We start from the raw sequence: 514,584 nt of genomic DNA, 5'->3' as shown, positions 1-514,584 counted from the left end.
CCACCCCGGCCGGCTCACCTGATTTAAGTCTGTGTGACTTTTGGCTGTGGGATTGTCTGAAAGATGTTGTTGCGTTCAGTGCAGGGCTGTGCAGAGGGTATTTCCCCTCCCCCCTCAGAACATCCCCCCCTCCCATGCTGCTACAGGTACACTTTTAGGTCTGAGTTATTGGAATAGGCCCTCTTCTCACTCTTATCAATATGATTGACTACTTAATTCAATTAATCAGTTAATTAACCTCTCTGGCAGGAATGTGCCATGCTCCTGCCACACCCTCTGGCAGGAAATTCAAATTCAGGACAATGCAACCTCTACTAACCCAAGAAAACGGCGGGAAAGTAGGTCACTTTGGCTACCTCCATTAACCTAAGACATCCGACCGCCACCTCCTCCTAGGGATTGGAGGGAAATTTGAATTTTGGCCACTTGGGCTATCTCTACTAACCTAAGAAAATGGCAGGACAGAAAGGGCACTTGGGATACCTCCACTAACCTAAGTCATCCAACCACCACCTCTTCCTAGGCGCTTTCATCCATTCCATGACGTAATCCAAGACGGTGCCGGAAAATGGAAAGAAACAATGTGATCGCCACAAGGTCTGGGCGTACTACACAGTACCGCCACCAGAGGGCGCTGTCGTCAATTCCGTGACGTAATCCAAGATGTAGGTCTGGTGGTGGAGAGGAAGATTTTCGTAACAGAAATTCAAGGGTATATTCTTTATTTATATATAAAAAAATCAGTTTTTGGGGGTTGGATTTCTCTTGCTCATCATTCTCTGCTGTTTGGAAACATTTAGCTTTTGTAAGAAGTAATTACACGGAGCAAACATGTTGCATAGCCTAATGTTTAGCACTGTACTCTGGGTGTCTTAACATAATGTTCGACCCTTTGTCTGTATGTAACCTATTGTTCTGTTAAGTGGTTTTCCATGTCAACCCCATTTCCTTAAACTATTGTACCGTCTTTAATACCAAATTAAGTAATTAGTCACGTCCTCATACCATTATATGGTACACTTTTCGAATTTCACATGCTTTTGAATGCCGATTTAATGGTAGACTGATGATGCATTCTAGAGAGTGAGAGAGAGGGGGGGGGGGAGTTGCTGCAGGACATTTGACCATTTTTTTCCTGATGTTCCATCAGGATGAATCAGATGTGTAACATAGCCTGCGTTCAACTCGTATACAACCGCTTGTTCTATGTGGGTCTTAGAGCAGTGTCTACTCGCGATCGTTAATAGTAGCCTAAACCTCTCGTTCATCAGAGGAATTCCTTCGCACGTGTGATGAAACGTGACACATTCCTATAAACGAACGAAGATTTATGCGATGTACTCCATTCCCCTGTCGCATCTTAAGTGTAAAATCGATACTACAGCTTCATAACTAAGTTATCGATAGGTGTTTGTGAGATACTGCAAGCCCCTGTGTATACATCTGCTTCACAGATGTGCTGTTTACAAAGTTAGTGGCGGCATGACTTGTAATTTCACATGTCAGACGCCTCTGCTATGCGTTTATCTGATTACGTATAAGAGGTATTCTGCGTTACTAAGGATCATTTTATATTGGACTGGTGTTGGCATAGTATAATTTCTGAACCGTGAGTGGATGTGGACAGTGGACGCTATACATCTATGGAAAGCTATATTGTGTATATATCACACAGAGCCACTGTTTTAAGGAAGTAGATTTCTCGTTTTACGGTTCGATACCATAGTTTATCGTAGAGAAACCTGCAAGAAGGATGTATGTCATGCGCTGGAAATACATTTCTTACACTGGAATATTAACAGCGCAGTATTCCACACGACTGATAGGTCGGAAACTCAAGCGATCTAACGTTATAGCCTGTTTTAAGTATGGGATGGTGTAGCCTTAGGAGTGCGTGTGTTTATGTTCCCTCTTACCTTCCAGGTACTGATCCTAGACTCTGGAACAATACTTTAGAGTTGATAGCGTAGTTGATTTATGTAAAATGCTTTGAACTCCACCCTTCTGGAGTTCCACCATGCATAAAAATCACTCGTATCTTGTTCTTCTTAACTCGCTGCTATTACATTACAACACTTTCAAATCTGTCGCTATACACCGATAAGGGGTGCTAACCTCCTCGACATGGGTGTATCTGGAGAAATCTTGTGTACTTGGATGGGTGAGGAGTTGGCTAGCTGCATTCATTCACGAGACGTGGAATGTGGCGGTCTACTTCTGGTCGGTTGCAGATTAAATCGGTAAATGTTCTGCAGGGCGAATTGGTCAACGACAGTGTGAGGGGTCTTTCAGTCTCTAATTTTACCCTAAGACTGTGAGAATGCTCTGTGAACCCCCATCAGTATAGAGACAGACCGTAAATTAAGCACTATGCTCAAGGTGTTAGAAATATGTAGAGCGCTGTCTGGTATACTTTTATGATGTATGTGTTTGACAATTAACAATAATGGACGTACTGCACAGTCATCTATCTATATTCGCAATGATACTCGCGAAGCAGAGAGGGGGCCGTTTAGCTATGATACTGAAATTGCGAAATATGCTGTCACAGCATTCCTCGGTGTTGAAATTACTGTACAATTGCTAAAATTGTTCGCACTATCAACTGTGATGAATATTATTACAGTACATTGATGGTGTCTTTTCCACCCCATCTCTCCACTGGTACGCTGTTGGTTACCACATAATGATTGACTGACATCTCTTGTTTGAGATGGAGAAAGAGTTTTTGTGGAGGGACAACACCTTCTGGGGATGGATAACACCAGAACAGTGATTGCGTGCATGACTGCAGTGTGAGATCAGTCGAAACGGAACGCAGAGCCATAAGCTATTTCGCCACTGTGACAGATGACTTTAAATGTAGAGGTCGTCAATCACTTTCGGACAGCAGTTTGGAAACTCGGCACAACGCCGCCAAACTCTTTCAGTTTCCTTATGTTGTAACTGTCTGTTATTGAAAATCACCCAGGGTGTGTGGCATGTTATGGTAGGCGCAGTACCAAGATGATTTACAACGTGCAACGTCTAGTTTTCTGCGAGAGGCAATGGATCAGAACGTGTTAATGTCAGTTTAGAGCTTGACACGGACCTCGAAGTCATGGCAGGAAAACAAAATGTACGGCACTGTACAGAGCGCATTACAGCAGAAAAAAAACAGTGTTTGAAACAACGACACGGGGTCACAGGGAGCGTATCTTGCGACTTTCAGTATAGTCTGTGGGATACAGTCATCATATACAGTACAGGTGATGAAACTTTAAACTGATCTGTGCAGTGGATCAGCACCTGTATATTTAAAAGGATCGTCACATGTGCTCGATGCCGGCACACATATGGTATTTGTCTTCGATATATTGGAGGAGAGGGATGCAGTAAAAATCTTACGGAGTTCGCTATCGGATGAAGTTAGTGGAGCTTTTATAGTTCGTAACTTATGTCTGGTGGATGGAACAGAATAACAATGATGGAATGTTGGGGTGATAGACGTGAATGGGTCCTGAGGGACGTGGATCTGTACTACCTGCTTGTAGTATGGAGAAGTACCACAATGCAGTATCAAAATAAGCATCCTACCCCCAGTTCTCGTACTGTATTTTATACTACCTCATGTTGCAGGAGCAGGTTTCGTTTCCGCCGAATGGTCCTAACACAGTTCTGACAGAGTAACTCAGCTTCGCCTGTTTCTACACAGGTTGCACAAGGTGGTAGAAATAGCTTTCCCCGACTTCTACTCAGTTCCGACTTACATTGGAACAATCACACGCCCAAAGCTGTAGGGATGGTAGTGCAGAGTCTGAGGGGTAGTTGCAAGATACATAGGGGCTACCTAAAACCATGTTGGAATTTTACTGTAGCAGATAGGTTCGACAAAGGTGGCTCATTCCGAGGTATGAGAGTGCCAGGAATATGATATGGCATCGAGACATAATGCATTATAAAAACTGGAGAAAAATCTACTGGCGGCGGCGTGAGGGAGTTGCACATACCTGTTTCATACCACGCTCCTTAGCCGAATTACCTTGAAAATTCGATACTTTTATTACAAGGGTGCACTGTCTGCGACATGTAACTGCACTGCTGGTGTGATAATATACACTCCGGCGATCACCGTCTATATTCAGTGTCGTGGCATTTGTCTGGAAACACCACGACTTTCGAAGGTAATACCATACGTGGATTTATAAAGTCGGTATAGCTTTTAAAATGGATATTGGTGTGCACTCGTAGAAAGAAGACCGCTTGTGATGGTAACATGGTTGTGTTTTTTTAACATATTCCAGTTTGTAAGACGATTATGCTTCTCTTTCTAAGACACGATAGTAGCACTCCCAAGAAAAACTTATGAGACTTGTCCACCCATCGTTGATTTTCGGTCAGTATTATTTTGTATCGTCTGCAATCATTTATTGACGAAGTATTATACTTAGTAGTAGGCGGTGCATGATAGGTTCGCCTTGAGCATCAGGCTTATAAAGTATGTGTTTGTGTTCCGACATGTGCAAAGGAAATGACTATGTCCAGTCGTAAGGAAGGTATTGATTTGACGTGCAGTACTGTGACACCAAAGGGAAGACTATGTTAAGTCATATGAATGGTATAGATATTTCTATTTCCAGAGCCACAGTCGTCACCAGGGTGTATTTCCTATACTTCACTCATTGTCGGATGTCATTCAACCGAGATGGTAATCGTAACACTGAGTTGTAAGTAGAATGATAAAACGCATATTCCAGTTTCCTATGACGATTCTGCCTGTTCGTGCTTGGCATGCAGTGTCAGTGACAGGAATGATTCATGTTTCCCATTAACGGTAGAAGCTGTGCAAATGGAGAGGCCTGATGGAGTATAAGAATGTAGCTGATTTAACTGAATTGTCCTCTAGACAGTTGAATAGCGAACTATTACTTAGTATGTGTTGGGCAGCTTTCGTGATCAAGAGGAAATCTGACAAGATTCAACATGGACATCTGTTTGCGTTGGGCCATTATTTCCTCCCATATAAATTGTTGGTTGACTGCTTCTTTGTATTTTACTTCATTATTTAGTTGAGAGAAGATCGATTGAGGTATGTGCGTCTCGCAAATGAATGAATCGTTTGCCAGTTCTCTAGACATGAGAAACACCTTAGTTGACATTGTAAATTATGGGCATGATTTGGACTCTGTTGCATCACCAACATGAGTATTAGCAAAAGGAAATATCATTTTCCTCTATTTGTTTCGAGTTCTCATGTAAAGGTCTTTGTGGGTGGAATAAGTTTCTAATTACTCAGTGGTCTAGAGCACGCCCCACCTCGCTAAAGTTTGAGGATTGTAGAGAAATAATTTCCAGTCTATATTTTCGGAATTATGTTGCACATGTGATCGGTAGGATACTGCTGTGTGCTTGATATGGAGAAACACCGCGAAAATGGTATAGTATTATGGCAAACTTACCGAAAATACACTCCTGGAAATGGAAAAAAGAACACATTGACACCGGTGTGTCAGACCCACCATACTTGCTCCGGACACTGCGAGAGGGCTGTACAAGCAATGATCACACGCACGGCACAGCGGACACACCAGGAACCGCGGTATTGGCCGTCGAATGGCGCTAGCTGCGCAGCATTTGTGCACCGCCGCCGTCAGTGTCAGCCAGTTTGCCGTGGCATACGGAGCTCCATCGCAGTCTTTAACACTGGTAGCATGCCGCGACAGCGTGGACGTGAACCGTATGTGCAGTTGACGGACTTTGAGCGAGGGCGTATAGTGGGCATGCGGGAGGCCGGGTGGACGTACCGCCGAATTGCTCAACACGTGGGGCGTGAGGTCTCCACAGTACATCGATGTTGTCGCCAGTGGTCGGCGGAAGGTGCACGTGCCCGTCGACCTGGGACCGGACCGCAGCGACGCACGGATGCACGCCAAGACCGTAGGATCCTACGCAGTGCCGTAGGGGACCGCACCGCCACTTCCCAGCAAATTAGGGACACTGTTGCGCCTGGGGTACATCCAAACCGTCATCGAACCCATCGTTCTACCATTCCTAGACCGGCCAGGGAACTTGCTGTTCCAACAGGACAATGCACGTCCGCATGTATCCCGTGCCACCCAACGTGCTCTAGAAGGTGTAAGTCAACTACCCTGGCCAGCAAGATCTCCGGATCTGTCCCCCATTGAGCATGTTTGGGACTGGATGAAGCGTCGTCTCACGCGGTCTTCACGTCCAGCACGAACGCTGGTCCAACTGAGGCGCCAGGTGGAAATGGCATGGCAAGCCGTTCCACAGGACTACATCCAGCATCTCTACGATCGTCTCCATGGGAGAATAGCAGCCTGCATTGCTGCGAAAGGTGGATATACACTGTACTAGTGCCGACATTGTGCATGCTCTGTTGCCTGTGTCTATGTGCCTGTGGTTCTGTCAATGTGATTATGTGATGTATCTGACCCCAGGAATGTGTCAATAAAGTTTCCCCTTCCTGGGACAATGACTTCACGGTGTTCTTATTTCAATTTCCAGGAGTGTATATGGGTTCTTGTAATCCCAGAATCTAGAGATGGTTGTAGAAAAGCAAGCAGGTCCTGACCAGAAACAGTAACGCGTTTGGGTCGAGGGGAAACTAGTCCAAATTTGTAGAACAGTTCTGAGAGAGACTTCGGTCTGCTGAGGGCGCTCCCTCGCAGGGAAATATCTAGTGCTGTGAGCGGTATATACAGTGCTGTCTGTTTTCGTGGTATATGTACGAATAATGTAAGAGGACTGATTTTTTATGGTGCAGTATACGAATGTTATGGTTACTACATCGACATGGTGTGTGGTGATATATTGCTGGGTTGGAGATCGGTTTCATACTCTAATATTCAGGCTCCTGGCCTCAGTGTAACTGAGTAAGAGTCTTTCCGTATTTGATGATATGTATGGCACTTTGCAAGGTTTAGTTGTCAGTACACTATGGCGATCAGTGTAAAATATTTTTTTGCCACTGAAAGTCTCGTCAGCAGGAAAAAAGAAAAGGCGGACGTTGCTCCCAAACAGGTGGCTTCAGTAATTCGGTGGGTAAATTCGGTAAGTCCCCCATTCGCTCACAAGACATCCTTTGTGCTAGGATATAGGAGTCTCTACATAGCGGTGAGAACACTTGTGTATGTTGAAAACAGAAAGGGCAACACGTGATGGATGGGATGCTATGTTAGGACCACGAGGAAGAACGAATTCGCATTTTTCTTGTTGTTCTATCGATAGTGATGATGATTACAGTATACCAACTCGCGTCAGTGATGTCTTTCCAAGCATTACGCCTGCGGGTGCGGTATTCATTATCACACATAGTGCTGGACACCTATCCTTCATGGAGGCAGAATTTTATGTGTAAAATTATGTGCACTATAAATACTGAGATTCGTTCCAGAACCACAGCCATCAAGAGGGGAAATTACCCATAGATCGATCGGTGTCAGACTGCAGTAGCAATCATAATATTTAATTATAGCTACACTGGTAATTATGTTCCTTGCTCCAAATATTCTTGTGAGTCTTGTATGTATTTGATGGTCTGTAGACAACTTTTGCAGGGCTTAACTGCCAGTGCAATTTAGTGATCTGTGCAAAATAGTTTTTGCCACTGAACGTCTCGTCTGCAGAAAACAATGGCGAACGGTGCTCCCACACCGGCAGCAGCAGCAGTTTGATGGGCAAATGCAGTGATGAACAGGCTGTGCTGTTAGGATTGTTAGGAATAATGCACCCTATGTTATTCTGGAAAGCATTGCAACACCTCTCGGTGCTGGACCTGCACTTCAGCTATGGGTCATTGTGCCAGCAACGGTGCCTAGGTGAACACATATTTCGACAGAAATTTCTGGGGTGTCAAGTATGAAAGGGTTGCGGCCGCCTCATGCTTGCAGGTCCTGAACAGACACCTGTACGTCGCTGGAAGGCTGACAGCCGCAATGCCACTTCATGAGGCCTGTTAATACACTTGGACTCCGGCATTGGTGTTGGGTGTCAGGTGGCCGGGTGTGTTTTTTATTAGCGATCTTTTGTTTAAACTATATTCCATCGACTTAAGCGACCAATAGCGTGCTGGGAATTAAAAAAAAGTACCCCATACATGTGAAGAGTATCGATGTAATTAATTTGCATAAATTTTTTATATCAACATGGTGTTAGCGCTACAAAAGATATGGGGAGGGTGTGTTTGAGTGGGTGACATGGTGCAGAACAGCAGGTTAAGTGCATAATGCTGGGTAAATTTGCATGATTTTTATGTAAAATGCAGTACAATAGTTTAAGGGGGTGGGTGACAAAACAAACACACCAGAAATGGCATTCAAAAGCATGTGAAATTCGAAAAGTGTACCATATAATGGTATGAGGACGTGACTAATTACTTAATTTGGTATCAAAGGCGGTACAATAGTTTAAGGAAATGGGGTTGACATGGAAAACCACTTAACAGAACAATACGTTACATACAGACAAAGGGTCGAACATTAGGTTAAGACACACAGAGTAGAGTGCTGAACATTAGGTTATGCAACATGTTTGCTCGATGTAATCACTTCTTACAAGACCTACATGTTGAGAAATCCAACCCCCACAAACTGATTTTTTTTTATAAATAAAGGATATACCCTTGAATTTCATGTTATGAGACTCTTCCTCTCCACCACCAGACCGCCATTTTGGATTACGTCACGGAATTGATGATAGCGCCCTCTGGTGGCGGTACTGTGTACTAGGCCCAGACCTTGTGACGATCACATTGTTTCTTTCCATTTTCCCGCATCATCTTGGATTTCTTCATGGAATGGATGAAAGCGCCCTCTGGTGCCAGTACTGTGTACTAGGTTAGTTGGACTCCAAACCTCATGGTTAACATACTGTATGGAGGGACTGCCTCTAATTGTAGAAATAAATAGTGCATGCAAAATAAAGACTTATGTCCATCACAGGTCGAGTCCTCTTCCCACAATTTCGTAGGACTAGGTGGTGGTCAGATGACTTAGGTTAGTGGAGGTATCCTCAGTGCCCTTTCCGTCCTGCAATTTTCTTATGTTAGTAGAGATAGCCCAAGTGGCCAAAATTCTAATTTCCCTCCAATCACTAGGAGGAGGTGGCGGTCGGATGACGTAGTTAGTGGAGGTAGTCAAAGTGACCTACTTTCCCGCCGTTTTCTTAGGTTAGTAGAAGTTGCATTGTCCTGATGGAATTTGAACTTTCTGACAGAGGATGTGACAGGTGTGGCACATTCCTGCCAGAGAGGTTAATTAATTAATTAATTGAATGAAGTAGTCAATCATATTGATAAGAGTGAGAGGAGGGCCTGTTCCAATAACTCAGACCTAAAAGTGTACCTGTAGCAGGGGGGGGGGGGGGTGTTCTGAGAGGGGAGGGGGAATGGGCAGGATAAGTGCCTGTCAATCAAAAGGAAATGGGGGTGACATGGAAAACCACTTAACAGGCCAATAGGTTAAGTATCTGTCAATCAAAGGAGAACAATAGAGTAAGTACCTGACAATCAAAGGTGAACAATAGGTTTGCCCCTGAGTGCATAGCTGCCCCTGAGCTGGGCAACCCGCACTAACAAAATGGACTGACATCGCCCTTTTCCCCCTACTAACGTGATGCGATTTCAATGGAATTAGTATGGGTATGTGACTTGACTGGGAGTATCAGTTCTTCCTACTCTGGAAAACGCAGACTATCTTGTATGAACATATGTAACACAAATAAAAGATGCGAGTGATTTTCAATTGACATTACACTCTTTATTCCTTGAAGAATATGTGATATGATTATGAGGATGTGGTGCGAGGGTTTTGTTACTGGAAAGCTATGGTATGTCCTGCAAAATGTCACCCTGCTGTTGTGAGTGTGGACATACCGTAATTCTTTTTGGAACTATACACCTATAAACGATAATCGCGCTACTTGTCGAGATTGTTATGCTGTTGGAACGTAAAGTTATTGTGATTGGTGTTTTGACATATCACCAGATGTGTGTCGGATGGGCTCAGACTACTATTCCTGTACAAAATTACGTATGTCTAGCCACAGGAGGAGGATAGATTTGACACGGGGAATTGTGATTTCAACGCATTCAGGAGTATATCCGACTTTAAGGTGTGATAGATTCATTTCGTAAATAGCTGCACTATATAACAATGCAAGGGCTCAACTACATCTGCTATAGTGTACAAACAGGGCAGGCAATACAGCTGTAACAAAATGGATACACAAAACGACCTCTCATTGGCTCCCCTAAGCATATCATTACATGTTATTTGTCACACTGTCGGGTACGATGTTTATTATAGTACACTAATCCATGTCAGTGACATCTTTCCAATGCTTTCATCCTTGGGAGTGCTGTTGATTGTCACATAGTGCCAGACGCCGGTTGTTTACAACACTTGTTTGAGAGAGCCTTGACGGGATGCACTATGTTCCAGAACTGCTGATTGAAAATACAGTACCTGCCGTCTATTCCCCAATCTGATAGCCAGGAAAACTTATATGTCGATTAATTTCCTAGTGGTGAGGAGAATCGAGACACCCAGCCATGTGAGTGTGGACATACCATAATTTTTGGATGCTATACACATATAAACGATAACTGCTCTGCTTGTCTGAAATTTGTGTGTACTGGAGTGTAAAGTTTCTGTGGTCAGCGTTCCAGCATGGGCGAAGAAAATGATGTGGGTTGGACTACGACCAGTCGTATGCGAGTTATAAAACTGATCTAGAAAACTGCGATTTCAGTGTACCGATAGCCCTAATGGGGATGAAAGATTTTACATGGGAAATTATGTCTAGTCATAAGAATATAGATTTACGGCGGAAATTTCCTGAGCCAACGTCGTCAGGACGAGGTATTTCCAATACTTCGCTCATTGTCGAATATTTAATTGTAATTATCCTGATAAATATGTGGCTGCTTTCCTAGTACTACTCCGGCTGGTGTTCTGGAGCGTGGCGAAAGAAGCCGGTGACTGGAGTGAACTGACATTTCTTTCTTAAGGCGCATCCGACAGATGAGACTCCCAAACTAGACAGGTAGGGTACAAGGGTTCAGTTGACCTATTTGTGTCGCCCTCTGGGTGGGTGAATAGTGAACTAATACCTGTATGTGTGGGCTGCCTTCGTGATCACGTGTGTTGTGGGTTTTCTTCGATTTTTACGTGGAAGTTTAAGAAGATTCAATATGACGAGAGTTTGGGCTGGACGATGACACCCCCCCCCCCTCCCACTCCCGGCTTCCCATGTAAGTTACCAGTTGACTGCTTGGCTGTTGCAATAAAGGCCTCTGAGCTTGCAGTACAACAGGCAGTGGTCAGGAAAGAGTATTTTCAGGAACCAATGAAATTCAAATTTTGAATGAAATTCGACTGTGAGGTGGTGCAATCCATGATGCCACACTTCTTTGTCAGGGCTCTAGTGAAACAAGTTGTTAGAAGTCTCTCTCTGTCTTTCTGTGTCACCAGTGCAGCAGGTCCGAGACTTCCTAAAGCCTCTTTTTCGACTTTGAGGTGGTGTGATCAGTGATGACACACTTCTTTGTCTGTGCTGTAGTGAGAAAAGTTGTTATAAGTCTGTCTCTGTATCTTTGTCGCCGATCCAGCAGGTCCGAGAATTCCAGAAGCCATTTTTTCGACTGTGAGGTGCTGCGATCAGTGACGTCACATAGCTTTGTCAGGGCTGTAGAGAGACGTGTTGTTACAAGTCTCTCTCTCTCTCTCTCTCTCTCTGTGTGCGTGTGTGTGTGTGTGTGTGTGTGTGTGTGTGTCTCGTAGGTCCGACAGGCCTGAGAGTTCCAGAAGCCCTTGTCCCACTCTGAGGTATATTGCCACTGTACACATTTCCTGTCTTTACTTCGTTGTGAGAACATCGATGGCGATGTGGTGTTTCAATCGGGATGGTGAAACACCGGTGGAAGAGACATTTGCTGGTTCTCTAGAAATGAGAAACGCATGAGTATTGAAACCTTAGTTTTCTTTGTAAAGTATAAGGATGATCTGGAATGTTTTATATCACTGACATCGCTATTCGTTAAAAAATACGAGTGTAACTGCTAGTTTCCTCTGTTTTCGAGTTTTCTCTTAAAAGGCTTCGCAGACGAGATAAGATTCTAGTTACTCAATGGTTTGCAGCGTGTTCCACGCTAAAGTTCCGGCTCTCTAAAGATATGATTTCCATTCTTTATCTCAGGAATTATACTGTGGAAGTGGTTGGTAGCACACTGTTATGTGGTTGACATCGAGAACAGTGGCAAAAATGGTACGATATTCTGGTAAACCATGTGAAAATACATGAAATTTAGGAAATATTCATATGCCAATCAATGGTTTCAGCATAAAAGTGTCCCAAGCATTGTCGTTTTTTGACGTGTAAAATCGGATTTTGCAGCTGATATCGGTTTCGAAATCGGTAAATTAATTCGCGATTGACGCAGCATTTCTTATCGAATGAGCTCAGAAAGTAAATATTTTTGTGATCCCAGTGCCTGGAGAGGATCGCACCTTGTTGCAGGAGCCACAGCAGCAAGCAGGCCAGAGTGGAAACAGTACCTTTAGCAGACACATTTGTGCCAGAGGAACCAGCCCAGCATTAGTACAGCACTTCAGAGAGTGGCTGCTGTCCCCATAGGGTGCTCCGATTGCGCATCAGGCCAGCGAGTTTTGAGGCACTTGCTTCATGAGTGTTGGATGCAGTGGATTACCGACCGATGTCGTGGATGACATCTAGCACTGTGATATTATATAATGCACGTACGTCTGTTTTACGGATCAGTATGTCTTCGTGGGACATGTATGAGTATCTGGTAGTCGATAGCTACATGCAAGATGCAGATGTGATGATTTAGTATGGTGCAGCATACGAATGATGTTTAACTACATACGTTATGGTGGTACAACCGTTTGTGGTGATATAATCTTGACAGTAGCGGAGTCTGCGGCAATAATGTCTGTATTTCATGATCTTTAGATCTCTTTTGCAGGCTTTAAGTGTGAGTGCAATATGATTATTGTATGTTTTTTTTAGTCTGTACAAAAATATATTTCCCGTGAAACACTCGTAATTTGTCCATCTGTAGAAAGTGGCTGACAGTGCTCCCACACCAGCAGCAGCATTTTGGCAGGTAAATTCAAGAGGAACCAATCAGGATGCACCATTCACAGGAAGTTCCATGACGTCAGAGAATCACAAGACATCCTTTGCGGGGAGCATAGGAGTCTCTACAGACTGTTGAAAACAAGACAGGTGGCGGAACAAGTCACCTTGTAACGCCAGAAATAGATGTCCTCCTATTTCCATCTATTGTACTATAAATTTTTCCTTATTTTGTTGCCTGAAGATATGACATTTCTGTGTCTTTATATATTGTAATTGTTTTACTATTTGTGTATATATATATATATATATATATATATATATATATATATATGCATTTATGTCGATGTATAATTGGTTTGTTTTCTAAATATCATTAGTATTTTTAAGCTGGGTCTCGCGTAGGGAAAACTATGCTATCGAACAATTACATCGATAGATCGTGTGGAGAACCAAAGTGCTTAGGATCTTTGGTAGTGTTAACTCTGCCGCGTGGAGCGCGGTCAGAGCGGAGTCTGGCTGAAGTAGGGCAGTGGAGAGGTGTGTTGAGTGACGCTCCCGCGAGTTGCCGCGCTTTCGGGGTTTGGCAGCATGTAATTGCACTCGACTTGCTATGATAGTTTCTGGCATGGTGTTCCGGACAGGAAGCATTAGCTGGCACACATCAAGAGTCCGTTTCGCCTGGTGACTGTGTCGAGAAGAAGGCGCGCCAACATCCAGCTTCTGCAACAGCGACGGCCGACAATAAGTGACTGTCGCCACCTCCTCGATCGACGACTTCAAATCTTCAATCAACCAACAAGGAAGACTGAAAGCACGTAAAGTTTAAGAACTGTATGCCAGACCTCAGCTTTTCAAACTGTTCCATTTGCATCACAAAAATACAACAACTTAGCATGAACCTTTGTTGCTCATTGTCCCAATTGCATTACCAAGCAGGGTCCCTTCCTTTTCCGAAATGAACTCGAGTGTCGTTGAAATTCAAATGCCAGCATTAAAGTAATATCATTCAATTTCACTGCTTTAATTTCAAAGTTCAGTTAAGGTATTCATAGCTGCCTACAATATTTAGTTTACACAAGCACAAATTAAGAGTGTGAGTTTTGTTACAATATTTTAGCTTACCTGTGACTGCAGCTCAGCTTGGTACGTACTAAATTTTACTATTGTTAATTGTTCAGAATCATTTAATTCAAGTTCAAAGTTAAATCTCTTATTTCTAAATTGCGTAGATTCAAGTAGCTTTTGAAATGATTGTTGAGGTAGCCTAAGACTAACCTTATTTTATTGAACTTCGTAGTGATTCAGAAACAAAGTTCACTATTAATTTCAGTCACTAAATTAACTTTCATTTTTCTGGTTTAATTAATTCTTTTGCTAAATTAAGTCAGAGTGTAGCGAAATTTATTACATTCAGTTTTATTACATTCAGTTTTCACACAACACGTGTCAACCTTCAGTTGCCACGCTTTTAGTGCTAATTATATGTGCAATAACTTTTCTTTTTCAGTTATTATAGTAGCTGTCCATAGGACTGGCGACCGTAATTTTCCCCAAATCTCAAATATCTAATTAACGCCAGTTAATTGTTAATGTAACAACTGCACATTTACTTCCTTTATTAACTTTACCCCTTTTCAAAATTAATTTCCACCAGTTTCATTTGCATTTTTCCTTTCATTTAGATGTAACTCTTTCCTCCATCTTTACTGACAGATTAACTTTCATGACGATTGCTTTTCCCAAATTTCCATTATGTACACGCGGTTTAATTTTTACTGTCATTAAGGTCGATAAGTGAGGGGGAGGTTACAACCTATGTAAAGTTCCTTGAAATCAGAGTGCCATGTGATGTCTTCTTTGTTTGAGTGCTCAGAGACAAGTCTGGGCAGATCAGCCTCCTTTGGTTGGGACAGAAGGGATGCTGTCCCCGACCCGCGATTGTGGCTTTAGAGCATCTCCAGACCAGCAGTTGTAGGACATCGGAAATTCACCGAAGACTCCAGCAGTTTTTCTCATCTGTAGGACAGTACTGTGAATTCTAGGAGAATCTTTTAGATTTGTATGAGCTTGTGTTTTTTTTTTTCATGATTTGTTTTTGGTTTCGAAATATGTCATGAACTTTTACTTATTGTTCTGATTTTTCCATTTGTGCTTACACTTCCCACTCTAGAACTGTGCTTCGAAAAGTGAGGAAAATAAAAAATAAGTGTCTTAACATCCCTGACTCCAGCACCTAATATAAACTAAGACAACTCAGCATTACAGAAAAGCGTTAAACAAGTGTGTGTAGTCTGTTTATTAACGCTCCATAATTTCTATACATATATCAGTTTAAGGGGTTGTTTCAGTTATCGTTTTAGACTGAGTCTTTTCTCCATCAATTCATTTATTTCGACTTGTATTTGGAGGTAGCGCTCTATGTAAAGTTACTGTATTTTTCAGGTCTGCCTGCTACTAGTCTGAAGTGGTATTGTGAATTTTTCCCAGTGGAGTAACACCAGTTGTGTATGGCATCTTCAATTTTGAACTGTGTTCTGATTTTTGGGCTTCTTGCATAGCAGTATGCTTTGAGATGTGTAATTAGGACCTATCTTTATGATTAATTATGTAATTGGGACCAATCTTTGCTTCAGCTTCTCACCTAAAATAATTAAAGTACACTAACCCAACCTTCCTCTGCTGTATCTGGGCAGAGATTGACTATTTTCCGCCGTTTCCCAGTGCGGGAGTGGTGGTGGGTGATTGGTGTTGTCATAGGAGTGGGGAAAGTACGTTAGTGGAGGTAGCCAAGTTGCCCTATTTTCCCACCAAATTTGAATTTCTCACCATATTTGAATATCCTGCCATCTTTTATGGCTGGGGGAGTGTTCAGGAAGGGTGGGGTTGGGAGAGGAGGGAATGGGACACGCACAGGTTTCCTTGAGGAGTGGTGGGAGAAGGGGACAAGTGTCATCTGCAGATAGCCCATGTTGCCATCAGGAAGGGTAATTAATTGATCAATTAATTAACTTGAATAATTAGTTTGATATCAATTTGATTTAAAATTCGCCAGAAACCTCTTTACCCAACTATTTCTATATACCACTCCCTAAAAGATTGTGAGGAAAAGATTATATTGACTTAAGCATGCGCAGACACATTCACATGTCATTCTTCCTGTGCTCCATCCATGAATGGAAAAGGAAGAAGCTCTAATAATTGATAAAATGGGTAATAACTGTGCCATATGCTTCGTAGTAGTTTCCAGAGTATGAATGTCCGTGTGGATGAGAGTGTAGATATAGATGTTAATTTAGTAGCTCTTACTGTGTGAGAGTTAACGGAAACAAATTCTATAAATTCTAGAGAGCAGACACCCAGGTGTAAATTGGGGAATGCACTTCAGATATGAGAGGCGGAAGGGAAATAAGAGTACCTACTGCAGATGTACTGTTTGGACAGAGCAGGGTTGTAAGCTGTAATGAAAGCAACTGCTCTAATGGTAGAAAGACCAAACTAATCCTGGTCCTCTGTTATTGGTTATGCATAGGGCCAGCAACCCTATCACAGGATACAGTGGGAGAAAATATGCTGCTAGAAAACAGACTTGCAATGATACTGAGTAACCTAGTTGGGTGACAAACTAACAACTTTTAAAGACCTTGAGTGCAGAAACACATACTACAATAAATTTAAATCGACATGGTTCTCTGATATATGTCAAATGGGAAATTTAAAGGTATAAAATAGAGTCCAAGAAATCACACTGAGGGGTATCAGAAGAATAAAAATAAATACGTGCATCAAAAGAAGTTTTGCATCACCCCGGTTCCCAGAACTCCTGAAGATGGATGTTGACTGTGGATATTGAATCACAGATACAGTCCATTTGACTCTTCAGAGATGTCACTAAACCCACCCAAAGATGTAAACAACCGTGCATTAGAAGCGCCTATTAGACAGGGGGAGAGGGGGGTTCCTACAGCTGATCAGTTCCAGTCATTCCACCAGGAATGTGTTGTCTGTAGTTCAACCATGCCTAGACGGTCAATACTGTGGCTCGATTTCGTCCGCATTGCTACTTTGTGCCAGGAAGGACTCTCAACAAGGATAGTGTACATCAAAGTGATGTTGTTCAGACATGGAGGAGATACAGAGAGAAGGGAACTGTCGATGACAGTAGTGGGACGAATTTCGTGTCACCCCACATTCCATTGTTGCCAACTTTATTCAAGATGGCGGCGATGACGTTTTCCAAGATGGCGAGCTGTCGACTTCACAACAGCATGTGACGTCATCCAAGATGGCGGATTTTGGAGGGAAGTTTTAATTTTGGTGGGAAAATAGGTCAATTGGGCTACCTCCAGTAACCGAACCCTCCAAAAAAATTGGTGGGAAATTCGAATTCCAGCAGGATAATGTGTCACACCACGAAAATGGCGGTAAAAATATACCAATTGGGCTACGTCCACTAACCTAACCCCCAACCCCTATAAAATGGCGACAAGTGTAAATTCCAACACAATAATGCACCACACCGCTCTTATCTCTACTAGGGAAAGAAAATCGCGGGAAAATAGCTCACTTGGCCTGCCTCCACTAACCTAAGTCACCCGACCACCACCTCTTCCTACGAACTACCACCAACTTTTAATTTTTGTGGTAAACAAAATTCAATTCCCATATGTCTACAAAATGGCATAGAAGAAAAGACACTTTACTAACCTCAGTCGCCAGACTGCCACCACCTCCTAAGGATTCATGGGAAAAGGACTTGGACATAAGACTTTATTTAAACAATTCCATGCATGTGTGTTCACCGCAAGGTCAGGACTCCAACTGACTTAGTACACATCGCCATCACCAGAGGGTGCTCTCATCTGTTATGTAATCCATGATGGCGACACCCAGTGTATTCACCACGAGGTCTGGACTCCAACTGACTTACTACACAGTGCCACTGCTAGAGAACTCCACCATGATGTCATCCAAGATGGAGACCGTGACGTCAATCAAGATGGCTGCACCCAGTGTATCATCACGTGGTGTAAGATTGTACACTTGGCCTACCTCCACTAACCTAACCCCCCACCCCCCAGGAAATGGTGGGAAGTTCAAATTCCAAAATGATAATGCGGTGCACCTATGATTCTGGTGGGAAAAACGGACTTGCCTTTATTATTATTTAAACAGTATCATGCAGGTGAGTTCACTACGAGGTCCAGACTCTAACTGGCTTAGTTCATATTCTTGCCAGCTGAGGGTGCACATGCATGAAATTGTTTAAATAAAGTCTTATGTCCAAGTCCTTTTCCCACGATCCTTAGGAAGTGGTGGCAGTCTGGCGATTGAGGTTAGTAAAGTGTCTTTTCTTTTGCACCATTTTGTTACCTTAGTAGACATATGGGAATTGAATTTTGTTTACCACAAAAATTAAAAGTTGGTTACAGTTTGTAGGAAGAAGTGGCGGTCGGGTGACTTAGGTTAGTGGAGGTAGGCCAAGTGAGCTATTTCCTGCGATTTTCTTTCCTTAGTAGAGATAAGATCAGAGTGGTGGATTATTGTGTTGGAATTTAAACTTGTCACCATTTTCTACGGGATAGGGGTTAGGTCAGTGGACATAGCCCAATTGGTCTATTTTACCGCCATTTTCGTGGTGTGATACATTATCCTGCTGGAATTTGAATTTCCCACCAATTTTTTCTGGAGGGTTAGGTTAGTGGAGGTAGCCCAATTGACCTATATTCCCACCAAAATTAAAACTTCCCGCCAAAATCCGCCATCTTGGACGACGTCATGCACTGTTGCCAAGTCTACAGCCCGCCATCTTGAATAACGTCATCGTCGCCATCTTGAATAAATTTGGCAACAATTGAGTGTGGGGTGACATGACCCTTGCCCCAATACTGATGACATCCCTCGCTCAGGCCGCTTACGCCGCCCAAGGCCTACTCCTGCAGTTGATGACCACTACCTACAGATTATGGCTCTGAGGAACCCTGACAGCAACACCAACGTGTTGAATAATGCTTTTCGTGCAGCCACAGGACGTCGTGTTACGACTCAAACTGTTCACAATAGGCTGCATGATGCGCAAATTCACTCACGACTTCCATGGCGAGGTCCATCCTCACAACCACGACACCATTTAGTGCGGTACAGATGGGCCCAACAACATGCCTAATGGACCACTCAGGATTGTCATCACGTTCTCTTCACTGATGAGTGTCGCATATGCCTTCAAACATACAAGCGTCAGAGACGTGTTTGGAGGCAATCCTGTCAGGCTGAATGCCTCAGACACACTGTCCAACGAGGTGGAGGTTTCCTGATGTTTTGCGGTGACATAATGTGGGGCTGTGGTCATGGAAGGCGCAGTAAAGGCTGTACGATATGTGAATACCACCCTCCGACTGATTGTGTAACCATATCAGCAGCATATTGGCGTGTCATTCGTCTTCATGGACGACAATTCGCGTCCGCATCGTGCACATCTTGTGAATGACTTCCTTCAGGATATCGACATCGTTCGACTTGAGGCGCCGGCATGTTCTCCAGACATGAACCCTATTGCACATGCCTGGGATAGATTGAAAAAGACTGTTTATGGAAGACGTGACCCAACAACCACTCTGAGGGTTCTGCACCGAATCGTCGTTGAAGAGTCGGATAATCTGGACCAACAATGCCTTGATGAACTTGTGGATAGAATGTCACGACGAATATAGGCATGCATCAACGCAAGAGGACGTGCTACTGGGTATTAGAAGTACTGTGTTCAAATGGTTCAAATGGCTCTGAGCACTATGGGACTTAACATCTGAGGTCATCAGTCCCCTAGAACTTAGAACTACTTAAACCTAACTAACCTAAGGACATCACACACATCCATGCCCAAGGCAGGATTCGAACCTGCGACCGTAGCAGTCGCGCGGTTCCGGACAGAGGTACTGGGGTGTACTGCAATCTGGACTACCAGCTCTGAAAGTCTCACTGTATGTTGGTACAACATGCAATGTATGGTTTTCGTGAGCAATAAAAAGGGCGGAGATGATGTTTATGTTGATCTCTATTCCAGTTTTCTGTACAGGTTCCAGAACTCTCGGAACCGAGGCGATGCGAAACTTTTTTGATGTGTGTAGTAATACAATTTTATATGGTGGAAATCACACACAAATACATTCTTCAGGGACAGGATACATGAAAACAGTTTCTATTACAAAAAATCAAATGGCTGTGAGCACTATGGGACTTAACATCTGAGGTCATCATGCCCTAGAACTTAGAACTACTTAATCCTAACTAACGTAAGGACATCACACACATCCATGCCCGAGGCAGGATTCGAACCTGCAACGTAGCGGTTGCGCGGTTCCAGACTGAAGCGCCTACAACCGCTCGGCCACACCGGCCGACAGTTTCTATTACAGTTTATTAACAAATTTGAAGCAGTGACTTTTACAACAAAGAGGCAAACTTATACATGCCTTCCCAAATAATTCGATTAAGATAGTATCTGGTGGTATCAATGGAAGACAGATAGAGAGAACCATTATAGACTTACTATTGAGTCACATGGTATACACAAACATAGAAATGAAAATAGGATGAATAAAATTTTGCTGCCTCCAAGGACGTGTTACTCGAAAGCGCATCTTTTACACATAAACATTCACAGATACGTGTTTCAAGAAATGGCAGATCTAAAAAGCTGATCATTGATGTAATAATAAAAAACATAATAAATGTCTACACAATAGAAGTCAAAGGAGAAGAGACTGCTATTCAGACCACATTCCTGTCAAAGCTTAGTTCAAAATTTCTCTCTCAAGAGAAAAGAACAAAATTAATGTTTTCAAGTTTACTATAATGAAATGTAAAGACACCAATATAATCAGCACATCAAAGAGCTGGCAGTTTGAAAACAATATATCTTACAAATAAGTAGTTCAGTGTAGGTACCGATTATACCAAGTAAAATTCTTTGGTTTTATGCCAAGCTTTAATGCTACTGAAAATAGCGTATAAGCAAGAGAAAATTTCTTCAGAAACACGCAAGGAAAGTCATTAAGAAAAATACAAGAGATCACGTTAATCGAAAATCAAACAATATGGAAAACAGGCACAGGTTACAGAGAATTTTCCGAGAGCACCAGCATGTTTAAAACGAGTGATGTAAAATCATTAGGGCATTTCACAACAGGACCGCGTACACCAGCCTAAGGACCACGAAGATAAGACAAATTTGAACTGAGCAGTGTCGTACCGAGGTGACCCTGCACCCTTAGCAGAACTGCCAAGGCTGCGCCCCTCCCTGCACCCCCCCCCCTACCACACACACACACACACACACACACACACACACACACTCATGACAATGTCTTTCTGCAAACTTTTCTACGTAGATTTAGGACGTTTTATAACTTGCAAGGTAGGTTTAATAAAAATTAAGCATTTTGAAAAATTTTATTTAAATGAGTTGTATATGAGGAACAGTCAAATGAAAACGGACAGACTGAAAAAAAGTAAGTAAACTCCTTATTATTTTAAAATGAATCGTCATAACTGTTAACATATTTATGCAACTATCAGAGATTTTGGCGTCCCCATATGTTGCCAATATTGTTTCAACTACGCTGCAGAAGTTTCGCTTGGAAGCCTTTACACATACTCCATACAGACCAAAACTCTTTCCATGTGGTTTCCAAGAGAGACATTCGTGAACGCCGGTTTGCTTCGGATGAAAGGTGCACGCCTGGGTACAATCATGGTTCCGCAGGTAACGCCGAAGATTTTTCTATGAAGCCACTGATCGTCTTGTCTCGCAGTGGAATAAACGTATTAACAGTGATGGTGATTACTTTTGAAATAATAACAGTCAGCTTACTTTTTTCTATCCGTTTCGTTTTCATTTGACTGCCCCTTATATTAACGTCATCAAAAAAGAGACGAGCTGGAAGCTGTAATATGAAAACCGCTGAAGGTACGTTAATATCGTAATGCCACCAGCTACGGAAGAAGTTGTGGTCCCTGTAAGGGTGCTGACGCCCCAAACCCACCACTGGAGGGACACGGGCGCAGACGCACGTAATGACAGAGCGAACACGCGCACGCTTCAGCTGTTCACTCTACTCAATAATGCTGCAAAGGGAAAACGGAGCCTTCAGAGGAAGAATAAATGGGTGTAGTGGGTTTCTTTATAGAGGAAGGAGGGTGCGGAACGGAAATTCATCGAAGAATGGCTTATGTGATCGAAGTGTGCTGCATGTCCGTTGCAAGGGTCAAGGCGTGGCACCATAGAGTAACTCTGTGCGTGGCACAAGCGATTCAAGGAGTAACGGATATCGTTGGCTGATGACGATCTGGAACGTCATCCCGCGTTGCCGATACCATTGTCCAGCAAATGGATGCCCTCGTTATTGAGGAACTACTAGTTACATTGGCTGCCATTACTCCAGAAGTCCGATTTAGCGTCGGAATTGCAAGGAGCAATGAGTGCTCTCTGTATACTTGTACCATTCTGAGATGCATTTTCGGTCCCCACACTCCCTCCGCTGTCAGGAAACGCACTACGTCCCTTTGCTCTTCTTTGGAAGCTTTCATTTCTCTGTTTTCAGCACTACTAAGCGCAGTCGACGGTCGACACGAGCACAAGCTCGCGCTGCCATCACGTGGGTGTTTGCCCACGTCCCTCTAACGGCGAGTTTTGGGCCTCAGCGCTCTTATAGTGACCACAAGTTTTGCCGTAGGCAATGGTGTTACGATCCCTTAAGTGGTTTTCATTTTACGGGTTTTGGCTTGTTTCTTTTCGAATGGCACTAATTGACGAAATTATACAGGAAACCATACCGTAGGTGCAACCACGATGGAGGTGTGTCTGTAAAGAGACCAGACCAACCCGTTGTTCCTGAAGAGGGGCAACAGCGTTTTCAGTAGTTGCAGGAGCTTCAGTCTACGTGAGTCATAGGGAGATGGCGGCATGGGTGCAATTTTGACATCAAGACATCAAATTCACATGCAAAAAATTAAATTGATCGATTAATTACCCCCAATCACGCCCACTTCCACCCCAGATGACGTCATGTGTTTTTCTCAGTCTGCACGTGGGACCCAGACCCCTGCCCCCTCTCCACTGTCCCCCTCCCCCTTACCCTACCGGCAGGAATTTCGAATTTTAGTGGGAATTTCGAATTTTGGTGAAAATTTCTTTGTCCCAGGACTGTGCTGACGTCCCACCCCAACCCCCACCCGGGAATTGGCGAGAAATTAAAAGTGGCGGTGCCCTTTCTGGCACTCGAACCCTGGTCCTCCTGAAGGAAAGCCCAATTTGACTCCCCTAGCACAATTATACCACCAGACGCACTTGAAATTGGCAGTAACCAATAGGAACGCAGCATCCAATCACAACAGGGATACAAGGCAGGCCCAGCAACTCTGCAGCCTCAGTTGAGGCCAATCAGTCAGTCAGTCACTCAGAACAAAGCGCCAGTCGAGATCGACCGACGCCGCCCAACCGCAGCAGCAGCAGAATAGGAAAAAGCACTGGAAGAGTAAGTATCCCTTGCTTAATGTCTGTGTTTTCTGTCGTGTGAGGAAGATGACCTCTTTGTGCTTATATCATCGCTGGTAGCGGTTTTCTTCTTTGTTCATCAGCAAATGTGACATCCTCCAACCTGTCTGCAACAGCGACAGGTCCCAGCCCCTTGGGACCCGCAGCAGCGGCAGCATCCTGGGATCCTGCCCCGTTCCTGGTCAGCCTGAATGAGCGGGACAATTAGCTGTTATTGTCAGTTGAAGACACCCAGCCAGCCCCTGACTTGCCTAAGTGCACTGGGGGTCCTAATCAAAGTGGCTCTGAGCACTATGGGACTTAACATCTGAGGTCACCAGTCCCCTAGAATTACTTAAACCTAACTAACCTAAGGACATCACACACATCCATTCCCGAGGCAGGATTCGAACCTGCGACCGTAGCGGTCGCGCGGTTCCAAACTGAAGCTCCTAGAACCGGTCGGCCACTCTGGCCGGCGGTCCTAATCAGCATGATGCAGGTCGGCAGTGGATTCCATCAGGCGCGCCATCGCAGAATATTTCAGTGATACTGCATGGACAAAGTGAGGATGTAGTGGATGAGAAGATACCAATGAAACCCTGTGCACCACTAATCTTCTCTTCAGTTTATGAATTGACCACTAGTGATTCGAAACGTTTACATATTAGTATAGAGTCAACTGCGGACAGAGACTGGTGTGCTGTGATAGATATCGAAAGTGCAGCTAAAAGTATTAAAATGCAGTTTACGGAAGTGGAATGAGGTGAACTGTGCCGTGAAAAAGCCTGCATCAAGCAGCAGTTGACCGCCGAGTATCATCCGAGCCGTCCTCCTCCAGACATTTACTGTGTTGCTCTAACTTTATCCATTACAACAGTGTACAATGACTCTGCACTCCGTGTGAAATCGGGTGACTCATCCATTTATTTACAGCAGTCCACCGTTAACAACTTGTTCGGTCTACAGATGGTGCTATCCATTGTGTTGGAAAGACTGAACAGACGGGTGCCTTGTGTTAAAGCTATGTATAGAGACATTACAGAGTATCTAAGTATGAACAGTGTGCATGTAGACGACTTCGAAAAGTGGGTCTATATGGTGCCAACGAAAACTAATGTAGCCTGCTACCAATAAGTTTGAGAGAAATACATGTTGAATTCTGTGCTTACAAGAATTCTGTATTTTCTATAATCTGTGCTGGTGTTAAGATAAAGAAAGAACATGTTGATGTAATGCATCCTGTGTATGATTACTGAATAAAAATGTATACACCCATGTATGTATTTTTTATATGTTACCTCTTATGATATTGCAAGTACAAAAGCTATTGCCGCCAGTATTTTCACTGCAAACATGCGACAGCAAAAAATAATGTCATTTGACAAAGCCGATTCCACGCCAGTACATGACATAGTCGGTATCATGGAAGGGCACAGTATTCATTATACACGAAGACAGTAACTTGTTCTCGAAAGAACAGTTACTGTTTCCAGAATGAGATTTTCACTCTGCAGCGGAGTGTGCGCTGATTTGAAACTTCCTGGCAGATTAAAACTGTGTGCCCGACCGAGACTCGAACTCGGGACCTTTGCCTTTCGCGGGCAAGTGCTCTACCAACTGAGATACCGAAGCAGGACTCACGCCCGGTACTCACAGCTTTACTTCTGCCAGTATCTCGTCTCCTACCTTCCAAACTTTACAGAAGCTCTCCTGCGAACCTTGCAGAACTAGCACTCCTGAAAGAAAGGATATTGCGGAGACATGGCTTAGCCACAGCCTGGGGAATGTTTCCAGAATGAGATTTTCACTCTGCGGCGGAGTGTGCGCTGATATGAAACTTCCTGGCTAATTAAAACTGTGTGCCCGACCGAGACTCGAACTCGGGACCTTTGCCTTTCGCAGGCAAGTGCTCTACCAACTGAGCTACCGAAGCATGACTCACGCAATATCCTTTCTTTCAGGAGTGCTAGTTCTGCAAGGTTCGCAGGAGAGCTTCTGTAAAGTTTGGAAGGTAGGAGACGAGATACTGGCAGAAGTAAAGCTGTGAGTACCGGGCGTGAGTCGTGCTTCGGTAGCTCAGTTGGTAGAGCACTTGCCCGCGAAAGACAAAGGTCCCGAGTTCGAGTCTCGGTCGGGCACACAGTTTTAATCTGCCAGGAAGTTTCATAACAGTTACTGTTGATGACCGTGCAGCTTTTCCCTGGAATAAATGATGACTAACTGAAAACCTCAGCTGCCGACAGGTGTTGTTGATATACCTCGATGTGGACAGCTGAAAATGTGTGCACCGACCGGGACTCGAACCCGGGATCGCCTACTTACATGGCAGACGCTCTATCCATCTGCGCCACCGAGGACACAGATGAATAGCGCGACTGCAGGGACTTATCCCTTGCACGCTTGCCGTGAGACTCACATTCCCAACTGTCCACAATTCTACATATGTATTGTACCTTATGGACATTTGCCCACCTACTCATTACTCGCGCACGCTTTGGCGATTCCCGTAAGAGTTTGGGCAACCTGTGCGCATTCGCACAGACGAAGGTCAGTAGCTAGGTAGCCTTTAACTATATACACGAAGACAGTAACTCGGTCGGGGCACACATTTTCAGCTGTGCACATCGAGGTATATCAACACCACCTGTCAGCAGCTGAGGTTTTCAGTTAGTCATCATTTATTCCAGGGAAAAGCTGCACGGTCACCAACAGTAACTGTTGTTTCGAGAACAAGTTACTGTCTTCGTGTGCTGTGATGGTGTGCAAGAAGACCGGAAGAAGAAGAATGGTGTACTCCTTCCCGACAACATACGTGCAATAATTGTAGGTCCAAGCAACTGCGACAAGACAAATGTTCTCATGACGCTGCTAACACATCCAGATAGAGTCCGCTTTGAGCATGTACATGTATTTTCACAAACACTGTTTCAACCCAAATACCAACTATTACAGGAGATATTACGTGTGCAGATGGTGTGGCGTACACGACATTCAGTGAGAGCAGTGATATCCCTCCACCGGAAAAAGTAAAGCCAAACACAGTGTTCATATTTGACGATGTTGCTGTGGAAAACCAAAATCAAATTAGGCGATATTCCTGTTTCGGTCACCATATGGCTGTTGATGTATTTTATCTGAGTCAGCCATATTCCAGAATCCCAAAACAGCTGGTGACGGATAATGCAAACCTAATTATAGCATTCAAACAGGACAATCTGAATTTAAGACACATTTACCAGGCTAATGTAGGAACCGACATGTCGTTCAATGATTTTGTAAAGATACGTGCAGATTGCTGGAATCAATTGATAAAACAAGGAAACTGAATGATGGCAGGTACAGACGGAACTTCCAGGAGTTCCTATATGTGTAGCCATGCGAAGAGGTGAGTACATCAGTATACGCATCACCATGGATAAATTTGCACGAATGCTGGGAGCTCAGTTTGATAGGATGGATGTACATAGACAAAACATTCGCTTGTACACGGACGCGAAAATTCAAACTCTCTAACGTAAAGTTGGAGGCGTACGCAAGGAACTAGAGATGTATTGTCATACGCTTCTGAGACTCAACAATACACCGAATGATCGGGTTAATGCAATCGAGAAGAAAGTTAACGAATTAACTGAAGGGGAAATAGCTGTTATTGAGAACGAGACATTGTCCAAACGGGTTAACACAAGTGAGAAGAAAATAAGCGACTTAACTGAAGGGAAAATAGCTGTCACCGAGAAGAGGGAGCAGCATAAGAAGAAGAAGAGCGGATATATAAAACCTCACGCTGCACGAAGTCCGATTACTATACAAAGAGATGTTGTTGACCAAGCATAAAGTAATCGACGCACGGAAGGCCATTTGCGAAAAGTTACGGTTTCTGAGATTAGGGCATTTGAAGCGGGAGCAGACACTGCAATAAATCTTTAAACCAGTTACTGAATCTTGCGATGAACTCTCAGCAAAATTCCACAGCGACGACGATGGCGGTATTACCGATTTCATAAACCGTCGCAACGACGCTAGGATAGCTAAATATTTGGTTTCAGTGGTGAGAAACCATACATTTGGGCACACAGCCTATAACTTTAAATGAAAAAAAAAACAGTGCAGATCGGCGATAAACAGTTTCAAAGAACACCCGATCTACTGAACGTTATTTTCCTAAGATCACAAAAAATGTAAATTATTCGCCTAAAGATCTGGAAATGTATCCTGAAATATTGCTTTTAACCGATGTGCCTAAGAAAGCAAAAAGCAGAAGCAATGTGAAATCATCATCATCATCATAAGTCGTTGTGCTCACTGCTGAGCGTCGTGACCCCATGAACCAAGCGTTTCCATCCCGGACGGTTGCCAGCTTCTCTTAGTGCCTGTTGAAGAGGTAGACCGGAGAACTTCTTGATTTGATCCATCCATCAGCTCGCTGCTCTTCCTCTTGCTCTCGTGCCCTCGATCTTTCCTTACAAGATTATTTTCTCTAGATTTTCTCAAAAAAAATGGTTCAAATGGCTCTGAGCACTATGGGACTCAACTGCTGAGGTCATTAGTCCCCTAGAACTTAGAACTAGTTAAACCTAACTAACCTAAGGACATCACAAACATCCATGCCCGAGGCAGGATTCGAACCTGCGACCGTAGCGGTCTTGCGGTTCCAGGCTGCAGCGCCTTTAACCGCACGGCCACTTCGGCCGGCTTAGATTTTCTCCATCTGTTGTCACAATATGACAAAAGAACTGGAGAATTTTTTCTGTGACTCGAGAAGAAAGGCGTCTGGAGATATCGAGTTCAGTTGTTCAATAATGGACGCATTTGTTCTTCTTTCGGTCCATTTTATGAGTAGCATTCTACGCCAGCACCAAAGCTCAAACGCATCAATGCGCTGTTTGGCCTTGAGTGTCAATGTTTCGCAACCATAAAAGAAGACAGAAAACACGAGTGTTTCAACTAGCCGGATTTTTGTGCTATTTGTTATTGCTCTGCTCTGCCAGATCTTGGTGATCTTCTTCATAGCCAATCGCCCTAGCGTGATCCGTCTTCTTATCTCATCTTCACAACTTCCGATGCTACAGATGGTTGACCCAAGATAGATGAAAGAATGCACGACATCCAGCTCCTTTAATCGACCTGTGAGCTGGATCTGTTCTTCTCGATCAATTATCATGAGTTTGGACTTGCTGAGATTGATGTCTAATCCATATGCTAGACTAATGCACTTTATTCTTGTTAGTATCTCAGCAAGTTCATCTTCGCTGTTGGCTAAAAGCACAGTGTCATCAGCAAAACGGAGGTTGTTGATAGCTCTCCCATGAATTGAGGTGCCTTTGGTCCAACCATCAAGAGCTTTCCTAATGACATGTTCTGCATAGATGTTGTACAGTTGTGGGGATAAGACACAGCCCTGTCTCACACCTTTTGATACACTGAAGGAATCAGATGGGCGAGCACTTGCCTTTATAACTGCGGAGTGATTATTGTATAGACTTTTGATCAATACTATCAAGTGAGGTGGCACACCGAACTCTGCAAGCACCTGCCACAACTTTTCCCAGACAACACAGCCAAAGGAAGAAGATAAAAACAAGAACACAGAACTCTCGTGATTTTTCTATTATTTGTCTTATGTTGAGGGTCTGTTCACGAGTTACTTTCCCTTCAGCGAAACCTGCTTGTTCTGTGAATAAGTGAGGCTGAATGTACGGCTTCAAACGTTGGTTCAGGATGTAGAGTAAAATTTTGCTTGCGTGAGATATGAGGACAGTAGTTCGGTAGTTGCAGCAGTTCCTGATAGACCCTTTCTTGTGTAAGGGGATGAAGAGAGACTTTGACCAGTCATCCGGCCACGCCCCAGTTTCCCATATTCTTTCACACAATGAGTGCAGCACATCAATACCTTCCTGTCCCATTTCTTTGATCATTTCTCCAGATATACCGTCTACACCAGGGGGTTTATAATTCTTCAGATGTTGAATCGCATTCTCTATTTCACTTCGTAAAATTGTAGGTTCCAAAGTAAGTTGCTCAAATGTTTGATTGTCTGTACTGTTATTAATTCCGTTGTGATGCTGCTGATTTTCTTGAAGAGATCACGTACCTGACTGCGATTACGATGCTGTTCTATTTCATTACAGATACCAGTAATGAAATGTGCTTTGTCCTTTCTACAACTCTGCGCAGGTTCTTGTATCTGTCTTGATCCTGGGTGGTGTGGATACCAGTTTTCTTCAGATGGTTACTCTCTTCAATTAACTGTAGTGTTGACTGCGATATCCAGGGATGTTTCGCACTCAGCGGTTGTTCTGATGTCGGAAGTGACGAGGAAACAACATTCTTCATTCGGTCCCGTATTTGTGATGCTGGTGCTTCCTTATCAAAAATAATCTTATGATACAAATCCATTAAAAATCTATATTGGATGGTGAAAAAAATAGCAATGGTGATGGTACTGACATTCAGTTTAAAAGAGTGAGCAATCGACTCCCGCGGTATATATACTACGACGACCCCAATGAGGTAATAGACCGGCTACGACTGCTCATGGCATCAGCTGCCGCTGGTAATACAGCTCATTCGAATGTATTTGTTTCAATAATTTCTGAGCTTAGAGAGAAAGGTATCATCGAGTAAGTAAGGAGACTGAAGTTCGGGAATTGCACAAACCAGTATGCAAAACATACTCCCGAAGATATATTATGATTAATGGTTTGGATGACCCGGAGCAGGCGGCTCTTATCGACACGAGGGAATACTCATGTGTGAATAACGGATCCAACTATATTTTAATGGTAATTGATACTTATTCCAAATATGCCTGGGCATTACCCGTGAAAGCGAAAACAGGAAAGGACGTCGTGCAGGTGTCTGAGGGATTGCTGCAGACGGGGAAGACTCGAAGCTGAGACAACCTTCAAACAGACCACGGCGGTGAGTTTTACGATGGATATTTCAACACTGTGATGGAGAGGTATGGAATACATCTCTACTCGACGTCCATCCACCTGAAGGTGAGAATCGTGGAACATCTGAACAGGACAGTGTGGATGCAATTCAACCTTTTTGGCTCACACAAATGGATCGATATCGTCCCACAAATAACTGCACAGTATAATCGAACCAAACATCGCACAATAAAAATGAGAGCAATAGATGTTCGTGATAATAGACTTCTATATACAGCATACAATCGTATTAAAATGTAAGATCCGTTTAAATAGCTATTTAATGTAGGTGATTTAGTAAGTATTTAAAAAAATAAGACAGCATTTGAGAAGTCATGCATGCCAAATTGGTCAACCAAGATATTCACAGTTTCCAAAGTGCGGAGAACGAATCCTAGAACCTACCTCTTAAAGGACAGCAGCGGTACTGAGATTGCAGGATGCTTTTACACACAAGAGTTACAGGAGAGCTCGGAACCAGATGTGTATCTCGTAGAGAGGGCCATACGGCGTTGAGGGAAAAGAGCGTTAGTTAAATGGCTTGGTTTCCACACATCACAAAATAGCTGGATTGACGGTGACGATTTGTTATATAACTGGGTGCGCAGACCACAACCACCTCAGTAGCATAAAATTCGTGGTAAGAGACGCATTAGAGGAGGGGTCGGTATTCTCGACGTACTACCAGTCGGATTACACATTCCTAGATATAACTGCTGTGGACCTGGAACAAAACTTCAAAAACGATTGGCACGCCGTGACAAGGGGATAAATCTAATCGACGAAGAGTGTACGGAACACGACATCGCTTAGGCAGCAAATAAAGATCGCTACACCGCCGATCGAAGTTTAGCTGATAAAGCTAAGGCGATACGTGCAAGTAGGAATATTGCTATAAGTGAACGCATTGCAACATTTTAAAAAAACTATGCGTGGTAAAGTTAAGTTGGGCTTGGGTGCGAAGAAGTTCACCCAAGTTATGAGCGTTGCACAAAGGGCGCTAAGGATGGAGATGAAAACCAAAGGGGTACATGAAAAACTGTATCCTGACACCGTTGTATGCAGGTAAAAGCACCCTGAAGCAGAAAGGAGCGAGAAAAAAAAGATCGACTAAACCACCCAGGTTTCTACCAATGTCCACGACGTCGGGTGGAATTATTCCCTTCCTCATTCCCGCCCTAGCCGGCCTCTCAGCGGTGAGTTCGCTGGCTGGAGGTACTGCGGCTAATGCCAAGACAGTCAAGAATGCATAAAACTCTCAGGAGCAACTGCAGGAGGCACGAAGACATAACCGCGTGATGGACGCAGCAGCTGTTCTTGAAACCATACAAGAAAGGACTAGGTCTCTTCACAAAAAAAAGGAGCCCCCTAGCAGTCCTACAAGTCAGGGCGCTTAGAAATACAGATCTGCTTAAGTTTGTTCCGAAGAGATTCAACATTCGGAGATTCCTAGGTGTATGTATGCGGAATAAATTACCGAAAACTATGTGAAAATCAGGAGAATGCGGAATTGTGAATCTGAATGTAGCAGGAGGACCTGGAGCTCACTGGGTAGCATATGTTAAAAAAAGAAATATAAAATGACGTCTACTATTTCGACTCATTTGGTGACCTGCAGCCCCCAGAAGAATTACAACGATACTTGACAGGCAGATGATATGTGTTCTACAACTTTCGACGCTACCAAGGCTTTAATACATTCCTGTGTGGTCATCTATGCATCATGTTCCTCCTGACCTTTACCAATGATATATAAGGACGGGCATTAAGCACCTATTCACCAGTTGATGTTTAGATGAAACGTCGTACACGCTGACATTAAAAGAACCATTGTCTGTACTTCCCACCAGTTGATTTAAGCGTTGGAGATTAGAGCATCGCGCTGTTTGGATTGGAGACATACAACACCATCCCAAATATCACATAGGCTGATAGTAAAACGCATCTGGAAATTAATGGTAGAAACGAAATTGTGGAAATTGAACCTGGTGCATGCGATACTGACGATTTGAACGAAGTTTTAAACAGTCTGGAAAAGGGATTGAGCTCCGTGCAAACATCTGTACACTTAAATCTGAAATAAGGACGGTGAATGCATCGACTGACTTTAAGCAAAAAGGTTCAGTAAGCCCACTAGTGGGTTTTACAAAGGGACAGGTTTTGAAGACGAATCCCAACTAATTTTACAAATCTGACCAGAGAGTGCACTGTCTCCATGTCAGTACATTCTGTGCTCAGTGTAACATTGCAGTGAACTCATATCTCAACGACAGATTGGTTCATTCATTTTACGGATGCTTCCCATCAATTGGAACAGAGTATAAGATTGTTGACTCTCCTACCAACGCTATATACCTTCCAGTGACAGTTCAGACATTGGACTATTTAGAGCTGCGTATTGTGGATCAGAATAACCAACTTTACAATTAGTGTGGCGAGGAAATCATTGTACAATGACATCTAAGACAAGATGAACGTAAAGAATAAAACCAGCGCACACAGCGCACAGCATAGTAGACTGCAGCCGAACCGCAAGGTGATAACACCTGTGAACGACGAGTTTCTTAAATTAGTAGGTTTGAAACCTCCCAATTACGTCGTCGCTCAATATATCTCACCCAGTGGAATGTGATGAGCGAATCGTACGCCAGGAATACTTCTAGCATAAACCTTATGCTTCAACGACATTTAACAAGAACAATGAAATTAGGACTGTCATCCAGCACCAAGACGCTTTAACTCCTCCACACACGTGTTTCGTACATGTGGATGGATACTTTAAGAAAAAGAATGGTAGTAATACAGTGCCATCAAAGCTTACACGTAATGCTTTGGCATTCCTATTCCAGGAAATACATTATGAACTTAATGGGGTAGAGATGGATCACACACTTAACGTTAGCATAGCATCAACCGTTAAAACATATGTCTTATAATCACCCTCGGATTTGAATGGCTTAGAAAATTCAGGATGGTTCATAGATGAGCTTGTGGGCAGAACAGCAGAAGAGTACTGACGATTTACTGCATGCATACCTCTAAAAATGTTTATGGGGTACTTTGAGGACATGCAGCGAATTGTTACGAATGCTAAACAGAAGCTTATTCTGGTTTGGAGCACAACGTATAGCAACTCATACATTCAAGGAGTTCAAGAAGAGACTCCAATCATCATCAATAAAACTATATGGTAAATGCCGCACATCATTCTGGTGGACGAGGAGCGTTTGAAGCTTTTAAAAATTCTGAATACTGGTACATATCTGCCATTAACTTTCCGCTCATAGGACGTTTTAGAGTACCTGGTGCCACTGACAGCGAGCAGACAAATATGGGCTATTAAAACCTCAGTGCAACTGGAAACACCAAGATTTATCATAATTACATTCCAGACCAATAGAAGGGCGAATTTAGCAAATGATTCCACCATATTTGGCAACTGTAATTGAACTAATGCCAGAGACTACTTGAATTCCGAATTCTATCCGTATAACAATTTACTGCTACAGAATGTTTACAGTCTAGCATTTGACATGTATGGAAGGTTCTGTTCTTCTTACTATGAAGCTGTTGAAGAGGAAGGATGGCAATTCAGTCCATGAAAATTCAAGGTACTGGCACCAATCATTGTGAAAGACTGTTCTAAGCAGAATGAGATAATTAAATCAGGACCAATAGATGTACAAATCGAATTTGAATCCTCATAAAATTTCTCAGAACACACTGCAGCATATGCTCTAGTTCTACATGACCATGTGATTAACAATTGCCTACTTACTGCTGTTGTGCAGCGAGGTGTATAAATGGCCAAGTGCTGTGGCATGCCCAGAGCATTTCACAATGACAACTTTCAGTGTGAACGTCATTGCTGGCACTCAAGATTTCTATGATGATGAGTGTAGACATTCATATTTAAAGACGTTGCACTCATAGGATACACAGAAGATGCTGGCATAGTAGAGACATTCACACCAAGAACTGAATCACCAAGGCCTTTCAAGAATGTGAACTGTGCTAACACATGGAGGAGTGCAAAGTAGCTAACACATTTGTTTTATGGACCCCACTGGGACGATCCTGGTATACCTTATAAAGAAATAATGACATCACTTCGAATATTTCATCGTCCTGAAACCATCATCTACATCAAAGGCGAGGAGAAGATCATGTGGATGCAGCGAATCTTCAAGTTTGCATATATTCAAGACCTGGGATTCTACAGGTGTCCTGATATCCATAAACTCAAGAAGAAGAAGATGTATGAAAATAGTGCTATTGCTATGTATACTTATGAAAACAGAAAATACTTTTAAGTTAGATTCATGAAAATAAATGAATTTTTTTACCTCACGTTGTGTGTATTTCTTTCTTTCTACTCAGCTCACTGCATAGTATGTAGGTTTGCCCAGATCCTATGTCTGTGGCTTTGTTCAAGCACAGGAGATATAACTTCAGCCATGTTTGCTATATGTCTTTGGAAGCGGACATGACCATGCACTGCCTGTTCCCAAAAACCTATACGTGCAGCACGATAGGCGAAAACCTATCCAATCATTACGTATATTTTGTTTTCCTCCATCTTAAATGTCGCCTCCCTCATGGTTTAAACTAATATCTTGTACATCTTGGACAGCCTTAATATACATTTATAAGGGTAGGGATTTGTGAAATAACAACAAAAATGTATGATAACGAATAACATTTTTTTTATTCAGATATAAATACTCACTTTAGTAACACATCTTCAAATTTACAAATCTTATTGTTTTTACAATACACAAATTAATACTGCTTTTAAATTCACAGTTCTTGTTACAGTTTGAAATTTTTCTTATTAGAAATTCTTGCTTTTAAAAATCATAGTATTGATTGAAAAATGTTTTTACTTTACATTGCAGTACTGTTTATAACTATTGCAGAGGTATAGTTTTTCTTACACTAATACTATTACTAGTGAAATTCCAGCCAAACAGAAGACTTAATTTATACTTTGAACTGGGTGGTTCTGAACATTTTCCATCTCAAACAGCTAAAATAATAACACAATGAAGTGGATGTATCTAAAATGTTCATCCCAAACGACTGTACTAAAATGAACCAAGTGAAATTCATACTTAAAAATAGTACGCTTGGACAGCTAGCAGTAGGTGAAACTTAAAAACTAATCTATTTACATATGTACTCACACAATCAGACATGCACATGAAGTGCAAAAGCGAGAAATACGGTAAACTATTTTTTTTGTCAGTTTATGATTTGTTAACTTTTTGATTATTTTTAGTATTTTTATATATGATGCACACTTCTTATAATTTTTTATAATTTTTTGCAGCACATACTGCTTATATGTTCAAGTATAGACATTATGCTACTTTCAGAAGAAAATAAACAGAATATATTTACACACAGGAACACATATTTACACAGACATCCTCATTCAAATGCACTCATAGGTATACCCACAGACACACATAAGCACTCACACATGCAGGCACACCATACATCACATGTACAATATTTACACTATGAAGCTTTTGAGTAAACCATGGAAGTTCCTTGCTAAAAATTGTAGTCAAAATCACAAAAATGTCGAGAAAATACGTGAGAAATAATAAAAAAATAAAAAAGAATTGGACATAACCCTTCACAACCACAAAAACTTCTCTACTGTGTACACTAAAGATAATGTGGGATTTTAATCCCAATAAATGTGTTGTATTATTGTGTTTATCATCTAACCTTTCTTTCCTATTAATAATAATGAAACTGTGACAATACAAAATATTTCAATTAATGTAATAAATAACATAACATAATATGTTATTAATACACAATTACTTTTATTGCAGTATTGAATATAAAATAGTGATAATAGATGTAGTTGATATAATAGGATATTTATAGTATTGCAATTAAAGTGACTGAAATAATTCAAAAGCCAAGATCACTTAACTTCTGTTTTTTGGATAACCGGTTTGAGCACACTAAAGGTGCCATCATCAGATCTGAATGTAGATTAGCATTTATAAACCATCCAGTAAACAGTAATGAAGCGATCTTGGCTTTTGAATTATTTCTACAGCAGAGTGATCGCCCCACTACACACAATGTATTCACTGCAATAAAGTAACTGATTATATCACAATAATAACAATATTAATTAAGTAATGTTGTTTCATATATAACATATTAATAATGTAAAATAATTATTGGATTACTATAAATATTTTATTATGTTATAATTTTTTGATTCTCAAAAATAGGTAGCTACAACTTTAGATTATATATGTACAGGATGTCCCATTTATCTTGATCACCCTAAATAACTGTTTGTCCAGATGCAAATTACAAAATGTTTCAAGCAAATGTTCTTTAGCCATCAGGGGACATCAATCATCATAATTGCCTTAGTTGTAGCTTTGTTTTTTACAAAGATATGAACAGCAGTATGACTTTTTTAAATAGCACCCTGTATTTTTTATTCGGTAATTCATTTCCTCTCCTAAAGACCTATTCAAAATGTATCACAGTGTAACATTCACTGAAACACAACATTATGAATTACATAACACAACATTGACATTGATGCTCCCAGCGCTTAGTGCAGGTACTCAGGATAATGGAAAAAAAACTGAGGACAAATGTAAACATAAGTATAATGCACACCCGTTATTTCGTCAACCATTGTCAGTTGAAGAGTTGTGTGAGTACAATGTACACCAACGAAGAGAAGGTAGAAATGCTACTCATCTATGGGGAATGTAAGTTAGCAGAACAGTAATTGCAATACTGTTTTCTTATGTACAGGTACATTTAGTACAGTAGTTTAAATACTGTTGTGTAGAATAGGCATGCAGTAAAGGTTGTCCTTCCTACAAACTGCATTGACAAAATGTTTCTCTTATTGTTGTTATTGTTGTTGTTGTTGAAGGTAGGCGAAATGCTACGCAGGCAGTGGAACTGTACAGAAAGCGATATCCTGGCAAGAAGCCACCTTACCGACGAATGTTTCCTCGTCTTGTTGCAACGCTTCATGAAATGAAAACGCTATAGTCACGGGTTCGAAACCTCCCTCGGGCAAGGGTGAGTGTGTTTGTCCTTAGGATAATTTAGGTTAAGTAGTGTGTAAGCTTAGGGACTGATGACCTTAGCAGTTAAGTCCCATAAGATTTCACACACATTTGAACCTTTTTTTTAAATGGAAAGTTTCAACCCATGACAACGTAATCATTGTAGCACTCGGACAGACAAAGATGCCAAAGTTCTCGCTTCCATTGCTATGAATCCACATGTGAGCACATGACAGCTTGAACACGAACTGGCATTCCTAAAACCAGTGTACATTGTATTCTTACACGTCACCGGTTCCATTCTTACCATGTACACCTACATCAAGAATTGCATGGGAATGATTTTCAGTATCATGTACAATTCTGTCGGCACAGCAGTAAATCCTCGCCAACCCGAACTTCTTCTTCAATGTTCTATTTAGCGATGAATGTTCCTTCTCAAACGAAGGACAGGTAAATACAAGGAACATGCATTATTAGTCCAAGCGACAACCCACTATGGCTTAGACAGGTGGAACATCAGCGTCAATGGAGGGTTAACGTCTGGTGTGGGATGCTTGGCACTACAATTATTAGCCTTTATTTCATCAATGGTTGTCATAATGGCACAGTGTATGCCAACTTCCTCAGACGAATTCTTCCTCCTCTTCTGGATGAAGTGTCGTTAAGAACCAGAATGCTTATGTGATATGAACACGATCGATATCCAACACATAACGCTTTACATGCACGTCGTGTTCTGAACTGAACGTATCCTGCCAGATGGATTGGTCTAGGAGGAGCAGATACTTGGCCTGATAGGCCTCCTGATTTAAATCCTCTGGACTTTTTTTCTTTGGGGATGCAGTAAAGACGTTGTCTCTAGTGATACTCCAACAACTCCAGAGGACAGTCAGGAACACATCATGCTTGCTTGTAATTCTCTTCAGCAGGCAACACTGGAAGCAGTAAATGATTCTTTCATTCAATGGGTGCACCAGTGTATCGATGTCCAGGGTCACCACTATGAGCACCTTTGAATGTTCTGCTCCTGGGCAATGGTACAGGAGAGTCAAAATCAATTTTGTGTTATGTTTTTACTTGGTTTTCAATTCTTTTCTAACAACTCCAGCAAGTGGGCGTGTTTGTGATCCCAGGCTCAAAGTCAGTGTGGTGTTATGTAATTAATAACGTTGTGTTTCAGTGATACTGGGATATATTTTTGAATAGGTCTTTAGGAGAGGAAATTAATTACCGAATAAAAAATACAGGGTGCCATTTAAAAATGTCATACTGCTGTTCATATCTTTGTAAAAAACAAAGCTACAACTAAGGCATTCATGAAGATTTATGTCCCCCTACGGCTAAAGAACATTTGCTTGAAACATTTTGTAATTTGCATCAGGACAAACAGCTATTTAGTTAGTCACGATAAATGGGACACCCTACATATGTACACATAAAGTGTAAACAGTTCTAAAAAAGATAAATAAGACAATACCAAAAATTCTAAAGGAAGATCGAGATACAATTCTATTTAATAATATCATTTCAGCACGTTACTTCAAAGTTAATCAAAAATAATTGAACCTCAAACCCATATGAGTAACAACCTTTGTTAAATGAATAATACCATGTCCAACTACCTTCAATAAAGCACCAGTAAGAATTAGTATATCAGTAATTGGAACCTCTGGATGAGCCTTAGGAAGCCAAAGGTGACCTGAAAACAATGACATTTTAACTAAAAATGGGAAAGTTATTATAAATAAAACAAAAGGGAATAAGAATCAAAATAAAAAAGACAATAAAGAGTATTAGCGAAATCATAAACCGTATATAAAACCAATAACAGAGGTAATCTAGCAACTAAAGCATAAAAAACAGATCAACAGTGGCTTGTAAACACTTATTTTCATAACTGCAACCCAAAACAAAAAGTAAAGTAGGAACTAATCTAGCCTCAAACAAAATATAAATAGGTAATAAGCTAAGGATAGTAAATGAACATTATGACATAATTATTTTAAATAAAATATATTTAAAAAAATAAAATAATGAAAAGATATAAAACTGTACCTCTAGTAAAACTCATCAAAGAACACATTTAATATCTAATAAATACAAAATTATAAAACAAAGCTTAGCAGAAACATCAAAGAATGGGTGAAATAAAAAAGGAACAATACATTTGAAGCTCAACAAAACTGTCAATAGGTATTTACGTTTTGAAGGGAAAACATAAACATCAACAAAATATACCAATAAAGAGGTGAAAATACTAAATCATTAGTTTAGTAGTGCAGCAACATAGGCGTGAATTGGGCAGAAAAGCAAAGCACACGATGTCACTGCAGTTAGGCAGAACTCCCCCCCCCCCCCCCCCCCCCCAGGGAATTTCAAGTCAGTGTTCATAAGATCTGCAGTTTGTAAGGCTTGCGATACAGATGCAAGTATCTATTTGTAACATATTTTTATATCGTGATACCCATGCTGTCTGTGATTTTCTCAATGAGTATGGAGTTGGGGCTGCCTTAGATAAGGAATGTATTCTACATAAAAAATATTTATCTGTGTCTTATGGTTTTCGTGGTACCATCCACGTTTTGTAAGGTGCATTACACCTTTCATTGTGTATATTTGGACTTGTTGCTCATTGATTTGTGTTTCTGTCTTTAATACGACTCCAGCAAAGATAACATTTAAGAAGAAAATAAATAAGGGGCACAGATGCTACAGAACACGTCCGGTTGGAAGTTTACATCCAAAGAATGAGGTTAGGGCAAGCAGCACTGAACAAAGTTCTTCACTGCCAAGTGCTTCCAAGAAGAAGATTGTGAACAGTAATGAAGTGTACAGTGAACCCAGTGACAGTGATATCAGTTTAATACTAGGTTTGAATGTACTAAACCGCTGCTTAATCAAAGTGCATGCTGCAATTTGTGTGGTGGAAGGATAATAGTTTCTGAAAATTCTTCAAAAGAAATGGTTTAGTTCTTAGTTTGGAAGTCTCTTGTTTAAGCTGTCAGAGGAAGGAAGAATTTTGGATAAATGTGAAAAAAGTATGCTTTTTGAGATGAATGTAAGACATTTCTATGGGCTCAGTTGCATCAGTAAAGGCCCTAAGGCTGGAAAAAACTGTTTGCTCTATGAATCTGTCATGCCCCTACAAATGCTTCAAGATACACAGATCCTTTGGGGGAAACAGTAAACATAATTGCAGAGGCATCAATTAAATCTGCAACAGTAGAGGCAATTGAAGAAAATTATGGTAACGACATCTGCATAGCATTTGATGGAACACAGCAGAAAACGGCCCATCAGTCTAATAACTTTTGTGCAGGTGCCATGAATATCGATACTGGGAGGGTGTTCGATGTTGAAGTATTGTCAAAACATTCCCACGGATGCACAAAAGTGGGTACCAATAATGAAAAGAAGCAACTGAATGAACACAACTGTCAGAAAACGAACGAGGGATCCAGTGGAGGAATGGAAAGTGCCTCATCTGTGGAGATCTTACAGCACTCTCAAGAATGACATGGGGTTTGCTATGCTAAATTCATTGGTAAAGGTGATTACAATTAATTCAGATCAATAATTGACAGCAGGCCCTATGCTGACCTAACACCTTAAAAGCTAGAAAGTGTCTATCATATGCAGAAACAAATAGATACCTGATTGTGTAAAATTAGGCAGAACTTTTCTAGCCATAAGCTTGAAGATGGTAAGGCTGTTAGAGAACCTCTGACTGACAAAACAACCTGTCAGCTGGAGAATACTATGACAAAGTTATTAGAAAGAATTCAGACAACTTGGAGGGAATGAGAAAAGCAGTATGGGAAACGTTTTTCCACAAGGCATCAAGTGATGAAAAGCTACTACACAACTTGTGTTCAGTTGATGAGTGTGAATACCGCAAAGCTGAGGCAGCAGGAACTGAGTATACCCATAGAAACACCATACCTGAAGCTATCGGAGTACTAATAAAGCCAGTATATAGGAATCTAGCGTATCCAGACGTTCTGAAGAAATGCCTCACAGGAAACACTAAGAAAGTAAATGAGTCTTTGAACAATGTAATATGGACCAGGAGGCCAAAAAACGTATTTGTGGGCTTGAAAACACTGAATATTTGGATCAATGACGCTCTGATCACCTCCAATAATGGAAATGCAGGCAGAATGAGGGTTCTGAAGCAATTTGGAATTAAGTCTGACCATAATACGGAAGCAATCCTACAAAAACTGGATAGACAGCGAGTCTCCAAGGTGGAAATTATGCTCAAATATACAACAAAAGCAACAATATCCTTCAGACAGAGAAAGAGACAGCATCCCGTTGATCCTCAAGAAGATAAATATTACAGAACTGGAGATTTTTAGGCTTCTCTTCATTCATTAGTGAGTTTTCCTATTCTTCAACTTTCAAATGCGATTTCTGAAAATCTACATTTTTCGAACTGTTTCCCATTATCTCATAAACTACTTAAGCTAAAGCTCTGAAATTTTTACCCCTTATTGACAGCAGTATTATGTGGATCTACAATGTTGGAGATAGCACTCATAGTTTGATCATAATTTTTTTAATTACATAATTTTTTAAGGCCTTCATTAAAAAATTCATATATTGCTTCCTAACAAAGTTGGATAGTTGATACTAGATCGGTGAATGTATAAGATATGACTCTATATCCTGGCAGACATTTATTTTGTTACCTTGGATAGTTCCTGAGAAAGAGGAATATACATATATTAATGCAACATTATCAGAGTAGGGCACTGATTCTCCCCTTAAAGAACTATAACAGTAAAACCAATTTTCTACAGTTATTGCATAGTTTGGCTGAATTATTAGTAGCATTCAGTTACGACATTTACAACATATACAAATAAGGGCACAATAAACTGCTTTGTCTGACCCATGGGACGTGGTCACATAGGTACCGAAAGAACTAAACTGTGAGAGTCTTGAAGTTAGGTGCAAACCATCCTGTGAAAGCATACTTGGAAATTTTCCTGAGCCCACTTCAAGTGATGACTCTAGGAATATACTACAACCCCATACATATCACTCCCATGGGGATAGCAGAAGTAAGATTACACCAATTACAGTGCTAACAGAGTTGTTTAATCAATAATTCTTCCTGTGCTCCATAAGTGAATGGAACGAGAAGGAACCCTAATAACTGGCACAATGGGACGTACTCTCTGCCACACACTTTACAGTGTTTTGCAGACTATAAATGTAGTTTTAGATGTAGATCACAGAAACATTTTGACAAATGATGCCATGATGGTAACGAGAAAAGTTTCGTGAATACATTTCATATGCAGTGCTCATGGTCAAAAACTTGCAAAATTCTTTCAACACTTCGTTACAAAATATCTTTTGAAGATGACAACTATGAAGGGACACAGTACTTTAAGAAAACTTTAAAGACTTTGGAGACATCTGTCAGTTTGTACAAAATGCCCAAGCTTCATTTTTTACATCATGAACATTAACCAGTCAGCAGACCTAATGGTGCTTTGCCCTGAATTACAGGCTTGTGATTAAACGTATGTTGTGTGTACATCTACATCTACTTTTCTACGAGATATATATTTATCAAGTGCATGGACAACTATTTTTATAAATCTGAGCCTCAGTTATTATACATGCTGCTTCACAGCAGCATGTCTTATTGAGACATGGTGCTATTGGTTGAAATGGCTCTGAGCACTATGCGACTTAACTGCTGATGTCATCAGTCGCCTAGAACTTAGAACTAAGTAAACCTAACTAACCTAAGGACATCACACACATCCATGCCCGAGGCAGGATTCGAACCTGCGACCGTAGCGGTCACTCGGTTCCAGACTGTAGCGCCATGGTGCTATTGCCTAGTCACCTAGTTTGCTGAACATATTTCCCCCTCTGCATTTCTTAGTTGCCCTTTGCGTTTAGGTAATATTGGTTGCTAAAATTGTTGCATGTAATGGTCACTAATATGAGCTTCCATGTGGACATCCTCAAAGAGGTCAGATCTGTTTGTAGCTGTTAGATCCAATATATTCCCATTATGAGTGGGCTACTGAACAATCTGCTCTAGGTAGTTCTCAGATAACACATTTAGTAATGTTTCACAGGACATCTTGTCACACCCACCACTTACAAAATTATGTTCTTCCCAACTGATTGTTGGATGATTAAAATCTCCTCTAATTATGAGAATATGTTTCGAGAACTTATGTACTAGTGAACTTAGCTTTTCTATAACGTTTATGATTACATCTAGATGTGAGTCTGGTGACTGATAGAAGGATCCAATCATAAATTTATGCCTACCCTTGATACTGAGTCTTGCTCAGGCAGTCTTGCATGCAATTCAGTGTCTATCTTATTGGATTTGAATTTCTTGTCTTCTGTGACAAATACATCATCTCCATTTACCGTTAGACTATCCTTTAGCCATATGCTTCACATTTATCCAAAAAAATCACTGTTATCAATTATGGTTTTAACAAGCTTTGTATTCATAATATTATGTGAGCCCCACTGCTTTTTAGCAGTGTCTCAGACTTCAGCATTTTGCAGTGAATGATTTCATAGTTAATGACTAGGATTTTAACACTCTCGCCTCTAAGCCACACTTTTTTTCATTTTATACTGATACTTCTGGGTATTTTACAGCTGTCGTTGTTTGGATTAGATGGAGAGCCACACAATCTAAGAAAAACCTTGTGTGCAAACCACATACAGGTAGCTATCTGAGTTGCAGCCTCTGATGAGTAGTGCATACGTGACCCATTTAGAGGGACCATATTGTTCTCAACTCTGTGGTCTAACTCTAGGAAGTTGCTGCCTAGCTTGTTACAGAACCTTCGACGACTCTGTTTCAGTCCTTCCTTTCAGATTGTAACCAGGGGCCAGGATCAATTCTATCGATAATGCTCCAAATCGTGAGCTTCATTGAAATTCCATGTCAAGGCTGGTCATGTCATTCTTCTCTACCAGTCGCTGGATATGTCCAAGTATGATCTTGGAGCTTAGATAACTTCTCTGCCAGACACTGGATTATCCAGGCAAGACACTGGATGACAGGCATTTTTCGTCCAAATGTAGGTTAGAATCTTCGGTTGGTTGCACCCTGTTCCCACAGTGGCTGCCAGAATACGTCTTCAACATGTTGAAAGAGGTCATCATGCATACACACAGAGTGCATCTGATATTCCCCCCTCCCCCCCCCCCCACCCCCCTTGCTGCTGCTTCCCTTTTTTCAATGTACGTTTGAGCTGTCAACAATTAAGAGACCCATTCTTTTTGACCCAGGACACAGAAGGATTCCCTTCAAGTGAAGTCAGCAGCTCAAACCTCTAGGGTAGGGAGATGGGTATAACATCCTGAGTTCTCTCTGGTCGCTGTCTCCCCAGTACTGAACTCCTAGCTCTACCACTGACACTCCGCTCACAGTGAAGTGAACGATCAGTGATAGATCTTGTAGTTCCTGTTGAGGAGTCAGGATCCACAGGAGGGAATAGTACCTGAGGTATTTTGGTAAACCTGGAAGACGACTCTTGGGAGCCCTCCCAACATACCCATTTGCAGCAGATTCCACTCATTTGACAGTATCCACTCAAGAGAATCCTCTCATTTTTGGATCTATGGAACGAAAACTGGATCTAATCTAATCTTTAATCTATGGGCGTCAGCTGTCTCATCCCATGGGCAAGAACAGCATTGACAGTGGGGCTGCATTGTGGCTGGTTCAAAGTTTTATGGAACAGGAAACAAATAACGTTAAAAGACGCTTTGTGATTCTTATTTTAATTTCTGAACTTGTTAAGCTAAAATTATTACCATACCATTTCCCTTAAGAACAGAGGCGTTTAGTATACAAAAAGAGATTTCATGAATCCTTTTTAAGCTCTAAAATAGGGTTAATTTACGATAAATGCAGGCTCTATACACTCCTACTGAAATAGACAATACGTCAAGACACATGTACTAGTTTTGATACAATCAAAATATTTTAAATGTTGCTTCTAGTTTTTGGACTTAAAAAGTTTGCGAGGCGAATTTATCTGACTCACATGATTGTCCTCGGACACAAAAAAATACCGGTATTCAGCTTATATATCAAATGTAATTAAATAAACGTGCGAATTGTACGGATTTTGCAGTAAGTTGGGTCTCGCCTTTCGTGTCAAAGACGAGCACTGCAGCGTATATGCGGGGTTCTCACAAAAACGACGTAAAATATGAATGTAACTTTGAGCTACATAGCGCAAAAACGACGTAAAATGTAGTAGTAGTAGTAGCATTATCTCTTTTTACAAGGATATAGGACATGTCAATATATCTTTGAGCTACGCAGCGCAGTATCTGCGTTCTGCAGTCATCTATGGCCGTATTGACTTTTGGGGTTAAGTTGCAGAGGTAATGTCGATGTGCAGGGGGATGTTACGAGTAGAAGAATTTCTCGAAATTTTCAACTAAATTTATAGAATGGCTGGAGAAGTGGAAAGCGCTAGACAGGCAACGCCTGGTGGCGACACTATTTTTGGCAAAATATTAAGAAAAGAAATTCCGTGTAATTTCATTTATGAAGATGACCAGGTAGGATGATCAGCATTTAGTTTTCTTGTCTGTCACGGAAAAAGGAGTTAATGATATAAGTTTATGATTTCTTTTTCAGTGTGTTGCCTTTCAGGATATTAATCCACAGGCACCTACGCACTTTCTAGTTATTCCACGTAAACCAATACAAAGGCTTTCCGAATCAAGTGATAGTGATGAACAGGTAATATACATATGCTATTCAGTAAAGGTAGCAGTTTGTTCTGTCACCGATCTTACACCTTTTACTGTGCTAATGTTCACTTGATTTGATAAGTGATATATTTTGGTTGTAGCTCGCTGTTGCGGCGAGATGTTTAGTGTGCTATAAAGAAACTTCGACTCTCTTTCAGTTGCTCGGCCACCTCATGAGCACTGCAGCGAAGGTAGCCAAGCAGCAGGGACTGAAAAATGGCTTTAGGCTAGTGGTGAATGATGGACCAGATGGATGTCAGTCAGTTTACCACCTGCATATACATATTCTTGGAGGTCGCCAGATGGGATGGCCACCAGGTTAATTTCTTGAACATACACCACCTGCACACATTAAATGTATTGCAGTTGCTGAATATTAATTAAACTTATGTACGCATATTGAAAATAAAATATTTGGCATTTAATTGTGCTGTGTTGGTAGCTTTGGTTTGCGGTATTACTTTCACATGTTTGTTGCCATAGAACTTGTCAGAAGAGATACTTTTGATATCTGTTAACAGGTCTGTCATAATATTGGGTGGTGTAGTCTTTGTAAAAAAAACCTATACTGTAGTACGGTGTCCTACTACTGCCATTTTCTGCTGGTTGGTTGTGTTATTTTTTTACCAGTTTGTCACATTTAAAGGAGGTATTACTTGGATGAAGTAACTGTAGATGATTAACATATATGGGCCATCTACAGTGATTTTCTTAGGATACTATGGCATGGACCTTAACAAATTGATTTCAGGTTTGGTGGCTGTTGCAGCCGTACTACACAATTTACAACTTTTGGTTGGGCACAGAATCTTTATTCTGTATTTTTCACTAATGGCTCATACTCTCGATTAGTCAATGATACCTTTCCTGTGACATTGGGTTCAATGAGTCAGCTACTAATTGAGCAGTTGTTAAAGAAGAGAAAAAAAATAGATGAACAGTTCTGGACATGAAGGAACAATAACTGGTACTGTGTAGTGCAAACATTTAAAGTACAGGTAGTCATTGTCACACATTGTGAGGAAGATGAAAGTACTAATGATTTTTTTTCAAATGGAGGCCAAGAGCATTCCCTGTGTTTTTTGAGACCAACATTAACAGATAGTGTAAAGTTAGGTAATGTTCTGTATTGTATGTGACGGTTATTGGTTATGTTGTCAGCTAAACGTACTGATACCAGATGTGTGCTTTGTCTAATAACATAATGTGTGACAGTTAAAAGCCATATTGACTGTTGCAAAAAATATGAAAAGGTATTACAAATATTGCTGACACTTTTTTGACAGTGTTTCTAGGTCTGTGTTATTGAAATATAAGTTGTGGTATACTGAGCTGTAGTAGCTTATATATCTTGTCTAGGTTAGGTTTAAAGATGTTTGGTTGTGAGTTGAAGTGGTATAGAATGCTTGAGTTAACACCAGTCCCTCTTGAAACCTATAAATACAGTGACCAGCAACTTGAAAAAGATCTGCAGTTTCTCATTTGGCACACTGCATTTTTCACAATCTGGCTTGTATGAAAACTATTTCAGTGTCTGGTAATACCGAAGATTGATTGGAACATTAACTTTTGTCTTAGACTCCTTGATACACAAAAACTGAAGTCATTGTAAATTAATAGATTGTTTTTATGTTGACTGTGGAATCTGTCATATCGTTCACTTTTTTTGGTGAATTGTTTGTGGGATTAATAAGTAGAATCACAGAATTTTCACTCAAACATTGAAGTTTCCACTGAAAGGTTAAACCCATATGAACAGCTGTTTCATTCAAATTATTAATTTTTGAATCCAAGGTAAACCATATCAGCAATACTAAGAGTACTGACTCTACGGATACATTTGGATGAGGTGATGAGAAAATAAAATTATTGAATTGATATTTGTTGGAGGATTTGAGTTGTGCATCATCAATGAAAAGTTGTTGGCCAGTGTGTTTAACTTCATTGTGGAGAGCATTTAAACCCTTGTGATCTGTTCCAATGCTGGGAATGTGAAGAAAAAATCTGTGTTAAGACCCCACATATGAGTAGCGTAACACGTTCAATATTTTGTGAATCATTTTTAAATATTAGTGGTTGTCAAATCTGAAGTATTTTGTAGATTGACGGATTACAGTGGAAACTCTAAACAGCTGAAAATTGACTGCATTCTGGACAACAGGATGTTGAATTACTTTTCACAATTTACTTCAGGCTTTGCATTTGGTAGACAACAAAAAGTGGAACTTTTGTCACAATGCACACACATTGTTGGCAAATAGTGTTTCAGGCATCTTTTTACAGTGATGACATATTCTAATGCCTCATAACAACGTAAAGCACATGGTATTTCTTCTTTCACATTGGGCACCAAATATAAAATCTGTGATAAGTATGGGCAGAAGTAAAATTCATGGTGTCTTCTGTACAGCAGTAGTTTGAACTTTCATTGTAGACTGCTAGTGATGGTGATATTGGTGTTAGTTTGGTGGTGAAATTTCAGTGATAGATACTGACTGAAGTAGCAAGTGGGTACAGTCCTAATAAATCAGTGAGGTTTGTATTCCTGTCCAGCTATCCATGTTTAGATATTAGATTGTCTGATACCATCTCACAATTCCTAGAATGGTTGCACTAAAAAGTACATGTCAAATCAAACCTTGTTAATCTCTAAAGCATAATTTTCAAAGCAATGTTAGTAATTGACCTTCCTTCCATTTGAAATGCTTGTTAAATAGCATCTATAGTGTATCTCTTAAAGTTATCGTGTGTGGACACATGATACATTAAACATATAAAGGTAACGACATGAGGATTGCAACCAGTTATTCCTATGGGTGATTGTGTGCTATGTATAAGGAACTATGGATAATAGTCAATACCATTTTCATTTTGACAGGATTGTATCACAGTAGAGGAACTATACTGTGTATTTTCAGTTACATGCAACAGTGAATTGTCAGATACGAACAAGACACCTGTCATATTGACAACCAAGAAGCAGATGAGTATATAATAAGTATTAATGGAAAAGTACTGGATAGACCTACAGATGGTAAGCCACTCCGCTGGAAACATGGGCCCTCTGGCAACAGCACTCTGCCTTCAGATAGGTGGTGAAGCTTGAAGTAAAATTTTATTAATTTTTATCATTTCTGTAAGTAAAACTTAGATGGAGGGAGCAGTTTTAGGCTAACATGTTGCTATATGACTGAATGGGTCGACAGAAGCGTCCGATCCCACGCGTCGGCTTTGACACGTGACGTAAGGGTGTTGTCGCGTGTGACGTCATGACGGCGCGGAGTTTGGTTTGAGTGTGGCTGTCTCCAGTTCTGTTTTATCTTATTTTATTTACTTTTCTGATCTGTTTGTTCTATCTCGTGAGATTTTTTAAAATTTAAAAACACTTATTACTTATTTTAATAATCTGTTTCCTCGAATTTCTGTTTTAATTTATTATATTTATCTTTCTGATCTGTTTGTTCTATCCCGTGAGATTTTTTTTAAAAAGACAAAAAACACTAATCAGCTACTGAAGCATCTTTATCTTCTATGGGTTGCAGGGGTTACGACCTCTGGGGAGGTGGGTGGGTATTCATGCATGGCTGTCTTCACTTACACGTTGTAGCTACGCAAGGCATCTAAATTTGTTTATATTTAGTTTCCCCCTCCCAAAACACCCCATTTCCCACACTTGTCCCATTAGTGTCATTAGGCTTCTTGTGGAAAGTGTGTGTGTGTTTATTTTTGTTTCTGCCATATTTGTGACGTCATGGGTCAAAGCAGACGGGTGGGATCGGACGCTTCCGTATTTCCGACTGAATTTGTTACTGTTTAAACACTCCTGAAACATTAACTTAAAATTTAGGTTCATGGGCTAGTGCATTTTGCCTCTTCAGAAGTCTGATGTCAGAAGATTCGTCATATCTTGTGGAGCTTGGTGTTCTGCTGGATATGTGGCAGAAAACCAAAAATCTCAGAATGTGAGCAGATCAGTGGGAAAGCCTGAAGAATTAAAATTCCCCCCCCCCTTTTTTTAACTTGTGAATACAATCTAAGCTGTACCCTGTTTGCAAAACTGTTTAGTTCATGGTCACTCATATGCTTTAAGATTTGTTGAGCATATCTGTCCCAATGAGGTAATTATATAATGACTGTTGTCAGACATACTTCCATTTACCACCAGGTAAGTAGTCCTATATGATTGTTTCATTTGGTAGAGAATTAGAATAATTAGTGCAGTATGATTATAAGTGATAGCTTTTCAGCTTCTGGTTTCTGTAATTCAGTCAAGTGATAGGTCATCTTAATAAACTTGTAGTTATTATGTGCATCCCTTTCTGGAGGATGGCTACAATGTAGTTTTTATTGAAAATCCCAGCCGAATGTTTTATATGAGAGGGAAACTTTTGGATCAGGTACCTGATGGCATACAGAATATCCCTTGCATCTACAATAATACTATGAAAGGGATAGATTGCCTGCCCCCCTCCCCCTCCTCTCTCTCTCTCTCTCTCTCTCTCTCTCTCTCTCTCTCTCTCTCTCTCTCTCATGAATGTGCAATTACATAATTGTTGTGGTCAAATGAGCAACCCTTAGCCAGGTAGTGAATAAGTCATGGTGATTGTAACAGGTGCTGTAAGGTATGTTTTTTCTTCTAAAAGTATTTGAAGCCAGTGAGCAATCTGATACACATTCAGCAGGCTTGTGTGTTAAACTTTGATTTTGCATTGGGCAGTGTAGCATGTCATATTTAGGACATAGATCATTCGGGCAATGGTGATAAAAATTAGCTTATAGAACATGTATACAGTGTGTAACATTTTCTTGATTTCAACATTATTTTATAACCTTATATTATGAAACTACTGTAATGTAGCCTAAGGGAACCCACCTCTCACCTAAATGAAGCTAAACATGACCTAGTTATTGTGTATTGTAATTGAAAGATGTTTAGATTTTTCAGCTGTACAACAAAAAAAGGGTGTACTATTGAAAGTCAACAAGTCCATCAGTAGATTTAATCTATCTATATATTGATAGGGCTATTGATTGTTGCCCTCACTAGTGTAGCCAAGATGAATTACTGTAAATTGTTGGGCTTATTAGAGTTCAGTTGTTGCTTGTTATTAATCAGTTCAGTTCATACTTGCAGTTGAATTACTGTAAGTACTCATGTTTATTGTTGTTGTGATGCGTGCTGTTATGATAGTCCCTAATTATGGATAAGTCTGCATCAAGAAAGAAGAGGAAAACAGTTTGGTTGGTCCACTAGCATTACAATAAGCTAAAAATTGTACGCACTGCTATAATAGCCTAATTACCTATCTAGAGCTGTTTAACAGTAGCACTAGTCGTTATTTGGAGACTTTGAGTTTGCAATAATTCAGTATTTCATAAAGCAATGGAGCAGTAAACAATATTAGAAATAACATTTCATTAAAATTGATGCAGAAAAATACATTTGGACTTACCTGTGTAGCTCAAATATCTTGATCAACAAAAATATTGCCCAAATATTGATGGTTGCATTTCTTTAAAAAATTTGCTAAGAATTCTATCATTAGCAGCCCATTGGCAAAATATTGGGCAAACTGGTCTCTTGGACGGTACTCAATTATGACAATCAGTTCCAATATGGAACAATGTGGATGGGTTTGTGGAGAGTGAAAGGTCTGTGAGATGGCACATACTGTACTTTTTTCATTCCTAAAAGATTCTTTCAATAGTCTGCATTGTCGTCAGGGCTGATTGCACAATGCAACCCCCATTTTGTCCAAAATCCATTTACACTCTTGCAATGCTGTAATAACTGAGCCCAAAATTACCATGCACAGCTAAAGGAAAAAAAATGTATCAGAATTCCTTTTGTTGGGATGCATTTTAGAATGTAAAAGAACCAGCTTTTTTCAAATCTCCAACAACCAGGGTACTGCCACATGCTGAGCTTAGCTAGTAACCCCTGGATTCGGGGAGTGAGGTGATTCAAACCTATCCACCAGCAACCTTGAAATGAGTTTTTCTGGTTTTCATTTTCAATTTAGGCAAATCCCAGTGTTGCTCCCTTGCTGCAGGCCACAGCCGATTCCTTCAGTATTCTTTTCTATTCTGACAGATTCACTTAATGATGGAGCCTCACTACTTAAATGAAAGGAGCTGCATCAATGATGAACAGAATATCTCAGATTCCCGGCACTAAAAGCCAGATGATAAATCAGTATGTATGTGCTAGCATGCACTATGTAATATGTTCCAAAACTCCATGAAGAAAAAAAATCTGTTGGTAATAGAATGGTAGGGACAAGTGTGTTGGATAGCCCTTGGGTTAGGGACCATTTGTATACCTATCAAGAGGATCATCTTAGTGTTACTATCCTACGGTTCAGGGTCAAAATATGAGTTATATACTCTTACTCATACTTAGGCAAATGGATCGCACCGGTTGGTTCTCATTGCATTTGATATTGCTTACAGTGGGTCCAAGGGACTTGGGGAGGCACCATTAATTCATTGCTGGTTCCTTAGAAAATTCCCAACAAATTGTTTCCCATTTTTTGCACAAAAAAATGAGCAGTGCATTCGAAAACGGCAATGCATAGCAAATAGCTGAAATTCTTATGATATATTCCTAAGGTTCTAATCTCAAACAGCCTTGAAAATTTTGTTGATATCTCAATCCATTTCTGTGATATGGAAGTTCAAATTTATTGTACTTGTAGACAAAAAGTATGCACCCAAATCTAATGTCAGGCAAAAGATAGTTTACGATAGTGCAGCACAGGGAAATAGGCTGTAAAGCGTCTCTGTTATCATCAGAATGGTTCTGAGATCCCCATGTAGTTCTACTGAAGCACGTGCAACATTAGTTTTGCGTTAATATCAACTTCACGTAAGTAAACTATCAAAAATTTACTAGCTCATACAGTTGTTTTCATATGAGTGATCCAAAAAGGCAAATATGCTCATGTTTTTGACTTCTGTGAAACACAGTAATATCAGACCTGTTTATTGCAGCAACCCTGTCGACAAGTCATGGTGTCCCAAAAAATTCATGTTGATGCCTGCTTACTTGTTCAACTCAAATCTTCATTGAAAGAAGAGTGTAAAATAACCTTGGAGGGTGAAGGGAGATTAGAGCATGACTGCTTCCTAATGGTTTAAGATACAGCCCTTGAAAGTAACAAGATTATATATCTGCTTGGTGAAAACTCAGATCATTGTCAAAGAAAATGTTTTATCTTTTTTTTCTGGGAAATCCATATTTTAAGGAGCAAAACTGAGAAAATGGACAATAGTGTATTGTGCACTAAAGACAGGAGGGATATGCAGGCTTAAAGTGTAAAGTCATTAAGTATAAAAATCCAAATATGCAATCTGCAGGAATCTACGTCATATAACGTTAAAATATGCCAACAGGCATGAGAGAAACCTGAGGCTGCCTGTTGCAGTGACACGGCATGAATATTGATTCTGTCCATCCCTTGACAAAATCCTAGTGAAATACTTGATCCTATGAATACAACATAACGATAAATGTTGCTGCAAGTCTTGGTGAAGAATCATAAGTGCAACAAAATCTTAAATCTTGAGGGGGGAATAATAACACAGCCAGTAGATAAAGAACTAGTGGTAAGCATTACTAATGTGTAACATTTGTGCATGAAAAAGTCTAACTTCTACTAGTGCTGAAATCGGTTCATCGGATGGGGACATAGAACAGTGGTGTTTCGAAATTGTTTGCAATTAAGAATTAGGATTCATTTGTTATTTAGCTTTGTCATGGAAACAGTATGCCTGTGATTATAAATGACCAAATTTATCTTCATTAAGCATTTAAAAGTCCTCCAGGTTCTCTACAACAGTATACAAGTCAGATCTCTGTATGTTTTTCACTCCCTGTATGACTTAGCTTGAATCATGTACTCGGTGGTAGACCTACAAGGTTATGTAGGCTCATGATGGCAATTAAAACTCATCACATAGGTAGTCAAGCAGACACACACAAAACTGATGGTTGTCCAACAAGGATAATGTAAAAGGGTTCCCAGAAAAAAAAGTTACTGTGACAATCCTTACAAGGGTGTTAGTGTCAAATATTTTATACATGATAGTACTCACTGAAAAAGGAAAAGTCTCACAAATACGGGTCCTGAGACGTGAACACTAGTTAAACATGGTGGCTGTTAATGACACTTTCATAGCAGTTACTCTGCATTTATCCACACTACAGCAGTTATTCATGAAGTAGTGCTCAGACAAGCAAATGATGTATATTCTGCTGTTGCCACTCGTAACACTTTTGTTCCTGGATTTTTGTCCACAAAATGTAGTGCATGTTCCTCATCTCACAAATGTGGAATGGATGTGACCTTGCACTGTTTGCTTTTTGAGTTGTTGCAGACATGGGTCCATTAGACATGAGTCAACTGAACAACTTGTCATGTTACTCTCTGATGTGAATATTTTTTGTGTAGATTGCATGGCCTCAAAGATTAGTTTCATTTCCTGAACTATACCAAAAGGTCCACCACCACAATATAATGTGTGGAGTTGCAGGCTTCTATTACTAACAAGTGATGGAAATGAGAGAAGAAAATGTGCTGAACCATGCTTTCATAAGAAACTCACAATAAGAGTACAGACCAGCATGGAACTCTACCAGTTGCATAGACTCCATGGCACAATAACATGAATGAAACTACAAGGAAACACGAATCAAAGTACACAACTGCTGCAGATTACCTAATGCTCAGCCAGAATACTGTGATGAAGATATAAAACACAACTGTTGATGGGGTGCGAATGGAATGACCATTTGCATATCCACAGCTGTCCAAATGAACACATGGTCGAACCCCAGTAATGATGTTTTTCCATGCTCGTCTGTATTCAACTCATTCTTCTTGTGCTAATGAGTACTACTGTGTCGCAAAATATTCAACATCTTGTATATACACAGAAATTTGGCCATCATGATTATACGAAAGGGAATGTTAAGAGAGGCAAATTTGGGATTGCAGTACATACATTCCAAGATCTTTAAATACATACATCAATGTTTCATATTAATTCCCCATATGATACATGTAGAGAATGAAATAAGTGTATTGCAAGCTGACTCCAAAGTTACTAACTGAAACAGTCATTAAGCTGATCTGAATATACAATTCAGCCTTCTGCATTCATGTATACAACACAGCTGATACCTTTATGAATGTGCCTAGGACAGAACAAAAATAAGTAAAGCCTGTATAATGCCCTGGCTTTCTTAGGTCTGTATGATGATACTGACCTTTATTTCCTTATAATACGGCACAGCTTCCTACCTATTGATGGAGACTGATGTGGTTGAAAAAAGGAGAGGAAAAAAGACAAGTCAGATTATCTGTCCCATGTTGGTGGAAAGTACAGTTATTCAGGACTGATAAAGCATCTTTTTTTTCCTCCCTCTTACTGACTGTGAATTTAAATATTTGTAGCTAAATCTTCAGGCACTTTGATATGGTGCACGAATCAGTCAAGATCCGCAGCTAAGTATGCTTTCTTGTGTAAAGCCAGGGTATATACTCAGTCTGTATGTATCAACTGCACTTGAGAAGATAGATTTTCTGTTACATTACCTGGGTGTATATCATTTACCTGACAGTTGTCCTGCAGTTTATAATTACATCATTTTTCAAGTTATTTGCACAATAAGTACCTGCTTTGGAGAATGACTAAATATATTTTAGTTTCTCTTTACAAAAATCATGAATGATTTACTTTGAATTGTTTAAATTACATAGACACCTTTCCACTGAAACAAACACTTCAAAAGACTCGTGTCCCCTTGTATTAATAATAAACTCAGGTTTGCTTTCCTCAGTAAATATTTACTACTTCAAAACAAACTAAATAATGGCCAGGAATCGGCAGTAAAGCCGCGGGTAATGAGTTTAATGGGCAGGGCCACTATGAATATAATGCGGGACAAGAAGTTGCGAATGTGGGTCTCACGGGAGGCGTGCCAGAGACAAGTCCCTGCAGTTGCACTATCCTCTGTCCCCCCCTCAGTGGCTCAGATGGATAGAGCGTATGCTGTGTAAGCAGGAGATCCCGGATTAGAGTCCTGGTCGGGGCACACATTTTCAACTGTCCCCGTTGTCTTATATCAATGCCTGTGTGCAGCTAAGTGTATTCATTTCATTTCATTGTAATTTCATTCTAACGAGCTATTCTTTCAGAAATGTCTGAAAGAAGAGATACCATATATATATATATATGGTCAAGGTAAGTCTGACATTCTGTTTAGGATTAACCTACACATAATACACTGCCTGACAAAAAGGTGAAGTGCCCAATAAACATGTTTCAGTATGTGTCCATATCCCCTCCTGGGCTCCACTTTTTTTTAAGGTAGTGGTAGAATTGGAGCATTTCAAACCAGCAGCATTTTACTAGAAGTCAAGTACAACTCAGAAGTTGGCCACCACTGCTGACTAGAACATTGCATGCTATGGAGCTAGTATGTTTTGGGCTGTAATTGACTTTTGATATGCTGTTACTGCTATGAAATGCTAAGATTATATTGCATATGTGCATTATCGTATATATTAGTCACAAGTACATGAAACGTATGAATCCTACCTAATCAGTTGTGAAGCAAAAATCCATCCTGCATAAGCTATTCCTTTTTCCCTTCACTGCTGATGGGCCAATTGTGAAACTGATTGAACAATAAAGTTTTTAATAAGGCTGAGAGGTGTTCTTTGAAGTAAGATGTTCCTTAAAGGGAACGACAGGGCGACGGATAAAAATATTGCTCAAATTCAGGTTTTTTTTTCCTCTCTCTCCATACTGGAATGTAGTAGACAGATGGGGTTTGCTGCAATGAATAAAGCATACATTGAAGGTTTTATTGGTATATTTTATTGAAAAATATTAATATATTCACTTTGTAATTGGGATTTTTCTTAGGCAGCTCTGAAAGGAGGTAGATCAATGGTTGTCACTGTAACTCTGTTTATGGTTATCTGAAACATGACATTGACATATCACACTGATCCGTACAGATGTAATTTTAGTTCATTGTAGAGTTTTACAAAAAAATTGCCATTTTTGGACCCCTCGTTTTTGGCAGAGAAATTACTAAATATCAACAAAAAAATCGGCTATGATGAACGTAAGAGAAATGAATTTTCTTGAAGGGAGACCAAAAATCATTAAAATGGTATGAAAACTGTGGCGTGGGCGACGACAACTGTCAGAAAAACATGGTTTTGAGAAAAACCGCGTTTAAAGTTTTAAGTTTTTATCATAACAAAAAGGATCAAAGCTTGAAACTAATAGGATGTCAGCAATGCCTTGTCCCTGACAACTATCGCCCCGGCTAGTGGATGGCCTAGTTGTGCTACTTTGACCTGATATCTCATTTTCGTCCTCAAAGCCCTTTTCGTCACTGAGCGCATTGCCGCTGGCGTTCTGTCTTCACAGAATCGGGACATTTCATCGCTGATTTTGATTTAAGGGCATTTGCCATGTGCGTTAATGCAGTATGGCGTACATTGAATAGACATACGGCCAACTTTGAAACAGTGTTAATTTCGCTTTGGCTGGATGTTATTTTTGGAGCTTATCTCAAAATAAGACTATTGAAACTTTCGTTCAAATTTTGAGTAAATCCGCCCAAACAACGCTTCAGCAAATCAGGTTTACCCAAGTCGGTATAAATAGGGGTGGTGGCATCGATAACGACTTGTAGCAATGGCTTTCCAAGACACCCTTTGCTTTTGCTTCAGACGCTCTCACAATCGTTACTTTTTGGAGTTTGCACATAATATTTTCGGGAATAGATCTTCAATGTATATACATACGAGTTCGGTAATAAAAAACATGTAGAGCTTTTTTTTTTTGACGGTCACCCTGCCGTACCCCCCTTACATTCATGCAAGTCGTGGAGCGCCATGATTCTACAATGTCTTATAGGACTCATATATGAAGAGTTCCTCCAAGTGAAATTTTTGTTATATATATATTTTTTCCCCTTGATAGGGGAGATTAAAGATGAAGTTTGTAGAGAAAATTAATCACAAGTGATAAATTTGTGAACTGCCTAATGAACAACGCACGGTCTTGGGAAGAGAACTGTTAAATGCAGAGAAGTTGGTGGAAATTAGAGATAGCTACTGCATTGAGAATTCTCCAGTTTACTTGATTGCCAGTATTCATAAATGGTCATCAATTTTAATGAGTGGCAATGCCCAACACATCTGTAATTGTCCAAAAGCTACATGTTGCCTCATAGCACTGTTAAATGGTTAGCACATTAAGATATTCATCCAGCTATGGCTGGTAAGTTCAGGCATTTTATGTGGTAGTGAAATGTTGCATGTCATTTGGAGGACATGATTTTTTTGTCCAGGTCACGATAAGGGTAAAAAACTTTTTTTATTTGGCTTGGCAATCGTGAAAATTACCTTACTGGACTGTATAGTTACCAGGCTCTTCCCAAGATCGAAACGATTTAGAATTTTGCTCTTCAGAACACTCCAACACCGTTCTGTATGGAAGCAATAACAAATTTCCAAGATAAAAAGATAGCTTCAAATAAATCGCCCAGTGCATCAAGTCAAAAGAGGATCCTACTTAGTAATGCAACACTGAATATGTCTCAGAATCATTCCTTCATTGAAGTAAAGAAAAAAGAGGAATCATCTTAAAAGTTGTTGGCATTTTATTTACAGAAAGGCTTGCAGTGTTCAGCAGCAAGCCTGAAGTCTGTCAACCATTTGAGAACTTGTACAACTTTGAATGAGACAGTTACTACTTGCGAATCTGAATAAAGTACAAACTGTGTTTGTCATTATCCTAATACTGACAGACTTAGTTAAACACACACACACACACACACACACACACACACACACACACACACACACTCTTCTAGCAAGTGTGTGGTTTCTTGCAAACTTGATGAATAGTGACTGCCTGGAAAAAAAGGGGGCGGGGGGGGGGGGGGGGCGAGGGAAAGATGAGACTGAGTTGAGAGGGTATGTGATGTTATTTCAGTGATTAAAAAATCAGGATACAAAGAACTTAGCTGTGTGAACCCGCTTATTAGTAAGTTGCTGCATTTCCTGGCCTGGATGCATGTGTTAATTCGGTTGGAGAGCTTATCGAAGCTATTGTATCCTCCCCTAAGGCAAACTGGCCTACAACTGTTGTAATTGGTGCATGATGTACTGGCACTGGAACGGAGTTGATATCCAAGACGCTCCCACACGTTCTATCAGGGATCTCGCGGGCCACAGAAGTACCTCAGCATCACTTAGACAGTTCATAGACATATAAGCATGTGCGGACAAACATTATCCTATTGTAAAATGTCATTATGATAGTCACAAGAGAGGTAACACACGAGGACAAGGATGTTTGTGACATACTGTTGTATTGTCAGAGTTCCCTCAATCACTACCACCCATGACTTGAAGTTACACCTGTGGGTCCCACACCATGACACCAGGAACGGCATTGCTGTGCCTCTCCAAAACATCAGAAGAATGGGACCTATCCTCCAGGTTGTCGCCATTCTTCGAGGGTTATCTGGGGTATTGCAGAATCGTGATTTATCGCTGAACATAATGTGACGCTATTTACAGCAGTCCGTTATTCCAAGTCATGGCACAACCCCAAACACAGCCACTTGTGTTTCAAAGTGACAGACAGCTTATGGAGTGGACAGTAATTCTGTAGTCTGGGTGCTAGTCTTCGACCAATGGTGCGGGATGATACGCAATGCTGCAGGGAGTCCGTTACTTGTTTTCGGGTGGCAGGCACAGATGTTAAAATGCGCTTGGTGTGCAATATGCCGACCCTCCCTTGCAGTAGCCAGACATGGGCGACTGGAACCTCGGCGACAAGTATGCCTGCCCTGAAGTTTCCATGTGCTCTAACATCAGGACACTGCCACATCTTATTGCCTCGGAAGTTTTAATATTGCGCGATTCGACCAGCCATCCAAATGGATATCCACAGTGAGGCCTCTTTCAGGAGCTGATAATGTTGTCTCATATGAGTGTGCAGCAACTCGGCGCCCTTGGAAGCAATCATTCAACATCTGATGATGTTCACAGTCCTTATGCCCTGAAGAGCCAAAGAAACTGGTACACCTGTCTAATATCATGTAGGGCACTGCAATCATGCAGAAGTGCTACAACGCGATGTAGCATGGACTCGACTAATGCCTGAAGTGGTGCTAAAAGGAACTGACACCATGAATCCTACAGGGCTGTCCATAAATCCATAAGAGTATGAGGGGGTGGAGATCTCTTTTGAACAGCATGTTGCAATGCATCCCAGATATGCTCAATAATTTACATGTCTGGGGAGTTTGGTGGCTAGCGGAAGTGTTTAAATTAAGAAGAGTGTTTCTAGAGCCACTAAGTAGGGATTCTGGATATGCGGGGTGTTGCTTTGTGCTGCTGGAATTTTCGAACTCCTTCAGAGTACACAATGGACATGAATGGGTGCAGGTGATCAGACAGGATACTTATATACGTGTCACCTCTCAATGTTGTATCTAAACGTATCAGGGGTTCCATTTCACTCCAATTGCACACGCCCCACACCATTACAGAGCCTCCACTAGCTTGAACAGTCCCCTGCTGACATGTAGGGTCCATGGATTCATGAGGTCGTCTCCATACCCGTACACGTCCATCCCCTTGATAAAGAGTTTGAAATGAGACTCGTTCGACCAGGCAACATGTTTCCAGTCATCAACAGTCCAATGTCGGTGTTGACAGACCCAGGTGTGGTGCGAAGCTTTGTGTCGTGCAGTCATCTAGGGTGCACGAGTGGGTCTTCATCTCTAAAAGCGCACATCATGGATGTTTCATTGAGTGGTTCACACGCTGACACTTGGTGATGGCCCAGCATTGAAATCTGCAGCAATTTGCAGAACGGCTGCACTTATGTCACGTTGAACGATTCTCATCAGTCGTCGTTGGTCCCGTTCTTGCAGGATTTTTTTCTGGCCACAGTGAAGTCAGAGATTTGATGTTTTACCGGATTCCTGATATTCATGGTACACTCGTGAAATGATTGTACGGGAAAATCTCCACTTCATCGCTACTTTAGAGATGCTGTGTCCCATCGCTCGTGCGCCGACTATACCACCATGTTCAAGCTCACTTAAATCTTTATAATCTGTCATTGTAGCAGCAGTAATCGATGTAACAACTGCGCCAGATACTTGTCTTATATAGGCGATGCCGACCGCAGCGCCGTATTCTGCCTGTTTGCATATCTCTGTATTTGAATGCACACGTCTATACTGGTTTCTTTGGCACTTCAGTGTATATTCTGCCAGGTCTGGGAATAACATAAAGCATGAACAACACTAATACATTCTCGTGGCCATTCTATCTGTAACAGTCATTTACTGTCTGGCCACAATAAGTCGACGATTGGCGCGTTGGTTGTCGGGAACAGACATGCCCCCGCATTCCGCCTGCAGAGGTTGGAGGAACAGTGAGGGGAAGACAGCATAGGCTGCTTGTAGCAGATTCTAGCACGACTACCCGCGTTTTGTGCTTAACACGAAACTGGAGGAGCCACTCGCGGAAATATTATCCTCTTAAGTGACACTTCCGTCGGATGGGAAACCAATTTGTTGAGATATTCACGCTCGACGGTTTTACTTACAACTTATGTATTTACTTATCGACTGTAATGAAAAATTAAAGTAGATGAATGTACAATTTACAACACTATAAATCGAAAGTTGAAAACTGATTTTTGGAATCTGTTTGCGTGGACGTACGCTAACTGCGTGCACTTCAAGAAGCTCACATGTTAGTGGAAACAGTTTCTTGCATGAGACTTCTGGACAGATTAAAATTATGTACCAGACCGGGTTTCCAGGCTCGAGCCCTGGTCCAGCACATAGTTTTAATTTGTCAGCAAGTTTCAGATCAGCGCACACTCCACTCCACTGCACGGTGAGAATTCGTTCTAGTTTTTTTTTTTTTTTAATCTTCCTGCAAGTACTTACCGAATTTGTAATTTCGTGGAAGTTTTTCTCCAACCTAAAGAAGTTGTGTGTATTCAGTACCAGTGAGAAAATGTAATTGGCACCAACAGTCAAGGAAATGCAAAATAAGTTTACCAATAAATTTGTCTCACAAGAAGAGAAAGTGGAATGGCAGTAAAGGCGCCTTTAAACTTAAGCTATTTTTTTTTTAATGACAACGAGGGACCCAGCGGGAACAAACTTTTTCTTGGTAGGGGAGTGGGTGTGGCGCCACTCCATTGATTGCCGTTTTGTTTCAGGTTCGAAGTGATGAACCCATGTTTCATTGCCTGTAACAATCTTTGACAAGAAATTGTCACCCTCAGCCACATGACGAGCAAGCAATTCCGCACAGATGGTTCTCCTTTGCTCTTTATGGTGTTCAGTTAGACAACGAGGGACCCAGCGGGAACAAACCTTTGAATATCCCAACTGGTGAACAATTGTGACAGCACTACCAACAGAGATGTCAAGTTGAGCACTGAGTTGTTTGATGGTGATCCGTCGATCATCTCGAACGAGTGTGTTCACACGCTCCGCCATTGCAGGAGTCACAGCTGTGCACGGCCGGCCCGCACGCGGGAGATCAGTCTTGCTTGACCTTGCGGCGATGATGACACACGCTTTGCCCAACGACTCACCGTGCTTTTGTCCACTGCCAGATCACCGTAGACATTCTGCAAGCGCCTATGAATATCTGAGATGCCCTGGTTTTCCACCAAAAGAAACTCGATCACTGCCCGTTGTTTGCAACGCACATCCGTTACAGACACAATTTTAACAGCTCCGTACAGCGCTGCCACCTGTCGGAAGTCAATGAAACTATACGAGACGAAGCGGGAATGTTTGAAAATATTCCACAAGAAATTTCCGGTTTTTTCAACCAAAATTGGCCGAGAAAAAAAATGTGTTGCATTACTTATTGAACTGCCCTCGTAGTAATGAACTCTCTCAAACTATTTTCTACTTTTTATATTTCGTCACAATTTTTTTACATTTATAATAATCATAATAATAATAATAATGCAACAACAACAGCGGCGACTACTCTGGTTTTTAAGAAAAAATGAAACGAGCGTATGGCACCGTTGGCTGGGCGGCCCCAAGCGGGGAAGTTCGGCTGCCAAGTGCAAGTCTTATTTAAATCGAAGCCACGTTGGGCGACTTGCGCGCCGGTGATGATGATGACAGCACAGCACCCAATCCCAGAGAGGAGAAAATCTCCAACCTGGCCAGGAATTGAACCTGAGCCCTCTTGCATGGGAGGCAAGCACGTTACCACCCAGCTAAGCAGGCGGACTGTTTTTTAAGAATAACTGCAGTTCTGAAACTAGTACTTGCAACAAATTTCTGAAATAAACTTGCCCCAATGAGATGAAGTCAAAATCAGTAAATTTTTGTTCTAATGTAAAAAAACTCATCAAGTATGTACAGAAGTTACTTGCTACTGAACACACGCCTTTCGTAATACTTCACTTCAAGGAGCAGCTTGGCGTTGGCAGCGCTTGAAGACAAATTAGTATCTTTCAAGTAGTGCCGATTTTCTCCGCTTCTGGCAGCACTATCGAAATCGTCACGTTATCGTGGTCAAGCAGTACATACTGAGCAATGTTGTGCACTTGTATGGAGTTGCATTGACATACAACCATGTCTTTAAGGGCTTCATATTTTGTGTCAGGCATTATAGATGTGTTAGAGATGAAAAAGTATTGTAACAATGTGACAGATTTGAAGAATATAGGGAACAGAGAACTGGAGAATTCAGCTTAATTTATTTTTGTGCAATTCATCTTTGTATATGGAAACTTACAGCCATTCAGTTGTGTTTCATTAATATGCTGTCATTGACTAATCCATTTATCAGTTTTATTGATAGTATTTAATTCACATGATTGGTTTCTAAATTATACAATTTCATCTTGAGGTGTGCTTGCGTCACTCCAGCTCAACTGAAACATTTGAGTATAGAAACTGATTCGAAATACAATCACATCTAAAATCAGTTGTGCTACTGTAAGCATGAAATTGTCTGCTCTTGTGTCCACCTGATACGAAGGCCAAACAAACAGTAACCAAAGTTTCATGTCTGTTTGACAAAAACTTAGTCTGTGTTACTTGAAGTTTTCTGAACAGATTGAATACTCCATCATTTTTCAGGCATGCATCCAGGATATTTTTAATTTTTGTTCCAGTACTTTAGATGACAACCTTTCAGTCATTCTCAAGGTGAATCAAATGTTAATTTTTTATCACTTTACACACTGTAGAGTAAACGTGTGAGTTAACACTGTCAGTAACAAGTGTGTTAGTCATAGATAAAACTGTGTGTCTAACAGTAAAACAAAGCAAGTGCAGAGTCCGCGAGTCCTTAGTGCTTATGAAGTATGTTGTTGATAGTTACGGCTGACATGTGTATAAAAACACTGGCTGAACACCAGTGATACACCCGCCTTCTACAGCCTAATAAATCTGCAGTGGCTGAACATTGTATGTCCACTGGCCATTCCATAGATTGCGAAAAAGTTACGATACTGGCTACACCCTCATTGTTCTGGGATTTAGTGGTCAAGGAAGCTGTGGAAACGCAATTATAAAATAACCTGCTCAACAGAGATGAGGGTTTCCAGCTCGGTAAATCATGGAAACAAGTATTGGCTCATGCAAAATTTTGGCAATGTGTTACAGTATTGCAAAAAGAAGCTGATTGTGTTTCACTATGTTGTCATGATAGGCGTGACTTAATATTGTTCCGATATTAGCTTTACCTAGGGAAACTACGATAAAGTATGTCATTTTATATAAACAACGTACCATGTGGAATAACTTCTGTGAAGACTGGAAGATAGGAGATGAAGCAATGGCGGAAGTGAAGCTGTGAGGATGGATCATGAATTATGCTAGAATCGTTCAGTTGGTAAAGCATTTGCCTGCGAAAGTCAAACGTCCTGTGTTCGAGTCCCAGTGTGGCACACTGTTTTAATCTGCCAGCAAGTTTCATATCAGTGCACACTCCATTGTAGAGTGAAAAATTCATTGTGGAAACATCCTCCCGGCTGTGGCTAAGCTATGTCTCCGCAGTACACTTTCTTCCAGAAGTGTTAGCCCTTCACGTTTTGCAGGAGAACTTCTGTGAAGTTTGGAAGGTAGCCGGTGAAGTACTGGCGATAATAAAGCTGTGAGGACAGCTTGGGTAGCTCATTTGGTAGAACACTTGCACGTGAAAGGCAAAGGCCCTGGGTTCAAGTCCCAGTGAGGCACACAGTTTTAATCTTCCAGGAAGCTTCATATCAGTGCATGCTATACTGCAGAGTGAAAAATTCATTCTGGATCTTGTAGAAATGTTTATGATTTATGTTTTTTTATTGATGCATTAGTATGTCCTAGATCTTTCATTTCCCTTGTACCCAACGCATCACTGTTCCTGATTAAGAAACGTAGAAAGGAAAAGAATGCATTGTGAACATCACACCTGCAGATCAAACTCTTTTCATACTCTCTCATACTACATCTCTTCGTGTACTCGTCTTTTTCATCATCTTTTGACATCCATGGGTAATAATCGTAACTAAATTGAATATATTAATTTTACATATATAAATTGAACTGTTTAAATACATTTAAATTTTATAAGTAACAGTTTAAAATTGCAAGGAATAAAATAAAATGAAGAAAAGATGGCAGCAACGAGAAAGGAAGCCGATCCGACGAACTGCTAGTCAGTGAGCATGGCAACTGCGTCACGGCACCAATATGTCAAGTATTCCTCAATAATTCCTCATACTCTGTTCATAAATTTTTAGGAAGTGTCTTATCTTTTCCTATGCCCCACGGAAGTGAAATATTCAAGATACTGCTTCTAGTCATAAGTTTTGAGGCAAATCGAGGAGCCCACTCCCATGCCCTGCACATAAAAGATTTAAATTTGAAGTGCATCTATGTGACTCCTTAACTATCACTTATCCCTTCAGAGGTTTACTGGAAAAGGGCGTCTTTAGCAGACCACCTAAACTCGCCATACTCTTTGTATAATACACTCCTGGAAATTGAAATAAGAACACCGTGAATTCATTGTCCCAGGAAGGGGAAACTTTATTGACACATTCCTGGGGTCAGATACATCACATGATCACACTGACAGAACCACAGGCACATAGACACAGGCAACAGAGCATGCACAATGTCGGCACTAGTACAGTGTATATCCACCTTTCGCAGCAATGCAGGCTGCTATTCTCCCATGGAGACGATCGTAGAGATGCTGGATGTAGTCCTGTGGAACGGCTTGCCATGCCATTTCCACCTGGCGCCTCAGTTGGACCAGCGTTCGTGCTGGACGTGCAGACCGCGTGAGACGACGCTTCATCCAGTCCCAAACATGCTCAATGGGGGACAGATCCGGAGATCTTGCTGGCCAGGGTAGTTGACTTACACCTTCTAGAGCACGTTGGGTGGCACGGGATACATGCGGACGTGCATTGTCCTGTTGGAACAGCAAGTTCCCTTGCCGGTCTAGGAATGGTAGAACGATGGGTTCGATGACGGTTTGGATGTACCGTGCACTATTCAGTGTCCCCTCGACGATCACCAGTGGTGTACGGCCAGTGTAGGAGATCGCTCCCCACACCATGATGCCGGGTGTTGGCCCTGTGTGCCTCGGTCGTATGCAGTCCTGATTGTGGCGCTCACCTGCACGGCGCCAAACACGCATACGACCATCATTGGCACCAAGGCAGAAGCGACTCTCATCGCTGAAGACGACACGTCTCCATTCGTCCCTCCATTCACGCCTGTCGCGACACCACGGGAGGCGGGCTGCACGATGTTGGGGCGTGAGCGGAAGACGGCCTAACGGTGTGCGGGACCGTAGCCCAGCTTCATGGAGACGGTTGCGAATGGTCCTCGCCGATACCCCAGGAGCAACAGTGTCCCTAATTTGCTGGGAAGTGGCGGTGCGGTCCCCTACGGCACTGCGTAGGATCCTACGGTCTTGGCGTGCATCCGTGCGTCGCTGCGGTCCGGTCCCAGGTCGACGGGCACGTGCACCTTCCGCCGACCACTGGCGACAACATCGATGTACTGTGGAGACCTCACGCCCCACGTGTTGAGCAATTCGGCGGTACGTCCACCCGGCCTCCCGCATGCCCACTATACGCCCTCGCTCAAAGTCCGTCAACTGCACATACGGTTCACGTCCACGCTGTCGCGGCATGCTACCAGTGTTAAAGACTGCGATGGAGCTCCGTATGCCACGGCAAACTGGCTGACACTGACGGCGGCGGTGCACAAATGCTGCGCAGCTAGCGCCATTCGACGGCCAACACCGCGGTTCCTGGTGTGTCCGCTGTGCCGTGCGTGTGATCATTGCTTGTACAGCCCTCTCGCAGTGTCCGGAGTAAGTATGGTGGGTCTGACACACCGGTGTCAATGTGTTCTTTTTTCCATTTCCAGGAGTGTATTTTATATGCAGTTTCAATGAAAATACTGACGTGGTACTGTGACATAGCATCCTTAGTATAGGCAGGGATTACGTCACATTAGAGCATTTACAATCAAAGACAGACAGCTGCACCCCTTCTATGAGTTGATTGTAGCATGGCTGACCATCATTTCAGCACTCAAAACTTGCTTTCCAGTTGTTACAGAGAGAGCGATACAAATTGCGTTTTCGTCTGTTTTATTTGCACCAGAATAAATTTGAAGAGAAATGGTATAGTTGTAGTGCTATTTCTGTCTTGACTTCTGAGAGAAATGACGTAATTTGAGTTTGATATTTACAGTGTGCTCTGGCACATTAGCCCACTATTAGCGGCCGTTGCTGATGGAAAACCCTTATTTCATGGCAACGCTCTCAAAGGAAATATTGTTCTAAGTCTCCACTGCCTGGAATTCCAACATATTCCATGCATAGTAATCAACAACATAGTTTGTAAGCACTGTGGATTCGTTAACTCTGTGCTAGCATTGTTTAACTCTTAGATGCCTTATGTTTTATCTCTGACTATACTAATGCATGCACTTTTACTTCATAACGTGTGAAATGATTTTAAACTTGCAAGTGACTCACCTTGGGAATGGCTGAAAGGTTGTCAACTGAAATATGTGTACAAGAATTAAAAATATTCCGAATGCATGACTGAAAAATGATGGAAGAATAACTAACATAATTTACTTTGGACCACTTTACATACTTCAGTGTTTCGATTGAGATGGTCTACAGCAGGCGCACCTCAAGGTGAAATTATATAATTTAGATATAAATCATTTGTATCAGACATCATCAGTGAAACAACTGAATTTATTTTGATCCTGAGTACTTTGTTGCCTTAGAAGTTTCATCCCTTTTAAGGAGAGAATCTGAGTCTCAGTGGTAAAGTGCCTGACTGTGGACCCAAAGATCATGGGTTCGACGCTTTGTATGTCCTAGGAACTTATATGTCTCTTGTTGCTTTTTTTACCCATGGCAATTTTTGTTACTGTGAGAAATACAGAGTTGCACCATGCTTCAGAGTCTGCGTTAAAACTGTAGGGCCTCCTATAACTGGCTGCATAAGTTAGAAGATGATGATGTACTGCCTCCAATAGGGCTGTGCCTTCTAAAGCGCTGTAGTGTTGAAATCAACCTTTGGGTCAATGACAGATTTACCTTTTAAATAGAGAAGATACAAAATTAACACTGTACTGCACAGGTTCAGGTTTGAAAATAAAACCTCATATGCATTGTCACAAGTCTGTGTAAACTGTACAAGCAATCTATTTTAGAATCAACACTGACTGTCAGCAGTGTAGCAGTTTATGTTATGGACAGGAATTTGAAGACACCAGCAACAGTGCTTTCTTATCTGTGGTGTCATATTACAGCTGAGACAACTGCGCATGTCACGTTTCGCTGACAGCAGCATTAAACCTCCAAGGACATTCCAGGTATCATAGCATTCAGTCATGTTCTAAGGTCAAGGGTGGGGAGGGAAGGGAAGGGACCTCCTGACCCCCTGAAATTTGCTTGAAGCGCCCTACCCTGAGTGTCCTTGCTCTGAAGCCAAATACGGTAAGTATCTGAACTGCTGAAAAATGTGTCAACTATGCTTCCATTACTGACTCCCAAAAATTCGTGTAAGGACTGACCCACCAGTTTCATTGGTAATCCCCCCACACCCCATATGGGTAGGGGGCGTGGGAGGGCTGTCAGTGGTACAGTCAAACCACTACTTGATGGGGAAAAGGGGTGGATTTATAGCTGGTAGGCTAGGTAAATGTCTGGGAAGAGTTTATAATGTGCGAGGGAGAGATGGCTGAAGGTTTTTTTTGGGGGGGGGGGGAGGGAGAGTATGTGGAGCATGTGTGGGTGTAGGGTTGGGTGTTGGTGGGATGTATTTGTAAAGGCATGGCAGCATACAAAGATTGGAAATGAGAGGGGAAACTCTAGGATTATGGGAGTCGCATTTCCAGATGGTTTAGATTGTTTGGAGGTGTTCAATGTGAGTGAGGGGAATTTGATGAGTTAGTAAAGGATCCTCATGGGGGAAGGTAAATGGATGTGGAAAGCGAGGTGGAGTGCATGGTGTTCCAGAATCTGGAGGGACTTATAGAACTTGGGTGGGGCAGAGATCTCTGCAACATTCACATAGGAAAGGATAGGTTGCATCAAGGATTTGTGTGTGTCGTATGTGAGTAGGACAGTGGAGGGGTGCAATCCCAAAGTTCAGTCAATCAGTAGTTGTAGCAGTTTTAGTCTATTGTGGACTTCCTGTTGGACAGTTAGTAGGTGAGGTTTCCAAGTTAATTGGTGGTTGATTGTTAATCCAAGGTCATTTAGTATATTAGTTAGCTGGATAGGACAGTCGTAAATGGTAAAGTGGAAGTTATGGAAACCAAAAGAGCGGGTGGTGTGTCCTATAATTATTGCCTGTGTTTGGAAGGGTTGATCATGAGGTGCCATTGCTTCCACCAATAGGTAAATGGATTGAGGTTGATTTGGAGGGATCGTTGGGATTTTTGGAGTGTAGGATAGAGAGCGAAGAAAGTGGTGTCAGTAGCATACTGAAGGAAGTGGACTGATGGCGGGGGGGGGGGGGGGGGGGAGGGGGTTGGGCATGTCGGCTGTGTAGAGGAGAGGGGAGAGAATCGAGCCTTGGGGCATGCCTGCAGTGGAATAAAGGCACAGGAATTGGTGTTGTTAATGGTGACAAAGGATGGGTGATTGGAGTGGAAGGATGCAGTAAGGTGGACATAATTAACTGGAAGTGTGTAAGTCTGAAGTTTTAAAGGAGACAAGAATGCTATAAGCAGTCATAGGCTTGGTCGAAGGGGGCAAAAAGAATGGATTTATGAGTGTTGAGTTGGTGGGATAGGAGTCTGGTGAGGTGCAGGAGCTGGTCATCAGAAGAGAAGGTGAGATGGAAGCTGCATTAGCTAATGGTAGGGGGGTGGTGTTAGTTCAGGAGTTGATGGATGCATCAGGAGAGGATGGATTCAAAGATCTTGCTAAACACTGAGGTGAGGCATACAGGGCAGTAGGAGGATGTATCAATAGGAGGTTTATGCAGTTTGAGGAAAAGTAGGATTTTAAGGGTTTTCCGCAGTTCAGGATAGTAACATGTGGAGAGGATAGTGGTATAAAGGTTGGCAAGGGTGGCTATAAAGGAGAGGGGGGATTCTTTAAGGTGTTGATAGGTAATGTGGTCATGTTGCAATTCTGTGAAGGGATTGTTTTATATCATGCTGTGATTGGGATGTTTAATTCTGTTTGTGGTATGATGTCCAAGTACTGGAAGCTGGGAGCCAGGGATGGGGCAATATTGTTTGTGTTAGAGAATTAGGATGCAATGTGGTCAGCTTTGCTCAGTTTTTCAGGTAAGGGATGGTTGTTGTGGAGTAGCATGTAGTGTGGGATATAACGATTACCAGTACTAGGAAGAGTTAATGGTTAGTGTAGCATTGAATCTGGCGCCTGTCTCCATGGGTTTTAGCATTTAGTAAGTTCCTGGTGTGTTTCTGTATTTGCCAGTGGCAAATGAGAGTATCCCAGTCATGAGTTCTTCGGAAGGTGTGGTATAAGCGATGGGATCTTGGAGAAGGAGTAGGACTTGTGGTGAGAGTGTGGGGTGATAAGGATATATGGTCTTGGTAGGTATGTGGGTGGATTTTACATCTGACAAGGTCTGCTACAGGAAGGCCATGGGATGGTAGATATCATTGGGTTGGTGAAACGTTATGGATTTGCTTCCAATATGGGTATCTATGGATTTCCTGTAGGCATTTCAATTGGCACAGGAGTAGCAGATAACGTTTGGATGGAAATTGGGATGGGGTGCATAGGGATGAGGTTGTGTGTAGGAGATCAGGTAGGCTGTCACTTCCATTTTGATTGAGGAGTTCTGCAGTGAGGTGTCCAAGAAGAATGAGAGATACTAGGACATCAGCAGTGGTGATGCTTTCAGAAGGGGTGTGCTGTGGGATGGGAACAATGTCACCTTGGAGGGGGTCTGACACCACTGCCAGAGGTCTGCAGAGGAACTACCATGGATGCTGAGGTCAGCAGCAACAACATAGGTGGAAAAGGTATGGTTGATGTGGGTGAGGAAATCATAGGGGATGGAATTATTAGTTTGGATGTGGATAGTATCACAGGTAACAGTTAAGGTTCAAATGGCTCTGAGCACTATGGGACTCAACTGCTGAGGTCATTAGTCCCCTAGAACTTAGAACTAGTTAAACCTAACTAACCTAAGGACATCACAAACATCCATGCCCGAGGCAGGATTCGAACCTGCGACCGTAGTGGTCTTGCGGTTCCAGACTGCAGCGCCTTTAACCGCACGGCCACTTCGGCCGGCGCCAACAGTTAAGGTTTTGAAGAAGAGGCTAAGGATAAAGTGCTCATTGGGATTATTGAGTAAGCATTGTGGCCAAGCAGGGATGTTCTTGTGGTAGCCAATTGCAACTCCACCTCTGGCCAGGCGAAAGGGATTATCTGTGTGTTGGAGGAAATAAGGAGAAATTCGAATGGTTTGATATGGTTGGAGGAATATTTCATTAAGGATGAAGGTATCAACATTGTGTTGGGATAAGGTTTGCATTGAATGGGGCTTTTTGGTTGGTAGGGAATGGATGTTGTGGTATAAGATGCTGTATTGCTGTCACATCATGATGGGAGCCTACGGAATGGTTTGTGTGGGTAAGGGGTTGTAGAGGTTTAAATGAGGGTGTTGAGATTGGTGAAAACGAAATGAACTTGGTTTTGGGAGTAGGTGGCTTCAGTATTAAAGTAGAAAATGGGGTAGGCAGCAAGAGAAATTTTTCTGGAGGGTTTGCAGTTGATGGAAAGGGTGGCTATTTTGGAGCATGAGGGCGAGGAATCTGATGATATCTCCAACTGTGGGAGGTGGGTGGAGAAAATTGCTGGGATAGATAGGATGAACAGTAGGATGAACAGGGACAGGTTAATTCTTGTTTCATGGATGGGGATTTAACTTTGCATTTGGCAGAGTATGTCAGCTGGGTATCATTGCAGGTGTTACAGATGGGAGGAGAGGCGAGTTTTGGACATTGTTTGAGGAAATGGGAGATTTTTCAGTAAGGACAAGGGAGTTGATTTTTACAGTCGGGAGTGAGATGGTGATTATGAACAAGGCATTGTTAACAATGGTAGGACTTGGGGGGATTTGGAGGATTTGACTTTATGATGGTGGTTCTAAATCAGGGCTGCCTCTGTGTGATGTTATCGATGAAGGGGTCAGACTGTGTGAATACTTCAATGAGGAAGGTGGGACCTGAGAGATTGTAGCTACGGTGGGCTGTGCGGATTTTGAGAACAGGATTAAAAATTTAGTTTGGAGACCATGTCCTCTGTTGTGATCTCAGGACCAACCTTCCTTATCACAGCAGTGAGGGTGGGAGGATGGTGAGGATGATGGAGTTGTTTGGAGAGAGAGGCATTGTTGAAGGGAGTGAGGAGGGCATGAAGACCAAAGGTTATACATGGAATTCTTAGGAGGAGGTCTGAGTGGAATTTTAGATTTGTGGATTTGATCAGGATGGAATCTTTGTGGGATACGATTTGCATGACAGGGATGTGAGGAACACATTTCCTGGTTTCAGTTGTGAGGGATTTTGTATTTAGGAATTTGCTGTCAGAGTGGGATAGGAGGAAGGTGTGAATGATCGAGGAAGAAGGTGCAGGGGAGGGGGTGGTCTCCGTATGTACAGTGGCACTGGGTTTTGTTTGGGGTTTTATGGTTACAGTGCCAGGAGTGTGGTCTGCAATAGGGAGAAGGTGGGATATGGCGTGGTGCAGGTCCTTTCAGTAGGTTGTGTTACATGTCAGTGTTTTCAGATGTTGCGACCATAGTCTGATGTGTTATTATTTTGACTGGAGTTACAGTGGAGGTGGTTGGTATGGCAAAAGTTGGAAGTGGGGGATAGGCAAAGGATGTGGTAGAAGACGTGGAAGAGGTCGTGGGAAGGGTAGGGAAGACAAAGGAAGGGACTGCAGGTGATGATGAGACTGTTTTAAGGGGAGGGTGGACATAGGGTGGTGGGTGAGAGAAAGTGCTCCACATAGTGACTGTGTGAGCAGAGTATTTAGTGGTCTAAATGACAGAGGTGTCTGGAATATCCATTTTGGTCAAAGGAAACAGGACAGAAAGTCCTTTCTGTCAGTAGTCCTAGTCTCACAAGGTTTGCAGGAGAGCTTCTGTGAAGTCTGGAAGGTAGGAGATGAGAAACTGGCAGAAGTAAAGCAGTGAGGATGGTTCGTGACTCGTGCAGAGGTCGGTCAGTCAGTAGAGCACATGCTCACAAAAGACAGAGGTCATGAGTGCGAGTCTCTGTTAAGGACACAATTTTAATCTGTTAGGAAGATTCATAACAGTGCAAACTCCACTGCATAGTGAAAATTTCGTTTTGGATAGTTACTGATGGTGGAGTGTTGCTGGGTTGGTGAGGGATGAAAGCAGCGTCGTCTGGTATGCTATGATGATGACAGCAGTGGCGACGAAGATGGAGGTGACGAGTAGACTGTAGCAGTGACGGCGACGGCGGCGATGGGAGACGACTGAAGTGGCAGCAGCTCTGACGTCAGTGAAGCACCGGTGACAATGGCGACGTTGATGGCAGTTGTGCACCAAGATGGAGATGGTGAGAATAAGTGACGACATGCAAGAAGATGATGATGAACACAGATGCACAAACACACGCAGAAGAAAGTCTCGGCGACACAAGCGAACTACAATGTTGAACAGATAACAATTCGAAGTGTGGGAGAGTGGTCCCTTCCAGTCTGTGTGATAGCAACAAGCGAACTAGTGTATTACTAGTCATTACCCCAGCAGATGGATCACATTGGTGACTTTGATTCGAAGCTATGTCATTTGTCACGGAATTTGGAATGGGTAGATAACATATTTCTCTATGACTGATTAAAAATCAACATTTCCTTATAAAATGTAAATAACGAATTAGGAATTCATATTTGTTGACGTGCGTGTTGCCATAAATGCTGTCACACAAGCACAGAAAATGCGAAATAAAAACAAGTCTTGTTTCACACTGCAGTTTCTCCCGTCACCAACAGATGGCTGCACTGAAAAATCGAATGTATTTCGATTATTTTGCCTCACCAATAGATGGCTCCACTACTATAATCGTCCTTAGTTCATTGATTACGCCACGAATAAGTAGTTCCTACTGTTGCCAACAGATTTCCATACAGTAAATAAGAGAAAAAAGTCGTTAATTACTTATTTTACAAATCTAATGCGTTGAAAAACTCAAAATGTATGCAAAATATGTAGGCAGTGGAAAAAGTACGAGAATTATATACACACATCAAAAAAAGTTTTGCGTCAGCCCGGTTCCCAAAACTCTGAACATAGATGTTGACTGTGAATATTGTATCACAGACACAGTCCATTTGACTGTTCAGAGATGTCACGAAACCCGCCCAAAGATGTAAACAACCATGCATGAGCAGTACCTATTAGACGGAGGGGATCCAACAGCCGATCACTTCCAGTCATTCCACCAGGAACAAGGTACATGGCTCACGTTGTCTGTAGTTCAGCCATACCTAGACAGTCAGTACCGCAGTTCGATCGCGTCCGCGTTGTTAGTTTGTGCCAGGAAGAGCTCTCAACAAGGGAAGTGCCCAGGCGTCTCGGAGAGAACCAAAGTGATCATGTTTGGACATGGAAGAGATATAGAGAGACAGGAGCTGTCGATGACATGCATCACTTAGGCCGCCCAAGAGCTACTACTGCAGTGGATGACCACTACCTACGGCTTATAGCTGAGAGGAACCCTAACAGCAATGCCACCATGTTGAATAATGCTTTTAGTGCAGCCACAGGTCGTCGTCTTACGACTCAGACTGTGCACAATCGGCTGCATGATGCGCAACTTCACTCCTGATGTCCCTGGCGAGGTCCATCTTTGCAACCATGACTCCATGCAGCGTGGTACAGATAGGCCTAGATGGAATGGTCAGGATTGGCCTCATGTTCTCTTCATCAATGAGTGTCATATATGCTCTGAACCAGACAATCGTCGGAGACGTGTTTGGAGGCAACCCAGTAGGGCTGAACGCCTTGGACACACTGTCCAGCGAGTGCAGCAAGGTGGAGGTTCCCTGATGTTTTGTGGTGCCATTATCTGGGGCCGACGTACGCCGCTGGTACTCATGGAAGGCGCCGTAACGGCTCTACGATACGTGAATGCCATCCTCCAACCAATAGTGCAACCATATCGGCAGCATATTGGCGAGACCTTCGTCTTCATGAACGACAGTTCGCGCCCCCATCGTACACATCTTGTGAATGACTTCCTTCAGGATAACGACATCGCTCGACTAGAGTGGCTAGCATGTTCTCCAGACATGAATCCTACCGCACATGCCTGGGATGATTGAAAAGGGCTGTTTATGGACCTACCAACCACTCTGAAGGATCTACGCCGAATCGTCGTTGAGGAGTGGGACAATCTGGACCAACAGTGCCTTGATAAACTTGTGGATAGTATGCCACGACGAATACAGGCATGCATCAATGCAAGAGAATATGCTACTGGGTATCAGAGGTACCGGTGTGTACAGCAGTCTGGACCACCAGCCCGGAAGGTCTCACTGTATGGTGGTAAAGCATGCAATGTGTGGTTTTCATGAGCAATAAAAAGGGCTGAAATGATGTTTATGTTGATCTCTATTCCAATTTTCTGTACAGATTCCGGAAACGAGGTGATGCAAAACTTTTTTTGATGTGTGTAACTATTTGACGTTACTACATGAGAAAAACGCTGTAAGACTCAAATCAATTAATAGAGATCACACATGTTTACAATGTAAAACAAAACGCAAGTTAATTTCCAGATATACACATACACAAGCGCTCAAGATTGTGAAGTATGTGCCCCACTGTCAGACTTCAATGTCTAATAACAGTTGACGGGATAGAAGCTAGGCCTAGTAATTCGATGTCATAAAGTTATCCTAACCAGGCTTATAACTGCAGAAAAATATGTGTTAACTAAAAAATAGTATGCCATTGACGCAAATATACACATTGAATGCAACTATTTTGGTCCACTCTTGATGTAAATCACCCACCACACACCATCAAAGTAGATATTCCCACGATCTTAAGAGGAACAAAGATAATTCATCGTATTACTCACTAGAGAAGAGGTAAACGATGCTATTCATTGCCAGTTATTGCTGTTGTTACAAATGATGCAGGCCTACTGGAGGTTTGCGCAGTAACAGCAGTTTGCAGTCAGAAGGCTCGCTAAAGGCCTTATAGCTGTATTTTTCTTATAATATCGCTCACAATACCCTAAAAATACATCAGCAGCGTGACAAGTGCGATGTTCAAGCTGCAGCGGTATCCAAATATGGAAAATACGTGTTCAGTCTGAGAGATGTGTCATTTCTAAAGACAATGTCGGAGTCGATATCTCGAAAAATAAAAGAACTTGCCATATATTGTGAGATGTTTCACTCTTTGCAAGCACACATTAAATACTGCTGCATCTTAATTGTCTATATAACTCATTGAAATACATGTTATTCCTAATGTGAACGAAAACGCTATGAAGAATCAATATCGTATGCCTTGCAAGACAATGGGCTATCAAAATACGCCTAATACATGAAATTGTATGAGCAGACCCCACTGCTATAAGTGCTAAACAAATGCCACAAGACATATTAAAGTAATGCTGTTCTCTATAACCTAAAGATACATAGATGTAGATGTGGAAGCTGTTGTGTTCTGAAATGTAATGGGTCACTACCAGAAAAGACATTAGAGATTCTACCAACCCATGATGCTGCCTCAGCCCTCAAGCACATCGTTATGTTAGGGCTACTAATCAGCAAACTTTAAACAAAATGGCTGTAAGTATTACGAGGTATAGTATCTTAAAACTACAGTGTGACAGCATGGCAGTGCCGCTTTGCAGAGATGAAGACATTGATGTAGTAATACACTGAAAATAGAGATGAAGTAATGTGGTTACACCAGCAATAGCAGTCATGAATTACCAATAACTGCCGAAGTGACATAATTATGTTCTGTTACAGCATAGTTAAAAAGAAAGATACAAGTCAATGTGTACATACCAGTTATCTCTACACAACCTGGATATAGAAGTCTGTCTCTCAGTATAGAACTGCAGCATGTCTGCAGATTCATTCGCTTTGCATCTTCCGCCACGTTGTAGTTTGGCAAACAAATTTCCATTGGTCTGTACATGACAAAGAATTGCAGACTAATGTCTTGTTTTGAACTTTATGTCAATATGTGATATAGTAGGGTGATGTGGGAGCGGCATCGAAAAGTATTTTCTTTTCGTGTTGTAGTGACATTTTCTAGCACCCATGTTGCAGTTTTGCAAGAAATGAAATGTGAGCATCTATGGCTGGCACGATCATACAGTGGAAGTTCAACATCCAGGTAGTGTAGAGATCACTGGTACATACCTAAACATACTTGCACAGGGATCAAACACCCAATCTATTATGTAGTTGTTTCTAGCCTGGTAATACCACGTTCTTCAGCGAAGAAAGACGCATAATTTTCCCATAGCCGCAAGCCTGAACACTTTATAAGATCTCTAAGGTGGTTACCAATAACTATGCTCACTCCTGGGCTTGTGATTTGACTCATAAATATATGATAATAGTTTAATGATCCACACATCTCCTTCTTTAAAAGCACAGGCTGGCCCTTCTCTACTTGCTCCTGACAGTCCAGTTGATCACAGAAATATAATGTCACAGAACTATAATGTTAGTGCGAAACATATCTGTAATGAATGTAAGGGCACTAATAGTCTTACTGCTACGAAACATGCTGTATTTGGTGTAATTTATAGTACTAATATCAGTAACAAGATTGTCCATGTTATCCAGTAATAACCACAAACTAGAGCATACGTCTGTTGGTCTTGTCTTTCTCCCTAATAGGTGAGAGATGTTTAGAACATTGAAGGGAGACAAAGTGATACTTTTCACTTCCACAGAGGACTGCTCAGTTGCGACTATCAAACCTGCTTTTGCATTCTAAAGATAAAATATGATGGTACTTCTGATCACATGATCTTCTACTCATTCCTTCTAAATTTTATTGCACTTACAATCTAATTGTAACTCAAAGCTCAACTGCACTATTGTGTAAGCACATGGGTGAGTTTCTTGTAGGGCTGTCAGGTGTCAGGCATTTGGAGTCGAGCATCAGGCATAAGGAGCCAGCCATCCAGTGTTGGGCATCAGGAGTTGGGAGTCACGGTTCAGGTGTCAAGCATCAGGCGTTAGGCTTCAGGCAATCAGCACACTTGTTGAAATCTGTGTTCTGCTAATGCTATACAGTAAGGCAACACCTCATCCTGTCATGCTGGTACAAGACATTATAACCAATGGTGTAGCATTATAGGCATAAAGCAGGCAGAAAAGCCAGGCATCCAGTGTCACTCACAGGTAGTCAGAACCACCTAAGGAATATAAAGTTAATTATCATATGCTCAGCGTAGTAATAGATGCATTGCATTTTGAAAGTCGAGATACAGATGCAGGCATCATTCTACAATGTTTGTTTATGCCACATTACCCATGCATCCTGTTCTTTTCTCAACAAGTATGACATAGAGAACAGCTGTACCTCAGGATGTTAGTGTACATGGGTAAGCCAACTAACCAGTGCTTTTCAAAACTACCTTAAGTCCACAATCATTTTATCAACATAGTAGTAGATACATTGTAGTTTGTAAGGCTTGAGATATAGATGCAGGCTTCTACATGTAACATATGCTTATGCCACAATACACATGCAGTCTGTAGTTTTCTCGATGAGTTTAGAGTTAAAAGTGCTTTAAAACTCCCTCCATAGCTGCACAGAGGAGTCATTGGAGGCAGCAGAAGCACCTGTGGTGGAACTGTAGGCGAGGATGGATGGTGCAGCTGCAGTGTCAGACCTAACGCAGGAAGAGCCACCTTTCGGATGCTACTCTGAATCATACATGGGTGGACTCATACTAAACATTATAATAGAATTATTTCATAGATGGATCCACACCAAGTATTACGTTGGATTTTGCGCAGGTGGAACTGCCATGAACAGTATCCCCAGATGTACTACATGCTGGATCCACCCCAAACAGTACTCTGTGATGTAGCCCATGACAAATTCAGCTGAAACGATGTACCCAGGCATAGCACTGCCTGATCCACGTTTCGGACGATACCTTGGCTCTTATATGAATGAATACATACAGAATATCATCCAAGCATTTTTCTGTGTAGATGGATCCACCCAACCTTTATCCCAGCCTTTGCACAGGTAGATCCACCCTCAACAGTGTTCCCAATTGTGGTGCATGCTGGATCCAGCCTGAAAAATTTTCGATGTCCTAAATTTTGGATCCAGTCCAAACAGTGGCGGATCAACCTTTCCGTTGCAGCTTTGGAAGCATCATGGGACGCTGCTGCCGCCGCCACCGCCACCTTCGATGGTGCCTCCAACAACAGTGGAGGGTGTCTCAAAGCACTTCCAACTCCATAATCGTTGAGAAAACTACAGACTGCTTGGGTATTGTGGCATAAACATATGTTAGAGATTGATGCCTGCATCTATATCTCGAACCATACAAACTGCAATGCATCTACTGCTACATTGACCTGTGAATGTTACCTTAAGGTTAACTCACAAAGCAGTGGGTAGTTCAGTGACCCATAGACAGTACATAAATTTCTTGAGGTACAGCTACTGTCCTGTCACACTTATTGACAAAAGTACAGACTGCATGGGTATTGTGGTATAAAAATATGTTGCGGATGAATGCCTGCACACGCAAGCACAGGATAGTGGAACTGAGCTAGGAGTTTACAACTAGACTGTAAGTACAAGCAAAAGGAATGAGTGGAAGATCTCTTGAAGAGAATGACCACCATTATATAGCACGACTTGAGTATTTTTCACCGTATTTTTAATGGAACTACAGAGTAATTGTATTTAATTTAGTAATTAAAGTACCTTAAAAATAAATTCATTGCATTTTGTTTAGGCAGACTACTCCCTAGTTTTATTAGTATTAAACAGCACAATTTTATTTTCAGGTTACAATCATTTGTGAAGTTCTGTACAATTATGGAAAAGAAACGAAATGGTTGACAGTGAATGTAGAATTTTTAAAGAGCAGTGGGGATGTCAATATTTCGTGGTGGAGTCAAGCAACAAACCAATGTGTATTATTTGCAAAGAAGCAATATCAGTCTTCAAAGAATACAATATAAAACGTGATTATGAGACTAAGCACTCTCAGAATCACTCCAAGTTTACAGGATGCGAACGATTGGACATGTATGAGTCTCTGAAACGCCAGCTAAAAGCCCAGCAGTCGCTGTTTAAGAAAGTAAATGCTAAACAACATGCAGCAACTCGTGTTAGTTTTCGTGTGGCTCATTTAGTAGCGAAACAGTGTAAGCCATTTACCGACGGTGAATTAATTAAGAACTGCTTTATTGCAACAGAAGAAGAAATGTGTCCAGAAAAAGTTAATTTATTTAAAAATGTAAGTTTGTTGGCAAACACTGTGGCTCGAAGAACAGATGACATTGCACAAAATACACTCCTGGAAATGGAAAAAAGAACACATTGACACCGGTGTGTCAGACCCACCATACTTGCTCCGGACACTGCGAGAGGGCTGTACAAGCAATGATCACACGCACGGCACAGCGGACACACTAGGAACCGCGGTGTTGGCCGTCGAATGGCGCTAGCTGCGCAGCATTTGTGCACCGCCGCCGTCAGTGTCAGCCAGTTTGCCGTGGCATACGGAGCTCCATCGCAGTGTTTAACACTGGTAGCATGCCGCGACAGCTTGGACGTGAACCGTATGTGCAGTTGACGGACTTTGAGCGAGGGCGTATAGTGGGCATGCGGGAGGCCGGGTGGACGTACCGCCGAATTGCTCAACACGTGGGGCGTGAGGTCTCCACAGTACATCGATGTTGTCGCCAGTGGTCGGCGGAAGGTGCACGTGCCCGTCGACCTGGGACCGGACCGCAGCGACGCACGGATGCACGCCAAGACCGTAGGATCCTACGCAGTGCCGTAGGGGAACGCACCGCCACTTCCCAGCAAATTAGGGACACTGTTGCTCCTGGGGTATCGGTGAGGACCATTCGCAACCGTCTCCATGAAGCTGGGCTACGGTCCCGCACACCGTTAGGCCGTCTTCCGCTCACGCCCCAACATCGTGCAGCCCGCCTCCAGTGGTGTCGCGACAGGCGTGAATGGAGGGACGAATGGAGACGTGTCGTCTTCAGCGATGAGAGTCGCTTCTGCCTTGGTGCCAATGATGGTCGTATGCGTGTTTGGCGCCGTGCAGGTGAGCGCCACAATCAGGACTGCATACGACCGAGGCACACAGGGCCAACACCCGGCATCATGGTGTGGGGAGCGATCTCCTACACTGGCCGTACACCACTGGTGAACGTCGAGGAGACACTGAATAGTGCACGGTACATCCAAACCGTCATCGAACCCATCGTTCTACCATTCCTAGACCGGCAAGGGAACTTGGTGTTCCAACAGGACAATGCACGTCCGCATGTATCACGTGCCACCCAACGTGCTCTAGAAGGTGTACGTCAACTACCCTGGCCAGCAAGATCTCCGGATCTGTCCCCCATTGAGCATGTTTGGGACTGGATGAAGCGTCATCTCACGCGGTCTGCACGTCCAGCACGAACGCTGGTCCAACTGAGGCGCCAGGTGGAAATGGCATGGCAAGCCGTTCCACAGGACTACATCCAGCATCTCTACGATCGTCTCCATGGGAGAATAGCAGCCTGCATTGCTGCGAAAGGTGGATATACACTGTACTAGTGCCGACATTGTGCATGCTCTGTTGCCTGTGTCTATGTGCCTGTGGTTCTGTCAGTGTGATCATGTGATGTATCTGACCCCAGGAGTGTGTCAATAAAGTTTCCCCTTCCTGGGACAATGAATTCACGGTGTTCTTATTTCAATTTCCAGGAGTGTATATCAGCTCAACTGCGTGACAAAAATCAAGACAGAGTGGTTCTCTTCGGCCGTGGATGAGTCAACAGATGTAGCAGATACTGCTCAAGTACTACATTTTATTCGAGGGATTGACAACAATTATGAAGTGTATGAAGAGCTCCTTGATGTTCACAGTAGTCACGGGACGACCACTGGCGAAGATATTTTTAAAGGAGTTGAAAAGACAGTTCAGAAAAACAGTCTTCAGTGAAAGAAATTAAAATGTGTTACAGATATATTACAGATATCGATGCAAATTCAAACGACATTAAGATATTTCAGAATCCCTTGGACGTCGATATAGAAGCGTTACCCGCAGAACTTTAGTTTGAAATTATTGATTTGCAATATAGCGACTTTTTTTAAAAGAAAAACATTCAAAGTCAACATTACTGGGATTTTATAAGTGTCTTCCATCCACAAAGTTTCCAAATTTACATAAATTTGCCCATGGATTTTTTTCCGCTTTTGGCACTACTTATTTGTGTGAAAAACTTTCTCCAAAATGAAATATGCAAAAAGTATTTACAGATCAAAATTAAGTGATAAGCATTTGAAGTCGCTGATGATTATCTCTACCAGGAAACTTGATCCACAACTGGAGGTAAATATGAAAGGAAAGTTACAGCTACATAAAAGTCACTAATTATCACTAAGATGTTAAATTTCTTTACGTGAATACACTAACACTGTGAGTTTTCAAGATATAAATTAATTACAGTTATTTTTATTCATCAGTTACAACTAAAATATCCACTATCATTAAGTACACCAAGTATTGTATTTTCTTTAAATTGCCTTTAAAATAAAAATATTTTTACTTGCTATGTGTATTTTAAAACGTAATCAAAAGAAAGTGTAACCTCGATTAAGAAGCACCTTCCATAATGATTGATTACTAAGGCTAGTCGCCAAAGTGATGTCCATTTCAAAGACTTGCACCAGACTCGTGAGTAGAATAAAATGCAAAGAATTTTTTTACGTAAAATGTTTTCGCCAAACTAGTCTGTTAACCGTTATTTTTTTTTTCAAATCGCATGGAGAATGGTCTGTCTGTTTATTGTGGATAGCCACAAGTTTAACCATGACCTTCCGCTTTGTAAAGATAGAGCTCCGACAATGTCGCGGTGTATTGGTCGTGATAGGCCTCGAAACTCAATGGTTGGCAGTATAGGTACCACCTCAAATATTTGGCGGGCCGGATACCGGGGATGTCCGGCCAGCTAACGCGGGCCTGTTTCCGCGGGCCGTTGTTTGGAGACCCCTGCTTTAGAGTGTGAAAAGAGGCTTGATAGTCACAACTGAGCAGTCTTTTGTGGTAGTGAAAAGTATCAACATATCTCCCTCCAATGCGCTAAACATCCCTCGGCTATTAGGGAGGAAGACGAGAGCAACTGACAAACGCTTTGGTTTGTAGTTATTACTGGAGACCCTGGACAATCTTGTTACTGATATTGATAGAATAAATACCACTAAAAGTGGCACGCTTCTTAACAGGGCGAATTTAAGTGTGTTTTAACCTGTTAAAGAGCGATTTTGCGATAATATCACGGCTGTTAATGTCTGTGATCAATTGGACTGTAACGGGCAATTAGGGAAGGGGCAGTCTGTAATGTTACAGAAGGAGATGTGTGGATCTGTAAATTATTATAAACATAGTAAATTATCTCAATTCGTTACAGTGAGATATGGTGTCAAGACAAAGCTACCTTTCCCCTACTCGAGCACAACAATGTGACAGCAAGAGGAATACTGGAAAAATGGGCAAAAAAGCAGTGGAACCATTTTGAGGAAATATAAACATCCTTTGGCTATAGCATATAAAATTGAATAAACTGACGTTAAATTGCATGCTCTAATGAAAGTGCTGCCTGGAAAGATGCAGCAGCTTCGCGTGGACGACTGATACCTTTAGAATTTGGATGTAAAGCAAGTTTCTGCCGGAATTTTTAACAAATTTGGGATATGCGACTACTTAATATCAAACGATGACTTTTGCGTGGAAGGAGACTGCCAAGGAAACAGCAGTGCGATTGTAAACAATGATAAGATAGTTAGGATTGACTTTTTTGAGTAGATCATCTCCAATTGATATATAATAAATATATAGTCAAATCAGAAGCCCAGGTGTTAACAAAGTTTTCGGTAACCATCTTATAAATACTGCAACATGTTTATCCAGCTGACTACGAGAAATGTTTACGTCCACCTTGGATAAAAAACGTGGTATTACCAGGCTGGAGGCTACAATATACAACTACAGAATGGCTCTTATGTTTGACCATGAGTAAGACTGTTCAAATGTATTAAACTTCAACGAACAGTATTTACAGTGTACTCCACCGTTCTCTGTGCCAATTACGTCCATATGGTGTCAGTTAACCAGTAACTTGCAGAGCAGCTACCGTGTGGTGTCTAACAATGTTCTACAGTTTGTCTATCTGGCTAATAAAAAAAAAAAAAAACACGAAAACTGACTGGTGTACAAATAACCCTTTCTGAGTCTCAATATAGAGAAAAACTTATAAATTACGTTTTTTCTGCATACACTTTTAATTATCTACCTGTAAACTATACAGAGATTCTTAGTACTGTCTCCAACGAAGGCAACATACACTGACGAGCCAAAACATTATGACCACCTGCTTAATAGCTTGTTTGTCCATCTCTGGAACGAAACATATAACTGATTTTGGGTGTCAGGGATCTGACAGATTGTTTGTAGGTTTGTGGAGGTATGTGACAGTAGATGTATATACGAAGGCCATGTAATTTGCGTAAATAATGGGTCACTGATTTTAGTACACAGCGATAGCGCCTGATGGCGACCCAGATGGATCACATAGGATTTACATCAGGTGAATTTGGTCGCCAAGACATCCAACGTGAGTTCACTATAATACTCCTCAAACCACTGCAGCACAGTTCTGGTTCCGAGACATGGACAACTATACTGCTGAAAGATGACTTCGCCATCAGGGAAAACATCAAGCATGAAGGGATGCAGGTGGTTCGAAGTTGTCGTCATGTCTTCGATTATTATCACAGCTCCCATGCAAGAGCAGAAGAATGTCTCCCATAACATAATACTGCTCCTACCAGCCTGCATCTGTGGCGTGCTGCACATTTCGAGCTGCTGTTCACTTTGATGATGGCGTTTGTGGAGACGACCATTGATCTATTCTAGCAAAAATGTGATTCACCTGAAGAGCCGACACATTTCCATTGATCAACAGTCGAATACCGATGGTCCCATGCCCACTAAAGTCGTAAATGACGACGTCGTTGGGTCAACATTTGAACACATGGGGGTGGTCTGCTGCGGAGTTCAATGTTCAACAACATAGAATGAATGGTGTGATCCAAAACACTTGTGCGTTCAGCAGCATTGTGCTCTTTCGGCAGAGATGCTACAGATCACCATCTATCCTACTTTACAGAGCAGACAAGCCTCTGAAACCAAAGTTCTGTGAAGAGTCGTGGATGTCCAACTATTTAGCACCCAGTGATAGTTCCACTGTCCTTCTACCTCTTTCCATAGTGCTCACGACAGTAGCACATGAACATTCTACCAACTTCGCCTCTTTCGAGATACTGGTTCACAGGCTCTGCATAATAATAATCTGCCCCGTGTAAAGTCGCTTATGTCAATGGATTTCCCCATTTGCAGCCCATGTCTTCTCTAGAGTGATCCCCATCCATCTCTGCTGCGCTTACATAATTTTCATAGTGCGTCACGTGCCGGCAGCGTCACCAGGCGGCGTCCATCCTCGCAGTGTGATCATAATGTTTTGGCTTATCAGTGTAAGTACTACACAAAGTACAGCATTAAAGCAAGGGGAAAATCTATCTCTCAATTTAGGTCATTGTTCTCCACAATTCCGTCAGATATATAGATATAGCAGAACCAGGACTGGTACCCAAGAGCAATGTTATGCTACAAGTATTAAGAAAAAGTGTAAATGTATCACACCAGTCTTAACCGTTCCCCATCACAGATATTACGCCATTAAGTGCTGTTACTGTGACATACGTACAAAAAAGAAAACTCGAAATGGCAGAGATCGAAGCCAAAAAACGAAAACTGTAGTAGATGGCGAAGACAACTGCCATAAAGAAACAATATAAACTGCAACTTGAAAAAGAAAAAGCTATTGCAGATGTGCATGAAAGGCTTGCATGTTGCTTGAAATACATTTTGCAAGCTGGCCTAAGGTGGCAGCAGTTCTCTGTCAGCCAAACGACTAAAAAGTCGTAACCACCACACCCGAGAGTTGCCATGTTTATCAATAGCGCAAGAAAATCTGACATTCATTAAATAGTGGCCCCTGTGTGTATTACCTAATGAGTTGACTAACTTGACATAAAGTTAATTTTATTCCCTCAAACCCACAACAAAATAAATGACATCGCAGGGAATGAGAATGGGTGTTGTTGCAAAATTAATAACAAGGATCTACGGTATCACAAAGAGATTTATTGACTAATATCAAGGTCAAGAGAGAACAAACATGTAAATAGAAACTCCAACTGTACAAATTTCCTTAACATGAACTCAGGTTGGTTGGCAATAGACTTGGGGAACCTAATTGGAATATATGTGTAGATGAGACTGGCTACTGTAAATGGAAGAATGCCAGTCTAGGCAAACACACTCTGCTTTATCGTTCCACTGCTTGGTCTCTCACGCCAAAGTATAATTAAGCATGGAATGGACCCTGGGAGTGACTTGTGCGCGAGTACAAGGCTGCTATAAAATACGATGGCCATGAAAACCATTCATAAGCTTCTGTAACAGTTGTGTTACTAAATGTGACACTTCTGTCACTCAATGTAACTGGGTTTTCTCTTTTGATGCTGTCAATTGTCAGGATGAGCATTCTAAAGCATTCTGTCAGGGTGAAAATATTAAATAAATTAACTTTTCTCTCTTAACAACATGTGGGCAGGGTGGGTTCTTCCTTGGCTCGGGTATGAGGTCGAATGAAACATCATTTTTACATAAGATAACTTTTATTGAAGATTTGTACAACTGTATCTTACGGGACGTTCTGGTTCGGAGAGCGGCAGCTGTGTCGTTTACGTAGCCTTCTGCTGCGGCAGCGGCGGCGGCGGCGGCGGCGGCGGCGGCGGCGTCTGATTACGCGTAGCGGTGTGTATCTGGTGTCGCCGTCTCGCCCAGCTGACCGGAGACGCGCAGCGCGAGGTGGCCCGTTTAATTATTGCGAGCGACGTCGTGCATCGGATGGTGATACCTTGAATGTGGCGTCCCAGTGTTTCTCTTCTCTAAGCGGCCGCGTGTGTTGTGCGTCGGCCAGCGGAGCGGCGCGGCGGGGGAAGGCCAGTGTCCCGGACTCGAACCACGGACTCCCGCTTGCCAGTCTTCGGCTGTCAGGTCTTCATCCCAGCTCACAGGTGACTGCTGAAGTGAGGCCGTCTCCTTCCCGTCCTCACGAGTCACCCGGGTACGTAAAGATCAGACTTCAAATACCTTTTAACTTCTGTCTTCTGGCGCCGAGGCTGCTGCATGCTATTCCATTACAGCGGCGGACTTGGTGCGTCTGTGCATGATGCAGTCTCTTCTTGCATGACAGTCTTCAGCACCGAAACTGACTTAAAACAACTGCTACTCTTCTTTTCTTCCTTCGTCTCTCGTCTTCGTCTCCGTCCCCGTCTCCGTCTTCGTCTTCGTCCCCGTCTTCATCTGTCGGGCCCACTGCGTCTCGCGTATTTATGCACTTCAGCTTACTGGAGGTGAACGACTTCACGGCCATTGCCTCTTCTGTCACGTTGAAAAGATTCTCGAAGATTCTTCTTAACGTCGGTCATTGGCTCTTGGAATGTAGGCGAGGGCCTTTGCTCACATGCGACAACTGAGAAACACGTGAGCCGGTCATTGCCTCTTCTGTCACGTTGAAAAGCTTCTCGAAGAATCTTCTTAACGTCGGTCATTGGCTCTTGGGATGTAGGCGAGGGCCTTTGCTCACATGCGGCAACTGAGAAACACGTGAGCCGGTCGGGCGATGCCCTGACGGCTGAGTCGACAGCGCCCGCTTATGTGGAACTTGCTGACTTCACGGTCATTGTCTCTTCTGTTCTGCTGTTCGGCCCGTTGAATGCCAGTATGTAACTCTCTAAACTAAACCAAGTTTTTCATTTATATTCTAATTTCTACTTCACTTTGATTTCACTAATTTATTTACTTAAGTATCACTCAACACTTCTGAATTTGCCAAAGCTGCGCAACGTTACCAATAAAGTCAGTGAAAGCCGAGACGTCGCCGTCTGCGTGCGGGCGCTGCCGAAGCTGTGAGATTCGGTGGCGTGTCATACTGTGGGAGATGACCCCCACATCTGCCGGTGATTGTCTCACGTCCACAAAAATATCTAAGTTTCGCCCAGGTGTCATCGAATGGGAGAGCTCTGTCATCTATACTCCGCGACGGTCGAGAAGCAAGTCCTTCCTCTACTGCTGCTCAAAACCTTATGAAAAACAGCCATTCCCTCCGATGTTCTTGAATAAGCCTGTCATGGCCAAACAATGGTTACTGTGCCAGTCAAATTTTCTAGCAAGGAGACCCAATCTTCCTCAACCAATCACTGCAGTGCACTACACATTCTGTTCTCCGAAAAAACAGCACACAATGCCAAGAGGTCCTGCAACCAAACCACCGGCGCATTTCACAAAATGAGGTAAGTTTCCTAGTCAAAACAAGCTCCGTCTCGTCCACAAAACGATTTAGTTGGCGACGTTTCAGCCAGGTTGGGCGGCATCTAAGAAATGTGACATCCGGAGACATTCGTAATCCTGTCTCACAAGGTATGCTGTTCTTGTAATAAACACATCAACCAGGCGCCAGCTCGAAGCTACTTTACCTGGATCCACACACAGGATAACGACACCAGACTCCCACACCAAGTCAATTTGCTAATAATGCGGTTAGGCCGGCGCCAGGATCCCCGGCGCCACCAGTTTCTAAAGAAGGGTCATTTCGCATTCAGCCATGGCGTTGCCCCCTCTCATCCATAAAACGATTTAGTGGGCGCCGTTTTGGCGAGGCGTGGCGGCTTCTAAGAAACGCGAGATCCGGAGACATTAGTCATCCTGTCTCTCAAGGTGCAATGTTCTTGTAATAAACACATTAGCTGGCGCGCCAACCCAACGCCGCTTTACCTGGATCTGCACACTGGATAAGGAGACCAGACTCCCACGCCACATCCACTGACTAGTAAAGCAGTTAGGCCGGCGCCAGGATGCCCAGCGCCTCCAGTTTCTAAAGAAGCTTCATTTCACATTCAACCACGGTGTTCCCATCCTCTTGCTTCGGCATCCAGCGGAACAATGCAGACCGCTAGAATGGCGGCTCATAAACTAATGCCCTGCAGGGCCCATGGTCAGTTTTGGTGACTACAAAGGAAGGCTACTAATGAAAAGGTTCGGAGAACGTGCCTGCTGCTCGTGGAAAGTTCTAAAGCTGCTCATAGTGCAATGGTCACCTCCAGCGACCAAAAATCTGTCTCTGTAGCTGAGTTTAATTCTGCTACTGCTACTTAACTCATGCAAGTACTGTGAGATCAATCAGTGGTTTACCCTAGCCCTAATAGTCCATCAAATTAATATCAATCATGGGAAATTTAGATACAGAAAAAGCCAAATGAAATTGTATGATAATCACCAAAACAAAATGAGAGGGCTAGTGCTTGATGGGTATTACCACAGCAGTGGCCTGCCCAGAAGGCAACACTATCTTTCAAGTGTGTGGCGAAATATAGCTGTGACTGGGGAATATAAAATATCTGTATTTACTATTAATAGCACTCGTAAGTAGCCATATGTTTAGAGTCCTGCCCGAAAATAATGGACTGGAGCATGATTACTACAGTAAAGGAGACACAGAAAATCTGTTTATAAAGCTTCCCACATGGATCTGCTTACAAAGGAAGGTTACATTATATCTAAATGACGTGCTGGATTGGATACTGTGTATCTACCAACAGAACAACTCTTTGCAGACATTAAAAGCAACAGATTAATGACATTTAATGGCTACTCGTTTGCAAAAGTTTCACACATAAAGTTCGTACAGACATTCTACAAGAATGTGCATCAGAAGGCTGGTAGTGTACACCCAGGAAGGTGGGAAGTGTTATAACAATGGTATTATTCAGGAAATAAGAAGGAAAATTAAAACCTCTGAATGCTCTTGCATAGAAGAACTGTTGGAAAGAACAGAGCTAATTGTCAATGCCCCGAAAGGAGATAATTTACAGGAAAAACTTAGATATGTATTGGAATTCGAGAACATACCTTCTTTGTAGCTGTCAAATTACTGGCTGGAGAAAGAATTAGAAGAATCAAATGTAAATTTAAATTGTAAGCTAAAAATTAAGCTGGATGTTATTAAAATTACACCAAATCAAAATAAAGAGAGAGTTCCTTTCTGTGTGTCAATATACATGAAAGAATTGCTAAAGTCTGACAATATATGATGCTTCATTATTTGCAGCCAAGACAAAATCCTACGAAGTCTGCCATTTATAATAATCAATGTGTGTGGATAGTTTTATGACCTTGAACAGTAGTTGAAATTAGGTAGCAGAAAGCATAATGACCCCATATATGGCTTCAAGGTCCTACATTTCCAATTTTATTATCTTTCGTTTATGTAACACATGTGGCACCTAGGGTAATACTATATGAAAAGGCAGTTGGGATTGACTGTTTAATGTGGATGACCTCCAATTGTAGAATAAAACCTATACAATATATTTATGTGTCAATCACAAGCCCAGGAGTGAGCAAAGTTATTGGTAACCACTTTACAGATTTTATAAAGTGTCCAGACTTGCCACTATGGGAAACTTATATGTCATTCTTCGCTGAAGAAGGTGGTATTACCAGGCTAGAGACTACTACATAATGGACTAGGTGTTTGAGCCCTGTGCAAGTATGTTTAGGTACATGCACATTGACTTGTATCTTTCTTTCTAACTATGGTACTCTGTTATGAAATATAATTATGTCACTTAGGCAGGTACTGGTAATTCCTGACTGCTATTGCTGGTGTAACCACATAACTTCATCTCTGTTTCCAGAGTATAATGATGTCGATGTCTTTGTCTCTGCAAAGCAGCACTGTCATGCTGTCATACTGTAGTGTTGAGGCAGTATACCTCATAACACTTACAGCCATTTTGTTTAAGGTTTGCTGATTAGTAGTGCTAACATGAATGAGGTGGTTGAGGGCTGATGCAGCATCTTGGATTGGTAGAATCTCTACTATCATTTCTGGTTGTGACCCATTACATTTTAGAACACAACAGCTTCCACATCTACATCTATGTATCTTTAGGTTATAGAGAACAGCATTATTGTAATATGTCTTGTGGCATTTATTTAGCACTTATAGCAATGGCGTCTGCTCATACAATGTCATGTATTAGGCGTATTTTGATAGCCAATTGTCCTTGAAAGGCAAACGAAATTGAATTTTCGTAGAGAATTTGTTTACATTAGAATTAACATGTATTTTAATGAGTTACATAGGCAATTAGATGCAGCAATATTTAATTTGTGCTAGCAAAGAGTGAGACGTCTCGCAATATATGGTAAGTTATTTTAATTATTTTCCAAGATATCGACTCCAACATTGTCTTTGGAAATGACACATCTCACACCGTTCCTGTATTTGGTCATGTGTTAATCTTAACAGTAGTCTGTGTCTCTCTATAGTGTGATATTTTGGTAATAAACACACCTTATTCCTTCCTTCCCTAATAAGACAATTGTGTTGTGCACGTTTTTGTGGTTGTGTAGTTGATTACAGGCTTTTGTTTTCATGAGCAATTGTTTTCAGAAATGCAACAGTACAGATTGAACCAGTGTGCGATTTGCAGGGGGGGGGGGATGGGGGGGATTTCCCCCCCTCTGCATCAGACGATCCCCTCCTCTGGTTTTAGTTTATGCATCCCAACCTGGGATGTTTATTTCCCACACACTGGAGTAAAACTTTACGTGTAATATAAAGTTGTGGAGCCGAACACTGAAAGTTTTTAATAAGTCTTACTATTAATACTATTAATATGTTTCAGTTTTCTATCATCAGAATAAGTACAACTTTTCACAAATGTGCCTCTACTTTTTTAATTCCCCTCGTATATCTGTACCCGTATGTAGATGATTTTGTAAATCAGCTTTAGCTATAATGTACTTTTAAAGATATAACAAGGGATGGCTTTTCTGTTAGTGCATACACGTCAATAGTGAGTTTCGGCATTAACATTTATTTATAAATAGCTGTTTAACCATGCGTAACGCCATGGTCCAAGCTAGTAACATATATAATTCTACTAACCCCCTAAGACATCCCTCCCACTGGTAAAAGCACAAATCGCACCCTGGATTGAACACATTCCTTAAATATTTGGATGTCACTGCAACTTCAGCATCGCACTTGTCGCACTGCTGACGTATTTTCAGAACAGTGTCAACATTATTATAAGAAAAAATGCAGTTATAAGGCTTCTAGCGAGCCTTCTGACTGCAAACTGCTGTTATTGTGCATAACCTCCAGTAGGCCTACATCATTAGAAACAATAACAATAACTGGCGATTAATAGCATCGTTTACCCCTTTTCTAGTGAATAATATGATGCAATATTTTTGTGTCTCTTAAGATCGTGGGTATATATACTTTGATGATGCGCAGTGATTTACGTCAAGAGTGGATCTAATTAGTTACATTCAGTGTGTGGTGGTAAGTTCCTATGGGACCAATACATTAAGGGAGGATAATTTTACGACATCGAATTATTAGGCCTAGCTTCTATCCTGTCAACTGTTATTAGACATTAAAATCTGACATTGGGGTATATACTTCACAGTTTTGAGCACTAATCACTTGTACATGTGTATATCTGGAGATTAACTCATGTATGGTTTTACATTGTAAATGTATGTGATGTCCATTAATTGACTTGAGTCTAACAGCGTTTTTTTTTTTTTTCATTTCTTAACCTCAACCAGCTATATAAGTCTCGTACTGTTTCCACTGCCTATGTATTTTGCATACATTTTGATGTTTTCAACACATTAGATTTGGTAAATAAGTAATTTGCGATTTTTTGTATTGTTTACTGTAGCGAAATCTGTTGGTAACAGTGAGAACTACCTATTCATGGCGTAATCAATGAACTAATAACGATTTTAGCAGTGTAACCGTCTAGTGATCTGGTGCAGTGATCGAACTACATTTGATTTATCAGTGCAACTATCTGCTGGTGATACGAGTGTAAGTAGGCTGTTTATATTTTCTTATGGGCAACGTTCCGTAGCGCTCTGTATGAAAATCACTGGCTGTGCTGTGTGCAGTCTGTGGCTATTTTGCATTGTTGTCTGCCATTGTAGTGTTGGGCAGCTGGATGTGAACAGCGCGTAGTGTTGCGCAGTTGGAGGTGAGCCGCCAGCAGTGGTGGATGTGGGGAGAGAGATGGCAGAGTTTTGAAATTTGTTATACTGGATATTATGAACTGCTATATATATTATGACTATTAAGGTAAATACATTGTTTGTTCTCTATTAAAATCTTTCATTTGCTAACTATGCCTATCAGTAGTTAGTGCCTTCAGTAGTTTGAATCTTTTATTTAGCTGGCAGTAGTGGCGCTCGCCGTATTGCAGTAGTTCGAGTAACGAAGATTTTTGTGAGGTAAGTGATTTGTGAAAGGTATAGGTTAATGTTAGTCAGGGCCATTCTTTTGTAGGGATTTTTGAAAGTCAGATTGCGTTGCGCTAAAAACATTGTGTGTCAGTTTAAGCACAAAATGGTTCAAATGGCTCTGAGCACTATGGTACTTAACATCTATGGTCATCAGTCCCCTAGAACTTAGAACTACTTAAACCTAACTAACCTAAGGACAGCACAGAACACCCAGCCATCACGAGGCAGAGAAAATCCCTGACCCCGCCGGGAATCGAACCCGGGAACCCGGGCGTGGGAAGTGAGAACGCTACCGCACGACCACGAGATGCGGGCAGTTTAAGCACAGTCTTGTATAAATTATTCAAAGGGGACGCTTCACGAGGAACTGCAATTTGGAACAGGACTTGCTTCTACTTCGCTTTTCTGTGTTTGTGCGATAGTATTTATGGCAAAACTCATGTTCAACAAAAATACACGTTAAACAAATATGAATTCCTAATTTGCTTTCTTTGTTTTACAAAAGGATGTTGCTTTTTAATTATTTATAGAGCTATATCGTCTTTTCAATGCAGTAACCTGCTGGTGACATGAGGAACTGGGATGTGAATCAGCGCCAGATTTTATTTCGCATTTTCAGAGCTTGTGGGACAGCATTGAAGACAAAATTTATTCTCAACAAATAGAAATTCTATTTAGTTTTTTATATTTTATGAGCAAATGTTTGCTTTTAATTATTTGTAGAGAAATATGCTGTCTTCTCGTTCCAGTATTCCATGGGGAATGATATATATATAGCTTCAAATCAAAGTTCCCAATGGGACTGTTGAGCCAGTCCTTAAACGGATTATTGGAAGTCAGTAATGCAAACTTAACTGCCAAATTTTCCTGCAGTTCAGATATTTTGCCATATTTGGCTGCAGACAGGGGGGAAGTTGGGGTGGGAGGCGCTTTGTACTAATTGCAAGAGCACAGTGGCATCGGAGGGCTCTCCACTCCCCTCCCCTCCTCCCACTTTTCCTTTACCTCTGCATGCGGCCAAATGTGATGATTTCTGGAGCGAACTTGGAAATAAGAAAGTCCTGATGTCAGCGAATTATGACATGTGAAATTGTCTCTGCTACACTATGACACTACGTATAAGAATGTGATAATGCTGATATTGGCGAATTCCTGGCCAGAACCTACACTGTTACCTTACTACTGGCAATCGTTGAGGAAAATAAAGCACAGGAAGTCCAAGGAGCGAATTTCAGCATTCTGAAAATAGAAAACAATCCACTACACTAAAAGAACTATCTATATTATGTCTTTTGCTCCTGTAGCCACAAAAGCTTAAATAAGACTGATTTTACAACTCAAACTATACCTGCTGAAGCTGGTACTAATGCACTGTACTGTACCACATAGGATTATTTAAAATTCTTATGGATGTTTACAAAATATACGTTCTTATGTTGAAATGTAGGGAATTAGGGCTACAAGTGATAGGCCAGAGCCAGTGAGTGAGCTCGACAGACAGATGAAATCGCAGTGTATCTCAGACTGCCAGATATAATGCAACAAGGTAGGCATTCATCAGTGCAATGAATTCTCTGACAGGATAAATATTCTTTCGAATAATATGTAATATGTGTATTTAATCACTATGGTGTGAAGTTTTGTAATAGAAGCGCATGTACTGAATTTCACGAGGTTCAAGTGCATTGCTGGGTGTCATTAGAAAAGAATTGATAATTTGATGGAACTGCTGAAAGATAGTCAGATCGTTAGATGAAGACTGAAATTGTATTTTACCAAAACGGTTTGTGGATACACTTAAGTTCTCTGAGTTTGATGAAATACTGTATTTAGTCGATGGATGGAGGAAGGTGTCAGTGATATATATCAAGGAATAAACGAAGATTATAATGATTTTACAATAGCCAGTGATAACAGTTCTGCTATCGAACAAGAACATAATTCAAAGGTAGAACCTCAGGATAACTGTGATGGGGATCTGTCTCTTTCTCAAATAAGATGCTCAACATATTAGTCTTAATCAAATGTATACTGAGTGGTGAAAAGAAAAATGTAGATCCCAACATTGATTGTCAGTTTTGTAGACTTACTTTTTCTCCTTTTCGAATGGAATTTTTATATGCAAATTTAAACTACAGAATTTAGTTTTCTGCAGAAATTTACTTGCATCAGAGACAGTATAATTTTTCAGAACGATCAATTTAGTTCTCTAAGAGTCCATTTACATGTGCTACTTAAAAAAACACGAATGTACATTATTTTGTGTAATAAATAGTATAATGTTGCAGTCTTCATTTAATGCAATAAAATATCAAGGAGAATCTCAACAACACTTAACTAATGTAATTGTAAAAATAAATTTTATATAACATAAATTAAAAGTTTCAAATGTTATGTGCCTTAAATCTTGGCTTAAACATAGTGGTACCAGAGACCTCACTTCATAGTATGTTACAGAAATATCACTTTGTGAGTTGGGTTAACAATCACTATAGGAATCAATGACAACATTTTGAAATTTATTTTGTGGTGAAATCTAAAGTATCAATTTATATCAAGGGTACTTCCGCTGTGTGATTGTACTGTATGAGTCTGTGGATAGAATATACAAACGCATGCTCTTCTTACAACATTATTATTCGAGATAATTCTGTACTTGAGAGCCTTTCTGCATACACTTAGATGATCACAGCTGCACAGTAATTTTGCAGTGGTACACACCAGTACACAGACACACAACTAACAACAGTAAGGACAATATGAAGTGGCAGATGGTTACACAGTGAAAGGAGTGAATGATAAATAGTCAAACAATGTATGTGGTAGTATATTTATTTTTTGTTTGATTGTTATATTGTATATTAGTGATTGTTTGTTTCATGCACATGCCTATGAAAGTGAGTATGTTGCTTGAACCATCCATGAACGGTTTCAACTAGCGAAACATGATCTCTCTTAATTGCTAAACAAGAAACAGATGGGTTCTTGCTTCCACTTTTTGTCACCAGTTTGTTCTGTTTTAAATGTGTTTCCACTCACACTGTCAAATAGTTTTGGTGTTAAATATTCTGGTACAGTTACATGTTGAAAATTATTCTATTAGCGTAGGTAATTCTATATTGTCTTCTACTAGTGTCCACAAAATGTAGGCTGAGTTGAGAATAGTCTTTTGTGTATGATGCAATGTATTGTGATAAAGTGAATTAATCTCTGTGTTTGAACTTGAGTTGTGTGTGTTAGGGAAAGCGCATTGTTTGACATAATTCTATTAATGTTATGTACCCACCATCAGTTTAAGACGACAAACCAACAAACCACATCCATCCAATCAGTGGATGAGATTAATGAAATGTTAGTTTCAGGTTATCATGGATCTTCTAGTGTTAGTGTGATTATAGATGAAAGGGCAAGGTCTGTTGTTACTGATAAAAATTCTTCCAAGTTGCTAAATGACTTAACTGCTCAAGTGAGCAAATTTAATCAGTTAGCTTCATGGGAAGATCAGATGGCCACTCAACACGCTAAGTTACTTACAAAATTGAGGAACTAGCTAGCAAGCAAGACTTAGAGGATATGCAAAGAGAAGTTAAGGAAATTCAAAATTTACAGGCCTCAGTAATTTCTCAATTTCAGAAGCTGTCTACAGATGTAAGTTCTATTCGAAAACATAGAGATGAGGTAGATAGTGCTGCGGGAAATTGAACCAAAAAGGTATATCAAATCAATTTAGGACATCAAGACTTGATTAAAGAAAAGTTTGAGAGATATAGTCAACCCATTTCGATTAAATTAAATGACTGGGTGGATGAAAAGAATAAACAAATATCCACTCAGATTACACAAAGCACACAATCTGCAGTGGATGAACATCCACAGATTCTTCCTTCATCTGACAATTCAGTAAAAAAATACTCTGACATTTTGAAACAACAGATAGGTTATGATTCTTGACGTTGGGAAGGACATATAGCTTAATGGTAGAAAATGTCTCGAAAGGGGTAGATAAGGACAGGGGGCTAATTTATCCCTACTCCCTTTAGCTGCTCTTGCTAGTAGAACACAGACTTCAGATGACAGAGCAGATTTTGTTGTCACATGTAGTCCTGATGTATAGCAAACTGTGATGCAAACGGGACGTGGAGCTATACCATCACAAACTCTATACAACTCTACGCTCATAGAGGAAAAGCTCATAAAGTATCAGCCTTTCCATCCTGACAAGAAAAACGCAAGTCCCGTGGTGTTCATAAAAGGATTCTACAATGTTCTTCTGCATTCATGGTCAGAACAACAGAAGATGAGATATGTATCTAGATACATTCACAGTGAAGACTCATTATGGGAATTGGAGACAATGGAGAACTGTACAACATACAAAGTGTTCGAAATGTCCTTTTTGCCAAATATTGGTGTAAGAGTATCAAGAAAGATAAGCCAAGGAAGTGTCAAATGCAGTCATTCTCATTCTGTAGCGGAATGCTGAGAAGGTATTTCGAGAAATGCTTGAACAAAGCTAAGCACTGGGACGTTACAATGTCATGTGTTGACATAATATGGATACTGAAAGGAAAGTTGCCTGTTGACGCACAAGAAAAATAGTTACACATGGTAGAAGAAAATTTTGAAACATTCCTGTTTGCACTCGATTCTGTTGACTTAATTCAGGAAGCGGTACAGACACAAAATACTGGTTATTATCAATCTCATGGAAATATGAAACAAGGACAAGTAAGTGGAAATAATACGACAGTGTACTGGGAGAATTCGAACTGGCTGCTACACGAAGGTAGCACTGGAGGGATACAACCAACAAACAATTTTAAAACAAATGCCAGTGCGAGTGCATTGTGTGGAAACAATCACAGGCACTCAAATAAATTTTATTGAAGATATCACTCAATTTATCCATGCGATGATAATAATAACAATAACAGGAATAGGAATAATGAAGACATAAGTACACCAAATCAACTTGTAAATGGAACATGAAGACACGGGCCACCAATAACCATGGATGTGACGTCGAATGAAGCACATCGAAATGCTCAGGAACAGTTGAACTGGAAGTGTGCGAGTTTAGACGGAAAATTACAGCCAACATAGTTAAATAGATTTCTTCCGATTCAAAACTGGAGTGTGTATGGAATATTACACAGTACAAGATTTGCATGAGTGTGGGAAGAAATATCTGAAAGTAACTTTATCAGCTGTACAAGTAACTATACGTGGTATCCCCCTAGAGATTACTCTCGATTTGGCACCTATGTGACTGTTCTCACAGAATCTCTGTTTAATCAGTTGTCAACTTGAATAAAGGTACCAGTGTTTCCTGTTAAAAACTGCCAGATAGTCGGAGTTGTGGGCACTCGTTTGAAGAATGTAAGGAGAGTGGAGCGATAAACTGCACATTCCTCATAGTGAAAGATTTGTGGGCGACCTGTATACTGGGCTTGGAGTTTTTCCAGGAGACGGATGTGAGTATCGACTTCTCGGCAGGCCAAGTTACTCTTAATATTTGAGGACTTATAGCAGCAGTTCCACCGTGGCAGTGACTGGGATAAGCCAATCAACACTGTAATATGAAGGAGAATTAAAAGTATGTCCTTTTAACTTTTCATGGTAAATCCAACAGAGACCTCCAAAAATATAATCAGAAGCTAAGTGAGCCTGAACATTTAAATGAATCAGAAAAGAAACGACTCGCAAATTTCCTGTGGCACTATTGGGAAACCAGGAACTATCTGTGATCATCAATACAAGATTGGGGTGTTACCTCATGAAGTGTTATGTCAGCATTTTTATCATGTAGCTTGGTCACAGAAGAAAGCTGTCGAAGAGGAACTTAAACAGATGTAGTGGGGATTAATAGAACCTTCAACCAGTCCACATCGTAGTCCACTGCTTTTAGTGCCTAAGCCTAGTGAAAAAGTGTCCCTTGTAGTGGATGTATCAGAAATCAGTAGGCTCATTATGCCTGTATGGTGTATGCACACCCCCAAATATATAGGCCAACTTATGCAGAGATTTGAGGAAGTGAATCATTTGACGATCATCGATCTCAGATTTCTTACTGGCTTGTGCCCCTCCAGCCTAAATCGCAGAAATACACGGCTTTTATATCCATCAGTCATAGTTACCAATCCACTGTGTTACCCGTTGGATTAAATATAAGTCCTGGCATTTTTACTTCCACATTAGACTTTGCATTAGACCATGAGCTCTGTAGTCAAATCACTCTGTTCTTCATCGCATTTTAATAGTTACTACAACCTGGGCTGAACATATTTCATTGTTAATAAGAGTTTTGGAGGAATTCTGATGAGCCAAAATCTTAGCCAATTTACAAAAATCACATTTTTCATTTAAGAGGATCAGTCTTTTAGGGAATTTGATCGATTCAAAAGGGATTCTTCTGCATAGTGAGAAAATCCATGTGATAGCAAATTTCGAAACCCCACGAACAAGAAAACAATGAAAAGGATTTATTGGGGTGCCCTCTTTAGACAATTCATGCCAGACCAGCCACTAATTGCAGAATCTCAATCGGACTTCATCTGATTGCACTGTGACTGAACTAGAGGCTTTATCTATGAAATGGTCGTTTAAGAAATTACACTAATATTTGTACAGAAAATTCACTACTCTCTTCTGTGACCATCAAGTTTTAATTTTCCTGAAAACCTGCGAGCTATTACATAAAAAGCTATCTCAGTGGACCCTGTTTCTTCAGGAATATCATTTCAAAATTGAATACATCAGTGGGAAGGACAACTTCATCGTGGACATTTTGTAGCGACTTCCTGAAGATCTAAACGTAGGAATGGAATATTATGTGCAGACTACTGAATCTCCAATTTTATTAATCAAAAGCAAAGTACATAGAAAATAATTATTACCTTGACATGTGCAGATATTCAAGAGCCTGATCCCCAATGGAAGGTGTTTAGGGATTAGATCAGAACCGAACCTGAAGATCCACCATACGAATGTTATCATCTAGAACGAGAAGTTGTGTTCTACATTAAAAAAAAAAATCCTCTGATTGAATTTTGATAGGTCTGCAGAACGTGTGAATGTGAGGAACAGCTGATTCTTTATATATATTTTGCGTGGGGATATTTTTGAGTGCTGAAACGTGCTAACAAAATCGTATCTTATTGTTACTTCCTTAATTTGAGAAGGAAAGTATTATAAGGGCTAAAAACATGTGTGGTATGTCAGAAGGCAAAACCTAACAACGGTAGTAGGAAAACCATTTTACATTCAATACTTCCTGACTATCCTTTGGCTTTAGTGTCTATTGATGTGTGTGGGCCGCCACTCGGTTGAAAGGTGGTTGTAAATACACTCCTGGAAATTGAAATAAGAACACCGTGAATTCATTGTTCCAGGAAGGGGAAACTTTATTGACACATTCCTGGGGTCAGATACATCACATGATCACACTGACAGAACCACAGGCACATAGACACAGGCAACAGAGCATGCACAATGTCGGCACTAGTACAGTGTATATCCACCTTTCGCAGCAATGCAGGCTGCTATTCTCCCATGGAGACGATCGTAGAGATGCTGGATGTAGTCCTGTGGAACGGCTTGCCATGCCATTTCCACCTGGCGCCTCAGTTGGACCAGCGTTCGTGCTGGACGTGCAGACCGCGTGAGACGACGCTTCATCCAGTCCCAAACATGCTCAATGGGGGACAGATCCGGAGATCTTGCTGGCCAGGGTAGTTGACTTACACCTTCTAGAGCACGTTGGGTGGCACGGGATACATGCGGACGTGCATTGTCCTGTTGGAACAGCAAGTTCCCTTGCCGGTCTAGGAATGGTAGAACGATGGGTTCGATGACGGTTTGGATGTACCGTGCACTATTCAGTGTCCCCTCGACGATCACCAGTGGTGTACGGCCAGTGTAGTAGATCGCTCCCCACACCATGATGCCGGGTGTTGGCCCTGTGTGCCTCGGTCGTATGCAGTCCTGATTGTGGCGCTCACCTGCACGGCGCCAAACACGCATACGACCATCATTGGCACCAAGGTAGAAGCGACTCTCATCGCTGAAGACGACACGTCTCCATTCGTCCCTGCATTCACGCCTGTCGCGACACCACTGGAGGCGGGCTGCACGATGTTGGGGCGTGAGCGGAAGACGGCCTAACGGTGAGCGGGACCATAGCCCAGCTTCATGGAGACGGTTGCGAATGGTCCTCGCCGATACCCCAGGAGCAACAGTGTCCCTAATTTGCTGGGAAGTGGCGGTGCGGTCCCCTACGGCACTGCGTAGGATCCTACGGTCTTGGCGTGCATCCGTGCGTCGCTGCGGTCCGGTCCCAGGTCGACGGGCACGTGCACCCTCCGCCGACCACTGGCGACAACATCGATGTACTGTGGAGACCTCACGCCCCACGTGTTGAGCAATTCGGCGGTACGTCCACCCGGCCTCCCGCATGCCCACTATACGCCCTCGCTCAAAGTCCGTCAACTGCACATACGGTTCACGTCCACGCTGTCGCGGTATGCTACCAGTGTTAAAGACTGCGATGGAGCTCCGTATGCCACGGCAAACTGGCTGACACTGACGGCGGCGGTGCACAAATGCTGCGCAGCTAGCGCCATTCGACGGCCAACACCGCGGTTCCTGGTGTGTCCGCTGTGCAGTGCGTGTGATCATTGCTTGTACAGCCCTCTCGCAGTGTCCGGAGCAAGTATGGTGGGTCTGACACACGGGTGTCAATGTGTTCTTTTTTCCATTTCCAGGAGTGTACATTGCTGCCTATTGCGGTGTACTTACAAGATATGTCAGATTGTATTCACTAAAATCAGCAACTACTGGGGCTATACTGGCTCGCTTTTAGAAGCAATACATCCCGTAAGTTGGAAAGTCTATAAGCGTAGTGTCGTGTCGCTGACCTATTGATAGTCGTCTTTTTGCGGAAGTAGAGCGCATGGGTGGTCGTAGCTTAGTTACCGGAAGGCGCGGGCCTCATGCAGTGTTGATGCTGTGGCTGCAGCACGTATTTATCAAGTTACTGTAAGAGTTTGTAACTCAAGTTGTACATTTCATAACAGTGTTCACGGCCCAGTATTAATGTTCATCTAAAAGGCGACGATTTTCACTCTCATGTGTCGTGGCGGGAGGTCAAAATCAACCGCATCGGGGTGGTTTCATTAAGATACCATGGACCAGACTGACTGTAATTACAAGTTCCAAGTGAAAGAAATGGGTGTGGTTGGACTGTTTGAATATCATGAATGTAGGTACTTTTCGTTTTGGATAGAGCACACCGACGTTTTGAAACATCTACGTCGCTATTCAGTCACGTGCACGATCATGAAATGAATGAAATAATGTTTAGTACTGACTGGAAGAACTGTGGTTTTCGTCGACTTACAAACCACCTTTCTAACAGTGAATTTCGTTGTTGTTGTGTGTTGCAGACGTCTGAATAGGTTAATATTACTTCGATAATAAGCTTAGTACATCACAACGGATTACATAACTGGAATGCAAATACTGACTATGTCAATTCTGGAATAAACTGTAAACAGCGCAGCCCAACCCAGCGTGTATGATTAACAGAATATACTGAATCATACCAGACTAATTTGGTACTGTTTTTGTGAGTGGCTCAGCACCATTTATACAATAATTATTACAGAATACACTGAATCAGGCAATCAAAGGAGAGAAGAGCAAATGCTGCAGGAAAACCAGGTACATGGAGTTTGCACACATGGTCGGTAAATATCCAGCCCCCATTCCTGCGTTTAGGGGGTAGTTGTGCAGAACATATATACCACATATTCCACTGGGCCCCTTACAAGCCTGATGCTATCATAACAGACAATGTGTCAAATTTTATGTATTTTCGATGGGGGAATGCCTTTGCATTAAATGGAATGAAACAAATCTTTATCTCCAGACATCACCCCAAGAGCAGTCCCATGGAAAGGGTTTTGTAGGAGTTGACTCGATTCGTAAGAAGGTAGTGCTACAACCGTCAGATTCGCTGTATGAACATCTGTAAAATTTAAAAAAATCATGAATCATCTACCACATTCATCAACTAAATACATTCCAGCCAAATGTATGTTATGCTAACCTGAAAGAAATGAACAGATAAATAAGTTTCCAAGAGTCAAGATTGAAGAGCAGTCATAGGAAGAGAAGACACAGAAAGCCAAATTAAAACTACATCTAAGATGAAGGAGACATTTCTGTGTAGATGATTAGCTGGATTTATTTTCAGACTTGACAGTAGGTATATAACCTTCATCAGTTTTTTATACTGAAGTTAAATAATTTTGATATAGCCATAATTTAGGGAGTGGTTTGCATTCAATAGGTAGTGAATATCAATAGGTATAAGTTTTCAGTTCTTGCAGTTATCTTATTAGATTGAAAAGACGTACAACTAGTAGGTTTTCTATTCTAATGAAGGGATTTTTTTTTAAATGTCACTTTATTTTAGAAAAGCACTTTCAACATTTAGTTTACAGATACATGTGGGTGTAAATCCTATGTAATTTTACAGTATTGTATTGTTATGATTAGTCGAATTAAGGCGGGTGATGCTGAGGGAATTAAATTAGGAAATGAGACACTTAAAGTAGTAAAGCAGTTTTGCTATTTCGGAAGCAAAATAACTGATGATGGTCGAAGTAGTGAGGATATAAAATGTAGACTGGCAATGGGAAGGAAAGCGTTTCTGAAGAAGAGAAATTTGTTAACATCGAGTATAGATTTAAGTGTCAGGAAGTCGTTTCTGAAAGTATTTGTGTGGAGTGTGGCCATGTATGGAAGTAAAACATGGACGATAAATAGTTTGGACAAGAAGAAAGTAGAAGCTTTCGAAATGTGGTGCTACAGAAGAATGCTGAAGATTAGATGGGTAGATCACATAACTAATGAGGTGAGAAGAAGGGATCGATGGTAGGACATGTTCTGAGGCATCAAGGGATCACCAATTTAGTATTGGAGGGCAGCGTGGAGGGTAAAAATCGTAGAGGGAGACCAAGAGATGAATAAACTAAACAGATTCAGGCAGGTTGCAGTAGGTACTAGGAGATGAAGAAGCTTGTACAGGATAGAGTAGCATGGAGAACTGCATCAAACCAGTCTCAAGACTGAGGACCACAACAACAACATCATGAGTGAGAAGTCACATACTGTGATGAGCTTGAGGGTTACAAAATCTATTTCTGAATCATGATATACTTTTGATTTGGTCTTATGTGATCATATCATAAACAGAAATAAATCGTTACCAACAACTGTGAAACATGGCTACAGTGTACTCAAAGTGAGAAAACGTATGTTGAATGCTGTAACGAATTAACAATGACACAGAGTTGTGCATCCATGGAACAATCTATGTGCGATTCCAGAATCACAATGGTATGGAAAGACCAAACATACACTAGACAAGAGTATGAAAGGACTTCGTTGGCTTGAGGAACACATTCTGAAACTTAACGGTTTTTTGCTTATACATAGAATTGCAGTGCAAAGAATTCAAAGACTCATTATTGTCATCTGCGTAGGTGAATGAATGTGAGGTCATTCATCATCATGATAGTATTTTCTGGAGTGGGGTAACAGGCCAAAAGATATTGTTCATAACCAACTCAACAGTAATTTGTGGACTTACCTAAAATGATATGGAATAAAACTGTCTACTAAACCATTTCTTTTCAGCTTTGTTACACTATTTGAAATTCCACCTTGATTATATATATGTTTCATGTCTGTAACTCATTCCTGTCAGCCGTCAACAAACAGACACTCCATTTCATGACCATAACCAGCATCCATCCCAAGCAGATCCACTCTATCAAGAACCTACACTGCCATCCTCCTGGTGCTCCAAACCCAATCAACATAAAATCCAACTTGTAAATAACACATCACTGATGCCATGAACAGTCTTCATATTATGTAGAAAGATATTTATCTTATGGATCACTGTTTGATCTAAATGTAAAACTGACTAATTTTTGTCTAATGATAACTGAATAATTCATTTTTCAATTTTTATATGAAGTTCAAATTCTTACGAAAACAGTTTTATGATTTCTATCTTCTGCATTTTCGAATGCAAAATTTCCAGAGATTAATTGCTGTATACCAGGTCTGACTGAGTTTTGACCCTGTTTTTTCGTGGTTTTCTGTCGGGTTCAATGGCGAAATGAATTACTTGGGATAATTGTCATGACCTATGGTAACAATAGTGCTAGCAGTGCTTCAGTCTTGTGTACTAGTAGCTATCTTCAGCCTTGGTTTAGGTTAAGTTAGTTTATAGTTTTGTCTAATCAATATCTTAACTAGCTAAATCAACAGCTAATTTAAGACAATATAATTTTGATTTAAATTTCAATTATTATAATAGTTTTTTATGAGAATTATTGTGTGACCAATGTATGATATCTGACACTTACATGTATGCCACAAGAGTTTTTAAACTGAACATTGGACATCTAGTGAATTGTGCACACATGTGCTATAGTGAAGTGGAAACAATGGCCTCAACTGTAGCAATAACCTGCATATCATGCCAAAGGGGAAATATACTATGTAATGTGCGGTTATTTTTTAAAAAAACATGATTGTTTGCGAACTATACTTTCTTATGTTGAAATGTAGGGAATTAGCTGTGCAGGTGGTAGGTCAGAGCTGATATAGCTAGTGAGCAAATATGACAGACAGATGAAAGTGCAATGGGCCTCAAACAGTCAGAGATAATACCATGAGATAGATGCTCATCAATGCTATGAATTCTCTGACAGGATAATTATTCTTTTGCATTAAATTTAATATGTGTTATGAGTTACTAAATTTTAATCACAGTAGTGTGAAGCTTTATAATAGAAAGACATGTACTGAATTTCAGGAGATTTAAATGCTTTGTTGGGTGACATTAGAAAAGATTTGAAAATTTGATAGAATTGTCAAGACATATTCAACTTGAAGTCAAGTGTATACATTTTAAGGGTCATTAAATGAAGACTTACATAATTATTTTATCCATTTCACCTGACTGCATTAGATACTGTGGTTTTACCGAAATAATAGGGGCGTTTATGCTTTGGTTAAGCGGAAGAGCCTGGAAATAATTACGCAGTCTGAAGTTAAATGTTTAGTTTGAAAGTTTGTTAAAGTTTTCCGTGTATTCGACTCCGCTGCAGCCAAATGACTCATAGTACACACATCAAAAAAGTTTTACATCGGCCCAGTTCTCAGAACTACTGAAGACAGACGTTGACTGTGGATATTGTATCACAGAGACAATCCCTTTGACTGTTCAGAGATGTCATGAAACCCGCCCAAAGATGTAAACAACCACGCACGAGCAGCGCCTATTAGACGGAAGGGGTCAGATAGCCAATCAGTTCCAATCTTTCCAACTGGAAGGAGGTACACAGCTCTTGTTGTCTGTAGTTCAACCAAGCCTAGATGGTCAATACCGCTGTTAGATCGCGTCCGCATTGTTACTTTGTGCCAGGAAGGGCGCTCAATAAGGGAAGTGTCCAGGTGTCTCGGAGTGAACCAAACCGATGTTGTTCGGACATGGAGGAGATACAGAGAGACAGTAACTGTCGATGACATGTCTCGTTCAGGCCGCCCAAGGGCTTCTACTGCAGTGGATGAACGCTGCCTACGGATTATGGCGCGGAGGTACCCTGACAGCAACGCCACCATGTTGAATAATGCTTTTCGTGCAGCCACAGGAAGTCGTGTTACGACTCAAACTGCGTGCAATAGGCTGTGTGATCCACAACTTCTCTCCCAACGTCCATGGCGAGGTCCATCTTTGCAACCACGAGACCACGCAGCGCGGTACAGATGGGTCCAACAACATGCAGAATGGACCGCTCAGGATTGGCATCACGTTATCTTCACTGAAGAGTGTCGCACATGCCTTCAACGAGACAATCTTCGGAAACGTGTTTGGAGGCAATCCAGTCAGGCTGAAGGCCTTTGACACACTGTGCAGCGAGTGCTGCAGGGTGGAGATTCCCTGATGTTATGGGGCGGCACTATGTGGGACCGACGTACGCCGCTGGTGGTCATGGAAGACGCCGTAACGGCTATACGATACGTGAATGACACCCTCTGACCGATAGTGCAACCATACCGGCAGCATATTGGCGACGCATCGTCTTCATGGACGACAATTCGCGCTTCCATCGTGCACATCTTGTGAATGAATTCCTTCAGGATAACGACATCCCTCGACTAGAGTGGCTAACAAGTTCTCCAGACATGAATCCAATCGCACATGCCTGGGATGATTGAAAAGGGCTGTTTATGGACGACGTTACCCACCAACCACTCTGAGGGATCTACGCCGAACCGTGGTTGAGGACTGGGACAATCTGGATCAACAGTGCCTTGATGAACTTGTGGATAGTATGCCATGGCGAATACAGGCATGCATCAATGCAAGAGGACGTGCTACTGGGTATTAGAGGTACCGGTGTGTACAGCAATCTGGACCACCATCTCTGAAGGTCTCGCTGTTTGGTGGTAAAACATGCAATGTGTGGTTTTCATGAGCAATGAAAAGGGCGGAAATGATATTTATGTTGATCTGTATTCCAATTTTCTATACAGGTTGCGGTACTCTCAGAACCCAAGTGATGGAAAACTTTTTTTGATGCGTGTAGTTCGTTATTGCGCTACAACGATCCCTACAGTTTCATGCACTCTGTATGAATAATTATCATAAAGGAAAAGAAATTATAGAACATTCCAGGAATCACTGAAGTTGTAAAAAGGAGAAGTAAACTGATTAATCTACCACAAGTAAGTGATTATCGGTTTGTGTATATGAAAGTGCGACGACCATATTACTAATTCAGACTGATGAATTCCTTAATGATCAAACCTTGGAAGTGAATGTGCAATTACTGTTGTGTTATTGAATCTTTACAGTTTTCATTAACCTCCTGATTGTTATTTACACTGAGGTGACAAAAGTTATGGTGCAGGAATATGCACTCATACAGACGGTGGCAGTATCACATACACAGTGTATAAAAGGGCAGTGCATTTGTGGGAATGACATTTGTACTCAGGTGATTCATGTGAAAAGGTTTCCGACATGATTATAGTGGCACAATGGGAATTAACAGATTTTGAATAGGGATGATTGTTGGAGCTAGATGCATTCGACATTTTGGAAATCGTTAGGGAATTCAGTATTCTGAGTTCACAGTTTCAAGGGTGTGCCAGGACTATCAAATTCCAGGCATTACTCCTCGCCACAGACAACGAAGTGGCCTACGGCCTGCACTAAACGACAGAGACCAGTGGAGTTTGGTAGAGTTGCCAGTGCTAAAAGATAAGCAACATTGCGTGAAATATCAACATGGGACGTACGACGAACGTACCCTTTAGGACAGTACTGCGAAGTTTGGTGATAATGGTTTATGGCAGCAGACGACCGACGATAGTGTATTTGCTAACAGCACGACATTGCCTGTATAGCCGCTTCTGTGCTTGTGACCATATCTGTTGGACCCTAGACGACTGTAAACCCGTTGTCTAGTCATAGAGTTCCAATTTTAGTTAGTAAGAGCTCTCGATAGGGTTCGAGTGTGACTCCAAGAAGCTGTGGACCCAGGTTGTCAACAAGGCACTGTGCAAGCTGGTGGTTGCTCCATAATTGTGTGGGCTGTATTTACATGGAATGGAATGAGTCATTGACTGGAAATGGTTATTTTCGGCTACTTGGAGAGCATTTGCAGCCGTTCATGAATGTCATCTTTCCAAACAACGATGGAACTTTTAGAGATGACAATGCGCACTCTCACCGGGGCACAGTTGTTCGTGATTTGTGTGAAGAACATTCTGGACAATGTGAGCGACTGATTTCGCCACGCAGATCGCCTTTCATGAATCCCACCAAACATTTATAAGACATAATTGGAAGGTCAGTTTGTGCACAAAATTCTGCATCCACAATACATTTGCAATTATGGGCGGCTATGGAGACAATGCGGTTCAGTATTTCTGCAGGGGCCTCCAGCGAGTTGTTGTGTCCATGAAACATGAGGCTGCTGCACTACACCAGGTAAAAGGTGGTCCAAGGCGATATTAGGAGGTATCCTACGACTTTTATCACCTCAGTGTACTTTGCTTGTGTATACTTCATTGCTTTGACAATCACGATAGGAATTAACATCATTCTGAAATTTATTTTGTGGATAAATTATATTTCAGTTTTCAATTGAGTTTATTGCTACGAATTTTAGACCCGTTATCTAGAAAATCCAAACAGTTCGTATATATTTGTGGAGAAATTTTAGACCTGCTATGTAGAAACTCTAAACGTATTGTACATATATGTCGAGAAATCTGAAGTATCACTTTAGATTAAGCGGACTTTGACTGTGTTCTCACTCGACTCCAAGACTGTAAAATATTTCAGCCGTGAGTTTACACCATAGGAAAACCTGTCTGTGTTCGCTCACAACAAAGATGGATGTCCTGGCATTGAACTACAAAAGGAGAGCCGATGGCCAGTGTGTTATGGACCCTCGCCTCTCCTGTAGAAGGCCTTCTGTGAACTGAGTCTAGAGGTGGCAGCTGCATCTACTGTACCTGGCGATCTGTGTGCTTTTTCCACCGTCCAGAATGCTTTCAGCATCCTCTCATTTCTACAAGGCATGCAAATTCGAATCAAGAATAAAAGGAAGGAAGTTTACATTAGCGAGCTACCGATGATCACTAGTACTGGCGTTTACCATATTCCTCAGTGTCAGTTTAAAAACTTCGAAAAAATTGGTCTTTTATTATGATTTTGGGTACGTTGCTGGACTGTTTCCGGAAAAACGACTGCATAAATACAGCAACTACTTCCTGTGGTAGGGTTTTCGCTTTCTGATACTTTCAAGTTAGTCGCGAAGCCAGGTTATAATGTGAATACAAGTGCGAGGTGCCGGGGCTAGCAGTGTATTTAACACTAAATTCTTCTAGAATCTACAAATATAAATGATGCTCTAAGCCCCCCCTATTCTAACTCCGACTTTTGCTGCTGCACATGAATTAAAAAGATACGCGAACTGACTGTAACAAACCCTGCAAGTGGAGTAGAAAAAGAGTTTGGCACCTGCAATAATTTAATTTGATAAATAAGTTAAATAAAGGAAGGTTTTATTAACATAGTGAGGAATGATAGGGTTGCTCTACCGATTAACAGAATGAAAGTTCTGTCCAAAATAACAATATGATTTATTAAGACTAAACATAAAATAATAAACAAAAACACATGAAACATTTACAATACATCAAATTGGCTCAAATTGCATGCTCAAACAAACGCTGTGAATGTGAAGTTGTCCCTAAACTAGATTGTGAGGATTATGACGAAGTGGTATGTAGAGCCAATTCCTTGCAACTCAAATCTTAAGAGAAAACACATAGCCAACCCAACATTAATTGCTGCTACCCAAGACAGAACAAAGTTAGAAAAAGACGAACAGGCGCGCTCTGCTGAGCTCTGATTATCACCTAGGAAAATCCCTGTCTGCCGGTGCTGCGGACATACCTTACCAATCTGTCTTCTTAACTGCAAGAACACGATTTGGCGTACCGGAGGCGATGGCTGGTTGCTTCGACGTCCTCGACCGAAAGGCGAGAGCCGACTACCCCGAGCACCCGTACAGGCCGAACACACAACATTCCCGCCCCCCACGACAGTGGCCGTGGTTAAACGTTCCAATCAGCAACTCGAAAACCGGCGGAAAATTCCCCTCTATTGCCGGAGCACTACCATTCCACCAACGGAGATTCTTGGCGCCAATTTCTGCGCTGATTTTGCTACGTCGCGGAGCTATGCCCTGAGCAAGCCAATCACAGTTACTATTGTGCAGAAAGCGCGGGAATTTTCCCGCCACAACTGCTTGGGTACACAAGTCATTCCCACGCCTCGCTGGTAGCCCGCCAGAAAGTCTTTTTGCTAAGTTTCTGCGAAGTAACGGAACCTCTAGCCCAGCCGCTACTTCAGGCCCCTGCGGGCGTGCCTCTTGACAATGTCGGCATCTGGAAAGCATTCATTCGACTCTCTCACACCCGTCGGCTTACCCTTTCAAAGTCAGCAGAGCCCGCCTGTCACCGGACCACCCGGGTGACGAGAGACGCTGTGTGGGAAGTCCGCGTGTGAAGGAATAGCAACTTTCCACCGCATGCAATTAGAGAGGAGAATCGTAAGATAGAAATATGAGAGGGGGCTCATGTCAACTCTCATAGCCCCTACGCCATTTTAGATTGTAATTGGTGAGCAGTTGGCTCACTTAGGAGCAAGGTAGTGAGTCAATCGCCCAAGAACAATGTCGCAAACTGGCTGCAGATGCTGCACTCTATAAAGAAAATCACTGCAACTGAAAAATGCAGCTCATAGAGGGAGGATTATTTATGATGTAGCCAACTTCACCTTCTTAATATGGAACACTAACACTCACATCACACATCCATACCCAGGGAGCCCCTTCCAAACACCGATTCACACAGACATTCACGCTCTAAATATGGTCCGGGCATGTGAGCCACATATGGAGCAGTTTATTCTTTACAATCAGAGTTGGAGTGCTCCACAATTAAATGCCCAAGATGTTACAACAATTTTAATCATTAAACTAACCTGAACTCACTCACACATGATACTATTTAAGTTAACAATCTCTTTGTGAGCTTTCAGAATCTAATTATACCGAGCGAGGTGGCGCAGTGGTTAGACACTGGACTCGCATTCGGAAGGACGACGGTTCAATCCCGCGTCCGGCCATCCTGATTTAGGTTTTCCGTGATTTCCCTAAATCACTCCAGGCAAATGCCGGGATGGTTCCTCTGAAGGGGCACGGCCGACTTCCTTCCCCATCCTTCCCTAATCCGATGAGACCGATGACCACGCTGTCTGGTCTCCTTCCCCAAACCAGCCAACCAGCCAGCCAATCTAATTACAACCTCCGATTCATTCTGTCTCCCTGCAGCAAGAATAACCTTTACAAAATGTTCCCTGAACTGATGGTCCATTCACAATGACAGTGGTGGTATCTGCTTCAGTTTATGGGGACTTCAGGCACACTGTTTGTATACACACAACAATAAATTCAAAAAAAAAAAACATGGTGTGGATAACAATACAGTAATTTGTAATAAGAATTACAGTGTAAAACACAAACACATACAAGGTATAACATACATTACAAAAACAACACTAAAGAAAGAAATTTAAGAAAAAAAACAAGGTTCATGGGGCATCAAGTTGTGCGTGCACATTGCACAAAGTTCACGACTGTGCTGAGAATGAGGCACTAAATCACATTGTTAGAAATATTCGAAGCACTTCACAAATTCCACAGTACTGACATCACATAGGGCTAAACGTCGGGTGTTGTTACTAATTGTCTTAATTTGGTCGGTACGATTGGGTATAATGGTGCCTGCATGCTCACAGTGGTGTGCTTAGCCTTTTGGCAGTCTTTACACACCGACAGTACCCTCCGAATTCGACGCTCCATGTTTCGAAAGTAACACATGGTCCTTAGCTTGAGATTGCACTTTCGTGGTCCGAAGTGTCCATAGCTGAGGTGAGTATGCCATATAACCTTGTTTATTAGGTATTCAGGGATGCATACCCCCCATTCAGTGTCATTTGCATAATTTCGGTGGAAAATTATGCCTTTCCGCAAGAGGTAGAACTGCCTGATGGTGGCGTGTCTTCTGTCTATCCATTTCTGTTTCAATAACACTAGGGCAGGGTCCTTGTCTTGCTCCTGCTTGATGTCCTGCATACTACAGGTAATAAAATTTTCAAAGGCGACTTTCTGCATATAGAAAAGGCAGTCGTGATTTTCCTCCAGATCTTCTTCAATGTTGTGCTCAAATCCGATCGGTGACCGTGATAAGGCGTCTGCAATAATGTTCTGACTGCCAGGGATATATTCTATAGAAAAGTTGTACTGCTGCAGATATGATGCCCACCTAATGAGCCGCCTGTGATTAAGCTTTGCAGTCATCAAGAACTCGAGTGCCTTGTGGTCTGTGTAGACCCTCGTCTTGCGACCAAACAGAAGTTATCTGAATTTTTCAAACGCCCATACAAAAGCCAGCGCCTCTAACTCGGTTACTGAGTAATTCCTCTCACTCTTGGCTAGTACTCTGCTACCAAACGCAATTGTCTTCCACACCCTGTTTCCTTCATGTACATAGTCTTGGAACACCATAACAGCCAGACCTGAGTATGAACTGTCCGTTACTATGCAAAGCTCTTCTGCTAAATTAGGGTGTGATAGGATGGGTGCTTGTAATAATGCGAATTTTAATGCTTTCCATTCGGATTCGGCCGCCTCATCCCATTCCCAAGGTATCTTCTTTCCTGTAAGTTGATGCAACCTAGGACTGCTCTGAGTTTTGACACGTATAAAGCGGTTGTAAAAATTTATGATCCCCAAGAACCCCCTTAACTGCTTCTTTGTCGTAGGAATGGGAAACTTTTCAATCGCTTCGATCTTTTCGGGATTTGGCGCAATGCCCTCACCCGTGATGATATGTCCTAGAAATTTTACAGAGGACGTTCCAAAATTCGATTTTTCGATATTGATAGTCACTCCGTATTCCTTGAATGTCGCAAGGAGTTCACCGAGGACCGCATTGTGCTCTCCCCAAGATTTCTCCGCGATCAGCAAATCGTCCACATAGCTGGTGACATGACGTTTCAAATTATCGCTTAGTATGCCGTCCAGCCCCCGAATGAATGCGGCAGATGAAACGTTCAAACCAAATGGTAGACGACGAAACCGGTAACATCTTCCAAATGCTAAAAAGGCTGTGTACTGTCTGCAATTTGGATGGAGCTCGATCTGCCAGAAACTCGATTTTAGATCAACTGATGAGAAGATTGATATTCCATGGAAGTTTTGTAAGAGTTCCTCTAATCGTTCCGGTCTGTCTGTTTCGGGTTCTATTATGGTATTAATTTGTCGCGAGTCCAAGACTAAACGAATACTACCATCTGCCTTTTCGACTACTCTTAACGGGTTATTATAGGCTGAAGCCGTAGGTTCTATTATTCCTTCACTCAGCATACGCGTAATTTCTGTCGATATGCCAATGGGGTTGGATAGGGTGGCACACGAAACTGGTTGTGCGGACGTACACGAAATTCATATTGGAAGTTCTTTACTGATCCTGTCTTGGGAAGGAAGACCTCCGCATGTTCTACTAGTAATTTATGAAGTTCTTTGCGGTGGTCGCACCTTATATTCTTTATTGCTTCCACTTTTTCTCCTATTTTCTCCTTTATTTCTCCCATTATTCCGACTTCATTCTCATCCGTGTCCTCTCCCCTACCCGCAACGTCGACCTGTTCTTCCTTTCTGTCTTTCAGACACGCATAGTTTATCCGTACACAGTTAGACGGTAGTTGAGCTGGGATCAGCTGGTCGTCGAACTTAATGTGGACGGGATTCCCTTTCCTCAAAACCACTTCACCTCGTCCTAGATCAATTATCGCTTCATGTTCGTTTAGGAAGTCCGTTCCTATTATCATGTCGATCGCCAGATCTGGCACGATCCGGAAGTTAGACTCTATTTTGTGTCCTTGGCAGGAGAATTCCAGTCTTGTTTGTTGGGTGACCTCCGTACATTTACCCGCTAATGCCCCTTTTATTTTGGTTTTCTTAACCGATAGGACAGGCCAGTCCATCTCCTGAGAGCACCTCTTGTATGCTGCCTCAGATATTGCTGTTATGTAGCTTCCACTATCTATTATCGCATTCATACTCTTTTCAGCTATTACTACTGTGATAAGAGGCTGCCGATCTTGTCGAGGAGTTGCTTTATGTTCCTCGAGCAGGATTTCTGATAAATCTTCGTAATGTATCATCCGTAGTTGGCCAGGTCCGAGATTACGTGAGAAATTCCGGCGGCCTGTGTTCGCACTAGTCTGGTGTCAATCCCTTGTTAAGCTCCCCCTCCTCTGACGTGCATTAGGATTTGCGGGTCTAGTTTCAATCTCCTGGTTCCACTGTTGTCCTTGGTTTCGCTCTCTCCAATTACGGTCGTTTTGCCGTTCCTTATTCCTCCTATCCCAGATTCCTTGTCTAGATTGACCCTGCTCCCTGACGTTCTGGTATCCCTGTCTTTGGTTTCCATAACCTTGAATAGCGTAACCTTGACTTCCGTAACCCTAGTTTCCTAACTGACCAATGCGATTATGCGATCTGTTGTCGTCTTCCCTTGCTGGCCCGTGGTATTTGTTACTTTGCCCCTTCTTCCTGTCCTTTGCGTCTTGTTTATCAAAGACTACTTCGAGTTCGCGCAATAGACTCTTGAATGCTTCTATGTCAGATCCACACTTCCCGACAAGTGTCTGTTGGTACCTAACTGGCAATTTGGAAAAGCAAAATTTAATGATTTCTCCGTTGCTATATGGACTATCTAAAAATTGATTCTTCTTGAGTAAATCATCAAGAAATTTGGTTGGGCTCCTCTGCCCGGACACTTCCAGTTCAGGGCAAAATATTATTTCCTCTTTAATCCTGTCTTGCGTTTCCTTTGACCAGTAGGTCCGCAGGAATGCACCAACAAATTCCTGGTAAGTCCGACACGTCGCTGCCACACCTCGCATCTTTTCCGCGGCTTGGCCTTCGATGTGTCCACACATGAATTCTAATTTTACCTGGGTTGGCCATGATGCCGGTAATGAATTTGTAAACTGCATCACCCAGCTCTTCAGATGCATCGACCCTCCATTTTCTTTGAACTTCTGGAATTTTAGTATTGACAGGAAGTGATTGTGATCAAAATCCTGTCTGAGCCTTGCACTGGTGTTGTCACTCGTTTCCGATACTTGCACGTCTGCTGAGTGTCCTGTTCTATCTTGGTGATAACTGTGATGTGCTACCTCTGTATCACAGTGGAAGTGGCACTCAGAATTCACAAGTGGGCTACAATTATTGGAGCTATTACTCGCTGTTTCTGCGTGTGCATTGTTAGTTCCGCACTCGGTCATTGGGCTAGAGCACGGAGGGCTTTTCCTCGGAGACACAATTCTGTGTACTCCATCATTGGTATCCGAACGCGCAGTGCTCGTGTGCCCGTTTTGCTCTAGTTTTGCTATCCGACTCTCTACTTCTTCCATTCGTTTCGTGTTGTTCGCCACCGCGATATTACCCCGAGTTTTTAAGAACGCTAGGGATTTTGAGTGGGATTGTGTTGTACGTCGCAAGCGCCCTGCGAGTTTAGAAGTTGCTTCCGCGACTTTCATTGCCCCTGTTGCTGCCGTTTTGGCTAGGCCTGCTACTGTTTGTGCTACCAGTGACATTTGTTTTGCTTCTCCACATTCTTTCTTTATTGTTAGTAATTCCCCACGAATTTTCCCTATATGCGAAATTATTACCTGAGTGTCCTTCTTACGCTGTTCGTCAGCTTCTTCCTTCTCCTTCTTACGTTGTTTCTCCTCTTCTTCCTTCTCCCTCTTACGTTGTTTCTCATCTTCTTCCTTCTCCTTCTTGCGTTGTTCGTTAGCTTCTTCTTTCATTGATCGTAGGAAGCTCAGTATTGGGTTTACTTCATCTTTTTGATCCTCTTCAAACGTGGGAGATGTAACTCTGGACACTTGGGCGCTAGAGCTCTGACGTGACCGAGCTAGCCCCTGTCTGCTCTCGTTCGTTTGATTATAAACTTCTGCTACCGTCTCGACCTGTGTGCCTGTCTCTGTTTCATCCTCTACTTCACTATCATAATCACGGCCGCAACGCTGCTCTGAGATCGCGTCCAAATCACCTTCCTCATCAAAGACCCTGGCGTCCTGTCCTGCTAAAAATGTGCCCATCTCATCTCCGAACCTATTCCCATCATTAAACTGCCCCTTACCCATTATGCTATCCTCTTTTGTTTTAGCTTCGCTCGATAATAGTCGTGCCTTACTTCTCGTTATCATTCATGAAAAACAAATTTATCTAAAATGCACAATAAAATTAATCTACTCCATATATTTTTACGCATAGACATAAAATTTCAACAACATCTCTCCAACGCTGTAATTATACGAACGATTTGTTGTGGTACAGAAACCGCACACAAACCCGACTAAGTGTGATGTGATATGGACACACCATCAAAGGAACACGAAAACAATGAACAAAATAATATATACACTGAAAACAAAAACTTTAATCATGCGCCGCTACTTAAAACTAAACGCGGAACTACCAGAAAAAAACTTGGGTATTAATCAATAAAAAAATTAAGCAACAAAAATTCTGAATGTCCCTACTACTAATAATACTAGCTTATCAGCGATTCACAGGAAAGATCCGAGGCTAAGGGTCGCCATTTTATGCCAGGTGCTGGGGCTAGCAGTGTATTTAACACTAAATTCTTCTAGAATCTACAAGTATAAATGATGCTCTAAGCCCCCCCTATTCTAACTCCGACTTTTGCTGCTGCACATGGATTAAAAAGATACGCGAACTGACTGTAACAAACCCTGCAAGTGGAGTAGAAAAAGAGTTTGGCACCTGCAATAATTTAATTTGATAAATAAGTTAAATAAAGGAAGGTTTTATTAACATAGTGAGGAATGATAGGGTTGCTCTACCAATTAACAGAATGAAAGTTCTGTCCAAAATAACAATATGATTTATTAAGACTAAACATAAAATAATAAACAAAAACACATGAAACATTTACAATACATCAAATTGGCTCAAATTGCATACTCAAACAAACGCTGTGAATGTGAAGTTGTCCCTAAACTAGATTGTGAGGATTATGACGAAGTGGTATGTAGAGCCAATTCCTTGCAACTCAAATCTTAAGAGAAAACACATAGCCAACCCAACATTAATTGCTGCTACCCAAGACAGAACAAAGTTAGAAAAAGACGAACAGGCGCGCTCTGCTGAGCTCTGATTATCACCTAGGAAAATCTCTGTCTGCCGGTGCTGCGGACATACCTTACCAATCTGTCTTCTTAACTGCAAGAACACGATTTGGCGTACCGGAGGCGATGGCTGGTTGCTTCGACGTCCTCGACCGAAAGGCGAGAGCCGACTACCCCGAGCACCCGTACAGGCCGAACACACAACATTCCCGCCCCCACGACAGTGGCCGTGGTTAAACGTTCCAATCAGCAACTCGAAAACCGGCGGAAAATTCCCCTCTATTGCCGGAGCACTACCATTCCACCAATGGAGATTCTTGGCGCCAATTTCTGCGCTGATTTTGCTACGTCACGGAGCTATGCCCTGAGCAAGCCAATCACAGTTACTATTTTGCAGAAAGCGCGGGAATTTTCCCGCCACAACTGCCTGGGTACACAAGTCATTCCCACGCCTCGCTGGTAGCCCGCCAGAAAGTCTTTTTGCTAAGTTTCTGTGAAGTAACGGAACCTCTAGCCCAGCTGCTACTTCAGGCCCCTGCGGGCGTGCCTCTTGACAATGTCGGCGTCTGGAAAGCATTCACTCGACTCTCTCACACCCGTCGGCTTACCCTTTCAAAGTCAGCAGAGCCCGCCTGTCACCGGACCACCCGGGTGACGAGAGACGCTGTGTGGGAAGTCCGGGTGTGAAGGAATAGCAACTTTCCACTGCATGCAATTAGAGAGGAGAATCGTAAGATAGAAATATGAGAGGGGGCTCATGCCACCTCTCACAAGAATTTACTTGCAACAAAAATATTGCAAGTACAACATAAACTGGTGACTCAAACGAAAGCCAACACAACTGGAGAGTGCAAGCGAACGATTTTGGGGCAATACATTAACTTAGAATATGCCATATACATATTGGGACTGTACTACTGTGTTCATATAATTTGGACTGATGACCTTGTTTCCTCTTCATGAAGATTACTGACAATTGGGTAGTGCTCTCTTCTGACACATATTTCAGAAATGGCTAAACCCAACAAACTACAATATGCAGCCCAAGATGATGGTATTGCAACAGCTCCCCACCACTCAGGAACTGCTGGTGGCATAGCTCGCCAAACTTGAAGAAGAGAAACAACATTTCCAAGGAAATTTTAATATACCATCGCAACCACTTCTGACTTTCGACTAGAAGATAGAAGTCTAGCTCAACAAAGTCTATAGAATGGAGTAACATTTCGTCAAGTAGAAATAAACAGGGGATGTTGGGCGCAAAGCTTTTCTTCTTTCTAATGCAGAAACTGCAATTTTTTACTTAATTCAAAAGCTGTGTTATGCTGTAGATCTGTTGACTCTTTCATATTCAGAAGGTAAAGATAAGGTAGAATGCTATTCTGATGAGCAAGCGCACTTCACAGCAGCCACACATAAATTTTTCTTGTACTTTAAGAAAACAGATCCAGCTGACAGAGAGTAGATAGCATGAGGGCTAACTAGTGATTCTGTATGAAATGACGAATCCAAAAATTCTTATGGTAATTCCTTAATTTGTGACATACTTACTGTGTACCAGCCCCTTCTTAAGCTAAAGAATTAAACATTCACCCTCTTAGTTTGAGCAATCCATCATTGCAAGTCTGTTAGCCTTTAGTCTGGGCAGCAGATATAATTTGTATCTTCTGACGCAATTTCGAGGAAAATGGAAAAATGTGAAATTTCAAGTAAATATTGTGGAAACTGGTTGAAATGATGCTGAAACAAATGTTTCTTCCTATAATAACAGAAAATCGCAACAAAATATGGTCATTAGAGAAAAGTGAATGAAAATATCTGTTTTCATCCATTTTCATAATTTTTCTCAAGTATTTTGATTGTTTTTTCGAATCCTTTCACTGTTCGTCAAACTTTCTCGCAAGTTTTTTCGAAATTGTTTTTAATTACCAGGTATTTCCCAAAAGTTTTATCAAATTTTCAATCCATTTCCATAATATTTAGTTGAAATTCGTGATTTTTTTCATTTACTTGGAACATACAAACATCTACTCAAGATAATTAGTTAAAACAAGAAAGAGTGAAAATGTTACATGCAAAATAATTTAAATCTATAAACTCATCATCATGAACTTCATTTTAATCAGCTTGTTTTTTTTTCTTCTTTTGTACCTCATTTAATATTTCCATTTTCAAAAATAGAAAGAACCATCCACCTAATAATCTCTAATATTTGGTTGGCAAAATAATTTTAAATTAATTATTGAGCTCCACACAGATTTTTCCACCATATTCTCTGTTGAGGAAATCACTTCAATAATGTTATATAAAAAACAATATTTTCTGTTTACGAAATCGTATCAATAATGTTATATAAAACTTCTACTTCTGGATCATTAATTTTCTTAAACAATTTTGCATAGTTTACACATCAGAGTTTTCTAAGTAGAGATCCATTTATATAGGAAAAATTTATTAATTAGAAGATTCAAATTTATTTATCATCAAAATATAGAAACCATGTTTGATCTAAAAATCTAAATTTATTTTTATTATTAGCCTTTTTTCCACCTAACAATAACAAATTAAAAATTTCAGTTTATTTTACCATCAAATAAAATAGGATATCACTAATGTATGGGATAATTAGAAATTTAATAAATGTATTTTTGTTGAGAGAAGTAATAAATCAAAAGAGAAACGAGTTCAATGTAGTATTTGCAATTATTTTTTTAAATCATCTTCAATTGTAGAAGCTTGAAGCTTGAATAATAATGATGTATTGATTATATTAAAGATACTTATGTAGATGAAGTATCTGAGTGTGAACTTTTTAAATATTAGAGTATTTAGATATTAGATTTTAGATTATAGATATTTGGGAAGAAACTGAAAAATCAAGATCTCTTTTTATGATTGTAATCAAATAGCAGACTATTATTATAATTTACCAATAAATTATAAAACAAAAATATTAAAAGATTTTATTTGTGTTTATATATTACTTTTTAAAAGTTTTTCACTCAATAACCAAAAAAACATTAAACCGAAAATGTTGAGCATCATATGTTAAATTCTTTTTTCCATACATAATTGCATACATTAATTTATCAGCTTGTGTATTAGCATTAAAACTGGGATACAATTCCCCTTGGTTACTTTGTGTTGGCCTAATATTTTTCTACATATCATGATTATGAAGCAGATAATGTAAACTATTATGAAAGTACATGGATCTATATCAACACCTCCTCTTAACTGCGGAACTTGTTTAAAATCACAGAACAAGTGATATGCTTTGAGATAATTATCTGGTGACTCTAAATGTTGCATTTCCTGTACAAATATTTCAATTCCTACATTTTTAAATATAATATATGTAGTTTATTATGATCATATTTTGATGAATCAATCAACAGATTACTTTATGATTAGTGTAAAAAACAACAGAATAAAATAAAGCACATCAGACTCTATTGAGTTATAACAATTTGTTATGTCTATCTCAAAAAACTTCTTAGTAGGTAATCTCTGTAGTCTATAATGCATAAAAAATCGGTATCTCAGGATTTTTGAATATAATTGCTCAGTGTTGAACCTCATAATTTGGTACATATATAACAACTGGCTCTCGGATTTCCATCTTATCAACTAGAGTTTTACCTTCTTTTGGCAATCTGTTTTTTATTTGGACTCCAGAATAATTATAATCAGTCCATCGATAAGTGACATCATTTAAACTCAGATCCCACGTACGAATTACAGTAAGATCTCTTTCCCACATTACTTGCTTTTAGTCTTCAGAAAATCCTTCAAAAATTTAAAGTAGTTATACTAATACTTCGTTCTTTTGCTCCTTATTTTACCATTAATATTTATATGTCGTTCTATACATATGTTATCAGCAAAAGCCGAAGTTAAATGTATGAAAACTGATGGAGAAAAAAATGAATTTTCGATTCTAGAAAGAAACCATTATTTCCTTTCTTTATGTTGACAGTAGCAGATACCTTTCCCATATAGATGTTTAATTATTTATTAGATTTTCCATCTTTTCTTTGACAATTGATTCCCTCAGCTGTAAATGTTTAAGAACTCATATACAATTGAGCATGATTGGATTTAGCCAGCCATTACCAGTATGAAGGGTAATTTCTACTTCTTTATCAGGAATGTTTAGATTAGTTTTATTTTTCTCATTAACAGGGAAAGAATTAAACTGATAGCTCTCACTGACTTATAAAGAATAAATTTTAGTAATACATTTCTAAAAAAATTGGTAAGTTAGTACCATCTTCATCAGTAATATTTGTTTATAAACCGTTGACTTTATTATGAACTGGAAAACATAAAGGATAAATTGGTTTTAGGTACACCACATTTGACATTAGGCTTCAATAACGCAATAAAATTGCTATCACAATGAAAGTAATTATCATTGTTATAAATATTCAATCAGCTTAATTAAAATTAACAATAGTTAATTCGAATGGTAAAATTTTAGGAATATTATTAGTAATAATATTTTGATTTTCCAGAATAATTTGATTATTAAATTCTAACACACTTTGAATACTATCTTTTATTCCCATTCACAATTTAACAGCAGTTTCAATAGTAACTTTATTTAAAATTTCATCTGCTTTAATTTACAAATTTCGTTTCTTTATACTAATAAATTTTTCTACTCTCATTAACTATATTGACCAAGAGGAATTTCTATTGTTTCTCCATCACAGTATATTTTATTATTTTTTGATGTAAAATTTGGAGTTACAAATGTATAAAAAACCAACTAATGCTACATTTGTGTAACTATCGTTTATGGGTACAGTTAACGTTTACTTGATAACTGTTGAGTTGCCACATAATTGAAATAATAAACTCATTTATTACTTATAAATTATTATTAATTAAATGAAAACAGATTGGGATCAGAAAATCAGAATTCAAAAGAGCAAATAAAAAATAAACATGGAAAACTTATACCTAATTCAGTTTGATAACTGATGATTGGACCAGGTGGATCTGGAAAAACAACATTATTGATCGACAATTATAGTTTAACTCCTTAGACTAGAACAAAAACAATCACTCCTATGTTTATTCTAAAAGTTTAGAACAACCAAAGTATCTACAGTTTAAATAAATACATAAAAAATTTGAAGAAACTATTGATACTTTCACTGAAAAAAATGATGAACTTATACCATTGGATGAGTATGAAGATAGTTACATTGTTTCTCTTGATGATTTCATTCTTGGAAATCAGGATATTGTTAAAGAATATTTTACTAGAGGTAGACATTCAGAAATAGACCGTTTTAATTTCTCTCCGACAAAGTCAATACCGAAACAAATAGTCAGAGATAATCTCAATTTTTTAAATATATTTCGAAGAAACGACACATATTTAAATCATATTTGCCACTAGATTGTTGATGACATTTAAATTTTGATATGTTTAAAGAATAATCTATTAGTTGTTGGAATGATTTTTAGCAATAGATATATACGAAAACTTAATGATGGAAAATATGCACCTAAGAGTAAAAGTTTTCAAACTTGCACAAACTTCGTTGCAGAAAACAACTGATTTATTTTTAACTTAATTACATGGACAGTAATAAAATTTAAGAAAAACATCAAACACTATTAACAAACCATGCTGATTGTATTTTACATGGATAAATAAAAAATACAGAAGCTCTTCATTATTAAGATCAATATGAAATATTAGAAAAAAAGCTGATCAACATTAGATAATTTGTCCATGGTCTAATAATGAAGCTGAATGGCAGTGTGGTGCATATGGTATTTTTCTTTGATAAATGTAAAATATTTTATTTAATAATTTTTGTAAATCTATTAATCTAATTTCATTCTGAACATAAAACCAAAACTAAATAATTAATGTTATAAATTATTCAATTTTTAAAAAGAAATATAACCATGTGCATAAATGTTAAAAATGAACATAAACCTTAAACATGGCAATAAAAATTAAATTTAAACACATGTTTAAAAATTAAATTATTAACGTTTTTAATCATAGTAAGTTTTGGCAGAATATGATTATCCTAAAAGTCTAAGAGTGAAATTTACTGCAGTAAGTCCAGAAGTTCTTAAACAAGCTAAATGAAATAGAAAAAAGTTGAAGAATGAAACCATGAATTTAAAGAAATGGTAGGAACAATTGAGAACAGAACATGTGAAAAAAGGTCAGCCTGTTATTGATAGAGCTGAAAAAATTAAGAATGAATTGTTGGTTTAGGTGATGTAATATAAATGTTATGAAGAAGATAGTGAAGTTGAAAAACAATTTATTTCTTATCATCCTCAAATTTAGAAAAATGTCAAGATGTACCACCAATTAAAGAAATGGATTATATATTTACTGAATCATAAATAAAAGATGTATTAAATAAATATGAAGAAGAGACGAACAGTCTAAAAAAACAAAATGTTAAAAAAATAAGTATCGGTGAAGAATGTTGAAATATATTAATCTTAGCGAAAATAAAGTTTTTGGATTATGACTTGTTATACATCGAGATATATTAGCATTTTTCTGAAAAAATTGATGGAGATAAAGTAATCATTGGTCAAAGACAATATGAAGGTACAGACTTGGCAGAAAATCCTAAGAAATTTTGGTCTTATGTCAAAGCGGTAGGTGGATCAAAACAAAATGTCCAGACACATTGTGACCAAAGTGGCACTGAAACAGAGAATGACAGACTAAACGCCGATATACTAAATGTCGTTTTCCAAAGCTGTTTCACATAGGAAGACTGCACGGTAGTTTCTTCTCTAGATTGTCGCACAGATGACAAAATGGTAGGTATTGAAATAGATGACAGAGGGATAGAAAAACAATTTAAATCGCTCAAAATGCCGCTGGACCTGATGGGATACCAGTTCGATTTTACACAAAGTACGGGAAGGAACTTGCCCTCCTTCTTGCAGTGGTGTATCGTAGGTCTCTGGAAGAGACAAGATTGGAAAAGGGCACAGGTCATCCCCGTTTTCAAGAAGGGACGTCGAACAGATGTGCAGAGCTATAGACCTATATCTCAAACGCCGATCAGTTGTAAAGTTTTGGAATATGTATTATGTTCGAGTATAATGACTTTTCCGGAGACTAGAAACCTACTCTGTAGGAATCAGCATGGGTTTCGAAAAAGACGATCATGTGAAACACAGCTAGTGCTATTCATCCATGAGACTCAGATGGCCATAGACACGGGTTCCCAGGTATATGTCGTGTTTCTTGACTTCTGGAAGGCGTTTGATACGGTTCCCCACAGTCGATTAATGAACAAAGTAAGAGCATATGGACTATCAGACCAATTGTGTGATTGGATTGAAGATTTCCTAGATGACAGAACGCAGCATGTCATTCTCGATTAAGACAAGTCTTGTGAAGTAAGAGTGATTTCAGGTGTGCTGCAGGGGAGTGACCAAGAACTATTGCTATTCACAACATATATAAATGACCTTGTGGATAACATCGGAAGTTCACTGAGGCTTTTTGCGGATGATACTGTAGTATATCGAGAGGTTGTAGCAATGGAAAATTGCTCTGAAATGCAGGAGGATCTGCAACGAATTGAAGCATGGTGCAGGGACTGGCAATTGAATCTCAATGTAGACAAGTGTAATGTGCAGCGAATACACAGAAAGAAAGATCCCTTATCATTTAGCTACAATATAGCAGTTCAATAAATTATCTGGGAGTAGGCATTAGGAGTGATTTAAAATGGAATGACCATATAAAATTAAATGTCGGTAAAGCAGATGTCAGATTAAGATTCATTTGAAGAATCCTAAGCTAACAAAGGAAGTAGGTTACAATACGCTTGTTCGCCCACTGCTTGAATACTGCTCACCATTGTGGGATCCGTACCAGATAGGGTTGATAGAAGAGATAGAGAAGATACAATGGAGAGCAGCGTGATTCGTTACAGGATCATTTAGTAATTGCGAAGGCGTTACAGAGATGATAGATAAACTCCAGTGGAAGACTCTGCAAGAGAGACGCTCAGTAGCTCGGTACAGGTTTTTATTGAAGTTTCGAGAACATACCTTCACCAAGGAGTCAAGCAGTATACTGCTCCCTTCTACGTATATCTCGCAAAGAGACCATGAGGATAAAATCAGAGAGATTAGAGGCCACACAGAGGCATACCGCAAATCTTTCTTTCCACGGTCAATACGAGACTGGAATAGAAGGGAAAACCGATAGAGGTACTCAAGGGACCCTCTTCCTCACTCTGTGAGGTGGCTTACGGAGTATGTATGTAGATGTAGATGCATTTATGAATTTTCCATCTGAAGATCATATTACTATAGATGATATATATACAAAATTTGATTCTATCGAATTGCCAAATAATGCAGATGTACAGAGTGTTCATAAAGTCCCTTTACAACTTCAAAATTTTATTACAATTTCAGTTGTTGAAATATTTTAACAACATTCCTTTTATTGTAATCAGAGTTTATAAAAGTGTTTTTGACAGTGTTTAATAAACCTTTATATGGGCACATTTAGTCGCTCAAAGCACATCAAGACGGTACTCGATTTTCTGTCATGTTCGTTGTAGCATAGTGTCATCAATGGTGGCAATGGCATTACAAATCCTTTTCTTCAAGTCAGCAATGTCGCCTATCTGTGTTTGATACAAGATATCTTTCACATACTCCCATAAAAAAAGTCCAAGGGTGTGATATCTGGCGAACGCGGTGGTGAAGGAATTGGCCCATTCCTCCCAATCGATTTGCATGGAAATGTTTCATTGAGGAACCGATGAGCATGCAGTTCTCAATGTGGTGGTACACCTTCTTGCTGGAAAATCGTAGTTGGTTGTAAGTCAATCAGTTGTGGTGCTACATATTCGGTCAGAAGGTCGAGGTAAACATCTGCAGTAACTGTTGACTCGTTGAAGAAAAATGGACCAATTATTCGGTTGCATATGATTTCACACCACACATTCACTTTTGGACTATCGTGGTGAAGCTCCCTGGTCACATGGTGTTGTGCAGATCCCCAGATTTTCACATTGTGTCTGCTTAATGTCCCCAAAACATGAAAAGTTGCCTCATCACTGGAACAAAAGGCGTTCCAGCATGTTGAGTGCGAACTGTTCGTTTTGGCTTGTCACGTGTTTCAAGTGCCTGTAACACTTGTACTTTGTCAGGGTACAACTGTAAGTGGAGGACCTTATGCACAGTTGAAAGTGTTAGTTCCAACTGTCTGGCAGCAGTGCGGATGGACTTCATAAGTAAACGAGTGAAAACGTTTAACACGCGATACATGTTTTCCTAGAATGTTCTTGGTCGCCTGCACCTCCCTTTATCCAACACTGTCCCTGTCTCCATAAATTTTTTGAGATATGCACGGATTGAAGGGCGCAATGGTCGATCTCTTCCATTCTTCGTTGAGTCTGAACATCCGATTTTGTCTCAATAAACCAGACACACATTGTGCCTTCTCTTGAAGAGTTGTCATTTTATAGAGGTTCAGTTCCTTCCATCAAAAGCATATCTGAAACACAAAATTTTGATATATATGAAAACTTTAGTAATCAGTTATTACAATAAATGAAATTTTGATAAAACATTTCAACAACTGCCATTGTAATAAAATTTTATAATTGTAAAGGGACTTTATGGACACCCTGTATTATTAAATACAGAAGCTCTATATTCTGATAAGAACCCAAAGAAAAGAAAATCAATTATTGGAATTAAATAGAGTAATTTGATAAAAGAAATTCTTGAAGTTTATTTTCCGAAATGAAGGCAACCAGTTACAGATTGCTCAGAAGAGTGAGAAAAAGCAGTTGAATATGTTGGAATTGATAATGTTAGAGAGTTCAATGACAGATTCAGGATTAGCTGTAATTCACAGTGAAGAATTACGAGAAAATAAGAAACATCATGATGAAAAAATGCATAATTTGAAGCAAAATTAGCTGCAAAAGCACTTAGAGTAATAAAATATAGAAAAAGGAAATTGTAACTATGATTGGAAAGTGGTGATACTAAATTATTTACATTTTTTAAAATTATGTAAATGAATAATTTCAGCAATGATGATTCTTTTTTACAGACTGGAAAAACTAAAGTTAAATGAATTAAAATTATAATTAGTAATGATCAGTTCCATATTGCTGGTCTTTATTAACTGAGGCTCAAAAAAGGAAGAGAGTCACAAATGAAGTTTCAAGTTTCAAGACCCTATCAGGGCAATAAAAAAGTTGATGGAAACTTGAACGTAACTTTAGATATTCCTGTTATCAAAAGTAAATTGTTGAATATTTAACGAAAAAAAAGAAGGAGCGTGTTTAACAAAACGTGGTGGATGTTTTTAACCGATTTTATTGACAGCATTAGGAGTTACTGGTTCATTAGCTGGTGGAGCAGCAGCTAGTGTTAAATCAGTTAACAATAAACAAAAATATTAAGAATAGCTGAGCAAAAAGACATGAAATATTTTTAGAACGAAAGAGTTTCAGTTTAAAAAAGTGTGCAAAAATTATGAGTGTATTCCCTAATATGTTAAGTAATTTTGATATAGAAAATCTCGTTAAACAACTGAAAATTAAACACATTTTGGTGTTTTTATGATTGATTAATTTTCTAATAAATCAATAAAATTTGAATCTAGAATAGTTAATTTAGATACTTAAAATACTATTGGTAAACACTGGATTGATTCATTTGGTGGTAATATACCGAAGTAAGTAATTAAGAATTTAGGTCAAAATGAATTATATTACAATACTGAAAAAATGCATCGTTACGATGATGCGATATGCGGCTATTTGTGTTTATTTGAGTTAAAACTATTGTCAGATAGTTATAAGTTTAATGGTATCTTAAGTATAATAATGGATGTTTTTGAAAAATATAGTATGCAAACTACCATAAAAGTAAAGTTAAGACCATTAGAAATAATCAAAATTTGGATTAAAAAAGGATTTAATTCAAACATAAAAGAAATTAGTCAAAAAATTTCGTAATGAATTGAGTAACATTTTTCGAGGAAATGAAAATAAAATTGACTTTAATGACACAAGATTGGTAGACATAAATGAGCCAACTGATAAAAAAAGATGTAGCAAGCTAAAGATATTTTAATAATTAACTAAGTAATCGAGTTACAAAATGTGAATAATCATGTATTTTAACATACTTTAAAAACTATGTCACTAATTCAAATCTTAAGGAAATAATTAATGAGCTTCATAGTGATAACTCACATTAATGAAGAAATTATTAATCCAAACAGAGAGTCAGAAAACTGAGCAAAGGATTTCGTTAATGTAAATTTATTGATTGTTGTAAGATCTTATGGGACCAAACTGCTTAGGTCATCGGTCCCTAACCTTACATACTACTTAATCTAACCTAAACTAACTTACACTATGGACAGCACACACACCCATGCCCGAGGGAGGACTCGAACCTCCAATGGGGTTTCACAGACTGCAACAAGACACCCCAGACTGCATGGCTACTCCGTGTGGCTTTTGTTCTTGTTTTATAAAGAAAGATACATGATAAACAAATAATTGGATTTTCATTTATAACAGGATATGAACGACACATGTATAATCTTTTTGATAGTACATTAAGTGTATTTGACAATATGTAAGAAGTAAATAATAATAATCAATAGCAGTGCATAGACAGAATTAAAATTATACCAGTAGATGTAAAAATAATTTTATTTGATGAAATTTAATCTATATAAAGCGACAATTATATGTGGTGTCTTAAGTGAAAAAATTTTACTGAAACTTATCAGCTTACTGAAAGATAAGTAAAAATGGATGAGATAGAAATAACGGAATTTTTATGGTGTATAAAACAAAAAAAACCTATGTTTGCTTCATAAATTTGTAAATATCTCTAACATTAACACAGTGACAAAGTTATTTGTTTATTATATCGGCCCATGAGAAAATTTTTAAAAGGAGAAATATTGTTTTACCCGATATTGAGAATTTATAGCTATCAGGTGTAGTAGAAATGGATTCTGAAAAATTAAAAAGATCTCAAAAATAAATAAGTAATATAAATATTTCTTAACTGTATTTGACGCTTTTTATGAAATTGCTTGGGCTGTTCCAGCTAAAGATAAGAGAGGTAAAAATATTTGGGGAGCTTCTGAAAAAATTAGTCACATATCCAAGAAATTTTCAAAGCGATAATAGGAAAGAATTTGTTCTAAAATTTTACAACAAGGATTTTCATGTACTTATGGAAAAATATAAAGTTGACAATTTCTTAGCCATTAAAGAATGAAGGGCATCAGTTGTTGAAAGAGTGACTAGAACAATGAAGTAAGGAAGTGGAAAAAAATGTCCTTCAACGTAATTACAAGTGGACTTATTTAGTTAAAAAACTTGTTTGTATACAATAATACAAAACATTTGACAATACAAGTGCAATGAATAGACATAAATAAATTTACTTTAAATGTGTCTAAAATTAAATATAATGTTTATAAACCCAAAACAGATTTTGAAGATAAAGTGAGAACAAGCAAATTGCAAGGAATTTTCGAAAAAGGTTATAGTCTACTGGTCAATAGATACTTATGAACTTCAAGATGTTATATTTTCAGATACAGTTTCATGAAAATTGGAAGATGCAAAAGGAGATTTTTATGAGCATGAACTACTAAAAACGTAATTCCCAGATCTACATATTATAAAAAAAAGTTATAAAAAGAAAGATGACAAAGTTCATACGAAATGGATAGGATTTGTTAGTTCACATAATAAATAGGCAAATAAAGATACATTCATTGATTCATTCATTCATTTCGTATAGGTTATCTTTGGACCACGTTATTTCAACTGACTTGCTTTATGCATTCTGATGTTTGCCCAGAGCTCCCGCATCCGTTCTTTGTGTTGCTCCTTCCTCTACTGGGTCCAAGCCTTTCCTGTTTTTAGTTTTGGCTTTTCTTGGAAGCCCTGCCACGCCATAAGTTTCTCCTTGAGTGGGACGTGGTCCAATATGTCATCATGGGTGATTGCCACTTCTTTAAGATCTTTCTCCACTTCTGTGAAACAGGCCCATTTTGTTTTCTTCTGCTGAAAGTAGGTGATCATACGATTGGTGAGTCTTCCAGGGCTCATTGGGGTCTATGTCCATAAAACATAATCCTTCTTTTCCAGATGGTATCGGTTATCTTCTCTATGTGAGAATACAGTTCATGATTATGACGTCTTCTATATTCGCCATTCTGTTTAATGCGACCTAAGATCTTTCTCAAAATCTTCCTTTCCTTTCTCCAGCTTTTCGAATAGGCCTATTTTGTTCATTACTGAGTATTCAGATGTGTACAAGACCTCCGTATGGATAACACTGCAGTAATGCCTTAACTTTGCATTGAATGATACTGATCTTTTCACATAGATGTTTTTGATTAAATGGAATGCCATTTCCATTTTGTTCATGCGTCATATGAAGGCTCATTTCATTGATAAGGTGGCTGTTATCTATTCTCCGAGATATTTAAACGTTTCAACTCGCGTAATTTTGCCTTGACCCACTAAAAACCACCTTGGTGGTCAATTTATGTTCGTTATAAACTCGGTCTTTGCAAATGAAATTTGGAGGCCAGTCCATTGTGCTTGTACGTTAAGCTCATTAATCTGTCTCTCAGCTGTTTCCACAGAATCAGAAAAAATTGCAAGATCATCTGCAAAAGCGAGACAATCGATTTCAAGATATTATTTCTTGTGGCCTGTAACCTCCCCCTCACTTATCGACCTTAATGACAGTGAAAAATTAAACCACGTGTACCTAATGGAAATTTGGAAAAAGCAATCGTCACTGAAGTTAATCTATCGGTAAAGAGGGAGGAAAGGGTTACATTTAAATGAACGGCAAAATGCAAATGAAACTGGTGGAAATTAATTTTAGAAATGGGGTAAAGTTAATAAAGAAAGTAAATGTACGGCCGTTATGTTAACAAATAACTAGTGGTAATTAGATGTTTGAGATATGGTGGAAATTACATTCGCCAGTCCTATGGACAATTACTATAGTAACTGAAAAAGAAAGGTTATTACACATATAATTAGCACTAGAAGCGTGGCAACTGAAGGTTGATACGTGTAGTGTGAAAACTGAAAGTTTGCCAGAAGTAATAAATTTCGCTACACTCTGACTTAATTTAGCAAAAGAATTAATAAAACCGGAAAACTGAAAGTTAATTTAGTGACTGAAATTAATATTGAGCTTTGCTTCTGAAGCACCACGAAATTCAGTAAAATAAGGTAAGTCTTGGGCTACCTCAACAATCATTTCAAAAGCTACTTGAATCTACGCTATTTAGAAATAAGAGATTTAACTTTGAACTTGAATTAAATGATTCTGAACAATTAACAATAGTAAAATTTAGTACGTAGCAAGCTGAGCTGCAGTCACAGGTAAGCTAAAATACGGTAACAAAACTCGAACTCTTAATTTGTGCTTGTGTAATCTAAATATTGTAGCCAGCTATGAATACCTTAACTGAACTTTGAAATTAAAGCAGTGAAATCGAATGATATTACTTTAATGATGGCGTTTGAATTTCAATGACACTTGGGTTCATTCTGGAAAAAGAAGGGACCCGGCTTGGTAATGCAATTGGGACGATGAGCAACAAACGTTCATGCTACGTTGCTGTAATTTAGTGATAAAAATTTTACAGTTTGAAAAGCTGAGGTCTGCCATACAGTTCTAAAACTTTACGTGCTACCAGTCTTCCTTGTTGGTTGATTGAAGGTTTGAAGTCGTCGATCGAGGAGGTGGCGACAGTCACTCATTGTTGGCCGTCGCTGTTGCAGAAGCTGGATGTTGGCGCACCTTCTTCTTGGCACGGTCTCCAGTCGAAACGGGCTCTTGATGTGTGCCAGCTAACGCTCCCGTCCGCGACACCATGTCAGAAACTAACATAGCAAGTCGAGCGCAATTACATGCTGCCCAACCCCGAAAGCGCGGCAACTCGCAGTAGTGTCACACAACACACCTGCTCCACTGCACTACTCCAGCCAGACCCTCCTCTGCCCACGCTCCATGCGGCAGAGTTAACACTACCAAAGATCCTAAACACTTTGGTTCTCCACACAACCTATCGATAGCATAGTTTTCCCTAGGCCAGACCCAGCGTAAAAATACAAATAATATTTACAAAAGAAACCAATTATACATCGACATAGATGCATAAATATATATACAAATAGTAAAACAATTATAATATATAAAGGCACAGAAATGTCATATAAACAGGTAACAAACTAAGGAAAAAAATTTATAGTACAGTAGATGGAAATAGGAGAATATGCATTTCCGGCGTTACAGGCGCAGCCGGACATAATTTTTAATTCCTTGGTTTACCAGTTCTTTGCACCATTCACTTGCACCATTCACAAATCACCTTCTCGAGGATACAGTTGAAGAGCAGAGGTGAGAGCTCTTCTCTTTGCCTCATTCCAGTCTTTATTTCAAAAGCTTATGATGTTCCTCCTCTCAATTTCACTTTTGAGGTTGTCATGGTTAGTGTTTGCTGGATTATGGCTTTGGTCTTCTTGTCTAGGTCAAGTTCTTCTAGAATTCTAGGCAGGGTTTTATGATCAATCGAGTCGTATGCCTTTTTGAAATCCACAATGATCACAATAAAACTTTTATTCCTGACCTTCAGGCATGAAGAGATGGATTTGAGTTTCATTATCTGTTCGATGCATGATCACCCCTTCCTGAAACCTCCTTGATACTCTCCCAAATGAGGGTCTAGCTGTTCTTCTGTCCCAGTTGGCGGAACTTTCGACAGAATCGTATAGGTTGTTGATATGAGACATACCACAATAGTTATTTACATCTGTTCTGTCGCCTTTCTTATGAAGAGGATAAATTTGAGCAGAATTCCAGCTATATGGGAGTCTTTCAATTTCCCAAATCTGGCTGATAATTTCTGTTAGTTTATCTACTGCTTTATCCCCTGTGTACTTCCAAATCTCAGCAATTATAGAATATTCCCCTGGTGCTTTGTTGTTTTTAAGCGAGTGAATAATTAGCTTGATTTCCTCACTCGTGAGCGGTGATGAATTTGGGTGTATTTCTACACAAGCGGTAAAGGGAAATGTGTAATTTGGAGGTGCACAATTCGGAAGAGCTGTAAAGTAATTCGCTAATATCTGTCAGTTGTCTTTATCAATGTGACCTGGGTTCCCATTTGTAACTTTGAAGTGTAGGCTTGGAGGATTGTACTTGGTGAGATTGGGCTTAAAAGTTCAATAGAAGTTTCGTGTATTTCTCTTCTGGAAGTCTTGTTCAATTTGTATCAATTGCATTTCCTCAAATATACACCTCACTCCCGTATGATCTTCACAGCAGCAACCAGGAAGTTAGTTTCGTTAGCTTTATTTTTCTTGGCATTCCATCTCTGCCATGCATGCTGTCTTTGCTTCACTGCTGCCTCACAATCACCGTTCCACTCAGCATGCTTCTACGGTATCAGAAATGGAACAGTTTCTTTGGCAGTCTGACCAGGGCTTGTTGCAATTCATCTCAACAATCTGGATATAGATCAAGTTTGCGGGTGAATTCCCGATTGGAAATCAGCTTCTCCGTGTCAAATCCATCTTCTTTGCGTGTGTTTTCTGGAACTTCTTGGAATTAGCTTAATTTTAATCTTTGAAATGTAGTAATCTGAATCCAGATTCGCATTTCTCAGAACTTTAACATTCTGGGTCTCTGGTTGTGCTTTTTGGGCGATGGCTACGTGATCAATTTGATATTCTCCAAGATTCAGGTTTGGGCATGACCAAGTTTTCTTGTTTCTTTGCAAGTGTCTGAATGCTGTTGATTTCTCGACTAGATTAAAAACTTTACACATTCCACACATATCTCTTCATTGCGGTTGGTTTTTTTTATCTGCTGAGTAATTTCCAAGAATGTCTTGGAATTTTCTCTCCTTGCCAACTTATGCATTCAAATCTCCAACCACCATGATAATTTGTTTGTCTGGGATTTTGGATAGGAGGTCTTCTAGTTCTTCTCAAAATTTGTTTGTTCCTTTCGGATCTCTCTTGTTTTCTGGTTGGTAGGTGCATGAACATTCACAATGCTGTAAACTTCGTTTGTGCTCCGGAAAGAAGTAGTAGATACTCGGCTTTTTGGTGAACTGAGGTCTGTGATGGAATATAGAATTTTCTTGTTGACTATAAATCCTATGCCAAGACGAGGAATAGTTTTTACAATGTATTTGCCAGTTTTGTCTTTAAATATTCTGTATCCCTCTGACTCAAAGGTATGTTCATCTGTGAATCCTGTTTCTTAAATCGCTGCAGTTAGTATCTTATGTTGCTGCAGGGTGTCTGTAAGTTGTTTTAATTTACCAGCCTTCAGAAGTGAGTTGGCATTAAAGATGGAAAAGTAGTTTGGGCGTTTGAGTTTCATCTTTGCAGGAGTCTCTGATACCCCCAAGCATGTTGGTTCAGGCTCCCTAGACTCCAAAGGCCTGCATGCATCGTCCAAGATAATGGTGGAGTGGGTACCACCTGGGGTTGTAGCATTTGCTGAGCTTTCCTCCACGCTTTTGTCAGATGAAAAACGGTTTTTTGGGATCGACGATGTTTTGCACAGAGCAAGAACATGCCTAGGTTGTGGAATTTTTTTATTATATAAATTGATAGACACTCAACAAAGAAAAATTCACTCTCATTTTTCTGTTTTCTATCCTTATCAGACTGATATATGTACATTCGTAAATCAATTGACTGATAGTTGTGTCAATTATTTACTTAATCTACATGGTGGTGAAATATGTATTGTTTATAAATGTTACAAGCGACAGACTAATATATACACTTGATTTCATCCTAAAGCATTTCTTTAGTTAAATTAAATATTTATCTCTTCTTATTTGTTTTATAAAAATTATCATATAAAAGTTTTCAAAATCTCTTCTTATTTTATCGTTGTTAGCATATATTGAGTAACAGTCTTTCATGGGCTGCTTTTTTCTTCTCCACTGAGATGATCTAATATCAGTTACCTTCCTTTTATGTTTAACTGTCAGTTCTTCAGTGGTGATAACAGATTGAATAATTTTGCTGATTAAATGAAACAACAAATTTACTGTTACCAGTCACTATTTATTTATCTCCACTGTCTGTTTCAATGGTTCAAACCCCCATAATCAGGTGGATTTACATTTGTTACTATGATAAGTGTGTGTGTGTGTATATGTTTGTGTGTGTGTGTGTGTATATATGTGTGTGTGTGTGTGTGTGTGTGTGTGTGTGTGTGTGTGTGTGTGTGTGTGTTGGAGGAATCTATGACACTGTCTAGTGGGAAACAAATTTTACTTCAAAACATGGTTTTGGCTTTCTTTTGACAAAAAACTAAACATATATCTAACAGTAAAATTAAAATAAGTAAAATAGAATACCTTTAACGGCCACAGTTTCTTTTCACTGTTGTAACACATGACATTTATGCTATCATGTTTTCTAAACAAATATGGCGTCTGGAAACTATTAGGTGCAGGGATCATTTAGCAGAAGAGAAAAATTATCACAAAGTACAAAGAATATACATTGTAACAACATTATTACACATTATTACAGAATAAGTTGTAAAGTATTTTGGAGATCTTTGATTTGTGGTGTTCAATATATGTGTTGGGATAACTATTTCAGGTGGTATATAAATCCGATTTTGCAACTTAATATATCTTAAACCTCGCATTTCTTTAGCATTAAATTATTTACACCATCAACAAATCAATCTAAATAATATTCAGTGTCATCAAATTTCAAGTTGTGTAAGTCCTTATCATCTTCTATACTGAAATTAGTAAAAAAATATTTTAATTTTGCTTCTATTAGATTATAAGTGATACTTTCATTGATATATAGCAAATAAGTTTAATTAGGTGGATGATCACAAGTTTTACATGTAGATAATCCTGATTTGATTAATTTTCTATGTCAACCATCAACTTTAAACAAATTAAGAACATCTGTTGTAACTATATAGATTAAGCCTTTCAACTCTATTTCAGACATTTATCATTCTTAATTTTTCAGTCTTCTAGTTTTCTTCTTCCAATTCTCTAGAAATCTCTTGTTTTCTCGTCTTCTATATTTAGTTTAATTTCGAAATCTATTGTAAGTTTAATAGTTTTTGAAAAATTGTTCAGAAGAGCATTATCTTTACAGTACTATATCTTATCTCAATAAATACAGTCATGACTACATTTAAGTTGTCTATTTTTATTTTTAGATTACTGGATTCGATCGTCTACGAGATCATGATCAGATCTTACATTCCTTGATGACCACAGGAACTGTTGGTCTGTAGCAGGTCCATTCATGTAGGCATGAAGAACAAGCATGCACAGTTGGACCTCCTCTAGGCCAACAGTTCCAAAAGACATCAAGGAATGTCAGATCTCAAGTTGGTCTCTTGGAAGATCGAAACTAGTCATCTAAGGATAAAAATAAATAACTTAAAAGCAATCATGACTGTGTTTATTGAAATGAGTTATACCATTTCCATTGTTGAGATATGTATTTTGAGGTATATTTTATAAAATCTATTAAAATTTTTCTAGAGTCAAAAAATATTTCTTACTTCCTTAGATTGTTATATATTAAGTGACATTACAGATTATGTAATTTAATAACTCTTAATAAAATTCATTTCTTTGTATAGGATTATTTGGCTTCAACGATTTAGTTTCACTTGGAACATATTCATATTCTTATGCAAGTTGTTCATTCCATTTTATTTCAACCAATGAAATATTATTTTCTCTAATAACATAATGTTTCATATTTTGTTTACAATTTTCATTGGACAAAATGAAAAATGTAAAATCAAATAAAATGATAGATTATTTTTCGCTACCAACACATTTTTTGTTCAAAAACAGGAAACCAAATATCTGTAAAACATGTTCCTAAATTTAACTGACAATTATTATTCTTAAATAATTCATATATATTTATCATATTTGTTGATTCGACTAGGACACTCCATTTATTAGAAAAAAATTAGAAAACTTTCTTCTTTCATGCTATTAATTTCTAGATTCTTCTTTTATGGTTGAAATAACTATGTAACCGTGATTAATTGAAAAATGAATTTATTCGTTTTAATACCTCTATTTTGAAGAAGTTTAAATTTGACCTTAATCTCTTGATTTTAACATTTCCCCTCCTACATCTATCTACATCTACATCCATACTCCGCAAGCTACCTGACAGTGTGTGGCAGAGGGTACCTTGAGTACCTCTATCGGACCACCCTTCTATTCCAGCTTTGTATTGTTTTCTTGGAAAGAAACATTGTTGGTATGCCTCTCTGTGGACTCTAATCTCTCTGATTTTATCCTCATGCTCTCTTCGCGAGATATATGTAGGAGGTAGCAATACACTGCTTGACTCCTCGGTGAAGGTATGTTCTCGAAACTTCAATAAAAGCCTGTACCAAGCTACTGAACATCTCTCTTGCAGAGCCTTCCACCGGAGTTTATCTATCATCTCTATAATGCTTTCGCGATTATTAAATGATCCTGTAATGAAGTGCACTGCTCTCCATTTGATCTTCTCTGTCTCTTCTATCAACCCTATCTGGTACGGATCCCACACCAGTGAGCAGTGTGTACTGTAACCTACTTCCTCTGTTTTCGTACTGCGTTTCCTTAGGATTCTTCCAATGAATCTCAGTCTGGCATCTGCTTTACCAACAATTAATTTTATATGGTCATTTCATTTTAAATCACTCCTAATGCCTACCCCCAGATGATAAAGGATCTTTCTTTCTATGTATTTGTAGCACATTACACTTGTCTACATTGAGATTCTATTGCCAGTCCCTGCACCATGTGTCAATTCGTTGCAGATCCTCTTACACTTCAGTACAATTTGCCATTGATACAACCTTCTGACATACTAAAGCATCATCTGCAAAAAGCCTCAGTGAACTCCTGATGTTATCCACAAGGTCATTTATATATATTGTGAATAGCAATGGTGCTATCACACTCCCCTGCGGCACACCTGAAATCAATCTTACTTCAGAAGACTTCTCTCCATTGAGAATGACAAGCTGCATTCTGTCATCTAGGAACTCTTCAATCAAGTTACATGATTGGTCTGATAGTCCATATGCTCTTACTTTGCTCATTAAACGACTGTGGGGAACTGTATCAAACGCCTTGCAGAAGTCAAGAAACATGGCATCTACCTGGGAACCCGTGTCTATGGCCCTCTGTGTCTCGTGGACGAATAGCGTGAGCTGTGTTTCACATGATCGTCTTTTTCGAATCCCATACTGATTCCTACAGAGTAAGTTTCTAGTCTCCAGAAAAGTAATTATACTCGAACATAATACATGTTCCAAAATTTTACTACTGATTGACGTTGCACATATGTTAGACATCCCTTCTTGAAAACGGAGATGACCTGTGCCCTTTTCCAATCTTTTGGAATGCTACGCTCTTTCAGAGACCTACGGTACATGGCTGAAAGAAGGGGGGCAAGTTCCTTCTCGTGCTCAATATAAAATCGAACTGGTATCCCATCAGGTCCATCGGCCTTTCCTCTTTTGAGCGATTTTAACTGCTTTTCTATCTCTCTGTCATCTATTTCGATATCTCCCATTTTGTCATCTGTGCGACAATCTTGAGACGGAACTACAGTGCAGTCTTCCCGAAAACTGGCACTTGTAATTCATTATGAGTCAAGATATACTACAGGAATTTTACTGAAAACAGTTTTTCAAAGTCATAGAACTACTAGACGAGTAAAGACAATGTTATGTCTATAGACACTGGAAAACTGCGTGAGGTAATTTTATAAGAAGATGGTATATAAATGAAATATAAAAATAAAAATAACTATCTTGTTTCGAACACGGGGTGCAAAATGAAGAAGCGACGACGGTAGCTGGTGTGCCATCATTTGGTCTCAGAATATCGTTGTGGAAATAGGAACATAATGTACCTCGAAATCTTCGACGGTCACTCTTTCCAGAAACGGCAAGCATCCACAGATAATTCGAGAAACGTGTTCGCCTATCTTGACTCCTCTTCCAGTGAGCAAAGTTTCCGGGAAATGGGGTGATGGCACTTGCTGGATTCTGCTTGTCAACTGTGGTGTCTGCAGTGCCTTGAAAACATTGCTTTGGAGACAATGGTTGTATGAAAATTTTTCAGATACCACTGAAGTATTAAACAGATTTGATATTATATTTTAAATATATATAAAAGTAAGTACCTTTACTGTTGTTGTTGGAAATAATACTTGCAGATCATAAGGGTAAAGCAATAAAATATTAAAATGATTTTGGTTACTTGGATGTATCAGAGATTTTAAATAGTCAGATGATTTATTATGTATTCAGAGAAGCATTAGTTATTTTTTAACTTTTAATCTTGAAATAAATAGTGATTTATGTGAAAACACGTTACATTTTAAGAATAGGCCTCCAGGAAGTGTAAACCACTTAATTGATAGCTATCGTACAAGTATGTATAAATAGTATTAAAAAAATTTAAATGGTATTATAAAGGAGCAAATGAAGAATTATTACAAATAGCAAAACCAGCATTTAATCTGAGACAAAAATACATTGATATGGTAGCAATAAACCTGATATTATAATTAAAAATTAAAGACATATACACAAATATGATATTGATAAAAATATTTGGTGTCCAAGACTGTTAGATGCAAAAGGTAACATGTCAGCTCATGCACTCTTCCAGATATTATAATATTCCAGAAGAAATGCATTTGGCATACGATGTGAAATGGTTCATGAAACATGATATGAATATGCCAAAAACTCGAATAAATAGGTTTCAATATACAAATGTTTTGTATCAATTATGTATCCACATTATAATAGAACAAATTTAAATTTATCTCAAGATGACATCAATGACATTCAAAATTCATATAATAAATATCAGTTGAAATAATATAATCATCTGTACCAATAATGACACAGGTTGAACGAATTGAATCACTATGTCAGATTAAGAATTTGACAACTTATTATTTGTGGACAGAATTTAAAACACTTTTTATCACTAATGGATGTATACAGGTGAGGATAAAAAATTTCAAACCACATTTAATAACCGATTAGTTAACATTTATACCAGAAAATTAAAAAAACTGCTGTATGTCAAAGACCAAATGATGAAATTGTTTCATGCATAGATAATATGATAAATTAACATAAATTTCAGTTAATCTCTGGATCTGAAAAGCTGATATCTAATACAAGATTATATTAAATTTTAAATTAAATTGTGAAGTCAACACATATAGAACATTTTTACTTTTTAGTGATTTTTTTCTATGCAGGATTGGCTGAATGTAGCTTTAAATATAAGTATGTGAGATTATAAGTAGACAATTTTCTGGACTGCTCAGGTGAATTAATTCTACATTCAAATACATTAATGGAATCTTGTATTTATTAAGGAAAATATCTTCTATGGGTAAACAGAATTTACAAAAAAGGTAGTAAGAGTTAGTACAACTTCTTTTTCCCTCTTTGGTATAAATTCTGTTAAATCATCTGAATTAATTCCAGAGATAATGAATGTTCTGAAGAAAGTGTTACAAAAACTTGAACATTTTGCTACTGTAAAGTTTTTTGTGCGTTTTTTGTATGAGATGGAGGCGATTGAAACTAAACAATTGTAAACTGGATGAAACTTGGAACTCAATTGTTAATTTCAATTTACAAAATATACGAATGATAATTATGGACAATATATCAATAACGTTTCTATGATTATCTTAAGATCAGTATAATAAACGATCTCTTTGTGTATGTGGGAAAATATTCTTCACATTAATATAATAATTATTTAAAATTAAAGTTAAATCGCGATTATTTGAAGATAAATTTTACAATATTATTATGAATAAAAATTGATGAGGATGAACATCAAACTGGAAGTAATAAGTGTATAAATTAAGAAGAAATTAAAGATTTAGAATCTTCTTGTTTGTATCCAGTATGTAAAGGTATATTTTAAAAGTACACTTAAGAATATAACAAAAATAAAAAAATGTGACAAAAGAATCAGGTTGTACATAACTGAAAATAATCTCAAAATCTTAATGCTAAATTCATCTTTATTTCCCTTTTTAACTTTAAATATATATCTTTCTTGAACTCAATTAAATTTGTTGTTAGCTTGAACTCAAGTACATTTATCATACAATCAGTTAATTTTTTATAATTTCTTAATTCTATTTAGTTTGTGTTTTTTAAATGTTGCCAATATTGTTAAAAATTGGACATTTTACCTTAATTTTTCATCATCACTATGTTTTATTCCCTTTATAAAAATTTTCCTTATAAATGGCGACAAAATAAAGACAGTTTACAAAGATTAAGCTTTGTGAATATTGTAACAGAAGTAAATTTACTGATGTAGTAGATTAAGGAAACATGACTGAATTAATTTTGTAATTAAACATCATAAAATGAAGATAAATATTTGGGAACAGTTGCTTTATTTTGAAATTGAAAATGATGATGAAATTTTTGAAAATGATAGAACTAAACAAATGAATGAAATATTTACATTTTCTATTAATATTTTTGAAAAAATAAAAAGACAGTTAACCAACATTAGTTAATAAAGCATTTCAAATTAAATTGGGATATATAAATTTAGAGAACTGTCTAAACTTGCTTAAGCCAAATTTATTTTTGAATCTATCAGAATCAAAATTATGAAAATACCGAAAGAAATTTAAAATTTCATAATGCATTAAATGTAAATGTTATACTTCTCTGTGATTTTAAGATGAAATCATCAGAAGAACAAAGATATCTAAAGATACAACATATAATTGCACAAAAATAAATGAAAAAATCTGATTAAATATTATAAAAATGTGATAAAAGAGATTATATCGTGAATGCCTGAATTTCAAGCTCGAAGATCTGACTGCAGTCTCGATCAAGCTAGAGGAATACAATTAGAAATACATTTTCATCTTACATCAAATTAGCAGAAAACATAAAAATAAAAAGGTTTGTGTTAAAGTTAATAATAAAGATCAAAAATATTTTTTGTGGTCAATAAAATTAGAATTATATCCTGTAAATAAAGATTCACAAAGGATTAGCAAAAAGAAAAATGTTGGTGTGATACTGATCAAAAAACTGCAACCTTTGAATTCCAGTTGAGATTAATAATACTCCAAAGATCGAGATCACAATTAGTGTACCTACTAATGTTTATTAATTTCACGAATAATATTCGACATATATATATTGAAAATAGTGCAAGGTGAAGAAGACAAGCATACTGATGTCCTTTGTTTCAAGAACAGAAATGACTCACATTCTTGTTGAATAAAAGAGTTAGCTCGACTTATTTCAACTCAAATAACATGGTATACAGCAGGGAAATTTATTTGCAATATGAGTTAAATGCGTTTTCATGGTAAAGAAAACTTAGGGAGTCATATTCCAAATTGTTCAGGACATAACCCTCTAAAAGTCGAATTACCAGATAGAAATCGATACCTACATTTTAAACATTAGCAACATACAATGAAAGTTCAATTTGCTTTTATGCTGATTCTGAAAGTTTGTTTTTGAAAATGGATAATTATCAGCTTGATTCAGGAAAATGATATGCAATGAAATATCAAAAACATGAACCAAGTGGCTTTTGTTATTACATTAAATATTTGAATGGACATTATCAAAATCCAGTTTTATGTAGATGATCGAACTGTCATAAAAGAAGCATCGAATGTATGACAAAAGTAGTTCAAGAAATTGGTAATTTATATTCTGAATCTGAAGAAATGAAGCCATCAGCATGTGAAGAACAATAAAGACACAATCAATCAAAAATATGTTCAAAATAAAGATGTAATTATTCACAAAAACGTAAAATTAATTATCCTGATCATTAAGTAGAAATGTATATAAGTCAAGTTTGTAATAATTATAATTTACAACTAAAACTTCCAAGCTTTGTGCCAATTTATTTACATACTCTCTACAGATAGAATGTGATTTGCTCAGAAAAAAATTCAATTGTAATGAAAGAGATATAAACTTGATACCAGATGCTGAAGATAGACATATTAGTTCTGGAAAATAGACAGATATCTAAAAATGAGATTCATCGATACACTTTAATTCATGGCTTCAAGTCTCGACAAACTTCCATCAAATTTGAAAAAAAGATGAAATGACAAACATAAGAAACATTTCTCCAGAAAATTTAGTTTTTAATAAGGTGTTTATCCTTATGATGATATTGATAGATGGAAAAAATTTGAAGAAACAGGTATTCTATCAAAGCAATAGTTTTATAATAAATTGAATGCATGTGATATTAGTGATGAATACTACAAACATGCAAAATTAGTTGAGGAAAATATTAGGATAAAGAATCTTGGTGAATATCGTGGTTTATACCTCAAAAGTAATGTTTTTGTCGTTATCTGATGTATTTGAAAATTTTAGAAAAATTTATGTAGAAGTTTCTAATTTAAATTCATCTTTGTAGATGTGGCGCCAGGTATAACTTGGGATTCAATGTTAATAATGACTAAAGTTTAATTTCAATTACAAGATGAATATGATATGATATTAATGGTTGAAAAACCTATTAGAATTAGTACATCTAAATGTAATAAATAATTGGAAGAATACAATTCAAATAAGAAACAAATTATTTAACATATTTAGAGGCAAAAAATTTATGATTGGCTGTTAGTCAATATGTGCCACATTATGTATTTGAGTGAGATAATCCAAATAGTTCTTAGAAAAATAGGTGAAATTTTGGAAGCTTCTCAGTTTAGATATAGCTTTGAAGGTGATTTGGAATATCCAGAAGAATTGCATGATTTACATTAATATTTATGATTAGCTCCTGAAAATAAAATTGTGTCTGATAGTAAAGGAGAAAAGTGATTGACTATTTAACGAAAAGCTTGCTGTGATTTATATGAATAAATCTAATCTCACATTTAAGAAGCTGATTTACAGTTGCATGAGTGTACGTGACTTGTAAAATGAGTATGTATGAGTTTCATTATAAACCTATGAAACCAAAATTGGGGAAAAAACTTAAATTTGTTACCAAATAACAGAAGATTTTGATGAAGATATGAGGCAAATGCCTAATAAATAGCATACAAGTGGTTCCTCAAAAAATAATTTTTGCAACATTTCTCAAGTAAATTGAAAACACATCAAGTAAAATGAAAGCTGAATATAATGAAAAAATAATGGAGGAGTTTTGTGGTTTAAGATAAAAAATATATGCTTATAAACTTGTTCATACTGTTGAGAAAAGATCTAAAGTAATTAAAAACTACTTTGTAAAAAATCAAGTAAGATTACAAAATTATAAGGATTGTTTGTTTACAGTAGTAAACAAAATAGATCTATGAATCTAATAAAAAGTAATAAACATGTAATTTATTCTCTTGAGTTTAATAAAAAAATTAGGTCTTTATGATAATAAACTATATGTTTAGTACATTATAATAGATACATTAACATCTGGACATCATAAAATAATTATTTCATAAGATTTACATTTAATATATTTTTAATTTTTATAAAATTCACATTTAATATATTTGTGTTTTCCGTTGAAAAATAGATCAGTTGTATGTTCATTGAGTCCTAAGTTATATTCCCAGTCATAAAAATAATCTTTTAAAGCCATAGCATTACTAACATTAGGAAAAAAGACTCTCATCATAATTCTCAGTATAGGATTTTCATGTGATAATTAACATTTTACAGATTTATCATATAACATCTTTGATGTTTCTTTCAAAAGATATCTAATATTAACATGTACTAACTCTTCAAAAACTTTGAAGAGTCCCATTTACATTGACAAATATTTTCTGATATAATTTTTAAGGACATAAGTGAGCAATAGTAATAAAAATTATTTCTTGTTTTACTGTGTATTTCCGTTTTCTTATCTTTGTTCAAGAAAAAATAGGCATTAATAAGACAATGATTTAATTTTACACTTGTAAGATTTTCGTTGTTTTTTCGTTTATTTAGAGTAAATGAAGTTTGTAGGTGCAGGGGCAATTTCCAAGAAAAAATCTTGAAATTTCAAGCAAATATCACAGAACTTAATTGAAAATTTGACAAAATGATGGCAAAATGATTATTATTAAAGAACAGTTTCTATAAAACTTGTGAAAAACTTGAAAAATAAGGAAAATATTCGAAACACGGTTAAGTCACTACCTAAAAGTGTGTTGCCACAGCATCCACTGATTACCAGCCAAGTTGCATTCTTCCCGCACTGTCCAAGTCCTTAGAATATGTAGTCTGCGACCAGATAACGAATTGCCGAACTAAAAACAATCTTCTACACGAATACCAATCAGGTTTCTGTAAACATAACAGATTAATCTTTGCCTTACTATAGGTAACAGAATATCTGAAGCTTGCCAATGATGCATAAGAGGAGACTATCATTTGCTTCTTAGGCTTCAGCAAAGCCTTTTTTGACACTTTAGACTTCGACATTTTACTTACTAAACTTAGCAGCCTAAGCTGCTTGCAAAGTGCAGTGTAACGTAACTTCCTGGCAGATTAAAACTGTGTGTCGGACCGAGATTAGAAATCGGGACCTTTGCCTTTCACAGGCAAGTGCTCTACCGTCTGAGCTACCCAAGCATGACTTAGGACCCGTCCTCACAGCTTTAATTCCGCCATTACCTTGTCGTATCTCGTCTCCTACCTTCCAAACTTCACAGAAGCTCTATTGCGAACCTGGCACAACTAGCACTCCTGGAAGAAAGGATATTGGGGAGTCATGGCTTAGCCACAGCCTGGGGGATGTTTGAAGAACGAAATTTTCACTCTGCAGCGAAGCGTGCGCTGGTATGAAACTTCCAGGCAGATTATGCGCAAGATACTTTGTAGGATTTTATGCACCATGCTCATAGACATGTCCAATGTTCAGGCAATTCCCTCTGCACTGCATGCTTGAACGCCACTGCTCGACCCTTCCTTTGATGCTGTCCCCACAACTTCGACAGATGTCGATTGAACTGCTTTCCAACCTGAGCAGCGAAAAGAGGAGAAAAGTTTAGGGAGTCGTCATTGCAGGTTCGTGGAGCGGAAGAGTTGTGGTTGACAGGAGAGCCAACACCGTGTTACTAGAGGAGGCCGAAATGCACGCGTTTTAGCTCACGCAGGCTGGCGTGAGGTCTGGAACAGGACAAGGAAATTAGAATTTAGAAAAACGGACGAAGCTGGTGGAATACTTAACTTTAATCCATTAATGATGAACGTCGCTCTTGACGGTACATGATTCACAATATCAATAGTAACTGATAATGGCGCCTTGCTAGGTCGTAGCAAATGACGTAGCTGAAGGCTATGCTAAACTATCGTCTCGGCAAATGAGAACGTAAGTAGAAAGTGAACCATCGCTAGCAAAGTCGGCTGTACAACTGGGGCGAGTGCTAAGAAGTTTCTCTAGACCTGCCGTGTGGCGGCGCTCGGTCTGCAATCACTGATAGTGGCGACACGCGGGTCCGACGTATACTAATGGACCGCGGGCGATTTAAAGGCTACCACCTAGCAAGTGTCGTGTCTGGCGGTGACGCCACAAGAGTCGTCTTGGAGGTCCACAGCAGTCGACGGGCGTCTTCGGCTACAATTTTGCTATTATCTCGCTGAGGCGAATCACCAGTTCTACTCCATTCTGCACTGAGGTTTCACGCTGCTCATTGAGACAGTAGTTCCTTCCTGCTATTCAGTACAACGGGGGATGTCAGTCACTCCACACCTAATCACAGATCGCGAGTACATTATAGGACAGAGTAAGACAGTATAAAGACCAGTATTAATATAGGGAGAACCTGAGATTAGTTATCATTATTCACTTTCTTTAAATTGTTTTTATTATGAATAAATATGTTCAAATCACAGCATTTATCCTTTAGTAGATAGTATTTTCCTGTACCAATTAATCTTGTCTCTTGCGTACATTATATAACTTATTCATCAAAAGGAGGACTTATCCTGACATTCTGTCATATCCATAGGATAAGATTAGGGAATGGGTACATTTCACGTGACTATTTATGTAATTAATGAGAATAACGTACTCCTACTGGGAGACATGTAAGTGTCAGGTCGACTTAATAGCGTTAAAATATCCATTGCGCAAATTATCATTTGAATGTACTCATGGAAAGTCTCCGCCATCAATAGCCAGTAGTAGAAGTGGAGGTACGTTAGAAAATGAATGTTCTGTAGGAGTAGATGACATATCTATCAAGATATTAAAACAATGTGAGGCAGTTACAGCAGATGTTGTGAGTCACATATGTAATGCATCACTGACGCAAGGTATTTTCCCAGATAGGTTAAAAAATGCCATTGTCAAGCATCTCTACAAGAAAGGGGACACCACAGATGTCAATAATTACCAGTCAGTATCTTTGCTTACAGCATTAGTAATTCACAGTTTGGATTTCAAAAATGCTGCCCCACTGAGACATCAATATACAATTTAACTGCCCACATAATAGAGTCTTGAAATAGTAAAATGTCACACATAGGAATTTTCGATGACTTATCCAATGCATTTGACTGTGTGAACCATGACATTATGTTACAGAAATTATAATTCTATGTTATAAATGGAACAGCATATAAGTGGATCACGCCATGTCTACAGAACAGGAAGCAAAAAGTTTCTTTATATGGTTTAAGTGATTTAAAGAAGTTTGCAACTTCATCTAACTGGGGTGAAATTACATTAGGTGTTCCACATAGTTCGATCATGGGTCCCTTCTGGTCTTGATATATGTGAATGACCTCCCTTCTTATCTGAAACAAGAAGCTAAACTGACACTGTTTGCTGATGATACCAACATTATTATTAATCCAGTAAAAGAAACACCAATAGAAAATGATACAAATAATGTCTTTGGAAAAGTTATTAATTTGTTTTCTGCGAATGGGCTTGTTCTGAACTTTGAAAAACCACAGTGCAACCAATAGTCTACTGCAAAGAGTTAAGTTCCTTCAATAAATATAACACATCAATAGAAGTCAGTAGGCTGAGCAGAGCGTACTAAGTTTTTGGGTGTAGATGTATATGAGAATCTTAATTGGAGAATTCATATTTTGGATTTCCTAAAGCCACTAGGTTCAGTAATTTTTGCAATCAGAATAATTGCCAATTTTGAGGATACAGAAATTAGTAAGATAACATACTTTTCATACTTTCACTCTCTGATGTCATACAAAATAATATTTTGCAGTAACTGAACACTTAGGCAAAAAGTATTCACTGCTCAAAAGAAAGTGGTTAGAATCATGTGTGCGGCCCATAATCGCACATCTTGTTGGTATCTGTTTAAAAGATTAGGAATTATTATAACAACCTCACAGTACATTTACTCAGTAGTAAAATTTGTTCTCAACAACATGGACCTGATTAAAAACAACAGTGACATTCATGATTATAATACCAGAAGAAAGAAAAACTTACATTATCCTCTACCAAACCTCTCTTCAGCACAGAATGTAGTAAAATATGCTGCTGTAAAACTTTTCGATAAATTACCAGATAAAATAAAATGTCTGACAGACAGCAGTAATAGTTTCAAAAATAAACTGAAATCATATCTCCTTGACAACACCTTCTACATCATAGATGAATTCTTGAATAGGAATAAATAAATCTATAGGTGTAATATATGCATTTTGTGCCATTTAAGGAAATGGGGTAGTAATAAAAATTTTAAGCTTAAAAAAAAAAGAACGTTCATTCATGTGTGCATTTATTATGCACTTGACGTGTTCCACGTCATAATGGTTACTGTGAGATTGATCAATGGAGCACATAACTATACAAACTAACCCTCAGGCATGTCTGTTGAACTAGACTCGCTTGGTTATTTTGTTTAGTTGAGAACACAGGCTTGCAAGTGGACGCCGTTTCTGTGATAATTTCTCCTAGGGTTTAGATGAGTTTCATGTAAATAATACTTTCATATTAATGAATTTCAGTTGATTCCTCTTGAGCCTTATAGATTTGCTGATGCTTTAAGAACCGCTGAATTAAATTATTTGTGTATGTGGAAGTGTATTCAAAATGTCGACTGCGGTTAAGATGGCGAATTATGCAGAGCCAAAGATGGTGAATTCGTCATCTTACCTACCGCTTTCTGTTACCACGCTTCTAATTCCTTTGTTATTGTATAGCTGTGTCATTCTGATTACATGCTACGCAATAAACATGGGGAAAGTGTATATAAGGAAGACAGACCGACAGAAATAGAGCAAGGAATCAATGAAAGGGGCAACGCAGCATGTAGGAAATAGAAATCCTATTAATGCCTCCTCTCGGAAATTTACGCTCCTTCAAGCTACTTTACGTCTATGTCTAAAAAAATTGGAATCAGTTACTGTGTGTAGAGATAATTTTGCAACTCTCCTCGGTTTTTCAGCTCAAACTGAAACTGTTGGATGTGTCATTTTATGGACATCTGAAGATTGCCCACAGCAGATCTTATACTGACTACCTTAGTAATCATCCAGGCCAAGTGAGGACAGTACAAGATATTGCAAGATTCCTTACAATGGACAAAAACATCAATGAAATTCTGTTCGAAACAGATGCTTTACCTGGTACATCATTAAACCCAACTGCAGAATTTGATTAACTGCAAGAGTCATCATCTAACTCTACAACTACCTCTATTTTACCTCTGTTATCTCAGCAGAACCTCTTTCAGGACCTTGATCAAACCATACCCCACGCAGGACTTGGCGCATTACCAGTACCACCAGCTACCTCTATCTCCACATCTACCTCTGCTTTTCTTCCGTTACCCCAACTTACACCTAAAGGAGATCGAATAACGAAGCAGTAAGTTGCCGTCTCCACACACAAACAGGACACCTTTGAAAATAACTCTGGAAGAAAAGAGGCAGAGAAAAGGTGACAATGAAAAGAAGAAACATGAAAGAAAAATGAAGAGGGATGAAAATTTAAAAGAGTATGTGAGTGCAAAGGCAAAAAAAAGGTCAAAGGGACTAACGTAAACTTGCATTTGGCGGCTTTTGGAACTAAACAAAGAAAAGATCGTACAACAGACTTCTGCGACTCATCTCCAAATTCAGCAATCGAAACTGAGTACGCTGACAGTGATTCCGATTATGTCGATGAAAGAGACTGCTTCCTTTGTGGTGAGGTTGGAAAGACAGAAATGTGGTATAAATGTTCTCGATGCCAAGAGTGAGCTCATCTTCAGTATACTTGACTTTAAAGAGGATATATGAAGTAATAATTTTTCCATAAATAACGTGTTTGACTTCTAAGTAAAGACCAGAAAGACAGAAATGTGGTATAAATGTTCTCGATGCCAAGAGTGAGCTCATCTTCAGTATACTTGACTTTAAAGAGGATATATGAAGTAATAATTTTTCCATAAATAACGTGTTTGACTTCTAAGTAAAGACCAGAAATATCATAATATACCGCAGTGTCGTCAACTTAGGTTAGGTTAGGTTAGGTTAGGTTAGGTTACTTGACTTTCCCTTACTGTGGTAGAGGGGCCATTCCTTGCCATATAACGTTTTGGTAATCATTCATTGGAAGTGATGTCTTGTTGTTGTTGAAGTGTTTTCGACTATTTTCGATTATGCCTTACGAAATAAAGATCGTTCGTGATACAAGCAAATCACCCCTCACTAATGTCAATGCAAACCGCCAGTCTGCTGCAAGTTACCTTCCGCTACCTGCTCGCTGGAACTCGTTTCCGTTGAGTCACATTCGATGAGTACTATCTGGCCGCTATTTAATCGCTCATCCTAACTTCTAAAATGGCAGGGAAGGAAACTGCGATGGGCATGATTACGCAAGTTTAACATTCCATTTCTACTAAAAGTTATTTTAAACTGGTTGGAATTTCGACAGGGATGGTATTAGTTTTCTGACCCAGATACATAGGAAAGACGGAGTAATAAGGTTTCGTAGTTAGTCATCATTCACTGAGTTAGTTTTAAGCCACTCTTCAGAATTTTGGTATTAGCGCCACATCTTCTAACCATTATCACACTAAAACTGCGTATTTATATATTATGATTTTAATACATGAATGTTAATTGTTACTCATTGTGTTGCCAACATTATTTTTGTTGTAATTCATTTTTGCCCCGTGAACGAGATTATAGTTGAGTCAGTTGAGACAGTTGCCTTAAACATTTCTGTGACAACGCTTGGGTGTTATCACAGCTCTACAGACGGTTATTGTTACGCTTGCAGCCGTTTGCGCTTCAGAGCCGAAAGCTGGCATCAGCGCTGTGAGCTGTCAGGAATCTTCTTACGCTCTCTCGACTGTAGTAACAGCGTACACTGCACCTCAATAAAGCAGCTGTTTTCTGTGCCTGAGGTTTCGTTTCCTGCTACCCTCATATTGGATGCCAAACTTATTTGGTGAACACAACATAAATTCATACATATTGGAGAAACAGGGACTTCAAATATGATACAGGACAGACAACACAACACAGAAAAAACTCAGCAAACAGGAGGCACCCCCAGATAAATTCAACAGATCAGGACTATACGAACTCAATACGCAACACTTGCCAATCAGTATACATAGGAAAAACATGCAGGAACTGTAAAACAATATACTCAGAACACCTAAGAGTCCTAAAAAGCAACAGCACCCATAGCACATTTGCTGAGCACCCAGTAGCCCATGACCACCACCCAACTACAACAACAACAGCTTTAAAATATGGAAATCCAACAGCAGCCTATCTCACAAACTAACAACAGAAGAAAACTTCCACATACAGAAGGAAATAGCGGAAGGCAAACAAGTTTTAAATGAATACACTGCACTCTGTGAAAGCTCATTATTTAACACTTAAAGGAACTTCACAGAAAAGGCAACACAAACAGCTAAAGGGACACACACACACACACACACACACACACACACACACAGAGAGAGAGAGAGAGAGAGAGAGAGAGAGTGATAAAGGTAAATAAAATTCAAATTCGGCGTCAAACTCACTCGGGGAACAAATGGACATCAACAGGGTTAGGACACACAACAATATTGTTTTCACAGCGTTTTGCGAAGTGGAAAGGTGTTTGTTAAAACAATACTGTGCAAACCTACATTTAATATATTTGTGAAATGCTATAAGAACGCGAAAGAAGAAGGATCTGTCACAACAAAACTTGGGTAATAACAAATGTATACGCAAAACATTTAGCCACACCAAAATCACGTTTTTTAAAAATCAAGGGATGTATTAAAGCGCTGACAAAGTTTACATTTACAATGTTTGGTTTGCAGATGACAAGTTATCAGTGCGGACATCATGCAGATGGTCCTGCAAAACCGTATAATGTAAAATTAAGGTAAGAACAGAAACGATCGAAAACTGTTTTAGGTCTCATGTTCTTAGATCAGTTAAAACCTAAAATATGTTCACTTTTTGCAGTTTTCCGATAAACAAAACTCACTGATGGTGGCACAGAGATGCAAAAACTAGTTTGGGTAACAAGAAAAAACAGGGTTTTGCATAATATGTGGAACATATATCCAATAAATTTAAACTCGTACCTATTCCTCTCCCTCCTTCCTCCCCTTGGCCCACCCCTGCCATCCGCCTTCCCATATATTTCAGTTTTATAATTGCAAACATGTTTTATGAGCTGCCTCTGACTTTCATGTGAAGTAGTGTCATAATAGAAATTTACTATCACTGTAAACTTTTCGGTTAAGTCCAGTCTAATTAGGCTCAAATTGCTGCTGACATAAAACGACATTTAATGTTCTAATATGGTTCAGGATGGATAGGCCGACCAGAGGCTATACCTTGGCCTGCAATATCACCTGACATCAGTCCTCTGAATTTTTCTGTCTGGGCTCAGCCCAAAAGTGAACTCTACAGCACTCCCCCTGATATAATTCAAGAACTGTAGTAGTTTATTGTACAGTGTTGTCAAGATTTACAAGATTATGCACATATGTTTGAAGGACTGAACTAACAGTAGAGACGAGTTCAGTACTGCATGCAAATCGTAGGAAAACACATGGAACACCTCCTTTAGGTACGGAGCCATATCAGTTCAACGTCCCGTCGACAGCGAGGTCATTAGAGGTGGAGCATGAGCTCGAATTACTTAAGGATGGGGAAGGTAATCGGCTGTGTTCTTTTCAAAGAAACCTTCCCAGCAATAGCTTTAAGTGATGTAGGGAAATAATGGAAAACCTAAATCTGGATCGCTAGACGAGTATTTGATACATCGTCCTCCCAGATAAGGGTCTACTGTGCTAATCACTGCGCCACCTTACTCAGTAGCACCTCCTTTAACAGTTTGACAATACAGTGAATTGTAACATCTAGGTGCTGATGCAGTACTTTATTTCTTCGAAGCTAGGTCATGGGTTAAATCTAAGCCCAGTCAGATAAGAACTTAATCGAAGTTTACAGTATTTCAATAAGTCAGTGAGGGCTCATAACCAGACATTCACAATTATCTCGCAAACTGCTCGCTTGTGGACACATGTTTGATGAAACGATTTTGCTTTCGCCTCCATTACAGTAAACCATAATGATACAATAGACACCTTGGCACCTAACATGCGTTCTTCATTTTGTGCTTTATAGCTCTGGAATCTGATGATTACTTACACCTTCTGATGATTTAAAAAAAAAACCGTGCTCCTCACCAGATCGTTAAGGCTCAAGGGATGTCTACCGGTCGCCGTATCATCCTCTGCCTTGCGGCGTCATGCGGATGCGGATGCGGTATGGACGGGCATATGTCAGCACACCGGTCTCCCGGCCGTTTCGCAGACTTTCCAGGCCGTGGAGCCGCTACTACTCGGGCAGTTAGGTCCTTAATCGGCATCACGGGGGCGAGTGCACCCAATTTTTGCCAGCAAGGGAAAATCATTAGCAGGGAATCGAACCTGGGTCCTCCACATGGCAGCCATTTAGCTGACTAGTCAGCTACAGAAGCGAACATTCCTTCTGAGAGCCGAAGCTGAAATAAAACAGCAGTTACAACTTACACTCTTCTTGTACGACGCTGGGCGTATTTTATGCTTGCCAGTCCCTATTCGGAAGTTCGAAGCTAGGTGCACTAGTTCCGTTAATTTATTTGCTCAGGACAATGGTGGCAAAGGTAGGAAGCAATCTTCAGTGAGACACGCCATAAAAAGATGCGAAAAAGATCAGTTGTGAAAACTAGACATGAGCAATGAACCTGCACCATCCCCCGTCCTTCGCCCATTCAGTCGAGGCGTACACCTACTGAAAGTAAGCCAAGCGTAAAAGCATGCATAAAATGGTTTCTCCCTTATTTTATTGATGAACTGGAAACGAGGATGAACGACCCTAGAACAGCAACATTGTTCGAAAGCCTAAGAAATACCTTGCAAATTACAAAAGTGGATGCAGATAGACCTTCATTTCTGCTGCCGAGATTCAAGGCGACCTTCAAGCAGCTGGCTTGGCACAGAATGCAGAGGATGGCATAGAAAGCTTAGGCTGTCTTCGAATAAGACGGCGCGCAAACAGCAAACAAGTACGAAGAGACAATGCAATCACAGTGTGCTGGTGTTTACCAGACGATGCGCTTAACGCCAAAAAACACAAGATGCGCTCAAGGACTGCAACATGATAAGGACCCTGGCCACCAGGAAGACGACAACTGAAGATAATCATCATGTGTCACAACCTGGTGGTTTCTACAGCGTTTGCCGTGATGGCTGCACAGTCTGTAGCTGCATTGTGTAAATACCCACTGACAGAGACTGCAGACTGATAATCAAGCCTAAAGAAGCAAATATTTAAAAAAATTACATAATAATGAGGACGACAACTGACAGTTTAACAGGTGAAAACATGGATATTCGAACTATCACAACTGTCCATTTCTGCAAACCAGAGCAGACTTACATTTTTGAACGAAGAAAATGGACGTGGTCTCTGCTTTGTGGGAACATATGGAGAAAAGTGAAACCAGAGTTGATCTGTTAGCCAGTACCGCTGAAGTGATCGGATGCTCAAGTGATGGCTTGCAGCTAAAGAACGGATGAAGGACCTCTACATCTAAGTAGATTAATGCTTCAAGTCTCCTCGACAATGATGTTACTGCTGATGAATTATTAACTTAGTTGGAGAAGAATATGGCAAGAGTAAGGCGCACCCACAAATCGTTTGAAATGATTTAACATAACTGTAGGAAACCAAAAAATCAGAATTTAGGGTTAGAGTTCTTTATCCACCCCTCCTCCCCCTCTCGTCTCTCCCCTCTTCCCAACATGAGTCCATACAGCGTCATGACAATGTGAGCAGTTTCAACATATATCACACGTATTGTGGAGATTTTTAACTGTACGTCTAGTTCGCCTTCATGTGAAGCGACGCTGAGGAACTACACTGGAGATAAATGCTGTGATAGTCTATAAAATTATTTTATTAATGTACATAGAGACATTATCAGAATATTAGAACTCAACGGAGGAATAGAAAGTGTTCTGTTGGCAATTAGACGCAATTCTTTTATTATACTGTGATACATAGAATGACAAGGCTCAAATAGTAATTACCATAGTCCAGAACTCGGCAGCAAAACACAAGTTCTTCTGGATCATGAACAAGTAGAAGCCCAGTCCAAATCCAGAGGAAGTAAGCAGCATGCAGGTAATCCAGCCTTAGAATATCCATTAGAAGAACTGGGAAGCACACAAGTCATTGCAAGCAAGAACCGTACAGGCAATAGTTGAGAGTATCAGCGGTGAAAGCTAAACAACTGATGCTCTTGGTTTTTTACTTTATTGCTTTTCATTCACCTGTCGGCGTGAGCTGGAAGCAGCTGTACTTGTTCTTCAGCCCTACGGTTTTGAATGTGACAAAGTAGGAAATAAAAATACTGAAAGATGGTCAAAAGTGTTCCTTTAATTAATTAAAATTGTTGCTATTGATGTGTCGATGATTTATTGTAATGGAATTTGCGTTGCAGTGATGCTAAGGTTGTCGATATTGGAGGTGTTGTGGTTCTGCTGGAGGTTGTCTCCTGGGTCGTGATGACGAGCTCTGGGTAGAAGTATATTCCTGAATTTGTCAGTCTGGGGGCGATATGCAGTGTTGCAGAGATCTGATGATGACAACATAGCTCTGGGTAGAAAGTTGGATGGAATGAATTGTTTGGTGAAGGTGAAAGTGGGATATGAGTAAGGAGCTGATGTGAAGAGTGAGGAGTAATTTCAAGTGAGTTTTGCGAAGGTCAGAGCAATGGAATAGATCTTGGACGTGTTTCTGGTGGGCAGTGGATCCAGTAAAATATGAGATACTTCACAAGTTGGCGCTGAGATTGGAGTTAGACAAGGGTATCTAGGTGGTAGTGAATGAAATGCGAATGGTTCTATGAATATGTGGCGTCGACATTGAGGTGAAACACTCAACAAATAACCAGAGTTACTTATTGGAGGATATGTGTTGGATGTTTTGAATGTCAGTTCTGACAACACAGGTTATATGTTTGGTGGTGGGAGCATGGTATAGGTCTGGACAGACCAAAGTATTGACAGGGTGGATGGTCATGGTTAATACGGGTTTGGTGAGATATGGCTTTGCCTTACACTTGCAGGAGTGGGTGGGATGGGGTAGATACCACTGTTGCTTGAGGGCGAGGGTTCAAGATTCTTATATTATTTCAGAAGGTGATCGCTCTACAGTGAGGCACGTGGAAGAAGTTTTGCAGTCTTGCATGATGTAGTCGTTGTAGGTTATGCATTTTGGGCAACAGTATGAAAGGGCTTGATATCAGATGGGTTCAATGTTGTGTCTGTGGTTTTAAATTTGGACACCATTACTTATAAGGTGATTGATAATTGAAGGGATTCTGAAAATGTGTGGGCTAGAAATTTGGGACGACAGTTGTGACAGATGCAGAGAGCTATGGGAACATGTACTGGTGTTACGCTGACTCGAGCTTATCCGGTATCATCTCAGAATCAAATACTGTGATCAAAGCGATGAATTTCAATGATAACTGCGTGGAAGGCTAAATATTACAACAGGAAGTTTAAATAGCAGGACAGAAATGAATTCAGGGCTTGAAGACTTTATTATGACGGAATGTGTGTCACTATCATGTAACGTAGCTCGATGAAACTTGGAAAATGCATAGATAGAACTGCTACAATTTACTGCAGAACGTAACTGTAAGAAATACGCAGTGAGACGAACAGAAATTATGCTTTTACTCAAAGACACCATATACACTGAAGTCACTGCAGTTTATAGCGGTCCCCTGGACATTACAAAAGGAGGGACATGGTTCTTAATAGGATGTGTGATTACCACAGATGGAAATGCATTCTGCTGGTCACAAGGTTGCTAAGAAGTTATTATAGTAGGGCGTCCCATTCCTCCACCAGTCTGGTTGACAGCTGCTCGATGTTTGTTCGTACATATGGACGTGCTGCATTACGCTTCCCCAATGAATCCCATACATGCTCGATGGTGTTTAAGTGGGGGGAATGGGCAAGCCAGTCTATTTGCCGAATATCATCTCGTTCCTAGAGCTCCTCCATCTGCGCTGTTCGATGCGCATTCTCAGCAACAAAAATGAAGTCATGGCCGAATGCATCCCTGAAAAAACGTACACGGAGAAGGAGTACAGTATCACAATAACGCTGACCGATGAGTGTACCGTGTTTAGAGATTTGGAGGTCAGTATGCCCATGCATAGCACCTGGACCACCAACACGATCATATTCGACAATGTTCCTAGATGCATTACGTGTTCCTACCTCTCGCCATGTAAGAGCACATCCAGAATCACTGCTCAGACTGAATCTGATCTCTCCTGAGAAGCGCACGTGAATCCATTTCTCGCTGGTCCAGTCACTATGTTCTTGGTACAATTGCAAACAGTGTCCTCAGCCCTCACGCGGGGGTGTCATTGCAACAAACCGTACTGGTCATCAGGCAAAGAGACCACCCCCATACAGTTGCCGTGCCGGTATGGAGTGAGAGATTGCGTACCTTACAGACGTGGCTCCCTCTTGCTTGTTGCACAATGTAGTTGTCATCTGGTGCTGTAGTCGTATAGTCGACCGTGATGGACCATTTCCTCTCCTTAGGGCACCAGTGCCTGTGGTTCGGAATGCTCCCCATACACGTGAAACAATGCTGTGAGTAATACCAAACTCCAGGGCTACATTCGTCACATTTCGTCCTTCTTTCTGTTTCCCGATGATACTTCCCCTTGTGAAGGCGTGTGCAGATGTTGTTCCCCGGCCATATTGTTACGAAGAACGCCACCAAAGAGCTGACTGACACACACGGTCTTTCCTGCTCCTTCAACTGGCTCGTGTTGCAGGACTAGCTCCATTTGCCGTTATAGTCACACTGACCTCACGCCACGTGACTTACAGTTTTCTGTGCACGACTGGGAGACGTTTGGCAACATACTCCCGCACTTTCATTCATTTACACCAAGTAGTTACACTGACGAACTAAAATATTACGACCACTGCCCACCGCGAGGTTGAATGCGTCCTGGTAGCGTTGCGAGCACGTGACGCAGTAAGTAAAGAATGTAAACTGAAGAGAGACGAATGGGCAGTCGTTATAGCTAACATACGGGCCGCAAATGCGGAAATCCACCGATATAAGCGACTTGGCAAAGGGCACATTGTTGTGTTGCTGCGGCTGGAAACGAGAATCTCTGAAACGGCGAAGCTGGTCGGCTGTTTGCGTACTACTGTTTTGAGAACCTATGGAAAATGGTTGAAGGATGGTGGAATAACTCGTAGGCCGTATGGTACTGAATGTCTATGTCTCATCACAAAATGTAGAAGTTGAAGGATCCCCCAGTGTGCAATCCAGGATAGGCAGCGATCTATGGCAGATTTGATGTCAAAGTACAACGCTGGTGCAGACACAAGTGTTTCAGAGCACGCTGTTCAATGACCACTGTTGAACACGGAGCTCCACATCACATGACCTCTGTGTGTGCCTGTGTTGACCCAACGACATCGCCAATTATGACTGCAGTGGGCACAGCGTCACTGAAATTTCACCGTGGATAATTAAAAACGTGTCGCCTGTCGAATGAATCGCATTTCTTGTTACAACAGGTCCATTGTCGGGTCCTTACATGCCATCATCCAGGCGAATGGTTGCTTAAGACGTGCACAGCACTACAGATGCACGCAGGTGAGAGCAGAATTACGCTATAGGCTACACTGAGTCGGGCTTCTATGGGACCTATGGCAGTACTCAAAGACACCATGACAGCAATGAACTACGTGAAAATTATTACAAACCAGCTGCATCCCTTCATGCCTGAAGTCTTCTATGATGGTGCTGATATCTTACAGCAGGATAACTCTGCCTGACACAAGGGTAGAATCGTGCTGTTGTGGTTTGAGGAGTGTGATAGTGAACTCACACTGATGTCTTAGTTAGCAAATGCCCCTGATATGTACCCATTGGAACACATATCGGGCACCAGCTGCGTGCCCACAAACAACCGTCCCGTAATTTGCGAGAATTTATTGAGTGTGAGTAGATATGTGGTACTACACACTTCTGGAAACCTATCAAGGACTTGTAGAATCCATGCCAAGCAGAATCGTTGCTGTACAGTGTTTCAAAAATGGACCAACACGCTATTAAACAGGTGGTGAAAATGTTTTGGCTCATCGGTGGAATATGTTATGTTTCTTTAGTTATCTAATCCTTAAGTTCTGCAGTGCAGTGTATTTCGGAAGAGAGGTACTTTCTTATTTCTGAGTTATTTTTGAGTTGAAGTGAATGTCTGATAAAGATAGGTTAGAAAAAAAGAGTGAGGTTAGGTGGAAGTTTGGGAAATGATGGGAGTGGAGTCCGTGGATTCAGTGGTGTCTTGTCGATGTGGTGGTTTTTTGACATATGGGATGGATGGGGTGTCAGCGCAAGTCTTTTACGGGGATTCTATTGGGGCGTGGTTTGTGAGGACATAATACTTTGATCATGGATATGAAATTCTTGCAGTTTACCTAGAGCCTGGTCAGTTGACTGAGATGATGAAGAGAAGGAAGATTACGGTTTAATGTACTGTCAACGAAAAGGTAATTGCAGATAGATGACAACCTCAGATTGAGGTAGAATAGGGAAAGGAAATCCGCTGTGTCCTTTTGGTACTGATGGTGAAGTACATGTGATTGGTTTATTCAGTACTAATGTTGGTGAGGAAAGCGGAGCTGCTGCGTTTCCTGAAATGTCAATAGCTGCACCTTAAATATTTGGTGAACTTGATAAATGTGGGTATATTAAGGGAAAATTTGTAGTTTTAGCGCTGGTGGTGAAATATATTGGAAAGGTGCGATGTGCAGAAGGGCGGAAGAATATCAGGTGATGTTAAATGTGTTTGTGAGGGCGGAGTAGAGATTGGTGCAGATAACTCTTGATATACTGGTTGTAAGAAGATCCATTTCTGTTGGCGATTAGAAGTAATTGTGGATACTGTTGAAACAACAAGCAGTGGGTGGACTGCATACTTTAAATTTTCATATCCAATGGATGGATCTCTATCAACAATGACACTGCTGCTTGTTGACTAAGTGTTGCCTCACGTCTTCCTAAATTTTTCTTGAACTCAAACTGATCTTCCCTGGGATCGGCTTCTACCAGTCGTTCCATTCTCCTTATGTACAGATAGAATGGTTTTTTCGAGGTTGGTTCTCCCAAAGATGTTCATAATTCGGAGGGAATGTCGTATATTCCATGTACCTTCTTTTGCGTTAGGTCTTGCAGTGTTCTGCCAAGTTCCTCAAATAGTGTCACATCTCCCATATCATAGTCGTCTCTCCTCTTCCCTTTCCATGATATTATCTTCTGGGTGCTGTTCTTTACGCAGCCGTGCTTACTATGTCTTCCACATTTCAACTTCCTCTTCTTTGTTTTATGCTGTCTTGCCAACTGAATTTTTGATATTCATACAACTACTTTTCTTTCCTCCTAAATTTTATTTAATTTACTTATATATGGCATCTATTTTTCTTTTAGTCATACACACACCGAGCGAGGTAGTGCAGTGGTTCGCACACTGGAGGACGACGGTTCAATCCCGCGTCTGGCCATCCTGATTTAGATTTTCCGTGATTTCCCTAAATCGCTTCTGGCAAATGCCGGGATGGTTCCTTTGACAGGGCACGGTCGACTTACTTCCTCATCCTTCCCTAATCCGATGAGACCGATGACCTCGCTGTTTGGTCTCTTCCCCCAAATCAACCCAACCCAACTTAGTCACACACGCTTTACAGATTTGCATGTCTCTTCCAGTTATTCTTGCTTTGACATTTTGTATCTGTTTCAAGTCCATTTTATAAACGTCTGAATTCGCCGTTCTTATTTCACTTGTTGCATTTTTATATTTTCTCCATTCGTCAGTTAAATTCAGTATTTGGTGTATTAACCAAGAATTTCTATTGCACTTGTCCTTTTTCTAGATTTTCCTCTGCTAACTGCACTATCTCATCTCTCAAAGCTACACATTCTTCTTCTAACTGTATTCATTTCACCAATCAACTGTTGCCTAATGCTCCCTTTGAAGCTACCTACAACCTCTGGTTCTTTTAAATTATCCAGATGCCATCTGCTCAACATTCCACATTTCTGCAATTTCTTCATTTTTAATCTGCAGCTCGTACCAAAAAATTATGGCCAGAGTCCAAATCTGCTTCTAAAAATGTTTAGAGTTTGAAATCTGTTTCCTAAATCTCTATCTTGCAATTATGTAAGACGCCCGAAACCTCCCGGTACCACCAGGTACACAAAATTCCAAAATTCTAGCATAATTCTTAAACCGAGTCTTAGTAATGATTAAATTGTGCTCTGTACAAAATTATACAGACGGCTTCCCATTTCATTCCTTTCACCGGATCCACAGTCTCCTACTAGTATTCCTTCTCTTGCTTTTCCTTCTATAGAATTCCAGTCCCCATCACAATCGAATCTTCGTGTCCCTTACTATCTGAATAATTTCCTTTATCTCTTCATATATTCTGTCAATCTCTACCTGATGTGCAATGGTAGTAAGCATTCCCAATTGTACTACTGTGGCGGGTTTTCGCTGTGTGTCTATCTTGGATTATCATACAGTAGGCACTATATTGCTTGTAGTAGAGCACGCACGCATCTGTTTTCTTATTTATTATTAAATCTACGTCAGTATTACCCCTATATCATTTTCTGTTGATAGCCTCGTACTCACCTGAACTCCACAAACTGTAATAATAGTCTACCAAAATAATAAAATACAAACGGTACATGGGGTTCAGTTTTTGGGACTACAGATGGATCAGTGCCTTCAGTGCAAGGCTCGAGCCCTAGAATTAATGAGGACCATTGGTTCAGCCACAATTGCACTAAGCATGATTCATGACTTAAAATGAAGAAATTATTTTACTCTGGACATTTTCATTTACTAATGAGTTATGGAATCGTTACTTAGGAACCTCAGTTTACAGATAGTTTTTTTTTTTCAGAATAAAGTAACATATTATAAGAATTGTATACGGTAATAGTTCTAGATGATTCTGCAGAAACCTCCAAAAATGCAGTATTTTGACGACTGTTTCATAATATATCCATTAATGCCCTTTCTCGTTACCAATATTTATCTCTTCTCAATAACTAGTGCAAAGCATGCGTAGACCTATAACATTAGTAGAAAAGAGTTTCCAAAAAGACTTTAAGTACTTAACATTAGGAGAAATAGGATTCAGACACACAGGGACACACGTATTCAACAATCTGCCGTAGCATATTAAATGTCTTTCAGTTAATGTGGTGGAGCTTACGACTGTGTGCAGCTCTTTCTATTCCATTGAAGAGTAGCTTGACATACACTCTTATAACTAATGTTTTCGTTTATTTTACAATTAATATTAGCTCGGTAGTATAATAATAATTATAATTTTAAGTTATTTTACTTATCGTACTTAAAGATACAGGTTGGAGCTCTTTCCATATCCCAGAAACCCTTCTCCTCGAGATCAAGGGAATACGACTAGTATAACGTAATGTAGCTGCGAGCGGTGTACACCTTGTGAGGCGGTATTTTATAGAATGGTGTCGTCTCAAGCAAAATCTCACAGGAAATATCTATAATATGTTGGTCTAGAGCGTATATGATGAATGTAGAGTCTTACGGTGTTCTTTTTCCCCTTGATGAAACAAGATCAACTGTTAGACAATGATGTGGGTGACAATTTTAACCTGCTTCCCTGTCTCAACAGTGAGGTCACAAGTAACAGAGCTGATCACGAATCGCGAATCTCGTCAGGCATCTAAGCAGTGTTCAATAGCAAATGCAGGCAATCCTCGCTTTGGCTCTGGCAGGTGGCAATCTGCCAGGGCACTTGATTGCCTGGGACAGCCGCTGTAATTTTAGACACGTGTTTAAAGAACTTTGTGCCTGATCCAACGACATCCTTTTTTCACCTACCAGGAGTGTGTGACCGAGAGCAGCTGATCGTACATCTTACTGACAGATAATAATTGTCTGAAAATAAAAAATTAAACTTTTCACGCGAGGGAAGACTTCAACAAGGACCTCTCGTTCCGCAGCTGCTCACGCTAACCACGGAACCACGGCGCTCCTGCGCTCACGGTATTATTGATGTTGCTTATCTTCGCATGGATTACTCAGTTTGTATATTTTGCTTATTTTTTTCATTGTTCCACACAACTTCTTCCTGTTTTATCGATTGATCTGTGTTCAGTTTTTCAAGGCCTATTCACTGTGTCAACTTATAACTAAATCTGAGGGGGGTGCGATGGGGAGGTTCCCTTGTTAGGAAAGCCTATCGGCCTGTCAACATCCACGACTTTCACAGTGGTTGCTTGAAACGCATCGTTGAGCGAAGTCGTGCTGTGGTTAACACACTCGATTTCCCATTTAACCATCCAAATTTAGTTGGTCTGTGGTTTCTCTGTTTAGCTGTAGGTGAATCCAGATTGGTCTCTCTCTCTCTCTCTCTCTCTCTCTCTCGAACGCATCCGGGATGGTAATGTCAAACTAAAACCTCCCCTGCTATTACGAAATAAGAAGTCTCGTATTTTCAGCGAGGGTAAAAATCCATTTTTCGAGTTTTGTCCCCCCAGTATACATCTTTTTCCTTCATTAAAATGTTAGCTGCACAAATTAATCTGTTCTGGTCATTGTACGCAACAAACTAAAACTAAGTGCCAGACTGGGATCCGAACCCGGATCTCTGCCTTTAGCGGGCAGTTACATGGGGTGGACAGAAGTATGGAAACACCAAATCACTCCTAATACGGTGTAGGAAACCCGTTGGCATTCAAAAGAGCTTCCTGACACCCAGGGATGGATAAATAATGGTTCTGTAAGGTTTACAAGGGAATCTTATACCACTCTTTCTGCAAAAATAGTGGCAAGGTCGGGTAATGATGATTAAGACCGACAGCCATCACGTACCCGTCTCTCAAACTAGACCACAATAATATTCAGATCTGATGACTGTGGTGGTCAGGGGAGTTGTGACAATTCATTCCCATGCTCACAAAACTAGTACTGGACGTTGCAATCTGTGTGAGCAGGGGCTCTCAGATGGTTCAAATGGCTCTGAGCACTATGGGACTCAACATCTGAGGTCATCAGTCCCCTAAAACTTAGAACTACTTAAACCCAACTAACCTAAGGACAAAACACACATCCATGCCCGAGGCAGGATTCGAACCTGGGACCGTAGCGGTCGCGCGGTTCCAGACTGAAGGGCCTAGAACCGCTCGGCCACACCGGCCGGCAGCATGGGCTCTGTCGTCTTCGAATACAGTATCACCACTGGGGAACAAACATTGCACCATGGGATGGAACTGATCAGCCAAACTGGTGACATATCCTTGGCAATAATGCGACCTTGCAGAATACGCATGGAACCCTTGGAATATCGCGGCATGACTGCCCAAATCATCAGCAGACATTCACCTTGTTTCACTCATGGGAGTATACTCAACCAGAAGTTGAAAACAGTGTGAAACGAGACTCATTCAACCAAATGACTTTTTTCCATTGCTCCATAGTCCAGGTTCTATGGCTTTGGCACCATGTGTCCCTGTTATAGGCATCTGCATTACTGATGAGTAGCTTTCGCAGTTCCAGCTCGCCCCTCAATTCCCTAGTGAAGGATCTCTCCTCATGATGTTGTGGTGCTGGCAGCGTTCGCGAGTGCCACATTCGGCTCTGCAGTGACTGTTTCAGCTTTTGTAAGTAGTGGAACAACCATCGTGTCAGCGCACTCTGCATTGTAGCCAAATTTATTCAAGATGGCGGCGATGACGTCATCCAAGATGGTGGCATGTAGACTTGAGAACATCACATGACGTCATCCAAGATGGCGGATTTTGGCGAGAAAATAGGCCAATCGTGCTACGTCCACTAACCTAACCTCAAGAAAAATGGCGGTAAATTTGAATTTTGGCGGGAAAATAGCCCAATTGTGCTACGTTCACTAACTTAAGCCTCCAGAAAAAATAGGTGGGAAGTTTGAATTACAACAGGATAATGCATGCAAAGACCGTACTTGTCTTTATTATTACTGATTATCATTTATTAACATTCATTATCATATATTATTATTCATTAGCATTTATTATTATTTATTATCATTTATTATTATCTATTATTATTGACTTGCCTCCACTAGAAAATTCCCTCCAAATTCAAATTCCAACACAATAATGGCTGCAAAACCTTGCTTTTGTTTATTATTATTCATTATTATTTATTATCATTTATTAACATTCATTATCGTTCATTGTCATTTATTATCATTCATTGTCATTTATTATCATTCATTATCATTTATTATTATTATTATTATTATTATTATTATTATTATTTTCGATTATTCCCATTTAAGAGAGCGTTTGAACTTGAATTCCTTTATGATGATTGTTTATGTTTTTTCTGAGCCCAAATTTTCTTCATGTGTTCACTGTGTTGTTTCTTTCGCTCCGCTGTCCATTTGCATCCTGGTCTCTTCTGTGTTGTGGTGTCAAATTTGTGTTTTTTGATGATGTTCCTGAATTCAGTTCTATTTTCTGCATCGTTTAATGTTATGTGTGCTTGTCTGAGGTCGTCTTCAACTTCTTTTATCCATTTTGTTTTTCCCCTGCCTGAGTTGATGACTTTAAGAATTCGCTTTGAAATTCTGTTTTCATTCGTCCTGTGGATACGTCCATAGAACTGCATTCTTCATTTCCTTATTGTATCCGTAATCTTGTCTGTGTATTTGTATAATTCTGATGTTGGTCTCTTCATCCAGATTCCTTGCTCTTGTATGAGTCCATGCCACATCGAGCTGTCCCACTATGCCGGGCAAAAGTACGTCCGATACGATATTGGGAGGTATCCCATGACTTTCGTCACCTCAATGTACACTACCGGCCATTAAAATTGCTACACCAAGAAGAAATGCAGATGATAAACGGGTATTCATTGGACAAACATATTATACTAGAACTGACATGTGATTACATTTTCACGCAATTTGGGTGCATAGATTCTGAGAAAACAGTACCCAGAACAACCACCTCTGGCCGTAATAACGGCATTGATACGCCTGGCAATTGAGTCAAACAGAGCTTGGATGGCGTGTACGGGTACAGCTGCCCATGCAGTTTCAATACGATATCACAGTTCATCAAGAATAGTGACTGGCGTATTGTGACGAGCCAGTTGCTCTGCCACCATTGACCAGACGTTTTCAATTGGTGAGAGATCTGGAGAATGTGCTGGCCAGGGCAGCAGTCGAACATTTTGTGTATCCAGAAAGGCCAGTACAGGACCTGAAACATGCGGTCGTGTATTATCCAGCTGAAATGTAGGGTTTCGCAGGGATCGAATGAAGGGTAGAGCCACGGGTCGTAACACATCTGAAATTTAATGTCCACTGTTCAAAGTGCCGTCAATGCGAACAAGAGGTGACCGAGACGTGTAACCAATGGCACCCCATACCATCACACCGGGTGATACGCCAGTATGGCGATGACGAATACACGCTTCCAATGTGCGTTCACCGCGATGTCGCCAAACACGGATGCAACCATCATGATGCTGTAAACAGAACCTGGATTCATCCGACAAAATGAAGTTTTGCCATTCGTGCACCCAGGTTCGTCGTTGAGTACACCATCGCAGGCGCTCCTGTCTGTGATGCAGCGTCAAGGGTAACCGCAGTCATGGTCTCCGAGCTGATAGTTCATGCTGCTGCAAACGTCGTCGAACTGTTCGTGCAGATGGTTATGTCTTGCAAACATCCCTATCTGTTGACTCAGGGATCGAGACGTGGCTGCACGATCCGTTACAGCCATGCGGATGAGATGCCTGTCATCTCGACTGCTAGTGATACGAGGCCGTTGGGATCCACCACAGCGTTCCGTATTACCCTCCTGAACTCACCGATTCCATATTCTGCTAACAGTCATTGGATCTCGACCAACGCGAGCAGCAATGTCGCGATACGATAAACCGCAATGGGAGTCAAGGAGTACCGTGGTCCCGTGGTTAGTGAAGGCAGCTACGGGACGAGAGGTCCTAGGTTCAAGTCTTCCCTCGGGTGAAAAGTTTAATTTTTTATTTTCAGTTTATGTGACAAACTCTTATGTTTTCATCACTTTTTTGGGAGTGATTATCACATCCACAAGAAAACCTAAATCGGGCAAGGTAGAAGAATCTTTTTACCCATTCGCTAAGTATACAAGTTAGATGGGTCGACAACATATTCCTGTCATGTGACGCACATGCCATCACCAGTGTCGTATAGAATATATCAGATGTGTTTTCCTGTGGAGGAATCGGTTGACCTATGACCTTGCGATCAAATGTTTTCGGTTCCCATTGGAGAGGCACGTCCTTTCGTCTACTAATCGCACAGTTTTGCGGTGCAGTCGCAAAACACATACACTAAACTTATTACAGTGAACAGAGATGTCAATGAACGAACAGACAGATCATAACTTTGCGAAAATAAAGAAAGTAAAATTTTCAGCCAAGGGAAGACTTGTACCAAGGACCTCTCGTTCGGCAGCTACTCATCTTAACCAGAGGACCACGGCACTCCTGAGCTCAGATTCTCCTTGATGTTGCCTATGTTGCGCATGGACTACTCAGTTTGTCTATTTTACTAATTTTTTTCATAGTTCCACACAACTTCTTACTGTTTTCTCGATTGATCTGTGTTCAGTTCTTCAAGGCCTATCCACTGTGCCAACTTATAACTAAATCTGAGGGGGGTGCGATGGGGAGGTTCCCTTGTGAGTGTGGTAAGACAATTTCAGGTTCCTCACTTTACTTCCACATCAGCACCTCTTTAAAAAGTACACTCCTGGAAATTGAAATAAGAACACCGTGAATTCATTGTCCCAGGAAGGGGAAACTTTATTGACACATTCCTGGGGTCAGATACATCACATGATCACACTGACAGAACCACAGGCACATAGACACAGGCAACAGAGCATGCACAATGTCGGCACTAGTACAGTGTATATCCACCTTTCGCAGCAATGCAGGCTGCTATTCTCCCATGGAGACGATCGTAGAGATGCTGGATGTAGTCCTGTGGAACGGCTTGCCATGCCATTTCCACCTGGCGCCTCAGTTGGACCAGCGTTCGTGCTGGACGTGCAGACCGCGTGAGACGACGCTTCATCCAGTCCCAAACATGCTCAATGGGGGACAGATCCGGAGATCTTGCTGGCCAGGGTAGTTGATTTACACCTTCCAGAGCACGTTGGGTGGCACGGGATACATGCGGACGTGCATTGTCCTGTTGGAACAGCAAGTTCCCTTGCCGGTCTAGGAATGGTAGAATGATGGGTTCGATGACGGTTTGGATGTACCGTGCACTATTCAGTGTCCCCTCGACGATCACCAGTGGTGTACGGCCAGTGTAGGAGATCACTCCCCACACCATGATGCCGGGTGTTGGCCCTGTGTGCCTCGGTCGTATGCAGTCCTGATTGTGGCGCTCACCTGCACGGCACCGAACACGCATACGACCATCATTGGCACCAAGGCAGAAGCGACTCTCATCGCTGAAGACGACACGTCTCCATTCGTCCCTCCATTCACGCCTGTCGCGACACCACTGGAGGCGGGCTGCACGATGTTGGGGCGTGAGCGGAAGACGGCCTAACGGTGTGCGGGACCGTAGCCCAGCTTCATGGAGACGGTTGCGAATGGTCCTCGCCGATACCCCAGGAGCAACAGTGTCCCTAATTTGCTGGGAAGTGGCGGTGCGGTCCCCTACGGCACTGCGTAGGATCCTACTGTCTTGGCGTGCATCCGTGCGGTCCGGTCCCAGGTCGACGGGCACGTGCACCTTCCGCCAACCACTGGCGACAACATCGATGTACTGTGGAGACCTCAAGCCCCACGTGTTGAGCAGTTCGGCGGTACGTCCACCCGGCCTCCCGCATGCCCACTATACGCCCTCGCTCAAAGTCTGACACACCGGTGTCAATGTGTTCTTTTTTCCATTTCCAGGAGTGTATATTGTTAATATAAGTTAACAACAGTTAACGAATTTTGTATTTTTTAATTTTTTTTTAGGATTAATACTGAACAAACGTTAACAGAGAAGCAACAACGCGACTATTTTGACTCTGATTGTTGCAGCTGGCAGCAATTAAAAACATGACGTCATAGTCATGAAGACTACCGACTGTTGCCGATGTGTGTCGAGTAGAACTAGGGAGTAGAGTTACGCTTCACCATAACTACGATTCAGTAGTTGTGGTAACGTACATAAATGATGTAGTAAATAGTAGGATTACAGTACCGGCAGGATTGGCAGATAAAGAAAATATGACTGGATAAGAGAGCAAACGTGTGCCTACGACTTCAGATGGCTCTAAGCACTAGGAGACTTAACATTTGACGTCATCAGTCCTCTAGACTTGGAACTAATTAAACCTAACTAACCTAAGGACATCACACACATCCATTCCCGAGGCAGGAATCGAACCTGCGACCGTAGCAGCAGCGCGGTTCAGGACTGAAGCGCCTAGAACCGCTCGGCCACAGAGCCGACGTCTTCTCTTTGTTTTTTGTTCGTTTGCTTTGCACACGATTAGAACCGCACATCTTTCAGCGTTAGTCACTTGTGTGTTTTATTTCCTTGCAAAATGTAAATTGTATTTTGTAAGTAATAAAAATTAGTTGATCACGTGACTTTTGTGATCTTATGTAACCAATGTAATTACTTGTGACGCAAGTACAGTTTACATGCGCAAATATAAAAAAAATCTATGTAATTGTTTTTTTGTTCTCAGTAGAACGTTCACCTTGATCAAAGGCTACAGTTTATTATTATTATTATTATTATTATTATTATTATTATTATTACTGTGTTCAATCTGCATTTAATATGATCATGGTGTGAAGATGGTTGTTACTTGCAATTGAAAGTAGGTAGATGTCATTCAGTTTCCTTACGTAAATGAGATCTAGGCATTAAAAGATTTTTGTAATTAAAAAAATTACGAAAGTTGTTTATGAATAACATAAAAAACTCGACGAAGTTTTGAAGCGATATTTTATGCTTTTGTTTTGCTGGTCCGGCACTGTCATGCTAAAGGGGGAGTGCGCCATGTGTGGACAAACTCATGGAATTCGAAACTCGATTACAGCACGCTGCTGCTCACGCACTGACATAGTTGCGTTACTCTCCACAGCATTACACACTACAATTCAGAGCCCTCTAGCGGCAGAGGTCTGCAAATAATTTTATGTAGACATGAAGAATAAAGATGTAGACTGTTAATAACTTACGTCTTATTTAAAAAGGATTAAGAGCTTTCACATAAAAATTTCAGAGGCATTACCTTTCAGTAATCCTTCGTAAAATTTCGAGTAGGGCACTTGAAGAGCTTTTTGTTGAAGCTAAATACGATGGTAATTGTCCGAAAAGGTTCTTTAAAATCTGATGTTGCAAAAACAGCAGCATTGGGCGACCAAAGGTGATGAGGTATCTGCCTGGGTGAACTTCATCACACTTAACGACATTCTTAAAAATTATGATTGATGCTTCCCGAAGATCGAGACGAAACGGAAACGGTTGTTCTAAATTTCTATAAAGATTTGTTACTAGTTTGAAAAATAAACCAGCACAAGAAAACAACGATATGCTGTCGAAACACAGAGTATTCCATCTTATTTGGCTTGTGGTACGATGCCAGAAGCAAATTCAGCACGAGGAACGCGACTTAATGGTTGAAACTGCTGCTGTAATTCTGTACGATATTGGATCACGAGTTTATGAACTGGAGACGTATCTCCCTTCAAACATGTTCTTGGATACGGTTGAAAATAACGTCCAGAGTCACTGACATTACTTCTCAGAAAATGAAAGGAGACCGTTCAGACATAAGACGGCAATCAACTGCTTTTAACATTCTGTTATTTCAACTGCAAGACTGAGATCCTTTGTTACTAATACTGGATCTTGGAAAAATGGATTATAAAAAGTATGGATCAAGAGATCTTGTAGACGTGGTATCAGCTTTTGAATTAACTCTGTAATGATATCAGACTGTTTGAAGTATCCAGGATGCAAAAAACTGTAGAAGCTCTCAATACAGTTCTTTTATCCAGTTTAGATTCAACAATGTGGACGTCGGTATTGAGAAAATTAATAATAAACGCAACCAGTACCGACGTAAACAACCTTTTTGTCCTGTGTTTAATGCCATTCTGTTAAATTTATTCTTTCTAAAACCATTATCTTAATGCATACGGTTTTCATTTACTTGATAAATGGCGATATTTATTTACCATCTACGTTTTTCGTCACTTTCTTAGACTTTCTGGAAACCGACCTTGATGCTCTACAAATTTTCTCTGATACGATTTTGTGTATAACTAGTCAGTTCTCTGATACTGCATGTGTCACGTAACTGTAGAGAAGCAAACTTAACAAAAAACAGAGAATATCACACTATGTACACCAGCCTCTCCGCTCTCCTACATACAATTACTTAAAATAAACATTTAAAAAGATACTCACCACGGTAATAACATCAATTTCCGTTCTAAGTTGCTGCCGTGTGATGTCCAGCGTCAGTAACTGTGGCAATTAGGGTAGCCCTCACGCAGACAGTGGTACCTGGACTTCCCATGCCTCCAGACACACCATATTCTGCTGAGGCGCAGTCCACACATTAGTGCCAATATTGTCGCCAATGCTGACTCATCACTGCTGTATTCCCATCTAGCACTAGCCTACGCCACATTAGCAGTAGCCACAGTTTGAAAACACGGTAATTTTGAAATAATGATTTCTCTGCAATCGATTTTAAGATCGCTACTCTTTTTCTTAGCTTAGCCAACATTTCAGATAGAGTTTGAACTCCTCCCCCCTAGCAATGACCATGGTCTCCATCCACTGCATGACACGGTTGATGACTGAGAGCAGGGCCGGCCTTAGCCATCCAGGTGCCCCGGGCGAGTCGTCCAGTTGGCGCCCTTTGTTGTATAAATAGCGAACCTGGCAGTGCTTTGCAACACGGTATTTGACTGTTTTCTAGAAATCGTCTTAAGTGGTTAATGGCGTCATCTTATGATCATAACATGGTTTTTTCCATCTTAAATTTGAGTATTTTATTTTTTTAAATGGAAATGAAATCCAAATAATCTGAAAGCCCGCTAAGACGCTCCATGTGAGTCTTGTGTAGCCTGTGATGTCAGTCCAGCATGCTGCTGTCGCTGCCGTAACAGTCAGTATAGCAGTGATATATTGTTTGGGCATTCACGTTTTGGGAAATTGTCTAAAAATATTGCGTAGTACTGCACTGTACATCTACAAAAACTCCAGAAAATTGTTTTTGCGTGTTCCAAACAAAGAAAAGATGCGTAAAATGTGGTTGAAACAGGCTCGTATATCCCAAATATTTCTTTTCTTTTCTGAAGCACCCCTGTACTAAAGCGAACAAAACAAAACAAAAATTATTCGAATTGGTCAAGCCATTTCTTTGTTTTGGTGAGACTAACACACAACAATTGATTTTTACATATAGGAGGTAATATGTATAACGAAAAAACACTAATTTTGAATTGGGTACCATATTTTTATTGAATTTAATATAACTGTAAGCCATAAACCTATATTTTCTGTCAGTCATCTGAACACAAAACATATTACGCCTAATGAAAAACAATTATAAACAACTAAAATTTTACTTTTCTCGCTTTTCTGTCGGCAAAGTCTCTGATCAGATTAGCAAAGTCCAGGTTTTCTGCAACTTCATTTTCAATGGACAGTGAGGCCAAACTGGTTAGTCTTGTTTGAGACATTGTAGACCGCAAGTACGTTTTTATCAACTTCAGTTTGGAAAAACTGCGTTCGCCGCTTGCGACAGTCACTGGTATTGTTAGCAAAATACGTAACGTTATCCAGATGTTGTTATATAACTCTTGAAGATTATGCTTTTTTATGAAGTTTAAGGCTTCAATAGGCGTTGCCTGGCTGTCTTCGAGATAGTGTTGCAGGCCTAAAATTTGGTCGCACAGCAAATTTCCATCAATATCTGACTTCATGTTGACAGTTAACTTTTCTTGTAATTTAGAACAGCATTGTATTAGTTCTTCTTTATTTTGATTTTTTTTTATGTCAAACAAGAAACTCCACGTCGCAGAAAATTCTTGCATCTGTTCAAATCTTTCTTTCATGGATATGTGCACGGTGTCCAACAGTGCATTGAAAAACTCTACTTTAAACTTCTTTTTTGGGTCAGTTATTTGATCATCAACAGCCTCTTCACCCGGCCTGCGTTTAATACGTCTTAATCGCATTTGTGGTTTAAATAATGGCTGCGTATCAAGATCCGAAGCCAGTTCAGTTGCTGTTACAATAGCTTGTTCGAAACCTGTTTGTCTATATGTTTCCAAATAAGAGGAACATTTGTCAAGGATTCCCATAAACTCGACAAAGTTGATTGTGGGTGACAGACTTGCTTTACTAACAACGTTAATTTTAAACAGAACATCATACCATGTCACGAGAGAAACAATGAAGCTGAAGTCTTTTAATTGTCCTCCTAGTGTTGTCGCTTCGTGTGACACCGCAGCATCGCTTTGTTCAGTAGCACCGGCCAAGGAAACCAAAGCGTCATGCATTTCGCATAATTGATAACGAACCGCTTTGACGCTATCAATTCGAGCTTCCCAGCGTGTGTCACTTACATTTTTCAGGGTGTATATCTTCAAATGGTCGGTCAAAATTTTCCATCTATTTACCGATCCAGCAAATAGATTAAACATTTTTTGTAACATTCCGAACAGTGTCACGGATTTTACTGATGATTTTGCCGCATCACACAATACCAAATTATAACTATGGCATCCACATGGCACAAAAAAAGCTAGTGGATTTAACTTCTTAATTCTGTTCTGGACGCCTTTATTTTTCCCCTTCATGTTCGCGCCGTTATCGTAGCCCTGTCCTCTGCAGTCATTAATGTTAAGGTCAAGATCACTCAGTGTTTTTAAAATGCTTTCTGTGAGACCTTCACCGGTTGTATCATCTATTTGCAGAAATGAAATGAAATGTTCTTTTACACTTACGCCATCCTCTGTTATGTCGGCGCATCTTAAAGTTATCGAAAGTTGTTCTTTGTGGCTTATATCTGGAGTACAGTCAGCTATGATTGCATAATACTTTGAACCCTTTATGCGGAATACGATTGTAGACATAACGTGTGATGCCATGAGTTCTATTAATTCATTTTGTATATTTTTGCCGCAATAATGGTCAGCCAAATAGCCATTCAATGCCAGTCTGACGTGCTCTTCCATGATTGGATCAAACTTTGCCAATAACTGTACAAGACCTAAGAATTTTCCATTATTTGGGGTAAATAATTTATCTGATAACCCTCTGAATGCCATATTATTTTCAGCCAAATACAAAGTAATGTGCATCAATCTTTGAAGCACATTGCTCCATCGTAAACTTTCTTTAGAAATTAGCTTTTGTTCTTCCTTGTCAATAGTTAATCCAGCTTTAAACCTGATTTCAGCTTCAGTCCATTGAGTAAATGCTTTTTTGTGGTTAGGACTATTTTCATGCAGTTTCAGAGCTTCACTTAAATGTTTCCAATTTCTGAAACCCACAGTGGTAGTCAAATTAGTAGTTGACTTTAAATCAAACAGTCGACAACAAAAGCAAAAGACACTGTCGTTTGATACAGAATAAACTAGCCACCGTCGTCTGATAGTTTCTTCGTTTGATAGTTTTCTTGTGTAATGAGTTGAAGAGAAATGACGCCCATTTTCATCTTTTGGAAAGTTATTTAGACATACTTGTGAGGGTCCACATATTATAATGCGATCTATATCTCTAGCATTAAGTACTTTTGGCCACGTACCTACATCAGAAACATTGTATTCTTTTATTGCAAGAACGTTGATACTTTCATCGACCACAGATGTCATGTGTTGATTTTGACTTGGAGAAATATCAGAGAATTAATGCAAAGATGTACTGCGCTGGTCAATTTGATAACCTTCAATAGGTGATTGTATATTTTTTGTGTATAATTGTTCACAGTCTGAAGAAATATTTGCTGATACATGGACTTTTGATTCAATATCTGAAGTATTTGCCTTAGAATTTCCTTTAAGGTACTTATAAATATTCATGTGCTTTTTAGTTTCTTCAAGAACTTTTTCTTTTTCAGCTTTTCTTTTCCGATTTTCTGAACCAGAAAGCTTTTTTTTTTAATCATTTCCTTCTCTTCTGGCATGATTTAATAATTTGACAAATTATTGCTTGGACACTGCTCTATTTCGCGACCACAATATTCGATCTATAACAAATAAAGAAATTCACCTATCAGTAGACGTAACTAGAAAAAAACCTGAACTGAAAGATAAAAATGTTTTTCGCACTTACCAGAAAATTAAAATGTTGACACAGTCACGACACTCGTTTCACTCACAATTATTCCGCCACGAAAACATGACCGCTGCCTCCGACTCTTACTGACAATTACTGACATGCGGGTGCAAATCGTAGCGCTGCCGACATATGCAGTCTAACAAACATTGTGTGGCGCTGTATTATTTCAGTACGTTAGGGGAGAATTCTCTATGAATGCAGTGCACGCATTGCATGATCTATTAATTAATGTACATGAGTCATTAAGTCACAAATATTCGATATAAATACATTCGTATTAATTAAATCATAATGTAATGTATATTTCACAGTCTGTATTTTCTTTTATTTGGAGCGACCGGTAGTTTCTGTTGTGAACGAGAGATGGTGCGGCTGCATGGGCTCTTCCTTGTTGCAGTTCTTGAAACAAATAAGAGAGGCGCTTTGGTAGAGCCCGTGCTAGCCCGCGTCAAACATGGATGGTTGCAGACAATACGAAGATTGCATTCAGCATGATTTCTCTTCTGCTACCCCGAATTCATCGCGCATTCGTGAGATTAGCGACGTATGTTGAATGAGACTGAATAATATTTTAGTTTCGCGAAATGGGTGATTGTAAATTGTAATTTTTTTTTTACATGCGTTTAGTATGTGGCGCCCCTTGGGCCCCGGCGCCCTGGGCGACCGCCCGGGTCGCGCCACCCTAAAGCCGGCGCTGACTGAGAGTGTGTATCGATAGCCTTTAGATTTGGGCATGGACCTACCATGTTGAGGTGTACATATTTTGTAACTCAAACTGACCAAGTCGCGGCTGTGCGTGACGACCCACTTTGCTCTACTGACAGGCTGTGCATGCATGATTTCCGTTAGGCAACACAAAGTGTTCCAGGACGAGTCTTGTTGTAGAACAGATGCCAGGGTGTGACAAGTAGTCAAGCTGTTCAGCGATGAACTTCTGCAGTGACTTGGGCACAGGGGCACAAGAGCCATTTTGCGAAACCTCACACAAGAGGTGGTTTATCTGTGCCTGGAAATGGGCAACATTCCAACTGTAATTTGGTCATAGCATCGTGGAGTAAATACATGGTTCAAATGGCTCTGAGCACTATGGGACTTAACATCTGTGGTCATCAGTCTCCTAGAACTTAGAACTACTTAAACCTAACTAACCTAAGAACATCACACACATCCATGCCCGAGGCAGGATTCGAATCTGCGACCGTAGCAGTCGCGCGGTTCCGGACTGAGCGCCTGAACCGCTAGACCACCGCGGCCGGCAGTAAATACATGATTTGTCGATTGTGCAGCTATGCCTCTGTGAACTTGCCATAGTCGATCTGTGCTGAGACAATGTTGGTGCACAACATGTAGTCTGCGACAATAATTTCCATGCCGTGTAGATGTCTAGCAAGAGTCGTGAACTGCATTATACACTCCTGGAAATGGAAAAAAGAACACATTGACACCGGTGTGTCAGACCCACCATACTTGCTCCGGACACTGCGAGAGGGCTGTACAAGCAATGATCACACGCACGGCACAGCGGACACACTAGGAACCGCGGTGTTGGCCGTCGAATGGCGCTAGCTGCGCAGCATTTGTGCACCGCCGCCGTCAGTGTCAGCCAGTTTGCCGTGGCATACGGAGCTCCATCGCAGTCTTTAACACTGGTAGCATGCCGCGACAGCGTAGACGTGAACCGTATGTGCAGTTGACGGACTTTGAGCGAGGGCGTGTAGTGGGCATGCGGGAGGCCGGGTGGACGTACCGCCGAACTGCTCAACACGTGGGGCTTGAGGTCTCCACAGTACATCGATGTTGTCGCCAGTGGTCGGCGGAAGGTGCACGTGCCCGTCGACCTGGGACCGGACCGCACGGATGCACGCCAAGACAGTAGGATCCTACGCAGTGCCGTAGGGGACCGCACCGCCACTTCCCAGCAAATTAGGGACACTGTTGCTCCTGGGGTATCGGCGAGGACCATTCGCAACCGTCTCCATGAAGCTGGGCTACGGTCCCGCACACCGTTAGGCCGTCTTCCGCTCACGCCCCAACATCGTGCAGCCCGCCTCCAGTGGTGTCGCGACAGGCGTGAATGGAGGGACGAATGGAGACGTGTCGTCTTCAGCGATGAGAGTCGCTTCTGCCTTGGTGCCAATGATGGTCGTATGCGTGTTTGGCGCCGTGCAGGTGAGCGCCACAATCAGGACTGCATACGACCGAGGCACACAGGGCCAACACCCGGCATCATGGTGTGGGGAGCGATCTCCTACACTGGCCGTACACCACTGGTGATCGTCGAGGGGACACTGAATAGTGCACGGTACATCCAAACCGTCATCGAACCCATCATTCTACCATTCCTAGACCGGCAAGGGAACTTGCTGTTCCAACAGGACAATGCACGTCCGCATGTATCCCGTGCCACCCAACGTACTCTAGAAGGTGTAAGTCAACTACCCTGGCCAGCAAGATCTCCGGATCTGTCCCCCATTGAGCATGTTTGGGACTGGATGAAGCGTCGTCTCACGCGGTCTGCACGTCCAGCACGAACGCTGGTCCAACTGAGGCGCCAGGTGGAAATGGCATGGCAAGCCGTTCCACAGGACTACATCCAGCATCTCTACGATCGTCTCCATGGGAGAATAGCAGCCTGCATTGCTGCGAAAGGTGGATATACACTGTACTAGTGCCGACATTGTGCATGCTCTGTTGCCTGTGTCTATGTGCCTGTGGTTCTGTCAGTGTGATCATGTGATGTATCTGACCCCAGGAATGTGTCAATAAAGTTTCCCCTTCCTGGGACAATGAATTCACGGTGTTCTTATTTCAATTTCCAGGAGTGTATAACTGAAGTGCTAGAATTGTCGAGGGCACATATCTTTTAAAGGATTATGGATCAAGTGCGCTAAAGGTCGATGGTCGGTGCAAGTGATGAGTGATCTGCCTTCCACATTGTCTTTGAGCGGATGAACCACTTTGTACACTGGCAGTAGTTCATGGTCGTAGGCGTATCACTTGTGCTGTGAAAGCGGTCAATTTACGAAAAAAAAAGTGGAGCAACTGCAGTATGCCTGTCAATTCTTGTTGAGAACCGCTCCAATAGCGAATTTGATCATGTCAATAGTAAGTGTGAGTTGAGCATGCAGAAGTGTGTGTGCCAACACCGTGGGTTTCATGAGATAATCTTTTATTTGCTCAAAAGTGTGCTGCATGTGAGAGCCTCACTCTAGCTTACGTTTGTCGATGGTATTCTCGTCCTTGAGAACTTCCATAAGTGGTGCCTGAATGGTGGCTGCACGAGGGACATGCCGAGAATAGAAATTAATCATCCTAAGGAAACGATGTAGCTTGTGACAGTCCTGTGATGGCTGTAGCTGACAGATGAGGCCAGTTTGTTGTGGTGCAGTGGGAATACTGGGGGCGTTGATGACGTGTCCAAGAAAGACTACCTCAGGTTACCAAAGTTGTCATTTGTCATCTTCAACCACTCCGCCATTGGCAGAAAGTGCATCAGGAATTTGTGCAGTTCCTAGGTAGGGGAGAAGATGAGAATGTCGTCCATGTAGGTGTAGCAAAAAGGGAATTTGAACAGAACACTGTCAATAAACCACTTCCAGGTTTGAGACATATTCTTGAGGCCTTAAGGCATATATAGACATTCGCATAACCGAATGACGTGATAATCACAGTTTTGTGAATGTTCTCTGGCTCATTAGTATCTGGACGTATGCCCTTCACATAGTCTAAGACACTGAAAACTAAGGCACTGGCAAGGTAGTGGTGTGGGTGAAGTCTCGTGTGTTCAGTATTGCGTAACTGTCAATGACTGTAGAGGCGTTAAGGGCTCTATAGTCTCTGCACAGTCTCACTGTCTCATATTTATTGAACACCAATGTAACGGGACACGCCTATGAACTATCAGAAGGTCTCATGATCCCATCCTGTAAATGTTCATTGACTATCACTTTGGCTGCGCAAAACTTGTCTGGTGGTAATCCGTGCGGCCTTGGGTGGCGGTGATGTTGTGGAATGTTCTGTTGCAAACAGCACATCGTGTAAATAACACCTGCTCTACGTGGAAGGTGTAGGAACACTCAGTTTCAGTGGGGAGCACAAGAGCAGTAAGCACATTACTGGTCTTGATTGTGTGTGGAGGCTGTATGGACTCAGATGCTGCCAGGGAGGTAGCCATTGTCATACTGAAATTGAGTAGAGATGGTGTGGTGGAGTCATCCGGAATGGGCACAAACGAATTTCATGTCTGAGAACTGTCCAGGTAGCGTCGTGCGGCATTCAGTTCCTCTGACACCTGGCAGATTGTGCAACATATAGCGTCGTTTTCGTCCTGTAGACGTAATGACTCCATTCTCATGACAGAATAATGCAGTTGAAGCTGTTTCAGTTCAATGAGGCATGCAATGCTTTCTTATAGGTATCGTTGACATTCATCGGTCAAGCTGCAACACTGAGTGCCATCCGATAGAGAAATGCTGTAGCATTGGGGGGGGGGGGGGGCTGTCCTGATAGATCAGAGTACCACGGGTCAGGTCCGGTAACAGTCGAAAATCATGAAGGAAGTCAGTACCAAACACTGGATCACTGAAATCTCCAATTAAGGAAGTTCAGTGTAAACACTTCCCCAACAGCGAGATACAGGGCGCAAGACTCAGCCCCATAGACGGTGATGGAAGGATTATTAGCTGTACAGAGCTGTATGGCAGGATCAGCACTTGACAGTGAAGATAGACTGGGAGGCAAGGAACTCAGGTCAGAACCTATGTCAATGAGGAAATATTTTTGATTGATGCAGTCAAAGATCTAGAGTATGCTGTCATGTGGTGATGATGATGTGTGAGATGTTTCATTGACATGACTGGATTAAGGCGACTTGAATGGTCTTCTCGACCTGAGGCACCTACTGCGGTCTCTATGTTGCCTTTGAGTACTCAGATGGCATGCAGCAGCTCTACTCAGTGTCGCCAAACTGCGTGTGGAACCAGTAAAACCATCCCTATACCAGTGTGTGTGTGTGTGTGTGTGTGTGTGTGTGTGTGTGTGTGTGTGTGTGCAATATGCAGTTGCCCATTGTGGGAAGTTTGTTGTGATCATACGAAAGTCACTGTCCGCTGTGACGAAGTTGATGTCATGTTTGATGGCAGTCAGATGACCTCGGTCTGACTCAGCTGTAGAGATATGGTGGGTGTGCCAAGGCTGCTGTGAGCTGTGTTTGGAGGCATTGTTGTCCGCAGTATTTATAAATTATCGATGTTATAAAATCATAAAGATTCTATCTGCCAATTTTAACTTGCAGGCCATCAATTCATGTTCATGCGAGATCATTGCAAGTTGAACTTGAGGCAAGAGTTTGACATCCCAGAGGGTCCAGATTGTATCGTCTGTCTTCAGTTTGAAATCCACTAGTGTGTGTAACCAGCGCCAAAGTTGTGAAGGTGTCCTGTAACTCGGTTGTTCGTCATAAATAGCCTGTTGTAACTGTTGTTCCTGTATTTGGGATAGGCGTTGGAAAAGAGCAGATTTCGTGGTGAGGTATTTATTATAAGCTGGGAGCAAAAGAATAGTGTCACTAATCACATCATCTTTTTCACCGAGGTGACTGAGTAACATGACATTTTTGAACCTGTATGTAGTCGGAAACTCTCAACAATTGCGAAAGAGATAGTAGGTTGATCTGGGTGAAATGGCGGCAGTTTAAGTTGAGCACTGTAACAGGCAGTGGTGTCGATGGTGAATGGTCGTGCCAATAACCAAGACAAAATCTGGACTGGTACGAAGGACAAGTGCTCAGTATCCATACTTGGTTCGGCTGTAGGTGGACCAGGGAGGCCCAAAAACTGTCCAGCAGGTTGAGCTACAGAGTGTGACGTGAATGGATTGACTGAGTTGGAACATGGCGTGGCAGACACATCAACAGCGGTGAACAATCGCGTATGTGACCGTTTGAGCAGCTGATGGCACAGTACTTGTCTGGCCTTTGTGTCGAGTAGAGTCTGGAATAAAATCGCCTAATAAACTGTCTGTAGGATTTCATTGTTCAATATCATTGTCCACCTCTGCAACACTACACTGATGAAAGTTATGTTTGTTTTTTATGCATACAGCTTGCTATGGAGTCGGCTGAAAAACACATCACACTTCTGTATGGAAATCAGTGTCCTGTCTTGGGAACTGCGACCTGTGGCAGCTGGACAATGGCTGTAGTACTGAAGCACAGTATATAAATCCGGAAATGTAGGAGCACGAAAATTATCCATATACAGTTGTTGCAGGTCACCAACGTAAAATATTATTCAGGATAAGATAAGGGTGACAATTAGTAACACCGAGCGAGGTGGCACAGTGATTAGCACACTGGACTCGCATTTGGGAGGACGGCAGTTCAAACCCATGTCTGGCCATCCTGATTTAGGTTTCCGTGATTTCCCTAAATCGGTTCAGTCAAATTCCAGGATGGTTCCTTTCAAAGGGCACGGCCGACTTCCTTCCCCATCTTCCCCTAAATCGATGGGACCGATAACCTCATTGTTTGGTCCCCTTCCCCCAAATCAACCAACCAACCAACAATTAGTAACACCATGCTGCTGGTTATAATGCTCTTTATTTATCATATACCACAAAGAAAAGACATGTCACACTGCTTGGCAGTCATTGAGTGAACTGAGTCCACCTTACAAAGATACACTTGGCAGGAATGCAGTCAATGGCCAGAGAGGTGGTTTTCTTGTGGTATCCCCACAGCACCATTCTCCTGTGAGTAGGTCATAGGGACGTTTTTTGATAAATCCCATCAACATTCCATGCGAGTTTTATGAACTCAGACGGCAACCACCTCTCAGGATTATCCCTGATAAAAGATTCGAATTTGTTGTGACTGGTGTCAGACTAGCATTCAACCTGATAAGCATGCTTGGGCGCTAATGACCATAGAAGTTTTGCGCCCTAAAACCAAAAACAAAAAAAAACCCTGATAAGCAAGTGTGGCCTAGACCATGGCAAGTGAGTTGAAGTTGTAATGTCATGCCATTGTGTCGATGACAGGCTGGGCTGTGATGTTGGCAAATGCAGCATCATTGTAGATGGGCTGGGCTGCAACAAATCCAGCCATGGGTACATCATTGTTGTCATAGATGGTCCAGGCTGTGTCACATCTGCCTACAGATACATCATCATTGTAGACTGGTCAGGCTGCAACATGTTTAGTTGTGAATACATCATCATCATCATCATCATCATAAAAGGGCTGGGCTGTGATACATTCTGCCATGGAAACATCATTGTCATCATAGACTGGCTGGGTGGTGATAATGAAGCCACTGATATATCGTCATTGTCATAGATGGGCAGCACAGCCACATGTGCGGTTGCAGGTACATCATCCTCATCGTAGACGGTTCACACTGTGACATGTCCAGCTGCAGGTACACCATCATGTCACAGTTGTTGCAGACACAAGCCCATGTCCATGCACTTCCATCCCTTCTGCAAAGAAAGAAAGGAAAATGCTAAATATCACATAAGAGTATATAAAAGTTAAATATCATGTAAGAGTATATAAAAATTATGTGCAGACATCCATAATAATAATAATAATAATAACAATAATACTTACATGGAAAATCATCAGTGTTGGTATAGCCACAGTGTGATTTCAACGATACATCATCCTGAGAACTGATCAGAATATCAGACATTAATATTTCGTTCACTCTTGGCTCAAGTCAACATAACTCTTGCCTCAAATTAACATAATCATCGAGTGCGCCTAGAAGCAAACGGGAATATAAGTAATTCACACGTACAAGTGTATGTGTGTCTAACAAAACGAATATTGTAGGATAAAACGATTATGTATTCACTCCTCGACGACAGGTGTAATCCCACAAGAGCTGATACTGGAGAATAGGGATGGCTCAAACAATGAAGTCTCTGGCTCACTCATAGACTGTGGCGTGGTTACTGCGTTTAATGGCATTACATTCATGCCCATGATTACTGGGTTTGGTGGGATTGCATCCATTCCCATAGAAGCTTTATTGTTGAAGAATTCTACAATAAACAGAAAGCACAACGTTAGACAACTGCATTATTCACGTACATGGAGAAAGAGAGAGAGAGAGAGAGAGAGAGAGGGGGGGGGGGGGAAACGATTACTTACTTTCACAAGATTCATCAGTTATCCATGCACCATCCATGCGCCACCACCTGCCAAGAATCTCCGTTCGGTCATCCAGTGCACTGTCCCGCAACATGGGCGACAGCATGATCCTATTTACAACAAAAGATAAGAAATCAATTATATGATTTGCAGCTAGAAAGAATGCACATATAGCAACAACAAAATCATCATCACATACGTGCAGAATGACCAGATTTCAACTGGGGATGCTTATTAGCAGTAACATCATCATCACCAGCAACATGACGCTTCATTTTTAATGAATTGAATACGCCAACAGATATCAGGAAAGAAGAGAAATTGGCTAGTGAGAAGCACCTGAGAGTGGCCCAGGGCAGTCTACTCACTAAAAAAGAAAGCAGGTTATTAAGAAGCACCTGAGAGCGGCTGAGACCAGTCTACTCAATAGCCTGGGGGAAAAGATGGGACATCTTCTAGTAAGAATCACCAGAGAGTTGCTCCAGCCAGTCTACTCTCTAGCAGAAGAAGAAAGGGAAGTGACTCTTGTCAGTACACAGACCGGGAAGGACTTCAGCATTGAAACAGTCCTCTTTTGCAGGTGAGAGTCACATTCCTTTGCCTATTTCAGCTAATAGGAATAGAGTACTCTTACCTCGCGTAAGCAAGTAAGTGTACCTGAGTGCAAGTAGGTCCGGACCCATTTTAGTTGGTGAATAACCGCAGACTTCAACCAATGGGAATCGAGTATGGTGCTATGTACGTGTTGACATAACAGTGCATGCTTGTTATCATACCGCACATGTATGCATGTAGGCGGCACAACCGTTGATCAAAGAAACCCGTTATTTTCCAACACTTTGAGGCTGCTCGACAGGCCATGACTTGCTGGCGTTATCAGCCGTCCAGCACCCACATGACCGCTGCCCGCAGCGGCAGGGGCCTGTGTGTGGACGTTGTGGCTCCATGCTCCACCTCTGTGCTGAGCGAGTTGAGGTGCAGTTTACCGCAGGTGCTGGCCGTGTCCGTATATGAAGAAGTCGACATCTGCAACGAATGCTGCGACAGAGAACAAAGTCCACTTTCCAGGCGAGGTGTGTACGTAAGTGCACGTTTAAATGATGGCCACATACTTTGAATAGAGAGGCCCATGTGTGCCCCAGGATGCAGGCTTCTATGGACAGATGACCCTTCTAGAAACACACTAAACAGGTTTCTAAAGTTAAAACTCCAGCACTCAATAAACAGCAAAGGCAATGTATAATGAATACCTATGTGAAACCCGTAAGAGATATATGAAGATGTGAATAAATAAAAAAATACAGATTTAAAAAAAAAGACTATCCTTTGTTGATAGTCCTACTAAAGTTATTTGTACATTATTGAAGCACTTGTATATCCACCATACTTTTTCCTGAATCTTTGATTGGCTGGCCAGTTATAAGCTTCGAGGTTCATTATTGATGCTTTTTGAAAAGTCACGAAGCCACAACACTTTTGTTGACCTTTGACATAAACTATGCTGTCATTATGATCGTAGATTCGGGCCGATGTCAGCATTCTTACAGCTAGACTTTCTTGTCACCTCACCACTTTCTATGGTTAAATCAAGCCAACCAAGTAGTTGTCAATCGACCCTTGGCACTCTGCACGGTACTAAATGGTTTGGGTGAAGCGATAATTGTAGAAAACGTCATCAGTTCTCGTCCAGTTTTGGTGAATGAAATAAATGCAATGTCTTTAAACACAAATTGTCATCGTGAAGTCTGCACATCCACGATGACGTTTGCACTTTGAGATGCCATCATGGGATGGATCTGGTGTGAAACAGCACCACCACATTTGTACTAATCACTGTACAATTCCTGAAAGATGCGAGTAATTAATAACATGACCATGCAGCAATAATGAGTATGCTGGATTGCTCAGAGGGAAACTGTCAAATGATTTAAATTCTCAAATTATTTAAATTCAGTATGCTTTGTACAATCGGTTATGACAACTGACACGTATTCTTTAAACTTTTGAGGGGTGAGTGTGCATACAAATTCATCACCTTCGTAGTAAGAAGAGTGAAGTCTCGAGTACATATCATATAGTAGACCAACACTATTATTGTTCCAATCAAATTGTAGATTATCATATAGGTAATATATAGAATTAAGGAACACTTTTGGACTGGTTAGGTTGCACTTGTTGAATATGCTGAATTCCTTAGCCATATTCCCACTCCTGCCTGTCTGGAACACCAGAATAACGAATCAAGACGTTTCTAGCTGAACCGCTGTCTTTATCGACCAGCTATGCTTTGATGTCGTTGGCAGAACTGTATATTTGTAGAGTTACTATGACTGAAAACTTAACACCAGCTGAACTCCATAATTTAGCACACATAAAAGTTTCTGATGGTCCTCATTTGATACAGATATGTGTGGTAATTTTCATAATAACTTATTCAAAACAATTTTATTTTCTGTTGCAATTCAAACGAGAACCAGTTTGTGTTTAGCATTCATAATGACACATTTATTATCCACAAAGAACCCTAATAATATTTTGAGAGGGACGCACATACTAATGTGATAACTTATCGATCCATCTATGAGTCAACCTGCATTTTGTAGAACATTCAGGCCCATATTTGATGCAAACACCTAATTTTTGAGTGTTGACGTGATTCCAATGTTTCTTGTATGGTCGACTTCATCGCCATTAAGTTTGTACCGTATTTCTTGAAACAGAAAGGAGAATGCATCAGTAAGTCAAGGCATTTTTCCAGAGAGACTGAAATATGTCTGTGTAAAACCCCTCTTTAAGGAGGGTGATAGGAGAGATGTCAATAACCACCGACCTGCTTCACTGCTTACATAATTTTTCAAAATATTTGGGAAGGTGACGTATTATAGAATAGTATTTCGCCTGAGCAACAACAAAATCCTCAGCAAATCACAGTTTGAATTTCAAGAGAGTTGCTCAACTAAGATAACCATTTACGTGTTCACTCACGAGTTTTACGAAACTTTAAATAACAAAATAGCGCCAGTTGATACTGTCTCTGACCTGTCTAAGGCATGTGACTGTCTCAATCACAATGTCCCCCTACATAATCATAAGTTTTATGGGATTGATGAAATAGCCAACCAATGCATAATGACATATCTAATCAAAATAATGCGGAGAGTTATACTTACAAATTCAACCAATGTAGCCTGGATTATTCTGACTTGGGACAAATCACGTAAGGGATTCCCTGAGGCTCAATCTTAGGTCCACTATTATTCCTCATATATGTATATGATCTTCTGTCGAAGATACAACAAGCAGAATTAATTCTTTTTTTCTTTTTTTTTTTTTTTTTTGCAGATGACACTAGTATTGTAATCAATCCGAGCAAACACACAGCAACAGAAGAAATGTTAAACAATGTTCTTAAATGTATCATTGACTGATTTTCTGTGAACAGTTTCATCCTCAATTCTAAAAAGACGCAACATATTCAATTCTGCACATCTACAGAACTACACCAATAATAAGTGTAGCACATGACGAGGAAATAATAAATAGGGTGGAAACTACAGAAGCCTTACATGTCGACATTTATGGGATTTTAAACTGGAAAAGCACAGTTTACAATTTCTAAAACAACTTAGTTCAGCCACATTTGCACTTAGGATAATTGCAAATCTTGGTGAGAGACAGACCAGTAAGTTAACATATTTTGCATATTTTCATGCTGAGATAACTCATCTTTAAGAAAGAAAGTCTTCATTGCTCAAAAAGGTGCTGTAAGAATGGTAGTTGGGCATTCTGACTGCTGCTTCACAGCAATTTATTCGCTCGTGAATTTTATCGTAAATAATCTACTGCAGTTAAAAACAACAGTGATGTACATAATTACAATACTAGAAACAAAAATTACATGAATTGCTTCACATTGAGGTTGTCTTCAACACAAAAGGTGTGCACAATGTTGCAACTAAAATGTTTGATAACTTATCTTGTGATATAAATGTCTGATAGACAGCAAAGTAAAATTTGAAAACAAATTGAAAGAGTTTCTCATTGAGAACTCCATAAATTCTGTTGAAGAACTTCTCTTATACTAATGTGTAAAATATCGTGGGTAGCCATTACTAACTCACATCTGTGTATTTAATAATAAAAATAATAATAAAAAACAAAAACTTATAAATGTTCAGCATGAAGCCACATTTACAAATTAATTTCCGATGTAAATTTAAAATGACTCATTGCATATCATTACAATTTATTGTGCAAATGATCCATGGAATATGAATCTCACTAACTATCTAATTGACTAACTAACTAACATTACGTACAAATCGCGGAGTTCCTGCTGGATTGCTTCCTTCATTCTTCACAAACATGCCACCAAACTATAGAAAATTGCTGCTCGGAATTATTAAATCCTTCGATGTTAAATAACTTATTGTTATTGTTGAGTATCGCTGAAGCGAAACGTTTGTGCGAAATACACTACTGGCCATTAAAAATGCTACACTACGAAGATAACGTGCTACAGACGCGAAATTTAACCGACAGGAAGAAGATGCTGTGACATGTAAATGATTAGCTTTTCAGAGCATTCACACAAAATTGGCGCCGGTGGCGACACCTACAACATGACGACATGAGGAAAGTTTCCAACCGATTTCTCATACACAAACAGCAGTTGACCAACATTGCCTGGTGAAATGTTGTTGTGATGCCTCGTGTAAGGAGGAGAAATGCGTACCATCACGTTTCCGAGTTTGATAAAGGTGGGATTGTAGCCTATCGAGATTGCGGTTCATCGTATCGCGACATTGCTGCTCACGTTGGTCGAGATCCAATGACTGTTAGCAGAATATGGAATCGGTGAGTTCAGGAGGGTAATACGGAATATCCGTGCTGGATCCCAACGGCCTCGTATCACTAGCAGTCGAGATGACAGGCATCTTATCCGCATGGCTGTAACGGATCGTGCAGCCACGTCTCGATCCCTGAGTCAACAGATGGGGACGTTTGCAAGTCAACAACCATCTGCACGAACAGTTCGACGACGTTTGCAGCAGCATGGACTATCAGCTTGGAGACCATGGCTGCAGTTACCTTTGACGTTGCATCACAGACAGGAGCGCCTGCGATGGTGTACTCAACGACGAACCTGGGTGCACGAATGGCAAAACGTCCTCTTTTCGGATGAATCCAGGTTCTGTTTACAGCATCATGACGGTCGCATCCGTGTTTGGTGACATCGCGCTGAACGCATATTGGAAGCGTGTATTCGTCATCGCCATGCTGGCGTATAACCCGGCGTGATGGTATGGGGTGCCATTGGTTACACGTCTCGGTCACCTCTTGTTCGTATTGATGGCACTTTGAACAGTGCACGTTACATTTCAGATGTGTTACGGCCCCTGGCACTACCCTTCATTCGATCCCTGCGAAACCCTACATTTCAGCAGGATAATACACGACCGCATGTTTCAGGTCTTGTACGGGTCTTTCTGGATACACAAAATGTTCGACTGCTGCCCTGGCCAGCACATTCTCCAGATCTCTCACCAATTGAAAACGTCTGGTCAATGGTGGCCGAGCAACTGGCTCGTCACAATACGCCAGTCACTATTCTTGATGAACTGTGGTATCGTATTGAAGCTGTATGGGCAGCTGTACCTGTACACGCCGTCCAAGCTCTGTTTGACTCAATTGCCAGGCGTATCAATGCCGTTATTACGGCCAGAGGTGGTTGTTCTGGTTACTGATTTCTCAGGATCTATGCACCCAAATTGCGTGAAAATGTAATCACATGTCAGTTCTAGTATAATATGTTTGTCCAATGAATACCCGTTTATCATCTGCATTTCTTCTTGGTGTAGCAATTTTAATGGCCAGTAGTGTAGTTAGGCGTGTGATATTGTGCCATATCGTTTACCATAGCCCACAGGTGAGAATTATGGATGTTCAACGTACCCGACTGCATAAAGGTAGCCTCATCAGTAAATAAAAAATCTGCAGGGAAGATTTCATTGGCAGCAATCTGCTGTAATTATCAGCGAGCAAAGTGGAGACGTGGAAGATAACAGTCAGGGGTCATTGTTTTCACTCTCTGTCAACGATTCGAATGCATTCCTTCTTCATGTAACGTCTTCAAAACACTTTGATGGCTCACACCCAACGCACGGTCTACAGTTCTCGAGCTTGTCAAAGGATTATCCTCTACTGTGTTTAATATTCTTTCTTCTACCGCAGGAGTTCTGCGATATCTTCCAGTACCAGTTCCACACCTGAAAGAGTAAAACGATCCAGTCGTGCGTAGCTCCCGTTGAAGAAGCTCGAATGTTCGGCGATCCGGCTGATTCCTATCCGGAAATCTCTCCCTGTGCATCCTTTGACCAACTAATCCACTTCGTCGTGCAGCCCCATACATGAAATGCATATCGATCAGCTCTGGCATTGGTGAAACGATGCATGCTGCTCCAGATCTGTACTGGAAATCCAGCTAGCAAAGGGCTTGAATACGCTGCAGTCATCAGTGCTCTCTCCCGATTATAGGCGGCATTACTGCACACACATTCCTATACGACATGTGCTGATTTCGGTCCTCTCTACCTGTGGTATCGATAGCTACGATGCCACGGCGTAGGTGCAAGTCCTTAAGTTGGCACTACGACAGACACCGACGAAAGTGCCCTCTAGCCGGCGCTGTGGAGCTGTACGAGCTCCGCTCCAGATTCAGCCCATTTGATTCCGAGGAGACGACCTAGCGACATTGTTTCTATTTCATAGTGGGTGAACCACTACTTGTACGCAAGGTTAAATAAAAGTGATTTTAGTTCACACTGCAGTGCCGGGAGTTCTATCTCACCTGCTCCACCTAGTTTCCTACCTTCGTCCTACTTTCAATTTTCAGCAGCAGACCCACGCGCCGCCTTCCAGGCGGGATACAAAATACATAATACTGTTTCATATCGAGAAACGATTAACAGAACTTGTCTTAATGTTTTTACGTTTGGTTCTCTTCTGTGCATGATTGGGGCATTTCTTAGAAAAATGTTTTTAATGGTGGTGGGAGGGAAAAAGGATGGCAAGCAGACCTATTCACTGATTGATAGGGGACATGGGGTGGGGTACAAACCTATTCAATGATTTCGCTTATTATGAATTAGACGTACATCTTTCGGCAAAATTGTTAACCAAGTGTGTCTATCGATATTGTGGAATGGTGTGTTAGATAGTCAGTGCTATGTTGATCAACAAAGAGAAACAATTTTTTAATATTAAAAGCTGTAAAAACGGCCTAATTTTATAGGTCCTGCTTATTGTAAACAGTTTCATACCTTTCATTTTGAAAAAAGACATTGCATAGCTAGGAAGACATTAGTTCCAATTTTCTCTGAGACCACTTACAAACAGTAGTCTGGATTTACTGTATACAGCAATAACCGTCCTCTTTCATAAAACTCTCATCATCATCATCATTATTATTATTATTGAAATACACTGAGCATTGCTTCTTAACGAAAAAAAAAACGAAATCATAATCTCTTTGAATAAGAAGGAAGCATTTCTTTTGTTTCCTTTTAATCTCCGAAAATTTTACGTGTAATTTCCGAACGCAGATTTCGTTTCGAAAGTTCAGGAAGCAAATTCTTTCAAGATACTCGTAAGATTTACTTCCAGAGCCGTGACTGGATAGTCATGAAGGACAAGCAGATGCGTGCCACTCGACTGTGTCATTGTTGATCTGAGGTAAGTTTTATGTCTACACGAGGCGCTGAATCGCCTCCAGAGCATGCTAATGATACTGGAACTGTCAGAATGATTGACGAACAACTTCCTGAGGCAGTTCTTTAACACTACCTCGTTCAGTAATTCGTTGTCTTCCAATAGAGGATACATTACATGGTTTCACATCAATGTTCTCAGCAATGCCGGCTGGAGTAGCCGAACGGTTCTAGGCACTACAGTCTGGAACCACGCGACCACTACAGTCGCAGGTTCGCATCCTGCCTTGGGCATGGATGTATGTAATGTCCTTAGGTTAGTTAGGCTTAAGTAGTTCTAGGGAACTGATGACCTCAGAAGTTAAGTCCCTTAGCGCTCAGAGCCATTAGAACCATTTTTTCTCAGCACTTTGAGCTGCACATGAAGTCTGTCCAGCTTAAAGTCAGTAGGTTAGCAGGGCCGGTACGATCGCAGTTTCAAGGTCACTGATGACGTCTCTTCTGGCGTCAGGCTACACAGATGGGTATATGAACGCAGATCCAAGGTCATACTCTTCTCTCTTGCTCCCTGCTACTCACGCACTTAGAATGCTCTCAGTATGAGTGCAGATTCTAGGTAATTCTGGTGTGAAGCTACATGGGTGGATGAGCCTCCCCCACCCCACAGGCCTGCTCAGACGCCCCTCTGCCCCCCCCCCCCCCAGGACCAACAGTAATGTTTAAGAAATGTGCAAAACCTGTAGACCAATAGTAATCAAGCTTTTCCCCTTGCACTCCACTCCTCATTTTATACATTAAGAACCCATTGTTTCATGGGTCCCTCTAATTCGAGGTCTAGTCTTCATACTGAAAGCATGAAGCATCAGCAAGGATCAGCCAGCCCAGCTGGCAGAACAAGAAGAAGAAGTGCGTTGGGTCTGAAAGTTACTGACTGTTTATTATTATCATTGCTACAATTAATAATAATATATTCGTTTATACTTACATTTTGTTATTTTTCCGAGAAGCATACCCAGTGGTAGAGGAACTACTGGATGATGACACAAAAATGCTATTGTCAGCATTGTCACACCAGCAGCAGGTCGCCAGGGATCTTCCCGATTTATCGCACCTGGTGGCATTTCAGCATTCAGCTCCACGGAAGCAGCCACCGTCATTGGAACCAGTACAGCTCACCGAGCCGCAGGCAAGGCCCTGAAGAGTATTACTTTTTGCCAACAGCTATAACGTGACAGTGAGTGGTTCTAAACACGTAAATGTGGGACTATCACCAGTCTGTGATTCTGAAGTGCTAATGGAAGCGGAAGACGCCCCATGTGTTGCTGCTGAAGTTCAGTATTCATGGTACACATGGGAATATCTTAATAGCATAATGAAATACATAGTGAGGAAGGTGATAGATAAATATGACCCATCTCATAAACTGATTGACAATCGCATATTTTTCTATTGTAGACTGTTAGAATTAACTTCATGGAACATGAACATATATCTACAACATTCAGGTGTTGTTAATCTTAAAGATATGTATTGTGCATTATCAATTGCCATAGACAGATAGCAGTAGGGCAATGGCGGTGCTGGCACATTTTGTTTGTACTGGTTGCATACATTCAAGGGTAAGCATTCATTCAGAGGCAAACCTATTGTGCTGTTAGTTGCTTTATGACCCCCTGGGAGATCACTTATGACTCTCTGGTGATAATCTGCTCTTCTGAGATATCTCCCCAACCCTTTCCCTCCCACTCCACCCCATCCCATCCCATCTCTCTGAGAATCCCCAACTATTCTCCTCTCTCCCTTACTGATACAAGCACACATTTTATATCAAATTAATTGGCTTATTAATTAAATTGATCAATTAAGTACCCACTCCCAGTCTGGAAAATTCCCCAACCCTCCCATCCCCTCATCTCACTTCCATCCACTCCCCTCCCCTACATAGAAAATGGCAGAGAAAAGAATTAGTTTGTGCTGAGCTGCTCTAGAGGAAGGACATACAGTAGTTTATTTTCTTTATTGTGGGTGTTACGGCAGTGGAAATTGGCAGGAAAACCTCAGCCCCTCCCTCTCCCCTCCCCTCCCCACCTGGAGAAAAGGCGGGAAACGCTTAGTCTGTGCTAAGCTATTGGACTGGAAAGTGCAAATATTTCCTTGTTTGGCAACTACATGCCTTAATTATATAATTACACCGATGCAGATTGGAGGTGTTGTATTGTGGGAAACTTTTCATGTGTGTACTCACCTTGATGTGCAGGGATCGATTGACCTAGTTCACAATGCCACCACCACAGGACATCCTATCCCCACCCCGAGCCCACTCCCTCCCCACCCCTCCCAAAAAAACTGCTGGGAAGAATCGCTGAGCTGGTGGACTGGAAGGGTTCCATGACAGGAAATTAAGTTACATTGAAGCGGACATAATAATAAATAATAATAATAACATTGTGTTCTTTAATTATAAAATTCAATTTCCATGGGTGCATCCCTCTTTTATTTGGCAGGAAAAGCTCATCATTCTCTGGTGTTTATTTAATTTTGTTGCATGTTTTGTAAAATACACCAAAAAAGTAATTAAATACAAAAAGAGATCGCTTTTTTCCGATTGAAGAAGGAATAACTTCATGAAATCGACCTCAGCATAACTCACAGCACATAATTACACTGTTACCAATTGTGCTAAACATATCTTTCGAAAAAACAAGTTTCCGATTGCACACATTTACTTCTTGCACGCCATCGTGGACTACTGAGCGATGATGGGCTTGCATGCATGTTTAAGAGTGGACAGCGATTGCTGGAGTGACAGGCCACCATCAGTTGTCGCCCCCAGCCACCTGCACTTAAAGCCTGAACGAAGCATGAGGTGCAAATGTCCCGTTGATACCAGACTAACTTTTTGTTTTGCTCCCAAAACACACACCTTCCTTACTAGAACAGTGGAACAGCAGCTCTATGTGCTCACCATACTGTGCAGATACAGACTGAGTTAGTTCACAATACCACTGCAGAGGACGCTGGGAAAAGCAACCTCCCCACCCCTCCTCCCTCCAACCCTTCCTCCCCTCTCCATTGCCCCTCTGGTTACTTACTGCTGGACAAAGCATCAGGTGGTGGAAACTCTTTGATATCAATACTTGAGAAATTCCTGTGGAAACACATGCCCTCTCTCTCTCTCTCTCTCTCTCTCTCTCTCTCTCTCTCTCAAGTGGCTACTTCCTGCCCAGCAAGCATCTGTCGCATCCCATCGGAAACCACCTTAGCCCCTCTTCTGTCCTGAACAGGGTAGTGGAAACCTGGTAAATGCCCAGCCCTCCCCCAATTGCTGGGCTGCGGATGTCTTGGAAACAGTCCATTCACGCTACCTCCACTCTATCAATAAGACTGACTAATTAATTAAATCAATACCCTCTGTGTGGGATAGTTTTTACTTGCTTCCTATTGGTGGATACTAGGACTGGAATATTTAGCGAAAATTCGGGGATTTGATCCCACTACTACCAGGTTTCCAAACCCTAATCTTCCTCCCTTCTGGATTTTCCTTGAACCCTGTTGGTAGATACTGGCACAGGTAGGTCGTTTGTCATAAAATTCAATACAGTGGAGATTTCAAATTTCAGCTGAACTGCACTATGTCCATAAACAATTTGCAGGAGACAGGGCATGGAGTTCGACCGGAGTATGCTCACAATACCACTATTGGAAACAATAAATTGATCAATTGGGAATTTGACGTTGCGATTGGGTTTAAGGGACTATATAATTCCTAAGTTGGGTTTCTCAGCTACACCAGTACGAAGAATAGGGAGCAGGAGGAGGAGGAGGAGGAGGAAGAAGAGGAGGAGAAAGAGTCTGCCATATGATAGGATAGTAACAACAACGAATACCACTCCCACCTACCTACTGCAAGATAGAGTCCCCCCGACTGTACTGAGAAGCGGTAAACACTCCACATTTGAACCACATTCCATTCCGTAGTAGTAGCTGAAACATTCATACATTCTGTGCCCTTATGTCCTGATGTCGACACGCAGCACCCCAGGTCAGAGGTCGTGTAGCACTAGTTGCCGCCATGGGTGTGCGTGTCAGCCATCGCGCCAAGTCTGCAGCTTCACTCGCCAGCCAGAGAGGACCGCCCGGCCATGGGGGGTGTCCAGAATGACCAGAGTGGTAGGAATTCGGATGTTATCAATACGTCCATTGCCAACAAACACATGATCACAAAGGCTGCCCAACAAATACTGAGTATTAGTTCGCTGTTTATACGCCCACAGGACACATGGTGAGGTCAACTGCAACCTGTACCCTGACTGACAGGTCTGGGAGGCTTAGCGGCGGCTCGTGCCTTAAGCCGAAAAAATGTCTATTCATTCTGGCTACCAGTTACATCCACCATTCCCCCACACGCAAGAAAGAGCCATCCTAGGAAACCAACCACATATTTATCATTGTAATTATAATTAAATATTACAAACGCAGCGCCAATCTGGTGGTATGCGACAATGAAAGAAGTATCGGAAATACATCCTCCTGACGACTATGACTCTGAAAATGACAATTTCCCACGTAAAACTATGTCGTTCTCATGACTGGACACAAATTTCCACGCAAAATCTTTCAACCCCCTTACGGCCATCGAAGCGTTGAAATTGCCGTTTTCCTCGTCAAATCTACACCTCCGTTATGACTGGACATAGCCATTTTCTTTGCACTTGTCGGAACACAGACCACAGTAGCTTCACACTCCAACACTTACACATATCCGTTATCGTTTATATATGTAGAGCATCCGAAAAAATTATGGTATGTCCATACTCACACTGGCTAGGTGTCTCCGTTCTCCTTATTTCTAGGAACTTATTGGACATTTAAGTCTTCTAGCCAATCAGATTTGAGAACAGACTGCAGGTATTTCTGGAAGATGCTGTATCCCACCAACACCCTCTCAAACATATGTTGTAAAGCAGAGGCGTCCGGCACTATGTGATGACCAACAGTGCTCCTGTGGACCAAAGCGTTGGAGAGACATCACTAGTATCGGTTGATGTTCTGTAATAAACATCGTAGTCAATAGTGCGACAAAGAACAGCCGGCCAGTGTGGCCGAGTAGTTCTACGCGCTTCAGTCTGGAGCCGCGCGACCGCTACGGTCGCAGGTTCGAATCCTGCCTCGCGCATGGATGTGTGTGATGTCATTAGGTTAGGCAGGTTTAAGTAATTCTAAGTTCTAGGGGACCGATGACCTCAGATGTTAAGTCCCATAGTGCTCAGAGCCATTTGAACCATTTGACAAAGAACATGTGAGGATCTGCTTAGGGAATCTGATGAGAGGACGTTCTGTGTATCCATGTTGTTACAGCCGAATATGTGGCACGAAGTGATGTCGTTATCACATGAGCAGAAGTGACATATAATCGATAAAATTGACAAAATACGTCAAAATGCGGGGAACTTGAGGGAGTACTCACATGTCTGTTTGGTGCACGAAAATTCTTGTACATGGGAACGAGTGTGTGACAGCGTTTGCAATACGAAAAAAATTTGACATGGAAGCACCAGGAACCAAGGAATCAAGTCATTTTTCGTAGATAGCGATAAGACAGCCGGAACAGATTTTCTAACATGGATAACCACCAAATGTAGGGTAATAAATTTATATACGTCTGAAACAAGCCCATGTGTGACCCCAAAATTATCGGCAACCACCTTATAGATTTTTATAAAGTATCCTTAGTTAATAAACTCTAACCCACAGTATTTACAATGTGATTCTCTGTACTCTCTATCAATCACACCCATATGATGTCAGCTAAAAAATGCCTTACAGAACAGTTGCCACTGGGTTGTTAACAACTTTCTGCCGTATGTCCGTCGAGGTAATTGGGATGCATGCAAGTTGACTGCTGTCTTTGATGCTTTCCTGCGAAAGAGAACCATCTGTCTCTAAATTGAGACGCACCTGCGTTAGAAGATAATGGAAAGTAAATTGTGTAGTCGGTTGGGAGGAGGTTAAGTAGATTGTGCATGATCCGTGTCGAACGTGATATCGCAAAGAATTCGTACTTCAATGGTCTACTAATATATACTACACTCCTGGAAATGGAAAAAAGAACACATTGACACCGGTGTGTCAGACCCACCATACTTGCTCCGGACACTGCGAGAGGGCTGTACAAGCAATGATCACACGCACGGCACAGCGGACACACCAGGAACCGCGGTGTTGGCCGTCGAATGGCGCTAGCTGCGCAGCATTTGTGCACCGCCGCCGTCAGTGTCAGCCAGTTTGCCGTGGCATACGGAGCTCCATCGCAGTCTTTAACACTGGTAGCATGCCGCGACAGCGTAGACGTGAACCGTATGTGCAGTTGACGGACTTTGAGCGAGGGCGTATAGTGGGCATGCGGGAGGCCGGGTGGACGTACCGCCGAACTGCTCAACACGTGGGGCTTGAGGTCTCCACAGTACATCGATGTTGTCGCCAGTGGTCGGCGGAAGGTGCACGTGCCCGTCGACCTGGGACCGGACCGCACGGATGCACGCCAAGACAGTAGGATCCTACGCAGTGCCGTAGGGGACCGCACCGCCACTTCCCAGCAAATTAGGGACACTGTTGCTCCTGGGGTATCGGCGAGGACCATTCGCAACCGTCTCCATTAAGCTGGGCTACGGTCCCGCACACCGTTAGGCCGTCTTCCGCTCACGCCCCAACATCGTGCAGCCCGCCTCCAGTGGTGTCGCGACAGGCGTGAATGGAGGGACGAATGGCGACGTGTCGTCTTCAGCGATGAGAGTCGCTTCTGCCTTGGTGACAATGATGGTCGTATGCGTGTTTGGCGCCGTGCAGGTGAGCGCCACAATCAGGACTGCATACGACCGAGGCACACAGGGCCAACACCCGGCATCATGGTGCGGGGAGCGATCTCCTACACTGGCCGTACACCACTGGTGATCGTCGAGGGGACACTGAATAGTGCACGGTACATCCAAACCGTCATCGAACCCATCGTTCTACCATTCCTAGACCGGCAAGGGAACTTGCTGTTCCAACAGGACAATGCACGTCCGCATGTATCCCGTGCCACCCAACGTGCTCTAGAAGGTGTAAGTCAACTACCCTGGCCAGCAAGATCTCCGGATCTGTCCCCCATTGAGCATGTTTGGGACTGGATGAAGCATCATCTCACGCGGTCTGCACGTCCAGCACGAACGCTGGTCCAACTGAGGCGCCAGGTGGAAATGGCATGGCAAGCCATTCCACAGGACTACATCCAGCATCTCTACGATCGTCTCCATGGGAGAATAGCAGCCTGCATTGCTGCGAAAGGTGGATATACACTGTACTAGTGCCGACATTGTACATGCTCTGTTGCCTGTGTCTATGTGCCTGTGGTTCTGTCAGTGTGATCATGTGATGTATCTGACCCCAGGAATGTGTCAATAAAGTTTCCCCTTCCTGGGACAATGAATTCACGTGTTCTTATTTCAATTTCCATGAGTGTACTTTTTAAAGAGGTGCTGATGTGGAAGTAAAGTGAGGAACCTGAAATTGTCTTACCACACTCACAAGGGAACCTCCCCATTGCACCCCCCTCAGATTTAGTTGTAAGTTGGCACAGTGGATAGGCCTTGAAAAACTGAACACAGATCAATCGAGAAAACAGTAAGAAGTTGTGTGGAACTATGAAAAAAATTAGTAAAATAGACAAACTGAGTAGTCCATGCGCAACATAGGCAACATCAAGGAGAATCTGAGCTCAGGAGTGCCGTGGTCCTCTGGTTAAGATGAGTAGCTGCCGAACGAGAGGTCCTTGGTACAAGTCTTCCCTTGGCTGAAAATTTTACTTTCTTTATTTTCGCAAAGTTATGATCTGTCTGTTCGTTCATTGACATCTCTGTTCACTGTAATAAGTTTAGTGTATGTGTTTTGCGACTGCACCGCAAAACTGTGCGATTAGTAGACGAAAGGACGTGCCTCTCCATTGGGAACCGAAAACATTTGATCGCAAGGTCATAGGTCAACCGATTCCTCCACAGGAAAACACATCTGATATATTCTATACGACACTGGTGATGGCATGTGCGTCACATGACAGGAATATGTTGTCGACCCATCTAACTTGTATACTTAGTGAATGGGTAAAAAGATTCTTCTACCTTGCCCGATTTAGGTTTTCTTGTGGATGTGATAATCACTCCCAAAAAAGTGATGAAAACATAAGAGTTTGTCACATAAACTGAAAATAAAAAATTAAACTTTTCACCCGAGGGAAGACTTGAACCTAGGACCTCTCGTCCCGTAGCTGCTTTCACTAACCACGGGACCACGGTGCTCCTTGACTCCCATTGTCCTTGATGTTGCCTATCTTCGCATGGACTACTCAGTTTGTATATTTTACTAATTTGTTTCATAGTTCCACACAACTTCTTCCTGTTTTCTTGATTGATCTGTGTTCAGTTTTTCAAGGCCTATCCACTGTGCCAACTTATAACTAAATCTGGGAGGGGTGCGATGGGGTGGTTCCCTTGTCAGCACTACAAACACATTTTCAATAACATGTACTACTAAGCCAGGAGTACCTTTCGACTATCACAAAAAAATTTAAAAATGCGAATTTCGTGACTTTCTCTCACAATATACTTTTTAAAGAGATATTGATGCATAAACAAGGGTTTGAACCTGAAAATATTGACTATGACACTCATTGTGAAAAGTGACATCTAGTAATAAGACTTAACACTTTGGGGTTAAATTTAACTGAAAAATTTGAAACATTTATGGAATCTGGTAGAAGAATACATTAAAAAGAATATTTTTTTCACAGTTTTAAAATATATACAGTAAAAGACTAGATTCCAATACTTTCAAAAGACGGGCATACAGTACATTACTGCCCCCCCTCCCCCCCCCCCCCACACACACACACACACTTTGGTACTGCAAGAGTTAATTAATGCCAGATTTAGTAGTGATCAGCAAAAGGCTCAAAGGAAAGGACACGTTTTCACAGTGGAGCAACAAAATCCAGAGAATGATTGTACTGATAAATAAAACAACAAGGGTGAATATTGCAAACAATCACTGAATGGGTACCCAAAAATTGACTTTAATCAACCATAAGATTTCCACAAAACTAGTAAATTTTGATGTTTACCAACCCACTGGGTTTTCCAACACCTTTTTGGCTTAAGAAAACATTTCTATGCTCTACAACTTTTCTTCTAGAAATTTTTTCATCAAATTGGTGAAATTTCAGACACTGCACTTTTATTGCAATGAAACAAGTTTTTATCAAAATGTGAGAAACAAGCATTTTCTGATGTTTCATGGAAATAACATTGTTTCATGAAAGCACATTATAGATACATTCAAATGTTGTGCTTATTTGTAGTAGTGAGGATGAAATTAATTCTGTTGTAATACAACTATCCAGTTGATTTTTAAAGGGCAGGGACCTCATACAGAACACAAACAGCATGACGACTTCCACCTTCTGGCGACAAGTAGAGATCAGCAAAAGGGGATGAAACTACCAACAAAACTTTTACAAGCTATAGTTGAAATCAGTCGTTCTACGTGTCGGAAAGGGCTGGAAAACTTGGTGCAGTAGCCGTCCTTTGCCAACCCTAGCAATCTAACATTATTACAACAAATCAAAAAGTTTCTGATCGAAGGCTACTAACCCCTTGCATACATATCAGTGCTCATTTTGGGTCTTCTGTGATTGCCCAGCTGACACTAGGCGAATGCGAGGATGGTTCCTTGCAAAGGGCAAGCAGCTTTCTTCTCCTCCAGTAATACAAAATCTGAGCAAAGCTCTGTCTCTAATAACTTTAGCTATCGAAGATACATACAACACTAAACTTACCAGTACTTCCTTGCTTCTACCCTAGCATATGGTCAATGCGCCTATGAAGTGGAAACTTTATACATGTTGTTGGGATTTAACAAGATGGAAACTTTTTGCATGTACTTCTGTTCTCTTCATGTTGGTCATTGTCCTGCTTCCCCTGCTCACTAACTACTTATTTGTTAATTTTTTAAATTACAAATATCTTTTAATGCCTAGATCTCATTTACGTAAGGAAACTGAATGACATCTACCTACTTTCAATTGCAAGTAACAACCATCTTCATTACATGATCATATTAAATGCAGATTGAACAAAAACTGGATGTACCAGTAATAATCATCATGCAGTGGCATGAATTTGTAAAGAAAGCAATATGAATAAGAGATTTGGTGCTAACAGCAACAACAAAACTAAGGCTGCCTGTACACCATAACAGTATGAGACTCAGATTGAGCAAACTGATTATATCAGCACAAATCACTTGAATTATTAACTTCCAATTGTATGACCTGCAAGTTCAGCAAAAAGACTTCATACGATTGCAAGCTAATGAATGATGTGATTTTCAATGGTACAAACAGTTTGTTCAACCTGAGTCCAATATGAGGCTCAGTTTTGTTATTACTGTTAGCACTAAATTTCTTATTCATGTTGTTTTCTGTACAAACGCTTCACACTGAATTAATATTTTTGCTGGTCCATCCAGTTTGTGATCAACAAGCATTTAATATGATCATGATCTGAAGATGGTTGTTACTTACAACCAAAACTAGCTAGTCATCATATTTTAATTTCATGCATGCATGTCCAGAAGAACATTGCATCAAACTTTACTGACACTGTCAAATACAGGCACTGTACTAATGTATTTCATGCCAAAGGCAAGCAAGGCAATTTGGAGAGAAACTAAATAAGCCTCTGCCCATCTGGGAATCACGTAACTGTGTGAGCACTGGGGGTAGCAGGCACTGGGACATATGGAAGTGTATGTCAAGCCTGTTCAGATAGCCAAAGCAGTTAAGGTGACTGCTTGTGTAATGCAGGTTAAGTCCAGGTCCAGCACAAATTTCTATTTGTTTCAAGTAAATTAAATAGCTGTGGTTGTACAATATTTGCAGTTTGTGAACACATTTCATGTGTGAGTACTGCTATAAATCGTTAGCAGCATTTGTTCCTGCATGTATGTCTGTAGGAACATTGTATCAAACTTTACAGACACTGTCAAATACAGGCAATACCCAAATGTGTTCCTCAAAGAGATTATGCAAAAAATTGGATGTGGTTTGCTCACAAGTCTTTCAACATCTTAAAGCTACTATTACTGGAAGGACATTGTAGCATTGATACTGACCCGATGGGTTCTTTCACAATGCCAAAAGATGTCTCCACATAATTTTTCCTACACCAACTATCAGAGGTGGACAATGTTGATCTGTTGTGGAAAGAAAACAGATTGACTTAGTGGTTCCTTGTACACAGTTCTCACTCTGTCAAAGAATCCTCACCATCAAACATCATTGGAGACATATGCCATGGCATTAAGCTTCTCAAGTCTGCTTTTTTGCCTGCAGATTTCCCTCTATGTGAGACAGTGGATGGAGTTAAGTTGGAGAAATGTTCCCTGGTTTCATTTTTTGGCCTGAATTCGTGAGCTTAGTGTCAATGTGCACTGCTGGTTTGGCAGCCTTAGCAATTACAACTGTAATGGTACCTTTACAGGAACTGTTTCTGGTGTAAATAGATGTACTAACATCTACACAGGGCCTTTGCATTTTTGGATTGAGAACATTCAAGTTTGTGTAGCCTTCAAAACCTATCTTGCCTCCATGTAAGATAACAGTTGCACTACTCAAATCTGTTGAATCTTTTATTCTTCATGTAGACTGGGAATTCCTTACACTATATTGGATGTTTTCATGAACAGTAACGGAAGAAAGCAATGAAGTGCACAATGTGCCTGGATCATGAGTATCCAGGTCATATTTACCACATGTTGGCTTTCTCTTTGATGCAAGTGGTGTGTACATATCTTTGACACTGAAAACAGAGCATTGGATTCAGGCTGTGTGAACCAAACTTTTATGTTAATTAATTGGTTGTAATGTGTGTCCCATATCCATATTTTATGTATTGGGTTGGGTTGTTTGGGGGAAGAAACCAAACAGCGAGGTCATCGGTCTCATCGGATTAGGGAAGGACGGGGAAGGAAGACAGCTGTGCCCTTTCAAAGGAATGATCCCGGCATTTGCCTGGAGTGATTTAGGGAAATCACGGAAAACCTAAATCAGGATGGCCAGACACGGGATTGATTTTATGTATTCACGCAATGAGTGTGATTTAAAAGTCAGTATTACGACAAATTTCCCCAAATTTGCTGTTTATTCACGTCATAATGTTATTCATCTGCCACTCATTATTTGCTACTTTCTTTAAGTTTTTGAGATCCAAATTTTTAATTTTTACCACTTTAACACAGTTGAGTGTGTGGTACATTTCAAAAACAATATGATGTTCCTCAATTTTTTTAATCCCAGAAGTTTGGGTATTTGGCTGTATTAGCAACATACCATAATGTAACTTTTCATTGATTATATATTTACAGCAATTCCTTCCATGCCGTTTTGTATATAAAAATGGGACATTATCTTGAATGAACACTCTTATGCTTCATCAAAAGTAATTATTTATTATACACTGGGATTGCTCTGATACAACTACTTAGTTTCAAAGACTTTTCAGGAGGACTGTCTGCTTGAGGACTCCTTGTAAAGTGGTAGTTAGAGCCCTGCTCTAGTCCACCCATGTTGAGAGCCTTTCCACTCTCACAAAATGCTAGTGTTATAAAAGTCAACTGAGACAGAGCCCCATGTACGTGAACAAGCCTAATACAACTGTTGTGTGTTAGGTGCCACAGAGACTGCCCACTAATGAATTTCCCCAACTCTTAAGGTTGAAGCGTTAAATAATGTAGAGAGATTCGTATCATGACTTGGACTGTTAAGACAATATCTCTGTTGCTCATGAGACACAATATTTGATCATGGCACTTTGTAGTCACTGAAACATATCCAAAGATTATGGTAATAGCATCTGGTGGCACTAGCAGCTACCAGCTCAGGAACCTTGAGTTTACCAAACTTTAACTTGATCTCTGAAGACTGATCTCCATAAGGTGCTCATCATTTAGCACCACTTCAGAAAATGTGTAGCTTATGGAATGACATGGCAGGGTGGCCACCCTACTGGCTGATTTAATTTTCCTGATTGTTCCATGAGTTTTCCAGAGCATAATTATATTTTTCCCAAATAGTCTTTTAGGGTGGAAGCTGAATGGGCTTGCTGGTTTTACATGTTAATGCATAAATGAAAATATTTAACATATGCAAATTGACATTTCATTCTAGTACCAAATGGCAAAGTGAATTGCAATACACTGGATGAAGCACAACATATCAGACAAGAAATATGCCAGATATGAAGAGCACACATTTTTAATTGATCCCTAAAATAAGATTAAATTAGCTATGTGACCACCAAAAATTTTGATAGAAACAGAAACTAACAACGTGCCATTTTAAGTTTAACTAATGACCTCCTACTTAACCTTCAAGTGGGTATGATTTTGAAACTCACACAAGCGCGCGTGTGTAGCACTGACTGCTGCCTCCAGAAAATCGGCTTTTCCGCTCATGTAGCAGCCCTGTTTTTGATGTAAGGTAGGTAAATCCATTAGAAACAAATCATGATACCAAACTGAATAATGCATTCTTTCAATGAAAACTAGAAATCGTTCCTCAATAAATTATAAAATATCAAACTCAAGTAACTAAATTGAAAATATATTTCGTTATTGGTGGTAACATAACCTTTTGAAAGAAAGAACATACACCTTTTGAATACAGCCAATTTCACAAGACTACAAATCAAACCTATAATAAAATATAACCAGAATTTGACAGCCAAAATAGTACGTAGCTGCTTACACTGAGAACATTATCAGAATAAACAACATTGAGCAAGAGTACAGTAACTGAATAGACCACTACCTGTCTGAACATAATTCGTAAGTTCATAAGGTTCTCTCTCGAAAACAGAGATAAATAGAAAGCATTAGAATACATGATTTTAAAACATATCACAATCTTTACACAACGCAATATGTCATGAGTGTTTCTTACAAACAAATTGTTTTCAATCATTACATGTGATAATTGTATGATTGCACTTTTTTCCTCCACATAGAAGACATAGCCCGTTTCTTTTTGCAGCATCTGGGGCTGCAATTGGTTGGGGTGGCTCACAGTATTTTACAAGAAACAGTCGGATATCTTTTGGAAGCGTGCACATCTGAGCCCTTATTTTCATATGAACCCCTAAAAGTTTGAGCGCTAATTCACTGAGAAAGTTGTGATGGCGTATTGTGGATTCGGGGTTATTATGGAGAAACAAGAGGCCATCTTGTTTGCTGTGCAGTTGAGTAAGCATTTTATCGGCTTTATTGACACCTTCCTTGGTGGAATTATAATCAGTGTTGATAATTTCTTTAGCCATCATTTCATCAGTAACTTTGCAGTCATGCATAGTCAATAGGAGGAGTACACATTTCCTTCGCTTGGTCGGGATGGAAACAAGTGTTTAATAGTACTGAAACACATGAAGACACGAACCGATTTCCTGTGATTTTGAGATAAATTCAGGGGGGATCTCTCTCTTATTGGCTTTGAGGGCACCAATGACAGTCAATCCTTTCTCAAGAAGGATATCAGCTAATGGCACACAAGTGTAGTAGCTGTCCATCATAATGTTCCTGTTGGAATGTTGAATATCTTGAAAAAGTCTTTGAACTATATTGTGGGGTTTATTTGAAACATCCCTAGGGCCTGGCCTCTGCTTTCCACAGTACATGTCAAAATTTGATGTATAACATGTTTTACTGTCACATGTTGCATAATATTTCAGTCCATATTTGGCCGGTTTGCTAGGTACATATTGGACAAAACCACATCTACCTCTAAATGTGAACAGCATCTCATCGATTGTTGTGAATTCACCATGACTGTAATTATTCCTACAGTTGGCCAAAAATCTGTCATAAATACTGCAGATGGCTGCAAGCCTGTCAGTCTTTTCTCTCTCCTCTCTTGTACACAGATAATCAAACCTCATTGATCGAAGCAATAACAGGAAGTGCTTGTAACTGCATGTCACCCTTGTGATCACCATACCCGTTCCATCACCTTTCCATTGCTCTCTGCAGTTCATGTGATTCCCATGCTTCATTCCAACTAGGAATAAGAACCCAAATTACCCATAATCTCATCCTGTGTAGTGTCCTTACAGTCCCGATCTCTGGAGTATTTTACTTTGTCCCTTTTGTTAGCAATAAAAGTTTTGTTACAGTCTACAATTGTATCAATAATGTCAAGGCCTATAAATTTGAGAAATGCGTCAATGGGTTTCAGAGTATCCCTGAAAATCCGCTTTGCACTGGGAAAAATCTTGATAATATTCTTCGTTGGTACTCTTGAAGAAGCTTTCACTGGGGGTTTGCTGCACGAAATAGTTTCTTTGTCTTTTCTGATGTAAAAAAAGAAATCCTCACCAGTATCATCAATCTCCATCTCATCTGCTTCCTCTTCAGAAAGCTCTGAACTGCTGTCATGCTCATTTAATTCCACGACCTCCTCTTCATCCTCAATATCTGAGCTGTCTATGTCTTCTTCACAATTTTGTGTCCCTTCTTGAACCTGCCTCTTCTTGTCAGTGTCCAACTACTCAACAAGTTGCCTGATCTCCTCATCTGAAGTGTCACGTTTTGCCCTAGGTACAATCATCATAAGATAGGTAAGTAGTCTATATACATATCTGTATTACACTGCTGATATGAATGTAACAATATATGGATAGATGAAATAGCTAACCCATCATATCATAAAATATTGCATGAAAAACATTGATCTACATACTTACATCTACTAAATGATTCATGGTAAAAATGTTGAACAACAATAAAAAAACAATGAGAGCGAAAGCCTCTCACAAAACAATAACCCCTCACCAATATTTGAAAAGCAAATTTATGTACATGAATGGGCACACACAGCACGGAGTGCTGCCATAGTGGAGTACTCGCGTTCGACCTTGGCTGTTGACCGCTAAAAGGAAGGAAAATGACATCTGGCGCATGGATTGTTTGACAGTGTAGCTGACTGCAGGTACTGTATGTCCCTAGATGATTCAAACACCTTCACTACCACTTATCACATACACATCAACGTGGCAGCACGGAGTGCTGCCATGCACCCACCTGAGGGTTAAATAAAAAATACCAGCAAAATACAATTTAATGTAACTGTGGGACAAATACCTTCCTTCACATGATGTCACCTTGTTGCAAGGCTCACATGTATAGAATATTTTCATCTGCCACTCGACAAAACCTATCTTAGTGAGCTGTGTAATGTGAACTGTTTCTCACACTGACCACTCTTAGTGCATTTCAAACATTTTAGCATCTTTTACATAAGATCTGTACGACATTACAGGAGCACACAATTTTTAAAGCTATGAACTAAAATTGCACAAATATGTGACAAATCCCTGATTTTTCCTGGATCTTTACAATTCCCTGATATTTTCTGGCTTCCATGTTGAGTGGCCACCCTGCATGGACAGGGAAACAAACACTAACCCCACCCACATAGATATGCATTATGTATAGTCATCTGTCGTATGTTGACCATTGTTATGCTGCATAGCTAGCATCCTTGTAGTATTATCAGTTGGTATATACCGTACTTATTACTGAACCTGTATTCATCTCATCACTCAACCTTCCAAAGCTACACTCAACGTTTGTTATTTTGTATGTCGAGACTACGCTCTAAATACTAAAGCTGTTGCAGCTGTTGAGAGCCTGTACGTGTAACTGTTCACAAAATTAGAGCTTCAGCCCACTGTAATTAGTCCTTTATCAAACACACACAAATAATTTCACCCTCCAAATAGTATAGGTGTCGAGTCATCAACAGTCACATAAACAAGACTGAAAACTTTATATGCCTGTTGAAAACTCAAGATCTCTACTATTCAGTGAGTTGTTACATTCAACCACAACTTTTTGTTGTATTCATCATGACCTTATGATGCCCAACATCACAAAAAGCAATGAAACGTCCGGCAACAGATATTTAATTGTTGAGCAAGATGGTTGGCCCACACACTTAACAACTTTATGTAAACATAGGGCTCTAAAACACACAAGATAGGGAACACAAAATGAATCAAATAACATACATTTATTAAGTTTATGTAGAAAGTAATAATCAGTTTTGAGCATTGACAGATGCAAAGCTCAGTATTCGAAAAAGTCCAACATGCTGAGTAGCCTAACACTTTGAAGATAACTATATCATCTAAAAATGTTTAGCAGAACTGCTATTTTTGACAGTACTCTCTTCGGTCTCTCACTAATGACCTCACTAAACAGTTGATGTTGAACAGTCTGGAGAATACTCGTAAGTAGTGGCTTGCTGCCCAGTGGAACTGTAGAACTGTAGGCACACAGACTTTAACTTTGTGCGAACTGTGCTGGAGTTAACTGCTATGTGAATTGCAACTGTGAAGAGAACTCCTGTGAACTGAATGAGGCGGCCATCGTATCACTATTTATCTTGTGATTGGCAGAATAATCTAGCATTCATAAAGAGGAGAATAGTGGCACACATCAATGACCCCTGTGACAGCTAGTAACACTATCTGTAGATGAATTTGACAGTCTTACAGCAGAAGCGGAAGTCAGCCCCTTATTGTGAGTAACATCTACACAGCAAAAGATTGGAAGTTGAGGTGGTACCATGACTGGAGTGCCTGGATGGTGGTGCCCTGGCGTGCAATATCACTGTGTAGCAGTGACTAATGAGCACACAGCACTTTCCATACCATATCCATTTTATCCTCTTATCACTTACAATTGCTCCCTGTCTACAGATTGACTAGTATCTCTGGTCACACTACAGTATTGTACACTGATTTGTCATTAAATTAGTGGATAGACTTTTGCAGTGTATTCCACATTTCTGACATTACTCTATTTTCAGGATTGAAAAATGCCATCCATGCCTCACCTGTTGTCACAATCTATGAAAAGAAAATCCCATTCATGTTATCACATGTCAGCATAGCCTAGCAAGATACTACATGCACAGTGATGTGGTTGTTTGTCAGCATTCGTGGCACCCATCTGGAGACTTTTTGCATTTTCTGGCCTAGATGCAAAATTGTATTACACAGCTCACAGAAACGTCAACTTTGGAGATGATTTGTTCCACTCTCCTCCGGCTATCCTCCAAAACAACTTTCTCCACTTGCTCAATCATGTCATCAGACCAGCTGGTGTGAGGCCAAGATGTCTCTTTTTTGTTGCCACATGATGTTCCGCCTTCTCTGAACTGTTGCACTCACGAATACACATTAGGCACATCCATGACACCACCAAGACATGTATCACTCAACTGGCAATGAATTTGGTTCGTATCACACCATGCAAATAGAGAGAAAGAATTAGTGCATACTGTTCTTGTAACATTCTACAGTGCTGCTATCTCTGTCGCACATTCACAAGTGCATGCGTATTTTAAGGTGAGCCCAATGTTTCTATCTGTTTCCAATCCTGGATGGGGGGAGGAGATCAGAGGTGTTATAACTTTAATGTACCTCATAGTATGCCAATTTGTTTCAATCCTGCCAAATGAGTACAATGTGTGTAACAAAAGGCTGCATTTTTGATTAATCCTGAGCTTTTCTCCAGAAATGAAGAATGTTTTAGATTTTGAATGACATTGTTGTGTATATGCCACACAACTTTTCTCCATATCGCTTGAGTTGTTGTAGAACTGCCAAATCTATCACTCCAGTTCCTCACATTAAAATAGCTAATATGGAAATCTATGTGGCTAATGTTTGTCAAAAAGAATCTAGAACATTTATCATAGAATTTATAGTGGGACTGTCATGACTCATGAGGTATATGTCAACAATGGAATACTTACAGGTTGGTATAGATACTTTACCTAAAAATTTTAATGGTGTTATAGAATCTCAAATAAAACTCTGGTATCAACTTTAATTGTGTAACAATATATTTACTGAGTTTCACAGTGGTGTCAGGCACAAAACAATATCAACAAGTTTCAGCAATTATAAAAAGAAAAAATATTTAAAAGTCCAAACAACAACAAAAATTAGACTAAAAATTTCGTGTCAATGGATGTACAGGAAAATATCCTTTATTTTCAAAAATTTTTTCTGCAACCTTGGAATAATTAGAGTCATTTGTTGCTACTGGCCCAAGTTCAATTTCTTTGACAGCAGATTTGACTCTCAACAGCGCATCCTTGCAGAATGTTCCTGCAATCAGCACCTAAAAATAAACCAAGATCTACATAATTTATTGGACCTGCATCCATTTACCTCTAACCACTTTTCTTAAATAATGTATCTGTCTGAAATTTTATTTAAAAATCAACAATACTGTATTCTTGCAAATAGTTGGTGATTATAATTAAAGTTCCAGTTTCAATGCACTGCAAGTAAAGAGCTGCTGCTCATAATGTCAAATTTGAATGGAATATTACCAAAGAAGGGGGAAACAAAAATTTTCCTAATACATGGCACTGTGAGTGTCATAATGTAAATGGGTTCAGCTACAAATGACAGATGGCTGACAATAAGACAGCTGGGGTCGAGCTGCACATTAAACCAACTGTACTGTGCATGACAGCACAATTTTTGGATTCAACAGTTGTGGCATTGTTTGTTAAGTATGCCCATCCACCATGGCAAGCTCATACTACAGCAGATGGGAAAAATCAGTTTTTAATTGTCCTTAGGCCTACATAAAAATCTACAGTAAAATTGGTTTTTAATTGTCGTGTGACTGGCGCAAGATATGTTCAATATGCTGCCCACTGCTTTCTGCCACAAGTTGAAATCGAGGAACAGCTTGTTCCACAATAGATTGAAGTGTATCAGGAATCAAATACATAATATCTTGTGCAATGCATGCCTTCAATTCAGCTACATTTGCAATCGGAGCACTGAACATGGCATCTTTCAAATAACCCACAGACAGAAGTCTGGATTAAGATCAGGTGATATAGATGGCCAGTCAGTAGTGAAATGATGGCTGATAATTTAAGCATTTCTGAAATGTCTCTGCAGCATCTGCTTCACTGGCTATGCAATGTGCAGAGGAGTGCCATCTTGTGTAAAAATGATCAAACCCACACATCCATACTGTTGAAGGGTTGTAATGATATTAGTGTACAAAAGACTCTCATAGCATTTACCAATGGTGACAAATGACGCTACAGATCGCAGAACCCGCAGGACATATGTCTTCAAAAGAATATGGCCCTGTGATAAATGATGCCATCAACCTGCACCAAACATTTACCTTTGCAGAATGAAGTGTTACCAGTTGATGTGCCAGGGATTTTCCATTGCCCATACTCTGCAATTCTGTTAATTAACACATCCTTAGAGATAAAAATTCTGTCCACAGAATTTTCCATGGCCATCTATTGTCCACTTCCATGCGAGCAAGAAATTCTGTAGCAAATGTTTGACTTACTGGCACGTCAGCATGAAGCAATTCCTGAACATGGGTAACTTTGTATGGATAGCAATGCTGGATGTTTCGTACAATTTTATGCACCGTGCTCACAGGCATGTCTGAAGTTCGGGCAATTCCCCATGCAATGCATGCTTGTACATCACCTCTCAACCCTTCCGGCAATCCTGTGACAACTTTTACTGAAGTCAGATCAATTTTTTCCTCCCTCTGCCACACTGCACTTCAACAGTATCTGTCTTTTCAAATTTCACAGTCATTTTCTCCAGACCCTTGGAAGACATTGGGCCAATGCTCGTTTTCATACTAGAGTGTCTGGAACTTCTGCAGAGCTACTGGCACGCAGCCACCATTCTTGTAAAACAGCTTTACCAGCTGCACGTGTTCCTGTATTGAGTCAGTCATGCCAAGCATCTCAGGGGCAAACTGAGGAACAGTTGTGTAACCTGCATCTTTTATTTTGCATATTCTTTAGCTTACAGCACAATCCAGTGGTAAAATTTTTGTTATTTTTTTTTCTTTCCATAACATTTCCCACTTCATCAATAATATTCCATTCAAATTTGACATCATTCTAAGAACTGGTTTTTCTTTTTTTTTAAGCATTTTGAAACTCAAACTTTAATTATATTATTTACGCAAAAAATTGCATGATAAACATTGACTTTGAGGTGCATTCTATGAATGTAAGTACATGCAAATGCTGTATAGACGCTTTACTGTTATGAAGAATATTTAAAAAGAACGGAACCAGAACACAGATATACTACCAACAATGAAAGGCATTACTAGGCCTACAGTAGCAAGCGCTGAAGAGTTACAGATAGTAAACAGTTTGAGAACAGTATGCAGTAAAATACACTGGCATTTCTGTAACACAAATAAGAATTTTATAAGAACAGAGTATATTCCAATCTTACCTCACTTTCTGCATGCTGCAGACCAATACAATAAGAGCGTGATGCCCTCCCCAGTACAGCTGTCATGGCAAATATATCAATAACAATATCGGCTATTCTACGGAGTTCCATTTGATGATCAACTACCTTCTGACCATGCCGGGACAAAACAACTTCAACAGCATATGGCAACCGAAGAACACAGTACTCCAACATTTGTGCTGGCACCTAAAATAAACAATTAAATCATAAGGTTTTAAGATTTTCTGCAATTAGAAGATATGCTATTTAGATTAAACTGTTTTTCTGTGTAGCTTTCATAGAACTATGATAAAGAGCTGTTACACGAAACTGGAGCTAACTGTCTTCCCAATAATGAGAATGAATATGTACACCTTTATTAGAAAATCTGTTATTCTGTCAAAAATTTCTATGGTGGGACCACGTTGACATTGTGAGACTGTGGCTGCGTGAAAATACACCCACATTAATAGTAGCTGGCTGCTGTTTTCACTTTACTGGAAGAAGCTGTACAATTGCAAATTACTTGACGATTCCCTGAAGCTGTATTTTGACTTCCACCCATACACACACTAAATATGTAAAGAGACCAATGTCCACAAACCAGTCCCATTTGCACAGAGTCCTTTGAAGTAGTCCTCATGTTGCATTCTTGATGAATGTAGTAACATGCCTTCTCAATTCCAGCAGTGTTACTGAGAATGGATGGATATAAACTTTCTCCTTGACAAAACCTTAGAAATAGGAATATTTAAATATAAGGCAATTGGTGTGGCCATATTGAGCAAGTGATGGTTGTGACGTATGTATGACCAATCCATTAATAGGGCACGTGTCACAAACATCCATATGCTAATACGATGAGGTCCTGTCTTGTTATAAATTGGACTTCTGTTCCTCTTTCACAACTCAGAGAAATGTCCTATGACCATCCTCTACACAAAGAACAATGTGAGATGACACAAAGAGAAATATGTTACTCAATTATTCTTAATGATGCATCCTGGCACACACATCTATTTCAACAATGCCCATAAAATTCTCACAATATGCCTTCCATGTTGTGGGATAATTAGGCCATGAGGGATTATTCTAACACTACAATGTTTTTTTTGGAGAATTACATTTGTAGTGAAAAATATAATGCATCATGAGAAAGTGATAAAAGAATGTCAAATTAGACACTACTTTCATGTAATTCACAAAGAACAAAGCTGATTGTTGGAGTTGGTACTGTACAATCATACACTGGATTTTCAGGTTCCTGCACCACGTTCATAGCAACCCAAACATTTATTCAGAAATTCACACTAAAAATAATTGTTTTGCTACCTCATTTTTATTACAGGATACACTTGGCTTATAAAACAAAACATAAGATAATGAGCACATTTGTTTCACTACTTCTGATGGCACATGTACCTGCAGGGAAGGATGAAGATAACCCTCCAAACCCAAGATCAATTTTGGGTCATCCATTTGCTGACGTCTTCTTTCCCATAATTTTGACAAAATAAAACCAGGATTCATTGCTGGGTTTCTAATTTTCCTTACAGTTTCACTTAACTGGATGCCTGCATGCTGAAGTCCTATGAACAAAACAAACTTTTATGTGTGCATACTAAACATTATTTAAAATATTAGATATACAGAATGTAACAAAAAGCTATGGCGAAACTTTCAGGAAACATTCCTCACATACAGAGGAACACTTTATTTCCATGTTAGAATCCGGTTTTGTACTTCTCTTCATAATCTTATTAATAATGGGAAACACACAGAAATAGAATGTACTAGCATAACTTGAAACATTTTCCCACACGAAATCTTTCAATACCATCTTAGTTACATTTGGTTAGAATGTGCAGTACGTCTTAATTCTTGTGTTCAGTGACAGTGTTTGTTTTCCATTGGAACGAAGGTAATATTGAGATGCGACAGACTTCATTGCTCTATAAGTATCAAGCATGTAGCATCAACTGTTTAGTGTTCATAATGGATTGTGCAAGCATGTAGCATCAACCGTAGTTTTCACCACGGACTTGATTTCCAGTACAATGCAATGGAAATGTACTGAAATGCAGAGTTGGCAGACGCCCATCTTTGTACATTTTAGCAGATGGTGATGGTCATAGTGCTCAATGTTTTTATTTGGAGGGCTTTCCAGAACAACAGTGCCTCAACAGGGGGGCACTGGAAGCAAACAATCATTGTCTTAGGGAGCACGGGGCATTTAAGCCTACTACTTGTGACTGGGGCAGGCCTAGAAGGACGAGGACACCTCAGTTGGAGGAAGAAGTACTACTTGCAGTTGGTGACAACCTTAAATGTCAGAGGAAGGCAATTAGCTGCAACAGGTAATGTTGACCACATGACTGACTGGAGAGTGCTACATGATAACCTGCTGTGTATGTACCATATACAGCATATGCAGGGAATATCAGTGGCTTATTTTCCTGCATGGGTACACTTTGTGCGAAAGGTTCATCTGACAGTGTCTCCATCACTAGGGCAAATGTGATATTCACAGACAAGGCCTTGTTTCAAAGTAGACTGTTAATGTGTGCAGAATGTTTCCTTTTTAAGTTGAGCATAACTTTTTTTTATAGCTCTACAATGAGAATTCTGTGTATACAAAGAACTAAACAGATTTCTCACATTTTACTAGCAGATATAAACACTGCAGATGATATATTATGGAAGTTCAATGACTGAGGATATTAGTTTCATTATAAACAGACACTAATTGATTGTTATATTTTGTACACAAGGAAAACTTATCACACTCATATCACTATTCATGGGCAATAACTGTTAAGGTAGACTTCTTTATTTCATGTTCTGTGTATGAAATAATAAAATTTTCACTTGTGATCTTCTGTTAGTAGATAAACGGAATGTGCTAACACTTACTGAAAATGTCGCTGATGACTTGAGTTGTCATGCTAATTCATATGACTTTTCCACCAACACTATCTAAATATGAGGGAGACGGGGACTATTTAAAGTGTACCGGTACATTAACTTGGAAATTACCAGCATTTGCTAAAACTCACATTGTACTGTTTGTCTTTTAAGAACCTCAATGAGAACATAAAACAATTTGCTATACTACTTTATGAAGCTTCTGCAAGTTTCTGTAAAACGTGACAGCAAAGCATATTACACCACTGTAGTGAACATCAAAGCAAGGCAATTGATATAAACCAGACTGGTATTATTATTATTATTATTATTATTATTATTATTAACAGATAACACGAAATATCAAAAGGGATATGTTTACATCTCTCTCTTACAAGAATAATCACAAATTAGGTAAATAATTTTAGCTTCTAGAAATTAACAAGCAAAAAATGAAGGTTAAACATCAAAGGAATAAAGACAAATGTAACTAAAAAGATTAAAAGAAAATACATGTTATTTTAAAGCAAACTGTGGAAGAGGTAAGAAGAGAAGGCATAAATCAAGGCAACATGGATGGCCAACATCAACTGAGTACTACACTCTCTTCCTCCTATTTTTTTAAATTAGTACTATTATTTTTAATTTAGGTAATTATTTACATTATCTTGCTATTAAGATCTGATTTTCTTTGGGCTTCTTCTTTTATAATTTTTAATTACTTTATATATCTACATGATACATGATAAATACTTTATTATTGTTTTCATGTATAACTGTATACCATGTATCTGGAGGGGATTGTCATTTCCATATATCCCATTAAATGTGGATGCCAGAGACTGGCACAAACAGATAAAGCTCAAGGTAGACACCAGTTTGCAGTGATAAGATATTGAGTACAGTGGCCAAATACTATATATCAGATAGGAAATGGAACAGCCTAGTAATAAATTATGAATCAGGAGAGCTAACAAGTGGATTAAAGAATACATAAATAAATGAGCAGATCATATTACAAGTAAAAAATACAACAAAAACTACAAAAATGCTATTTTTTTAAAAAAAGCTCATTAGGTCCACAGAGGAGGATCTGGAGCGACAATTAAAGCAAACATATTACAGGGTTATAACGATTTAGGATTTATGAGACAATATTCTAATACATGAATTAAGAAGAATGCTTTCATGGTCTTGTGATTCTATTTGCATATTGTGATTAACTCCACAGGTTTTTCTATATTGATCAGCCAGAACATTATGATCACCCACTCTACCACGCACACCAAAGTCGTGTGGGTGAGCTACAGCACAGAAGATACATAACACAATAACCATGTAAACTGCAAGGTTTATCAAAAATTTACATACAACTTCTGTTAAATATCTAGAGGAAGTGAATGAGTTGTAGTGAAAATATTAACAGTTGACAAAGTCAGTAAAGGTTCAGTATTTACCTCAAAACCTGAATATTGAAGAATTGTCCACTCTGTAAAGTAAAAGGTGGCAGTCATGGAGGTGAAATTTATTAGGAATGACAATGTGAATATTTTAAAAATGCACTGCCCAGAAGGGAGTGCCACTAGACAGTTTCAGAGAAAAAGGTAAGTGGCCAAAAAGAAGTGAGTGGACAACAAGGCAAACAACTCTGAAAGAACATTTCCTCGTTGTCTATGGCGCCAGATGGTCTTGCCAACTCATGCAATGACCATGCCACCAGCGGAGCAGCTGTGGAACCATACAACTCTGAATGGCCAACACCGGTGCATAAATCATGATATCAATATGTAAATCCATTGACAATGCCAAATCCCTTCCACCTTTAATAAGCACGCAGGGTCAGAAATGACCCGACGTGTGCTTCAACCACCAGGGCAAGGGGGAGCCAGTGACTCCAACAGCATCTCAATTTCCGGTGTTTCCATTTTTTGCCACATCTTGTTCAGTGAATGACTGGTCCATTTGGGGCTGCAGCTGTTGCTGTCCGTGAATGCAATGTTGGAAGAAGTGACTCAACCTCCATGGGTTGCCAGTCATGTGCCAGTTCGGTCATCTGCTGCCGCTGATGATGATGGCATGGGCATAGGTTGTAACGGCACTATGGCTGTGTCCTGGATGCAAACCAGGAGCACTGGCAGTCTGCAGGGGTGGCCTTTAAAGTGTGGTTGCTGAGAGGGGTGGGACTGGAAATTGCCTGCAGTGGCTTAAGGAGTGGGCATGGCTCCTGCGCAGCTGCAACTGGTTTCAGTGACAGATCAGATGCTCCCACCCAACCATGACAAGGAACATTTGGCATTCCTTGTGGCTGAGAATGATGCACTGTGCCCAATCCATCTTTTGGCCAAATAGGCAAGCTAACATGGCATCCTGGTGATAGTGGGGTGTGTAACTAGAGCTCAGGGTTTGTGAGATAGGACACAGCAAATCTAGGAGCCTGCACAGTGTGCGCCAACGTAGTACCTCAGCTGGGCTTCATTCATTGACTGGGGTGGAGCAGTAGGAAACAAGAAGTGTATTAAGGCCTCATCAGTGCGCACTGATGCCAGTGCCTACCTCATTTGCGACTTCAATGTTCTGACATGCCACTCGGCTTTGAAGTTCGATGCTGGGTCTAAAAGGGTGGTGATCAGGTGCTGTATGCAGTGTCATTGGCAGAATACCTAAAATTCACTGAAACAAACTGAGGTCCATTGTCAGATATTAAGGTGTGGGTGACTCCCTCTATGGCAAAAATTGTAGCAAGCACTCTGTTTGTAATATGTGCAGTTGTAGCAACTGAAGGATGTGACCACAGAGTGGAGGTGGAACAACCATGTGACGTTCAGCATCCTCTGTAGACAATAATACTAGTCCCTGAACAACATTCAGTCAATGTTTCATAGCAAAATAATAGCTCTACACCAGGTCTGATCTTTTTGGGATGTTCTCTGGCCAATCACTTTGCACTATTCACACAACTCTACACGGGAGGGGTTCGTAGTAGCCACTAGTATTTGTGCAATGTCTCATCTAGAGCAAAAAACCGCTTCCAGATGCTCACACTCAGTGCTGGGGTCAATGGAGAGGCAAGATAATGCATTGGCATTTGTATGCTTAGCAGCTGGTCAAAATGAATGTCATTATGGTAACTGATCAAAAATGAAGCTCAACATAGTAAACACTGTGCCATTTCGTCTGGAAGGTGAGAACGTCGCCCAAAGAGAGAGGGGTTGGTGGTCTGTAAGTAACTGGAACTTATTCCCATGTAGGAAAATGTGGAGTTTATTAACGCCATACACAATAGCCAATGTCTTCTTCTCAATTTGCGAATAATTTTGTTGCACCTGCAGAGTGTCTTAGACACAAAATCAGTTTGGTTGCTCTGTACTGCCGGTATTCTTATGTGTGAATATGACCTCAATCCTATATTGTGACAGGTTGGTTGCAAACGTCAAGAGCTGGCCTGTAGTGAAGATCACTAAGTGAGGCAGCAACTTAAGGTGCATTTCCAACTGCAAGAATTGTTTGTGGCACTTGGGAGACCAAATAAAGTAAATGCCTTTTTTTCTCAGATGGTTCATACATTCCAAAAGGCTTAATTAGTAACAGGATTTTCTGCATGTCTGTATCTAGAAGTAATTTCAAGTATGCATCCTTCAAATCAGTCTTTAGGAAACATGGTCATCCTGCTAACTTTGCTACAAGTTCCTATGGTGGAGAGATTGGGTAAATGTCGATCACATTTTGTGTGTTAATCATGGCTTTAAAATAACAGCAAATTGTAATGGATCCATTTGATTTCTTCATGATGGCCATAGGAGTTGCCCACTGACTAGCTGAGATTGGTGCAATGACCCCCAGTTACTGTAACCAGTCTAAATCAGCCTTTGCTGCATCACACATTGTGAAAAGAACTGGCTGTGCACGACGAAATTTAGACACAGCATACTACTTGAGTGAAATATGCTTCACATTCTTTGGCCCAAGCCAACAATGGCTGGAATAACTGCTTACAATTCTCTAATAATGATTGTAAACTATGGAACAGTACTGAACTGGATACCAGGTTTACCTCATCCAATTCCTGAAACCCATGTGCAGCAAATGCATCTAAGCCAAAAATATTTGCAGCAGATGGTGAACTTACAACCAACAAAATGATTTACCATTCCAAGTTCTTGTATTTTACTCTCGCAAAGGTTTTTTTTTTTGTGTGTGTAAGTTCTGTATTAGATAACTTGCCACTATGGCAGCTGCAGACAGGGGATGCCCGAACACTGATAGGTTTCCTGGTTGATTAGGGAAATTACAACCCCCACATCCACCTGGAATTTGGTCGTAATACCACTAACATTCAACTCAATCAGGAGTTTATTAGCCATTTGGTCAGGTTCTGCCAAGACTGAAGTTAAAGCTAAAACTGGTGCCCGATCAGGTCCTGTGATCACAGTGTAGTGGCTAACACTGGCACATCGGCCTGCGTTGCTGCTTTCAAACACAGGCACACTGCTGCCAAGTGCCCTGGCTTATGACAGGCATAATGTGTCAGAAAAATGTGGACACTGGCAATACTCATGGTGTGTCCAACAGTCTGGACAAGATTTAAGCATCAGTGGGGACCAATCCGACACAGAGGGGGAACTTTTCTTATTATCTCAAGAACATGATCTATGTCCAGATGCCTGGCTTGGTTGCATGTGTTTACTAAGTCCATTGATATCTCCTTGGGAGCAAGAAGCATTCCCTTGCATAGGACTTACACCATGCTCATCATCTGGGGGATTTTCTTGGCAGCATGGGGCAGAGAGCTGAGCTACTTTCCAACTGACTGAAAATGCACTTTGAGTTGCTGCCAACACCTCATACATTTCAGCAATATTTTTTCAGTTGTGTTTAATTTGGTGTCTGACAATTCCAAAGCTATAGATTGGACCTTCTGATCCAGTGCTATCCTGACCACTATGTCTCAAATTATAGAATCAGCATGAGAGACCCCACAATTTGTGCATTTAAACTTGCATTTGTGAGCAAGGCCTTGCAGATCGGCTATCCAGCATGCATATGACTGAGCACTATGTTTCCTGTATTTGTTGCTTTGTAATCACACTGCCACAATATAAATTTGTAGCAGAAATGCTCACTCAGTAATTTGCACAGTTTAGTAAATTTTAATGTCTCAGGGTCTGTGTGCGAATGCAGCTTTTGCACAATTGTATGAAGACTGTTGCTACTGCAAAGTAACAGAGTGCTCTGGACTATGGGATCTGATAAGCTTCTTGATGCACAACATTGCATAAATCTACACAGTTTTCCCACCTCTCAACAGTGTCATCAAACACACAAAATGGCACTCGATCAGCAGGCTGCATGCCCACAGCTCAGATCAGCTCCACATTCTGCTTTATCAGCTCCTGCATCTGCTCCTGCTGTAGCTGTTGCTGCACCATCATTTGTTCCTGAAGCTGTTCGTGCAGCATTATTTGACAGTGCCAAAGCTCCTTTGATCCCCCGTTATGAGCTATTTTACACACGAGAGTCGGCTTCATAGCCCCTTCAATAACACACTATGTAGACAGGGAGTGCCACTAGGTGGTTTCAGAGACAATGATAAGCTGCCAAAAAGAACCTTGTGTACAACGGCAAACTGAACACAAATCTGAGAGGACAAGACCACAAGGAATTCAAAACATAAGGCCTAGAATCGTCAACAGCATACGAGCAAAACCTTAATACCAAAACCACAGAAATAAACAAGATCAAGCATGTCACTGCATGTGAACAGCAAAGTTGGCAACCACATAGTGTCAGATTCGTAAACACGAATGGACAAGGAATGTGCACTTATTGCCCTCATTGCCTACACTGCCACAGGGTCTCACCAACTTGTGTGGTGTCCACACCACCTGCAGTGTGGCTGTGAAACCACGCAACTCTGAATGGGCAATGCTGGTTCATCCATTTTGATATCAATGTCTGAATCTGGCGCCAATACTAAAAACCTGGACAAAAATCAGAAAAAAGTGGCACCAACAATTTGAGGAAAAAAAAGTCTTTCGGGAGATTGTATCATCAACCAGTGTCAACAATTTGGTGGAAACGATGTAGTCAGTGATTCATACTTGCGGAGCATCAAATAACTGCGTCTGATAGTGGAGCTGAGGTAAAAATGAATGTTAGCAGTACAATTCTGGAACGTGTTTGCAGGATGAGTTCCAAATAAGCTCATATTTGGTCACAGGCTAACATGCAAAGCAGTTTAAGAATATATTGTAAATGGATTCCTTTGCCAAAAGTGGCACTATGCTTCAAATAATTGTGGGTGACATTTTAATTGAGATACAAATGAAGATTGGTGTGTTGTTCCTGAACAAAGTGTGCACTAAACTGGTTACAAATAAACCCATGTTTGGTCACATGTAGATGTGCAAAGCTATCTAAGAACAGAATTTAAAATGGATTCCTTGCCAAAAGTGACACTATGTTTCAAGCAATGGTCACTCAATGGTACATAGATGTATTATTTTATCCCTGGGGTTAAACAGAGCTGTATAGAGTGGCATTAAAAATGTTCTGCACCATATTACAGCTGTCTTTTGGAAGTTATTGGAAGCAGTATCCTAAAACAGTAAGTTTCCATAAACACGCTTTTTCTCTCAAGAAATAACAGTTAAGACTGTTGTGGATTGGCAAGAAAGCCAACCTGGTTTTGAGAGGAAGCCGAAAGGCACGCGTTTTAGCTCATGCAGGCTGGCGTGAGGCCTGGAACAGGTCAAGGAAATTAGTCTAGCAAAAAAACGTATGTAGCTGCTGGAATACTTAAATTTAATCCATAAATGGTGAACATCGCTCTTGACGGTACATGTTTTACAGCATCAATAGTAACTGGTAATGGCGCCTTGCTAGGTCGTAGCAAATGACGTAGCTGAAGGCTATGCTAACTATCGTCTCGGCAAATGAGAGCGTAATTTGTCAGTTGACCATCGCTAGCAAAGTCAGTTGAACAACTGGGGCGAATGCTAGGAAGTCTCTCTAGACCTGCCGTGTGGTGGCGCTCGGTCTGCAATCACTGATAGTGGCAACACGCGGGTCCAACGTATACTAACGGACTGCGGCCGATTTAAAGGCTACCACCTAGCAAGTGTGGTGTCTGGCTGTGACACCACAAAGACTAAATATTATTCCACAACATAGAAGAATGTTTAACAGAAAAGACTTGGAATATTATGTGGAAAAGTGTTTTTCATGATAATGGCTGCCAACTCTGTGCGGTATTGCATTGCGAGCCTTGGCTCTCACCCTCCTTACACTCAAGATATCATCCCAGGGACTTGACACTTGTTTAGGACCCCTTACAATGCATCTGAGGGAGAGAATTCAAGATGTGTGAAACACTTTAGATTGATGTCTGGTTATACCAACAGACACCTTCCCACACCATATGAACCATGGGACTCCCAGAAAAATTTTAGTGATAATTAGACATTAATTTTTAAAGTATCACATCGTTCAGTGAGTTTAACTCTTTCTATTTCTTAGTTATAGATAAGAGTCTCAGTCAACTTCAAATGATTCTTGGTGTTGAGACGGATGAAGCAAACAGTGAAATGTAGTGTTTAAAACACAAAGTGATAATTTTTAATGGGGTTTTAGGGCACAAAACATCTAAGGTCATAAGTACCCAGAAAATGCAGGGACCATGAGGGGAAAAAAACAGTTACGAGGTCCAATACAATGAAGTAATAAATGGCACACACAAATCAACAAAACAAAAAGTAACTAAAGCAGTCAATTTAAGACTAGTTAACGTGCAAAAGGTGAGTAATTTAAACTGAATTCATATTTGTATGTAGCAGCAACTGTGGAATGAGAATAATGTTCTCTTAAACTCATGTCTTAATGTACAAGCAAAATATCAGGACTCTATACATATTGTGAAATTATGCAGAACAACATAATCAGACAAGACAATGTTTGAAAAGCAACACTAAAAAAACAGTGCACTTTATTGAACATTCTGTAATTAAGTTCTGCTATGACATAGATGATAGCAAGACTTAATAGCAGCTCACATAATTCACAGCACTGTTCTTGGTAAATAAGACCCTCATTTATGCCATGCTATCTTCAGCTGTAACATGTATGTGGTGTGAATGTGTCACTAGAATCCACATTCCCTTAAATTGTTGTCAAAAAGGAATCCAAAATTTAATAGTGAGTGTAAGAGTCAGTCCAGTAATTTGTTTGGCTAGTTACCCCTACAACCTTTAGCACCATACTGAACTGACCATTAATGTGCGCCATTACAAATATGTGTGTCACATTTGCCAACAAGTTTCCACTAACACATGGTACTAACTGTTGACATCACAGTTAAATGCCATCTTATCTCTTCATCTACACAGTTTAACTCTGTCAGTAGCAGGATGTCATTATAACCAGTAAAAGAAAGAATTTTGCGATAATTATGTTGTGATAAAGTGCAATACATAACTGTACAGGATTGTTTCTTTCTAAGAGCTGTTAAAATGTTGACCACCTGATCACATCAGATTTGCACAATAGTGCATCCGACTGTCTTATATTCTCAAATATCCTTGGATATGGGTGTACAACTTCAGTGGTTGTTACAGTCCTGGCAACCAGGTACAAATGAAATTAAGGTGAGTCACACACATCCTTTTCAAAGGAAATACCCATTTATATACCTTAGTCAATTTAGAGAAACTGCTTGATCTTAAATGTGAGTCCAATGCCTTAATCACTGTCCCAATTTGCTAGGTACAATACAACAGATAACTTAAATATCACAAATCCCTCCTACCACTATAGTATCACTGGTCTCTAGAGGGGTAACATTTAGCAGGCTTGATGAGCTGGTAAGTACATAATGTTAGGATGAATTACATGCTTAACAGACCATGCTTGAATGATTCCTCATAAAAAAAAGATTGTAACACAGAAGAACACACAAAAACAAAATTCAAAACAAAGTGCCCTGTAAAAACTTTCTCACTAATCAGACATGAGTTCTTCAAAACAATAATAGTTGCATCACAACAGAGCCATCTCCATGACCAGGTTACAAGAGTGGGACCAGCATCAAGCATAAAACTTACATAACATCTGGTAACATTGGTATAAAACAAAACTTCATACCCATAAGAGAAATAAAAATCCTCAAGATCTCATTCGTTCCCTCAAATATCATTGCTATTCGGGAATCTCTCAGGATACGTTCACATGCAGAATCTCTCATGTACCCTAAGCCTCCAAGTACTTGCAAGCATTCACTCACACTGTGCCACAAAGCTTCTGAACTAAATACCTGAAATATAAATTAAAGATAGATTTATTATCTTGTTTTAAACAGGAAGGTTATAAACTACGCTTAATTGTAGAACTGAATTATAAAAGGGTACTATACCACACAAATAAGACGTGTCATTGCTGATAAGGAGCTTTCATGGATTTTGTTTACAAGCTTACAATAAATGTGCGGATGAAATCCTGTGTCACATGAAAATATCTTTTAATGGTAATTTTGATCTAGATACACAGAAAGAATTTATTGTGGTCAGTGCATATCACTATTGCTGGAGAGAATTAGGTTACACTGGAAACTTACTGCAGAATCCTATCATCATGCTTTCAACATTTAGCTCCCCCAGAAAATTAATTGGACAGTAAAAGTGCTGAGAGATTATTTGGTGGCCTTAGAAGCACAGAGAAGGAAAGAAGGAAAATGGCTTGAATTATTCTCCATTTGTTTCTGGGCTGCTTATATACTTTGCTTAATGTGGCCACACCACAACCAGGAGGCATTCTATCTCATCAGTGTACCAAGCTTTATTACACTACTATATGTAGACAAGACAACATTTAACACTGTTAGAAAAATCTCAAAAAGTTCTTGACTGACTTACTTCAAATTTGCACATGATACTTTAACAAACATTCAGACAGACACAGCCTATACATCTTTTAATATATATACAAGGTGGAGAAAAACTGTCATAAAATTTTAACCCTGGATAGCTGATGCAAACAGGAACCAAAATTACTAATGCTGTGTAGGTCGACAATGCACCATTTTTGAATTACGGAAACTTGACGCCACATGCTCTGATTTTCTGCGAGATTGCCCTGTTGCTAGATGCTCTGGACAATGCATGACTGTGAATGCTCTGCCTGCCAGAGATTGTGAGGGACGTTTGTATGTGTGAACCGACAACCATAGCGCTGCCCATCAACCGACGAATGGCAAGAGAGGAACAGGGCAATCCCATGGCCAATCGGAGCACATGGCACCAAGTTTCCGGGGTTTAAAAATGGGTGTGTTGTTGACGTACACAACATTAGTAATTTTGGTTCCTATTCGCATCAGCTATCCAGGACTAAAATTTCGTGACAAATGGTGGGGAGCGAGGGGGGGGGGAAGAGACGGGGGTGGGGCAAAGATAGAGAGAGAGAGAGAGAGAGAGAGAGAGAGAGAGAGAGAGAGAGAGAGAGAGAGCGGGGGGGGGGGGGGGGGGGGGGAGGGAGAGTGGGGGGGGGAGGAGAGCGGGGGGAGGGGGAGAGGGGAGAGCATTTCCATGTTCACTTGTGTTTGATAAGATTATCTGAAAACCTAAATACAACAAGCAGAGTTTTGAAAGATTGAGTTAGAGAACTCGTCAAAGAAGAAATAGAATCAATAACCATCAAGGAAAGTTTGTTAGTTATTACAGGCAATGACGGGAAAATATAAATGTGTATGATCATAACCTACTACTGATTAAAGCTAAATGTAAGTGAAATTCCCAATGTTTCTGTCAGAGAGATAGCAGTTATCTAATTAAATTGCTCAGTTGTGAATATGACCTGAAGTGGTTGGGAATTTAAGAGGGAAAGCGTGACCTGGGAGGAAGGAGTGTGGGCAGCAAGCAATAAGGCAAAAGTCTGAAAGTAAAGGGAGGGACCAAGGAGTAAACAGTTTAATGATGACTGACTGATAGGAAAAATTACACGTGGAAAGCAAGTTGCTTACTTCCGAGTTCTCAGACTCCAGAGAAACACTTTAGTAAGTTCATGTCACAGTCATACTGTGAATGCTCTACAGGCATGTGCCCAAATATTTCATGTATCTAAGAGTTATTTCCTCAATCAAATTTTATTATATGTAGTTTTGAGGTAAAAGTATGTTTAATTCAGATACAAAGCCAATTGTAATTTTAACTTGATATCCTCAAGAAGAAAATCATTTTAGCGAGCAAAATGGAGACTTTCAGGAATTTATTTAACTACCAGTTTTCACTGTTCTACTTGGAAGGACAGGCCAAGGGAAAATTTCACACCAGTCACATAAGAGTGGCAGTTGTACCACCACTATGAGGATGCAAATTAGGTTTGGTTTCAATACATGCTGTAACAGTCATGAGCATTAGTGACCTTTGAGATTAGACATGGTGAGTTGATGTTAGTCAAGAATGCCTTTAAGGTGCAAAGATGACATTATCAACACTCCACTGAGTTTGAACGAGGTTGTGAAATATGGCCTCGAGAAGCTGGATGTTCCTTCTGGTTGCAACAAGACCGAGCTCCACATGGCCACATGGCACTAATGAGAGGGAAGACTTTCATGTTCGGCATATGGCTCTGGGACATCTTACTGCATCTACAGCAGCAATTTCAGCAGCATTTGGCGCCACAGTGACAATGAATTGTTACAAATCTGTTATTTCGAGGCCAGCTCCAAGGTTACTTCAGGGACAGCTCTGAGCCAGACAGCCTCTAGCGTGCATTCCACAGACGCCAAACTACCACCATTTGCAACTTCAGTTGACTCAAGTGAGAGCTCATGGAGGGCAGGGAGTAGTTCTGTTCTGTTTTTTGATGAGGGCTGGTTCTGCCTCGATGCCAGCAATGGGTGTGTGTTGTTCAGAAGGAAGGCAGTTGAGGGCCTGCAAACAACCTGTATGCTTGCTAGACACACTGGATCTGGACCTGGAATTGGAGTCTGTGGTGTGATTTTGTATGACAGCAAGAGCACTCTTGAGGTTAACCAACCAACCCCGACTGCAAAATTTTACATCACTCTCGTGATTTGACCTACTGCACTGCCATTCACGAACAGCATTCCAGGGACTGTTTTCCAATAGGATACCACATACTGCTCTTGTAACCCAACATGCTCTACTGACTGTCATCCTCAAAAAGCATTAACTATTTCTGTACTGACTGACCAAGAGCAACAGGCATGGAACTCCATCCCACAAACTCGCATCCACCACCTTTAAAACACAATGCATGTGCATTTGCATGCTTGCATTCAACATTGTGCCAGTTACACCAGTCATCCTCAAAAGATCACTTCATATGTACATCTGGCAATGTTGCTCTCAAACAACATAAACATTGCAGAATGTTTTCTGCAACATGTTTCAATTTTTGTCCTTGAATGGGTAATGGTGCCTGTAAGCAACATATAATCTCATATACCGTGACATTCTGTTGTATCTGGTGAAAAGTTTTTGAACAGTGTGCATCTTTAGCAGACACCTTGCAATGTTGTGAGCCTCAGTTACCAGTGTAGCAGTTTCCTTTGATTTAGTGGTGCTGTTTTCTATTCTGCAATGAAAGCTGCTTATGAATGAAAGGAGGAAATCTTCAACATGACTTACAATACAAAGGTGCCTGTGATTTCCTACTTGGGGCATGGCAAATGGACTTATCTTTTCCAGAAAGAGGAAGCCTAACTTTGAGTATCAGATGGACAACAAGACCAGAAGAAGAAGAAGTAAACAGCAGTTTCTGTGCCAGCAAATGATAGACAATATGACAGTTTTGTTCACTGGCCAAAGTATGGGCCAAAAACCAAAGATGTAGACTTTACCTTCAGGGATGGCTGACTGTAAAATGCGGAAAATGTGGAATTGTTCTTTGTTTTGCAGCATTTTACACAGAGTAGTACAAAATGCAACCTTTTTTTCAGCCACAGGAACATTTTAGTACTTTTATTGTAGCACCCATGCCCATTTTGAGAGAAATTATAGAGGTAACCTACTGCATTTTGAAACAATGTGTGTAAAATTGTTCACATGACCATATACATCTAATTTAAGTAACTTAATACTTTTCCTTCACAATATTTCTGTGTGTGCCAAATGAAGGATTAACCTGTAATCTTGCAATGTTCAAAATGCGAATGCTGAACAAGCCATTGCAGCATTGAAAGAATTACAGGAATCCAAATGAAGGGTAAACCTGTGATCTTGCAATATTCATCACTTAAATATGTTACCTAGACAAATATATTCCTGAAATTTCATTACTCTACATTAATTATTTTTTGATGTTGTGATTTTTTTTCCATCAGTGTATTTTTTTGCTGCTCAAAATCACTGCCATTAACTGCAGATTTTAGACATCATTAGATGTTAAAAGACACAAAAAACAAACTGTGGATGCTTTCTGCCACCAGTTGGGACAAGGCGCAGCAAACATCTGGAGCTTGTCACAGTTACAGAATACTTAACTATGGAAAAGCAATCAGTAGATCTTTAAATATTAGACAATGTAGCCATTGGTAACTGTGAAAGATATAAATACTTAGAGAAGCCATACATATTATAAAAGTGGATGTCTGTATGTACCAGGCGGTTATAATTAAAGTGCAGCTACCTACCAGAGGTCCTGAGTGGGCTGTAATTATTGTATGGCAGGCGAAACTTGTAGATATTTTTATGCATTACTGCAGAATCAGTTTATGCTGGCAAAAAAATTAGTTCCAATTTTGGCCACCAGATCTGAATCTGGCACTGAGAATGCATGAAAGAAATACAGAAATGTCTCTATATGTAATGGATAAGGAATGTGACATGGCAGAAAAGGTCTAAAAAGTGACAAAGGTGGAATGTTGACTTGATTACTAACCACTGCTTACACTATTTGTTCAATATGAGCACCACAGATGTTGACAAGATGCTGTACAGTGCCAGATTTGCATATGTGGCCAAAATTGGAACTAATTCTTTTCCAGTGTAAATCAATTCCACATTAATGCATTAGCATATCTACCATTTTTGCTGCCATATGGTAACTGCAGCCCACAATGGACTTCTGTGAGTAGCTGCATTTTAATTATAATCACCTGGTATGAAAGTTCCACATCTCAAAAATCCATTGAATATATACAGGCACTAGATGTTTGTCTGTGAATATATGTAATGTAGAATAACATGATCCAATACTGAAATATACGTAAATGCCATACGCTAAATAAAATCTCCTCCTAAACTACTGGGTTGATTTCAGCCGAAGTTGGCACACACATCACTATCAGGAAAGAACCACTGTGGGGATAAGAACAATCTATCAGAGGCGTGGGGGTGAAAATGAAGGGAAGCACACAATGCACAAATAGCCAGTCTATATTCATCCAGCATTTGAAAATGAGAGCACTTAGTGACTTGCAAGACTGTCTCACTACTGATACACACTTGACAAGTACAAGTGTCGAGCCATGTAGTTCATCATCTTTGTCATACAGGAAGCCACAAATTCCGTCTACAGTGAAACATAGTAAAGGACACTCACTGTCTAAGGAGTGGATACTTAACATAATTATGTACATGGAAGATCCACAGCACAGTAAAAAATCAATTATGAACAGATTTTGAGTAAGTCTGTGCAGTGCGTAAGAAAAACTATGGATATTCAAGTTACAAAAGTTGTTACAAAAACTGTTGTTTGCCATGTCAAGAATACTCAATTAAATTTAAAAGATGCACACGATAATTACCTTCTATGTCACGCAAATCAAGTTGTGCGCAACATAGATTACAGTGATTTCACGGGAAGCAGTGGAACTTCAAACAGTGCTACAGAATTGGAAGACTTAAGATAATGAAACTTCAAACATCAATTTAATGATGCACAACAAACTGCAAACTAGGCCTTAAAATTTGTAGATGAGAAACAAACTTATCTCATCATTGGTTGGTTGCATTGGAGGAGAGGACCAAACAGCGAGGTCATCGGTCCCATCGGATGAGGGAAGGATGAGGAAGGAAATCTGCCATGCCCTTTCTGAGGAACCATCCTGGCATTTGCCTGAAGTGATTTATGGAAATCACAGAACACCTAAATCAGGATGGCCAGATGCAAGTTTGAACTGTCATCCTCCTGAATGCAAGTCCATTGTATTATCAACTGCACCATCTTGCTCGGTATATCCCATTGTTCAGTAAGGAATTTGTTTTCAACTTCGGCCAACTGCAATGTGAAGAAGAAATGGATGTGAAAGGAACCTTAGAAATTAGAGGTACCAAGAAAGTTCTATCAAGATCCACTAACATCAACCGTCGACAATTGAAGAGGGTCGTTATGTATAGTAGGCAGACATCTATCCAGACCATCGCACAGGAATTGCAAACTGCATCGGGATCCACTGCAAGTGGTATGACAGTTAGGTGGGAGGTGAGAAAACTTGGATTTCACGGTCGAGTGGCCACACGTCACTCCGGTAAATGCCAAATGACATCTCGCTTGATGTAAGGAGCGTAAACATTGGACGATTGAACAATGGAATAATGTTGTGTGGAGTGATGAATCACGGTACACAATGTGGTGATCCAATGGCACGGTGTGGGTATGGCGAATGCCCAGTGAACATCATCTGGCAGCATGTGTAGTGCCAACAGTAAAATTCGGAGGTGGTGATGTTATGGTGTGGTCGTGTTTTTCATGGAGGGGGCTGACACCACTTGTTTTGCATGTCACTATCACAGCACATACCTACATTGATGTTTTAAGTACCTTCTTGCTTCCCACTGTTGAAGAGCAATTCAGGGATGGTGACTGCACCTTTCAACACGATTGAGCACTTGTTCATAATGCATGGCCTGTGGCATAGTGGTTACATGACAGTAACATCCCTGTAATGGACTGGCCTGCACAGAGTCCTGACCTGAATCCTATCGAACACCTTTCAGATGTTTTGGAACGCCGACTTTGGGCCAGGCCTAACCGACCGACATTAATACCCTCCTTTACAAAACTATCAATACTACAGACAGACAGTTCTGATATCCCTTAAGAACAATCAGAGCCTACAATCAATCCATTCTATCCTGTGTTATGGGGCATACTACACATGAATGGACACATGGAATCCAAATGACAGTACAACTCATTTTTTCTCATACATAAAATACTTATAGAGGTGAAAGTCATGTTAAGTACAAGGAAATAATCCTTTGACCAATCATGATTTGGCCACCAAGAATATTATCTGACACGTCTATATAGCCACCAAATAACACTATATTAAGAACAAAAGTAATGACAAACAATGGAAAATCCAGGATGGAATAATGACAATATTTTGGAAAGGACAGATTGCTACTCACCGTATAGTGCAGATGCTGAGTCACAGACAGGCACAACAAAGAGACTGCGACTCAACATCTCCACTATATGGTGAGTAGCAATCTATCCTTTTCATAATTTTGAACAAAAGTAATGGTAATATATAATTAACTTGTTGGAAATTTAAATTCATAGTACCTTTACTATAGCAGCTTCAATTGCACAATCAGGATTTTTGTATGTGTCCAACATTCCTGCTGTTAAGTAAGCCATACTTTCCATAGCATATGTACTGCATGTCACTTTTGCAATCTTTTCTTGAATAAGTCCGAAATCTTTAATCTGCTTTCCAAATTGTTTTCTGTTAATGGCATGTTCTGCTGTTGACTCTATTAATTTTTTTAAAATTCCTGCAATATAGTAATTCATGTGATTTCTTTTAATATTAAAACAATTGTATGCATTCCAGAGATATGCAAGGAGATGAGAGAATTATTTAAAAATTATGCCATATTCTTGAAACTGAAGTTGTTAAAACATGTGAAATAGATACCTGCAGAAGAACTTCCCATGCTGAATCGACCACTGTTCAAAATATTCACAGCCAGTTTGAAGCCGCCTCCAATCTCTCCCAAGACATTCTCAACAGGAACTGGTGTATTATCAAAGAATACCTATTTAAAGCATAAACCATTTTATCTACGTGGATAAAAGAAACTACTAAAGCAATATAGATAATACTTTCTATACATAAAATATGAAAATTTATTTTTCACATAAAGCACCTTACATCTTGTTTTCACAGTTGGGGTGGCAGTTGAATTTTCTTTCATTTTTTCAGTAACAATTTTATTCAGTGTTATAAATCACACATTTTCTAAGATCTAATGTTTATAACTGGTGTAGTAATTTCTGACGGCTTTCCTAATCTAAACATTAACCTCCTTGCCTGAATGGGTAGCTCACTAATAATTTTGTCCATGATTACCCCGTGTGATTCAAAAATTTTTCACAACTACTATAACAATTACACAGCAGTTTTAGATGGATGATGATCCATTGCTGACACTGTTTGCAACTAGTAACTAATCATCAAATTTCCATGAAATGTTATACCTCTAATTGCAGAATTAATGTCACTCTAGAATAATTGTTTCTGAGCATGTAATGATGTAGGTGATACAGAATCTGCAGAAGACATTAGACATGTAACATTTCATAGAAACCTGGTAATGACAAGAGATAAGTCATTAGCTGAAACCAGTTGTGGTATTGAGCAAATGGATGGATGGATGGATGGTTGGTTGGTTGGTTGGGTAGTTTAGGGGAGGGTACCAAACTGCGAGGTCATTGGTCCCATAAGATTAGGGAAGAATGCTGAAGGAAGTTGGCCATATGCCTTCAAAGGAACCACCCTGGCATTTGCCTGAGTCAGACACGAGTTTGAACCATTGTCCTCCCAAATATGAGTTTAGTGTGCTAACCACTGTGCCACCTCACTCTGTAAGCAAATGGAGCTATTGTTTGATTACTACAACCTACATACTTACTTAAATGTAAGCTATAAATACTAAAGAGAACTGTTTGTATTATGCATATTCTGCTTATGAATGAATAAAGTCAGTCCTTGAATTTAATACAAATCAAAGTTGGACTAGTTCTGACATTGAAATAAACTATGAAATTTTCTTTACTACACTTACACGACTCAACCAACATTTTCTATAGTCATTACAGAATAACAGACAGCATCTTGTACAATGGGTTATTGCAATAAGATCTATAAACAAAAATATTACCTATGAACACAAATAAGACACTTCTTAACACTGTATACACAAAGTTCCACAACAGTGTGCTTAACATATACTCACTGTCATTCAGTATGTTCAATCCACCACTTAGTACTACTTCATAAGTTCTTTGATCAGTTTCTCTGGCATTTGTGCATCAAAACTAATACAGAATTATATAAAGCTGGTCAGTGCTTGAATCAATCAGTGATCTTTCACAGAGCTGTCCTGCTAAGTCATGATAATTGAACTCAGTCATCATTCTCATTATCCTCGTCATCATAAATAACAACAAGAACAAGAACAGTGCAATAGTTTGTTCTCTTTTTTGGCAACCTACTGGGTTACCACCTAGATGTCCGTCACCAGCCAATGTCAGCGATATACAACTGGCACATTTGATGCAATAGTCACTCCTCATCCACTACTGCAAAGTGTGGCCACCAGGGGGAGACACAGCAGCCGAGTGACCACGTATGACAGCTGCGCAGCCACCTAAACACACTGTATGTATGCGATCACTACCGAGCGATTGCCCTCAGTCTGCTCTTGCTCACTGTGCTATTTACTATACTAGCTAGAACCGTACTGTACCTGTCTTGCCGTGCGGCTATGCTATACATTGTACCCATTGTGAACTACTGTACTGCGTGATTGTTAAGTATACTTATTCTAGTGGTGCCATCCCATATTTTTCTACATTGTAAGTTACAACATAACTGGCAATGACCATGGGCATATTTCATGTACGTTACATACTCGTGGACCCTACACAACATGCTAGTTTATCGAATGTGTCGTTGGAAGTCGTGCTGCAACAGGAGTTAGAGAGGCATAAATGTCAGGAAGCCTTGTTGTTCATGTTGCTCTCCCAGCAGTTGGCTACAAATCTGCCATCGCTCCCACCTTTGATGAGATGGTGGAAGAGTGGTAAGCATACAAAAAGTGTCCCTGGCAGCTCTTTGTCACATTTCAAGTAACGGATTGAGCCGCTGTTCAAATCACCTTTCCTGTCATGGATCTCGCCCAGTGTGTTCCAGCTTATGTGCAAACTGGGCCCTCTCATGGAACTGACCCACCTGACCTTTGACAAAATGTGAGCTCTATTAACTACCTACTTTCACTGACACTGCCATGTCATTGCATCCTGTGTAGAATGTTATCAGTGTTATAAACAGCCTCATCATTCATTCATACCCACACATGAGTGGCTGAACTGCAGGAATTCAATTTGAAATGCTGTTTTGTGAATCCAGTAAACAAGGAATTGTTTGCAGATGAGATTGAGGATCTGATCATTCGGGCAGCCCCAGATACGGAGGTGCATTGGAAAGCTCTACAAATTGAGGACCCTACTTTGAATGTTTTAATATGGGCTCAATCCTTCAAAGTTTTCCAGAGCACCAGCTGTCAATTAGGATTCTGGGGCAAGTTGGAGGCTATCACATCAGACACAGGAAAGAAATCTAACCCTGAGAACACAGCACATACGGCAACAGCAGAGTGAACATTGACACACTCTGGCTCCTTTTGTAATGAAGGAAATAAGCACAGCAAGCAGCTCCCAACCAAATGTTCTCACCCTGGCCGACACCCTCACAACCATGGGTGGGGGCTTATGTCGACTTCACTGGCCCCTTGCTGGATACTGACTGACTGTCCTTGATGCATACTCCAACTTTCTGTATGTGGTCACCTGTTGGTCCAGAAATGGAGGCTACAGTCGCAGTATTCTGCATAATTTTTGCCAATGAAGGACTTCCTCTCACACTGGTGTTGGACAGTGGACCTCCATATAACAGCCAGATGTTTGATGAGTTCTGCTGCAGAAATGGCATTCAACATCTGCTGTCTTTACCTTTCCACCAACTATCAAATGGTGATGCTCAAAAACTCTAGCAAACTTTTAAAACACAAATGAAGAAATATGGGGCCGACGCTCTTACAGTGAGGTGCTAACACTTTTTTTGAGTTCCTACAGGTCAACACCGATAGGAGAGAAGAGTCCAATGGAACTCCTCCATGGCCATCAGCCCCACACTCCCCTCTATTTCATGCTGCCAACACCTGTGGGACTGTCTGTAGTACTGTCTCCATGCTTCCAGCCAGGCACCCACATGTGGGCACTGGGCCTCAGATGCAAGAATAAATGGATTCTAGTAGTCATCTGGCAGCAGTGAGGATGTTATGCGTTTGCTCTGGTCATGGAGAACCAGACAGTACAGGCCAACAAAATGAGCTCCACCTCTGGGCCCTCCGGCAGACGCACACCGTGACGATGCCACCTTTTGTTTCTCTTCTGCTGAGTCCTCTGCTATCTTCCCTCCTGCTCCTGAGTTATCGCTGTCCTCTGGTTTTCAACCCTGTTCGCTAACTCCAGCCAGACCATTACTGTTTATAGGCCACCTGAGCTGGACCAGATGTCAGAAAATCAGGCTGTGTGGCCCCAGCTGCACAGCCCACACCACTGTAGCTCCCTTTGGTACAAGATCCTGATGTGGAAATGGAGAGGTCTCAGCTACCTGTGTCAGAGCCACCACAACTACAGCTGTGATGCTGGGCAGGGACCTTCTGGATGCACGCTCTCTTCCACGCTGCCGGGAGCCGGCAAAACATGAGACGCTGCTCGACACTTCCGAGGACATCGGCCTGGTTCAGAGCACTGCCCTGGTGCCCGGTCTGGCGGGGGTCAACTCACTGAAATGCAGCTCACTGCTTCCTCATGGAAGAAGGGACACAGTAAATCACTGGACTAGCACCTAAATGTTGGGCACTAGCAGACACCTCCAACATCAGCCCTCAATATATGACTGGCACATATGACATGGCCATCGCTTTTTGTCCACTACTGTGAAGTGTGGCCACTAGTGAGAAACACATTGGCCAAATAACATAGCACGATGGCTACACAGGTGCATCCCAGCATCACCTGTGACATGCTTTCTATGTACGTGATTACCACCTGGCGATTGCCCTAAGTCTGCTCTCGCTCATCAAGCTATTTACTATGCTATCTAGAATCGTACCATACCTGTCTTGCCGTGAGACTGCGCCATACACTGTATCTGTTGTGAACTATTGTCCTGAGAGATCGTTAGATATACTTATTCTGGAGGTGCTATCTTTTATTATGTTGTATGTTACAACAACTTTGTAGTCTAATACTTTTAACCCCTGAAATTATCATGGAGAGAGAATAAGAACACCAATTTTTAAAATGTACTACAAATGAATGTCAGGAGTCCTGCTTATTCAGGAGTAATTTTCAAACTATTAAGTATAATATTAACACTATATTTTATCCCAAAAATACAAACTTGTGGATGCAGTGACTGGTAATCATTTGTGGATGTAGTGACTGGTAATCATTCCGAATTTCTGGTAAAGTGTTCAGTGGTTTTATTTATATCAGAATAATGGCTTTTTATATGCCTCTATAACAGCTGCTTTTAATACTGTCATCTTGATTTTTCTGGGTTCAATATGTAGAGGTCTTAAGCCTCTTTTTAGAGTATGACTTGAAAACTGGTTCTTGAAAAATTTATATGTGTGTATTTAATAGTGTGTCAGCTCAGCTGTTGCATTGTTTCCATTACAATCTTCAAACAGCTACACTTATGACCATTTTCACTTTCACTCTCACACACTTAATGCCCCCTTCTTGTTCAACTGATCAAAACCCCTAACACATGAGCATTTTCACTTTCACTCTCACACACTTAATGCCCCCTTCTTGTTCAACTGATCAAAACCCCTAACACATGAGCAGTATTCAGATAGAGGCCAAAGTCAAATGTTTTAAAAGCAATTTCTTTTACAGCTAACTTGTTTTCTAGTATTGCAACAAACTTTTGCTTTAATTACAACTAAACTCAGATGAGTATACACTCATTTAGAGGCCAAAACCTGTGTGTGTGTAATATTCACACTGCAGGTTGCAAGAAGAGCCAAACAACAGTAATAAAATCAGATGAGAACAATTACATTATGGAAATGTTTCTGAACGGCTAACGTAGAGAAATGGCAAAACAAGTCATGATGCAGGTATAGTGTTAACTTGTGTCACTGGATCATGAGGCTGATGACCAACAAAGCCCCAAAGAATATTTTCTCACCCCGCCCCTCTGCCCCCCTTCTGAGTAAGTGTTTAAGAAGGTCAAACAGCTATTAGTCTCCTGTTCACCCCCAGGACAGAAGCATTGTACACAATCTGTCTGCCTGTATAGAATAAATTGTGTGTAAGTGTGAGAAAGTGTTTGAAATGTTTCTGCAGGGTGTATCGGAGGTGGAACATGGGAACCAACCTGGTATTCATCTAGTACCATGTGGGGAAACTGCTTAAAAATTAAATCCAGGCTGGCTGTAACACCAAGCCCTCATAGTTAATCTGTCAGGCAGATTTGATCCATGGCTGGCATACTTCCCCATCCTAGAAGCAGTCACATTAACACACATGGCTACCCGGACAGGTAGTTTTGTTTTCTTTACTTTAGTTGCTGTGGTACATATTGTCTGAAATGATAGCTACACAGTCAACACTAGGACCCTTTAATGTAAAAAATGCCGAAAAAATGATAAATTAGTTAATGATAAATTACAGAGTATATTAGAAGATAGTGACATAGTGTCATGATTATAAACTTACAAATGTGCTTCGTGAAACTGCAGAGACAGAAGATAAAGTCAATAACAATGATTAACAACCTGTGGTGGGAACACTAAATGAATCACATGATTTCTGCAATAAGAAACCATGACATACAGCAATATCTGTTTCCAAGATGACAAAATGAGAATGTTCGAATGTTTACCATACTGACAAAACAGGTTTAGGCTACTGCTCACAATAGTGTCAGTATGAATTTGAAGACACAAATGAGAATCTTGAGAATATATTTCTAAGAAAATATGAGTATACGAAGGACGGTCAACAATTTGTCACTGGACACTTGTAAACATTAAAGAACTACTGGTCTTCTTGAAACTTTCACTACTTCTTGTAAAATACCTTAAACTATGAAAAAGCTACTGGAGAAAAGATACAATGTTTGAAAATAGGGAAATACCAATGAATATGACAGCTTCTTACACTCATTACATTTCACTAAAAATCCAACACCTGCACACCTGTAAAGAGATGTTTAAGTATACAAGATCATTTCACCAACATAACAGCTGAAGTACATTATCTATGAAGACACCATGTTTAGACAGCTCTATCAACTTCTGGAGCGTGAGATTTTCATTTAGACAATATATGAGATTGCTGAGGGAGATGGCAACAAGCCAAAAATACATGAAGCTTTATTTTATTGTCATGACCAGTGTCAGGCCATTATGCCCATCATTTATTTTAGTATCGTGTCAGAAATGTCAGTGATAAGTCATCTGCTCCTTATCATGATGGAAAAAAGATACGATTAACTTCAGGCTGACATCATACACAAGCCATTTCCAATAATTTTTAAAACATATAAGAAATTTAAAAATTGAAAAAATATTTTTTTGTTTATATTAAAAGTCTCTGACTAATGTGTTAATTTGGATTACATTTGTGTTCATTTTCTTGTATGGCATCAATTAAGATGTTAAATAGTGCTACTACTAAAGTATAGGTATGCTTTTTCAGAATTCTGACTGTTAGGGTTCCATGTTACTAGGGTTGGAGCTTTAATAGTGGCAACAATTTATTTACAACTGATACAAAATGTCAAAGATCTGGGATACATTTAGCAGCACCAGTTGTGCTAAAAGCTTGAATGCAGTAGCCTACTGACCAACGAACTTCCGTAATAGTTCTGAAGTGAATGCCATGAAGTGCTTTCACCATCTTAGGGATCAAATCGAAGTCACAAAGGCTTCAAGTCCTAGAAGTGTGGTGGATGATACACCACAATCCAGCCACTACCCAGCCCCATCGACTGAACAAATCAGTCACAGCTTGTGCTGTATGCGACTGAACAAAATGATGTGCGGTTCTGCAGTAAGTGTTGCCACTTTCTTCTCAAAGCTAGTTGCAGAGTGTGTTGCAAAAATGTACAGCTATACAGAACATTGATAACCTGTTCTGGGGAATGGTATGTGCTATGATAACACTAACACAGTCACATATGAGAATCACCATAACTTTCACATTGCTGGTGTTCTGATGAACAATTTGATTATTGTAGTGACCTGTGATGATGCCATTGGCTTCACTAGTACTTCAAATGTGGCCCATGACTCAGTGTTGTGATATGGTGTATCTTTTACATTTAGAGTGTTATGAGTTACTACAAGCAGTGTCATATCGTATCCATTTCTGCATTTCCATCGAATTATGCATAACATATTGTAATGCATTTTTCACATGGCTTGGCATTTCTCCAGAATGTGAAGCAATTGTACATGCGTAATCTTTTCTCTTGCGCTAGCTCATGAATCATTTGGCATTGATCACTGTTCAGTAACACAGTATAAGGAGAGACTTTTACACTGACATGGGGATGATCTGGCTGACATCTGTCTGTCACAGTTTGATATCTCTTATTGAAAGCTTCTAGAAATTGAAAAATTGGTGATCTCTTCCTTGGCTCCATCCCTAGTGTCCATCATTGTAGAGGCATTCAACTGGGCATGCTGTGTTGGATGAGTATTGACATATATCAGAATCTGAATTCACGTCCTCTAACCCCTCATTGTTCACAGTGTCTTCACCTTCAATTTTCTCTGGTACAAAAATCTCATCTCCACCAGTGAAAATAGTTTCTGACTCAATGTTGGCATTCACCAGAAACTCCACGCCGACGGGATATGTTCAAAAATATCCTTCACGTAGGCATAGAATATTACCTCAATGACATGATAAAACTGTGGCAAATTGGAATGTGTACGTGCTAAAATGCAACACAGAGCAGCAACAACTGTGCACAAGTGCTGATTTTTTGCCACTTCAATGTTGGCATGTTTACATTTATCCAGAATAGAAATTATTGTGATGTCAGATTGAACCCTTCCACCAATTTAGGTACTGTCACAGTTGGCACGATACTGATACTGTGAATCGACTGAGATTTTGCTTCAGTTACTGTCTAGCATCTTTTTCTCAAGGATGGAGCCACGAGGCAGTGGGGCAGTTGGGAAAGGAGCTGCCAACTGACAACAGCAGACAGCGTGTTTACTGTCTGTGGCGAATAATGGTGGACTGGAGGAAGGTGTTCAGTTCACTAAGTGTATCGTGACGGTGTGCTGCTGTAAGCTGTTGAGCGTCATTGTATGTTCTGATGTTACAGAACCGGAATTGTATGAAATCATCTGATATGTGAATTTTAGAAAAGTAATATGAATGTGAATTGGCACCAGCATGGACTCCTTAAGTTGTGGCCAGTGGTTGATACAAGTTGTGTTGAGGAACATTCTATTGTCACTTGGTTTTTAGAACACTATCTGGTCGGGTAGTGCTGGGCAATTTCATGGTTTCTGAAGCACTGCTAACAACACTGCAAGTAAGGTGCTATAGTAGAGTGCTGTACTGAGCACACATTGTACGGGTTTCTTGTGTATGAATCTTCAATCTGCTGTGGTGCAATAGGGAGCTGGGAGGACGAATGTCTCAGTATTATGAGTGAAGGACTACTGGTTCTTAATCAGCTGGATGGATGGCATGTTTGGAAAGATTCTCATTCCAAGATGCAGTTGTGGAATTCTAACAGATGCACTGTCTCATCAATGAAAGATACATTGAGTAAATCACTCTGTTATTTTAGTGTCTTATGCATGCAGCTGTAAGCATTCATTAACAGATGTTTTACTAATATAAAATGTTATTATTGGTTGTTTTATGGCAGACACATCTCTGGCAGTTTATTAATTTTAAGTTGGGTGGGGGAGGGGGACGGCTTCAGAATTTATGGTATGGATAACTTTATATGTTTTGGTTTTCATGTACTGGATCAGCTGTTCTCAGAAATGCTTGTGTAATATTCTCTTGACCCTTTATGGGCTGCTGGTTACTATGGAGGAACATATTATCCTAAAAGTCAGCTTTGATAATATTTGCATGTTACGATTTCAATTTATGGTTTCAATGAATTAAATGTATGTCACTATGAATTTTCTCCCTAGTTAACTCAAGTGTACTTGAATTTCCATGGCACACCATTTAAAATGAAATGTCCAAGAAAACACAGATATTTTGTAAATCCTAATACATCGTGAAAAAGAGGAGAACAAATTGGGAAAAGTCATACCATTTCATGAACGAAGAAAAAAAATTGGATATGACATTGACAAAGTTGGATAAGGGTCATTTTGACCCTTCTGCTGTTCTAGTGTGAAATGCTGGCTGGTGGTGTGGTGGGCACATTAAGCATTAAGGAAAGTATATACACAGAGCAGAGATGAATATGGAATCATTCTAGCTATGATACAGGCCAAAAATGGAAAATATACTGACAAGTGATTTTGACAAAGGGAAGATTGTTATGGCCCAGTGCCAGGAAACAAGCATCTCACAAACAGTGAAGCTTGCCAGCTGCAAGTGTGTAAATGTTATGGGCATCTATGGAAAGTGGCTGAAGGATGCTAAAACCACAGTTACATGACAAAGTGTTGGCTGTCCACTCATCATCACAAAATGTGGAGGTCTGAGGCTTGCCTACCCTGTAAAGCAGGACAGACAGTCATTTGAGACAGATCTGATAAAGTACAATGTGGGTGCAGGTACATGTATTCTGGAGCACACATGGGACCTATGCATAGGCATCTAGTGCCATATATCTCTGGAAACCTACCACAGACCTGTTGAATTGATGCCATGCAGAATTTCTGCTATTTCATGGTCCAGGGGTAGAGCAACAAACTATTAAGTAGGCAAGCACACTGTTTTCACTCATCAATGTAAGTTGAAACTAGTAATATATATTAACTGTAAATTTCCCATTTCAGACAACTTCGAAAGTTATTTATGGACTCTCTTCGTAGTTTAACTAAAGCAATTCTGACTATACATACATTCTGGTTTATTTCTTATTCCTTCTATCCTTTTGCAGTCTGTGTATCTGAAACACAAAAACTCAAACTTATTCTGTCTTCAATTCCAACTTGAATCTTTTCTTTTCTATGTGGTAATTACAAAATTATCAATAGGCACATAAACAATACTGATAGCATTGACAGCTTTTGGATGCAACCTTCTTGAGAGCTAATAGAATACGCATACACTTGCACAGCTATATAGTTCCAGCTGATTACATTGTATTGGCACTGCAGAGCGAATGGGACTGCACAATACAGTCAGCTGGACTACGTAGCCCTGCATAGTTCTGTTGAAGGACTCATCTGAAAGCTATTCTTGTGTTTCTTAGTACCTCATGGCATATTAGTTCATCGAGCAATTCATGAGGGTCCTGTTGGTTATAGTGGCCAGCTGTACACTATCAGGAAAAATTGAGCACATCCTAAAAAAGCATTTAGTAAAAACTGTCTTCTGCCCACCAAATAGAACACAAGCATTATTGATGAGCTCAAAAACTGTCAGTTTACAGAATGCTGGTTATACTAGATTCCACGTCAATGCGGCAAGAAATATTCTGGACAAACAGTGAGCGCCACTGAAGATCGCTACTGAGAACACCAGCAGCACACTTGCCTAGTGTACCCCATGAAGTCACTGGTTGCGGAGCACTGTTTGTCTGAGACTCAGGAGATGAGTTATGAACACACCAGGATTTTAGCAAAAGCATTCAAATACTGTGACCACTGAAATACAAACAAGGGACAACCTCATAAACTGGGACTGCAGCTATAATCTCAGCAAGGCTTGGGAACCACCACTGAGTCTAATTAAGAAGAAGACACTCAGCAAACACAACAAGCTGGCTGCCAGAGTCTCTAGAGTGCTTAAAGCCACACTGCCACATCTGGGACACCCCACTGGCTTTTGCAAATGACAGTTGCCCACAAAACTGTCTACTCAATCATCAATGCCTGCCATCACGTGCAGACAAGAGTTTCAAATGGACTGCAAGGGAATGAGATAGAAGTCAGCCATCCACACCAAGTCAGCTCATCTGTGCACCTGATGGTGGCAACATGTTCAACTGCTGAAATATTTTGCCAGCTGCGTACAATGAACAAGCATTACACCTGTGAACTGTCTGATTTTCATGACTATGAGCTTCAGACATACATGGAGTTGTTACCTTTACTCCTTCCATTAATTATATTTCACCAAGGTCTTCCCACCACCACAAACATAATATACTTAGCCCAAGGAATTGCATTGACCTCACTACCAGCAGCCCACACTATGGCGCATATTGTATCAAAACTTGCATAAATAAAAATATCTGGCACAAAAGTTTGGGAAATCCTCCTCAATAAACTATCTATTAAGAGACTGACACAATCACTAGTACAATGAAGTAGAACATAGTCTCATTTGTTTCATTTCTTATAAGTACTACAAAACAGGATTTATAAGTATTAACAAGATCTGCAAATGAAGATTGGAGGACAGTGGATCCTATAAATCCAACAAGATGTAAAAGCACTTTAACTCGAGATAGGAGATGCAGAGAGAAACATAAAATTAACTCCAATGTTAAAACGGACAAATTTTTAGCAGAAGTGAAAGGTACTGGGTGAACCACATGAACCTTCAAAGAAAATATGAAAGCGGAACAGCTCAGGTGATCTAATGTGACCAAGGAAGAAGAAGAAGAAGAAGAAGAAGAAGAAGAAGAAGAAATGACAGCGATGACGACGACAACATTCAACACAAATGACTATTTTAATTTACTTTCTTCACATCTTTCCTGAAACTTGAAATTATTCTTTCATTCTAAAACCATTTTGCATTGAACTTTTATCATCTACAATTATCTGTAAAAACCACACACAAACAATGTAGTATGCAGTTCTGTGAGCAGCCTTCCATTGTCACATCTACTGTACTCCACAACAACAGTAAAACAAGATGAAAATATATGGAAATGGCTTCGTCGTTTGTCTCCATTCACTCAATTTTGCAACTGACCACGTACACACATGCGCACGTGCACGCATGCACTCACACACTCACACAGTGTTTTGTATGTATGTAGAAACAGTTTACTACCGCACATGTATTGGACCCTCTAATTCCAAGCTTGTCTTCTGGTTTTCCTGACGTTACACCACCAAAGTCTCTCTCCACAATAAAAGCTGATACAACTTCTTCCTTCTCTCCTTTGTGATTTTCTACCTAAAATAAAAAAGCAAACTATGAAAAAACATAACTAATATTTCACATGAACTCCATTTTATACTGAGAATGGAGTTCACATAAAACTCATCAACTGTCCAAGAAAATATTATGCTATATAATTATTTACTTGAAATATGATGATAAATCTGAGAAGAATATCATTAAACATCTTACCTCTGCTTTCGCGAAAACTGTAAAAATGTTTGCAAGTCCTCCATTGCTAATCCACAGCTTGCTACCATTCAGAATCCACGACTTCCCATCTTCAGATAACTTTGCACGTGTCTGGATTGATGCAGCATCAGAACCACTGGAAGGTTCTGTTAAACAGAATGCAGCAATCCACTCACCAGTTGCTAAATGAGGTAGATATTTCTTCTTCTGTTCTTCAGTACCAGCAATCAGTATTCCCTAGTTTTATTAAAAAAGAAATCACTTCAATGAAAGATGTTTGAAGTAACTAAATAACAGCCATAGAGTTCACCAAGTGTACAATGGATGAAATATCACACATTTCAGTGCTAATAATAAAGTATTATTAATGATAGACACAGGTATTACAACTAAGTAACTATTACACGAGTAAAACAGGGGATTGCAATGTGAATACATTTTTAAACAGCACAAGCCCGGAATTCATACCTGAAATACTATTACAGGTAATCCTTTTGGGCTAGTTTATAAAGCAAACATTTAGCAGGAACTTTCTTTTGAGATGAAAGTGTGTTTAATTTGTAGTGTGTTCTGTTGATTTGAAGCAGGCAGGAATGTACTTCTCAATATTTATTCCCGACAAAGTTACGTTAGAAGTAAAGTAAACGGGCTCCAAATACTTTTTAAGTGGATTTTTTTTTCCATCTTACATTGTACACACTGTCATGTGAATATACACAAACATGTACCAGATGGTACATAAGGAATCATAAATTGACAATCAGCATATATTAACAAGTGTATCGTTAAACAGTGTAAATTACACGGGCAAGTCTGTAATCATCTGATACAGTCTTTGGGTCATAATGATTCTGAATCACGTATTTCGTTTAACAAAGGCCTCTGTCACCAGATGACTTTGATCTCTGTTAAAGTCATAAAAAGGGTAATAGAAGAACCACTAACATGCAAGGTTGCACGTGGCAGTATGGAGTATATTTAATATTTTGGAAGATGAATGGATACTTTTAAGTAGCTATAGCAAAGTTTCTGTTCCAACTGTCAAAAACTTACATAATACTGACTTTTAAATCATTGTCTTTAAAGAAAAACACATGACCATACTGTATTTTTTTCCTTTCCTTAGGAGCTAGGAGGGTGGCAACCCCCCCTCCCCCTTAGTGTATTGGTACCCTTGCTTATATTTGTTACAGTTCTGGGAACCCCTCATGTATTATATCCCTGAATTTAGGGCACTACAGCAATATCATAAATCTCAGTAGCCGACACTTTGGCACGTAGATGATATACAAAAATGTATCACACCCAACAGACTACAAATATTGACATAACGTTGACTTTTACATACAAATGACCTAGGAATATATACAGTAGGTATCATATAATCATACCCCCCATGAACCTTGCCGTTGGTGGGGAGGCTTGCGTGCCTCAGCGATACAGATGGCCATATCGTAGGTGCAACCACAACGGAGGGGTATCTGTTGAGAGGCCAGACAAATGTGTTGTTCCTGAAGAGAGGCAGCAGCCTTTTCAGTAGTTGCAGGGGCAACAGTCTGGATGACTGACTGATCTGGCCTTGTAACACTAACCAAAACGGCCTTGCTGTGCTGGTACTGCGAAGGGCTGAAAGCAAGGGGAAACAACGGCTGTAATTTTTCCCGAGGGCACGGAGCTTTACTGTACGGTTAAATGATGATGGCATCCTCTTGGGTAAAATATTCCGGAGGTAAAATAGTCCCCCATTCGGATCTCCGGGCGGGGACTACTCAAGAGGACGTTGTTATCAGGAGAAAGAAATAGCATCAAACCAGTCTCAGGACTGAAGACCACAACAACAACATCATATAATATCACAAATATGAAAAATATGTTATAATATCAGAGTGGCCAACATACAACAGCTATAAGCAGTATTGTTACATATCTTATACCTCCTAAGCTCATCAATTGTCATGTAATCTAGACCTCAGGCACTACTTACAGATACAAAAAACAAACAACCAAAATGTCCATGTATAGTTGATTAAGCATCAGATATAATACCACATAGGATAATGCTATGAGGGAACTGTCGTGTGATATAGAATCCAAGAACATAGTCACATATGATATCTGTATACCTATTCACAACAATATCAGAGAGATGTTACACAAATAGTATAAATATATGGTATCAATGGAGAACTAAGAACATTGACAAATAATACCACTGTTGAAACTATTACATCATGTGATGTAAAACATAAGTACAAGATAGTGAACCTCATTCACTAAAACATTGTTAATATAGTGACCATAATAAATTTTAAGAAACCAAGTATATCAATTTTCAATAATGTGAGGGCAATGTTAGAATATACAGGGAAACACACATGATATCACTAAAGGTACATCAATGTTGCCTTATGATTATAATATTTCAGTTGGGTTAGCATTTGCAATAGAACATAAGCACTGCATAGTTATCTTATAACCTAGATCTTGGTCATAAGAAAGTAAAATTAAAAGAGCAACCTAACTTTTGGTGAAGGAATGCCTTAAGTATTTAACAATGTCAATACTACATTTTCTTCCTTAAGTTGTCCAACACATTTATCAGCCAAATCCATATGAAAATGGGCAATACACAAACAGGAAAACTCTGGTACCACGCGCCACTGAATCTGAATCCACGCCAGACATCATGGATGTCGAAGACCCATAGAGGTCTCTGCACCATAAGCTGTGGCGGCACGCGCCTCCGGGCCGCTTTTAGTGTGGGGGCGCCACAGTGGAACATGTGATCCCAGCGGCCAATAGTGGCGCCCCCGATAGCATACTTAAGCGCCGGACTCTCGCTCAGCCAGTCAGTCTGATCTCGCTTACGTCGGTTTACACCTCGCTTTGCGCTAGACTGCTTATTTCCTGGTTCATGTTCGAGTGGACGTGTATGTTTCCTTGTGACTCTGTTGTTCGGTCTTCTTGTATTCACTCTGTCCTTCGTTGGTCGTGTTCATCCTCTTCCATTGTGTTGTTGTTCAAGGGCCTCTCCGCGGGTCCCACTGAGCCTTCCGTCATTGCTACCCCGCGACCGTGCTGGTCACAGTTACAACATTTTGGGAACAATGTAAACGGTGGTCGTTCTTGGTATGGAGGCGAAGTTGGTCTGTCTGCTGGAGCAACAGCAGCAGCTCATGCAGCAGCAGCAGCTCCAGTTAGACATCTTACAAGAGTCACTGCAGTTGCTAACGGACAAAGTCGATGCCCGGGACGCGTTACCACACCAGCTTCAGGGCCCTCGGGTGTCCAATGCTTTCCCGCGTCCGCCATCGTTTCCACCCTTTAATGACGCTAAAGAGGACTGGGAAACCTACTTACATAGGCTGAAACAACATTTCATGGATTTTCAGGCCACGAACGACTCCTTGCACCAGTCGTTGTTTTTGTCTTGGGCCTCTCTGGACACGTTCTTTCTTCTCCGCAAGTTGGCACCGTTGTCCGATCCTGTGGCTCTCTCTTTCAAGGAGCTCTGCCTTTTGCTGACAAACTATTATTCCCAATGCTATCATGTAGTCGCCTCTGGGCTGGAGTTCCACCAGTATCATAAACAGCCTGGTCAATCATATCATTCCTGGGTCACGGACTTGCAGGGTCTCAGCTGCCGATGCGATTTTATGTGCACCAATCAGCAGTGTAAGGCTTCGTATGTGGACTCCCTGATCCGGGATGTGGTGGTTCAGCTGGCTCCCGACCCCGAGGTCCATACTGCGGCATTGAAACTTGACAACCCCTCCTTGGAAGACATTCTCCGCATTGCTCGCTCCTTTGAAATTGCTCAAGCAGCTAACGAGCGTCTTATGGCACGACCGCAGGTGGCAGCGATCTTGGCGTGTTCTGCCCTCACGATGTCGCTGTGGCCCGGCCAACAGGGGCCAGCGACGTTGGGATTCTTCATGTTCTGACGTCTCTATGGCGTCGGCGCCTTCGGTCGCCCCTCATCGCCGGTCGCGCGGCCCATTTCTGTCTTGCCAACAGTGGTTTACTGCCCATTCGCAGGCTGACTGTCCCCACCGCTGGAAAATGTGCACGCTGTGTAACAAGGAGGGCCACAGACGATCGGTTTGTTTTAGTCGCTCGACTCGATCCCATCCTGCTCCCCATGGGCCTCAAGATACCGTCCATGCTCTGCAATCGGTTGTCCCACAGGATGACCCATCAGTGCGGAAGCTTTTCCTCACACTCCACATTGTCACAGAGGATATCAGTTTTCAGGTTGACACTGGGGCCACCGTCTCTCCGATTAATATGGCGACATATATACGGCTGGGCTCTCCTGCATTGTCGCCTCCCTCTCGCCGTTTGGTTGCCTACGGAGACGGTTCCATTCCCCTTCGTGGGCAGTTCGTCATCCAGGTGACATACAAGCATGTTCCGCGGATCTTTACCCTCTTTGTCGTTGACCATCCATTGGCTTCGAATATTTTTGGCCTGGATGCGTTTCAACTGTTTGGCTTTTCAATTTCCGATGAAGTTAAGGTCATTTCCATGGCTGTTCCCTTTCAGGACTTGGACGATCTGTGCTCCATTTTTGCGTCATTGTTTGCACCAGATCTCGGCTGTGCCTCTGGCTTTCAGGTGCACATCACCCTCCGGCCGGATGCACAGCCTCACTTTTTCTGGGCCTGGTCCCTTCCGGTGGCCTTACGGCCAGTGGTCAAGCAGGAACTTGATCGGCTCCAGGCCGCTGGCATGCTGGAACCTGTAACCTATAGTGCATAGGCGACACCACTGGTGGTCATACGGAGGAAACCCAATGGGTCCCTCCAGCTGTGTGGGGACTTCGGCGCTACAGTCAATGCTCAGTACCTCGTTGACACTTACCCCATTCCCCGACAGGAAGACCTTCTTGCCAAGCTTGCTGGGGGAGAGTATTTTTCCAAGATCAACCTGGCTGAGGCATACCACTAGTTGCCCTTGGATGCTGAATCTCAGAACATCATGGTTATCAACACGCCTTTCAGATTGTATAAGTACAAGCGCCTTCCCTTTGGTGTCTCTTTGGCGCCGGCCATTTTCCAGCGATTCCTGGAGCAGCTTACCCAGCCTATCCCTGCATGTGTGAATTATCTGGATGACATCTTGGTCACCGGGTGCTCCCGCCAGGAGCATTTGCAAAACCTCAGTGCCTTATTTCACACTCTGCAGTCTGCTGGTCTATGCTGTCGGCTGGACAAGTGTTGTTTTATTCAACCGGAAGTGGAATACTTGGGCCACTGGCTTAGCAAAGATGGCATACGCCATTCAGGTCGTAACGTCATGGCCATTGAGGCCCTTCCTCGTCCCAAGGACTTATCAGAACTGCAGGTGTTTCTGGGCAAGGTTACTTATTACTTAAAGTTCTTGCCCCCGGCTGCCTCCGTTGCTGAACCCCTCAATCACTTGCGTTGCAAAGGGGTACCTTTTGTTTGGACTCCTACCTGTGATCAGGCTTTTCTCCGCTTAAAGGCGATGCTGAAGTCCGCCCCTTGCCTTACTCCCTTCTCTCCGGACCGCCCCTTGGTTGTGGTAGCTGATGCGTCGGCATATGGCATTGGGGCCGTCCTCACACACCGGGATGCTGATGGCTCCGAACAGCCCGTCGCTTATGCCTCTAAGACGTTGACCCCAGCAAAACGGAACTACTCCCAGATTGAAAAGAAGGGCCTGGTGATTGTTTTCGCCGTCCAAAAATTTCATTCCTATCTCTTTGGGGCAAAGTTCACCCTCCTGACGGACCATAAACCCTTAGTTACACTTTTTGGACTCTACTCTCACGTTCCCGAGCGAACGGCTCAACGTCTCCAGCGCTGGGCATTGTTTTTACGTCATTACGCTTACACCATCCGGTACAAGCCCACCGCGCACCCTGCTAATGCGGATGCTTTGTCACGTCTCCTAGCAGGCCCTGATCCTGCCTTTGACCAACAGGAGGTCCTCTGCCTTCACATTGATTCCGCCCGCCGGGATGCGCTGGACGGTCTTCCTCTTATGGCTGCTGACGTTGCTGCGGCTACCCGCCACGACCCTGTCTTGCGGAAGGTTCTCAACTACGTGGTCCATGGGTGGCCGTCCTATGTCACTTGTCAGATGCAGTCCGATTTCAGCCCCTGGCGCCACCTGTCCCACAAGCTCTCCATGGTCAATGGTGTCCTTCTGTTGCTCACGGAGTCAGATGCCCACCGGGTGGTCATCCCTCTAGAATTGCAGCTTCGGTTGCTCAGTTTGTTACACTGCGGGCACTGGGGCACGTCCCGTATTAAAGTTTTGGCTCACCGGCATGTGTATTGGCCTGGCATCGATGGCGATATTGAGAGCCTGGTCTGTGGCTGTACTGTCTGTGTGCGTCACCAGACAAGCCCCCCTCAGTCGTTTGCACCCTGGCCTGTGCCTTGCCGGCCTTGGGATCGCATCCATATCGATCTTGCGGGCCCGTTTTTGGGGTCCATGTGGTTGCTCATCATTGATGCCTACTCCAAATACCCATATGTTGTCCAAATGGCGTCCACCACCATGGAGGTTACTCTCATGGCCCTGGCCCAGGTTCTCACCATTGAGGGCCTGCCCCACACGTTGGTCTCCGATAATGGTCCCCAATCCACAGCTTCCTCCTTCCACGATTTTTGTCAGGCCAATGGTATCAAGCATATCCGTAGCCCCCCATTCCACCCTTCATCCAAATGCGCGGCATAGAGGCTTGTCCGCACTTTTAAACACCAGTTGACTAAGGCAGTAGAAACATCTCCAACCACGTCGGCCCTCACCCTGTTTTTGAGCACCTATCACACTACACCAATTGACGGTCACAGTCTGGCAGAGCTCCTTCATGGGCGCCAGGCGCGGACCCTGCTCCATTTGCTGATGCCATCCTCCTCCCGCCCTCACTCCCAGCCCTCGCAGCGGTAAGCACCTGGTGCGGCCGTATGGGCCCGTGAGTACGGGCGCAAGGCAGGTTGGACACCCGCCACGGTCATCGCAGCCCATGGGCAGCGTGTCACATCGGTGCAGACGTTGAAAGGGTTGGAGCGGCGCCATCATAATCAGCTCTGCCCTCGTGCTGCCTCGGGCCGCCACCTCTTTCCCTACCTTCTTCGGGTACGGACGTGATCCTCGAGTCACCGTCCCAGCCCCCGGTTGCTGTCTCTCCGCGGGCCTGCTGCTGGCGCTCTTCGCCTCCGGGTGGATCGGTGGCTCCCTCCCCTGCCCTGGACTCTGGATCGGCTGTCAAGGATACCTCGGTCGTCCCTTCCTCCCCGCCACTAGCGGTTGATACGCCCAGTTCCTCTTCCCACTGCCGCCCACCTTGGCACCGTCTGGGGCGTTTCTGCCCCTGCGCACAAGTTTCAGGGGGGAGGGATCTGGTACCGTGCGCTGCGGAATTTAAATCCATCCCAGATGTCATGAACGTCGAAGACCCATAGAGGTCTCTGCACCATAAACTGTGGCGGCGCACGCCTCCGAGGCCGCTTTTAGTGTGGGGGCGCCACAGTGGAACATGTGGTCCCAGCGGCCAATAGCGGCGCCCCCAATAGTGTACTCAAGCGCCGGCCTCTCGCTCAGCCATTCAGTCTGAACTCGCTTACGTCAGTTTACACCTCGCTTTGCGCTAGACTGCTTACTTCCTGGTTCATGTTTGAGTGGACATATTTGTTTCCTTGTGACTCTGTTGTTCTGTCTTGTCGTATTCGTTCTGTCCTTCGTTGGTCGTGTCCGCCCTCTTTTGTTGTGTTGTTCGTGGGCTTCTCTGCGGGTCCCACCGCGCCTTCCGTCATTGCTACCCCGCGACCGTCCTGGTCATAGTTACAACAAAAACAATTTAACTTTTTTTGAGTATGAGGGTATGAATCTAAATCCCCTTAGACACTGGCTGCAAAAGGCTTACACATCAGGAGCCAGAGAGGTTAGAAAGTTAATCATTTTAATTATACAACTTCAGTAAAGTTTACAAAAAAAACTTTTATTCCCTAAATCTTTCTATTCATTCAAATTATTGTCAGGTTGTTGCTTGAAGTTGCAGAAAATCTCAGTCTCTTCTAGTACATTCACATCTTAAACTTTACTAGTCTTGTGTATCAGCTTCACGTTATTTTATATATTGCCTATTCTATGTACAGAAGACATGCACACTCAAGGCTGAGTAACCAGAAAGGCGGGAATGTTGCTGAAATCTGATATTTAATTTTCTGTCTGTCTGTCCAATGTAGAACTTAATCATATTGGTCACAATCTAATCTGTATACATGTGCCTGATCACATGCTGACTTCTGTTTTAAGCTGTTCTGGAGCCTAGTTTTCATGTCGTTCTTTATCTGAAACATTATTCTGATGTCACTATTTCTAAAAATTTGATTAATAGTATCAGAAATTTTTCCCACATACAGGAAAGATACATATTTAGTTTTATTGTTATTATTATTATCATCTTTTACAAGGGTGATTTCTTGATTTCTGTTTCACCATTATACCCATTAGCTAAAGATACATATCCAAGTGTGTCCAATTCTTCATTAAAATTGGTATTCTATGTAGCCTTTCTATCATGGCATGAAAATATGTATCTTTATATCTGAATGGATGGCATGATGATAATAGTTGTAGTTGATTTCCTAAAAATGTTTAAGACATATTTTTTATCTACTTTAGAAATTTGTAGATCAAGGAAGTTGCTCTTATACCTCTTTTTCCTTTTCTACAGTGAATTTCAAGATGGAGTGTGCACTATTAAATGAGGTGTATAATTCTTGAACATCGTCATTTCCATTCATCAGCAATATAGTATCATCAAAATACCTTTTATAATATTTCATATTCTTCATTAATTCTACCTTGCTGCTCAATACGTCACAATCTATGTGATCTATAAAAATGTTAGCCAAGGTACCAGCTAGGCAACACCCCGTGGCTCTCTCCTGCGGTTTTTTATACACTGAACAGCCAAAGAAACTGGTACTGCCTAATACCATGTAGGGCCCCCACGAGCACACAGAAGTGCCACAACATGATGGGGCAGGGACTTGACTAATGTCTGAAGTAGCACTGGAGGGAACTGACACCATGAATCCTGCAGGTCTGTCTGTAAGTCTGTAAGTGGGTGAAGATCTCTTCTGAACAGAAAGTTGCAAGGCAACCCAGATATGCTCAATAATATTCATTTCTCGGGAGTTTTGTACCCAGTAGAAGTGTTTAAACTCAGAAGAGTGTTTCTGGAGCCACTCTACCAATTCCGGACTTGTGGGGTGTTCTGCTGGAACTGCTCAAGCCATCAGACTGCACAATGGACATGAATAGATGCAGGTGATCAGACAGGATGCTTATGCATGTGTCATCTGTTAGAATTGTTCTAGATGTATCAGGGGTACCAGATCATTCCAACTGTACACGCCCCACACCATTACAGAGCCTCCACCAGCTCCCACACTTCCCTGCTGACATGCAGGGTCCATGGATTCCTGAGGTTATCTCCATACCCACACTTGTCCATGTCCATTCGCTTGATACAATTTGAAACCAGACTCGTCTGACCACGCAACATGTTTCCAGTCATCAACAGACCAATGTCAGTGTTGACGGGCTTTGTGTCATGCAGTCATCAAGGACTTTTTAAGTTTTTCCTGTTAAAATGTATAATTCACCAATCAAAATAAGGAGGAGGAGGAGGAGGAGATTAGTGTTTAACGTCCTGTCGACAACGAGGTCATTAGAGACGGAGCGCAAGCTTGGCTGAGGGAAGGATGGGGAACGAAATCGGCCGTGCCCTTTCAAAGGAACCATCCCGGCATTTGCCCAAAGCGATTTAGGGAAATCACGGAAAACCTAAATCAGGATGGCCGGCGACGGGATTGAACCGTTGTCCTCCCGAATGCGAGTCCAGTAATCAAAATAAGGGATGGGACAATACTCCTGACATTAAAAGTTAATAAATGTTTACACATAACCCTATGTGTATCATTCATTGCCTTTATTACAAAGAATGGAAGGAAAGAAGGGTGAAGCTATCATTTCTCTCTCTCTCTCTCTCTCTCTCTCTCTCTCTCTCTCTCACACGCACACACATGAACATGCTCGTGCAAGAAGCTGGTATCAAAAACATTGTCCTTATATTATCGCTTTTTAATGTAACACTCTTTATAATCCATGTCAAATCTCTGAATATTATTGAAGAATGATACTGATAGCAAAATTATTACTGAATGTATTGAACAGCTGGCATGTGTTTCTTGATGATAACTGTATTCTTGAAGATTAAACTATTTTCACTGAAAAAAAAAAGAAGGGAAAAATGCTTTATCATCAGATGTAGTGATATTTGAGACAGACTATAGTTTTCTATATTGCCCCTTTCTTTATCTACTTTCACATGACTGCACTTCTGTGATGATAAAATGAACACACTAATATAAAAAAGATTTAATAAGGAAGAATCAATGCCTAAGCTGCTAAGATTGTTTGATTGCAATACTAGTTGATTTTTAAAAAATTGGCAATTCTTGGAATCGTGGAATTGCAATCTGTAGCAAGTAAAAAGTTTAGCCTACAGGCTAGCTACTTACTATAAACTATATTTTATTTCAAAAATTGTGTTTAAATTTTAGTGTTTTTTTCTTTTTTTATTATGTATTACCCCAATAATTGACACAATTAAAGATGTAAAAATTTATGTTTATGGTCCAATTTACTTCTGCTAATAACTCTCCCCTAACTCTCAAGCAGCTTTTTCATCTTGGTTTCCCAATCACTTAGGAATGAGTGTTGCAAAACACCTTCTCCAATACAAATATCAGCTTAAATTTTTTTTTTATAAGCCCCACTTATCAATTAATCTTCAAAATGCACAGATGCCCAGGCATTTATTCTGGGCATTTGCCCCAACTTATAAATGCCCAGGCATTTTACACCATTATTACCACATAACAGAGCCTGAGGTTTCAATACCTTGTACTCATGTTTTACGTCATGTGATATAATACTTTCAATAATGGTATTATTTTTCAACATTATTGGTTCTCCAGTGATGCCATACATTTTTTCCATTTCTTAACCTATCTCTGATATTAATGTGAATGATATACCAACACCCTACGGGACTATGTTCCTGGATTCTATATAACATTAGTGAACCTGACAATGCCTTTCAGTTACTGAAAGTTGTATGGGAATTGGATACACGTCCCAATCTCCCCCCCCCCCCCCCCCGCCCCTCTGACCATCTCCTCCTCCCCCTCTCTTTGTCCATATCGTTCTCCTTCCCCCCTCTCCCGGCCTCATCACTGCCTCCTTACTCTCTGTCTATCTACTCCTCCTCCTCCCCCTCCCCTTTGTCCATCCCCCCTTTTCTCCCTCTCCATGTCCATTTTCTCCCCCTCTCTGTGAATCTCCTCTCCTTCCCCTCTCTCTGACTTTGGGCCTTGTTTATTGTTATTGCCAATGAAACCTTGATTGGGAATTGAGGTCACTTAAAATGAATGGGTGAACTGGTTAGGATCATCAGTATACATGATATGAGAGACCTCTCCTGCTGCTGGATCTGTGAGGATAGTAGCTTCAATGATAGTGTGTCATACAGGTTTAATCTGCAAATGAGTAGGATCACATTCAGATGATTCAGATTCAGTAGCAGTATTCTAATCATACGCCGATAAGCCACAAATACAACTTCCTTGTTTTCTGTTAAAACAGACTGCAAGGAAGGAAACGAAACAGCACATAGCTGTGTATTTAATTTTTATTTACATTTTTTTATACATAGAAAAAATATATACGGCAGGAACAATTTGTCTGCTGGTTTAAATGCCCTCGTATCATAATTAAAATTGACTGCAAGAAAGGAAACATAGCTGCACATTTTCACAGCACAACATTTTCTTTCTGGTGGTTTGTTTTAACAGGAAATCTCTACATTGTTGTTTAAAAAAATACATCATATGTTCGTCTGAATGTTTATTAGTGTATTGAATAAAAATTTGAAATAAGTTGCTCAAGCATGTTTTGAAACTTGCTAACAGCTTTCCCCTATTACGTACTATATATATTGAAGGAATATGCAGCCTATGTCCATCCAGATGTTTACTAGAATATTATATAACAATTTAATGTAAATCAGTCAAGAAGCAACAGAGATTTTTTGCTAAAAATGTTTCTCCTATATAGCTTAAGTCTGTCCAAATATTTATTAGATCATCATCAATCAGTCAAGAAGTTTGAGATTTTTGTTAACTATGTTTCCTTATAAAAACAAATGTAGCCTATGTTCGTCCCAATGTTTGTCAGAGTATCACGTTGAAATATGAAGTAAATTGGGTAAGAACTTTTCGAGATTGTCAACTGCATTTCCCCTTAATGTACTATATATACCAGCTGATTCAAAAAGAAAGAAGAGATTTCAATTGTTTATTACAAACTATAAGAGATAGAAACACATGTTTCTGGATAGAGGAAGGTTGTAAGTTTTAACACAACTTCATTGTTGGTTGGTTGTAGCAACATGCCAACTATGGCACAAGAGATCATTTTGCACGTGGCAATTTGCATGAAATCAATCCATCTTTCAAGTGCAAAGTGCATTCCACCATCGATTTAGCGAGAAGCCGCTGCTGCACAAGCAGATTTATGATTAGCATACAAAATTCTTGGAAGCTGGTTGCATATGCAAAGGGGACAGCACTGGTCAGTCACACATGTCTGTTGAAAACGTTGAGCATATCTGAAATGCATTTATGTGGAGTTCTCAGAAGTCCACAAGTCTGGCAGGCAAGGAACTTCAACTTCCTCAAACAACAGTGTGGTGCACTCTGAAATGACACCTGTAGATGAAGCCTTACAAGCCGCAGTTATTGCAACGACAGCATCCCAGTGATCATACCAGAAGTTACAAATATTGCATTCCAATTCTCCAGGATATGGCAGAGAATACTTATTCTGAATGACTCATCTTTTCACATGAATCAAAGTTTCATTTATCAAGTACAGTGAACCAATACAGTGTAAGACTTTGGGGGGGGGGAGTTGTCACAAAATCCTGGAATCGTTGTCAGACATGAAAGACCCACTGAAACTGAAAGTGTTTTGTGCCTTTTTTTTTTTTTTTTTTTTTTTTTTGAGGAAACTGTGACAGGAATGCATACCTCAACATGCTGCAAAATTCGTTGTTTCCTCAACTTTATCAAGACTCCAGTTTTATTTTTATGCATGACAGCACTCCACCTCACTTTCATCTTGATGTGTGACATTATCTTATCATTCTATAACATTGGATGGAAAGAGGTGGACAACAAGATCTTGTTCATTGCTTTTGGCGTGCCAGGTCACCAGACTTCATACCTTGCAATTCTGTGGGGGTACATAGAAGACAGAGTCTTTGTCTTACTTATGGCAGCTACACTTCAAAAGCTGAGAAATTGAATTGTTGAAGCTGTTGATTCAATAAACAGATACCTGCTGATTCATGCGTGAAATAAAATGGACTACGGTTTCGATGTTTCTGGAGCAACGTATGGTGCTCATGTTGAGTGTGTGGTATAGTGTCTGTGTAAACACTATACAGTGGCATGCACAATGTGTTCCTATCTTTCAAAGTTTCCATGTAATAAACAACTGAAATCTGTTGGTTGGTTGGTTGATTGATTTGTGGGAGGGGACCAAACAGCGAAGTCATCAGTCCCATCGGATTACAGATGAATGGGGAAGGGAGTCGGCCATGCCCTTTCAAAAGAACCATCCCGACATTTGCCTACAATTATTTAGGGAAATCATGGAAAACCTAAATCAGGGTGGCCAGATGCTGGTTCGAACAGTCGTTCTCCCGAATGCGAGTCCAGTGAACTAACCACTGCGCCACCTCACTCGGTTTGAAATCTGTTCTTTTTTTTTCGAATCACCCTATATCTCTCCCTATATATATTTATATACCATGTACACTTAGAAAGTGATGCACAAGGAGGAATTAATCACAAACATTATATTCACACAGGTATTGATGGAATATGCAAAATTGTAAACTTTGGCAGCTGGCAGATGAATGTGTAATGCTGCAGTGCAATTTCACTGCACAGCTGGCGAGGATGGTAAACAGGGGACATGCAGATACCAGGGCATAAAGTCTTTGCAAATTTCATTTTGTGTACTCAGCTGGACACTAATGGTGCCAAGTAGACGGGGGTGACAAAATAATTATTACATGAAAGCTTTGATTAGTAAACCTGTCTAAACCATTAGGCAGCAGAATAAGTTAATGATGCGAGGATGCAGACATGTATGTGTGGGGTATGATTTCTAAGTTCTATGTGCAATACATTTTCAGATATCGCACTAATGGCCATTAAAATTGCTACACCACGAAGATGACGTGCTACAGACGCGAAATTTAACCAACAGGAAGAAGATGCTGTGATATGCAAACGATTAGATTTTTAGAGCATTCACACAAGGTTGGCACTGGTGGTGACACCTACAACGTGCTGACATGAGGAAAGTTTCCAACCGATTTCTCATACACAAACAGCAGTTGACCGGTGTTGTCTGGTGAAACGTTGTTGTGATGTCTTGTGTAAGGTTGAGAAATGCGTACCATCACGTTTCAGACTTTGATATAGGTCGGATTGTAGCCTACCGCAATTGTGGTTTATCGTATCGCGACACTGCTGCTCGTGTTGGTTGAGATCCAATGACTGTTAGCAGAATATGGAATCGGTGGGTTCAGGAGGGTAATACGGAACGCCGTGCTGGATCCCAACAGCCTCGTATCACTATCAGTTGAAATGACAGGCATCTTATCCGCATGGCTGTAACGGATCGTGCAGCCATGTCTTGATCCCTGAGTCAACAGATGGGGACATTTGCAAGACAACAACCATCTGCATGAACAGTTCGACGACGTTTGCAGCAGCATGGACTATCAGCTCGGAGACCATGGTGCAGTTACCCTTGACGCTGCATCACAGACAGGAGCGCCTGCGATGGTGTACTCAGCGACGAACCCGGGAGCATGAATGGCAAAACGTCATTTTTTCGGATGAATCTAGGTACTGTTTACAGCATCATGATGGTCACGTCCGTGTTTGGCGACATCATGGTGAACGCACATTGGAAGTGAGTATTCGTCATTGCCATACTGGCATATCACCCGGCGTGATGGTATGGGATGCCATTGCTTACACATCTCGGTCACCTCTTGTTCGCATTGACGGCACTTTGAACAGTGCACGTTACATTTCAGATGTGTTACGACCCATGGCTCTACCCTTCATTCGATACCTGCGAAACCCTACATTTCAGCAGGATAATGAACGACCGCATGTTGCAGGTCCTGTACGGGCCTTTCTGGATTCAGAAAATGTTCGACTGCTGCCCTGGCCAGCACATTCTCCAGATCTCTCACCAATTGAAAACGTCTGGTCAATGATGGCCGAGCAACTGGCTCATCACAATACGCCAGTCACTACTCTTGATGAACTGTGGTATTGTGTTGAAGCTGCATGGGCAGCTGTACATGTGCATGCCATCCAAGCTCTGTTTGACTCAATGCCCAGGCATATCAAGGCCGTTATTACGGCCAGAGGTGGTTGTTCTGGGTACTGATTTCTCAGGATCTATGCACCCAAACTGCATGAAAATGTAATGGCATGTCAGTTCTAGAATTCTATATTTGTCCAATGAATACCCATTTATCATCTTCATTTCTTCTTGGTGTAACAATTTTAATGGCCAGTAGTGTACAATCTTTAAGGAAATAAGTCCTCAGATTCCTCAGGTATGGCAACCAGATAAGTTTATCATCAAAAGTGAGGCCCAAAGGGCCCACAAACACAAAAATTTTAAATGGTGTCGCCCATTTTACAATCAGGGAGCTTAAAAGAATGACAGTAACATTAAAAATTTTTGGGAGGATTTCTTTACTATATTTAGAGGTATTGCAACACGCTTCAAAGGATTTTGTCATGACCTGAAGCCTTGTTGCATAGTGCAGCCCCATTTGTACTTCTCAACAATCACTCTGTGGATACAGGATGCAGAATCCTGGCTAGCAATGGCAGTGATTTGAGTTACATTCTCTGTCACTGTTTCTGTAAAGTCTCTCTTGCCAGTCATGATGTTCTCATACTTCATTGCAGCATTAGTATGATACACCACCTTTCTCCACTGAAATCATCCCAACAGCTTCTGATACTTGTTGGTTTAGTGCAATGGCTGATGGAGCTAAGGAAGTGCTGCAACAATCTCTTCTCTCTCTACTTAATTATATAATGACACTTCGCATCTCCCCCCCCCCCCCCCCTCCCAATCATCCAGAAAGGCTAAGATTGCCTGCACTTCAACCTCCACATGTGCACTTGCCTACTACCAACTGCAGAACAACATCAGTCATTCAACCAACATACAGGCTGTCATCATAGTTGTCCAGAAGACTTTGGTATAGATGCTACACTGGCATGGTATCTCAAGCTAATGATTTGTTTCACTGATTTCTGGACACAGTTTCTACATTCTAACACAACCAATTGGCTATATGGTGTCAAATTTGTCTTGCCAAGCACATAACTTTGTGGCTTTCTTATGAACACTGTTGGGTCTGGTAGAGTATAAAGACCAGGAAATAATGCAGTAGTGTGTGCATGGACTGGAGAACAAAGGCTAGATCAATGGTAGAGAATTGACCTATAGCAGTACTAAAATGTATGTTCTGCCCAATTTTCAGAGGGCACAGATCACCTACACTGTCACTTTATTTGGAACATGAATTAAAATAGCAACTTTGTAAGTCTACATGCTTTTTTGTGGCTATTGTCACTGATGGTAAAATCTTCTAGGTTATCAGGTGTGTCATATTTCTCTTCAAATTTTTTCTTCATAGTGTGAAGTTATGACTCCTCTGCTGAGACCACCTTCAGGATCTTCCAGTGTTGCTGATAAGCTGTTAACTGTCTAAGACTAGTGTTGTATTCACTTTTTTAAAAAAGGAGTTTTCCTGCATTTGTTCTGTAGAAGTGAAGTAACTGGACAATTTTTTTTCAACTGCTGTTGATGGACCATTGCTGTTCCATAGGTATTTTCCATAGCAACCAACTGAGAAAGAGAGGAGGAATGTTTACCAAAATATTACCGTTGTGCTGCAGAGGTGGCATCTTGGTATTTGTTAGGTTGGGTATTTACATACTTGATGGCAAGACGACACGAAGTCAGAATCCTGTAGCTGTCCTATTTATTGAAATTACTTTTGTTCTTAGAGATCTCAACCATGTCTTGGACTTTCCTTTTATAGATGTTACATTCTTTGGCTAGCATTCGTACATTACTGAAATCTACATCCTGGCAGTGGTTGTCCTGATGTTCTGCCACCACACACTTCACATTTTGTTTTAAATATGCATGGTGTTTGTGCTCTTTACCACATTTTTAATTGTTTTCTCAGTTTCTACTATACAGGGTGTTCAGAATCTCATGTTAGAAACTTCTAGGACTTTTAGTAATATTCTGAATAGGAGACCATGTCCGGAAATTTACTGTTTCCATGCTACAGCCATTAGAAAACATGTTTGCTAGGTAGGTATGCAACAGAGTTGTCACGATGGGGAGTGATTATGTCAGATCGGATTTCATTTAACATGTATCCTACCTCTCTGACCTGGTTTGAGCCTCATTCACATGTCTGTGAATGTTTGAGCAAGCACAGATTTGCAGAATACACCAGTATGATCCTTCTGAATGGCGAAGTTCACAGTAATGAAAGAGCTGCTCATCATCTTTATCAAGATCGTTCTCCACAACATCCAATCCATCGCATACCCTTTTCACCTCGGTAGCATTACTAACATGTTTTCAAATAGCTGTAGCACAGAAATGGTATGTTTCCAGACATGGGTTTGGTTTCAAAATATTATCTACTCACTCTCCTCTCCAAGTCCTATAAGTTTGTTAAAGGAATTTCTGAATGCCGTGCATACATTTTGCTGTATGCTGCACACTGCTTCACAGACTTCTGCAGTGTGCAGGTGATCACGTGTGTACATTTTGTGTTGGAAAAAGTCTTATTTTGTACTGACTGAAAAATGTTGCCTTCATAACATTTTTCCAAAGAAAGTACCTCAGGAAGTGTTGCAATAATCTCTTCTTGCTCTTCTTAATTATATAATGGCACTTTGCCCTTATCAGGCAAAAAGACAGATTCTGAACAGAAGGCCTGCACTTCGACCTCCTCATGCATACGTGCCTGTTCCCAGTTGCAGAAAAGCACCAGTCATTCAACCCACATACAGGCAGTCATTACAGCTGTCCAGAAGACTGGTATAGATGCTACAGTGACATGGTGAATCATGCTCTAGAAACAAATGGTAACCTTACAGAGTGCAATAGTAGTTCCTCATTCTTATTATCAGCATAATTAATATCACTTCGTTTGAACACCCTATCTATGGAAAACTTATCACAGCCATTACCCTTCAGTGTCTCCTTTAAGAAATACAGTTTTGATTTGAAGCTGTTATTGTTACTGATATGGCAGGCACACAGAGTATTGAACATTGCTTACTTCTGGGTTGGGTGGTAATGCGTATTGTACGTACCTAAATACCTATTTCTGTTTGTAGGCTTTCTATACACTATTTCCTAGAAAACTGTCAGATCTTCTATAGACCAACACATCTAAGAACAGAAGACTAGCTTCACATACTATCTCCAAGGTTGTAAGAAATAGTGCTATCTTTGATGTCATAACATACTGATCTTGTACTCCTTACTTATCACTGGTGTCTGGAAATTTTGAAACTGAGCAAAAGTTTTCCATGGAGAGAGCATTGCATGGCAGTGTAATGGTAACAATATCCCAGTGATAGTAGTCATTCACTGTATTGGTGTGCGCAGTAGAATGGTTATTGGGCTGCAGCATGGAGCACGAAGGTGTACTTAGGAGTTAGAAGTGTTATGTCAGTTCACAGTAGAAAAGCGAGTAATTCAGTTATAAGTTATGAGATTAAGATTGAACCACTATCATGTTTGTGAATCAGTAATATTAATGGAGAAAAATATTGATAGTAGAATGTAAATGAAAAGGGCTTCTGTGATCAGTAATTAACCGCTTAAGGTGTATATGCAAGGTAGCAATAGTTACTTCAGTATGAATGTAAAACAAGCTAAACTGTTCACAGAAGACTGAATGAGTTTAGGCATTGTAAGGGAAGGGTGTTACCGGTAGATGCTGCAGGGACAGTAAAACGAAGTAACTTGACTTTTGCTATTGTTATTTGAAGCTGACATTTTCCATTTTCAACTGTATAACTTTAGTACTTAAGAAATGTAAAAGACACTTGTTCCTATTAGATACATGGTCAGGTGTATTTCGTAATGAAGCATGTTTTCTCAGTAAAGCCACCAAACCCAATAGATGCAAAAAATGCATTAACAAACTAAAGAGACTGGAACAAACGTATTACAATGTGAAGTTGAATTTTGAAGAGAATGTCATTTAAGAAATTGTTGAATTTTTTTTAGTTTTCTTTACTGTGTCACTTATAACAAATCCACGTAGCGGACTCAAAAGAAGGCTTTAGTGGCACATTGTTCACTGACTGTTGCTTGAATTGCTCCATAAAAATGTCAGTTGCTACTGGCTACAAAGGTGAATGCATAGCAACACAATGAGATTATTCATAAAATTCTCCTTTATATTCAAAATGACTTGATTGTAGACAGTATTGCATCAGCTCACACACATCTTGAGCAATTTTATCCCGTATGATCTCCACAGTTAGAATGTTAGAAAATAAAGATTTTAGATGTAAAGGAGTATTGTGATGTTTGGGAAGAGAGATGATTTGTGGCATTTGTCATTTATAAAGATGGCAATACCACCTGCAACCCACTCTTTACTAGGGTTGCACTTTTCGTACAGGTTATCACCCATCACAACAGTGGTGCCAGTTTCTTTAAAATGTGTCTCTTGGAAGCAAAGGCACAGGGATCTTCCTTGTGCTAAATGTCTTAACTCCTCCACAAGGTCCCCAATCTCATTAATGTTCCATTGCAGTATGGGAGCCATTTTAGCATATGAAGTTTTTCGCTGTCTTTTGGCTTCTAAAGCTACTTTCATTATAGATACTTTGAAGACCTATAGATTCTGCTGATAGACTAGCATGACATAGTAGTTGAAATGAAGTAAATATGGGCTGAAGGTTTTAGTCCAGGATTTCTGGTCCTGTGCCCTTTTCTAGTTTAATATTTCAGTTTTGAAACAGGCAGCCTGACAGACACATTTTCTGATTTTTCTGTTTCAGTCGGTATGGAAGATATAACAGTCTTTCGCTCACTCATATCTTCTGTGTTTGTGAATGATCTCATAGGTAAGACTGACTTAAAAGCAAGTGTGTGTTGGAAAGGGCATTTGCAAACACCGTCACTTGATCCAGCTTACACAGATGTTTTTGTAGGGATATTATTCATTTATATATTTTTTTAAGCAACAGCAGCAAATTTCAGTTGACATACTGGTGGTTTTATCACCTGATTGATATTTTTCAATTCAATATAAGTGATTCATTGTGTGAGCTTGATTTCCTGAATTTTATTTTCTTCAACGAATGCCGAACACTCATGAATGCAAACTGCTTGATTCACAACACATTTTATGCAGAACAGTTGTGTATCGAATATAATTAGAAATTTGAAAATACCTGCCAAAGCAAAGATCATGATGTATGAGGCATTATCCGCCAATTTTGATCTATAGATCAGAATGTTGGACTTTGACAAAAAGATCTGAGCAGAATACAAGCAACAGAGGTGCACTTTCTTTGAAGGATTGTGGACAAAACGAGAAGGTACACGATAAGAAATGAAACAATATTACAAACCCTGCAGATCAAGCACCTAAAAGAAACTACAGAGAGTAATAGGCTTAAAAGGTTTGGCCACATTAAAAGAGTGGGATCAGATAGACTTCTGAGAAGAGCCCTAGAATGGACACAATCTGAATGACCACAAACAAGATGGAGAGAAAAAAGGACTGCAATGGATGGAGATTCTAACTTATAGACTATGGGAGAAAAGAAACTTGGAAGAGGCTTTGTGAATGACCTGCATAAGCAGAAACATTTCACGAAGAAGAAGAAGAAGAAGAAGAAGAAGAAGTAGTTTCACTGACCATGGTGTTTTAGGTTGGTGTGCCACTTTGTCACACCCACCACATGTTACAGTGTTGGCACTCAATACACCTTTAGTCTGGCATATAATTGCACCTTAACATAGAAAAACCAGTTTCGATGTATTTTGGTACCACTGATATACCGACAGTGAGTAGAAATACAGCTGCTTTCTCTACCTCACCATTCACCTGCTTCATTAAGTTACTCATATCAATAACACTTCCTTTCCATTCACTTTCAACTTTTTTGGATAACAATCCTCATGAGACTTCTATGTGGTACAGCCCCCTGCTGAGTTCAGAGAGTTGTGAAGTTTCACAGATCCTGAATATTCACCAAACTGTTTCACCTTTTGTAACTCGTGAGAGATGTTCCTATGATAAATGTTCTATTCCTACACTGGTTTTCTGATCTGACAGTGCTTTTTAATACAAAAGATACTTTTTCAAAAGACCCAATGTCACCTCCCAGCATAATGAGACTTTTGTATACACTTTCTTACCGATCATCAGTTTAATACCAGCAGTATTTAGCACACTTTCAAGTTAAAAATTTTCCCCCTCCACAGGTTTTTAGCATTGTTGCAACCAAGCAAATATCCCCACTCTCTATAACATCTACATCTACATACATACTCTGAATTCCACCTAAGTGCTTGGCAGAAGGTACCCCATACCATTACTAGTCATTTCCTTTCTTGTTCCATTCACAAATGGAGAGAGGGAAAAATGACTTTCTAATGCCTCAAAATGAGCTCTAATTTCTTGTACCTTATCTTCATGGTTCTTATGCAAAATGCATGTTGGCAGCAGTAGAATCATCTGCAGTCAACTTCATATGATGGTTCTCTAAATTTCCTCAATAGTTTCCCTTTAAAAGAACATCACCTCCCCTCCAGGGATTCCCATTTGAGTTCTCGAAGCATCTCTGTAACGAATGTTGTTAGAAACTACCAGTAACAAATCTAGCAGCTGGCCTCTGAATGGCTTTGAAGTGTTCCTTTAATCTGATCCAAACACTTGAGCAGTACTCAAGAATAGGTCACAATAGTGTCCTATATGCAGTCTCCTTTAAAGGTGAACCACATTTTCCCAAAATTCTCCCGATAAAATAAAGTCGACCATTCGCATTTCCTACCACAATCCTCACATGCTCATTCCATTTCATATTGCTCTGCAACGTTATGCCCAGAAATTTAAACAATGTGACAGTGTCAAGCAGGACACTACTAATACCATATTCAAACATTACGAGGTTGCTTTTCCTACTCATCTGCATTAACTTACATTTTTCTACATTTAGAGGTAGCTGTCATTCATCACTCTGACTAGGAATTTTTGTATAAGTAATCTTGTATCCTCCTACAGTCACTCACCTTAGACATCTTCCTGTACACCACAGCATCATTAGCAAACAACCATGAACTGCTGCCCACCATGTCCGCCAGATCGTTTATGTATACAGAAAATAATAGCAGTCCTATCACATTTCCCTGGGGCACTCATGACAATTCCATTATCTGTGATGAAAACTCACTGTTGAGGCCAACATACTGGGTTCTATTAAGTCTTTGGATGCCTCACATATCTGGGAGCCTACTCCCTATGTTCATACCTTTGTTAACAGTTTGCAGTGGGGTACCGTGTAAAGTGCTTTCTGGAAATCTACAAATATGGAATCTGTCTGTTGCCCTCCATACATAGTTTGCAGTATATCACGTGAGAAATGGGCAAGCAGAGTTTTGCATGTGCAATACTTTCTAAAACCATGCTGATTCGTGGACAAAAGCTTCTCGGTCTCAGGAAAATCTGTTATATTAAAACTGAGGGTATGTTCAAGGATTCTGCAGCAAACCTACATTAGGGATATTTGACTATAATTTTGCTGGTCCATTCTTTTTCGCTTCTAATGTACAAGAGTCATCTGTGGGTTTTTTTTCCAGTCACTTGGAACTTTGTGCTGGGTGAGAGATTCATGATAAATGCAACCTAAGTATAGGGCCATTGGTATAGCGTGCTCTTTGTAAAACCGGGATTTCATCCAGGCCTGGCGATATATTCTTACATCATTATTTTGAAACTTTGGCTTTTGTTTCGCTGCTGTCAACTGCCCCACCACACTGGTCAATGAGTGAATGGATGAAAGTCATGTTTCAACAGCATGACACATGGTTTTTCTGAAGTATGCATAGAGCTTATTGTTACAGAGAACTAACAGTACTCACCTGGTTCCAACTTGGGAAACCATATGATGCTGAACTGGCAGAATTCCATGAGGTGTTTGCCATTTGGCACAACCCAGGCAGTATGTGTAGCTTACTCCCTACATTCCTAGTTGTTGACCGTCACCTTCCTGATGACTCCACAGGGATCCGTTTTTCACTTTAAACCTATCAAAAGCCAACAACACTTCCACTTCAACCACTGCCACCAATTCAACATCAAACAAACCCTTCCATACACTGCAACCACTGATGGATCCTGTGTGTCCTGGCAAGCAGATCACCTTCTCCCAATATGCTAAAATTTTAGCCAATGCTTTTGCAGACAGAAACTAACCACCCCATCTGGTTTCAATCAGATGATTGCACATGTTGACAATCAGCCACACAGCTCAATACCACATGGGAAAAGAACAACTGAATCATGCTTTCTATCAGCTTTGACTAACTCTTGTCATGACATGAAATGAGAAACATTCTACTGAACATCCTTTCACTCCTCCCAAAAATTGGTATTCAGCAACCACTCAATGCAGAATTCTCGTCAGTCGCTATGTCCCAACCATTCCCACCTCCTGAACTATGTATGGGTCACATCCCTGTGGAATACCCAGATGCAAGACATGTGCTATACATATGTCCATCAGACCCTTATTTAACCCCATCTCTGATAATACCTTTGCAGTGAGATGCAAGATGACCTGTGAAAGCAGCCACATATTACACTATCATCATCATAACCTCTGCCTTGTTTTCTATGTGAGTATGACCACAAATATGCTGCCAAGCCATATGAATGGTTAGTGTCAGACAGTGACCAAATGCCAGGATGACCATCCAGTCGCAGACCATGCATGTCTGCCCGCTGCTCAGCATGTTTTACATTTTATGTAGTATTTTTTGCCTCACTTATGTACTCACATTTCACTTTTCTTCTTTCATTAATTATTTATATTTTAACTTGCACCTATGTCTAGTAACTATTTCTTAGCCTATCTATTTTATCTGTTTTCTAAGTTATAATTCACATCCCTTCTCACCATATTGTTAATTTCTTCTCACCATGCTCTTCCCTCTAACTAGGATATTTCACCATCCATTCTGTCTCCACTGTGCTGAAAGATGATTTCTCTTTTTACTTTATTTAAAATCAACTCTGAATTATCATTTCATACTTTTCCAACTCTATCTTCTCTGTCCTGTGTCATATTCTCTCTACTATGTTCTGAGCTCTCCTACCATTACCAAGGATCACAGCTTCACTCTTACCTTCTTAATCCATACAGCAAATACATGTAACTGTTTGCATTTATGTCTCTTGTAGTAGCATTTTGACAAAAATGTAAATTCAAAACCTTAAACTTCATTGCAGTTCCCTCTGCAGGTTCACTGCTTATAATTTACATGTAAGGTGGGTAGCTATGCCTCATTGTGGAATTGTGCAGTTTTGTATCTTATATCATTTAGGAAATTGGCATAGGATAGCATGAAAATATTTATAAATGTCAGTGAAGTATGTTACCTTCAAGCCAATTGCTTGATGTGCTGCAAGTGTGACAGCTATGGAGCCATCAAGAGCTATGACTTCTCCGAGCCGAGCGTACTCAGTTGCATTCAGACCAAGGCCACCAAATTCAACAGGAATTTGTTGTCCAAATAGACCTAATGACTTCAGACTCTCTAATATTTTATCTGGAATTGCTCCTGATTGGTCTATTGCTTTTGAGTCAACTGAAAAATAATTAGAAAAAAGTATCACATCAATTGTATACTGCATGCATGACATACTTGGTACAAACGTACTTGAAAACAATTTCCTTAAAATTACTTAAACCTGTATAATTGAAGATATAATATAACAGCAACACCAACAATGTAGTTCTACATTTTATTGTGGTGTGTGTTTAATCCATTGTTAGAAACCTGGCAAAACAAAAGTATTATGAAATCAACAGAATGGAAATCAATGCTATAAAATGTAGCTGATCCAACATTATAAGCCAACACTTTACCAAGTAAGATATCAAATACTTGATTTTAGCTTGTCTTAATTCATTTCATGTCCACACTATATTATCATATGTCCGTCCCCATATGACACTGTTCGAGACTGGCTGTTTTTCCACAAAATTCCATACAAGAAAATCTATAATGGTACGCAGATTGGTTGGTTCAAAGGGGGGGGGGGGGGGGGGGAGGGACCAAACTGTGAGGTCATCATCCATTAGAGTGGAGAACACAAAGGGACAAAGGACATATGCAAAAACTTATATAGAATGATAAAACCCATTGTCACGTATAAAACTAAATTAGCCGATGAAGCATTGTCAGCTAAAATTAATGGCAATGAGTCCGGTAACTGAAGAGTCCATCGCAGGGCAGCCAAAGAAGGACAGCTCACCAAGATATGGGCCACTGTCAGCCGGGCACAGCTCCGGCATAGGTAGGTCATCATGGTGCAGGTTGGTTGGTTGGTTGGTTGGTTGGCGTTGAAGGGACCAAACAGCAAGGTCATCAGTCTTTTGTTTCAAAGGTGGTCCATTCGGACGGATTTACATCTCAGAAGAGTCATAACGGGGCGGGGGGTTAGGGACCATGTAAAAGTGCAGTCGTGTTGTCAATGGTGAAAACAAAAGGAGGGAAGTCAGCAAGAGGGCAACCCCAAGGCTATGCTAGAGGCAGGAAATATCCCACCTCTGATGAAGTACAGGCAAGACCACCTGCTATTCAAAAGCGTTCAACCGCTAGAATGTAAAACTGCGTATTGTAAAAGTAGACTAACCAAATCTAAAAAGTGATTAAAACAGAGTAAAAGAGAGAGAAAAGAGGATCTTGGCCAGCGAGGGGAGTCAGGAATCCCCAAACACAGTTTACAGTGGGAACACCCCAACCCTCACCACCCTGCCCCTACTCCAGAGGGAGATTAAAAACCTTAGAACTGAAAATAGAAACCACTTTCACAGAGGAAACTGAGAACCAGTTGAACCATCCGGGAATCATCTGCCAATATTAAAGGTACAGTGTGGGGAAGTCTGTACTTAGTACGCAGAGCCAAAAGAAGGGGGAATTCCACCAAAATGTGGGCTACTGACTGGAAGGCTCCACAACCACAAAGTGGGGGTGGCTCATTACGCAAAAGAAAACCATGGGTCAGCCTGGTATGGCCGAAGCGGAGACGACACAGGGTGGTCGAGTCCTTTCGGGAGAGGCAGAAGGAAGAACGCCACAGGACATGTGTCACCTTAAGTGCACGAAGTTATTAAACAGGGAGGTAGCCTCCCAAGAGTTGGCACATGACTGTGCGCAGTGGGATTTGATATGAAGCCGCAAATGCGCCACAGGAGAGGTTACAGGCAAGGGGGGTAAGTGATTGCTACCCCAGCCAAAAGATCAGCAAGCTCATTACCTGGGATACCCACATGGCCAGGGACCCAAAGGAAGTCAACGGAACAAGCAGCATGGTGAAGATCAGTGAGACGGTCATGGATGGCTGAGACCAAGGGATGGCGGGAAAAACACCGGTCAATAGCCTGAAGGCCCCTCATTGAGTCCATACATAACAAAACGTGTTTGTGTTGGGACTGTATAATAAAGGTAAGGGCCTGAGAAACTACCATCAATTCTGTAGTAAACACCCCACATGCAGTTGGCACGAGATGATTTTCCATACCAACAGAGGACGTGAAGGCATATATCCCACATGATCAGCAGATTTAGAGCCATCGGTGTAAAAAACAACAGCATCCCGAAACTCCCATAAAATTCGGCGGAAAACACAACGGAACACCAACGGGGGAACATAATCTTTCGGACCTCGGCGGAGATCCATCCAAATCCGGTGCCAAGGAACTAACCAAGGGGGGTGTTGGGAGGGAATGTGGGAGACAGAACAAAGAAGGAAGCTGAAAATCACGGCGAAGAGATGCAAGGCCATCTGGACAGGTGTCCGTGGACCTGATGCTGGGGCAGTGGCAGGAAGATGGGGAAGTGGTCACTACCACACAGGTTGTCATGTGCTCTCCAGTGGATAGATGGGAGAAGTCCTGGGCTGAAAATTGATAAATCAATGGCTGGGTGACTACCATGATTCACACTGAAATGTGTGGCGGCCCCAGTATTTAAGAGGCAGAGGTCGAAATGAGACAGTAAATTTTCGACATCTCTGCCTCGGCCAGTAAGTATGGTGTCACCCCACATGGGGTTATTGGTGTTGAAGTCTCCCAAAAGTAAGAAAGGTTTAGGGATTTGATCAATCAGTGCAGTCAATATGTTCAGGGGTACTGCACCATCTGGAGGAAGATATACATTGCAGACAGTTATTTCCTGTGTCGTCATTCTGAAAGCCACAGCTTCAAGAGGAGTTTGAAGAGGCACAGGTTCACTACATATTGAGTTCAGGACAGACACAAACTCCACCTGACACTTGATTATAGTCGCTATGGTTCCTGTAATATCCCTTATAGCCGTGGGGGGCAGGGGTCCGCATCGCTGGGAACCATGTTTCTGGAGGGCAATGCAGAAAGCAGATGTAAAGCTTAACAGTTGCCGTAGCTCAGCCCGGCGATGGAAAAAACCGCCACAATTTAACTGGAGAATGATGTCACCTGCTGCCAACGACTTATTGCCTGAGCAGTCTATATCCATTGTGTCTGAGGATCTGGCGAGATATAGGTCCTCAGCGGACGCCAGAATCTCCACCTTATCCCCAGATGATGAGCTTGTAGGTAGCGCTGGTGTGGGTGCCACCGCAACTCCCTGGTCTTGGGGATCATCTTTTTGGATTTCTCTTGCTGCTCTTTGGGTTTCCCTGGCTGGGAGGACTTCACTGATTCAGTCTCCGGGACTGAGGATGACCATGAAGCCCTACGACCATCTGCTTTTGGGCTCTTCAGCCACTGGTGGGTGTCATCTTTCCCACTAGCAGAAACCTCGGAAGGGAGGGATCCAAGGTACCCCTTTCCTAGCGAGAGGAGCCGAAGAAGACTTAAGATTCTCTGGAGCAGAAGTGGGGACTGATATCCCAGATATTTGGGGGGATGTTGCTCCTGAAGTACGTGGTGCAGGAGCAACAGAGAGGGGAGTGCTCCCCACCATCAAGGGGGCAGGTGTAGTCTTCTGGCTCTGAGAGGTGACTGAGTTTGGCAGAGCTGATGGGGCTAGAACTGTTGTAGTGGCAGCATAAAACGATGTCATACGTACAGGATGTAGGCATTCTAATTTCCAGCCTCAGTGTAGGTCAGTCGGCCCAGGGTCTTGTACTCCATAATTTTCCTTTCTTTCTAGAGAATCCTCCAGACAGGCAAGCAAGGCGAATGGTGCTCTCTGCAGTTGACACAGATGGGAGGCAGGGCACATGGATTATTGGAATGTGATGGACGTCCACAATCTTGACATGTGATGCTGGAAGTATAGCAGGAAGACATATGGCTGAATTTCCAGCATTTAAAGTACCGCATTGGGAGAGTATGTAGAGCTTTACATCACAGTGGTAGACCATCACCTTGACCTTCTCGGGTACAGTGTCACCCTCGAAGGCCAAGATGAAAGCACTGGTGGCAACCTGATTATCCCTCGGACCCTGATGGGCGCGCCGGATGAAATGAACACCTCGCCGCTCTAAATTGACGCACAGCTCGTCATCAGACTGCAAAAGAAGGTCCCTGTGGAAGCTAATAGCCTTGTCCATATTTAAGCTCTTATGTGGTGTGATGACAACAGAAACATCCCCCAACTTCTTACAAGCATGTAAAGTCCATGACTGGGCAGTGGATGCTGTTTTTATCAGGACTGACCCAGATCGCATTTCGAACAAACCCTCCACCTCCCCAAACTTGTCCTCTAAATGCTCAACAAAAAACTGAGGCTTTATCATCATGAAAGATTCCCCATCAGCTCTCGAACATACAAGGTACTGGGGTGAATAAGAGCCACTGCCATCCTTAGCCTGACGTTCCTCGCATAGTGTGGCGAGGGAGGAGAACAATTTGGGGCTGTACTTCTCTGCGTTGAATAGAGCCCATGAAAGCCTAAGAGACTGCTGGTGTTTGACCACCAGCAAGGGATGATGTACTATGCTTCATCGCGTGTCATCAACTCCGAAACCGCCCACTCCGACCAGGAGCCCTCCCCACAGGCACCACCCAGCCACAGTAAAGGCCACCTGGCAGGATGGCCATTGCCGGGAGTCCCGATTCCCCAGGGTGACAGGCATCTACTTCTCAGCACATGTGGGGACTTAACGGTGCAGGCATCAGCAGACACTCTGGGATGATGATGGCATTGAAACAGAGGATGACAAGCGTAAAGCTGAAATACTAAACACCTTTTTCCAAAGCTGTTTCACAGAGGAAGACCGCACTGCAGTTCCTTCTCTAAATCCTCGCACCAACGAAAAAATGGCTGACATTGAAATAAGTGTCCAAGGAATAGAAAAGCAACTGGAATCACTCAACAGAGTCAAGTCCACTGGACCTGACGGGATACCAATTCGATTCTACACAGAGTACGCGAAAGAACTTGCCCCCCTTCTAACAGCCGTGTACCGCAAGTCTCTAGAGGAACAGAAGGTTCCAAATGATTGGAAAAGAGCACAGGTAGTCCCAGTCTTCAAGAAGGGTCGTCGAGCAGATGCGCAAAACTATAGACCTATCTCTCTGACGTCGATCTGTTGTAGAATTTTGGAACATGTCTTTTGCTCGAGTATCATGTCGTTTTTGGAAACTCAGAATCTACTATGTAGGAATCAACATGGATTCCGGAAACAGCGATCGTGTGAAACCCAACTCGCATTATTTGTTCATGAAACCCAGAAAATATTAGATACAGGCTCCCAGGTAGATGCCATTTTCCTTGACTTCCGGAAGGCGTTCGATACAGTTCCGCACTGTCGTCTGATAAACAAAGTAAGAGCCTACGGAATATCAGACCAGCTGTGTGGCTGGATTGAAGAGTTTTTAGCAAACAGAACACAGCATGTTGTTCTCAATGGAGAGACATCTACAGACGTTAAAGTAACCTCTGGCGTGCCACGGGGAGTGTTATGGGACCATTGCTTTTCACAATATATATAAATGACCTAGTAGATAGTGTCGGAAGTTCCATGCGGCTTTTCGCGGATGATGCTGTAGTATACAGAGAAGTTGCAGCATTAGAAAATTGTAGCGAAATGCAGGAAGATCTGCAGCGGATAGGCACTTGGTGCAGGGAGTGGCAACTGACCCTTAACATAGACAAATGTAATGTATTGCGAATACATAGAAAGAAGGATCCTTTATTGTATGATTATATGATAGCGGAACAAACACTGGTAGCAGTTACTTCTGTAAAATATCTGGGAGTATGCGTGCGGAACGATCTGAAGTGGAATGATCATATAAAATTAATTGTTGGTAAGGCGGGTACCAGGTTGAGATTCATTGGGAGAGTCCTTAGAAAATGTAGTCCATCAACAAAGGAGGTGGCTTACAAAACACTCGTTCGACCTATACTTGAGTATTGCTCATCAGTGTGGGATCCGTACCAGATCGGGTTGACGGAGGAGATAGAGAAGATCCAAAGAAGAGCGGCGCGTTTCGTCACAGGGTTATTTGGTAACCGTGATAGCGTTACGGAGATGTTTAACAAACTCAAGTGGCAGACTCTGCAAGAGAGGCGCTCTGCATCGCGGTGTAGCTTGCTCGCCAGGTTTCGAGAGGGTGCGTTTCTGGATGAGGTATCGAATATATTGCTTCCCCCTACTTATACCTCCCGAGGAGATCACGAATGTAAAATTAGAGAGATTAGAGCGCGCACAGAGGCTTTCAGACAGTCGTTCTTCCCGCGAACCATACGCGACTGGAACAGGAAAGGGAGATAATGACAGTGGCACGTAAAGTGCCCTCCGCCACACACCGTTGGGTGGCTTGCGGAGTATAAATGTAGATGTAGATGTAGATGTAGAGCAATCCCTGTGTGGTCAGGGGGCTACAACCAACAGGGTACATGGCTACCGTGCTGGATATCAGGTGCAACCAAGCATCCAGGTCTATTATCATTGTAAACATAGAAAATGATACTGCACGGTTGATAGAAAAATACGCACTCAGTAGGGTGACCTTGCCCAACAGCTGGAAAATGAGTGGAAGTGCAGATCCATGTCAACATAGGATGCAGAAGGTCTCGGTACACAATGGACAATACACCATTTAAGGCGACCTTCCCCAATTGGCTCGCTCTATGGGAAAATTTTGAAAAAATTGAGGTCAAACCCTACAGCGGACCATTGCATAAAGGCCAAAAGGTGTAAGACTACTTTTAGTCACCTCTTATGACAGGCATGAATACCTCGGGCCTATTCTGACCCCCAGACCCACAAGATCACGAGGAACCATGATGCAGCAGGAAGGGTCTTTGAATCATTAACTTCATTATGTGTATGCTTTGTACACATTGATTATGAAGATGACTGACTCATTGTGAGAAAATCGCCCATGATTGCCAATGTCTCCGATTGCATGCCTCTTCCAACTGGGGTCCCCTCCACAAGGGGGCACATCTGCCTTAGGTAACTGTTCACACCTCAGGTCACACCTCCCAAACACCTGACAGAGAGACCAATCGGCAATTTGGGAAGGTTGCAGATCAGGCAATCACACCTCCCTAGACCTGGCTTGTACCAAGGGGTACATGCCTACCCTACCTGTCGACCCGGGGTACGGAATTACGCGTTATCTAGTCACCTGTTATGTCTCAGTCGTGTGGAAAAGCCTTCAGGAGTGAACAGGGAGGAAGAAGAAAAAGAAGAACTTCAAACACCGAAGCGGAGGTGCAAGAGGAGAAGGGAAACAAAGAAAGGAAAAGGGAGTGAAATACAATGACGAGACGGTTCTTACATCAGCGACTGACAACGCAGAACATTCCCAATAACACCACAGACATGTTACCCAACGGAGGGGAAAAAGAATAGCAAGAGGATAGACATGCAGCACAGAAGGGAAAAATGCTGCAAAGGCTGGGGTCCCGTGGTAGCCATGCACGAACGCGTCAAAGAGTGGCTAGCTCCCTGGGGGATAATAAAATACAGCCGAATTAAATCGGGCAATGCTGCGGCAATTAGGTTAGGAAACGAGACACTAAAAGCAGTACATGGGTTTTGGTATTTGGGCAGTAAAATAACTTATGATATAAAATGTTGACTGGTAATGACAAGAACTGTTTGCAAAAAAAAATTGTTAGCATCAAAGAGATTTTAGTGTTAGGAAATATTTTCTGAAGGTATTTGTCTGGAATGTAGCCTTTTATGGAAGTGAAACATGGATGATAAACAGTTTAGACAAGAAGAGAATTAAAGCAATAGAGGACTGCTGAAGATTAGATGCGTAGATCATGTAACCAATGAGGAGGTACTCAATAGAATTTACAACACATTTGTGGCATAACTTGACTAAATGAAGAAATCAGTTGATAGGACACAATCTGAGACATCAAGGGATAACCAATTTGGTTTTGGAAGTAAGTGTAGACAAAAATTTTAGAGGGTCACCAAGAGATGAGGAACATTGAGGAGGCTCAAAAGGATGTTGGTTAAAGTAATTATTCACGTGTGAAGAAGCTTGTACTGGACAGAGTAGTTTGGAAAGCTACATCAAGCCAGTCTTCAGGCTGAAGACAACAACCTTCGTTAATAGACTGAAAACTCCATGTGCCACTTCCGAGTGACCGATGGGGAATGCGGGGGAAAAATTACGTGTTGGTTGTGAGATGCAGCTGGAGCATGGACAAAAGATGGACATTCTTTTAGGCAAGCACATCTTTCCTCTCCTCTCTCTCTTGATGGTTCATGGACTTTGTTCCACTACCGAACAACACCTGACACAACCAACCTGATGGCCTGGTGGTCTGTTTTACAACCCCAGGACACAACAGACTGTGCACAGTGTACTGGAATATAGTAAGAATATTGGCTTTTAAACCTCTTGTTTTATTTAAAACTCTCTCTTTGGACATCCACTCTCTTTGAAAGTCCTGAAGTCACCATTCTGCATCTGTACAGCTTTCTTACAATTCTTCTTTTTCTCCAAGCCTTGTGATATAGCCCTCTCAAAAGTTTAATTGGATATATTTCTTCTAACTTTTACTGGCCTTACCCCATATCATCACGGGGTTGGTGTTTATTCTGTTTGGCAAACTTAATGGTAGATGGTGGCCAGAGCCCTTCCCATCCCCAGTACAGAATTTTTGTACCCCATCTGTCTGCATTCAGTGTTAGCCAATGTGAAAGTGTGGGAAAGTTTCCAAATGTTTGTAAATTGTGTAACCGAGGGGGGACAAGTGGACCAGATATGAATTCACCTAGTTGGATGTGGCAAACTGCCTAGTACCCAAAGTACATTTGGCAAAGTAAAAGTGGGAAAAGAAATGCGGAACCACACCTAAAAAGAAAACAACTGGAAAGCACAAAGAATGGGGAAAACTTCCACCACAAGAAAAAGCAGAAGAAGGTATTAAAATCATAGAGAAGAAGGTTGGTTGGTTGGTTGGTTGGTTGGTTGGATTAAAAGAGGGGGGGAAGGGACCACACTACGAGGTCATCGGTCCCTTGTTCCTAATAAAACAATACCACAAGTGTGAGAATAAAATAGACGAGACATATAAGACAAACCGGAAAGAAAGGAAAAACCACAAGAACAAAGGAATGGAAAGGGAAGGAAAGGAAAGGAAAGGAAAGGACCACTAAAAGGAACAAAAGAGAACAAGAAAACAACAGAGACATGCAAAAAACAGTTAGATGAGAGTAAAACAAGGAAGCAGATTACAGTGGCTGGCCGACCACGAAAATAAAAAAGGAAACGCCAGCCACCCTGCAACACATTAAAACCTCCACCCTAAAAGCACTAGGGTGGAGGACACAGAGGGACAAAGAACAAGCACTAAAACTCAGATCGAATGATAAAACCCACCCTCACAGACGAAATGTAAAACCAAATCAGCCGATGAAGCATTGTCTGCTAAAATCAATGATAACGAGTCCGGCAACCGAAGGGCAGCCAAAGGAGGACAGTGAAGAAGAATATGGGCCACTGTCAACGGGGCGCGACACCGACACTGAGGTGAGTCTTCACAGTGCAGGAGGTAGCCGTGGATCTCCCAGGAATGGCCAATGCGGAGCCGGCAGAGAACCACGGAGTCCCTGTGAGAGGACCTCATCAAGGACTTCCACATATTCGTGGTCCCCCTAATGGCTCGCAGTTTGTTGTGCGCACTGAGATTTTGCCATTCCATCTCCTAAAGCTGAAAAAACTTGCAGCGTAATAACAAACACAGGTCAGTCGTGGGGATGCCCATCTCCAGGAGTGGTTTCGTGTAGCCTGTTTGGCCAGCCTGTCAGCAAGTTCATTTTCTGGGATTAGCACGTGACCAGGGGTCCAGATGAACACCACTGAATGACTGGATCATTACAGGGCATAGATGGACTCCTGGATGGACACTACCGAAGGATTACGAGGGTAGCACTGGTCAATAGTTTTCAGGCTGCTCAAGGAGTCAGTACATAAAAGAAAAGACTCCCCGGGGCATGAATGGAGAAACTGGAGTGCACAAGAAATGGCCACCAACTCTGCAGTGAATACACTGCAACCATCGAGTAAGGAATGCTGTTCAATATGGTTGCCATGAACATAGGCAAAGCCAACGTGGCCATCAACCATCAAGCTGCCTGAGTAAACCACTTCAGAGTCCTGGAACATGTCAAGAATCGAGAGGAAGTGACAGCAGAGAGCCACAGGGTTAACTGAGGGCCACATGAAAGGTCCACACGAAGCTGCGGCCAGGGCGTACACCATGGAGGCATACAGTACATGAACGGATCACAAGTAGAGATGATGGTAAAGGGAAGGACTCCAGTTAGGAGAGAAGGGACCACACGTGAACCGCAATTGTTAGCCCCGACCTGAGCCACTGATGCGGGAGATGGACTGCCATGGGTGGGAAGAGGAGACAGTAATTTGGATGCTCAAGGGAACTACAAATGTGTGCTGCGTAACTGGTGAGCAGTTGCGCACGTCTGATCTGCAGTGTAGGGACCCCAGTCTCCACCTTGAAAGCGAAGATGAAGGCACTGGTGGCAACCTGATTATCCCTCAGAGGCGATGGACGAAATGAACACCTCGCCGCTCTAAATTGACGCATAGCTCATCATCGGACTGCAAAAGAAGGTCCCTGTGAAATATGATACCTTGGACCATATTTAAGCTCTTATGTGGGGTAATGGAAACAGAAACATCCCCCAGCTTGTCACAAGCGAGTAACTCCCACGACTGGGCAGAGGATGCTGTTTTGATCAAGACTGACACAGATCTCATTTTGGACAAGCCCTCCACCTCCCCAAACTTGTCCTCTAAATGCTCAACAAAAACTGAGGCTTCATCGTCATGAAAGATACCCCATCAGCTCTCAAATATACAAGGTACCGGGGCGAATAAGATCCACTGCCATCCTTAGTCTGACATTCCTCCCATAGTGTGGCCAGGGAGGGGAATGATTTGGGGTCATACTTCTGTGCATTGTATTGAGCTCATGAACGTTTAGAGACTGCTGGTGTTCCACTACCAGCAAGAGATGATGGACTATTCTTCATCGTGTGTCATCCGCCCTGATGCCACCCACTCCGACCAGGGGCCCTCCTTGGCATACATGGGGAGTTAACGGCACAGACATCAGCAGAGTGATCCCTGTGTGGTCAGGGAGCTACAACCAGCAGGGTGCATGGTGGCCCCATCACAATGGACTGGCTGCCATGCTTGATATCAAGTACAAAGAAGTCCATGGTCTTCGTCGATGCACAAAGCGACATTGCACAGTGCATGGTGGAAAATGCACCCAGGAAGGTGTCCACACCCAAGAGATGGAGAATCGGTGGGACTGCAATGTGTCAACGAGAAAATGGCTCTGAGCACTATGGGACTTAAAATCTGAGGTCATCAGTCCCCGACAATGAGAAAGTTGCCTACAGATCTCAATGCATGGTGGACACAAGGCACCATGTAAGGTGCCTTTCCCCAATTGGCTCGCTCTTTGGGAAAATTTTGAAGAATGGAGGTCAAACCCTACAGGGTATCATCACATAAAGGCCGAAACATGTGAAATGCCTTTCAGTCATGTCTTACAACAGGTGGGAATTCCTCGGGCCTATTCTAACGTCGGACCCACAGGGGGAAGAGCAGAAGGTCTGGGCTGGCTGATCACAAGAATAAAAGAGGATGAGCCAACCACTCTACAACACACTAAAACGTCCACCTCAAAAGACAAGCAAGATGAACACATGAAGGAAAAAGATGAACACCAGGACAAAAAAATGCAAAGAAAGGGTGATAGAGAGTTAAAATGTAGGAGGGTGCAGGGCCCGGAGAGAAGGCCAAACCCACACCCTTAAAAGAAATTTTGGAAATTTGTGGTAAGGTCTTATGGGACTAAACTGCTGAGGTCATCGGTCCCTAAGCTTACACACTATTTAATCTAGCTTAAACTAACTTATCCTACGGACAACACATACACCCATGCCCGAGGGAGGACTCGAACCTCCGATAGTGGGAGCCACGCAGACCGTGAGAGGACACCTCAGACTGCATGGCTACCCCGCGCAGCCCCTTAAATGAAACGTTAAAAACCCTCCTCATGAATAAAATGTTAAACTAAATCTGCTGTTGAGTCACTGTTGCCCAACACTGAAGGTAGTGTGCTGAGAAGGTTAAAATTGCATCGCAGAGCGGCTAAAATTGGGCAGTCCAGCAAGATGTGGACGACTGTCATAGGGGAGCCACAGCAACACCAAGATGTGTCCTTGCAACAGAGGAGGTAACCACATGTTAGCCACGTATGGCAAATGCGGAGCCGGCAGAGAACCACCGAGTCCCTGCAAGAGGTCTGCATGGAAGTCTTCCACACATTCATAGTCTCCTTAATGACACGCAGTCTGTTGTTCGTATGGAGACTATGCCACTCTATCTCCCAAAGCCGAAAAACCTGGCGGCGTAATAATGAACACAGGTCAGTGACAGAGATGCCTATCTCCAGAAGCGGTTTCCATGTAGCTTGTTTGGCCAGCCTGTCTGCAAGTTCATTTCCTGGGATTCCGACATGACCCGGGGCCCACACAAACACCACTGAATGAATGGACATTCCAGGGCATAGATGGACTCCTGGATGGATGCTATCAAAGGATGATTAGGGTAGCACTGGTCAATAGCTTTTAAGCTGCTCAGGGAGTCAGTACAGAGAAGAAATGACTAGCCAGGGCATGAACGGATCTACTCAAGTGCAAGAGATATGGCCATCAGGTCTGCACTGAATACACTGCAGCCATTGGGCAAGGAATGTTGCTCAATATGGCCTCTGTGGACTTGGGCAAAGCCAACACGACCACCAGTCATCAAGCCGTCAGTGTAAACCACTTCAGAGCCCCGGAACACGTCAAGGATCGAGAGGAAGTGACAGCGGAGAGTGGTGGGGTTAACTGAGTCCTTAGGGCCATGTGAAAGGACCAGGCGAAGCTTTGGCCTATGTTTACACCATGGAGGTGAACATGAATCGACCTCGAGTAGAGGTGGTAAAGGGAATGACTCCAGTTCGGGCGGAAAGGAACGGACATGAACCGAAGTTGTAAGCCCTGACCTGGGCCGACGATGTGGGAGATGAACCGCAGTGGTTGGGAAAACGAGGTGGTATTTCGGATGCTCAGGAGAACTACGAATATGTGCAACATAACTGGTGAGCAGTTGTGCACGCCTAACCTTCAATGGAGGGACTCCGGCCTCCACCAGGACACTGGTCAGTGGACTTGTCCTAAAAGATCCCATCGCTCATTGAACACCACGGTGGTGCACAGGATCAAGTAAACGCAACGCTGAGGGCACTGCCAAACCATAAACCAGATTCCCATAGTCAATGTGGGATTGAACAAGGGCTCTTGTAGAGCTGCAGCTGTGTTGAGTGATCTGCACCCCAGTTGGTGTTGCTCAGGCAGCAAGGGGCATCGAGGTCCTGCCAGCACTTCCACTTAGGCTGACGAAGGTGAGGAAGTCAAATCAATCTGGTGTCAAAAACCAGTCCTAAGAATCGATATGTCTCCACTACATTGCATGGGTGATCATTAAGGTAAAGTTCTAGTTCTGAATGAATGGTATGACACCGACAGAAGTGCACGACACACGATTTCACGGCCGAAAACTGGAAGCCATGTGCTACAGCCCATGAGTGTGTCTTGTGGATGACTCCCTGTAGGCGCCGCTCAGCAACAGCAGTACTGGGGCAGCAGTACGAAATGCAGAAGTCGTCTGCATACAGAGAAGGTGAGACGGATGGCCCGACAGCTGCTGCTAGACCACTAATGGCCACTAAAAATAGAGATATACTCAATACAGAGCCCTGCGGGACCCCATTCTTCTCGATATTCGGGGGGGGGGGGGGGGGGGGGGGGGGGAACTATGGGAGGCACCAACTTGGACACAGAAAGCACAGAGCGACACAAAAGTTTGGATAAAAATCGGGAGCCGGTTCAGAGACCCCACTCATATAATGGAGCAAGGATATGATGTCGCCAGGTCAAGTCATAGGCTTTTCATAAATCGAAAAATAAGGCAACAAGGTGTTTCCATCTGGAAAAGGCTGTTTGGGTGGCAGATGCGAGTGACAAGATTATCAGTGGTAGAGTAACCCTGGTGGAAACCGTCCTGGCATGGAGCCAGTAGGCCACGTAACTCCAGTAGACAAACCAACTGCCAACACACCAAACATTCTAGCAGCTTACAAAGAACGTTGGTGAGGCTGATGGGCTGATAGCTATCCACATCAAGCTGGTTTTTACCGGGTTTGAGCACTGGTATGATGGTGCTCACCCACCATTGTGATGGAAAGATACCATCACACCAGATCAAGTTGAAGATGATGAGGAGATATCGCTTGAAGTCGGATGAGAGATGTTTAATCATCTGACTGTGGATCCGATCTGGATCAGGAGCTGTTTTGGGGCAATGTGCAAGGGCACTGAGGAGCTCCCACTCTATATATGGGGCGTTATAGGGTTCACTGTGGCATGTAGTGAATGAGAGGACTTTCCTTTCCATCCACTGTTTGATAGTGCAAAAGGCTGACGAGTAATTCTCTGATGCAGAAGCTCAGGCATAGTGCTCAGCAAAGTGCTCGGCAGTCAAGTTTGTGTTGGTAAATAACACGCCATCGATGTTAATGCCAGTGACACCTGTTGGGGTCTGGTACCCAAAAAGACATCTGATGTTGGAGAATGTTGCCACGTATGTCGCTGTAGAGCTCGCCTACACTGTTAAATGGCTTCAGCAATTTCCAGTGACCACCAAGATACTGACTTTTGCCGGAGTCACCCTAAGAAACAAAGGATCACATTTTCCACCACAGTAACGATTGTTCTAGTGACCCACTCAACCACCACATCGACGGTACCATGCGGGTGAGATTTATCAGTGACAGCAGAGGTGAAAGCTTCCCAGTCTGCCTTGTTCAAAGCCCATCTGGTTAGGTGTCTGTGGGCACGATGCCAGGGGAGTGACAGGAAGATGGGGAAGTGGTCACTACCACACAAGTTATTGGGGACTCTCCAGCGGACATATGGGAGAAATCCTGGGCTGCAAAGTGATAAATCAATGGCTGAGTAAGTACCATGAGCCACGCTGAAATGTGGGGGGGAGGGGGGGGGGTATTTAGGAGGCAGAGGTCGAGTTGAGACAGCAAATTTTCGACATCTCTACTTCGGCCAGTAAGCATGGCGTTGCCCCACAAGGTGTTATTGGCATTAAAATCACCCAAAAGTAGGCAAGGTTTAGGTAGTTGATCAATCAGTGCAGCTAATACATTCAGGGGTACTGCATCACCTGGAGGAAGATATACATTGCAAACAGTTATTTCCTGCATCGTCCTTATTCTGACAGCCACTGCTTCAAAAGGGGTTTGAAGGGGGCACAGTTTCACTACAGACTGAGTTTTGGACATAAACGCAAACTCTACCTGACACTCGATTATAGTCGCTACGGTTCCTGTAATATCCCTTATAGCTGCGGAGGGCAGGAGTCCACTTTGCCGGGAACCAGGTTTCCTGGAGGGCAATGCAGAAAGCAGGTGCAAAACTTAATAGTTGCCGTAGCTCAGCCAGTTGGTGGAAAAAACTGCCGCAATTCCACTGGAGGATGACATCATCATGAGACTGGGAAGGCATGAAGCGTGCAGGGAGGCAGGTTACACCTCAGGGTCACCTGCTGCCACCGATTGAGTATTTATATCCATTCTCCTGTGGAAGAGGCATCAGTGAGATATAGGTTCTCAGGGGACGCTAAGATATCCACCTCATCCTCAGGTGCAGAACTGGTAGTGTGTAGTGGTGTCTGGGCCACCTGGGGGCCCTGTTTCTTAGTCTTCTTCTTCATTTGCTTACCCTATCAATTCTCTTTAGGGGCTTGCTGGGAGGACTTCTCCGAAGTAGCTTCAGGCATGGAGGAAGACCGTGAAACTCTTCGTCCAGCAGCTTTTGGCTCCTTTAGGCACTGGTGTCTGCTGTGGCATTAGTGGAGACCTTGGGATAGAGGATCTCAAGGGACCCCTTCCGCACGAGATGAGCCGAAGGAGGCTTCTGCGGCTGGGGGGGAGGGGACTGGTGTCCCCTGGATTTGGCGGTGGGGCGGGGTGGGGCGGGGTGCGGGGGTGGGGGGGCGGCCTTGCGCCCGAAGTAGATGCTTTTGGAGCAACGGGAGAAGACGTGCCCCCAGCCAACTGGAGGGGGGGAAGAAGATAGGTGGCCCTGAGGGCCCACTGGTGTAGCCTTAGATGATAAGTGTAACGGCGTCATCACTGGTGATGCCATCATGGTGGCAGCATAAGAAGATAGCATGGGAACAGGGTTTATTCTTTGATATTCCAGTTTAGCCTTGTGGTAAGACAGCCTGTCCAGGGTCTGATACTCCATAATTTTGCGCTCCTTTTGGACTACTGGGCAGTCTGGCGAGCAGGGGGAATTATGCTGTCCACAGTTCACACAGGTGGGAGGAGGCGCACACGGAGTATTCGGATGCAGCGAATGTCCACAACCTCTACATGTGGTGCTGGAAGGGCACCGGGAGGACATGTGCCCAACTTTCCAGCACTTAAACCACCACATAGGGAGAGGGACGTAGGGTTTGACATCACATCGGTACACCATTAGGTAATGAATCACTCTCAAAGGCCAAGATGAAGGCACCAGTGGCAACCTTATTGTCTGTGGGTCCCCTGTAAATGCGCTGGATGAAATGAACACCCCACTGTTCTAAATTGGCATGCAGCTCGTGATCGGACTGTAACAGAAGTTCGAAATGAATAATAATTCCCTGGACCATATTGAGGCTTTTGTGGGGAGTTACCGAAACAGGAATATCACCCAGCCTGCCGTGAGTAATGCCCGGGACTGGGTTGGGGATGCCGTCTGAATCAAAACCAACTCATTGTGCCATTTGGACAGAGCTGTCATTTCCCCAAACATATCCTCCAGGTGCTCAACACAAAACAAAGGCTTCGTTTCCAGAAAGGAGTACACATTAGTTCTGCTGCACACAGAGGAGGGTGGTGGAGGGGGACAGTGAGGGCATGGGGGTGGGGGGGTGCAGAGAGTGGGGTGTGGGGTTGAGTTGGGGGGGGGGGGGGGGGAGGGAGGAGGAGACAGCTAGTGTTCAACATCCCATCATCAGAGATGGAGCACAAGCTCAGATTAGGGACGGGTGGAGAAGGAAAGTGGCCACACCCTTTCAGAGGAACCATCCCACCATACCATTTGCCTGAAGCAATTTAGGGAAATTATTGAAAACCTAAATCTGGATGGCCAGAGGCAGGTTTGAAACGACCCCCCCCCTCGAATGCACTATCAGGGTGGGTCGTTTAATTGAATATCATTAACTAAATTATGGCCACAATGTATACACAGAGTTATGCTATGTAACAAATATTAAAACAACACAATGAAAGTCTTTGGAAGCAGCATTTATTATAAAGTATAAACATATTGCAGCAGTGTGAACCAAAAACATGAACTGAACTATTACCTATTCATTCTGGTAACATTTACATGACATAACAGAAGGAACCGTATTTTGGAAATTACAACTAGAACAACAGGAAAGTATTTTTGGAGTTTTCATTTTTTTTTTTTTTTTTATCTTCTGCAATGACTGAGCATGGTGGTGCAGTGGTAAGACACAAACTTACATTTGGAAGGATGGCAGTTCAAATTCTCATCCAGTTGTCTATATTTATATCCTACATGGTTCCCTAAATCACTTAAGGTAAATGCCCAAATGGTTCCTTTGTAAAAGGCATGGCTGCTTTCCTTCCTGCCCTTCCCCTATCTATAAAGACCCTGTCATCAGTGGCACAGTAAACTCTAATCAATGAGAAAAGCATCTAATGAAATAAAAAGTAAAAGTCTGTCTACCAATTTGAGAAAAATCATAAGTTTTTTTGTCTAACATAAAGTTAGTAAACTGATCAAAGACATCTATCCAGTCACTTAAGGATGATACGAGCATCAAAAGGAGGATGCCACAGATGAGGCTGAAATGGAATTCCATCTATCCAAATTGTTTTGCAGCAGAAAATCATACTACAATTCCTCCTTCCAGTTGTCAGAAGGATTCCATTATGATGGCTATTGAAACTAGTGATAAAGCACTCTGTCTTCAGGCCACGAGTGGCCTACTGAGACCATCCGACCGCCATGTCATCCTCAGTGGAGGATGCGGATAGGAGGGGCATGGGGTCAGCACTCCGCTCTCCTGGTCGTTATGACGGTATTCTTGACCGAAGACGCTACTATTCGGTCGAGTAGTTCCTCAATTGGCATTACAAGGCTGAGTGCATCCCAAAAAATGGCAACAGCGCATGGCGGCCGGTATGGTCACCCATCCAAGTGCCGGCCATGCCCGACAGCGCTTAACTTCGGTGATCCCACGGGAACCGGTGTATCCACTGCGACAAGGCCGTTGCCTGACACTAGTGATAGCAAACTAAAAACTCAACTACACATCATTAAAGAAAGAAAAGGATCTTACAGTATGTCTGTATGATTCTATACTCACTATGTGAAAGAACTTGTTCCCTTCCAGCAAAAGTTTACCTTAGGATGCTCAAGGAATGAAGCATTATAAGTGAATGGGAAACAGCACAGATCATTCCTCTTACAAAGATGGACCATTAGACAAATGTAAATCACTATAGGCCTATACTGCTCAAGTCGGTCTGTTGTATAAATACAAAAAGTGGATTATGTTTGCATGTTAAGACCTTTTTCAAAACAGAAAATCCTCTCATAGGAATCAAAATGGATTTAGGAGAATCTTCATTTACTCCACTTGTTCTATTCACCCATGGAATTCGTACGGCAGCAAACAGAGCTGCCTAAGTTGATTCCACATTCCTTGACTCCCAAAAGGCATTTGATACAGTTCTACATAGATGCTTACAGAACAAAATATCAGCCTATGGTGTACCAAACCAGCTGCCATCAACCTGAATGTTGCTTCAAACACTGAAATGCTTGACTAGCCACAAGCCTATTGCCTTCCTTAACCTTTGAACTGAGTTATCCAGCCAGTTATTGGAGGACCTACAGATTTGCGTGGACTCCAAAATCATGGTGCAACTCAGTATTTTTCATATTAACAAAACTGTCAGATGTGAAAGAAGTGATGACAGATAAAACTCCCAAAATTGAATGGAATCATAGCAGATAGAAATAAGCACATAGTAAACTACTTAATGGGTACAAATCATGATTGTTTTGTTTTGTGGCACAAAAACAACTAGGGTCATAAGTGCCCATGTCAGAACTGTAGAACAAGAAGACAAAGAGAGGTGTAAAAAACTACTACATGTTAATCCCAATCGACGCAAGAGAAGACAGCTAAAAACAAGCACATGGAGAAATGTCTATAAAACACGCCATAGAGAAACGGAGGTCCTGAACTACAGATTAAATGTCCTTCATCATATAGCTACAACGGACAAAAAAGTAAAACGCGGTCGACAGCCCAGATGTCATTTGATAAAATGGCTGATAATTCAGACGGCAAACACAAATGAGAACATAAGTGGTTAAAAAATGGCATTCCATCAAGAAATGGCGGACCATCAAAGGTTGAACACAATGAGCACAAAGTGGTCGGGGAGCACCACTTAAAAAATGGTGATGGCTAAAAAGACAGTGCCTGATACACAACCCAGCTAAAATGATCTCAGCATGGAGAGAGGGCCGAGAGGTCATCCAAGCCACTGGAAGAGGCTTAATAACCTGGAGCTTGTTCCCACGAAGGGAGGACCAGTGGTGATGCTAAAGTGACACTACCCTCTGACAGATGGCAACACAGAGATCATTGGAGAGAATGTATGAACTAGTGAGCCGAGGTACGAGGACTACAGCCTTGGCAGCAGCATCAGTGGCCTCGTTTCCTGCCAGACCGACATGACCAGGAACCCACACGAACATCACAGCAGCTCCATCAAGGGTGAGCTAGTAACAGCTTTCCTGGACCCTTTGCACTAAAGGATGGACAGTGTATAGCATACGGAGGCTTTGAAGGGCACTGAAAGAGTCGGAGCAGATAACGCAATTGAAAAGTGTGTATCGGCGGACGTACTGCATTGCCTGATGCAGGGTGAAGAGCTCTGCTGTAAATACTGAACAGTGTACCAGAAGCAGATATCGAGAAATGTCAGTGCCAATGACGAAGGCACACTCAACACTGCAGTCAATCCGAGAGCCATCAGTGAACACAAAGGTACTATCGCGAAGTTCCACGTGAAGGTTGTGAAACTGAAAGTGATAGAGCGAGGCTGGAGTAGTGTCCTTAGGAAGCGAATGAAGGCCAAGGTGAACACTGGCTGCCACACAAAGCCAAGGTGGTGTAGGGTTCACACCCATTGGGGAAAGTGGCAAGCGGCGTGAAGCCAGAGCATGAGCCGAAAGTGAACTCCAGGAGGTAACAGACAAGAGGGACACACCCCACACTGGTGATCAAAGGAGCCTGCAGAAGGAGGCATAGGATTCGTGGCCATACATGGCAGACAAACGGCATGCATATTTGCTGAGGAGAAAGTCACAGAGGTAGGACAGCACTAGTTCGGCAGCTTCTGCATACAGACTCTCAACCGGGCTAATGTAAAAGGTGCCAGTGGTCAAATGGATACCACGATGGTGGACAGTACTGAGACAGTGTACGGTGTGCAGATGCATAAATGAAACACCCATTGTCTAGTTTCAAATGCACAAGAAACCAGTAGAAATGGAGGAGGGTGGTTCGATGTGCTCCCCAGAAAGTGCCACTGAGGACATGTAGGACACTGAGGGACTGGCATACATATACATATACATCTACACACATACTCCGAAGTCCACCATACGGTGTGTGGTGAAGGGTACCTCGTACCGCAACTAGCATCTTCTCTCCCTGTTCCACTCCCAAACAGAACGAGGGAAAAATGACTGCCAATATGCCTCTGTATGAGCCCTAATCTCTCTTATCTTATCTTTGTGGTCTTTCCGTGAAATATAAGTTGGCGGCAGTAAAACTATACTGCAGTCAGCCTCAAATGCTGGTTCTCTAAATTTCCTCAGTAGTGATTCACAAAAAGAACGTCTCCTTTCCTCCAGAGACTCCCACCCGAGTTCCTGAAGCATTTCCGTAACACTCGCGTGATGATCAAACCTACCAGTAACAAATCTAGCAGCCTGCCTCTGAATTGCTTCTATGTCCTCCTCAATCCAACCTGATAGGGATCCCAAACGCTCGAACAGTACTCAAGAATAGGCCGTATTAGTGTTTTATAAGCAGTCTCCTTTACAGATGAACCACATCTTCCCAAAATTCTACCAATGAACCAAAGATGACTATCCGCCTTCCCAACTGCCGTTACATGCTTGTCCCACTTCATATCGCTCTGCAATGTTACACCCAAATATTTAATCGACCTGACTGTGTCAAGTGCTACACTACTAATGGAGTATTCAAACATTACGGGATTCTTTTTCCTATTCATCTGCATTAATTTACATTTATCTATATTTAGAGTTAGCTGCCATTCTTTACACCAATCACAAATCCTGTCCAAGTCATCTTGTATCCTCCTACAGTCACTCAACGACGACACCTTCCCGTACACCACAGCATCATCAGAAAACAGCCGCACATTGCTATCCTCCCTATCCAAAAGATCATTTATGTAGATAGAAAACAACAGTGGACCTACCACACTTCCCTGGGGCACTCCAGATGATACCCTCACCTCCGATGAACACACACCATCGAGGACAACGTACTGGGTTCTATTACTTAAGAAGTCTTCGAGCCACTCACATATTTGGGAACCAATCCCATATGCTCGTTCCTTACTTAGGAGTCTGCAGTGGGGCACCGAGTCAAACGCTTTCCGGAAGTCAAGGAATATGGCATCCGTCTGATACCCTTCATCCATGGTTCGCAAGATATCATGTGAAAAAAGGGCGAGTTGCATTTCGCAGAAGCGATGCTTTCTAAAGCCATGCTGATGCATGGACAGCAACTTCTCTGTCTCAAGTAAATTCATTATATTCGAACTGAGAATATGTTTGAGAATCCTGCAACAAACTGATGTTAAGGATATTGGTCTGTAATTTTGAGGATCCGTCCTTCTACCCTTCTTATATACAGGTGTCACCTGAGCATTTTTCCAGTCACTCGGGACTTTACATTGGGCAAGAGATTCGCAATAAATGCAAGTTAAGTAAGGAGCCAATGCAGTAGAGTACTCTGTAAAATCGAATTGGAATCCCATCAGGATATCATGTGAAAAAAGGGGGAGTTGCATTTCGCAGAAGCGATGCTTTCTAAAGCCATGCTGATGCATGGACAGCAACTTCTCTGTCTCAAGTAAATTCATTATATTCGAACTGAGAATATGTTTGAGAATCCTGCAACAAACTGATGTTAAGGATATTGGTCTGTAATTTTGAGGATCCGTCCTTCTACCCTTCTTATATACAGGCGTCACCTGATCATTTTTCCAGTCACTCGGGACTTTACATTGGGCAAGAGATTCGCAATAAATGCAAGTTAAGTAAGGAGCCAATGCAGTAGAGTACTCTGTAAAATCGAATTGGAATCCCATCAGGACCTGGCGATTTATTTATTTTCAACCCATTCAGCTGCTTCACAACCCCAGGGATGTCTATCACTATGTCCTCCATATGGGATTCTGTACGAGACTTAAACAGCAGTACGTTTGTACGATCCTCCTGCATGAAAGATTTCTCAAATGCTAAATTTAAAATTTCAGCTTTCATTTTGCTGTCTTCCGTTGCCAGGCCAGACTGATCAGTGAGTGACTGGATGGAAGCCTTCGACCCGCTTACTGATTTTACGTAAGACCAGAATTTCCTTGGGTTTTCAGCAAGATCTTTTGCTAAGGTATGATGGTGGTAGTGGTTGTATGCTTAACGCATCGCTCTTTTTACAGCAGCAGCAGTAGTAGAGTAGTAGAAGGGTTTTGTGGGCGCACAACAGCAAGGTCTTCAGCGCCCGTTCAGTGTCATAGCAAGACGGGGGTCAAGAAAGAAACTCAGAACATTTACATCAAACGGAACATAAAACACGGGGAACAATCATGGAAAAATACGTGCTCACCCACACCGAAGTGTGGGATGAAGCAGGGCGTCAGCAGTAAAACATGGACAACACAGGAAGAAAAAGGTAGAGGGAGCTAAAACAATGGAGCAGATGGAAGTGGCTGGCTGACCGCAAGGAAAAAAGGGAGGAGTCAGCCACTCTGCAGTATACTAAAACCACCAGCCTAAAAGTTTAGGCCAGAGTCCAGAAACATCACAAAACTTAAAAACCCTAGACACACACGTCTCATCGTTAGCTAAAACACAGGGCAGATCCCCATCAACTTGTGCTTCTGCCCTTGCATCACGGTATAAAACGCAGTCTGTTAAAATGTGCCGGACAGAGATGTGCACACCACAAGCATCACAAAACGGATGATCCTCCCGCCGTAATAAATAGCTATGTGTCAGAGGACAGTGCCCGATCCGAAGACGTGTGAGCGCCACCTCTTCCCGCCTGAGCAGCCGGCAGGAGGAATGCCACGGCCGAGTGGTCGACTTTACCGACCGCAGTTTATTGGCCGTCACCGCCAGCCATTCGTCCTCCCACAACTCCATGCACTTCCTGTGGAGTGCAGCGATGACTGACTGCAAGGGGATAGGACACTGGACCACATCCTGCTCTCTGCAGGCCTCCTTGGCAGCCCAATCAGCCTGTTCATTGCCCCATATGCCGACATGACCAGGCACCCAGCAGAAGGATACCTCTTTACCCCGCCGTTGGAGCAAGTACAGTTGGTCATGTATCAGCTGGACCATCTCTTCAGTCGGGTACAGGTTCTGCAGTGACTGTAAGGCACTAAGAGAATCGGAGCAGAGAAGAAATCGATCTCCCCGAACATGATGCATCTGCTCCAGTGCCGTCAGGATCGCGTGGAGCTCCGCTGCGAAAATGGTATATTCAGCAGGGAGGCGAATCCGGGTAACATGATCAGGGAACACCACAGAACAGCCAAGGAAAGTCTCCTGTTTGGAGCCATCAGTATAAACGACAGTGAAACCGTGATGCACATCTAAAATGTTAAAAAACAGAGATTGGTACGTAAAATCTGGTGTCCCAGCTTTCTTAAAATTAGTCAAATCTAAAATAAGTTTGGGTCTCCGGAGGAGCCATGGTGGAGATCTGCTCCAACCACGACGTAAAACACAAAGACCAGCCATAGACATCGCACCGAGGCAATCCTGTGCGCGAATCCCATAGGGCTGCGTCGCACGTTGCCGGTTATGAAACAATCGTGCCAGAGGAGGCTGAGCAACGGTATGGTTTGCAGGGGTGTATGGTGTGGACAAAGTTTTATACGCCTGGCGCACTGTAAGTAGCCGTCGCCGCATATGAAGTGGCGGTTCACCAGCCTCTGCACAGAGGCTGGGTATGGGGCTAGTTCGGAATGCCCCAGTGGCTAACCGAAGCCCTTCATGGTGCACAACGTCCAACATTTTTAAGTAAGGAGGCCTCGCAGACCCATACACCGTGCACCCATAATCGAGCCGAGACCGCACAAACGCCCTGTAAAACTGGAGCAGACAAGTCCTGTCAGCTCCCCATGTACTGTGGCTAAGACATTTTAAAATACTTAAAGCCTTAAGTGACCGCCGTTTCCGGTCTTTAACATGAGGTAACCACGTGAGCTTCGAGTCAAAAATGAGCCCCAGATATCTCACCGTGTCTTTAAAAGTAAGAATAGCGTCCCTCATCCTCAACTCAGGAAAGGTTAAAATCGAACGAGAACGGTTAAAAAGAACACATACAGACTTCTCGGTGGAAAACTTAAAACCACTCTTCTGCGCCCAGTCATCCAAACGCCGAATCGTAAGTTGCAACTGACGAGTTGTCGTTGCAAGGCTTGAAGAAGAGCAAAACAAGGAGAAATCATCCACAAACAAAGAACACTGGACAGGACTTTTCACTATGGACGTAATGCTATTAATAGCGATGGCAAAGAGAGTCACACTTAAAACGCTACCCTGAGGGACACCGTTCTCCTGCTCAAAGCGATCAGACAGGGCATCACCAATCCGGTATCTAAAATATCATGGCAAGAGGAAAGACTGAATAAAAAGAGGAAGACAACCACGAAAACCCCAATCGTGAAGCTGCTACAGGATGAGACGCCTCCAAGTAGTATCGTAGGCCTTCTCGATATCGAAAAATACACCTAGAAGGTGATGACGGCGTAGGAAAGCTTGTTGTATAGCCGCCTCCAGGAGGGCAAGGTTATCGAAGGTGGAACGAAACCTCCTGAACCCACACTGAAAGCGACTAAGGAGTTGCCGGGATTCTAACATCCAGACAAGGCGGCGGTTGACCATCCGCTCCAAGGTCTTCCCTATGCAACTAGTGAGGGCAATACTACGGTAGCTACTTGGGCTCGTGCGGTCTTTCCCAGGTTTTAAAAAAGGGATTAAAACTGCCTCACGCCACGCGTCAGGAAAGTGACCCGACGCCCAAATGGCATTAAAAAGTGCAAGGAGGACTTCTCTGTTCCGCATTGTGAGGTGCCATAGCATACTGTAATGGATCCTGTCGTGACCAGGGGACATGTCACGAGCCCCAGACAATGCAGAATCCAGCTCCCACATAGAAAATGGGCAGTTGTAAACTTCATGAGAGGTGGACTGGAAGTTCAGACTACATCTCTCAGCAACCGCTCTATGGCACTGGAAACCGGGATCCTGACTGGTTGTGGCAGTAGCTGTGGCAAAATACGCTGCCATAGTCTGGGCAATGTCTCGCAGATCCGTGTGGAGAGTGCCATTAGTCATTACAGCAGCTATGGGGCACCTCCCTCCTCTGCCAGAAATTCTCCTGATGGTCTCCCACACAATGGAACTTTTGGTGGAACGATTAATGGTGTTCAGGAACATATGCCACGACCTCTTCTTGCTCTCACGAATAATGCGGCGACATCTTGCCCTCGCCACCCGAAAGGCTGCAAGATTCTCAGCAGTCGGCCGACACTTGAACCGACGCAGAGCCGCACGCCTGGTCCTGATTGCAGAGCGGCATTCGGCACTCCACCAAGGTACAGGTGGCCTCTTCCGGTGGCCTGTGGACTGTGGAATGGATGCTGCAGCGGCGTGGTGGACCGTTTTGGTAATATGATCCACCCACACCTCAACATTCGCACAGTGTTCGAATTGGGCCAACTGGCTATAAAGTGTCCAGTCAGCTCCACTCAGCACCCATCATGGTGGTCTCCTTTCGGGGCCCACGCCATCTGGCAGGTGAATCCAGATTGGGAAATGATCACTGCCGTGCAAGTCAGCGACCACTTCCCAGTGAGCACTGGCGGCAAGAGCTGGAGAGCAAAGCGAGAGATCAATGGCAGAGAACGACCCAGTCGCTGTGGAGAAATGAGTACTCTGTCCTCCATTGAGCAAGTAGGCACAGGATGACAGGAGAAGCCTCTCAATTGCTCTACCCCTGGGGCAGGTAATTGCAGAGCCCCAAAGCACATTGTGGGCATTAAAATCACCACAAATAATGAATGGCTGGGGGAGCTGGGTAAGAAGGTCGGTGAGGGCCGCTTCATCAAGAGCATCATTTGGGGGCAAGTAAAGTGAACATACAGTCAATGGATGACGCACGTGCACGGACACAGCGACGGCCTGTAAAGTCGTCGTAAGTGAGAGAGGCGAGGAGTGGTAGTCCGTCCTGACGAAAATACCTACGCCTCCTCTAGCTCTCTCTCCACGCAGGTCGTCCTTTTTGTGGAGTGTGTAGCCTCGTATCTCAGGGCAGTATGATGGATGGAAATACGTCTCCTGGAGACAGAGACACAGTGGTCTACCCTGAGAGAGTAGACGAAGTTCCTCCACATGCGTCCTGAACCCTTGCAAGTTCCACTGGAGTATGGGAGCCATCTATGTTGGGGGTAGCACCTTCATCCTGTCTCTCCGATGGGGCGGGGAGACCGCAGCAGGTGGAGGGGCAGGCGTGGGACGAGATGATTGCCCCACACATACATCGTACTCCATCAACTCTGCGGAAGAGTCAGATGAAGCCTCACGTAAAACAACATCCGCATGGTCAGATGGTTTACCACGGGATTTGATGCGCTGTTGCTACTGTACGGTAGCTTTCTGTGGTTTGGTGGACTTTGGGGGAGCTGATGTGGGAGTGGTAATTGGCGCACTGGGTTTGGGAACAGTCTCAGCCGTTGGAGGCACCAGGGGCTGGCCCAAGTTCGCCACTGTACCTTTGTCTGCCATTCGAGTAGGGGCTACTGGCTCTGAAACTCTGGCTGCATTGCAAGTGCACTGACAGCTGCAGGTGTTAGTGCCAACACTCACCACCTCAGTCTGCGTTGAGGCATCGACTTTTGGAGTAGACTTCTGAACCAGGGATGCAAAAGATGAAGCAAATGTGGGAGGTTGCATCGACTTATAGATCTTCTTGGCCTCACCATAGGGGATACGCTTGGTTGTTTTTATTTCCTGGACCTTGCGTTCCTCTAAAAATATGCGGCAGTCCCTACTCCACACAGGGTGGTTCCCAGAGCAATTAATACATTTAGCCGGGGACGAGCAACCAACTCCTTCATGAGCAGCCTGACCACAGTTTCCACAAGTCGCTTCGCCTTTACAGCCTAAGGTGGTCTGCCCAAAACGCTGGCATTTAAAACAGCGCATTGGGGTCGGGAAATAAGGCCTCACACTAAGGCGAAGGAAGCCAGCTTTAACATGGTCAGGAAGTTTTGTGCTACTGAAGGTCAGAATAAAGGAGTCGGATTTGACAAGAGTGTCATCAACCCTCTTCATGATGTGTTGGACATCAACGATACCTTCTGGAGCCCACTCACGTTGCAGTTCTTCGTTGGGAATGTCAACTAGATCCCGGCATGTCACAACACCTTTGCTGTAGTTCAAGATGCCGAGCAGTTCAGTGTCTATGGCATACTCTCCAAGGCATTTAGCAGATTGGAGGTTAGTTGCTTGCTGGGAAGTGGAAGTTTCCACTAGCAAGGTCCCATTACGTAAGCGCTTCACCGATTTTAAGGAGCCACAGATTCCCTCCAATCCCTTTTGTATATAGAAGGGCGAAACCTTCTCGAAACTACCCTCCTTCCGTTTCACAATGAGAAACACATTTGGATTACCAGAATGCATTCTGTTACCTAAGACTGGACTTTTCAAAGAAGCACCGGAGTCAGGGGGACTGACCGCACGGGCCCTCTTAAGAGACTGGGTGTTAGAACCTTCCAGCGGCCCACCCTTTCCGCTGGGAGGAAGAAAAGAGGATTTAGAAGGATCCATCTCGGTCCCACAAGCAGCTAGGGAACTAGAAGTCCACCTAGACAGAACCCCGCGTGCCTAGGTAAGCCTTATACAACTGAGGTGCGGCAGGTTCCCCAGAGGTTGCCCGCTATTGACTGTTCCACCTCAACAGCCATGCATCTCATCAGCGCGCAGCACACCTTGAGATTGAGGTTTTTTTTATAGAGGTTTGTTCCATCCTCGTGATCCGGGCGATCAAGCCAAGATCCCCATTCCCTGAGACACACAACGTCTCACCACCGCGCCGCACGGTGGTCGCTGAAGTATGCTCAGAGCTTACGGTGACGGGGGACTGGTGGCGCTTACCAGTCCCCAGCTCAGGAACCCCGGGGTCGCCAAGCCCGTATCCAGCAAATGAATGCTGAGCCCCTGGGGGCTTTACAGCAGCACGAATCTCTACTAACTTTTACCTGTCCTCATTCTCCCGAACTTTCTTGTACCGTGAGTGCAACTGTCTTTGCTTCCTGAGCTTTCTCTGAATTGCGCTGTTAAACCATGGTGGGTCTTTTCCATCTGTAACCCACTTTTTTGGCACATACTTCTCCAATGCATGATTTACAATGTGTTTAAAATTTGCACATAATTCTTCCACGTCCATCGTACCGGAAGCAAATGAAGTCGATTCATTTACTAAGTGGGATGCTAACAACTGCTTATCTGCTCTTTCTAGTAAGAATACTCTGCTAGCCTTCTTGACCGCCTTTTTAACTTTTGTAACCATAATCGTAATGACAACATCATGATCACTAGTCTCTGTCTCAACACTGACACCATCAATGAGGTCTGGTCTGTTTGTGGCTACCAGATCTAAAATATTTCCATTAGGCGTTGGCTGTCGATTTAGCTGCCTGTAATGAATCCATAGACATCCTAGTCTATACTAGGTAGGTTGAAGTCGCCTCCGACTAATATAGCACGATCCAGGTACTTCTGCGATACGGAGTGTAGACTCCCTTTGAATGATTCTAGAACTGTCACAGTGGAACCTGGTGGCCAGTAATAACACCCAACAATTAACTTTATTTCTCCTAGCCCTGTTAAACGTGTCCAGATAACTTCACAATCACACTCTACTTCGACCTCAGTAGACACAATATTTTTGTCAACTGCAATGAAGACACCACCTCCTACGGTGTCTAATCTGTCTTTCCGATACACGTTCCAACCCTCACTAAATATTTCAGAACTTCCTATCTCAGGGTTCAGCCAGGTCTCAGTCCAGAGAATAATTTGCGTGCCACATGCTTCCTGGAGGGCAGTAAATTCAGGAACTTTATTCAGAACACACTGAAAATTTAGTGCTAATATCTTGAAAGCTGAAGTGTCTTTACACTGAGTGTGTCCTGATTTTCCTGCCTGCACGTCGACTGGTGAGTGTTCATCAGGACACCTTGCACTACTGCCTAGCCTAAAAAAAAAACCATGTGCACGCCACAATTACTCTGCTACCCGAGTAGCCGCTTCCTTTGTGTAGTGCACCCCTGACCTATCTAGGGGCGTCCTACAATTCCCCACCCAATAGCACAAGTCTAGAAATCTGCAGCCAAGACCGTCACAGAGTCGACGAAGCCACTGGTTGAGACCCTCCACTCGGCTCCAAACCAAAGGACCCCAATCCACTCTGGGAACGATGCTGCAAATAGAGAGCTCTGCTTGCACCCTTCACCAAATCTCCCAGCCACCTGTACGAACTGAGGATCGCGTCAGAACCCAAGCGACCGGCATCATTGGTGCCGATGTGAGCAACTACTTGCAGGCGACTGCACCCCGTATGCACGATAGCCGCAGGCAAGGCCGCCTCCACATCTTGGATGAGGCCTCCCGGCAGACAAACCGAGTGCACATTAGAATTATTTCCAGTCCTGTACGCTATTTCCTCAAGGGACTCCATCACCCGCCTAACGTTGGAGCTCAAAATAACCAGCAAGCCTTTGCCCCCGTGTGCCTGCTCGGGCGCTGTTGAAGGAGCGGCCAACTGCCCACTGACAGGATGAACGGGCAGGGTCAGCCTCCACGTTGACCCTCCACCTCGAGCAACACCACTCACCCTGAGGTAAGGGTAGCCCCAACTCGCCGGGTACACTAGAAGGTGCCTTGGCGGCTGAGTCAGTGGACGCAGCAAGCGACACCTGGGATGTCTCAAGCGACGCGCCAGACCCTCCGCCGTCGCTGCACCTCGAGGCAGTAGCGGACTGCTGGGTAAGACACATTGGAGGACCAAGAAAGTATCCTATTGAGCATTAGACCCAGGAACTACATAGTTTCAGTGACTGGAAGAGCAACAGGACCAAGATCTTGGTTTGTTGGTTTCGGGTATAAAGGGACCAAACTACAGGGTCATCAGTCCATGTTTCCTGATGCAAGCAAGGCTCAAGGTACAAGGTACAAAAACACCCAAAGTACATTTGAGAAAGTAAAAGGGGAAAAGGAATGGGGAACCACATCTAAAAAGAAAACGAATGGAATGAACATGAAACAGGGAAAACATACACCACAAGGAAAAGTAGAAGATATTAAAACCATAGAGCAGATGGTCTGGGCTGGCTGATCACACTAATAAAAGAGGATAAGTCAGCCACTCTGCAACACGTTAAAATGTCCACTCCAAAAACACAAGGGGAGATGAATATATGTAGGGAAAAGACAACCACCAAGAAAAAAAATGCAAAGAAAGTGTGACAGTTAAAATCGAGGGAGGGTGGCGGCCTCGGAGAGAAGGCTAAATGTCCACCCTTCGATGGTACAATAAAAAACTCCCTCATGAATAAAATGTAAAACTAAATCTGCAGTTGAAGCATTGTCACCCAACACCAAAGGCAGGGTGCTGGGAAGGTTAAAAGTCTTCCACAGAGGGGCTAAAAGTGGGCAGTCCACTAAGAGATGGACAACCATCATTCGTGAGCCACAGAGACACCGAAGTGGGTCCTCGCAATGGAGAAGGTAACCATGCATCAGCCATGTGTGGCCAATGTGGCGCCGACAGAGAACCACAGAGTCCCTGCGAGGGGCACGCACGGAGCTTTTCAACACATTCGTAGTATCCTTAATGGCATGCTGCTTGTTGTGCGTACTGAGGTTATGCCATTCCATCACCCAAAGGTGCACAACATTGCAGCATAATACTGAACATGTGTTAGTTTCAGAGAAGCCGATCTCCATAAGCAGTTTCCACGTAGCCGGTTTGGCCAGCCTGTCGGCACGTTCGGTGCGTGGGATTCCGACGTGACCTGGGGTCCAGACACACACCACTGAATGACTGGACCATTCCAGAGCATAGATGGACTCCTGGATGGTCGCTACCAAAGGATGGCGAGGCTAGCACTGGTCACTAGCTTGTAGGCTGCTCAAGGAGTCAGTACACAGGAGAAATGACTCTCCTGGGCATGAGCGGATGAGCTCAAGAGCATAAGATATGGCCACCAGCTCTGTACTGAAAGCACTGCAGCCATCTGGCAAGGAATGCTGTTCTATATGTCCTCCATGAACATAGGCAAAGCCAACATGATCATCAGCAATCGAGCTATCTGTGTAAACCACTTCATGGCCCCGGTGCATGTCGAGAATAGAGAGGAAGTGACAGCGGAGAGTTGCAGGATTAACTGAGTCCTTAAGGCCACGTGAAAGTCCCAGGTGAAGCCACGGCCTAGGTGTAGACAATGGAGGTATTCGTGAATGAACCTAAAGTATAGGTGGTAAAGGTAAGGACTCCAGTTCAGAGAAAAGGAGTCGCACACGAACTGCAATTGTAAGCCTTGACCTGAGCCACCGATGAGGGAGATGAACCACCGTGGGATGGAAAATGAGATGGTAATTCGGATGTGCAGGAGAACTACAAACGTTTGCAACGTAACTGGAGAGCAATTGCGCAAGCCTAACCTGTAATGGTGGGACTCCGGCCTCCACCAGGACGATGGTCACCGGACTCATCCTGAAAGCTCCTGTCACTAGGCGAACGCAACACTGAGGGTGCTGCCGAACCATAAACCACACTCCCATAGTCAAGGTGGGCTAGAACAAGGGCTCTGTAGAGCTGCAGCAGCGTAGAGCGATCTGCACCCCAGTTAGTGCTGCTCAGACAGCGGAGGGCATTGAGGTGCTGGCAGCACTTTCACTTAAGCTGACAGAGGTGAGGTAGCCAAGTCAATCGGCGGTCGAAAACCATTCCTAAGAATTGATATGTCTCCACTATGGTGAGTAGATTGACATTAAGGTAAAGTTCTGGTTCCAGATGAACGGTACGACACTGACAGAAGTGCATAACTCACGACTTTGCGGCCAAAAACTGGAAACTGTGGGCTAGAGCTCATGACTGTGGCTTGTGGACGGTTCCCCGTAGCAACACCAGTACTGGTGGAGCAGTATGAAATGCAGAAGTTGTCTGCATACAGGGAAGGTGAGACAGACTGCCCTACAGCTGCTGCTAGACCATTAATAGCCAATAAAAATAGAAATACACTCAATACGAAGCTCTGCGGGAACCCATTCTCCTGGATATGAGGGGAACTATGGGAGGCACCAACTTGAACACGGAAAGTACGAAGCAACGGGAAATTGTGGATAAAAATCTGAAGTGGGCCTCGGATACACCACTCATATAAAGGGCTAGGATGTCGCCAGGTCGTGTCATATGCTTTTCATAAATCAAAAAGATGGCAACCAGGTGTTGCAATCTGGAAAAGGCTGTTCGGATGGCATACTCAAGGGACACAAGATTATCAGTAGTAGAGTGGTCCCGGTGGAAGCCGACCTGACATGGAGCCAGTAGGCCACGTGGCTCCAGGACCCAACCCAACCGCCGACACACCATAAGTTCCTTACAAAGAACAGTGAGGATGATGGGTGGGTCGATAGCTATCCACATCAAACTGGATTTTACCGGATTTAAGCACCGGAATGATGATGCCCTCCCACCATTGCGATGGAAAGATGCCATCGCACCAGATCTGGTCGAAGATGAGGAAATGTCGCTTGTAGTCAGATAAGAGATGTTTAATCATCTGACTGTGGATCCAATCTGGACCAGGACTTGTATTGGGGCAATGTGCAAGAGCTCTGAGGAGCTCCCACTCTGCAAATGGAGCATTAATGGTTCACTGTGGCATGCAGTGAACGAGAGGACTTTCCTTTCCATCCGCCATTTGATGGTGCACAAGGCTGGGGGGTAGTTCTCCAATGCAGAGGCTCAAGCATAGTGCTAAGCAAAGTGCTCAGCAATCGTGTTTGCGTCGGTAGATAACACATCACTGATGTTAATGCCAGGGACACCTGTTGGGGTCTGGTACCCAAAAAGACGTCTGATTTTCGTCCACACTTGGGAAGATGACATATGGCACCCAATGGTCGAGACTTATCTCTCCCAACACTCCTGCTTCTGTCTTCTGATAAGCTGGTGAACGTGGGCATGGAGCCAATTAAAGGCTATGAGGTGCTCCAGGGAAGGGTGCCGCCTATGCTGCTGTAGAGCTCACCGACGCACCTTAATTGCCTCAGCGACTTCCGGCGACCACCAAGGGATCACCCTACACTGGGAGCACCCTAAAGAGCAAGGGATCGCATTTTCTGCTGCAGTAACGATTGTTGCAGTCACCTGCTCAACCATCACATCGGTGTTCCCGTGTGGGATGAGTCAACGGTGACCGCAGAGGTGAAAGTTTCCTGGTCTGCCTTGTTTAAAGCCAATCTGGACAGGTGTCTGTGGGCCTGATGCCGGGGCAGTGACATAAAGATGGGGAAGTGGTCACTACCACACAGGTCGTCATGTGCTCTCCAGTGGACAGATGGGAGAAGTCCTGGGCTGCAAACTGATAAATCAATGGCCGAGTAACTACCACAGGCCACACTGACATGTGTGGTGGCCCCAGTATTTAAGAGGCAGAGGTCGAACTGAGACAGTAAAGTTTCGACATCTCTGCCTCGGCCAAGAAGCACGGTGCCACCCCACAAGGGGTTACGGGCATTAAAATCTCCCCAAAGTATGAAAGGTTTAGGGAGTTGATCAATCAGTGCAGCTAATACATTCAGGGGTACTGCACCATCTGGAGGAAGATATACATGCCAGACAGTTATTTCCTGTGTCGTCCTTATTCTGACAGCCTCAACTTCAAGAGGGGTTTGAAGGGGCACAGGTTCACTACAGACTGAGTTTTGGACTTAAACGCAAACTCCACTGACAGGGGTCCGCAATGCCGGGAACCAGGTTTCCTGGAGCACAACGCAGAAAGCAGGTGTAAAACTTAAAAGTTACCGTAGCTCGGTGGAAAAAAATGCCGCAGTTCCACTGAGGGATCGCATCATTGTGAGACTGGGAAGGCATCGTATAGTCAATGAGGCAGTTTATGCCTCAGGGCCACCTGTTGCCAGCGACTTATTGCCTGAGCAGTCTACAACCACTGTGTCTGAGGGTCTAACGAGATCTAGGTCCTCAGCGAACGCCAGAATATCGACCTTATCCTCAGACGCAGAGCTTGTAGGTAGCGATGATGAGGGTGCCACCACAATTTCCTTAGTCTTAGGGGTCTCCTTTTTGGACTTTTCTCGCTGCTTCTTTGGTTTCTCTTGCTGGGAGGTCTTCACTGATTCAGTCTCCAGGACTGAGGATGATCGTGAAGCCCTACGACCAGCTGCTTTTGGGCACTTCAGCCACTGGCAGGCGTCATCTTTCCCCTTAGCAGAAACCTGGAAAGAGAGTGACCCAAGAGACCCCTTCCTAGTTAGAGGAGCTGAAGAAGATTTATGCTTCTCCAGCTGAGAAGTGGGGACTGGTGTCCCCAATGGCCCAATGGTTAAGGGGAGGGGGGGGGGCAGTGCTCCAGAGGTAGGTGGTGTGGGAGCAACAGGGGGGAAGTGGGGAAGTTCCCCCCACCATCAAGGGGGTAGGTGTAGCCTTCTGGCTCTCAGAGCCGACTGGAATTCATGGAACTGATGGGGCTACAACTGGTCTCATATCAGCGGCGTATGAGGGGGATCATAGCCACAGGATGTAGGCGTTCCTCCCATGGTGTGGCCAGGGAGGGGAATGATTTAGAGTAGTACTTTCTTGCATTGTACTGAGATTGGGAATGCTTAGAGACTGCTGGTGTTTGATCACCAGCAAGTGATGATGTGATATGCTTCATCGTGCATCATCCGCCTGATGCCACCCACTCCGACCAGGGACCTTCCCACAGGCGCCACCTAGCCACAGCAAAGGTCACCTGGGAGGATGGCCATTGCCAGGAGTCCCGATGCCCCAGGGTGATGGGCATCTACTCCTTGGCATACATGGGGAGTTAATGGCGCAGGCATCAGCAGAGCAATCCCTGTGTTGTCAGAGGGCTACAACCAACAGGGTACATGGCGGCCCTACCACAACGAACTGGGTACCATGCTGGATATGAGGTGCAAAGAAGTCCATGGTCATCATCGGTGCAGAAAGCGACACTGCATACTGCATGGTGGAAAATGCAGCCAGGAAGGCGTCCTCGCCCAAGAGATGGAGAACGAGCTGGACTGCAGTGCAACAACGAGAAAGTGGGCTAAAGATCTCAAGGCATGATGGACACGATGCACCACGTAAGCTGCCCTTCCCCAATTGGCTTGCTCTTTGGGAAAATTTTGAAAAATGGTGGTCAAACCCTACAGGGGACCATCACATAAAGGCCGAAATGTGAGAGACTCCTTTTAGTCACCTCATACGACAGGCAGGAATACCTTGGGCATATTCTAATCCCCAGACCCACAGGGGGCGGTCCCAGAGAGCTGTTAGAAGTTGGCCCACATGATTGAAGAGGGAGTTAAAAGAGCTAGTGAATGAACCAGCTAGCTTTTTTGCTATCCCAAAGAACGCGACAACACTGTGCATGCAACTGTTTATAACAAATGCATTTCCCATTGTAGGGTGACAGTTAAAAACACATATAGAGCACATCTCCGTGTGCAAATTGTGCCACGGCACGCACCAGTCCATCAAGGGACCAGGTCACGGTGTTGTAAAGAGGAAGTGCGAGGAATGGAATGTTCAGTGGTGGTATGGATAATGTTTGTAAGACATTCTACCTGGTCATCACAACTGGGGAAATGTTGTTCATCATAGGTAGCCAGCAATGAATAAAGCCTCCAGCTGGTCTTAGTAAGCTGCCATCTGGGTGTGCTTGTAGGTGGGGTACGATACAGGAAACAGACAGCACAGGGGAAATGGTCGCTTGAGTATGTGTCAGAAAGAACGAACCACTTGAGACGATGGGCAAACTGGGCAGTGCAGAAGGGTAGGTCCAAATGGGAATAGGTGTGCATGAATTCTGAAAGGAATGTGGGTGCTCCTGTGTTAAGACAAAGGAGGTTAAGTTGATTGAGAAGGTCAGCCAAGAGGGCACCTCTGAAACAGGTCCTGGGAGAACCCCAAAGGGGATGGTGCACATTAAGGTCACAAAGCAGCAGAAAGGGGTAATATAGCTATCCAGTAGGCTGAGGAAGTCTGTCCTGGTGACATTGAATGACAGAGGGATGTAAACAGTACAAAGGGAAAAGGTCAAGTGAGGAAGGAAAAGGCGAAATGAAACAGCTTGAAGGTGGGTAGTCAGGGAGTTGGACTGACTATGAACATCATCCCGTATGAGCAGCATGACTCCACAATGAGATGCAATGCTGTCTGGAAGGTCAAAACGGACCAGGAAGAAATGTGAGATCTCAAAGCGATCGTCAGGATGCCATTTTGTTTCCTGGAGGCAGATAACAAGCAGACACTGCATTTCTAAGAGAATCTGTAAATCCTCTTTGTTTGATCTAAGGCTGCGAACATTCCACTGAAGGAGTGCTACAACGAGGAAAGGGGAGCAGGGAAAAAATGAAGGGGTGTCACCTCGTCAGCTGCCAATGCTAGCCTTCAAAGACTCTCTGCTAAAGGGAGCAGAGGCTGGAGGGATCCTGCTCCGTGAGATCTACAAAGACATCAGCAGTCACCCTCTGTCAATCTGCGGAGTCCAGGGCAGAAAAATGGTTGGTGGTGCATACGGGTGACATACAGGCATACAGGTGAGCGTATCACGTGGTGACACCATCGAAGAGGATCTCCGAGTTGGCGAAGGAGACGACCATTTGCCTTTCTTTGACTTCTTGGGGCCTTTCCGGGTGGCAGAGGAATATTCAGATTTTTGTCGTCTGGAGGGACAGTCTTTGCAGGAGTATTACTTCTGTCCTTTACAGCCTGCCGGTTTTGTAGCAGGTGACTTCTCCCTGTGAGACGAAGTTTGGTTGCTTGTTGCAGAGCTGGACAAGGAGATGGCAATGCTAGCATTACACTGGGTGATTTCACAACTGCAGTGCTGAATTTGATGTTGCATGTCTGCATGGGCATGTCCGGCGTAAAGCAAGATGTAGCAAGAACACTAATATAAGTGCCAGATGGTAAAAAGCAGGGTTTGCAAATAGCCAATAACTTGCGATCAACCGGGTAAGGCACTCTTCCTTTACCCATATGGCCGGGACAGCCCACTCATCGAGATACATGGGACAATCTTGAGAGGAGGCTGCATGGTTGCCATTGCAGTTGATACAGCAGGGAGAATGATGCAGACAATTGCCCTCGTGTGCATCCCTACACCACAGGTTACACATTTGACCGTGTGTTTACAGGACATTTGAGTGTACTTGAAATGATTATACTGGGAGCAGTTCATCAGGTTCAGAATGTACAGTTGGACTGTAATAACTTCATAGCCTGCTTTGATCTTGGACAGAAGCATCACTCTATCAAAGGCGAGAAAAAGTGTGTTTGGGCACTAAGGATGCACCTACTTTCTTCATCACCTGAGAGACTGCAATGAAACCCTCATCAGAGGGGTACATTTTTGATTTCTGCCTCGGTCAGACCATCGAGCAGACTAGTGTAAATAACACCATGGGAAGAATTCCATGTTCAATGGGTCTCGACACAAACAGTATAGCGGTGGAGGAGCGAAGCTGCAAGCAGCAGTTGTGCTTGAGAATCAGAAGTAGCCTCAAAAAGCAAAGTGCCATTGCATAAATGAGAGCAGAATTTCACAGGGCCGGCAATTGCATCAACAGCTTTCTGAATAAGAAACAGATTTACTGTTGCAAAGGAATGACTGTCTTAACTATGCGAAACCACGAGGAAGCGTGGTGCACATGGGAGGGTCTTGGAATCGGGAGCTTCATTCCGTTTAAGTTTGGTAGATGTGGACTGCAAAGATGATGATTGGCTCATTGCGAAAAATTCCCCCATGACTGCCAGCGTCTCCAATGGTGCACTCCTTCCAACTGGGGGCTCCCCTACCTTAGGAGATTGTTCACATCTCAGGTCATACCTCCCAAACACCTGACAGAGAGATCAATCAGCAAGTTGGGAAGGCAGCAGCTCAGGTAATCATCCCTCCCTAGTGCTGGTCTGTAGCAGGGGGTACATGCGAACTCTAGCTATCAACACCGGGCTAGGAATTATTACATGTTACACAGTTATCCATTATGCATCAGACACGTGGGTCAGTCTTCAGCAGCGCACAAGAAGGGAGAAGAAAAAGAGAAATCTCAAATGCTAAAGTGGAGGAAGGGAGAAGGTGAACACAGAACAAAGGAACGAAATGCAGAGGAGAGTATTCTGATACTGACTACCAAAAATGAAGAATACATTTCCAAAAACAGCCCAGACACATTCCCCAAGGGAGGGGAAAAAGAACAGCAACAGGATAGACATGCAGCACAGGAGGAAAAAGATGCTGCAAAGACTGGGGTCCCGCAGGAACCAAGCAAGAACCCGCCTAAGAGCAGCTAGCCCCGGGGGAGGGGGAGGAGCGGGTGGACACGGTCATGAACCAAAAATTTAAAATGAAACAACCATATAAAACAAAATGTATGCAGATTCATTGGTAGACTGCTAAAAAAATTGAGGCATTGTGCATCACATAGATGCTTACTGTTAAAATTACTAGTATACACACCAAGGGTCAACGGAAGCGTCCAATTCCACCTACCTGCTTTGACTCATGACATAATGGTGGTGGTGTGTGAAGTCACTATGATGCAGAGTTTTTGACTTGGTTGTGTTTGTAGATGTGGTGGTGTGATTGGTGGTAGCCTCTGGTGGAGTATGTGCACTTGCCAAGTTTAAATTGTCGTATTGGGTTCATTTTAGATTTGCTTGTGATCGTTTTAACATGGCTTTGAGTTTACGTAGTTTCTGTGGTAACCTGGGTCGTGGAAGTGTTTTCAGTGAGTTATTAAGGTTTTTTTTTTTTTGTTTATGTGTTAGCTGTTTTTGTTGGGTTTTATTAGTTTCGTGTTTGATGTGCAGAGAAAAGTTTAATTTGTTTTTTTGTTAGGTATGGCTATGACAGTGTAATTCACAAGTGTACCATTATGTTCGAAGACGGGTGAAGATACGATATCTGTTGTAAAATTTTTGCAGATGTTTAGTCTTATTGAAGAATATGTTAGGTGTAATGTTTCTGGCAACAACATGAGACTTACGAGAGTTCCAGTGGCTCGGACCAGTAACGCGTATAAGGGGCGTCATCGGCGCAATAAAATCTGCTGGCCGAGAGATCTAGGTTGGCCACAAGGGAGATTGGTTTGTTTACTTATTTTGGATATAGGTCCTCTATAGGTTTTTGTGCACATGAGAAGTTGTGTGAGAGAGAAATGTTTTGGATTGGCTTTCGTTTTGTCTAGAGGTTTATTCAGAGTATGTCAAATATAGAGGGAAGTTGGTCGGGTCAGGGGTGGTTGTTGAAATTGATGAATCACAGTTTGTTAAGAGGAAGTCTCAGACGGGCAGCTCTCGGGCAGGTCTGTGGGTGTGGAGGGGCTGTTATATCGGTGGCTGGGTATGCTGATTGTGTTTTTAGGGTTTTGCAAGGTCATAGTGAGAGGGAATTGGTGGGTTTGATTGAGGAATATGTTGAGGAGGATAGCACTATAGTTTCTGATGCATTTTCGTCTCTTAGGGGTTTGGGGAAGAGGCACTCTACCAGACTGCAATATCATTTAGATGATTATTGCTGGCAAAGAGTGCCCCTGAGAATTATTGCATTTTTCATTTTTTTTTTTTTTTTGGGGGGGGGGGGGGGGTAGGATGTATAGGCCGAGGGTGGTGAGTTAATGGGGTTGTGTGTGTGAGTTTTGGAGAGGGAGGTTGGGGTATTGTTTGTGGGGGTGGGTTTAATGGGGCAAGTTATGGTTTGAGAAGATAATTTGAGATTATGCTTGAGAGGACCAGATTCATTGCAGTTTTTGTTTTTGTAAGGTGTGATTGATATTGGTTAATTTTTGTGATTTTTCTTTGTTAGTGGTTTTTTTATGGGGATCAGTCAGGTGATCTGGAGTTGGTTTATGGGTGGCAGGTTAAGGGTGTCTTAGGAGACTTTTTGTTTTTGGTGAGTGAACATGGTGGCCAACCTAGATCGGATTGCCGAATGCTGTTGTTGGAATTGAATTTTTGTTTTGGTTTTATTCTATAGTAATTGTGATGTTTTGTTGTATATTTATGATAGGTCAGTTGTGTTTTAATTGAGGTAATGAATGTGGGTTTTTTGAGATGTTGGGGTTTTAGTTCAACTTTTCAGAGGTGTGGGTGTCAGTTTTTTTTGGAATCAATAGCTGCAGTTGAGCTATATAAGTCAAAGGGAATGACCAATTCCACTCTTCAGAGTTGTAGGGTTTCGATTCTGGGTATCGATAGCTGCGGTTGAGCTATACAGGTCATATGAAATGCCCAATTCCACTTTTTTAGAGTTCTGAGTGTTGGTTTTGTCTGGTAGATCAGAGGAAATGTCCGATTCCTGTTGTTTTTGTTGGTGTAGCGGTTGTTGTTGTTGTTGTTGTTGTTGTGGTCTTCAGTCCTGAGACTGGTTTGATGCAGCTCTCCATGCTACTCTATTCTGTGCAAGCTTCTTCATCTCCCAGTACCTACTGCAACCTACATCCTTCTGAATCTGCTTAGTGTATTCATCTCTTGGTCTCCCCCTACGATTTTTACCCTCCACGCTGCCCTCCAATACTAAATTGGTGATCCCTTGATGCCTCAGAACATGTCCTACCAACCGATCCCTTCTTCTGGTCAAGTTGCGCCACAAACTTCTCTTCTCCCCAATCCTATTCAATACTTCCTCATTAGTTATGTGATCTACCGATCTAATCTTCAGCATTCTTCTGTAGCACCACATTTCGAAAGCTTCTATTCTCTTCTTGTCCAAACTATTTACCGTCCATGTTTCACTTCCATACATGGCTACACTCCATACAAATACTTTCAGAAATGACTTCCTGACACTTAAATCTATGCTCGATGTTAACAAATTTCTCTTCTTCAGAAACGCTTTCCTTGCCATTGCCAGTCTACATTTTATATCCTCTCTACTTCGACCATCATCAGTTATTTTGCTCCCCAAATAGCAAAACTCCTTTACTACTTTAAGTGTCTCATTTCCTAATCTAATTCCCTCAGCATCACCCGACTTAATTCGACTACATTCCATTATCCTCTTTTTGCTTTTGTTGATGTTCATCTTATATCCTCCTTTCAAGACACTGTCCATTCCATTCAACTGCACTTCCAGGTCCTTTGCTGTCTCTGACAGAATTACAACGTCATCGGCAAACCTCAAGGTTTTTATTTCTTCTCCATGGATTTTAATACCTACTCCGAATTTTTCTTTTGTTTCCTTTACTGCTTGCTCAATATACAGATTGAATAACATCGGGGAGAGGCTACAACCCTGTCTTACTCCCTTCCCAACCACTGCTTCCCTTTCATGTCCCTCGACTCTTATAACTGCCATCTGGTTTCTGTACAAATTGTAAATAGCCTTTCGCTCCCTGTATTTTACCCCTGCCACCTTTAGAATTTGAAAGAGAGTATTCCAGTCAACATTGTCAAAAGCTTTCTCTAAGTCTACAAATGCTAGAAATGTAGGTTTGCCTTTCCTTAATCTTTCTTCTAAGATAAGTCGTAAGGTCAGTATTGCCTCACGTGTTCCAGTATTTCTACGGAATCCAAACTGATCTTCCCCGAGGTCGGCTTCTACTAGTTTTTCCATTCGTCTGTAAAGAATTCGTGTTAGTATTTTGCAGCTGTGGCTTATTAAACTGATTGTTCAGTAATTTTCACATCTGTCAACACCTGCTTTCTTTGGGATTGGAATTATTATATTCTTCTTGAAGTCTGAGGGTATTTTGCCTGTTTCATACATCTTGCTCACCAGATGGTAGAGTTTTGTCAGGACTGGCTCTCCCAAGGCCGTCAGTAGTTCCAATGGAATGTTGTCTACTCCGGGAGCCTTGTTTCGATTCAAGTCTTTCAGTGCTCTGTCAAACTCTTCACGCAGTATCGCATCTCCCATTTCATCTTCATCTACATCCTCTTCCATTTCCATAATATTGTCCTCAAGTACATCGCCCTTGTATAGACCCTCTATATACTCCTTCCACCTTTCTGCTTTCCCTTCTTTGCTTAGAACTGGGTTTCCATCTGAGCTCTTGATGTTCATACAAGTGGTTCTCTTATCTCCAAAGGTCTCTTTAATTTTCCTGTAGGCAGTATCTATCTTACCCCTAGTGAGATAAGCCTCTACATCCTTACATTTGTCCTCTAGCCATCCCTGCTTAGCCATTTTGCACTTCCTGTTGATCTCATTTTTGAGACGTTTGTATTCCTTTTTGCCTGCTTCATTAACTGCATTTTTATATTTTCTCCTTTCATCAATTAAATTCAATATTTCGTCTGTTACCCAAGGATTTCTAAGAGCCCTGGTCTTTTTACCTACTTGATCCTCTGCTGCCTTCACTACTTCATCCCTCAAAGCTACCTATTCTTCTTCTACTGTATTTCTTTCCCCCATTCCTGTCAATTGTTCCCTTATGCTCTCTACTTTGATCCACAATGTCACCAATAAGGCGGAAACCACAACTTTCAGTGACAGTCAGGTCAAAATGGTGACAAAGAAGTCACTACGTATATATGCCAACAAATGCAAAATAACAAAAATGACAGTAATGTCTCACTCCAAAAATAAAATGAAACTAATGTGATAGAATCTGACACTTCCCTTGACCTATACCACTCAACTGCAGCTATCAATACAAAGAATCCAACTCCTACAACTCCAAAGAGTGGAACTTGACATTACCTATGACCTTTATAGATCATCCACAGATACTGATTCCAAGAAACCAACACCTACAACTCCAAAAAGTTGAACCAAAATCTCAAAAATACCATACTCACAACGTCAATTAAAACACAATCAACACACCATAAATATACAACAACAAAACTTCACAATTACTACAGAATAAAACCAAAACAAAAATTACTTACCAACAACAGCACACACACACACACACACACACACACACACACACACACACACACACACACAAAATTCACAACCTGTCACCGATAAACCAACCCCAAACCATCCAAATCACACCCACAAACAAACCAGCAACAAAGAAATGACACTAAAATTAACCAAAGTCAGTCACACCTTAAAACTCCAACCAAACTGGTCCTCTCCAATATAATCTCAAATCACCCTCTCAAACCATAACTTGCCCCATTAAACCCACCCTCACAAACAATACCCCCAACCTCCCTCTCCAAAAACCACACACACAACCCTATTAACTCACCACCCTCGGCCTATAAATCCTACCCACAACCCCTAAAAAAAAAGTTAAAAATACAATAACTATCAGGGGCACTCTTCTGCCAGCAATACTCATCTAAATGAGGTTGCAGTTTGGAAGAGCGTCTCTTCCCCCTTCCTATAACACTGATTTAATCGCCCCCTTCCACCCCAAAACCCCTTTATCATGTTAGTACAAGACCCAGTTTCATAATACTTACACATAATAATGTGATTAACTGCTAAATCATTATAACCCCTCTTCCCCGATCCCCTATCAGACGAAAATGCATCAGAAACTATAGTGCTATCCTCCTCAATATATTCCCCAATCAAACGCACGAATTCCCTCTCACTACGACCTTGCAAAACCTTAAAAATGCGATCAGCATATCCAGCCACCAATATAACAGCCCCCCCTCCCCCCACACCCACAAATCAGCCCAAGAGCTGCCCGTCCCATACTTCCTCTTACCAAACTGTGACCCATCAATTTCAACAACCACCCCCGATCCAACCAACTTCCCCCTCTACTTGACATACTCTGAATAGACCTCTTGACAAAATGACAACAAATCCAAAACAGTTCTCTCACTCACAACTTCTCATGCGCACAAAAACTTATAGAGGACCTATAATAAAAATAATAACTAAGCAAAACAATCTCTCTCATAGCCAACCTATATTTCTCGAACCATGTACTGTGACTAATCAGCCACCAGATACTATCGCGCCAACAGGTGAGATCGGACGCTTCAGTCGACCCTACCTAACATATTCTGCAATCAGACCAAACATCTGCAGAAATTTTACGACAGACATCATATCTTCACCCATCTCCGAACGCAATGATATGCTTATGAATTTCACTGTCATTGCCATACCTACAGCACAGCAAAAATGAAACTAATAAATCCTAACAAAAGCGCCTAACACACAAAAAACACCTTAATAACTCACTGAAAACACTTCCACAACCCACATTACCGCACAAACTACGTAAACTCAAACCTGTGTTACCACAATCACAAGCGAACCTCAAATGAATCCAGTATGACACGTTGAACTCGGCAAGCATCCAATTCCACCCATCTACCTGTGAAGTAAGGCTGTTGTGTTGTGTGATGTCACATCGGTGCGGAGTTTAGTTTGTGAGAGTGGTGTGTTTGTAGGTGTCATTTTGATGTGAATGGTGATGCTCTCTGGTGGTGTGTTTATGTGTTGTGTGTTACGTGATGTTTTTGGTTTAGTTTGTGTATGTGGTGTGTTTATAGGTGGCTTATTGTTGTGGCCGGTGGTTCTCTCTGGTGGTATGTTTATGGGTAATGTGTTATGTGGCATATGGGGTTCATTTGCATGGTAGCATTGCACGTGTGTGGTATCGGTCATGACTGTGCTTTCATTAGAATATTTTTTGGCAAGTTAACGATTATGATTTTATTATGTCGACGTTATTGTAGTTTTTTTTCTGTTCATTGTGTGTGAATTTTGGTAAATTGCTTTGTTTATGTCTTTGATAGGTAAGGATATGGCTGACAAGGTCAACAGTTTTCGGTAGACGACGATGATGGGGGACAGTGCGTCGTCTCTAGTAAAATTTCTTCGACTATTCGGATTTTTGGATGAAGTCGTGAAGTGTTTAGTGTGTCATGAAGAAATGAGGCTTACTAAAGTTCCAGCTTCTCGGACCAGGGGCAGCTGTATGAGGAGATGTCGTAAGGATAATGGGTCAAGGGAAGTGTTCGATTCCAATTTTGCTGGTTTGTTGTGTTTTTTGAGGTAGTTATGGTTGTGGACGTGGTTGTAGTTTTGCATTTTATGATTTGGTATCGGCAGTTTTTGTTGACCTATATAGGTCAAAGGAAGTGTTAGATTCCAATGTGTGGTTCCTGTGGGTGCTCCAGTATCAGGAGTTGCTGTTGAGCTATATAGGTCAATGGAAGTGTCCGATTACAGAGCATATTGTGTTTAGTGAAATTTGGGGAGTTCTGTTTTGTTGTTTTTTTTTTCGTTGTTTTGTGTGGTCTGGTATGGTGGTGTGTGTCTAAATTTGCTTATATTTTACTTTGTCCCCAGCCAAAAACCCCTAATTTCCCACGCTTGTCCCGTTAGTTTTTTGTGGAAGGTGTGTATGGTGGTTTTTCAATGTATTTTCGTGTTTGTGGTCATGTTTACATAAAGACGTCATAGGCGCCATATTGGAGTCTATGGTCGTTTCCGCCACATTAGTGACGTCATGGGTCATAGCAGACGGATGGAGTCGGACGCTTCTGTATTTCCCACCACCAGAGGGTACCACCAACCACACCACCACATCTACAAACACAACCAAGTCAAAAACTCCGCGGCGTACGGACGTCACACACATCATCATTATGAAAAGAGGCAAAGCAGACGGGTTGAATTGGACGCTTCCATTGATCTGAAAATCGTGCTTATATCTAATATTACCGCGTCATTATTGACCCGAAACATTTGTGGACGGAAAACAAAAGAGGGGAAATCTTAATGCTATACAGAGTATCCTCGACCACACAATTTAAGGTATCTTATCAGTACGGTTTGAGACGTAATGCGAATATTTGTTATATAGCTGGCACTGATCTTATCGACACATTATTTCACGGCACTTAGCACAAAAGCCAAGAAAAATATGAATCATAATTTTAGGATTCCCTGGGTGACAGGCATGTTACACTACGTCCACTTGGAACAGTACAGCAAGTAAACACCGTTTTACCATCGCAATTTACAAAACAAACGAATGACAAAGAGAGAGAGGTTATGGTATTCTCGAACTGGATATCTAGATAGTGAATGCTACTGTAAAAGCATCTCAAGAGTCGCATGTATTCATTCGTTCTACATTTTTCACCCACCTTCGGAGAAAAACCGTTCGACGGGTGCCACGAGTTCATTAAGAGACTGCAATTCTTCTTTGTCCAAAACTTCTGGATACGTTAGAACATTAGCGTCAAAATGTCCTAAAAATAAGCCCTTCACGAATGGTGGTCTGTCTAATTTCGGCTTTCCACTTATTTGAGCCTCAGTAACGGTATCAGTTTTTACACTAACAGCATCTTCCGTAAGTTTTTGAGACAGCTGACGTGATACCCGAGACGAACTGATTACTCTTCGCGACAAGTGTCGCAACTTACTAAAGCTCATCATTGTATTCTTAACATAACAAGTGTCATAAACTTTATACACCCACTTCCCACATGCACACAACTCACAGATGTTCACAATGTTTACAAACAACGTGACCACAGTAAATGTAATTCGAAGCTTTGAACCACTACCAACGTGACAAACTGATTGGAGGAAACACTAAATTAAACCACAACATTCAGCTTGTTACATACTTGAAATATTACTGACAGTCACTTATATTTTAACATATTTCAAATTTGCTCTTAACAATCAGTTTTGTTGATTCACCTACTCTATGTCTGTTTAATTTTATAATAAAGCAACAAATAATTTCGTATTGCTAATAGCTTTTTTAGTTTTAACAATGGTTTAATAGTGATGCCTATTAGCTAACATTTTAAGGTCAATATATTTTTTGCGCCTACGATTAATTCGTCCGCCTCTAATCTGTGCCAAATTCTGATCGTTAATCTTTGCCTACGTAGTAAATAGCTATCCTTTTTTTATTGGTTGATTATACAGAAGTAAGTTTTATTTCATGTAATTTAGTAATATAGTGCGCGCATTGCTAGTATTGAAACGTCATATTGATTACAGTGGAATCTGATTTTCATTTCTCAGGTATTCGTCAGGACTGTCATGTGATTATAAATCAGTGCATACTAATAATTGACCAAACTACTTTTCGTGTTTACTATAGTCCTGTGACGTTTTACTTTGTACGTCTTGCACGTTTTCTCTTTTTTTTACGTTTTGTGTCAATACGAGAAATATATATAAAATTATTTGTTATTTGGGACAGACAAGAAACTTTCTTTGGTTATCAGATTAATTCTACAACTTTATGAAAGGTATGGCCAAGGCACTACTTAAAATATTATAAAACCGAGCAGGTTATTTATTTTTAGGAACTCTTGATTTTGCAGTATATGTACTCTCTGTGAAAGACTAAAGTAAGTGGTCAGAGAATGCAACATACAGAACATAAAGTTGAATTGTTTGTGAAATATATCCCAACATCTTTCAAAATAAATACCAACAGTAGCAAAATTTATACTGAAATGGAAGTATATATTGTCAGTTGAAGGTGAAGCAGTCATGCCTAATGCTGCCTCTAGTTAATTAGTTAAACTGCATGCCCAATACATATGTCCTTGTGATGTGAAACTCATTCCTTCGTTTAAGAAAATAGCTTACTTTTCATTTTCATAATGAGGTAAAGTACATCACCCACCAAGTATTCATTGTCTTTGATTTTATTTGTCCTTATACTATTCAGCACAACGAGTGAGGTGATGCAGTGGTTGGCAAACTGTATCCATTCGGGAGGACGGCTGTTCAAATCTGTGTCCGGCCATCCTGACTTATATTTTCTATGTTTTCCCTAAATTGCTCCAGGCGTATACCAGGGTTGTTGCTTTGAAATTTTCTTCCTCATCCTCGAATCAATCTGAGCTCATACTACATCTCTTAATGATCGTTTCAATGGGACATTAAACCCTAGATTTTTTCCCATTTTTCTTTAGGGGAATTTAGGGCAGGAAGTTGACAATGGCTTTATCAATTAGAACATCCCCATTCACCTTAGCATCCTGGGTAAACCATGGAGAATTCACGTCAGGATGGCTGGACAGTGTACAAAACCTGCTACTCCTGAATGCAAGTCCAGTGCATTAACACTGACTTAACTACCTCACTTTGTTTACGGTTTGGAAAATTACCACATGTACCTAGTCTACAAGGTGCTTACAACATGAAAAAGAAGTGTAATCAGTGATATACTTAGAACATTTAACTTTGTAATATTACACTTCTGCTAAATGTACACATACGAGCACATTATATAACAATGCTGAAAACATGAGCACGTGTCAGCTCTGTATTTATCACAACTAATGTTGTAACAAAATGCCTTCTCTGATTGTTTGTTTGTTTTTTAGTTCAGTCCGAAGACTGGACTGATGCAGCTCTCCATACTACTCTATTCTGTGCAAGCCTCTTCATCCACAAATAATTACTGCAAACTTCATCTTTTTGAACCTGGTTACTATATCTGTCTCTTGATCTCTCTACGAAAATTTTAACCCCTACACTTCCCTCCAAAACTAAATTGGTGATCCCTCGATATGTCGGAATGTGTCCTGTCAACTGATCCCTTCTTTTAGTTCAGTTAAGCCACATTGTTTTTTTCTCCCCAATGCTATTCAGGACTCCATCATTGGTTATATGATATACCCATGTAATCTTCAGCACTCTTCTGTAGAACCATATTTCAAAAGCTACTATTCTCTTCTCGTCTGTACTGTATGCCGTCCATGTTTCACCCGCATTTTCTTGCCATTACCTGTCTTACAATTCATATTGTCAGTTATTTTACTGCCCAAATAGCAAAACTCATATTACTTTTAATGTCTTGTTTCCTAATCTAATTGCCTCAGCATCACCTTATTTAATGTGATTACATCCCATTACCTTGTTTTACTTTAGTTGATATTCATCTTGCAGTCTCCTTTCAAGACACTGTTCATTTCATTCCACTGTCCTTCCAAGTCCTTTGCTGTCCCTGACAGAAATAATCTAGAGCCATTGGCAAAGCTCAAAGTTTTTATTTCTTCTCTCTGAGCTGTAATTATTATTCCAATTATTATTATTGTTATTATTAGTTTCTTCCTTTACTGCTTGCTCTATGTATAGATCGAATGACATTGGCGAGGAATCGGCTACAACCTTGTCTCACTCCCTTCTCAACCACTGCTCCCCTTTAATTTTTCATGCACTTAAACATTTATAACTGCCGCTTGGTTTGTAAATAACCTTTCACTCCCTGTGTTATACTGCTGGTACTTTCGGGACTTTGAAGAGTATTTTCCAGTCTACATTTTCAAAAGTTTTCTTAAAATCTACAGATGCTATAATGTAGGTTTGCCTTTCCTTAACCTGTCTTCTAAGAAAAGTTATAAAGTCAGTACTGTTTCATGAGTTCCTACATTTCTCCACAACCTAAACTGATTTTCCCCAAGGTTGGCTTCTAGCAGTTTTTCCATTTTTCTGTTAATAATTTGTCAGTATTTTGCATTCAGGCTTATTGAACTGATAGTTTGGTAATATTCATACCTGTCAGCACCTGCATTATTTGGAATTGGTATTATTACATTCTTTTCGAAGTTGGAGGGTATTTTCCCTGTTTCGTGTATCTCTCACATCAAATGGAACAGTTTAGTCAGGGCTAGCTCTCCCAATGATATCAGCAGTTCTGAGAGAATGTTGTCTACTCCAGAGGCATTGTTTCAATTTAGATTTTCAATGCTCCATCAAATTCTCCCCACTGCGTCATATCTCTTATTTCATCTTCATCTAATTCCTCTTCCCTTTCTGTGATATCGCTCTGAAGTTCATTTCCCTTGTCTAGCCTGTCTATGTATTCCTTCCACCTTTCAGTTTTTCTTTCTTTGCTTAGTACTGGTTTCCGTCTGAGTCCTTGATATTGATGCAGGTGCTTCTCTTTTCTCCAAAGGCCTCTTTAATTTTTCCGTAGGCAGTATCACTCTTTCCACTAGTTATACATGCATCTATACACTTACATATTTCCTCTAGGCAATTTTGATTAGCCATTTTGTACTTTTTGTGAATCTCATTTTTAGGTGCTTGCATTCTCTTTTTGCATGCTACATTTGCTACAGTTTTATATTTTCTCCTATCAACAATTAATCCAAGGATTTCTACTAGTTCTATTCTTTTTAACATACTGATTCCTCTGATTCCTTCACTATTTCATTTCTCAAAGCTGTTGATCCATCTTCTGTTCCTTACCCCTATTGTAATGAGTCATTGCATAATGCTGTCTCTGAAACTGTCAAAACCGTCTGGTTTTTTCAACTTAACCAGGTCCCATCTTTCTAATTTCCAAGATTTTTGCAAATTCTTCAGTTTTAATCTACTGTTAATAAGCAATAAGTTATGGTCAGAGGCCACACGTGCCCCTGGAAATGTCTTACAGCTTAAAATGTGGTTCTGAAATCTCAGTCTTACCATTGTACAGTCAGACTGAAATATTCCAATTTTGCCAGGTCTCTTCCACGTGCACATCCTCCTTTCATTATTCATAAACAAAGTGTTAGCAATGATTAAATTATGCTCTGTGCAAAGTTCTACCAGGTAGGTTCCTCTTTTGTTACGTTCCCCCAGTCCTTATTCTTCTACCATTTTTCCTTCTCTTCCTCTTCGTACTACCAAATTTCACTCGCCTATCACAATTTAGTCTCCCTGAACTACATGAATAATTTCTTTGATCTCATGATAGATTCTTTCAATCTCATCTTCATCTGTGGTGGAACTAGTTGGGATATAAACTTGTTCGACTGTAATGGGTGTTTGCTTTGTGTTTATCTGGGCTACAATAATGGGTTCACTATGCTATTCATAGTAGGTGACCCCACATTCTTATTTTCTTATTAGACCTACTTGTGCATTACCTCTGTTTGCTTTTACACTGTAGAAATACTTCTTAACATTTTACACTGTAGAGATACTTCTCGACAAGAAATGTTTGTAACTCTGTTCTCATAGCTGTTTCCTTCTCCAGCCTTTTTATGTATGTTGGCAGTGCATTATAAAGAATGAAACCAAGTGGGCCACGTGTTTTTGAATATGAGTTGCTTAGTTGCTGTTAGTTTGTAGGTCTCCAATAATGGTTCTTTGTCATTAACACATGTTTGTATATGTATAGGGATGGTATTGTAAGCACACACAAATTTTTAAATATGGGTTTGCAGTGATCCCTTGTACAGCTATGTGACAAGATTCAAGTAGCCCTTTCCTGTAATTAAAATGTTCATTTAACTGTCTTATTTTTAGCCCAGACAACTCTTAGACCAAACAAAGTTTTGTTACATGCTATTTCCAATTTATTTTGGTCAACAGATATTTCTGAAAGTCTTGTATTATAGTCTTTTCTCATTAGCTGTGTAGGGAAGACCCAATAACAAATGGTTGTTTGACTGTTGACTTTGGGGTCTCTAGTTTACAACTATGCCTTGAGAATATACATGCCAACATGAGATATAGTAGGAAGAGTTTTATGTCTGACAGTGTGTGTTTACTGCTGAGTTTTTAGTTTTGACAATGCCTAATGGCATAGAAGGTTTAAGGTATGTTACACTATAGGACAGTATAAATATTTTTATATGGTTGTCAGTATGGGTAGTATTGCAATGTATCGATTTGTTTACTTGTGTTATAGCACTTCATAATGCTACAACATAGTACCAAAACACATTGTGATAAAAATATCACATGTTTGACAACAGGTGTGTAGTATTCCCAGTACAGATAGTATCTCTGATGTTCGCAATGTATACGAGTGATTTGTAAGATATGGTCAGCAAAACTATCAGATTGTTCACTAGTGATGCTGTTGGACGTGCAAGATATTACCTGTAACAAAGAGAAATAATCTGGTAGCATCTGATTTGAAGATTGGTGGTCAGCATCTAGAGCATGTCGTATCGTATAAGTATTTAGGAGTAATCTGATTTGATTTACACAGGGAGACTAACCAACAGTGATGTTAGGCCACCTTTGCAAGCCTTGAAACTGAATTTACTGTGCAATTTCTGTCCTTGTAATTCTATTAAAGCCAACCTGTACCCTTAAAAGAGTAATAGGAGATCCTTTACTAGGGCTTTATTAGATAAAATTTATTGAGGGATTAATTACCCTATGTTCTATTTCTTTGGCCCCCAGTGCTTCATATTGGAAGAGTAAATTTGGTTTGGTTTCATCCCCCTCATCATGTGGGAGTTTCTTTCTCTTCACCTGTCACGTGCAGGTGTGATCCTTGTAGCACTTAACATACAAGCTCCTTCTCTCACACTCTCATTGCAAATCTCTCTGATTGGAATACCGTGGCCAGTTTCCCTAGAGAGGTTGTGGTCTCTGGTCTATGCTGTACTCCTTTACCACAGCCCCAGCAGCTTCATGTGTTTTTGACCCATCAGTAAACCCAACTACATCTGATGAACAGTATTGTGGATCATTATTCCACTGCTCCCTACTTTCAGGTGTGACATTGAGAAGTTTCTTGAAGCAAATGGAAGTTAGTGTATGCTCAACTGGCATTTCCCTGACCATATTTACCTCATACATGATACTGGTGTGGGATCGTTGATATCGTAAAGGTTTCCTGTTTTTAACCTGTATGCCTTGTCACTCTCTCCATTGTAACCCAAAGATGTAATGTGGGCATGCGTAGCACCAGTCACCATTCTAGCAGTGGGTGTGCTACTAATGCTGCCTGCTATAGCTAAGAAGGCCAATCTGTGCACCTTCTCAGGCTCCTTGGTAACCACCTTATGTTCTTCTTCATTCAATCATACTGTAGTCCCATAAATTATCATAGGTCTTACTACAGTGATGTGTATCCAGTTCATGCTCCTGGACACAAGTTTTTACCACAGGCCATTCTAGTGCATCTGAGAGCACATTTTGGCATGAAACATGGCAAACTTTATGTGTGGGTTTGATATTAGTTTTTCATCTAGGTTTACCCCTAAAAGCTTCACTACCCATTGTGCTGGTGGAATTTTGCTTGAAGAGGTGGAGATAAATGTATATGTCCTGAACATGTTTCATCATGAACAGTACTAAAACAGTTTTTGTGAGACTGGCCCTTAAATTGTGTTTCCTACACCAGTTTTGCACAATGTTCAGAATACAGTGTGCTGTTGTTCTAACAGTATTTGCAAATTTGCGAATAACTAAGATGATTAAATCATCTTTTAACCCTGCGGTCAGTTCATTTCCCACCAGGTTCCATAGTATTGGGGACAGAATCCCTCCTTGTGGATATCATCTGATGACATTGATTGCCATTTTCTATTTAATCATGGTGACTTCTACCTTTCTTCTATTCAGCATAGTTTTAATCCACTTGCATATAATTGTCTTGATGCCATGCTCTTCTGCAGCTCTAACCATTGATTCAAAGATTGTGTTGCTAAAACCCCGTTCAATATCCAGATAGATCCAGAGAGCAATGTCCTGATAGTGTAGAGCTGTTTCACATGATTTGTGCAGTTGATATGCATTTTGGTTTTTTTGTAGAGGAACCTCAGTTGACCTTCTTTCCCTCTTTTTTTTTTTTCATCAGTCTACAGACTGGTTTGATGTGGCCTGCCATAAATTCCTTTCCTGTGCTAACCTCTTCATCTCAGAGTAGCACTTGCAACCTACGTCCTCAATTATTTGCTTGACATATTCCAATCTCTGTCTTCCTCTACAGTTTTTGCCCTCTACAGCTCCCTCTAGTACCATGGAAGTCATTCCCTCATGTCTTAGCAGATGTCCTATCATCCTGTCCCTTTTCCTTATCAGTGTTTTCCACATATTCCTTTTCTCTCTGATTCTGCGTAGAACCTCCTCATTCCTTACCTTATCAGTCCACCTAATTTTCAACATTCGTCTATAGAACCACATCTCAAATGCTTCGATTCTCTTCTGTTCTGGTTTTCCCACAGTCCATGTTTCACTACCATACAATGCTGTACTTCAGACGTACATCCTCAGAAATTTCTTCCTCAAATTAAGGCCGGTATTTGATATTAGTAGACTTCGCTTGGCCAGAAATGCCTTTTTTGCCATAGCGAGTCTGCTTTTGATGTCCTCCTTGCTCCGTCCGTCATTGGTTATTTTACTGCCTAGGTAGCAGAATTCCTTAACTTCATTGATTTCGTGACCATCAATCCTGATGTTAAGTTTCTTGCTGTTCTCATTTCTACTACTTCTCATTACCTTCGTCTTTCTCTGATTTACTCTTAAACCATACTGTGTACTCATTAGACTGTCCATTCCGTTCAGCAGATCATTTAATTCTTCTTCACTTTCACTCAGGATAGCAATGTCATCAGCGATCGTATCATTGATATCCTTTCACCTTGTATTTTAATTCCACTCCTGAACCTTTCTTTTATTTCCATCATTGCTTCCTCGATGTACAGATTGAAGAGGAGGGGCGAAAGGCTACAGCCTTGTCTTACACCCTTCTTAATACGAGCACTTCGTTCTTGATTGTCCACTCTTATTATTCCCTCTTGGTTGTTGTACATATTGTATATGACCCGTCTCTCCCTATAGCTTACCCCTACTTTTTTCAGAATCTCGAACAGCTTGCACCATTTTGTATTGTCGAACGCTTTTTCCAGGTTGACAAATCCTATGAAAGTGTCTTGATTTTTCTTTAGCCTTGCTTCCATTATTAGCCGTAACGTCAGAATTGCCTCTCTTGTCCTTTTACTTTTCCTAAAGCCAAACTGATCGTCACCTAGCGCATTCTCAATTTTCTTTTCCATTCTTCTGTATATTATTCTTGTAAGCAGCTTCGATGCGTGAGCTGTTAAGCTGATTGTGCGATAATTCTCGCACTTGTCAGCTCTTGCCATCTTCGGAATTGTGTGGATGATGGTTTTCCAAAAGTCAGATGGTATATTGCCAGACTCATATATTCTACACACCAACGTGAATAGTCGTTTTGTTGCCACTTCCCCCAATGATTTTAGAAATTCTGATGGAATGTTATCTATCCCTTCTGCCTTATTTGACCGTGAGTCTTCCAAAGCTCTTTTAAATTCCGATTCTAATACTGGATACCCTATCTCTTCTACATCGACTCCTGTTTCTTCTTCTATCACATCAGACAAATCTTCACCCTCATAGAGGCTTTCAATGTATTCTTTCCACCTATCTGCTCTCTCCTTTGCATTTAACAGTGGAATTCCCGTTGCACTCTTAATGTTACCACCGTTGCTTTTAATGTCACCAAAGGTTGTTTTGACTTTCCTGTATGCTGAGTCTGTCCTTCCGACAATCATTTCTTTTTCGATGTCTTCACAATTTTCCTGCAGCCATTTCGTCTTAGCTTCCCTGCACTTCCTATTTATTTCATTCCTCAGTGACTTGTATTTCTGTATTCCTGATTTTCCCGGAACATGTCTGTACTTCCTCCTTTCATCAATCAACTGAAGTATTTCTTCTGTTACCCATGGTTTCTTCGCAGCTACCTTCTTTGTACCTATGTTTTCCTTCCCAACTTCTGTGATGGCCCTTTTTAGAGATGTCCATTCCTCTTCAACTGTACTGCCTACTGCGCTATTCCTTATTGCTGTATCTATAGCGTTAGAGAACTTCAAACGTATCTCCGCATTCCTTAGTACTTCCGTATCCCACTTCTTTGCATATTGATTCTTCCTGACTAATGTCTTGAACTTCAGTCTACTCTTCATCACTACTATATTGTGATCTGAGTCTATATCTGCTCCTGGGTACGTCTTACAATCCAATATCTGATTTCGGAATCTCTGTCTGACCATGATGTAATCTAATTGAAATCTTCCCGTATCTCCTGGCCTTTTCCAAGTATACCTCCTCCTCTTGTGATTCTTGAAGAGGGTATTCGCTATTACTAGCTGAAACTTGTTACAGAACTCAATTAGTCTTTCTCCTCTTTCATTCCTTATCCCAAGCCCATATTCTCCTGTAACCTTTTCTTCTACTCCTTCCCCTACAACTGCATTCCAGTCGCCCATGACTATTAGATTTTCGTCCCCCTTTACATACTGCATTACCCTTTCAATATCCTCATACACTTTTTCTATCTGTTCATCTTCAGCTTGCGACGTCAGCATGTATACCTGAACTATCGTTGTCGGTGTTGGTCTGCTGTCGATTCTGATTAGAACAACCTGGTCACTGAACTGTTCACAGTAACACATCCTCTGCCCTACCTTCCTATTCATAACGAATCCTATACCTGTTATTCCATTTTCTGCTGCTGTTGATATTACCCAATACTCATCTGACCAGAAATCCTTGTCTTCCTTCCACTTCACTTCACTGACCCCTACTATATCTAGATTGAGCCTTTGCATTTCCCTTTTCAGATTTTCTAGTTTCCCTACCACGTTCAAGCTTCTGACATTCCACGCCCCGACTCGTAGAACATTATCCTTTCGTAGATTATTCAATCTTTTTCTCATGGTAACCTCCCCCTTGGCAGTCCCCTCCCGGAGATCCGAATGGGGGACTATTCCGGAATCTTTTGCCAATGGAGAGATCATCATGACACTTCTTCAATTACAGGCCACATGTCCTGTGGATACACGTTACATGTCTTTAATGCAGTGGTTTCCATTGCCTTCTGAATCCTCATGTCGTTGATCATTGCTGATTCTTCCGCCTTTAGGGGCAATTTCCCACCCTTAGGACAAGAGAGTGCCCTGAACCTATATCCGCTCCTCTGCTCTCTTTGACAAGGCCGTTGGCAGAATGAGGCTGACTTCTTATGCCGGAAGTCTTCGGCCGCCAATGCTGATTATTTATCAAAATTTAGGCAGTGGCGGGGATCGAACCCGGGACCGAAGACGTTTTGATTATGAATCAAAGACGCTACCCTTAGACCACGGGTTCTTTCCCTAATGTGTACATTAACCAGTTTAGATAATGTCATCAGAAGAAAGGAGGGCAGATTGATTGGTCTCATGTCCTGAGCCTTGGTCTGACAACTTCTCCCTGGCTTCAGAATGAAAACAGCCTTCACTGTCCTCCAGGCATTAGGAATGACTGCTGCTGCTAGATTGACACTTAAGTCCAGATAGGAGGCTAATCAAAGCCTCTCCTGCCTGTTGCAGTAGAGCTGGAAATATTCCATCTGAGCCTCGTGACTTGAATTGTTGAAACATTCTCACTACCCACAGGATTTTCTTGATGTCAACACTCTCTCTGACAGATTCCCAGTTCTCCTGTTGGTTACCTATAAACCAGTATCTCACAGGGATTGGATCTTGGTCTGTGTTATCTGTCAGACTGTGCTGAGAGAAGCGAGTCGTAAGGGGCGTATCCAGCATTTCATTTGCTGTCCTTGTATACCCACCATTCTCCTGCCTTAGAGCACCTCCGGGATTAGTTGGTTTTCTTGTGAAGAGTTTGTGAAGTGTGGCCATGAAAGCTGTAGGTTCCACTTCCTCACAGAATGAATTCCAGGATCTACATCTACATGGTTACTCTGCAATTCACACTTAAGTCCCTGGCAGAGGGTTCATCGAACCATTTTCATACTACTTCTCTACCATTCCACTCTTGAATGGCGTGTGGGGAAAAAGGAACACCTAAATCTTTCCGTCCGAGCTCTGATTTCACTTACTTAATTATTATGATCATTTCTCCGTACGTAGATGGGTGTCAACAAAATTTTTTCGCATTCGGAAGAGAAAGTTGGTATTGTGTCTGCATACTCTGAGAGGAACCTGATTGGTATACCATCTGGACCGGCAGACTTGCCTTTCTTAAGTTATTTTAGTTGTTTCGCAACACCTAAGATATCTACTTTTATGTCACTCATGCTAACAGCTGTTCTGGTTTTGAATTCTGGAATATTTACTTTGTCTTCTTTCATGAAGTAATTACAGAAAACTGTATTTAGTAACTCCATTTTAGTGGCCCAATCATCGGTAACATTTCCACGCTATCGCGCAGTGACAGTATTGACTGTTTTTTTTTTGCCACTGGTGTACTTTACATATGATCAGAATCTCTTTGGGTTTTCTACCGTATTTTGAGACAATATTTCATTGTGGAAACTATTAAAAGCATCTCGCATTGACATCTGCACTAAATTTTGAGCTTCTATGGAACTTAGCCAGTCTTGGAGATTTTGTGTTCTTCTGAATTTGGCATGCTTTTTTTGTTGCTTCTGCAACGGTGTTCTGACGTGTTTTGTGTACCATGGTGGACCAGTCCTGTCTCTTATTAACTTATGCAGTATGAATCTATCTGTTGCTGTTGATTCTGTATCTTTGAATTTGACCCAAATCTGGCCTACACCTACATAATTAGCTTGGAAGGAATGGAGACTCTCTCTTAGGAAGGCACCAACCGAATTTTTTCTTCTGTTTTAAATACATATATTTTGCATTTATTTTTAGTGGTTTTGGTTGATATGGTTTTGAGCCTTACTACAATGACCTTGTGTTCACTAATCCCTGTATCCATCATGACGCTCTCTATTAAATCAGGATTATTTGTGGCTACGAGGTCAAGTATGTTTTCGCAACCATTTACAATTCATGTGGGCTCGTGAACTAATTGTTCAAAGTAATTCTCAGAGAAAGCATTTAGTACAATTTCAGAAGATGTTTTCTGTCTACCACCGGTTTTGAACATGTATTTTCAACAACAAATCGAGGGTAGATTGAATTCTCCACCAATTATAACTGTATGAGTGGGGTACTTATTTGTAATGAGATTAAAGTTTCCTTTGAAGCGATCAGCTATTATTTCCTCTGAGTCGGGGGTTCGGTAGGAGGAGCCTATTATTATTTGGTATGGCTGTTGAGTATAACCTCTACCCATGGTAATTCGCAGGAACTATCTATTTCAACTTCACTACAAGATAAACTACTACCAACAGACACAAACACGCCACCACCTACTTTATTTAATCTATCCTTTCTGAACACAGTTTGTGCCTCTGTAAAAATTTTGGCAGAATTTATCTCTGGCTTTAGCCAGCTTTCTGTTCCTATAACGATTTCAGCTTCAGTGCTTTCTATCAGTGCTTGAAGCTCTCGTACATTTCCAACACCACTACGACAATTTACAACTACAGTACCGTCTGTTGCTTGGTCGATTCTCGTCATTTCTTTGCCCTGTACCCTTTAAGACTGGAGCCCTTTTTGGTCTTTACCAAGACTGTAGAACCTATAAAACCGCCCAGTCCACACCATACAGCCCATGCTACCCGTGTAGCCACCTCCTGTGTGAAGTGGACACCTGACCTATTTAGCAGAACCCGAAACCCCACCATCCCAGGATGATAGTTTCTTTTGTTTATTAGCAAGCTTGTACGTGTCAAGGATCTCCTGATATTTTGCCTGTTGTTCTTTCCTTCTTGCAAAGCTGGACAGTCTTCTTACCTGCTTCCTTTGTGTTTCCATATTATTGTTCCATGGAGGTACATTCCTGTTTGTGCATTTCTTGGTGACTGGGCAGTTTTCTAAGTATGATGTTTTAATGGCAGATGTCATTTCAGTTGCCATTGCCTCAATATCTATTGGATTTTTTATCAAAGTTTTAACTTAAGATAAGTGTGAGTATAGGAATTTCTTATATTAGTCCAAGTCTGTCTCCCCATGATTCCTGTAGTCCAGGAGTTCTGAAACTTTTTTGACTCTGGAACCAATTGAAATATGAAATATTTTACAAAGCCTTAAAATAAGAAAAACCTGGTTTTATGTTTATTCTTGAATTATAATCATTTAATAAAAATTGTAAAAAAAATTTCATTATACACTCAACAGTATACAAAACACTACAAAATAAATACAGTACACAAAGTAACGCAGTACTGATTCCAATTTAAATTGAAAAACTGTTTAATGTCGGGTGTGATAGAAGACAGTTAAAGACACACATGTGGTTCGGCATCTAGTTTGTTACAGTATTCTCTCTTTGTAGCTGCATATGCCGAGAATCTCATTTCACTCAAGTTTGCTGTTGGGCACAGCAGGATATTCATCATAAATCCTGCACCAAAAATCTCAAAGTGAAATTGTTTTGAACAATGATTTGATCTCATTTCTAAAGAGAATTCACAAGTTTCATTTGACATATTTTCTGATTTCCGCAAATTCAGTAAAAAAAAAGTATTGTGAACCCATGAATTTATTTTCAGTTTTGTCTTCAGGAAAATATACCACGCAAGATGCGCACATATTGTGGAGACATTGGACCAATTCTTCAAATATTTCATTTAGTAAGTCTGCTGTCTCACCAACAAACACATTCTGCTTCTCTCTTGCCAGCACAAACAATCCAAAATCTAACTTTTTTTCTGGAGGCAGTTATTTTGTTATTAGTATTGAAAACTGTTCTTTTTTCCTTGTAAATATAGATTTAATTCATTATTTTTTTCAAAAATACCTGCTAAAAAGCTGGTTTGAACAACCAAGACACATAGCTCAAACAGTCCTTTAATTTAAAAGAAGTGTTAGGCATAAAAACTTGTACATAAGCTCTTAGTTCAAATGATCTTGTTAAGGTCTTACCCTGAGATAACCATCTAACCTCAATGCGGAGCGTTAGTGTTTTATGTCTGCACCCATAATCTTGCAACAATATTGAAAACAAATTGGCCCTGATGAGGATGTGATTTCATGTAATTGATTCTTTTTTCTGTTTCATCAAGAACTAGTTTAAGATTTGGTGGTGATTTCTTTATTGCAAGTGCTTGCTGATAAAACTACAGAGTGGCACTTTAAATTTTATTAGTGATAATGCTCCTGCTGTCATTGCCCTGTACAAATATTGATGAAATTGTACCAGTCAAAATATTTTTTTTAAAAAGTTGTTAATTATGTTAGAAATGTATTTTACTTCTATATCTACACTCTGCAAATCATTGTAAAGTGTGTGGCAGTGTGTATATCCCAGTGTACCAGTTATCACAGTTCCTTCCTGTTCCATTCATGTATGGAACATGGGAAGAATGATTGTCTGAATGCTTCTGTGCATGCTGTAAGTATTCAAATCTTATCTTCAAGATCCCTATGTGATCGATGCGTTGGGGGGTGAGAGGGGTGGGGGAGAGGGGGGGGGGGCTGTAGCATATTCCTAGAGTCATCGTTTGAAGCTAGTTCTTGAAACTTTACTACTTGACTCTCTTGGGATACTTTACGTCCATCTTCAATAGTCTGCCAGTTCAATTTCTACAGTATCTCTTGTCTCCCACGGATCGAACAAACCTGTGACCACTCATGCTGCCCTTCTCTGTATACGTTCAATATCCCCCTGTTAGTCCTATTTTGTAGGGGTCCCACACACTTGAACAATATTCTAAAACTGGTCATATAAGTAATTTGTAAACAAACTCATTTGTGAACTGATTGCACTTCCCAAGTATTCCACCAATAAACGGAAGTCTACTACCTGCTTTACCCCCGACTGAGCCTATGTGATCATTCCATTTCATATCCCTACAAAGCGTTAAAGTTAGGTATTCGTATGAGTGACTGATTCCAACAGCGACTCATTTATATTCTAGTCATAGGATACTATATTTTTTCGTTTTGTGAAGTGCACAATTTCACATTTTTAAACTTGTAAAGCAAGTTGCCAATATTTGCATTGCTTTCAAAACTTATCAGTATCTGACTTAATATTTATGCAGCTTCTTCCAGACAGTACTTCATTACAGATAACTGCATCAGCTGAAAAAAGTCTGAGGTTACTATTAATATTATCCGAAAGTTCATTAATATAAGACATGAACAGCAACGGCCCCAACACACTTCTCTGGGGCACACACGAAGTTACTTCTACATGTGATGATGACTCTCCATCCAAGATAACATGTTGTGTCATCACTACCAAAAAGTCCTCAATCCAATCACAAATTTCACTTGACAGCCCATATGATTGTACTTTTGATCATAAGTCTAGGTGTGGTACTGAATCAAATGCTTTTCAGGAATCAAGCAATACTGCATCTACCTGACAGTGTTGATCCAAAGCTTTCAGTGTATAATATGAGCAAAGTGCAAGTTGGGTTTCACATGATAAGTGTTACCGGAATCCATGCTGGTGAGGATGGAGGAGGCCATTCTGTTTGAGATATCTCATTATGTTTGAGCTCAGAATATGTTCTAATATTCCACAACAAATCGGTGTCAAGGATATGGGTTGGTAGTTTTGTGGATCACTTCTACTACCCTTCTTGTAGACGGTTGTGACCAGTGCTTTTCTCCAAGAACTGGGCACAGTTATTTGTTCAAGGGATCTACTATAGGTTATAGTTAGAAGAGGGGCTAACTCAGCCACAGATTCCCCCCCCCCCCCCCCCTCCCATTGAGTCCGGGAGTTAGAATAGGCCCGAGGTATTCCTGCCCATCATAAGACATGGCTAAAAGGAGTCTCTCATATTTCGGCCTTTGTGGTGGTCCCCTGTAGCGAGCCAATTGGGGAAGGGCACCTTACCTGGTGCATAGTGTCCATCATGCACTGAGACCTCTCACATCCTTTGTTGACACGGATCTGCACTTCCGCTCATTCTCCACCTGTTGGGCAAGTTCACCCTCCTGGGTGCATTTTCGTCCACCCTCTGTGAGGTATCGCTTTCTGCACTGTCGACAATAATGGACTTCTTAGCTCGTTTGTGCCCGATATCCAGCACGGTGACCAGTCTGTTGTGGTGCGTCTGCCATGTATCCTGTTGGTTGTAGCTCCCTGACCACACAGCCTGCATCATTAACTCCCACACATGCCAAGGAGTAGATGCCAGTCACCCTGGGGCATCGAGACTTCCTCTAATGGCCATCCTGCCAGGTGGCCTTTGCTACGGTTGGGTGGCACCCGTGGGGAGGACCCCTGTCAGAGTGGGTGGTATGGGGACAGATGACACGCTATGAAGTGTAGTACATCATCTCTTGCTGGTGATCAAACACCAGCAGTCTCTAAGCGGTCAAGGTCTAACTTCAATGCTAAGAAATACAACCCTAAATCCCCTCCCCCCTTCCAGCCACACCATGGGAGGAACGGCAGGCTGAGGATGACAGTGGATCTTATTTGCCCCGGTACCTTGTATGTTCGAGAGCTGATAGGTAATCTTTCATGATGATGAAGCATCAGTTTTCTCTTGAGCATTTAGAGGACAAGTTTGGGGAGGTGGAGGGCTTGTCCAAAATGAGATCTGGGTCAGTCTTGATCAAAACAGCATCCTCTGCCCAGTCTTGGATGTTACTCACTTGTGACAAGCTGGGGGATGTTTCTGTTTCCATAACCCCACATAAGAGCTTCAATATGGTCCAAGGTATCATATTTCACAGGGATCCTTTTTTGCAGTCAATGATGTGCTGCGCGACAATTTAGAGCGGCAAGGTGTTCATTTCATCCAGAGCATCCACCGGGGTCCGAGGGATAATCAAGTTGCCACCGGTGCCTTCATCTTGGCCGGTGACACATTACCTGAGAAGGTCAAGGTGATGGCCTACCGCTGTGATGTAAAGCCATATATCCCTCACCGGATGCGGTTCTTTAAGTGCTGGAAATTTGGCTGTATGTCTTCCCACTGTACTTCTAGCATCACTTGTCAGGATTGTGGATGTTCTTCACATCCCAATACTCCCTGGGCCCTGCCTCCTTTCTGTGTCAACTTTGGAGAGCACCATTCGCTTTGCTCGCCAGACTGCAGGATTCTCCAGAAAGAAAGAAAAATAATGGAAAACAAGACCCTGGACTGACTGACCTACACTGAGGCTAAGAGAAAATATGAGAGGCTACACCCTGTGCATACGACGCCAACCTACGCTGCCGCTATGACAATGGTTGTACCATCTTCTGTTCCGCCGCGTTCAGTTGCTTCTCAGAGCTGTCAGACTCCACCTGCCCCCTTGATGGTAGGGGGCACTTACCTCCCTGTTGCTCCTGCACAACCTATACTTCAGGAGCAACACCCCCCCCCCCCCCCCCCCGCCCAAACCATCAGGATGTCAGTCCCCACTTCTCAGCTGGAGAAGCGTTATTCTTCTTTGTCTCCTCTCGCCAGGAAGGGATCCCTTAGGTCACTCCCTTCCCAGGTTCTTACCAGTGGCAAAGCTGACACCCACCAGTGGCTGAAGCAACTACAGGTAGCTGATCGTAGGGCTTCACGGTCCTTCTCAGTCCCTGAGATTGAATCAGTGAAGCCCTCCCAGCTGGAATAACCTAAGGAGCAGTGAGAGAAACCTAAAAAGAAAAAGACCCGCAAGAACCAAGGCACTGCTGTGGCACCCACACCACCACTACCTACAAGCTCTGTGTCTGAGAATGAGGTGGAGATTCTGTCATCCGCTGAGGACCTAGATCCCGCTGGACGCTCGGACACAATGGATCTAGACTGCTCAGGCCATAAATCGGTGGCAGCAGGTGACCCTGAGGCGTAAACTGCCTCATTGAGTGTTTCATACCTTGCCAGGCTAATGATCACATAATCCTCCAGTGTAATTGCGGCAGTTTTTTCTACCACCTGGCAGAGCTACGGCAGCTGTTAGGCTTTACACCTGCTCTCTGCGTTGCCCTCCAGGAAACCTGGTTCCCGGCAATGCAGACCCCTGCCCTCCATGGCTCTAAGGGATATAACAGGAACCATAGAGACTATAATCGAGTGTTAGGTGGAGTTTGCGCCTATGTCCTGAACTCGGTATGTAGTGAACCTGTGCGCCTTCAGACCCCTCTTACAAGCTGTGGCTGTCAGGATAAGGACAACGCAGGAAATAACTGTGTGCAATGTATATCTTCCTCCAGGTGGTGCAGTTCCCCTGAACGTATTGGCTGCACTGTTTAATCAACTCGCTAAATCATTCCTACCTCTGGGAGATTTTAATGCACATAAAACCTTGTGGGGTGGCGCCATACTTACTGGCCGAGGTAGGAGGTCGAAAATTTACTGTTCCAACTCTACATCTGTCTCTTAAATATGGGTGCACCCAAACATTTCAGTGTGACACATGCCACATATTTAGCCATTGATATCTTGGTTTGCAGTCGTGTCCTTCTCCCATCTATCCACTGGAGAGCACACCACGACCTGTGAGGCAGAGTGGGAAGCCTTCACCTCTGCTGTCACTACTGAATCTCTACCACATGGTGCCATAGATGATGATGTTGTTGAGCAAGTCTCTACAACAATCATTTCTATGGCAGAAAACGCGATCCCTTGTTCTTTATGGTGCCCCCGGCGAAAGACAGTCCCTTGGTGGTCGCCGAAGTCGCTGAGGCAATAAAGAGCGTTGGCGAGATCTACAGCGGCATAAGTGGCACCCTTCCGTAGAGCACCTAATAGCCTTTAAGCAGCTACATGCCCGTGTTTGCCAGCTTGTGAAATGACGGAAACAGTGGTGTTGGGAGAGATACGTGTTGACAATTGGGTGCCATATGTCACCTTCCCAAGTCTGGACGAAGATCAGACGAATTTTGGGTACCAGACCCTAACAGGTGTCCCTGGCATTAACATCAATGGCTTGTTCCCCCAGCCATTCACACCCTCAAACGGAAGATGGAAAGGAAAGTCCTCTCATTCACTACATGCCACATTGAATGCTGTAACAGCCCATTTACAGAGTGGAAGTTCCTCTGCACCCTTGCACATTGCACAACACAGCTCCTAGGCTGGATCGGATCCACAGTCAGATGATTAAACATCTCTCGTCGGACTACAAGTGACATCTCCTTGACATCTTCAACCAGATGTGGTGCGATGGCGTCTTCCCATTGCAATGGCAGGAGAGCACCAACATTCCGGTGCTCAAACCTGGTCAAAACCCGGTTGATGTGGATAGCCACCGGCCTATCAGCCTCAGCAACTTTCTTTGTAAGTTGCTGGAACATATTGCGTGTCAGCGGCTGGGTTGGGTCCTGGAGTCACATGGCCTACTGGCGCCATGTCAGGGCAGCTTCCACCAGGGTTGCTCTACCACTGATAATCTTGTGTCCCTTGAGTCTGCCATCTGAACAGCCCTTTTTGACTGACGTAAAGTATATGGAAATGGAAATGAGCATTTGGCGTCATTGGCCGGGATGCCCCTTGCGGGGCAGGTCCGGCCACGTTGGTGCAAGTCTTATTACATTCGACACCACATTGGGTGACCTGTGCACTGGATGGGGATGAAATGATGATGAAGACAACACAACACCAATCCCTGAGTGGAGAAAAGCTCCGAACCATCCAGGAATCGAACCTGGGCCTGTAGGACGTCAATCTGTCACGCTGATCACTCAGCTATTAGCATGGACATGTAAAGTATATGACATGACCTGGTGACATTGTATCCCTGCCACATTGTATGAGTGGGGTCACCGTGGCCCACTCCTGATTTTTATCCAAAACTTCCTGTCGCTCTGTACTTTCCTTGTCCCAAGTTGGTGCCTCCCATGGTTGCCCCCGTATTCAGGAGATGGTGTTCCGCAGGGCTCCATATTGTGTGTCTCCCTATTTTTAGTGGCTATTAACGGTATAGCAGCAGCTGTAGGGCTCTTGGTCTCACCTTCTCTGTATGCGGATGACTTCTGCATTTCCAGTTTTCAGCAGTGAAGTTGCATGTCATGCATTTCTATCGGCATCGCACTGATGATCCAGAACCAGAACTTTACCTTAATGATGATCCACTCACTGTAGTGCAGACATATCGATTTGTAGGACTGGTTTTTAATGCCCGATTGTCTTGGCTACCTCGCCTTTGTCAGCTTAAGTGGAAATGCTGGCAGCACCTCAATGTCTTCTGCTACCTGAGCAACACCAACTGGGGTGCACATAGCTCTATGTTATGACCCTCTTAAATTTATATGTTTCTTTCTAACCATATGTATTTATTCAACTAATATGCTTTTGCTAAACTTACTATGTTTTTGTTTAACTTATATTTTCTCTATCATTATGTTTTTGTTATATGTTTCTTTCTAATCTATATGTTTTCCTACAACTTATATGTCTTTGCTAAACTTATCATGTTTTTGTTTAACTTACATTTTTTTTCCTTATCATTATGTTTTTGTTAAACTTATAATTTTTTCTTATACCCTAATTTATTCATTTATCTCTTTTTAAACACTTAACTATATGTCTCCTAAAAGAACCTTATAAATATCTCCTGAAATCCAAATAGTACAAACCATGTATTGTTCATAAATAATAATGTAAAATCCATATTATACCAAAATAATAATGCTTGGCACAATTGCAAGCAAATGTAACTACAAAAAGCAAAAATTGCATTAAACACCATCGGCCGAAAAAGAGCAAATAGCAAGCTCTAAAAAGGCCCGCCCTCCCTATAAGGGAGGGAATGAAATGTGCCAAAAAAAAAAAAAAAAAAAAAAATCTCTATGCTGCTGCAGCTCTACAGAGCCCTTGTTTAATCCTGTCTTGGCTATGTGGGTCTGGTTTATGGTTTAGTGGCCCCCCTCAGCGTTGCGTTTACTCGGCCCAGTGCACCATTGTGGCATTCGACTAGCGATGGGAGCTTTTGGAACGAGTCCGGTGACCAGTGTCCTGGTGGAGGCCGGAGTCCCTCCATTGAATGTTAGGCGTGCACAACTGCTCGCCAGTTACTTTGCACATGTCCGTAGTTCTCCTGTGCATCCGAATTACTGTCTCTTTTTACCAACCACAGCGGTTAATCTCCTTCATTGGTGGCCCAAGTCAGGGCTTATACTTGCGGTTCGTGTCCGGTCCGTTCTGTCTCAACTGGAGTCCTTCCTGTTACCACCTCTCCTCGAGGTCCATTCATGTACACCTCCATGGTGTACATCTAGGCCGCAGATTCTTCTCTACCTTTTGCTTGGCCCTAAGGACTCCGTTAACCCTGCGGCTCTTCGGTATCACTTGCTCTCGATTCTTGGCATGTACCAGGCCCATGAAATGGTTTACTCCGATGGTTCAATGGCTGATGGTCATGTAGGCTTTGCATATGTTCATGGAGGACATGTTGAACAGCACTTCTTGGCAGATGGCTGCAGTGCTTTCACTGCAGAGCTGGCAGCCATATCTCATGCTCTTGAGCACATCCATTCATGCTCTGGCAAGTCATTTCTCCTGTGTACTGACTCCTTGAGCAGCCTACAAGCTATCAACCAGTGCTACCCTAGCCATCCTTTGGTAGTGTCCATTCAAGAGTCCATCTATGCCCTAGAACGGTCCCATCGTTCAGTGGTGTTTGTGTGGACCCCAGGACACGTCGGAATCCCAGGCAACAAACTTACAGATAGGCTGGCCGAACAGGCTACATGGAAACTGCTTCTTGAGATGGGCATCTCCAAAACTGACCTATGTTCTGTCTTACGCCGCAGAATTTTTTTTTTGGCTTTGGGAGATGCAGTGGCATAACAGTGCGCGCAATGAACTGTGTGTCATTAAGGAGACTACGAATGTGTGGAAGTCTTCCATTTGGTCCTCTCACAGGGAATCAGTTGTCCTTTGCTGGCTCCGCATTGGCCATATGTGCCTAACGCATGGTTACCTCCTCTGTCGCGAGGACTCATTTCGGTGTCACTGTGGCTCACAAATGACGGTCGTCCACCTCTTGCTGGACTGCCCACTTTTAACTTTCCCAGCACCCTACCTTCAGTGTTGGGTGACAATGCCTCAACAGCAGCTTTAGTTTTACATTTTATTCATGTGTGTGTGTTTTATCATTCGATCTGAGTTTTAGCACATGTCCTTTGTTCCTCTGTGTCCTCCACCCTAGTGCTTTTGAGGTGGAGGTTTTAATGTGTTGCATAGTGGCTGTGTTCTCCTTTTTATTCTCATGATCAGCCAGCCATGGTAATCTGCTCTCTTGTTTTGATCTCTTCTACCTGTTTCTTGTGTCTCTCTGTGGGTTTCTGTCCGATTTTGTCCATTTTAGTGTTTGTTGCCCTTCTGTCATTCTTGTGGGGTTTCTCCTTTCTTCCAGCTCTCTTTTGTATGTATCGATTATTTTATTCCCACCCTTGTGGAATTATTTTAATCGGAACAAGGGATCGATGACCTAGCAGTTTGGTCCCTCCCCCCCTCTTTTAAACTAACCAACTGATCACCACAAATTCAGTAGGGAATCTGATAGCGATTCCATCGGGCCCTGTAGCTTTGTTCAGTTTTAATGATTTCTGCTGTTACTCAACAACACTGACACTAATACTTATTTCTCTCATCTTTTCAGTGGTACGAGGATTAAATTGGGACAATTCTGAGTTTTCCTTTGTATAGGAACATTAGAAAACAAAGTTAAGCATTTCAGCTTTTGCTTGCTACCCCCAATTTTAGTTTCTAACTTGTTTGCTAGGGGCCTGGCACTAACTTTGGTGCTGCTAACACCCTTTACATAAAACAAGAATTTTTTTGAGCTTTGTGAAAGATCATTATAGAGTATTCTGTTACGGTAGTCATTGAAGGCTTCATGCAGTGCTCTCTCGACGGCCAAATGTGTTCCATTCAGCATCTCTTTATCTATAGCCCTATGCTTTGTTCTACACCCATTATTTAGTGATCTGTCTCCTTAGAAGTTTCTTTACAGTGACTGTATGCCATGGAGGGGCTCTCCCATTATGAACTGTTCTAGTTGGTACATATCCATCCAGTGAATGGTTAATTATTCTTTTAAACTTGAGCCATAATTCCCCTACATGCTCCTGCCTTGTGGTGAGAGGTTCAAGTTCCAAATTGAGATAGGACACTAGTTTACTGAGCGGATATATCTTTATGCATGTTTTAGATTTCCTTTTTACTTCAGTAATCATTGTTGCCACAACTGCATCTTCGTCAGTGATACCAGTCTTGATGTGGACATTCTCAAAGAGGAAAAGTCTATTTATTACTACTAGATCCAATATATTTCCACCATGAGTGGAGTTCCAAACCATCTGTTCTAGGTAGTTTTCAGAGATGCATTTAGTGATGAAATTATCCTGGCAGATTAAAACTGTGTGCTGGACCGAGACTCGAACTCGGGACCTTTGCCTTTCGCGGGCAAGTGCTCTACCGACTGAGCTACCCAAGCACGACTCACGCCTCGTCCTCACAGCTTTAATTCCGCCAGTACCTCGTCTCCTACCTTCGAGTCTCGGCCCGGCACACAGTTTTAATCCGCCAGGATAGTTTCATATCAGCACACACTCCACTGCAGAGTGAAAATCTCATTCTGCATTTAGTGATGTTTGACAGGATGTTTCATCATACCCACCACTAACAAATCAGTAATTTTCCCAATTGATTGTTGGATGGTTAAAATCTCCACCAATGATTATAGCATGATTGGTGAACTTATGTATAAGTGAACTGAGATTTTCTCTGAAGTTTTTGTTTACATCAGTGGATGAATCTTCTGGGTAACAGAAGGAACCAATTATCATTTTATGACAACGCTTCATATTGAGTCTTGCCCAAACAGTCTCACATCCAGCTTCAATTTCTATCTTGGTGAATTTCAGTTTCTTGTCTTCTGTGACAAATATGCCACCTTCATTTCCTATTTGCCTACCCTTTTGATATACACTTAGATTTTCCCCAAAAATGTCACTGCTATAAATTCCAGGTCTCAACCAGTACCTAATATTATGAGAGCTGCTCTGCTTTTTATGAGCACTTCAAACTTGCACTTTGTTGTGAATGCTTCAGCAGTTAACCATCAGGATTTTAATGCTCTACATCTACATCTTGCTTACATGCACATCACTGAAAACTAACAGTACCAAAGAAACCTGTTTTGCCTGCTGTCAAGAGGTGGCAAATGCAAAAGGATGCCTGTCTCACCAGTGGGAGGCATTTCTTTCAATCTTATACTGTTACTTCTGGGTTTCTTACAGCTACCTTTATCTGTGGATTGGATGGAGGGTCACCCTTGTGTCCGCCCCACACAAAGTCAGATACTTGAGCAGCAGCCTATGATGTGTAGTGCAACCTGACCCATTTTGTCGGGGGGGGGGGGGGGGGGAGGAGGGGAGGGGAGGGGAGGGGCTACAGTTCTCAACTCTATGGCACAAGTCCAGGAAGTTGCAGCCTAGCTTGTTGCAGAACCTTTGTAGTCTCTGGTTCAGTCCTTCCACTCAACTCAGAACCACAGGGCCATGTTCAGTTCTGGGGACAATGCTGCAAATTGTGTGCTTCATTGAAACCTCATGTCCAAAGTTGCTCTTCTCATCCTTCTCTGCTAGTCACTGAAATGACCCAAGTATGACCTCCGATCCCAAATGACAGGCATCCTTTTGTGTTTGCCACCTCTTGACAGCAGAAAAAACAGGTTTCTTTGGTACTGTTAGTTTTCAGTGATGTGCATGTAAGCAAGTCTTCTTTTAGTGAATGTTTATATGGGTATCATACAATTATCAGCAAGGTAGCCACTCAAGCAACATATGTCAACTCGTCCATGTGCAGGGCGAATTTGTTGTGTTGAAGGCGACTCACTAACTCTTGTTTGATGTAGCCTGTGAGATCATTAATTCTATGTGAAAGGTTGTCATTTGAAAGCGGTAATATTGAAAGGTGCTTTGCAGATTTTTCATTGAGCATACATTGTGTTTTGTTTACCACAAATGGTTTTATTAAATTCTCATCGGTAGTGTGTGTTTCGCCCACTTGTGCAGTGCGACCAAATACAATGTCCATGGCTTTTTCATTCACAGTTTGGATCGCATTCTTTGTAATTTTTCACTTATTGTAGTAGTTCTTTCTTACATATGAGAAATTCTTCACTCTTGTCTTTTCACTTGAGGTGTATAATTTCTAAATGTTGGTGCATCTTAGGAGATACTATGGAATTATTTGAAAGTAGCTAAGCTACATAACATGCAGAGGGGTGATCCTTTAGAATCAACAAATTCAAGGTTTATGTAAGATTTGTCATACATTCAGTTTTTGCCTTTAGTGAGTCATTAGCTGTCTTACTACTTGAAACCATGACACCTGAAGTTGTTACATTACCTTCTTGAATCTCATTGTTTTGATCAGAAGTCTTTGAGGTTGAGGCTGCATCTTCTGGGCAAAGTCAACACTTCATTCTGTTTTAAAAATTAACACTTCAATTGTACACGGACAAGAAAGAAAAGAAAAAAAAAAAAATTCCCGAATTTCCTAGTTAAAAATGCACTTTTTCCCACTTGAAAATACACTTCTTGCAAGGTGAAAAATACACTTTTTCAGTGATACGTGACAGTATACTTTCCATTAGAGCTGTAAAAATATCAATCCTTTGAATGGTAAAGGTTTTACACACCAGTGTGGAACTTCAGAAAAAGAGAGAGAGAGAGAGAGAGAGGGGGGGGGGGGGGAGGGGGGTTACTCGTACAAGCCAAATTTTCTTCCTAAGGTAGGTTCTCTACTCCTTTTCAAGATCTCTGAATTGCTGTCCAGTATGTATTCCAATAGGTACTCGTCTTTGCTGTTTGTGTCACTGCTCCCTCACAGTAGGTTGTGGGTATTGCAATCACAACCTACCAGCAGTTGTTAACTCAGTTGCAAGCAGCTGTGTACTAGTCTACATCTACATCTACATCCATACTCCGCAAGCCACCTGACAGTGTGTGGTGGAGGGTACCTTCAGTACCTCTATCGGTTCTCCCTTCTATTCCAGTCTCGTATTGTTCGTGGAAAGAAGGATTGTCGGTATGCCTCTGTGTGGGCTCTAATCTCTCTGATTTTATCCTCATGGTCTCTTCGCGAGATATACGTAGGAGGGAGCAATATACTGCTTGACTCTTCGGTGAAGGTATGTTCTCGAAACTTTGACAAAAGCCCGTACTGAGCTACTGAGCGTCTCTCCTGCAGAGTCTTCCACTGGAGTTTATCTATCATCTCCGTAACGCTTTCGCGATTACTAAATGATCCTGTAACGTAGCACGCTGCTCTCCGTTGGATCTTCTCTATGTCTTGTATCAACCCTATCTGGTACGGATCCCACACTGCTGAGCAGTATTCAAGTAGTGGGCGAACAAGCGTACTGTAACCTACTTCCTTTGTTTTCGGATTGCATTTCCTTAGGATTCTTCCAATGAATCTCAGTCTGGCATCTGCTTTACCGACAATCAACATTATATGATCATTCCATTTTAAATCACTCCTAATGCGTACTCCCAGATAATTTATGGTATTAACTGCTTCCAGTTGCTGACCTGCTATTTTGTAGCTAAATGATAAAGGATCTTCCTTTCTATGTATTCGCAGCACATTACACTTGTCTAGATTGAGATTCAATTGCCATTCCCTGCACCATGCGTCAATTCGCTGCAGATCCTCCTGCATTCCAGTACAATTTTCCATTGTTACAACCTCTCGATACACCACAGCATCATCTGCAAAAAGCCTCAGTGAACTTCCGATGTCAGCCACCAGGTCATTTATGTATATTGTGAATAGCAACGGTCCTATGGCACTCCCCTGTTGCACACCTGAAATTACTCTTACTTCGGAAGACTTCTCTCCATTGAGAATAATATGCTGCGTCCTGTTATCTAGGAACTCCTCAATCCAATCACACAATTGATCTGATAGTCCATATGCTCTTACTTTGTTCATTAAATGACTGTGGGGAACTGTATCGAACGCCTTGCGGAAGTCAAGAAACACGGCATCTACCTGTGAACCCGTGTCTATGGCCCTCTGAGTCTCGTGGACGAATAGCGCGAGCTGGGTTTCACATGACCGTCTTTTTCTAAACCCATGCTGATTCCTACAGAGTAGATTTCTAGTCTCCAGAAAAGTCATTATACTCGAACACAATACGTGTTCCAAAATTCTACAACTGATCGACGTTAGAGATATAGGTCTATAGTTCTGCACATCTGTACGACGTCCCTTCTTGAAAACGGGGATGACCTGTGCCCTTTTCCAATCCTTTGGAACGCTACGCTCTTCTAGAGACCTACGGTACACCGCTGCAAGAAGGGGGGCAAGTTCCTTCGCGTACTCTGTGTAAAATTGAACTGGTATCCCATCAGGTCCAGAGGCCTTTCCTCTTTTGAGCAATTTTAATTGTTTCTCTATCCCTCTGTCGTCTATTTCGACATCTACCATTTTGTCATCTGTGCGACAATCTAGAGAAGGAACTACAGTGCAATCTTCCTCTGTGAAACAACTTTGGAAAAAGACATTTAGTATTTCGGCCTTTAGTCTGTCATCCTCTGTTTCAGTACCATTTTGGTCACAGAGTGTCTGGACATTTTGTTTTGATCCACCTACTGCTTTGACATAAGACCAAAATTTCTTAGGATTTTCTGCCAAGTCAGTACATAGAACTTTACTTTCGAATTCATTGAACGCCTCTCACATAGCTCTCTTCACACTACATTTCGCTTTGCGTAATTTTTGTTTGTCTGCAAGGCTTTGGCTATGTTTATGTTTGCTGTGAAGTTCCCTTTGCTTCCGCAGCAGTTTTCTAACTCGGTTGTTGTACCACGGTGGCTCTTTTCCATCTCTTACGATCTTGCTTGGCACATACTCATCTAACGCATATTGTACGATGGTTTTGAACTTTGTCCACTGATCCTCAACACTATCTGTACTTGAGACAAAACTTTTGTGTTGAGCCAACAGGTACTCTGAAATCTTGTCACTTTTTCTAAACAGAAAAATCTTCCTACCCTTTTTAATATTCCTATTTACGGCTGAAATCATCGATGCCGTAACCGCTTTATGATCGCTGATTCCCTGTTCTGCGTTAACTTTTTCAAATAGTTCGGGTCTGTTTGTCACCAGAAGGTCTAATATGTTATCGCCACGAGTTGGTTCTCTGTTTAACTGCTCAAGGTAGTTTTCAGATAAAGCACTTAAAAAAATTTCACTGGATTCTTTGTCCCTGCCACCCGTTATGAACGTCTGAGTCTCCCAGTCTATATCCGGCAAATTAAAATCTCCACCCAGAACTATAACATGGTGGGGAAATCTACTCGAAATATTTTCCAAATTATCCTTCAGGTGCTCAGCCACAACAGCTGCTGAGCCAGGGGGCCTATAGAGACATCCAATTACCATGTCTGTCACCCAAATCATTTCACATTTCGGATCTCCGTCAATTTCCTTCGATACTATTGCACTTCTTATCGCTATAAACACGCCTCCCCCTTCACTGTTCAGCCTGTCTCTGCGGTATACATTCCAATCTGAGTTTAGGATTTCGTTACTGTTTACGTCTGGTTTCAGCCAACTTTCTGTCCCTAGTACTATATGGGCGTTGTGATCGTTTATTAATGAGAGCAGTTCTGGGACCTTTCTATAGACGCTCCTGCAGTTTACTATTAGCACATTAATATTGTTATTCCCTGTTGCATTTTGCCTACTCCTATCTTGCCGCGTCTCAGGAGGCGTCTTGTCGGGCCTAGGGAGGGGATTCTCTAACCTAAAAAACCCCCATGTGCACTCCACACGTACTCCGCTACCCTTGTAGCCGCTTCCGGCGTGTAGTGCACGCCTGACCTATTCAGGGGGACCCTACACTTCTCCACCCGATAGCGGAGGTCGAGAAATTTGCACCCCAGATCTCCGCAGAATCGTCTGAGCCTCTGGTTTAAGCCTTCCACTCGGCTCCAAACCAGAGAACCGCGATCGGTTCTGGGAACGATACTACAAATAGTTAGCTCTGATTCCACCCCGCGAGCGAGGCTTTCCGCCTTCACCAATTCCGTCAACCGCCTGTACGAACTGAGGATGACCTCTGAACCCAGACGGCAGGAGTCATTGGTGCCGACATGAGCAACAATTTGCAGTCGGGTGCACCCAGTGCTCTCTATCGCCGCCGGTAGGGCCTCCTCCACATCTCGGATGAGACCCCCCGGCAAGCAGACAGAGTGAACACTGGCCTTCTTCCCCGACCTTCTCACTAATTCCCTAAGGGGCTCCATCACCCGCCTAACGTTGGAGCTCCCAATAACTAATAAACCCCTCCCCCCGTGTGCCTGCTCGGACCTTGCTGAAGGAGCAGCCACATGTTCCCTCACAGGCAGAGCGGGCGATGCCACACGGCCAGCCTCCACATTGACCTTCCGCCTCGTGCGCTGCGAACGCCGCTGAACCCGCCACTCCCCTTGGGGAGAGGGTGGCCCAACCGCGCCCGGTACCCGCGAAGATGTCTCGACAGCAGGGACAGTGGGTGAAGCATGTAACACCTGGGGTGTACCCTGCGACGCACCAGACTCCCCACTGCCGCTACACTCCGAGGCAGCAGCCTGAAGACGGCTGACCGCGGCCATCAACATGCTCAGCTGTTCGCGAACAGTGGCCAGCTCCTCCTGCGTCCGTACACAGCAGTCACACATCCTATCCATCCTAAGGAAACAATTTACTGAAGAGAGTTAATCAACCTTTAACTAGACTGCTAATTCACTAAAGGCGGCTGCTTATTCATTAAACTGTGGTTGCTAGCCACTTCTTGTAGAAAACAATGAAAATAGCACTACCTGTCTCTGAACTGTATTGAAAACAAACACTAGCACTACAGGCACTATGGTATACTACAGGGACTTTCTCTGACTGTATTCAAAACAAACACGGAATAAGAAGTGACAAGTAAGAAAAATACAGTTAATACTTAAATTAAGGTAGCTCGCTGCACAGCAGACGTGAAGCAGACGGCAGTTACGACGACACTGACACTGACTATGGCTGACTAAAGGGACTCTCTCTGACTGTATTCAAAACAAACACGAAATCTATGGAACACTATTACTAGCACTCGAAAATTAAAGCTTCCTAATAGCAAATACACACGGAATAAGAAGTGACAAGTAAGAAAAATACAGTTAATACTTAAATTAAGGTAGCTCGCTGCACAGCAGACGTGATGCAGACGGCAGTTACGACGACACTGACACTGACTATGGCTGACTAAAGGGACTCTCTGACTCATCAGTTCCTGGGAAGGAGGAGCACCGTTGTCATAAGAAAGGGAATCTGAGGCCAATACAAATTCCTTTGTGCTTCCTTCCTCTCATTATTCTGTCTTGATTGGTCATTACACCTCTAGAACAGAAGTTTGCCATTAGTGCGAATGAAATTCCATTCTTGACATAAACACACGTTCTGGTTGTTTTTTTAATCAGCCATTTCCTTCAGATCTCAAAATTGCTTTCCAGTAGGTACTCGTCTCTGGTTTTCTGAATTGGGACCACCTCAACCTCCTGCCTTCCCAAAAAGTGACTGAAGAGTGGAAGGTGCCCCCTTACTGTGATACAAATTCGTGTACAACAATTCCAGCTGATGACCTACTGCTATGTTCCATGATCACTTCTGATGTCCTCAATTACCCGGACAGTAACCTGCAAGAACCCTAAATACAGTTTCAGGTCCTGCTATCACATTGTCTTAAGGGATTCCCCACTAACTTAAACCACAAGGGTTTGGCCACCAGGTACAACCTTCCGGTTCATTGCACCTGCTGTTGTGAGGTGATGTTGACCAGTGGATATTCTTGTCGGATAACCACCATCCTAAAAACTGAGATTGCAGTACTGTAGGTCTGTTTCTCTATTTCCTCGCTGGTTTTTTCTGGATCTGGTTATCCTGCTGAGTGGGGGTAACAGGCTACTCTTTGTTTTATTCCCAGTCTTGGAGGTAGAAGGGGTCTGTTTACCCTCTTTGCTCCGAGGCCATTTTTGTTGTGAGATCTTAGCTTCAAGACCATTTAATTCCTTGTATTTATGTTTAGGAAGCCATTCTGTGTCTTGCTTTTCATTTTATTCTCTGAGAAGTTTCTTCCTGTACACAAGGATTTGATCTCAATCTACTCCAACATCACAAAGATGTTTTTCCCTTCTTGGACTGGTCTGTCACGTGATCCAGCAGCAGAAATGGTACCCATCAGTTCCATACTCTATGTGTGGGTGTTTGAAGTGCCACCAAGCCTCTCAGTGTCTGAATTGTTTTCAGTGTTCTCCATTTTGTTCCCACTAGAATTGAGGGTATATCGGGTCAACATCAGCTGCGCCCCAAGCTGGTGTAAAGGTCATTATTCAGGCAGGTCGCCTTGTATCCCTGAGGCTCTGTTCGCAACACATCTTCCCATGTGTCGCACGTCCCTCAACATGGATTGTATCAGACCTTGGGTTGAGCATGAAGGGAGTTGATGAAGAACTATGGAAATGATGAGTACGGATCTCTCTCTCTCTCTCTCTCTCTCTCTCTCTCTCTCTCTCTCTCTCTCTCTCTCTTTCCTGCGAAATGATTTTCTGTGGATAGCCTATTCAGGTGATCGGTGGGACTTGGTCTGGGAGCATTTTGCATGTTGGTAAGACTCCACAAATTACTATTATGAATTTGGTCAGTGGAATCATCTAATATTTCACTTTACCGTGGAGAATGCATCATTTCACCAGACAGGTTAAAGTGCACTTACGGTGTCGGCGGCTCTACCACTGCATACTGTTGTTGGCAGTTTGTTTCCATTGGTCATAGCTAATCGGGTGTCAATATACAGTAGCAAATGAGATTCTCAGTATCAGATGACCTGTTTTGACTCAGCAGGCCACTCTGCTCTGCTCCCAGCACTGAGTAACTGCTGTAGTTTGGGTCCTATTCGCACACCAGCTGCAACACCCGTGTGAACTGCCCAACTGATTCTCGTGGCCCGTAGCACTACAGCCGCCACCATGCGATTACCGCTTTGCTACGGGCAATGCAGCTAACAAGTGGTGAAATTCCGCAGCCACAGACATTCTGTCACATGTATACTGCCGCATCCACCCCGTGCTCTATAGCAGCATGTACATTTACCACACAACTGTTGTTCCGCAAATATTCCGCTCTTGAGACTCCAACCAAGGGCGGCCATTACAGTGGAGTGGCGCGGCATGACCAGAGTAGCTCTGGTGAAACAAGCTTGCTGAGTTGTGCCTCGTATTTCTCTTATGCATGGTGTATACAGATAGTCACTTTATTCTAACATTGCATTAAGAAGTTTTTCATTTTAAAGGCAGATATAGGCATTTACAGATCCAGGGACACGTCAGCAGTGCATTGTATGTGTCATTTTTCTTGTCTACACAAACCAGTGCTGTTCAATGTGTGGCGCTTCACACAGTACGGCGCAGAGTGAATCAAGCACGTTTGTTGCTGAGAATGGCAATTTGTTTTCTTGGTTCCAAATAGCATGCCGAGTAAAAAGAATTGGTATCAAGGCTTCTACTGGTGCCATTTTCTCAGCAGTACAGCAAAAGAAAGATAAGTGTCATCTTAAAAGAGTGACTCTGCTTTCCGCAGCAACAGCCCAATGTTGCCATCATTGCCCGAATACTGCGGACTGTCTCAACCACTCTGGTCGCCGTCATGAACAGTGCTGACAGCAGGTGTTTCTCACAATGTGTCCTGTGGATACTGAGAAATTCAACACAGAGATTTTGATAAAGGACTAGAAAAGGCATATGAACTGATGAATATGAAGACAGAACCAAAAAAGGTATGGCATGGCATGGCAAGGGCATGAAACTTGCTGTCAGTTATTTCTGGGTTTTGCAGAGCCAAGTTGACAGAGAGGATCTGTTGGTATTTCTTCTCATCTCCTCCTTATTATAGTAATACTCTGGGTTACAATATCAATAGGAATTACAATAGAATTAGCTATATAGTTTCTCTAAATAGGTTACTTTTTTTTATTTAGGAATTCGTCAACGTGACAAGTTTTAAGAAACTACATTTCTCTTATTGTTAGCATGTTGCATCTTGCTTCCCCTCACACAATCTGTCAAAAATACTAATTAAGTTATAATTATGATGGAATCCAGTACCAAGGTTGAAAAAGATGAATGTAACTAAGGACAAGGCAGATAAAATATTTACGAAAATTCACAATAATGTGATTCCAGAGGTATTGATCGACAGTTTAGCAGTAGGAAACATGACTAGTATACTTATTGATAGTATGAAGATAAACGTAGAATTTAATTATTTTATTGTAAACATGATCAATAAGAATGAAACATGGATGGCAGTATGCATTACAATTTCTTACAAGGTGTAGCAAAGGGTACTGTTCCCACTCTTGGTTCATGAAAAATCCACAATAATGGTATCGAGTCCTTCACGTCTGATGGATTAAGCTACATGATTGCCTTGGACACTTATGTTGTTGTGGAAAGTGATATATTATTAAAAATAAAACATGAGACATTCCACCTTCAGTAACCACCGGTCTCAAATGGATTCGTGGATAATGTGAGAAAGTGTCAACTGTAGCAGATTATTATTCTTTTTATTAAAATTGTACATACAAATGGAAATGTATATGACTGCCTTTATTCTGTCTTACGTAACACGTCAAATTTTACTGTCTTGCCAAAGTACTTTACCAACCTCACTTACAAAAAAATTTACAATTACATCTCTATTTATTATTGTTGACACATTTTTTCTTCTTTCATCCAAGTCTGTGGCAGGCTGAAGTCCTTTCACAGCATATGTGACCTCAGTTTGGTGTCCATTTCTCTCACATATGAAAGTATGCAGAACACAACATTGTTTTTTTATGCAAACAGCAAAATTGAATTTCACTTTCATTGAGTGCTGGAACAAGTGCAATTTGTTTGGCAATATGCCGAATTAACATTCAACATACCTATGAGCCACTGACAAATGGTAACTGAAAATTATTTTCTCATACAACATTCTACCGCCATGTGATCTTAGTACATGTTATGAGACCCCAAATGCTTCCTCACCAAAAAACACATATGCCATAACTATGCCACTGGCATTGGGTAAGCCAGAGAGTCCTGGTATAGAAAACGTATTTTCGTTCAGATGGTTCCACAACAGTTATTTTTAAACGCTGTTTTCCAAGCGAGCTATTAATGACAAAAAAGAATCTTTAATCTGACTCGCCACTGTCGGAAGAAAAATGGAAAAGAAGTCATTATAATTGTAAAATAGTGACCCACTTGCCTTTGGTTTCACCAGCCTTGTGTGTTTACCATTGATTGCCCCTAGGTACACAGTTCAGGACATTTGCATAGGTTTGTAATCCGGTTGCAATGTTTTTCCACCCCTCTCAGTCAGCTGAGACAGCCCAAAATCGCACAGCACACTGTTCTCAATATGTCGCTGTCGATTTGCTAATTTTCTACTTACAGTGCAGCCCAACTAAGTAACAACAGGTAACCAAATACCTAAAACCAGCGAGAGAAATATATAAAACTTATAGTTAATATTTAGTCATTATTTTACAGATTTCGAAGTTGCTGTCAAATTTTATTTATTTATTTATCCCCCCCCCCCATCTTTTAGGCCGAAAGGCTCAACAAAAGTTGAGAAACATTAGAGTCTGTTGTTTGTATGTACACAGTAATCAAGTCAAATCAAATCAAAGTGAAAATACCTGGTTCTGAAGAAGTGAAAAGATTGAAGTACATGTCTGCTGACTAACTGTGGTTTTTGGCACTTGTTTTAGAATCAAGAATTCAGTTTTAAGTCCACAGGAAGACAGAAGAATGGCATTTACGGCTTATGGAATTCTCTCAACAGAAGCCAACACCGGCACTCAAGTAACATCAGTTGACACTTTAACACCTGAGCAGACTTCGGTAGGCTCATCAGTTCTACAAAAGTAAATAACAGTCAGAAGTGTAAAACCTAACCTTGAAGCTAAATGATGCAAATTCCTGGATAGGTCTTAAATTTTATCTCCTTCGCCTGAGGGTGAAGGTAAATCGTTTTTTGATTCCATGTGGCCCATTTAGGTAATGGAGAGTGAGCGTGGTAATTACGATGATAAATAATCACTCACACTTCTGTCACTAGGAATACTTTTATTCTTGCAGCGTATACACAAGGCATGTAACATGGAGCACGTACTAAGGAGAATTCATTTGACAAAGATACAGTTGTTCTTCCTGCGGTATGGCAGCGATGTTATTGGGGGGTAGAGCCAGTGGCTCTACGTCCCCACAAAGCTGCCGCCCCTCTCCCACAAGTGTGGAGCACAGTGACTGGTGTATGTTGTGATGCGTTGTCCCGCTGGCAGTGGCAAGGGCTGACATATCGTAGTCCTCCAGTGACTTCAGCGGTGGTGCCGATGGGGCAGTGACTGGTGGTGTGTCATCCGGTGTTTGTGAGGCTGTCAGTTTGCCAGCGGCGGTGTCTAGGGTGCCAATCATCATTATGAAGTGCCCTGGAGACGACACAAGCAGGTGGCCGTCTGAAGAAGGAAAGGATTTCAGACCTGCTGAGTCTATCATAGGTGGAAGGGGCATGCAGTGCTCTAATGACCTCAAGACCGTGCTGCACCCTGACTATCTATTGTTGAAATTGGACATAATGATGAGTAGTGAGTCCTGCAGTGTTACGGAAATGGCTTTTGGAAGATTGTCTCGCAGGTCTAGGCCGATTGTAAATTGGCTTCAGGGCCCTGGAGCTGGGGGCTGTGGAGGGTAAACACTGGGTGTGTCCGCTAAAGTCCACGCTGGTTTTAGGTGGTTCAGTGACACTGTTGTCGTCTTTCCAGTTTGTAAGATACCAAAAGTGTGTGGCCTTCTTTTCAGCACCTTGTATGGGCCACTGTACGTAGGGTGGAGGGCGGATTTGATGGCATCAGTCCTAAGTATGACGTGTGTACATGATTGGAGCTCCTTATGCATGGTCGGTTTGACGCGGTGGGATGTGGGTGTTGTCCCTGACACGTTTTACTAGGTCTGGTAGGTCGACGTCCATGGGGTAGGTGGTTTGTGATATGAACTCTGCTGGGAGGGTGATCGGTTCCTTGTAGAGCACCTCTGCCAGCAAGGCGCCCAGATCTTCTTTATAAGCAGCTCGTATGCCCAGCAGCACCCAGGGGAGGGCTTCCATTTACTCCTGGTCATGGCATACGAGCACTGTCATGAGGGTGCAGTGCCACAGTTCCGCAAGTCTTGGATTGAGGATGGTAGGCCATCGTGTGAAACCGGTGGCACCCACAGAGGCAGCAGGGCTTGGAGAACAGGGCTGACTAGAACTGCCAACTCTGGTCAGTTGTCAGTGACTTTTTGGCAGCCGAAGTATGCAATCCATAGTGTGATGAAAGCTTGGGCACCAGTGTCGCCCGAGATATCAGTCAGAGGTGTGGTCTCCACCCATCGAGTTGTCCTGTGTATGGTTGACAAGGTGTACTTGTATTTGTTTGAATCTGGGAGTGGGCCCATCAGGTCTATGTGGCCATATTGGAAACGGCCCTTCAGGATGGGGAGTTTCACGAAGGGGGTTGGGCATGTCGTCCTATCTTGGCCCGTTGGCATAGGATGCAGGCTCTTATCCACGCAGCGCAGTCCCGTTTAATGTTAGTTCAAATGAAACGTTCTGTTATGTGTTTCAGTGTCGGATGTACTCCGAGATCAGACAAGTTGTGGAGGAGGTTGAAAACTGTCTTCCTGAAGTTCTGTGGGATGATTTGTCATTGCCTACCATGGGATATGTCACACGAAACAAGTTTGGTTGTGAAACTTCCTGACAGATTAAAACTGTGTACCGGACAGAGACTCGAACTCGGGACCTTTGCCTTTCGCGTGCAAGTGCTCTACCGTCTGAGCTACACAAGCACGACTCATGCCCCGTCCTCACATCTTTACTTCTGCCAGTACCTTGTCTCCTACCTTCCAAACTTTCCAGAGGCTCTCCTGCGAACCTTGCAGAACCAGCACTCCTGAAAGAAAGAAAGGATATTGTGGAGACATGGCTTAGCCATAGCCTCGGGGATGTTTCCAGAATGAGAGGTTCGCAGGAGAGCTTCTGTAAAGTTTGGAAGGTAGGAGACAAGGTACTGGCAGAAGTAAAGCTGTGAGGACGGGACATGAGTCGTGCTTAGGTAGCTCAGATGGTAGAACACTTGCCCGCGAAAGGCAAAGGTCCCGAGTTCAAGTCTTGGTCCGGCACAGAGTTTTAATCTGCCAGGAAGTTTCATATCAGCGCACACTCCACTGCAGAGTGAAAATCTCATTCTGGAAGTTTGGTTGTGCCTGCAATGGTCCACTGCTTGAGTTGGAGGCCTGTTGTGTGTCCAGATAGCAGGTTTTGAAGGTCAGTGTTAGTTGTTTGTGCCTCCTCTGGTTGGTCGAAGTCAAGGTGTGCTGATGTGGTGGCGAGTCGTGAGAGCTAGTCAGCCACCATGCTCCCCATACCATGTCGGGGTCATCACTGTAGTTACGGGAGAGTAGGCACGGTAATTGCAACAATAAATAATTGCACACATTCCCATCACTTACTATGAATACTTTTATTCTTGCAGCCTATACACAATGCATGTAGTGTAGAGTGCATACTACAGTGAACTCATCTGGCAAAGATAAAGTTGTTCTCGCTGCGGTAGGGCAGCGATATTATTGGGGGGGGGGGGGGGGGGGGGTAGAGCCAGTAGTTCTACGTCCCCACACCCACTTTGCGTAAGTTTGATCCAGAACATGTGTCTATGAATGTCTGTTACTAGTTTTAAAATAAAAATAATGCTTACTGCAATGTTAAATTGAAGTATGACTGTAATTGACTTCATAAACCACATACAAAACAGAAACACAAGGCACAACAGCACACAGTGAGTGGCCATAGCCTCGAGTGTGGCACATTGTTGTCCATTCCGGCCAGACGCCAGTGCAACCCACTCAAGTATTTGGGACTGGAAAGAGATATGGCTCACCTTCCAATGTTAGGAACAATTTCAATATGTTAGCTACATTTTCCATGCAGCATTATATGTTCTAAATTGCACCAGACGTGAACTGGCCACCGATGATATTTTTTACTGCAAACTTCTCAAAATAAGCACTGTGTTTTACTTTCCTTCTGCGGATCACAATAAGTGTGGGCAACAACAAAAAGAAAGCCAGTTCATTATCAAGCTGCGATGTTAGCTTATAAGGTGCGTAAAATAAGTAGATGGATGTAGCATTGCTTCTTTGATATAAAACAATTTTTTTTTAGAGGCACAGCATGTGATTCAATATTCGTCTTGCTGCAGTCCATCGGCCATTGCGGAAACACTCTGCTAGTGTGGCCCTGACCTGCTTAGAGTTGTTCACTTAAGGCTGGGGCCACACGAACGTAGTGTCTCCGCAACTGAAGACATACTGCAGCAAGATGCAGAATCCTGTAGCCATGCTGTTAATTGCAGAATGAAATGCGGAGGGCCAAAATAGAGTCAGTTGTTGTGTGTCTAAAAAAAATGTTTTATGTAAACAAAGCAAAGCTACATCTATCTACTAGTTAATTTCTCATTAAAACTTATACTTTTTGCATAAAAATTTAAAAAACCGCTGTTTTGGGATTCACGGATGTTCTGTGCTATGCAGTCTTTCTCATTTGATTATGGGGAAAGTATTAGATTAAAAAAAAAATTGTTATTTCATGCCTTATAGTCATATATTGCAGCCTGATATTTGCAATTACTCATAGTTTTCACGTTACTCCGAATATAATTAAAATATCACGCCTCTTTTTGAAAACGTTTGTAATGAAAAAATGTAGTTGCTGGCCACTTTACATTTGGTTCATTTTAGGTCGTACATTCTTGTGTACCAGTTGTAACTAACATACCAAAATTGTTTTTAACACTGGAAGAGGAGCAGTATCCCATGCCTGTCCCAAGTAAATAAGTGATATGTTTTGGCGTTTGGCCGTAATGGCCCACAACGTGCTACTCTTGAGGATATTGTCATTCGCAATGTGAAGCTGTGCTCGTGTTTCTCTTTTGCATAGTGTTTACAGTTATTCACTTTGTTTACATTGCATTAAAGATTTTCATTTTAAAAGCAGAGACAGACATTTGCAGATCCAGGGACAGAGTTAGCTGTATACTGTATGTGTCATTTTTCTTGTCTACACGAACAATTCTTGCCATGAAACATTCAGTAACTACACTCCTGGAAATGGAAAAAAGAACACATTGACACCGGCGTGTCAGACCCACCATACTTGCTCCGGACACTGCGAGAGGGCTGTACAAGCAATGATCACACGCACGGCACAGCGGACACACCAGGAACCGCGGTGTTGGCCGTCGAATGGCGCTAGCTGCGCAGCATTTGTGCACCGCCGCCGTCAGTGTCAGCCAGTTTGCCGTGGCATACGGAGCTCCATCGCAGTCTTTAACACTGGTAGCATTCCGCGACAGCGTGGACGTGAACCGTATGTGCAGTTGACGGACTTTGAGTGAGGGCGTATAGTGGGCATGTGGGAGGCCGGGTGGACGTACCGCCGAATTGCTCAACACGTGGGGCGTGAGGTCTCCACAGTACATCGATGTTGTCGCCAGTGGTCGGCGGAAGGTGCACGTGCCTGTCGACCTGGGACCGGACCGCAGCGACGCACGGATGCACGCCAAGACCGTAGGATCCTACGCAGTGCCGTAGGGGACCGCACCGCCACTTCCCAGCAAATTAGGGACACTGTTGCTCCTGGGGTATCGGCGAGGACCATTCGCAACCGTCTCCATGAAGCTGGGCTACGGTCCCGCACACCGTTAGGCCGTCTTCCGCTCACGCCCCAACATCGTGCAGCCCGCCTCCAGTGGTGTCGCGACAGGCGTGAATGGAGGGACGAATGGAGACGTGTCGTCTTCAGCGATGAGAGTCGCTTCTGCCTTGGTGCCAATGATGGTCGTATGCGTGTTTTGCGCCGTGCAGGTGAGCGCCACAATCAGGACTGCATATGACCGAGGCACACAGGGCCAACACCCGGCATCATGGTGTGGGGAGCGATCTCCTACACTGACCGTACACCACTGGCGATCGTTGAGGGGACACTGAATAGTGCACGGTACATCCAAACCGTCATCGAACCCATCGTTCTACCATTCCTAGACCGGCAAGGGAACTTGCTGTTCCAACTGGACAATGCACGTCCGCATGTATCCCGTGCCACCCAACGTGCTCTAGAAGGTGTAAGTCAACTACCCTGGCCAGCAAGATCTCCGGATCTGTCCCCCATTGAGCATGTTTGGGACTGGATGAAGCGTCGTCTCACGCGGTCTGCACGTCCAGCACGAACGCTGGTCCAACTGAGGCACCAGGTGGAAATGGCATGGCAAGCCGTTCCACAGGACTACATCCAGCATCTCTACGATCGTCTCCATGGGAGAATAGCAGCCTGCATTGCTGTGAAAGGTGGATATACACTGTACTAGTGCCGACATTGTGCATGCTCTGTTGCCTGTGTCTATGTGCCTGTGGTTCTGTCAGTGTGATCATGTGATGTATCTGACCCCAGGAATGTGTCAATAAAGTTTCCCCTTCCTGGGACAATGAATTCACGGTGTTCTTATTTCAGTTTCCAGGAGTGTATTAACAAAGTTTAAAAAAAAGTAAAGCTGACCTGATAATTTACCAAGTGAGTAAATGACAACAGAAATTCAAGACATGAAAGAAAAAAATACACTGTTCATTCTAGTAGAGTGAGAATTATTGTAGAATCATGGTTTGCTTCTTAGCTGCAAGGAGTCCATGCAAGTAGACTTGAAAAAAAAAAAAAAAGAAAGATGGTAGTCAAGATGGATCCTCAATGCTTGCAGTAGTGGTGCCCATAAGGCTGAAAGCTTTGAAAGAAACATTCTGGTTGCATCCAGGCATTGTGTTTACCGAGCGACAAGAAGATGAATTGAAAATTTTCAGCTACTTCAGAATGTTTTTCTAAGGCTTTGAAATTTTTTTACCTACTTCAGAATGAAACTTCCTGGCAGATTAAAACTGTGTGCCGGACCGAGACTCGAACTTGGGGCATTTGCCTTTCGCGGGCAAGTGCTCTGCCAACTGAGCTACCCAAGCACGACTCGCACCCCATCCTCACAGCTTTACTTCTGCCAGTATCTCGTCTCCTACCTTCCAGACTTTACAGAAGCTCTCCTGTGAACCATGCAGAACTAGCACTCCTGAAAGAAAGGATATTGCGGAGACATGGATTAGCCACAGCCTTGGGGATGTTTCCAGAATGAGATTTTCATTCTGCAGCGGAGTGTGCGCTGATATGAAACTTCCTGGCAGATTAAAACTCTGTGGCGGACCGAGTCTCGAACTCGGGACCGTTGCCTTTCGCGGGCAAGTGAAAATCTCATTCTGGAAACATCCCCAAGGCTGTGGCTAAGCCATGTCTCCGCAATATCCTTTCTTTCAGGAGTGCTAGTTCTGCATGGTTTGCAGGAGAGCTTCTGTAAAGTTTGGAAGGTAGGAGATGAGATATTAGTAGAAGTAAAGATGTGAGGATGGGGCGTGAGTCGTGCTTGGGTAGCTCAGTTGGCAGAGCACTTGCCCGCGAAAGGCAAAGGTCCCGAGTTCGAGTCTCAGTCCGGCATACAGTTTTAATCTGCCAGGAAGTTTCATATCATTGCACACTCCGCTGCAGAGTGAAAATCTCATTCTACTTCAGAATGTATTTCTAAAGCTTTCATTACGTTCCTTGCTAAGAAATAAATGAAGAAGCAAGATACGAATATGAGGCTAACCGTAACTTCAATGGAAGTGTTGCCTATAAATTTGAGGTCTTGTGTAAGACAGAATATGAGCTTTCATGTGCATTTCCCTTTACAAGCACCATTTTGGTATTTGATTGTTCTATGCTGATTGTTATTTTTGGTTGTTTTAACTGTAAATTTGTCTCAAAGGTAAAACAAACTAATGATACTGTTGGACTGATCACTCAAAACAAAATATCTGGATCTCAAGTGAGTTATCATTATCCATCGGTGTGATTTTGCATCCATAACAATCTTCAGTCAGGCCCCACGGGTTTCAATCCCGTCATCCCCGGTATATCAGACAACACCAGATAGCCATTGGCCCAATATCTGTCCCAATAAGGGATTTCTTCTTCTTGGCTCTGTTGCTGTCTGCGGCCCTACTCCTTCCAGATTTTCGGAGGTTTGTATTTCTGGCTGAACAATCATCCTCTTCTGCTTCTTCCCATGCTGTATGCTGATGTAACACCGACAATTTGCTTGGCTGTAAGAACAGAATTTTCTGTCTATGTACACCCATTCTCTTGAGAGCCAGATGTGCATGTGAATTTGTCCATGGTTCAGCATATGCTGATGTATTTACCTCTCTTACCAGGCCACATATACAGAAACTTTCGGAAGTTTCATGTACTCCGACTATCATTCAGTTTTCTCGTTTCATCAATAATGAGAAACCCATATTGTGAATGATTCCAGCAATCAGCCTGTATCTTTACAAAATAATTGAACAGCATGTCACTTCCTACATGTGCTTGGTAAATGTGTTTTAAATTCAGATTGTCTTGTTTGAAGGCTATAATGAGGGTTGCATTATCCCTGACCAATTGTTTCGGGATTGTGGAATATGTTTGGCTTAGACATCAGCATCTGTATGATGACTGAAACAGAACAATTTTCGAATTTGGTTTGGTGCCAGCTGGGGAAAACCCATGACGTCCTCAGGGGTGGGGGTTGTTAATTGATCAATTAATTAATTTTCATAATTAATTTGATTTCAATTTGATATCAAAATTGCACCAGAACTGTCTTTAACCCACTACTCAGGTTCACCAAGCTGTGTGTGGTGCTGAGATTCTACAGTGCACCTGCGCAGAGCGTTATTTAGTCCCTGATGTTTTCATATGAATGATGTCTCTAGGCTACCACAATATTCAGAAGAGAATTATCAAGTTGTAAGAAGATAGCATAGACGATTGTAGAATTTGGCAAGACTATCCCTACGCTGCTGATACGTAATGCCAAATTACCACTGAGTAGGATTATAGACCAGACTTAATTTCTACCTGTGAAAGAATTGCTCAACAATGGGTGAATGGCATCAACACCCCTGTGCTGCAAATACAACACAGACCCTTTATATGCCAATTAATCACAGCACAATGCTCTATTCTTGTATCTTTTTCCCAACGACTTAATTTCTTTTGCAGCAGACTGTCACCCGATTGTGGAGGTGAGAAAAAAGTGTTACGGTCTACCACACCATCATTAACGCCTCACCCATCGCAACCATGCTGGATGTCTCCAAAACTGCAGGGTGATTACGTGACGATGGCACAAACTTTCAGGGGCGCTGGAGGAGAGTAAATGTATCAATTTTAGGTAAGGGTCCATGGTCCGAAAACGACCAAGTCAAAAGTTACAAGCAAAAATCATTCTGGTACATCTGACATTGGACCTCTTCTGCTGCAAGCTCTTTACTTTGTATATTTTAAGAGGAAGTAGTATGAACCAAAACAATAACAAATTGTGTAGTAAACATGGGCTCTAAATGTGTACCGTAGAGTTATGAGTATTTGTTCAGTGGGAGAGATGTGTTTCACAGTAGTAAAGATGAACAAGTGCTCGCAGTTTTTAAGGTATGCAGTTTAAAGCCCATTAACATTGGTCATTTTTGTCTTGGTTTTGTCCAGATTACCACCTCTCAAAATATGGAAAGCAAAAAGCTTGCAATAGAAGAGGGCAACTCTCGGAGGTAACAGAAAGATTTTCACTTTTTACTCAGTTGTTTGCGGACCAATTTCCCTTACTTCAAATTCATACAATTACTTTCCACCATCATTGTTGAAAATTTACACCGTTATTGTGGGATCATGGCATAAGTTCATCTGTGTTCATTGCATTAAGCTTATGAGACATCCACAGTGGATGTGATGGATGGGGAGAGAGAGTGGACGAGAAAGATGGTGTGATAGACTGTAACACTGATGTCTTGCCTCCACAACGGGTAACAGTCTGCTGCAAAAGAAATTAAGTTGTTGGCAGAAAGATACAAGCATAGAGCATTTTGCTGCAATTAATTGGCATATAATGGGTCTGTGTTGTGTGTTGGGTGTACAGGTGTTAGTGCCATTTACCCACTGTTGAGCAATTCTTTCACAGACAGAAATTAAATCTGGTCTATAATATGACACAATGGTAGTTTGGTGTTATGTATCAGCAGCATGCGGATAGTGTCAGCAAATTCTACAACCATATGCCTGTCTATGCTATCGCCTTATAACTCAATAATTGTCATCTGAACATTGTGGTAGCCTAGAGGAGTTGTTCATGTGAAAACACGCAAAGAATCTTAGCTTGATGAACCTCTTGCTATTTCAGGTTCTTTTTGTCTGGAGTGTAATGCAAGTTGGAAAGCTCTTTTAAGTAGAAAGTATCAGAGGGGGTAATATTGTAATCACTACAAGTAGATTATTTTTGTCATTATTAGAGTATTTATGGAATGAATGATGGTTTTGCTTAAGGATGACTTTTTCTAGACTTTTCTATCAGCATTCTGTGTTCCTTCTTCCTCGTTGTGGTGACAACTGCTTCTCTTTTCATGTTAGCTGGTCTAATATTCGCTATTCGCTTTGGAGACCACTTTTTCAGACATGGCATATGGTTTCCATGCACAGTAGATCACTTGATGTGGAACTTCGTTATTTATACTTTATGAATTATCTTGGTTGATGTTAACATTTTGCAATCAATGTTGTGTTGTTATCTTTTCATTTGTATACCTCAGTTTTAGGGATAGTGCCAATGAAAGCATTCTTAAGATAAATATTTTCAAAGTGTGTAATGATAAAAAAAGATGTGTTGTCTACTCATAATCCTTATAGTATAACCATGGAACACTCCAAAAATGTGAATCCTGTCTGGTGAATGAGCTTTCCAGTATTCAGTGTGCTTAAGACAGAAGAAACAGAAATAATTCTTACAGTTATTGATTTATTCTATTTAATTTTCAAATTGGTGCTCCTAAGTATTATAAGTAATTATGCTCTGTCACTAAAGATAGTTACAGAAATGGAAATAAAACTCTGTGACATGTACTTTTGGTAGTCCAACTGTCAGCAGCTGTGTCTTTGAGAGGTAAGCTGTAATCACTTCAGAGCCTGCTAAAGGGTCACATCGGCTGGTATTCTTCCTGCTAGTAGTATAATTGAATCTGGTCAACAATGCAGAATAAGTTTGGCAACTCTGTGACCGACGAGTTACTTCTTGGATGGCACAGAACTCTCTGCTAGTTTCACTTGATTTTGTGTGTCATTATCATTGAATAATCTTTGTGATTTTCATTTAAGGTGAGGCACAAGGTTATAAATTTAAGGTTTTGATTCCAAGAATGTCATTACGTATGGAAATTCCAAATAATCTCATCTTTCATGTTGCAATTTATGTGTCCCAGCCCCCACTGGAGTAATAAGTGAGCGGCTGATACTTCAGCTCATCGCTTGTTTGGGGATAATGTAGTTGAGTGTCGAATGAAAGCTGTGTTGGCTTGATTTTCCAAGCTCACTGAAGGCTATATTTTTAGCCATTCTGTTACAAAGCTGCAGGCAGCCACATCAAAAATCAGTAAGGAAACATTAAGGAAACTTCATCAAATATCGTATCACTACTTCCAGTATCTCGTAGTGTAAGGGCGAAAATCTTATGACACTTCACAATTGATAGTGCCTCTTTCCACTTCTGCCGACGTAACATTTGGTTTTTGTGAATACAGAATTGTATTTATGAAATTCCATATTCCCATATTGCTTTAGTATGACACAGGACAACAAGTAAACACAGACAGTTTCAAAGCCCAAAGTGAACATCTTACTACACTGAAGCACCAAAGAAACTGATATATGCATGCATATTCAAATACAGAGAGATGTAAATAGGCAGAATATGAAACTGTGGTCGATGATGCCTATATTAGCCGAGTGTTTCACGCAATTGTTACATCAGTTACTGCTGCTACAGTGGCAGGTTATCAAGATTTAAGCGAGTTTGAATGTGGTGTCACAGTTGGCACACGAGCGATGGGACACAGCATCTCCAAGGTAGCGATGAAGTGAGGATTTTCCCATACGACCATTTCACAAGTGTACTGTGAATATCGGGAATCCGGTAAAACATCAAATCTCCACTGTTGCTGTGGCCAGAAAAAGATCCTGCAAGAACAGGACCAATGACAACTGAAGAAAATTGATCAACATGGCAGAAGTGCAACCCTTCCACAAATTGATGCAAATTTCAGTTTTGGGCTATTAACAACTGTCAGCATACAAACCATTCAACAAAATATAATTAATATGGGCTTTTGGAGCCGAAGGCACACTCGTGTATGCTGCATGACACAAAGCTTTATACCTCGCCCTTTCCCATCAACACCGGCATTGGACTGTTGATGATTGGAAACATGTTACTATTGGTAGTGTAGTCAGACAAGTCTCATTTCTAATTGTATCAAGCAGATGGACATGAGTATTGAGACAGTCCCATGAATCCATGGACCCTGCGTGTCAGCAGGCGCTGTTGAAGCTGGTGGAGGCTCTGTAATGGTGTGGGGCACGTGCAGTTGGAGTAACATGAGCCCCTGATACACCTAGATAAGACTCTGACAGGTGACACGTACATAAGCATCCTGTCTGATCACCTGTATTCATTCATGTCTGTTGTGCATTCCAACAGGCTTGAGCAATTCCATCAGGACAATGTGACACCCCACATTTCCTGAATGTCTACAGGGCAGCTCCAGGAACTCTGTTCTGTGTTTAAATACTTCCCCTGGCCAACAAACTCCCCAGATATGAACATTACTGACTGTATCCGAGATACCTTGCGACATGCTGTTCAGAAGAGGTCTCCACCCCCTTGTACTTTTATGGATTTATGGACAGCCCTGCAGTATTCATGGTGTCAGTTCTCTCCAGCACTAGTTCAGACATTAGTCGAATCCATGCCACGTCGTGTTGTGGCACTTCTGCGTGCTCGTGGGGGCCCTACATGATATTAGGCAGGTATACCAGTTTCTTCGGCTCTTCAGTGTAATTCATGCTGATATAGTCATGCCCCTGTTACTTATACATAATGTGTTATTAATGTATACTTTCGTCGTAAGTTTATCATGGTAAGTTTTATTTCATTTGTATTAGTACAGTGCATATTATAACAGTGTTTTCCATTAATTTATTGAACAGAACAGTAAACATTTGTCAGTCATCAACAATATATTCCCACACATTATCTATTAACAATGCTCAGGCAGTGCACCAATTCCACGCCTGTAGGAACCTACTGTTTCTGAGCTAAAGATGTTGTCAAACCGGGTTGGAAGTGCATTTTCATCTGGAAATGAATTTTCTTATTGATTGTTCAGTAAATAGTGGTATAGGTAAACATTTGATGACCTAAGATCAGAACAATAAGTGCGTGAGGGATGACTTTCCAAACAACCTCCTGGATAGTTTTGTTTTTGAAATTAGCTGTGTGTTACTGTGTAGCATCAACATGTGATGCAATTTTGTCTGTCATTTTTATTACACTGCGACCGGAAGATGTCTCAGTTGTTGGCAAGAAATACCAGCTGAGATGGACACAACTCTGCGCAAGAGTTCCTAGAGCTCAGCACCCTTTTTCAGCCAACAGATTCAAAATATGTTCACACATAATCTTTTCTCAAGCATATGTCTCTTGTTACGGCTCAGCCATTAATGTCTTCTTAATAAGTTAACACAAAGGCATCATAACTCACTATCAGTAACAATATTAATGTATGAATTGATGGCATTCAAGCAAAAAATGCAGTAATTTTTCTTTGTTGTTTCAATTAGAGCATGGAGTACCCCAACTTCTGAACCTTGCCTATTGAATGCAAATGTCGCATGATGCTTAAGTGGCCGCAGTTCATCATATACTGTTCATCACATATCTGCTATCAAGACTTCCTGAATGTGGCATATCATTCATGCCAGAATGGTCTTTCTTGAAACAAGAAATTCCTTTTCTGACATGTTTTGCTCAAAAGCAGCCACTCCACACACAATACAAATGTTCCAAGCTGCCTTCACCCCTCTATTAAATCCATAGTGAAAAATATGTCACAAATCTGAGACCTTTTCTCCACTTGTGAGTCTATTTTACAACTCTAGAACAATGTTCATAGGTTTCAATCATGCAAAATCCAGTAAGCGAATGCAAGATAAGTACTAGAACCTCAGATAAGAAAATGACAGTGGATAATACACTCATAGCTCCGCAGTGCATTCACCTGGCAGATGGCGCCTAGCAGTAGCCATTGGTCAATGGCTGCTGTACAGTGAGGAAACTCTCGAGTGTAAACTGTTCTGATCATGACACAGCCACAAGCTGTTTGTCGCAATATTTTCTGGTAGTTTTTGCATTACAGGTGGGTTACAAACTGAAGTGAATTATATTTGAGGTTTCATCAGACTGATAACTTTAGTGGTCAGCCAAAATGTGATTTAAAAATATAGGGAATGGAGTGGGCTCGAACTCAAGACTTTATATCTGCACCACATTACTTTTGCCGCTAGACAGTGAGTAGATACTGCACTGTAACAGCTCGTGAAGATTGACAGCCCTTTTTCCATACTCTTCTTCTCCATGCAGTGCTATGGCATGCAGGCGTGAGGGTGAGAAGCCTTGGGAACCAGGACAGATAAGTAAGAGAGAGCGGAATGGTTGACCATGAAGTATCTCCGCTAGACTTTTATTGGCATGGAGGACGGCACAGTATGTAGCCAAGAAAAGAAGCACGGCTTCCTCCAGCGGGTGATGGCTCAGCAATTTATCAAGCTGGGTCTTTAATGTTCACACAAAAAGTTCTGCCCGCCCGTTTGATGCAAGGTGAAACAGGGTGGTATGGATGAGGGGAAATTCCATTGGCAATACTGAGTTGCTTAAACTTGGTCAAAGTAAACTGTGGACCATTATCCATGACACTCGTTTTGGGGAGTCTCTCTACAGCAAAGAGGCGCTGGAGAATTTTGATAGTCTCAGCAGAAGTGATGTTCATCATGCAGGAGACATATGGGTCTCCCGAACCGGAGTCGATCAGTATGAGCCACTGGGAACCATGGAACAGCCCTGCGAAATCCAAATGGAGACGTTCCCAATGAGCAGCAGCATCTGGCCACGAAAAAATACTGGCACAGGGGTGCTGCTTGACGTGTTCGGCACGTGGTACAGGTTGACATGAGGGAGGCAATGTCTTTATGCATACTGCACCAATAAAGGCGTCGGTGGGCCAACTGTTTGGTAAGGACGATGCCCCAATGGCCAGCATGGAGAAGGTAGAGGACATGCATTACGCATGCAGTATGACCACCCGGGGAATGTTGGAATCACTCTGCAAAAGGATAACGCCACTGCGGAAAAAAGAGACTGTGCCGATCATCCCAAAAGCGCTGGACCTCTGCATTGCGGATGCTACGACAGCTGGTTGGCCAACCCACAGCGATTTGGTGGCGGAGAGCTTGCAGTGACTGATCCTGAGTGGTGGCCCACCATACCGCATCGGCATCCAATGGAAGTGCGTCCATGGAAACACACCAAGTGGGAAGTGTCAAACTCACGGTCTGCCCCAGCAGGCAGCCAAGACAGAAAATCGGCATTTCGGAGCCTTTCAGAGGTGCGGTAGACAATATCAAAGTCGAACGTTGCTAGGAAGAGCGCCCAATGCTGGAGGCTGCACGCTGTCTGGGTGGGCACTGCAGCACCCATGTGAAACAAAGAAACCAAAGGTTTGTGATTGGTCTGTAGCGTGAAATGACAACCATACACAAGATCGTAGAACTTCATCAGGGCATAAACCAGCGCCAAAGCTTTCTTTTCAATTTGACTGTACTTGGTTTGAGCGTCAGGCAATTTTTTGGGTGCAAAAACCACCAGCCTCTCAATGCTGTTGACCTCATGTGAGAGGACCACATCCAGGCCATAATCTGAGGCGCTGGCAGCGACGATGAGGGGCAGGGAAGGGTTGTAAGCAGGGCCAGACAAGGAGGGCGGGAGAGAGTTGACTTGAGACGTGTGAAAGCCAGATCACACCCCGTGTCCCAAACCCAATGTGCACCCTTGTGCAATAACCAGGTCAGGGGCACCGAAATCTCAATGGTGTGGGGTATAAAATGCCGATAATAGTTGATTTGACCAAGGATGGACTGCAGTTGCTTCACGGTGGTGGGAGGAGGCATGTTTCGAATCACCTTGACATACTCTTTAGAGGTGTGTAGGCCGTGGACATCAATCGTTAACTTGAAATAGCTGACCTCTCGCACAAAAAAGGTTAGCCTCAGAAAAAACCTGAAACAGCCAGTCCAGCTTGCCAGTGATGTTCACTGCGGACGAGCCACTGATGATGACATTGTCCGGATAATTGGCCGCCCTGGCACCTGGCGTTTGAGGTGTTCCATATAATGTTGGAAAATGGTGGGTGCACTGGCAACAAACTCGAGGTGGTTGTACTGGAAAAGGCCACATAGGGTATGGATGACTAGGATCTGCTGCGATTCCTCATCCAACAGCATCTGCAAGTAAGCATCGTGCAAATCAATTTTGGTGAAAACTGTTGAGCCCACAAGACATGTGAGTATGTCATCCACTGATGGGACAGCATAGGCATCTGTGATGGATTGAGAATTGACTGTGACCTTATAATCACCACAGATGCATAAAGCACCATTCGGCTTCTCGACTATCACAATAGGCATCGCCCAGCTACTGTGCGCAATGGGAGAAAGGATGCCTTCATCCTGTAAGCGGCAAAGTTTCACCTGGAGTCTGTCTCTGAGAGCAAAGGAAACCGTGTGGGCCTTAAAAAAACGAGAAACAGCAGAAGAAGCAGAACATGAACATGCACGGTGAAACCCTTCTTCCGTGGTGTGGAGGGTGAGAGCAACATGTCATATTTTCTGAGCAACGGGACAAGGAGGGCATCCGATGAGGGAATCGACACTGCGTGTACTGTGTCCTGCACTGGTAAACCCAGACGACCAAAAAAGTCCACACCCAGAATATTAGTAGCTCCAGGGATCCGACCACCAAAAGCTGAGCGGTGAAGTAACGACTGTTGTAGCAGATTTGTGTGGAAAAAACGCAGTTCATGGATATAGAGTGATTACTGAAACTGCGCAATGCGTTGGTGTGTGGGGATAAAGCCAACGAGCCCAAACATTGGTATGTGGCACCATCCACAATAGAGATGGATGATGCCGTGTCAATTTTGAAGACCACCGGAATATGCGTGACCTCCAAGGTAACGAGATAATGGGCACCCGACTGGGGAATGATGGAGAATACTTGGCCATCAATGGAATTCAAGGCTTCCAGGTCCTGAGGTGATGATTCATGACGAGCCTGTGTGTCCCCAGAGAGCGTGGCATCGACACATTATTTCTATGAAACCTGACACACCACAGCAATATGGGCCACTCAGCTGCAAACCGTGCATCTTGCTCACCGATGGGAGCACTCCAACTGTTGGTGAGTCCAGAAACAGTCCATACAGGATGGAAGTCGGGTGAAAGACTTCCTGTCATGGAATGGGCAAACGGATTGACAAGGCTCCTGCTTGGTGCTAAGCAATTGATGAGCTACAAAAACAGCTGGATCAAGACGTGGCAGCTGTAGCTAGTGAGACGGTTCAAATGCACAAATGATAGGCAAACAGGTGTCGAGGGACAGGTCTTGTAACTTCAAAATATCAGCCCAAAGACCCTTGTCTGGTGTGTGAAATAGCACCATATTGCGAATCAACGAATAGAATCGATCCTATGGGCTGCTACTTGCAACACTGGTGAGTGACAGCGAATTCCTGATCACATGAGCATTGACTGAATCTGCTGCAGAGTTTCCACTAAGGACTGAAGAAGCTCGTCAGAGGGGGCCTTTCCATTTGAAAATTAAAGTTTTATCCTCGTCGCCAATAACTGTAGTGTCCTGCAGTTGGCAGGAAAACACTAACAGTCAGTTTGAACACACTTTATTACAATTAAAGAAAAAAACGCCTTCTTGGTATACACTAAGTTTTAAACGCAGAACAAACAAAAAAAAACCTACAACTCTGTGGTAGCAAAACAGATAAGGAAACAAGACAATGGAAGAAAATACTGACCAAAACTACTCTATAAAATACAACATACTACTACAATACTATGGCGAGTGAATAGAAGGCTAGGATTGGCCTAAGTACTGGCCGGAGCTATTCCTAGCGGTTGATAAACAATGCCTGTCTGTTGGTCTAGGAATGCCTATAGAACCGGGTTGGTGGAGTGTTACAGCTGTCATATGAGTTCTGATTGGTGGAACACTGTCACATGTTGTCTGGAAAAGTAGTTCCTTGTTTATTTGGAAAGTCTGTTACTGTTTCTGTCCGCTGGCAATGTTTCTCTCCACGCTTCTGGAAAGGGGTTAGCAACCCATATTGCATGTCCGTTCTGCAGGCGCTCTGATGACAAGGTGCCGCTAAGACATAAAATGCAACTGGGTGGGGGTAGTTGTGGGGCGGGGGTGGGGGGGGGGTGGGGGGGGGGGGTGAGGGACACTAAGTAACTCTGTAACTCTTGCTACCTTCTCCCACCACTATGGTATTGTAATAGTATGTTTTAGATACTGTTTTAATAATCTATGAAGAATGTGTGAATGTAATCAGTCCATACGAGAGAGAGGAAATAAGATGTTTAGTGCATCAGTTGAAGAGGATAACTATATCTGTATGTGATTATTCAACAAAGGGAACTAATATACTTCTCATTGAATGCCCTAATATCAAATCATTACGACCACCATTGCCACCACCACCACTGCCATTGCATCATACTAGATTTTCAGTGTTCAGAAAATTATATCCTTTACTGTATATAATTCCTGTATTGGCTGGAGGGCACTGAGATAGTCGCATAGGTAATTTTTATAATGAGTAACTAGGACAACTGTGTAGCCATCAATGTCAACCCTTAGCAGGCCATTTTGCATTAAGAAACATAAGCAGTTTACGTAAAAATGCATGTCTCATTTAAGAATTCATATTGCCTGAATTAATTATTTTCAACCATTGGTTTTGTATTTCAAAGTACTCATTTTAGAGTCCTATACCACCTGTATAATTTTGGTTCTAAAAGTTTGGGACTTTGTGAGCATATGTACATTTTTATGACAGCTAGTTGGCTGTCATGCCCTAACAGAATACAGGACATTGATTGCAACTTAGCTTGTAGATCACATGACTGCTTTCACAGGTAGCCCTGTATTTGTTGCAGGTCTAAAGATTTTTTAATTGATGTGGATCTTTTGGTCATTGTGACGTGTTTTGTAGAATGATTATTTGGTATTGTGGAAGTCCAACTTAATTCACTCTGAGTTTCTGTGTAGGAGGGGCAGTCCTCATTGAATGAAATGTTATTGAAAGTAAATTGTTTGTGTGTTTCAGGTTTTCCCAGTATACTATTTTGTTGAAAAACTGAAGATGAAGAAACAGCCAAAGACCAGACTGAGTTCTGACTTTCAGGTAACTTTATGCAGCTTCTAATTTTCTTGATGGCACTGCTGTGCTTACATGTAGTTAAAGTTTCTGTTGTTCTTTTATTTAGTTACTCTCTAGCATCATGTTCAGGTTTATGTGATAGACTGAATATTGAAATTAAGGTGTTTTTATAGTGACTCGTTAGTGGCTCCATAATTGCATGCTGAACATTTGCTTGGTTTTGTTACTGATTTGCTTGTACTAAATGTAAATGTGTGCAGTTAACAGAGTCCCTTTAGTTTGTGGTTCCAAAGTGTCATATAGGTCCCTTAGTTCTGTAGTTTTTGGCTCATTTGTGTTGAATATCAGTACTGTATTTACAGCTTTACGTAAGATCATGTTTGTATACAAGTACGCTAAGTTCAGCTGTGAATTTATTTTCATTTGTGTATTTATTAATTTTATTCATTTATTTACAAGGCAATGAATGATTTCATTTCCTGTATTCTTTGTGATGTACATCAGGTTTTGTTGTGTTTATTTTGTTGGTTGTGTGTTCCATTGATCAATCCCACAGTACGGCAGCCGTTTTGATGTGGAACGTGTCGAAGTGCACTAGAAATGCACATACGAAACAAAATTTTTTAATATATATACATAAAAAAATGATGTGACTTACCAAATGAAAGCGCTGGCAGGTTGACAGACACACAAACATACACACAAAATTCAAGCTTTCGCAACCAACGGTTGCTTCATCAGGAAAGATTTTTAAAAGGAGTGGTTTTGTGGTGGCAGATTATGAAAATGAGGCTAATATACAGGGTGATTCAAAAAGAATACCAAAACTGTAAAAATGTGTATTTAATGAAAGAAACATAATACAACCTTCTGTTATACATCATTACAAAGAGTATTTAAAAAGGTTTTTTTTTTCACTCAAAAACAAGTTCAGAGATGTTCAATATGGCCCCCTCCAGACACTCGAGCAATATCAACCCGATACTCCAACTCGTTCCACACTCTCTGTAGCATATCAGGCGTAAGAGTTTGGATAGCTGCTGTTATTTCTCGTTTCAAATCATCAATGGTGGCTGGGAGAGGTGGCCGAAACACCATATCCTTAACATACCCCCATAAGAAAAAATCGCAGGGGGTAAGATCAGGGCTTCTTGGAGGCCAGTGATGAAGTGCTCTGTCACGGGCTGCCGGGTGGCCGATCCATCGCCTCGGGTAGTTGACGTTCAGGTTTCACAACTAACCTTTTTCGTAGGACTCTCCATACAGTTGATTGTGGAATTTGCAGCTCTCTGCTAGCTCTGCGAGTCGATTTTCCTGGGCTGCGAACAAATGCTTGCTGGATGCGTGCTACATTTTCATCACTCGTTCTCGGCCGTCCAGAACTTTTCCCTTTGCACAAACACCCATTCTCTGTAAACTGTTTATACCAACGTTTAATACACCACCTATCAGGAGGTTTAACACCATACTTCGTTCAAAATGCACGCTGAACAACTGTCGTCGATTCACTTCTGCCGTACTCAATAACACAAAAAGCTTTCTGTTGAGCGGTCGCCATCTTAGCATCAACTGACACTGACGCCTAGTCAACAGCGCCTCAAGTGAACAAATGTACAACTAAATGAAACTTTATAGCTCCCTTAATTCGCCGACAGATAGTGCTTAGCTCTGCCTTTTGTCGTTGCAGAGTTTTAAATTCCTAAAGTTGTGGTATTCTTTTTGAATCACCCTGTATATTCCAATAAAGAGTTAAAGATTAATATTTCTATTATTTTCTCCATTCCCTTAAATGGCAAAAAATGCATTTACTATATTTTTAGATTTATTTATTCCTATTCAAGAATTCATCTATGGTATAGAAGGAGTTGTCAAGGAGATATGACTTCAAATTATTTTTGAAGCTATTACTGCTGTCTGTTCAAAATGGCTCTGAGCACTATGCAACTTAACTTCTGAGGTCATCAGTCGCCTAGAACTTAGAACTAATTAAACTTAACTAACCTAAGGACATCACAATACATAGAACTAATTAAACTTAGCTAACCTAAGGACATAACACACATCCATGACCGAGGCAGGATTCGAACCTGCGACCGTAGCTCCTAGAACTGCACGGCCACTCCAGCCGGCTGCTGTCTGTCAGACACTTTATTTCATCTGGTAATTTGTCAAAAATTTCTGTAGCAGCATATTTTACCCCTTTCTGTGCCAAAGATAAGTTGAGCAAACAATAGTGTAAGTCTTTCTTTTTTCTGGTATTATAATCGTGAATTTCACTGTTGTTTTTAAACTGGTCCATGTTGTTGAGAACAAATTTCATTAGTGAGTAGATGTATTGTGAGGCTGTTGTAAGAATTCCCAATCTTTTAAAAAGATGCCTACAAGATGTGCGACTATGAACCCCACACATTATTCTAACCACTTTCTTTTGAGCAGTGAATACTTTTTGTCTAAAGATTGAGTTACCCCAAAATATTATTCCGTATGACATCAGAAAGTGAAAGTATGCAAATTATGTTACCTTACTAATTTCTATATCCTCAAAATTGGCAATTGTTCTGATTGCAAAAGTTGCTGAACCTAGTTGCTTTAGGAGATCCAAAATATGAATTTTCCAAATTAAAATTCTCATCTATATGTACATCCAAAAACTTAGTATGCTCTACCCTGTCTGGTGACTTCTGTTGATGTGTTATATTTATTGAAGGAACTGTACTTTTTGCAGGAGAAAATTGGATGTACTGTGGTTTTTCAAAGTTTAGAGCAAGTCCATTTGCAGAAATCCAATTAATGACTTTTCCAAAGACCTTATTTGTATCATTTTCAATTTGACTTTCTTTTACTACATTAATGATGATGCTTGTATCATCAGCAAACAGTGTCAGTTCAGCTTCCTGTTTCAGATAGGAAGGGGTGTTGTTCAAATGTATCAAGAACAGAAGGGGACCCATGATTGAATCCTGTGGAACACCTAATGTAATTTCACCCCAGTTAGATGAAGTGGCAAACTTATTTAAATCACTTGACCCACATAAGGAAACTTTTTGCTTCCTGTTCTGTAGGTATGACTTAAACCACTCATATGCTATTCCATTTATACAATAGAATTGTAATTTCTGTAACATAATGTCATGATAATCATAAGGTGCTGATATAATCACCTAAAATCCGTTTTACCACATTCGTCATTAAAAGATAGAAAGTAACTTATAAAGGCTGTCTTTTGTAATATGGAGACCCCCAATATTTTATCTGTGGTTCATAATATTGGAACAGTGGCTTTGTCATTTATAGTATGAGTCCTCATCATCCTTCTCCAGGTCCCTTACTAAGAAACTCACCTTTCAGCAGAAAAAAGGACAGACATCACAACCTCAAAACAGATCCTGACCTACTCGTCCTTCCTCCAGACAAGTGCTCTGCCACTGTTGTGATGAATTACGCTGACTACCTAACAGAAGGATTTTGCCAACTGTCTGACTCCTTCACCTACAAACTCTCCCATAGTGATCTCCTCCCAAGAAATCCAACATAACCTCCAATTATTACTTAAGTCCTTTATTGAGCTCCTACTGAAAGAATTTCCCCTCTTGTTGATCAACACCTCCAACCCAATGTTGCCTTTCACATCAAAGATACTAACCCCTTCCTTCGCTGACTATCCACCATCAACACCCCTTTACCTCCTGGATGACTTCTCATTACTGTTGATGCCACCTCCATATACTGACTTCTCGTTACTGTTGACGCCACCTCCATATACACCAATACTTCTCTTGCCTATGGCCTTGCTGCTGTTGAAAACTACCTTTCCCAATGCCCTTCAGACTCCAAACCCACTACCTCATTCCTCATACACTTTACCGAGTATGGGGGAATGGACAAAAATATGGAAACACTGAGAGAAACATGTGCTTGAATATAAATGCATATGCTAGTCAAGCCTGCAGGTTTTGCTGTTCTATTTGACCATGAACATTGCCTATACAATGTTCTCAGTACATTGTAAGTGTCGGTCACGATCAGAACAGTGTTCTGTGTAGGTGTGAGTGCATTTTGTTGGAGTTAAGTGAATTTAAATGTGGACAAATTGTTGGGACTTTTATGATGACTGCTTCCATAACCAAGAGAACCTAAGTTTTTGGTGTTTCAAGAGGCAAAGTATTGAAGATTTATGCTGAATACAGAGAAAGTTGAAAAACATCATCCACTAAGTCACAATGGAGACAAAAATGTTTGTCTTGAGTGATTGTGACAGATGGTACCGTATTTACTCGAATCTAAGCCGCACTCGAATCTAAGCCGCACCTGAAAAATGAGACTCGAAATAAAGGAAAAAAAAATTCCCGAATCTAAGCCGCACCTGAAATTTGAGACTCGAAATTCAAGGGGAGAGAAAAGTTTTAGGCCGCACCTCCAAATCGAAACGAAGTTGGTCCATTGTAATATGAGACACAATTTAGGTCGAATGAATGACGATACAGCTACAGTAGTTTGGTTTGCGTCGTAAGCTTAGCAGTTAAGCTTTACCACGTAGCCATTGCTATGTGTCAGGCGCTCCGTCCGTATTTATACGGGCACCCCTCCTTTTTCACGTGCTTCGTCTGGTTTGAATCGATTGCTTATTTTGCTTTGATCTAATAAATGCCGTTTTCTTTGTTATAGGTGTTTGCATCACTCTTAAGCTGAAAATGCATTACTGCACTGTGTCATGCATTGTTTGTCGCATTCTGATAGTGCGTGTTTACGGCCTGTCGCGGCACGCGGCATGGCTTGCTTTTGTACGCGCTACCGCCACGTACAATTAAAAAGAGGGGAATCGTCTCATTAGCGAAACAATGGCAAGAGACTGCTATTTGTTGTTACTTACACTGCTGCTTTCTTTGATAATGATCAACAAGAATCAAATAATAGACTGCGTATGATAGAACATGTTCTGAACGAGAGTTAAGCGAAAATTTTTCTCCGTTTGAAAATCTTTGCGGCCGCTTCTTTATTACATCAAATTCTGCACAGAAATTAGAGTCATCTTAGATTTAAAAATCTAGTCACTTGCCGTGCTTCATTTCTGACTGTAAGAATAATACGAATATAAACATGACACGATACGTATATTCTTCCGCGTTTGCTGTTGTCTCACTCTAGTTTCGTAGTTTATTAGGCAGACAGGATTTAAATGAGATAGCAGCAAACACGAAAGAGTACATGGCAAAATGTTTATATTCGTATTATTCTTATGGTGAAGAGAATACTGTATGTGATTCATATTTCATCAGGTTCCTATTAGCAACCATCTCTTCTCACAGATAGGAAAAAATTCAGAACGTAGTGTTGGCCATATTGACAAACATCCCAAACAGTCTTGCCAGTCAGATTTTCGTAATACACTGAAATTGTGCTACATTCGAAAACTAACAATACGGAATTTGTATTTACTTCGTTGGATAATGTATGAAAATGCAGTGGTCGAAACTCGCGGCGGAGAAAATAAGCTCGTCTTCCACTTGTTTTTTTTTTTTTTTAATTTATTTACTAACGCAGAGGTTTTGGCGCCAGTATTTATCTTTGTGCCTACAACGCATGCCTGCGTAGCGCTACATATATTCGACGGCAGAAGTTAGTTGTGGCGGCACGTTCCAACATTTTTCATAACTTCCGCTTGCTTTGCACTCGATTCTAAGCCGCAGGCGGTTTTTTGGATTACGAAAACTGGAAAAAAAGTGCGGCTTAGATTCGAGTAAATACGGTAATTGGAGGTTCAAAAATGGCTCTGAGCACTATGGGACTTAACATCTATGGTCATCAGTCCCCTAGAACTTGGAAGTACTTAAACCAAACTAACCTAAGGACAGCACGCAACACCCAGTCATCACGAGGCAGAGAAAGTCCCTGACCCCGCCAGGAATCGAACCTGGGAACCCGGGCGTGGGAAGCGAGAACGCTGCCGCACGAAATTAAAGAGTACTGTGACAAAAAATTAGAATCATTGCAAAATTGAATGTTGCACCAGTGAACCCTGCCAGCAGCAAAACAACACAAAGGGAGCTCCATAAGCAGGGAATTTGCTGGATGACCTGGAATTCCAAAAGCTACTCATCAGTGACTCAGATTGCCATAAAAGGAAAAAATGGTGCCAAGGCTATAAAACTTATCCTATGAAGTGATGGAAGAAAGTAATTTGGTCAGACGAGTCATGTTTCACAATGTTTCCGATATCTGGCCAAGTTTATGCCCCAAGAGTGAAACATGGTGGGGGCTTGGTGACGATTTAGGGAGCCCTATCATGGTATTCCATTAGCTCCATTGTTTCCAAAGTCCCATTACTGCCAAGGGTTATGTGGCCATTTTGGCTGATCAGGTCCATCCCATGGTGCAGTGTTTGTTCCCCAATTCAGATGCTGTGTTCAGAGATGTTAACACAGCTTACATCATCTAGCACTGGTTTTGTGAGCACGAGGATGAATTGTCGCATATCTCCTGGCCACCAGAGTCACCAAATCTCTGTATTGTTGAGATGTGGTCTTGCCACTATTTTGCAGACAGAATGGTATGAGATTCCCCAGAAAATTGTAGAGGTCCTGTATTCATCCATTCCAAGACGAGTTGAAGCTGTTTTGAAGACAAACAGGTTTCTTGCACAGTATTAGGTGTGGTATTGTGTTGTGTTTTTGGTATTTCCATATTTTTGTCCAGTCCCTGTACATCATGACAAGCAACTGTGTCTCTTTTCAGGAGACATTAATAAACAAATCTGTGGCAGGAGAAGGTATGTAAACAAATATGCAGCACAGCCATGGGCTCCCACATGGCGCCGTCCTATGCAAACTTTTTTATGGGCCATTTAGAAGAAACTGTTCTAGCTGCCAAAAATTCCAAATCCTTTGTCTGGTTCAGGATTATGGTTGATATCTTCATGATCTGGACTTAGGGAGAAGATACCCTATCATCATTCCTTCACAACCTCAACGCCTTCTCTCCAATCTCCTTCACATGGTCCTCCTCAACCCAATGTGCTACCTCCCTGGACATGAAACCCACTAATCACCAACACTATATGCATTTTGGCAACTTTCATCCATTCCACACCAAAAAGTTCTTCCCATACAGATGGCCATCCATAGACAGTGTAGCTGCTGCGATGAGAACTCCCTTGCCCAGTACGCTGAAGGTCTCATGAATGCCTTCATTGATAGGCACTACCCCCTCCCCCCCCCCCCCCACCACCACCAAAAACTATGTCTGCAAACATGATTTCCCATGCCACATCCTCACACAACCCTAATAGTCCCACCACCCTCAAGAATCGGCTACAAAGGAGTATCACCCTGGAATGGAACAACTGAACCGTATCTTTAACCAGGGCCTTGATTATCATGATGCCCTGAAATGAGTGACATCCTACCCAAGATCCTTCCCACCCCTGCTGAAGTGGTGTTCCCTCAAGCACCCACCCAACCTACATGTCATCCTAATCCATTCCTATGCCACTCCCATTCCCTACACCCTTATCACAGAGCTCATGTCCCTATGGAAGACCCAGGTACAAGACCTGCCCAGCCCAGCCACCGAGGATTTCCTACACCAGTCCTGTCACAGACTTACACTAACCCACCTGCATAAACAACTGTGCCATACATCAGCTCTGCTGCAATCACAGCTCAACTTTTTATGTTGGTATGAAAAACAACCAGCTGTCCATCAAAATAAGGCCACTACCAAACTGTGGCTTTTTCTTACTTTCTTCTTTCTGTATCCTTAGTGGCCAACAGTGCTGGATTCTATGCTTTATCAATGCAAACCTTGTCCATCCGTTCAAGTACTCTGATGCAGTTTGCTCCAGGATTAATTCCCATATACTGTAGCACTTTCACCCTACCAATGTTGCCATCATTAAAAGCAGTACCAGCATCACTGACTCCCCATTTTAGTGTCTTCATTCCAACAAAAACATTTTTTGGTAAGTGAGTCCATATAAGATTACTGAAGGACTCATTGAGATTTTGAGTCTGACCCTGCAGACACTGCTTCAGTAATTATCTGTAAAAAGGTTTTATGATATCCATGACTGCTGCTGGGATGGAATGCGTATGGCTGTATAAAGTGTTGGAATACTGAGCATTGCAGTAATTGCACCATGTATCAGGTCCAGGAGGGCAAAGGTGGCGTACTGGTTTTTCATCAGTTGACAGCCTGTGGAAGAAGGTAGCCCATACTGCTTGCTTCATTTTCAACAAATCTTCAGTATTATGTCTAATGGCCATCCCATAATACTGCTGTACTTTATCAGTCATTTTGTCTGTCAGGCTGCCCCTTATGGTTTTACCATCAGAAAGTGTCTTGGGTCTCAAACTTTGTTTCAACTTCCTCAATCTGGTGCCCATCCTCTTCTGGGCATGACCAACAAACTCCAGCTTTATGATAATCTTCTCACCATAAGGCTGAGTGGCTACTACACTGCTATATGATTTTGAGTCTCCATTACCTAAGAACTTAGTGTAACACATTCCCATTTCATTCACAGATCAACTAAAAATTTCAGTAGCTACAGAGGCCGCCATACCACCACTTGTTCTTTCATAATTCCTGTCAGAAATATGCCCTTCTTCATTCCCTGATTTACACTTATAACAATGATTGGTTAAAATCTGGAAATCTGTTACTTTTCCAGTATCCACACTGGTCACCATAGCAACATAATTCTTAGAACTGTAGCTGCACTTCAGCCAAGTGCCATCAAAAGCTACTGGTATGTCAGTCATACCATCATTTATTTCAACAGCTTCGTTTGCAGCACCCTTGATTGACTCACATGCAACAGATTCCACAGTAGCTCCAATAAATCCTGCATACTTGTTGATTTTACAAGGTGGGGGTGGTGTATTCATCACGCCACACATTGTTTCTGCTGCAATGTGTCCTTTGCCAATAGCTCTCTGTCCATAAAACCACCTAACATTTACTTCAAAATAATTATCTTAATATTTATCAGAATTGCAAAATGAATCAGTATATTTATAACAGGCACACTTAATAATAAGTTTCCTGGCTAGTCCATTTGATACCTCACTGTCTTCATGTAAACTAACTGGCGCTCCACATATTTTAAAACACACACATTCACCTAACACCCTTGTTAGGATGAATAAATCTATCAGAATATAACCTAATCTACCATTTATATCACTTTTGTTTTGAGAAAATTGTGTGTCTCAACATTTTATTTTAATCTTCAAAGTGATAATGGGTGTTTCTCTAGATACTGACAAGTTTGCCTGTATTTCAGTGTCTGTAACTTCACACGCCAGATGTTGATCACATGTTTCCCTTTATTCGAAAATCTATTACCATGAAACCCACGTTTCTTCAAAACACTTCGTTTTGGCATCATACTTTACTTTTTGAGACATTTACCAATCTATTTGTCACGTTTCCTTGGAAAAAATGTTAGCACTTTGACATAAACGGGTGTTTATACTATGAAATGAAATGAAACGAAATGATACGATACTGTTTCTGACAGTGCTGCCAATACAAACACGTGATTTAACCTTTATAACACAGCAGTCCACAGCCTTCTGTATAAAAAAATTGCCAATTTCATTAGATCTTGAAGTAATGCACATAAAAATTTTAACATATTCATCCGGTGTAGATTATATTTAAAAAAAAAGAAAAGAAAATACGTTTCATGTGAGTTTATAAGTGATATATATCATTTTATTCAGAAAATTGCAAATTTTATAATGAGATAAAAAAATTTTTTCCATTCTAACTCCCCTTAAGTGTTGTAGCGGGGCACATTTGCATTTCACAGTTCTTTACTTTTGCTGTTCACAAGACCCCAATATACACATCTAATATGACCAGTTAACTATTGTTTAACTTTCGATAAGCCTCATAAATAGGTTGCAGGCAAACATCCACATACTGCTGCAATAGTTTACTGTTGAAAATCTATGAGAAGTAAAAACCGAACCACACATTTCACAGTCTTTCAAATAAATTGAACAGACACTGTTATTGCTTTAACACATGGTCTATTGGTGTAACACTTATCTCACAGTTAAGTTGATGCGTTATTGTTGTTCTAACCAATACAGGTTCCGCGTCTGAAACTCGGCAGTGGACTAACTGTGTCAGGACCAAAAATTCGGTCCTTATATATTATCACAATAATAGGCACTGAAACTACACATTGTTTGATGTTTAATTTACAGAAATCACAATTAAAACTTAACTCATTAAATTAACTGAATACATTGAAAAATTGCGTCTTTTTAACTGTTTCTTCTACTACAAGAGTTAGGCCGAATTATTTGTTTAAATGATGAAATTAACAGATATCATTATACGAACAATACTTTTGACGAAACTGTTAATTACTTTGGAATTAATTAAGGGCTGGCTTTGCTAACATGTTTTCGAACAGAGCCAAATAGTTCCTTTAAGAATATTAAGAATACTATTAGTTGTTCCTCCAAATTTTTATAATTAGTACAGAATTTATATTTGTTTATAAGTCAACAATAGAATTTAAGTTATGAAACAATTAGCGATTTCACCCTATAATAAAAGATATTAACTAGGAATAGTCAAAATAAATTAGAATATCAATTACATACATAAAACTAAGCATCAACTTAGATCTGATGTTATATGCTTTAAAACTGAGGGCCAACCTTTCTCTTTCATGGAAATGCAAATTATACTCATGTATGTTAATGTTAATTAGTCAGACACAGAAAAAAAAAGAATTTTAAGGAGGCAGATGGCAAAACAAGAGGGGAAGTAAAAATATCCCAGCTTGGTTCATCACACTTCCCCTACCTCCTGCTTCTTTACCTCACTCCACGCCACCACTGGTTGAGTTCGGGCAGCCAAGCAGGTAACACATGCACAGAATGCATGCAATCGCACTGTCTGACAGATTGCCTACACTACCTGCACCTGCCCACAGATGTGCTCGAAGGGTGCTCGCAGGTGTCTAACCCATTGGGGCAGTGTCATAACAGCCTGTCCTAGAGTCATATATATATATATATATACACACACACACACACACACACACACTCCTGGAAATTGAAATAAGAACACCGTGAATTCATTGTCCCAGGAAGGGGAAACTTTATTGACACATTGCTGGGATCAGATACATCACATGATCACACTGACAGAACCACAGGCACGTAGACACAGGCAACAGAGCATGCACAATGTCGGCACTAGTACAGTGTATATCCACCTTTCGCAGCAATGCAGGCTGCTATTCTCCCATGGAGACGATCGTAGAGATGCTGGATGTAGTCCTGTGGAACGGCTTGCCATGCCATTTCCACCTGGCGCCTCAGTTGGACCAGCGTTCGTGCTGGACGTGCAAACCGCGTGAGATGACGCTTCATCCAGTCCCAAACATGCTCAATGGGGGACAGATCCGGAGATCTTGCTGGCCAGGGTAGTTGACTTACACCTTATAGAGCACGTTGGGTGGCACGGGATACATGCGGACGTGCATTGTCCTGTTGGAACAGCAAGTTCCCTTGCCGGTCTAGGAATGGTAGAACGATGGGTTCGATGACGGTTTGGATGTACCGTGCACTATTCAGTGTCCCCTCGACGATCACCAGTGGTGTACGGCCAGTGTAGGAGATCGCTCCCCACACCATGATGCCGGGTGTTGGCCCTGTGTGCCTCGGTCGTATGCAGTCCTGATTGTGGCGCTCACCTGCACGGCGCCAAACACGCATACGACCATCATTGGCACCAAGGCAGAAGCGACTCTCATCGCTGAAGACGACACGTCTCCATTCGTCCCTCCATTCACGCCTGTCGCGACACCACTGGAGGCGGGCTGCACGATGTTGGGGCGTGAGCGGAAGACGGCCTAACGGTGTGCGGGACCGTAGCCCAGCTTCATGGAGACGGTTGCGAATGGTCCTCGCCGATACCCCAGGAGCAACAGTGTCCCTAATTTGCTGGGAAATGGCGGTGCAGTCCCCTACGGCACTGCGTAGGATCCTACGGTCTTGGCGTGCATCCGTGCGTCGCTGCGGTCTGGTCTCAGGTCGACGGGCACGTGCACCTTCCGCCGACCACTGGTGACAACATCGATGTACTGTGGAGACCTCACGCCCCACGTGTTGAGCAATTCGGCGGTACGTCCACCCGGCCTCCCGCATGCCCACTATACGCCCTCGCCCAAAGTCCGTCAACTCCACATACGGTTCACGTCCATGCTGTCGCGGCATGCTACCAGTGTTAAAGACTGCGATGGAGCTCCGTATGCCACGGCAAACTGGCTGACACTGACGGCGGCGGTGCACAAATGCTGCGCAGCTAGCGCCATTCGACGGCCAACACCGCGGTTCCTGGTGTGTCCGCTGTGCCGTGCGTGTGATCATTGCTTGTACAGCCCTCTCGCAGTGTCCGGAGCAAGTATGGTAGGTCTGACACACCGGTGTCAATGTGTTCTTTTTTCCATTTCCAGGATATATATATATACCTAAAAACAAAGATGATGTGACTTACCAAATGAAAGTGGTGGCAGGTAGACAGACGCACAAACGAACACAAACATACACACAAAATTCAAGCTTTCGCAACAAACTGTTGCCTCATCAGGAAAGAGGGAAGGAGAGGGAAGGACGAAAGGATGTGGGTTTTAAGGGAGAGGGTAAGGAGTCATTCCAGTCCTGGGAGCGGAAAGACTTACCTTAGGGGGAACGAAGTTATCCATGCATATGTACATTTTCATTCTCATCATGCCCTGAAATGAGGGATATCCTACCCAAGATCCTTCCCACGCCTCCTAAAATGATGTTCCTTCACCCACCCATTTCAAAACAATGGAAAATTTTTACAGCTGAGAGGGCATACCTAGTTGTCAACAAAACTATCAACAAATAAATAAAAATAACATGAGAAAATATAACTGCCATCACATTTGGAGGCAATATAAGAATACCCAAACAAGAAATGGTTGAAGTCCAGGAAGGCACCAGTAAAGGCAAACCTGATTTTCGTCCCCATCCTTCCTTAATCTGAGCTTGTGCTTGGTATAATGATATCGATGTTAATGGGACATTAAATACTAATCGTCCTTCCTTTGATGTACATAAAGTAATAGATGTGAGGCTAGGGAATGCACTATGTCAAATGGAAAACAATAAGCGAAGTGGCCGTGCGGTTCTAGGCACTGCAGTCTAGAACCGCGAGACCGCTACGGTCGCAGGTTCGAATCCTGCCTCAGGCATGGATGTGTGTGATGTCCTTAGGTTAGAATGCTTAACAAGTGTCTCAAACTGGGATGATATTAAACATCTAAGAAAATGCTGAAACCGTACCTTTCTTCAAAAGGCATGACAGCCATAATGAGAATTAGTGCCTTGTGAATCTTTTAGCGTAGTTTAATAAACTTCTCTCCAAAGTATTAATAAACTGACGTGCTAAATAACTGGACTTCTACAACCCATCCAAAAAGCACAACTTCACAAAAGTTTCTGAACTGTTGCCTTACCAGCGGAAGATGTATTCAAAGGCTTGGAGTTGGCTTGTAGACAGATCAAACTTAATGATTGATAACTGATTTTCTGCTGGCTTTGTATTCATAAGTGCAGGTCTGGGTGAAACTAACAACTATAACTCAATAACTTGAAATTGTTTCTACAGAAATTGATTTGGAGGTGAATATGCGAAAATTTGGATTCGTAGTCCAGACACCCAAATGATTTGAATTGTCCATGAAACTGACTACTTTCACCTTTGCCCCAAAATGCAGTTAGGAACCTCCATTCCAGCAGCATAAATTCCATTGGCGGCATTCAGAAAGATTGTTTTCCATGACCAACCAGGACGTTCCAGTTAACCTTGTAGTAAAACTAGCCCTGAGAAAGACGTGTGTGTGTGTGTGTGTGTGTGTGTGTGTGTGTGTGTGTGTGTGTGTGTGTTTAATGAAGTACTTTTGTATGACATTTGGTAATTAATTTAAAAGAAGAAAGGTGAATTATCATTTGATAATCTTCAAAGTCAAGTGTTTTCTAAAATAACTGAATAATATGCTAAAACTGAAGCCTGAAGCTGGCAGTGTAGTATAGTTCACTACTTGATGCCATTTAAACATCACGTAACACAACTGACATTATAGCACAGTACATACTATTTTGTATAATACATGAATAAGTGAAATATACTGTAGGACCCTATGATAGTACGGCAGTGGTTTTTCTTCGCTTGGAAGATAGTGATTTCTTGTACAGATTGATAGCCTTTAGACACTATAATGACTTGCAGAGTGTAAATGTAGATGGAGTTGCAGCAGGATAAAATATCTTATCTAAGTCTAGGGAGATCCAGTTAATTGCACCTCATTGTCAAAATTTTAGTTTCTGTGAGAGGAAGTTGTAACACTCATTGTCAAAAGCCTCAGGTAGGTAATTGAATCACGGGGAGATGAGACTGCACCATGGCTCTTACAATTTCATGTGATTATTGAATGCAGTAAAATAAAAAATCGTGGAAATATGCATATAATGTTATGCAGTTTAGTGTTTTTGATGAGTGTAGACTCCACAATAATCACTGCAAGTTGACGATTGGTGCATTTGCATAATCATAACATATTTTTATTACTTTGATAATTATTTTTGAATCCATTGTAGATATAGAGCATCTGTGTTCCCCACATAGTGAACTCTTTAGTTGTGTGATGTATGCGATAAATTGTAGTGCAGTTGAAAAGGGGAGTCCTATCAATTCACATGTCTGGTTATGTGTTAGATCTGCATATGAGATTTTATTGTGTTACTGAAACTACACTTATATGAGCCAAACAAAACAAATCATGTTGTGTATAATGTGATCCCACATGGCCTCTACATTCATTTAGATGCAACTAAACAAAGGGTTGATTGCTGATTAATGGATGTACACTGAAATTATTTAGTTTGGTTACAGCTTCGGTGGTGTTATACTAACGTAAAATTATAACTAATTTCAATTTGTTGTTTTACCTGATCTGCATTACATTCCTGTTGCATACACTGCCTGTCTACAACATTGACATGATAAGATATTCTAGTGTGAATTGATGAGTCTGCTAATGGCAGTTTACGGGTGCTAACTTTGAATTAAAAAATGAAAGCTGTAGAATATGGACAGAAATGCAGGGTGATTCAAAAAGAATAACACAACTTTAGGAATTTAAAACTCTGCAATGACAAAAGGCAGAGCTAAGCACTATCTGTTGGCGAATTAAGGGAGCTATAAAGTTTCATTTAGTTGTGCATTTGTTCGCTTGAGGCGCTGTTGACTGGCGTCAGCGTCAGTTGATGCTAAGATGGCGACCGCTCAACAGAAAGCTTTTTGTGTTATTGAGTACGGCAGAAGTGAATCGACGACAGTTGTTCAGCGTGCACTGAGAATCCGCGGGAAACAACTCAGTATGAACGTGACTCGCCTAAGGTGAACGTTTTCTGTGCCATTTCAGCCAATAAAGTTTTTGGTCCCTTTTTCTTCGAAGGTGCTACTGCAACTGGACTACAGTATCTGGAGATGTTAGAAAATTGGCTGTTCCCTCAGCTCGAACAAGAAGCACAACAATTCATATTTCAGCAGGATGGAGCGCCACCACATTGGCACTTATCTGTCCGTAGCTACCTGAACGTCAACTACCCGAGGCGATGGATCGGTCGCCAGGCAACCCGTGACAGAGCACTTCATCACTGGCCTCCAAGAAGCCCTGATCTTACTCCCTGCGATTTTTTTCTTATGGGGGTATGTTAAGGATATGGTGTTTCGGCCACCTCTCCCAGCCACCATTGATGATTTGAAACGAGAAATAACAGCAGCTATCCAAACTGTTACGCCTGATATGCTACAGAGAGTGTGGAACGAGTTGGAGTATCGGGTTGATATTGCTCGAGTGTCTGGAGGGGGCCATATTGAACATCTCTGAACTTGTTTTTGAGTGAAAAAAAACCCTTTTTAAATACTCTTTGTAATGATGTATAACAGAAGGTTATATTATGTTTCTTTCATTAAATACACATTTTTAAAGTTGTGGTATTCTTTTTGAATCACCCTGTATATTTCATGGTTAACCAGAAGACAATATGCAGTATCACCTGTTTTCTATCTTTGATCTTGTTGGTAATAGAATTTAATAATACAGAATGAACTGTTGACAATTATGGAAAGGATAGATTGCTACTCACCATAAAGATGACACATTGTGGTTGTCAGTAAATCAACATGTCATCTTTATGTTGAGTAGCAATCTATCATTTTCATAATTGTAGGTATTCCTACCTGGACTTTCAATGGAATAAATTGTTGCTCTCTTTATGTAAGGCAAATTTCTAATATTGTAAGATGAATGATTACATGGGTTTTCAACTACTCTGAATGCAGTATTACAATTTTTTTGCTTTGCACATATGTGACACAGAACTTCATCAGGCAGAGAAAGTTCTACTGCAAGAATTTTAGCATAATATTTTTGTGTTGACAAAGAACTATATGTTAACCATAAAAACCATAAGACATGGACTCACATTACTAAGAGTGTTGATGCATTTTAAACATCATGTGGAAGGAGAAAATGGAAATTAACTGGACAAGGAAAATTAAAAAAGTGTTTTCAGATAGAAGAGTTAAGAAAAGACCTGAACAGAAAATCTCACTAGAAGGACCATATCGATTTGATATGTTACAGATATCCATAGTTAGTTATCTCACCTGTGGAAGGAGGAATTGTAGGAAAAGGCAAAGACTCAAATGTATAATATTTCTTATTGAAGAGTTTTATTATTGTAGATATACAAAAACAAAACAATTGTAATATTTTAGTGACCATAGGAGAACCAAATAATACCATTGTTGTGAAGTTTGATGACAAACAAAAGTAACTGGGTAAAAATGTTGTTACTGAACATTCAGAATTAGTAGACTTAGAGAAAATCTGGTTAAAATACAAACCCTGGTATCAGAATGTTCTGTACTACTAATATATCCAGTTTCCTCCAGTTTGTTGTATTTTACTTTTGCCAAGATCGCCATATTCATTGATTTTAGAGATTTCTGCAAAAGTCTCTCAATTTGTTTTTTGAAATCTAGATGTACAGACATCCTCTGTAAGCAGTCACTCTGTTCCTGTTTACTGTGAACTTAGCTGCAGATAAATAGTACTTGTGCAAGATTTGGTAAATGAAATTGGAATAGATGTATGTCAAAGATACATGCTCTTGTGAAGATTTGTTTACCAGTTGTGTGTGTAATAAATGTATTCATACATAATGTAGTTCCATGGGAATAATAATGAAATTTGTTGCCTTATTTTTTACTGGTCCTGAGAATAAAGTAATAAAAAATTAAAAAGCAATTGTCTTGACAAAATGTGGTTGATATGTACACTATTTTCTTTCATGCTTATTGAAATGGATTTGATAGAAAAATGGACATTTATGATTAACATATTTGTATTCTTCTCCTTTAACAAATAAATAAATAAATAAATAAATAAAAATTACAGGACTGTTGTTAACAGCAATATGTTTTATTGCCAAGGGGCTGATGAGAATTAGGCAGAGTGGATCATTCTTCTGCTGAAGAGAGAACACAGCCAGAAGGTTAGTTCCTTTCAGTTTGTTAACAGGTGCAGTGGCGGTTCTCTTCCTTCTACTAAGTTTCTGTGATTATTATAACTGAAATTGTTTCTTTTGTTTTTATTTGTGTTACTGAGACTACAGCAGGGCATCTGAAGTACTAATTAAAACTACTTTCGCAGATATAACAGTACAGTTGTATGTAATTTATTTTCTGGTCTCTCTCTTTTTGTGTATGCCTTGACAGCATGATGCTGGTATATGGAAAGCAACATATTTTACATCTGTGTTGCCTACAAAACTCCATAAGTATTACAGTTGTGTTAAATGTGTTCTGAATACTGTGTTTTAGTGATAAGTGTCTGTGTGCTTGTTAAGATGCTGACTAGCCACATTTTATAACTAGAGAACAAGAGAGTGTAAAATGGAAACAATGAAAAAGAGTGAGTACAGATGGCCATGGAAAGTGGCTACTTCTCATTACAGTGGGGTCTATCTTTACCAGACATGACATATCACAAGGCTAGGAACATAATGTAGTAATTTTCAGTTGTATGCTGGTAAATTCAAGTTGATCTCCACATGAAATTTGGAGACATGAACCATATTGGACACACATTCCAGGTTACTGAACACCAACTCACAGCTTGCAATTCATAATCAAACTGTGCACTGACATTGGGTGCCTTCCACCCCTGTCTATGTAGTGAGGACTTGCAAAATCCATGTAAAATGAACTGCAGCTATTTAGGTTGCAAAAAAATAAGTTGATTGGTTTGTTAGTTAGTTATGTGTTCCAATGATCAATCTCACGGTAACCGTTATGATGAGGAACATGTCAAGTACATAAGAAGTGCACACATGAATCAAGGGTTTTTTAAAGCTTAAAATTTGTATTACCTACCCCATTCCCTTAAATGGCACAAAATGAATATATTGTACCTATAGATTTATTTATTCCTATTCAAGGATTCATCTAGGGTACAGGCGTTGTCGAGGAGATATGATTTCCATTTATTTTTAATACTACTACTACTGCTGTCTGTCAGACATTTTATTTCATCTGGTAATTTATCAAAAAGTTTTACAGCAGCATATTTTACTTGTTTGTGTGCCAAAGATAAATCAAGTAGAGGATACTGTGAGTCTTTTTTTCTTCTGGTATTATAATCATGAATGTCACTGTTGTTGTTAAACTAGTCCATGATGTTGAGAACAAATTTTATTACTGAGTAAATGTTCTGTGAGGCTGTTGTAAGAATTCCTTACCTTTTCAACAGATGCCTACCACGTGTGTGACTATGAGCCCACACATTATTTCAACCACTTTCTTTGACAGTGAATACTTTTTGCCTAAGTTAGTTAGTTAGTGACGTGTTCCATTGATCAATGGCATGGAAAAACAGTTATGATGTGGAATGTGTGAAATGCACAAGAAATGCGCACAGGAAACATGTTTTTTTTTTTTTTTTTTTTTTTTTTTTTTTTTTTTTTTTTTCCATTGTAGCCTTATACCTAAATATTTCTATTATCTATCCCATTCCCTTAAATGGCACAAAATGCAAATATTGTATCTCCAGATATATTTACTCATATTCAAGAATTCATCTATGGTATAGAAGGAGTTGTCAAGGAGGTATGATTTCAGTTTGTTTTTGAAACTATTACTGCTGTCTGTCAGACATTCTATTTCATCTGGTAATTTATCAAAAAGTTTTATAGCAGCGTATTTTACCCCTTTCTGCACCAAAGTTAAGTAAAGGATAGTGTAGGTCTTTCTTTTTTCTGGTATTGTAATCATGAATGTCGCTGTTGATTTTAAACTGGTCCATGTTGTTGAGAAAAAAATTACATTACTGAGTAAATGTACTGTGAAGCAGCTGTAAGAATTCCTAACCTTTTAAACAGATGCCTACAAGATGTGCGACTATGAACCCCACACATTATTCTAACTACTTTCTTTTGAGCAGTGAATACCTTTTGCCTAAGTGTTGAGTTGCCCCAGAATATTATTCTGTATGACATCAGAGAGTGGAAGTATGCAAAGTATGTTAGCTTACTAATTTCTACATCCTCAAAATTGGCAATTATTCTGATTGCAAAAGTTGTTGAATCTAGTCGCTTTAGGAGATCCAAAATATGAATTTTCCAAATTAAGATTCTCATCTGTATGTACACCCAAAAACTTAGTATGTTCTACCCTGGCTACTGACTTCTTTTGATATGTTATGTTTATTGAAGGAATTATACTTTTTCCAGCAGAAAACTGGATGTACTGTGTTTTTTTTTCAAAGTTCAAAGCAAGCCCATTCACCGAAAACCAATTAATAACTTTTCCAAAGACCTTATTTGTATCATTTTCTATCGGACTTTCTTTTACTGGATTAATAATTATGCTTGTATCATCAGCAAACAGTGTCAGTTCAGCATCTTGTTTCACATAAGAAGGGAGGTCATTCACATATATCAAGAACAGGAGGGGACCCATGATCGAACCTTGTGGAACACCTAATGTAATTTCACCCCAGTTAGATGAAGGGGCAAACTCCTTTGAATCACTTGAAGCATATAAAGAGACTTTTTGCTTCCTGTTCTGTAGACATGACTTAAACCACTCATATGCTGTTCCATTTTTCTCTAACTTAATATCATGGTTCACACACTCAAATGCTTTGGATAAGTCACAGAATATTCCTACTGGTGGCATGTTACTATTTAAAGACTCTATTATGTGGACAGTGAAATCGTATATTGCTGTCTCAGTGAAACAGCATTTCTGACATCCGAACTGTGATTTACTGAGTATCCCATCACTGTTGAGATGGCTAACCACTCTTGAGTCATTACTTTCTCAAAAATTTTTGAAAATGCTGTAAGCAAGGATACTGGCCGGTAATTATTGACATTTGTGGTTTCCCCCTTTTTGTAGTGAGGCCTGACAATGGCATATTTTAACCTGTCGGGAAAAATACCCTGAGTTAGTGATGCATTACATATGTGACTCAAAACATTAGCTGTAATTGCTCCACATTGTTCTAATAACTTGTTAGAGATGTCATCTACTCCAACAGAACATTTATTTTTCAAAGATTTAATGATTTTCCTTATTTCACAAGAGGTTGTTAGATGAAACTTAATCTGACTAAAATTTTTTAAAACTGACTCTTCCATCTACTGCTTGGCTTTTTCTTTTGAACTATTCTCACCAATTTTTTCTCCTACACTTAAGAAGTGATTGGTAAATACATTGGCTACCTGTGCACTGTGTTGGTTAAGATAGTCTCATTATCTTTAACAGTAATACTGCCTACCCCAGTGGTTACTTTTCCTGTCTCCCTTCTAACAACATTCCATATTGATTTGATTTTATTGCTGGAGTTGTTAATTTCATCTGTAACATACATATTTCTTGATTTCCTTAAAACTTTTCTCAGTATGTTACAATAATTTTTATAGTGTAAAACTACTTCTGGATCTTTACTAGTTCTTTCTGTCTCATACAGTTTTCTTTTTCTTTCTGAAGACACTTTAATACCTGTAGTAATCCAAGGTTTCTTTGAAAAGTTTGTGCTGTTACAGTTAGTAATTTTCTTTGGAAAACAAGTTCAAAAAGGGATATTAATTTATCAAGAAATATGCTGCATTTATCATTAGCATTTGGCTCATTATATACATCTTCCCAGTTTACATTTCCTGAACTTTCTCTGAAGTGATCTATAGATACTGGGTTGAGCACCCTCACACTTTTACTTAATGATTTCTGAAGTGTACGCCCTGTTAGGTTTTGTAAGTTAATCACTTGTGTATCATGGTCAGATAATCAATTTTCCACAGGGAAAGCATGTGTTTGTTCTACATTCTCTTTCTGTACAAATACATTATCTATTGGAGTACTACTGTCCTGAGCTATACATGTAGTGAAATTGATCACTGATTCTAAGTTATATGTTGTTAACAACACTTCTAGTTCACTTTTCCTATCAGAATTGCTTAGAAAGTTTACATTGAAATCACCACAGATTAATAACTTCTTCTTCTTGTCTGACAGGCAGCATAATAGGAAGTCAAATATTTTTATGAATAGCTCCCAACCTCGCAATGGGGACCTGTACACTGTTGCTAATATCAACACTACATTATCTACCTGTAGTTCACATGCACAAACTTCACCGTGCTGTCTGACACAAAATTTGCGTACTTCTACAGTTTTGTGTTTATACGCTTGTTTTGTGTAAATGGCAACTCCTCCTTTATCCATGTTAGATCTGCAAGTGTAAGATGCTAAATTATTCCCATTTATACTGACACTTTCCATCCCAACAGTCCCATGGTGTTCAGACAAATTTGAATTCATCTAAACACATTAACAGCTCATTTACTTTATTTTTTATTCTCCTGATATTTTGATGAAGTACACTGATACTACCCTTAGCTTTATCCCTATTTACTGTACATGAAGGTTCTTTTATTCTATTTTTCTTGATTGTTGTCTGTCTGGACTTTGGCTTTAACCTAAAAAAACTATCTGCCTGGTCCCATTAACCACACGGATCATCCCTTGTGTGACTGTGGCCCACCTTACAGTATCTGCTAATGGAGAAGCTAACTTACATTTCCTTTCCTATTTAGGTGCAGGCCATGTGTAGTGTATTCCCACCTACCAATAGCATCAACTGTAACAACACTTATGTGAGATTTTGCCAGCCGATCATGGTGCTGAAAGACTTCCACAAACCCCACACTTATATGCCCTGTTCCTGCTCCTATTTTATTCATGTCACTCCTAATACTATATCTTGGATTCATAGCCAGGCTGTTTCCTGCTCCCCCCAACTATAAATACGTGATCTTCCTTCTTAAAGCCCCTGCATAGCTGACCTAAGTTTTCTGTCACATGGCTAAGGCTAGCACTTGGTTTCACAAAACTTGTGACCTGGTACCCTTCACCTAATTTCTCCTGAAGCTGCTGGGCTACACCCGTACCTTGACTACTACCTAGAAGCAGAATTCTTCTTTTCCTATTCTGATTTGATCCCGGCTTGACTTTTTTTCTTTAAGCTAATATTCTGCTTCAACCTACATTCAACTATATCTGGATGAGGCACTTCCTCCACTACTTCAGATAGCAAGCCAAACTAATTTACTAATTGAATCTCTAAAGTTTTTTCAATAGTTTCCCTTTTTCACCCTTTGCTTGCTGTCTTTTCCCAGCACCCCATCTCTTTTTTTCTCCCTTTGCCTACATAATTCCAAATTCCCGTTTTCTAGTTCAGCCTTAAGGGCACAAATTTTTTTCCTCCTGTTTAGCTATTTTTCTGTCCTTTCTACATAACGTGCATTACCATGGGAAGAGCCTCATTAACTACCCCTGTTTCCTCTCCACTACATAACCTACAGTCTTCACAGAACACCCTGTTCTTCAGATTTCTATGAGAACCACCATATTTATCACATATAGTTTGATAGAAAAATTTACATAAATGTGGAGAATAACTTGGCACAAGAGCACTGAAGTTTCATAGCCTATACTAATACATAACTAAACACTAATGTAAACAAACTTTTATATATATATATATATATATATATATATATATATATATATATATATATATATATATACTCTCTCCCAAAAATTACGCTTAAAAGGTAAACAAAACTAATGATTAATGGCTTTTACAAAATACTTTCTTTTTGATCTAAATACACTCAGAAAAGTGAAACCTTCCAGCCTAGTGAAGAAGTAAATACACTAGTCTAAAATGTAATATTAATTAAATTAGCTCTTATTTCAGTATTAAACACTTAACTTAGCAAGAACCTCATGGGCATGTGTCTTCTGTAAATATGGGTGCATTAGTAAAAAAGAAAGCCAACATGCTGTTAAATGGCTGGTCATAATGGTCTGCTGGTCAGTTACCTGATTGCCAGAATTTTACTAATCCCATGTATGAAACCTGAGTATTTTCTGTCTCTCACTTGCCTCCTATAGTCAGCAGAAAACACGACTGCCCAGACTTTGGGTAACATTTTTGTGGCGCTTATGTATTACATAAACACAATTTTATGAATGGGACTTATAAAATAGTCAGGTCACATGACTCCCAATGTTGCACATTAACACTTATCATCTTATATAAAGAAATTTTTAGTTCATTTGAAAACTCAGAAGCTCAAAATTTATGAAGTTAATAGAGAATGAAGAATGCATGTATTTTCAACTCACACGAGTGTCCATAATTTTTTCCTTTGCTTTGCCTTTAAGAAAAGAATGTTGTGAGGTTGGACTTACCACATGTAAACTTGTATAGTACATGCAACTGCATATCCAGAGACAAAAGTGTTTTTCTCTTTCTGTCTTATTCATTACCATGTATGTTTCATATGAGCATACTGTTTTGCATTTAACACTAGTTTCATTTTATCTCAGTGTTGTTGCTTTTTTATGCTTTCCTGGGACAGACCTCCTGTCAGTGTTAACAAAGACTAATGTTGGTCTTCCACAGAAATTTATTTTGGAGGAAATAATTTAGGGTAGAACTGATGCAATTCTTAGTCCAGGCATGTGTTTAAGCATTAGACTGATCTTCATACAACAAAAACTGCATTACCCTCAATTGGAACTGGACACATGATAGACACATTAGACAGGTACTGTAGCAGCCTTATGATTTATTTTTATTTGCTATATTATAAGAAGAAAATACAGATGCTGAATGTTTCCTGTACCATTAGTTTATAAAGTGCTAACTGCCTTGAGAGATACACCCAGAAAAACACTATAAACATAGATCACTGTTGAAAAGGTTCAAATTTGATACATTTTTGTTCTTGAATTTATTCTAAAGTTTTCTTTTGTTTGAGTCTTCTTACATTTATATCAGAGTTTCATGAGTTATGTAACATTGTATGACCAATCATCGAGTGCCCCATTTTATGTTGATTGTATCAAAAACCCACACACTTAAGTTGGAAGCATCATGTCTGCTCATTGTGATTGATTTGATTGCCTTCTTGTTGTTATTTGAGATAAGTGAAGACTTCTGTTTATGTCTACATCCATGTACATACTCTGTAAGCCACCATATGGTGCATGGTGGAGGGTACATTGTATCAATACTAGTCATTTCCTCAAAAATGAAATGAGGGAAAACAGACTATTTGTATGCCTCCATACAAGCCCTAATTTCCCCCGTTTTCATGGTCCATGTGCGAAATGTACCTTGGTGGCAGTAGAATCATTCTGCAGTCAGCTTCAAATGCCAGTTCTCTTAATTTTATTAATCATGTTTCATGAAAAGAATGTCCGCCCCAGTAGCTGAGTGGTCAGCGTGACGGATTGCCGTCCTCCGGGCCCGGGTTCGATTCCCGGCTGGGTCGGAGATTTTCTCCGCTCAGGGACTGGGTGTTGTGTTGTGTTCATCATCATTTCATCCCCATCCGGCGTGCAGGTCGCCCAATGTGGCGCCGAATGTAATGAGACCTGCGCCAAGGCGGCCGGACCTGCCCCGCGAGGGGCCTCCCGGCCAATGACGCCAAACGCTCATTTCCATTTCATTTCCATGAAAAGAATGTCATCTTCCCTCCAGGGATTCCCATCTGAATTTACAAAACACCTCCGTCATACTCGCATGTTGATTGAACCCCCTAGAACAAATTTAGCGACTCTCCTCTGAAATGCGTCACTGTCTTCCTTTAATCTAATCTGGTGGGGATCTAACTTGGAAGCACAATATTTATTATATACAAGATAGTATTTTGTGGTATTTTAACCATAATTGACCACTGCTGTTGTGTCTAGTATGCTGTAGTTGTGTACATGTTCATTACTGAATTATCTAAGTAGGATAGAAGGTAAAACTGAAGCATGAGAAGAAAAAAAAAGTCTGTATGTTATATGATGAAGTTAATAATGGTATGATATTTATCAGTTTTTTAAATGTTTAGCAGTGTAAGATGGAAGAAAAGTTGACATTTTTTCATTGAACTTTCAAGACACTAATGCACATTTTTGGCGTTTTGCACGAGAGAAACTTGTAGAATAAAACAGTTTGTGGTTGATGTTTCTTATATTTTTATATGTCATCAAAATTACTAAGTTTTAACCACTAACTTTATTTTACTGGGTGCATGTCTGGTTAACCATTGTCAAAATTTTTATGCATGGTTGTGAATACTCTACTGAATTTTGTGTAAAGGTACTATTCTCTTTCCCATAACTTTCACTTAACCAAAATTGTCTGAATGGAAACAGTGAGGCTGGGATAATAAGCATTTTGTTGAATAACTTGTAATTGTCAGAGTGGTGTTCATACAGAGTGACTCTAAGCAGTGTCATTCTGGCACTTTCCCAACTTTGTGGAAGTTTTCCGTTTTTTCCTTATGTAATATCACATTATACATCATCACAAAATTTCATGTTTAAAAACACACAAACAAAGTGAGAAATATGTCAGACAGAAATAGAAATGTGGTGGTACTGAGGTTAACACAAAGGACTCTGTAATGACCTTGTTGGCGGAATGCTATACTCTAATCTTCCTTTTTTTTCTGTCTTCCTTCCTTCAGAAGCACAAGATTTCACAATGACTTTGTGTATCATTAACGCACTTATGGTGTAATGTGAATATATAGAGTTCAATGTATTGTGTTGAATTCACCATAAATTGTAATATTTTCCCAACCATTCTGTTTCACACCCACTTCACTGTCCTGTTGTATGTGTGGAATAATATCAGTTTCATTATGTTGCATTACATTCCTGCTGTTTCATCAATATTGTAGTTTTCCTATTTCAGAGAACCTGAATGGTATAACTACTCCGAGCTACTTACTTTCCAAAAATAAAATTTTGAGTTTTGGAGGACAGTTTCCTTGAATCATGGCACCAGATGCCAGTTATTTGCATATGAACAGATGTTATATGAGGTGTTGCAATAAAGAAACTGGACCCATGATCTAACTCTTTATTGAAAAAACTTACACAACTGAAATGTTGTCCCCTTCAACGCAATCCCCTCCCCGATCCCTTCACCACACCACGTGAATTTTCCACTGTTAGAAGCAGCTTTGCAAGTCATTTTCTGTTATGCTGTTAAGGAAGCTAATCGCTTTTTCCTTCACTGCATCCACAGACTCGAACATGGTTCCTTTGAGTGCAGATGCAGACTTCAGTTTTGGGAAGAGAAGGAAGTTGCATGGTGCTAGATCAGGTGGATACAGTGGATGTTCCACCACTGGAATGTTGTTTTTCACCAAAAAACTCTTCGTAGACATCTTCTTCATCACTCACATTCATGGAGGGTCTCCAGAAGAGTTAAATAATAAGCTTGATTGACATTCTGACCTTCATGCACCCGGTTAGTGTAGATAACTCCATTGGATATCAAAGAAAGCAATCGTCATTGCTTTGAATTTTGATTTCCTCATGTGCACTTTCTTCTTCCTAATGTACCGAGGGCTATTCCAACGTATGGATTACCGCTTAGTCTCTGGATCGTATTGGCATATCCGTGTTTCGTCACACGTAATTACTTTGCTAGTTAATCAGGGTCATTTTCACTGTTTTCGAGTGTGTCAGCACAACAGTCCACTTGATGTTGCTTTTGCTCATTTTTGAGGATTCTTGGCACCACTCTAACACAAACCTTTGTCATGCCCAGATCATCATGCAAAATCTGTCTTAACGGTTTCCTTATTCATGCAGACAAGTTCTGAAATTGATCGAACACTCAGGTGGTGCTCTTCTTGAACAGTTCTACTGATTTTCTCCACATTCTCTTCAGTTTTTGAAGTGGAAGCACAGCCTGATTTCAGTTTGTCTTTGATGTCTTCCCTACTGTCCTTGAACCTGTTAACCCACTTGAAAACTTGCCGTATGAGATAGACGTGGATCACTGTAAGCTTGTTTCAACAAATCATAAGTTTCTGTGGTGGATTATTCAAGTTTTGTGAGGGACTGGATGTCAACATGTTGTTCCACTTTAGAGTGTAGCATAATTCTGATGGGGCTCAGACACTCGACCTGTTTCTAAGAAGTCTCACAGACAGACTTATGACCACAGTGGCATGAAATTTTGTATGCGTGTCGGGAGAGTCCCAAGGTTATTCTCCCTTTCTTCTCTTTGTCATCGACTAAACCAGAAATGCGCACAACAGGCAGTCTGGTTTCTTTATTGGCACACCTCTTATATACTCTCCACTCTACCATTATGTTATGGAAGTTTCTGTAGACTTCCTTGATGTCAATCAAGTGGACTATACTGACAACCTATCCTGTCCTCTCTTCTTTAAACGTTGGTGTATATTCATCTGTCTGTATATGACTTACATTTTCCATGTATTAAGTTGACAAATCCTATTTCATTGTAAAATGATTGCTGGAAAAATAAATTACTAATACTAAATAAATCATTATTGGTATACTCATCAACTTTTATAATTATAATCCATTTCACTGATTGATCCAATTGTTGGCAATAACCAGTCTTTCAACAAAAAGGTGTTGTTATGGGGAACATAATGAGTAAGTCCTTTAAGTGCTCAGTAAAGGGGATCTGGTGAGTTTTAGGGTGCTTTAGATAGTGGAAATCACAGTGGTGTTTGAACTGTTCCTGTAAAAAATTGGCAATATGGGTTGATGTAATGTCTTGAAAGATGCAATTGCCACTTAGGAAAGAATCCAGGACTGGAAGATATGCTCAGCCTGCACGGAGAGCGTGGTACTGAAAACTGGTCAGGGCACCAAATGTCAAAGTTTTTTGTATATTAACACACACACACACACACACACAAATGCGCACACACGTGCATGTGTGAAAAACCTATAAAACAACAGACCTTTCCTCGGTCTTCAACCATTCCAATGCTATTATGGTGGAACAGTGTGATCTGTCTTGCTAATGAACTTGCATGGGGCATGGATAGCAATGAGGGCATCTGGTGGAATAAATCATAAATGTGAATGTGTGGTACATGGGCAGTAGGTGTATTGTTGTTGACCATTACTGTAATTGGTGATCAAATAATCTATTGTCTATGCTAGTTGAAACATAACAATTATTGAATTGTCATGTGCATCTTTTGTCAACTTTTCACCTCGTATCCCCACTATAAGACCAATGATGTTGTACTCTTAAGAAGGACAGTATTTGAATACTTGCCATAAGCATTCATTCATGAAGTCAGTCTTCAAGCTGTCAGAGTCTCCTTTTGTCAGTGATCAAAAAATATTTTCATTTCCAGTCATGAGTCACTTATGTCTTCTGACTCACTCAATGGTGGATATATTTAAGATACTTGCCAATGGGTTAGTATGCTGCTGCTAACTTAATGGCACTTTGTATGCAGCACTTCTCAAATTGGTAGGGATTGAAATATGATCAAAATAAGACACCCTTCTGTCATTAGTGGTTTTTGCCATTAAATCTATATATTGTGGCAGTGGGCTCCAACAAGCTGACCAGCTGCCAATTGATCCAGTGCATCAGTAAGTGGGAATTAATGGAGTAAAAGGTCTAATGCTGTATCCTGGTTCAACAGGAAGAACAGTTTGGATGAAACTTTATGACATGCAGTCTTCTTGTCAATGTAACAACTCTTCTGTTGTGATTCTCTTTCCCATCCTCTTCTGAAAAGACGGTACTCCATGACTTATGATGTAATGCTTACTCATCCTGAAAATACTCTTGTACAAGGACTTTTTTTAATGCATTTACAGAGATTTTAAGAAAAAGTCTTTATCTTAAATCGAGAATATCCATTGTGTTTACTCGATTTAGAATATCCCAGACTCTGTTATTTTTTTTCATTCTTATGAACCATGGTAATACAACACAGTGATTCTCTGAATTCAGAATTCTTGCTTTGTGATTGATTATACATATCATGTTTTTATTTGATATCGTGTGCCAAGCATTTATTCAAGCTGTCCAAGTCGTCCTATAGAATACAGTACACCAGTTCCCCTATTCAAAATACCAATGGTGGCAAGTTGGTCATGTTTTATAACAACAATAACTGCAACAATTCTGCATGTTTACCCTTAACTGTGTTTTTTAACAAAATGGTTCTCACACAAACAGTTGGTACATGGTTGTATGGCCCCAAAATTCACATTAATATGACTGACTTAGTAGCTTCCAATATGCATCATCTTTTCTGAAAGGAATGTCAGTACATTGATTTTATTTTTTCAGGTGCTCTTAATTATTTTTCCAGTCTGATGGCTGAAGGGGGTATTATACAGAAGCAAGGTTGGTACATGATACCTTTATTCATCTTGTTTATCATACTTGGATGCCCATCTATAAATGAATGCCACACATTCACTTGGTTAATTCATCTGTTACTCATCTATATCAATTCCAGTGGTTTATACTCAATGCAGGTTTTAATAACCTTACAGCTGAAGCCATACAACAGCTACAACACATTGAATGGTTTGGATGGTTGTGTTAATTTATAAATTTACTCATCACTCTGAAAAAAGCTTCTTCCAGAGTTAGTGCATTGTGAGATATGCAGTGAGATGCTGTAGTAAATGAACTAGAGACACTGAGATAGTATACAAAAAGAGGGGAGCAGGTTAATAAAGCCTGGTTAGGGAAAATGAGAACTGAATATATTGTAAATGTGCATACTCTCGAACACATTTGAACCTGGGAAACATTGTTATGGAAGCATTTGGCATTATGTTGCATATTTTCTGTTCATAGTTTTCAATTGTACTAGCCTTCATAGACATGAAAATAAGCATAATTTGGAGGAAACTGTATGACACTCAGTCTGGTTAGTGTAGCAACTGCACTGTTGTAATTCTCTTTCTCTTCTTATTATTGTGATTGTTCTGGAAAATGAAGTGTTTTATGTCAGTCCACCAGTACTTCACTTAGAAAACATCTGCCAAAAAGGCAGTCTGAAACTTTGAGTCAGGGTACAAGGTGAGCCGCAATATCTCAGTTGGTAAGGGAATTGCTATCGTGAAAAGTTAGGGTCCAGTTTTAAGTCCCCTGATCCTGAGTAGAATTTAATTTGTCAGTTTCATTATAGTGTCGATTCCACAGCAAGAGCAAAATATGTCAATAACTATATATATATATAAAGGGATCTAAAGCTGGTAAAATTCATCAGGAGTTTGCCTAGTTTACAGGTCTACAGCAATTAGTGAAGGCAATGTGAGACATTGGTGTCGGCGATTCGAAACTGGCTGTACAAATGTGCATAATGATGAACAGAGTTGCAGGCTCAGTAACACGACTGATGAAATTGTCCAACAAGTAGAACAAAAACTGTGATCTGATTGGCAACTAGTACTCTGGATGTTAAATTTTCTCATGTTGGCCGCTGTACTATTGATAGGCTTGCCGCTGAAAAACTAGAATGTTGCAGATTGCGTGCAAGTTGTGTATTGAAAATGTTTACTGACCATCACAAAGAGCAAAGAATGTTGAACAGGAAAGCATTATCGGCAAGATTTGTCTTCCTTCAGTATTTCATGCAACAAGACAAAGATATCCTACATCAATGCAGAATCAAAATCAGTCATTGCAGTGGTACAAATCTAACCTCACCAAAAAGGAAAAGAAATCAGTCTCCCTACTTGAGTCAAAAAATTATGGCTGCAGTTTTCTTGGAGGAAAAGGGCATGCTTTTGATTTATTTGATGGAACATAGTCAACAATTACAGCTGATGTGTACTGCAAAACACTTACCAGATTAAAATATGCCATCCAAAATTGATATTGCAGGAAACTGTCCACCAGAATTGTCGTTGTCTGTAACAACATGCATGTACATATTGCTGCCCATACCACTGGTAAAATTTAGTGTTTCTATTGGCAACTTTCCAACCATGCACATTGTAGTCACAACTTCCCACCCAATGACTATTACATCTCCTTGCACTTGAGAGACAATGGCTGGGTGAACAATGTTTTGAAGATGAGGGGGGAAATCAACACTGCTATTGTAAACTGGCTCAATTGCAAGATGCAGAACTTCTGTGCAGAGTGGTTTAAGAAGTTAGTACAAAGTTACAAAAATGTTTAGAAGTGAGCCATGATTATGTGGCAAAGTGAACATGGTTTGCAGGAAATGAAAGCCGCCAAAAAAGCATATTCTGACAAAAGTATTTGTTATGGCCCTTACTTTTTGAATATGCCTCATATTCATCCCTATTTCTCATATTCATCCCCATTTCTCATATTATGCGAGTATAGGAAAATGATTTCTGCCACATTCAGTTCTCATTATAGTACTATAGAGAGCTCCGATTGTTCTTTTTGACTAATTTGAACTGAAAAGTCAATGGGACTATCAACAATCAACACAGTTACTATAAACTATCAATATGACACATTAGTTTTTGTTTTTTTCTACATGACAGTTCCTTCTCACCCTTGCTCTCATACCTAGAAGTGAAATGCTATAACAATTCTTATCAGTCAGTTTTGATTATGTTTGAGTGTCACTCCCTTACCAAACAACTTCCATCCCTGTTAGAGGATTCTTTCCAAATCAGTAATTTACGTTTATACCAGATTTACTTGAAATTGTTTCAGCTGTTCCCAACTTCCATTTAATTATAGAATTATGTTTGCTTTTACGTGTGCCATCTTATTATGTTGTGTGTGTACATCATTTAGTTTAGATAACTGCAGTTTCCATAATGGAACACACACTCGTCCATTTTTACAATGTAGATTCTTGAGCTAAGGATAAAGAATTCCTTGCATGTGTCATTGTATGGAATGGTAACTAGGTCTATTAGTGTGAGTGAGAATTCAAAAGCCTATTGATGGGAAGACCAGCACACACACTTTTCCTGCTTAAAAAAAAAAAATCTGTTTGCCATATTTGGCAAAATTTGCTGATATTGTTGTGGAACTTTGAGTTGTTTGACACAGTAACCATAGTGATGAAACTCTGAAATACATGCTTCGTTAAACTGATACTCCACAAGCCACTGTACAGTGTATACTGGAAGATGGGTACCAGAATAATTTCATCGACCCCTTCCCCTTTTCCCAAAACCTGTTCAGTACACATGTGGTGTATGGAGTAAAATTGTTGCTACGTCTATATATATGCCTCAATTAATCTTAATTTTACCTTTGTGGTCATTATGAAAGATTAAGTCGAATAAAGTAATATGTTTCACGGTTTGTATTGGAAAACAAGCTTTCAACATTCTTGGAATTCAGTAAGAATTCCGTGTCATTCGAATCAGCTACGCAGCTCTCACTGTTTGTGCATTAACTTTATGAATTGGTATTGAACCAAGTGTAGTTCTTTCATCCCTTACTAATCATACACAGCACAAACTTATTAATCATGTGTCCTTTAATTCTAATGAATTTGTGCTTTCATCATTCTTTTCCCTAGAGCTAAATGAATGCTGTTGGCTGCTTGGATAATTTCTAGCCATTTTTTGACACATTTTTACGTAAAAAATATCATCCTACTTTTCATTCAAAAATTTTGATCATTGATGCTATAATAACCGTATGGTATCTGATTCTTCTCACAGCATGCACTGAATCAAAAAAGTTGATTATGTTTGTTACCTCATCTGTTTCCTTTGTAACTGAAGTATCAGAATTGATGTGGCATCATAGAGCAGTTTGTGTCTAATAATTTGTAAATTTTCTTTGAAACATTCATCCATTGGCTACTTTATTTGGATGGTTGATTGAAGCACCAAGCTACAATTTTTTGCTGTGCCAATGCTACAAATTATGAGGTGTGCTTTTGCCTCATGAAAGAAGCTAATGCTCTCCACTTTAGCCAGGTGTTGTAAGGAACTGAGAATGGCCTCTGAGCCCAGGCAGTAGATATTATTGGTGCCTATACGAACCATAACTCGTAGCAGGTTGTGCCTGAAGCAGTCAACAGCTGCAGGAGAGCATCATCAACATCTCAGATTCCCCAGCAGACTTATTGTGCCCACACTGATCTTTATTCATGACCGTGCTTTCAACATATAATTTTGATGTTTTGTATGGCAAATATACTCAATAATATGAGAACAGCAGCATATTACATGCTTTAAAAAGCAAAAATGTTGTCTTTAAACTTGTGATTGATAGTTGTTTGTACTCTGAAAAATGCTACTCATGTATATGAAACTTTCCAGATTACAATGTATGGTTTATAAGAAAGGATGTTATGGGAATTAGATTGATTATACACTTTTCTTATTTGGAATTTAGATACGTTTTGGGCCGCTTTTATGTATTTTCGTCAGTTTCACAACACTTTTGAAATGGCAGTTGTTGCTTTTCACCTGTATACACTCATATAACATGTACTACAAGCCCATGCTTGAACAAATATTTCAGGTCGCATCATATTTATATTATGTATATATGTAGGAGCATAAGAGTTTTCCTATAAATTGAATTTTACAGCAGATAACTTTTACTTTTCACAGACAGAGTGAGGCCACTACTACCACCCAAACCAACAGGATGTATCCCTGCCCATCACTCTCCTGGGACAACTGCAGGACTCAAATCTATGAGGTACTGTCATAACGCTAAAATAACATTTTTACAAAATGAAGAAAAGTGATATCTGATCTTTTTGCCGTGCCAAAAACATTATAATTTTAGAACATGATAAGAAACATTAGTTTTAAATGTAACTGTATGCCATACTGATGAAATTCTTGTGCTTGTGGTCTGGCCATTTAGATTTTTGTCACTCCACCTTTGTTTTGTTTATTGATTTTCCCAGTACTTGTCAGAATATTTCCTGATGATTTCAGTGCTTTTATTCAGATATAATGAAACATAGGAAGAATGCTCCAGCTGTGCTGTTAACTAGTAGCTATGTCTTTACTCTTCTGAAATGATTTTCTGAGAATGGTGTCCATGCCATTGGTACACAGTATTTTGTGTACTTATTTAGAAGTCCATAAGACCTCATAAATGATGCAACAGATTTTTATGTGGTGGGAAATCCAATTTGAAACCCAAATGATGACATTTACTTTCTTATATTTTTGTCTTTCTAAGTTTTACTCTGAAAGACCACCCATGTAATATGATTGAAACATGCAGACAATGTGATTTATGTGAACATGCCGTGATAAATCTGTAACTTGCCCATTTCTTGAATTTAGTTCTAAAGCATAATCTACTATTGAGAGCATTGTATATTTGTCTTCAGTATAAGATTCATACTTCCTTCTGTTTTTGTAATCTCTTCACACCATAAAAGCATTCGAGTGCCAAAGTAATGTATTACACATGGCCTAACTAACTCATTTAGTGACTTAACTACAGATGCATAGACCAGTACACTTTCATACGTAAAGGATCTTCTCATTATACATCATTTCTATATGACCTCCTTCCTTCCTTCTTCCATTGCGAAAACTTAGCATATGGATTCCAGTTATGGTTTTGCACTTTCAGATGAGTTGTTTTTCATAGCCTGAACATAAATTCTGTGAATTTTTGTTCTGGTAATATTCTTTTTTTAACCGTGATGTCTGTATTATTTACTTTGCATAATTTTTTACTAATTTTACTCGTGTATGCCTCCTTTAAGCACTTCGACTGTATTTAAAACTGGGAAATAAATCTTAATGAATTGTCATGGCTGTCAAAGAATGTTCTCATAAATGTTGTTTCAGTATTTTTGGTGTGTTCCAAATTTTCTGTGGAGGTCTACCACCATAGCTCAGAGTGGTTCTAAAAGTCTGTTCATCGCTTAATTTGTAAACTAAAAATGGTCCTGATATTCAGTGATAAGTTCTATGTTTATGAGGATGTGATAGGATGATAAATACCTTGACAGTAATATTTCATATGGTATGGTTTATTTAGCTCCATGGAAGAATGAGCTTTTGACTTGGAAGACTGTTTGAATAAATATACTGCTTTCCATTAATAACATTATGTTCACATGTTCATCAAAGTTGTCATGTCACTGGAGTCACTGTGAGAAATAGTTATTGTTCCAATTCTCTACCTGTCATGGCCTTGCTGCTGACAGGTTATTAACTACTAATTACAAAAAACAGCAAGAACTTCAGCATCATACCTATTAGCACCAATTCTGCTTAGACATCAGCAACCTTAAATGGAATAATGGTAGCCTTCCTGAGAATTAGCTCATGCATATCACATTGATTTGCTGCTTTTTAAATTTTATTTATATCTGTATTTGTTTGTTTATTTTATTGGTAACTAATGTTTAGTTGTTAATTGTTTTCTTTCTGTATTTAGTTGCTCATCTAAAGAGTATTCTTGATTACATGACCTTTTTTTTTTTTTCGTTTCTAGGACAGTTACAAGAGGAAGCAGTTCAGGTGCAAATTCTTGTCAAAAGAGCATTACCTTTAAGGAAACAGCATCTACAGAAAATTATACAGAAGCTGGAAAATCAACAACATCCATAACAGAATTAAAGAAACAGTATGAGTGCAAAGAGATCAAAGATTTAACTTTTAAAAAATGTGGTGGACATGAAGTGTGTGAAGAAAAGTGTAATAGGAAACCATTTTCATCGAAGAAGCAGGTTCTGACAAGACCACAAATTTTCCCTAAACCACAGACACCAATTAAATCAAAAAAGGTTATTGTGAACACTGAACCTCCTTCCCCTCAGAACTGTGTAAAGCGTGTTGTATCAGAGACAGCAGTTGAGGAACTTAGTGAAACTTCTGTGCAAAAAGTCAAGATTCCAAACAAACATACCTCAAGTGCAGAGAGGTGCCTGGAATCAAAAAATGTAGAAGAGTTTTGTGTTAGAGCTGATACAGTTCCAAAAAGTGAAGTTGATTCCTATCATGTGTTACATATCAGAGCTCCAGTTGCAAATTTTGAGGAATTTGATTGTCTTCCGGAAAGTGACAGGCGAGATGTTCCTGTACGTCCCCCACGTTCTCCTAAAAATAAGGTGTTACAGGGAAATATATTTCTTAAGTGTATAGAGGGTACTTCATTTTTGAGCTCTAGGGATAAATTTATTTCATCAAGCCCTCCTGACATATTGCTCAAAAAATTTGAGAACAGTGACACATGCAAAGTCAAACATCTTGAGGTGAAGGCAAAGAGCTCTAGTTTGGGAAGATTTTACACACGTCATTTAAGTGAGGTCCATAGTGTTAACATATCGCTAGATAAAAATGGTAAAACTCCTATACCACCCCCTAGGAGGAGAAGAAAATCAGTTACAGATGTTTTACCTACAAAGGAATTAGAAAGCAAACAGGATTTGTACAGCCATATAAGTTTGATTAAACCCCAGAGAAGTTTTCCCGAATATGCCACTGTTAATTATAGTCAGAAAAAAAATCGCAAGAGTAACTCAGAAGGTATTGTTTGTTCTAATGATAAAACAACTAGTATAAATCCAGAAAAGGATCAAAAACAAGAAACTACAGTTAATAGTTTTATTGATGACAGGCTCAATCTCCATGCCCTAAAGCACTTATTTGAAACTTGCAACCGTCCAGATGTAACTCATTTATCCAAAGAAGCAGCTAGACCAAATACCAGTCATTCGGTAAAGAATGAAGTGCAGCTCAGTGAAATAGCAGCTGATATGGACACTACAGCAGCCACAACGTTTAGTGAAACATGTAGGTTAGATAAGGATGTTTCTTCAAATATAGATAATTCTGTGTTGTCTACAGAGTTTATCAAGTCAGATAACAAAGATAAAGGAACTGTCACACCAGAGAACTTTTCTGTGTGCAAATCTCAGTGTGAAGACTGTCCTCATTCTGGTGAGCAAGACGCTCCTAGAAACGAGATTAAGAAATCTAGTGCCCTCCCAAATGAAAGTGATATGTGTGCAACAAGTTTTCAAGAAAAATCGATGTCAGATGTACATGATAGTTCAAGTTCAAGTAAGGTAGAATGGGTGTCAGTGAATAGCTCTGTTCGCAATAGTTCAAATGAAATTGGGAAAAGGGTAGATGAAATTGACAGTTCTTCTTATAAACAAACTTGTGAGGAAAATATAAATCTGTTAAAGGAAAATAATGATGTCACTATATTACTGGAGAATTCTGTTGTTGACCATGTTGAAATCACTACATCACAGAAAATCTGTAGTGATGGTATTTCAAGTTTAGAAGTATGTCAGAGCTCATCTAATGTAAACACTGGTAAGGTATGTGCCATCAGCACTGGTTCAAACAGTACTACATCTACTCAAGAAAAAACGGAGGCATCACCAGAACAGAAATTTAAGTACAGGAGTGCTGGAAGTGAGAAACTAATATTCAGATTACTGTCAGATGATTCATTAACTTCATCCACACCATCATTGCCGTGCAGTCTGACCCACCGGAACACAGCATTAAACAGGAAGCACGCACGGCGGCTGTCATGGAGCAGCTGCAGGGATCGTGTCAGAGCAATGAGGAATGAACCTAGGGGAAGAGGTAACAGTTTATCTCTGTGGTATGATGATGGTGACCTCTCAAGTGGAGCTTTAGCTGACCTAGACAGCTCAGACAACACAGCAAGGCAGAGTTCACTAGAAGATCTGTTCCAAGGGAGTGAATGTGATGTTGCTAAGAAGTCACCTCAGTGGAATGTATATTCAAAGTCTGAGAGAGGCTTGTTACCTAATGAAGATTGTGCATCTATATCAAGCAGCAGTCAAGACAATGAGTACTCTCTGTCTTCTATGAAAGTTGTAGAGAGCTCTGCAGGTAGAAACTCAAAAGTTCCAGAACAGAATTACATGAAAGGTGATGCTCACTCAGACCAAGAAAAAACAGACATCACAGAAACAAGTCAGAACTCTGATTCTGAGGCACCTGGTCATTTTAGCAAGGGAGATGCAGTAAAACTTACATCATCTGAGCAGAAAGCCAATAAAGCATTTTTCATTGCCAAAGAACTTATGACATCAGAAAGAGTATTTATCAATGTACTGAAACTTTTAAATGAAGATTTCCGACAGGCTTTGGAAATGACAAGAAAACAATATCAATCTCAAATAATCCCCGATGACGACTTCTGTAAGATATTTAATAGTTTGCCACAATTACAAAGCCTTAATGAGGATCTGCTGCACGATCTTGAATGCAGAATTGAAAATTGGCAATCTTCTAAAAAGATAGCGGATGTCATTGTAAGGAAAGGTCCTTTCTTAAAACTGTATACCACATATATTCAGAATTTTGGAGCTCAGTGCAGTCATTTTGATGAATGTTGTCAAAAATATCCAAAATTTTTCAAATTAGTGAGAGACTTTGAAGCCTTGCCCATTTGCCAAAAACTTTCAATTAAGCATTTCATGTTAAAACCTGTCCAGCGAATACCACAGTACCGACTTCTACTTGAAGACTATTCCCGACAGCTGGATTCCTCCTCACCAGATTATGAGGATACCCAGAGAGCACTGAAAATTGTGTGTGATGTTGCAGACCATGCTAACAGAAGCATCAAATTGGGAGTAAGTTTCCTAATAATCTTAATAGTACTAATAGTTTTCAGACAAATGATGACAACTGAAAACAAAAACTTTACCACATAAGTTGCATTAATCTTGTACTAAAAGTAGAAGCTTTTGTAACAAATTTTTTGTCAGTTGTATGCTCTTGGTTTTTGAAAAGCATATGGTAAAATTTACAATACAGAAATTAGAGCAATAATGTTAGATGTAAAATTTTCATAAGTTGTAGTCCACATGGACTTACTCTAAACAAGCTGTACCCATACAATTAAAAAAGTAAAAATACAATATCCCTTGGTAAGATTCATACTTCATGAGAATATATGTTAATTGTATGAGACATATAAGTAAACGTTTTTTCTGCTCAGCACCATTTTCAAAATGTTAAAGATCTGTGACATGTAATAAAGGGTGTCCCAGGAAGACTGGTCAATATTCAAGGAAATGACAGTAACAATCATTTGAAGTAAAAGTCTAGTAAACGTGGGCTCTAAAATGTATGCCTTGAGAGCTGTGAGAACTTGTTCAGTAGAAGCGATGTGTGTCACAGTAACAAGGATGAACAAGTACTCATAGCTCTTAAGGTATGAATTTAAGAGCTCATGTTTATTTGCCTTTTTTGCTCTAAATGACCCTTCCTGTCATATCCCTGAATATTGACCATTCCTCCTGGACACTCTGTATGGAGAGGGCCAAAAACACAATTCTCCTGTTTATAGTGACTCTGAGAGTATGCACCTGAAACTGTGCAAAATAAAGTAAGTGGAGAAAGTTTCACTTGCAAGGCAAGAAGTCTTAGGGATTCAAAAGGTGACATGGGTATGCTGATTATGTGTGCTGGTTATGTATGCTGGTTACATTCCACAAGTGACCTACAGAATATCAGTAACAGATGTTATAGCCTCGCATGGCAATTTAAGACATACTATGACCCTCCATATTGTGGATTAGGCCATTCAGTAGGCTTTCCTGTTATGGCTCTCATTGTCAGGGTAGTGCTCTCTGGAGGTCAGCAGTGGTCTGTCATGACAAAGTTACAAATGCAACCTTTCAGTCTGGAGCCTCCTGTGTGTGTTGTATCGGATTCAAGGCCAGGGAGCAAACTGACCACACTAGACAAACAGTGACCACATGTTACAAATACTCATCTACCAGGCCAGCCCTGTGTGACTGAATGTTATCTATCATTCAGTAGGTGGAATCCAGTTCAACATGCATATTGAAGAAGGCACACTGCAGGATATTATCATTATAGACTGCACCATTAACAATACTCATACGAAAGACATGTAATGAAATATATGCCCCTTCTTGCTGATCCTGATGAAAACATCTGCATCCCCTTGTTGGCACCATCCCATAATATTAGCTGGGTGCAACATACCCCAGAAGCATTACAGATAAACATGACAATCTTTCTGCAGGCATAAACTTTGATTATGCACTGTCCTTAGATTAATTCACATTGTGAGAGACACTTTATATGCTGGGTACATGGCGCCATTGTGTGTGGATGTCTGGGGCACTCTCAGTTATTTCTTCATGTGTCAATGACTTTCCATTCAAGTTAATGTGGTGCACCCTCCCTACCAATAAATCCCCAGTCCAGTTCAAATTTTGCTTGATATCATATATGATTGTACTTTTCATAATAAATGTAAGTGTGGTACTGAGTCAAATGCTTTTTGTAAATCAGAAAATACTGCGCCTGCCTGAACGCCTTGATCCATGGCTTTCAGGATATTGTGTAAGAAAAGTGTGAATTGGGTTCCACATGATAATTGTTTTTTGAATCCATGCTAATTGACTTGGAGGATGTCATTCTGTTAGAGATACCTTTTTACGTTTGATATCAGAAAATGTCCAAAGATTCTAAAACATATCTATGTCATTGGATGGTAGTTTTGTGGATCGCTTCTGTTGCCCTTCTTGTAGACAGACGTGACCTGTGCTTTCTTCCAATTACTGAGCACTGTTTTTTGTTCTAGGGATCAATGGTAGATTATAGTTCAAAGAGTGGCTAGCTCAACCACAGTACTTGGCAAGATTCTCATAGGGATGCCATTGAGCCCTGAAGCTTAACACTAGTGCCACTAGTATCTATATCACTCATCTTTGCAGTGATGTGATAATTAAATTGAGGCAGTAACCCTCGATTTCCATATGTAAAGGAACATTTGAAAACCAAGTTCAGTGTTTCTGATTTTGCTTTACTACTTAGTTTGTCTCTGGCTTGTGCACGAGTGTCTGGACATATTACACACCACTTCTGAAGCTCAAATGTGTAAATCCTGCCCCACTTATTAGTCGTGTGTCTATTTGACGTGTGTAGGCGAGCAAAATAGGCTTTTTCTCTTCGTGAAGTAATACTGAACATTACACAGTAGAGTGTACAAACAAAATCATCTACAGCTATATACATACTCTCAGAGACATTGCACTGGTCATTGTGGAGGATACTTGTGCTGTTTTCAAAGTAATTCCCTTTCTTTTCCACTCAAAAATTGCGCAAGAGAAAAATGATGGCCTGAATGCTTCTGTATGAGTCCCAATATCCATTATTTTGTTATTACAGTCCGAGCACTAGAGGAATGTTAGAGACAGTATAATCATTCTGCTGTGTGTTGCAAATGCAGGTTCTCTAATTTCCTCAACATCATTCTGTGAAAAAATTGTCTTTTTTTTTCTCATAGGATCCCCATCTATCCTCATGGAGTAATTCTGTATCACTCTTGTACTAATCAAACCAAACAGTAGTGGCTCTATGAGAGTGAGTTTTGAATTACTTCAATGACTTTCTTTAATCCAACCTGTTGGGGATCGCAGATCCTGAATACTTGAGCAGTATTCAGGAAAAGATTGCCCAAGTATTCGGTATGTGGTTTATCAAGTTTCAAGGACTCAACCTTGTCTTAAAGTATACCTGTAAGTTAAAATAAATAATATCGCCAAAGTGCAAGACCATAAGCATGTAAACAATATGAGAGAAAAAGGATAATTGGGGTCACATAAACCCACATTATTGAGTATACCTAAGAGTATAAATTATGGGTCGAGGTGTCCATGTCAAAGCTAACTTAAAAGGCTCATAAGATTGAATGCCCAAATGTGTCCACATAACAAACACATTTCAACTGCAATTGATGTAAGTCATCCATATCGTGAATGTGCCAGCAATGGTGCATGGAGTCTAAATAAACCAAATAAATCAACATTTGACACTGTGTGGAAGGCAGAACTATGTAACACGTAGCTGCACTTAATGAAGTGACCAACCTCTCAAATGTTTATGAATTGCTGTCATTGCCAGGCAGCACTTAGATAGCATGTAAGTGGAACAATGAAACTGCAGTTCCAAGTATCATTAACTGAGAAACCAAAATAACCTGCAACACTGTGTTAGTGCACTGCAGGTAATACTTACGAAAGACTTTTTACAGAGCGCCAATGTGTTCCATGTGTCAGTGGAAACAGAACTGAGCAGTGGCGCTATGGGTTGCACCCTTTTAAACACAGCATAAGCAGCTCACATTACAAACTGAAATGTAACTAGGATTAGTGTTAGAGGCACAACAAAAATTAGAAATTGGAACTGGCTGTAGATAACAGCTCAAAGTAATATTGTCACATGTATGAGAGATGTTCGCCCTTAAAGAAAAATAGTCCATGAAGACCATAGTTAAAGAGAACATGTAGTAAACGTGGATTAAAAATAATAGAACCACAGCACACATACCCTCATAGCTTAATACTATTGACAAACATTCGCTCAATACAAAACACGCATATAGAATATAAATTGGTATGTGCTGAAGTTAGCATTACTACATAAGTTACAGTAAAGGAGCTATCATCACGAATAAAACACTAGGCCAACTGATTAAAAAAGTATATACAGTTATAGCAATAAAACATATAAACACTAGGTCCCAGGGACTGGGGCAGCACTATGGTATAACACCAACAGCCAGTTAGCTACAGACAGTAATGGGCTATTGAAAGCACTGTACAAAATTATTCAGTATATTCTCAAGCATAAGCTCTGTATTTATCCTAAGGCTATTGCACTGATTATACTAGAAAAGATCAAGGTTTTTTAAATGCAAAACTAGTAATCCTGACACTTCTGTTAACAAACAAATAGAGCGTACGCATAAAAAATATTGAATAATTTTGTGCAATGCTTTCAGTAGCCCATTACTGACTATCTAACTTGGGCTGCTGGCACTATACCAAAAACATACAACAGTGACTGGACCTAGAGTTTTTAATGTGTTTTGTTGCTATATTGCCCATTTATTGTATATTGGTCTTTCCTTTTCCTCTTGGAAAATAATTTCAACTTTTACCTCGTGAGATGGATCACAATTTGGCATTTCTGTTATGTTTGGGCATCTTTGTCACTGGTTCTAAATTGTGACATTGTTGTTCATTATGCTTCTTCTTTTTTTTTAATATATATGCTTTTTAATTAGCTGACCTAGTGTTTTATTCGTGACGATAGCTCCTTACTGTAATTTATGTAGTAATGCTAACTTCAGCGCATACCAATTTATATTCTGCATGTGTTCCATATTGAGTGATTGTTTGTCATTAGTATTAAGCTGTGAGTGTGTGTGTTCTGTGGTTCTATTGTTTTTGGTCAGGTTTACTATATGTTCCATTAACTGTGATCACAATCCATTATTTTTCTGTAAGGGCGAACATCTCTTGTACATGTGCCATTATTACTTTCGGCTGTTTACCTATAGCCAGTTCTAACTACCAATTTTCATTGTGTCTCCAACACTAACCCTGGTTACACTTCAGTCTGTAATGTGTGCTTCTTACACTGTGTCTACGAGGCTGTGACCCATAGTGCCACTGCTCAATTCTCATTCCATTGACAGATGGGACACATCGGCGCTCTGTAAAAGTATTTCATAAGTGTTAGGTGCAGTGCGCTAGCATAGTGTTGCAGGTGTTTCAGTTTCTCTGCTAATGATACTTGGAAAAGCAGTTTTCTTGTTCCACTTACATGTTATCTGTGTGCTGCCTTCCAATGACAGCACATCATAAACATTTGTGTGGTTGGTCATTTTGTAAGCTAGCTACATGCTACATAGTTTTTAGCCTGCTATTTTCAGCCTTCTGCCTCCCATCTGGCTTTATTTGATTGCTTTAGACTCTATGCCCTATCGCTAGCATTTTCAGACTGTGGAAGACTTACGTCAGTTGCAGTTGAACTGTGTGTGTTGCGTGCATACATTTAGGTATTCAGTCTGATGAGTCCTGTATAGCTGATTTGTTACCTCACAAGTTAGCTTTGACATAAATGCATCAACCTTCTATTTATAGGTATGCATGATGGTGTGCATTTTTCTGATCCCCAGTTATGTTTTTTCTCCAGTTTTGTTTGCATGTGTATGGTCCTGCAGTTTGGAGGAATTATTTATTTTACTTACAGATACACCTGAAAAGAGGGCTGAGTCCCTGAAAATTGGTAGTGTAAGGACTCCAGTCAATAAACAAAAGTAAATCTGTAATGTACATTTTAATCATGACTATCTCTACAGTCACTCAACAGTGACATTTCGTCTAGATAGCTGTGCTGTGAATAATCATTCTGATCAGTGCACACCCAAACTGACAGATCATTTATGTGCGTATATGGAAACAAAAAGAAAAATTTATATATGGCTGGGTGCAATGATCGCTATTTATTTTTTATTAATATACAGTCACAGTTAGTGGTGTAAAATGCCTGGGCATTTATAAGTTGGGACAAATGCCAAGGATAAATGCGTGGGCAAATGCCCAAAATGCCCAGACAATTATGCATTTTAAAGATGAATTGGCAAGTGGCGCTTATAAAAAATTTTGTTCTAATATTTTGTATTGGAAAAGGTGTTTTGTGACACTGCTTTTTTAGTGGTTTGCTAACCAAGGTGAAAAAGATACTTGAAAGTTAGGGCAAAGTTCTTAGGGAAAACAAATTGCACTGTAAATATAACGTTTTGGATCTTTAATGAGGTCAGTTCTTGGGGTAGGGCATAACAAAAGAAGAAAGCAACACTCAAGTTTAAAAGTATTTTTGAAACAAAGTATAGCTTAAATTAAGCAGTTAGCCTGTAGGTAGTATGTTTACTTATATTATACTACAGCAAAAAAAATTAAAAAATTGTTGTCAGTTTCTTGATCTTCATAAGATGAAGAAGAATCATCAAGTTCTGACTCTGCCCCAGATTCTCCTGAATCTGATTCCTTGTTGACCATTGGGTTCCATTCCATTTTGTCTTTGCAAGTGCTGAAGGAATGCTCTGTCACTGCAGATTTAACTGATGTGCCCAGAATTTCTATGGCAGCTTCTGCAAATTCACAAGTTCCTTGTAAACCTCACCACCACAATGAAGGATTTACATGATGATTTTTATCTTGCTGAGGGAGAGGACTCACTCCTTCCCACATACTTTGTCTGGATCCTATTCCTTGTTTGTCCCTATAAGAAATTCTCTCTATCCTGAATAACATTTAGTCCAGTGTTCTTTGCTGTGCCACAAACAAAGCTTGTTGCATCAAACACCTCAAAACGCTTCAGGTTACTACCTTGTACTGCTGGATCAGGAAGATAAGCTGCAAGGTGTGCATTCATTCTTTTGTTATTAAACTCGTGCTAATGTCATTATTTTATCATCACAGCAGTGCACTCATGCAAAAGTAGATAAAGAAAGGATCAGAACAGAAAACTATAATCTGTCTTGTATGTTGCTCTTCCCCCTCCCCCACTGAAAGCAGTTCAACATTTAAGAATAAATTTATCATCAAGAAACACGTGTCAGTTGTTTAATACATTGAGTAATAATTTTGTTATCAATGATCATTCTTCAATAATATTCAGAGATTTAACATGGGCTATAAAATGCATTATATTACAAAGCGATGACTTATGGACAATGCTTTTTTATACCAGCTTTTCACTACACAGTTGTTTAATATGTGTGTGTGTGTGTGTGTGTGTGTGTGTGTGTGTGTGTGTGTGTGTGTGTGTGTGTGTGTGTGGCTGCGACAGAGAGATGCCCAAGAGTGGAGAGTAGATCTGGTAATATTATAAATGATACGCAGCTGTGAGCAACATGCGCCATTCCTTGGTACAGCAAGTTGTAATTCTGGTTTAAAAAGGAAAAAAAAAAAAAAAATGCTTCTCTCTTCTTTCCTTTTGTTCTTAGTAATAAATGAATGATATACATAATAAATGAATGACTTACATAGGATTAAGTGAAAACAGTTTTTAATATCAGGAATATCATACCATCCCTTATTTTAATTGGTAAATTGTACATTCTAGCAGTAAAAACTTTAAAAGGTACTTTTTTTTATAAATACCCAGATTTTTGGCCATTTAAAACTGCTTTGGGCAAATTCCCAGGCAAATGACCATTTATAAATGTCCTACCAAGTTAGGCATTGAAACTCTGGAGATCTCATGACAACTTGAGTTTTTTCCTGATGTGATATTATCTCTGTATTAAGTGGGTATGGCACTCTGTATCACTAGAATAGAATTGTCATGAAAATTTAAAACCATGTAGAATAAATAAATTATTGGAAAAAGAGACTGTATTTTACCAGCACTCTGAAATGTCATCTCCGCTTAGGTACACTATTTTCCAGACAAGAATTTTGCTGGAGATACAAATTCTCACTCTATTAACAATCCCAAGACATGCTCATATACAGTTGAATTGTCTGTATCAGATATGTAATAATGTAAAGAAATTTTATGATAGACAAAACTGGGTAATTATAATGTGATTTTAATAACTGCATGTTTCAATTAGAAAATTCTCCTCAGTGGTAATACATTTAGAAATTTTTTTAACATAAGGTTATCTGTTTAAAAAGAGGGTGAAATGTCGTTGTGGGTACATGAAATAGCTCTCAATGGCCACATAAGTGGAACAACATCACTGCATTGTAAAATATTTAAACATCTGTGAGCATGACATGTCATAATTACAAAAAATTGAGAGATTTTGTTGAGGAAATGCAGATTGCCACAACATTATTTTAAAATTTTCAGTTTAACTGTAAGAAATATTTGCTGCTTCACTGCAGTTTTACGTTATTGCAGAATGACAGTCTGCAGATTATCACACAATATCTGGATTCAAAGTATCCCAATAAGTGTTCATAATGCTATTCACACTTTATCTGAGACATGCTTTTTAATTTTAACATGCTTGTTTAGTACCCAGAATTATCATTAAATCTTAAATTTCCAGTGTTCAGCTACACGGATTGCATTATTGTTTGCTGCAGGAAGACTATTGAACATAAATGACATGTCAGTATGATTGCACTCTGTCTGTCATCAGCTGCAACTCTGAGAGCAACAGTTAATAGCATTTAATAATACCTAAATATCTGTTCCATTCAATGTACTGCTAGTTCTGTGAATCAACTTCAGCGTGTTTTGGTGGTCCTTGTATGTTGTTGGAAATGACATGCCCAATTGTACTTTGTAGCAGATGTGTCTTCTCCTATACTCCTTTTCGTTGAATCCAAATCAATTGATGTAACTTTGTGGAGAATAGTTGGAACGTTTGTGAGATTTTTGAAAATATTTTGGCAGGCAGTTGGCTTTCAACTTTAGAGTATTTAAGCTCTTCCATAGAGCATATGGCGCTCTGTCTCATTCTGTGTGGGTAAAAAGGTTGTAATTGCATCCAAGTGCCAATTTATGATTAAAGAGTGCTGTTCGGCTACTGTTGTTGAGTTCAGTGTATAATATGCTTTCTTGTCAAACATGTATTTCTTATTTGTAAAGTTATTTTTTTATGTTGCCCAGGATCATTTAAGTAAATTACTTCAGCTCCAAGCTCAACTGAATAATTATGAAATAATCAAGCCAGGCAGAATATTTCTGAAGGAGGGTGAACTCTTAAAGTTGTCAAGAAAGGACAGTCAGCCACGATATTTCATTCTGGTAAGTGTGAAATTACTTTTACTATTGTATATACAAGTGTGAAATTGTTTTAATTACAGACACAGAATAGCTAAATATATGCTAAAGAGAATAATCAGGCTATTTTCTGTTTGGTGTAATTTTTATTTAGTCCCTGAAATTTATTGAATAATTATTTAACTTAATTCTAAGATATCAGCAATGACAATTAGAAATGTTCAGTGATCAGCATTATTTACAAAATATTTATGTTCTGGGTTTAAGCCATGATGTTTCAATGTTGATAATGACATTTTTGAACTATTGTAACATCACCATTAAAGACTTGATATTGACCTTTGGTATAGGCAAAAAAAAAAAAAAAAAAAAGCAGTGTTTGAAACCTCACTTCAAGCAATGTTGAGTTCCAGTTATTGAAATATGTCATATCAGAGCCACAATTAAGTCCAAAACCAAATGCAGAGTCATCCGTGAAGTGCAACACTTAACCACTATCGGCTATCTACACTACTGGCCATTAAAATTGCTACACCACGAAGATGACGTGCTATAGACGCAAAATTTAACTGACAGGAAGAAGATGCTGTGATATGCAAATGATTAGCCTTTCAGAGCATGCACAAAAGGTTGGCACCGGTGGCGACACCTACAACGTGCTGACATGAAGAAAGTTTCCAACCGATTTCTCATCCACAAACAGCAGTTGACCGGTGTTGCCTGGTGAAATGTTGTGTTGCCTTGTGTAAGAGGAGAAATGCGTACCATCACGTTTCCGACTTTGATAAAGGTCAGATTGTAGCCTATCGCGATTACGGTTTATCGTATCACGACATTGCTGCTCGCATTGGTTGAGATCCAATGACTGTTAGCAGAATATGGAATCAGTGGGTTCAGGAGGGTAATATGGAACGCCGTGCTGAATCCCAACGGCCTTGTATCACTATCAGTCGAGATGACAGGCATCTTATCCGCATGGCTGTGACGGATCGTGCAGCCATGTCTCAACAGATGGGGATGTTTGCAAGACAACAACCGTCTGCACAAACAGTTCGATGACGTTTGCAGCAGCATGGACTATCAGCTTGGAAACCATGGCTGTGGTTACCCTTGATGCAGCATCATAGACAGGAGCACCTGCTATGGTGTACTCAACAACGAACCTGGGTGCACGAATGGCAAAACGTCATTTTTTCAGATCAATCCAGGTTCTGTTTACAGCATCATGATGGTCGCATCCGTGTTTGACGACAATCGCGATGAACGCACATTCTAAGTGTGTATTTGTCATCGCCATATAGGCGTATCACCTGGCGTGATGGTATGGGGTGCAATTGGTTACACATCTCGGTCACCTCTTGTTCGCATTGATGGCACTTTGAACAGGGGACGTTACATTTCAGATGTTTTATGACCCATGGCTCTACCCTTCATTCGATCCCTGCGAAACCCTACATTTCAGTAGGATAATGCACGACCGCATGTTGCAGGTCCTGTACGGGCCTTTCTGGATACAGAAAATGTTCGACTGCTGCCCTGGCCAGCACATTCTCTAGATCTCTCACCAATTGAAAACGTCTGGTCAATGGTGGCCGAGCAACTGGCTCGTCACAATACACCAGTCACTACTCTTGATGAACTGTGGTATCGTGTTGAAGCTGCATGGGCAGCTGTACCTGTACACGCCATCCAAGCTCTGTTTGACTCAATGCCCAGGCGTATCAAGGCCGTTATTACTGCCAGAGGTGGTTGTTCTGGGTACCGATTTCTCAGGATCTATGCACCCAAATTGTGTGAAAATGTAATCACATGTAAGCTCTAGTATAATATATTTGTCCAATGAATACCCATTTATCATGTGCATTTCTTCTTGGTGTAGCAATTTTAATGGCCAGTAGTGTATTATTTGCTCCATAATAAACATCATAATTTGAATAGAAATGTGAGGAACACTATACAGTTGTACTTATTACACTGTATTTCATAAAAAAACATTAATATCGTCATTCGTTTCAACTAAATGATTAAAAATAACAAAATATCTTGCCTTGCTATTGTGTCTACTTCCGGTGACCTACTAAATTTTCTTCGTAGAGCAGTATGCTGCAACAACCGGAACCTGACTGGTGTGAGCCGGAGAAGTGAAAACAAGCCAAGATGATAATTTTACAAATAGACCCACACAAATGCTGAATGATTTATACAGACATTGAATATACCAGAATACAGAAACATTACAAACTCCAGAAATGATAAATACTGTATATCAAGTAAGTGCAGGTGGTCAGGTTTGAACAGATGACCTATAGTACACCAGCCAATGACACAAATCTCTACACCACTCTGTATGTGCCATAGCTCCTGGCACTGCTCCCTCACCCGGAGAAACAATAACCAGCTGTTCCAGAAATTCTCAGTGGAGTTGACTATATCGCCCTGGATCTATATCATGTCAGTACGCCTGTGTATGGCGGCACTTGTGGCGTCTCGCATTCCGGTCATGTTCTTACATCATCTTCAGTATGATGAGCCTCAAAGGTAGCTCATTGCGTCAAAGCTCCACGATCATTGAGCAGGTCTTCAGTTTCCTTCAACAAGAAGCCCCCATCATCAATGTGCACCTCAGGACTGTAGTAGGGATTCATACGGCACACAAGTACAACGTCTTTGCACTTCTGTCTTCTTGATGGAGGGTCATAATTCTCAATTTTGTTTATGACATCCATCAAAGGATATAATAGGCCCCAAAGTAATGTGTTAGTAACTTTTCTGATAGTCCTACTTTCTGCACAGACATAAAAATCCAAACCAAGTCTCCTGGGCTGTATCTCACTGTTTGGCACTATAGTGATCTTGGTCCTTTTCCTGAGCATCCAGGGTCTGTATGTGAGCCAGCTGTTCTGCTTCTCCAGTCGTGGTTGATAAGTGTTTCACATAATTATCCTGACTATTCTCCAATCAAAATGGGGAACAGTGTATCCATTGTTGTTCTGTCCTCACAACCATGAAGCAGAAAGAACAGCGTGAATCCTGTAGTGTCTTGCTTTGTTTTGCTGGATTCAGATGTCATATCGGGCAGTATTGTAGCCCAATCTTCCTGTTTTCCAATAAAATGCATCTAGAATACATCTGCCAGCATCTTATTAAAGTGTTCTGTAAGGTCATTCTTCTATGGATGGTAGGCAGCTGTCATCCTACCAATGATGCCACAACATGAAATTACCTCTGATACTAATCTCAACTGGAAAACTTTTCCAAGATGAGAGATCATCAAAAGGCATGCCCTGTGCTTCAGAATGTCGTCGTCTGCAGAAAACTTTGCTATTTTGTGAGCTTCACATTAAGATAATTGTGGCATGTGCTTCCATTGTTGGCATTCCATGTAGTGGTTCACATAGTGTCCAATGGACGGGTAGACACCTGGCTGGTGATACCTGTGCCTCATTATGTCAGATCTTCAGAAATCCCAAGAGACCACAGGTTGGATCATTGTAGAAAAGCCTCAGGATAGCTGGCTGTAGATGAGCTGGGATGATGACCATTTCCACCCCATTTGACTGTAAATCCTTTCATACAGTATTCCATTAATTGATTGGAATTCTCCTTTGGTTGATTCCTCCTCCAAGGCTTTTGTGATTGTCTGTCAGTAGTGCTGGAACTTCCCTGTGTTCAACAGAATATTATTTAATGCACAACAGTGACTGATATTTCATCCACATTGCTGTGTTCTGCTAAAGGATTCCTTGAAAGGCAGTCAGCATCCTTGTCTCTGCTTCTGCTTTTCCTCTTTGTGTGTTCGGGGGCTAGAATATACATGAGGTATTCCTGCCTGTCATAAGAGGTGACTAAAAGGAGTCTCCTACTTTTCAGCCTAATCATTTATAGTCCCCTTTTAGGTTTTGACTTCCACCTTTACAAATTCTACAGAAGTGCGAGCCTTTTGTGAAAGGACGCCTTATGTGGTGCATCATATATCCATCATGCGCTGAGACCTTCTGCACTTGTTATTGTCATAGCTCTGCAACTTCACCCGTAATCGAGGTATTTGGGGAAGGACACGTTACAAGGGGTGTCATCTACTTCCACTGTCCACTGTCGTCTTCTGCACCCATACTTACGATGGCTCTTTTGGCACACTATATCCACCATGGTAGCCAGTTCGTTGTGGAGGACCATCATGTACTCACTTGTTGTAGTCCCCTGACAACACAGGAATCACATTGCTGATGCCTGAGCTGCAAACTCCCCATGTATGTCAAGGAGTAGATGCCCATCTGTCCGGGGCATCAGGACTCCTGACAATGCCCATCCTGCCAGGTGGCCTTTGCTGAGACTGAGTAGAGCCCATGGGGAAAAGCCCCTGGTTGGAGTGGGTGGCATCAGGGCAGATGACTCACAGTGAAGTAGACCATGTCATCTTTTGCTGGTAACTGAATGGCCCCACCAGTCTCTAAGAAAGGCAAGGTAGGCTTTAATGCAGATAAGTACAACGCCAAATCGTTCCCCTCCCTCGCTACGCTATTGGGAGGAACATAGGGCTATAGACAAAAGAGAACCATATTCGCCTCAATATTTAGTTGGCAGCAGAACTGATGGGAATCCTTCCTAATTTTTGAAACACCTTGAAGATAAGTTTGGGGAAGTGGCGGCAATGACCAAAATATGGAATGGATCAGTTTTGATTCATACTGCATCCCCAGCCCTGTCATGGGTGTTGTTCACATGTGACAAGCTGTGTGAAATTCCTGTTTTGGTCAGTTACCATAAAAGCCTAAACATGGTCCAGGGGATTATTTTTCATCGAGATCTCCTATTGTGGTCCGCTAATGAGCTACACGCCAATTTTGAATGATTGGGTGTTCACTTTGACGAGCTTGTTCGTAGGGGACATAAGGGACCTAAAGATAACAGCGTCACTGCTGGTGCCTTCATTTTAGCGTTTGAGGGTGATTCATTACCTGAAAAGGTGAGGGTGGTGGTATACCCTATGCAGTGCATTAAGTGCTGGAAATTCAGTCACATATCTTCCCAGTGCACTTCCAGCGCTGCATGTGGAGACTGCAGACATCCACTGCATCCGAACACCCCATGTGCCCCTCCTCCTACCTGTGTCAGCTGTGGAGAGCGCTACACTCCCTGCTCGGTGGACTGCGTGGTCCTCCAAAAGGAGGGGAAAATTATGGAGTACAAGCCCTGGACAGTGAACTGTGATTTATTTTCAAAGAATATTCGTAAGAATTTATTTTATTTACTAGCAATTCATCAAGAACATTAACACATTTAATCACACAACGTAAGCATGGAAGTAGCTGCCAGGGAGTAACTGATGAAATCATAACAAAATTCATTTTAACAAATGGGAATTTTATTCACTTTAGTAGTGCCTAAAAGCATTTTTTAAAAAGAAACAGATTTAAAATTATAATCAGAAAGCACCCTCTAAATATCAAAGTTACAATTTATTCAGAGGCAGAAAGAAACAAGTTTTGACTGTATAAGCTTTCGGGCAGAGAACCTTGCCACTCCCTTTTGACACGGCCATAGTTACAACTGCTCACAACAGCCTCTAAAAGACTACACTGGTGCAAATCTGCAACACACCAGATAACTTTAAACTAAAAGTTTTAACAATTTACACAAGCACACACACTATGCACCACCGTAGGAGGGATGGAAATGGTCCAAAACACTAACAATTAAAATATCAACCTTGTCACCGAAGGTGCAACTTGATTTTAACTTCTAAGAAAAGTCTTACGGTGAAAGGGTGGCAACTTTATATACTAAAATGATCATTTAAATAAAAGCCCATGAAATGCAATCTTATATAAAATTCTACAAGGTTGACCAAACAATAGTTAAGATGCTCTACAGTACACAGATACCACCTCTCAAGATCATAGGCATTAATATCAAAGTTTCCAAAGATCAAAACATATTTCAGGTATCAGGCCATTACATTCCAAGCAATAAATTCGTTAACACACCAAATCCGAGAAACATGACGGAGGCAGCTACTAACATATGGTAGATTGATAGGGAGATTACCGAACAACCCAAACCACAGGTTGCTCTAACCTGTCCCTACTCCACAAGGGAAAAACGGACCACCCAATTTATAAACAACCACCTTCCCGCGGGTGGGCAAACGGAGAAGAATAGTGGGATGACCCCAAAGCAAAACAGCTGGTGACCTCACCAAGAAAACAAGTAGAATTTAACAAGAGTAAATCAAACAACATATCACCAATCACTTAACATCTAATAAACTGCAGATTTCTTGAGAAGACCTGGCACAGCACCCCTAAATCACTCTCCCGAACCGTCTGCTGCCAGCCGCGTCAATGGACGCAGGAAGGTGCGCCGATCTCCCGTCTCATGGCATCGCAGCTTGCACCGGCCAGACTGATGTCGTGGGTTGACTCCTGTTGCTCTCGTGTCGACCGCAAAGTCACTACCCCTCGCTACACGCCGCGACCCACTGGACTCACGTGGCGACCTCACATGCGCCAATGCTCAAGATGGACAATTCATCTTGTGTCTCGGTGCGCGACCGACCAACCGATCGATCCAACTGCCAATAACTATTGCCTGAGCAAACTCGAGCAGACTGGTGTCCTAACGCGCAGACTCAGATGCAGGAACTAAGCCCCGACTGGGCGACCATTCGCTGAGTTCTCTTGCTGGCAGAGTGGGAAGACTCTCATTTTGCTGGCTTTAAAGGTTGATCCGAACGACAGACATACTAGCACTCTGAACGACAGACAGACACTAACTGCCTAACAAATGCAGATGAGAGACCGACTAGCAAGCTGGGGACGAGAGACTGACCCACTGGCGAGCTCATAGCGCCCCTTATATGCACGTGAACTGGCAACCTTTCCCCTTTTCCCACCAGAGGGAGATACCAAAGCTGCGATTGCCACAGCAGCGCCACCACCAGAAACGGAGGGCGACTGCTTCACACTACGCACTGCAGCGAGCTCTTCAAAACAGCAATTTTTACCACAGGTCAGACAGGTTGACTTATCAAGAGGCTAAGAAGAAGTATGACTGGTTGAACCCTGTTCGATTGCTCTCATCTTACGCTTACACTACAACGATGTCACTCTCACTGGCGACAGTGGTCACCTTGTCTAAGCCTTCTACAGTGGCCCCTCAGGACTGCCCAGCTACATTCCCCTTCCCTTGGTGGTTGGGGGTACTTCTTCATCTGTTGTACCCAAAGCATCTACTTTGGGAGCAAAACCCCTCCCCTAAATGCCGGCGACGTCAGTCCCCTCCTCCAAGCTGGAGAAGCAACAGCCTCCTCTGGCTCCTCTCACATGGAATGGTTCCCTTGGGACTCTGCTTCTCAAGGTCTCATCCCATGCAAAGTGGACTGAAGGATCCACAAGCTGCTGGTCGAAGGACTTCAAAGTCTTCCTCTGTACCTGAAGCTTCGTCAGAGAGGCCCTCCCAGCAAGCTCAAACAAGTGAAGAAGAAGTCTGTTAAGAAACAAGATACTCCAGTGACACCACCACACCACCACTCGCTACCAATAATGCTTCCAAGAATGAGAATGAGGTGGAGAGTTTAGCATTCCCCGAGGACCTAGATCTCTCCGAGGTCTCAGCTGCGATGGTATCAGATGCAAGCACTCAGCCGGTGGCTGCAGATGATTCTTAGGCATAAACTGCCTCCTTGGTCCCTTCATGCCTTCCCAGACTACTGACGGCTTCATCCTCCAGTGGAATTGTGGTGGTTTTTCTCCCCACCTGGCTGAGTTACGATAGCTCTTAAGCAATACACCTGCTTCTTGCATTGCTCTTCAGGAAATATGGTTTCCAGCAGTGCGGGCCCCCGCCCTTCAAAGCTGTTGAGGGTGTTACAAAAATCGTACTGACTGTAACAGGATGTCAGGTGAAGTATGTACATATGTCCTTACCTCTGTACATAGCAAACCTGGCCATTTATAACACCATTAGAAGCTGTGGCTGGAAGAGTGAGGACAATGCAGGAATTTACTGTCTACACCATATATCTTCCAACAGATTGTGAAGTCCTGCACCGTGTATTGGCTGCCCTAATTTCTCAACTCCCCCCACCTTTTCTACTTCTGGGTGATTTGAACACCCATAACCCTTTGTGCACGGATCGAAGATTCTTGGCTACGGTAAAGATGTCGAGAATCTACTCACTCATCTCAACCTTTGCCTCCTAAATATAGGTGTCCCCACTCACTTCAGTGTGGTGCATGGCACATACTTGATCATTGATCTCTCAGTTGGCTGTCCTGGCCTTCTACCATCTATCCACTAGAGAGCTCACGACAACTTGTGTCGTAGTGGCCACTGTCCGCTGATCCTGTCCCTCTCGTGGTGTCATTCACCTAAATGCTTGTCCAGAAGGGCTCTGCTATCACTGTGGGATCTCGATTGCTTGGTACCATCATTGTGGTGGTCCAGGATGTTACTACAACCATTTGTTCTGTGGTTGAATCAGCAATCTCTTGTTCCTCAGGTTGTCCCCCAGAAGAAAATGCCTTGGTGGTCGCCAGAAATTGCTATGGCCATAAGGGATCGTAGGCAGGCCCTATAATGTCGTAAGTGGCACACATCAGTGGATCACCTTATTGCCTTCAAATGGCTATGTGCCCAAGTCCGTCAGGTAATCAAGACACAGAATCAGGAGTGCTGAGAATGGTACGTTTCCACTATTGCTACATGAGCCTCTCCTTCCCAGATTTGGACAAAGCTCAGATGCGTTTACGGATGTCAGACCCCTGCCGGTATACCTGGAATTTCCACACATGGAACTGTATCTATTGACCCAGACACAGAGTATTTTGCCGAGCTCAAACCTCTGTGTCTGAAAATTACCACCTCCTTGCCGTCTTCAGCTGCATCTGGAGTGATGGTGAATTCCTGTCATAATGGCAAGAAAGTATCATTGTTCCAGTGCTAAAACACATTAAGAACCCACTAGATGTGGGTAGCTATTGTCCTATTAGCCTCGCCAACATTCTGTGCAAGCTGCTCGAACATATGGTAAGCTGGCGGTTGTGTTGTCTCCTTGAGTCTTGGGAGAGTTTCACCACGTTCGCTCCACCATTGATGACTTGGTATACCTGGAGTCTACCATCCTAACAACCTTTTCCTGCTGTCATCATCATATTGCAGGCTTTCTTGACCTGACAAAAGTCTATGACACCACTTGGCGACACCACATCCTTGCTACATTACACAAGTGAGGTCTCTGGGGCCCGCTCCTGATTTATATGCAAAACTTTTTATCGCTGCACACCTTCAGAGTTCAAGTTAGTGCTTCACACAGTTTGCTCCATATCCAAGGGAATAGGGTCCCTTGGGGCTCTGTACTGAGTGTCCCACACTTTTTAGTGGCCATTAATGGTCTTGCAGCAGCTGTTTGGTCCTCATATCATCGTTCTTATGTGCTGACAACTTCTGCATTTCCTTTTGCTCATATACCATTGGTGTGGCTGAATGTCGACTGCAGGAACCCACATGAAAGGTGCAGTCATGTGCCCTCACCCACGGCTTTCAGTTTTCTGTCGCCAAGACTTGTGCTTCTGTGATCGTCGTACAGTTCACCTGCACCCACAACTTTATCATGATAACCATCTGCTTAATGTAGTGGGCTATTATTACTTTTTAGGACTGCTTTCAGTGCCCGCTTAACTTGGCTTCACCATCTTCATCAGCTTAAGCAAAAGTGCTGGTGGCATCTTAACATTCTTCGATGCTTGAGTCATACTGACTGGAGTGCAAATTGCCACACAGTTGCAGCTATACAAAGCCCTGGTACAGTCCCATCTGGACTATGGGAGCCTGGCGCATGGTTCAGCATGGCCCTCAGCATTGCAGATGCTGACCCCTATACACCACTGTGGAGTTCGATTTGCAATGGGAGCTTTCTGAATGAGCCCAGCGAACAGCCTATTCGTGGAAGCTGTGGTTCCTCCATTGTGGATCAGGTGGCAACAACTGCTTGCAGATTATACTGCACACATTTGCAGCTTGCGTAAATATCCCAATTACCGTCTTCTTTTCTTTAACATGGCTCTCCATCTCTCACAACTGCAGCCCAGATCGGGAATTACAATTGCAGTCTGCATCCAGTCAATTCTTACAGAACTTGAGTCTTTCCCTCTACCACCTCTGCTCTGAGTCCACTCACCTACACCCTTGTATACCTTGACCAAAGCTTCATCTGGACTTATGGCAAGGCCCAAAAGACTCAGTTCATCCTGAGGCCCTTCACCACCAATTTTTCTCTATTCTCGGTGAGTTGCAGGGCTCAGAAATGGTCTACGTGGATGGCTCAATGGTAGATGGTCACATTGGGTTCACTTATGCTCACACAGTACATACTGGACAGCACTGACTGCAGTGTTTTTGCTGCATAGCCTGTAGCCATATCTCATGCTCTTGAGCATATCCATTCCTGCGCTAGCAAGTCCTTCCTCATTTGTAGCGAACTCCTTGAGCACCTTACAAGCTTTTGACCAGTGCTATCGTCGCCATCTGTTGATAATGGCTATCCTAGAGTCCGTTTATGTCCCCAAACAACATGGACAGTCAGTGGTCTTCATATGGACCCCAGCACATGTCGGAATCCCAGGAAATGAACTTGCCGACACGGTAGCCAAACGGGCTACTCGTAAACGAAGTCTGGAGATCAGGTACCAGAGTCTGATCTTTGCTTGGTGTTATACCACAAAGTTTTTTGGGCTCTGGAAACAGAATGACACTCCTTGACTTTGCTGACAAGTAAAGGAGAAGACGAATGTGTGGAGGTCCTCTTGCAAGGACTCAATTGTCCTTTGCTGGCTCTGCATCGGCCATACTTGACTGACTCACAGTCACTTCCTACACTGCGAGGACCCACCTCAGTGTCACTGTCCAAATTTAGCTGCCCTGAGATGGACTTTTAACCTTCCTTATGCACTACCTATTGTGTTAGGTGACGTGCCTCAACAGATGATCCAACTGTCTCATGGGAGCGTCCTGTGACAACCTGTGCTCTCTAACCTTGAACAATAAAATGTTACTCATCACTAAAATTACACCTTTCCAGTCATTAGAGGTCCAAGATTTATATATTATGGCCCATGCCAACTGGTTTTTCTTCATGACAGGTGTTAGCAACTGCTTCTTTATTGACTTTTGCGCCTTCTGCCCACAATCAAGAAGCCAGTACCATACTGTTGAACAGACAATTTTGACCCCAGTAGCCAATATATCTCTTTTAAAGTCCTTACTTGTCTTGTGAGGATGAATTCTACATTTTCTAAGCAGAATTTTGTCGGTTGTAGGTATGGTTTTTCGTTTTCATTCACATCAGCCTTTTCTCTTTGGAAAAGAGGCATTTCACTATGTGCCATAATAAGCTGTGAAACACTACATTTTTCCACACCAACAAAAGAGGCAATGTCTCTTACAGTCATAGAAGTGTGTTCATGAATAGCAACTGTTTTTGCCTCCTCCTTAGGTGAAATGTCCGTGTTAACACAAGCACAAAGTTTTCCTGTCAAGAACACAGAAATAACATACACTTTTGCCACATGTACAAGCACTCAGCTGAACTGGAGGAGACCATCAACTGTTGTTCATAGTCAAGGCAAGAATAGTCCACCAGGATTCCAACAATTGGGCAGATAAAATTGGTTACAACTAATCAACTTCAGTTCCTTGTAAAATATGAGCTTGTTCTCCTGAAGTCACAGTCACCAGTCAACGCAACGCAACGGATCCTTCCAACTATTCAGCGAGCAGAGAGAATTGTGGACTGTCACAACAGTAAGTGGTGTGCCAAATAAATATGGCAAGAACTTGTTAATGCCTAAGTGTGAGCTATCACTTTTTCAGTACTTTCCTGAATTTGCACTAGAAATGCCTCTATTCTAAAACCACTAGCATCACTATGAAACTGTGTTTTAACATTCTCATCATACAATGCTAGAACTGGAGAAGATGTTACATCTCCTTAAGGACAAAGAAAGATCTTTCTTGCATCTTGTTCCAGGTGAATTTGGCATCTCCTTGCAGTAGTTGTTCCAAGTGACATGTGTTTGTACAGAAGTTCTTTGCTCCCCTGCAGGTTTGGGGTTAGAATAGGCTCAAGGTATTCCTGCCTGTCATAAGAGGTGACTAAAAGGAGTCTCCCACTTTTTGGCCTAATCAGTTATGGTTCTCCTTTTAGGGTTTACGTACACATCTTTCAAAATTATCTGAAGTGCAGGCCATTTGGGGAAGGACACCTTACGTGGTGAAGTGCAGGCCATTTGGGGAAGGACACCTTACGTGGTGAAGTGTGGGCCATTTGGGGAAGGACACCTTACGTGGTGAAGTGTGGGCCATTTGGGGAAGGACACTTTACATGGTGCACCATATATCCAGTGTGCGATTAGACCTTCTGCACCTCTTATTGTCTTGGATCTGCAATTCCACCTGCAATCCAGTTATAGTCTGCTGTCCTTCTTCGCCCCCATGACAGTATTGGATTTCTCAGAACCCAAAATCCAGCACGGTTGCCAGTCTATCATGATGGGATCGTCATGTACCCCTGTGATGGTGGCCCTCTGACAACACAGGGATCGCACTGCTGATGCCTGGCCTGCACACTCCCCACATATGCCAAGGAGTAGATGCCCACCTTCTTGGGGCATCAGGACTCTCGGCAACAGCCATCGCGCCAGGTGGCCTTTGCTGTGGCTCGGTGTTGCCCGTGGGGAGAGGATCTGAGTGGGTGGCATCAGGGCGGATGACCTGCAATGAAGTGGACCAAATCATCTTTTGCTGGGGATTGAATGGCCACAACAGTCTCTAAAAAATGGAAAGTTGAATTTAATGCTGAGAATTATGACCCCAAATTGTTCCCCTCCCTAGCCACACCAAGGGAGGAACAGAACTATTGAAAAGAGAGAGCCTTATTTGCCAAGGTATTCAGTCTGCAGTATAATGGATGAGGACTCCTTTCTGGCTACAGAACCTTAATTTTTGTCGATCACCTGGAGGACAAGTTTGGGGAAGTGGCTGCGCTGTCAAAAATGAGAAATGGAGCAGGCCTCATTCAGACAGCATCCCCAGCCCAGTCCCGGGCATTGTTAGCCTGTGACCAGCTGGGTAATATTCCTGTTTCCATCATCCCACATAAAAGTCTCAACATGGTCCAGGGGATTATTTTACATCACGACCTTCTCTTGTAGTCTGACGGTAAGCTCCGCGCCAATTTAGGACGGCAGGGTGTTCACTTCATCCAGCGCATCTTTAGGGGACACAAAGACAATAGGGTTGCTACCAGTGTCTTCTTCTTGGTCTTTGAGGGTGATTCATTGCCTGAAAATGTCAAGATGATGGTATACTGATGTGACGTAAAACCATACGTCCCTCCCCCTATGAGGTGCTTTTAGTGCTGGAACTTCAGGCACATGTCTTCCTGCTGCAATTCCAGAGCCACATGTTGAGAATGTGGACATCCACTGCATCCAAATACTCCATGTGCACCTCCAAAAAAAAGCAGAAAATTATGGAGTACAAGACCCTGGACCAGCTCACTTACCAAGATGATAATGTATGAGGGTTGGAACTTTAATAGTGGCAACTATTTATTTACAGCTCGTACAAAATAGATATGTGTTTCAAAGCTTTCCTGACCTTCAAAGTAGTCACCAGCATTGTGTATAACGTGTTGTCAGTGATGTGGAAGTCATAGGATATTCTTAGCAATGCCAGTTGTGTTGACAGTTCAAGCGGCACGCTCTATTGCCCGATGAATTTGTAGCAGTTCTGAAGCAAATGCCGTGAAAGGTTTCTTTAGTATAGAAATCGAGTTGAACTTACGAGAGCTTAAGTCAGGGGAGTGCAGTAAGTGGTACAGCACTTAGCAGCCCCATCATTCAAACAAATCAGCAACAGCTTGCACTGTACATGCTTGAGCATTGTCCTGCAGGTCCTGCAGAAAGTGTCATCACTTATTTCTCTATGCCATTCATTTTTGGAACACAACCTACAACCAGCTTAGAGACAGAAGTGATGACACTTTCTGTGGGACCTGACCATCATTTTGCAGGACAATTCTCAAGCATGTACAGTGCAAGCTGTTACTGATTTGACTGATGGGGCTACTAAGTGCTATACCACCTACTGCACTCCTCTGACTCGTAAGTTCAACTTGATTTCTAAACTGAAGGAAACACTTCACGGCATTTGCTTCAGAACTGCTACAAATTCGTCATGCAGTAGACCACGCCACATGAGCTGTCAACACAACTGGCACTGCTAAGAGTATCCTAGGACTTCCACATCACTGGCAATGGGTTATACACAATGCTGGTAATTACTTTGAAGATCAGTAAAACTTTGAAACACGTATCTATTTTGTACAAGCTGTAAATAAATAGTTGCCACTATTAAAGTTCCAACCCTTGTAAATTTGAAAGCTGCAGCTATGTGGACATTTCCCTCATATGTGAGTGCGGTTCTGACATCTCATATAGTGGACCCTCAGGGCCGCCCGAATACATCTGTCCCCTTGATGTTGGGGGCATTCTTTTTTTGTCTCTCCCAAAGTGGCTACTTTGGGAGCAGTACCGCCCCCCCCCCCCTTGAAATGCTGGGTACATTGGACTTCTCCTCATAGCCAGAGAGGCTGCAGCCTCCTCCGGCCCCTCTCGCACAGAAGTGGTCCCTAGGGACTCTCCCTTCCAAGATCTCCACTAACGCAAAAGTGAACACTCATCAGTGGCTGAAGGAGCCACAAGCTGTTCGACAAAAGGTTTCACAGTCTTCCTTCGTGCCTAAAGCTAGTTCGGAGAAGCCTTCCCAGCAAGCCCCTAAAGAGAAGCAAGAGAGCAAGCAGACGAAGAAGTCTGCTAAGAAACAGGACTCTCCGGTGGCCCCAACACTACCACTCCTTACCAGTTCGGATTCTGAGGATGAGGTAGAGAATTTAGCATCCCGCAAAGACCTGGATCTCGCTAACGCCTCACCCGCAGTGAAAATGGATGCAATACTCAACCGGAGGCAGCAGATAATGCTGAGGCGTGAACTGCCTCCTTGGTCACTTCATGCCTTCTCTGACTACGGGGAGTGTCATCCTCCAGTGGAACTGCAGTGATTTTTTTTCTCTCACCTGTCTGAATTACGACAGCTCTTAAGCATTACTCTTGCGTTGCCCTTCAGGAACCCTGGTTTCCCACAATGTGGACCCCTGCAGTTCATGGCTATTGGGGGTACTACAAAAACCATACTGACTGTGACATACTGTCAGGTGGAATTTGTACCTATGTCCTTACCTCTGTCTATAGTGAACCTGTGCCCCCTCAAACACTTTTAGAAGCTGTGGCTGTCAGGGTGAGGAAAACACAGGAAATTACCATCTGTAACGTCTACCTCCCTCCAGTTGGTGAAGCGCCACCCCATGTATTTGCTACACTAATTTCCTAACTCCCCCCACCTTGTCTACTTCTGTGTGATTTTAATGCCCATAACCCTCTGTGAGGTGGAACCAAGGTTACTGGCTTTGGTAAACATGTCGAGGACGTAGTAACTCAACTCGACCTTGGGTCCTGAATACAGGTGTCTCCACGCATTTCAGTGTGGCATATGACTTATACTCAGCCATTGATCTCTCAGTCTACAGTACTGGCCTTCTCCTGTTTATCCACTGGAGAGCTCACGATGACTTGTGTGGTAGTCTTGTCTCTACCCCACCATCACTCATTTTGACACTTGCGCAGATGGGCTTTTCCCAAGGTTTACTAGGATGCTTTCACCTCACCTACCACCGTTGAATCTCCGTTGCATGCCTATATCAATGAGGTGGTCCACACCATCACTAGTACCATTGTTGGCAATACCTCGTTCCTCAAGTTGCTTCTGGTGGAAGTCGGTGCCTTGGTGGTCGCCAGAAATTACTGCAGCCATTAGAGGCCATAGGTGGACCCTCCAATGTTATAAGTGCCACCTGTCTCTGGAGAACCTCATTGCCTTCCAACAATTCTGTGACCAGGTCTGCCTACTCATCAAATGATGGAAGCAGGAGTGTTGGGAATGATACATCTGCACCATTGGAACACGGATCTCTCTTTTGCGGGCTTGGACCAAGCTCCGATGCTTTTACAGCTGTCAGATCCCTTCAGGTGTACGTGGAATTTCCACACATGGAGCTGGATCTGCTGATCCTGACGTAATCGCAGAGCATCTTGCCAAGCATTATGCTTGCACCTCTGTGTCTGAAAATTACTACCCTGCCTTTTATCTCCTCAAACAGCCGGTGGATTGACAACACCTATCTTTTGCTCCACGCCACTCTGAGCCATATAATGCTGCCTTCAGTGTGTGGGAATTCCTCAGTGCCCTTTCTGACTGTCCTGACATATCCCCTGGCCCAGATCACATCCATTCCCAAATAACTAAACATCTGTCAGCTAATTACCAGCACCACCTCATTGCCATCTTCAGCTGCATCTGGGGTGATGGTGAATTCCCGTCGCAATAGCGGGAAAGTATCATCTTTCCAGTGCTAAAACCTGGTAAGAACCCACTAGATGTGGATAACTATCATCCTATCAGCCTCACCAATGTTCTGTTCAAGCTGCTCGAAAGTTTTGTAAGCTGGTGGTGTTAGCTCCTTGAGTCTCAGGGCCTTCTGGCTCCATCACAAGGTGGCTTTTGACAAGGGCGCTCCACCACAGACAACATGGTCCACCTAGAGTCTGCCATTCAGTCGGCCTTTTCCTGGTGACAACACCTTATTGCCATCTTTTTTGACCTGACAAAGGCCTACAATACCACTTGGTGACACCACATCCTCACTAGTCTGCATGAGTGAGGTTTCCGGAACCCCCTCCCAATTTTTATATGGAACTTCTTGTCGCTCTGCACTTTCAGAGTTCGTATCAGTGTTTCCCACAGTGCGCCACATAGCCTCATAGCCAAGAGAATGCGATCCTGCAGGGCTCTGTCCTGAGTGTCAGACTCTTTTTAACTGTCGTTAATAGTCTTGCACTAGCAGTGGGGTCGTCAGTATCTCCCCACTGCTTGCAAATTATACCGCCCACATTCATTGTTTGCCTCACCATCCAAATTACTGTCTCCTTTCCCTTACACTGCAATCCATCTCCCGCAGCAGCGACCCAGAATGGGGACTCTCATTGCAATCCATGTCTGGTCGCTTCTTACTGAACTCGACATGTTCCCTCTACCACCTTTCTTGTGGGTTCACTTAAGTACACCTCCATGGTCCATGCCGTGCCCACAGCTTTGTCTGGACCTATCGCAAGGCCCAAAAGGCTCAGGTCCACCTGAGGCCCTCCACCAGCAATTTTTTTCTATTCTCGACAAGTTCCAGGGTTCAGAAATAGTCCACAACAATGGATCAGTGGTCAACAAGCTTCTTGGCTTCACTTACACTCATGTTGGATGTACCGAACAGCGCTCCTTGCCGGATGGCTGCAGTGTTTTCACTGTGGAGTTGGTAGCCATCTGTCACGCTCTTGAGCATATCCTCTCCTGCACTGGTGAGTCCTTCATCATCTGTAGTGACTCCTTAAGCAGCCTACAAGCTCTCGACCAGTGCTTCCCTCACCATTAATTGGTAATGACTATCCAGGAGTTTCTTTATGCCCTCAGAAATAGTGGACATTCATTGACCTCCATTTAGACCCCAGGACATGTCGGGATCCCAGACAATGATCTTGCTGACAACCTGGCCAAACAGGCTACCGTGAAACCAACTCTGGAGAATGGCCTGCTGGATACTGATCTCCAATCGGTCTTCCACCGTAAAGTTTTTGCGATCTAGGATACTGAATGATGCACCCTCAGTGCACCAAATAAACTACATGTTATCAAGGAGACAATGAATGTGTAGCGGTTATTCAAGTGAGCCACTCGCAGGGACTCCGTTGTCCTTTGCCAAGTCCGCATTGCCCATACTTGGCTAGAACATCGTTACCTCCTCCGTCATGAGGACCTGCCTTGGTGTCTGGTGTCTCTGTGGCTCCCACATGACTGTCGTCCTCATCTTGTTTGGCTGCCCAATTTTAGGTGCTCTGTGGTGGACTTTTAACTTTCCTGCCACACTGCCAATGGTGTTCGGTGACAATGCCTCAATGGCTGATGTTTTACATTTTGTTCGTGAGGGGGGTTTTTATCACACAGTCTAAGGGTGGGCGTTTGGCCTTCTCTCCCAGGCCTCCAACCTCCCTCCATTTTAACTCTTCCTCACTCTTTTTTTGCTTTCTGTTCACCTTGGTGCTCGTCTTTTCCCTACGTGTGTTCCCCTAGCCATTTCTTTTAGACTTGAGATTTTAGTGTGTTGCAGGGTGACTGTCTCATCCTCTTTTATTTTTGCGATCAGCCAGCCCATGCAATCTGCTATATTCTTTTAATACCTTCCACTACTTTCTCCTTTTAGCATATGTTTTCCCCTTTCTGTTGGCTTCTGTCTTTTATCTTTTGGTGTGATTTGTAGCTAGTTTTATGCCTTTTACTTCCCCCAACTCCTTTTAGGACTGTTTTTATCTCAAGACCTGTTTGAATAAGGAAAAAGGTACTGATAACCCTGTAGTTTGGTCCCTTTATTCCCCAAACCAACAGACTTTCTTTATGAATCCACATCTGTGCACGGCTGAGGGTATCTTGTACCACTAGACATTTCCTGTTCCACTCACAAGTAGAGTGAGAGAAAAGTGACTGTCTGCATGCCTTCGTACAAGCCCTAATTTCTCTAATTTTATCTCTATCGTCCTTGTGTAAAATGTGTATTGGTGGCAGTAGAATCATTATGCAGTCAGCTTCAAGTTCAGGTTCTTCTTCAAACATGAACCAGACTTCTGTAAAATTCTCCAAATAAACTGAAGTTCCTAATACCATCGATAAGTGCTTATTCCATTTCATATTGCTTCGCATCATTATGCCTCAATATTTAACAGATGTGGCACTGTCAAGAAAAACACTACTAACACTATAATAGAACCTCACAGAGGTGGTTTTCCTACTCATCTGCATTAACCTGGAGTTTTCTACTTTTAGACCAACAATAAATTTTGTCTAAATCATCTTGTATCATCCTAAAGTCACTCAACAACATAACAAGAAGCACTTTCCTGTACACTGTACCATGATCAGCAAGCAGCTGCAGATTGCTGCTCACTGTGTCCATCAAATCGTGTATGTTTCTAGAGTATAAGGCTGTTCCTATCACACTTACCTGGGGCTTCCTGATGATACCCTTGTCTCTGATGAACATGTGCTGTAGAGGGCAAAATAATAGTTTCTCATACTTAAGAAGTCTTTGAGCCATTTGCGTGTATGTGAAGCTATTTTTTATGCTCTTAACTTTGTTAACAATCTGGAGTGAGGTACCATGTTAAACATAATCTGGAAATCTAGGAATGTGGAATTCGCATGTTGTCCTTCATTCATAGTTTGCAGGATATCATGTGAGGAAAGGGCATGCTGAGCATTGCACCGTCAATGCTTTCTAAGTCTGTGATGATTTGTGAACAGGAGATTTTCCATCTCAAGGGAATTTAAAGTATTCAAACTGAGAATATGTTCAAGGATTCTTCAGCAAACCGATGTTAAGTATATTGGTCTACAATTTTGCAGATCTGTTCTACCACCCTTCTTATATACAGGAGTCATTGGCACGTTTTTCCAGTCACTTGGGACTTTGTGCTGGGCAAGAAATTCATGATAAATGCAAGCTAAGTAATGGGCCAATGCTGTAGAGTACTCCCTGTGAAACCAGATTGAGATTCTATCTGTACCTGGTGACTTATTTGTTGTCAACTCTTTCAAATGTTTCTGTACACCAGGGATGCTTATTACTATGTTGTCCATACAGGATTCTGCGCAATGGTCAAACGACAGTATCTTTTCATGATTCTCCTGTGTGAACGACTTTTTGAACACAGAATTTAAAACTTCAGCTTTCGTTTTGATATCTTCAGCTGCCACACCAGACTGGTCAATGAGTGACTGGATAGAAGCCTTCAGCCCACTCAGCGATGTTATGTAGGACCAGAATTTACTCAGGTTCTTGGCAAGATATTTTTATCTGATATGATGATGGAAGTTGTTGTATGCTTCGTACATCCATCTTATTACAGGTGCAGGAATTTCTACTAACTTTTACCTGTTGTCATTTGCTCATTCTTTTTTGAACCAAGAATTCAACAGTCACTGTTTCCTCAGCATTTTTCAAATTTTGTTATTGAATCATAACGGGTCTTCTCTGCCCTTAATCCACTTACTTGGCATATACTCCTCCAGAGCATGATTTGCAATCTGTTTAAATTTTTCCCATAGTTCTTCTACATCCATCATGTTGGAAGTGAATTGCCTAAGTGGGATGCTAACAATGTCTTATCTGCTCTTTATAGAAAAAAATACTCTCCTAGCTTTTTTGATGGATTTATTATCTTTAGTAACCATCGTCGCTATGATATCATGATCACAATTTTAACTAGCTTCTCAAGACAAGTTTTCAGAAAACTTGTTCAAAAGTGCCTCACAAGACTGCCCATCTGTACCACCTGCAGTGAACCCATGGATGTCCCATTGTATACTCAGTAGGTTAAAGTCGCCTCCAACTAATATTGCAAGATGTTGGTATTTCCACACTACTGAGCATAGACTCTCTTTGAGCCAGTCTATAACTGTCACGGTGGAATCGGGTGGCTGATAAAAAAATATCTTGAGTTCACTTAGATGTGTACACATGTCCAGATAACTTCAGTCAGACTCTGTTTCGACCTTAATAGACACAGTGCTTTTGTCAACTGTAGTGAACGAACACTTCCTTACTGATGACATTCAATCTGTCTCACCAATATACTTTCCATGACTTGGTAAATATTTCAGAGCTTTCTACTTTGGGTTTCAACCAGTTTTTGCTTCTAAGAATAATTTCAGTGTGACAACTTTCCATGGGGGACAGTAAATTCAGGAACTTTGCTAAAAATACATTGACAATTTATTGTTAAAATTTAGACAGTTGAACTGTATTATCTTTGGACGGTGTATAATTTTGCTCTCTGTGTATTGACTGACAATCATTCTTCCGAGGACATGAAACTAATGCCTAGTCAAAGAAAAAAAGTGCACTTCACAAATATTCTGATACTTGCTGACCTATCAAGAGAAGTCCTGCAATGCTTCACTCCATAATGAAGGCCCAGATATCTGCAGCCAAGACCATAATAGAATCAATGGAGCCTTTGGTTGGGACTCTCCACTCAGCTCTAAACAAAAGGACCCCACTCTGCAAGCAAGACCAGCAGTCTTCACCACTTCTGCCAGCTGCTCATACAAAATGAGGATGGCCTCAGAATCCAATCAACAGATGTCACTAGTGCCAACCTACAGATGAGTGCACCCTGCCTGCTCGATAATTGCAGCCAGGGCCTCACTAAATGAGGCCACCCAGCAGATGTGCCGAGCACACATTAGATTTCATCCCAGTGCTGGATGTTATTTCCCTAAGGGGCTCCATAATGTACCTAACATTGGAGCTTCTGATAACTAGCAGACCCCTGCCCCCTGTGCCTACTCAGACCCTGTTGAAGAAGTGGCCACCTGTCCACTCAGGGCTCAGTGGGTGAGGTCAGTTGGCCATCCTTCACATTGACTCTCCACCTCAAGCTAAGTGAATTTGATACCATCCGTCACTCATCTTGTATTGAGGGCAGTTTCCCTGTGCTGGGTACACTTCAGGATGCCTTGAAAGCAAATCCTGTTGGCGAAACAAGCAATATCTAAGTTGTCACACACAATGTCCATGATTCTCTGCCACTGCTACATCCCAAGGCAACAGCCTGAAGATGGCTGGGTGTGACAAAAAGCATCTGCAGCTGTTTGCAATCTGCAGCCAGTTTCTCCTGCATCCACCCACAGCGGGCGCAAATCTGATCCATCCTAGTACTACTAACATAATTCTTAACTGTAAAAGTACACAGAGAAAGCTAAAAATGTAACTTGCTACCCTCTTGGTGTGTCACCAACATAGGCTGGTGCCATTAGTATGAGTATGTTCTGAGTAAACTTCTCACATCATAAATGTGCTGAGGAGTTTTAAAATATGTGACTGCTCTTGATTTCTCTGTATCAGGACAGACTCCATCACCATTCACTAGGTGCCCCAAGATTTCAATTTCTTTGGTGATGAAGAGGCAGTACTTTAGATTAAGGCAGAGACCTGCAGTCTGAAAACACGTCAACACAGTTGGCAGGCAGCTTAGATGTTCTTCAGATGTCTTAAAAAAAAGACAGTGTCATGCAGATAGCAAAGACACATCATCCATTTAAGGTATTGAAGTAGGATTTCGCTCATACATTCGAAGGTGGCTTGAACATTACACAGTTCGAATGGCATAACTTTAAACTCCTAGAGACCATTAGGAGTCACAAAGGCAGCCTTTTCCCAATCAGTCTCGTCAGCCTCGATTTGCCAGTAGCCTGTCTACATTTTTATAGTTGAAAAATAATTTCCTGCTTTCAAGCAGTCTAAGGTTTCACAAATACACTGCGATGCATAGACATCTTACATCATGAATTTGTTCAGTCATCAGTAGTTGATGCAGAAATGCTGTGTGATACCCCTGGTATTCTCAAGACATCAGGAGAAGACCAAGGATACTTTGAAGGTCCAGTAATGCCATCTTGCAGCATCTTCTCCACTTCCTCCCAGATCGTCTATTGTCCAGATGGTGACACCATATACAAGCACTGTATAATTGGTGGATGATCCCCCAGTGCTAACAGAGTATTATATCATGGGCTGCTTGGTCTATCTTTTCTCCACTCCTGGTTTTAAAGAATCCAAAAATTGACATAGAATGGCTATTGCTCACCAATGTTGTTCCTTGGTCAGATCAGATCCCATTGGCAGTTCAGTAGTAGCTTCCCCCCTACAATGCCTGTTGTGTAAGCAGAGCATGATTCTTTGGCAATTACATTAAGCCACCCTTCCTGGACTGGTTCCACTGCCCCTCTGCACATAACTTTAGGGGTGAATTGTTGCTGCTCATGACAGTGATTCAACATTCTCCTTTACCACCTACAATGTTTATGATTGTCATTGGCATGTAGATTTCTTTCGTGAGCCTGAGTAGCGTTTTGGAATTGACAAAGCTTCACAGTTTAACTGAGCATCTCAGTTGACGACTAGAACTCGTGTTACTGATGCCAGTGGGATAACTTCATCTTCAGTGGTAAATAACTGGCTGGAGCAATCTCTCTTGTGTTTACTGGAATAGTTCCACCAACCTGGAGCTCTGATCTTTCACATTCTTATGACTACTTGAGATGCCTGTAAGAAGTTCCATCCAAGAATGACATTATGTCTGCATTCTGCTAAAACAACAAATTCAAAATACTGTGTTCTGTTGTTTATTGTTGTTCTTGCAATACGTGTTCCTGTTGGCTGGACGTATTTTCCATTTAAGATCTTTAGCATAATCTCTTGTGTATAACAGGACATAGTCTTCTTTAGCTGACAACAGCAAGCATCTGATATGAAAGAAAAAGAAGCCCCTGAATTGACTAGTACTTGGACAGGTTGGACATTGATGATATCAGTGAGAGTTCCTGATATCTTGGTGACTGTCGTCCATGGATGATTTTCATCTGTGGTGGTCTCACTTCCATATGTGGTATGCTTGCTTAGTTTTCCTGTATTCAGTGGCTAGGCAAGCTGCTGGTACCTTTGTATGATGATGGGGAACAGCTATGGTATATTGAGGAGCATGTCCAGGCTGCAATGATGGGCTTCATCCCACAGGTCGACTGTAATGGTCTACAGTAGACCAGCATGAAAAGTAGTTTTTTTATGGTTGATGTCTTGTGGCTTGTGGTGTAATAGTCATCAAACACTGGTCATCTCATTCTGCAGTAGCATACAATATGCCTAGAGCAACCACAGTGTCAGTATACTGGTGTGTTGTTCTCCATACACCAAATGTCTGTTTTCTGTGGTGCAATGTACTTTGTGTAGGAGTATGCGTTGGTTGGTTGCTGAATAAATTCGGGTTGGCAACATCCACTCTTCACAGCATGTTTGACTGGTGGTGGAGATTTGTGTCATAGATATGCCTTTATTGATATTCTCTATTCCCTCATGATGTATTGGGTGGACACTGGTGCATGCTATCACTTGTGTACTTGCTCTGACATTCCTGGCTGCCATATACTGCTGTGCTTCTTCCCTTTCCATCTTGCATATGAGAGAGATGAGCTCATGGTGATCTTCCATAAATGCCATAGGGACGACATTCTCATGCTCGGTTTTACAATTTGCATAGGGTTCAAAATATTCTGTATATATGACTGTGTTGTTCCCCTTGGTGTTGGGCTCTGTTCTTCAATTGTTCTCCTGTGAAGTGGGCTTGCTGCTGTTTGCCGCCAAACTTTTTCTTCACTCCAGCCTGGAATTCATACCAGCTTCTCTCCATCGTTCTCAAACCACTGTTGGGCTGTTCTGTCCAAGTAAAAGTACACATTTACCAAACTTGTTGGCATCCCACCTGTTCATCCATTTTGTCGGGTCTTGACCAGAGTCTCTGGAATGTACTGATGCATGCCTTACTGCTATTTTGGAATCCATCTGCCTCCTGGTATATATAGATCTTAGGAATGATGTACTGCTTTTATTCTAGTTCCTGTCCTTTCAGATGACAGATTTTACATTGTCGCAATTACATCAATCTTTTGAAGTACCCAGTGTCTCTACCACACACTGTCATGTTGAAACTACAATCAAGTTGAAATCCAAAGGCAGGGTTGTCAGTGAAGTACAACACTTAGAACTGAAAGCATGTTTATTATTGACACCAACATACACTCAGAACATTATCTATCTCAAGAACATTCCAGAAATGATAAATACAAAATAATTGCAGGCAGTCAGGGTTGAACTGATACCTATAACGTGCCAACCAGTGACACTAACCTCTATGCCACATGTTGTGCCCATAGTTCATGGTGATATGCTTCAGAAACTGGAATGAAAGGTGTATGCTTGTGTAAAGCAATTATGTTCATGATTTGTAAAGATGCACAAGCTTTTCAAATTGTAGGGAATGAAAGCTTTTTAAGTCTACTGAAAGTCATTGCACTTTATGCAAAGTATGATGGAGACATACATTCAGGTGGGTGCTGGAAAACCAATTTGAAGTTATTCAGAACTACTTGAAAAATAATATTCAGAATGTGACCAGTTTAACACTCTTGAAGATATTTGGACTGAAACAATGTGGTATAGATAAGTGCCATGCTAGTACCCCACCCATGCTAACAGCTGCAGATACTGTAAATCTGCAAGATGGTTTTGACGTTCTGTGATCTATAGAAGTGGCTACTTCTGCATAGGAAAGTACATTGTAAGCAATAATGTAATGCTAATAACTAGTATGTTGAATATTAAAATACAAAGGGAACTAGGAAAGTTCTGCAATACGACGCAACAATAAATCGCTATGTTCTGAGAATACTTCATACTTGCTTTGTAGGCACTGTGCCAAGTCTGTGGATGCAGCTGTTCACTAGCAGGGTTAGTTTGAAGTGCTTGCTATGGCATCATGGTCACGAAGTGAAATATGGTCCGGTTTGCGGTACAACTTCGCGCGTGGTTTAAACATAGACCAGTGCTTTGGAGAAATGACTTACATTCAGTGATGTGTGTCCACATCGTACAACTGTATTCAGGTGGCACAGAGAATACCAAAGAGGAAATTTTACTCTGGAGGATGCTGAGAGGACGGGAAGGCCACGATCATCAGTTAAAACATTGATGCTGTGAGGAAGATGTTAGACGAAGACTGGCAAGTGACAACGGTTCAATCCCGCATCCAGCTATCCTGATTTAGGTTTTCTGTGATTTCTCTAAATCACTCCAGACAAAATACCGGGATGGTTCCTTTGAAAGAGCATGGCCGACTTCCTTCCCTAATCTGATGAGACCAATGACCTCGCTGTCTGGTCTCCTCCCCCAAACAACCCAACCCAACCAACTGGCGAGTGACATATAAGCAGATAGAGGAGACCTTATGGTTAAATGCATCAACAATTTGTTCAATTCTACATCATCATTTGCAAATAAAGAAATTCTGTTGCCTCTGGGTGCCACCTAGGTTGACAGAAGAGCAGATGACACACCATATGACTTGGTGCCAGGAGATGTTAAGGAAGTTTTCTAAGGGACAGTCTAAATATGTGAATAGCATCATGACAGGTGACGAGAATTGGCATTATGATGTGCCGACTAAGACTCAAAACAAAGTTTTGGTCTTTGAAGATAATGACACACCCGTGGCTCTTGGAAAATCCCAATCAGTAAAGAAGAAAATGATAGCTGTTTTTTTCCAAATTGAATGGAATTGTGGAGCATGTTGTTTTGGATGCACAGAAGAAAGTCACAGCTAAGTGGTACACTGAACACTGCCTGCCGAAAGTCATCCAATCTTTGAAGAACCTGCGACCAAAGACGAGAATGAACATTTGGTTCCTCCATCACGACAGTGCTCCATCTCACCATGCCAAAGTTTGCACCGAATGTTTGTGGGGTACAGGTCTGAAACTCCTTGAGTACCCTCCTTACAGTCCAGACCTTACTCCTCGTAACTTCGCACTGTTCCCATATGTGAGAATGAAGCTGAAAGGAGGGCAGTTTTCAAGTGATGATGACTTCCTGAGGGCTTGGGAGAACGAGTGTGCCTTTCTCCCTACAGAAGCTTGGGAGAACTAGTTTAGGGATTGGTTTTGGAGGATGGAGAGGTGTATTCAATATGGCAGAAATTACTGTGAAAAAATTAAATAAATAAAGCTGTATTGCAAAATTTTCCTATCACCCTTTGTATCTATTGTGCAACCAGACCAATACAGACTATTGGAGAGAACCTGAAGAGTAATACCATAACATAAATCAAAAAGTGCTCATTAACACTGAACAAGTTAACATATTACCCATATCAACATTGTTCAATCATAGGTTCAGGAACATACACTTTCATAATGCTTCAGCATGTATAAAGACAGTTAATACCATCAAAGATTTACTTGCAGTTGTTGAAACGATTGTCACTGAGAATGGGCGAAAACGTAGATATATTGCAGGACACGGGGTGAACCAAATTTGATTTATGGAGTGAACATTATGAAACACAACAAGAAAAGAGTAATTTGCAAATAAGCAAAGAACCTGATGTACCATCACAGTTCAGTTATTATCTGAAAGACTGGCTTCAAGCTCTTAAACAAGATCCATTAAAAGCATGCAAAGAAAAGCTCCACAATCTTCCAGTGGTGTCATCGGATGCCATATGGAGGGGCTTGGGATCAGCACACCATTCTCCTGGTCAGTGTCAGCTTTCTTGAACTTAGAGTTGCAACTTCTCATTCAAGAAACTCCTCAATTGACCTTATGATGCTCAGTATACCCCAGTCCAGTCCTCCTACAAAGAAGAATCACTCTCAGTACTGGGAATCGAATTCAGTGGCTCCCTGTCACAGCCAACATGCTGCAAAGTGCAGTTATTTTTAGCATTATGCAGTATGCATGTTCACTGCAAGACTATCCGCACACCGGTTTTCTGTATGATTTGGTGAGTGTGACTGTCTAATAACTCTGGGTAGGTTCTTCATACCCACAGATACGGAAAGTCCATTCTAGTAGGTACCTGTTTTAGATACAGTTTGATAAAAATTCCTTCTATCTTTTCTGGATTCCAGTTTTATATTTTATGACTGCATCAATTTTAAAATAAATACGTGCCACATAGACTGCCCTTTTATTTGAAAATTGGGGTACTGTTACTGAACCGGGCTGGAAATGGAGTGGAGAAACGTATCTTGAGTCTTTATAAGAGTTCGGCAAAGGCAGTGAAGACCACCTTCACCAAGACTTTGCCCAAGAAAGCTTTGTGGGATTTCCTCATTGTGCCAGCTCTAATGGAGCCTCGTACTTTTTTACTTAGATATTAGTTGTCAACTTCAGGTCAGGACAGAAACCACTCTGTAAACAAAAAGATAAGAAATAAGAATCTTTTACTAATAGTGCACCTAGCAATGAGGCTATACGTTTATGTTATATCAGTGAATAATAGTGTATAATTATTGTGTTGATGCAGATAATTAGTAAGTTTAAGGAAGTATTATTCATTTTTTGGATAATATCATCAACAACAACAATAATAATAATAATAATAATAATCACGTCAGATATGCTGCACTTTCTTCCTTCAAGTGTTCTGAGTGATTTTATGGTTGTTTTCAGAACAGTGAACAATTGTTACAATGAAACTTTTCTGAATATCGCTTCTAAGCATATTTTAATCAATCTGAAATATATTTTTGCATGGCAATTATCAGAAGTGTCAATGTATAGAAGTTACATTATACTGTTTCAGCTGAATGATTGCCTGTTGTACACATCATACTATGGGTCAGGACTGGCATCAGGGCTAAAAGTAAATTCAGAGCTCCCTCTTGGAGGCATGAAGGTTACTACACCACAGGCTGAGGAATTCCATAATGAGTTCAGTATCATTAGCAGCACAAGGAGTTTTACACTAATGGCAAGGTAAGTAAGATTAAAAAAAAAATACTTTTTCAGCTTGTTGGCTGAGAATGAGGTTTATCTTGAAAGTTTCTGTCAATAACTAAACGATGAATTGGCTACCGTGATACCATTTTTAGCTTAAAAGTGAAGAAATTGTTGTAACCTTATGCGAGTCTCTCCTTACAGTGTAGTAGTATACCATGATGTAACAATTAGATAGATGTGGGTTATTTCCAAAATTCTGGTACACTTCTTTTGTGGTCATTTTTTTCTTATTCTTATCAACTTCATCCATTTTCCACATTTATTGAAATGAAATGAGGGGAGAATGAAATAAAGTTGGGAGGTTTGTATTGAAAATAATGAACTGTAAAAAGGAAAGAGGGGGTAAGGAACAAACCACCATACAGTTGACAAAGAACTCACATGACATGGGGCGGTGGTCTTACGAATCTTCGTTATGGTTGCTACCTTGCATTTCTGCCAATAACTTAATGGAAATGGAAATAATCTGACTACCCATTCACAGTAATCACACATCATTTACTGCAGAAATGTTATACAGTTTTTGTTAGAATTTTAGTTGAAAATTATGGTTCTTGTAAAGGTGTTAATAATTAATTCTTGGATTCACAACTCTTCAGTAATGCCACAGTAAATGCTTTTGATCACTATTACAACTGCTTATAAAATTAATTGGCATTTAAGTTATTAGTAGTTTATTTTCTTCTGTGCAGCTGTTACATATTTCACTCATAGTAGCAAAATAATTCCCATGGTTGCTATGATTTTATGGATTTAAGCTCTAGACGCCACATCTTAAAGTACTGCTCTGATCCATAATTGTCCTGTTTTTGCACTGATGACATACCGCCTAACCTGGCATGTTTTTAATTCTTATTTTCTACATTTAATTGCTAGTCACACATATCCTGAACAAAATGGTGCAAGTAGTTCCCAAGTTTGAATAGCTGTGCTAATTTTAATTGACAAAAAATTTCTACACACATCAAAAAAAGTTTTGCAACACCCCAGTTCCCAGAACTCCTGAAGATAGACATTGACTGAATATTGTATCACAGACACAGTCCCTTTGACTGTACAGATATGTCACTAAACCAGCCCAAAGAGTTAAACAACCATGCATTAGGAGTGCCTATTAGACAGAGAGGGTATGACAGCTGATCAGTTCCAGTCATTCCACCAGGAAGGAGGTACATGGCCCATGTTGTTTGTAGTTCAGCCATGCCTAGATGGTCAGTACTGCAGTTCAATCGTGTCCGCATTGTTACTTTGTGCCAGGAAGGGCTTTCAACAAGGGAAGTGTCCAGGCATCTCGGAGTGAACCAAAGCAATGTTGTTCGAACATGGAGGAGATACAGAGACACAGGAACTGTCGATGAGATGCCTCACTCAGGCCGCCCAAGGGCTACTACTGCAGTGGATGACTGCTACCTACGGATTATGGGCTGGAGGAACCGTGACAGCAACGCCACCATTTTGAATAATGCTTTTCGTGCACCCACAGGACGTCGTGTTACGACTCAGACTGTGCTCAATAGGCTGCATGATGTGCAACTTCACTCTCGACGTCCATAGCGAGGTCCATCTTTGCAACCACAACTCCATGCAGCGTGGTACAGATAGGCCCAACAACATGCCAAATTGACTGCTCAGGATTGGCATCTTGTTCTCTTCACCAATGAGTGTCACATATGCCTTCAGCCAGACAACTGTCGGAGACATGTTGGGAGAACCTGGACAGGCTGAACGCCTTAGACACACTGTCCAGCAAGTTCAGGAAAGTGGAGGTTCCCTGCTGTTTTGGGGTAGCATTATGTGGGGCCGATGTACGCCGCTGGTGGTCATGGAAGGCGCCATAACAGCTTTACGATACGTGAATGCCATCCTCTGACCGATAGTGCAACCATATTGGCAGCATATTGGCAAGTCATTCATCTTCGTGGACGACAATTCTTGCCCCCATCATGCACATCTTGTGAATGACTTCCTTCAGGATAACAACATCACTTGACTATAGTGGCCAGCATGTTCTCCAGACATGAACCCTATTGAACATGCCTGGAATAGATTGAAAAGGGCTGTTCATGGACAACGTGACCCACCAACCACTCTGAGGCATCTACGCTGAATTGTCATTGAGGAGTGGGACAATCTGGACCAACAGTGCCTTGATGAACTTGTGGATAGTATGCCACGACGAATACAGGCATGCATCAATCCAAAAGAACGTGCTACTGGGTAGTAGAAGTACCGGTGTGTACAGCAATCTGGACCACCACTTCTGAAGGTCTTGCTGTATGGTGGAACAACATGCAATGTGTGGTTTTTGTGAGCAATAAAAAGGGCAGGAATGATGTTTATGTTGATCTCTATTCCAATTTTCTATACAGGTTCCGGAACTCTCAGAACCGAGGTGATGCAAAACTTTTTTTGATGTGTGTATAATGATGATAAGCGAGGGCGGTAGATAGATATGTGCTAAAAATAACCAAAATATGCATGCATTTATGCACAAAAAATTATAAACCATACACTAAAATACTGGAAATGTGCACTGCAATGTGGTAAATGAACATTAAAAGTACATTGCTGGTGACTAAAATTGGAGCACTATGGAGAATAGCAAATCAGTGAAAAGTTATATGTGTTCTGTGTGTGCGTGTGTACATTATAATAAAAAAGGATGTGTTATTAAATTTGTAGGTCATTTGGGGGTGTACAGAGTGTGAAATTAAGTACTAGAATTAGCACCTCTGGCAGCAACAGTGGTTCTTACTTGGCTGGCCATTGAATCAAACTGATCTTGGATGACAGATATGGGTACTCTTTCCTTGCTGATTCAGCTCTATGTTAGAGTTCATTAATCATAATTGCTCACAAGTGGTGACATTTGAGTCTCTCAGCGACATATGGCCAAATGTTTCCCACGGGTGAGAGGTCTGGAGAGAACAATAAAGTGACCTCTATATTGAGGTAGCTTAAGACGGTACACCAGCTTGTGGTCTGCATCATCTTGTTGAAAGATAATGTCATGGAGACCACAAATATAGCCCACAGACACTAGTTTTAACATGTCAGAAATGTAATACCAGTCATCCAAATTACCAGCTATGCAAACCAGAGATGATCACATTGTGTACCCAATGGCACAGTTGCACATGATGCTTTACCTTTATGATGAGGAATGCAATTAAGCAGTGTTCACTTTCATTGGAGTCTCCATACTGTGTCCAGTGTCACTGGTGGACACTCCGTCAGCATGCATCTCTTTGCTACCACATCAAGGGAAGCCACAACAGTGATTGCCATACTGACAGTCCCTGGCACTCCAGGCATTCTCACACTATCCATGTGGATATGTATCTTGCTGCAAACAAACTCATATCTGGCCAAGGTACATGATGGAGCTATTCGATCTGCACAGCTGAGTTAACAGTATGTCTGTCCTCATGGGTGCTTGTCATGTGGGGCTGCTAGCATGGCAGTCATGGTATCCCAACTAACACAAGCTGAAATATTGCAGAATGATAAACTGCAACTTGAGTAGGTCACTACTCTGCTACTGATGAATTCCAGCATATGCTGGTAGATACTACTTCTTGTAGAAGGTACAACACAATCTTCTCATAAACAACCACCGAGCAAGGTGGCGCAGTGGTTAGACACTGGACTCGCATTCGGGAGGACGACGGTTCCATCCCGCGTCCGGCCATCCTGATTTAGGTTTTCCGTGATTTCCCTAAATCACTCCAGGCAAATGCCGGGATGGTTCCTCTGAAAGGGCACGGCCGACTTCCTTCCCCATCCTTCCCTAATTCGATGAGACCGATGACTATGCTTTCTGGTCTCTTTCCCCAAACAACCAACCAACCATCTCATAAACAACCAACACACAGATGTGATTCCTGGATGTGAGAAATCCCCTGTGTACACACTCACTCTCTCTCTCTCTCTCTCTCTCTCTCTCTCTCTCACACACACACACACACACACACACACACACACACACATTTGAAACATTTGACACACACACACATTTGAAACATTTGAGAGGAAGAATCCAGTATTAGGTAGTAACTGCTTACAGATTAATATTTCATTAGCAGTTTCTAACCCAGATGGTAATACAAGGGGCAGTGAAATGAAAAGCCTGTTTTTTGTTTGTGAAAATATTTGTCACATTGGGAAAGATTCTCTCCACTTTGAATGGCATTAAAGTGCAGAACGTCAATGCTGATGGAATAATAATCCTTCAAACATCTCTGTTTTCCCACTATCACCAAGCTGACGTTACAAATGAAGCATAACCCTGCATTCCTTTCCTCTGTTGTACATTTTTGCACAAAAATTATGTCTCGGTGTTACAAGGACACTGCTCCTTGGTAAGAAAGCACATATTTTGTTAACGAATACCAAATGAAGCCTTGTCCCCTCCAATCATTTCATTACTGAGGCCAGACTACTGTTTTGATTTATGCGAGTTGTCTCTGAATTATTGCTTTCCCCCATGCCTTAATGACAACCTGGATGCTATGAGATTCATCTGAATTCAGAGAAAGCAAATTCCAAGTAAACATTATACATTTACTATTAGAATTTCACTACTTACTGACAGAGCTCACTTTCTCTCGACAGTCTCTTTCATTGTTTGGTTCAACAACACAGAAGGTTTATTTTGAAAAGTAATAGATAAAGTGTTGTAAAAGTGCAAGTGTTCCACATTTTGAAGATGTAAATGTGCCGCTATGTTGAGACATATTGTGTAGCTACTTCTTTCGGTAAATGATGTCTCTTTTTCTTAATGTTCACTTGAACAAGGAAAATTTGGCAGAGTATGCATCTTGTACACTTCCATTAAAAAAATGTATATTCATAAAATCTAGCATGACCTACACAAAGATACAGCTGCTAAATATTATGCCATTTTTTAAGAAAGAGTTGCAGGGTTAGACACCCTCTTACCATTAAAAACATATATAAAAAAACTTTGAATCAGCGGTAAAATTCCTCAGTGATGTAAAATCTAATTGGTAAGATCACTTTTAAAAGTGCAAAGCACAAGGAGATTGTTACAATGCTGCCCCAAAAGTTATCTGGATTCCCCACTGAGCCTGACTATCAATAGGGAGAACACATCATAGGTAATTGGGCTACGTATTCCAGCCACATCTTGCTCCCATGCGAAGCACTGCCACCAGCATGTCATGGGGAGCTGGTCAGTGTTGAGAGGATGCCAGTAAATACCACAGCCTGGCTCTTGCTAGCTAGTCTCTTGCTAGCCTTTGGAGCCTTTAGTTATGTGCCATTGAACAGTAGAGTTTTGACCTGGCCTGTGTTACATTTATAATTTGGATTATCAACAGAACAAGTGATCATAAACTTGTTCCTCCTACATGGAGTAGGATAGAGAAGTGGCAGCAAGTACGTTCTCACTGTGTAGTTATTCCTGTGAAGCCTGGACCCCTAGTTTCTAAGGCTGTGGTGACAGCATTACAGCAGTTACAGCAACAACTACTGCAGCAATATCAACAGCTTGAAAAGCAATGGGAACTTCTGGAGCAGCAACATGAGAAGCACAAACAGCAATGGGAATTCCACAACAACTGTAGAAATTTCTGTTACAACTGCTGCAAAACCAACAACGTTCTGCAGCTGCAGTTTCTCCTCCTCCCTCCTCCTCTTCGAACACCACCACCACCACCACCACCACCACCACCACCACCACCATTTGCTTGCTTTGATGAGGCAAACAAGAGTTGGGAGTCCTATTAAAGTCAATTTGTTCTTCACTGCAAGGCAAGTCAAGTAACTGACCCAGAATGTTAGTGCATACTCTTACCGTCTTCTAGTAATAAACTGTATGAAGTGGTGTAAAAACTATTCCCACTCTTGAACCCCTGTAGGTTGAGCTTTTCAGATGTTTGTGGTTTGCTGACTGACTATTATGATCACCAAACCCCATAGCTGCAGACAGGCAGAAATGTAACCAGTGTCCTAAGAAATGTAAGCAATGCAGAATGGTCTGCTGAATTTACAAGTTTTAGCACACTAATATGATTTTTCCTGTAAACAGTGTAGCACATTGAATGCCAACTCATTAATCTGTGATGATGTTATTATATGTCTTTCCCCTGATAGTCTTTAAAGTTATTGGATGCAATCCTCTGCATTCTACATCTGCATGATTACTCTGCAAATCACAATTAAGTGCATTGCAGAGGGTTCATTGAACCACCTTCCAGCTATTTCTCTATCATTCCACTGCGGGAAAAATGAACACTTAAATTTTTCTTGGTGAGCTCTGATTTCCATTTTAGTATGATGATCATTTCTCCGTATGTAGGTAAGTGTGAACAAAATATTTTCACACTCTGTGGAAAAAGTTGATGATTGAAATTTCATGACACAACAAAACATGCTTTTATTTTAATGATCGACATCATCAATTCGCACATCATATCCATGGCACACACTCCTCTATTTTGAGATAATAGAAAATGAGCTGACCTCCTTTGACCTTTTTTTATGTCCTCTTTCAATCCTGTCAGTTAAACATCCCATAGAGCACAGCAGTGCTCTAGAAGAGGGCGGGCAAATGTAGTGTAAGCAGTTTCTTTAGTAGACCTGTTGCATCTCCAGCTAATAGAACTTGCCACAGCTCATGAAGTAACTGCATCAATGCAAGCTATATTTCACAGTTCTTCTGGTGTCAATGTTGCTAGTAGCATTAGTACTCATTATGCTCCCCGATCTGCTGATGACTTCCAATAACATCATCATTCAGTCTACCAAGCATCTGTTCATCTGGCATTCTGGCGACACAGGATTCAGTAGTTAGTGCAGTAGTTCAAGATCTGTGACCCTCATCGTCAATAGAAGAAGAAGAAGAAGAAGAAGAAGAAGACAAAGCGTTTCGTTCACTGTCGGTGTTCCCCAAAGTGAGGGGAGGCTTAGGCAACAGTTTCCTACACAACATTGTGAAAAGCTCCCAGAAAAGTTTGTGCTATCAAATCTTCTCGAAGCTGTAGCCCATGGCATCAACAGTCTTGTTGCTCTTTCCATGATGTCACCTGTTTTACATGCTGTGAACCGAGCACCTTATAAGTGTCTGCCTTGGTTGATGTTTGTAAACAATGTTGGTCATCAGTGACCTGCATGCTACCTTGCCAGTACTCATAGCAGCAGCAGGTGGGCTGCAGAGGCTTATGCTACAACAGGCCATTGACAGAGCAACAGCACATTCCCAGCATGACACAGGTGCTACTGTGCCTCTGCTTAATGAGGACAAGTAGCGGTGCATTGCCTTCCTGCAGCTGAGGTCCCCTTGACACAGAGTAGTTATGTACAATGGCCAGTTGATCCCACTGTAGGATCAGATCTTGGTCCAAACAAAGTATACAAATGCAGTTCGGCAACTGACACTACTAGCAAACAACTCTTGGGCAACAACTAACATTTTTGGCTGAGACACTTTTGTACTTTTTTGTTCTCAAATTCTGTACTAGGTGAATCTGATTTCAATTGCAAGACCATTTACAGAACTTAACACAATATGTGCACAGTTTAAGCAACTGTTTGTACCTGTATTAGATCGTGCAACAGGGTTCCAGGCCCAAATATCCTCAAAGCATTCCTGAATCTGATTTCAACTGTGACCAGGCGTGGCTCGTAATTAAAGGCTCTGAGGCGGAGCCGCCCCAAAATAAAGGTCAAAGTAAATTTTGCAAGAACGTATTACATTATTTAAATTATCAGGACGAATTTCGCATATTTCCCATTCCGATTAAAATAATGGTGGTCAACGTTTTTGGAACTGTTTGTATCGATAGATGTTTTCCGAACGGTTAGTAGTGTTTAGGCTGTGCCTTGGAATGTCCGTAAGCTGCATGTGGTAGAGGTTTGGGGGCATGGCTTCTTCATAGTACTGCTCTTTATGGGCGACCCGAAGGCTCAGAGCTTGCAGCCTAAGGGTGTCATACCAACCACCACACATTTTTCAGGTTCCACTATCTATGTAATAAAGGAATGTAGAGTGGCCGAAACTTCGCTATCCAATCTCTGTCTCTGCACATCTCTACTACGCTTCGATGCGTCATTAATCGACGTTTAGTATTATTGTTTTGATAATGTTTTACATAGTTGTTTTGTTTCATGCATTGGCTCTTTTATCCACATTTAGAATAAGTTTGCAAATATCCCGCCAGAGTGCGCTACATTACAGTAATATACCAGTACTGCCATCTAGCGAGAGTTTCCTAAGTGGTTAGAGGACAAAGCGCGCGAAATTTGTCCCGTTACTTTACTTTCCTTGCTTGCTGATGCTGACTGCTTTTGTTGATACCGTGTAATATTAGCAAGTTTCTTTTTCAGAGTATATTTTGCAAGATTTTAGTGAGTTTTACTTGCTGGTGAATACCTGCGACATACCGCGAGTGCGAAACAAGTGCAATATGAATTCAGTGTGCAATTTAATAGGTAAAAACTTGGAACACAGCCATAGAATGAAAGTGAAAGAACTTTGTGCATCCAGACCCGCATTAAAGATCTCACCAAAACTCATCTTTCCATATGATTTGCTGCAAAGTGTCAGAAAATGTAATGACGACATATAAAAACACTTACCAAAGATTTTAACTCGAAGTTAGCTTCTAATGATATTTAATACCTGATTATAGAAGATACAGTACATGAAATTATGGGTAGAGAGTGATCTGCCCACCCCGTCTACCTGAATTCTTAGTTGTTTATGTCAGACTAATCTGTAGCATAACCTGAGGTCTATGTTGGCTCCGATCGATAAATGCCGCAGCCTTCCCCAGTATAGAAACCACGAGCCGTGCCTGACTGTGACCATTCACAGAACTTAACACATTTTGTGTGCAGTTTAAGCAATTGTTTGAACCTACATTACATTGTGCAACAGAGTTCCAGGCCCACATATCCTTAAAAAAATCAGCAGTGCCAAAGTTTTGCAGACATCTAGTGCCTTCTGCCCTGTGCAAGTAGGTTAAAGTAGAACTGTATTCCAATTAAAATTACTTGATAGTTGATATCTGTCACTTGCTGCTACTGTGTTGCCACATCCGTTGCATTAAAATGCTATTAATGTGTAACGTGATGTGACGTAGCAAGCAGCCTCTGTGAAATATGATGGAAATGGGAGGTGCTGTGTCAGCAGTTGATTTTAACTGACCAATAAGTGAACTGTAGCAGACAATGCGTTTATGTAGTTCTGAATTTAAACTCGTGTCCTAATTTAACCACAACCTCGTGATATGCAATGTAGCCAAGAAAACAGCACTCAGCAGTCTGCAGCAGAACTAAAATCACTGTCACTGTTCACTGCGTGTAAGGCTAACTTCTATGACCAAATTCAAGACTTAGAAATTTCGGTTTCAGCAGTAAAAGCAAACTGTAATTTCTCACTGTCGTATGTTACCTGAAACTATCCTCACAGTGCCTACATGGATTGCCACGTTACCAACAGCTAAGCAGTCCAGGTTGGCACTCTATTGCAGATTACAGGCGGCACAAGCAGATTCCAAATGTAAAAAGAATGATAGAAAGAAAATAAGAGCAAATAAAAAAATCAATATGATGACAAAAATGAATGGAGAAGTATTAGAAACAAAAAAAATACATTTAAACCAATTAATTGAATAAAAATAATAATCAGAGTCTTTTGGTTAGATTTAGAAAAATAAAAAGTTTCATTGCAGTTGACGAGATTCAAAGCTACGACCTTCCACAGGTCGGATTTATATACTAATGATTGTGCTCTGCCATTACACTGTGGAACATTGTTGTATTTATGACTGTGTGACCCAGTCACAAAAATTAACTGCAGCCTTCAAAAATTCAGCTTCACTCAATGCTGTGATTATAACAACTCTACAGTATATATGATGCAAGCCAGATAAGGAGTTGGAAGTTTGACAATGGTGAATGGCTCAAGCATGATGTTGAGTACTCTGATTGGAAGAAACCAGCTACGACACAGTGTGTCAAAGATCAAGTAATTTGATTCTAATTAGAGAATGGTTGCAAAATATGGGAGTTATATTCCCAGTATTGTCAAGCCACTGGGCTGTGCCCCTTGGTCATAGTTATGAAACCAAATGGAACTCTTAAAATTTGTGGTGTTTTAAGTCTAACATTAATTCTCAGGAAAATTTTGATCCGTGTACAATTGTTGGTCAAAATTGACTGGGGGCCATTATTTTTCAAATATAGATCTCACTGATACCTAATTTCAATTGCCTGTTGATCAGATGAAGCAATTTCTAGTGATTAACATGCCTTCGACATGCACCATTATAACAGGTTGCCATTTGGAGTACAAATGCTTTCACAGTATTTCAGAGGTACCTTGAGCAACTCATCCAAGGTATCCCCAATTGTATTAATTATTTAGAGGACTTGCTTATTATCAGGGCCATGGGGGAGTAGCACCTGCGAAACCTACAGATGTTGTTTGAACAGTTTCACATTCGTTGTCTGCATTGTCACATGGACAGATGTAGTTTCTTTGAGGCGAGCATCAAGTATCTGGGACATACATTAACCAAAAAAGGGCTTATGTCCACACAGGATCATGTGAATGCAGTCACTAAGCTACCAGCTCCTAAGAACCTGAGAGAACTAGTCATTCCTCAGCAAAGTAAATTATTGTGCGCATTTTATTCCTGATGCGGCCCATATTTCCCATCTGCTTACTCAGTTGCATAAAAAAGGTGCTAAATTGGTGTGGTCAGAGGCATGTTGCAATTTAATAAGTGCCTTAGGTTGCTATCTTCAACTCTGCAGTGTGGTACACCATGAGTACACACCACAAGGTCAATCAATCACCAGAGAGTACTACAGGGTTGTCCTCTGTTGCCTACATGATGCTGTGTGGCACAAGGGACTGGACTTGTGGTCAAAATCATGACAATGCTCCAGCACATTCCTCACACTGGATTCAGCCTTTTTTTTTTTTTTTTGCAAGAGAGGGCATTATGGCAGCAACAGTAGCCAAGCTAAACTCCATTTCAAAAGAGGGTTTTTCAGCATACTTCCAACAATGGCAGCACCGCTGGGAGAAGTGTATAGAGTTCCAAGGGAACTAATTTGAAAGTGATTAGGTGTCCAATGCTACAGGTAAGCCAGGGTTGTTTTTTCCCTCTGGCCAAAGTTCAGATACTATTCTAACAGACTTTGACTGTCATGAGGAAGTTCATATGTATCTCTGTGGTACTAGGTTCTACCTGATCACCAGTTACAAGCCCCTCATTTCACTGTTCAGTTCCTGTTGGAAATTTCTGGATAGTATGGCACAGTGGGTGTTGTTCCTAAGTAACTATATGTGCAAGATCTATTATTAGCCCACCACGCAGCACTCAAACGCTTGGCACATTTTTTCACTTGCTGCACAGCCAAGACACTGAGTGTGACAGATCTGAAGTTCTGTGTTTTGCCTTAGATGCAAATGAGCCATGATCTACTACTCTACAAGATGCTGTCTGCTGTGCAGGGTGGTGGTGGGGGTTGGCTGAAGCAACTGCATGAGGGCACCAACCTGGAATGGCACATCAATTTTTCCTTGTAGATTAGGCTTAATGTTACAGGGAGTGTCACTTTGTTAGCTACAGACAATTCTGAATGCCGTGGGGTAGTTCCTCCCAGACTTTGCCCCTACGTATTGATGCTCCTCCACACTGCACACTGGCAGATGTGCAGAATGAAGGCAACATTGCTTCATCATATGTATTGTCCTGTTTTTTTTTGCCACCATGAACACACCGTCCAAAACTGCCAAGCCTGCGCTACACCGCATCAGTCGTGCCCTGACCACCCCTGGCAAAAAGTGCATGGTTATTTTGTTGGACAATTTTGGGGAGCAATTTGGTTGCTAGTTGTCAATGCCCTCTATGATTTCCCATATGTGGCATGGATGGATAACTCTTCAACAGTAGGTACTATCTATGACCTGTGTGTGATATTTGTAATAGTGGGGCACCTTCCACCCATATTCCTGACAATGGCCATTAATTCATGGCATCTGCATTTTAGGATTTTTGTAAACGGAATGGCATTGAGCACCTGATCACTGCCCCTTTCCATCCCACATCTAATTTGGAAGTGGAGTGGTAGGTCAGGATCTTCAAAATGTAGATGTGCAAGATAATGATGACAGCCAATTCCTGGAAAGCACTTGCCAGCTCCTCTGCCACTTACTGATCCATCCCCATAAATGGGCATAGCCTGGCAGAAATTTTATAAGGTCATAGACCCAAAATCCTCTTCGACCTGCAGCACTCGACTCGGTGGGCTCTTCAACTGTGCAGAGCTGTATTACTGTGTGGGCTCCCATGTCTGGGCATGTACTTTAGAACAGACCCTGTGTGGACCCCAGGCATCTTTGTCAGTAGTAGGGGGCAGCTACTGTCTGAGGTTGCAGCTAGCCAAGAGCCGCTGGTCCAGCATTGGAATCAACTCCATGCTTGATGTTGTGTACTGTCCTCTGCTCCCCCCTCCCCCCCCCCCTCCCACCTTTCCACTCAACCACCAACTGGGCATGACCTCTACAACTAGCCAGGGCTCAAGCCTACCCACCAGTCTGTCTGCTACCACTATAAACTCCACCCTTATGTTAGGTGCCAACATGGGGTTGACTGTGACCAGCACTGGGAGGTGATGGAGGTGGCACCACTTTTTCCCCCTAAGCCACTTTGGGTCTCACCACCACCACTTGTGCCCCCCCTCACCAGTCCATTGATGGAAGTCGAGCATATTTGGACTGAAACACCCATAAAGGCCAAACCATCGGTCCCATCTGCACCATGGCTGACACCCAGACTCCTGCAGCCAGTCCCAGGACTCGCCCCAGAACTCATTGATTGACTTGTTCTTCCACAGACAGTGCCGCCTTGCGGCCCAGCTGATTATGTTGAGGAACTACCACAGGAGGCTTTGGCAGGGATCCTGGCGCCTCCCCCCGTCTACCCTTTCTCAGCGAAATTGACACCAGCTGGGACATTTCAGGCCCTACATGCCAATTAAAGGGGGGAGGAGGGTTAGTATCTGACAGTGATTCAAATTCCCTTCCCAACCTTGTACCATGTGCATGTGGTGATGCCTTCAGTGTGTGAATTTATCGTCAGCTGTTCATTTCTCCAACTAAAATCAATGGAAAGTGATATTTTATACATCCCACTATTGAAGCAACTGCCATGATCAGTTCTTGATAATGTTATTTTCATATTTTGTGTAACACTTTTAAAAACATAAAATCCTACCAGGATTTGAATCTACAATCTTCTGATCCATAGTTCGAAACGTTGTCCATTGTGTCGATTAACATTGTGTGCACTCTGCTGATTGTCTCATGTACTAGGAAATCGTCACCACATTTGCCAAGAATTTTACTGCTCTTTGGTTCTTAGTTCATGATTGTGTACTAGGAATCATCACTACATTTGCCAAGAATTTTACTGCTCTTTGGTTCTTAGTTCATGACTGCAGTGACAACGAACAATGGCACGTTTTAAAGGTTAAGCTCGCCTTACTTTCTGAAAGTGTTACTTCACATGGATGTAACAGTTAACAATCTAGATATAAGATACAAACCCACTTAAAAAATGTTCTATAATTCCTTAGTTTTTATTGAGTTTAAGGATGTTGCAGGGAGCAAGGGGAAAGAATGTCTGTTCTCGCACATATCTCCACTCTAAATGGGTGGAGCATAAAGCATCAACTTTCGGGAGGTTTTCACTATCAGCGTTCACAAAATTTCTTTCTGTTATTACATAAAGCTTGTAAATGTGTTTTCTGACACCCAACAGATAAACTGTTTGTAGAAAAAGTAATGGAGAAATCTAGTAACTTTGGCTAGCACTCCTATAACACATGTATAGCTTCATCGTACTCACAGTCTGTGAGGTCACTAGAGCTTCAGCCAGTAACAAAGCATTTTCGATTACATGACCAAATCTTGAAAAATTTAATGATTTCTGAGCTTTAATTACTTAAAAATAACAGATATTTTGTGAGAATATTGACCGAAAATGCTATGTGAATGTTGTTTTTACTCAGAATAATGACAATGTGAACCATATATTTAAGATAGGAAAATAGCCTTTACTTTTTTGTTTGATGGCACTTTTGTGTAACACAAGATTGGTATTTAAGGCTAAACTTCTGCAAATAGTATGCATATGTTATATTGTGTTGTAAGTATTGATTGCATTGTTGTACTGTTTAATAAAAATGGCGGTGCAAAGAGTACTAATGTGACTGCAAACCCATGTGTCAGTTGTTGATCCTGTATTATGGGCAGTCTTTAGTCCTGTTTGCTAGTAACAGAATGTGTGCTGCTCATGCATTGTACCCGCACAGAGATAGCCATGCCCACAGTACCCAGCCCTGATCTAAAGCTATGCCAGACCAGGATTTAGACTTGGATAACTGTCTTTTGTGAACAGATTTCTGTTGCTTGAGCCATTCGAGCATGCTTCATGGACTGAAAGAAAACTTCAACTTCCTTGAGACTGTTTCCTTTACATCCTTCCTATATGAGTCAGTAAGCTCTGAACATGAAAGGCTGCTCTCTAGGTTCAAGTCCTGGTCTGGTTCATTTAGTCTTTACATATGCAGTATAATCATCTCAGGATGTGAATTGCATATAGTAAAAGTACTCTGTTATGTAATGTAGTCTTATTAACAGATACTGCATTCTCAATTCTACATCTACATCTACATCCATACTCCGCAAGCCACCTTGAGTACCTCTATCGGTTCTCCCTTCTATTCCAGTCTCGTATTGTTCGTGGAAAGAAGGATTGTCGGTATGCCTCTGTGTGGGCTCTAATCTCTCTGATTTTATCCTCATGGTCTCTTCGCGAGATATACGTAGGAGGGAGCAATATACTGCATGACTCTTCGGTGAAGGTATGTTCTCGAAACTTTGACAAAAGCCCGTACCGAGCTACTGAGCGTCTCTCCTGCAGAGTCTTCCACTGGAGTTTATCTATCATCTCCGTAATGCTTTCGTGATTACTAAATGATCCTGTAACGAAGCGCGCTGCTCTCCGTTGGATCTTCTCTATATCTTCTATCAACCCTATCTGGTACGGATCCCACACTGCTGAGCAGTATTCAAGCAGTGGGCGAACAAGTGTACTGTAACCTACTTCCTTTGTTTTCGGATTGCATTTCCTTAGGATTCTTCCAATGAATCTCAGTCTGGCATCTGCTTTACCGACGATCTACATTATATGATCATTCCATTTTAAATCACTCCTAATGCGTACTCCCAGATAATTTATGGTATTAACTGTTTCCAGTTGCTGACCTGCTATTTTGTAACTAAATGATAAAGGATCTATCTTTCTGTGTATTCGCAGCACATTACACTTGTCTACATTGAGATTCAATTGCCATTCCCTGCACCATGCGTCAATTCGCTGCCGATCCTCCTGCATTTCAGTACAATTGTCCATTGTTACAACCTCTCGATACACCACAGCATCATCTGCAACTGATAACAGAAGAAAGAAAAAACTAGAAAATTAAAACAATAGCACTTCTCCTATCCCCATGGCTGTGAAAAACTATTTGTAATTGTTTGTAAAACTGAGTTGTAACATTTAATAGAGGCACTGGCAGATTTTATCTATTGTCAAAACGTTACCACAAGAATGTTTTGCTCAGTAATAGAATGGGTCAGTATTTCATGTTTAATTTTTTTGTAAATTTCAACATGCTTGGCATGTCCAATCACGCTGATGTGACCACCTGTCAAAAGCCTGAATAATCACTTTTCGCAGTGCGAGACATCCAGGAAGAGTGTCAGTGAGGTTCTGGAAAGTGCCAACAGGGATGTGGGGCCATGCTTATGGCAGTGTCATGGCCAGCTGTGCTAAGTTTCTCAGCTGAGTATCCATGACGTGAGCAGCCAGATCGAGGTGGTCCCACAGATCCTTGGGTATAAATATGAGGAATTTGGTAAACTCATCTTGGTGCCCTTCGAAACATGCTTGTACACGGTGAACTGTGCAACACTTGATGTTGTCCTGTTGGTAGATGCTATTGTGCCAAGGAAAAACAAACTGCATGTAGGGGTGCACATGGTCCCCAAACATAGATGCATACTTGTGTTGATCCAGTTCGCCTTCCAGAATGACGAGATTATCTGGGGAATGCCACAAAAGCATTCCCCAGATCGTAACACACTCTTCTGGTTGCAGGTTGTTTGCTTTCAAATGTTGGTTGGTTGGTTGATTCAGGGGAGGGAACCAAACATTGAGATTATTAGTTCCATCAGTTTAGGGAAAGATGGGGAAGGAAGTCGGCTGTGCTCTTTCAAAGGAGCCATCCTGGCATTTGCTTGAAGCAATTTAGGGATTCACGAAAACCTAAATCAGGATGGCCAAATATGGGTCTGAACCATCGTCCTCCTGAATGCGAGTCCAGTGTGCTAACAGCTGCGCCATCTCGCTTGGTTTTCAGATGTCATCACACCATACGTGCCTATGGCCATCTGTCCGATGGACGATGGAGCATAAAATGAGTCATCTGAAAAGACCACATGTTGCTGCTCAGTGGACATCTGTTTGTTGTACTGGCATGCAAATTTCAGTCTTCATCACTGATGAATAGCATGGTTGCATGAAACAGGCGACTACTGCAGAGGAGCATACGCAGCAATGTTTGCTGAACAGTCGTTAAGGAGACACTGTTGGTAGCCACTGGGTTCATTTGGTGGCACATCTGTTGACGTGTACACATCTCCACAGCCTTCATTCTTGCCATGCACGGTATACTTTAACCACAGTGGCATGCAAACAATCTAAAAACTTGGTGATTTCGGAAATGCTTCTACCTTATACACCCTGTATAGCAGACAAATAATAACATCCCCCCCTATTACGTCCTTACTCAATGTGACGAAAATGTTCTCTGTCTTGCTTCCCCCACGCCTCACTCTCCACTGAGGTCGAAGCTTAACTTAGCACAACAACTTCTATCGGTATCTACAACCTATCTTATAACAACTGCCGTGATGTACGTTTTTTGAATGTATCTGTCTTCTGAATATTACAAAAACCCATCTTTGGAATTTCTAATCATTTCATTCTATATAATTTCTTTCTTTTCAGGTTAAGTATTAGAAAATGCGTACTAGTATTCTAGAAAACCACGTTACTTAGACTACTTTCATTTTTTGATTTTAACACGTAGTATTTATCATTATTTTAGTCCTTAAGTGACACAACATTTCAACACTACATTTCACACGTTTATTGCCTGTGTTTTGGAAGTGTGGCACCAGCAGCTCAAAAAATACCTTCATAAGCATCAATTATATCACTCTTTCAAAGTGAATTAGCAAAACAGGGATCAACAAATTAAGACTGTAAAGAAAGTTCTAAAGGTATGTTAGCAGTACAGCAAGCTAGGTCTAGTTTCACATCTTGTTCTCAGTCTGATGTAGTCAGTACAAAAGACAGGTATGATTGTGTTAAGATTTTCCCATTTACAACTCGATTTCTGTAAAAAATTAGTTCTTTATTTATTGGTAGAAGTAACTTCAACAATGCTGCCAGATTTGAAATATTAACCAATATACGGGTTCCAGAAAAACACATACATTTCCAGTTCCGAAACATTATCACGAAAAGGGACAAAACCTCAGATTTCAGCATAGATGTCTCTAAATGAAATTAGCTAACATACAGAGGTGTTGATGCTGCTTACTGCAAAAATTGTACCTTATTTTTAATTTTCAGCCTCTTGGTTCACTGTACAAAAAGAAATTAAAAAACTGGAAGAAAGCAGTATAATATTTTGGCAGGCACACAAGAAATCAGTATCACAAAAGTTATGTTTTTGATGCAGTTCTATATTTATGTACCAAAAAGAAACCAGAGATATCTGTTGACAACTTACTTGATAATGAGAAACTAAAAAAAATGTGTAGAAAATAGAATTTAATGCCCATAATTGAAACTTTTATTTTATGTGATAGACAAGGAAGGATTATAGAGTAATACATTCTAATGAACTACCAGATTATAATGATGGAAACTTTCTTGCTATATTAAGGTATCCTGTCAATGCAGACATCGAGTTAAAATCAGTTTTACAAAGTCATGGAAAAATTTATGAGTACACAAGTCCTACCATACAAAATGAAATTATTGAATCACGTGATGTAATTATTCCTAAAAAATTTATTGAAAAAGTAGATAAATCCAAGTGTTTTTCTGTGTTCTATGAGACTAGGGGATAAAACAGGCTTCTTTGTGTGTTTCCTGTGTATATCGACTATAATCACTTGGAGTCACAAGTGCTAAGGGAAGACTCCCTACAATTCATTCCCTGAGAACAATTACCTGGAAAAGATGTAGCAACTTCTCTGTTAGCAAAGCTGAAATAAATTGGAATAGATATCTAAGAGAACAAGGTTAAGATGGAACTCCTCAATGCCAGGGAAACCGCAAGGAGTGCAAACTGTAGTCAGAGTAACACATCCTACTATGCACTATATCCACTGTTCAGCTCACTGTTAATTTAACAGTATCTGCAGCTGCTGTAGTTACAGCAATAAGGAACTTCTTAGGAACTATTGGGACAGCTCATAACTTTTTTAGGCACCCAAAAAGGAGAGGTATTCTTTCACATTGCATTAACAATTTTGAATGATCATGTAGTGCAAAAACTCTAAAAAAGCTTTGTGCAACTTGGTGCACTGAAAGATCTGATGTTGCCACTGATTTATAGGACATTCTGGAGTGGTTATTGAAGAGTTGACACTTATATTGTGTTGGTCATAGTTTGAAGGCTTTCACGACCGGATGACATATCTTCTGGTAAACCTTCCGGGATGTAAGGTCGTGGTCCATGAATGTGTTGGGCCAAATGATTCCTCAGACACAGCTACAAATGCAAACTCTTTAATGTCTTCTATTCTGCAGTGTGAATTTGTCACCATGCTAGCTGAGGTGTTCGCATTTGATCATACATTATGCAAAATTCTTCAGAAACCAATACACTGTTTGTGAGAAGCCATGAAAGCAGCTGAAGACACTAGAGAAGAATTGGAAATTCTGAGATCTCTGCTACTGTTTTTGAGAGAGTGTCGGATGAAATTTGTCAACATCTGGACATATTACTCTCAGTTCCCTGGGTGGTTAAGATACAAAAGGGCAGACAAAACTAGTTGATGTGTGATGCTGAAGAGTACCACCAAGTGGCTGTCTTTATCCCAATTTGAGATTGTTTTATAACAGAGTTAAGGTTTGCAGAACATAAAAAAGTGCTGTCTGAATTATCTTCACTATTCTTGGTGTCATCCAGTGAAGTACGTGTAAATAGTGAAGAATAGGAAGAGTTCAAGGCCTTAATTGAATTCTACTTTGAAGTTATGGAACGTGGAGTTGAAGATGTCCTTGCTAAATGACATTAATAGAGAAGAAAATCTGTGAAAGAAGATTGCAGACCTTCATCTACCATGGGAGCACTGCAGCTATGTGGCAAAGACATGTATCTAAATATCAGCAAGCTTCTGAAGATTTTGGCCACACTTCACATAACTACAGCCACAGCAGAGAGGTCATTCCCCATTTTGAAGACATATCTTTAAGATTCAACAGAACAAGCAAGTACAAAGTTCATACAGTGCTTCTTATATTTAGTACTAAAACACTTCTAGGATAAACACTTTTCAGAAACACTAATATTCAGATTTACTAATGACTTGCTCTTTATTCAAATGCATGCAATGTTTTGTAAAGTGCTTTCTTTCCAGACCAACAGTGCTGAGAAAGAAAGTGTTGGAAGTGCACTATGGTGTAACATGTAGTTTATAGATGCTAAATACGATTTATGGAGTGATTTACATTGACATCAATATGCACCACAATTTTTCTACTACAGTGCTTACATTCTCATCAGAATATTCAGTGGATGCAATCTGTGTTCCAATTCAAAACTTTTAAGAAGTTTGAAACAGTTCAGTTGCTGATATTTTGGGATACTGATCTAAATGAACATCTTCATCTTGTACCTGAACAGAATCCCCCCCAGGAACGCCACTTTGTTGTGCAGCATGGTGACAGCTGGTGGCCTAAAAGTACAAGTCCATGTGTGTAGCTTTATTGTACACAGTGTGACCCATTATTCTCCCCCCCCCCCCCGCCCGCCCCCTTTTTTTTTTAGTGTGGATATTCTGAACAAGAGATTTGCCTTGCCTTATGTCCGGTGCGTGTTAGAGAAACTGAGGAGCTGGAAGAAAGTGATGAGCAAACAAGAAAGGTAATTTTGCCATACATCAGTGGAGTTTCTTTGAAAATAGGAAGACTGTTGGAGAAACATAAGTTAAATGTGTCTTTCATCTGCCAATGAAACTCGGAGCTCTTCTAGTCTCAGTGAAAGATGATCTTGGTTTAAGAAGGCCTGGTGTCTATAAGATTCCATGTAGCTGCAGGTGTCAAACATTGGACAAACTTGTCACACCATAGAGGATAGATGTGTCAAACATCAAACACCGAAATGCTGTTGTTGACGTCTTCGTACTGGGACTCACAGCTTAACTAATTTGCTTAACAGGGACACAGGATACCAACTCATCACTGCATGGGATCCTGTGCTGGCCACGTTAAAATCACAGCAAACACAAAAAAGAACTGTTGGTCGTACGAGGGATGATGCTGTGGTGGTGACATAGGTATTTGGTTGGCAAAGATGGGGATGGGTACAAGCCAGCACAGACATGTAATTCGGCAGGTGGCTCCCAACAGAGAGTGCTGGGGCTGCTGACGGCAGCGTTCAGTGTGATTGACACACCTCTGTGTGTGCATTCATCAGCAGACAGGTGGCATAGCTGTCTCTCTTGCTACCAATATGCATATCTGTGCTATTGCTCACCAAAAATTGGATCACTCACACCTGCACAGTTTCTTCTCTGATTGTCGCAAATATGAGGCTTCAGTCACAGCCTGAGCAGTGTGTTCGCCACATATGAAGATGTTAGTCAGTTGTGCGGATGAAATATTGTGGAGTTTTCACGACGACATCTGTCGTCTCGCCCGAGAATCATATTTACAACTAGTCCATTGGGAAAGCCTCAAGCAACACATAGCAACTCATCATTAACATCATTCAGCATAGTCTTACAATTTCCATGTGATGATCTCATATGCATCTTGATTCTCTTCAAACACTTGCATGACAAACATTACCTGCAGAAATAATGTAATATAAACTGTTATAAATTTGTCACCTTATGAATGAATAATAATTGACCCATCAAAATTAATAAAAATAATAAAACCATTTCATGATGATTTATTAACACTTACAAGCACATCAGAAATCACTTGAAAGAGAGAATATATCTTAAACTTTTTTGCTTCAAATAGCCTTTTCTGTCATTTTCTCTATTATTTACCTTTCCCCATCAATGTATATGGCGATTGTTACTTGTGGTGTGTTAACAATGACAACAAAAACAACAACAACAACAACAACAACAAATAGCATTGGTCTATTGTTTGAAGAGGGATCTTGTGATTTCTGGCTGATTCTTCAAACAAAAAGAGTATGATAACAGTTGCACTCCTGTTTTCTGTGCTGTTTAGCAGAGATGATTACAGCAGAACTATAAGCAGAAACTTATTTTTAAGCAGTGACACAAAGAAATTTAACCCATGTTTGGGGAAAATTCAACTTGATTTCAACCACGTGTTGAAGCTTATATTTTGAATTATGATGTTGGTGCAGAAGCATTTTAAAACTTCTTCAGATTTTGCTTCTGCTGATTGTACAACCACCTTTTGTTCATTGTTTCCTTTGTACACATAAATCTGAAGACTGACATGGCCAAATAGAAAATAAGACTGGGTGACTACATTAATGGTTGTGTAGACATGTAAGTGAATACTGTATTTTAAGTAGTAAATTTGTAGAAGCTTATATAATTTAAGACACTATAAGAAGCTATATTTTTGTATGTATTCAGTAACTTATTAACACTGCCAGTGATTAATTGATGGCTGACTAAATAAATAAATCATGTAAAATCAATTTGAATTTATTTTAAAATCAAATCTCTCCTGCCATCCATATCAGTTAATATATTTTTCCTTAAATTATGAAATTTGACATATGCTAGTAGGTGGAGTTTCACCCTCATTAAATTCACAAGGACTGTTAACGTATTTCCAACTGTTCACAAAATTTTATTATACATGAAGTCTGAAGTGAAAAATCAGAAGCACTTCGCAAAGCTGTACATTGATTGAGACAGACTTGTCTGTGGCACTAAAAGTGTTGTCTTCCTGAATTAGGTTTTTCTGTGGTTTCCCTAAATCAGTTTGTGTAAATGCCATGAAGGTTTCTTCAGGAAGGCGAAGTTGATTCCAGTCTGTTCCATCCTTGTTCAAATGTCCACAGTGTCAGTTGGACATTGAGCACTAACTTACCTAACTCTACTTCTTTTGAATTCCCAACAAATAAGTATGTCCTTTTATTAATTTGTTAACCAAATAAACAAATGAATATACTGTGCAAGGAGACTGGTATCTCACAGACCTCATACAGTATGCCCATTGGCAATGTGGTATTTTCCAGAAAATGCTACCCCCAGATACCCCAGCAATGATGGAAAGAAGCAGATATCCAGGAAAGATTATTAAGGCATCTTTCTTCATAGAAACAAGCAATTTGAGGACTGGAAACTTGAATACAGAAATACTATAATTCTGGATTGGTAAGTGATTGACCATCTATCATATGTCAACATATTGTCATGTCTGAGGCTACGAACATTGATCAGAGGCCACGCTTTATTGTGTAGCCCCAATAATCCTTGGCTTGAGGCCAGTTACCACTAAATGGTTTCACTTCATGATGAAAGTTTCTGGAAAATCTAAAAATAATTCGAATTTTACTTCTGAAAGTTGCTGTATTTGTATAAGCACTGAGATTCCTTGCAAATGGGAATGTACTTCAGTGCTAGTAAAACCTACCTTCATTTCAATCTAAAGTCAGTCACTTACTTGACATTATTTGGAGACAACATGGAGCTGGCCTGAGCATCTTTACCCCTCTTGTACTCATTGTCAAATGAATTAGCCATCAACTTTAGGCTGATATAATTAGCCATTACCTGTAGGCTGATAGATCTGAGTACAAAATACACGATTCTTCTCTTGGGGTGCATATGAGGAAGATTAAAGAATGTCAGGAATGTTTTTGGGTGCCATTAGTGAATTGCATATATTCAATCTTACCTGAAGATTGGTGATGGAGGTGGTGATGTTGATGTTGTTGAAGATGATCATGATCTAACAAGGTGGCTATATAGGTACACTGAAGTCCAATAATTCAACTGATCGAATAATGCAATTTGTGTTATCAGTGTGGTTTGTTTAGTGTGGCAGCATAGCAGATACTTAGCAACTAGCAAAAATTGCTAGTAAATAGTAATATATTGCAGTAAACATTTGGCAATAGATGTTTATAGATAAATGTAGCAGAAGACTCATTGATATATAGACAGCAAGGGTAAGAGTTAGTATGCAATCCCATATTTATATCCTTTTGGGATTGTTAAACTGCAGGTCTTAACATGATTCAGGAAGAAAACATCTAATCAATCTGATGTCAAGAGTTGTTGAACATATGTATGAAGGACTCCGAATAAGAGGTTACTACTTTAGATTACATCATTGTACCAGTACACCAACAAGACGCTGCAGAAGAGAAGAATCTAGAATGAATTTCAGCACCTACCAGTTGCCATACCAGTGACTGCCATGAAGGAATCTTGCATATCTCATCTACCAAGAGAGGCTTCCCAAGTAATTCATGTAGTAACTAACTAAGCCAGTCTAAGTTCTCCCATCAGAAATTGTACAAATTACCATTGGAGGTAAAACTGAGCAAATTGTGGCCTCATTTTATTAGGGCTCTGTTGTCATCAAAGAGGGATGTCACTCGATAGTTGGAAGTACAACTCTGGTTGATATGTAACATTGCAGCCATTGCATCATTCTTAGAGTGACATCCTGCATGATTGACATCAATTATTTATTGTCACAGCTGCACACAAATCATGTTGGCAAATTGGCTTTGCTAGAGAAGTAAACTTAACATGAAACACCTAGAGATTTTCTGTTTGAGGTGATTTCATTTAGGCGTGCTGTTAAAGCAACAGCCTCTTATGTTAGTCAGTTGATGTGGCAGGAGTATGCAACATAATGATAATGATTGAGAATCATCATCAGTCAGTCAATGTTAAAATATTCAACTATTATAGATAAAATCAACGATTGTCATCTTAGCTTATGTCATCATTTTAAATGAGATCCCTGAACCATAGGTAGTCAACAGCCTCACAATATTGCTAATATAAGGGGCGTTCAAAAAGAAACGAGCCAGAGGCATAATTACAGAAACCAGTACCTGTATCCAGAATGAAAATTTCACTCTGCAGCGGAGTGTGTGCTGATATAAAACTTCCTGGCAGATTAAAACTGTGTGCCGGACCGAGACTCGAACTCGGGACCTTTGCCTTTTGTGGGCAAATGCTCTATCGTCTGAGTTACCCTATCACGACTCACGCCCTGTCCTCACAGCTTTACTTCCACCAGCACCTTCTCTCCTACCTTCCAAACTTCACAGAAGCTCTCCTGTGATGCTGCAGAACTAGCACTCCTGGAAGAAAGGATATTGTGGAGACATGGCATGCCACAGCCTGGGGGCTGTTTCCAGAATGAAATCTCCAACCATCACTCGTCCCAGGAATGCATTCCCTTCCCGAGCATAGTGCTGCAGATGAGCATGACAGTGGGCCATTCCACATGCTTCTTGGTGTTGTTGAAGACTGTAGGCCACTCATTGGGCACAAACTTTGTGCATGTGCAGTCATTCCTTCATGATGGTGTGAACATTTCCGATGTTCAATCCGACCAAGGCGGCTATGGCTTTCACTGTCACTCGGCGGTCCTGAGTAATGAGTGCATCCACCAGCTGGACAATGTCATCGGTAATGCAGTGTGGTGCTCCAGACCATGCATCATCGGCTAATGACACCCATCCTTCCTTGAAGCACTTTTGCCACAGCTTGACCTTTGTAAGGGACATGCACTGTTTGCCGTACACTTGTGACGTTCGTTGATGACTGTCCGTTCCTCCTACTCCTTCCGCTGTCAGAAAATGAAAACACCTCTTTGCTCTTCTTTTGACGCCTCCATGTCACTGCAATGAACTGGCAGCGTTGGATGATTGTTGCATGCTGCTGCTAGCTCTGTATAGTCATGTGACGTACATGCATGCCCTCTAGCGATGGGCTGTTAACTTCCACGCTCTGGTCAGAATCACACCTCATTACACACGCCACGATAGTACCCTCCTGTCACTGGCTTGCGCATTCCAGATGCCAGCTCATTTCTTTTTGAATGCCCCTTATATTTGAATTATGGAACAAAAGCTGAGCCATTAGCACAGTACTTGCCAAACAAGATATAATTATATGACATTAAACCTTTTAGTCCAGTGCAGAGTTACATTTGTTTTTGATTCAATAAAATTAGTGTCATCCAGCATGCTGAAAATGAATAAATTCAATTTTGAGATGTGTGGAACAACAGGCTACTTAAAATTCTGATAGAGATCTCCGTGACAAAAATGAGAAATGAATTTCAGTCTGAGGATCTATATTGGGCCTTTATCAAAGTTCAAGACATTAACATATTAGCCATGTTTCTGGAATGATATTTCAGACTCAACTGAGTTAATTAGTTTCTGTCCAATTTTACTTCCAATTTTGTCCATAGTTTCTGCTTGAAGTAACAACTCCACAGCTTAGGAATCCAGTGGTCTGTGATATGCAGCAACACCAAGGACAGCATCAAAAGCAAAACATGTAATAAGTGGAAAAATAACACTAGATGATGAAGAGGCACAGAGAACAAGACCAATGGTGAGACAGCACTGACCAATGACTGTATTTGTGCTAAGGAGGACTGTGTTGATTTTTCTGTGGGAAGATAATGCCATGTTAGTGATAGTGTGAATAGATTGCTGGCAAACTTTGAGCCTATGACCCCAAAGGACTTAGTTTGAAGCTTATCAATTATATGCTATAATTGATGCTTCCAACAAGTATGGAAACATTACTGGAGGATAGGTTGAAGTGGGACTCGTCTGAAGACCTCAGCAAAATGACAAAGTGATTAAGACACTGGATCTAATTTGAGAGGACAGCCATTCACATCCTCGTTTGAGCACCCAGTTTTAAGTTTTCCCTGGTTTTCTTAAATCACAGAAGGCAAATGCTGGGATGATTGCATTGAAAAGATAGGGTTGATTTCTTTCATCATCCTTCACCTATCCCAGCTTGTGCTCCATCTGTAATGACCTCATCAGCAGTGAGACATGAAACCCTAATCTTCTTTTCCCTCCTTCCCTAATCTGAAAACATTACATTTTGTCTCTCAGCATGCTAACAGTAACTTTCATACAATCATTTCAGTTTGAGATGTTCGTGGCTCCTGAACAATAGATGCTGATCTAATAGCATTCATGTCGCCGCTGCAGACAACAGTGTATCATTGAGGCAGACAAGTTCACATGTTTTGCAGTGTTCCAGTGTCAAGTAAACACGGGCAAAACTGCACTTATAACAGCCATGCAATGAAGATGGTAACCATGTCATGCCTTGCACTGCACTTGTTAAAATGTTGAGGTAATTTCGTAAACCAATTTACCAGACATCAATCATTCCTACCCTGTTCAGACATTCTTATTCTGATATTGTCTCCTTTGACCTCAAAGCATCCAGGCAACTGCTTTCTTTTTTCTAGTTGGCTTCAATGTTCGCCAGCATTACACTGATCTTTTTAATCAAACTAGAGTGTGCACTGCAGAAACTGTGTGTAGGCCATTTCTTTATGATTTTACTCATTGTTGGTGCACAACTCTACACATCCTCTAGGTATGGATGAATTATTTCTGGGTTTCATAAACATTAGTGTAACTGACAATATTATGGAAAGCAATATTAAATCAACAAGCCTTATGTATCTAAATATATGTTGGTGAAGAAAATAAGGTGTAGACTGCTTTTTCAGTAAGGTTCTGGAATATGGATGTATACACATCTGCACGGGTTGGAGAAACACTGTAATATACAGGGTGTTACGAAAAGGTACGGCCAAACTTTCAGAAAACATTCCTCACACACAAATAAAGAAAAGATGTTATGTGGACATGTGTCCGGAAACGCTTAATTTCCATGTTAGAGCTCATTTTAATTTCGTCAGTATGTACCAATTCCATGACCTCCACGCTCTCCTGACCTCAACCCTCTTGACTTTCATTTATGGGGGCATTTGAAAGCTCTTGTGTACGCAACCCAGGTACCAAATGTAGAGACTCTTCGTGCTCGTATTGTGGATGGCTGTGACACAATACGCCATTCTCCAGGGCTTCATCAGCGCATCAGGGATTCCATGCGACGGAGGGTGGATACATGTATCCTCGCTAACGGAGGACATTTTGAACATTTCCTGTAACAAAGTGTTTGAAGTCACGCTGGTACATACTGTTGCTGTGTGTTTCCATTCCATGATTAATGTGATTTGAAGAGAAGTAATAATGTCCACATAACATGTTTTCTTTCTTTGTGTGTGAGGAATGTTTCCTGAAAGTTTGGCCGTACCTTTTTGTAACACCCTGTATAGTATTGTAGGTGGACAAGATGATGATTCAAGAGAGAAAAATTGGAAGATGTAAGAAAATCATGATAGTATGAAGGAGAAGAGAAGATGAGGGAAGGAAAAGAAATCAGTTTAAGATGAGAGCTCAACTTTTGGCTTGTACATGTGACACACAAGCTAGAATGACCCTTCCCCCTTGTGCAAAATGTGCTCTAGGAACTGATATAGAACTGAAAACTTGTATTTTCTTTCAATCTTCATACTATTATCTCTAAATATTAAGGATCTTACTGTATTTCCTTACTTTTCATCACTGTACCACTGAATTGCTGATGACTAGAGTGTAGATCCAAGCTGGGAAAGCTGTTGCCTCACTTTTGTTTGATAGTGAGTAGTTCGTTCATTTTCTACAATGCAAACTGGCAGAAAGTACGTTTATAAGGAATGGGGCACGAGAGAGTAACAATTGCCAGAATATGCTTTAAGGATGTTGGTATGTGGAACCTTACAAGGCAGAGGAGAACTTTGCCGAATAAGTATCTGGTTACACGAAGTTAAAGTCTCATTTCTTTCTTAAATAAGTACTAAAACTTCATTATTAGGATAATGATAGACTTCCATGTTCTAATATTACATTCAGGAGGGCGACTGTTCAATCCCACGTTCGGCCATTCTGATTTAGGTTTTCCGTGATTTCCCTAAATCACTCCAGGCAAATGCCGGGATGGTGCCTTCGAAAGGGCACGGCCGACATCCTGCCCCGTCCTTCCCTAATTCGATGAGACCGATGACCACGCTGTTTGGTCTCTTCCCCCAAACAATCCAATCCAATCTAATAGTACATTATCCTTTCCTTTTAACTCTGTTGCAGCCCATGAGAAAAGAGACTTTAACCTGTAGGGGTAATAATACAGCTTCAATTTCATCATTTCTGTGCAGAGTTATCCACTTTTCTCTCTGTTGGTGCCGCTGACATTTATGCAAGTTGTATTCCTACTGATGTAACTGATTAAGCCAGTTATTCTGTAGTGTAATATTTCAGTATTCAGTATTCATTGCTTTTTATGTTAATGAATAATTATTCCTATCTGTGTTTCATGTTGTACGGGAGATATGGAAAGTTTTTTTTATGTTAACAGGTCTCAAGAAGAACGGCAGGAATGGGTAGATGCTCTTCAGGCAGCTATAAAGGATTATACATATCGGCAACTTTCCTTCCACAAATTAAGTGCAAAAGATAATGACAATTTTTCTGAAACTTTTAAACTGGGAAAAGAGGTAAAAATCATTCAAATCTCTTTGAAATATCAATATATTTGCAATTGTTTTGTTTGTGACTGTGTGTGTTTTTACACACATTAATATGTGTTTATGACCAAGTAGTTACCAGTTCAAGAATCAGTAAATGTTGAGGTTAGAGAGATCTTTTAAAGCTAATGGAGAGTATTGCATCTACTTATTTTCTTAAATGCTGACGAGCCCATCAACCATATTAAGCAATAGTATATGGTCTGTTTGTTAAGGTGTTATTAATTATCCTATTCCATAGGTCCCTGTGTGGATTCAGGATGGCCGAGTGACAAAGTGTCAGTGTTGTGTGGCTGTATTTACTGTAACATTCCGGCGACACCATTGCCGAGCATGTGGAAAGGTGTGTAGTTTCCAGTGTGTGCGTTTGAAGCTCAGCCTTTTGTTACTATTTAAATTGTGTTACAACTGTCAGTCTACATTTTATGTACTGGTAAAGTTCTCTTTGATTAACATTTTTACTCTTTATTAGTATGATATGTACGTCAGAGATCTGTCTGTCATGTAGTAATCAAAATCTAAAAGTTTTATTCATGGCACTATCTGCTTATCCATTATTTACCTCCTTAATTCTTGTTTTATTTTCCTTATTTCTTATAATGATATAGGGCTACAAGTTCACCCATCCCTGATTCCTGTCCACTTGTTACATTTTCCACAATGCAAATTGGTTGTGATAAATGGTTTATGACAAGGACTGAGAGGAATTGGTGTAACGATAGCCTTGTTTAAAAAAATTTTTTTTTTTTTTAAGTTAAAGCATTACAGAAATGAAAATTCCTGGATAAAATAAAAACAGTGATTGAGGGCACAACTCACCACTCGCTTCTGAGATGGAGAGTTGAATATGAATAGGGGATTACAAACATGCAATCTTGTTTTCTGTTTGTCAGTAACCATATACCTCGTGTCCATGGCCTTGCCTCCATCAGATATTGCCTCTCCCTTTATCCTATTATTTTATTATAAATGTGAGGATTTTCATCCTTAGACACACTTAAAATCATGATGGCACCCTTCCATGCCAATTTGTTCCTGGGTCGCTTGTCGCTCAGTGAACCCAAACTAATAACCCACTCCTCGGTACAGAGTCACTAATTTTCTTGTGGACTCACAGGAGATAAATAGTCTTTTCACTTGAATTTCCCCTTTTGATCTCCCTCAACATTGATGTGTACCTATCCAATAGGTCCACAGTAATGTCTGTACATATTAAATGTACCAATACATCAGCCGAATTTCCTCTTTCAGATTATTAACATTTCCTACTGTAAAGATACATCTTCTACAGCCTGCAAACTGTTAGGCTCTGTGTAGTCAGAGACTAATTATATTTATCCACAAATGCTTAAAATCTTACCAAGGCTTTTACAGGTAGAAAATATATTCCACAAATTGTCCATAAACTTATCACTTGTGTAACATCCCAATTCTATCTTGACATCTTCCTCCCACTGAACACATCTTGTTGCTGGCTTGAACAACTCAATTACACTGTCTACTAGTGCACCAGCAACCTTATGTCACGTCTGTAGATGAGGAGTATAATTTTCTAGATCCTTCCCTTCCTATGCCTGTCCCCACAACCCCACCCCTAGTTTGTGTCTCTCACTCACAAAATCTGTGTAATACCGGGTGGTTATAATTAAACTTTCCCAATTTAACACATTATAACACGGAAACTAATTACTGTACAAGTACCAAACTTGGTAACATTAATGTCCAGAGTACGGGGTGCATGATTTCCATCCCATTCCAGCTATGGTCACCAGGTGCTGTGATCAGTCATTGTGATTCATAGCCTCACCCACCTGACCAATCACAATGCACTTGTTGACCTGTCAGCATGAGCTTGGACTAAAGGAGCAGCATTACAACAGTAATGCTGCAGCTGCACTTCGAGAATATCGCTGGCTGGATGGATTACAGAAGGGTATTCTTTGTCCACCTGCTGTGCAGAGCATGGTGAAGAAGTTGAAATCAACTGGAGAACTTGGCATCACTCCGGGAGAGGCCAACAACCGATTGCACCACAGGTGGTTGATGAAATCATAGTTGCTATGGCAGACAGTGCTGCGTACAATTCCTGATCATCAGGCATTGTGCATGCTGTGTCACGACAATTGAACGTCCTGTGGTCAACTTTATGGAAGGTGCTTAGAACCATTCTCAAATGGTATCCATACAAGATCCATATGGTACAGCAGTTTGCACCACAGGATGCACAATGACATGTTGACTTCGCTCTCCACTTTCTCGGTACTACACACTACATACTGGTATGTAATGATATGATGTACCATAGCAGCACATTAAAAGTATTTCAATAGAGTTCATTCTGCATTATTTCTCTTCCCCATGTCCTTGACATTAATGCTACCAAGTTTGGTCCTCGTAAAGTAATTAGTTTCTGTGTTATAATATGTTGGGAAAGTTTAGTTGTAACCACCTGGAATATTACCCTATTCCTGTGTCATCCAGGCACTCGGCGCTATGCTTCATGGTTCATACTCACATGAATGACTTGTGTCTAATACCTGTCACATGTAGTCAGCATTGTGTAGAATGTTACTGCTACATAAAACACCAGACAATGCTGCCCACAGTTAAAACTTTTCAGTATAGAGTTCTTTGGACAGGTTGTAATTTTTTGCAGAAGTAGCATAAAATTGCTGTAGCTTTTGTCTAGTTAAGGCATCAATGTACAAATGTTCTTTTCTATTGGCCTTTAAATTGCGTTATACTTACACATGTGTTATCTGTACAGTAATTGTAGCAGTAGTCTACTACTACTGCTACTAATGATGATGGTGATGATGGTGATGATGATGATGATGATGATGATGAAAATAATAATATGTTCCATTGTTCAAAATTCACAGTTCAGATTTGTTTTCAAGTAAGTCAATATTACTCTGCACAACACTGTCAACACATGGTGCCCCGTGTACAATAATTTTTTGTTAGTCATTTTCTGTTCTATTTTGAATTCTATTATTTATTTGTGCATTTATTGACGTAACCTGCCCATTTATCCGGTTATGCTTCTAGTAACCTGTGTTTCTAGCAGGTATAGCATGTTCTGTTCCAAATCCTATACGTAACTGCTGTTCCTCATGAGTAACAGACCACAGACAGCCACTGTTCAGTCAGTCTTTCATCATTATTATTATCGTCATCATCATCATCATCATCATCATCATCATTATTATTATTATCATTATTATTACTACTACTACTACTACTACTACTACTACTATTAATTGTAATTTTAATAAATTAATCATAGACAGCGTATTCCACCGAAGGAATTGTTTAAACTCATAGCAAACTTTTTTCGCAACAGCCCACTCTCAAAAATTCTTTTGTGCATCTGTCATTTTGTTATCGCAGTGTCCTTAGCTGTGGACTTATTTGTTTTCATGTTTGCGTTTCAGGTCGTCTGCAGTAACTGTTCAGATTTCCGAGCTCCATTACAATACAAACGATTCCAACCAGACCGTGTTTGTGTAGACTGCTATGAAAGTCTGTTGGCAGGTACATTTCTACTTTACTTCTACCTTTTCTCTGTCTGGTTTTGTGTGACATCAACCACATATAAATTTGGTATGCATATGAAATTTATCTTGGCCCCCGTTCCCCTTCACACAGAGCCATTGAGAAGTACTTTTCAGTGGTGCTTCCACTGATAAATTTGTTTAAATGAGAACCTTCAAACGTGCAGTGCCACAGAGCTTCCGTGGCACTCAGTGGTGGACTATCGCCACTGCTGGTGGAAAATTGCTTGCAATAGCAGCCTTCACACGATGTTGCTGGTGGGTCTGCTAAACGGCCAAGCAGTGGGTATCGCCACATGTTAACAGTTGGCACACGTTGGGATTTCTGCTCACTATTATTTGGTACTATGGTCAGTTAGGTGATACTACTGCTAGAGATGGAAGTCAATATGGAAGAGTTCATCTGTGAAGCTGAAAAACATGCATCAATATGCAACAAAGAGTGTGGGGAATATTCAGATAAACTGCAGAAAATTAAAGTTTTCAACAGACGTTGGAGGCAAAAGTTCTTCAGAGATGATGATGATGATGATGATGGTGAATGTGACTCACATTTCCTCCTACTTGTGTTGGGTCTGTTGACATGTTATGTAACCCACAAGTGCACAAAGTGTGCTCAGATATGTAATTATGAACAAAACTGTGCAACACACAGCAAGTTTTTATAATAACCTCAGAAAATATGTGGAGAAATATTCAAATGCTGATCAGAAATTGTGCATTCTTTAGCAAGAATGTCCAGAGTACATTCAACATATCTTCTAGCCATACGGAGGTTGCATCTGAAAACTCTGTGAAAAGAAATTGCCTCCATATTAACACAGTAAGAAAGATTACATGCTGAAACCTTAATCATCAAGAATTACAGGAGGGAAGTAATCACAGCCTTCAGACAACTGCCTGCTTTGAGCAAATGTAATTTCATTGTCAGTTACCTTCCTATGAAGCGATGGGATCTTGAATTCTCAAAACTTTGGTAATCGTCTGTTTGCTCCAATGTCAATCAATATGAGTCTGTGGAGGGAATAACACATGACCAGGAACAATGTCGAGAAAAAGTTTTTGTTGTTGTGATAAAGTGGCCCACGGTCAGCTGGCTTAGTGACATGTGTATGTTTACCTTTTGTAGCCACCATGGAATTGGGTACATTGGTAGCCTTTTTTAAAAAACCTTTAACTATTCTTCCTCCAAGAAATGGTGATACCTCAACCTTACTTTTAAATTACTTCTATTCAGTTCCCCTATTCAGTAAGAGAAGTAAAAGAGAGGCATCCTGCTCATCAGACACCATGATGGAACCGAAACACAGCGGCACAGCAGCAGTGGCAGATCAAAGCAACACAGTGCAATGACAGAGGAGCCCCTTCTGTCTCCAGTAGCAATGTGCCCTACCGTGCCCTGTGAAAGCTCAATGCACTGCAGAGAAGTGCTTCTCAGTGGCCACTTGTGAAGGGGCCCTTTTTCAATTGTATACATGAAATGAAACTTCTATTGCTTTATAGACTTCCTCCAGTCTGGAAAGATGGTGTAGTAATGAAGTATTGAACTCATATTCAGGACAAGATTAGTTCAGATCTTAGTCTTTAAATCCCAAATTAATTTTCTGTAATTTCTGTAAATAACTTAATATGAATTACATGTTTCCTTCAGAAAGAATACAACTGACTCTTTTCATCAGTTTTGTCCAACTAAGCTAATGCTCTCTCGCTCTCTACTGATCTTGTTGACTGAAAGAGTTGAAACTTTCTTGTTGTTGTTCTAAAGTGGAGTGTTTATTAATGGTCTGACATCTTAGGGTCTATTGACATTTAATTGAGACACAGTACAGGTTCTGGTTGTAACTTTACCGCTAGACACACAAGCAGATGCCTTCATCTGCTGTTTAGAATTATTAATAATGTTTTTATGATGTAGGGGAGAAAGATAATGACTTGCCAAACAATGAAGTGTTGAATGATGACTCTGATAAGTTGAACAGAACCACTGTTAGTTGCAGCTGCTGAGATACAGTAGTCTTATTTCTATTTTTTATTAGCTAAAATTCTACAAATAAATAAACATTGACTGCCTTTCACACGTTTGCTTCTATGTCATCATAGTATTTGCTGTATTAGTTGAGATTCCACTTTGCAGAAGACAAAGTTTAAGTGATAAGCAGTAAAGTTTCTTTAGGAGTTTGTGTGGCCTTTTGAGAAAATAGGTCCATTGATAGCTTTCAAAGTTACCTGTATACTGTTGTTCATATGTACAACCAGTGTCTAAAGACTGTTTGGATGTTTGCGTTTTGCATAACCTTCCTAGTGTCTGCTTACTAGCACAGTGCACTGATGATGTATCTAAAAATAAAGTTGTCTCTTAGTTCAAATGACAGAATTATAATCAGTACATCATTATTTACATACTGATGACCCAGGACATTATTACCACCTCCTTAATAACAAGTCAGTCTACATTTAGAACACAAAACAGCAACAGTCGTGTGTGACATGGATTTGACAAGTCCTTTGTAGGTTTGCGGAGGTATGTGGCACCAGATGCCTGTATACAGGTCACACAAGTTTCATCAATTGTGGGCCAGTGGTTTATGAGCACAGAGCTGGCCCCCAATAGCATCCCCGATGTGTTGAGTGTTCAGATCAGGCAAATTTGGTGGCCAAGACATTATGAGTTCACCGTCATGCTCCTTAGATCACTGTAGCACAGTTCTGGCCTTGTGTCATGAACAGTTATCCATTTGGAAGATGCCATCGCCATCAAGAAAGATACCAGGCATAAAGTGATGCAGGTAGTCTGTAATATTGTTTATATTGACCACAGCTGCCATGGTGCCTTCAATGATTACCACAGGTCCGATGCAAGCCCAGGGGAATGGCCCCCATAACATAGCATAGCACTGTCCACACCGGCCTGCATCTGTTGTGCAATGTGTGTTTCAAGCAGCTTTTTGCTTGAATGATGCCATGGTCCAATCTTGATGATTCCATGCCCAAAGAAAATGTAATTGATATAGTTGTAGAATCAACATGAGAACACATGGGTTTTCTGCTGCAGAGCCCCCTGTTCAGCAATGTGCACAGAGTGGTGTGCTCTATACCACATATGCTTGCACTGCCATTGTACATAGTCATCAGGTCAGCCACAGGTCTGCCCTATCATGCTTTACATAGCAGACAAGCCTCCTTCCTTCATGTTCGGTGATGAATTACGGATTTCCAACACCAAGCTGCCTACTAGTGGTTTCACCATCCTTGAGCGCCACTTTCCCTAGACCTCAAGAAACACTCAACCAACTTCACCGTTTCCTAGACGTACAATCTTAGACATAAAAACTGACTGCTGGCCAGCTGCCACAGAGACTAAGTCGGAGTCATTCACTTAAGGTGGCCAATAAACCCGACCACCCTTGACAATGCTAAGTCCAGCCATCTGCACAATCTGGCACCACTGTAAGATACGGAAGTGTCAGGAGGAAGTGTTGTCTATTTCCAAGATGTTGTCACGTTGTGTGAGGCCGTGGTCTAGTGGTAATCATCGTGCATTTTAAACTTATAGTCATGCGATCCTGTCCAACTATATTTTTTTTTTTTTTTTTTGTAACCACATTTAGGCCCTCGTCTAATGTTATGAGTCTGATTGAACATCAAAGATAATTTGTTTCACATTCTACCCACCAGTAATAAGAAACAATTCTGCAGGACAGCTTGTGACTGCGACACGATCAGAACAGCATATGCTCGAGCATTTCCTCGTGCTACAGTGGCTACCAGCCATCAGCTAGACGCCACTCGCTGCCTGAAATCTGGTGCTGCCCAGGTGAACACAGCACAATGCTGTAAGTGCATGTATCAACTGTCATTTTCGAATTTGAAGTTCTAGTTATCATCTTGCAGTTAAGCATTGGATTTTGCATACTTGAAATCATTAACTACAGTTAAGCATTATAAAATTGGGTTGCAAGTGGAAACAGGTGTAACATCTGCAACACAGTATTTACTTTTGGCATGATAGAGGGGTGAATGCATAGGAGGCAGCTCCAAAGATGTGAACTGTGTGTGGAGCGAGTGCTTTTGGGAAAAATACGCCAGAAAAAGATATTCTTGTTTCAATAAAGATCATTCTGGCATGAAAGATTTTCCACAGTAAGGAAGACTCGACTACTGATGTAAGTGATGGGTTACCATTTAACCATCATGCAACATTTGAAATCAACAGGCATAGTTCCGAAGACTGGTGTAGGAGAACTGCATGCTCTAATTCAAAACAACAAAAATCAACAGAGTGACTATTATTGCAGTTTTGCTTGAACATCATCAGGTACTTCATTGAGCATTCCTGTGCAGTACTGTTACTGGTGACGAGTTATGATGCCTTCATCGTTAACTTGCTAATAAATGAAAGGCTGAGCCCTACCAAAAGACGTAAACATGAGCAGAGAGTAGCGAGAACATAACATTTTCCATCAGATAGCACCAAAAGTGTGTTTTGCACTATAAATTCTTCCCCAAGGGTGTGTCCATCACAGCTCACAGCTGAAATTTGTTGCCAACAACTGAGACACCTTTCGTTTGCAGTGTATCTGTGTAATTGATTGGCACAAGTGTTGTTCAATGGACAACAATCATCACTCTCACTGGAATCAATGACTCTCTCTCTCTCTCTCTCTCTCTCTCTCTCTCTCTCTGTGTGTGTGTGTGTGTGTGTGTGTGTGTGTGTGTGTGTGTGTGTGTGTGTGTGTGTGTGTGTGTTCACGCACATTCTTCTGAATCAATACTATTAACATTGGAGAGACAAGCAACAATAAATATTGCATCAAATATAACTGTAAAGTATTTTAATGCAATGGCTAGTTACCACAAACTGAATTTTTACCCAACCCGTGTCCTGCATATTGCGTTAAGTAAGTAATATCGTTAGCAGAGACAGTGCGCTCCTGTTGCGGCTTGCGACAAGTACAGTGATTAGCAGTGCCCAATGCCACTGTGATTTGTTTGTGTAGGCTGAGCATGAACACTGCAGCAGATGATTTACCATAAACAGAAAGAAATCACTATGGCTCTGACTGCAGTGAGCGGACATTACTGCCTGTGTGTTCTTATAGTAACAATGTGAGACTCTACTCAAAGGTGCCATGGGGCAATTTGAATGGGTATCATGTCATTAGTCATCAGAATATTAACCAGTGATGAAATGTACACTCTATTTAATCCCGAGACAAACTAAAGTTTCTGGGAATCATGTAAGTCATTTCCTCTTCTCATACCATAGCTTTTGTTTTTAGTATGAAGTGAAAAATAAACAGTTTAGGGTTCTGAAGCATAATATGACACCAGATTCTTATCATAGGCCCTACGGAAAGCAGGGAGCTCTCCATTCTTTTATCCAACAGTCTGTTTCCTTTCTCATGCATTACTACTGCTTGCAGATTCTTATTTAAGGACTTGCTGGCATAAAGTTCTTCAGCAGAATGAGCCTTACGTTATTGTACTAATTAGGGTATGGAAAAAATGCAACAAAGACGAGTTCCCCTAGAGCAGTGAAGATATTTGCACATGTCTGTATTCAGCAATGACTGCCAGCTGCCACAACACAATCATGCTGTGGGCAACACAACTGTGAGTGCACTTCAGGCTTCATTCAGTAAGTTGTCAGGAGATGGATGAAAACATCAAATTAACATTGCTTTCCGAATCGTATTCAATCCAAAATGAGGTGTTATTAAGATAGTTCAGTGTTCTAGCAATTACACTTTGATAATTCCCATATGAATATTCCGATAGCAAAGAACCTGTTAGTGTGAAACCGTCGGGAACTACTTTAATATCAAACTGCAAGAACTCAAGGCAGTACGTGGACTCTCCCGTTTGCTGGGTAACCTCTTACTGTTATTTAGGATTCTCTCTGCCCTAGGCGTAATGCAAATGAAACTTCACATTCATGAGGTGCTTTTTGCTATTCTTGTCAAACATCAGCAACTTGTAATCACTGTAACAACTGTGCGATGATAATGGTACAGGTAGTCCGTGTATGCGGTGGTGTTATGTTGTCAAACTGCTTACAGTAACGCTTCTCTTTATTTCTTCTCGCTTCTCTTTATTTCTTCTCGCTTCTCTTTATTTCTTCTCGCTTCTCTTTATTTCTTCTCGCTTATCTTTATTTGGTATCAGCTTTGGTATCTGATTTAACGAACATAGTACTCCATTCACGAGCTGCTAATGATACAGTATGACTACAGAGATTATCGTTCAGGTATTACATTAATTCTGCAGTGAATTGCTTGACAAATATTGATGTCAGCTATGCAGCTGAAATGACTCACTGCACAGTTACTCTATGTTGCACTTGGTTAAGTGATCAGCGCTCTGCAATCCTGCTTCTACTGTTCATAAATACTTCTATACTGACCATTCGTTATATGACTAAATATGTGCTACAATCTGATTCGCATGTATGTAACATGGGTTAGCGCCGTCACAAAGCAATAACTAAGGAATGGATGCCGTTGAAGTCCCGTTACATTGATGGCAAGACAAATGTCCACAAATCACCTGTATTGCCTCAAAAAACAATTGCATCTTAAACATCAAAGGACAAACGTCAATACTGTCACAGGGCATTGAAATACAGCAATAGTGGCAGATGAAAATTTGTACCCGACCTGAGTTCAAACCTGGACCATTTGCTTACTAGGCACATGTGCTGACCATTGCACTATCGAGACACAACAGCCAACCTCCCTGCAGGACTTATCTACACATTCCTTGTCAGACGCAAACTCCCATATTTGCTGCATACCACATACACAGTACACCCACACCCCTCCCCCTCCATCCATTATTCCACACACTCGCAGCCATACTGTATTTCCGCGAGGGTTCGGACTATGACATGCATCTAGCAGTGAAAACTTCCAATGGCCCATCGAGACCTAAATAATTATACAAGATATTTCAGGAGGAATAGTAAATATTGTAGGAGGTGGTAGTATAGACAAATTGCAGAAAAAAATGCCATATAATGTGTGTCCAATTTTTGAGTACATACAGCTGGGTTCAATGCATTTTCGTTTCATTTGTTGGTCCTTACAGGACCCCATTGTCTGCACTTCCTTGAAAATGAGCTTCCAGCATTATTGGAAGAGGTTCATTAGGTTACAAGAAAGCATATGTTCCTCCAGCATGACAGAGCTCCAGCACATTCTAGTCATCAGGTGACACATCATCCAAACCTAACATTTCCCAGAAGACGGATCAGTAGATGTGGGCACTTTTCTTGGACACTAAGGTCCCCGACCTTATCCCTTTGGATTTTTGCCTGTGGAGATGGTTGAAAGGCAAAGTCTACAAAGAAAAAGTAAACCCAAGAGCTGATTTAATCATTTGGATTATGAATAGTGCAGCCCTCATAAAAGAACACAGAGATGACCTCAGAAGAGTTACATGTGGTGTTATCAAGATAAGTCAAAAATGCGTTGAAGATGGTGGGATAATTTTTGAAAAACACCTTTGAACATGATTTGCCTTTGCTTTGAGTATGTCAGGGTTACGTACTAACAGCTGTATCTCTATACTCGATAAAATGTGGACACATTTATATGGACTTTTTTTTATGCAGTTCGTCTATACTACCACATGCTACAATATATACTGTTCCTCCTCAAACACTCTGTATACACACATGTGTGTGGTTCCTGTTCGTTCAGATATCCACAAATCCGGGTTCGAACCTGGTCAGGCACAAATTTTCATCTGCTGCCGTATCTGTATTTTAATGCACTGTGACAGCCTGGACATCTGTCCTTCAATATGTAATTGATTAACAAGGCTATCTGTTTCGATTCATAGTGGTTTGTTCTTACGGACATGTCCGAAAGAACAGACACACACACACACACACACACACACACACACACACACACACACACACACACACTTGCATCTTAAATTCTGTTCAGAAAATGTTTGGCAACTCAGTGATAATGATAGACTGGAACTGCATTAACCTACTCATTTCACTAAATATAGTTGTAATTTTCTGAACAATTCATGTTTAATAAGTGATGGCGATTTGGAAATTTTATGTTTGTGGGATGGTTACTTTTTATATGTTAATTACAGTGTCCCCCGGTGTTTACTTTGTGGGAAACCTTCTTCTTTCTACCCTAGCCTATACTACAGCAATGAGTGAATGCTCATATTCTTGATACCTCACTGGACTTGCTACTGCAACTTTAGCCTAAGATTCAAATCCCACTGGAAAATTATATTTCAAGTCAAATGGTTTTGCTTCTCCTATAATGTCATTGAAAACGATCACAATGAAATTAAGTATAGGAATCCTACGAAACCCTTGAGTTCATACTGTGCAGATGAAAAAAGCAGTTTTTCACAATTATCTGATGATACTTGGAGTTTGTCAGATTCCACTAATTATGACTACACTATTAATTGTTGGTTCACAGACACTTTTCTGCCGCTTATCGTAACTCTTTATTGAATGTTAGAGTTGGAAGAATAGAAACATCAGATTTTTGCCATATGAAATATTCGAATTCACCTTTAAGTCTTCACGTTTCTAGCAACAGCAGAATATCCGTCAGAAAAGTTGACAACAAGAAGCCAGGGCATGCCTGTCTTCTGGTGGGTGTGCCAGTGACAGTGATTTCAATAATAATATAGTATACCAAAGATACGTTGCCAACTCAACCACTGGAGAAGCTCCAAAATAGTGAATCGTGTCTGGTGAATACACTTTCAATGTTTCGGTCTGATTAAGACAGACTGTAAAATGCAAATAATTGTCGCAGTAATTAATTTATGACATTTTTTTTTCCACTCAGTGCATCGATGTATTACAAGTAATGACACTCTAGCCCCTAAATCTAGTTACTGAAATGTGGATAAGACTGATTGACATATAATGAGGATATTCCAGCCCTTGCTGCCCACAGCTTTGAGATGAAGCTATAGTCACTTCCGAGGTCACTCACAGAGCACATCAGGTGGTATCCTTCCTGGTAGTATAATTGAAACTTGGCAACAACACAGAATATGTTTGGCAACTGTGTGACCGACGAGTTACTTCCTTGATGATGGCACAAAACTATCCTGCTAAATTCACTTGATATTATCGTGTCATTTGAGTTGAATAATGTAAGTGATTTTCTCTTGAGATGTGATATATGGATATGCTTTTGAGTCCATGAAAATCGTTCCACACGGGAAATACAACTACTCTCATCTCGTATGTTGCGATTTAGAGCAGCTGCTGGACCAATAAGTAAGACACAGATGCTGCACCTCTTCTATAGCTCTGAGGTAATGTGCTTGCCTACCAGGTGCAAGCTACTTTCGTTCTCCTTTTGAGACTCACTAAAAGCCAGATATTTTATTCTTTTGTAGCAGAGCTACAAGCAGGCAGATAGAAACTCAATAAGGGAATTGTAAGACGACACTCGAGAAAAATTCGTCTTGCTATTTCATAATGCCACTTTTGTTTTCTGCCGACATATGTTTTGTTGTTGTGAATACATAATTTTATCCATGAACTGCCACATTTTTGTAATACTTGAGTGTGACACATGACAGGAAGTAAATACAGATCTTTTAGATGTTAAAAGTCACTAATATCCTACTAATTCATGTTAAAATAGGCACAATCCTCTTACAGACACTTATTGCTTTATTAATATAGACTGCTGTCATGATGTTTCTGTAGTAAGTTGAATTTAATTTTTATTAGTACAGTGACTATTTAAATTGCATTTTTTATTTGTTTATTGGACGCAAGAGTAATCATCAAAGAGAAATTAATCAGCAACTATATTCTTTCACAATATCTAAAACAATCTGACTATGCTGAAGTAGTTTACAAATTCTACACCTGTAGAAACCTACTGGTTCTAACAATGTCATTAAACCAGTGCAGTTTGAAGAGCAATTTCATCTAGAAATGAATTGCCTTGATGGTTAATCGATCAAGAACGGGAAAGGTAAACATTTACTAGTATATGATCAGAGGGACAATTTCCTGAGAGATGACTTCCCTATCAATCTCGTGGATAGATTTGTTTCTCAAACCAACAGAGTGCGTTATCATACAGTAGCACATGTGATATAGTTTTGTTGGTCGTTTTTCTTAGCCTGCGACCAAAAGGTGTCTCAATTGTTGGCAACAAATTCTAGTTGTGATACACACACCCCTGGGGAAGAATTCGTAGTCCAAACACACTTTTGGAGCTATCAGATGGAAAATGTTATGTCCACACTACTCTTTGCTCGAATTTACATCTTTAGGTAGGGCTCAGCCTTTCACTTCTTAGGAAGGTAACGATAAAGGCATCATAACTCGTCATCAGTAATAGTATTGCGCAGGAATGCTCAATGAGCGACCTGATGATCTTCAAGCAAACTGCAATAATAGTCACTCTGTTGATTTTTGTTCTTTTGAATTAGAGCATGCAGTACTCTTACACCAGATTTCTGAACCTTACCTGTTGATTTCAAATGTCACATGATGGTTAAATTATAATCCATCACTTATATCATTAGTTGAGACTTCCTTACTGTGGAAAACCTTTCATGCCAGAATGATCTTTGTGTACACAAGAATATCTTTTTCTGGCTTATTTTTCCCAAAAGCACTCGCCCCACACACAGTTCACATCTTTGGAGCTGCCTCCTCTGCATTCATCCCTCTGTTATACCAAAAGTAAATACTGTGTTGCAGATGTTACACCTGTTTCCACTTGTGACCAAATTTTACAATGCTTAACTGTAGTTAATGATTTTCAAGTATACAAAATCCAATGCTTAACTGCAAGATGAGAACTAGAACTTCAGATTTGAAAATGACAGTTGATACATGCACTGACAGCATCTCGCTGCGCCCACTTGGGCAGCACTTAATTTCAAGCGGCGGGTGGCATCTGGCCGGTGGCCGGTAGCCGGTAGCCGATGCAGTGGGAGGAAACGCTTGAGTGTATGCTGTTCTGATCACATCACAGCCACAAGAGAGCTGTCCTGCAGAATTGTTTTTGGAAGTATTTCTTATTACTGGTGGGTAGAATGTGAAACAAATTATCTTCGATGTTCAATCAGACTCATAACTTTCGACAAGGGCTGAAATATGACGAGAGAGAGAGAGAGAGAGAGAGAGAGAGAGAGAGAGAGAGAGAGAGAGATACAGTTGGACATGAACACGTGACTATAATTTTGGAATCCATGACGATTACCACTAGACCACGGGCTCACACAACATGACAACATCTCAGAAATAGACAACACTTACGCACCTTACAGTGTTGCCAGATTGTGCAGATGGCTGGACTTAGTGTTGTCAGGGGCGGTCGGTTTTATTGCCAGCTTAAGTGAACGACTTGGACTTAGTTTCTGTGGCGACCAGCCGGCTGTCAGTTTTTATGTCTAACACTGTACATTTGTAGGTGCCAGGCCGTAGCGATCTGCCGTTAGCCAGAGTCACTTATGTGAGTCAATTCCCTGTTTTGTTGACCATATGGCCAGTAGACTGATTTCCCATTTGTTCTCTGTTTGGTTTGTAATGAATCATTTCCTGAGTGGCCATATATGACAGCCCTGTTCTCTATTATAAGTCAACTCTACCAGTTTTCAGCTGGAGGGTGAAGGGAGTTTTTGTTTGTCCTGGACATGATGAGCCAGTCTTCCCCTAATCCTTCTTAAATGGATTGCAGTCAGAGCCAGCTAGGCTGATTTTAAGAATGAGTAATTCCCCTTCTCCATCACAGCCATTATTTTCCAACACCCATCACTTAAAAAGTTCTTTAAATCTTGCCGGAAAGCAGCACCTCACAGAAGCTTTATTAGCATGAGCAGGAAATGGTCAGTGAAAATGTTTCCTTTCTGCCCCTGATTCTGCTTAGGTAGAAGTGAAAGTGAAATAATAATATTGAGCAGCTTGGAAGCTCGTGAAATCAGGAAGTTGATCAGTGGTCCTCCTGGGTGCTGCAGTCATGGATTCCCTGGGATGGAGGTGCTGACTGGAGAGTAGTATTGATTTCTGTGTTCGGAGACTTAGTGATCCATGAAGTATTCCTTCCAGTATTGAAAGCTGAGAGGTTGGTAAGTGCGATTCCCATGCAGTGATATGGAGTGTTTAGTGTTTTTCATATTATAGTGTTGCTTTTTGGCATGGGTGGATATCCTTAGTAGGCAGAGTTCTCAAGTTCGTTGTGGAGTTGAATAGCTAGTTTGATAGTTGATGTTTTACTCAACAAAATGGACTTGGCAAGGTTTTCAGTGAAGCCTGTAAATTATATTTGTTTCTTGGGGAATTGGAGTGTGATGTTTTGGTACACTCTTTCTGCATTGACTTTTAACTGCATCCCTGATTTTTTTTGTTGTGGAGAAAAATGGTAGGAGTGATTAGGAGCAAGCTGGAGGTGGTGTATGAACTGTTAGTGGTGTAAATATTCCAGTCCAGAATCTTCCTGATAGAAGTTGGATTGCTACAGGACATTGACATCGGAGTAGTGAGAAGTTTAATCTTGTCTCAGGGGTCAAAGTGAGCTGGCAACCCTTATGCAGACATTATTTTACATGTGCAGAAGTACAGAGAATTAATCTGGGAAATCTGTGTCACTGCCCAAGCTACAACATACAGCAAGAAGTACACTTTCAGGTGTCACCTGAAGGTAAGGTAAGGTCTACAACTAGAGGACAAGTGTAGAAAAAGAAATTAAGAAAAAGAGCAGGAAAGCTCAAAAGGTGGAAGAGAAGAGACTAAGGGAAGAGAAAAAGAAGAAAGTGAAGAAGAAAATGTAAGAACAAAAAGGAAAAAGAAAAGAGGGAATATGGAAAGGAAAAAGGGATGAGGGAAATCAGGGAGAAAATGGTAAAAGATGAGAAAGAGAGACAGGAAAGGGATGATAAGAAGAAGAAAGAGATAATGCAGGGAATAGATTCAGTTTATGCAGTGAGAGAGGAAATGACATAATAAATCCAGAACCTGGCTGAAAAAACTAAGGAGGTTTTGAATGGGTATATGAGAGAATAGAGAGAAAATCAGGGAGGAAGTGAAATCTCAAGAATTAAATTTTGCAAGGTGGACATGAAAATAGAAACAGTAGGTCAGGATATGATTCCCATTCAGCATAATTAAGATATTATGCACAGGGGTAGGCAGTCAGCCTTTTAATAAATTCTGGGGAAGTTTGAGGTGACACCCAATAGAATTTCTAAACCAGTTTGTGAGACACCAACAATTACAATGATCAGGACTTACAGGCAGTTCAGAATGTTTGTGAGTAGTTTAGTACCTGAATTCCAAAAGAATCAGGAGCACTGCCATTACAGTATCACTTGTGGGAACCATACCAAAGTAGGTATGGAACACAATAAAAGTATGAGTTGCAGTTAGTAGAGAATACACAGATTCTGTATGTGGCTTTTGAATCATAAACATCAGGAGGAATGGCAAGAGGAGCCAAGCAAAGAATTATTGGAAACAGATAGAAATAGGTGTAACATTATGGAGCCTGATCATGGGGAAACTCCTGAACATTATCAGACATACTGGGATGTTTTTTCCAATAAACTGGGGCAAAGGTTTAATGCATGTCAAATTGGTGACACAGTACTGTTTTAGTCAACTGTATGCAATATCAGTAAAGTGAAGGAATGTCGTTTTTAATCCACCAGATTGGCCTGGGTAGTTATCGAAAGAAGTTCAGGGCCTTACACTAATTCGATAATTGCTGTAGAAAAGAAAAACAAAGGTGTATGGTTATTGCTTGACATTAGGGAGCCAAACCACATTTGCTTGTCCAGAAATATCACCCCACAGACTTAACCGAAATTGTGCAGAGAGTCCAGGGAGCATGTTTCTTACTGGATCTATCCATGGGTACTGGCAAGTATGTCTAGTGGAAGAGACATGGCCCCTAATAAGCTTAGTTTTTGAAGGGGGGCCTTTCCAATTTTGTCCTCCCTTTTGGACTGAAACTCTAAGTAGCTTGTTTTATTTGCATTAGACCAAATACTAGGCCTGGAATCAGTAAACGGCTGTGTGGACAATCTTGCATTGCAACCAAAACTTTCCAGCCACACTTTGAAGTCCAGAAGCTATTACACACCTTGCAAGAGGCAGGAGCAACTGTTGATCTGAAGAAGTGCAGACTCCTCTGTGAGGAGATTCAAATTTTTGGAGAATAAACGAGTACCTGGAAAGGTATATTCAGATAGTGAAAATCTAAATTTTGTCTGGGAATTTCCAATCCCCAGGCACAAGAAGCAGCTGCAGAGTTTCATTTGTTGGTGAATTTTTACCAGAAACTGGTTAAGGGGTTAGAATTCGCATACATTGCTCTATTTTAATTGCTACGGAAAAATTATGTTTGGAATTTGAACATGGTGTCAGGAGGCCTTCGAAATAATGAAGGCAGCACTTCTCAAAAGCCTAATTTTAATGTAAGTTTATACCTTTCCATGGTTGAGGTGGAGAATGGAATTGGATGCAGTTCTAAGAAACAGTAACTGAAACTGGCACCAAACATTGGACCATTGTTTTTGCTAGCAGGTTTCTGGACAAGCATGAATCCCGCTACTCAGTAAGCGATTAGGAGGCATTGCCACTGTCTTCACTTTCAAAAGATTGTGTACATATTCATTGGGGAACTTTACGTGGGTATATACAGACCACCAAGCTGTATCATTCCTTACAACTTGCAAACTTCTGCACAGTTATTTGACTAAATGGGTGCTTGCATTGCGGGATGATCAATGTATCATTTACTGACCTGGGAGAGGCAACATGGTAACAGATGCACTATGTACATTGCATGTCATGGATGGGGAAATAGAAGCAGAAGGTAATGGGGAAGGAAAAGAAATCTGAGTCATGGTATTTCTGAAAGCATAAGGTCAGAAAAAAATACAGGGTAAATTCATAATTATAATCATGGAGCAAGGGAAGGATGAAAGGCTAAATAGAATACAGCTGGTTGTATATGGCAAGAGAGAGGAATAAATTAAAGAAATTTTACTATCAAATGTTCAATGGTATATTGTTCTGTAGATCTCAGAAATTCAAATCACTGGAGATTTTGCATACCTGAACATGTAATCATGAAAACCGTCAGGGCATCTCACAAAAGTGTGGTGACTTTGGGTCTTCCAAGGTGAGAAATATACTATCCATGTCTTTACACTCTACCTATCACTGAGACAAGTATGTAAAACAAAACTATGTGATATCTTCGCCAAGTAACTAAGTCCTATATTCAAAGAGGCGTGGGAGAGATGCAAAATAGTATTCCATAGTATCCATTCAAACTGGTGTGTGTGCATCTGGCAGGACCTTTACCGAGTGGCCGTTTGAGAAGGGCTACCAGAAAGGCTTTAATGAGATGTTTGTTAGTTTAATTTTGTCTGAAGGTAGCTGTGCAAAAGGCAGTCCTGTTGGCTAATGGTCCGCAGTTTGTTAGTAAGGTGTGAAAAGAGAGATTGAAAGGGTTTGGGATAGGAGAAAGTGCGGTGAGCATGTGATTCAGGAAATCAGGCATTAATTATGAGCAATGTTCGGTAGCACAATACTATGTGGCCAAATATTCTGAAAAAGATAAAAAAACTCTTTAAAGGTCATACCTCCTGAATCTACCAGTGTTGTTGTAGAGGAAATTGCTTTCAGGACAAAGCCCTCATGCTGCTAGAAAGAGAAAGTAGCTTATCCTTCATGGTACAGTAGGAATAGAATCCATTTTTGTGAAAAGCCAGCTAGTAAGCAGCACCTTATGGGAGCTCTATTAGCAGGAGTGGGAAATGGCCATTGAAAATGTCTGTATTCTGCTCCTGATTATGATTAACTGGAAAGCTTGAAAGTGAAATAATTTTTTGGAGGCGTTTGAGAGCTCGTGAAATCGAGTAGTTGGGCAGTAGCCCTCCAGGGTGTTGGAGTCATTGACTCTCTGAAGTGGAGATGCTGATTCAGTAGTAGTTTTGACATCTGTGTTTGGCAACTTAGTGATCCCTGAAGTATTTGTTCCAGTGTGGAAAACTGAGAGGACTGGCAATAGCGTTTCTTGTGCATGAGTGTGGAGTGCTAAAGAGCTTTACAGTTTTTTTATAGGAGAAAGTTGCTTTTTAGTGAGGGTGCACATGGTCAGTTGGTGAATTTATACAAGTGTGTGGCAGGCCGAACATCTGGTACAGCTACTGAAACCTCTTGTTGGTTACTGACCACACCAAGTTAGGAACTGAACAGAGTTTGTGAAAGTGCTTCAAGAGATACACCTGGACAACAGTGGTCTCCTAGTCAGCTTCAGTATCACATCTCTCTTCACGTGGGTACCACTAAAAGATTCCATGGTGTTACTAGAATCACCTTAATAGCAACACAGTGGAACTGTTTTGATGTATGCTCGTCACCACTTACTTAAAATGTTATGGAATGTTCCATGAACAGATAGACTGAGTCACCATGGGATCCCCTCTACTGCCAGGCAAAGCTAACCTAGACATGGAACACTTCTAGGCAACAACTATCAAAATTGTGTGCCTGCAACCAAAGGTGTTCTACAGATATGCGGACAACATTTTTATGATTTGGCCACATAGTGAAGAAAACCTGCTAGGATTTCTGTGCCACCTTAACAGCTTACTTGATAATGTCGGGTTCACAATTGAAGTGGAAGAAAATGAATTCCTGCAGTTCCAAGACATTCTGATAAAGAAGAACCCTGATGGAACGCTAGGATATTCAGTCTGTCAGAAGAAGACACACACAGCCCTGTACCTAAATGCCAGTATCTGCCACCATCCAGCACAGTGCAAATCTGTGCCCAACTCTATGGTACACAGAGAGTGAGTTATATGCGACAAGGAAAATTTGCCTATGGAATTGCAGCATCTGCACGAACCCTTGTGCAAGACCTGCCACTCAGAGGAACAAATAACATATGCTCTCCTGTCAAGCAAGAAGAAGAAATAAAACAAACTAGAAGCAGAAATGAAGTGCTTGGCATTCCTTCCATAAGCAGTGTTGCCCACAGCCAAGAATGCCAGGGTAATTTAGAAACAGAGCTTCAAAAACTATTTTCTGCTCAATGGTTAAAACAAAAAGTATGCTTCAATCGCACAAAGACCAACTAGTGATACAAACCTCTGGCATCTACAGCATCAGTTGCTAACGCAGCACACAGTACATTGGCCAGATACAGCGATGCATCTCGCAGTGCTGTTCAGAATGTGATGTGCATTCACCTCAGCCAGACTGACAAGTCTGCAGTGGCAGATCACAGTATCAATGAAAGACACGTTTGTTTGTAAACAGTCAAAGCTGCTGTGCATGCCAACAGGCATGCGGGTAGAACAGACAGCCAGCACCAAGACTAGACACCTGGATGCCCCCTTCTACCAGTGGTGGGGGCCCCACACCACCTCTTGTCATGGCACGATTGTCGCACCTGTTGGGTCCTTGGAAGAGGAGTCTTCAGTCCAGTAGCTGTAAAGAAACTTAACTGGACATAAACCCAACACTTCACCTAAAGATAATGAGTAGGAAACTCATCGAAACATCGCAATGATACAATGCCACGCTGATTTACGATATTGTTTATTTGGTATTTGTCCATTTTCATTGTGAAGAGAGACTGGTACCTGTAGCCATCCAGGGTTTATTTAATGACTTTCATTATTACATTTAATTATCTTTTAGGAAAACTGTTTTCAAAAAGGGATTAAAATACAACAAATTTTTTAATGTTTCGTTTAGAGCTAGTATTAGGTTCATCATAAACTTCACCTCGGCCAACTTTTTTTATGCTTTTTTTAAAATCTTCAGCAGTTTTGTCATAAATCATTCTCATTGTTTTTTGATTGTTTTTGAACTAACTGTGCATCATAATCTAACAATCCATATACCCCAAGACAGGCATGTGTTTCTTAATTTCAACTTGTACGACTACGTAATCTATAAGGGAACTACTATCTGGAGCAACTTCATTAGGAAAATTTATGACTGGTACTAAATTATAAGTGGCTAACAGCACCTCATGACTGGACCTTCTTCGTCCGTGAAGTATGCTGAAATTGGAAAAATAGTGACCACGGAACCCATGTATGATTAGAGTTATGTTCTTTCATGCACTCTTAATCTGTTGCACACTGTTAAAACAACATCTGTACACATTCTTTTTCCGAGTTACCTAGTTCTTTCTTAATCTGTCAGGAATAAAAGTGGAATATCTTTTGTGTAAAAGTGAGATTGTTTGAGTAGTGAAAGAGCTATATGATATGATTTGCTGCCAGCAGAGAATATAGACAAAAGTTTTTTTTATATACCAAAGGAAAAAAGAAGGCAGGAAGTAATCTGATGAAGAGCAAATATAAAATGGAAATGAAAACTTATGCTGGGAAGCAAAGTGGAAAACACAGTAAAAAGTGTATCCTAAAAAGGAAAAAGAAACTTGGAAATTTGTTTTTGAAATTTAGTTTGTTATGTATCAACCTTGTTCATAATTTATCGCTGTCTGATTATTAAAAGGCAGTATAGAATACAGGACATAAAGAAATTAAAAATGCTGCATTTACATTAAAGCAATTCTAAATTGTCATTGGGCAAAATATGTCTCTAATATTAACCATTTTTTTTGCTGTAGAGTTTCAGAATGAGGGAAGAATGAAACACTGCATTGAAACTGAGCTGAGAATAACTGACTATGAGGAACTTAGTCAAAAATATTGTGAAATAAAATCACATTTTAAAAAATTGGGCTCCAATGGCCGAAGGAAGTTTAAGAAATACGTTCCACAGCGACTGCTGGAGGTGAGTCTTTCAAAGATTACTGTGTCATTTAGCATGGTAGTGATGTTTTTATTAACTGCTCCCATGTATTACAAATTTGCTTTCCAAACAAACATTAATTGCTCTTTTCTGTATATTAGGATACCTTAAGCACATGGCTTTGCCTAAAATTTGCATTATTAAAGTGTGTGTTTGATATAGAGCGATGTAAAAGGGTGAGGAAGTTTTTGAGACCATTTCATTGGAATTCAGTTAATTAATTAGTTTTCACGTTATTAAGGATTTTTGGGTATTATGGGTGGGGATGGAAATATTGCCTGTGCTTCAATAATAGCTTCATGAAGGCGTTACCACTGAGCTGTGTTTAATGCAGGAGACTTATTACAATGAGTTTGGTTCACTCATCAATCATCATAGCTTTGTATTAGTTATGATACCTGTTAACTTATGTTTTTATATATTAAGTTAGGCAAGCCACTTTTATTTAAATTCTCTGCACTTTTCCAAAATCCTTTCAGATGAATAGCACATTGATCCTTTGTACAGCTCTCATAGGATATGAAAAGGGGATATCCCTCACTACATCTGTAGCATACAATAATCTACATAAGTCCCTTGGGTGTGGCTACATGACAAGCACCTTAGGGAGTTCTGTGAGTGCAGTGGTTTTAAACTCTTTTCCTGGAAACACTTCCAACTGTTCTATGGAAGAGATGTTGTATATTTGAGTCATATTATTCATTTTTGGCAGTCATTTATGTGATACCACCTTCATGGAGTCAGTATGTTCAATCTCACAATGTGTCCCATATTTATGTGTAGTTGCAAGATCATTGCAAGGTTTGTCACAGTATGTGGACAGTCCCCATAACTTTTCAGATTTTAATAGTTCAAAATCTTAAGATTCATAATGTATATCAAATCTGCTGTGGCTAAAAGTGTCATTTCATCAGTTTGTCTGAGTTATTAGTCCTAGAAAGTGAAATGAATGTGATAACTGGACCATCACGTCAGTGTTCCTTTGTATAAATAGTTATTGGCTGTATAATATAACAACGAAAATAATCAGTTATTGACAATATAATGTAAATGGATAGATAAAAAATCTATTCACAAAGCGGCAGCACGAGAACACAAGCATTAAAACGTTTAACTTTTACAAGCTTTTGGAGCCAGTGGCTCCTTCTGGCCGAAGAGTTGAAGGGGAAGGAAGAGGGGTGAAGAAAAAGGGCTGGAGAGGTTAAGGAAAAGGGGTACAGTTCAGAAAAGTTACCCAGAACCCTGTGTCAGGAGAGGCTTACCGGATGGTATGAGAAGGAATAACTGATGGTTGGGGACTGCACTGGACAAGATTTGAAAGCCTTAAAGGTGGAAGACAGGGCAGTATGCAAGACAGAGATTACTACTAAAACATCATACATGAGTTAATAAGAGTGAAAAGCTAAGTGCACTGTATGTAACAGAGGTGGGAAGGGGACAGCAAAAAATAGACAGGCAAGGAAATGACAGATGTAGAAAACTAAAATAGAATGACGAAAGTAGTAGTTACTGTGAATAAATGCTGAGAGGGAAGGAATTAACATATATTACTGCCAGGGTTGGTGGCGAGAACCAAGGACATGTTGTGCTAGTTCCCACCTACAGAGTTCTGAGAAACTGGTGTCTGGGGGAAGATTCCAGATGGCATGTGCGATGAAACAGGCACCGAGGCCATGGCTATCATGTTGTAGAGCATGCTCTGCAGCAGGATATAGTGTGTTGCCCTCTGCCTATGCCCATGCCCATTTATCCTGGCTGATAACTGGGTGGTAATCATGCCAATGTTAGTCTAAACAGTGTTTACTTATCAGCTGGAATATGATGTGTTGTTTCACAGGTGCCTCTCCCGTTGATAGTATATGTTTTTTCAGTTACAGGCCTTGAATAGGTGGTGTTAGGAGGTTGCATAGATCATCTGAAGTACGTGTCCATGCCACTCCCACCACACAACTTGCTTGTCACCATTGATGCCATTTCCCTCTATACCAGCATCCCCCACGTACATAATCTGTCTGAAGCTGAACATTTCCTTAGTCAATGCCCTCCTGATTCCATATGTATGACATCCTTCTTGCTCACTTTAATCAACTTTATACTTACCAACAATTACTTCACATTTGAGGGGCCGATGTACAAACAGATGCGGTGTACAGCCATGGGAACCAGGATAGCTCCTTCCTATGCCAACCTTTTCATGGGCTACTTGGTGGGGGCTTTCCTGGGGTTCATAAGCCTTCAGCCCCTTGTTTTGTATAGATACATTGATGATGTCATTGCCATATGGACTCATGGTGCAGCTACCCTGTTAAAATTCCTGGAATCTCTAAATACTTTCTCCCAATTAAATTTCATGTGGTCATATTCGGAATCCCATACCTTTTTCCTTGATGTTGATCTTGTCCTTACCGAAGGCCAGCTACACACTTTCACCCACATTAAACCTACTAACAAACAACAGTATCTACATTTTGACAGTTGCCATCCTTTCCATGTCAAATGTTCCCTCTCATACACCCTTGGCATTCAAGGCAAACGTATTTCTTCAGATGCAGACTCTTTACAGCAATACACCATCATACTCACCTCAGGCTTCACTGAATGTAATTACCCCAACATCCCAATAGCCTAGTACAAAAGCAGATTTCCCGGGCCATCACATCCAATCCTGGTAGTGCTGATCCCTCCAAAAAACAACTTCGAGGCACACCACTTGTCACTCAGTATTATCCTGGTCTTGAATGTATTAATCAGCTACTTTGACAAGGCCATAAGTTCCTAAAATCCTGCCCTGAAATGAGATCCATTCTGTCTGAGATTTTGCCCATCACACCTAGAGTAGCTTTTCGTCACCCTCCCAATCTCCGCAATATCCTTTTCAGACACTATGCTCCTTCTGCACCCATCTCCCTACCCTATACTTTGTACCCCTGTGACTGTTCCCATTGCAAGACTTGCCCTATGCACCCTCCTACCACCACCTACTCCACCCCTGTAACTGGCAAAACATATACTATCAAAGGAGAGCACCTTTGAAACAATACATGCCATATTTCATCTTTTATGTAAACACTGTTCAGCCTTTTATAAAAACATGATTACCACCCAGTTATCAGTCAGGTTGAATGGGCATAGGCAGAGGGTGTATACCAGCAACACAGCATGCTCTACAACAAGACAGTCATGACTTCTGTGCCTGTTTCACGACACACGCCATCTAGAATCTTCCCCCAGACACCAGTTTCTCAGAACTCCACAGGTGGGAACTAACACTACAACATGTCCTTGGTTCTAGCCACCAACCTGGCCTTAATTTAAATTAATTCCTTCCATCTCAGCATTTATTCACAGTAACTACTCCTTTCTTCCCTCCATATTAGTTCCCAACATCTGTCATTTCCTGACATGTCTATTTTTCACACTGGTTTGTACCATTTAGTAACAACAATGTTCCTGAATTTGAATTAGTAATGATTACAATGCATTTTCTGTAAAAGCAGTTCGCCTTGTTTGATTGACTGTGCAGCTGATACTATGTTGGAAGGGAGCAATCTCTAGTTGATATTTGTACACAGAGTTAACATTAAACATATTTGATCATCTTTCTGTCATTACCTTTCACTTATTTCTTTCTGGGAGTATTAACTAAACTGGTAAATAACTTGTTTGTGGTGTCCTTTGCAGTGTAAAATGATAAGTTGTGAGTTCTTTTCAGTAAAATTTTATTTTGATCTTATATTGGCTCCATTTGAAACAAATTTTATTGTATCTCATAACAACATTTGAATATATCATTATACAAGGGTTGGAACTTAAATAGTGGCAACTATTTATTCAGAACTGATACAAAAGAGTTACATGTTTGCACTTGTTACTGTCCTTCAAAGTAGTAACCAGTGTTGTGTAGAACCCTTTGCCAATCATGTGGAAGGCGTAGTATACCGTTAGCAGAGCCTGTTCTGTTGATGGTGTGAATGGAGTGGTCTACTGCCTGTTGAATCTCTGGAACAGTCCTGAAGTGAATGCCGCCGTCATTGCACAGCATTACTGTTCATTTTTGGAGCATCACCTGCAACCAGCTTTGGGAAAGAAGCAGTGACACTTTCTGCACAACCCACCCATCATTTTGCACGACAATGCGCTGGTGCATACAGTGCAAGCTGTGGCTGCTCTGTTTGGTCAATGGAACTGGTAAGGAGTGTACCATCCACCATACTCCTCAGACTGAAGTCCTTGTGCCTTTGATTTGATTCCAAAGATGAAGGAACCACTTCGTGGTATTCGCTTCAGAACTGTTCCAGAGATTGGACAGGCAGTAGACCGCTCCATTCGCACCATCAGCAGAACAGGCTCTGCTAATGGTATACTATGCCTTCCACATCACTGGCAATGGGTTCTACACAACACTGGTCACTGCTTTGAAGGACAGTAACAGGTGCAAACACATAACTCTTTTGTATCAGTTGTGAATAAATAGTTGCCACTATTTAAGTTCCAACCCTCATAGATAATTTTATTTCATTTAACATTTGAAAACTAGAATTTAGAAGTAATACCAGCAAGATTTATGTGTTTCTACTAGCAATGTATCAAGATTTGCTACAGACTTATTGACATGATGTACAGTGTACACTGCTCTAATACACTGCTGTGTGGCTGGATTGAAGAATTTTTAGAAAAACAGAACACAGCATGTTGTTATCAATGGAGAGACGTCTACAGACGTTGAAGTAACCTCTGGCGTGCCACAGGGGAGTGTTATGGGATCATTACTTTTCACAATATATATAAATGACCTAGTAGATAGTGTCGGAAATTCCATGCGGCTTTTCGCGGATGATGCTGTAGTATACAGAGAAGTTGCAGCATTAGAAAACTGTAGCGAAATGCAGGAAGATCTGCAGCGGATAGGCACTTGGTGCAGGGAGTGGCAACTGACCCTTAACATAGACAAATGTACTGTATTGCGAATACATAGAAAGAAGGATCCTTTATTGTATGATTACGTGATAGCGGAACGAACACTGGTAGCAGTTACTTCTGTAAAATATCTGGGAGTATGCGCGCGAAACGATTTGAAGTGGAATGATCATATAAAATTAATTGTTGGTAAGGCGGGTACCAGGTTGAGATTCATTGGGAGAGTCCTTAGAAAATGTAGTCCATCAACAAAGGAGGTGGCTTACAAAACACTCGTTCGACCTATACTTGAATATTGCTCATCAGTGTGGGATCCGTACCAGATTGGGGTGACAGAGGAGATAGAGAAGATCCAAAGAAGAGCGGTGCGTTTCATCACAGGGTTATTTGGTAACCGTGATAGCATTACGGAGATGTTTAGCAAACTCAAGTGGCAGACTCTGCAAGAGAGGCGCTCTGCATCGCGGTGTAGCTTGCTCGCCAGGTTTCGAGAGGGTGCGTTTCTGGATGAGGTATCGAATATATTGCTTCCCCCTACTTATACCTCCCGAGGAGATCACGAATGTAAAATTAGAGAGATTAGAGCGCGCACAGAGGCTTTCAGACAGTCGTTCTTCCCGCGAACCATACGCGACTGGAACAGAAAAGGGAGGTAATGACAGTGCCCTCCGCCACACACCATTGGGTGGCTTGCGGAGTATAAATGTAGATGTAGATTACATTATTTGTATTCCATGTATCCCACAGAGTGTGGTCTCTGGGATGTAGAAAGAAGTTGGAGATGTAAATTTACTTTAAGTGCACTACAGTGAAATGGCTTTACATTACTGTGTTACAATGCTAACTCTAATTATAAACTTACCTAAAACATTAAGCTGACCATTACACAGTTTTTAATAAACTTATGTTTTATATTTATTGTTGATTAACAGGTTACTGCCAATGATACAGGATCACAGATGAGTGGTTGGTTACTAAAGCGAAAGAAGAATTCTTGGAAGCGTTACTGGTTTGTTCTAAAAGATCAGGTCCTGTACATATATAAGGCTTCAGAAGATGTAGCCGCTCTGGAAACTGTCCCAGTTCTTGGGTATACTGTGGAACAAATGAAAGAAGTAATTTTTTTTAATTTAATATCTTTCGTCTTTCAGAATCTAAGAATAAATTATTAATAAAACTGTAAATCTGCTGATGTATCAGTTCACTTGTGACTGTCAAAAAATCATACCTGCATTTACATAATTCATATCATGAGCCTGGCCCTACACATCTGTTTTTCCATGCCACCAGCTGGTGAAGAAGAGCCAGAAAAAAATTAAGTTTATTATTTTAAGAGAACTTTGACCATAATCTGTGTACTGTCACATTACCTTAGCTCCCACACAATTTTCTCTCCTCTCTCCATTTGTGATCACAACAGCTGCCTTGAGCTAGATACTTATTTAACCATTGAGAATCATTGAAAGTAGCTGTACGGTATACCATTAACTCACATTTTGTGGGCCAATGATTTCTGCAACAGATATTTGGCTCCTGACATCATCTGGAATAAAACTTAAACTAATCTCTTCTTTTCTACAGGAAACTGCACTTTCACGAAACCAGTTCCAACAGATTTCATCCATTATTGCTTTTTGCATTCTTGTTTCCATTTTCATCATTAACCCCCTCCCTTTCTTTCAACACCACAAGATACTGCAGTTCTTTCCTTATATATTTTGTTAGACCATATACCTCACTGTTTGTTGAGGTGGTTTCCAGAACTCTTACGGGTCCTTCCTACCAACACCAGCGTATCGGAATTGCCCAGATGTCAACTTTCCCTGTGGTATATCCTACATTCCTGTTACTTCCCTGGCCTCAAACTTCGTTTGTCCCTGTCCTTCACCTGCCTCTCCCCTTTTCTGCTCCCACTCCAACACTAAACAGTCTTCTGTTCCACCAATGCACTCGCAGTCTTTTCTTTTTCCCCTCCTCAACTTACCTATGCTCCCACAAGCGGCACGTTACCATCCCCCACCCCTACCCTGCTATCCCTCTCTCTGCCCACCCCAGTCTCCCAGTCTCCTCCTTAACCCCATTAACCCCACCACCCAGGTTGCTTCTCCTATCATGCGTTCATGTGCAGTTGCTTGCAGCCCTGCTTTGCTGGCCAGAGACAGTGGTCATGTGTGTGCTAGTTGTGCTTGCATGAATGTGTGTGTGTGTGTGTGTGTGTGTGCCTTAGGAGAAGGCCTGTTGGCCAAAAGCTCACATGTTTAGCTCTTCTTTGGTTGTGCCTGTCTGCAGCTCAACATCTTCACTACAGTATGAGTAGCAGTCTATCCTTTTCATAATATTGTCATATTCTTTACTGGATATTTATCCAGTTTATTTTATGTTCAGAAAAGTTCATTCCCCTCTTTTTTTTTTTCAGCCCTTTGAAGGCAGAGATGCAAAACTTGTGTTCCAGCTGAAACATGAAGGCCAAGCACCTCTTATGTTTTCAGCTGATTCTGAGCACTCAGCCAACAGGTAAGTTTAGATCATATTATGTAACACACACAACATTAAATAAATAATGGTAGTTGCACATTACATAATCCACAATATGCAGGAAACCTCGAACTGTGCCCCCCCCCCTCCCTCCCCCCCCCCCCCCCCCTCTCTCTCTCTCTCTCTCTCTCTCTCTCTCTCTCTCTCTCTCTCTCTCTCTCTCTCTCTCTCTGTGTGTGTGTGTGTGTGTGTGTGTGTGTGTGTGTGTGTGTGTGTGTGTGTGTGTGTGTGTGTGTGTGTCATATCGTGCTCCCATCCGTGGTGACATTGCAGCTATTTGGCGAAAGTCACAACTTCTGAAAAAGTGTGTGTTTTTGTGCGGGTGTGGCTGGGAGGGTGTGGGTGCGGTGACACACACAAAATTTGAACAACAATGATTTCTCTTTTCTTTGTGTACATGTTGATGTACAGTATAGTTCTGTAGAATGTATGCTTGATTTGAAACTTCCTGGCAGGTTATAACTCCACTGCAGGGTAAAAATTTGTTCCTGAAACAGTCATTGAAGCTGTGGCTAAGCCATTTCTCCACAATATTATGTCTACCAGGAGTGCTAGTTCTGCAAGGTACGCGCAAGAACTTTTTTGAAATTTTGAAGGTAAGAAGAGAGGTACTGGCAGAAGTGAAACTGAGATAGCAGGTTGTGAGTTAAGCTTGGGTAGTTTAGTTGATAGAACAATTGCTCCTGAAAGGCAAAGGTCCTAGGTTCAACTCCTGGTTCAGCAATACAGTTTCAATCTGCCAGGAAGTTTTAAGATTAGCTTGGTTTAAGAAAAATCTGTTTATGTCAATTGATCTATGTTTATTTTCTGAAAAATCTGATCTTTGTTTATATTTCTTTTATATATTAAACACACATTAAATCAAGCTGAATAAGCCCATAATCTGTAAACCAGTACTTACCTTATTCCTTGGGCTACAGCTAATGGCCCCAGAATAACGAATTACATTCTGTTGTTCAGTAATTAGCCCCCCCCCCCCCCCCGCCCCTCCCCCGAAGCCAATTGTGTGGGACCTTGTTCTAAGCCTTTTGGGAATGAAACCTGTGATTAAGACACTGAACACTTTTTTTGGAAAGGTGATTTGAATTGCTGACAGGCCATTTGGACTTAGGTTTTGTAATGGTTTCTTTGAAAAGAACACTAATAGTTTTGTTTCTGAATCTGCACTTGTGCTCCACCTCTAATGACACCTCTAATGACTAATTGGTGACGTGACATTAAACCTTAATCTTCCTTCCTTTCTCCTTCTAGCACTTTTTGAAGATTGCGAGATTAATAATCAAAATACTGTAAATATTGGCTGGACACCTGAAAACATTATATCTAAGGAAATTTCAGAAATCCCTTTGCTTCAGTCCTTTATATGTTTGTCTTGCAACAGACAGATGTTTTCGATATTTGCATATAATTTAGTATAACTTTTTCTTTGAAAGTACACAAGCATTGTGGAAAGTGCTTATTCTGTACAATCTATGATCATCTCATTTAAGTATGGTATGCAAGCAATTACGTGTCACCTGGACATCTTCAATTATTCACTCTTGCTTAAGTTCTTATTGATACCAAGAAATATCTCCCATTTGAGATGACATTGTGAAACTTGCCCCTTCAATGAATGACTGTTTCTAGTAAAAGATAAAGTAATATTTCTATTTCTTCTTCCATGTTGTTCCTAATTTATGACTTCTATTTGCTTGTGATTGATGTTTCTGACTTGACATTTTCTATCTCAAATATCAGTCAAGATTGCACCATTGTCCTTCACATTTTGATGAAGGAACTCCCATTTTAAACTGAACTGTAAGTACGGCTAGAGTTATTTAAGCAGTTGCTAAATAAATTCCAACTTGCATTATTCAGAATTGGATAAAGTTGAATGCCAGAGATATTTGTGATTATTGGTTGGCTTTCTTAGTGTAAGATGAGAATTTAACAGATTTGTTTGCCTGTTTCAAGTGAGCGTTGTGACATAGTGTCTTTAGTTTCTTCTATGCATTTTGTATGGAAAGATACCAACATTAAGCATTTAATACAAGTAAAAGTAACTCCTACTTGTAAGTAGTGTGTAGGAAAATTGGTCACAGATATGATGTTTGATGTATATAATTGAGGAACAATGTCATTCTTTTTAAAAAGTTGAAAAAAGTACACAGATTCAGACCACTCCATTAAAATTGCAACTTGGCTGCTGTTTTTGCCTCAATAAACCAGTTGTACATGAACTGTACATTTGTAGCTATTTTTCATTGACATGTCAAAAATATAATTTTATAATTTCTCTTGTGTTTATTGTGTACTTTGTGAAACTCTGAAAAAACTGCTCCTTTTTTCAGCACCTATGCCATTGATGTGCAGAGAACTACATAGCCTCTTCTTGGATGTGCTGAGCATTTCATATTCTGTATAACAAGACAGTATTATAGAATGCAACTTTTTAACTCATATCGGAATGTACCTGAGTCACTGAATTTTGAATCGATTTTACTACTGTTGGTGTTACATAACTGTTTTATTTTTTAGGTGGATATCAGCTGTGAGGGAAGCAACAGTTTTAAAGGAATGAAGAAGAAACCAAAAAATAACTGTGGGACCTATTTATATTACTGCCTTACTAGTGTGAGATTTTCTGTTGTCACACTTGCAGCTCTTTTAAAACCATTTTTGAGATGGAGTGTTTTATGGACTGTGCAGCTTGTTAATTTAATACCTCTACTAGCATTGTAAATAAGATGCCACTGTTTGTACATTGTGTAATTTGTACAGTCACTATATTTTATGAAATCTTTTAATATAATTTGTAATAAAGAAATGAAGAAAGAATTTGTTTTCTTTGTGGATTAAAGCACCCTCTCACAGCATTGTCTCATTTATATCATACTTCCTGCAATTTGTCTGATAATGTTAGAGAATTTTATCTTTGTTGGACATATGCTCTTTTAGGCCAGCCTTTTCTTCCAGATATCTGTCAAATTTGATGTATTGAGCCAAATTTTCAAATATGCTTGAATTCCTAAAGGACCAAACTTCTGAGTTCATCAGTCCCTAGATTTACACACTACTTATACTAACTTATGTTAAGAAGAACACACACACACACACACACACACACACACACACACACACACACACACACACACACACACACCCCTGAGGGGGGACTCGAACCTCCAGCGGGAGCGGCCATGCTATCCATGACATGCCACTGTATTGAGCCAAGCTTGATTTGTGTTATGTAACTTTGCTCATGTTGGACAGTTTTTGATAAATAAAATAAAACTGGAAACATCAGTTGTATACCTCTGATAGTTCATAAATTTTTACCATATCGATAGCAGTGACAGATAGCTAACTATCGTTGAATGCTTTATGGAGATCTTAAACGTTTTGTTAAGTGTTAGGGCAACTGTGTCATCGTTGGTATAACACTCTAGTTGTTATGATGTCTCTGATGCCATTCTAACACAGTTGTTAATGAAGACTGATATGCTTACATACATTTAATTGTTGCTTATGCTGTTATCAACTGGGGTAGACAGCATTTATTTTATATATATATATATATATATATATATATATATATATATATATATATATATATATATATATATATATATATATATATATATACAAAGATGATGAGACTTACCAAACAAAAGCGCTGGCAGGTCGATAGACACACAAACATACACACAAAATTCAAGCTTTCGCAACAAACGGTTGCTTCATCAGGAAAGAGGGAAGGAGAGGGAAAGACGAAAGGATGTGGGTTTTAAGGGAGAGAGTCTCACTTGTATCATCAAGAACGCTGTATACAAATGATGGATTAAAGTCATTCCAATCCCAGGAGCGGAAAGACTTACCTTAGGGGGAAAAAAGGACAGGTATACACTCGCTATCAGTTTAATAAGTCATAGCTGCAAAATACTAACACGGATTCTTTACAGACGAACGGAAAAACTGATAGAAGCCGACCTTGGGGAAGATCAGTTTGGATTCCGTAGAAATGTTGGAACACGGGAGGCAATACTGACCCTACGACTTATCTTAGAAGAAAGATTAAGGAAAGGCAAACCTACACTTCTTGCATTTGTAGACTTAGAGAAAGCTTTTGACAATGTTGATTGGAATACTCTCTTTCAAATTCTGAAGGTGGCAGGGGTAAAATACAGAGAGCGAAAGGCTATTTACAATTTGTACAGAAAGCAGATGGCAGTTATAAGAGTCGAGGGGTATGAAAGGGAAGCAGTGGTTGGGAAGGGAGTGAGACAGGGTTGTAGCCTCTCCCCGATGTTATTCAATCTGTATATTGAGCAAGCAATAAAGTAAACAAAATGAAAGTTCGGAGTAGGTATTAAAATCCACAGAGAAGAAATAAAAACTTTGAGGTTCGCCGATGACATTGTAATTCTGTCAGAGACAGCAAAGGACTTGGAAGAGCACTTGAACAGAATGGACAGTGTGTTTAAAGTTGGGTATAAGATGAACATCAACAAAAGCAAAACGAGGATAATGGAATGTAGTCGAATTAAGTCGGGTGATGCTGAGGGAATTAGATTAGGAAATGAGACACTTAAAGTAGTAAAGAAGTTTTGCTATTTGGGGAGCAAAATAACTGATGATGGTCGAAGTAGAGAGGATATAAAATGTAGACTGGCAATGGCAAGGAAAGCGTTTCTGAAGAACAGAAATTTGTTAACATCGAGTATAGATTTAAGTGTGAGGAAGTCGTTTCTGAAAGTATTTGTATGGAGTGTAGCCATGTATGGAAGTGAAACGTGGACTATTTCTTCTGTTACCCAAGGGTTTCTACTAGCCCTCGTCTTTTTACCTATTTGATCCTCTGCTGCCTTCACTATTTCATCCCTCAGAGCTACCCATTCTTCTTCTACTGTATTTCTTTCCCCCATTCCTGTCAATTGTTCCCTTATGCTCTCCCTGAAACTCTGTACAATCTCTGGTTTAGTCAGTTATCCATGTCCCATCTCCTTAAATTCCCACCTTTTTGCAGTTTCTTCAGTTTTAATCTACAGTTCATAACCAATAGATTGTGGTCAGAGTCCACATCTGCCCCTGTAAATGTCTTACT

General features: G+C 41.1%; 3 protein-coding genes and 1 pseudogene across 13 annotated transcripts; 2 read left to right on the top strand and 2 right to left on the bottom strand.

The window, feature by feature from the left end:
* The first annotated feature begins 45,983 nt into the window (after positions 1–45,983).
* LOC126185199 (adenosine 5'-monophosphoramidase HINT1) lies at positions 45,984–46,840 on the top strand. The gene is made up of 3 exons (XM_049928076.1): positions 45,984–46,220; positions 46,300–46,404; positions 46,574–46,840. Exons 1-3 carry the CDS (start codon positions 46,110–46,112, stop codon positions 46,736–46,738), a joined length of 381 nt encoding a protein of 126 aa, XP_049784033.1. The 5' UTR covers positions 45,984–46,109; the 3' UTR covers positions 46,739–46,840.
* Positions 46,841–213,490: 166,650 nt separating this feature from the next.
* Positions 213,491–320,523, bottom strand: LOC126184676 (complex I assembly factor ACAD9, mitochondrial-like). The gene is made up of 10 exons (XM_049927163.1): positions 320,147–320,523; positions 273,235–273,443; positions 248,346–248,582; positions 248,043–248,168; positions 235,705–235,825; positions 235,350–235,561; positions 227,961–228,129; positions 217,344–217,510; positions 215,922–216,128; positions 213,491–213,789 (listed from the first exon to the last, which is right to left on the bottom strand). Exons 1-10 carry the CDS (start codon positions 320,436–320,438, stop codon positions 213,616–213,618), a joined length of 1,914 nt encoding a protein of 637 aa, XP_049783120.1. The 5' UTR covers positions 320,439–320,523; the 3' UTR covers positions 213,491–213,615.
* On the bottom strand, positions 291,606–291,723 carry LOC126185993 (5S ribosomal RNA; annotated as a pseudogene).
* Positions 320,524–320,873: 350 nt separating the features above from the next.
* LOC126183341 (uncharacterized) lies at positions 320,874–512,318 on the top strand. 11 transcript variants are annotated; one of them, XM_049925213.1, is made up of 15 exons: positions 320,881–320,944; positions 374,055–374,132; positions 391,668–391,729; positions 403,903–403,959; positions 408,138–408,228; positions 409,999–413,131; positions 421,959–422,096; positions 450,488–450,660; positions 479,507–479,645; positions 479,917–480,018; positions 483,113–483,212; positions 501,862–502,028; positions 507,896–508,078; positions 509,380–509,477; positions 512,019–512,318. In XM_049925213.1, exons 4-15 carry the CDS (start codon positions 403,929–403,931, stop codon positions 512,059–512,061), a joined length of 4,398 nt encoding a protein of 1,465 aa, XP_049781170.1. In that variant the 5' UTR covers positions 320,881–320,944; positions 374,055–374,132; positions 391,668–391,729; positions 403,903–403,928; the 3' UTR covers positions 512,062–512,318. The 11 variants fall into 11 exon arrangements, 10 of the variants coding, with proteins under 10 accessions (XP_049781170.1, XP_049781177.1, XP_049781173.1 ...); XM_049925216.1 differs by having other exon boundaries at positions 320,887–320,944; positions 391,633–391,729; XM_049925217.1 differs by lacking the exon at positions 320,881–320,944 and adding an exon at positions 320,966–321,041.
* Positions 512,319–514,584: the final 2,266 nt, after the last annotated feature.

Source organism: Schistocerca cancellata, chromosome 4 (genome assembly GCF_023864275.1).
Source record: "Schistocerca cancellata isolate TAMUIC-IGC-003103 chromosome 4, iqSchCanc2.1, whole genome shotgun sequence".
Classification (NCBI taxonomy): domain Eukaryota; kingdom Metazoa; phylum Arthropoda; class Insecta; order Orthoptera; family Acrididae; genus Schistocerca; species Schistocerca cancellata.
Note: the sequence above shows the minus strand (reverse complement) of the source record. Positions and strands in the feature narration are given on the sequence as shown.

Coding starts and splice junctions, on each gene's coding strand:
- LOC126183341 (XM_049925213.1), top strand. CDS start 403,929: ATGGCTGAAGGGGGTATTATACAGAAGCAAG. Junction 483,213..501,861: donor CTATGAAAGTCTGTTGGCAG/GTACATTTCTAC, acceptor TTTTTGCTGTAG/AGTTTCAGAATGAGGGAAGA. Junction 508,079..509,379: donor CTGTGGAACAAATGAAAGAA/GTAATTTTTTTT, acceptor TTTTTTTTTCAG/CCCTTTGAAGGCAGAGATGC.
- LOC126184676 (XM_049927163.1), bottom strand. CDS start 320,438: ATGATGAGCTTTAGTAAGTTGCGACACTTGTCGCGAAGAGTAATCAGT. Junction 228,130..235,349: donor TTGAAGCTGCTATAGTAAAG/GTACTATGAATT, acceptor TTTATATTTCAG/GTATTTAGTTCAGAAGCTTT. Junction 217,511..227,960: donor GATTTTTATTTCTCTTATGG/GTATGAAGTTTT, acceptor TTTTGTTCATAG/GACTTCAGCATGCAGGCATC.
- LOC126185199 (XM_049928076.1), top strand. CDS start 46,110: ATGGCTGGAGAAGTGGAAAGCGCTAGACAGGCAACGCCTGGTGGCGAC. Junction 46,221..46,299: donor TCATTTATGAAGATGACCAG/GTAGGATGATCA, acceptor TTTCTTTTTCAG/TGTGTTGCCTTTCAGGATAT. Junction 46,405..46,573: donor CAAGTGATAGTGATGAACAG/GTAATATACATA, acceptor ACTCTCTTTCAG/TTGCTCGGCCACCTCATGAG.